At 31.9% G+C, this 576716-nt stretch overlaps 3 long non-coding RNA genes and 3 pseudogenes across 4 annotated transcripts; all 6 read right to left on the reverse strand.

Annotated features, from left to right (window-relative positions):
• Positions 1-90188: 90188 nt before the first annotated feature.
• LOC143050734 (uncharacterized) lies at positions 90189-91746 on the reverse strand (annotated as a pseudogene).
• Positions 91747-92291: 545 nt separating this feature from the next.
• Positions 92292-95177, reverse strand: LOC143051108 (uncharacterized). The gene is made up of 4 exons (XR_012970595.1): positions 95009-95177; positions 93386-93460; positions 92995-93066; positions 92292-92350 (listed from the first exon to the last, which is right to left on the reverse strand). It is a non-coding gene; the product is annotated as an uncharacterized LOC143051108 (long non-coding RNA).
• Positions 95178-174265: 79088 nt separating this feature from the next.
• LOC143050735 (uncharacterized) lies at positions 174266-446638 on the reverse strand (annotated as a pseudogene).
• LOC143052026 (uncharacterized) lies at positions 308868-312395 on the reverse strand (annotated as a pseudogene).
• Positions 446639-523876: 77238 nt separating the features above from the next.
• Positions 523877-525004, reverse strand: LOC143051110 (uncharacterized). Its single transcript, XR_012970598.1, has 3 exons — positions 524931-525004; positions 524418-524449; positions 523877-523921 (listed from the first exon to the last, which is right to left on the reverse strand). It is a non-coding gene; the product is annotated as an uncharacterized LOC143051110 (long non-coding RNA).
• On the reverse strand, positions 525005-527860 carry LOC143051109 (uncharacterized). 2 transcript variants are annotated; one of them, XR_012970596.1, is made up of 4 exons: positions 527817-527860; positions 526736-526883; positions 526483-526584; positions 525005-525086 (listed from the first exon to the last, which is right to left on the reverse strand). It is a non-coding gene; the product is annotated as an uncharacterized LOC143051109 (long non-coding RNA). The 2 variants fall into 2 exon arrangements; XR_012970597.1 differs by lacking the exon at positions 527817-527860 and adding an exon at positions 527426-527535.
• Positions 527861-576716: the final 48856 nt, after the last annotated feature.

Here is a 576716-nt window from a genome sequence, read left to right on the forward strand (position 1 = left end):
AATTTCTAAACAAATATGTATAATCTTTCAAGAAAAATAACTCCCTATAAGGATTGGAAACACAATGATTGTTTATGTTTATTAAACTTGCCATATGTTCTTATAATTGCTGCAATTTTCCATTCGACTCCATCTCATACTATTTCACGAAAAATGCAAATTGCTTTAAATGGATATCATCTCATAGGAGGTTAAAAATCCAACGCAGCGTCATATGGTAATACATCGTGATGAGATCTACCTATTGTATAAATAAGGTCATGACATCTTTAAAAAGAACGAGGGGCCATGTATAAATAAACCAATAAAAGGCAGATAACTTCTAAAGGGTATGATGATATCCATAACAGGGTCATCTTTTAATACTTCATTATGAGGTCTATCGATGGCCTATATTTGGTCTTGATAACTCCAATAGTAACGTGGGGAGGGCATGTAAGTAATGCTGAAAGCCTAGAGGATATACCTTAATTATGCATCCATGGATGAACTTAAAGTTGAAATTAAAGACAACGAATGTTAGATTAATGACCAAACTGGGTGTACTTTACTAAAAGAACTATACGAGTTTTTGTTTGTTGGGATGTGAAATTATGGAAACTAACACTAGATTTTTATAATGTTAAGTTGATTTATCATGCAGAAAAAAAGTAAAATTACAAAAATACTGATCTCAGATGAAAATCAAATCGGAAAGTCCCTAATCACATGGCACAATCAAATGACAAAACACATAAAAAACAGATGGACAAGAACTGTCGTATTTCTGGCTTGGTACAGATATTTTCAAATGTAGAGTGGTGGATTTAACCTGGTTTGATATCGATTAACCTCTCACTTTGTAGATAGTCATTGTTTTATATACCATTTAAACAAATTCTGAGAGCAGATGAACATGCTAGAAAAGCATGTATAAACTGCATATAATTGATATGCATGAATGTAGTTATAGGATATAATAATCTGTTTTAATTTGGATTTTTCAGATGTACATGTATATATATATACAAATTATTACTAGGTTATATGAATATTTTGGAAAACTTACTGGTTTGAGTTTCACACTTTTTAAGCCTTTGTTCTCTTGAATTATATATTGTAATTTTACTACAATATGCCCAAACTTGTAATTTCTAATATTGATTTTAGTGATAGCAGAACAAGAAAAGAAAAGAAAGGAGGATGAGGCAGAGACAATGCAGAATATTGCTGCAGAGTTTTTTGCATCTTGTTCTAAAAAAGTAGGTTCTAGTAACATAGAAAAACTTAGTAATAACCTATCCCGACCAAGCATGCCTAACCATATTCAACCCAACCTAGCTCCACCTATGGATGTTCAAATTAACCAAATCCAACCAAACACCATTTTAACTAACCAAATCCAACCCAACACCATTCAACCTAACCAAATCCAACCCAACACCATTCAACCTAACCAAATCCCACACAACCCCTTTCTACCTAACCAAATCCAACCCAACACCATTCAACCTAACCAAATCCCACACAACCCCATTCTACCTAACCAAATCCAACCCAACACCATTCAACCTAACCAAATCCCAAACAACCCCATTCTACCCAACCAAATCCAACCCAACACTAATCAACCTAACCAAATCCCACACAACCCCATTCAACCTAACCAAATCCCACACAACCCCATTCTACCTAACCAAATCCAACCCAACACCATTCAACCTAACCAAATCCAACCCAACACCATTCAACCTAAGCAAACCCCACAGAACCCCATTGTACTTAACAAAATCCAACCCAACACCATTCAACCTAACCAAATCCCACACAACCCCATTCTACCTAACCAAATCCAACCCAACACCATTCAACCTAACCAAATCCCACACAACCCCATTCTACCTAACCAAATCCAACACAACCCCATTCAACCTAGTAACCAATTCCAAGTTAAATAAAGGCAACAGTAGTATACCGCTGTTCATAAATCCATGGACAAAAAACAAAATCGGAGTAACAAACTAAAACCGATGGAAACGCATTAAATATAAGAGGAGAACAACGACACAACACTAAAATGTAACACACACAGAAACGGACCAAGCATCAGACAAAATCCCACGAGAATAACAAATATAACATCAAAACCAAATACATGAATAAAGACAAGTACCGTGACACGTCTTATCGCAATGTGAAATTACACCCAAAAATAAGAGAAAACAAACGACGCAACGTTAAAATGTAACACACACAGAAAGGAACAATAACCAAGTTAACCAAGTCGAAACTAACCCATAAGCATGAATAGAGGTATGCCACACCAACCTTTATCTAATAACAGTTTTAGTGAAGCCATAAGATTTTCTATTGGTGTATCAGACAATGATGATGACAATTCATCATTAAATCAATCATGTCAATGCAGCCAATGTGATGCGAAAGATATAGGTATTAGAGATCTAAAAATTGAGAACAGAGAATTTCAAAATAAACCTCAAGGTAGGATTGAGCATGTCACATTTATTAATTATAGTTAGCAGTCTTTTTACTTGAGGGCTAGGATTGAAAGTTTTCCTAACGAATGTGGTGGTTTTCTCGGTGGACTCCTGGCTTCCTTAACCAAATGAACAAAAACTTTCCAACAGAAAATAGCAAAAAGAAATACACTATAAAGGTGCTTTTTAACCGGCAGCAATCAGTCACAATTTAATGCATACAATACAGCATCAAGTTCAAGTTCAGTTTACATGTACATGAAAGTGTATTATTGACATCACATAACAACAATTTTTCCAAAGTCTCATGATCCTTAAAAAAAACTTGTATACACAGGAGAACATAAAGTATAATAACTATAATATACAGTAATTTTTTGTGTAGTATTCAATGTTTTTCATGGATCAACTTGTGATCAGCAAATGCTATCATTATAGATTGAATGGTTTGAAATGTGTGTCATCTAAATGACATGACAAGCTGTTGTACAATAATCTACTGAATATTTTTTTTCTGACTTGGTGTATAAAATAATATGATGATTTTTTTTTATAGAATGTTGGAAATACAATTCAATGCACTTTAAAATCTTTGAAGTTGTATTTTCTTCATTGTTTAGAAATGGAAAAGAGGGTTGTATCACCAGAGTTGGAGAAAGGAGATGAGAGACAGAAAACATATTTCCCCAAGACAAGACCTAGAGTTCATTTTGCAGATTATGTAAGTGAATACATCTATCTTGTAAAAGAATAAGAAGCTTTCCAAATAAAATCCACATTCTATGGGGCAAAGATTTTATTATTTATCCTTTCACAATACTGTCAATGTTTATTTTAACAATAAAACTTAAAGAGAATGTTTAGTCTAGCAGAAGCGAGGCATACATATAACTATAATCTGGTTCCCCAGATTGATACTGGGAGCTGCTTCTGTCTGTTGTTGGTGGTGTAATAGGAACATCCAAGTGTGAATCAATTTGAGGTCTGTGTTTCTTCGTAGAAGAATTCCAGATATTTTTTTTAGTTCTTCAAATCTTTCCCTTTCCAACCTTAGTCTATCTTCTTCAATCCTTAATCTTTTCTTTTATGTTGACAGTCTTTCTTTTTCTACAGTTAATAGTTCACACTGGAAACTACAATGATAAAAGGAAAAATATGTAAAATCAGCTTGTTTGTATGAGCACATATAAATAGAGAATGGAAATGAAGAATGTGTCAAAGAGACAACAACCCGACCATATTACAGAAATCAGCCAAAGGCCACCAAGGGGTCTTCAACACAGCGAGAAAATCACGCAACGTTAAGGGATTCAGTTGACCCCTTATCAAAAATATAAACTAGTTTAGTGAAAATCGACGTCACACTAAACTCTAAAACATATAAATGAACAAGAATTAAAAATAAACCACAAGACTAGCAAAGTCCAGTCCTGACTTTGGACTGGCTCAACATTGCGACTGGGTTAAACATATTTGTAATCAAAATGCATGTGGAACAACTGGCTACTTTTTTTTTCTTTTTTTTTTTGTATTTAGTGAAATGTTACAACTAAGATATGATATATGGTGTTGGTTTCTTAACTTGCAGTTAGTAACTTGTGAATTTATTTCATTTTGTTTTAGGTTGGGTATATTTCAATCTTTGTAATTTTTGAATGCGCACACGTTAATTATTGATTGTAATCTATCTTATAAATGTATGAAAATACCTGTCAATTTTGATTGGTGTGGAACCCCTTTTTTACCAGAACCAGGCGTAGTATAGCTGTAGTAACTAAGATATGATATATAGATTGGTTTCAGGGGCGGATCCAGGATTTTGGAAAGGGAGGCGAAGTTTTTAAAGTTCGACGAGCGACCGAGGCGAAAAAAATATTGGGATCTTTTTTGGGGATAAAAACATAAAATATGTGTAATATGAACTTTTTTAACGGTTCCTGGCGTGGGGCATGTATATTTTGTGGTTGCTGTAAAGTATAAGGGTTGGACATTTTCGATGCTGTATTCTCTCTATTAATTGTCTATCATAAAATGATAGTATGGATCCAAAGCTATGTACTGATAAATTTGGTGTGGAACTTGTCAGTAAAAAATAGACATTGAAAATTCTCACCGTTTTGTTGTATGTTTAGTTATCATGACCTCACATATTTCTTGTTGTAAACAAGATATACGCCAAGCTATTCAGTAAAACTTACAATACGACCGACACCAGTTTAAAAAGACAAACAAGCAATTTTTATCCAAATTTAAGAGAAGTGAGGGTTTCCAAATCAACCAAAAGCTACGAATGACGGTCATAATGACAACGAATTAATGAATGACGGTCGACAAATTGAGACATAAAAGCCACACCCAGCAGGGAGGTTGCAGTCTGGTCTTGAAAAAAGTATTTAATATATCAGTTCGGTGAAACCACATGCCAAAATGTGCCTGTTTTTATACATCATGTTTATTTAATGCTAAATAATTCTGTTGAAAATTTTTGTTTCTAATAGCAAAAACAGTGGACAAGATTATTGTTTTCAGTCCAGTTACGGCCAAAATTTTTGTTTAAGGCAAAAATCAAAGTCATTTTTTTCTCTCAAATATCTCAGACTGTCTCTTCAAATCAAATGGTTCGTACCTTAGACTTAAAATATAGCTAGAGCTTATACTGACTGTAGATCATTATTCAGCTATGTTATTTTAAAATAAGCTGGGACGTTTAGGATTGAACATGTTTTCGTAGGTAAATAATATTGCCGTGGAACTTTTTTCATGATAGTCTATAGAGTATTAATTTCTGTTTGGTGGAATAGTGAAATAGAAGTAAATATGTTCTTGCTCAATCCTATGTCGCATTGAAGGTGTCATGATTGTCATCGTCAGCCTAAGCAATGTGTTATTGAAAAGAAATGAATTTCAAAATGACTGAGCGGCGTTTTTTTCGACGCACTGGTCAACTCCACCATAGCGAATCAAATGAATTGACAATCAATAAATTCCAGCGAAAAGCATTTTTATAAGTAAAGAATTGCCGCAAAAATAAATAAATACTAGAGTACACGGGAAATGGCAAAGTTCACGAAGTCTAGTCTGATTAATAATTTAAAAAAGTCCGAGCAAAAAGGGGGGGGGGGAGGGGGTAATCCGCCACTGAGTTTCCTAACTTGCAGTTAGTAACTTGTGAATTTATTTTAATTTTTTTTACATCGGGTATATTTCAATCTTTGTAATTTTGGAATGCGCACACGTTGTTAATTATTGATTTTAATCTATCTTATGTATGAATATACCTGTCAATTTTGATTAGTGTGGAATTTCTTTATTTACCAGAACCAGGCGTAGTAGCTGTAGTAATTGTAACTTCTTCTGACGGTACATGTCCGCTATTAGGTAAAGTAGTCATGGAGGTTCCCACTGGTAAGCTACATTCATTGCTGCTGGTAGGGAATTCAACTGCTTCTGTTGCCTGAGAAAAGACATGTATCATTTCAATAAATATGATTTTAGTACCATTTATACATGATATACAAAAAGATTCATTGAATATACAATCCGCCTATTTAAAAAAAAAGTGGTACTGCGAGCAAATTTAAACGAATTATAACTAGACCTTTGTAAAGTCAGCAATTGACCGAATAAACCCCAAAAATAATTGAAATAATAAAAAAACGATATATTGTATAATGTGCAGATATGACTAGATCATTGCAAAGTAAGGCTGAGTTCACACGGAATTTTAATTCGATTTGCATTATCAATATCTAACTCGAGAAGGTTAACTCACATTCGAAACTATCTCAAAAGGCTATAAAAGTTTCATTTCGTGATTCGGTAGGTCACATTCATGAAACATATGTTAAAAGGTTATTCCATATAGGTCAACCAACTCATGATGGCGTCCGTAAAATTTTCGAAGTGATGATTTCAACTTCACCATTTGGAACTATTTGTTTAATAGCTCTCTTGTGAGCAGCAGCCATCTATCAAGAAAATCATGCTAGGAAAGGCAAGCACGGGAATATCGTATCAATTGGGAGATATATGCAGGTGCTGCTGGAGTGTTGCTATTAGAAAAGGAAAGTTTGTAGATATTGAGTCAAGATATGAGGCCGACTTAACTGTATCTGTTGTATCCTTTATCTCTAGTTCGATGGGATAGATGCGTTCAACATAGTCACCAAATTTTGAATTATTTAGTTAAAGACATCTTCTTTATAGCGGAAAATATTAACAATTATGATGGATGCTGGGGTGAATACTTTAAGAATACCGAAGAAAATATTTTAAATTCTATTTTTTCTTTTTTAAAACTTACTAGTTCCTATAAACGTGTCTGTAAAGATTCATCCTCTCTGGTTGTGATATTAAGCATTTCAAGATACTTTTTCTGGAAACATGTTCCAATAAAGCCTTCTGAGGGGGCAATGTAGAAATCTCTTACTTACCGTTAAACTTCTCACAATATGAGTTCGCATTTCTTTTAATTTTTAATTAAATTTTTTAGTATGATTGACTGGAAAATCTTTTAGAACACTTGTTTTACAGTTTTTCTTTGTTCCACAACAAGAGTTCCGCTAGAACAATGTATAACCTTTTGTTTGTTTTGAGAATTTATTGGAGGCATACAATTTGTATAGCCCACGCAACATATATTTATAAATTATCATTTATTTAGGACTGTAGAAGCTCAAGGTCTAGATCGAATTCAACAGAGAATGAGGGTACTGACAGTGACAGCTTTGAGACGGCTCAAGCTGACCAAGAGAGATGACGGATTAGAAGGGGACGTGACAACCCTAAAAGGGAGAGGTCCAAAAAGAGGAAGAAATGCCATCCAAGCAGCTGGACCTACTAGGACAGAGGACGCTGCGGCTACCATAGGGGAAGGAAATCGAAAGATGGAGGTACATAATATCATTCTAAAAATAATCTGAAAAAAATATATGCTAGAACACATCAGGGCTACCATTTGATATAAGTGGGTGTAGGCTGAGGATAACATTAATTTTTTTTCTAGTTATAATCTCTGTCCTGCCTTTTTTCTCTCACTCTATTCAGTCTGGCATTTTTTGTATTAGTTTGTTCTGATTTTTTTCATAAATGATCCACCCCTGAAAAAAAACTACATTAAATACAAAATTCTTAAGGTATCTATTATAAAAGAAAATTCAGGAGAGAATTTATAGAATTAAAAATTATTTTGATGTTTAATTATTCAATATAACATGTTTAAGCCTGATGTTTGGTACAACATATATTTTGGTAAACTCTGAGTTTATAATTGTATGTTTCTTCAAAAATGATCAAAATATCTTTCAATAATTTAAATATGTGTATAAAACTTTGTCTTTAATTCTATTGAGAGAATAATTTTCAATCACATTGTGCACGTTAATAACAGACGTAGGTTATTACAGAGAGAACTTTATCATGGAATAACAACAGGGTGTTATTACCAAGAGATCACTTTTAGTTTAGTATCATGTAGTATTGTTGACTTTATTTCTGAATAGAATATAAATATTAAATTCTCTAACATATTCAAGATGTTTCAATTTCATCGAAAAAGTTGAAATGATATAGAGGTCAAAGGATTAAAAAGCAAAAGCTGTTGAGAAAAAGGGGGAGGGGACAACTGTACATAGTTTGTCTAAAATGCAAAATAATCACAATTACTCAAGTGACTTAATTGAGATATTATCCTGTGCATTTTTTAATTGTGATTTTGTTCTTTTAAGACCAAAATGAGATTTTAACTTTTTGTGATGGAAAGAAGAAAACTAAGCATTTTGTCTTTGTTAAAATACCAAAAAATCATAATTAAGTTTAAATGTAATCATTTTTAATTATGGTAAGCTGGTTTTAAAGAGTTTTAACAGAAATCTGGGTTTTGTTCCAGGTTAAATTTCAACTATAATTTGTATAACAGAAACAACCGACAAGAAACATGGAAGCAACATCTTTAGGTAAGAGATGTTTAGTTACATATCAACAGGTGCATACATTATGGGATACTGTTGTCTGCCGTCTTCAATATTAAGTCAAAAACGGAAGAAACAAAAGTATCATATCATTTCTTCAAGGTGTAAGCAATACAGAATTTCACTCAGATCCAAATGAACAAGGAAATGAATTAAGCCTTGTTTGAGGAGTAGAAAAATTGTACATGCTAAGATGTCCTTATCTTATTGCACCTACAGTTGGAAGGCAAACGCCTGAATCTGACAGATAGAGGTCAATTTGTCGACAAAAAAAGAACCCGTATGTAAAATGTTTACGCCCACACACAGCGCCACCTATAATTTTTTCTACGGCATCTTTGAGAACGATGTCCCATTCTGTAGTAAATTAAAACATTAAATTAACTAAAACATAGAAAAGTAAGTGTAAAACACAAATTGAAAGATATATTTACAGATGACTGTGTATGCATGATACGCTGGCAATGTGGGCAATGTCCTTTAATCCAAGACTGAAAATTAGTTTGTTTCCCACGTCAAGATGGCGGATTTCAATGTTTACATTTTTTCACCTATTTATAATCTGACACAAATTCGTATCCAATCATTTATTAGGAATTTTATTATTGATCTTAGAAGATCATCCAATCACATTTGCCGTTAGAAAATGGCTACACGTTACCAGCCGTCGTTACAAAGTAGCCATGTGTTTTGTGGGGATACCTTGGGAATATTGTGTATTCAAAAGTTACGGTAATAATCAATGTTATCTTCCTTATATTTCCATGCATACACAATTTATAACAGCAAATCCATTCTTAACAGACCCCATAAGGTAAACGGACATATTTAACTGTCTGCTTGAGCAAAAATTCGTGTAAATAAGCCTGATGGGTCGTTTTGAATTCAAGCACAGCAGACAAACACGTGGTAGATTGTTTATATTTGACAGTTTGTGTACCTGAATTGCACGTTGATGTTACTATATACTTACCAATAACCTTTATCGTGTTATACTTTCAAGAGTTATATAATACATCTTACCCAGGGAATACGTCTAGGTAGGTGCAGGGACTTCCTTTACTTGGTTCTTAACTGGTGAGGGCCGGTGTAATGGTGCATTACAGCATTTTTTGCATTTGATATATTTCATGTACATGTACATTGTGTACACAAAGAACAATAAAGTAAATGAACGTACATGGGTTTAATTCCCACCCTAGGTATACATTTTGACTCTCATAACAGGTTGGAACAAATAGAGCCAGTGGCGGATCCAGAACTTTGCCTAAGGGGGGGGGGGGGGCCGCTGACTAACCTAAGGGGGACCCGAATGAGATATAACGAGTCCAGAACCAATCCTATATATACCAATACATATTCTTAGTATTTGACTTTATTTCATAATCTATTTTGTTCAATTCAATATTTTATCATAAATATTTGTTGTTTTTTAAGGTGTTTCGGTTAAGGTTTAACTACCAAGGCTTTTCCTCATCAGGTATCCCAAGCCTCTAACTAATAAAATAATCAGTTTCAAAGTAAAGTTCAAAGCATCCATACGCATAGAATTTAAAAATTCTGCATACCGGGATACGACACCTGGTAACTTTGTATTGATGTATTGTATTTTAAATTAAATCAGTTTATGATTTGATATAACTATTGTCTTTTATGTTGTGATTTATCCTATAACTTGGTTTATCCTATAACTTGGAGGATGTAAGTAGATCCTTCAAGTTTTTGTGTCTTTTATATGCTATGATCGGAGGTTTTGGAAACATGGTTTTTGTGCTATCATTTTGTTCAATTAGGTGCCAATGTTTTTTAATTGCTTTATTTAGTCCATTGAAGGAAGGATTAAATTTGGTGGCTAAAACTAATGGAGGCATTGCTCTTTTGTTTTTAAGCTTGTACCTTAGACAATCTTTTCTTTCCTTATGAAGTGCATTTGTTATAATGGGGTTGATATCTTTTTCCGAGTATCCCCTTTGGAGAAGTTTTGTTTTAAAAGTTTCAATTTCTTTTAGTGTATCTTTTTTGTTATTTGATGATCTCATAAAACGCAATATTTCCGCAGTAATAAATCCATTGAACACCGATGATGGGTGAGCTGACGTTCGTTCAAGATACTGAAAGTTATCAGTAGGTTTACGATATAGTTTTACGTCTAATATATTATGATTAAGGAATCTGTTTCCTTTAAAAATTGTGACGTCAAGGAATTGAATGCTAGATTGTGATATTTCATGCGTAAATTTTATTAACGGGTGTATATTATTAGCAATGTTAAATAATTCAGTAAGATTATCTTGACTAGAATTAAAAAGAATGAATCCATCATCTCTGTATATAGATAACAGTGCTAAGTTATCTTTAAAAGGAAATATATCAAGAATATTCGTTATAATCTCGAACATTCTTAAATCAGCCAGGGATGGGCTCATTGGGGCTCCCATTGGGATTCCACATGTCTGTCTGAATATCAAGTTATTAAATTCAAATTCATTATTGCATAGAATGAATTGAAGTATTCGTAAGAAGTCCTTTTTTGGTGGTAGAGGTATTTCATGTTTATTACGACATATTTTGTACCATGCTCTGTCAACTGCTTGCAGTATTTCATCGTGAGTTAAGGAATTGTACATACTAGTAATATCAAAAGTGCACATAATTATGTCATCCGGTGCCCTTATTTGTTCTATTTTGTTGATAAATGAGGTCGTGTCCTGTGTATAAGTCCATAATTGGCTAACTACCGGTTTTAGGAAGTGGTCTATAAATTGACCAATTTTTTCAATTGGACTATTGCATAATGATACAATTGGTCTCCCAGGAATATCTATATTTTTAAGGAAATCTTTGTTAGTTTTGATTTTTTCTCTATCTTCATGGTTAATTTTGTGAATTTTTGGCAACATATAGAGTCGTCCCACTCGTATATTGGCATTATTGGCTAGGTATTTATATGTTATATCGTCGATATATTCTTTCTTGTGTAGTTGTTTGATCATTTTTTGAATAGTTTCGGATATTTTGTTCGTATTAAATTCATGAATTTGCTCATAGCATATACTGTTGTTCAGGAAATTCAGTGTTTGTTTAATATATAGATTTTTATCCAGAACAACAGTAGATGAATTTTTGTCAGCTTTCTTAATAATTATATTATTATTTGAACGTAAGGTTTTGAGTGCCGCTCTCTCATGTTTAGAAAGATTATTTCTAACTTTGTTTATTTTAAGTCTGCATATTTCCATCTTTGTGGCAAATAGATAATTTTCTATTGTGTTGTTTGCTAAAGAGGGTTTAAATCCCGATTTGATTCTAAAAGGATGATTGGTGTTCGCATTAGTTTTATCACTAAAGTGATATTTGCATCGCATTTTTCTACCTAGTTCGTCAAAATCTCGTAAGAGATTTTGTTTAATGTATTTTACATCTGGACTGGGAATAAATTTTAATCCCTTTGCAAGAACTAATATTTCATAGTTTGTGAGATTCTCACGTGAAAACACTTCTATATAGTTTAAAGCTTTTTTTACATTTTCATGAAAGTGTTTTGTGCGTTTAAGATGGCCTTTGTTATTATTATGTATACGGAGTTTACTTTTGTATTTTATTAATCGTTTTTTCTTATCCCTTTTTCTGAGAGATCTTTTTCTATTACTCATAGTAATTTATTTGTATAAAATTTGTTTGTGACCAAACTATTTTGTTTGTTTGTATAATTATTTCAACTCTAATTGAGAGATGAAATGAATATATATGAAATTCAACTCTATTTGAGAGATGAAATGTATTTTATTAATTCTACTCTATTTGAGAGATGAATTGATTTGTATTTTGTTTAAATCTATTTCAAAAATTATACATTGTATATGTAAACTCTGTTGAAGTGTTTGTTCACTTCTGCGGCAATCAATGTGTACTGCAAATATACACCAAGAATTACCACGTGCATACATAAGTCTAAGACTTAGATTCTGATTGGATATTCCAATGTTCCCACGTCACTCGTAACAAGCAACAAAGTTCGTCATTTGTATTCTCAATCTGATTGGTTGTTCCGTAATTAGTGTAGATCAGTTACTACGTCATCGAGCCATCTAACTCTGGTCATATGTGTGTATTTTATTAGATAATGATTTAACACTTAATTGTTATTAAACTAGTAAGATAAAATATAATGCTAATTAAATTCCTTTATATAAATAAGTAATGCTTTAGACACTACTATTAAATTACGATATTAATATTATCATTCTAAAAATAAATAGAGGTAATTGTGAGACAGATATAATCTATTCATGTAAAGATAAGGGTTGTTGATGAAATTGCACTGTTTGCCCTTGCGTAGTCATGTGTATAATTTATTGATAACAATCCTGCTACGTGTGTATGATACCTGTAAAGTTATGTGATTTTTTTTGAAGATGTTGTAGATAATCCATATACGAACGAACTATAGTTTATAGAATATGTGTACCTAGATAGTACGATTATAATGCTCATGGCTAAAACCATACGAAATAAAATGATAGCAATTATAAGTATAATTTCTTAAGCGATCTTTTAAGTAATAGCTGTCAATTGATGAGTAGCAATTAAAGCAAATTAATTAAACTAAAATAATCAAAATTTTCCTTGATTTAATAACTAATGAATATATATATATATGTGATAATTAGTTCTAATCAATAAGATAAAACTACAATATTCAAAGTAGTCAGACCTGTTTTAATAATCAAATAAAATACATCCGTTTATAGTTGAATCAAATTTGATATCCATCTTGTATTATAAAGACACTTTGTTTTATCACTGTAAACACATAATTCCACTGAAATACGTAAGAATATTATTGTACTTGTCTTAGTAATAATTATTACGGAAATTTCTGCGGCCTCTTCCACGGTTCCCACGACCGTATCTGTTACCCAGAACATTCTTTAGGTCATCAATTTCCTTTTTCATCAAGTCCATTTCACTTACTGGTTTAGTTTTGTCAGTTTGTCAGCGGATCCAGAACTTTGCCTAAAGGGGGGGGGGGGGGGGGGGGGGCCGCTGACTAACCTAAGGGGGACCCCGCTCCATCAATGCTTCAGTGATTCCCTATATAATCAACCAAATTTTTCCCATGAAAGGGGGGGGGGGGGCGGGCCCCCCTGGATCCGCCTATGAAAGCAGATAGCAATTGACAATAATGTAATGCTAAAATGATTATTGATAGGGTTAAATCATCAACATCATTTTTTCTAGTATACAGCAGCTCCTCTAAGGATTGGTAAGGGCATACTTTACTAAAAGTCCAGTGGATAAGTCCTGTTTTTTTTTGCCTCTGATATTTACTTATTTATATTATAATTTCTAATATTCTCTTGTTAGTAAGGCAAAAGCTATTGTTACTCTTACATGTATTTTCCTCATTTGCCTTAAAACAATGGAATGTATTGATTGTTGATGTATGTAAAGTGACTTGTTATTTAACTGTCACTGCTAACAGAGACTTGGACTCTGGTGATAAGTTTCCAGAATGTTATCTCATTGTCAACTATACCATAAATGTCAGTTTCCCCTTTATAAGTTTTATGAAAAGAATTTAATGATAATATAATAATAAGTTGTAAAAAAATTGAAAAGTTAAGCACAAGTGCCAAATCTAATTGGCTTTTCATTCAAGAAAACCTAGAGGCATTGAAAAGTGTTGAAAAATAAATGTTTTGAACTCAGAAAACTATCAATATATAGAGTACAGATATTGTTTTAATTGGGCCTTTGGGAATATTTGGCTGTTAATTGAAGATATAATTGTTATATGCCTTTTCAAATATATGTGTGGCTCTGATCTGGCTGTGGTTTAAAATCTAAGAATGGAGTTGGTTATCTCCATATTTATCTGATTAATATCAACATCATTGTTCCATTATATATACATATATGTAAATCATTGTAATACATGTACATTACTTTGCTCTTCATATGCCCTTTAATTGGAATAAAATATCTTGTCTTATACCACATTTCTTTATTTTAGTACTGACAGGTTAACTTTTAAAAGCATTTAAAGTAAGTGAGTGGATGACAAGCTTAGTCAATGATTGTAAATCCAGATAATATCATGATTTTTTTTATATAGTAAATAATGTTATTAAACTAGTTATCTCAATTAAAAGAACTGACATTCCGCTTTGAATTTATTTCTGATATCAGAATAATAAATTTCTTTTTGTTGTCCTTTTTCAAAAAAATTCTGAACATACTGTATTTAAATCAGTTTTGTTTTTGTCTGAGACTACTATAACTTGGGAGGTGACCACAATCTCTATGTTATACATTGAAGTAGTCTCAGATTTTTGTAGTCCAATTGACTATGCATTTTAGAGCAGGTAAATGTGAATTTGGATAAAATTTGAAGTTGATTCAGTATATCTAATGACATAATACCACTATTTTATTTCAAAAAAGCATTTTCAAATTTTATTTACTGGTCAGCTTAGGTTATTATCCAATCAATAATTTAATTGAAAGGACTTAACAGTTGGTTGCAGGACTTTTGAATTCAAATATAAGAAAGAAGAAAAAATATAAAGCAAAATTTGAAACATTACATATAATAGGATTTATGATAACTGTAGGATATCAGATTGCAATACAGCTTTTGTTCAGTTATCTTTGTGTTGATTATTATGTTTTAAATCCCTTTCTGGTTCTTTGGATGTTCAGATTTTTTTCTCTTGATTAAGGCAAGCAACAGAACTTGTACAACTTATGTAGTTTCTTATCTCAGGGTGAATCCAGAAAATTTTAAACATAAGTGGTGGTATTCTCAACCAAGGATAAAAAGGATGGTTCCAATTATAAATGCATGATCCCATTCAAATGCATTAATATTCCATAAAAAGAGGAGGTTCCAATCACCAGACTCCCTGAGATCTGCAATTGTATCTTAAAAAGCAGCTATAATAAAACAAAAATTGTACATGTACTTCTGGCTACTGCAGATTGATTTTATTTTCAATCTATGGTAATTATGGTCACAATTTTGAAGACTATATTTCCTTTTTTTCCATATTTTTGTTTAAATATAATCTTCTGCTTCTGCTTCTATTGTAACACAGGTTCTTTTGACAAATGACTGATAAACCCATCTTGTATCATTCTATCTACCAAAAAGGTGTTTGAGAATATATATATACAATAAGTTCAAGTTTCAGAGAAAAAGTCAGTCTGTTTAAGAGACTGTTATAAAATGTAGGTAATTGTCTTCTTTGGAAGTGTTCAACAACCTGTAAGAACTTGAAAAAAATGTCATATTCAACCTTTCCATGACTATTTTAATGTTACAACAGTAGAGGAACATGGAATATTGAAAGGTATTCAAGAACTCTTCGAAATAGATCTGCAATCATTAATTTTTCTCAAATTTACTGTTGTGAACTTGCAATATCCTACGATGCGAGTACCGAGTTATCTCCCTTTGAACTCCGCTTCGCCACGAATAAACTGACACAATTGCGTATCCGGGGTTTTTGTGATCTAATATTGTTCAATAAGAAGGAAAAAACGGTTTTACTTCATATTTTATACCCCTCAACACGTTACCAAACCTATTTAAGGATTTATTAATGATTTTCCGTGGACCCACGCAAATTTTCAGAAAAAAAGTTTCACTTCACTCGTGAATTTATAACATTTTAACAATACTTTTTTATTATAATTATATAAAATATGAAAGCTTATTCAATCTAGAATTGAACACTTTGGTTTTTATTAATGTACGAGTACAAATAAGACGATACGAGTCCAAAAACCACGAGGCATGCACGTTTACCAAAAAATCGTAAACTCTGACCTTTTATCACGTGACCAATGTCTTGAACTTAGAAGCCATTAAATCGTTTGCCGTTCAACTGCCTATTTCATTTCTTCTCAATATTTCGATATACACATTGTCAGGAAGCAGATTAGCGGTAGACATTATTGATAATTGTTGTCCAGCAGGTCATTATCAAACTGTTACTTCTTGGCTACGAGAACAAGGAACTAAAGAGCCAGAAATTCCAATAGCGGATTTAATGAATGTCTTTGACAATGAGCAAGTGATTGGAAGAAAAAGTGCCATTAGACCAAACCAGAAAGTAATTACCTCTATTATTACCAATAAAGGTGTTGTTTCCTTACATTCTGATCTATTGATCCAAGGAAAAGCAGATTTAAAACCACAAATGCTTTACAATTTGCACAATCAAAATGAGGAAAATGAAAATACTGATGGTCAACAGGAGTTGGTCAACAGGAGTTACTCAACACTTTAACTTCTGAAATGATGAGCCAGTCATCTAAAAGAATCATAAAAATGGAAAGGGATCACTTTTAACAATTGTACTACTTTGTCAATGCTGCAATTGAAGTTGTGAAACAGGAAGGAGATAAAATCGAATAAATCATCGATAAAACAAGAGGCTCTCAAGAGCCTGAATCGCTCACCTTAATTCTTTTGGTTAAATCTCTCATCAATGATTATTTTGGCTTTTCAATTTATTTAAATGTTTTTTGGATCGTCCTATTTTCTTCAAAAGCCAAAAAAAATAATCATTTTCTCCTATGTTCTATTTTAGCCATAGGAGCTATGTTTCTTGACATACAAGGAAATAAAATATAAAATTTATACTAGATACTCTGAAACTCATTTAGCCTAAGTTTGGCTGAAATTGATACAGCAGTTTCAAAGGAGAAGATTTTTTAAAGTAAGTCAACATGATGAACAAATTGTGAAAAAAGTCTTTAAAGGGCAATAACTCCTTAATGGGTCAATTGACAATTTTGGTCAAATTGACTTAATTGCAGGGGTTAAAAAAATTTGTTACAGCTAACTAGCCCAGGACTATTGGCAGCAGGACTTTACTAGCCCTGTTGGAAGAACTGCTAGTCCATCAAAACTGACCTGCTAGCCCTAGTATGCCTTAAAAATCAAGAGTTTGCTACATAATACAAAGTGGGTGTCCTTTGTTTTGAAGGAGACATTATACACTGTATTTGATATTTTTGTTGATCTGTTATTTATTCTTTTGGTGCTTAACCTAACTTAGTTGTTCCCACATTCAAAGCAAACTTTTTATTGGCGTTCTTGGGGCAACTAACGGCAATATTCACAGAGCATGTTTTTTTTTTATCAGCAATAACCAACCTTGCCAGGGGAATCATTGTGTCCCAGTTCTGCCAACTTTTCAGGAAGTGAATGCTTGATTTTTTTGCTAAATTGTAAAGATCAAAGAGAAAAAACAATAGATCAAAGGAAAATGCCGCCAAATAAGCACGAACATGTGTGAGTCTCGCGCTAAAGACTTGACAGCCCTGCTGTCCTGGACACTATTATTTTTTTCCGCGGCTTTTCCTGTCGTATTTAGCATTTTTGGGGGTTGAATTTTCAGCTTTTCGTTGAAATTGACGAAGTTCCTGGGGTTCCCGTACTAAAATATTAAGAAATATTTTGTTGCATGGTTTCGTGCTCAAGAGCTGTGCAACAAGACAGGTCAATACCAATCAATACATCATACCCCCAAATACCGTTAATTGGAAATCTCGGGACGATAAGCAATGTACAATACCCCAAGCCATGGTATGAGAAATCGATATTTAAAGTACGAGAATTGCAATCAACACATGAAACCAGGCCACCCAGACATGCCAGAGTTATTTGTTCTATTTTTAAAATATGTACAACAGGACCTGTACAAACCAGTTCAAATTCTTGGAATCCCGGATGACTTAATTGAATCGAAATGGCTAACATAGAAAAGTGATAAAGGGATTTTTCACTTTCCATTTTGGAAACGTCAAGAATTTTTTGTTACTAGTCCGTCGGGCATATCGGATTACAAATTTTAATTGCCCGAGGCGTAAATGATCTAGTCCCGGGCGTCGGGCTAGTGGATTTTTTAACCCCTGAATTGAAGATCTTACTTTGCTGAACATTATTGCTGTTTACAGTTTATTTCTATCTATAATTATATTCAAGATAATAAACAAAAACAGCAAAATTTCCTTAAAATTATCAATTCAGGGGCAGCAACCCAACAACAGGTTGTCTGATTCATCTGAAAATTTCAGGGCAGGTAGATCTTGACCTGATGAACAATATTACTCACGTCAGATTTGCTCTAAATGCTTTGGTTTTTGAGTTATAAGCCAAAAACTGCATTTGACCCCTATGTTCTATTTTTAGCAATGGCGACCATGTTTGTTGATAGATCATAACTTCGGATACAATTTACAAACTAGATACCCTAAGGAACATTCAGTTAAAGTTTGGAAGTATTTGGCTCAGTAGTTTCAGAGGAGAAGATTTTTGTAAAAGATTACTAAGATTTACGAAAAATGGTTAAAAATTGACTATAAAGGGCAATCACTCCTAAAGGGGTCAATAGACCATTTCCGGCATGTTGACTTATTTGTAAATCTTACTATGCTGAACATTATTGCTGTTTACAGTTTATCTCTATCTATAATAATATTCAAGATAATAACCAAAAACAGCAAAATTTCCTTAAAATTACCAATTCAGGGGCAGCAACCCAACAACAGGTTGTCTGATTCATCTGAAAATTTCAGGGCAGATAGATCTTGACCTGATAAACAATATTACCCCTGTCAGATTTGCTCTAAATGCTTTGGTGTTTGAGTTATAAGCCAAAAACTGCATTTGACCCCTATGTTCTACTTTTAGCAATGGCGACCATGTTTGTTGATAGATCAAAACTTCGGATACAATTTATAAATTAGATACCCTAAGGAACATTCAGTTAAAGTTTGAAAGTATTTGGCCCAGTAGTTTCAGAGGAGAAGATTCTTGAAATAGTTTACGACGACAGACAACTGACGACAGACGACGGACGACAGACGACGGACGACGACGGACGCCAAGTGATGGGACAGGTGAGCTAAAAAGTAGCAAAAGATGCACTGGATGACTTAATGAAGCAATGTGCTACATGTGGAACATGGAACCGAAGACTTGCAATAAACCGAAACGCCATTTTTAATCTGATGACAATAATTTCCAGTAGGAAGTCAAATGCAACTCCATTGTAACACAAACAAAGTTTATAAGTTATTCGTGTGTTTAATATAAATTCTTTTAAGGCGGGCATCTAAAATTCGCATTAGCTAAGCCTTGCTCTTTTTAGTGTTCTCTGTTTAAAGCTGTGGATGATTTATATCAAGAAAACATAACACAAACTAAGCCGGAACATTTCTTGGACACCCGACATTTGGCAGATAATTACAGGAAAAAACATCCCAAATTCTCAGTATGATGCCTTGAAGAACTAAAAAAAATAATCTCCATTTACATTTTTTCTTTAGATTTTTCTTAATTTACAGAGGCAAAGGATCTTCTCACTTGGCTTTACGCGAGGCCATACAATTTGCAGATATTACCCACATTAAGATGAATATTTCCATAAAATAAAGACATAGAAGTGTTGAGTATTCATGTTAGTAGTTTTTTTTTTTTAAGTTGTGGAGTTACCAAACAGTCAACATGTCTGCTGAAATGAAGTTTCGTCAACTGAGAGTTTACAGTAGTTTATAAACAATTGCAGATGTTGGTGTATATGTAAATATATTTTGTTACAAAAGTTCTGGAGGAACTGGGACTAACTATATCAATATAAAATTGCAAACCTTGTATGTGTATTTTATATCCATCACAACCGTTAATGTGAATGTGCTAGTGTGTAAGTGATAAAATTGAGAATGGAAATTGGGAATGTGTCAAAGAGACAACAACCCGACCATAAAAAAACAACAGCAAAAGGTCACCAACAGGTCTTCAATGTAGCGAGAAGTGAGTATAAAATTGAGAATGGAAATGGGGAATGTGTCAAAGAGACAACAACCCGACCAAAAAAAAAAACAACAGCAGAGGGTCACCAACAGGTCTTCAATGTAGCGAGAAATTCCCGCACCCGGAGGCGTCCCTCAGCTGGCCCCTAAACAAATATATACTAGTTCAGTGATAATGAACGCCATACTAATTTCCAAATTGTACACAAGAAACTAAAATTAAAATAATACAAGACTAACAAAGGCCAGAGGCTTACAAAGGCCAGAGGCTTACAAAGGCCAGACTAACAAAGGCCAGAGGTACTTAGATTATATATATATATCTGTATAGGATAGTACAGTATTACTATATTTTGGTGGTTAACGGGTTTATTTTGTATTAACTGGTTACTTTATTGTGCTAAATGGCTACAATTTGGTGTTATTGAAATTACATGTTTGCGGTAATTGACTACTTTTGGTAGTAAATGGCTAAAGTCTTGTGGTAATTGGTTACTCTTCTGCGATTAAAGGCTACAATTTTGTGGTAAACGGCTACATTCTTGTAGTAAACGGTTACTGTCTTGCGGTAATTGGTTACTTTTTTGCGCTAAATGGCTACATTATTGTGGTAAACAGCTACAGTCTTGCGGTAATTGGCTACTTTTTTGCGCAAAAGGGCTACATTTTCGTGGTAAACCCAAAACAAACTTGTTTTATTTAAATCAAAATAGCGTTGTTCCAGCTAGAAACTTCGCACAATGATCTAGATCGTGTTAGTATCTGGATGCTTCGTTAGGGTATCTAGATGGCCATAAAGTTTTAAAATCTTGAAGAAAATGACTTTATATTAAAATTTTGTTAAACTAGTAAAATTTAAATAATGAAATATAGTATTTGGTTCCAGTACAATTCATTTATAAAATAAAGAGTAATATGCAATAAAATGGAATCCTCTCAAAATGCATTTTATTTAATTCTTATCTATTTACAGACGGAACTTCAATATAAATGATGGATCTAACAACCAACTTATATTAAAAATAAGGAAGCATGCGAGGACGCCAAATGTTAATCGCCACTCCGCTCCTGAAATGGTACCAGGAACACGGCATGCTCGTCACCAATATATACCAAGTCGTGGAATTGTTTTTATAATACCACTCCATTTATACGGGTTAAATTCTTATAAATAATAAAACTTATTTGTGTCAATAAATGAACTTGTGTTTTTATACGTCCATCAATTTTGACAGGACGAATTATGGTATACAAATGTCAGCCGTCTGTCCTTCCGTCTGAAAACGTAAACATTTCGCACTGTAACTAGAGAACAACTTACCCAAATTTCTTGAAACTGAGCAAAGTTGAGTCTTATGATAGTCAAACAATCTGTATACCTTTTGGTGAAAATGAGACCGTCAGTCTGTCCCATGAAATTTTTGTCACATTTTTTTCAGATCCTGTTTTTTTCAAATTTGGTATCGATGTTTATATATGAGAGCTATCTATCTATACATATATTTGTTGTATCATTTGTGAGCATAACATTTATTTGATATATTTCAGGTGTTCCACCTCCAATTAAAGAAAAATGTGTCCGCCAAAAAATGAATAAAGATAAGCTTGATCATGCACTAGATTTCTTCCTGGATCCTTCATTTCATCAGTAAATATATTTTCATTATGTTGCCTGAGCATGTGGAAAGGTCACGTTCTGTCATCTTGCATCTGCTTCGTAGTACATGTATGTGTGGTCTTCACAAAATTTTCTCAACTAGGTCATGTAGGTGTCAGAAGCTTTATCTTATGTGCTACATACTTCTTCCATGGAAGCCCATCTAATCAATTTGTAAAATCTAATTTATTTGTAAGAACCGACTTTGAAACCATTTGTTTATTTTGAATGTATTCATAAATTGAAGGCAGGCCTGCTAAACTTAAAAAATTTTAAATGATAATATTATATTGATAAAATGACATTAAGATGAATACCTGACAAAATTTTGCATAATCAGTGTTTCAAAATGTGATAGATTATGAAACATGTTTTAAGTAAAACTGTTATGTGTCCTAAGAATTGTCTGTAATGTATTTATTTTTCAGGTAACTTCAGTTGGCACTAAGCAGATGCATTTACGAAATGGAGAAGTCATCACTATCCCACAGGTTGTAAGGACAGCATGTCACTCAACACTAGTGACAATTTATCAATCATTCTGCCAAGAAACAGATTTCTCACCTTTGTCCAGAGCCACTCTTTTCAAAATTTTGGCTGCATGTCCTGCATCAAAAAGAACTAATTTAAAAGGACTGGATAATGTTGCAGCAGATGGTGCTTTGGGATTTGAGACTCTATTATCAACTCTGTCTTTACTTGAAAACAGATTTCAAGGCTCACATTAAGCAAAAGGATAAATGTGCTGATCACTGCATTAGTTTTGCCGTTTCTGATCCTTCCTATGGATCAGAAACATCAGCAGCTGTGCAGTGATCACATGCATGACACAAGCTGTGACAGGTGTGATTTATTCACCAACACTGTTCTGGAAGTAAAAAACCAGATCCGAAATTTAGGAGGTATGATACACTGTTAGTATAACAAATACAGAATTACAATGTCAAAAATATTATTTATGTGCCCCACCTACGATAGTAGAGGGCCATTATGTTTACTGGTCTGTGGGTCTGTCCGTCTGTCCCCTGTCAGGTTAAAGTTTTTGGTCAAGGTAGTTTTGATGAAGTTGAAGTCCAATTATATTGAAACTTGTTCCCTGTTATATGATCTTTCTACATGTAATTCCAAATTATAGTTTTGACACCAATTTCACTGTCCACTGAACATAGATAATGAGAGTCCTGTGTCTGGTTAAAGTTTTTGGTCAAGGTAGTTTTTGATGAAGTTGAAGTCCAAACAACTTTAAACTTAGTACACATGTTCACTATGATATGATCTTTCATATTTAGTTATTTATTGAATTATAGTTTCGACACCAATTTCACGGTCCACTGAACATAAAAAAGATTGTGCGAGTGGGGCATCCGTGTAATATGAACACATTCTTGTTATTTGAATTTTTTAAAAAGGATCATCAGTTTTATTTCCTACATTTCACAATGTCTATATCGTAAATATACAATAATTTCATAACTGTGAGTCCTCAAATCAAAACAAAACAATAGGTGACATACATCACAAATTTGATATAAAGTTTTTGCAATAACTTTACTCCAGCACATCTCCTGAAAGCTCTAAATGTCTCCTTGATATATGCTAAAAAAAATATTGATGATTTACTTCGAAATACCTCTCTATATATCACATAGTTTAAATATGCCATGGTTTTGAAGTAGTGGTTTGTCATCAGTAATTAATCTGTAACTCAGTGCATCAACAACAGTGTCAGTTTAGATAGATTTTAAAATTATTGTAATAAGAAAGTAAACTAAACTGAAATATTTTCTGACTATTGCAGATGAACTTCCACCAGATTTACTATCTGACATATATGGTGACATGGAATCAGCCTGTGAAAGAATAACAGATTGGAAAAGACACATTGTAAGAACCATCAACCAAGACAAAGGCCGCAGTGATCTTTTGAAGAGCCTTTCACCAGAACAAGCAGTCATAGTCATGGACTGGGCCATGAAATTCTTACCCATGTCTTTTAGGGAAAAACTAAGTGACTGGTTAGGGCAGAAAGGTGTCAACTGGCATGTCTCTGTTTGTATTTAGTCAGAAAATGAAGAGTTGAAGGTTAGTATTATTTTTTTTTTATATAAAAAAGGGTTTTTTGGGTATACCTACCACCCCAAAAATCAATTTGATCAAGTACAAAATAGGAGGTGCACACTGCCATTATATGATTGAGATTCTCAAAAAGTTTCATTACAAAGAAGGGGTAATGCAAATTGTACACAATTTGTTTCAAGATATGTATCGATAAAATAAGTCAAACATTGTGACCAATCTTCTGTCAAAAGATATCTGGATGCAAAAGAAAATCAAAGAGCAGAATGCTCTGAGGGATACGATTGCCATAGTTTTCATTGACACATGTATAGCAGTTCTGCCAAATTTTCATTAAACAAATGCATGAGATTTGGCCAAAATTCAAAAGATCAAAAAGGAAAGAAATAGATCCAAGAATACTGTTGCAAAAAAAGCATGAACATGCGCGAGTCTCAAGCATTTTTGGCCGGTAACCCTGGTACAGCTGGATAGTATTATTCTCTAAACTAATTCAACTGCACATGCAAAATGTAACAATCTGAATAGTCACTCAACTTAAAGAATAGCCAATCCCCGTTACAAGTGTATGAGCCATGTACTTATTGTGTTTTATCGAATTATAGTTATCCTGTACCATTGTAAACTCGTACCATTAAAAAAAAAAAAAACTCGAACCATTGCTAACTCGTACCAACTTATTTAAATGCATTCAAATGGTGTTAAATGATGAATATACATGATATACATGTACGTTACTTTCACCCAATACCTCTTAAGTCTGTAAAATGTATATAATTTGATAGTACAATGACCAATTTGTAGCTTATGTTCCTTGTATATTGGATAGAAAATACTGTGGCAGATGTAGATAATTAAGGTATATACAGTTTCACCCGAAGAAAATTTTTCATGAATAATAAAATCTTAGCAGTTAGTCAAAATGATTGCCAAAATTATTTTTACTGTCTATAAATAAATGTAACAATGAAATTTAACTGATTCCTGTTAAGGGGGTCCGCATTTTCCCCGCAAAAAAAGCACATGGCTTTCAACAATTGTAAACATAGCATTCAATTTGTGATCATGGATTACAGCTTTAATTAACTTAAATTGGATATATACATATTCAACATGTTCAATTTTAATAAGGTACAGTTAAAGCAATGTTTTAACTTTCCTCTGGATTAAGTTCTACAGTGGCGGATCCAGAACTTTTCCTAAGGGGGAGCCCGCTGACTGACCTAAGAGGGGGCCCGCTCCAGTCATGCTTCAATGATTCCCTTTATTATCAACCAAATTTTTTCCACAAAAAAAGGGGGGGCTGGATCCGCCTATGTTCTAGTTTGAAAGATCAGTTAAAACATTAATGCTTTAAAACATTCTTTATTTTTGTCTAAGTTTTCATTTAACTCCTGTGTAAAATTCAAGTAATTCAACTTTATTTCTATTAAGTTTACAAACAGAAACCCATAAAACATCATATTTTTTATATATTTTTCTGAATGTTACGACTTCCCAGTAGTACAAGTTAACTTTTTTGGTTCCAATGCCGTGGTACGAGTTAACTTGCTTCCGTATCTTATCACCGTAATTCTAGGAGGAACCCTAAACTGGACGGTTTCCCTATCATATTGTGTTCACTTATCGCTACACTGACCTTCGGTGCGAAGCTATATAAAGAACGGCGGACCAGTTTAGGAGGAACCCCATTTCTTACTCTTTAATTATTGAAGTTCCTTTGGGTCAGAGGGCATGACTCCTTTCCGTACACACTCCTCTGTTTACATTGAGATCGTTCTTAATATAATACGACGTTTACCGGCATTAACGAGTTAATTCTTCTTGACGAATACTTCGAAAAGGGAGACAACTCGAAACGATAACATGGAAGATTCCATTTCTGCTGAAGGGGTGTTATAGGTAATTTTTACGATGAAACATTTATTTTAATTTAAATTATGCATGTGATTTAAAATTATGCAACAACAATAGCCCTCCATATGCAGACAGACATAGAAAGAATCCCATGAGTTTCAAATTAATCAATGAAGCGGGGAATCACTCAATCTGATACCCCTTGAAATCAGGAAAACTACACGCATGTGGGGTCTCACTAATTAGCGACAAAAAGCGTCAAGAAGCGACAAGAAGAAAAATAATAAGTGACAAAAAGCAACAAGAAGCTATTTAGCGACAAGAATACATTTTGTTATCACATACATTAAAATATTTTTTAGGATTATATTGAAAGATGAAGAAATAAAAAAAAATTCGATGAAGAGATTGTGTACTTTTTATTATCATATTGATAGATGTAGAAATTAAACATGTGTAAGAGCAAAGGAAATGTAAACGCTATAAAATGAAAATAAAAACAAAGATTTGTCACCTTCCTTTTGAAGGATTTAATAAAACAAAAACATGAAATATTATTTCCTTCCTAACTGTACAATTAATTTTTCCTGATAGGACCAACATTAGCTGTGGCTTCACTCTAAGGTAATACACAATTAAGAGCAACAAATGAGATTAACTAGGTGCGTGTCCTTTGTTTTATTGCAACAATAACATCCATTAACACCTTCATCAATTACACGCACCAGAATATAAAATTATTGTACCGAATAGTGAACACCTGTTGAAAACTCAAGATTGTCATCAGTTTCCTTTAATCTTCAATCTATATGCATAAACATGATAAATATCGTTAAATGAGACAATACACTAAATAAAATGATGAAAAATATTCACATTTTAATTATGTTTTCCTCTTGTTTGATTTCAGTTCTTAATTTGTATTTCACAATTTGTGTATGAATTTTCTGGACAATTATGCACAAATAATGCATTTTGCAAGTTAATTATATATTGTACAAAAATGGTTTTAAAAACAAATAAAAAGACAAAATATACTTCCTGTGATACCTTATAAAATATCATGTAAATAAATGATCATAAATGTAGCAACTGAATTAGATTTACAAGTTTCATTTCCCCCCCTATCAAAATTAACTTTCCTGTCGTTGAAATTGTTTTCTTTTGCATATTTTTTTAATATTTATTTCGAATAAGTAATATAAATAAAAAAATGTTTTCTTGTCGCTAAATAGTTTCTTGTTGCTAATATTATTATTCTTGCCGCTTCTTGGCGCTTTTTGTCTCTACAATTCTTTTTGTCTCTAATTAGTGAGACCACGCATGGACATTAATACATAAACAAACCGCGACTTGCGATTTGGAACAAGAACGTTTATTAAATGATATGATGAATGGTTCTCCATTTCTTTATGAGAGTACAGTATCAAATATCAGTTTCATAACGGTAAAATATAGAAATACTCCACTTCAGTTCTTGTGACAGAAATAGAATTATCGATCGGCTTTCAGAGAACTCTCGCAAGTTATCAAAATTTGGGAATTCCCTCTGACGTGTTTCTAAATTTATAAAAACACTAAATATAAATACTGTTTAATTCTGATTTTCCGTATTGTTAAAAACACGCATATAAGTCAAGGAAAATATCATACATGAAGATTATGAGTAAAACATTACAGGAAAGTTGTTTATGTTCAATTGTTTTGCTTGCTTTTACCTTTTAAAGCAAGACAATCATAAGAATCTGAGATGTTGCCGAATGTTTAGAATAAAACGAATGACGTGAGGGAGTGTGTCATAGGGTCAATGGTAAAAGTCTACAGATTGCTTGACAGCAATCGTATCCCAAAAAAATCATAGGTCAATGAGATATTAACCAAAGATATTTGGCAGGAAAACGTTATTTCTCGATTTTTTTAACAGTTTCATTTCTAAATAACTATTGAAAAGATTTTGTAAGATAATAAAAATGGCTTACTTAATAAAACCCGAAGTAAAACCTATGTAATAAAAACATACAACATAATAAAATATTTCACAATTTTCAAATCAACAACTATTTAAAAAGCAACTACTATACCAATCACAAAAGATATACTAAGATGACAATCTAGTTGGCACACATTTGACCAATAACGAGATATTTTATTTCATTTAGGTCGAGAAAGATTTTCTGAGATTTGTACTAGCTGAGGATGGAGTGGAAATAGATCAAGATTACGTTTCATTTTCTCTCAGATTTTCCCATGGAGCCAATCTGAGATTTGTACTGGCTGAGGATTGAGTGGAAATAGATCAAGATAGCTTTCATTTTCTCTCAGCAAACACCAGTATTATGCTGTTAACAGATGACGAAGTTTGAGCGTCATCCACAGCCAACCATTCAGATTGATTGATTGTTTGTTGCTTAACGTCCAGTGACAAATATTCTATGCATATTCAGGACGAAAACAAGTTCACAATAAATACAATACGTAGGTCTTGTCATAATAGAGGCCATTTGGGATGATGGTCGGGGAAATTTGGAATGCCACTGGAAAATGAGAGCATATTTGATAAGGACAGAAATTTTGTCTTGCAACAGGCCACCTACGGGCCCTCACAGAGTTGTTCAAGGGTTTTTAACGTGCAAAGAGTCATTATACCACACTCATTTACCAACTTGCCCTTTCCTTCCTACATCTTCTCTTTATTTGTATCTTTGCTCCAAACTATTGACTGAAGGTTAATCAATATAATACGTCCTCGCGTATTGCCAGTCACTCTTTCCATTACTATTGCTTCATGGTGCCCTTAGATGCCTAGAGTAAAACCGACATTTGCAGCTGTTGAAAATGGACTTGGTTTTTGAGATGGTGTAGTTTTGTACAGTTTGTACATCGGTGTATTCAATTGGCAAAGATCACAGTAGAATTGAAACTTCCAATATACTCCCCACGTCTGAACGTTATAGAATGTAATTGACGGTGGATCACAAGGTTAAGATGTTATTGTATGTTGATGTATTGCACGGTTTTTCTTTGTCAATAATACTCATTCCGTCGAATGAAATGTTGATATTTTTCTTTTGTCCGATCAACAATTGGAGTCTACTTTGATCGCAAGATACTCATCGGACCAGAATTTCCTTTGCAGTCCAGAGTTGTCAATAGCATTGACTATCAAATCTTTGTGGCATCGTATACTTAACGTTCAGCATTATCTTATTAAAACATCCCTATGATCTGGTGACCATTCAGGGCTCGACATTAACGCTTGTCCGATTGTCCGGGACAAGTGCACACAGGTGTCGGGCAAGTAGATTCACCATACTACTTGTCCGATGGGACAAGTGAAAAATCCAGGTCAGATAAAAATAGATCAAATTCAAGACTTATACATTCCCAAAAATATGAATGATTGTTTTATTGATCATACTTAATGAAATAATTATTCATTGATTGAACCAGAGACATATAAAACTTGTATAATATGTCTCTGATTTGGAGTGTTGAACATGCTGGCAGCCATTGACCAGGGGGATATAAGTAAGGGGAAAGAAACCAATGTTAATGTACCTTCTTAGTATAAGCTTCCTTGAATTAGGAGCACCTCCATATGGAGTTTTACCTAAACTTTAAAATATTAAATTAAAGTATGTTTCATTTGATTTTGCTTTTATGCATAACAATACATTAAAAGAGGTTTTATTTGATAAGATCTATGACATGTGATATAAAAATTTAAGATGAAAAAAAAAAAAATCTAAAAAGGCAGATTTTTTAGTAAAATGTGTATGTACTTCATGATCATATATCAATGTATATACAAATCAAAATAAATTGTAAAAGCTTGTTTTGACATCATCAATAAATTAAAAAGGTTTACTCATATACATGTTCAAGGTGGCCAGGTGTATTTACATCCTTGGTTTAACCCATACCACTACTAAAGAATGAAAATGTCCATAGAAGAACATAGTGGTTTGGGAAGAAATGATGATTTAATGATTGACAAATGAAAGTGACATTAAATCAGAGAACACAGTCTTGCAAAAACACTTTCATTCTGAAATAATGAAATGTATTTTGATGCGGTATTCATATAACATTACAAAATGCTCCTTTTATTAGGTACAATCAAAGCCCAAGTGTTATTATTGCATAAATCATCAATGTGTTAGATTTTCAATTATGAATTCGGACAAGCGAGTTAAGAGTTCGGACAAGCTGATTTTCTTGCCACTTGTCCGAAGGGACAAGTTAGAAAAAATGTTAATGTAGAGGCCTGCCATTTTAAGTTGCTAAATAAACTTTGGTAAAACAGTTTACTGAATGCTTTAAATGGTTTACAGAATGGTGTATTGTGCACATGATGACACACATCACCATCTACTTTGTGTTGAAATACACTTCAGACGTACCATAACTAACCTGATTTCGGTGTTGTAATGCTTGTTTGGTCTCTTACTTGGAATCAGCAGCAACACCAGATATACCTCTCCTCTGGCGCTCCTGGTCACTCTATTCTATAGCAGCCTTAGCAATACTTAGTCAATAAATGGTGAAGACACGTTCACGATAATCACATTTAATCGATGACGGAAAACTTTTATCTGGCTCCAAACTTTTGATATCCTTCTGTCACTTTCTTTCTTCGAAGCACACAAGCCATGCGAATACAAAGTGTCTATGAGTGTCCTTGATCCATGTCCATGATGTGACTGAACGGCTAGGCAAAAGTGGAATGGGATTAAATGCTGATTTAGCTACTGAAACAATACATTCTGTAATAGCCATCGATTTACGAAGTTTATCTTTGGGGAACACATAAGGTTCAGAAGCGACTTTGTGGGATTTTACAGCAATCAACCATGAAAATGAACTTAAGAAGAGATGCTGGAATATTTTCATTTTCCATAAAAGCCCCAAGCGAGGCTTCATTGGCCTAAGAGTAGTCATCAGAAGAAAAAACAAGTTTTTTTTATATCACGCCTAACAGCTTTAGCTGCAGAGTGAAGTAATTGGTCTTCATTTAATGTATCCTTAATATCTGCAGAAACACCTTGATGTTATTTGTAAAGTCTCAACATGGACTTTAATTGTCCTGTTGTAGATATGGCATCCCCTGTAGAAAGATCAGAGCTAAACACTATATTTGACATTCCTTGTCCCGGTTGTGTTTGAATTGTAATTGAGCTGCCAGTATAACTCATTTAACTGTTTTGAGGTTTGAAAGATTAGTATTTATCGCAGACATTTTGAGGTAGAAGTGACCGGTATATATCAAGAATATGCGACATTAGAAAGGCCTTTTTGCGGAAGATCATCATTATAAATGTAATTAATGACTTGAAGGCAAGTTCATGTTCTGATTCTTCATATACTGTATTATCTGATTTCACAGAAGTCTTGGATAAATACTTCGTAATGCATGTTAAATGGTGGACTGCATTTGAACAAAATCTGTACTAGAAATTATCTTTGCCATTTATAAATCATTACTCACATTAGCGCACCTCAAAAGATTATCAACACGTTCACGCAACTCGTTCTAATGTAGTTTTCTGTCTTTTTTAAAGGTCTTGTTTTTATATCCAATCTATGAGGGGGAAATTGATTTTGTATAAAAATTGTCAGTGGTGGTTTATGGTTATGGCAATTTTCTTCCTCGCAGCATCAGCACACGAGTCTTTGGAAATGAAGATCATTTTATGGAAGTGAGAACTAGAATAACTGTTGAGATGTGCATTAATGCAGAATTATATTTGAAAAATGAAACTCTGCTTAAGGGAAAAGTTTCTCCAACAAGGATGCCTCTTGTCTACTAAATACATATTTTATGTTTTTAGAGCAATATACCCCCGGAGATAAGACTCGCTCGAAATGTAATCAGAAGACTTTATGAAGAAGTGATGAAAATGGTTCATGGATGTGAAAATATAGGTCACCGATGAGTTAAAAACGATATTTCAATTTTAATGCCAAAAAATGTAATTTTTGTACCATAGGGAGATAATTTGGAGCTTTTTCGATGATATCTACATTTTGAAAATCACATGGGGTCGACGCGAATTTATTTTTTTTGAAAAATAAATGTTTCATTTTTTTCTGAAAATTGTATACCCACAAACCTCCTTAAAATGGAGAATTTTAATTTTTTGATTTTCATACAATATCTCAATAATATTTTCACCAATTTGTGAGAAACTTTGGTGAATAGTTTATATATGTCATGAAGACATGAGCTCCATTTGAGTTATTATTAATTTAGCTTGAAGATTTTGAGTTATTGGATATTTTACATAAAATAGGGGGGGGGGGGGTGGGGTGGGGGTTAGACATTGGAATGTTTTACATAAAAATGGTGGGTGTTTCAAGACAATATGTTTAAGTGCTTTAACCAGTTTTCATAAACTTTGGTGACTGGTTTACAGCCTTAAAAATAACCTTATTTAGTTTTTTTTTATAGATAAAAAAAAATGGCATTAATTTTTTTTGGCAGGCTTTTCTTGAAACAGTCATTATATTAAAGATTGTACATGTGTATATTGGGATGTAATAAACTATTAGATACATTTATTTGCAACTTCCCTTTTGACATAAGTTCAGTTAATTTTCACTTTAATTTATGATGTCAAAAATAAAATGGCTTAGGGTGTTCCAGTTCAAAATGTCATTATAATTATAAACACTTAAATAACTCAGCCTTATTAATAATAAAAATAAATGGTTTGTTCTGTGGTAGTTTGAAAATAAATTACTGACTTGCAATGTATTGAAAATAATAACTCAGCAGGATATAGCTTCTTGGGCTTTCAGCGGTTTCAAAACCCTTCAAAATTTGTTTAACAATACTTTTATATAAAACCAAACTAAATTAACTTAATACTATCATGACTATGTATGTATGCAATACATGTATATTGCTTGGGAAAATTATAAAATACTTAATTTAATTATACCAATTGTCTTTTATAATATACTTATTACTATGTATTTGTGTTTCGTTTGTCCTGTCTCGCTATGTATTATCTTAGAATGTTTGTATATATTGTCCTCTTGTACACGAGTATGTGTCTGAGGTTATGAAGGAAATCTTGAATCTTACAATTTCTACAGGGAATAATGATCTATTCTGATTAAATGGTACACAATGACTTGAATATACATGTATTATTCATAATAAACAGATATTCAAAAAATTGTATGTTTTTCGAATATCATAAATTTAGTTGTGAAAATGAATAATCAGTACCTTGCTTTAATGAAAATGATAAATCTTGCTTCAATAGTGCAGAAAATGAATAATCTGTCCTCTCAGTTAACAAAAATAAATAACCGATCAAAAACAAATACCCCTCTCTCCCCCCGCCCCCCCCCCCCCCCCCCCCAACCCACCGGAATATCCATATCAAGATGTTTTGGGAATGTTCGTATACTTTTTGTCTTATAGTTCTTGCTTTAATGGTACCTTTTCCAACGTTCCCTACCCCAAGGGTGACTGGGGTATAGAACTATGGTCACTTTTAGAAGGAATGTTTCTGCATGCATTCTGTTGATGTTTTTGTACCATCATAATTTCTTTTACCACTGCCTGCAAGAAAAAAATGACGATAATTTTGCTGCTATTTAATCTTAATTTCATGACAGACACCATGTGATTGTCATAGATTATTTAATCTTTTTTTCAGCGTTCATCAAATTTCATCAATAGCTGGTAATCAGTTACAATTGGTTATAGAATGAAAGAACTGTTATAGGAGATGACAGATGTTAATACCAATCCACAAAATAAAATAATAATAATATATCTAGTAAAACCAACATCTGGTGAAAAGACATCCATAACATTTTGAACTTAATGCCTTTGAATCATTTTGCTTGATAACATGTATGTTATTTCCTGTAATCATTTATACTGTTACTCATTTATTTTATAATGGCTAACTTAACATATGCATGGTTATTGTTTTCACAACACATACATATGCAACATGTATTTGAACTAAACACAAATAAAACTAAAAAAAGAAATTAGCAGTTAGTTTAGTATAATTTTGTCAAAATAATCCCCAATATTTTATAGATATGTTATTGACTTGCTAGGCTCATAACACAGATATTTGATTTCATGGTTCAGCACATGTCTGAATACAAGCCTATTTAAAAATTAACAATCAAATAAATGAATTAATTTAACTTTGTTTATACATATATACTAACAAAATCCATTAGTAAAAATGAGAATTTATTAAAATGGGAATTTCCAGGAAGAATAGAAAAAAAGTATTTTAATACCTTCAATAAGTTTGCTCCTCCTGGGTAATCAGGTGCGTTTCTTAATACTTCGGATATCTCAAACTCATACTCTTTGGCCTGAAACCTATTTTTTGTTGTCTTTTTAAATGCCCCTACAAAGAATTAAACTAAAAGATGATATATATTATTTTTTTTATCAGGTATATTATCAGTGTTGAACAGACACCAGTTGAATATTCTTTTCAATATTTGAATTCTTTGATAGTTATTCTTTGTATTACATTGGCAATTATCTGTTTTTACTATTTAGTAACATAAGTATAAACATTGTTGCATGAATGAATTAATAGTAAATACACAGAACTAATCCATATGTACAAGTGTGTATCTGTAATACAAATTGTGTGTAGTTTTTTATAGGAAAAATAATAAAATTTCCATTTTTTTTAATGTATAGGGAAATAACATCACAAACTTTCCTTCATTCTTTTTAATATTTAGTTTCTATTAGGTTATGAGGATTTTAGCATTTGAAAAAAAACTCAGTTAGCTCCATTGTTTTTGTCCTGGAGTAGTTGTATGAGAAACTGGACACAATCACCCCTGCTATGTTTACATACTCAGTTTTTTTGTTTTGTTTTAAACATCTGTTTGTGAACTAATATTGTATATCACTATATGAGCATGTAATGACAGATTTACAGCTCTACTTAAACATTTTATAATTGAGAGAAAACATAAAAATACCACTCTGAACGGGTATATATGTAGGACTGACCTGAGATTCGTTGAATGTCAAACAAAGACAAAATATGGACGAAATTTCCCAATTTTTTGTGGGATATCGATTAAGAGAAGTGAGATGGGAGTGGGGTTTTGGTTTTGGAGTAGAGTGAAGGTTATCCCCCAGTGCTTTTTCCCCCTCCCCCAATTCCCAATACATAAAAAATATCTTACCTAGTTCATTGTAGGTGAAATCTTTCTCAAAGATGAAGGAATATTTTCCATGCTTACCACGAACTGTTATTTTGTACTTATTCGTAACAGTGAACGCCGCCATGTCATCGGTTGATTGAGTTTCGTGTGGTTAATTTTGATATACGCGGAATATCTATTCAGTCGCTGCATTTTGTTAGTTTTTTCTGTGATAAGATATTTCATTGGTCAAAAAAAATTCAAAACTTAGATGCTCTCTTCTGATTGGTTACGCTGGATATAGAATTTCGAATCTCGAAATCAAGATATTGAATCTCGAATTTCGAACTTCGGATATTGGATCTCGAATTTCGAATATCGGATCTAGCATAAGGGTCGATTGAAAACAAAACTCTACGACAAAAGAGATGATTTCAGCTTTCAAATTTTGGACTTTCCATTTCTAGGTAGCAACATTCCAGCACCATCTGCATACAAGGTATATTTATCCAAATTGTTACGATATTCCCGTGCTTGCATTTCCTATCATGATTTTTAAGATACAGGGTTGCTGCTCGCAAGGAAGCTTTTAAACCAAGAGTTTCAAATGGTGAAGTTGATATCATCCCTACGTAAATTTTACGGACGCTGTCACGAGTTGGTCGTTATTTTAAAAAAAATTCACATACTTGAAATGAATAATAGCAGGGGTTATCGTGTCAGATGAATCACATTTAATTATTTAACTGACAACAAGGATTGCCACACCTGCTAGCCCCAAAGGAGAACCCTATGAACCAGAGAAGGATAGACGAGAGAATATTGTCGAACAGGAGATTCTTTCCTAACCGTCAAGGAAAATAGTCGTCAGCAGATATGGAATGACATAATTGGTAACAAATCCAGCTCCCTAGTCAAGAATGTAGAAACTATAAATACTGTTGGAACTCGCAAAGAGTGGGTAGTTAAGTTGAGGTATCGAACAAGTCTTTAATCATAAATTAGATTGTACCCTGACCAGTATTGAAATTTTGTATTTACGTCAAAAGTAAGTTTCGTCTACAAAACTCATCAGTGACACAAATGCAACAAAAATAAAACACATACTTGCAAAAAAAATCATTGTAAAGATAATCTTCAAAAAAACTACCAAGGAAAAAAAGGAACAAAAAAGATACATAACAAATTTCCAACGGAAAAAATTTCTTCAATTTCGTACTTTATTTGGCTTTTTTTTTTCTTTTTTTTCTTTTTAATTTTTTGGATTCGAGCGTGACTGATGAGTCTTTTGTAGACGAAACGCGCGTCTGGCGTATATACAAAATTTAGTCCTGGTATCTATGATGAGTTTATATAGCAACATTAAAAAAGTCAAATCATACCACATTAACGTTTGTAAACCTTGAGCCGCCCGCAGTATCAGTTGCTTCCATTAGTCTTTACCTTTATTTTTGGTTAAATTAAAATTCCGTATTTCTTATGTATATCTTATACACCCTGTCGGGCTTTAAGTCAAACTCCTGGTAAGATGATATATGTCCAACACATTCAGGGCCATAACTGTATGTAATGTAAAGTTACTTTGTTTAATTTACTTTTAAGCTCCCGCTCTTCTATCTGTTGAAGGATGTAGACTGTATTTCTGAAAAAAAAAATAATATTTAGTTTTCAAGAATTAGTGGATGACAGTCAATGTTTTCAAGAATTAGTGGATGGCAGTGCAATGTAACAGTGAATTATACTACAAATTCAATATTTTTTAGCTACATGTTTATAATTGAGAATGGAACTGAGGTATTTGTCAAAGACACAACAATCCGACTTGAGACCAGAAAACAGCAGAGTGCCAACAACAAGGAAAGAAATTTTTCCTTGAAATATTATCTTGGTGGCCGGAATAAATCAATATAAAAAGTTCTAGATACGTATAAATACCAATCAATATCTTTTTTTTTCAGACGAAATGTCGACAGAAGGAACATGCAATTTTCGCCATGGACATACCAACGTCAAAGCTTACAACTTCAGTTATTGGATGCATCAATGAAAGACGAAGCTCTTACAGACAACGATGCTATGAACTACGAACTATATGGTATGAGGTAAGGTGAAGGTGAATACTGTCTGAAGTTAAATGAATTAACATCTCATAAGCTCGGGATAGCAAGAAACAGATTTTTTTTTTAATAGAAATCTTTCGACAAGCCGGACACATCCAATCTCCTTAAGGTACTCGTTTGATTTTTGCACATTTGAAATGGAACCAAATGTAATGATAATTTTCATTGTCGCAGCCAATAACATCATCTTTTTTCAGGATTATGTTCCTTCTGACAAATGCAAATGATTAATCTACTTGATCCAGTTCTTGTATCATGAATTCCCCCCAAGGGTGACTGGGGTATAGAAATATGGTCACTTGGTCTTCTCCCGACCGGCAGTAAAACGCTTGCCGAAGTGGGGCGTCCATTTGGCTGTGCGGGATGTATCAAGTTCGCAGTCACGTCCGGTCAGAAGGGGGACGTTAAATCCGATGTCTCGTGAAAAGAGAGTGCCACGCTCTTTGCACGTTAAGAACCCTTGCAACAACTCTGTGAGGGGTCCTTAGGTGGCCTGTTGCAAGGCAAAATTTCTGTTCCTATCCAAGATACCCTCATTTCCCAGTGGCAGTCCAAATTTCCCCGACCATCATCCCAGATGGCCTCTATCGTATCAACCTACCTATTGCATTTATTGTGAACTTGTTCTCGTCCTGAATATGCATGAAATATTTGCCATTGGACGTGAAGCAACCAACAATCAATCAATGTATCATGAATTAATAGAATTATCAACATTTACGAAGGTATCTCTCATTGGAACGATACTTCAGGCTGCTGAAGCTTGATCTCTGACTTCAGTATTTACCGACGTATCAACTGACGGTTTTGAGTAAAGTTCAAGTAAAATTGCATTTGAGAAAAACAATTTTGATTTGACCAAAAGTGTGTCACTAAAGTCATTATCAATTTCTATACTTTCGGCATGAAAATCTGCTTCAGTCCAAACAATAAAGTCACAATATTCCTTTTAACACACTAACAGCTGAGATTTGACCTGATAATAGTACTGGTGTTTTTTTAATGCTTATTTACTATCGCGCATTTCAAGACAATCTCGCTTATCTAGTGCTGCGTCTAGTTTTACATCCCTCTTGCGGTATGGATATTTGATTTCGATGCAAATATCGCCACAGTAGTCACAATTGGCTATTCCATCTGGAGATGCACCAAGATATGGAAATTTGAAGAAACTGGAGTTTAGAACTAACCCACTATCCTTCATTTCAAAAATTTCATGGTTGTCTTTCCTACGGTCAACATATTTCTGTCGGACAGTTTTTTCATGGTCACAACCCCACCGAGTAGCCGAGTAGCTTTATTGGTAAATTTAACTGTTGAAGGATGGCAAATAGATTTTATCAAACTCTGCGCTGGTTTGATTTTTGCCTAAATATCATGGCTTTTTCTTTATTTTTTCAAGTATTCCATTAAAGCCAAAGTAATTGGAATTTTATCCGTTAAAGAAGAAATTGTAGTATATGATGCCAAAAAAAATCAAAAGAGAAGCACTAGTTTCAGACCAATCTTCCAGAGTATCTGTAGTATTATATCAAGACTTAATAGATAAAGTTGCAGAAAATAGATGGTACATTTTCCGTAATCTGTCATCCAGGTTGTACAGAGACAATTTCTTTTTAAGTACAACCATGTCAACAGAAATCACCAAAATAGATGACATCACTGATGACGTATCAGATATCATGTTAACAGCCAGTTTAACAACAATACATGGTTCGATTGTCCAAGTGCTTGGCACTGAAAAAACAAAATGTCAATGCTGTGACAAGAATGTGCAAGTTATTGATCTGGATGCACTTACTATCAAGTGCAGTAATTGAAGTTAAAATCATAAGTTATATATTTTTTTTAACAAATAATTAGGATATAACTCTTGTACTATCCATATATTTGTTGCTTATAGAATTTATTACATATTTTTTAAAAGAAAGTTAAAGTCAGAAGTTATTATTATTTTTTTTAAAACCAAATTTATAATAAAGGAAAACTCTTGTACTATCCATATATTTGTTGCAGATACAATTATATTTTTTTACAGACAATTGAAATTAGTATTAGTTTTTTCTTACTTTTTTTGCAAATAATGTAGGATAAGTCTTGTACCTTTCATATATTTGTTGCAAATAAAATTTATTACATATTTTTAACAAATATAACATTTGCTATTAGAGACAAAATATAATATTGCTTGCTGATTTACTTCTATGGTCACCAGTTTTGAAAGGGAAGGGATACTTTATTTATTAGTCATAACAAACATGATTACATTTTGTTCTGTTTCTGTTGCTTTTGGTTGTTCTAGGAATATTTCTTTTTTTTTCTTTATCTCTTTGAACAACTCTTTCCAGCGTAACATCCTTATGAGGTTTATCTGTTTCAGTTGGAACCATTTCTTCCGCATTACAGGACATTTCCTACAAAACACAAATTTTGTCAGCCACAGTTCAAAATCTATGCTGCCTGAGCAAGAATAGTATTGCTCCTGCTTTTTGCAAAATACATAATTGCAATTTCTATAATTCTATTACTTAACGTTTGGTTTCTATGATAATGAGAGACGGGACAAACTAAATGCATGGAAGACATATTAAAGGAGTTGAAGAGCAATTTCATGCAATCGGAAGATGACTCTAAATATCATATTTTTTAAAAATAATAGCATAAACTAGAGGCTCTAAAGAGCCTGTGTCGCTCACCTGCATCTTCAACAATATCCATTTTTTGATAAAAATCATCATGAAAGGGCAATAACTCTATAAAGAGTAAACTGACAATTTCAGTCATGTTGACAAATTTGTAGATCTTGTCCTGCTGATCATTTTTGCTTTTTTAAGTTTCTATCTACATGTGTATCTTTTACACTTTATAAGGTAATGAGCAAAACCTCCAAAAAATGTCAGAATTTCTCTATGCATAGCGGTTTTCAAGATAAAAGACAAAACTTGAAATTTACCCCTATGTTAAATTTTTAGCCGTGTCCGCCATCTTGGTTGGCAGGCGGGGTCATTGGACGCATTTTTTAAAACAAGATACCCCAATAATGATTGTGGCTAAGTTTGGTTAAATTTGGCCCAGTAGTTTTACAGAAGATTTTTGTAAGAGTTAAGACGACGACGAATGCCAAGTGATGAGAAAAGCTCACTTGGCCTTTTGGCCAGGTGAGCTAAAATGGAAGCTTATGAATCCAAGGAGCCTTAATTGCCTTGATCAAATGACCGATTTTAGATAACATCAAATACAGTTATCAAAAATGTTGTCAAATTTACATTAAAATGTTGAAAAATATCTCAATATTGTTTAAAATGAATGAATATCCAAAAAGTGGTGAAATTTAATGAAAAAATGTTACCGAGGAAATGTTGCAATTTTTAAATACAGCTATGCCTGTATGGTGTTTGAATTTTACTTCTAATACATTTTTAAATACATAGTAGAAAATTATCTTTATCAAATGACCGATTTAAGGTAACATCATATACAATTATCCAAAAAAATGTCAAATTTACTGTAAAATGTTGAAAAATTATCAATAAAGGTCAAATCTGAATGAATATCCAAAAAGTAATAATTACATTAGATGTATGTTTCATTATAATACGTTATTCTGATTGGCTAACAGCACATCACATGTTATCCCGTAAACAATTGCATGAGACAATATAACATTTATCATGCATGATGACACGAGGTCCACAAAAAAAGTGCACAGGTGAATTAAATAAAACTAGATAAAATCGTGTTTTCATGATCCTAGCTAAACAAATGTAATTATAAGTATTGAATGCTTCTTTTTGCAACTTTAAAGGGTTGTTAAAGCGTTGACCGTGTGTACATTTTTAGAATTAAGCGCTTCCGCGCTTCATACAAAATGTACTTCGGTCAACGCTTTTACACCCCAATAAATTTACAAAAAGAAGCATTCAATTCTTAAGTAAAATTTACTGAAAAAATATTTTTTAAGAAAATGCTGCAATTGATAAATAAAGCTGTGGTTTTAATTTTGCTTTTAATACATTTGCCAATACATATTAGAAAATTATCTTGATTAAATGACCGATTAAAGGTAACATCATATACAATTTTCAAAAAAGTTGTCAAATTTGCAGTAAAATGTTGAAAAATATCTCAATATTGGTGAAAATTAATAAATATCCAAAAAGTAGTGAAATTGACTGAAAAATTTTACCGAGGAAATGTTGCAATTTTTAATTAAAGCTGTGGTGTTTCAATTGTACTTCTAATACGTTTTTTAATACATAGTAGAAAATCATCTTGATCAAATGACCGATTTAAGGTAACATCATATACAAATATCCAAAAAAATGTCAAATATACAGTAAAATGTTGAAAAATTATCAATAAAGGTGAAATCTGAATGAATATCCAAAAAGGAGTAACATTTACAGAAAAAAATATTGACAAAATGGTGCAATTTATAAATAAAGCTGTGGTTTCAATTTTGTTTCTAACACAATTGCCAATACATATAAGAAAATTGTCTTGATGAAATGACCGATTTAAGGTAACATCATATACAATTATCCAAGAAATTGTCAAACTAACAGTAAAATGTTGAAAAAGTTTCAATAAAGGTCAAATCTGAATGAATATCCAAAAAGTAGTAAATTTTAATGAAAAAATATTATTGAGAAAATGGTGCAATTTTTAAATAAAGCTGTGGTTGTTTCAATTTTGCTTCTAATACATTTGCCTATATATATTAGAAAGTTGTCTTGATGAAATTACCTATTTAAGGTAACATCATATTCAATTATCCAAGAAATTGTCAAACTAACAGTAAAATGTTGAAAAAGTTTCAATAAAGGTCAAATCTGAATGAATATCCAAAAAGTAGTAAATTTTAATGAAAAAATATTATTGAGAAAATGGTGCAATTTTTAAATAAAGCTGTGGTTGTTTCAATTTTGCTTCTAATACATTTGCCTATATATATTAGAAAGTTGTCTTGATGAAATTACCTATTTAAGGTAACATCAAATAAAGTTATCAAAAAAATTGTCAAATTTACATTATCATGATGAAAAATATCTTAATATTGGTAAAAATGAATGAATATAAAAAAATAGTGATATTTACTGACCGATTTAAGGTAACATCATATATAATTAGGTGGATGACGGGGGGGGGGGGGGGGGGGGGGTGAACTCAATTCAGAAGGTTATTTAAGTTTTTTGTACCATTGTGTTGATTCAATACTAAACATATGGAAATTTTATAGAAAATCCACAGCCTTTTTCCTGTATCTGCTGTATTAAACTAAATTAGGCTGTGAAATTTCTATAAAATCTTGGTTTATTTGCAACAAAGTCTCTTTGTATTAAATGCAATGAAACAGTAAATAGTAATGCTTCGCATCAAGTTTCCTGGGGCCCTTTGGTTAAATACAAAACGGCCTACCTCTATACCTGTACAGAAATTGCTAACAAAAGCACATGAGTTCCACATATGAAGCACATGAGATGCACGTAAGAATTGTATGTGTTCCAGACCATATGAGTATTTGGACCTTACATGTATGGTCCGGACCATTTGAGTATACGCGTATGGTCCAATACCAGCTGACTATACATGTTATTGGATCATATGGGTTACGTTTAAACAAGCATTTATCACAATCTTTATTTTAAGTTTTAGAAATTGTTATGATTACAATTAGATGGATAAAATGAACAAACAAACATTTGGAAATAAATATTTGTTAAATTGTATATCTGAATCCTATTTAAGTACTCTCGTCCAAGGTGACACAAGTTACGTAATTTCTTGACATTATCATGTTTGCAGTTCATGCATGTCCCTTTGCATTTTTTGTAAAGCTGCTAAATATTCTAAAACAATTGTTTTCCCACATTATGTTTACTTTGATATCTTCAATTTCAGTGATCAAAATCCAATTAATGTATTACAGATCCACTTACTAAATACAAGTAGAGAATAAAACGTTTATTCCCGATGCAAATGTTTGCAACTGTCCTAAGTCAGGAATCTGATGTACAGTAGTTGTCGTTTGTTTATGTAATATATACGTGTTTCTCGCTTTGTTTATATAGATTAGACCGTTGGTTTTCCCGTTTAAATGGTTTAACACTAGTAATTTTGGGGCCCTTTATAGCTTGTTGTTCGGTGTGAGCCAAGGCCCCGTGTTGAAGGCCGTACTTTAACCTATAATGGTTTATTTTTTAAATTGTTACTTGGATGGAGAGGTGTCTCATTGGCACTCACACCACATCTTCCTATTATTAACAGATTTTCAGTTTTTATTTCACTTAAAATTGAACTATTTCTTTTATTAATTTGAGAGTTAAGTTATGTTGATCTGTTATATGCATTTGCATCTAATAACCTTGACCAACTTCTTAATATAAGTCAGACTGTACGTGTACGGTCCGACCGTAAGAGTATTTTGAAAAAGTATGCATACGGTCCAGACCGTACTCGTACGTACTAGTACGGTCCAAATACTCATACGATCTGGAACATATGCAAATCAGATTGCTCACATGTGCAGTTTGGTAGTTTATATGTGCACAAAATTTTTTTTTTTTTTTTTTTTAATCTAACATAATGCTCTTATGTGCAATTCAAACCTAAAGTGAGCTTTTATCATCTATGTTAGTTTTATGTTAGTTTTGTCCATTCTTCTAACCATTTAAAACTAGCATTGAAAATTGCTCATATCAGCTTTTTCAAAATGACATGCCCAGTCATGTACTTCTTGTAAATTCAAACTCATAGCATCATTTTGGAGGAAGATGAAGAGCAATTATTCATTATATCTGAAGTTTTTATACTACTGACGTTTGAAAAGTTTGTACAAAAAATGGCTACTGAAAAGGTCATTAACCTTAAAGAATAGCCATTTCTGTCATTTTTATTACTCTTGTAATGTACACAATTAGAATTGAAAAATTAAATTATTTGGTAAATTGCAAACAGATCATTTATCCAAAAACATTAATATTTACCTGAATTTGTGTATATATATTGAGTGACTTAGTTATTGTCTTTATTTGTTTTTTGTTGTGGTTATATTATGTCACAAACTGTAAAGTTTATATGGCAATAAAACTTTGAATTGAAAAAAAAAAAATTGAATTGAAAATTAATTTTCAACATCAGATCATGACAATAACATACAATGGTAAGAGTTGAAAGAAATGTTTCCTTGCCTCAATTTGGAATGTGAGATATTACTAAAATCCCAATCTTTCTTTTGAGGTACCGTTAATTTAATTACAGGAGAATCAATATAAATCACTGGATCATTTACATCACTTTCCATTACATGTTTGATGTTGTTGTGGTTGTATAGAAGACTGATTACGTGTAATCACTGGCAAAGGTTCTTCAGCATGTTCGGTGATAATTGGCAAATTAGGTACATTTATTTCTGAGATATGTTAATACCTGGATCTGGTATCTCATCACTACTTGATGTTTACACCTGGATCTGGTAAGTCATCAGACATGTATCAGATCCACTGTTTTCACAAATGCATGTTTGCACATGTTTCCGCAGATCATGTACAGAAAACATGCACTGAAAATGTTTGCAGGGACATTTGGCGATAGATGTTTCTTCTGCAGAATTTTTATTACTCTTTTATTTTCACGTAAAATCAGTATAAACCATAAACGACAAATATTTTATTTTACCTGTGTGACGTACAAAATATAATTGTCTTTCCAGGTATATCGCAAATATGTTAGGGATTGCCACGTCCGCGTGGGACCAACTAGTTACTAATTGGAATTGACTATGGCATTTGGAATTTCAACTACCGATTGAGAAAGTAACATAATTTGAATTTAAATCATTAATCGAAAAATGTATGAAATATTAGTGTAAAATCTCTGTAACATGTTTTATGAGTATGACCCCTACTGAAGTATAGTGTATTACGAAATGTTCAGTTAAGTGTCGACGTAAATTCAGATCCAGCGGTTTGATCATTCTACAACCGTGGCAAGGTTTACTGTACATGTTTCCACATCAGAACATGCCTGTATCAAATACATTCGTTTGATAGGTTTCAGCTTTTGAATTTGCCATTTGATTAGGGACTCTGGTTTTGAATTTTCATCAAAGTTCAGTATTATTGTGATTTCACTTTTTTGTAGGAAAATTCTTATGGCACAAATGAATCTCTTGTTTATTTGATATTGGAGCAAGGCTTAATTTATGCTCCCCAAAAGAAAAGTGGATACTGACCTAAAGGTTATGGGGTATCGGCTAATATGCAATGAAGAGTGACAGAATTTGGATAAAAACGTTGTCGCAAATTGCATTTAGGCCACACCAAATTAATTAGTAGTTCTTTGGAAAACCCGCACCTAAATTGCCGAAATTAAAATAAAAAAATAAAAATAAATTTCCCGCACCTCACCTGCCAAAACCAAAAAATAGAAATAAAAATAAAATTCCCGCACGTCGAAAATAAATCCGCATTTTCGACGAATTCGATTCCGGTATTAAAAAAAAATCTTTATCAATTAGGCGTTTGAAAATATGCAGTGTTTGTCATTTGTCAAGCATATTTTTGATTCTGATCAAAAAAGTTGCAAAGATGGAAAACGTGCTGATTGTTTCTGTGGTGAAACATTCAGACAAAAATAACAACAAGGCATACATATTAAAAAATACGGCAACACAAACAAAATGTCGGACATTCAGGGAACTATATCAAGAAGCCATTGAACGATGTAGCGATGCACAAAGTGAGATTATTAATATTAAAACCATACAAATAAGTAAGTCGAACAGTTTCGATGATTCTAGTATCGAAATATCTGACGAAAATATGGTATGGTCAATATGTAATGACCTAAACTTTAAATATGTGCAGTTCACAATTGATGATGGATCTACTGCTACTAAAGATGCATCAAATTCAAAACCAAGTGGAATTAATGCATTTTCGGTACTCATGAGCTCACAAAATGAGTTACACATGCCTGATAAACCTGTCCCCTTGTCTGGGAAACAGCTGTTGGTATGTTTTGGTGTAATTTATTTTCTGATATTTAATTGTAAAGTAGCACTAGCTAGAACCCCCAGTTTCCACTGCTTGGATTGACTGGTTAGTGATCCATATGCATAAACACAAACCACACACCATGCAGTTATGTTACAAGAAGCTAGCTAGCATACTACAGAGGGTGTCTAAGGACCAGAAGGTGCATATACTACAGATGAAAGCAGTGCATATTAAAAGCAGATAGCCATATAAAGTTCATGCATAAAAAAATATGTTCAAAAGTGTATATTTGTGCAGTGTTAATTATAATACAAACAACAAAACAAAATGAAAAAGAATGCAGAAAGTTGAAATACATATAAAAAGGGAGATAATTTAATTATATCAAATTATGTCCCCTTTCAATTAAGTGAGTTGAAAATTCAGTTGCTTCTTTTAGGCGAAGAATTTAAAAATATAAATTTAAATTTCGCTCGCTCGCCCCATTTTTTTTGGGTAAAATCTCAAAGAACTATTAATTAATTTGGTGTGGCCTTATATGTATTTTTTACCAAGAAATAGTCTGCTTTCTTAATTCACCAACACTGCAGTACGACAGATCTGGGTTCAGCACTGGTTTCAGTAGTCCTCATCATTGCCATTGGTATCATGAGTAACGCTATGGCTAAACGGAAAAAGAGGGAGTCTTAAACGTGATCCTGTGCCTTATCCAGAACCATCCACAAATGAATTTTCTGAAAAAAAATAAAAAAAATAGATGAATATTTTATGTGACACCAAGATAAATTAATGTTTTCTTTTTATAGTACGAGCACCTGTCTTTATTTTCCCTACCACTTATAATAAATCTGAAAAAAGATCTCAAATAAAACAAAACAAGAATGTGTCCACAGTACACGGATGCCCCACTCGCACTATCATTTTCTATGTTTAGTGGACCGTGAAATTGGAATAAATTCTCTAATTTGGCATTAAAATTAGAATGATGTTATAAAAGGGAACATGTATACTAAGTTTCAAGTTGATTGGACTTCTACTTTATCAAAAACTACCTTGACCAAAAACTTTAACCTGAAATTTGCACTATCATTTTCTATGTTCAGTGAACCCAATGCTCTCCAAGTAAGGCGTCAAATTAAGTTCGAAGAAAGATTTGATAACGAGATATTGAGATAAGACGTGGCACGGTACTTGTCTATCCCAAATTCATGTATTTGGTTTTCATGTTACATTTGTTATTCTCGTGGTGTTTTGTCTGATGATTGGTCTGTTTCGGTGTTGTGTCGTTGTTCTCCTCTTATATTTAATGCGTTTCGCTCGGTTTTGGTTTGTTACCCCGATTTTGTTTTTTGTCCATGGATTTATGAGTTTTGAACAGCGGTATACTACTGTTGCCTTTATCTATACATCCAGTCAAACTCTTTTGCAAATGAAGGAAGTTTGCATGATTTAGCCGGTGGTGTTCCCTATATAACTTTCGAGACATAAATGAACGTTGAAAATAGCAGCATATGATGCATTCTTCTAAAATTTTGTGATATAAGCTGTGTGGCCTTCCATCACAGCAAACGAAAGTCCAGTGACGATCTTGGCCATTACATTTCATAATTCCAATATCTATTCAAATTTGACGAAGTACAAATGCTACCGAATCATTGCTGTTAGGATTTACAAAGACTGGTTTACCCATTACTAAGTTAGTTTTCTCTTCATGGTTTGTTTTGACATGTTCGAACCAGATATGGTTATTTGTGTCCCTCTTTTCTTTTCCCCAATACAATCTCTTGCGATCCTGGATGTCTTTTATCTTCGTCAATTAGTTGTTTTTTTCATCTAGGCAAATAGTGTAAGTCTTTTCAGAGTCAACACTTCTGACCATGTAAGCGCCATTAGCTTATTCTATGATGTTTTTTCCAAGTGCATTTGTGCAGTTTGGTGAAGGCCGTTCCATACAATGCTGTACAAACAGTTTTGGTCTGTTCTGGAGATATGTTGGTACAGTATCATGATACTTCCTGCACATTTAAACATTATTTACCTGCTTGGTTTGCTTGGTACCCAAACAACATGGATTTGCTGGGGGTGCTGCACATCAGAGAAGCAAGGGAAAATGTTTTCCATAAATGAAAAAAAAACAAGTTTTTCTTTAATGGAGTGGTTAATAACAGGCCTCTTAACCACGTTGGCCAATAGTGGAAATAGTTTATCTAGATTTCCTACATTTAAATGTTATCATGTAAAGGTCCTTTTTGATTAGATGCAGCCACTTATGGAAAAATGTACCATTGATATTAAGAACTGCAAATATAACTTACTCTTAGGCTGATTAAGTAATGCAAAAGGAACACTTGTGTCTTTCCACCACTGTAGACAATTTTCTGAATTGTCAAAGAAATTTTTCATACTTCCTGTACCTCTTTGTGAGTATACCGTCGGCAATCACTATGATCAGTATCCCGTGTTGTGATTTGTTTGAATTCATCTTTTCTGCTAATAGATAGCAAGCTAGTACAGTAGTAGCGTCTTTAAAAAGTAATGTTAATTTACTGGTAAACACATCACTATGTAGCAATGTGTGATATAGAGCAACCAATTCCCTATCGAAAGGGGAAGTGTTCAGATAGTTCCACTTATAAAGAGCAATTACCTCACTCTTAATATTAGCATTATGTTCGCACAACCCACAAGGAAAGTGCATCATATCGAATTGGTTAATATTTTCCATAGCATTTAGAACTTCGTCTATTAACTGTAGAAATTTCATCAGGTTACCTTTCAAAAGATGTACACACAAAACTATACCTTTGAGAATAATTTCGTTGTAAGTTTTGAACAGACGGTCGGTCATTTTTTAGCTTAATGTATAAAATGTAAATCGAAAGGAACATTTTATACACATTATGTATGCAGCAAACTCTCATCATTTTCTTAATATGTAAGCTTGAAATTGCAGCGTATTTTTTTCGGTGACCTTTTTTCTCAAACATCAATAGAGATATAATCAATTTGAATATGGTTACATGTACAAGAACAGATGGCAATGTATGAACATATACCTTTTTAAAAGTTTAAATAACAATAAATTATAAACTTTGGAAGGCTATATGAAATTAAAACTATGGTGAATTTTAAAATATGTAAACATAAAAACAGTCAATTGTCTTTGTCACTTTGCTTTTCACTTTCTGGAATTGAAAAGAAACATGCATGATAATAGTTTTTATGATACAAAATGAAGCAACATGTGTGCACCAGATCAATATTGAGTCCTGCCACTCCCGCACCTGAGCAATCCCCCCCCTGGAAACAGTGGAGATGAATCAGCTGTAACGGATTAACTACCACGCTCTTCAGAACCTCTAAGACCTCGCGATGGGCTCGGGCGTGAACCCTATCCAGTCTGCCACCCCGAAATTTGTCAATTGTTAAACTTCAAAATAAGAGTAAGTCAGATGCGTCGTTAACATGGAAGTCATCGATGAATATGTTACAAAAACATCAATTGGAATACAACAGAAGTAGTTATTAAGATAAATGTAATCAGACATTTGTTAATTTTGCCCCATTCCTTTTCCTTTTCCGTTTCCTATTTTTTTAACTGTCTTCCTCTGTTTGTTTAGAGCCTTTTCTCAGGGTTTTGCCTTTTTTTTACTTATCCTATTTATTTTTTTTAATATCTTCCAGATGTTCTGTGTTTAGAGATGGATTATGGACTTTCCGATTAGATTTTCCTCCACGTTCAGTATTTATGTGATTTTACTTTTTTATACGACCGCAATGTTTGGTCGTATATTGGTATAACTTTTGCGTAGTCGTCGTCCGAAGACATTTGGTTTTCTCACTATAACTAAAGTATAAGTAAATATATGGAATTTTAACACAAGGCTTATGACCATTAAAAGGTTGGAATTGATATTGGGAGTTTTGGTCCCAATAGTTTAGGAATTAGGGGCCAAAAAGGGCCCAAATAAGCATATTTCTTGGTTTTTGCTCAATAACTTTAGTATAAGTTAATAGAAATCTATGAATTTTAACACAAGGTTTACGACCACAAAAGGAAGGTTGGGATTGATTTTGGGAGTTTTGGTCCCTACAGTTTAGGAATTAAGGGCCATAAGGGTCCAAAATTAAACTTTGTTCGATTTTATCAAAATATAAATGATTGAGGATCTTTGATATGCCATATCAAACCGTGTACTAAGATTCTTAATTTTTGGTCCTGTTTTCAAATTGGTCTTCTACATTAAGGTCCAAAGGGTCCACAATAAAACTTAGTTTGATTTTAACAAAAAATGAATTCTCGTGGTTCTTTGACATGCTGAATCTAGATATGTACTTATATTTTTGATTGTGGGCCCCGTTTCCAAGTTGGTCCAAATCGGGGTCCAAAATTAAACTTAGTTTGATTTCATCAAAAAATGAATATATGGGGTATGTAATATACATTGTATGACAAAAAAAATGATGGAATTGTTACTGTACTGATTACGTCAAATTTATGTTACGATTATAAGTTCTTCGTTTGAAGCAGCAGAATAAATAAATCCATACAGAGTATCTTTCGATGTACTTGTTTCTGATTGCATTAAAAAAGAACAAGAACAATTTAAATGTCATGCAATAGTAATTTGAGACGAATAAGTTTGAAACGACGTTAATATGAAATGAAGCAGTGATGTAGATATGTTCGTTATCAATTCGCCTGATATGGACGTTCGCCATGCTAGTTATGTATCAATTTCAGCCTTACTTAACTGTCTTAATGTAGGTTTAAAAATCATAAAAACAGTCAATTGTCTCAGCAACTTAGTTTTTCACTTTCTTAAATTGAAAAAAAAACATGTATGAGAATAATATTTATGATACAAAATGAAGCAAAATATGTGCACCAGACCAAAGATTGGAATAGTGACACTGCAAATCTTTGATTAGACACAGATTATCTTTTAATAATTAATATGTTATAAAGAAACATAACTGTATCATCTTAATTGTGTCAAATTAATTTCGTTATTGATTTTTCATTGTTATATATCAATTGTATGTAACTTTTAAACAATTGGTTAATACATGTTTTTTTTTCTCTTATTTTTGTAATATACATATCTCAAGGAATATTTTTATGTTTTTATAATATGTAATTTTTTTTTCAATTTTATTTATATAAAATGAAAAGTATAAATTCAGATTATAGTGGTTAAATTGTACAAGAATATTTAATGCTAACAATACAAACAGACAAGAGGTCAGAGCACTATCTTTTTCATAATTAACGTATAAGTGTTTTGTAATTATTACTTCTAAAAAGAAGAGATATCTTTTGTAGCACTATTCATATTTTGATATATATATTATATATTTATGATTGTATCATATTCATTGACTTGAAACCTTTATTTTTATGATATATTTGGGTGTTACTATGACATTCATTATCACTGAAATTGTTATTTAAGGTCCTGCTTAAGTATATTCTGACTGTATTGAAGACCCATTGTTGGCCTTCTACTGTTATTTGCTCGGGTTGTTATTTCTTTGAGACATTCCTCATATCCATTTTCAATTGTATTATAATGTAAACGTTTAGCTATTAATTGGAAAGTAGAATACTGTTGTTAACTAAATTTTGGCTTTTTTAACAATTGAATGGATATGCATCTGGTACTAGCATCATTCAGACATAATAAATAAGACATATTGGAAACTTATAATAGTTATTATCTTTGTTGATTATAACATTGTTAAAACCCAAGTTTATATTAAAGTTCATCTGTAAATAAATAAGAAAAAAATAATAAGCATTATGAGAGTATTCCAATTTATTGCATATTACACTTTATTTTATAAATTAATTGTACTGGAACAAAATACTAATTTTCATTGTTTAAATTTTACAACAAATATAGTCATTTTCTTCAAGATTTTAAGACTTTATGGCCATCTAGATACACTAACGAAGCATCTAGATATTCAACGAAGCATCTATTTACTAACACGAACTATCTAGATCATTGTGCAAAGCAGCTAGATGGAGAAACGCGTTTTTTATCCAAACCAACAAGTTTGTTTTGGGTTTTAGACCCCTTCCAGGTGCTCGATTGCGAGTCTGTGAAACACGTCGCAAGACTTTCTCGAATAGGACGGTCAATGTGTTCGTTCCAGTCTAGAATTCCAAGACCTGTCCTGATTTCATACGTTTTTTTCACCACTGTGTATCCTTTTGTCTACATCCAACAACAGTGTATTGTGCAATCTTTCAAACGATGAATATATTTTTGTGGATGTTTGTACATATATAAAGATTGTATCGGTTATCTAGGAGTACTGCTGCAATATCACCTCGATAATGGCGGATACGGAAATGAAGTTTTTTCTTGTAATTTAAAGCTTGTGTTGTCCATTTCTCTTGCAGAGAATAAGAAAACTTTGATACGATCGGAGAAACACCTGATGAAGAATTAAATGTAACTTAACAATGTTGAATACAGCGGGTTCGCCATTGCGGACACTATATTTTAGTATGTCAAGGAGATCGTAGAGTTTCGAATTGTTCTTGTTTGTGATAATCGGAAAAGATTTCAATTTTTTTCTGGTCTACTATATCGTTCCGGTTTTTTTTCGTTTTTTTTTTCTTTTAATAACTGTGTCGTTTGAAGTTTCTCATATGATCCTACCATATTAAAGTGTTGTTTGGTCTGTCTCCGTCTGAGCTCTACGTAATAAGATGGGTCTATATAAGCGAGGGTATTTATTATAACTACCTTGATCTATAATTATATGTATATCTGTTAACTAGGCTTTCCACACAACTGCTTCGGTCTGGTGCATATCAGAAAGAGGCTGTGCATTGTCCGCTGACGTATGTGTCTCCTCTTCAGTTTGGGATATCTCAGGACTCTATTAGTGGTGCAAGGTCTCTCGGGTTCCTATCAATAGCAGTGTTACAGATTGGGGAAACTTCCGATGGGATTAGTAGGGCAATAACACTACATTATCAACTACCATATCAACTGTTGTTTTTCTTACATTTCAATAAAGTTCTTAATCTGCGAGTTTGTAGAATTGTACAGTTGCGGTGTTTCAGCATATATTTGTATTTACCCTAATTTCGCATGTGTAATATATGCAATTTGAATAATATTACACAAAATATGAAATTGTTATGGGATTGCTACTGTACATATCACATCAAAACATTATATGATCATGAGGTCTTCGTAAGCAGATGTAATGAACGCGGCGGATATCTGCTGTCCAATTTCATGACAAATTATGTAGTCATCAAAGTGATGGAAAATAAATCGAAATGCTGAAGAATTACTAATAGCGTTACCATGACTTCGGGTTTTAATGGCTTTAACATAGCTTATTTTTGACCATCAGATTCCCTACAAAATCTGGGTAATATTTTTTTTTAATTTTAAATACCCTTTCCTGTTCCTTTCCAAATCTATGGATAGGCGTGGCATGTATTTCTTGTGTAACAGAAAATACTACAATATGTGACATAATTTCGTTTACTTACCAGTCTGTCCAATTTCCCAACAATTTCCTTGGTAACAAAGTTATATTTCACAGTGCACCTGTTGGTTATATCCAAAGACAATATCCTGTGTTGACGCCAAGTGTCTAAGATCGCGCGAGTTTTCTGGTATCAGGTTTACGACGTAACTTAATTTGTTGATGAATACTAGGTAGGTATGGCCGTCCAATAACTAGAGGCTGTTCATCCTTTGTTATCGTATATGTCAGTAAATCACCATACAATTTTTCATTACCAATAGAGTCCCAATGTTTAAGTTTGCCGAACAGTGGCCTTGGTGTCCATGACACATTGCGTTCTCCAAGTTGAACATATGTCACACATTACTTTGGTACTAAATTTTATATTTCAAACTGTCTAATTGTATACTTGCTTATAGTAAACAATATGTGGTAGTCATATTTGGTATGTAGTAGTTTCAGCATTGACAGATCTCATTTCAATGTAGATTATTTGCCCCTGTAATATATAACTTTATAACTTTTGCTTATTTCAAATGTTTTAGTTTCTGGGGAACCACTAGTGGTAAGTCAATGATATTTGGTATGCAGTTGTATAAGCTTTGGCATATCTAATTTACATCATGGAGATTTATTGGCCCCTTAGTCATTTAAAATTTTGCATAGTTAACATAGATATAGAACGTTGTGGTGTGAGTGCCAATGAAACAACTCTCTATCCAAATAACAATTTATAATAGTAAACCATTATAGGTCAATGTACGGCCTTCAACACGGAGCCTGGCTCACACCTAAAAATAAGCTATAAAAGGCCCCAAAATTACTAGTGTTAAACCATTCAAACGGGAAAACCAAGGGCCTAATATTAAACATGTATTAACTAGTTTTAACTGTCAGTTTAAGGGGACTTATTGGTAGGTTAAAGTTCATGTAAGCACATGTTTTCAAGGTGAATATTTGGCCCTGCCTCCTTATTCATGGTCGGTTAACTTAAGTCTGTGATATTTGGCATGCAAGTTTATTGGCATCTGCAAGTATCCTTTTCATTGAGATTATATAGCTCCAACCCATCTTCATGAGTCATTGACTTCAAACTTTTATCTAGTTTATATGTTAATGTTTGTGTTTACCGGGTTTGTTAAAAAGGGATGAATTATGTCAAGCATGGTTGTTTGGTTTGCAGTTGTATTTACATAGAAATGATTAGCCGTTTGTACGTCAGTCATGGTTACGTTAACTTCAAAACTTGTGTATTAACATATTTTAGTATTTCTATTTTAATTTCAACATGAGCATAATCAAAATTACAAAAAAAAGAGACATATATCTGTAATAACAGACAGTTTATGAAAGTATTAGTTCAATCTGATTTATTTAATTTGTATGCCCCATTTATAGTAGAGGGGCATTATGTTTTCTGATCTGTGGGTCCGTTCGTTCTCCCGTCTGTCGTCCCGCTTCAAGTTTTTTACCCAATATCAAACCAATATCAATAACGAACTCAAAGAACGAGTGCAAACTGGAGTACAATTATTCAGTCTCAATGACGATGCATTTACACAGACAATTCTGGGAAGTCGGTCAGATTTTTATATAAATGACAAACTTTTCGAAGAATTTATCATCCTGTGTTGCGTTAGCCTATATGACATAAAAGGATTCTTCAAGTATAATCTACAAGAATCCTAATTGATCTGCACTTAATATGTAATATATTTTGTAAATACGTTCTTTCCCCAGTTTGTAAACATTCACTGTTATTGAAAATGTAATATAATTGTATAATTTTATGCTCTCCTTAATACGGAGGAAATAAAGAAACATAAACATAAACATAAACATGAACAATCTAAATTCTAAATGCTTAAACACACAATTTTTTAAGTTTTGAAGAAATTAAAAAAAAGTGTAACACAAACAATTCAGTCTCCTGTTGATGAGTCACCCAGGGCGTCAAGTGAACGGTGATCCCCAGAAACGCCCTGGTCACTGTGTTGATGAGTACAAAATCAAACCAATATCAATAACGAACTCAGAGAACGATTCCACACAGAAACTTTTACCAAATTTTCTGAAGATGTAATCGTTGTAGCTACACAGTTTCACAGAGTCATCTGTAAGCTCAACAGAATAAATGGCAGCTTCTACTGCATTTATGGATAACCCAAACAACTGGTTCTTTTGGTATGGCAGTCTGCTCAACAAATTTTGTAGACACTGTGTCTGACTGCAAGCGTCTCCTTTTTTAATTGAAACCACTAGGCTTGATTGTATAGGTGAGGTCATTTGGTTAGGAGCGGAATACACAAGAACGTCTTCTGTGGTCAAATGGGCAGATGATTTATCAGTGCTTGTTAGTTGATGAGTACAAAATCAAACCAATATCAGTAATGAACTCAGAAAACGATTCCACACAGAAACTTTTACCAAATTTTCTGAAGATGTAATCGTTGTAGCGACACAGTTCCACGGAGTCATCTGTAAGCTCAATAGAATAAATGGCAGCTTCTACTGCATTTATGGATAACCCAAACAACTTATTCTTTTGGTATGGCAGTCTGCTCAACAAATTTTGTAGACACTGTGTCTGACTGCAAGCGTCTCCTTTTTTAATTGAAACCACTAGGCTTGATTGTATAGGTGAGGTCATTTGGTTAGGAGCGGAATACACAAGAACGTCTTCTGTGGTCAAATGGGCAGATGATTCATCACTGCTACTGGACAAGGTACTTCCTGGGGAAGACTCTGGAGTGATTTGAACATTCTTGGAAGGTGTTACGACACTCTCATTGGTCTCGAAAGCTTGTTTGCCACTGTCAGTTTGTGGGAAAGTTTGTTGTACTTCTTTATTTATCTTGGAAGCTGGTTTGGGAGGAGATTCTCCTGACGAGGAATAGCGGCTTACTTCCAATCTTACAGATGTTGAACAAAAAGACCTTCGGGATGTGGATCCCGTTGACACCACTGACAATTGTTCATCGAGGCCAAGCTTGTTAATAATTTCTCCGAGAAGTGATGCCATAGCGTTCTTCCCATTCGTGTCGTCCATATTGTAAAGGAACGCAATCATCATGTTGTGGCATAGTCCATGTGCCACATATTCTGAAAGTAAAATGATAAAATGTATATTATTATCATATTTATATTGGATATCTACTAGTGATGTGCCGATCATCGGTAAAAAGAGAAAATCGGTTGGTTGACCAACCAATAGTAATTAATCGATTGAGATTTTTGTCTATCGATTCAATCGGACAATTGTAAGTTACTAGCTGAGAATTACTAAAACTAATTCAGGATTTTTTTAGAAATAAATAAAACATCACTTAGAATACATTTTGAAATAAAAATGCAATTTTTATAACAACAAAGGTCATCATGGTTCAGTTTAAGGATACTGTCAAGTCAAATTGCATGTTTGAGGATTTTGAGTTCAAACTGCCATAACTTGTGAACTAAACATTATAGCTGCACCAAAATTTGCAGAGATATTCTTCAATGTATTTGTCACATTATGGTAACAACAAAAAAGGTGAGAATAATTTTTAAATGTGTATTTTTATTTTTTGAAAATAAATTTTAAAACATTGAAATTTTGTATTCAATTGAGTTTTGAGAACCACATGTTTCACACAGAGGTTTCATTTTACATTCATTTTGAAGCATAGTTATATGCCTCTAAAACCGTGTCTCAGAATTTTGATATCTGTTGTTTTGAAGATATTCTCAATTGAATTTCAAAAATTGAAAATCTCAATATTTCTAAAAGTAAGCTACATCTAAAAATTCTGAGACACGGTTTTGGGGGCCTATTATTCCTCTTCATTTTGCTGTATTTTACAGGAGTGCAAGTCTATCAGTGTTTTCTCAAAACTCAATTTTATAAGAAAAGTCAAAATTTTAAATTTTGATTCAAATTCAAATTTTATTTTTCTCTTATGGTGTTTATTCCTATGTCATCAGATAGTACATTCAATTATCTATCCATTGATATATAACATGACTATATTTGATTAAGGTTTGTACTTATTATTTAAATTCTGCTGGGACACCTCATTTGACTTGACAGTATCCTTAACAAGAAATATATGAAAATTTAAAGATTTAAAAATTTAAATTTGAATGTTATATGATATAATTTTTTGAAATGACAACCGATAGAACTAATAGATAATCGGTTGGTTGAGGTGAACCGATAGTGATTATCGATTGGTTGCAATTTTCAACCGATTGCACATCACTAATATCTACTGGGAATGGTGCTTTTTTATTGATAATTTTCTTTCAACTGATTTTTTTTGGTAATGTATAAGTATAAATGTATAAGATCTCATACAGTAGACTTACTATCTTCAAGTATATCCCAGCTGTTCCTGGTTTGTGGCAAGCCTTTGATCAAATGTGTTAATGGGTACATTGTTTTCATCAGTGGCAATAATTTTTCAGACACATCTTTTACGGTCTCTTCCTGAACAGACAAAGTATCCCTTAGATTACACTGTTTATATATGGGATGTTCAATGGGAGTTCGAGGTTGAGACTTGAACTCCACTGCAACAAATCTCCTTTGCGTATTTCTCTTATTGCTGTCTTCGCAGACGATACAGACGGTCACCAGGTCTTTCCTTTCGACTCCCCACATCTGAAATTAAGGGATAAAAAGTATAAACTTGATGCAGTGGATATTATCTCAATTACTTTGTACAATTATACCTCGTTCAAACTAGCCCCCAAATCGATTTGAAATTGATTAAACATAGGACCCCCTGTAGGTTAGCGACTTAATAATTAATAAATCATGTAAGGACGTTTTTGACCATATAACAAACCTATATACATTTGTACACCCTGATTGGATTTAAAAATGTCGTCTTGCACACCTACCTCTTATGGGGCCGGTCTCAGAGGTAGAACCACCTATGAAGGTGGTATAATGGTGATGTCCTTGTCGTTTATCTGAACAATGCCATTTATATAGTGATGTCTTTCTATATGTTTTATCAGTGCTTGTCCACTAATAAGAGGTCGTTTGTTGCAACGACAGATGCATGTCACACCTGGATGATCTCGATACATATTCTTAATCCATGTTCTCCATGAACAATCTAAATTCTAAATGCTGAAACACACAATTTTTTAAGTTTTGAAGAAATTAAACAAAAGTGTAACACAAACAATTCAGTCTCCTGTTGATGAGTCACCCAGGGCGTCAAGTGAACGGTGATCCCCAGAAACGCCCTGGTCACTGTGTTGATGTTGATGAGTACAATTTTACCCCAATTTCACGGTCTAATAAACATAGAAAATGATAGTGCAAGTGGTCCATTCTTGTACTATGGACACATTCTTGATAAAATATCAAAATTAATAAGAAATTAACGATGAAAACTAACCCAGCTAAATAGGGTTAGCCAATTGAAGGACATCAGTATAGAGTTTGAAAAGATTAGTGGTTATGAATCTCTAACATGATAACTACAGTTCTACACATATTACTTTCACTGAAATATAACAATCAGTCCGGATTACAAGGGTAGGCAAATGTTATTAGTGTTTTGTATAACCTTTTGTCAGCAGTGACAAGGCTGATGTTACTTGTCGTTGTCCAGCTTTTGGGACTAGATCGACCAACCTAGTCATTTCCTTACGGGAATTGTCACTCTTGTAGAGACAAAGGTAGTTCCCCAACTGCGTGTTTGTAAAGTATTCAGGGTGTCCAATTCTTTCCAGGAACTTCCGACCAGTTATTACATGGATCATTCACCTTGACGCCTTATTAGTTTTTGTACACTGCAGGCGACTTGCTACAGCTCTTATGTCTGAATGGAGTAAAATAATGTATTTTACACAGCTGCAAAACACATGGGTACTTGATTTTTTTTTGTAGAATATAATTTAGAAACAAATCTAAGTGCCTTATTAACCTTAAAATAGAACACAAAACAATGCATAGAACCTTTTTCAATGCTTTAAATCAAAAACTGCCTTAAACTATACAAGAGCATTTTAACTTTTTCCTATTATATATGTTTTGCAAAACCGTTGAAAATTAAAGAGTAATAGTTTATGTAAATGTTCGCCCTTGGGGAGTAAATTTTAAGGAAGAAATATTAAGACTTACTTAATTTTTTCAGGTCTGCAAGAGTCTGTATGGTTGTGTCTGTGACTGGGTTGTTGCACACGTTTTATTAAGTTTATTGGCGTCAGACGGTATTTCTGGTAATGTGATGTTTGGTGTTGGCTGTTCTTTCATTGCCTGTGATTAGTAGGATAGGAATTCCTGAGTGTTGTTAAGGAGTAGAACATCGTCTGTTTGGATAAAAACAGAGGTTTGATTGGTACTTTTTACTTGGTTTGCTACTATATCTGTTTGGTCAACTGTCAGGTCTTTAGTGAAACATGGTTTTCTCTTTGGTTCAATAACTTCACCAGGTGTTTCACCACTACCTTGGTACAGTACCGTTATTGACTGATAAACATTACATTAATAGTATTTTAATATGTTATCAAAACAGTTTTAAACAGGTTCTAGGCATTTTTTTTATCAGAAAATATGCAAATAAGGTAAGCTGGCAATAATTAAAGTCTTTATTTTAAATTCTTTAAAAAATTGAAAATGGGGAGGGGGTATAGATGTACAGTTAAGAAAAAGTTATGACATCATGTATCTTTTAACATGATTATTTGTTTTTAAAAACCCTTCAATAATAAAATCAAATTTCATCGATTGTGTTTGATGTGCTCATAGATTTACTTAATCAGCCTAAGACGGCTATTGTTGCGTTTGACCGCATACGATTAATAAATGTCGAAGCAATTTCACCTGCCTTTAGGCATTTCTGCAGAAGGACTTGTAGGAGATTGTTCTGAATCTTCTTATTGGCACTCATATCACATTTCCCTATATTATCTAATAATTATACAATTTTTAAAGGTATAATTCTTTTATTCAATCGCATTGTATCAGTTATTAACTATTTTTCAAAGTAACTAATGAAAGCATAATTCTTTTATTTACTCTTATAATACACAGTAAAAAAAATTAATGCCAAACCATGAAGGTGAATTATTCACGTCTAGAGTCTAAAAATTATGTTTCTTTTCCTTCTGTGAATTATCTTATACGTAAATACGTGAATTTTATTGCTTTAATTGCTGTAAATTTACATAAATTTAATTACCTGCTGACCAAAAACAAATTAAATATTTTCAAGGGCTTTTTTGGAATATATATGTTCCAGACCATATGAGTATTTGGACTGTACACGCAAGGTCTGACTAATATCAAGGAGTTTGTCAATTGTACTAGATACAACGACATATAACAGATCAATATAACATAACTCTCAAATAAATAGAAAAAAAATCAATTTTAATTGAAATAAAAACTATATATATATATATATAAAAATCGTGCTAGGTAAATCTGTAAATCTCTAGTATTTAGCATGTAGATCAGTAATACATAATACACTAATTGAGTTATGACAATTATTCTCACAGATATTGAATGTGTATAACGTTGGAGGACAACTGCTTTAGAATATTTAGCAACTTTACAAAAAATGATAATGAAAAGGAACATGCATGAAGTGAAAATATCTAAATATGAAAAATATACTTGTGGTAGCGAATGTCCCCTTTGGCGAGAGTTTCAAAATAGGATTCAGATATACAATTAAGCAGTCCCCAAGGGTGACTGGGGAATAGAAATATGGTCACTTGGTCTTCTTCCGACCGACAGTAAAACGCTTGCCGAAGTGGGGTGTCCGTTGGCTGTGCGGGATTATCAAGTTCGCAGTCACGTCCGGTTAGATTGGGGACGTTAAATCCGATGCCTCGTGTAAAGAGAGTGCCACCTCTTTGCACGTTACGAACCCTTGCAGGACTCTTTGGGGTTCCGTAGGTGACCTGTTGCAAGGCGAAATTTCTGTCCCTATCCAATATACCCTCATTTTCCAGTGGCAGTCCAAATTTCCCTATCATCCCGATCGGCCTCTGTTATGACAAGACCTACCTATTGTATTTATTGTAAACTTGTTCTCGTCCTGAATATGCATGAAATATTTGCCAACAATCAATCAATCAATACAATTCAGCAAATATCTAATTTAAATTATTAGGTAGTTCATTTTATCCAAATTATTGTAATAATAACAATGTGTATGTTTGCTGCTGTTGCGGGTTTTTTTTTGTGTTCGCTTTTTTTTTTGCATGCATGACTACTGGAGCTAGAACAAGTTTGATTGAGGCTTTTTAAGACGGTAGTTAAACACTGACTGAAGGGAGATAAACGTTATATATTATAAATAAAGCCAATTGGAACGTTACAGAAAACCTAATAAACACTCCTATTATTAATTAATATATAACTAATATTAAGCACGTGCATTATTTGATCGAAAATAACAATAACTTTTGAAAATTTGTCCCACCTTTTTTATTACGGAGGGTATAGTTTGCCGGACTTTTTGGTCGAGAGACCCGCGGTAGCTCGCGCGCGTCTAACGTGCGACTCCTCGATGAAAAGTTTCAGTTCATGTATAGGAAGTCGGAAGGAAATAGTGTGTTGACGAAAAGGGCAAGTAATGAAAGTGCATTGGTAACTGTGAAGAGGTCAAAAGAGGCGAATGCTAACATTTCAGCTACATTAGACAGGATTGTAAAAAATAGTGGAACACAGCATTTACAGCTGCAATCAATAACGTGTGCTGCGATTTTATCATGGGAGAGGGGTAAAGTTAGTTAAATAGTCATATCATCAGTTTGTTTACTGCTGGTTGTTAATGCGATGATGATGACAATTTAAACAATAACACATGTTGAAAAGACAAGAAATAAATGTAAATAAAATATTTTACTGTACACATTATTTACATATTTAATTTCCAGATTAAATATATATATAAAGAATAAAAATAACAATTAAATAAAATTAACCCACTTTCTTTCTTTTTTGTCATACAATTTCATATTTTTATGTAGTTTTTTATAGTTAAGAAAACTGTCTATCTAACAAAACTGTGGTCACAGACAAATGGAGTTTATTTGTCTTTTCCATATATTGTTCCTATAAGAGTAAAATGGAGGTTTATAAATTTACTTTCCTTTCATGCGTCTTGGTGCCTTTCTCCTTTCAGAATTTCAAATAGATGTAAAGCATCTGTCCATATTTTCATTCCAGTGACAGACAGCTAAACAGGCTCGTGTATTATAATTTGCATCACTTTCTAAACACAATTCTCTTATCCTGAAATATGTTCATTGTATTGTTTCTACATATGATGTATCATGTGTAAGAACGAAATGATCTGAATTTTTGAAAATAATTGATTTATGAATTACACCTAGAAGTAGTTATTTCTGTAATAGGTTTATTGATGTTTGACATTTTAGGTTTATAATTTAAATCCTTTTTGCATCTGGAGTCTGGGTGACAGTTAGTATGGTTTGTTTTTGTAATGTTTCACAACATTAATCAAAAGGTCCTTCAGCTCTTTAGGATTTTGTTCGCAATTACGAATTGCACAATGAGATGGGTGGCTACTGATTTTATCTTGTTCTCAAGCTTTTTAGACCCCGTTTAACCTTGTAAATATTTATGTCCCATGCCATGATTCATTCTGGTTTACTACACCAGATTCACGTACCGACTTGTTTATACTCGTGTTCCTGTCATGTGAATGAATACCCACTTTAACATCATTATTATCTAAGTACTGGTATATTCTTTGAGTTCCTAGTTTTTCGTGTCTCTGTGAAAAGTAAAATCACAAAAATACTGAACTTAGAGGAAGATCAATTGGGAAAGTCCATAATCACATGGCAAAATCAAATAACAAAACGCATCAAGAACGAATGGACAAAAACTGTCATATTCCTGACTTGGTACAGGCATTTTTAAATGTAGAAAATGGTGGATTAAATCTGGTTCTATAGCGCTAACCCTCTCACTTTAATGACAGTCTAATCAATTTCCGATATTTTTACATTGATACAAAGTCGTCTGCTTAGTGATATATTCATATTTCAGTGCTCATCATAGATATCGGGACTTAATTTGTATATAACTTTTTTCTGAATTATTTAGCTCTATGGTAGACCCCATATCATGTCTCTTTGACTTATAAGTCTTGACATTCGAGTTTGATTTTTCTTTGGTATCTCACGTATTTTTTTACTTATATGCTGTACATAATGGTCCAAGTGGGGATTCTGCAAAAATGTAAACTGCAAGTTTAGCAAAATCGGGAAATATATTTAGGTCGAAAACACTCATCCGGTTCCGGAAGCATCAGTATGTAGCTCATATGAGAGGGTGCTGTCTGCATATCCTAGAATAGGAGCTGAAGTAAGGTGTTGTTTCAAGATGGTAAATGCTCTATCTTCATCATCTCCCAAATGCCAATCTTTCTGTAGTTTCGGTTTACCTTTGCCTTTCTTTTTCCCAGTAGGTGTAGGCATGAGATCTGTTAGAGGTCTGCTGATCTGGCTTAAGTTCAGTATAAAGCGGCGATAATATCCAACAATTCCTAGGAATCGTCTTACATCCTCTGGTGTAGTAGCAGTTGGCTATGTGGTGACTGTCGGTCTTTGCTGGATCGATCCCTACTCCGGATTCAGATACAATGTGGCCGACAACTTTTACCTTCCTCTTGAAGAATGAACACTTCTTCGGTGCCAACTTTAGATGTGCGTGACGTATTCGCTTCAATACTAGCTCTAGGTGGTGTAGATATTCCTCATATGTCTTGCCAAATACAATGATGTCATCTATGAATTCACAGCAGATTCTAAGGTGATATTCTGCTATGAAGTTCTCCATCAGTCGTTGATAGGTGGCTCGACTGTTGGTAAGACCAAACGGCATCCTGTTGTATTCATAGAAACCTAATGGTCCAACGGTGAATGCTATGCGTTCCTTGTGCGGCTCGTATATACCTACCTGATAATAACCAGACTTCATGTCCATGGTACCAAAAAACGTACTCAATGGTAGACGTAGACAATCAAGAATCTCCTCTATTCTTGGTAAACTATAGCTATCTTTTTTGCTGATGTTGTTCAATTGACGATAATCAACACACAGTCTCAGGCTGTTGTCCTTCCTCACCAAGACTACGTTGGATGCAAACGGACTGCGTGAAGATCTGATAATCCAAGCATCAAGTAACTGTCGAAGGTGATCTCTAACTTCGTCATAGGCTGAAGGTGGTATACTACTTTATCTCTGTTTAAATGGTTTGTCGTCTGTCAGATCTATGCGGTGCTAAACAATATCTGTATGGCCAACATCATCATCTGTCTTGGAAAAAAAGTCCAAATATGAAGTTACGAGTTGATATCCTTGGTCATACTGCTCATCTGTTAAGTTTCTCTTGGTAAACTTTATCTTATCCATCTAGCTAGATTAAAACTAACGAGGACAGGTAACACACGGCCACTGATGATCGATTTAAGATAACAATTAATACAATTATCAAAAAAGTTGTCAATTTTACGGTAAAATGTAGAAAATCCATTACTAGTAATAAAACCATTTGTCGTGTCGTGTTACAGTCTATACAACTATCCTTGGAATGTGGTCTATTTAAGATAACATCAGAAAGAATTATCATTAAAGGGACAAAATTTACCGAAAAATATAATATTTTTGATGAAAATTAAATTGGTTCAAGTTGTCAATACATATTATAATATTATCTTGATCAAATGACCGATTTAAGGTAAAATCTAATACAATTATCAAAAAAATTCTCGAATTAATACACATCATAAAATTATATTGATCAACTGACCGATTTAAAGTAACATCTAATACAATTATCAAAAAAATATCAATTGCCGAAGTGGGGCGTCCGTTTGGCTGTGCGGGATGTATCAAGTTCGCAGTCACGTCCGGTCAGAAGTCGGACGTTAAATCCGATGCCTCGTGTAAAGAGAGTGCCACGCTCTTTGCACGTTAAGAACCCTTGCAACAACTCTTTGAGGGGTTGGTAGGTGGCCTGTTGCAAGGCAAAATTTCTGGCCCTATCCAATATACCCTCATTTTCCAGTAGCAGTCCAAATTTCCCCGACCATCATCCCAGATGGCCTCTATTGTATCAACCTACCTATTGTATTTATTGTGAACTTGTTCTCGTCCTGAATATGCGTGAAATATTTGCCACTGGACGTTAAGCAACCAACAATCAATCAATCAATCATATTATAATATTATCTTGATCAAATGACCGATTTAAGGTAAAATCTAATACAATTATCAAAAAAATTCTCAAATACACATCATAAAATTATATTGATCAAATGACCGATTTAAAGTAACATCTAATACAATTATCAAAAAAAATATCAAATTAACAGTAAAATGTACAAAAATCATTATTAAAATCGTTGGCAAGTTTGGTGTAACATTCTGTACATCTATATGGTCGATTTGATGTAATATCTTTATGAATTATCAAGGAGTTAGTTTTGTATGAAGTTGAGCATGTTTTACTTATTTTAATATATATGCAAGTGGTATGACTCTTTAAAAAGTAAACATTTCAAAGAAAACAGTAGACAGAATACAGGGAGTCTCGTAGTTTACATGTAGATAAACGCGAAAAATAATTGTCCTCTATAAGGAGGTATAAAAGAGGGACGAAAGATACCAAAGGGACAGTCAAACTCATAAATCTAAAACAAACTGACAAAAGTCTCGGTCATAAGAGACTTGTAGATGTCTAACACCTAAAAATTACACCAGATTAAAGTTCTTATCTTCTTCTCGCAATCGTCAATATTAAAAAAAGTTCATATAAACTAAACAAGCCTGTTTTTATTAATTTGTTTAACATACAAGATTTGCGTTTTTTTACTTTTAACTTCTGACATATTAAGACAAGGATCATTTGACATCATACTTACCAAGGATAAATTTTATCTTAAATATTTATTCATGGCTTTCTTTTGGTGTTGTACCCTTTATTCTTGCAATAGCATATATGTATATTGATAATTATTGGTTTTTATAATCTAAATTTTAATCCATAATTGTTCAATATATATAAATGGCACCAAATCACATGGTATTCAAAACTGTACAGAAAAAAATCTATTTGTCAGGAAATAGAACATCGTTTAGAATCAGTTCATTCACAGTATCATAGAGTAACAAACAATGTGAATATGTTCATAAACAAACCTGAAAGTTGACATAATTTCTCTGGTATTTAGAACTTCTAAATTTCAACGCCTCACAAAATCCTTTGCAGGAGACATGACACTCTATGAGTAGTCCATATAACCACTTGAGTAGTTCCATGTCAAATGCTAGTTTAGGAAACTTAGTGGTTGAAGGCCACAGTCTGTATTTCACCAATGTAACAGCTTCTGGTTCACATTTGCAAAACTGGATGTTGCGTTTATGCTGTCTTCCTAAAAAGGTAAACAAATATTTTTCACTATTTCAAAAACATAAATAAGTTGATAAAACTAGTATAAATGCTAAATTTTGCTGCTGCTAAATTATTTTATATAAATATACATATTAACCAAGACAATGTGTCCCCAGTACATATTCTGGAACCCATTCATCATTTGTTCTTCATGTGAACACTATTTTATATTGTTTATGTAAAGGAACTATGAACATTTAACCGTTAAATACAGTACTAAGTCACACTATCTTTTTCAATGTAAAGTCGTGTTCAGAACAATAAAAATGTTGTTATTAGAAAACATTATACTTTAGGTTTTTCTTTGTTTCAAAGTGAAGAGTGATTTCCTTTTTTTGTTTTAACTAGTATACATTAGGGTCTTGGGGCCTGCTCAAGACCTCCTCTGGGTGTGTGATTTCCCACATGTTGAAGACCCATTGGTGGCCTTAAGTTGTATATACATTTTGTTGTACCTTTGACATATTCCAAGTTTCCTCAATGCTCATAAACTTTGTTATTTGGCCTTTAAATTATTTTGATTCAAATGTCACTGATAAGTCTTTTATAGACAAATCATCATCATCATCATGTCTGTTGTAATATAAATTGTAAGCCTGGCACCTTTGATATGTATTTCCATTATTATTCAATATGTGCCGGTCCCTAGTCAGTGGTTGTCGTTTGTTGCTGTGTTACATATTTGTTTTTCCTTCATTGTTTTGTACATTTATTAGGCTGTTAGTTTTCTCGTTTGAGTTGTTTTACATTTGTCATTTTGGGGCCTTTTATAGCTGACAATGTGGTATGGGCTTTGCTCATTGTTGAAGGCTTTATGGTGACCTATATTTGTTAATTTCTGTGTAATTTGGTCTCCTGTGGAGAGTTGTCTCATTGGCAATCACGCCACATCTTCTTTTTTACACATACATGTGTACTATACTGTAACTTGATAAGCAATACATTAATTTAACATACCTTTCACATCAATAATAACAATACTCTTAAAATAATTGGAATCACAATCACTGTGTGATGCCAAGATCCATGAAGGTGTTTTTAAGACAGCCCCAACAAATGCTTCATTCTGTAATAATCATAAAAAAACAATGTATTCAAAAAAATACATGAAAACAAGAAAATATTAAAAATTAAAAAAATGTTTTTTTTTCAAAAAGTTAAGCTATAAATGCTGCTTAAGTGCATGAAGGGTAGAATCTTCATATATATAAAAACTAACCTTTTTTGATACTATAATTTTAAATATGAAAAACAGTCAATTAGATTATGTGTTTATATATAATCAAATGTGCTCTTTTCTTAACTGACAATACTAAAATATTCACCAGACCAACAAAAAATCAGGCTAGTGGATCCATTCACCAATAATAAGAATAAATATGTTAATCAATGTTTTTACATTTGGCAATGTTACATGACCATGACAATAATACACTCATTTCAAGTTTAAGAATAATAAATAAAAATGGGGACATCTTCATGTCCAATAGAACAATATGTTCCATATTTCTTTGAATTGTACAAACATGATTTCATAAAAAAAATTCAAACAGTAAGTATTGCTTACCCTCCATGCTTCAAACATATGCAAATGTGGATACTGGTGTCTCCTGTATAAGCAGTCTTCACAGACCATTTCCCATGGTGTGCAACCAATGCACTTGAAAAGTTGGGCCTATTTGTTGCACTCATGGCAGGAAACAGTTGATGGTGCTTCTGTACTGATAAGGCCTCATACATATCATCCCTAATGGTACTCCAATCATGCAAGCGTTGTTCCTTTAGAGATAAATATGTACGCTTCCCTGTAGAAAAAAATAAACATATAAACACCAGAACCAAGTGTTAATACCATTGGTAATGCATACGATACATTTTACACATACAAGTAGGTGATTCAATGGCCTTTATCTACAAAAATAGTCTACAAAACTACAAAGCCATAATTTTCAAAAATCAAATCAACAAAGCTAGCAGAAAGGAATATAAACTTAAATTTGTACTGCAAGCATTATTTCATTCCACCATGTTTTTACACTAGAGAATAATGTTTGTAAATAGTGTGAAACGTCGTTCTTGATATATGTCGTTGTTTTGTTTATGTTAGACTGGTTAATTATGTACATAACTCAATGTTATGGATTTGAATAGTCCCGTTATTCCACGCTTCATACAAAATGTAGTTCAGTCAACGCTTTTAAACCCCAATAAATTTACAAAATGAAGCATTCAATTCTTAAATAACATAACTCCTTGTAGACAACTCACAATACCAAAATTCAGCTCAATATCTAAAAGCACTTATAAAAGTAAATGAAAAACATTATTTTCACCAAATTTTCAGATTAAAAGCATTTTAATTTTTAATGACATAATTTCAGCATAATCAGTGGAACAGAAAGGATGAAGGGGGGGGGGGGTCAAACACATCAAGTTCATTAATAAATAAAAAAAGATGCAATTCTAACCATACAGTACAATACAGCGAAGCCAATACAGTAACAATACAACTTATCTTCTATTCCACAGGGGACAATGACAATGATACAATCATAATTAAGTCATTTAACAATATTTCACAAACAATACAATTTGATGAAAAAAACAGTGAATCATACTAGCATATATATATATCAAAATTAAACAGACACCTTTAAAATAAGCGGGTTTTGTGCAGCACGATACTCAGGGGAAGTGAAAAAAAGGGGGGGGGTACAAAATGTTGGTTTTATTGATTGATTTCCCTGCTAGGGGAGACACCTAGGGACAGTGCTAAAGATTAAAACAAGTAAAAATCTTCCCGTTACCAAATATCTCGCTACAAATAATTTAAAGCATTTAATGATCAAACCAAAAAAGAAAAAAGGGGTCAAATCTCCGCAATTAAATCATGATTACGAATCCTTTTTACATACCTGTTTCAGCATCAGGTTGAATTTCATTCATCATTTCTTCTATTGCTGAAGAACCTGGCATGGCTACAGAGAGTACAGATGATAAAGATGTGGAAGTTTCACCAAATGACTTTGCATGATGCTGTAGGTCAGAAACTTCTCCCTCATCAGCTTTCACACCACGAAAGTGTTTAGAGAAAACGACCTTTTTTGAACTTTTCCCAGAATGAAATCTTGCAGATCTCATCTTAGAAGAAGTAGTAGTGAAAGTAGTAGATAGCGTGTAAAAAGTTGAAACGGCGGCTGAAAATGGCGGTTCAGGGCTTTCAACGTTAAACCACGGGCGTTGAACCACGTGTGTGCTTAAGTTTTGACCCGGTAGACGGAGGGTTTCATCTCCGGATATGGTATCCTGTCTTTTGTTAGCGCTAACAGCAGTTATATCTGTACTGTACAGTATGAAAGTCGGCCGTTGTTAGTGGTACTACCACACTAACATCACTAATAGATTCCTGATAGTAGCAGCTAATATAATAGAATTGGGTGTACATGTTTAGAAAGAAAGGTTGTAAAATCGAATACCAATTATTTATATTGATAGGGTAATCTTTAATCACATTGTATTATGGGAAGCATGTTTGGTTTGAGCTTCGGCTATAAGGAAACAGTATGGGGGCAAACTCTTTTCGCAAACGGGGCATTGTAACGCCCGGGTTGTAGATTCAAGTTAAGGCGGGATATTTCTGTTTTACAATATTGTCATTGTCAAGTACAGAAATACTGAATGTAATCACCGGTGGCACTGGACCGACAATATCTTATTCACGTTATTAGTTATAAATGAAGGCAACAGTAATATACCGCTGTTCAAAACTCATAAATCCATGGACAAAAAACAGAATCGGGGTAACAAACTAAAACCGAGGGAAACTCATCACTAAAATGTAACACACACAGAAACGGACCGAGCATTAGACAAAATCCCACGAGAATAACAAACATAACATCAAAATAAAAAATTTGTTAGTTTTCCATTAATGACACTGGAGTGTTTTTTTACATGTTGTTGGATCAGGTCTTCCTCTCCCAAAGTGAAGTTGGTCTTTTTCAGTCTTTTTAGTTTACTTGGGTTTGGTTCAGCAGATTCAGCCATTGTTTTACAGACAGGATGCTCCAAAACAATGCATGATTGGTAGGTTTTATTTAATCATTTGGTTAATCAGTTGATTAATTTTAACGCATTGATAAATCAGTTGATTAAATTTTAATTCATTGATTATTTAATCGACACGTTAAATATTGTTGATCAACAGAAAATAAACTACTCGTTATGTAACGACTCGTTAAAAGATTTAATGACTCGTTAAATTTAATCAATCGTTAAAATAACGACAAGTTGACCAACAGACCCCTGGAGTTCATTCCTTTTTACCATGTGGTCTTGGATTGTGTGGACGAGGCGCGTTTTTGGCGTATTGAATTTTAAACCTGATGCTTTTTGATATCTATTAATCATGTGTTTCTTTGTCTAATATGTGATCCTATTTATTAGTATTGTAGTCCTGTTATCTTATGTTGTCATTTCAATGTTATATTTAACATGGACATTAAAGTGCGAGATTTGGCATGTCACAAAACCAGGTTCAACCCACCATTATCCCACTTTAAAAATGTCCTGTACGAAGTCAAGAAGATGGCCATTGTTATATTATTGTTCGTTTCTGTATGTGGTACATTTTGACGTTGCGTCGTTTTTTTTCTCTCTTATTTTTTAGTGTAAATTCACATTGAGATAAGACGTGTCACGGTACTTGTCTATCCCAATTCATGTATTTTGTTTTTGATGTTATATTTGTTATTCTCATGGGATTTTGTCTGATGCTTGGTCCGTTTCTGTGAGTGTCGTTGTTCTCCTCTTATATTTAATGCGTTACCCTCGGTTTAAGTTTGATACCCCGATTTTGTTTTTTGTCCATGGATTTATGAGTTTTGAACAGCGGTATACTACTGTTGCCTTTATTGACAGCTGGACACTGGTATGAAGAGATGATTGACATAATAGCAAATGATCATATATTTATCACGGGTAGTAAGGTCGTCATATCGAGGAGCGTTTAGTACAGTGATTTTGTCATAGTGTCATTTCAAGTGAGCAATCATCTGATACAATAAGAGACTGGCATGATGACATAACTAGGAATGGTAGGAATGAAAACAATGCAAGTTGTTCTAATACACATGAAATAGAAATATCCAGTACTTTAACAGAACAATCATCAGCTAATACTACAACGGATATAAGTGGTGGAAATCAAGATGAAAATATGCATAATGGATCAGAGAGTAGTCAAGTACAGCATGAAGTTGTTCAGTCGAAACACAAAAGCATACTTCAAAATAATAAAACAGCAGAAATTCCAGAACTCAGACCTTTAGCTGGTTATTCTTCTAGTAATTCATCTAATGATGAAACATAAAGGCAACAGTAGTATACCGTTGTTCAAAACCCACAAATCCATGGACAAAAAACAAAATCGGGGCAACAAACCAAAACCGAGGGAAACGCATTAAATATAAGAGGAGAACAACGGCACAACACCGAAACGCAACAGCACACAGAAACGGACCAATCAACAGACAATACACCACGAAAATAACAAACACAACATCAAAACCAAATACATGAATATGGGATAGACAAGTACCGTGCCACGTCTTATCTCAAAAATAAGAGAAAACAGAAACGACTCAACGTTACAATGCAACACACACACAGAAACGAACAATATTATAACAATGGCCATCTTCCTGACTTGGTACAGGACACTTTTAAAGGGGAATAAAGTGGTGGGTTGAACCTGGTTTTAAGGCATGCCAAACCTCGCACTTTAATGGCACAGTTAAATATAACATTGAAATTAAAACAAAATATTACAGGACTACAATACAAATAAAAAGCAGAACATATTAGACAAAGAAAAGCATGATTAATAGATAACAAAAAGCATCAGGTTTAAAATTCAATACGCCAAAAACGCGTCTAGTCCACACGAGACTCACCAGTGCCGAAAAAAATACAAAATTGTACAGCACTGAAGATCAAATGTTGAAAAGGTTTTGCCAAATACAGCATTGTTTGTATGCCCAGGATAAGAACATTCATATTATATAAAACAATACACACTATTGCAAACAGTAAATTTTAACAAATGAATATGAAAGAGATATACATAATGAAACTGAAGTAAAAACTAATTACAGAAAACTAAACCCGAATACATAACGCCCAGATATACAAGATCGAAAGTGAAAAAAGTACAAAGTTGTACAGCACTGAAGATCAAAAGTTGAAAAGGTTTTGCTAAATACGGCATTGTATTATGCCCGGGATAAGAACACTATTATATAGAACGATTCATGCTATTGCAAACAGTAAATTTTAACAAATGAATGTGAAAGATATATTCATAATGAAACTAAAGTATTAACTTATAACAGAAAACTAAACCCGACTACATGTTGCCAAGTTCAATACAGCATATACACACCAGAATCAGTCCAAGCGTTAACGCATTTAAAAAAATGACGTCACATACGATGGCGAAAAGGCAAACGTTATGCTACATTTGAATTGATAAAATTTAGAAACAGCATGACGTCACACATGAATCCTGGTACTTTTGATAACTATGAAAAACTATAATTTAAAAGTGAGCTAGAATTAGGATTGCTTTAAGATTATATTAAAACTAAATACTGATAATTCATTAAAACAAAATGCATATTGCAATACTTATTAATAGCAATTAACTGTAATATATATATGTCCAGTTTGTTATGAATCCAACTTCAAACGTAATTAATCGTACAAAATTAAATATAATTAATAAAGGCGGTGATTAATTTTTCTATCCGTAACACCTAAATATAATAAAAAGACGTCAACACATTTGACAAAATGAGAAGATGAGAATTACAAATATAACATTAAACATGTAAACTAAATACATGAATTTGGGATAAACAAGTACAGAAACACGTCTTATAGTAATACGAATTCACATACAGCAAAACAGTCACAATCGGGAATAAGTCACATTTGGTAATTAAAAGATAAGACGACATAATGACAAACCACAATCTACCATGTGGTAAAAATGTCCTTAGCTAGTTTGGTTAAAGAGACATCATATGGATCCACCAATTCGTGATGGTGTCCATAAAATTTACGAAGTGTCAATTTTAATCTGTCCTCCTCATAACATTGTTGGAGCAGTTTCTGCGTAAGGAGCACACTCCTATATATGAAGTCCGTATAGTGTGAATAAGCACGTGAATAACGTATCAATTGTGATATGTAAACACCATACGAAGGGGCAGAGGGTATGTTACTGCTAAGAAATGGGAAATTGATAATTGGGAAGTTGAAATCGTCCCGTTTATCATAGATTTTCGTGTGAAGTCGTCCATCTACGTCAATATTTAGGAAAAGATCAAGGTATGAAGCAGTCCTTCTAGTATCAGTAGTATCCTTAATTTCAAGTTCACTAGGATATATGAGATGTAAGTATTGGCTGAAGTATGACAATTCACAATACACCACTTATAAAGCTTACTAAAAACAAATTTCGGCTAAAGAAACAAGATGCTCTCAGAAAAAGTGCTTTGAAAAGGCTTCTTAATGCTTCACGTTATATATACAATGTTCGTGATAAACGTACAAACGCAGGGAACATAACACCAGTACCACGAAAAAAGTTGTACCATTTTCGTAAACGACAAATCCACACTAAACGGACAATTATGCCGACAAGTGATGTGTCTGATGATTCAGGAGATGAACTGTACAAACCAAGTAAAAAGGATCTTCAATCTTCAGACTCCGACATGACATCTGAAAGGGACTATGCAAGTGAACCAGAATCCTTATCCAATATACAGCTTGTAAAACCAAAGAAAAGGCATCGGGACAAAAATTGGAAAAGAAAAGGTAAAAGTCTGAAAAAGAAGTTTGAAAAGAAGAGGAGAGTTGAACATGCAACTAGCTCACCGAGCCACAGTTCAGGACCCTGGAAAATTAGAGAAAAAGAAAAGAAGTAATCACTACAACCTTAACTGAAACAGAAGCCATCAGATTAAGCCAAAAAGCAGCTATGAATAGAACAATCGTTCTTAAATACCACACAATAAGATTAGACTACCTCTTACTCAGCAATGGATTAAAAAGAATCCAAACAATAGCAGATGGGAATTGTTTTTTATCAGCAATTTTTAAGCATATCTCACCAGAAAGCCATGACATGAATGTCCAAATTCTAAGGAAAAACCTGGTTGATCATATGTCACGTGAGGATAACCACTACAAGAAGTTCATCTCGTTTGACCATGAAACAACTGTTGAGGGGGAAAATCAAAAATTTGAAAGTTCACTGCACGACTTTAGTATGGATGGGCATTGGAACAATGAACTTGCTGACTTCATGCCTTTGGCTTTAGTTAATATGTACAACAGACCTTTAAGGATATATTCAAGTATGGTGTCAAATTCAGTTTATGACATGATTCCTGATTTACAAGACCATGAACATTCTCAGGAGTATATCAAAGTTAACCAAATCAATATTTAAAGTTAGTTCTATTTCTACCTTTCGGAAGCATTTCATGCAGACAGACGTTTGGCTTTCTAGTAAGTATAATTTAGCTTTCTGCTCATCAACAGACGTTTGTTTTATTCAATATCTTTTTTTCTAATTTTTCAAACTTTAATCTTGTTGATGCTACTTTTTTTATCTAGCTCTAATCGTGTAGTTTTATTGTTGATATTAACTCATATGTATCAAGTGTCATACATTAGGTTTGTTTATATTACACAACTTGTAACCAACCTGTAAATCAAAATACCTCGTGCAGAGTAACTAAGGTCAACGCAACCTTTTTTTTGAGCGACAAACCGAAAACATTTTTTTTTCATTTAATTTAAGCATTATATATAGTGGCAGCTGAGGGTGAAACAAACAATTTTTTTTCTCAGGGTCCAAAATAAATTATTTTTTTTACCAAAACCTGGAAACAAACTTTTTTTCTCCCAAAAAAAAAACATAGCCCCCCTCCTCCCCCATAAAATCAAATGGTTGCTGCCCAACAACAATGTCATTACTATATGTTATTGGAACAGAATTAATCGGCGATATGGACGTGCATTCTGACAGGGAGACCTAAATAAACGGTGTAAAGGTCATTGGTTGGATGACAGCATTGTTTATGTTGCAATAAGGTGATTACTTAAAAATTAATGAACAATTACATTTATGTCTTTCAATGTTTCAGGACCTTGATGTAATAAAAGTCCATGCCTTACTGGAGAAGTAAATAAAAAAAAGATTGGCACTAAAACCACTTATTTCTATATCTATTGAACATGAATGCAATAATCATATACCTATCGGTCATCTAATTGCCATATATGAGGGTAGAGGGATAAAGGCGGTGGATTTTCTATCAATTTTCCATATGTTTAGCATTGAATCCAGGGTACATTATCCTTAAAGTTAATGATCAGTATCATAGTGACAATTCTGAGTCCTGTTAATTACGAAATTCTCATACTGCAATAACATCAAAACAGCCAAGATAATAAAAATTAGGTATAGACCATTAGATACATGTATTACAGGAAAATATAGTGCAAAGTAGTATTATTTATAAAATAATTGTATTATGTAGAAGTAAGAAAAAATAGAGAACATAAACCCAAGGTTTTTGAAGATATTCCATCCAGTTCAATAGAGGAGTTTCTCTCATCTATGGCCAGCTAACGTTTTTTCTTCACAAAAAGCCAATGAAAAAACATTTAAATTCCAAACACCTCGTGCGAAGTCACTCAAGTCGAGCACACGTTCTTGAATAGGTCCAGATATACAGATCTACTAATATCTAAATTTATAAATTTGCGTAGGTTTTCGAAATCAAAGAACCGGTTTTATAATTTGGAATCTTGAAACAAATACAATTTTAAGAGGTCACAAATTTTAATTTAAGAATTGAATGCTTTTTTTTGTAAATTTATTGGGTGGTAAAAGCGTTGACCGAAGTACATTTTGTATGAAGCGCGGAAGCGCTCCTCATTCTAAAAATGTACGCACGGTCAACGCTTTTACAACCCTATAAAGTTTCAAAAAGAAGTATTCAATACTTATAATTACATTTTTTTTAGCTAAAATCATGAGAACACGATTTTTATCCAGTTTTATTTAATTCACCTGTGCACTTTTTTGTGGGACCTCGTGTCATCATGCATGATAAATGTTATTGTCTGATGCAATTGTTTACGGAATAACATGTTAGCCAATCAGAATAACGTATTATAATGAAACTTACATCTAATGTAATTATTAACTTGTAAAGTATCGAATACAATTTTAAGAGGTCACGAATTTTAACAACTTGTAAAGTTTCTGCTCTTACATCTTATCTGACTTCATGCAGGAACTTCTTAGGAAGAAATATAAGAAGTTAGCAATATCCTTTAACTCTACTTTCCGCTATATAGATGACGTCCTTTCACTAAACAATTCAAAATTTGGTGACTATGTGGAACGCATCTATCCCATCGAATTGGAGATAAAGGATACTACAGATACAGTTAAGTCAGCTTCATATCTTGACTTACAACTAGAAATTGACAATGAGGGTCGGACAAAATTTTACGACAAAAGAGATGATTTCAGCTTTCCAATTGTGAACTTTCCATTTTTAAGTAGCAACATTCCAGCAGCACCTGCATACGGGGTATATATCTCTCAATTGATACGATATTCCCGTGCTTGCATTTCCTATCATGATTTTCTTGATAGAGGGTTACTGCGCACAAGGAAGCTTTTAAATCAAGAGTTCCAAATGGTGAAGTTGAAATCATCCCTTCGTAAATTTTACGGACGCCATCACGAGTTGGTTGACCGTTATGGAATAACCGTTTCACAAATGATATCGGATATGTTTCTTACGTCGTAACTACAATCCCCTTCCCTTTCATGAATTTGACCTACCGAATTAGTCTATTTACCGGATTTGTAATCACATAAGCAACACGACGGGTGCCGCATGTGGAGCAGGATCTGCTTACCCTTCCGGAGCACCTGAGATCACCCCTAGTTTTTGGTGGGGTTCGTGTTGTTTATTCTTTAGTTTTCTTTGTTGTGTCATGTGTACTATTGTTTTTCTGTTTGTCTTTTTCATTTTTAGCCATGGCGTTGTCAGTTTGTTTTAGATTTATGAGTTTGACTGTCCCTTTGGTATCTTTCGTCCCTCTTTTATATACATACATATACTTAGGTCTTTCCACCTTTCTGGTGTAAAATGTAGAAATAAATTTTGTATATACACCAGACGCGCGATTCGTCTACAAACGTCTCATCAATGACGCTCGAATCTTAAAAGGTAAAACAAAAAGCCATTTAAAAGTTGAAGATAAAATTTAGAAAGGAAATGGTGAATATGTCAAAGCGACAACCACCCGACCATAGAGCAAACAACAGCCGAAGGCAACCAATGGGTCTTCAATGAAGCGAGAATTCCCGCACCCGAAGGTGTCCTTCAGCTGGCCCCTAAAATATGCATAATAGTACAGTGATAATGGACGTCATACTAAACTCCGAATTATACACAAGAAACTAAAATTTAAAATCATACAAGACTAACAAAGGCCAGAGGCTCCTGACTTGGGACAGGCGCAAAATTGCGGCGGGGTTAAACATGTTTATGAGATCTCAACCCTCCCCCTATACCTCTAGCCAATGTAGAAAAGTAAAAGAATAACAATACGCACATTAAAATTCAGTTCAAGAGAGGTCCGAGTCCGATGTCAAAAGATGTAACAAAAGAAAATAAATAAAATGACAATAATACATAAATAACAACAGACTACTACATGTAGCAGTTAACTGACATGCCAGCTCCAGACCTCAATTAAACTGATTGAAAGATTATGTCTTCATCATATGAATATCAGGTACAATCCCTCCCGTTAGGGGTTTAGTATCATACTATCATAAAATATATGAGAAGAACATAACCCGTGTCATGCCAACAACTGTTTTTTTTAAGAAATAAATGTGTTTAGTTCCGATGCAAAGACCCTATCAGTGAATCAATGTTAAAGCCAAAATATGCAATCTTTAATGACCTGACAACAGTATCGTAACTATATCCCCTTTTAATGGGTCTATTTACAGGTTTTGTTAGTTTCTGAGGAGAATACTGACATTTTTGTGCTTTATAAAGAATATTTCCATAAAATTTTGGATGTGAAATACCTGAACGTATAAGATGTCTGCATGTTGAGTTATATTTACGAATTATTTCCTTATACCGGTGATAAAATTTAGTAAATGTTTAGTAAAAGAGCATTTAGGATCAAAATTCCCGAAAGTTTTGCCAAATCCAGCTAAAGTAGCCTATGCCTGAGGTAGAAAGGGCTTGTTTTTCTTCTACATTTTTCGGTTTCCTGTATAAATCACACAAATCGCTCCATAGAACTTTTTTTTTCTTTATTTGTCTCACCAATTAGATGATGTAAAAAAAATATGGTCACGGACTTCGTTTTCCCGGTAGAAGCGACGCAACCTCAACATTTTGCGAAAAAAAAAACCATCAAAAATGGTGACAACGTCAATTTTATTACATAACGTCATGTTGCCGTGTGATTATGGACTTTCCAAATTAAATTTCCTCTGAGTCAGTATTTTTGTGATTTTATTTTTATCATACTATGAAATTCCAACGTTTTGGTGATGATTATGCTTGATTATTACATATTTTGTATCTTATATTCTAAGGGACCGTCATTTATACATTAATTTTGTATTACCACTATTCTACAAGTTTTGCCCTTTATTCTTTGTTCCGTAAAACCATATCGGACCCCCTATTATCAAAAAGTATTTTTAAATGAAATCATTAATTGTAAAAAAATATGACATGCTCATTATCAGTAATTATGTATAAACAAATAACTATATCAGACGAAAAAACTTTGAAAAGAACATGATTGCAAATGTACGATAACAGCATATTCATTCGAGGATATTTAGTAGCCGTAGTTTTATTACAAGCATTATAAGTAACTATAGGCTTTTTCATAAATCTCTTACTAATACTGGCAATTAAATATTCAGTAAAAAGCGTATATAGAATGAGACCAGGGATTGAACATCTATGTTTCACCTTAGCACATCAATGTTTATTATACAGGCAGCCATCTTGCCGATTATTCCATACATATTTAATACGACGATTTTCATTGGACGATACATGAAGCGAGTATGAGTCTACAGCCAATAGAAATATTCTACACAAAAAATCCCATAAAAAGTTGTAGCGCGCGGATAATTTAAAACAGCATGGCCAGATACGCAGCAATGCAATGGTTAAACGATAAAAACAAAGTGTCTGTTCATGATTTAAAGTATATATTGAAGCCAAAGGAAAAGTATTCAGTAGGAGATGAGGGTGATGCTTGCTATCCAGGAAGTCCTGGCATATGGAGGTACAGGATCCTGTGTCTGGGTGGTAAGTTTTCAAACTGAAAAATGTGTCCTTTTGGAACAGTTCTCTCATATTTTTTTGTTGGTGACAAGCCACTTTGAATCCACCTTTTTATTTGATAGCAAATGCTTTTGTATGGGGACGTATGGTTAACCCTCCTTTTTCATAAACATGAATTTACTGAAGGACAGAACTGTTCCAGTTACAAGAGTTTGTGTTGATTTGTTGTTTTCTTCAGATTTTACGAGTGGTATGGCCAATATACCAACAGTGTTGGTAATAAAATCAACAAAGCAAGCAGTTTGTGTGTTGGTTTCTTTATTGTCTATTTTGGTTACCCGTTCTTTCTTTTGTTTCTTATGGTGTGGTAAATCTTCTGAATCTGATGTTGGCGAATCGTAAAGATATTTTCGGAACTGGCATTTGTGTAGCGTCACTGTCATGAACCTAATAAAAAAGAAGTGTTCTATACTAATATGTGTTTTCAATACTTTTTTTTATTTTTTTATTTTATTTCTGGGACGCGGTTATTGAAGTTGTAGAAGATGAAGAAGAGTTGTCAAAAAAGTGATCTTACCAATAGCTTTTAAGAACTTTGATACTTCAATCACTTCTGAATCATCTTTTGTAAGAAAAGAGGGACGAAAGATACCAAAGGGACAGTCAAACTCATAAATCTAAAACAAACTGACAACGCCATGGCTAAAAATGAAAAAGACAAACAGAAAAACAATAGTACACATGACACAACATAGAAAACTAAAGAATAAACAACACGAACCCCACCAAAAACTAGGGGTGATCTCAGGTGCTCCGGAAGGGTAAGCAGATCCTGCTCCACATGCGGCACCCGTCGTGTTGCTTATGTGATTACAAATCCGGTAAATAGTCTAATTCGGTAGGTCAAATTCATGAAAGGGAAGGGGATTGTAGTTACGACGTGAGGAACATATCCGATATCATTCGCGGGAGGACAATCCACGCTGGCGAAGCCTAGAATTAAGTCTCGTAGTAGCTATAACTAGTGTATTTTCAGATAGAGGAGAATGATCGTGTTCCTCACGAAGTAACTCGTCTTCGAGCTCTTGAAATAAAATAAAAAAATTCTTGTAAGAAGAAACATAATGGCTCTGATTGTAAAACGCAATGATGTAACTTAAGGATATGATGTTGTTTTTGGCAATGAAATTTATAGTGAAGTAGGGCCCGATTGTATTAAATATGGTATTTGGTTAGACTGGTAAAAAAATTCCCTCTAAGATGAAAGGTAATTTGAATTTGTCAATTGGTTTAATTGTAGAGTAACGAAAACTCAGAGTCAGACATAATTTTACGTTTAAGGATTTTTCTTTGTGGATAAAATTAATGTTTGACCTTGACCTAGTGTGCTCATGTCGGTTTTTTGAGGAGACAAATGGAATGTTTTTATAAAAGGCAGATGGCGCTTTCTAAAAACAGTAAAATAGAGCAAGACAAGTAATTTTTACTTTCTTTGTAGCTCTTCACCTCTCTATCTTGTTCAGTCTACATTGATGAATAAAATAGTTTAAACTGTCTGCATTAGTTACATTACTTAGTGGCAGAACAGTGAAGAGATTCAATACAGCAATGAGTAATATGGATCCATTAAAACAGAAGATTGATCAGATGTCCAAGGATGGTCTCGAGTAAGATAAGGAAAACAGATTAAGGACACTAACCGAAAAAGCTCAAATTGAATATGACAAAACGGTCATAAACTACTTTTCAAAACTTTCAATATTGAAAAGAAACGTGGAGTATGAAATCGGAACTTATAACTCCGAAGATCAAACAAAAGAATCAATATCCGTGTGCCAGAAAGGTGTCAGACCACCAATTAAAAATCCCTATCTGTTCAACCAAATTTTGCAATTTTCACAGCTTTCTAAATATTTTACCTTAAGTTTAACTTCATAGAAACCAGGTATATCCTAAATTGTTCATGTATCAGCATTCTACATGCCAATTTTCACCATACCTTTAAAGCCTTCTAACAAATTAACTGACCATCAAACAGAGATACTCAAAAAAACAAACCTGGTTTTCTGAAAATCTAAAATTAGTATACTATGGAGCGCATTAATCCTCAATTTTTAATGCAAACTCATAGACAAGTAAATTTTGGCTCAAAATGATCTAGATATATGTCTCTTTCACTAAAAGTTTCATTTCTGCATATTTGTTGGTTAGTTGAAGTAAACAAGTACATCAAAAGCACTATTTTGTGTCAGAGTGGGGCTACTTTTACATACGTTCTAAATTGGAGGGAGTAATTGGTGGTCTGACACCAGAAAAGGATAGAAAATTCACTGGACAAATACCTCAATATGGCAGAAGAAATCTCTCAATATCTAAAAAAGGAAAAACACAGCAGATAGCCTTCAAGAACTCGAAAATCGCGAATCGATGTATACTAATGTAGAACTATCCGCAGACGAAGTATTTCATATGTGCAAAGGATACAACAAAGAACTAAAACAAAATATGTTAAATCAGTTAGATCAAATTGACGATCGTCAGTCTCTTTGAAGATACCATCAACATTAAAGAGCCATGCATATTGCTGTATTTGTAAGAAACCTGGTCCAAAACTTATTGTCATTTCTCCAGATGTCAGAACAGCTACATATGTTAACAACAATATTTTAATTCTCTCTGGAAATCGTTGTTGTCCAAATCATATATGTGATGGTCATTTAAATGATGATGCTCTGTGCAGAATTATAACAACTGATGAGTCGTTTGTTCACAGAACATATTTGCTGGAAATAATGAATAAGATGAGGAAAAAATAGGAGAAAGAGCAAGTCGCTGGCTAAATTTTGACGATTCAAACTAATCAGAGCCAAATTATATTACTATGACCGGACTTAGCAAAATTAACTTTTCTTAAGTATGTTCTACACTGTCAAAATATTGGAAGAAAACACCAGCAAGAACAATTACTACAACAGTTGCCATATTGCTATGTAAACTTAAATCGGACATATCAAATAAATGTCTTTCTACAATTTTCTGTGTCAGCAAATCAAGTGTACGCCATGCTTTTAATAGTGTTCGACAAGCTTTTATGTCAGAATTTGTTCCAGCTAACCTTGGATTTCAGCATATATCCCGAGAAGAGGTTATTCAAAAACATACCAGACCTTAAGCTCAGTCAATGTTTAGAGGAATTGCGAGTAACAATGCAATTTTTGTGCTAGACGGTACCTATATATCGAGGGGTTATTGCCACAACCCAGCAACATATTTGCCATCGCGATTCTTGAATTCTCTCATTTTCTTGTTTGATTTGGCCAATTAAAAGTATTTTTAATTACTAAAAAATCAATCATGTATCTTATTATAATCAGAGTAAAAAAATGCATCAATCATTTATCTAATAATAGCATATTGAGCCAACACAATTATAATTATTTAATTAAAAATTTTATTGCCACATTATATTTTTTCAAGATACTTTGGGTTGAACATTTGTTTCCTAATTATTATTGTAAAAATGATATACAACAACATGGTAATAAACAATATATGTTTGATGCTTTAATGATAATAATTTGTAAATGAATTCTTATCATGCCACAATCTGTGTAACTACAGTTAAGTGGTTGCAGATGTTTTGTTAATCATGAAAAGCAGTATATGAAATCCAATAAATCTTGATAATATTTTGAGTCTTTATCACATATGTAAAAACAAATACTTTCTAGAGCTGAAACAAAGTATCATCTTTCAAAATCTACTAATTTCCCAAGAACGTGTACACGAGGAAAAGAAAACAATGGTATAAATGTGTATCTTATTTGATATTCATGATATGGTAAGTGAATTTATTTTATTATTAATTAAAAGATCAATTATAATTATTTTCATGCTAAGTTTTTAACTTTTAATATCATAAGTTATTTTCATATATATTTAGCGATAATTATTGAAACAAATTACCCCTTTTCTAGAATAACAAACCCGAGACATTGTAAGAAACAGTTTGTTTCTATATTTCTGAATAATTTTAAACTTGTATAAAAAACATATAGTAGCTTTTAGATCTAATTTTTCAGGTGATATTCAGCAGCGCATGACAATTATTTCTGGCAGTATAAACAAGAAGGGCTATTGGTACTTTACGGAACGGAACGGAACGGAATTTCATTTAGGGTATCCAAAGGGGGCATTTATCAAAATTTCGAAAAATATTTTAAACAAAACAAACTTTAAAATTTCTGTGTTTTACGGTTTTCCATATACAAATAACACAAATGTATACTTAATCTCATCTTCACAGGTGAAATGTGTAATAATGTATAACATCGGGAAATATTCTGTAGATGAATATGTCGGATTGTCCTGGTAAATTATCATGAAATTAACGCATTTGCAAGTCATGCATTATGATATCTAGACTGACCTCACGTCGTCCTTGATTAGAGACAGTGATCAAGTTGAATCTGATTTAAACTTTTTAATTTATTCTTCCGTTCCGTTCCGTTCCGTAAAGTACCAATTGCTCTGAGGAATTGGTATTTAACGGAAAAAACGGAAACAGACATCTTTAATGTAATTAAAGCAGTATGATAAAAAAAATTGTCTGACACCTCTTTTTGCATAAGTGGTATGTGTTTTAGATAGCATTTTCGACTTGATCAATAATAAAAAATTTAACACAAAGGCAGGTTACACAAAAAGTCTTTCTCCTTCCATCGGTAATTATATTTAAAAAAAAGAGGCCTTCAACAGCCCGTTCCGACGATGATTAGAGACAGTGATCAAGTTGAATCTGATTTAAACTTTTTAATTTATTTTTCCGTTCCGTTCCGTTCCGCAAAGTACCAATTGCTCTGAGGAATTGGTATTTAACAGAAAAACGGAAACAGACATCTTTAATGTAATTAAAGCAGTATGATAAAAAAAATTGTCTGACACCTCTTTTTGCATGAGTGGTATGTGTTTTAGATAGCATTTTCGACTTGATCAATAATAAAAAATTTAACACAAAGGCAGGTTACACAAAAAGTCTTTCTCCTTCCATCGGTTATTATGTTTTAAAAAAGAGGCCTTCAACAGCCCGTTCCGATGATGATGAGAGACAGCGATCAAGTTGAATCTGATTTAAACTTTTTAATTTATTTTTCCGTTCCGTTCCGTTCCGCAAAGTACCAATTGCTCTGAGGAATTGGTATTTAACGGAATCAACGGAAACAGACATCTATAATGTATTTAAAGCAGTATGATAAAAATAAGCCAGATCCTTCTTTTTTGAATGAGTGGTAAGTGTTTTAGATAGCATTTCGACTTGATCAATATTTAAATAAACAGCTGCGCTATGAGCGCATAATACGCCCGTCGTCTTGTGAAAAAACATAAATCTTTTTTGAATAACACAGGATGTCATGCTTAGTATATCCTGACTCATTCCTTATTCCCGCTCAATAGGAAGATTGTACAAGATGTATTTGGAAACCCGACGCAACATTAGCCTGTTAAGTTTTAAGCAATAGAGATACAGCGCAACATGTGAAAAAAAAAACTCTTTTTTTACAAAAAAATCAATAACTCGAAAATATAAAAATGAATCATCACCAAAATAGCACTTTCAACACTTCTGTCACTGGTCTATCGTTGCCACTTTCGATCTCCTTACAATATTCAAAGTGATATGGATACTTGAGATCAGGATTGAGAAGAGTAAACAATATCATGGAATATGACCATATATCGATTTGCTTTATGTCCTGTAAATCTCGAAGTTTGGTCCCGTCATGAAAAAATATTTCTGGTGCCATGAACACAGGCGTACCTCTAAATACGTTGTTCGTTCTTGTGTGTACCAAAGTTTCTGTCTGAATTAGCTTTGCTCGACTTTCCCCGAAGTCTGTCAGCTTTGCAACAACCGGTTTATTCAACCATAATGTACTTATATCTTTGTTATCTTTACAATAGTGCTTTCTGGCTGAAGATCTCTGTGTACTATATTGTTATCGTGAAGGTAGGAGAGACCACTACAAACATCAGTTGCAACAAATTGTTGGAGATGTTCAAATCCTTCACAGTCATAGTTATCAATACATTTTAAGAGGTCTCTAAGGGAAGGGGCCACAAATTCTTGACCAAATGGTTCAAAATTAAAGGCCAAATATTCCATAATGATGCCAAGATTTCCAATTTCGGTTTCTTTATATATAGAATTAAATTTGACAATGTTTTGATGGTTTAAATTGTTCATGACTCTTGCCTCTTTCAAGAACAATTTTTTACTGTCGACATCATCCACAATGAGCTCTTTTAGTACATAATCTTTGCCTTGCATTTGGCACAAAGAAATGTGCCCGTAACTTCCACTTCCAATTGTCTTTAGCCTTTTTACATCACTTGGCTTGCAGAGAGGCAAACCATCTGTCAAATTTTTATCAAAAATTACAGCAGTCCTTTTTCGAGGGGGAAGCAGCTTGGGTAATTTGAAAGCCATACTGAATTACTATCTGCAAATAACCTAAAAAAAAAATACAATATATCAATTGATGTTTTTAGAGTTCTAGGGATTCCAATGTCTGACCGTACATGTTAAATAAAAACAAGGTTTCCCTCTAAATTGGCGCGTGTAAAGATTTTCGTTATAGAGCGGTAAATATACAAATGTGCCACTAGTGCATGATATGCCAATCCAAAATAGAGACTTGAAAAAATGCTACAGTGGTTGCCATGTATAATTAAGTATATTTAATGAACACATTTATCATTGTTTGTCATGTTCCTAACTTGATAAAGGATCAGAGTCTAGATATTCTGTATATATTGTTTCCATTTCATCTTTTCTGAACAAGTGAACTTTAAATTAAGTTTGGATACAGTATTTTAGTTGGCACAATAAAGTTCTTGACAAAGTATTTTTTTGGACACATGACGGGTGCTCTTTTCAGTCGCCTTTAACTACTTGTCTGCCGAAAACTATAAGAGCTAGGCCAATTCGAATTGAAATGGAAGACAGCATTTTTAAAGGAATGTGACGGAAAAAAACCATCAAAATCGGATTTTATTTTGGTCCTTTTTCGCCCCCTTTTATCTTGGAAACATTAGAACTGTTGAAACTACAAGACATGTTTATTTCTGAGGAATACAGAAACCCCATCTGAATTGGACTAAAAATTTAAAAAGTTTCCAATATGGGCGTGGGCCATTTAACCCATTTTAGTTTAGAACCGCAAGAGCTAAGTCAAGTCTGACTGGAAGCGCAGGCAGGGTATTTTACAAACACTCTTATGCAAAACAACATCAACATTCAAGTGCGTTGGTGTTGCCCCTATTTTGTTCTCCTTTTATCTCGGAGACGGTAAGAACGGGCTTAGACTGTTGTTATATAAGGAATACATATTAAAACAAGGTTAAATTCAGCTGAAAGATCAATTGTCCATGTGAATATAAGCAAAATACACAATTTTTGTTTTCCCTTTGGGTCGCGTTTTAAAAACGATTTGGTGCAAAATCCCAATTTTGAGGCCCAGTCCTCCTTTTGTTCAGCAAGGATGTTTAAAAAAGATCTAACAACTTAATCAAATCTTAACAGTCCAGAAACCATTCTGTAAACGGACGCCGACCCCGACGAAAATAAGGCCATAACATTATACGTCCGAAAAAGTACACGATCGTATACATCTGATAGCATTTTACATGTACAAGTATTCTACTGACTTTTGATAGATTTGCGTCCAGCTAGAGGCCAGAATTCGGTTTCACAAAAAAAATTACGACTAAGATTGATCGTAAGTATACTGAATTGTTCATGACTTACGACCAAGATTCAGTAACTTCAGCATCAATTCTATGTGATATTGCTAAAGAAGTGGTAAAAATAAAGCCTCAGAAAACAAATGTCATGTTCTACTCTGATAACGTTGAATGCTACAAAAGCACACTGGCAATTGCATTACTTTATGCCAACCTTGGACCCTTATTTACATCGTATGAGTTCTGTGAGGCTCAAGATGGGAAAGGTCCATGCGATAGAAAATCTTCATACATCAAATCAGACTGAACACAAATGCAAAATCATGCTACAATAGAAGCAAAATGAGAACATTTAGATTCAACGTATGCACCCACAATAATATCCAGTCTGACAGTGACGACATATGTATGCCAGTATTGTAAAAAAAAAATCAGCAAAGAAAAGTATTTTAGACAAGTCAGAATATAAATCTGAGATTGCACTTAAGGAAGTAAATAGTATGTTAACTCCTGATTGTCAAACGGATTCCTCCCCGACCAGTTCTCCGTACAAACTGCAGAACACTCCAACTGATCTTTATTCCAATACAACAGATACCTTAATGAATGACACTGGATTTGGTTCTAAACTGAGTTACATATTTGATGATTCTCAATCTAGTACAAGTTATACTATAACAGAGAAACGTCCTTTTCAGCCTCCTGTAACTAAGAAGCAAGTTATCACCAAAATAGCACGCCGATGTAATGCTAAGGGAATTAAAACGCCCTTCAAGTTAAATATACTAGGAAATCATTTCGCGACACTCAGCGAGAGTATTACTGATAACATTGCAAAACTACTGACAATTCTACTGAGATACATCATGGTGGGTAAACAGGTCTGGGAATGACTGGTGGCGGGGGTTCAAGTCCAGACACCCAGAAGTTACCCTCAGAAAACCTGAAAAACTTAATACTTCGAGGTCTCGTATGATGAAAAGAGTCGAACTACTTCATAGAGCTTGGTCAAGTGATAACTGAAAATAACCTTCAAAGTGATGTCATTTGGAATGCAGATGGAACTGGCAAGGGATTCGAGCACAATCCTTCAAATGTGGTGGCAATAAAAGGTGTTCAGAACATTCCTGGTCGCACGGGAAATTCGAGAGAAAATATTACAATATTGACCTATGTCAATGCTCAGGGTGATAAATTAATTTTAATTGTATATCTGAAACCTATTTGGTACTCTCGTCCAAGGTGACACTTACTGCCACAAGTAATATTTTTTACATTTACATGTTTGCAAATTCATTCCTGTTCCTCTGCATATGCAGTTTTTGTAAAGTTTCTAATATTCTAAACAATTGTCCTCCCACATTAATATCATTTCTAAATTTACTCCTCTCTAGGTTTCGCGTATCCCAAATTTCAAAGAAAAGTCCTAGTATCTATGATGAGTTTATTTTCTTCATACTGTAAACGACAAATTTATCTACCATTACCTGGGTGACGTACCATAAAAAAAAAAGTTATCACTTCATGTTCTGTATCTTGCTGTTTTATATAATTTCGTCAGATAATAAGCATGTAACAAACTAGAATTTTTTTTTTAATGTAAAAAATCTTAACACATGTGGCAACTTTTTTCTTGCTTACTGGTTACCATATTACTCAATTTGTCATCATTACCTGAGAAATCGTTCATAATTTTTTCTATGGTACTAAGGGAGATAATCCAGAAAGATGCATTTTTTAAATCTTAAAATTTCAAAATTGCATATTTTTTAAATTTCAAGTTCTCAGTCCATTTAAAATATAAACAGATTTGATCAGTGACAGAGTTTAAAATGCATTTTATAAAGTAGTACAAAGTATGTAAATATTTTGATGGTACAAAGGGAATTTAAAAAAAAAATAAAAAAAATCTTCAATTGAGGTGTTCTGTTCTAGATCAGGACACTTTAAAAAGAATGCAAGATGGCAAGTTCTGAAACAATACAAGAAACCACCAATGTGAGCAGAGCTGCTGAATAACATTGTAATCTAAATTCAAAATGAATCTATTACAATTTAAAATTATGATTTTAAATGAGACAACTTTACAACAGAATCAAAATAACATGGATTGAGCAATTCAATGTCATTGTACAACCTTCAACAGTGTTCAAAATGCACACAGTTTAGTAAGAGTGAATGCATAACAATGAAAAATATGGTCTAACAATTCTGTCCAAAATCATACATAAGAAACATTGTACAGCAACTTCTACATAACTGCTCCTGTCTATATTATAACTATAGACATAAATCTTTCAAATAAATGTAAGCATTCAGAATTTAAGTTACAGTGACAAGATTTTGACTTGGTGCTGAAGTACAAAAATACTTATATGTACTTACTGTATGCAAGATACATGTTTATACAATTTTGCATGCAGTTTTAAATGATCTTGAATATAAAACTGAAGTCAATTAAGTGTGAAATGTAGGTCAAACTTTGAATTTTTAAAGAAATGGATTTGGTTGTTTCTGTGCCTGTATGATTTTTACTTTGATGTTATCTTTTAATATCAAATCTTTGTTAAACAACCAAATAACATTGCAAGAATAAGATTAAAATACATCCAAGTTTACATCTATATTGAGTAAATTAATCATGACTTAGCAGCTACATGTAACATTACACCAATTGTTGAATTAGTCAAGGAATTTATAGTACATGTAGTAATGAATTGTTTCTTTACTGTCTAATATATATCATAACTAAGAATAAGATCAATAAAACTAATTGGTCAATCCGGTAACAATTTCTGATAAAACATTATTGTGTTCATTTGCAATTAAATGGCTAAGTACATTTTGAAGATCTTCATCATCTTCTTGATCATTTTCTATTTTGACGACCTCTACAGATGGATTTTTGGACTTCTCTACCTTCTGTATTTTGATGCACAAGTTTCCAAAGAAACTTCTTATTTGTTGATGAGACAACCACTCTGATGGTGAGAAAAGTCTGTTTCCTTGTGAGTCAATCTCATTTCGCATGTGATTGGAAACAGTATAAGGACTTGGTTTTTTACCAGACAGTTCCCCAGCATTAAATAGAGCTGCCAAATAGTCCTTCACTTTTGGAGAGAATCTCACAGCCTTTTTCTTTTCTTCAAAGCATAATCATGCTGTTCTTTGATATTTGTTTTTGTTTGATCTTGCAATTGTTCCAAACCAACAGAAGAAATCAAAGGTTGATTAAATCTAATATCTTGGCATTTGGCCGACCAAAGCCTTTTGGAAGTATCTATGATACTATCTTGCTTTTCATCATCAACAACATGTTTACCAACAGACAGGTGTTTCAATAATTGGTCTTCTTTCTTGAACTCCAGTATGCAATTTGGATCAAAACATGGAAAACTTGCATTATACCTGAATGATTTGATGGAAGCTGGTTTAGTTTCTGGTATTTTGGAATCACCAAATGTCTGTAAAAAATAATTATAAAAAGGTTATCCTCTTGAGACTTATCAAGTGGAGTTAAAAAAAAAATCCTGAAAAGAAATGATTAATCAGCTGAGTACAAGATATGGTTCCTTTTAAATTCAAAATTAAATTCTAAAGAACAATGAAGAATAACTAATCTCAGAATTCAAATCTATAAGAAAATTTCAACAAGTGACCAAACAAGACATTAATTTACAAATGTGCATACCGCATTAACAATGATTAGTTGTTCTGCCAGTAGTCAGTAAACAAAGTGCTGATTAATGTCCGGTGACACATTAGCTTTATTTGGCAAAATATTTACGAATTTTAGATTCTCATAATAATGATATTATTTTACCTCAATAGGCAATTTATGTGTTTTTATTTTTTATGTTAACTTCAGCGTCACTGATGATTATTTTTTTAACGAAATGCACTACTGGGTTTACAATTTTAATCCTGGTATCTATGATGAATTTATTTGGTTGTAATCTCATTGACTCATATATCCAATATCTGCCCTACATCATGTATGTCTTTTTAAATAAAATTTTGAAAAGACTTAAGCTTCTGAATCTATGGACATGGCTACTTGATTTATGTCATTCATAGCTGCAATTTCTGAAAAAGAAACAAAATTAATAATTTACTGATGTCAGAATGTGTCTACAGATATGAAATATTACCTTCCCATATACATTAAGTCAATGGAGCATGAACTGATAAGTTAGTTGATGATTTGGTATTTCAAAAACTATTTGATTTGATATGTTTCTAATCTTTAATAGCAATACAACATTATTTGTAGACAAGAATTTAGTTAATTACTGAATCATTTGTTTTCTTGCTGATCTTGTATTGCTAATAATTTATTCCTGTACATACATGTAGTTACTGCATACATGTAGCCTAACTCTATCAACTGTATTGTGTTTGGCTATAAGCAAAAAAGTTTGCCAAAATTGTAATCTAAGGGCAATAACTCCTATATTTAAGAAGTTATCTGAAAACTTTTTAACAAATGAAGTAAAAGATATCACTTTAGGAATTTCAATGCAAATTTAAACAAAATTGATGGGAGAAATTTACTGCCTACTTATAACATGTATGCTATAGTGATGTAAAAATAAACAATTGTCAACTAATCAATCTGAAGTTTAACAGGATACTTTGAACATATGTCATATATGTGTTAGATCAGGGACGTATACATGGTATATAGAAGTATAAAAGTCCTTGGTTAGATTAATTATTTTTTTAATTACCACTCAAGTTTTCATCTGTAACAATTCCTGCTTCTTCCCTCTATGTAGAATTGTCTAGAAAGCAACATATTTCTAAAATAAAAATTACAATTATTGTTAATTTAATTAATTCACAGTAATTAATGTTAGATTTTTCTTCATCTTGAGAATATGTCAGTCTAACAGGATAACCAGTTTTTTTCAGGCCTATTGTCAGAAAAGAGGATAAGTAGTTATTATTCTGTTTAACCACAGTTTATTTGTTTTTCTAGGTTCAACTTTTAATATTTTTTTTTTATTTATTAATTCTTTAACATGCTACAAATTCTCAAAATGATAATAAAATCTTAATTGTAGTCCATTTAGCAGTCTCTATCCAATGTTACATCTTTTATCAATATCATTTATGTACCTCTAAGTTCTCCTTTCAAATCTGTGGCAATTTGTACCTCATCTTTATGCTTTTCAATGCACCTCCTACATATACCTGTCGATAAAAATATTATACAGAATGTACAGTTCAATGTAACAAATGTATGCCTATTTTTAGGAAATTAAAAGACATTGGATACATGTAAATTTTCAGTATCAAAATTTATATGCATGCACATGTGTGTGCTTTTACTAGCAAATTCTGTTATCATTTTTTCTTTGGGATAAAATATGAAATACATGAAGGAATTAAAGAAAAATATGTTGTAAAGTCATGAATTCAAAGTTGTTCTGTTGTACAGATGTACATTTGTACATTTATAGGTCTTGCATTGTAATGTGGATGCATTTATTGATCAATTGACAAGGATTGAAATTAAATCAATTCATGAGTATTCATCTTGGTTACTGTATAAAATATATATGCAGCAGAATTTAAACTAAAAAATTGCCAATATAAACAGAAAGTTGTGATGTACAAAAGCAATAAATTGAACATACATGTACATGTATAACATTGTATATTAATGCTCCTTCAATAAACATGATATATACATGTAGAAGTTGTAGAGTTGTCTTATTGACACCCATACCACATTGTATATCATTTGTTGATCAGTGGACTGCAAAATTGCCATTATTGGGGTCAAAACTCTTAATTTGGCATAAAAATTAGAAAGATCATATTATAGGCAACATGTGTGTTTCAATGTATTGAACTTCAACTTAATAAAAAAACTAACTCAACCAAAAACTTTAACCTGAAGTAGTACAGACAGACAGACTGACGAACGGACAGATATCAATTAATGGAGACACAGACCAGAAAAACATAATGCCCATAAATAGGGCATAATAAAGGAGACATTATCTAAATTTTGAGTTTTCATAAGATAGAGACATTTTTTTTGGAATATATAATTTTCATTTATTACTTGAAAATTTATTTTCATAAGATGAAGCTAGAGCCATATTTAAAAGGATTTGATACAGAAGTTAGCATTCATTTATAAAAAAATATTTGAACTAATGCATAATGTGACGGCGTTAATATTATGTGGTATGATTGCCAATGAGACAACTATCCACAAGAGACCAAAATGACACAGAAACTAACAATTAGAGATAACGATACGGCCTTCAACAATGAGCAAAGCCTATACTGCATAGTCAACTATAAAGGCCTGGAAATGACAATGAAAACTTAGAGTCTTATTTATATTAAAGAATGTTAGCGGGATCCACACTTTCTCCCTAATCTGGGACAGTGGTAGGGTATTTGTACCTGTAATATTCCAACAACACAAGGACACGTCTTGATACAATATAAGTATGATACATATCTGAATACAATGGAATAAGTTTGTTCATATTTTTTTTAATTAAAGTAGCAGTTGGAATCATAGGGAAAAGACCCATTGCAAATATGTAGCAAGGCAAATGAGCCCAATACCCCAAAATATTCCCCCCTTTTTTTTACGATAAATGGAGTGTTTTTTCCCTTTTATATATATTATATGTTTATATATGCATTTCTAGATGATGAGATCTTTTTTGTGGTGTCATTTTCCTTTTCTCTTCATTAATTTCGAAATCATCTTACCAGAACCAACTGAAACATTCAAGTTAAACTTGACCCAGATCTCTCTGCTTTGGATAAAGTTCACTCCCTTTGCCACTTTTGAAGATTTTGAAAGGTCATGCAGTGGATGGCAACATGTCCTTTTTCTTCTTGTCCACTGCAAACCAAGATCTTGTCTATGTTTATGGCAAATATGTTTCGAAAAGTTTGAAAGTCTCAGGCCTAAACCGGCACGATTGAGGATTAACAATGATTCTGGTATTGTAATATTGTCTGTACCACATTTTAAAAATCTAAAATGATTGGTGGTATCTTTCCTGCATTTTCTTAAAATAAATAGGTTGTCTGTGTCACAGCTCTCATCAACAATACAACTCTCTCCTTTCTCAGCCATTATCCATCCTTATTATGTCCTTCTGCTCATTTGTTTATTTCCCTCCTTCTAATGTAAACAGTAAATCTACCTTGTGTTTGGAGAGTAGTACAAAGGGAAGTAATCGAAGGTATAAATTTTTCTGATTTTTTATTTTTATTCAAAAAGTTTAAAAATAATTTGCAACGGAAATCCAGTTCAGGAATTTTATTTTATAGTGAAACATAACATTTGACCAAATATTGTTTCATTTTGAGTGACTTTTGAGGATTTATGGACATTTGAAGTGCAGGCTACAATCAAATTTGTGAGAAAAAAAAACTTTTTTTCAATAGAAATACTAAAAAAATTAAAAGGCGAAATAAGATTCGACTTGCATTTAATTTTAGTTTAAAATCTTAATTTTAAGGCATAACAAAAAGATTTGACATGTAATACTTGGAACATTTAAATTTTTTTTTTTTTTTGAATGCCCATTTTCATCAAGATTTCAAGCAAATTTGGTACCAAAATAGAATTACCCTGTATTTACTGTATTTGACCTATATTGTCATTTTTCAACCATGGGTGTATTAGATGTACTTAATACTTTGTCAGGAAACCAAAATCAGCTGAAATCTCCACCACCCCTTTCATAATTTTTTTTTGATTTTGCATGGTTTTCTGGTAGACACCCATTTAAATAAGATGGAAATATTACAACACATACTGTCTAATAAAACAGAGTTCCAATAAACAATCTTTGAATATTTACTACAAATAGCACATAACTTGTCCAAGTACATGTAGGACATACATATAACTTAAATTATGCAGTACAAAATATGTCAATTTACATGTGATGGATCCTTCATACCTTCCTGAGCATCAAGGAAACTAAATTTTTTACAGCTGACTTTGTGGTATGGACTTTGTTCATTGTTGAATGTTCAAGTTGACTTCTAATACAATTATTAATACGTATTATCAAGTTGTCTTGGTCAAATGACCGATTTAAGGTAACGTTAATTACAATTGTTAAAAAAATTTGTCAAATTTACAGAAAAATGTCGAAAAATCATCAAAATACGAATTTCAGACTTGTTGTTGTAAGATTTACAATTATCCTCAGAATATGGTCAATTTAAGGTAACATCTGAATAAATTATCCAATAAGCGGTAAAAAAAATTTGAAAAAGTAGTACAATTTTATAGTTTGATTGGTTCAAATTGAATTCAAATACAACTGTCAATACATATTGAAAAGTATATCGGTCACATCACTAATTTAAGGTAACATCAAATACAATTATCAGTACATATTAGCTAATTGTCTTGGTCAAATGACCGATTTAAGGTAACATCAATTACATTATAAAACAAATTGTCAAATTTACAGTAAACTGTCGAAAAATCATCAAAATACCAATATCAGATTTGCTGTTGTATATTTTACAATCATCCTCAGAATATGGTTAATTTAAGGTAAGATCTGAATAAATTATCCAATAAGCGGTAAAATTTTCTAAAAAAAGTACTACAATTATAATGAAGGTTTAATTGGTTCAAATTGAATTCAAATACTCCTGACAATACATATTAAAAAGTATATCGGTCACATAACGAATTTAAGGTAACATCAAATACAATTATCAAAACATATTAGAAAATTGTCTTGGTCCAATGACCGATTTAAGGCAACATCAATTACAATTATCAAAGGAATTGTCAAATTTACAGTTAACTGTGAAAAATCATGAAAATACCAATATCAGATTTCCTGTTGTATTGTTTACAAATATCCTCAGAATATGGTCAATTTAAGTTAACATCTGAATTAATTATAAAAAAAGTGGTAAAATATATTGAATTTTTTTACAATTTTATAGTAAAGGTTTTGGTTGGTTTAAGTTGACTTCTAATACAACTATTAATACGTATTATAAAGTTGTCTTGGTCAAATCACCGATTTATATATATCTTTATTCTCATAAACCAAAATCCATGGTACAGAGATATTATAAACATTTATAATATAACATAAAGTTAGAATTAATACAAATGTATGATCTACAACTGGAAAAATATTTCCAGCTACATGTAATATAAAAACACATTATGCATGTATACAATATTATATAAAAAAATATATTTAACAATGTTTCCCCTAAGAGTCCAGCTGTTTATTAGTCAGTTTGATAAATTTGCACAAATGATTCAGCATACTGATGTTTCTAGTATTCATTAAATCATGAAATTTCAATATGTTTGGTCTATTTAGTTATATGGTTTCAAATTTTTTTCTCTATCATGATTAAATTTCGAACAATTAAAAATATAGTGGAATTCATCCCCAATATCTCCTGAATTACAAAGTTTACAATTTCGATTTTTCTAGGTATATTTTTCCACCTTCCAGTTTCAATAGGAAGTTTATGACTGAGTATCCTGAATCTACAAAAAGTAATAATATTTTAATCATCTAGTATCTTGGAATAGTTTTCTCTTTCAGCATTATCTTTGAATAGACGATAATTAATAGCTTTTGGCGATTCTAATAAGATAGAGTGCCAATTTTGTTTGAATTGGTCTACAACACAAACTTTAACCTTATGATATAACCATGTATTACTAACACAGTACTGTGCATTCCAAACATATGACAGTCCACAACTATCTAGAATAGATTTTATATTATTAATCCATGGAATACTCATCCCATACTTTTTATATGCATATTTATACAAAATAACAGGAAGTTTTTCTTGCTTTCCACACATAAGTTTCGACCAGTAATTTAAAGATAACATCAATTACAATTGTTAAAAAAATTGTCAAATTTACAGTAAAATGTCGAACAATCATCAAAATACCAATATCACATTTGCTGTTGTATGATTTACAAATATCCTCAGAATATGGTCAATTTAAGGAAACATCTGAATAAATTATCCAATAAGCGGTAAAATTTCCTAAAAAAAGTATTACAATTTTATAGTTTGATTGGTTCAAATTGAATTCAAATACAACTGTCAATACATATTAAAAAGTATATCGGTCACATCACCAATTTAAAGTAACATCAAATACAATTATCAGTACATATTAGCTAATTGTCTTGGTCAAATGACCGATTTAAGGTAACATCAATTAAATTATAAAAACAATTGTCAAATTTACAGTGAAATGTCGGTAAAATCATCAAAATATCAATATCAGATTTGTTGTTGTATGATTTACAATTATCCTCAGAATATGGTCAATTTAAGGAAACATCTGAATGAATTATCCAAAAAGTGGTAAAATTTCCTAAAAAAAGTATTACAATTTTATAGTTTGATTGGTTCAAATTGAATTCAAATACAACTGTCAATACATATTAAAAAGTATATCGGTCACATCACCAATTTAAAGTAACATCAAATACAATTACCAGTACATATTAGAAAATTGTCTTGGTCAAATGACCGATTTAAAGTAACATCAATTAAATTATAAAAACAATTGTCAAATTTACAGTGAAATGTCGGTAAAATCATCAAAATACCAATATCAGATTTGTTGTTGTATGATTTACAATTATCCTCAGAATATGGTCAAATTAAGGTAACATCTGAATGAATTATCAAAAAAGCGGTAAAATTTTCTAAAAAAGTATTACAATTTTATAATGAAAGTTTGATTGGTTCAAATTGAATTCAAATAAAACTGTCAATACATATTAAAAAGTATATCGGTCACATCGACAATTTAAGGTAACATCGATTACAAGTATCAATACATATTAGAAAATTGTCTTGGTCAAATGGCCGATTTAAGGTAACATCAATTACAATTATCAAAAAAATTGTCAAATTTAAAGTTAAATTTCGAAATTCATCAAAATACCAATATCAGATTTGCTAATGTATTTTTTACAATCATCCTCAGAATATACTTAATTTAAGGTAACATCTGAATAAATTATCCAAAAAGCGGTAAAATTTCTAAAAAAAAGTATTACAATTTTATAATGAAGGTTTGATTCGTTCAAATTGAATTCAAATACAACTGTCAATACATATTAAAAAGTATATCGGTCACATAACGAATTTAAGGTAACATCAAATACAATTATCAATACATATTAGAAAATTGTCTTGGTCAAATGATTGATTTAAGGTAACATCAAATACAATTATCAGTACATTTTAGAAAATTGTCTTGGTCAAATGACTGATTTAAGGTAACATCAAATACAATTATCAGTAAATTTTAGAAAATTGTCTTGGTCCAATGACCAATTTAAGGTAACATCAAATACAATTATCAATACATATTAGAAAATTGTATTGGTCAAATGACCGATTTAAAGTAACATCAATTAAATTATAAAAACAATTGTCAAATTTACAGTGAAATGTCGGTAAAATCATCAAAATACCAATATCAGATTTGTTGTTGTATGATTTACAATTATCCTCAGAATATGGTCAAATTAAGGTAACATCTGAATGAATCAATATTGCAATATAATAACAACGAATTTTTGTTCGCATAAATTTAGGATACCAGCATGTCCTCATTTTATTCAAAATATTGATACGTAACAAAATTTCAGTAGTTTTGATACCTCCAGCTGACTTGTACAAAAAAATTATTTGACCGCATTACCAAAACTGACCATATGTGAACTTTAAATTGTAAATCTATATTCCAACATAGTAAATCAGCCTTATTTTTAATGTCAGGATTCAATGTATAATACAATCATGACAATGGACAGCAATATTGCAATATAATAACAACGAATTTTTGTTCGCATAAAATTAGGATACCAGCATGTCCTCATTTTATTCAAAATATTGATACGTAACAAAATTTCAGTAGTTTTGATACCTCCAGCTGACTTGTACAAAAAAATTATTTGACCGCATTACCAAAACTGACCATATGTGAACTTTAAATTGTAAATCTATATTCCAACATAGTAAATCAGCCTTATTTTTAATGTCAGGATTCAATGTATAATACAATCATGACAATGGACAGCAAGATTGCAATATAATAACAACAAATTTTTGTTCGCCTAAATTAAGGGTGCCAGCATGTCCTCTTTTTACTTAAAATACTGATACGTAACAAAATTTCAGTAGTTTTGATGCCTCCAGTTGACTTGAACAACAAAATTATTTGACCGCATCCACCAAAACTGACCATATATGCACTTTAATTTGTAAATCTCTATACCGGCATAGTAAATCAGCCATATTTTTTATGTCAGGATTCAATGTATAATACAATCATGACAATGGGCAGCAATATTGCAATATAATAACAACAAATTTTTGTTCGCATAAATTTAGGATACCAGCATGTCCTCATTTTATTCCAAATATTGATACATAACAAAATTTCAGTAGTTTTGATACCTCCAGTTGACTTGTACAACAAAATTATTTGACCGCATCCACCAAAACTGACCATATGTGCACTTTAATTTGTAAATCTATACACCCGCATAGTTAATCAGTCATTTTTGTGATGCCAGAATCAATGTATAATACATTAATGACAATGGACAGCAATATTGCAATATAATAACAACAAATTTTTGTTCACATAAATTTAGGATACCAGCATGTCCTCATTTTATTCAAAATATTGATACGTAACAAAATTTCAGTAGTTTTGATACCTCCAGCTGACTTGTACAACAAAATTATTTGACCGCATCCACCAAAACTAACCATATGTGCACTTTAATTTGTAAATCTATATACCGGCATAGTTAATCAGTCATTTTTGTTATGCCAGAATCAATGTATAATACATTAATGATAATGGACAGCAATATTGCAATATAATAACAACAAATTTTTGTTCACATAAATTTAGGATACCAGCATGTCCTCATTTTATTCAAAATATTGATACGTAACAAAATTTCAGTAGTTTTGATACCTCCAGTTGACTTGTACAACAAAATTATTTGACCGCATCCACCAAAACTGACCATATGTGCACTTTAATTTGTAAATCTATATACCGGCATAGTTAATCAGCCATTTTTTTTTTATGCCAGAATCAATGTATAATACAATCATGACAATGGACAGCAATATTGCAATATAATAACAACAAATTTTTGTTCACATAAATTTAGGATACCAGCATGTCCTCATTTTATTCAAAATATTGATACGTAACAAAATTTCAGTAGTTTTGATACCTCCAGCTGACTTGTACAACAAAATTATTTGACCGCATCCACCAAAACTGACCATATGTGCACTTTAATTTGTAAATCTATATACCGGCATGGTTAATCAGCCATTTTTTTTATGCCAGAATCAATGTTTAATACAATCATGACAATGGACAGCTATATTGCAATATATTAACAACAAATTTTTGTTCACATCAATTTAGGATACCAGCATGTCCTCATTTTATTCAAAATATTGATACGTAACAAAATTTCAGTAGTTTTGATACCTCCAGCTGACTTGTACAACAAAATTATTTGACCGCATCCACCAAAACTGACCATATATGCACTTTAATTTGTAAATCTATACACCCGCATAGTTAATCAGTCATTTTTGTTATGCCAGAATCAATGTATAATACATTAATGACAATGGACAGCAATATTGCAATATAATAACAACAAATTTTTGTTCACATAAATTTAGGATACCAGCATGTCCTCATTTTATTCAAAATATTGATACGTAACAAAATTTCAGTAGTTTTGATACCTCCAGTTGACTTGTACAACAAAATTTTTTGACCGCATCCACCAAAACTGACCATATGTGCACTTTAATTTGTATATCTATATACCGGCATAGTTAATCAGTCATTTTTGTTATGCCAGAATCAATGTATAATACATTAATGACAATGGACAGCAATATTGCAATATAATAACAACAAATTTTTGTTCACATAAATTTAGGATACCAGCATGTCCTCATTTTATTCAAAATATTGATACATAACAAAATTTCAGTAGTTTTGATACCTCCAGTTGACTTGTACAACAAAATTATTTGACCGCATCCACCAAAACTGACCATATGTGCACTTTAATTTGTAAATCTATATACCGGCATAGTTAATCAGCCATTTTTTTTTTATGCCAGAATCAATGTATAATACAATCATGACAATGGACAGCAATATTGCAATATAATAACAACAAATTTTTGTTCACATAAATTTAGGATACCAGCATGTCCTCATTTTATTCAAAATATTGATACGTAACAAAATTTCAGTAGTTTTGATACCTCCAGCTGACTTGTACAACAAAATTATTTGACCGCATCCACCAAAACTGACCATATGTGCACTTTAATTTGTAAATCTATATACCGGCATGGTTAATCAGCCATTTTTTTTATGCCAGAATCAATGTTTAATACAATCATGACAATGGACAGCTATATTGCAATATATTAACAACAAATTTTTGTTCACATCAATTTAGGATACCAGCATGTCCTCATTTTATTCAAAATATTGATACGTAACAAAATTTCAGTAGTTTTGATACCTCCAGCTGACTTGTACAACAAAATTATTTGACCACATTACCAAAACTGACCATATGTGAACTTTAAATTGTAAATCTATATACCAGCAAAGTAAATCAGCCTTATTTTTAATGTCAGGATTCAATGTATAATACAATCATGACAATGGACAGCAATATTGCAATATAATAACAACACATTTTTGTTCGCCTAAATTAAGGGTGCCAGCATGTCCTCTTTTTACTTAAAATACTGATACGTAACAAAATTTCAGTAGTTTTGATGCCTCCAGTTGACTTGTACAACAAAATTATTTGACCGCATCCACCAAAACTGACCATATATATATGCACATTAATTTGTAAATCTATATACTCGCATAGTAAATCAGCCATATTTGTTATGTCAGGATTCAATGTATAATACAATCATGACAATGGACAGCAATATTGCAATATAATAACAACGAATTTTTGTTCGCATAAATTTAGGATACCAGCATGTCCTCATTTTATTCAAAATATTGATACGTAACAAAATTTCAGTAGTTTTGATACCTCCAGTTGACTTGTACAACAAAATTATTTGACCACATCCACCAAAACTGACCATATGTGCACTTTAATTTGAAAATCTATATACCTGGACAGTAAATCAGTCAATTTTTTTATGTCAGGATTTAATGTATAATACAATCATGACAATGGACAGCAATATTGCAATATAATAACAACGAATTTTTGTTCGCATAAATTTAGGATACCAGCATGTCCTCATTTTATTCAAAATATTGATACGTAACAAAATTTCAGTAGTTTTGATACCTCCAGCTGACTTGTACAACACAATTATTTGACCGCATTACCAAAACTGACCATATGTGCACTTAAATTTGTAAATCTATATACCCGGACAGTAAATCATTCATATATTTTATGTCAGGATTTAATGTATAATACATTAATGACAATGGACAGCAATATTGCAATATAATAACAACGAATTTTTGTTCCCATAAATTTAGGATACCAGCATGTCCTCATTTTATTCAAAATATTGATACGTAACAAAATTTCAATAGTTTTGATGCCTCCAGTTGACTTGTACAACAAAATTATTTGACCACATCCACCAAAACTGACCATATGTGCACTTTAATTTGAAAATCTATATACCTGGACAGTAAATCAGTCATTTTTTTTTATGTCAGGATTTAATGTATAATACAATCATGACAATGGACAGCAATATTGCAATATAATAACAACAAATTTTTGTTCGCATAAATTTAGGATACCAGCATGTCCTCATTTTGTTCAAAATATTGATACGTAACAAAATTTCAGTAGTTTTGATACCTCCAGCTGACTTGTACAACAAAATAATTTGACCGCATTACCAAAACTGACCATATGTGTACTTTAAATTGTAAATCTATATACACCATGACATACCCGCATAGTATTAATCAGCCATATTTTTTATGTCAGGAATCAATGTATAATATAATCATGACAATGGACAGCAATATTGCAATTTAAAAACAACAAATTTTTGTTCGCATAAATTCAGGATACCAGCGTGTCCTCCTTTTATTCAAAATATTGATACGTAACAAAATTTCAGTAGTTTTAATACCTCATGCTGACTTGGAAAACAAAACTATTTGACCAAAACTGATCATATGTGCACTTTTATTTGCAAATCTATATACCCCAATACCATTGTACCGAGCGCCTTAATGTCTTCTCCTAGCGCTCCTGTTCACATTTTAGTAGGACCGTAAATGTACACGTAATCAATAATTATATTGGAAAACTGTTAATGCAAAAAACATTCTGAATAAATTGAGAATGTCAGAATTTCATCTCTTTATTCATAATAACAGTCATATCATATATAGGAGTTCATGATGGTGTACGTGTAAAACAAAACTATTATGCCACATCATCAAAGTACCAACGAATCCGTACCAACACTGACATGTCTGAATTCATTTGTACTACAGTACTACCTGTGACTTTATCTTACTAATGGTGGCCATAAAAAATATGTTCACCATGGTGGCCCTATATGTTCATCATCATACCCCCTGTTGCTTTTTTAATACACAAGGTATTAATCAAAAACTAGTGAAGGATAAAGGGAAATCTTGAATGCTTTGAAGTGTTAAATTATATAACTTTAATACAGGTCGTGTGTCTCAGGTAAAATATGTATGTGTTTGTCAAATTTAATAACTGTGATTATGACAAGAAATTAAAAAATAAAATGAAATAAAACTAGTTGAAAAAACAGCTTAATAAAAAAAATTATTTAGTTGTAATATTATACCTTTTAAATAAATTTTAATCAATTAAAGTTAATTTTTTATATTTAAAGTCTATTTTTTGGTTAAGTGAAAAATAAATGAATATCATTTTCAAATATAATTAACTGCAAATATTTACAATGCCTGCCTTTTTTCTATTGACATGGTGTTTCTCAAATTATTTTTTAAAAATCAAAGTGGTTTATTATTGTTGATAGACTGCATTCAACATTGTTTAACATATGTTTAAGATTGTCTTTAGGACTTATGCTAAATAAAATTTAGGAAATTCATTATTTCTCTAAATATTGAATAAAATATAAATATTAGAAATATTTATTACAGCAAAATTTGATAATATTTTTATTGTCATATGATATTTTAGACATGATCCATGTTTTAGAGGTTAAGCATGTTAAGCATTTCTTTTACTTTTTGTTTCTGGGTAAGCGACATTATTATAAGAAAGTAAATAATTTTCAAAAATTATCTTAAGATGTTTTGTTAATTCTAAAATCAATTAAGGAATAGGTGTTCTTCATTGACCGATAAGTGGCAATTTACACATTGTATCCTTTCTAGGAGTTTTATACATGTAATATGTCCACTATTTTCTATTTTTAAAATTATGACAAAAAATTCTCTACCTATTGACACAATCAAGTTTACAGTTTTAATCATAAGTTTTTATTCTTAGATTTTTCTTTAAATTTCTTTTTTATTAAGGACTTTAAAAGTCTTAATTCATCTAATTCCCTGCAATTATTAACTTTATCTAAAAGGCCTAGGTTGAGTGAAATATTCTTTGCAAATGTATACCAAGAATATGTATCATGCCAGTCCTGCACTATCAACAATATAATTCAATGGGGAAAAAAATAGTATTGAATTAATAGACCATAAAAGTGTCACCATCTTTAGAAGTGCACTTTATATTTGAAAGAAATTAACCAAAGTGAAGATAACATATTTAATTTTTGAGTTTCAAGACAATTTCTTTGAATAATTTATTCACTTTATTCAAATATATAAGAACATTTTTCATTATTTATCAAAATTTGATTAAAACTAGTTGGGAATTTGGAAAATATTTAAAGTCTTTTCATTGATTGTTTGTGCACAACTCTTATTTTAAGATTTGAAAAAAAATTTAGATAAACAAAATAAGTTTTTTTCCTAAACCATATAATGATACTTCATGTACTTGAAGTTTTCCTGAGTAGTTTTAGACATGTTAATGTTATCATATACATTTATATAAACCTTAAAATTATTAAAAGTGTCTGTATTTCAAATGCTAGTCAATTACTTTATCTTTGACTTTTTGCCATTTCTACTCAAGATTCTTACCAAGAAGAAATTAAAAGAATAAGAAACAAAAAAGTACTGAAAAAACAAATACAAAAATAAAAAATTTAAATAAGATTAAAAACAAAAACAAAATTTAATAGACTAAAACAATATTTTATTCTTCCATCTCAAAACAAGGTGAAATGTCAATTTTTAAAGAAACCTGAGTTACCTGTACAGGTAAATATTAATGTACCATATACCAGCTGAAAACTTCAACCCTGATTGATTTTTACAGGTAACATAATTAGATAAAACATCAACCCAGCTGCATCAACCGATGTTTTATGGCCCCCAATAAATGGCCAACATCTCAAGATTGAATACCCCAATAAATGTTCACCATTGGATGTTGACCATGCAAGATGGTGGACATAACTAAGAGAATGTCACAGGTTGTACTGTATTTACAATGATTTAATAAAAAAAAATATACGAGGTTCTCTTCTTGGAATCTGTTTTGTCGGTTGATTGATTTTGTTTATAGTTATACGTCAAGTGGCAACTATTTCATTAAAGTGCGCATTGAGTATAATTTTAGGACGTCCCATATAAATATCGGCAATGACAAATCTGACGAATTTGACGAGATTGTTGATAGTTTTACTACACCGTATGCTTACGGACACTGTACAATTTCTGTTAGAATATTCTGCAGGAAATAGAATAGTAAATCCAATGCAAACAAGTTGAATATCAATGAAATATCCATGCAAGTATAAATTTATGCATAAAGTAAAATTTAGGAAGGGACAGGTAAACAACGGGGAACGAAGTAACGTAGACAATGTTGCCGATATCCCGTGATATATGAATATTGTTCCGATGCGTTGGATAACCTTTCTATCCGCCTTCTAATTAAAAAAACTCTGTGTGATCGTATAGCCATTTTTTATTTATATAAGAATACATGTATATCAAATAAAAGACAGCATTTGTATAATATCTAGTAAAGTCTAGCGAGTACATAATAAATGATATCTGTGGAAAAACAATGCGAATGTTGTTTACATATTTTAATGAAAGCTCAAGTCTGATATGAAAACTCTTATAACGATAATCTGTCATAAGCAGACCTATGCTCAGGTCTGGTCAATAGCAGACTTGTCCACAGGTCTGGTCAAAAGCAGACCTGTCCCCAGGTCTGGCCAGGAGCAGACCTGTCCACAGGTCTGGTCTGAGGCAGACCTGTCCTCAGGACTGGTCAAAAGCAGACTTGTCCACAGGTCTGGTCTGGGGCAGACCTGTCCTCAGGACTGGTCAAAAGCAGACTTGTCCACAGGTCTGGTCTGGAGCAGACTTGTCGATATGTCTGCAGCAGTCCTAAAAAAGCAGACCGTAGGTCTGGTCCACCAACGACGAAGTTAACTTGCTTGACTGCTTAAAAATTCTCAAGTTAACTTAGAAAGCAGTCAACAAGTTAACTCTAAGTTAACTTGTGTCAAGGTTAGGACCGCACCCATCTGTACATATTAAAAAATAGGTCGGTCACATGACCAATTTAAGGTAACATCAAATACAAGTATCAGTACATATTAGATAATTGTCTTGGTCAAATGACCGATTTAAGGTTACATCAAATACAATTATCAGTACATTTTAGAAAATAGTCTTGGTCAAATGACCGATAAAGGTAACATCAATTACAATTATCAAACAAATTGTCAAATTTACAGTAAAATGTCGAAAAATCATCAAAATACCAATATCAGATTTGCTGTTGTATTGTTCACCATAATCCTCAGAATATGTTCAATTAAAGTTAATATCTGAATGAATTATCCAAAAAGTGGTAAAATATATTGAAATTGTTTTTCAATTTTATAGTAAAGGTTTTGTTGGTTCAAGTTGACTTCTAATACAATTATCAATACTTATTAGAAAGTTGTGTTGGTCAAATGACCGATGTAAGGTACATGTAACATCAATTACAATTATCAAAAAAAATGTCAATTTACAGTAAAATGTCGAAAAATCATCAAAATACCAATATCAGATTTGCTGTTGTATTGTTCACCATAATCCTCAGAATATGGTCAATTTAAGGTACAATCTGAATAAATTATCCAAAAAGTGGTAAAATATATTGAATTTTTTTTACATTTTACAGTAAAGGTTTGGTTGGTTCAAGTTGACTTCTAATACAATTATCAATACTTATCTAATATAATTATCAATACTTATTAGAAAGTTGTGTTGGTCAAATGACCGATTTCGGTAACATCATTTACAATTATAAAAAAATTGTCAAATTTACAGTAAAATGTCGAAAAATTATCAAAATAAAAATATCAGATTAGCTGTTGTATTATTTACAATTATCCTCAGAATATGGTCAATATAAGATAACATCTGACTAAATCATCCAAAAAGTGGTAAAATTGTCTAAAAAAAGTATTACAATTTTAAAATGAAGGTTTGAATGGGTCAAATTGAATTTAAATACAACTGTCAACACATATCAAAATTAATATCGGTCATATGACCGCTTTAAGGTAACATCAAATACAATTATCAGTACATATAAGAAAATTGTCTTGGTCAAATGACCAATTCAGGGTAACATCAATTACAATTCTCAAAATCATTGTCAAATTTACAGGAAAATCCTCAGAATATGGTCAATTTAAGGTAACATCTGAATAAATTATCCAAAAAGTGGTAAAATTTATTGATTTTTTTTTCAATTTTATAGTAAAGGTTTGGTTGTTTCAAGTTGACTTCTAATACAATTATCAATACTTATTAGAAAATTGTCTTGGTCAAATGACTGATTTAAGGAAACATCAATCACAATTTCCACATAAAAAATTGTCACATTTACAGTAAAATGTCGAAAAATCATCAAAATACCAATATCAGATTTGCTGTTGTATAATTTACAATAATCCTCAGAATATGGTCAATTTATGGTAAAATCTGAATAAATTCTCCAAAAAGTTGTAAAATTTATTGATTTTTTTTTCAATTTTATAGAAAAGGTTGGTTCAAGTTGACTTCTTGGACAATTATCAATGCTTATTAGAAAGTTGTGTTGGTCAAATGACCGATTTAAGGTAACATCAATTACAATTATCAAAAAAAGTGTCAAATTTACATTGAAATGTCGAAAAATCATCAAAATACCAATATGAGATTTGCTGTTGTATTATTTACAATTATCCTCAGAATATGGTCAATTTAAGATAACATCCGACTTAATTATCCAAAATGTGGTAAAATTTTCTAAAAAAAAGTATTACAATTTTATAATAAAGGTTTGGTTGGTTCAAATTGAATTTGAATACAACTGTCAATACATATTAAAAATTATATCGGTCACATGACCAATTTAAGGTAACTTCAAATACAATTATCAGTACATATTAGATAATTGTCTTGGTCAAATGACCGATTTAAGGTTACATCAAATACAATTATCAGTACATTTTAGAAAATTGTCTTGGTCAAATGACCGATAAAGGTAACATCAATTACAATTATCAAACAAATTGTCAAATTTACAGTATAATGTCGAAAAATCATCAAAATACCAATATCAGATTTACTGTTGTATTGTTCACCATATTCCTCAGAATATATTCAATTTAAGTTAATATCTGAATGAATTATCCAAAAAGTGGTAAAATATATTGATTTTTTTTTTCAATTTTATAGTAAAGGTTTGGTTGGTTCAAGTTGACTTCTAATACAATTATCAATACTTATTAGAAAGTTGTGTTGGTCAAATGACCGATTTAAGGTAACATCAATTACAATTATCAAAAAAAATGTCAAATTTACAGTAAAATGTCGAAAAATCATCAAAATACCAATATCAGATTTGCTGTTGTATTGTTCACCAAAATCCTCAGAATATGGTCAATTTAAGGTACAATCTGGATAAATTATCTAAAAAGAGGTAAAATATATTGATTTTTTTTACATTTTAAAGTAAGGGTTGGTTGTTTCAAGTTGACTTCTAATACAATTATCAATACTTGTTAGAAAATTGTCTTGGTCAAATGACTGATTTAAGGTAACATAAAAAAAAGGTCAAATTTACAGTAAAATGTCGAAGAATCAGATTTGATTTTGTTTTACATACAATAATCCTCAGAATATGGTCAATTTAAGGTAACATCTGAATAAATTATCCAAAAAGCGGTAAATTTTTCTAATAAAGTATTATAATTTTAAAATAAAGGTTTGGTTGGTTCAAATTGACCTCAAATAAAATTTTATAGTAAGGTTTGGTTGGTTCAAGTTAACTTCTAATACAATTATTTATACTTATTAGAAAGTTGTCTTGGTCAAATGACCGATTTAAGGTAACATCATTTACAATTATCAGAAAAATTGTCAAATTTACAGTAAAATGTCGAAAAATCATCAAAATACCAATATGAGATTTGCTGTTGTATTATTTACAATTATCCGCATAATATGGTCAATGTTAAGGTGACATCTGAATAAATTATCCACAAAGCGGTTGAAATTACTGAAAAATATTACAAATGTATAATAAAGGTTTAGTTGGTTCAAGTTGACTTCAAATACAATTGTCAATACATATGAGAAAGTATGTTGGTATATTTAAGGTATCATCAAATACCGGTATCGATACATATTAGAAAATTCTCTTGGTTAAATGACCGATTTAAGGTAACATAAAATACAGTTATTAATACATTGTAGAATATTTTCTTGGTTAACACCTGTTACAATTATCAGAAAAATTGTCAAATTTACAGTAAAATGTCGAAAAGTGATCAAAATACCAATAACAGGTTTGCTATTGTATTATTTACAACTATTCTAAGAATTTGGTATATTTAAGGTAACATCTAAATAAAATATCCAAAAAATGGTAAAATCTATTGAAAATTTTTACATTTTTATAGTAAAGGTATGGTTGGTTCAATTTGACTTCCAATACAATTATCAGCTCATATTAGAAAGTTGTCTTGGACAAATAACCGATTTAAGGTAACAAAATACAATGATAAAAAAATGTTAAATTTTCAGTAACATTTCGAGAAATAAACAATATAACAATAACAGGTTTGCTGTTTTATTATATACAATTAATATAAGAATATAATCAATTCAAGGTAGTATCTGAATAAATTATCAATAAGGTGGTTAAATTTACTGAAAAAAATTACAATTTTATAATAAAGCTTAAGTTGTTTCAAGTTGACTTCAAATACAATTGTCAATACATATTAGAAAGAATGTTGTTCATATGACCGATTTTAGGTTACATCAACTACAATTATCAATACATAATAGAATATTGTCTTGTTCAAATGACCAATTTAAGGTCACATCGATTCCAATTATCAAAAAAGTTGTCAAATTTACAGTAAAATGTCGAAAAATTATCAATAAACCAATAACAGGTTTGCTGTTATGTTATTTACAATTATCCTTAGAATATGGTCAATTTCAGGTAACATCTGGATAAATTATCCAAAAAGTGGATTTTTTTGTAATTTTTTTTATAGAAAAGGTTTGGTTGGTTCAAGCTGACTTCTAATACAATTATCAATACATATTAGAAAATTGTCTTGGTCAAATGACCTATTTAAAGTAACATCAAATACAATTATCAATACATATTAGAAAATTGTTTTGGTCAAATGACCAATTTAAGGTAAAATCGACTGCAATTATCAAAACAGTTGTCAAATTTACAGTTAAATATCGAAAAATGATCAACATACCAATAACAGGTGTGTGTTATATTATTAACAATTATCCCAAGAATATGGTTAATTTAAGGTAACATCTATATTTATATATGATTTAACAGTAAACCTGGTATTGGTATATTGTTTATTTCTCGTAATTTTATTGTAAATTTGACATTTTTTTATTATTGTATTTGATGTTACTTTAAATCGGTCATTTGACCAAGACAATTGTATTAGAAGTCATTTTGAACCAACCAAACCTTTACTATAAAATTGTAGCAAAAAAATTACCAAAAAAGTTTATTTTTAAACGACAACCAAAACGTTTATTTGATTCCCAATAAATATTTTAGGGAAAATATTAAAAAAATCATTTTTAACCTTGACCTCAAGGTCACAAGGTCAAGTGAAATCTGCATGGTTATGTTGTTTTAGTATATATGTGTTAATAGCTTTAACAAAATGCACAAGAAATGTAAATTGACACCTGTGTCAAAAGTTTATTAGATTTCCAAAAAAAAAACGTCAGAAAAATGTTGAAAATTCAATTATGGACCCTTACCTCATGGTCACAAGGTCAAGTGAAATCTTCATGGTTATGTTTTTTTGGTATCTGTGTGTTAATATCTTTCAGAAAATGTATAGGTTATGTATATATAGTGATATCTCAAATTTGGTCCGATCTCCCTAATTTTTATTCTCCATAAAGGTTCACGTTATAGAACGGTTAAAAAAGCAAGGAGATCTCTATATAGCTTAATGGCATCTGGCCTACATGGCGAAAATGGATTAGATCCGGTTACGACAATCAGTTTAGTCAAATCATATATCCTTCCAGTTATGCTATACGGATTGGAGACATTACTTCCCAGTGGGAAAAATCTAGATCTAATCAGTAAGCAATACAAAAAGATGCTGAAGCAAATATTATCTTTGACTACAAATGTAGCAGATCCTGCTGTTTATATCATATCGGGTCAACTACCAGCAGAGGCTGAAATCCATAAAAGGGCATTCACTTTGTTTGGCAATATATGTAGGTCAGGGAATACATGAATGGAATGGAGAATTGCAGAGAGACAGCTCAGTATTAAAAATATGAAAAGCAACAGTTGGTTCATTGAGATAAAAAAGCTTTGCCTGAAATATGACATTGATGATCCTTACAGTTTTCTTATTACTCCATTATCCAAATTTTTGTGGAAAAAATTAATATCAATAAAGATTAATAGCTATTGGGAAAAACGTATTAACGACGAATCTAAGTTATTTCAAACACTTTCATATCTGGAAATGAGCTATAAGATAGGGCAATGTCATCCTATAGCAAGAACTGTAGATGCAAACATTAGAGATATTGCAAAGATACCAGTTCGATTAAAAATTGCAACTGGCACATACATTCTCCAAACAAATAGAGCCGCCTTTAATCAAAACAAAATAGATGCTGTCTGTATGCTATGCAAATGTAGTGAAGAGACACTTGCTCATTTTCATTGCTGTACCCGGCTTGAATATATACGTAGAGATATTCTTGAAAAGATCACCAACACTTGTAGCTTGCTGTTTGCCAAATATAATCTGTCCGTAGAAATAGATCTTCTTACTGTCGTAGTGAATCATTATGCCTATTGTATCACCTCGGCACATTTAGAGCTTACTAATGACATTAACATTCGTTTAGAACCATTGTGTAGGCATCTTATATATAAATTGCACCATAAGCGATATGAATTACTGAACATTATGCCTAAGAAGAAGAATCGAAAAGGTGGCATTAAACATTAATCATTTCAATAGTGTTGTCAGATCACCTCTATGCAATATATATCTAAAATTCATTTTTAAATTATAAATTTTAGATTTTAAATCATACATATGTGTTTTAAGTGTGGATAAAGAACTTTTATCAGTGTAAATAATTCTTATGGATCTACTGTAAATATTGGTGGAGGATATTCTGTATAACATTTATCATACACCGTACTCCGGGTACCAGGAGGTGTGCCTTAATTGGCAGAAGATATACAGATAGATAGTGGCGTATCCACATTGAGCGTGAGTTACAGGACATGAGGTGACAACTATTTTTTTCGAGTCACACAGGTAATTTGAAAAGAAATATTGTCGTTAATAGTATGGAGAGGTGCAAACTAACAATTATAAAAGCAGTGTTGCGAGTACACACTAGAATAGTAATGTGCACAGGAATCACGGAAATTGAGCTAGTATTTAACGTTGAAAAACAATTATGGTCACTTGGTTTTCTCCCAAAATAGCCAAAACTTGTGATTATATAGGGGGTGAATTTGACATTTAATAAAAGTCATGGTTGAAAATCTCCTTTTGTTTATTCAGTCTTTTCATTACATATGATTTACCTCCCTATTTGCAGAGTTAACTACATGTACATTGTACATGTAAATTTCAAATTCAGTAATAAGAAGGTATATGGTGAAGTGCAACAAACATACATCATGTACAACACATAAATCAACAAAGTAGCTAAACTCATTTGGGGGTCACATCAGGTACATTTTCCGTAAATTGGTAAATGTTAAAGCAATTATTTATCACCATTCATAAAAAAGAACACATTCCAAGACAACCTATGGGTCTTCTGGTTCAAATATATATAGAGAGTTAAACCAAATGCTATTGAGTTTCATGTTTCTTCTGGCGCTGGTTTTTATTATTAATAAAGGTATTGCTAAAATTCTTTATAAGATACATGCAACTTCATTATTTCTCCTGGAGCTGGTTATTATTAATAATAAAGGTATTGCTGATATTCTTTATAAGATACATGCAACTTCATTATTTTTTTCATTTATAATCCTGGTACTTTTGATAACTAATTTCAGTTTAACAAACAACAATTTGTGATTAGATTGCATTATGCAATGTCTTTGTTTTTTCGATGCTATATTCATAGTATAATTTATATTAATGCCATGCATGCCTGTAATTGTTTGTGAATTCACAAAATAAAACATGAAACTGTTGCTTTTTCTCATATTACAAAGAGAACACATGCCTCTATTAAGTATACTTTTCTTGCAATACAGTGGAAAAGTAGAATAGGACACCAACTTTTTTTTATTAATTAGTTGGCAAAGGACATAATTTTTTTTCAGTCAGAAAGCCATAGGGTTGTAACTTTTATTAAATGTTGTTGTTGTTTTTTTAGCACCGGTCCTATGTGACGATAATTTTGACCGGTTCCTTTGGGATCAGCTATGTTTGATCAATAAGCAAACAATCTGTTGAAAAGTTTGTGAAGCATATTTTTAATATCCATGTTTACCAAGAGCAAATGACATGAAAGGATTTTTCAAGCTTATTAGGTCTCACAGTCACTCTCATCTTCACTGTCACTATCTTCATCTACTAATACATCTCCAACACATGCCAGGTAAGCCAACATTTCAAACATTTTATTTATGGTCATTTGACATTAAATTTTCTGTTGCAATACAGTAGAGGAGTAAATGTATTCAACATATATTCTTAGTAAAGATTACTCAAATGTGTAATTAACATTTCCAAAAACAATCCTTCTCGTATAAGAAGTGAGAAACACCCAATCTTCTTCTTAATTTCACCGAGTTGGTCCTGGTAACAATTCAAAGTGAAAGACGTTTCTTGTTTTAGGAGTTCTTTCTCTTCCTGACATCTGGTAACAAAGCATCTGGACAATTTCCTGTTTCATCACTGATGGTATTCTTGAGCTTCCTTGATTCTGTTCTAGGCAATTGCAAATTTCGCTCTCAACAGTATTAACATCATTAGAGCAAATAATATCAGACATGTTTAAAAGAGCTTTCCTACGTTGTTGTATTCATCTATAAAATTGAGAATGGAAATGGGGAATGTGTCAAAGAGACAACAACCCGACCAAATAAAAAACAACAGCAGAAGGTCACCAACAGGTCTTCAATTTAGCGAGAAATTCCCGCACCCGGAAGCGTCTTTCAGCTGGCCCCTAAACAAATATATACTAGTTCAGTGATAATGAACGCCATACTAATTTCCAAATTGTACACAAGAAACTAATATAAAAATAATACAAGACTAACAAAGGCCAGAGGCTCCTGACTTGGGACAGGCGCAATAATGCGGCGGGGTTAAACATGTTTGTGAGATCTCAACCCTCCCCCTATACCTCTAACCAATGTAGAAAAATAAACGCATAACAATACGCACATTAAAATTCAGTTCAAGAGAAGTCCGAGTCTGATGTACGAAGATGTAACTAAAGAAAATAAACAAAATGACAATAATACATAAATAACAACAGACTACTAGCAGTTAACTGACATGCCAGCTCCAGACTTCAATTAAACTGACTGAAAGATTATGATTTCATCATATGAACATCAGGCACAATCCTTCCCGTTAGGGGTTTAGTATCATACCATCATAACATATATGAGAAGAACATAACCCGTGTCATGCCAACAACTGTTTTTAGAATAAATGTCTTTAGTTCCGACGCAAAGACCTTATCAGTGACTCAATATTAACGCCAAAATATGCAATCTTTAATGACTTGACAACAGTATCGTAATTATATCCCTTCTTAATCAGTCTATTTAAAGGTTTTGTAAGGTCGGGGAAAGCATATTGGAAAGGGACAGACATTTATCCTTGCAATAGGTCAAAACCTAGGAACCATCAAAAGAGATGGTGCAAGGGTTATTTACGTTCAAAGAGCATGGCACTCTCTTCGAAATTAACGTCCTCGTTATGACAGCACGTGACTGCAAACTTAATTCATCCCGCACAGTCCAACGGAAACCTCACTTGAACAAGCGTTTTACTGCCGGTCAAGAAAAGACAAACTAACCATAATTTGTTTCCTCAAGATACGCCGGACGCGTGAATTAATTTAATAATGTGCATAACTATTTAAAATTTTGTGAACACCAGCTTGCTTCGAAAATATAGAGGATACTAAGGGAAGGAGTCATAAAATGTTTTAAGAAACATCGGTATATAGAATGTCTTTCGGAGCAGTGGAGTACTTGTATTTTAGAACATGTCGCTGCTTTACCAGTAAAATATACAATAACATGACGAAATGTACAAAGAATGGGATGCCGTGGGGTAGATGGGTTACAAGTCTAGGTTGACTTTGGTGGCAAAAAACGACTGACTAGGTGTAAAGGATCCCCTGTTTGTTTGTTTGTAAACGCACAATAAAATTAAAACCAGTCAAAAAACTTAATGCTTATTTTTTTTATTAACGATAGAAAATACAAAATATTACAAGTACAATACCAAAAGCAAATCAACCATTAGCGTGCATTAACAAATGTCAAATAATTTAGTCACAGGCAGTTCATCTATACAGATATTTTTGTTATAAAAATGATTGATACTAGACGGGGAGCGTTGAAAGTAAGGAAAAATGCTGATATGTTGATTAATTTATTTAAATATTACTGAGTAAATGTACATTTAAAACTAAATTATTAAAGCACTGACGTGTGCAATGAAAATTTCGTATGTGATATACATACAACTTGTTCCGTTTTGTATGGAATAACGGGGAAGTATGCTGTACTAGCAAAAATATAATTAAATAGCATTGTTTTATTTATTGTATTGGCCTTGTTGGCACACGCTTGCGACACTTGTCATTTAAACTATCCAGAGTGTCGCGTGTCTTTCCAATTGTTTTTTTAACGCACTGCTGATTTCTTGTATATCAAATTTTCTTTCTTGAAAAGTGACGGAGAAAAAACAACAGATGCTAATTCTTAAGAGCTTTCCAAAAAAATATGCAACTGGCAAGCAGTATATTCGGACGCATTAAAGGATACACATATTACTTTTAATATTGCAAAATATGATTTGTCAAAAGCTGCCCCTAGACAGAAAAATACCTTGACAAGGGTATTAAACCTAGCAACTATGAAATATGATGTTTTGTGTGGAGATGGTATACGTTTAAAACCACATTTAGCTTATTTTGCTTTAAAATATGTTGCTCAAGTTAAAACAATGTCCTCCATGGGAATTTCCCAAACCAAAAATGATATTTGATCTCCGTGAATTTATATATTGGCGTATATCTATAAAATATGGTCGATTTCTAAAATTATCAAATAAATTGTAAAATTTAAAGTCAAATGTAGAATCACCTCATCCACAGACTCTTGTACCTCAGGGACTTCTGGACTGCTGGGCCCATGCACATATTCCTCTTCGGCTCTATTTAATTTCTTTTTCTGCGAGCCACATGTTTCGATGGTCTCCCTGGAGGTATAACCCAGGTAAGCGTCTCGGAACAGATCCCTAGCTTCGTCTACTGGTTTCTTGCGAGTACTCTGAAGATGAATTTAGTAAAACTCCTTTCGGAAAAAACATGCGGTCACAGTTTGGCTCGTTACAACCAACATACCTCACATTGTTGTTATGTACAGCATTTTTGTGTCTTTTCAAGTTCCTCCTACTTGAAGTCACAATAATTATATAATCACTTCTGGCATTTGTATAAAGAATAAATATCCAAATTTTCCACGTCAAAAACGGTCGGGATGCATTTTTGTAACAAAAGAAAATTGCATCTTGATCCAGAACTAACTTTGTACGGCAACCCAATTAAAATGGTTGATGAAACCAAATTTCTTGGTTTACTTTTTGAAAAAAAAAAGTTAACCTTTCTACCCCATATCAAAATGTTAAAATCGAGATGTTTAAAAGGTTTAGATATTTTAAAAGTTGTCGGCAGCACTGACTGGGGTGCTGATCGCATCATTTTACTCAATTTATATAGATCTCTAGTTAGATCTAAACTAGATTATGGCTCTGCAAGGAAGTCCTACATACAGATTCTCGATGCTGTGCATCATCAAGGTTTGCGTCTCTGTCTTGGCGCATTTAAAACCTCACCAGTTGAGAGTCTGTATGTAGAGGCTGATGAGCACTCACTCACTGACAGACGTTTGAAGCTTGGACTTCAATATGCTGTCAAACTAAAAGCCCATTCAGATAATCCTGCCTACAGCTGTGTTTTTAATCCGATTTATGAAGATATTTTTGCAAAACATGAAAATAAAATTCCCCCGTTAGGTTTACGTTTAAAACCACATTTAGCTTCTTTTGATTTAAAATCTGTTGCTCAAGTTCAAACTTGCAAATGTCCTCCATGGGAACTTCCCAAACCAAAAATGATATTTGATCTCCGTGAACACAATGAAAATAAAACAAATCCTCTTTTAATTCAGCAACACTATGCTGAAATTAAAGCCGATTATCTAGATTTTTCAACTGTCTATACTGATGGATCAAAAGATGGTGATAGAGTTGCATCTGCTGCTGTCTTCAGGGACAGAGCTGCAACCCTCCGTTTGCCATCTGATGCATCCATCTTTACTGCTGAAGCAGAAGCAATAATTTTGGCTTTGAAATTTATTGCTTCTTCAGATAAATCCAAATTTATTATATGTTCGGATTCACTTTCATGTTTACAAGCTATACGAAATACTAAAATTAAAAACCCAATAATCCTGAAAATTTTATATGTAATGAGGAATTTAAAAATTCTTCTGAAAGAAATAATATTTCTATGGGTTCCGAGTCATGTTGGAATCCTTGGAAACACAGCTGTAGACCTTGAGGCAAAGAATGCCCTGGGTGACCCTCTATCGAACTGTGATAAACCATATACTGATTTTAAATCTAATATTAGGGAATATGTTTTTAATATATTGAAAAATATAGTAAAAAAAATGATAATAAATTGCATGAAATTAAACCTAATTTAGGCAAACCTTTTAATAATATTATGTGCAGGAAAGATCAGTGTGTTATTACTAGATGCCGTATTGGTCATACTAGAATAACACACGAGTATCTTTTAAAAAATGAAGATGAACCACAATGTGTTCCTTGCAACTGCAAGTATACTATTAAACATGTTTTAATTAATTGTATTGACTTTGCTGATATTCGTAAGAAGCATTTCAATGTCAATAATATGTATGATTTATTTAATAATGTTCCATTTACAAATATTGTTGCTTTTTTAAAAGAAATTGGAATTTATTATAGAATATAAAATTGTTATTATATTTAAATCGATTTTAATTTTTATCATGTTATTTTACTGTTGATTTTTACTTGTATATACTCAATTTGCTTTAGTCAAGAATTTTAGTATATTGAAGGACCTTTTGTCTTATTTTAAAAATATGCTTTAAATTGTAAAAATATTCGAATTAGCTCTCGCCGCGATATAACCTTTTTGTGCTAATGCGGCGTTAAGCAATCAACAATCAATCAATCAATCAATATAGTCTCACCTATACATGCTTTCATGGCAAATTTATCATAGACTTCTTTGTTCGCTTCGAAATTCCAGAAATGGCGGCTGGACACTTACAAATATCACGTGACTCGTGACGTACGTTGTAGATCCTGGTCATGGTGTATTGTGTCCCTTACTTATTTTAATAAACTGGTAAGACTGCAAGAATTTATTCTACAGGCCAATATAATTTTTACAGAGTTTTAAAATTAATGAGGTTCAGGCTTGTGACTGAAAAGTTTGTATGTTTTTAGTGAAAATTGATGACAGTTTTAAATCAGGATCACACGTGTGTTTCTTCATTATTCACCTAAGTGAGTCTTTGATGACCATTTATTGTGAATCCAATTATACAATAAATATAAATGAAATATAAGATTACCTTGTGAAAAAAGTCAAAATATCAATGAACATGTCTTCTCCCCTTGAACATTTGACAGTGTCACCAACATAGAATGGTTTCATCAAATGTGGCACAAGGTGCTAAAATATCATCATTCCATTGACTTCCACTATTCTGGTTGGTATATTTCTCTGCAGAAATAAATTGTTTAGGATACCTACAATCACATAGTAAAATATTATCAATATTATGTATGTGCACAACTGCTTTAAAACTGAAATCCTGATAATCTTGTTTAGGAAATTATAGAACCTTTGGTAAATGTACTTTGAAAATTTTACTTAGTTTGTTTTAAGGTCAGTTTATGTGGAAGCAATGGTGGTAGGTCAATGATGTACAGTCAGGGGGAAATTTTACTTAGTTTATTATAAGGTCAGTTTATGTGGAAGCAATAGTGGTAGGTCAATGATGTACAGTCAGGGGCATTACTTAAACAAGTAACATTTAAAATAACCTATACAAGTAATGTTGAAAACGAGGCTATTTTAAATAGTACTTATATAAGTTACTTTTCTAAATATTATTTTTATAGGTGTCCAACTATACAGATTTTACAAGCTTTAACAAATTTTCGCAGTCATCTGGTTATTTTTCCCGTAAGCTATGAAATCTAATCTTTCTGAAACACTAATTGCCTTTCTGACGCATTTATCTTTCATATCGATGCTTTTGGGTCAAAGATTGGTCACTTGGGACTATTAAAATACCATTTTCCTCAAAAGTCTTGAAGGTAGACTGATACAAATAGATCGAAACTTGTGAACTAATAAGAACTTGAAGTTATTTATAATTTGTAACTCAAAACAATTACATATGTTCCTTAAATAAGTGTTATTACTAATTATTTCAAAGATGTATAAAATAACTTTTTCAAGTATTATTTTTGTCATTATTTTTAAAGTAACCCTTAATCTCTAAACTCCGCTCAAATTTAATAAATTCTTCATTTTATGATATAAAATACTGTAAAAAATCATGAAAACTAAGTCCATGCTTCTATTGCAATTTAAAATAACTCAATTGAGGTATTTTATAATTTTTTAAAACAAAAATTACCTATATAAGTAACTGAAATAAATATGGTATACAGTTGGATAGGCATTGACCTATCTCATTTCCATGGAGAATATTTTGCTCAACTGCCTTATTCATGGCCTACTGCTTAAGAACATTTTCCTTATTGTTATTCCGTACTTTCCGTGTGTCCATCTATTTATCATGTTTATTTATCCTGTATAAGGTCAAATTTTTGGTCAAGGTGAAGCAGCATCAACTTAAAACTTATAACACTTGTTCGTTACTGCTTTTTATTTGCTTTTTTCCTAACAGATCTTTTTAATACAAACAATTCTTGCAGTTTTAGATAAATTAATCATAATTTTATCCCAAAAACGTATAAGAGTGTAATTTTTTTTATTTTTGTGTGTTAAGGCTGTTTTTCTGACTTCTACATATGGTCTTCTTTTTGGTAGCAGGCAAATCTAATCGAAGACCATTTTGATGTGGTGATGCTTCCATTTCAGTTTCTTTTATCAACACTACCAATTATTTAACTCTTCTAGGTATTGGCTGTTATTAACACAAAATAAATTGGATGTAATTTGTTTAATGTTGTCTAAACATAAGTTTTGAGCGTTGAAAGAGGAATTTTCTACTGTGTTATCTCTGCAAGCAGTTGAATCTTGTTGGCATTTATATTTCATTGAGCAGCTTGCATGCTTAACCATCAGTGTTTCTGTTATGTTTGTTTCTAGAAGTCCAAAATCAATATTAAAATGAGTGGTTGCTTTCAAGTACTCTGGCAGTGTATTCCAATCTTTGTTTGGCATATTCATCATGACTGACCAGCATATGCTTACATGACCAGTGATGTTTCCTCCAATCTGAACATTTTGGTAAATCATCTTTGAGTTAACTTGGTATTCATTGTCAGACTCAACACTTCTAACCAGCATATCAAGGTTAACTTCTTCCATATTTTCAATGGATATCAATGTAGCCGCAGGTGGAATTCTTGATAAACAATGGTCAATACATTTTCTTGGACGGCACAGGCGAAAACCGATCTTTCTTCTGAAGGCGATGATTAAGATTCTCTACATGGAGAAATGCGATTGATGGTTCTGGATTCAATCTTAGGGGTGGTGGTGATTTTAATCCAGTTGTAAAGGCAAACATGTCCTGGAATGTCGATTTCACAGTTTCATCTAAGAATAAAACAATTAAACAAAAACATACACCACTACTGTTATATCTTAAACTGTCCGAAACTTATTTTGAGTAGAACTGTTTTAATCCTTACTGTATACTACTAGTATTGAAGCATATATCATTCTTTCACCTTAAACAAAAATTGTCGTTGGTAACCAATGTTTTGCGCTCATGTTTCTATCCATAAGTTGTTGTTTTGAAAGACCTTTAAAAAAATTCTTGGAATGTTTCTTTGTCTTTTTTCTTTTCTTTCTAATTAGAGATATTAAAATGTTTACCAAATCAGAAAACTGCTCAACTGGAGGGTTATCAGGTTCAACTGCTCAGGCTGAACTGTTGTGCCTTCATACTTAATTTCCTGGTTCACATGTAGAACTGCTTGGCTCTCGCCAACAGCATGCACAGTATCAAATGAATCTACATTTCCACTATTTCTTATTATATCCCCATAAATAACATTTTTTAATTCTGGATCTGTAATTAATAATTCTGTACTCATAATATATTAAAACCTTTAGTTAAAAAGAATTTATACAATGTACATATGTATATAATAAAAGAAAAGAAAAATGCATCATGTATATCATTTTCAATAGTAATTAACCACAATCAGTATTTGTGAAAACAGACGGATTGTTCTAGCAGATATGATCTACAAATTAATACATATTTATATAGCTTTGATACAAAGCTTAGAAAGAAACTTACTTGTGAATTATATTTATTCTTTTGTCTTTTAACATGTGTTTACTGGCGTAATTATGTGTGTTGATGCTGAAACTGGTTCACATTCCACAGATAAGTAAAATCACAAAAATACTGAACTCAGAGGAAAATCAATTCGGAAAGTCCATAATCACATGGCAAAATCAAATAACAAAACGCATCAAAAATGAATGGACAAGAACTGTCATATTCCTGACTTGGTACAGTCATTTTCAAATGTAGAAAATGGTGGATTGAACCTGGTTTTATAGCTAGCTAAACCTCTCGCTCGTATGACAGTCTCATCAAATTCCATTATATTGTCACCGATGCGTGAACAAAACAAACAGACCCAATAGGTAAAAATGTCAAAAATAGGGGTACAGTAGTCAACATTGTGTTATCATCTTAATCACTTATCAATTTACAGATCGGAGTTTCGTTTTCTGTATATCTAAATCTTTTTTTTTGTAATATAAAAGTGCCAGTTACTAATTTTAATTTAATTGCCAGTCTTGTTGTTTCTCTGGTCGGATCGTTAGTTGTATTTATGTCCAAAAGATGGTGAAATTCCCCAGGATTGTATGCTTCTATATTAAGATGTCGAAGAGACATATAGCTTTTTCCGGATGAAATTATTGCTTCTTTCCAGTATTTATAAACGGCAATTTGGACAGTTCTCTTCCATTGAAACTTTTTTGGCGCACAGTTTAGAAGTTGTAACGGAGATGGTAGTCCATATTTAAATATCATTTTCTTAATTGAAATAAACCAGCTGTTGCTCGATTGATCTTTGACGGTTAATTGTCTAATAGCCAATTTCTTTTCTAAATTTGAGTTGTCTTGCCTACATATGTTATTAAATAAAATTAGCGCTTTTTGGTCGATTTGTGCTTCTATAGGTAAGAATCCGGATAGGATGTAAATACTCGGATCTGGTGTACATATCGGTAAAGACATAATTCTCTTAAGCAACTGTTTTTGGAACTTTTCTAATTTTAGTAGATTAGATGAAGTAGGTAATATAACTTCTAAACCGTATGTAAGAATAGGTTGTATAAAGGTTTTGATCAGATGTAATGAGGTAATCGGATCAAGTCCATTCTCACCATGCAGTCCTGTTGACATGAGACTGTAGGCGGCTCTCCTAGATTTAGTAATGTTCTGGTCCGTGGTTTCATTTTGAGAGTTTTTTGAAGATGTTGATCTAAGAATTCCAAGATGAGGTGATTTGTCAACGACTGGCATAGGATTTTCATTCAAAGTTAAATTGACTGATTTAGACTGTTTCTTGCGGTTAGATGGTTCTATTTGTAAGACAACGCTTTTTTGAGGCTGTAGTAGATAGTGATGGTTTTGACTATATTCAGCAGCTATATTTATGAGAAGTTGTAGTTCTGCTGGGTTTTCGCTCATCAAGGCAACATCATCCGCACAAGCTATTGCATTAACAGAGGTTTCTCCAATTGTGCATCCCTGTGCAACATTTTCAAAATTATGAAGTAAATCTTCAATATATATTTTATACAGATCTGCACTGAGAAGACCTCCCTGTTTAACTCCCTGTTGGACTGGAAACTTTTCTGAATAATCATTTGCCCATTTGACGCATGCTTCTGTGTTTTTATGTATTTCATCAATTAATATCCAAGTCGCTGGATTGACATCGGTGAAGTGTACTTTCCGTAGAAGCATTTTTAGGACCACAACATCAAAGGCAGATTTCGCATCCAGTAAAGCTATAAGAAATGGCGATTTCTTGTCCATGTATTCTCTATATACTTCCTCTACTATGATTGCTGCATTCAGTGGTGACGCATTTGCAGTGAAGCCTCTCTGTAGTATTGACTGTAGGTCGAGAGAATGTTTTCTCAGATCATCACGTAGTATGTACTCAATTATTTTCAATAATATTGGTAAAACAACTATACCACGGTAGTTCTTGGAGTAGGATTTGTCTCCTTTGTTTTTGTAAACTGGTGATAATAGACCCATCTTTATAAAATCAGGAATCAGCCTTTTTTGAAACATAGTATTAATGAGTTTATGTAGAAATTTCAAAAATAGGTCCCCTCCATATAAATAATTTTCTATGGAAACGCCATATATGTCTTCTGCTTTTCCTTTATTTATGGATTTAATAGCTTTTTGAATGATATCCAGGCTTACTTCTTTTGATGTAAATTGGCGACTTATTTCTAAGATTGTATCATAGTCCATTTCACATAGTTGTAAATGCTGGTAATTAAATGATGGATGTTCAGTTGATACATAAGCACAGAGTTACGTCAAAAGGATATCTAAAAAACAGACTTAACAGTGAAAGTAATATTAATAAAGACAAATAAAAGAAAAATATAACACGTTATTAAGATGATAAACAACGTCAGTACGCAAAATCTATACTTCAAGACCATCGTGTATTATTTGTGAAGTTGATACGGAATATTTATCAACAAGTTCTGGGTACCTTCCGATGAACTTTTTTAGAAAAAGGACGAGACGTTCTTTGACATACCCCTGGTTCATCAACTTTCTGCTCAGACACTGGTGACGTTTTACAAAGTCTGAGTAGGAGCTGCAAGCTCTAGAATACCGAATAAGTTGGGAAATGTATATTCCATATGCAGGTGAAGTTGGTATATTGCTACTAAGGTGGGGGAAATTGATAATTTCAAAATCAAAATCGTCTCGTTTGTCATAGATTCTGGTAGTAAGATGACTGTGTATGTCAAATTCGAGGTATAAGTCTAAAAATGAGGCGGAGGAAGCCGTGTCTGTTGTCTCTTTAATTTCTAGTTCTGGTGGATATATTAATGGAACCCAATCAGAAAAGTTCGAATTGTTAATGGACAGAACATCATCAATATATCTGAAAGTGAAATTAAATAACCTGGCTTCTTTGATCTTCTTGTTTTTGACAAGTGTCTGAAGGAACTCCGATTCATTTGAAAACAAGAAGAGGTCAGCAAGGAGAGGCGCGCAGTTCGTTCCCATAGGAATGCCGACAATTTGTTGAAAAAGTCTACCTCCAAACTCAACAAATATGTTGTCGATAAGAAACTCGAGCATACTGACCACTTGTTCTTTTGTGTAGCATGTTTTACCTTTTTGTTTATCAAAATAAAACACATTCAGTGAAATGAAATATAATCTCATGTCATAAAATATCGCAGTCTGTTTATCTTAATTATCTGTCTTATTTGTAAAGCAAAATGGTTCTATCTGCCAGATAGAACCTTTTTGCCCAATTTAAATTTGACATCTGTAGATAAAACCTTTGAACATATTACTATTTCAATCTTATTATTTACTATATGACTTCAATATTTTTACAGATAATAAATAATATAATTTCACTTATTTCTGCATAGAAAACTGAAAAATGATCGAAAATACAGATAGAACCTTTTTTTTGTGAACCCTCGATTTGTAAATGGAACTTTTTTAAGGTTAATGAGCCCTTCTGAAGCCATTTTCGTACGAATTTTTCGAACTTTAATTGTATCAAAACTTCAAATATAATGAATAATAGGCCATGATTTAATACATATACCAAGTGGACACTTGATGGAAAGCACATTATTAACTGTTTCATTGCGTTTACTAGAAAAAGTGGATTTTTTAAACATAGACTACTCACTTAATTTTCTAAGATGTGCTAGTGTTCATTTTTCTACAAAATGTTCTAACCTACTTGTAAATTCCATCATAGCTCGCGCTGTCGTTCAATAAGCTGTGCTGATGTCGGTATCATCTAAACGGGAGGTCGGATAAACCCGGTTTGATCAATCGGCTAGTCATTTTCAAGTAGAAAAATGGGTTTTACTCCTGCCACTGTGTCATCATCTGATTGTGTTGTGTCACATTTAGCTGCTTCGGCATATGAGGCAGCCATGTTTTGTTCTTGGTTTCCTTTCTTTTCTGGCTGTAGTGTTCTTCGCTTTTCTTTTTGCTGAATGCAACAATATCATCACTCGATATGAAGTACGGCATATCAGAGTGTCCGCAGAAACTGTCAGGATTGATGGCAATTCCTGACGTCTTCTGTATACCAACTATCTTCTTGTGCACTGGATACGTGTCAACGTGCTTGGCTAATTCCTCTTGTGTGTCGCACCTGTTGTCACACAGGGTGCACCAATATGGGCACTGTGTGGCTAGCAAATGTTGTTTCCTTATGTGATTGACCACATATTTGTAGGAGTTGATTTCTGCTTCGCTAGTCTGGCACATAACACACTCATAGGCACCCCCCCTCTTTGAAATTGGTGCTTTAGCATTCAGGATACTTATAGTGATCTGAAAAACATGAGAAGTTGACATTAAGTAAAATTCCCTTTTTCTAATACACTAAAAACTGTTAAAATATATACAAAAAGTACCATATTAGACCTTGGTATGATTTATACCTTGTACTGCTACATACAACCGGGAACCAAATAAAAACTTTCAAAAATTCTCATTTTCATTTTAAAACACTGCTGAGTCAGCACATTTAAATTACTATTCCTATTAAAATAGTATATGTTAAGTAGAAGACCGAAGGGCCAAGTGAGCTTTTCTCATCACTTGGCGTCCGTCGTCGTTAACTTTTACAAAAATCTTCTCTGAAACTACTGGGCCAAATAAAATCAAACTTGGCCACATTCATCATTGGGGTATAAGAAGAAGAATAAACTTCATAACCCAGTCCATTATTATCAGTGTTTCATTGGGCTGAAGATTACGCTTTTGGTGTGTATCATATTTAGCCGTATATCTAGTGCTGTTGGCTAGCCTTATATCACTACGCTTAATATGTCGTGTAAAAAAAATCCGGGTTGGGTAGCTGTTGGTTTTTGCCATACATTAGGAGATCACTCTGGTCCAAAGTTCATTCGCAATCTTCAACCAAAGCACCTCACTATACAACTTTCCTCCGTCAAACTTACACCGTATGTGCATCCAAGATTCTGCAAGATTGGTTGTGTTGTTACCAAACAAACGATCAGCCTTTTCACTTATTCGAGACAATAAAGTACAGACATCTTGGATAATGTACTGTTCAACATCACTGTAATTTATGCCAGTAACTATACGTGTTTCTTCATGTGCCTCTATGGATGTTCCCTTAGTCCACAGTTTTATTTGGTCGTCAACTATAGCTGAACTTTCATCTTGATCTTGTAGAGAAGTCAGTTTACCGTCATTTGAGGTTGCTGGATGATAACTTTGCTTTGCAAAATTTATAAAAAAAAAGTGACAGACCTATAATATATTCAAGTATTTGTTATATTAAAGGCAAATCATATTAGAATTATTCTTTTTAAATTAGCTGGGTTAGATTTAAGCAATGACTGTAGACCTAATTCTGCTGCTCCTTCCCAACACTGGTCAAGTATTCCTTTTTTTGATGTTATTAGAGAAAAATGAGCTATCAAAGCCTTTGCAAAGGATAATCTGGATGTTGAAGATAACCTTGATGTTATTCCCGACTCTTCCATTGCTGTTAACACTTCATCATCTGTATTTAACTGATCAACTGGTTCATTTTGGATCTGAAGAAAAATTTGATAAATATTTTATTCACATATTAAAGACATTTGTAAAATATATATTAAAGTAGCCAAAATTCAAAACTCATAAAATCTACCAGGTTTGAATATTTTTGTTAAAAGTTTATAAAGGAAAGTTGAGGGGATTTGAAATTTATATAGCCCTAACTTTGAATATAATAAGAAGGTTCAATATCTCAATAGAAAGATTGGGATTTTAGTAATATCTCACATTCCAAATTGAGGCAAGGAAACCTTTCTTTCAACTCTTACCATTGTATGTTATAGTCATGATCTGATGTTGAAAATGATTGTTTTTGGGAAAATAATCTGTTGTTTGCAATTTACCAAATAATTTAATTTTTCAAATCTTATTGTGTACACGTCAAGAGTAATAAAAATGACAGAAATGGCTCTTCTTTAAGCTTAATGACCTTTTCAGTAGCCATTTGTGTACAAACTTTTCAAACTTCAGTAGTATAACAAACTTCAGATATAATGAATAATTGCTCTCCATCTCCCTCCAAAATGATGCTATGAGTTTGAATTTACAAGAAGTACATGACTGGGCATGTCATTTTGAAAAAGCTGATATGAGCAATTTTAAATGTTAGTTTTAAATGGACAAAATTAACATAAAACTAACATAGATGATAAAAGCTCACTTCAGGTTTGAATTGCACATAAGAGCATTTTGTTAGATTTTTTTGTGCACATATAAACTACCAAACTGCACATGTGAGCAATCTGATTTGCATATGTTCCAGATCGTATGAGTATTTGGACCGTATTAGTACGTACGAGTACGGTCTGGACCGTATGCATACTTTTTCAAAATACTCATACGGTCGGACCGTACACGTACAGTCTGACTTATATTAAGAAGTTGGTCATGTTTATTAGATGTAAATGCACACAACAGATTAACATAACTTAACTCTCAAATAAATAAAAGAAAGACTTCAATTTCAAGTGAAATAAAAACTTAAAATCTGTTAATCTCTTCTTGTATTTAGTATGTGGATCTGTAATACATTAATTGGATTTTGATCACTGAAATTGAAGATATCAAAGTAAACATAATGTGGGAGAACAATTGTTTTAGAATATTTAGCAACTTTACAAAAAATGCAAATGCAGAGGGACATGCATGAACTGCAAACATGGTAATGTAAAACGTAACTTGTGTCCCCTTGGACGAGAGTACTTAAATAGGATTCAGATATACAATTTAACAAATATTTATTGCCAAATGTTTGTTTGTTCATTTTATCCATCTAATTGTAATCATAACAATAAGTAAAACTTGAAGATAAAGATTGTGATAAATGCTTGTTTAAATTTAACCCATATGATTCAATAACACGTATAGTCAGCTGGTATTGGACCATACGCGTATACTCAAATGGTCCGGACCATACATGTAAGGTCCAAATACTCATATAGTCTGGAACACATACAATTCTTACGTGCATCTCATGTGCTTCACATGTGAAACTCATGTGCTTTTGTTATCAATTTCTGTACAGGTTATAGGTAGGCCATTTTGTATTTATCCAAAGGGCCCCCAGGAAACTTGATGCAAAGCATTACTATTTACTGTTTCATTGCATTTAATAGAAAAAGACTTTGTTGCAAATAAACCAAGATTTTTATAGAAAATTCACAGCCTAATTTAGTTTAATACAGATACAGGAAAAAAGGCTGTGGATTTTCTATAAAATTTCCATGTTTAGTATTGAATCAACACAATGGTGCAAAAAAATTTAAATCACCTTCTGAACGAGTTTTTTCCCCCGTCATCCAGCGTGTCAATAGTTGGTGAATCTGCACCCATGTAGCCATAGGTAACCATAGCATGTGTCAGAATAGGGGAAAATGCTCCACCTTGTATTATTATTGTTGCAAGCATTTTCCCTAGAGTTTTATATGTTCCTTCTATGAAGGCCAACATATTGAATGACAGCTCCTGACCATTGCTGCCTATTTCTGAAAAAAAAACAACATAGAATTTGTTGCTTTAAATCATTAATTTACATGCATTCACAAGACCATAGCAAAAAAAGTAATTATTTTGTATTTCATTATTTAAATGCATAAAGAATATATTAAGAAATTGTGCTCGAACAACACACTAATTTTGGACCCAAAATTCCCAAAAGTTGTGCCAAATACGGACAAGGTTATCTATTCCTGAGGTAAGAAAATCCTTATTTTTTTCGAAAAATGCAAAGTTTTGTAAACAAAAAATTTATAAAAATGACCATATAATTGATATTCATGTCAACACCGAACATAAACTATACTATCTATCTTTTATGTATTTTATTTTTAGCATAAATGTAGACATTGCATTACATGTATTTTAAAAGACAATAAGTATTCTTGTACAGGGTTTTCATACTTTAACTTACTCTATTGGTAATATAGAGATACCAGCTATGGATATGAACCAACTAGGCTTACATTTCAAAATATAATGTTGAAAAATGAAAAAAAGGTAATATTAAAAGCTTTACTATAGTATGAACGAAGATACAACATATGTTGATGTTAAGAGTATTCAAACTACCTCTTTGTCTGGGCAACAATTAATTATTGCTTTTTCCCTAAATCTTCATTTACATTCATCATTACATTTTTATCAGTAGATTCAACATGTTCAAACATGTTTGTAGTAGTAAGCATGATGTTGTACGTGTAAGTGCTTAATAGCATCATGAATGATTGGTTGATGCAAATTAAAGTTAGAGAAGGGAAACAACAGGTTGTCAATTTTTTCCATTAAGAAATGTTTTTTAAAAACATATCAAGTGTTTTGTTCATATTTTTGTATATTAATTCGGGCTTTAGTTTTCTTTTTTGAATTGTGATTTCAGGGCCTTTTATGGCTGACTAATGAGTATAGGTATTGCTCATTATAGAAGGCCATACAGAGACCTATAGCTGTTAATTTCTGTGTCATTTGTCTTGTAGAGTCTCATTGGCTATCATTCCCAATCTTTTGTATAATAAATAAACACTTGCTTCAACATCCAACACATGTCCTGGTACCACATATACATTTTATTTGGTTGTATTTTTTGGTGGATCATTTTCATTTTTTTCACAAGATAAACACAAATAGTATTTTCTGTTCAGAAATTCGCTATATATTAAACCAAATTAAATTAAAAAAATTATTTTATGTGTGCACATTAAGAAAAAAAAGAAAAAAAACACCTAAAGGTAAAACATTTACCAAATAAACAAACATAATTTAGACAAAACGTCTTTGCAGAACGTGCATGATCTTAAAGCTGATTGACCTGTTAAGTGCAGTAATTTTGCAAATGCTGGAATATCACACAGATATTGAAGGAGCGCTATATTAACTGTCACTGGATCATTTTTGTGGAAATCATATAGCTGACATCCCATATTGGACAGCAACTCATCAACCAATATTGTTATATATGGATCCAAAGACAGGCTTTTTTCGGCCATTCCCTGGGATAATGCCGACCAACATCATTGGTCCTAGAATGTAGCGAATCTTCTGAGGCAATGATATCCAAGTCAAGATGATAGCAGCATTGTTTGTTAGGATTTACACCATCAGTAAATAGTGCAAGTGGTATACAGTGCTCAACATCAGTGCCTTTAAATGTACCGTTATTTAATTCTGCTTGAAATATTTGTCCATCATTATAGTCACAGTTTCCCATTTGTGTCAAATTTCTTTGCATACAGTATTTTTGCTATTTTTTTTGTTTTGAACCAACAAGTAAGTCTTTGAACAACTGGCATATAGCTGAATGTCTTCTTACAACGATTGCTGTCTTTATATAGAAGTGATTCATTACAAATGCTGCACTCACGAATACTGTCATTCATTGAATATATTTTACAGTCATTCACACAACATTTGTACTGTTTTATAGGAATTTAACTTGGTTTGATCATTTTAACTGCTTCCTTGTATGAGGCTGGTGAATAATAAGGTTGAGGCATGATGCGCTTCTCGTGCTGTAAGCATTCAGTTAAAGCTGCTTTGGGCATTCCACTGTTGATGAAAATATAAGAAAATGCTCTGATATAGCTTCAATCAATGTTCTAGAAGATCCTTCATATAATGGTTTCAGAAGACCATTATTTTCTTGCTGTGTCTGTACTGTTTCATTGTAACTGTCAGTTGAAACATTGTCCAATTGTGATATGAGTTCAGATGACTAGCATGGGTCTGTACGCAATGTACTTTAAAAGTTTTTCTTGGAACAGACTTTTCATTACAGATTGTACACATGCACTTTTGTTTGCTGCTTGATGCCATGTTGTATAATAATACTGTCGACCTATCTGTACCACATAGGTCGGTTTCCCTGAAATAAATAGATATACATATATTATTTCATGTCTTAACCTATGGGTTCCGGGTCATGTTGGAATCCTTGGAAACACAGCTGTAGACCTTGAGGCAAAGAATGCCCTGGGTGATTCTCTATCTAACTGTGATATACCATATACTGATTTTAAATCTAATATTAGAGAATATGTTTTTAATATATTGAGAAATAAATGGAGTAAAAAAGATGATAATAAATTGCATGAAATTAAACCGAATTTAGGCAAACCTTTTAATAATATTATGTGCAGAAAAGATCAGTGTGTTATTACTAGATGTCGTATTGGTCATACTAGAATAACACACGAGTATCTTTTAAAAAATGAAGATGAACCACAATGTGTTCCTTGCAACTGCAAGTATACTATTAAACATGTTTTAATTAATTGTAATGACTTTGCTGATATTCGTAAGAAGCATTTCAATGTCAATAATATGTATGATTTATTTAATAATGTTCCATTTACAAATATTGTTGCTTTTTTAAAAGAAATTGGAATTTATTAAAGAATATAAAAATGTTATTATATTTAAATCGATTTTAATTTTTATCACGTTATTTTACTGTTGATTTTTATTTGTATATACTCAATTTGCTTTAGTCAAGAATTTTAGTATATTGAAGGACTTTTTGTCTTATTTTAAAAATATGCTTTAAATTGTAAAAATATTCGAATTAGCTCTCGCCGCGATATAGCCTTTTTGTGCTAATGCGGCGTAAAGCAACCAACAATTAATCAATCAATCATGTCTTAACCAAGAATGTGTCCATAATACATCGATGCCTCCAATTTTCTATGTAAGATCAGATGTTTCACCTCACGATCCCACCGATGCCACCAAAATGTAACCGGAGGGGTTTTTACGTTGTGTATTTTCTGTGTCAACTTTAATTTTTTTTACCCCAGACCGTGTAAAGAGTAGGTATAGCCTAGGAATCCTGAGTCTCTGATCCTTCATATTTGGCTTTGCAAAACTTAACACTAGCAAGTTTTCATAGTTTATTAGCAAATTACACAATTCAACAATCAATCAATCAATCTAGCAATATTACTTTTGGTGACTGGTTTGTACGGTTTAACAGAAGAAATAAACACTTTTTTGTTCTTTGTTCCGAAAAGTTTTTGGTTTTCGTACATACTCCTCACAAGGTCATGTCTATCTATCATGTTGTGTTAGTATTTGTAGTGAAGTCCTCTTCATAGATCATTTTTAATCGTGAATTGAGACATTTTTCAGATACTACAAGGCCTCAAGAGATATCGATGGTGGGTTCATTCAAACATTAAAGCTTTAAAAGAAGGAAAAGAATACATCTTGCCCAATGGTACAGACCCTACAAAAACGCGAGGCCAAAGTGATACCGGTATTGGCTCAACTTATCGTCGTTGAAAACTTCATCTGTCGACTTAAAACCTTCTGTTCTCTCTTCTTATTGAATCAATGAAATAAGGACAACAGTTGATGAATACTATAAGGGTTCTTTGGCTCTGAAAAGAAACTCATCATAGATACCAGGACTAAATTTTGTATATACGCCAGACGCGCATTTCATCTACAAAAGACTCATCAGTGACGCTTTCATCTAAAAAAAAAGTAAATAAGGCCAAATAAAGTACGAAGTTAAAGAGCATTGAGGACCAAAATTCCTACAAGTTTTACCAAATCCAGCTAAGGTAATCTATGTTGTTGAGGTCGAAAAACCATATAAATTTTGTAAACAGTTGATAGCTTCTAAAGATAACTCTGTTTCTTTCTTATGTGTTTTAACCAAGGGACTGATACCTCCTTGTTCTGCGAGATATATTGTGACCTGTAGATGTCCATTCTGAGCAGCTAGATGTAAAGCTGTTTCTCTAAGGTTCTGTCATAAAATAATAAAAAAACATGTAAATGTAAATATTATTTACAATGAGACGATCATTATAATTCCCATATAACTGAAGTTACTTGTTCAATTGTTCTAACGTGAAACTTCTAGGTTTGTTAGACTACTATCTTCTACAATATTAAGTTCATCAAGAAGTGTGGATTCTTGCAGATGTAGGGCTTTTGCTGTCTGGGATTAATCTGTTTTTCTTTTCTCGTTTTCTGTTTTCTAAATTACTTGTTTTTTTTATTATTATGAGGCTGACTTCATGCAGGAACTTCTTAGGAAGAAAGATAAGTTAGCAATATCCTTTAACTCTACTTTCCGCTATATAGATGACGTTCTTTCACTGAACAATTCAAAATTTGGTGACTATGTGGATCGCATCTATCCCATCGAATTGGAGATAAAGGATACTACAGATACAGTTAAGTCGGCTTCATATCTTGACTTACATCTAGAAATTGACAATGAGGGTCGGTTGAAGACAAAACTTTACGACAAAAGAGATGATTTCAGCTTTCCAATTGTGAACTTTCCATTTCTAAGTAGCAACATTCCAGCAGCACCTGCATACGGGGTATATATCTCCCAATTGATACGATATTCCCGTGCTTGCATTTCCTATCATGATTTTCTTGATAGAGGGTTACTGCTCACAAGGAAGCTATAAAACCAAGAGTTCCAAATGGTGAAGTTGAAATCATCCCTTCGTAAATTTTACGAACGCCATCACTAGTTGGTTGACCGTTATGGAATAACCGTTTCACAAATGATATTGGATATGTTCCTTACGTCGTAACTACAATCCCCTTCCCTTTCATGAATTTGACCTACCGAATTTGACTTTTTACCGGATTTTTAATCACATAAGCAACACGACGGGTGCCGCTTGTGGAGCAAGATCTGCTTACCCTTCCGGAGCACCTGAGATCACCCCTAGTTTCTGGTGGGGTTCGTATTGTTTATTCTTTAGTTTTCTATGTTGTGTCATGTGTACTATTGTTTTTCTGTTTGTCTTTTTCATTTTTAGCCATGGCGTTGTCAGTTTGTTTTAGATTTACGAGTTTGACTGTCCCTTTGGTATCTTTGGTCCCTCTTTTACGTTTCTTTGAAGATTCTGATGTTTTTAAGGAATGTCCTAGTCGAAACGAAGAAGCTCAGTCTAGATGGGTCTTAATTAACAAATCTACCTTCAAGTTTAAAACTAAAAGATAGCATATAAACACGTCTTCATTCTAATGTCTACTATCAATAGACTGTTGGTATGAACCTTTATTTCAATTTTAAATATATGTACTTCACACATTATATCTCTATTTTTTTTTTTTTTTTTTTTTTTTTTTTTTTATATAAAATATTCTTTATCACTATACTATATTTTCTATATTTATTTTATTTCTTGAAGAATAAAACCCTTTACAACTTTACATGATCATGATGATATATATTTATTCGAAAAGAAACAATAATTTTTAACAGACATAAATTCATATTACATTAATAAGATAAAAATTCTTTTCCAAGTTGAAATGTTTTACTAGGTGAGATAATACTTGAAAACCATCATTTTGCTTTTTTTAAAATATACATGTTTTGAGCTTGTAACTAAATAGAAAACTCAACTAGCATAGTTAGAAGGATAGCTTCAGAAACATATGTATGTGTGTGCTCAGATAGAATGTAATACTACTATCCGTAAAATAATTCATTATTTTATCACTTGTATGATTTTTTAATATTATTAGAATTTACTATTTTGCTTTTTGTCTAAACAATAGTACTTGGGACAGGGGAGATAATTAGTGTTGATTGTCTCCCCTACACATGGACAAAAACTCACTTAAGTAAATTTCATTATTATATTTAGAACAGGAAAAGTATAACTTGAAGAATAATAACTTGCTCATGCACCTAAAAGAGAAGCATATAAGGACTCGAGTATATAAATAGTGTGGTGCACAGTGTATATAACCAAAAGAAATTTTGAAAAACATAGCAAATAATATTTATTTTTACAATATACAATGTGTTTGTTGTGCAAACATTAAAGGTAGTGAAATAGGCATAATGATGACATCTATTAATTTATAATATATTTCTATATTTAAGTATCATATTACTTGGAAATATTGTAAACAGCATTTATAAGAAAAGTATTACTGTATTTATATAATATAAGTTGATTGGCATATGATATCTATACCTTTTGTATTTCGATATTTCCTGGGCTATTTTCTATATCACTAATTTGATTTTAAACATTATACACAGATGATGACAGAAAAATGCAACATAACAATAAAAAAAAAAAGACAATATACATGTATCAAAATAACATTTCTCTGTGGCTAAGGGAAGCAACTCATATTGATATGTTACATACACTTTCATATGAAAAACATCCCCTTTTTATCCTTTCATTTATGATATATTCAGAAATTGATTTGATATTGATATTCGAAACAATTTGTGCAAACAGCAGCTAGTACTGAACACATACAGAAAAATTTTATGCATACTTTAATTGAAATCCCATCTAAATTATTTTTGCTCTTGATTTTAAGGGAAGCAATTCCAGCTTAAAATGTTTTCAAATTATACATATTTATATTACAGATCTGTTTTAAATGAGAATTCACAATTAACATATTAAAACCACCACTTATGCAATGATGTAAAAGAACAAACACAAAAAAAAAGAGAGAAATATTTTTATAAAAACTTAAAACAACCTCAGATCTCAGAATGAATAATCGAGTTAATATATATTCTTTGTATGTTTATAATCTTGTATGAATATTGTTAGTGCTTCATAAGCCTCTAAAGGCTGGCTGATATGGTATACTATTGCTAATGTATTGAAATGTAATTGTAATTTCATGTATATTGTATCAGGTTGCACTTTAAATAAAATAAAATCTCTAATCTAATCTATATACCATGTAAATATGTGCATGACATTAGAATGAAGACGTGTTTATATGCTATCTTTTAGTTTTAAACTTGAAGGTAGATTTGTTAATTAAGACCCATCTAGACTGAGCTTCTTCGTTTCGACTAGGACATTCCTTAAAAACATCAGAATCTTCAAAGAAACGTAAAAGAGGGACCAAAGATACCAAAGGGACAGTCAAACTCGTAAATCTAAAACAAACTGACAACGCCATGGCTAAAAATGAAAAAGACAAACAGAAAAACAATAGTACACATGACACAACATAGAAAACTAAAGAATAAACAATACGAACCCCACCAGAAACTAGGGGTGATCTCAGGTGCTCCGGAAGGGTAAGCAGATCTTGCTCCACAAGCGGCACCCGTCGTGTTGCTTATGTGATTAAAAATCCGGTAAAAAGTCAAATTCGGTAGGTCAAATTCATGAAAGGGAAGGGGATTGTAGTTACGACGTAAGGAACATATCCAATATCATTTGTGAAACGGTTATTCCATAACGGTCAACCAACTAGTGATGGCGTTCGTAAAATTTACGAAGGGATGATTTCAACTTCACCATTTGGAACTCTTGGTTTTATAGCTTCCTTGTGAGCAGTAACCCTCTATCAAGAAAATCATGATAGGAAATGCAAGCACGGGAATATCGTATCAATTGGGAGATATATACCCCGTATGCAGGTGCTGCTGGAATGTTGCTACTTAGAAATGGAAAGTTCACAATTGGAAAGCTGAAATCATCTCTTTTGTCGTAAAGTTTTGTCTTCAACCGACCCTCATTGTCAATTTCTAGATGTAAGTCAAGATATGAAGCCGACTTAACTGTATCTGTAGTATCCTTTATCTCCAATTCGATGGGATAGATGCGATCCACATAGTCACCAAATTTTGAATTGTTCAGTGAAAGAACGTCATCTATATAGCGGAAAGTAGAGTTAAAGGATATTGCTAACTTATCTTTCTTCCTAAGAAGTTCCTGCATGAAGTCAGCCTCATAATAATAAAAAAAACAAGTAATTTAGAAAACAGAAAACGAGAAAAGAAAAACAGATTAATCCCAGACAGCAAAAGCCCTACATCTGCAAGAATCCACACTTCTTGATGAACTTAATATTGTAGAAGATAGTAGTCTAACAAACCTAGAAGTTTCACGTTAGAACAATTGAACAAGTAACTTCAGTTATATGGGAATTATAATGATCGTCTCATTGTAAATAATATTTACATTTACATGTTTTTTTATTATTTTATGACAGAACCTTAGAGAAACAGCTTTACATCTAGCTGCTCAGAATGGACATCTACAGGTCACAATATATCTCGCAGAACAAGGAGGTATCAGTCCCTTGGTTAAAACACATAAGAAAGAAACAGAGTTATCTTTAGAAGCTATCAACTGTTTACAAAATTTATATGGTTTTTCGACCTCAACAACATAGATTACCTTAGCTGGATTTGGTAAAACTTGTAGGAATTTTGGTCCTCAATGCTCTTTAACTTCGTACTTTATTTGGCCTTATTTACTTTTTTTTTAGATGAAAGCGTCACTGATGAGTCTTTTGTAGATGAAATGCGCGTCTGGCGTATATACAAAATTTAGTCCTGGTATCTATGATGAGTTTCTTTTCAGAGCCAAAGAACCCTTATAGTATTCATCAACTGTTGTCCTTATTTCATTGATTCAATAAGAAGAGAGAACAGAAGGTTTTAAGTCGACAGATGAAGTTTTCAACGACGATAAGTTGAGCCAATACCGGTATCACTTTGGCCTCGCGTTTTTGTAGGGTCTGTACCATTGGGCAAGATGTATTCTTTTCCTTCTTTTAAAGCTTTAATGTTTGAATGAACCCACCATCGATATCTCTTGAGGCCTTGTAGTATCTGAAAAATGTCTCAATTCACGATTAAAAATGATCTATGAAGAGGACTTCACTACAAATACTAACACAACATGATAGATAGACATGACCTTGTGAGGAGTATGTACGAAAACCAAAAACTTTTCGGAACAAAGAACAAAAAAGTGTTTATTTCTTCTGTTAAACCGTACAAACCAGTCACCAAAAGTAATATTGCTAGATTGATTGATTGATTGTTGAATTGTGTAATTTGCTAATAAACTATGAAAACTTGCTAGTGTTAAGTTTTGCAAAGCCAAATATGAAGGATCAGAGACTCAGGATTCCTAGGCTATACCTACTCTTTACACGGTCTGGGGTAAAAAAAATTAAAGTTGACACAGAAAATACACAACGTAAAAACCCCTCCGGTTACATTTTGGTGGCATCGGTGGGATCGTGAGGTGAAACATCTGATCTTACATAGAAAATTGGAGGCATCGATGTATTATGGACACATTCTTGGTTAAGACATGATTGATTGATTAATTGTTGGTTGCTTTACGCCGCATTAGCACAAAAAGGCTATATCGCGGCGAGAGCTAATTCGAATATTTTTACAATTTAAAGCATATTTTTAAAATAAGACAAAAAGTCCTTCAATATACTAAAATTCTTGACTAAAGCAAATTGAGTATATACAAATAAAAATCAACAGTAAAATAACGTGATAAAAATTAAAATCGATTTAAATATAATAACATTTTTATATTCTTTAATAAATTCCAATTTCTTTTAAAAAAGCAACAATATTTGTAAATGGAACATTATTAAATAAATCATACATATTATTGACATTGAAATGCTTCTTACGAATATCAGCAAAGTCATTACAATTAATTAAAACATGTTTAATAGTATACTTGCAGTTGCAAGGAACACATTGTGGTTCATCTTCATTTTTTAAAAGATACTCGTGTGTTATTCTAGTATGACCAATACGACATCTAGTAATAACACACTGATCTTTTCTGCACATAATATTATTAAAAGGTTTGCCTAAATTCGGTTTAATTTCATGCAATTTATTATCATCTTTTTTACTCCATTTATTTCTCAATATATTAAAAACATATTCTCTAATATTAGATTTAAAATCAGTATATGGTATATCACAGTTAGATAGAGAATCACCCAGGGCATTCTTTGCCTCAAGGTCTACAGCTGTGTTTCCAAGGATTCCAACATGACCCGGAACCCATAGGTTAAGACATGAAATAATATATGTATATCTATTTATTTCAGGGAAACCGACCTATGTGGTACAGATAGGTCGACAGTATTATTATACAACATGGCATCAAGCAGCAAACAAAAGTGCATGTGTACAATCTGTAATGAAAAGTCTGTTCCAAGAAAAACTTTTAAAGTACATTGCGTACAGACCCATGCTAGTCATCTGAACTCATATCACAATTGGACAATGTTTCAACTGACAGTTACAATGAAACAGTACAGACACAGCAAGAAAATAATGGTCTTCTGAAACCATTATATGAAGGATCTTCTAGAACATTGATTGAAGCTATATCAGAGCATTTTCTTATATTTTCATCAACAGTGGAATGCCCAAAGCAGCTTTAACTGAATGCTTACAGCACGAGAAGCGCATCATGCCTCAACCTTATTATTCACCAGCCTCATACAAGGAAGCAGTTAAAATGATCAAACCAAGTTAAATTCCTATAAAACAGTACAAATGTTGTGTGAATGACTGTAAAATATATTCAATGAATGACAGTATTCGTGAGTGCAGCATTTGTAATGAATCACTTCTATATAAAGACAGCAATCGTTGTAAGAAGACATTCAGCTATATGCCAGTTGTTCAAAGACTTACTTGTTGGTTCAAAACAAAAAAAATAGCAAAAATACTGTATGCAAAGAAATTTGACACAAATGGGAAACTGTGACTATAATGATGGACAAATATTTCAAGCAGAATTAAATAACGGTACATTTAAAGACACTGATGTTGAGCACTGTATACCACTTGCACTATTTACTGATGGTGTAAATCCTAACAAACAATGCTGCTATCATCTTGACTTGGATATCATTGCCTCAGAAGATTCGCTACATTCTAGGACCAATGATGTTGGTCGGCATTATCCCAGGGAATGGCCGAAAAAAGCCTGTCTTTGGATCCATATATAACAATATTGGTTGATGAGTTGCTGTCCAATATGGGATGTCAGCTATATGATTTCCACAAAAATGATCCAGTGACAGTTAATATAGCGCTCCTTCAATATCTGTGTGATATTCCAGCATTTGCAAAATTACTGCACTTAACAGGTCAATCAGCTTTAAGATCATGCACGTTCTGCAAAGACGTTTTGTCTAAATTATGTTTGTTTATTTGGTAAATGTTTTACCTTTAGGTGTTTTTTTTCTTTTTTTTCTTAATGTGCACACATAAAATAATTTTTTTAATTTAATTTGGTTTAATATATAGCGAATTTCTGAACAGAAAATACTATTTGTGTTTATCTTGTGAAAAAAATGAAAATGATCCACCAAAAAATACAACCAAATAAAATGTATATGTGGTACCAGGACATGTGTTGGATGTTGAAGCAAGTGTTTATTTATTATACAAAAGATTGGGAATGATAGCCAATGAGACTCTACAAGACAAATGACACAGAAATTAACAGCTATAGGTCTCTGTATGGCCTTCTATAATGAGCAATACCTATACTCATTAGTCAGCCATAAAAGGCCCTGAAATCACAATTCAAAAAAGAAAACTAAAGCCCGAATTAATATACAAAAATATGAACAAAACACTTGATATGTTTTTAAAAAACATTTCTTAATGGAAAAAATTGACAACCTGTTGTTTCCCTTCTCTAACTTTAATTTGCATCAACCAATCATTCATGATGCTATTAAGCACTTACACGTACAACATCATGCTTACTACTACAAACATGTTTGAACATGTTGAATCTACTGATAAAAATGTAATGATGAATGTAAATGAAGATTTAGGGAAAAAGCAATAATTAATTGTTGCCCAGACAAAGAGGTAGTTTGAATACTCTTAACATCAACATATGTTGTATCTTCGTTCATACTATAGTAAAGCTTTTAATATTACCTTTTTTTCATTTTTCAACATTATATTTTGAAATGTAAGCCTAGTTGGTTCATATCCATAGCTGGTATCTCTATATTACCAATAGAGTAAGTTAAAGTATGAAAACCCTGTACAAGAATACTTATTGTCTTTTAAAATGCATGTAATGCAATGTCTACATTTATGCTAAAAATAAAATACATAAAAGATAGATAGTATAGTTTATGTTCGGTGTTGACATGAATATCAATTATATGGTCATTTTTATAAATTTTTTGTTTACAAAACTTTGCATTTTTCGAAAAAAATAAGGATTTTCTTACCTCAGGAATAGATAACCTTGTCCGTATTTGGCACAACTTTTGGGAATTTTGGGTCCAAAATTAGTGTGTTGTTCGAGCACAATTTCTTAATATATTCTTTATGCATTTAAATAATGAAATACAAAATAATTACTTTTTTTGCTATGGTCTTGTGAATGCATGTAAATTAATGATTTAAAGCAACAAATTCTATGTTGTTTTTTTTTCAGAAATAGGCAGCAATGGTCAGGAGCTGTCATTCAATATGTTGGCCTTCATAGAAGGAACATATAAAACTCTAGGGAAAATGCTTGCAACAATAATAATACAAGGTGGAGCATTTTCCCCTATTCTGACACATGCTATGGTTACCTATGGCTACATGGGTGCAGATTCACCAACTATTGACACGCTGGATGACGGGGGAAAAAACTCGTTCAGAAGGTGATTTAAATTTTTTTGCACCATTGTGTTGATTCAATACTAAACATGGAAATTTTATAGAAAATCCACAGCCTTTTTTCCTGTATCTGTATTAAACTAAATTAGGCTGTGAATTTTCTATAAAAATCTTGGTTTATTTGCAACAAAGTCTTTTTCTATTAAATGCAATGAAACAGTAAATAGTAATGCTTTGCATCAAGTTTCCTGGGGGCCCTTTGGATAAATACAAAATGGCCTACCTATAACCTGTACAGAAATTGATAACAAAAGCACATGAGTTTCACATGTGAAGCACATGAGATGCACGTAAGAATTGTATGTGTTCCAGACTATATGAGTATTTGGACCTTACATGTATGGTCCGGACCATTTGAGTATACGCGTATGGTCCAATACCAGCTGACTATACGTGTTATTGAATCATATGGGTTAAATTTAAACAAGCATTTATCACAATCTTTATCTTCAAGTTTTACTTATTGTTATGATTACAATTAGATGGATAAAATGAACAAACAAACATTTGGCAATAAATATTTGTTAAATTGTATATCTGAATCCTATTTAAGTACTCTCGTCCAAGGGGACACAAGTTACGTTTTACATTACCATGTTTGCAGTTCATGCATGTCCCTCTGCATTTGCATTTTTTGTAAAGTTGCTAAATATTCTAAAACAATTGTTCTCCCACATTATGTTTACTTTGATATCTTCAATTTCAGTGATCAAAATCCAATTAATGTATTACAGATCCACATACTAAATACAAGAAGAGATTAACAGATTTTAAGTTTTTATTTCACTTGAAATTGAAGTCTTTCTTTTATTTATTTGAGAGTTAAGTTATGTTAATCTGTTGTGTGCATTTACATCTAATAAACATGACCAACTTCTTAATATAAGTCAGACTGTACGTGTACGGTCCGACCGTATGAGTATTTTGAAAAAGTATGCATACGGTCCAGACCGTACTCGTACGTACTAATACGGTCCAAATACTCATACGATCTGGAACATATGCAAATCAGATTGCTCACATGTGCAGTTTGGTAGTTTATATGTGCACAAAAAAATCTAACAAAATGCTCTTATGTGCAATTCAAACCTGAAGTGAGCTTTTATCATCTATGTTAGTTTTATGTTAATTTTGTCCATTTAAAACTAACATTTAAAATTGCTCATATCAGCTTTTTCAAAATGACATGCCCAGTCATGTACTTCTTGTAAATTCAAACTCATAGCATCATTTTGGAGGGAGATGGAGAGCAATTATTCATTATATCTGAAGTTTGTTATACTACTGAAGTTTGAAAAGTTTGTACACAAATGGCTACTGAAAAGGTCATTAAGCTTAAAGAAGAGCCATTTCTGTCATTTTTATTACTCTTGACGTGTACACAATAAGATTTGAAAAATTAAATTATTTGGTAAATTGCAAACAACAGATTATTTTCCCAAAAACAATCATTTTCAACATCAGATCATGACTATAACATACAATGGTAAGAGTTGAAAGAAAGGTTTCCTTGCCTCAATTTGGAATGTGAGATATTACTAAAATCCCAATCTTTCTATTGAGATATTGAACCTTCTTATTATATTCAAAGTTAGGGCTATATAAATTTCAAATCCCCTCAACTTTCCTTTATAAACTTTTAACAAAAATATTCAAACCTGGTAGATTTTATGAGTTTTGAATTTTGGCTACTTTAATATATATTTTACAAATGTCTTTAATATGTGAATAAAATATTTATCAAATTTTTCTTCAGATCCAAAATGAACCAGTTGATCAGTTAAATACAGATGATGAAGTGTTAACAGCAATGGAAGAGTCGGGAATAACATCAAGGTTATCTTCAACATCCAGATTATCCTTTGCAAAGGCTTTGATAGCTCATTTTTCTCTAATAACATCAAAAAAAGGAATACTTGACCAGTGTTGGGAAGGAGCAGCAGAATTAGGTCTACAGTCATTGCTTAAATCTAACCCAGCTAATTTAAAAAGAATAATTCTAATATGATTTGCCTTTAATATAACAAATACTTGAATATATTATAGGTCTGTCACTTTTTTTTTATAAATTTTGCAAAGCAAAGTTATCATCCAGCAACCTCAAATGACGGTAAACTGACTTCTCTACAAGATCAAGATGAAAGTTCAGCTATAGTTGACGACCAAATAAAACTGTGGACTAAGGGAACATCCATAGAGGCACATGAAGAAACACGTATAGTTACTGGCATAAATTACAGTGATGTTGAACAGTACATTATCCAAGATGTCTGTACTTTATTGTCTCGAATAAGTGAAAAGGCTGATCGTTTGTTTGGTAACAACACAACCAATCTTGCAGAATCTTGGATGCACATACGGTGTAAGTTTGACGGAGGAAAGTTGTATAGTGAGGTGCTTTGGTTGAAGATTGCGAATGAACTTTGGACCAGAGTGATCTCCTAATGTATGGCAAAAACCAACAGCTACCCAACCCGGATTTTTTTTACACGACATATTAAGCGTAGTGATATAAGGCTAGCCAACAGCACTAGATATACGGCTAAATATGATACACACCAAAAGCGTAATCTTCAGCCCAATGAAACACTGATAATAATGGAGTGGGTTATGAAGTTTATTCCTTTTCTTCATAGAAAAAAAAATGACATAATTCTTTGGCAAAAATGGAATCTCGTGGCACTTCACTTTTGCAGTCTTAAAAGAACTTGACGAATTAAAACTACATTGCTACATCCACATCTTAGACGATGGAAAACAGGGTTGGTACTCTGTAGCATGCATTTTGAATAATAATTTGGATGAAGACAACATTTCCCCACATAAAAGCCTTTATCAAAAGTGACAATGCAGGGTGTTATCACAATGGACATTTACTTGCTTATATACAATCAAGAAATCAGATTCCAAAAGAACCAAGTATTAAGAGTATGCAGTATAACTTCAGCGAGGCACAATCAGGCAATGACTTATGTTGTACAATGTAGGCATGGGGAAGGTCCTGACAAATGCAGACCTGAATATTGCAGAACTTAATGAGCTTAAAACATTTTCGGGTACATATTTCTTATACATAAATTTTTGGCAATACCACATTGATGATGTTGCTTCTGTTGGTAATGGACCAATGGTTGGAGGGTGGACACATTGGTTTAAATAAATTAGTCAATTTGCATTCTCACATTGGTTCTACAATTACCTTACCTATATCTGCAATTCTTCTTAATCACTGAATGGTTTTCAAAGAACAATTCTAGAGCTCATTATGTACAAAGTAAGGATAATGACAGTTGGTATCCATTCGTTTGATGTGTTTGGACTTTTGATTTTTGCCTTTTGATTTAGGACTTTCTTTTTTGAAATTTCCTCAGAGTTCATTATTTTTGTGTTTTTAATTTTTACGATTCAGAGGCAGACTTTGATTCTCACTGGGTTCAGTGTAATAGGAAGGGTTGCAATTAGAGGGTACATTGTAATAAACTCATAGATATCAGGACTAAATTTTGTATATACGTCAGTCGCGCGTTCCTAAAAAGATTGTGATGTTTGAACTTTTTTTATTACAATATTGCCTGATGATCTCGTACGTGATAATTTCGCAGTTAAGGAAATTCCAGCGGCTGGTATTACACATCCGAAAGACGCCCAACATTTATGCATTGATAGAATAATTGAATGCATGGTTGCACAAATCAGTATAAATGCTGCAGTTCTTTCCTGGATCTGTCCATCATTTCTGAAAATGTTCCTGCTTCTAGAAGTTATTTTGGTCCTCATCATGGGAAACATAGATGTCACGGAGAAGGCGCAGTCATTAAACCAACTACTTCAAAAGCAGTGAAGTCGTTGGAATTAGTAATCACAATTGCATAAGATATGAAGGAGTACTGTGACAAACGCTTTGGAGAAAATAAAGATATACACGAGTGCTAAAACCATTCTAGACGGTCATCCTGGGTGCGGGATTTCTCGCTACATTGAAGACCTGGTGTTGTTTTTTTCTATTGTCGGGTTGTTGTCTGATTTTGTGCTGACATGAATTGTCATTGATATGGTTATAATTATATTGATTGATTGTTGGTTGCTTAACGTCCAGTGGCAAATATTTCATGCATATTCAGGACGAGAACAAGTTCACAATAAATACAATAGATAGGTTGATACAATAGAGGCCATCTGGGATGTTGGTCGGGTAAATTTAGACTGCCATTGGAAAATGAGGGTATATTGGATAGGGACAGACATTTTGCCTCGCAACAGGCCACCTACGGACCCCTCAAAGAGTTGTTGCAAGGGTTCTTATCGTGCAAAGAGCATGGCACTCTCTTTACACGAGGCATCGGATTTAACGTCTCCCTTCTGACCGGACGTAACTGCGAACTTGATACATCCCGCACAGCCAAACGGACGCCCCACTTCGGCAAGCGTTTTACTGCCGGTCGGGAGAAGACCAAGTGACCATATTTCTATACCACAGTCACCCTTGGGGATTGGTTATAAATTTACTATCTACATTTGTTTGTGATTTTTTTGAAATATTAAGGCTTTTCTACCTCAGGCATATATTACCTTAGCTTTATGTGGCGAAACTTTTTGGAATTTTGGCCTCAATGATCTTCAACATGTGGTTGCAATGACAATATTAAAGGCGTAGAAAATTTGTCAAGTTCTGCCTGCAATGATGTTAATGTAATGAGTTTATTTAATACTACCTTACGACAACAACGTAGTCATGGGCAAAAACATTACCATCGGCCTAATGTGAAAAAGTCTTCCAAATCTAGATCACCATCTTGGAGCTTTGATGACTTCTTTCACATATTTATTCATCATCCACTAGGGTTACATTACATAAGAACTATTCTCTTTTCACTGCCAGTTAATTTTCTAAAACGTTTGAGACATTATGCACTTGACAAAGGGGGCACCAACGACATTTTCTGCAATATACAGACTAGTCAGTATTATTTGTGATGTAGCTCTTTTCCGTCTTTTCAAACCAGTAAGATCGGAACCTTTACATGAGGAAAAGAGGAGATTCCTTCCTGTTGATTTTGCCAATAGAGGAATCGATGCAATCAATATCTGCAACGTTCTACATCACAAAGAGGTAACAACTATTCTAGTTTAATGGTAAATGCCACATACAGCAGTCACACAGGCATCAGTCCATACAGGTATATCATCATTCTAAAAAATAATATTTATAATGTTTAATTTACATTTCAACCAAGAAAACAACTTTAAACTATACATTAGATTTTATTTTCCTACATCTTAAAATCAAATTTGATAAAAAAAAATCTTATTTATTAAATATTTTAACTCTAAGCAAAGAAATATTACAGACAAATACAACAATTCAACACCTACATTTGTACTTTTTATGTATTTTAAAGTATACATATTTTTTATTCCATTCAGAAAGCAAGTCTTGGGAAAAATCCACCTTAGCTTTTCCAACCGACCCGGAACCTCGTTGTATCTGGGCCATGTGATGAATATACTATCATCCTCTTCTGCCATGTAATTAGGTACGAACTTGCATAGGTTTATGATTGATTGATTGATTGTTGGTTGCTTAACGTCCAGTGGCAATTATTTCATGCATATTCAGGACGAGAACAAGTTCACAATAAATACAATAGGTAGGTAGATACGATAGAGGCCATCTGGGATGATGGTCGGGGAGAATTTGACTGCCACTGGAAAATGAGGGTATCTTGGATAGGGACAGAAATTTTGCCTTGCAACAGGCCACCTACGGACCCCTCAAAAGAGTTGTTGCAAGGGTTCTTAACGTGCAAAGAGCGCGGCACTCTCTTTACACGAGGCATCGGATTTAACGTCCCCTTCTGACCGGACGTGACTGCGAACTTGATACATCCCGCACAGCCAAACGGACGCCCCACTTCGGCAAGCGTTTTACTGCCGGTCGGGAGAAGACTAAGTGACCATATTTCTATACCCCAGTCACCCTTGGGGCATAGGTTTATGTACTTAACAATAAAAATCCTATAGCTGACAATCAATTCCAATATTTGCAGGTGATATATCCCCGGTTTTATGTTCTATCACCTTAAAGTGGAGAAAAAAGAACATTAATGAACATGTCTCTCAACAATGTCTCATCAGTATTTTTTTTTTTTTTTTTGTGTAGCAGCCTTCACTATGTTTTGAAATCAAATGTTTCAAATTATAACTGAATGAGCAGAAACAAGCTTGCCAAATGTGGTTTTATTTTGTTATACTTTTTACAGATACTAATGTAATTCAAGCGTGTTTGTTCGATAGGAAGGAGGACAGATTTCAGAATATTATCTAGGGAGAGGGGTTGTAACTGTACGGGGTATTGTATTTCCATGGATTCAAACTCGACTCTGTTCCTATAGAAAACATATCTGTTTTATGAAGAGTAAAGCAAGGATCGGAATACCATTGAAAGATATGAAAACACATTTTAATAGTGACTTAGATGTTCTAATGTCTCAAATTCTTAAACAGGAGCACACTACCACCATACATGAGGATTACACTTTCGTTCACCCCTAGAATGATGGAACATCCAACAAAAGAAGCAATTAAAAGACCAGATACGCACCATGAACACAGAGTTACGAAAAGTAACATTATGCAAACTTTCTGAGATGATAGCTAAAACATCTTAGAAGTCTCTAAGGAGCTAGACTTAAGGATGCAGGAGTTTGATGAAGAATTAATGAAAGCTGGACGATACGGTAAACAGTTGGCGTTAGCAGGACAACAAGAGACCAACGTTGGCCCAACCCAACTCAGCCACCAGTTTTTTTGACACTGTTGGCCCAACAACTTGGCACCAACTGCCTTGTTTGTATGGTTGGCCAAACATTTTCTTACCTACAGTTATTTAAGTAGTTGGTCCAATGATATTCGACTTATTTGATTCCTGACTTTATACCACTTTGGTTGTTGTCCGATATCAGCTTCCTGTTAAGCGGGACTTAGAATGAGGGGAAATCAAAAGATCAAATAAATTCATGTTTAACTTATTCTGGTATTTTTTTTTATTCTAGGCTGACAATATAGTTCCAGTCCTTGTACCTATTGAACTTGTTAGGCCACTTGCATATCTTGTGGACCCCTAATTGAGAGTTAAAGCTGGAATAAAACCAGACTTTATGTACTTATTTGCTAACACAGTCAAACATTGATGTTATTTCCTAGCGACAAAAGTATCTGAGACATTTGTTTTCATTAGGGAGCTACCATTTGATTTTTATGGGGGGAGGGGGGCTAGGATGAAATTTAAAAAAAATAAGCAGGACAGTTTAGAATAAAAAAAAAGGCAGTATGAGACACTTGGAAACAAAAAATTCAGGACAACAATTTAGGTAAAAAACTACTACAACACCTTCTGCTATGCTGTCACACAGTTTGTGTTATATTTGTAATTATGTATTATTGATATTTTTGCGATTTAAATGTATTTCTATAGTTTACATATGAGTGTTGTTTGCTCTATAGTCGGGTGGTTGTCGCTTTGACATATTCACCATTTCCTTTCTCAATTTTATTTGTAATACAAATTTATATTACTAGTATCGTCTGCCTAGTATTTTGCTTCAAAATCTGCAAGACTATTTCTTTGATTGCATACAAGTATATACCTTACTTTTTATGACATAAATATATTGAGGGTAAATTATATGGTGTATTGATAATTTTCCACATTTTACAGTAAATCTATCATTTTTGTATAACTGTATTTGATGTGATGGGTTGATTCCTAAATTGCCTCTTGGAGATGTTAAAATGGCAGATAAGGTGTTTACAATTGAAGAGATACTCTCCAAAGACATTGGTTTAAATGTTCCACCTCGTTTATCGACAGCACATCAGATGTCATCCTCATAATTTTTCAAAACATGTAACATTGCCGCAGCTAGAATTGTTATCGAGATGAAAGTGGAGTAAATGAAAAATGATCAGATTTTTAATTCTATTTTATCACTTCCAGAAGCACATCTGGCTGAACAAATAGCTATAATTTGTATATCTTGGACAAACTTATTGCCTTCTCTTAAACATTAAGTGCATATCCAACAGTATATTTCTGACATTGATAATTTCTTTAGTTTTACATTAGTCATGTTAATATTGTTTACAGCACATACTGTTACCCTAGAACAAATTTTTGCTAAAAAATAATGTAAAAAAATTTAGGTCAAAATTAAACAAGTGACATGTCCCTCTTTACTTGTAGAGGTGGAATATCATGTGTGTCTATTTTTTTAATCATCTTTAATCTTTGATACAGGCAAAATTTAAAAGGTAATTTATTATGTTCTTTTAGTTAGCTTATCATCAAAAAATCATTTTTCTACCAACGAAACATTTTCATCATTTCTTTCTTTGCTCTGTCAAAAAGAATGATATGACATTCAAAATTTACGACAAGTTAAAGGAAAACTACTTAAACTATCCCGAATTCTGTCGACATGAAGTTTAATGAAATGGGGGACATACCAATTTCAAAACATTATAAGGTTAACCAATGGAGGCCACATTGACGTCAGGGTTCAGACTATCACCACACCAACTTCAGACAGATCTCTGTACGTCATTGACAGACCACAACTACTTTCATACGACCTTCTCGACACAACCACTTGATACAGCATTTATCGGTTAACTTTAGAAAGACCCGAATGCATCCGATGAGTCCAAGCCTTCACCACCAACTAGTCCAGAGAAGCCTGACAGTGACCAATTTTATGTACCAAGTGATGAATCCCATTTGTCAAATCAGTCAACCTTTTCAGACTCTTCTCAACAAATTATCACAGAACCAAAGTGTACGAGTTTTCAGAGCTCCATGAGGTCAATGCTTACACGCGTCGTATGAACAGAATGTGAAGTTGGTAACCTACAATGGAACCTCAAAGGAAGTAAACTTTCTCTGCATGGAAGGTCATCAGACATTTTTGGAATCCCTGCCATTAGTCAACAGCAAATCACCTGTTAATTTAATGGTGGCAACAGCAATAGTCGTAAACAATATATCAGTATTTTGGTACATGTCATATGGTCAATTGCTTCGGAACGGACTTGAAAATATCCCTGTCGTCAAAAGACTAAAAAGAAAAAACAAAAGTCAGAAGGATTTCACGCCCAACACATACAACTTTAATTTTACAGAAGATAAAGATTTGTACATATGTATATACGTATATATGTTGGATCATTTACTTTTGGGTGTTAGATTTCTTGGTGGTGGTGAAAGATTTTAACCTGTGAACAACAATATCCGAAAAATAAAGGCGAACGAGAAGTAATTTATTTCATTAAAATCTGTCTTTTATTCATATTTTTCCATATTTTTCCCCACTGATACAAGCGACCTGTATATCAATCATGTTTTAATCTATCCCATATTTATATTTCACGGGACAGAATCAAGATGTAGCCCCATATTTTTACAAATGTTTTGAGTTTCATTTCAATCAAATATATGTTTTCTTTTAATTAATTTCAAGTTGACTGTTTTTGATTATAGTTATCAAATGTAAAAATGACTCGTATCTGGATTTATTCATACTATAAACGACACGTTTATTTTCCGTTACCCTTGAAAATTATTGGTCACCGTCAAAAGCAACCCCACTTTCAGATGCGCCGGATAATAATCTTCATGATGATGATCCAGAATCGATAATATTTCGATTTTTTGTGTCAATTATTGGCCCAATTATTCAGTTAAAATTAATGTATGTTTCTTTTTATTTCAGTTACTATGAAGATTTGTACATATGTATATACGTTGGATCATTTACTTTTGTATGTTAGATTTCTTGGTGATGGTGATAGATTTTAACCTGTGAACAACAATATTCGAAAAATGAAGGCGAACGAGAAGTAATTTATTTCATTAAAATCTGTCTAATATTCATATTTCCTCCCACTGATACAAGCGACCCGTATATCAATCATCTGTTTTAATCTATACCATATTTTTAATTCACGGGACAGAATCAAGATGTAGCCCTATATTTTTACAAATGTTTTGAGTTTCATTTCAATCAAATATGTGTTTTCTTTTAATTAATTTCAATTTGACTGTTTTTGAATATAGTTTTTTTTTTTTTTTTTTTTTTTGTAATTATTTTATTTTTGAAGATGAAACATGTGAAATTACATAATACAGTATTAGACACAAGTATAAAAAGTTAAATAACACTTGTAAGGTCAATTAAATCATAATGGTATAATAAGATATAAATATATTACAATTGATTTTGTTAATTTAATGCTGCTTCTAACAATTGCCACTTCTGATCCAATTTTATTTTTTGTGTAGGGGTTAAGAAACATACAGAGTATTTTTCTATTTTGATCCAATACTTTAAATATTCTATCCCACCATATTTTGTGGGCAATACGCTCTTACATCTACATTTGTATATATAGTATTTAAGTAACAACAAAATATTATTAACTGTTTTACTGTTGACAAAATCCTCAGACACACCTAAAATGACCTCTTTTGCACTAAAAGGCAAGAAGATGTCATAATTTCTAATCCAATCTATAATGGAAAACCAGAAGTTTTTTGTTACATTACATTCCCAAAAAATGTGAAAAATATTTTCTCTAACTTCTGAACAAAATGTACAAAGTTCAGTTTCTTTTAATTTACATTTATATAAAAAGGAATTACATGGTAAAATTCTATGAACAATCTTAAATTGAAAATTTTGTAAAAACGAATTTCTTGTTATAATGAAGGGCATGGAATAAATAGCATTCCAATCTTCAATCTGTATATTTAAGTCTATTTCCCATTTGTTACGGGACGATAGTGATAATACTTTATTATCCTCCAGAAATAAATTATAGAAAAATTTACAAGATTTTGGTTCTTTTTTAACTTTATCTACTAATTTATTTTCAATATTATCAAGTTTAGAACTACCTTCTATCCTACTTTTCCATCTATTTGGAATAGCACTTAAAATACCATAAAACTCTACAAAATTAGTCTTGATATTATACTTTTTCTCAAATTCTTCATATGAGAATAATGTATTATTATCCGACACCAGATCATTGATAAAAAATATACAATTTTCAATATATTTACCCTTCAAAATCATCTTGCCATCCATTTTGATGTTTGGATTTAGCCATATGGACTGGGCCAGAATATCGGTATTGTTTTCAACTTTCAACTTATTTTTCAATTTTGAAAAATTAACCAGGATATCATGCCAAAAGGGATTGACTTTTTTTGCTAAGTAAAGCAATCCTTCCTTACTTAAATGTAAAATTTTGTCCCCCCCAAATTTTTGTATATAACTAAGCAGCAAAACTTTCCAAGGAGAATAATTTTGGGGGTCTAGTAATTTATACAGCCAAGACATTTTTACACTATAACAAAAATAGTAAATATTAGGCATCTTAAGACCGCCATCACAGTGTTCGGACATAACCACTGTTCTTTTCACTTTATCTGGTTTTCCTTTCCATAAAAAATTGAAAAATATATTTTGAATCTCCTTCAAAACCCCATCTGGGGGGTTAGGAAGGACAGTCAGGACTTGAACCAAAATGGGAAGTGCTAAAGTTTTAATAACAACCACCCTCCCAATATATGTTAGTTCTCTATAAGCCCAAGTATTAAGAAGTGACTTGATACTGTTTATCTTGGCTGTAAAATTACATAGAGTCTTATCCCTTTTAGCAAGCTCAAACCATATACCTAATAGTTTGAACCTCCCAGAAAGGTTCCAAACAAGATTTTTTTCTGGCAAAAGTTTTTCCATACTACCCTTTTTTGACCCAATCCATATGGCCTCAGTTTTGTCAACATTACACCTAAGTCCAGCACATTCTGAAAATTTATCAAACAAATTGAGACATTCATTTAGAGACTTTTGGTCACCATCCAGGACTAGGGAAGAATCATCAGCATATTGACTCAATAAAAATTCAGAGTCATTAATTGATACCCCAGCAACATCAGGGTCATTTTTAATAGCTGCACTAAGTAGTTCCAAAACTAATATAAATAAATAAGGAGACAGAGGATCCCCTTGACGAACCCCTCTTTTCAATGAAAAGAATTCTGAAATATATCCGTTGTTTAACACTGCACTAGAGGCATCACAGTAGCATGCCTTAATCCAACTTATAAATGTATTGTCAAAGCCATAAAACTGCAAAGCCTCTAGTATAAAAGACCATTCGACCGTGTCGAAAGCTTTTTCAAAATCGACTAAAAGTAAAAGTCCAGGAATGTCGTCTTCCTCCATCTTTTCCATCAGATCATAAATGAATCTAGTACATTCGCCTATATACCTACCTTTAAGAAATCCTTTTTGTGTTTGACTAATTATATTTACCAGCACCTTTTTTAGTCTATTTGCTAAACTTGCTGTAGCAATCTTATAGTCTACACACAAAAGTGTGATAGGTCGCCAGTTCTTTAAATAAAATTTTGACTTACCCTCCTTTGGTATACAAGTAATGAGTCCCTGCCTTTGTGTGATTGAGAACTTTCCATATTCTAAAGCCTCATTTAAACATCTTACCAGTGGTATTTTAATATCATTCCAAAAGAATTTATAAAACTCAACAGTAAATCCATCTATACCAGGTGATTTGGAGTTCTTCATAAGTTTAAGAGAAGACAAACATTCCTGCATTGTTAAAGGTCCCCCACAGGAACCCACCTCTTCCTCATTCGGTTTTGTAATAAAAGGATTATCATGTTGAAGAAATGTGTCCCTGTGAGTTTTCAGTAACAATGGTTTACAACTAGTATATAATTTTTTATAAAACTGTTTTTGTTCATTTCTAATAGTACTGGGATCTGTTATCTCAGTCTCGTCCTCCAAAATAAGTTTAGGAATAATTTTTTCTGTGTAATGTTTTTTTTCCAAATTACAAAAATAGTTACTTCCCTTCTCCCCCTCTACTTGCCATCTTGCCTTAGCTCTTGTTATTATCCCTTTTACATTTTCTTCCCTCAATATTTTTAATTCTAGTTCTATCTCTTCCCTTTCTTGGTATACTGATGGCAAGTTATTCTCCAAAAGTTTTCCATCTAATAATGATATCTTATATAGTAATTCTTTTTCTTTTTTATTTCCTTCTTTTTTCTGGAAAGACGAAAATGAGATTGCAGATCCACGGACTTTCATCTTAATCATATCCCATAAAAGCTGATAGCTTATATTAAACTGTTTATCCTCTGTCTCAATATCCATAGATGGATCAGACTCATATTCTTCAATGACAGTTTTGATGTCCCCTTTTACTTTATCAATAAATTCAGTTTCCCTCAAAAGACTGTTATTAAATTTCCATGTACCCTTCCCTCTTATCTGACTAGAAAACCTTAAATTAATCAATACAGGAGAATGATCTGATCTATAACTTATCCCTATATCTGATGAAACTACAAAAGCTTCTATATCCGAGGTAATCATGAAATAGTCCAAACGACTTTGTTTGTGATTTGGACCCCGCCATGAGTACCTATTATCAAAAGGGTGCTGCTGGCGCCATATATCTAATAAATCTAGTTCATGCATAACCTCATGAATCTTGGCTTTTGACTGGGGGTTATTTTCAGTTCTATAATGTAATGTGTCCATGTCATAATCTTGAACAACATTCCAATCTCCCGCTACTACAATTGACGAATTGCCATAGTGGGATATTTTGTGTTTTATGTTCTCAAAAAAGACTGGGTCATCATTATTCGGTCCATATATAGCTGCCAAAGTTATACGGTAGTCCTGAATGGTGATATCTAGTATAATAAAATTACCCATCAGGTCTATAGTTTCCTCATGGATCTTGAATTCAAAAGTATTTTTGAAAAGAATAGCTACCCCTCTACTTTTACTAGAATAAGAACTAAATTTCCCCACATATCCCCATTCATGAAGCCATTGTTTTTCTTTTTCAGATGTGCTATGGGTGTCTACTAATATAGTTATATCATATAAGTCCTTATATTTTGTAAATATATCAATTCTTTTGACTGTTTCTGATAAACCCCTGCAGTTTACGCTACCAATAGTTATAGTCGACATAATATAATAAAGTGTTTAAAAATGAGTAGCATAAATAATATAAATAACTACAAGCACAATATATCAAAGCAGCATCAACAAAATATACACATATGCATCTATAATACGTAAAAGTTGTTTCACAATGTTTCAATTTTTTACTTAAAGTTACCCCCACCCCCCAAAGATTTTTTATCGAAAGCACCATGCTATAAATAGAATGAGCAATTACTTTTGTGCTAAAATAGAAATAAAAAATATATCATAAAAGTTCTGTAAATCTCCAATTTTTTTTGTTCTTCAATTTGCTCGTTTTAAATTTTAAATTTGTGTATCGTTTGTATAAAGGAGCAGACAGACAAACTAAGATGAATTAATAATAATAAACATCATAATGGAAAAACTGAAGAAAAAAGTAAGTAAAGAAAAAGAAACAACACAGAATATTTAACAACACATAAACATGATAAACATGTTTTCACACAATGTAAACAAAACACATATAAACATATACACACATGCGCCCCCACATACATTTGCTGAAACCAGAACATACATCTATACATGTACATGTATATATATATATATATATATATAAAAATATTGCTGACTCCATCTTAACTGTACATTTTGTATATGCAAGTCTCCAATTTTAGAGTTATCGAGAATCAAAAACAGGTACATGTACTATAACATTGATTGTCTTATAAAAGAATACTTTCATGATTTAAATGGATAGCGGGAATCCTAGGTTTCCTGCCTGAATTTTTAAGCGGCACAGATTTACCACATTTCCATGAACATGTACATTTTTTGAATATAGTTATCAAATGTAAAAATGACTCGTATCTGGATTTATTCATACTATAAACGACACGTTTATTTTCCGTCACCGTTGAAAATTATTGGTCACTGTCAAAAGCAACCTCACTTTCAGATGCGCCGGATAATAATCTTCATGATGTTGATGCGGGTTTTTTTTTAAGAAAACTAGTTGATATGAGTCAATGCGGCAAGGTAGCTACTTAACTTATAGATCGTCTAAATTGTAGATCGTGGAAAATACCTGTACGACAGCAAGTTCGAAAACATGAAGTGACAATTATTTTTTACGTCACACAGGTAATAGGAAATAAATTTGTCGTTTACAGTGTAAAATAGCATAGTAGTGTCGCAACGACGGATGTCGATGAGAGCGGACTTGAAACTTTTGCTAAGAGAATCCATCAACATCATCCAAGTTAGTTTTTCTAAATAGTTTTCTTGGATGCATTTTATCATCCATAGATTTTATACTATCATTTTCCGTCAAAATTTTCTTGTTGAGGAAAACCTCTGCAGATATTTAAGTTTGTTTGAGACATGTGCTCTCCCCATTTTGGATCCATTAGTAGTTTCCTTTTGGAAACGATCAGACCTATCTTTTGAAGTCTGAGAGTTCTTGCTGTTCTCCTAATAGATCGGTAGTTTTTTTTTACCGAGATCCTTTTCAGTAGGATTTTCGGCTTTCGTCTACCATTGATACAGCAGGACAATTGACAGTGTCGGTTCTGAGATATATTCTTCGTTATTACCTTAGCACATTTTGCCACGGCATTTGTGGGGCATCCAGGGTGACCTTGTTCCATTTTATGTATATAGTTTTGCACTTTTTATTTATTTATACTTTTGAGGACAGCGAATCAGGTGAGTGCGAGTTTAGTATGCTTTATTTGATTGCATTGAATTTATGTTTTGGGAAGGTTAACTTTCTGGTAATAAAACCTGTCACGGCCCGGCTGGGGAATTGGGTAGGCAAATGCTCACATTAATCTGTACCGACACAGGCTTCAAATGTCCCCCTTTATACGTCATAACTATGGTGGTGCTCTTATTTAAAGGAGGCTCATACGGAGACAACATCGTATACTTGAAGTTTTACACAGTACAATACAAATCATTATCTTCAGACTGCAGGACAAAAAGTCGCAGGACTAAAATTCACATTACTTTATGAATAAAAACCGTTTATGTCTACTTAAATGCTTTTAGGTTTGTCTTAAATAAAGGCAACAGTAGTATACCGCTGTTCAAAACTCATAAATCCATGGACAAATAACAAAATCGGGGTTACAAACTAAAACCTAGGGAAGAAGTGTAGGTGTATTTTTTTGTTTATAAATCAAGTGTGATAACAAAATTTATAAAAAAAAAATCTTAAGTAGATAAAATAAGTAAGTGAACAAAGAGGCTTGGTAGTTAAATGGCTTTATGTTGCCAATAAAATTATATTAATCTTCTTTTAAGTATAATGACATATTTCCGTAACTTTCATATGAATATATGTTTGAAGAAGTAAATATAGATATTTTTTACACATTGACGCTCCCTTTCTACCATTTGTTTATTATAATGATGCACTAAAGACAGTAAGTTTCAATTTATCCTTGCAATTAAAACCCTCTACACTAATCATGATGACATCAAGATTTCAGGCAGTTATAAAAAACTAAGCACTAAAATGAAACACGAACCAAAGACACTTTTCTTTCTTTTTCTAAGGTGTTGAAATTTGCGTATGATTGTGAGTTATGAATGTGTACAAAAATTTACTTTTATAATGAACAATAAGTTGACAACTAAATAATTTGAATATTATTAACCCCCAAGGGTGACTGGGGTATAGCAATATAGTCATTTGGTCTTCTCCCGACCGGCAGTGAAACGATTGTCGAAGTGGGGCGTCCGTTTGGCCTGTTGCAAGGCAAAATTTCTGTCCCTATCCACATACCCTCATTTTCTAGTGGCAGTCCAAATTTCCTTGACCATCATCCCAGATGGACTCTTTTGTATCAACCTTCCTATTGTATTTATTGTGAACTTGTTCTCGTCCTTAATATGCATGAAATATTTGCCACTGGACGTTAAACAACAATCAATCAATCAATTATTCTTTATTGATGAAAAAAGTTCATTATTTGGCTTGAAATGAGTAGAAACAGAGCAGATGTCTAATAGAAACGGCCTCCTATAGGAGGCTCATCAATCATGTCATTCCTTTATTTCATTGCAATCTCCAGAACTCTTATTTGTTTTAACCAAAAACTACATTATTTAACTTGTTTTTAGGAAACCAATGCTATATCTATCAGTCATCAATTTGCCAAATATGAGAGTACAAGATTAAAGGCTGTGGATTTTATATACATTTTCCATATGTTTAGCACTGAATCAACACTAGGGTACATAATTCTTAAGATAATGATTTATGATTTAAATAGGTTTACTCCACCAATTAATGAAAATTTTAAACAATTTGTATCTCTAACGATGGTCTTTCATGTTGGTCGTATACCACCAATTCTGCATAGGTCATCTTGGGTGATAAAGACTCTACATCAGGTACCTGTACAGGAGAGGATTAGGTTGCATTCATGTATGTCACACACTTTTGTCTCTGCTAAATAGTTCTCTAAAGTCGTCTTCAAAATAAAAGCACCATTTCTATTAACATGAAGTCCGTCCCTTCCAAGTTTAACAGCAGGTTGAAAGAGCTTGGCATAATCAATAAAAAAAAACCAAACATATACTGTAACCACCAGTTAAAGACTATTCCAACGTTCAACTTTTCAACATCTCTCTGCAGTCTTGGCAATTCTGAAATGTTCCAATAGTTACTCTCATAGTGGTTAACTGCACGGAGAAGTATGCCACAATAACTATTTGCAACAATTTAAATTCCAGCAGCAAATTCTCTATCAGGAATCTATAAGATCTAAAGACAAAATAATAAACTTGTACATGAGGCAAATAATATTCATCATATGCATTACTGTAAATAAGCTATATCTACTGAATTCTTACTATGTGCAATGTTAGTATTATGCAACAATTATGTAACCAATTATAATGTTAACTGTGTCTAAAATATTTTTCACCAAATTTCCACTTTTAAATGAAATTAGCTTCTGCATAGGTATCCCTAGAGGGTTGATTTTATTATGTGTTGTTCCTATGGCGAGCGAAGCAATTTTCACTCGCCCATTAGTCGAATTCACAGTATTGACATTTATTATACAATTCAGTTTGCTTGGTCTTCTCCCGACCGGCAGTAAAACGCTTGCTGAAGTGGGGCGTCCGTTTGGCTGTGCGGGATGTATCAAGTTCGCAGTCACGTCCGTCAGAAGGGGACGTTAAATCCGATGCCTCGTGTAAAGAGAATGCCACGCTCTTTGCACGTTAAGAACCCTTGCAACAACTCTTTGAGGGGTCCGTAGGTGGCATGTTGCAAGGCAAAATTTCTGTCCCTATCCAATATATCCTCATTTTCCAGTGGCAGTCCAAATTTCCCCGACCATCATCCTAGATGGCCTCTATTACAACAACCTACCTATTGTATTTATTGTGAACTTGTTCTCGTCCTGAATATGCATGAAATATTTGCCACTGGACGTTAAGCAACCAACAATCAATCAATCATACAATTCAGTTTTAACCGGTCAAGTCTCTATGTACAACGCCATGGGCGGGCGAAGCAATCTTCATTCACCCCTTAGTCGGATTACAGTATGCAGTTCAGTTTTAACCAGACAAGTCTCTATGTTTAACTCCATGTGTGTGCAAAGAAATCTTCATTCACCTATTAGTTGTAAATGCCACAAACAACTTTTAACTTATACACGTTCCTTGTCAAGGAAAGTCTGTACATTGCAAAAGCATCTCTTTTTGTCAAGTGGGTTGCCCGACGGCTTTTAAGGATTGGAAATAACTTTCAAGTGGGTCGTTGTTATCAATTTGTCCATGTACTAGTATTTGTCCCATGCCGTCTGGATCATCTTTTCAAGAATGGTATTCTTCCTATGAATGTCACGCTCAAGGTCGTCGGCACGGACACTGCATTCGACGACTTCGGCTTCTTTCATAACGTCTGGAATAAGGACATAAAAGGGACCACCTGCGTGCTGTGCTGCAGTGTTGATCCTGTTTTGCCAAACCTGAAACTCGGAAGCGACCTTCTGGTTTGGCCATCGGACTATTTTACTAGCTATATGATACTGCCGACGGACCTTCATAGTTCCAGTGCCTCGTGTAAGGAGAGTGCCACGCTCTTTGCACGTTAAGAACCCTTGCAACAACTCTTTGGGGGTCCGTAGGTGGCCTGTTGCGAGGCAAAATTTCTGTCCCTATCCAATATACCCTCATTTTCCAGTGGCAGTCAAAATTTCTCCGACCATCATCCCATATGGCCTCTAATGTATCAACCTACCTATTGTATTTATTGTGAACTTGTGCTCGTCCTGAATATGCATGAAATATTTGCCACTGGACGTTAAGCAACCAACAATCAATCAATCAATCATAGTTCCAGTTGAGATGTAATAAGAAATAACTTTGCAGACCTTTTCACCAAAGTCTCTAAACAAATGCGGTTCTTTTTGTCAATTTAAATTAAGGATAAGTTTATATAATTGACAGTTCAGTGTATTTAGTTTAAATAAAATTTAGCTTTAAAATATTTGTAATCATGATTTTTTTTCATTTCTAGATGGCAGATGCTCTTTTGGGGTGGTTGGAAAACATAGCTGTTGTTGACTATCTTTCAAGAATTTAGAATTCACTAGATCTAGGAGTTAAGAAAATTAAACATCTTGTTGAATGTACAGAGGATCATTTAAGGGAAAACAATACATTAGCAGGGGCAGATAATAATGTTTTCAAAGCTGTTCGTGTTGTTTTCGCAAGTCGGTAACCAGAACGTCGTAATTTCGCGATGTTTCTAATAAGAACGTTAACATTCCGCGACGTCGCTTTAAAAGAAGTCATAACTAACAGAATATTCACTGTCGTCATTAATTTCGGTTGAGCGAATGTAAAAAAGTACCTGCTAAAAAAGTGGCCATGCCGTTTCTAAAAGACCGAGAAATCCGCCGAAAAGCAGCGAGATTAAAGGAAATATTTGAGATGTACGAAAAATAAATCAAATACAATTTTGCATGACGAAATTGAAAAAAAGGTGCTCGACACTGGAGAGAGAACGGACAGTATAACATGGAAAGAAGGAAGAAGAATAGTCTGGCACTCAAAAACTGCAAGGAATTGGGGTCTTTCTTACTATTCTTTACTTTTAAAAAATGTAACATGTTAAAAAACATTTCTCCAATAATACAATTCGGAACTATACGACATGCAATAGCTAAATAAGAGTATTGGTAGCTGGTTAACGCCTAGAGGCAAATATTTAATTGCACATGTACATGTATGACATCCAAATGTTCTGCGTTCTAAGAATCAAGCTTGAGCCAAATGAAATATTATATCAGAACCTTCCGAAAAGAGGGCTTTTATTATGGTAAACTGGGCCATGAAATTACTGCCTAGGAAATATTGTGTGGGTCAAACAGATTAGTTTGCTAAGCGGGGCCTAAACTGACATAGCAGGGCTTTCAATAGAAGGCGGTAGGCGGCGATTTTCGTCGTCTACTTGAAGGAAATCCGCCGCCTACTTTGCTCAAAATTGTAAAATTAAAAAATCAATAAAAATGACTGAAGGGGAAATTTACGCTGTTGACACAACCAGGGGATTTCCGATAAAGTGTGGTTGATATTTATAACCTTTCCCTATCTACATGAAGTGACCCGAGTAGTCACGAACGCCTAGGCTGGGATCGCTATCAACAAGGAGAGTAAGGCGAAAACTACTGAAAGTAGAAACCAGCAGAAGGCACCCGAACACCGTCCGTAAACAGACTCCTGATTGGTCGATTTACAACCGGTTTTCTTAAACGACCTACGATTGGTGTAATTAATAGGCGTGTATGAAAACGAGTAAACGAAAACAAAGTGACATCAGTCAATGGATTAGAAAAACACAAAAACAAGGTGCTTTATGAATATTGAATGGAAATGCAAATTATTCAAAGGAGAACACTGTATATTTTCACAATGTTAAAATAAAATAAAAAACAAACAAACGCCAATATAAACAACGTACAGCCACTGACCCACGTGTTCGCAAGGACACCGATCCCACGTTTGTTTTAGATTCAAATCCTATTACATAGAGTGAACTACATGGACATGTTCCTTTATAACTATGTTGGCTTGGTATTAAAAATTAAATAAATTGGTGTCGCAATCTTCCTTTCTTTGTATCTGTAAAGCATCACTGTCAAATTTGGGGCCACTTTAGGGTCTTCTGACTTCAATGCACAATACAACGATGTACCCACACTCAATGCCCATGTCAAGGATCATATAATTTATTATCCTGTAAAGGATTTGTCTGTCTCTGCTGTATCTACTGAACTGAATGTTAATGTCCCATTTAATTTATATTCTATTTTCCCTGAACTCATAGAATTTTAATCTAATGACTATTTTTTCAATTGTTATTCAAAGAGCACAATAATCACAAAATTATTAAGGGGCAAATAATAATATTTTTTTTTTAAATAAAATTTTTAAATGTTTTTTTCAGAAAATCAATATTTTTAGAGGGGTGTGAATCATCAGACGGGTCAGTAAGCGAACAGCAAACACATATATTTGTAATTTAGGCCAGCCTCCTGATAGTATTAATTCATAAAGCGCATTGACTAATTTCCTATATTATAAAAAGGGATTTTAATAGTGCTATAATTGTACCAAAATATAGTGGTCCCCTCTTCTATTTCAGAACTTCTTGAGTTCAAGTATAATAAAATTTTATTAATGAATAAATATGATTGGATGTGGATCTTTCCCTATATTATAACCATGTCATTGCTATTCTCAAACAACTTCAAATACAAGCTTTAAGTTGAAGTCTGGATCAAATGCATATATAAATGTAATCAATATTTACAGAAAATCCAACCATGCTACAAATTTTAATCAAACATTTACATTACCTTCATTTAAAAAAATTATGTTTTGAGAGGACTGAAACAGGGTCCAGGAGACTCCCAGAATGCAGGATTTTGCACCATTTAAAAAAAAAATTCTGGGGCCCTTGAGCGGACCCCACGCCGTAGGTTCGACGAGCAAGCTCGTCACCGCGGTCGGCTTCGCCGTCCACATTGATGGGACTCCTATTTTTTGGTTTTATCCTTCTACTTCTAAACTTATTGAAAGCCCTGCATAGCGCTGTTTGTTTGACTCCAGGTGAAGAAGGACTTCAAACTTTGACTTTTGTACATTTCTTAGCGCAATAATTTCTGAATTTACAGTATGTAAATTGATGCACTGTCTTGAATATTAAAAAATTAATACCATTGCATTGTTGTATACATAATTTTCTCTAATTCTATGGAAATTTATCCCTTTCCGAACCCATTGTATAAACAAATTTCTCTAATTCTATGTAAATTTATCCCTTTCCGAACCCATTGTATAAAAAAATTTAATCAACGTGTGGTTGCCAGTGATCTCAGAAGATCATTGGATGATTTTAAGGGTCATGACCCTTTAGCTAACAGGAATGAATCGAATTACTATAACAGGTGTTAATGAAATTGACAACTTCGTGCAATGTGAAAGGTACTCGAAGGGGATTTTCGGTTAACAAAAAAAAAGAAAATGTATGTTTTAATCATTAGAGAAACAAATTCTTACATAGTTACTCGTGAATTATCGGATTTATCCAATCTGGCGGCTCGGACTTTAAAATTGATAATTTAACTATCCAGATTGGATAAATCCGATAATCCACTGGTACCAATGTAAGAATCTATATTTAATCAACGTGTGGTTGCTTGTGATCTCAAAAGATTATTTGATGATTTAAAGGGTCGTGACCTTTTCAGCTAACTGGATAAATCAAAATATGATAACAGGTGTTAATGAAGTTGACAACTTCGTACAATGTGAAAGGCACCCGAAGGGGATTTTCGGTTAACGAATTTTTTTTCCCTTTTTAATCATTAGAGAAACAGATTCTTGCAAAGTTACTCGTTGATTATCTGATTTGTCCAATCTCGATAGTTAAATTATAATTTAAAGGCGGCGAGGACCTTGATAATTTAACTACCTCGATTTGATAAATCCGATAATCCACTGGTATCAAATTAAGAATCTCAATGTAAGGAATGCGATCATGATTCTTGTATATGAAATGAAAACAACAGATCTTGCTTAGATATTCTAAGATTCAGTTTTTGTTGTAATATTAAAAAAAAGAAGATTCTGTGTTTTTTTTTAAATTGCCCCTCTTGCCAGCCATTATTGAATTCAGGTATTTTACAAGCGTTAGCCTTTCAAAAAGGCTATTCGACTCTTAGCTGATGAAAATGGAAAGTGCTTTCGCTTTGTCGATTAATTCATTTACTAGAATAGCCACGTGCATCAATCAACAAATTTTACCACACACGTGAGGTCACACGTTATGAAGTAGAAATATATTTTAACGTTGTTGTTTACTTTAGAAGATTCAACTATTTATAGATAAAAGTTACCTGTGTAAAATCTAATTGCTAAAATAGAGAGAACAAATCCGATACTCTACGGGATTGAAGGACATTTACTATGTTTGGATTGTTTTAACCAATCAATAAAATTTGATTATTCACGTGTCGTTATATCTTCCAATCAGGTAGCAAGAAAAATTCAACGCACTAACTGTCCATCGTTCAATTCTTAATCTCGACTCCTAGGAGTCGATAATAATGTAATTAATACTTTTTAAGTTGGCAGTAGAAAAATAATCTGTGGTATGTCTTATAAAAATGTAAAAGTTTAAATAGTTTAATAGTAAAGATTACTCCATGACGAAAAATGTCGGTTTTGGATGCCTTCAAACGTAAATTAACTTGACAATCAGATACAAATTCTACATCAGCTATAGTTAAATCCAAAGCTGAATCGAATGACTGCATGTAAATTCAGAAAAATGCAGAAAACCACCCAAAAAAACCTATAACAGCTGCAGCTAACAAAGTAAAATCTAAATGCGGATCAAAAATATCAGATAAATAACACATTTCAATGTTATGCAATGAACTTCCACATACGCTGTGCATGTATTGATAGCACTCCCTAAGCAAACTGACGAATACAGCTTCTCATTTCTAATTGACCAGTCACGGTCAAACCTTTTGTTAGCGAATGTTTCTTAGCGAATGCCTTATGGTACTCGTAGAAAATGTTACCTTTAAACTTCGTCGCGATTTCTATGATTTCTTGCAAAAACATGTTAAGTTCTACCCGACGATCTTCGAATTTGCACATAATGTTTTTTGTAAATGTTAAATGCCTCTATGTATTCGTGGTTAGATAATTCACGCTGCAGGCGATGATCTTTTAGCTTTAGAAGGAGAAGGAGAATAGATACATCTGCCTCTATTTGCTGAGTATCACTTTTCATTTACAGAAATAAGCAAATAAACTAAATTAATGTAATTGTCTTCTTTTATATTTTGTCGCTGGGTTTGTGACACTGTTTGTATGTGCTGGAACATACCAGCAGACACTTTCCCGGAAGCACTATATCCCTGTGTTTCGATTAATTGAGATGCCGATTGAATGTGAGTACAAGTATGCGATACATCATTCCCGGTAGCATTTTTATTGAAGATCACCTACTGTTTTAAGAATTTCTCCTCGACTTTTAACTGTTTTGGTCAACGATTTAACATTGGCCGATAGTACACGAATAGTGTTCTTTAATATTATATCATCAGTTGTTTGCGCCTTAACAGCAGGCATAGCTTACGTCGTAACTACAATCCCCTTCCCTTCCATGAATGTTTACCTACCGAATTAGACTATTTACCGGATTTGTTATCACATAAGCAACACGACGGGTGCCACATGTGGAGCAGGATCTGTTTACCCTTCCGGAGCACCTGCGATCAACCCTAGGTTTTGGTAGGGTTCGTGTTGTTTATTCTTTAGTTTTCTATGTTGCGTCATGTGTAATATTGTTCGTCTTTTTTTTTAGCCATGGCGTTGTAAGTTTGTTTTAGAATTATGAGTTTGACTGTCCCGTTGGTATCTTTCGTCCCTCTTGTCTTTGACGATAAGAGTTTAACAACGCTTGTAAATTTTTTTGTTGCTAAACGTAGCAGGAGCATTAACTCCATCACAATTAGTTCTGCTCGTAATTTCTCTTTTGATTTTTTGTTAGAATCATTTGAATCGACAATATTAGCGGATTTTTCGTTTTCTCGAAGCCATTTTCAATAACTACAAATACAAATATTACATAAATTAAACATGTGTATCTAATTCATATTAAAATAACAACTACAATTTAACTAAATTTCTAATGTACCCCCAGAAAAATGAGGGAGGAGTTGCTTAAGATTGATATGCCTTATATCAAACAAGATAGACTATAAACATTGCGGTCAGACAATTCCCAGACTTTCATAAATAAGTCGAGATTAGGAGAGAAGGTAAAATAATAAATATTTTAAGTTGCCTTAAAGACATGTGAGCAAGTTAAACAGAACTGTTTTTGTCAAAGTTTAATTCTAACACGTTGATTTTTACATCCCAAACAGGTCAAGATAAGGGATTTTGGTGAAATTCGACAAAATCAGCTGCATTTCAAACAAATTGAGGACCAGGAAACATAGAGCGCAGGCGTCGACAAACTTAATATTCAAACAAAATATGTGAAATGTCTTCACAAACTTTATTTCAAAATTCACAAACATTATTTCAAAAGATGTTTGTAGTAAAAAATTTTAGTATATCGAAAGACTTTTTGTCTTATTTTAAAAATATGATATAAATTGTAATAATATTCGAATAAGCTCTCGCTGCGATAGAGCTTTTTTGTGCTAATGCGGCGTAAAGCAACAAACAATCAATCAATCAATCTATGATTCCTGTCCAATAATCTATGGAAATTTACCCATTATTATTGATTTGTTGGTTAAAAATCAATATGAGTTCAACTTGTGACGACATAATTTTCAAAAAAATTGATTTCCTATCTAGTCATTGTTTTAGCTCAAACTTATTGTTGTTCTCTCCAAAAAAAGGAGCGGGGAAATAAAAAAATAAATAAATCGAATTGGTTTGGCCTAACGGATGCTTTTCACATTTAAAATCAAATGTTTTATTATTTTCTAAACTGGACTTTTGTGCATTAAGCGTCAAAGTGATTTGCTTTTATGCACTGCTTCTATCAGTCATAAAACTATTTATTGTCAATCTCCCAAGGGTAACTTTTAACAATTGGGTTGTAGGAGATTTTATTAAGATGTTTAACATCCAGGTGCTAATATGCTCTAGTAAGTTTATACCGCCGTAAAGAGGTTTTATCGTAATCAGACACTTGACAGTTTAGTAGGTACGTCTTTACCATTGCAACTACCATTTACAAACAAAAACACAAATAAGAGTCAATATTTCCTTATATCCGCCAACGCTTATTAAAAAAAAATTAAACAATCATCATTTACCCAAGGCTAAAATACCTGTCACATAAGTTTGAAAGTTGTCCTGCATTTTCCTGTTGAAAAACAACAGGGCTCCTCCGTCGGGTCAACTCAGAATCCCCCAATCTCACACTGCAATTACAAATTTATAGATAATGTTAGTTATACTATTTGTCTGTAAATAAAGGCAACAGTAGTATACCGCTATTCAAAACTCATAAATCCATGGACAAAAAACAAAATCGGGGTAACAAACCAAAACCGAGCGAAACGCATTAAATATAAGAGAACAACGACACAACACCGAAACGCAACACACACAGAAACGGACCAAGCATCAGACAAAACACCACGAGACTAACCAATATAACATGAAAAACAAATGCATGAATTTGGGATAGACAAGTACCGTGCCACGTCTTATCTCAAAAATAAGAGGAAACACAAACGACTCAACATTTAATGCTTGAACAACACAAACAAAACTTAAAGAGATGTCTGTTTTACATTTGACACAGTGTTGATAAACCTCCTAAAACATTTTTATTGAAATTTCAGCTTTGTTTAATAAAACAAATCTTTTCTTTTTTAAATATAGGTTATCTATCCACGTGATTCGTCACAAACTCAGCTTCATACCAAATGCACTTCATGGCAAAGCTTCATACTAATGCAGCTCGGGCAACAGTTTTTATTTCCACCAAAAGTGAACATTCAATTCTTAATCGAGCGAATGTGTATATTATTTTCGAATACTTTTTTGTATCTTATATGTGTCTTAAAATGCAAAATAATGCTTAATTGTTTATCGAATCTCTCTTTAAATGCAGCGTGGTCGTTAGGGCTCCAGCTCGGATCTTTCAGCTCAATATGGTCTGGCAATCCCGTAATCTCCACATCCACTTTTCCATCTGTTTAAGAGCATTTGGTTGAAGTTGATTTTTTTGCTAAAGTAAGAGAAAGAAAACTAGAGGCTCTAAAGAGCCTGTGTCGCTCACCTTGGTCTATGTGAATATTAAACAAAGGAAGCAGATTGAAAATTGACTACAAAGTTCAATAACTCCTACAGGGGTCAATTGACCATTTCGTTCATGTTGACTTATTTGTAGATCTTACTTTGCTGAAAATTATTGCTGTTTATAGTTTACCTATATCTATAATAATATTCAATATAATAACCAAAAACAGCAAAATGTCCTTAAAATTACCAATTCAGGGGCCGCAACCCAAAAACAGGTTGTCCAATTCATCTGAAAATTTCAGGGCAGATAGATCTTGACCTGATTAACAATTTTACTTCATGTCAGATTTTCTCTAAATTATTTGGTTTTTGAGTTATAAGCCAAAAACTGCATTTTACCCCTATGTTCTATTTTTAGCAGTGGCGGCCATCTTGGTTTGATGGCCAGGTCACCGGACACATTTTTTAAACAAGAAACCCCAAAGATGATTGTGGCCAAGTTTGGATCAATTTGGCACAGCAGTTTCAGAGAAGAAGATTTTAGTAAAAGATATATAAAATTTACGAAAAATGGTTAAAAATTGACTTTAAAGGGCAATAACTCCTAAAGAGGTCAACTGACCATTTTGGTCATGTTGACTTATTTGTAACTCTGACCTTGCTGAACATTATTGCTGTTTACAGTTTACCTATATCTATAATAATATTCAATATAATAACCAAAAACAGCAAAATTTCCTTAAAATTAACAATTCAGGGGCCGCAACCCAAAAACAGGTTGTCCAATTCATCTGAAAATTTCAGGGCAGATAGATCTTCGCCTGATTAACAATTTTATCCAATGTCAGATTAGCTCTAAATGCTTTGGTTTTTGAGTTATAAGCCAAAAACTGCATTTTACCACTATGTTCTATTTATAACCATGGCGGTCATCTTGGTTAGTTGGCGGGGTCACCGGACACAATTTTTAAACTAGATACCCCAATGATGATTGTGGCCAAGTTTCAAATAATTTGGTCCAGCAGTTTCAGAGGAGAAGATTTTTCTAAAAGATTACTAAGATTTACGAAAAATGGTTAAAAATTGACTATAAAGGGCAATAACTCCTAAAGTGGTCAACTGATCATTTTGGTCATGTTGACTTATTTGTAGATCTTTCTTTGCTGAACATTATTGCTTTTTACAGTTTATCTCTATCTAAAATAATATTCAAGATAATAACCAAAAACAACAAAATTTCCTTAAAATTACCAATTCAGGGGCAGCAACCTAACAACGGAATGTCAGATTCATCTGAAAATTTCAGAGCAGATAGATCTTAACCTGATTAACAATATTACCCTTTGTCAGATTTGCCCTAAATGCTTTGGTTTTTGAGTTATAAGCCAAAAACTGCATTTTACCCCTATGTTCTATTTATAGCCATGGCGGCAACTGGAATAAGCACATTGAAGTAAAATAAGATATCCTTTTTATGACTGATGGTTTGCCACTTTTAAAAATCCGATCCTGTAAAGTTACAAAAATAATTAGTAAATCAAATATAATATCATACACACTTGCTATTTGCTTTAGCAGGAACCCATAATAAATGCAAAGGAGCATGTCTCTTACATAGCCCAATAGGTGGAAGCAATAGCTGTGTATATTGTGGGTAGTTCCTCACACAATGCTGCTGAACTGGTCTTTTAGTAGACGTTTTTCTTTATTTAGTAAATATAGTTCTTTTCCTGAATTTATGGTTTCTGTCTTTTGTTCTCTGCAAATTCAGCATGTTGATTTGAAAAAGTTATGAAAAGATTTAAAGATGGCTATCTGGATTTAGCCTTAACTGAAAATTTTAGCTTTTTTTTCCTATTTATAGAATTCATCAAAATGACAGCAATACACCAAAGTACACAACAAACTGGCTTTCTGTAAGATCAATGTATAATTGAGATAGCTGTTGAGTATTATGAAAATCCAAGTTGATTTGAAAAAGTTTTAAAAAAAATTAAAGGCGACTATCTGGATTTAGCCTAAAATGAAAATTTGAGCTTACCTATTAATCAAATTCATAAATTTAACAGCAACACACCAAACTCTTAAACAACTTGGTATTCTATAAGGTCAAAATATTTTAAAAGATAGGCTGAGCAGAAAATTCTAGCTTTTTTATTCCGTAATTAAATCCTTTAAATTAACAGAAATGGACCAAGCTATCAGTATGTTTTGAGTGCCCGCAAAAGAAATCTCATACACACCGATAAAATTGATAGCAAAATTTTTCCTATAAAATATGTTCTGGCCCATCCACTAAATATTTTTAAAAATGTTCTCGCCCATCCAAATTCTTCCACAAAAAAAAGTGCTTGCCCCGCCTCATTTTTCACCGGCCCATACATCGGATAAATATTGAACTGTCCCTAATTGCCTTACTTTTTTTCAAAGGCTTTTAAATATTTTGGATAAATGCTGCCATTAAAAGCCAAAAAATCACTTTGGACACATGAAACTGATAAAGTATAATTTATAAATAAGCAAACAACATTTACAGTTCATCTGGTTTTGAGTAATTTTGTCAAATTTATTCTTATGCATTTTCATTCACAATACACTTTCTGAAATTTGCAATAGAAAAACACACAAAAACAATTCTAGACCCCAGTATAAGTTTGCCTGATGGCAGTTCATTTTTCACGATTTTAAATGTTTTGGCTAATCCAATAACTCGCTCTATGTGAATTCTTTTGGATGCTACTCTCCTGTCCCTTACAACTTCCTCAGGTTCCAACTGACTTTTTCCTTTAAACATAGTGGGAGTGTTCACTTTCACATCTTGTGCTGCAAATAAATCCTGAACCATTATTCCTCTGTCTGCCATTATGCGATCTTTCTGTTCAAATAAATTCAAATTCAGCTGAAGCAATTCAGACTTTTCGACGGTCACTTGCTGAACCCCCATAATCATCACTTACATATGATACTGTGCCTCTTGGTGTGCAACCTATCATGGTTTTAATTGTGTTTTTATGTTTGTAGCTAGACCATGTCACACTTTGTGCATCAACAATGTGCACGTGACCCTTAAAAAAGGGCATTTTTGTTACTTCAATCAAAATGAAAGAAAAAACATTAAACAGGCCATATAAATAAATGGCCATATATTTACATCAACTCTCTTTCTATATAACAAATTTTAAAACTAGAGATAGACTTTTATAGCCGACTATGCGGTATGGGCTTTGCTCATTGTTGAAGGCCGTACATTGACCTATAGTTGTTAATGTTTGTTTCATTTTGGTCTTCTGTGGATAGTTATCTCATTGGCAATCATACCACATCTTCTTTTATATAGACAAAACTTCTAGCCATACAAGTGCAGTGTCCAGATATGACACTTCCGTTCTTGTCAGCAATTACCTCTGGCATCAACGAGCTATCATTCATTCTCTGTAAATGTTTCAAAAACACACTCCTGTAATTGATTATCAAGTGTCCCAAGTCTTGTACAAATCCGCTTATAAAATAGTTATAAGCAACGATTTGTAAGCCTTTAGTTCTTGTAGGGTATATGAAATTTGACTATTGCCTGGGTAGCATACCTCCGGCCATTTTTCGATGTCTGCTTTTCAACTTTTGATCTTCAGTGCTGTACAACTTTCTTTTTTCACTTTCGATCTTTTATATCTGGTCGTCACTGGCGAGTCTTGTGTGGACAAGGCGCGTTTTTGGCGTATTGATTTTTAAACCTGATGCTTTTTGTTATCTATTAATCATGTTTTTCTTTGTCTAATATGTTCTCCTATTTATTTGTATTGTAGTCCTGTAATATTATGTTGTCATTTCAATATTATTTTTAACTTTGCCATTAAAGTGCTGCGAGGTTTGACATGCCATAAAACCAGGTTTAACCCACCACTTTTATTCCCCTTTAAAAGTGTCCTGTACCAAGTCAGGAAGATGGTCATTGTTATATTATTGTTCGTTTCTCTGTGTGTTGCATTTTAACGTTGAATCGTTTGTGTTTTCTCTTATTTTTGAGATATTGAGATAAGACGTGGCACGGTACTTGTCTATCCCAAATTCATGTATTTGGTATTCATGTTATATTTGTTATTCTCGTGGTGTTTAGTCTGATGATTGGTCAGTTTCTGTGTGTGTTGCGTTTCGGTGTTGTGTCGTTGTTCTCTTATATTTAATGCGTTTCGCTCGGTTTTGGTTTGTTACCCCGATTTTGTTTTTTGTCCATGGATTTATTTAATTTAAACATATTTATTTATAGTGGATTGGGAAACAAGTTTTGCAACTTATATTAATCCCTTTCCACTTTGCGGGTGCGAGTGCTGCCTTGTAGCGGCATTAGCCTACTCTTTTTCGAAATCTATAAGGGTGTCTTTAACGTGCAAGAGATATGGCTCTCTCTTAACACGGGTCAGCCATTTATCGTCCCGTCCGACGGACTATCATCGTTTCATCAAGACCATACTCGCAAATGGTGTCAAGGGAGAGCCGAAAATTGAGTACCTGAAATTTTCATCCCAAACGGGAATCGAACCAGGAACCTTTGTGTTAGTAGTCCGATGCACTAACCACTACACCACGGCCCTCACATGAGTTTTGAACAACGGTATACTACTGTTGCCTTTATTTAGCCCATTCATGTTTCTCAATTTCATACGAATCAGGTATTTTGCATAATCTCTGTCGTGTGTATATCCATTTAAATTTTTCTTTTATTGTTATGTTGAGTTTCCTTCAATTTGTCCTTTATAGTTAACGACTTCGATATTTTTTAATTGTATGCTCGTTTCCTAGATTTTTGATTATGAGCCCAGTTTTTAAGTTTGTCCAAATCAGGGTCCAAAATTAAACTTTGTTTCATTTCAACAAAAACTGAATATATGGGGTTCTTCGATATGCTGAGTCTGACATGTATTTAGATTTTTTAATATTTAGGCCCAGTTTTGAAATTTGTCCACATTGCAGTCTAAAGAACATTATTTGATTTCATAAAAAAATGAATTCTTCGGGTTCTCTGATCTGCTGAATTTAACCATGTATTCAGATTTTGGATATTGGACCATAATAGGTAAATGTCCAATTTTTTTTTTAAGTTTTAAGTTCTTAGACAACATTCATTCTTTGTCAGAAACCTATGTTGTGTCTATTTAATCACAATCCAAATTCAGAGCTGTATCAAGGTTAAATGTTGTGTCCATACTTGCCCCAAATATTCTGGGGTTTGACCTCTGCGGTCGTATAAAGCTGCGTCCTGCGGAGTATCTGGTTTTATGACAAATTGAAACATTGATGGCAATTTTAAATTGTATAAGTATGGAACATTTGAAAATAAAGATGTAGTGGTATGATTATCATGAAACTTACAAATTATCCCCGTTATAGACAAAGTGACCTAGTTGCTAGAAAAGTTATTTGTCCCAACTTAGTTATTCCCATCAACAATGAAAATACATATGGCAAGCTGTTTTATTATTTGTTTTAACTTTTTAATATCTCATAAACTGATATCTTATATATTTATGTGCTCCTCCGTAACGGAGGGGGCATACAGTTCTATCCTTGCCGGTACATTCATCTTTTGGTTCATTTGTGTTGAAATCCAAAAGTTTCTGTTCTTTGACTTAAGAAAGTTTGCCACACAGATTTACAATAACAAGCTTTTCAAAACATTAGTTTATATTGATAGTGGTTTATAAAGGAACCAAAAAAAAAGCCAAAAATATATATGATATGTCAATGTGTTTGTGAAAACAATTAAAAAATAACAAAGATTTTTGTAATTTCATAGCCAGTTATGTCAAACCAGGTAGAATATTCATTTCTAGAATTTTTAATTTTTTGAGAGAATTTGTTTCTGATGATCAGTGTTTAGAATTTTCGGAGGAATTCAAAAAGGACATTTTCTGGTGTTCAGAATTCTTACTGATTTTTAATGGTATTTCTATTTTATGTCTGGAAGAATGGACAGAACCAGATCAGTTTTTCACATGTGACGCATGTTTGTCCGAATGCGGTGGTATTTCCACAGTGCTTTTCCGAGTTTTATTATAGAACAAAATTTGCATATTAATTCTTTGGAATAGTTGACTGTGATCGTTTGTTCAAAAGTGTGGGTTCGAAAGGGAAAGAAAATTTGCATTTATTGTGATAATGCCGTTTTTTTTATATGCTTTAAATTGTAAAAATATTCGAATTAGCTCTCGCCGCGATATAGCCTTTTTGTGCTAATGCGGCGTAAAGCAACCAACAATCAATCAATCAATGTTACCTTAAATCGGTCATTTGATAAAGATAATTTTCTACTATGTATTAGAAGTAAAATTGAAACACCATAGCTTTATTTAAAAATTGCAACATTTCCTCGGTAACATTTTTCAGTAAATTTCACTACTTTTTGGATATACAATAATTTTCACAAATATTGAGAAATATTTCAACATTTTTAAGTAAATTTGACAACTTTTTGGATAACTGTATGTGATGTTACCTTAAATGGTCATTTGATCAAGATAACTCTCTACTATGTATTATAAAATGTATTAGAAGTAAAATTGAATCGCCACAGCTTTATTTAAAAATTGCAACATTTCCTCGGTAACAGTTTTTCAGTAAATATCACTACTTTTTGGATATTCATTTATTTTTACCATTAATAGGATATTTTTCAACATTTTAATGTAAATTTGACAACTTTTTTATAACTTTATTTAATGTTACCTTAAATAGGTCATTTGATCAAGACAATTTTAAAATATGTATTAGAAGAAAAATTGAAACAACCACAGCTTTATTTAAAAATTAAACCATTTTCCCAATAATATTTTTTCAGATTTGACCTATATTGATAAATTTTCAACATTTTACTGTTAATTTGACATATTTTTTTGATAATTGTATATGATGTTACCTTAATTCGGGCATTTGATCAAGTTATTTCTATTGAAAAATGTATTAGAAGTAAAATTAAAACACCGCAGCTTTATATAAAAATTGCAACATTTCTTCGGTAACATTTATTCAGTAAATTTCACCACTTTTTGGATATTCATTAATTGTTAACAATATTGAGATATTTTTCAACATTTTAATGTCAATTTGACACCTAATTATATATGATGTAACCTTAAATCGGTCATTGATCAAGATAATTTTCTACTATGTATTGAAAAATGTATTAGAAGTAAAATTGGATCACCAAAGCTTTATTTAAAAATTGCAGCATTTCCTCGGTAACATTTTTTTCAGTAAATATCACTATTTTTTTTATATTCATTCATTTTTACCAATATTGAGATATTTTTCAACATTTTAATGTAAATTTGACAACTTTTTTGATAACTTTATTTGATGTTACCTTAAATAGGTCATTTCATCAAAATACTTTTCTAATATATATTGGCAAATGTATTAGAAGAAAAATTTAAACAACCACAGCTTTATTTAAAAATTGCACCATTTTCTCAATAATATTTTTTCATTAAATTTTAATACTTTTTGAATATTCATTCAGATTTGACCTTTATTGAAAAATTTTCATCATTTTACTGTATATTTGACATTTTAAATTGGTCATTTGATCAAGATTATTTTCTACTATGTATTGAAAAATGTATTAGAAGTAAAATTGAAACACCAAAGCTTTAATTAAAAATTGCAACATTTCCTCGGTAACATTTTTTCAGTCAATTTCACTATTTAATGGATATTCCTTCATTTTTACCAAAATTGAGATATTGTTCAACATTTTACTGTAAATTTGACAACTTTTTTGATAACTGTATTTGATGTTACCTTAAACCGTTCATTTTATCAAGACAATGTTTGAGACTGTACATGATCCAATTTTAACTTTTAATACAGTTTTAACGTCAATTGCTGACAGAACTATTCCTAAAACCTCGACAAATTCTAGACATCCCAGCAAACCATGGTTTGATGACGCTTGTGATCAAGCGATAGGTGACCGTAAAAAATCTGAAAGACGGTTTAGTCAACAACCAACTACGGAAAACTTTAGTAATTTCCGTATTTTTCGTGCTTAGGCACGGCGGACTTGTAGGCAAGCCCGACGAACATCCTGGAAAAAAATTGTCTCGGGGATTACATCTCGCACTCCGATTACAAAAGTTTGGAATATGGTAAATAAAATAAAAGGTAAAAATTTTAAAGCCACTGTAAAACATTTGAAAGACGGCAATGATTTATTAACATCTGAAAAGGATATTGCCAACAAGCTTGGTGAAACTTTTGCGAAATCTTCTTCTTGTAACAACTACAGAGAAGACTTTAAAAAAGTTAAAAAAAACAAAAAGAAAAAATTAAATTAAACTTTAAATAAAAAAATGGTGAAAATTATAATAAATTATTTTCTATTGAAGAACTTTAAACATCTCTGTTGAAAACAAAAGGGCCCGGGGTGGTGTAATTTTTAATCTACACCTTTGTACTATATTATTTATATATAAAGTTGAATTCGTTGATTCGTCGTTTTTACGTGATGACGGCTGACAAATTGGACCTCGTAATTTTAGTATTATAGATATACAAGTATGCAGTAACTGATATTATTTATAATTGTATTAACCTATATTATTATGTTTTTTCTAGAGTTGACAGTGAAGAACAAGTTGAAGGCAATGCCATTGTGGTAGACACCCCAGTCAACATTGACAGCGGGACTGACATAATTACAAGGACAGACATTGACATGGAGACTGGAATTAGCACAGAGGGAGACCAGGAGACGGACAGTGACAGATGACAAGACGTTGACAGAGGACAAGACGTTGCGAGGACAAGACATGGACAGAGAACAAAACGTGGACAGAGGACAAGACGTTGACATAGGTCAAGCTCTTAGATTTACCTTTGTCTTTTAATATTGACTTGTTCTATGTGTCACATGTGTTTTTGTTGTCGCATTTATTAATTCCATAAAACCTTCAAAAGATGATGACAAATGTAAAACAATTCACGCGAGAAAACAAACAGCCTAATTAGTGTAAAAAAAATGTACTAAAATAACAAATATGTAACTCAGCAACAAAAATTATTAAACCACTGAATTACAGGTTCCTGACATTAAATTTCGGTTTATACTTTTGAATACTGTCTGATATGCTCTGTCCTTAAAGGTGTTGACATGCAATATGCTCTTAGATTTACCTTTGTCTTTTAATATTGACTTGTTCTAAGTGTCAGATGTGTTTTTGATGTCGCATTTATTAATTCCATAAAACCTACTAAAGATGCAATATAAAATTGAGAATGCAAATGGGGAATGTAACAAAGACACAACACACACCCGATCATAGAAAAAAAACAACAGCAGAAGGTCACCAACAGGTCTTCAATGTAACGAGAAATTCCCGCACCCGGAGTCGTCCTTCAGCTGGCCCCTAAACAAAAATATACTAGTTCGGTGATAATGAACTACAATGCAAGGATTTGTGAAATTTGGTTTCAGGATTTATATAAAAGTCAGCTATACCGTGTGATGCGTTTTCAGATTCATCACCCGACAACTTCCTGTTTACCGAACACTTGCATGATTTTACACATGATAGCCAAGTTGAAAATTTTCCTCACACTTTTCTCAGGAACTAAGATACAAAGAAGTGATATATTATATTTACCTTTTTCCCGCTTTATAATTTTACAGAAAAGCAATATATGATGTATCATTAATCATAGCTTCATGTTGACAATAATTTCTTAAGATTTGATTTTCTGAACTTCAGTTGACCCATTAAAGTGATCGACAGAATAATTTATGTTGGTCACTCAAAATAGAAGATTTTTTTTATTCAGCATTTGATAAATAAAGCATTTTAATACCTGTACAAAGTATGATCCGTCTTTTTCAAAAGAAGCTTTTGGGAAATTAAGATTTCTTGCATTAAAGAAATGCTCTGATGAGTCTATTGTACTTTTGATAACTAATTACACCACTGGGTCGTTGCCACTGCTTTTATCCCCGAGGGTATCACCAGCCCAGTGTTGAGTAGTCAACACTTTGGTGTTTATATAAATATCAGTAATGTGGTCACTTTTATAAATTTCCTGTTTACAAAAAATTGAACTTTTCGAAAAACTAATGATTTTCTTATCTCAGGCATAGATTACCTTAGCCGTATTCAGCACAACTTTTAGGATTTTTTTTAATAACAAGTATATAAGTATAAATATAAATGATAAGCCACCCACAAAATACGTCTTAGAAATGCATATATATTGCTATCACATATTCCTTGTATATTTATTGAATGGAAAGCTTTGCGATAAATGTAGTTCTCGTGAAACTTTCTGGGTACTCGAATAGGAATGTGTGTCCCATCAACCGCTCCTAAGACACCAGGAAATCCCATTTTCTCTTTAAACATCTGTACAGTTGTAAATATGTGGTCTTCTAGGCCATGTTGTAAACTCTCCATTTCTAAGTAGCAACATTCGAGCAGCACCTGCATACGGGTTATATATCTCCCAATTGATACGTTATTCCCGTGCTTGCATTCCTAGCATGATTTTCTTGATGGAGGGTTGCTGTTCACAAGGAAGCTGTTAAACCAAGAGTTCCAAATGGTGAAGTTGAAATCATCCCTTCGTAAATTTTACGGACGCCATCACGAGTTTGTTGACCGTTATGGAATAACCGTTTCACAAATGATATCGGACATGTTCCTTCAATCCCCTTCTCTTTCTTGAATGTGACCTACCGAATTAGACCATTTACCGGATTTGTAATCAGATAAGCAACACGACGGGTGCCACATGTTGAGCAGAATCTGCTTACCCTTCCGGAGCACCTGAGATAAAACCTTTTTGTTTGGGTTCGTGTTGTTTATTCTTTAGTTTTCTCTGTTTTGTACTATTGTTTTTCTGTTTTTTTTTTTTCATTTTTAGCCATGGCGTTGTCAGTTTGTTTTAGATTTATGAGTTTGACTGTCCCTTTTGAATCTTTCGTCCCTCTTATATGTATTTTGGAAGAAGTTTTTGACACATCACATCAGAAAGATCTCTTACAATCTCAAAACATGAGTACTCACAATCTCCAAAAATGTCTGCAATGGCCTGAAGTGTCATCTGGCTAGAGATGTACTTGATGAAAATGAGAACTAGTTTGTCTAATGTAATGGATCTAGATTCCCTAGTATAGCATCTTAACGTCTCTACCAATCTATTGAATGTGGAGACTCCTAAATGGAATAGACATAATACTTATTAATCATTTCTTATAATTTAAATCTGAATTCAATTTTAAACTGGAGTAAATCATGTAAAATGTTGATGACGTCATGACAACATTATGTCTATGAACTGATAAACTTAACTATGTTAGCCAATCAGAATACGTATTACATCCAAAATTAAATTATGATTTATAAGAAATAATAATATAATAAATAAATCTCATGGGCACAAACCAAAGATACACTATCACTTATGCTCTTTTTATTATTATTTTAGGATAACATATTTTAAAGCTAGGCAAATATTCCTTGCAAAAGGAGATGATACAAACTGAAAAGAAATTCATCAGAGGGAATAACTGCACAATATGTTTTGTCTTTTATTTGTTAATATATAAATATAATACATTGTTTCTTTTTGTCTCTAAATTTATTTGTATCTCAGCAATGATTGAGTTATTTAGTTAACATGGCACAACTGAGTAGGAAAATAACCCACTCCCCCTTTTCCCCTGATAAATTATTCAACTTTAATTCACAGGCGCTTGGGTACATGATTTAGGATTTTTTTTATTGTTTGCACTGTTAATATTAGCTTATTTATGCTCAGGATGTGATGTAAAAATAGGGAAAAAATAATATCCAGTGCAAACAATAAAAAATCCTACATCATGTACCCAAGCGCCTGTGAATTAAAGTTGAATAAAATTATGCATTGTGTCAATGTGTGTGTTGCATTCAACTGTTCATTCAAATGAATCATTTGCAATATTAAATATTTGACGTACGTTAGAAATGATAGCAATGGGAAAACAGGAATCAAATCAATGCTGCCGTCTTCAAACTCTTCATTCTCGTCTTCTAACATAGACAGAGTTAAAATGTTGCGATGCCAACCTCAATATTGAATTTAGCTTTTCCGGTTCCAATCCGTTCGGTTCGTCATGGAATCTGGAATCGATGGAACATGCTCTGAACTGTCCAACCGAGCGTACTCTAACTGTCCTGCTCACAATACAATTATTGTAGTGCTTCTTGTCTATTAGAAACTTTATCATTTTTTTTGTATATATGATGCTTTTAAAATCATTTGGTTCTTTGTTTGCCCAAATAATTTGTGAAGGCAGTATATTTACGAAGTCATCGCAATCTAAGTTGTGTGTAAAACTTTAATATGATTATCAAACATGGAACGCTAGAATGGTTATACGTTTGTTTCTATCGCTTATAGATATTTGATTTATTTCCTATTATTTCATTTTTCTTCTCAACACGCGGTTTAACATTTCTTAAGAATTGTTGTCTTCTGTATTTGTTCCATAATTAACCTAAAATATGGAATATTACGAAGATGTATTAAATACAAAAATTTAGACGAAAAAAACGGGGTTTGTTCTTTAAAACTTTATTATTTTTACATACTATGCGTATACGTCTATAAAATTGACAAAGATTTAGACATGCAGGTAAGCACGCGTTTGTTCTTATATGTTGAATGCACTTTGGCTAAAGGACACAACAGAAACAGAAACGTCGCATACAACCGGATACATTACTTAGACCGACAAAATTAAACCATTATCGAGTTTCAACTCTTTTAGAAATGTGGTAATGTTTTTGTCAGACGCAAGTTCTAAGTATATAAAATGATTATCAACGGCCTTTTTTTGTTTTTTTTCCCAAATATATGAACACCTGCGCTTATTATTTCCATATTCTTTCGTTATCTTTGGCTTCTGATAGCCATCTATTTTTTTCATTCACAACTCAAACAAACCGGAAAGGATGGGGGCATTTTAAACAAGAAAACGTAACGAAAAGATAATTCGGTTTTGATAGGATCATTTCTAGAAATGATCGGAAATGATAAAACTTATTAGGGAAACATAAATATTGCCTTTTTTAAAAAAAATTGTCCATTTATTTCAACATATAGTATCCAGGTTTTTCGTTTTTTACCTTTATTTTTTTTCTACATTAAAGTTCATCTCCCTTTGATAGTTCTCCCTCCTTTCTCGTGGTCTCCCAATACCATTTTCACCCACTCATCATGATAGAAGTTCGTACATTTTCAGTTACTAGACTTGGAGGAAAATTAAGAATGAATTCAACAGAAACGGAAAAAAATACTACCATTAAATCGCAATTTTGGAATAAGTGTAAATACCTTATTTTTAATATTCAACACTAACCAAAGTCGTATCGCCCTTTTCTCTACCCTACAAGAAACTTTTCTAGGATCCGTTGATTGCGGAATATCGTCCACATTTCTAAAACTTTCACGTAAATTGATCATGTGTTAAAACAGTTATTGGCCAATCAAACTAGTAAAAACTAGCAAACCTATCAAAATCGAACTCCTACGTCATTCGGGTTGATAAGTGTCACACAAACTATGCATGTTGAATCCTATATACCGACATGCTTGGTCAACAATTATAACTTCCTGTTTTAATGATATAATTCCAACTACTTTGAAAACCGAAGCGTTATATAAGAAAATACCTTCCGCTTCCGGTATGGCGGTATTTTCTTTTATACTGAAAACAAAATTACCAATGGCTAAAAGGAACACATCTTATTAATATTATAATAAGTGTAAGAAATGTCCAGCAAACTTTTTTATAAGTGTTGCAAGAAGGTGAGACCCGGTATTTACACGTTATGAAGCAAATGTGAACTCAATGTGCACAAATTTCCCCAAGCTGTTTTCAAAGGATTTTACACGATAGACCAAGCAGTGGCATTCCTTATTGCCGGTAGTGCATTTCAGTGACCTGCACTACAGCCGTCCCGCTAGACCACCTGGGCTTCACAAAAGTAAAGCTTTCAGTGGCCGTATGTTACCTGTCCTCGTCAGATTTAATCTAGAACCTATATATATTATATATATATGGATATAATATTTATATTTTTTTATCGAATTAATTTTACGTTGTGATTGGTTAAACACGTGGTGACTGCTTATTGCTGTTAGTCCTTATGTTAAAGAAAGAAATGTATAGGTCCAATGGGCTGGGTGTACAAACATTGTATTGATAAATATTAGTAATATACAGTATATATATGTCGTGTACAAGTTGCGATTTTGTACAGGTTATAAACTGTACAAAAATATTGTACATGTTATAACTTGTATAATGCAAAAATACAAGTTATAACCTGTACAAAAGTACCTCATACAAGTTATAACCTGTACAAAATATTGCTTAAAAATGGTTTTAACTTGTACAAAATTTAACATACATCTAAATGAAGTAAAATATACATTTCAGCTCACCAATGCATAAAGAACAACAATAAATAGGCCAGAACGTGTCTTTTTCTGTAAAGGACAATGATCACAAAGTTTCAAAAATATGTGTTTCATGACTTATGTTGTCAAAATGTGTTTTCATGTACTATAGTAATTGTATTTTTATGAAGTCCATCATGACTTAAAGTATTGAAGTATAGATTTTTCTTACTGACGTTGGTTATCATGTAAATAACGTATTATAGTATTCTTTTATTAGTCTTTATTAATATTACTTTTACTGTTAAATCAGTTTTTTTGAGATATTCATTTGACCTGACTCTGTGCGTTTGTAAAACATCATACTTTGAACGACAAAATTATTTCATTTATTTATATTACTTTACTTATAGATCTCGACTTACTTTAAATGACAAAACTATTTTATTCAATTATACTACTTTTTCTGTTATGTCTGTTTTGTAAGATATGTGAAACTGTACTTATGTATCAGGTCATACTTTGAACCACACAATTATTTTATTTATAATTATTACTTTTACTGTTAAGTCGGTTTTTTCTTATATTTACTTTACGTGAATCTGCATTTATGTATGCCGTCATTCTTTGAACGCGAAATGATATTGTCTACCTGTGCGAATTTCAAACGCACAATTTTACACCAATACTGAAAACCTTCCAGCCTTTACGGGTATATTTTCATAGATAAATAAAGTCGTATAAGATAAGCAAAATGAGTATGTTCAATTTAATGAATGCCTTTTTGTGCTTTTCCGTTACATTTTTTTTTTTTAAAGTGATTAAGATGATAACACAATATTGACTGCTGTACCCCTATTTTTGACATTGTTACTCTTTGAGTATGTTTTTTTTTCATGCTTCGTTGACAATGTAATGGAATTTGATGCGACTGTCATACATTGTGATGTTTGGCTAGCTATAAAACTAGGTTCAATCCACCATTTTCTACATTAGAAAATGCCTGTACCAAGTCAGGAATATGACAGTTTTGTGAGTCTGTGTTTACTCCTTGGTTTTGGGTGTTATTGTCTTCAACATTTTTAGCCTGCAGCATGACTTCTGTAGATTTATAACTCAATTTTGTTTTATTAACTATAAAATCATTGCATGAGGCGAATGTCATTTTGAGGTTTGAAATATATATCCTCTACTTTGAAAGCATATATTTGTGACCTTTGCATGTTCTCCACGGGCGGGTTGTTGTCTTTAAGACATACACTATTTCCATTCCCAATTTTATTTGTAGACACATCTATTCTGGCTATCCTTTTATTTCTTTTAATGTCAACTAGAATGAAGGATTTTTACTATTGCCTTCAAAGTGGACACTCTCAATTATAATTCATCAAATAAAGATATGTCGATGGATTATCATAAGAGGATCATAAGACATGTTCTAAGATATATCCAATGACAGGTCTTAGAATTCTTCATAATATCGATCCCTGGACATAAACTGTACCAAAAAAGGACCGAACACACTAACATCAAGGAATAATAAAAAGTTATGAAAATATTATTGAGGTCGATATCTGATTTTGTACAAGTTAAAACCATTTTTAAGCAATATTTTGTACAGGTTATACTATGTATGAGGTACTTTTGTACGGGATATAACTTGTATTTTAGCATTATACAAGTTAGGCAGCAACCATTTTTTTTTCTGTGCCACCTTTTTTTTTCGCCTTCGGCGAAGAACAATCTATGTTTTTTTTAGCAAAGAACCGAAAACATTTTTTTTCTTTCAATTTTAGCATTACATATAGTGGCAGCTGAGGGTGAAACAAACAATTTTTTATTCTCAGGGTCCAAAACAAAATATTTTTTTCACCAAAACCTGGAAAGAAACTTTTTTTTCAAAAAAACACACTGAAATCCTCTAATCAAAGTTATATTTAGAAGAAAACGAAGACGAATGTGAAATAAATAGAGGAGAAGAGCTCCATGACGACAACAAACATACACCTGTACAGGGTACATATTAAATGTCACAAAACAACATACCCTGTGCTTTACAACACGAAACGACAAAAATATTTTCCAATACCTTTGTGATTGACAAAATTTCAAATATTTTGGCCACGAGCATCACTGAAGAGACATGTATTGTTGAAATGCGCATCTGGTGCAAGAAAATTGGTACCGTTAATTTTATTACTACCACTGGGTCGATGCCTCTGCTGGTGGACTATTAGTCCCCGAGGGTATCACCAGCCCAGTAGCCAGTACTTCGGTACTGGCATGAAAATACGGATTTTTTGTGTTATTAAAATTTGCTGTTACAAAATATTAGAAATTATTATAAATTAAGGAATGTATCTCCCTCATGCAAAGCTCTGATTCATTTCACGGATTTGGCTATACTTTTTGGACCTTTTGGATTATAGCTCTTCATCTTTTATATAAGCTTTGGATTTCAAATATTTTGGCCACGAGCATCACTGAAGAGACATGAATTGTTGAAATGCGCATCTGGTGCAAGAAATTGGTACCGTTAATTTTATTACTACCACTGGGTCGATGCCTCTGCTGGTGGACTATTAGTCCCCGAGGGTATCACCAGCCCAGTAGCCAGTACTTCGGTACTGGCATGAAAATACGGATTTTTTGTGTTATTAAAATTTGCTGTTACAAAATATTAGACATTATTATAATTTAAGGAATGTATCTCCCTCATGCAAAGCTCCGATTCATTTCACGGATTTGGCTATACTTTTTGGACCTTTTGGATTATAGCTCTTCATCTTTTATATAAACTTTGGATTTCAAATATTTTGGCCACGAGCATCACTGAAGAGACATGTATTGTTGAAATGCGCATCTGGTGCAAGAAATTGGTACCGTTAATTTTATTACTACCACTGGGTCGATGCCTCTGCTGGTGGACTATTAGTCCCCGAGGGTATCACCAGCCCAGTAGCCAGTACTTCGGTACTGGCATGAAAATACGGATTTTTTGTGTTATTAAAATTTGCTGTTACAAAATATTAGACATTATTATAATTTAAGGAATGTATCTCCCTCATGCAAAGCTCCGATTCATTTCACGGATTTGGCTATACTTTTTGGACCTTTTGGATTATAGCTCTTCATCTTTTATATAAACTTTGGATTTCAAATATTTTGGCCACGAGCATCACTGAAGAGACATGTATTGTTGAAATGCGCATCTGGTGCAAGAAATTGGTACCGTTAATTTTATTACTACCACTGGGTCGATGCCTCTGCTGGTGGACTATTAGTCCCCGAGGGTATCACCAGCCCAGTAGCCAGTACTTCGGTACTGGCATGAAAATACGGATTTTTTGTGTTATTAAAATTTGCTGTTACAAAATATTAGAAATTATTATAAATTAAGGAATGTATCTCCCTCATGCAAAAATCAGTTCACGGATTTGGCTATACTTTTTGGACCTTTTGGATTATAGCTCTTCATCTTTTATATAAGCTTTGGATTTCAAATATTTTGGCCACGAGCATCACTGAAGAGACATGTATTGTTGAAATGCGCATCTGGTGCAAGAAAATTGGTACCGTTAATTTTATTACTACCACTGGGTCGATGCCTCTGCTGGTTGACTATTAGTCCCCGAGGGTATCACCAGCCCAGTAGCCAGTACTTCGGTACTGGCATGAAAATACGGATTTTTTGTGTTATTAAAATTTGCTGTTACAAAATATTAGAAATTATTATAAATTAAGGAATGTATCTCCCTCATGCAAAGCTCTGATTCATTTCACGGATTTGGCTATACTTTTTGGACCTTTTGGATTATAGCTCTTCATCTTAAGCTTTGGATTTCAAATATTTTGGCCACGAGCATCACTGAAGAGACATGTATTGTTGAAATGCGCATCTGGTGCAAGAAAATTGGTACCGTTAATTTTATTGTACCTGGTGTTTAAAATATGAAATTCAACAAACAAATGGAAGTTTTTAACGACCTTGACTGGCTTTACAGCCATTGCTCGATCGGCAAATTCAGTAGTACAGTAACAGAGGTTGTTACATTTATGTGCTATACACAATAGTTATCAAAAGAACCAGGATTATAATTTTATACGCCAGACGCGCGTTTCGTCTACATAAGACTCATCAGTGACGCTCAGATCAAAATAGTTAAAAAGCCAAACAAATACAAAGTTGAAGAGCATTGAGGACCCAAAATTCCAAAAAGTTGTGCCAAATAAAAAACACAAGTCTTGCAGAACGACAGGGAAAGATTACCACGTGATGTTATTATAAAGGATAAAACAATCGATAAATACGATTTTGTATGTTGTAGAACGACAACAATAATATTTATACTTTTGCTTGCTAGGCACTAATTATCGAGGGTTTGAGAAAATTTGTTGGATTTTGTATATATAATATACTGAATTCTTAAAATCAAAAATAGGAATCTTCTTTGACTAGTCGGGATCTGGTGTTTTTTAAGCACGGGATAAGGAGATTGATCCTTACGAGATCCGGGAAAATATTTTTCGATTTCGGGATATTAATTTCTTTAAATTCTACATCTCGGTATTTCATGGTTTTAAGCCTGGGATTTCGGGATCAGGATCCCTCCGATCGACAACCCCTCAAATTAGCCGGTATAAGTCATTTATATTTGATTAAAATCCTACCATTGACCTTGTTAATAAGGCTCTCAAAAAAAAAGTACTGATCTATTGTCATAGAAGCATATTTTTAGACTAATAAGGGTAAATATATAAGCAGTTACATTTATTTAGGTCTATATACAAAATATGAAGCATCCAGGTCTTCCACCTTCTAATATATATAGCTTTTAAGAAGTGAGCTAACACCGCCGCCGCCGCCGGATCACTATCCCTATGTCGAGCTTTCTGCAACAAAAGTTGCAGGCTCGACAAAAATGGTTCATGTTTTGTTTTAACCCATGTGACAACATGTTGGAAAAATTCCCACTGATTTTTATTCAAGGATCTTATCAATGCAAAATAATCCCTCTCACTTATTCTGTTGGCATGATTTGTCAATTCTACTGTTCTTGCTTCTATTCCAACTTCACGGGACATATCATACAGTCTATGTTCTGTTGGTCTATCTGGATTGAAATGAACATACTGTTCAGATTCTGTTGGGCCTATTTCAGCATCTTCCATTTCTACTTGCCGTGTGGCAGGTGCTATTTGATCATTCTCATTACATTCATTTTCTGCCTCTTCTATAGCTTTCTGTAGATATATTACTTTACCCTCATATTGCTTGGCTTTTTTTTTCTAATAGTCTTGCAACAGTCAAGTACATTTTTTCAAATGTTTCATGTCCACATTGCAAATCTGAAAGTTCATTTCTCCATGGATAAAATAACATTAAGCGTTCTCTGTAGAAGTTTTCAGAGTCAGTCTTGTAATTGTATTTAACATATCTTATAACCTTAGGTGTTTTTCTTTGGTATATTCTAATACCATTCTTCGGAGTTAAGTCAATTTTGTTATTGTTTTCTTCTATAACATCTGTATTTGCCTCTTCATTTTCACTTTCAGATCCATTGTCCTGCTGTTCTGTTTCATGATCTGAGGACTCTGAAGTTTTAGGATACTGCAATTCAAGTTCTTATACATAGTCTGCTAGACACCAGTTCTCCAGTTGTTTTGGTCTACGCGAGTATCTTTTAATATCATTGTCTGATTCTATTTCAGTAGAGTCTGGGCCTAGTTTTTCTAGGGCTGATGATTGCTTTAGGAGGAAATTTCTTTTGTGACGTGGAGATGTGTTAATGAATACAACTTGTCTTGTAGCTTTTGTTAAAGGCATCTGTAGTGTTAAATAGGTTGCTTCTTGTGCGCTTGTTTCAACAGAATTTGAAAAGTAATTCCCAATGTGTCTTACTTGATGCTTCAAGTCTAAATTTCCCTGTCGTGCTTCTTTTGCTGCTTGGTCTAGTAATGCACTCATACCTTTTTGTGACTTACTTATGTATGAAACAATATACACTGCACATGCAAATGCATCTAAAACAAACTGTAAATCATGATTTGCTTGCCAGGCTACCAACACAGTTTTCATGTAACCATTAACACGGACTTCAGATGGTTTTCTTTTGAGAAAAACTTTTGGACCATTCAAGTTGCTTCTAATGGCTTTAATGTAATTTTCATCATTCATTTGTAACACGTCATCTAAAAACATATCATATGTCATCTGGTCTATATCTTCAAAATTGTGAAGTGTATTAATTTCGTTTTGTATTTCTTTATATATAGCCTTGTATTTTTCTATGTCATCATTTTCTCCCAAAGGTTCTAAAATTACTGTTGCTTTCATAGGTGGAAGGGGAAAACCAAAACGACAAATTGGGTGACCTTTTTTTCTGCACGTTTTTGAATGTTTATGAACTTGCAAATTGACTAAACTGTCATTTTATAAAAGTGAACAGGAGACATATTTATCAATAAATGCTACAACATCTTCATTTGAATCACTTTCATACACTGGTGCATTTTCAATCCAAATTAAGATATGAATATGTGGTGAACCTCTCTGTTGAAATTCAACCCTATAAAACAAAATCTGTCAATTTTCCAATAGGATCATGATCACTTTTCAACACTAAGTTGATAAACTGTTGGACACGATAATCAAAATATCTAGAGCATGTCACAGGGTCTTTCTGAACAAGTTTAGATTTCTGATTCCAATCCATTTCTTCCAATTCGTTGTCAGTATACTCTTTTCCATCATTTAATTTGCCAAGAATTCGTAACAAATCTTTCCAGTTAGTGTCTGCAGATGAAAGAGAGCCAAACCACGTTGGAAGACCCAACTGTCTAATCATTGCAAACAAATCTTTTTTCCTCTTTTCAAGGTATACTGGAGAGTTTCTTAAACTTCTAAAGATATAATAACCTTCATCCAATCTTACAAGATCATTCACAGTAATAGGATTCAGTACATCTGTTGCTGTCCATTGTTTTCCTTCTGATTGACACCTTCTCAGAGCAAGATTGACCTTATCACTTATGTTTTTTAACTGAATTTTCTTTAACTTAAAAAAAATGTTTGGTACAGACTGTGCTACTCTCCTATCCATGGACCTTAGTTCCCATTTAACAATATCAGTATAGTGAACAGAAACAGACCTGTCTTTGTTATCTGGCCTTCTTTGACCACAAAATATAGTTTGAAAAGATAAGTACTCTGCATCAGGATCACTGTAGAGACTAATTGGTCGTTGACCTTCACCAGGAGCAAAAGTTAAACCTGTATCACATAGTGGATTGTCGTCTGGAATGTGATCTAACAGTGTATCTGTGTTTCCAACATGCGTTTCACTTTCATCTACTTCACTGAAATGATCGGAGTCATCGTCTGAATCATTTTCATCCTGATGATCCTCTTGTTCTGTACTATTGTTTTCATTTTGTGTTTCTTCTTCATTTATTTTTGCTAATTTGGCCAAAGTACTATCAAATATGTCTAGATTTGCCCAGTTAATAATATACACCTATTGACTGGGTGTGAGGGTAATAGCAAGTTTGTTGTGGCTAAAGTACCAACTATTGCTCGAGGCAAAGCCGAGAGCAATAGTTTATATGCGAAGGGACAACAAACTTGCTTTTACCCGTACAGCCAGTCATTAGGTGTTTTATTATACTGAACAATACAGCCATTTCTGTTTTATATATATATCAAATAACTAATTTTCTAAAAGAGTATATATATCATCTGAAAGAAAAGAAAAATGTTGCATAACTTTATATGCACATGATGAACTATACTTTTTTATAATTTGTTTTGTATGCATACATATTTCATAAATTTCAATCAAGACTTGAAATACTTGTGTAAAAATACAAACTAACCAAATTTTGGCACTTTTCAACGACTCAAAGCTTGTGACCCATACTTTTTATTAAATTTTTGAAAAAAGCATAGTAAATTCTTCATTTTGGCAAATTGTAAGAAAATTCTGTCTCAAAAAATATATACTAATGATCTACCTTAAGGTCAAGTTACAGTAAATGGGCTATGTCACAGATTTCAGTAAAATTTGGCATACAACTCTGGCTCGACGAACTACAACTGAAAATCGAAAAAATATTGCATTTATCTCAATTATCATTTGAAATATTACTGATTGAATTGTTACAAAATGGGTGAACATTTGTATAGAAAGCACATAAAATCGGCAAAAACCCTTCTAAAATTTGTCTTAAAATCGCCAAATCTCTTATTCTACTCCATTGATATTTCTTAAAAAAACTATGTTGTTGATAAATAAATTTCCGTTATAATGATGCAAAATAAAGATAGGGTCACCGACTTCGTTTTTACGGTATACATCATTCAAAGTTGCGTTCTGTGTGAAAAAATCCAACAAAACGTCGAAATAATCGTAACGTTATCGTGTTGCAGGCCGTAACACGTTGATTTTCAACGTTTTTCACTACCAACAAGGTAACAAATTGATTATTAGACAAAAAACGAACTCGGTGACCCTATGATTATTTTATATCATTAAAACAGAAATTTATGTGTTAACAATATATAGTTTTTTAAGAAAAATCTATGGAGTAGAATTAGAGATTTGGCGATTTTAAGACAAATTTTAGAAGGTTTTTCGCTGATTTTATGTGCTTTCTATACAAATATTCATCCATATTAAAAGAAATCAATCTGCAATTTTTCAGATAATAAAAGAGATAAATGTATTATTTTTTCGATTTTCAGTTGTAGTTCAACGAGCCAAGGTTGTATGCAAATTTTTAGCAAAATCTGCGACATAGCCCATTTACTGTTCCTTGACCTTAATAGAATAATAGCTAAATCAGATCAAAAGTCGAAGTTATAGCCTGGTTGTGTTTCTTGCAAACAAATTCTTGAGACCAAATTTGAAGGTCATCATGATGCAAGATACTTAACCTAATAACTATACATCCACATGCCAAATATGGAAGGCCTACCTAGATCATAAGACAAAAACGTTTTTGTCCATATGTACTATTGACGTATGATTGCTCTTATTTATTGAGGTTGAGTGTATATTTTTCATCTTGCATTGAAAACAATCTGACGGTTAAATTGTTATAATTTTTTGCAAGAATAACTGACCGATATAGTACAACAAATACCACATTATTTAAATGAACATTTTATCTAAAAATATTTGTATCATCAGTGACCAGTGGCCTCACTTTTACTAAATATTGTCATCTCAAGATATTTAGCTATTTTATACGTATAGGGTTTTGAAGGATCAAAGACCAGTGAAGTATTACAATACTAGTACTTATTTCTTTATATCAGTAATAAGTAGTAGGGCAATACTCATCAGTGTCAGCTTATGAATATGAAAGGAAGTTAAAGAGTTTTCAGTTACATGTAATCACATCCTTAGGTTATTTCATTGAAAGCTTTGTTTGTACCATGCACACCAAATTGACTGTTCATTCTATCCATAACTGTTGAAATGAAATAGCTTAACTGATTGATTGTTGGTTGCTTAACGTCCAGAGGCAAATATTTCATGCATATTCAGGACGAGAACAAGTTCACAATAAATACTATAGGTAAGTCTTGAAATAATAGAGGCCAGCTGGGACGATGCGCCACTAAAAAATAATAATTAGTTAAACTTTAAAGTGAACTTGATCAATATTATTGTAGCAATTTTTCAACAAAAGCTTTTCCTTTACTAGAGTCAATCTTAAAGCGCGCGAATAACAAACATCCAATAAGACTGTAAATGATAATATAGTTACGTCTTTACTTGTATTATTTAAACCATTCTACTCTACCATGCCTTCTCATGTTTTGTAAATAAGTAACATAGCTATAAGCTATAGTTAATTAATAGTAATAGCTTTAAGTTGATATCTACAAATCCCAGCCAGAAAATGTTTCAATATGTGTCTAGTGCATACCTGTCAACCTGTGACGATGAAAATGCAGGTCATGACCTGCATTGAAGAATCAAATCTCAGGTCATAACGCGTACGAACTTTTTCGAGCTGAATTTCAGTATTTATGGTACATTTTCTTATAATGTATATCAAAGATACCAAAACATCAATGCATGTTCACTTGGTTAAGTCATTTTAAATCTTATTTATTATTATTTCATTACACTTTTAAAGATTTTTTATAAACTTGTGTATCACAGTCTTATGTCCTCTACTTTTTGTCATCATCTAAAGTTTATTTTTCAAATGTGATTTTAAAATGAGACTACTAGCCTTTCAACATACCATGTAGAGGTATTACAGGTATGAACATTTATCTCTCAATTGACAAGGAAATTAGACTATGATAAAATATAGTAATACAGTTAAAGGAAGTATAAATGTAAAAAATAATTTTCAACTTTTTAAAAAAAAATTGTATAAAGGTATAAAAATAATGAAAAGTTATTTTTCAATATGTATTTGAATTTTATATTATTATGATTTAATCTTTTTCACCCATAAAACGTAAATATAAGGAATAATTTTGAATGGTGACAAATAAGGGGAAGTAACTCTTAATTGAAATATCTTTGTAAAACAACTGAGCAATTTATTTACGACCTAAAGCTAAGGTAATTGGTGTTAATCAACAGTGTGTTTGACACCAAAGCTGTCAAGTGAAGCCATGCACTTAATGGTCACTTAATTTGACAGTTTACATAGCTAGATGAACTGCATGTTCATGGAAGAATTACGAATTTGCCGGTATTTCAAAGGAATATTACTTATGAAAATCAATCTCAAGGCTAAGAAATACGGGTGAAATCGGGTCATTTTCGGAATTTCCGGGTTATTTCAATGACCCGGCGGGTGATCCGGGTGATCCCTCAGAATTGTGAAAATCTCGGGTCACACCCGCAGAATCCGGGTCAGTTGACAGGTATGGTCTAGTGTTAATAATATTTTCATACCAGCATAACTTCAATCGTTAGCAGTTACAAAAAGCAAGATCTTTCTTGACGTAGCACAGGCAACGATATTGAGGACCGAAAACCAAAGTTAGATTTTGACAGGTATATTCCAAAGAGATCTTTTGTATTTAGGTCATTGAAAAGATGGACACTTCCGCCTGATTCAGATGACTCTAAATGAGTTGTTTATTTAATCAGATAAGTTCATGGTGTGTTTATATAACTAATTTTGTTGTACATGTTATAAAATGATATAAAAAAAAGTTCAGTTCATTTAGATTTCCGACACTAAGCACCGTTTCAAAAAATATAAAATTCACGTAAAATTAATGCTCTAATCATTATGTAAAAAAAGTATATCTTTGTTGCAAAATTACACCCTTAAGGGTCAAGCAATACAAGCAAACAATGATGCAATTAAATACAATACATTGCAATACAATACAATACGATACAGTATAATAGAAAGAGTTTAATTTATAAATTTATGTAAGAAAAAAACACAATCACAAACTTGTCTGACATGAATCTGACCCCCTCCGTTCTAAAGACTGCTTAATGAAGACTCCAATATGACAAACAAGTTCAAGGATGGGGTTTCAAATATGTTATAATTTATGAAATTCATCAAGATGTTGAAATGCTGGTACATTGATCTTTTAGATTAAAGTGGAAAAAAATGACTGTAATAAGATTTTTTAAAGAAAAATTCAAAAAGCAACGAGGATTTTGTACAATTATATAGTAAAATTAATAGCTATGTAATAGGCGAAGTCCATCAAGACATATCAAAGAAGCAACTAAAGCACAAAAATTGTCCACTAAACTGTTCTTTTTTATTCTTGATAAAGAAATACAAAAACTTGCTGATGCTGTTGTTGAGAAGCAGGTAGTGCAGTCTTAATTGAATGCAACAATAACACCACCAAATGCTGCAACAAATAGTAAAATCAGATATATAGCTGGTACACAAAATTTGCATGCGGTTGAAAGTCAGTGTTGTGAGAAAACTAGGAAAGACAAGTAAAAAAGGAAAACTAAAGAGAAAATGGTCTTACCAAAAACAGAAAATTCTCAAGACACTGACTTTATCTGAAGAAGAAATAACAAGAACAACAAGTGACAGAGGCAGTTTACAGGAAATTGAAAATAAACAAAACCCTGGTGCTACAAGAGGGCTACTTCATGTTAGTGATGATGTGTTTCATTTTTTTACTGATCTACATATTCAGGTACAAACACAATTAACAGATAGCAATTTGCATTTAAATTTAGATATACATCTGAAATGTAGAAATTTTATGTTGCAAAACAATGTACTTATTCAAAAATGGATTAAACTATTTGAATATCAAGAAGATGATGATGAAAATGAAGTCTTTTTTATCATGCATTTTGAACTGTTTGAAGTAATTACAGAACACTTTCTACGTATATCATTGGCTGATGCAATAGCTAAATTTATAGAGGCAATACCAAGAACCAAAAAACAAGCGTTGCATAGTAAAATACAAGCTTTATCCGAAAGAACTAAAGTGGCTCGAAAAAAAACAAAGATGAGTACGATGGAAAATGAAATATTCTTATTTGTGGAAAATGTAAAAAAGTATGTTCAGAGAAACCAGAATGCATTAAAGATCAGAGCATTGGATGCGATTCTTGTAACAACTGGTTTCATTATTCCTGCATGGGAATAAAGAGTACTGAAGAATTTCTTCAATCTGAAGTGTCTACTTTGAAATGTGTCAGCTGTAGAAAGGTGAAAGGAAAAAGCGGTACCAAATCAAAATAAGTGTTGATGCTTACAAAATTTTGGCTATAACCATTTGTGCCTATTTGGAGAGCAGAGAACCATGGAATGAATGTGTACAAGTATGGAGTTATTAATAGTATACACAGAATTAAATTATCATCATTAGCGAACAAAGGCTTATAGTTTATTGAAATTGCTACGGAAAGACAAATAATTCTAGGTTGTACTGCATTTTGACTATCACGAAGACCTTTGATCAACTGAAATGGTGCAGGAACACCAAACAGCATAAAAATGACTTCATAAAGGTGTGCCAGAATATGACTGACATAACTCAAAAGAGGTCTATAAAAAGAATATTATTGTTATATATTATGTGAAGTAATAGCTAACGAAATAGGAGTTTATGAAAGCAGATCATTTGAAACTTAACTGAAAAACTGTATTTTTATAACTAAAATACTATATTATTTACACATATCGTGTACGACAGTTACAATAAGATATTGCCACAAACGAAGTAGAATTTCTATCATATGAAAAAGTGTTGATGACCTTTCCTGATGACTTAAGATGAAGCATGATACTAACAAAAAGCCAAGCTACGGTATTTAACAATTCAAATATTCTTATATATATTTAATTTTAAAAATCATTTAATTTTACTGACATTATTTTTGTCATTCTGGGGTTATGCCATTGTTAAATATCTCATCAAAGTAGTTTTCATATGAGCTTTGATTAATTTCTGCTTTTTGTTTGCAGATACGAGCAAGTAATATGCTACTCTGACCTGGTGCGATAGCATTTAAAACAGCACGTTTTGCCTCATCTGCCTTTCTTTCAACATAAAGTTGTTATATTTTGCTAACTCCAATAGATAATTCTATTAAGAGTTTGTAATTTTCTATTACAGAATTTAAAACCTAAAACTTTTTGTAGTTTTAACTGTTACAGTACGAACAATAGTTGTTGGTACAGCAGCTGTGCTTTCAAATACAACAGGATCATCCATACTGTCAGTTCTGGTAATGTTGGAAGACTTTATGGTTGTCAAGCATGCTTCATTCATGAAATTTCTCACAGCTAGGTTTTGAAATGTATAGGTATTATCTAACTTTCATATTATTAAAGCACAATAAAGTTAATAGATATTATGACATATGTAAAACATTCATGTTTATCAATAATTTATATCAACAGTAATAATTAAAGGCAACAGTAGTATCATGCTGTTCAAAACTCATAAATCCATGGACAAAAAAATATAATCTGGGTAACAAACTAAACCGTGGGAAACGCATATAATATAAGAGAACAACGACATAACACTAAAATGTAACACACACTGAAACGGACCTTTAATCAGCAAAAATCCCACGAGAATAACAACTATAATATCAAAACCAAATACATGAATTTGTGATAGACAAGTAATGTGACACGTCTTATCGCAATGTGAATTTACACTAAAAAATAAGAAAACAAACGACACAAAGTTCAAATGTAATACACATAGAAACGAACTATATAATAACAATGGCCCCATATTCCTGACTTCGTACAGGGCATTCGCCAGAAGTGCATTTTGTCCACACAATACCTACTCGTGACGCCCAGATACAAAAGTTTAAAAGCCGAAACAAGTACAAAGTTGAACAGCATCGAGAACCAAAAGATCAAAAAATTTGTGCCAAAAACGGCCAGGGTTTTCTGTTAGTAACCAGATCATCCCTATTATTTAGAATAATTTATACTTTTGCAATCAGTAAATTTTATAAAATTACTAAATGTTAATTTCACACTGACCAATTTTCTAATGAATAAATGTTGTTTCAAAAGTAGGCTCTCCCCACAAAAGGTTTTTTTAAAACTTGATTGTTATCATTTTGTAATGGAACAAGTTCATTTAAGATGAAGATAATTGTGAGTAACAATAATGTTCAGTAAAATAAGATCTACAAACACATCACCTAAACACAATTTTGTCATTAATCCATCTGCGTCTTTTGTTGAATATGCGCATAGATCAAGGTGAGGGACACAGGCTCTTAAGAGCCTCTAGTTTTTAAAATACAGCAGAAAAGTTCTTAACTCACCAGTATGACTCATGCCGTTTCGGTAGTATTAGGACTGTTTTAATCGTATTTAATAAACATTTAAAATTTCCTTTTCTACCATGTAATAATGAAATAAAATGAAATAGGCCAGTAAAATAAAAAGTCTTGACGCTTTTATAATTTCAATTAACAGTTTTTAACCAATTCTGATTTAACAAGAACTGAAATAAACTATGCATAGACTTTTTTTTATATATATCTTTACTTACGGACTTCGAAATCAATTTCAGGTGGTGAAAAACATCTTCATCTTGGGTCATGTTCAGATGTGGGTCCAGTTTGATTTTCTTGCCTGTTCTGTTGATGTTTTTCTTTCGTCATCTGGGGTAGCTTGCCAAGTTGTGGCAACTTTTTTTAAATACTCTGGACCCGATAAAGACCCTGTAAATGTAACAACAGCAATAACATTTTATAAATAGTATTTTGGTTTTAAACAGTCTGAAAGTTATAAAGCTTTAAACTATGCGATATTTGTTTTGACCAATGTTGAAGGCTTTATGCAGTCGAGTCCGAGTCTGACCTATAGTTGTAGTCCTATAATACATGTCTTCGCATTATATATTCACTATTTAACGTTTTCCTGCTGATATTTTCATTTTTTATTTTTTTGTCTAAGTGGTGTCACTTTGATAATAATTTTTTTTAACAGAACAGTAAATAGAAATAGTAAATAATGCCCCAGACACTATATAATATGTATGATCAACTGCTATTCAATGCCATGCTCTTTTAAGAATTGGTGAGATGACAGTCAATAACAACGATTACAATTACGTTTTAGTTCAAGTCAAGCTGTTATTTTACACAAGAAAGCAGTTATCAATTTCATGGATTTCAAACATTCAAATGGAAAACGATTCCATTTAGAAATAGCTAAGAATAAAAATTACAGTATTTGTGCAGTAGCAGCACTTACAAACTACTTTACTTTGAGAAATAACACAACAGGTCCATTATTTCTCAACTCCAGTGTAGAAGCTGTTTCTAGACAATTATTCCAACATGCTTTGAATGATGCTTTAAACTTGTGTGGGATCAGCAGAGCATACTACAACCGTCATAGTTTCAGGATAGGTTTTGCTACCGATGCAAGTGCAAAAGGATTGTCCACAGAAACCATTAGAACTTTAGGTAGATGGAAATCCGATGCATTCAAATTGTACATCAGACAATCATGTCAAATTTCTAACCTTTAGTCAATTTTATCTGTATCACAACTGATCATGTAATGACAATATTTTGGAGAATGAATTACTGCGTTTATTATTTTATATTTTGTACAGGGCTCGTGGTTCACAGCTCATTACATATCGCATAAAGAATAACAGTTCATGTTATATGGAAACAGTTGACAAGCAGGAAAGGTGAATTATGACTCTCATTCAAGCTGATACAAGGACAACCTAAAACCAGGAATCCATCTGTTAACTATTGAAATGAAAATTGTTTTACCCATTGCATTAGTTATTTGAGACAGTAAACTTATAGCTTTATATTAGGAAATACAGTTATTTGTGATGTTAATTTAGTATATTTTGATTGTTGTGTCTCCTTAGTAAATGTATATTGTATCAAGTAGATACATTGTTAGGACACAGTGTCGGTAAATTGTGATTTAGAAATTTTGTAGATTGTATCAAGTAGATACATTGTTAGGACACAGTGTCTGTAAATTGTGTCTTTTTAGGATAATTTATTTGTATCAAGTAGATACATTGTTAGGACACAGTGTCTGTCAATTGTGTCTCTTTAGTAAAATTTTAGTTTGTATCAAGTAGATACATTGTTAGGACACAATATCTGTAAATTGTGTCTTTTTATGATAATTTATTTGTATCAAGTAGATACATTGTCAGGACACAGTGTCTGTAAATTGTGTCTCTTTAGTAAAATTTAATTTGTATCAAGTAGATACATTGATAGGACACAGTGTCTGTAAATTGTGCGTTTTAAGTAAATTGTGTCTTTTTAGTTTATTTTGGTTTGTAACAAGTGATACATTGTTAAGACACAGTATCTGTTAATTGTGTCTTTTTAGTTTATTTTGAATTGTATCAAGTAGATGCATTGATAGGACACAATGTCTGTAAATTGTGTCTTTTAGGATAAGGGCATTCGTGGGATTCAATGTCTGTACATAAAGTCGTAAGTTTTATCATTTTAATATGTAGAATGAAAGATGATGCTGGTTTACTATAGGGCAGCGTTTTCAGCTCCATACGTCATGGCGGTATCTGCTCCCTAAAGTTGAAATGTTACACTATTATTAATTAATTTATAGTCAAGGGGATATAACTCTAAATTAATTGATTTTTCAAAAAATTCAATTTCAATAATTGATGACATTTGTCTTTTTATTATTACATAATATGCTCATTGGTTCAGACTGTAATGAAAGTCTTGTATATTAAATTCATAATTGGTACTTATAATTGTAGTGTATGCACATTTTACTCATGTTTCTTTTGATATGATTGATTTTGAAACATAAACTGTCACATTTGTGGCCTGCATCATCATATTATGTGTTATGTGTCTTTAGAGAACCATAAATACACTGATGTGCAGTATAGGTGACTTTATGGTACAAATAAAGACTGTAAATTTTAATTGTATTCAGTCTTGTGATATGTTCTGTAAATTTTTGACATATGTAAAAATAGTAAAGTAAGTACATATGTTATTATCTGATGTTATTATCTGACTTGAAACTCTTTGAGTGTGTCTTTGGTTTTTGATTGTTGGTTGCTTAACGTCCAGCGGCAAATATTTCATGCATATTTAGGACGAGAACAAGTTCACAATAAATACAATAGGTAGGTTGATACGATAGAGGCCATCTGGGATGATGGTCGGGGAAATTTGGACTGCCACCGGAAAAGGAGGGTATATTGGATAGGGACAGAAATTTAGCCTTGCAACAAAAAATTCAATTGTCAAAAGCTACTTCTCTTTCACATGCGCTGGATAATCTTTATAATGTTGATATTTTTTTTTTTATAGAAATACCAGTTGATATGAGTCAATGCGTCAAAGATAGCTACTAATAAACTTCAAGATCGTCTAAAATTTTAGATCGTGGTAAATACCTATGAGACAGCAAGTTAGAAAACATGAAGTGACATTTATTTTTTTAACGCCACACAGGTAATAGAAAATAAATTTGTTGTTTACAGTGTAAAAAAAAGTCGGAAGTGTATACTATAATTTTACACAATTCAATGCAATGCAGTATTTAATTTAGAATGCTGGACAGAAAGTGACAGGACAAAAATTCACATTATTTTTTATTCTGATTATTTTCTTTGAATAAGAAACGCTTATTTCTACTCAAATACTTTTGGATTTTTCTTAAACTTGTATAAAAACAAAATTTATCAAAAAAATATCAAAGTTGATCAAATAATTGTTAAATGAACAAAATGTCAAAGTGGCTTGGCAGTTTAATGTCTTCGTGTTGCCAATAAAATTATATTAATCTTCTTTTTTCAAGTTTAATGACATAAAGAGTAAAAACATCAAGATATCTCTTATATATTAAAACAATTGTCCACAAATAATTGTTCCTTTTGTCCTATCCAATCTGTGACTTTATGTCCTGTGACTTTCTGTCCGTTTACCTATTTTTTTTGTCAAGCAAGGACGCCCGACGACCTGAAGACCAGTCGTTCCACCAGTTGATGTCATTTGCAGTCATGAAGGCTTTAGAAACTCTAGACCGGTGTTTGGGGTCGTTGCTCATCTGTAAACGATGATGATCCGCAATTTTGTTGTTGATGAATGGCAGAGCTTCATCTTTAGGATGGCGTTCGTAAAAAAAAACTGCCCTGCCATGATACCGTCAAATATGAGAATTGTAGTAGCTCCTCTCTTGCTGTTGCCAGCTCATAGATGTACTTTCAATGGATGCCTTTGCTTAGGTATTTACGGTTGGTAAGCTGTTATTTTTCGGTGAATTGTCACTTAGTTGTGCACTGGTCCGTAAATATGATGTTTTGAAATTAAATCGTCTGCTGCAATGCGAGTCTTGCAGAAGTTGACCCCCTTCTCTTTTGTTAAAAAACACCCAAGGGTAACTGGGGTATAGAAATATGGTCACTTGATCTTCTCCCGACCGGCAGTACAACGCTTGCCGAAGTGGGGCGTCCGTTTGGCTCAGAAAGGGGGGGGGGCGTTAAATCCAATGCCTTGTTCAGAACCCTTGAAACAAATCTTTTGAGGGGTCAATAGGTGGCCTGTTGTAAGGCAAAATTTCTGTCCCTATCCAAGATACCCTCATTTTCCAGTGGCAGTCCAAATTTCCCCGACCATCATCCAAGATGGCCTCTGTCATATCAACCTACCTATTGTATTTATTGTGAACTTGTTATCGTCCTGAATTTGCATGAAATTTTTGCCACTGGACGTTAAGGAACCAGCAATCAATCAATCAAATCTCTTTGTTAACATGTCGAACCATTTGAGCATACATTGGATTTGTGTTGGTATAGCCAGCATGAAATATTGCTCTTTTTGTTGTTGTAAGACTGATCTTCGATCCTCTCTGTTTCGAAAATCGGCAAAGCTGTAGGCTGGACGTACATGTTTTTTTGGCTAATGTCTTGCTGGCGAGGCGTACATCTGCTCATGACAGCTTGATGAACTTTTTCCACTTTGTAATAATTTGTATTGGTTGTTATATTAGAAATGGACATTAAAGAGTTAAGGCCTGATTGGGCTTAGTAGCATTCTGTAGTACATTCCTGACATACACTTGAATGAACTGCTTCAATTATATATCCATTTTTGCAGTTTATATGTGTATTGTGTTCACATACATGAGAACCATAGGAAACTATGGTGTGAATTCATTCAGTAACAGAAGCTAACCTGCCGTGTTGTTAGGGAGGCCGGTGACTTAGTACAGATTTAGTACAAGTTCTAATCTTTCCAAAAATGAATTGTGACTTTGAGCCCTGTGACGTTCTGTCCTACATTCGTGTGAGCATCTTTGAATAGTTTGCGTAGTACCACAAACGACAAAACTTTATAACAATAGTATGGGTTTCCCGTTAAACAGAAAAATTATAAGCATCCAGATAGAAAAGTAAAGTGAGAAGTAAAAACACAAAAATACTGAACTCCGAGGGAAATCCAAAATCAAAAGTCCAAAATCTAAAGTCCAAACAAATCAAACGAATGGAACTGTCACATTCCTGACTTGGTACAGGCACTTTCTAATGTAGAACCCCAAGGGTGACTGGGGTATAGAAATATGGTCACTTGGTCTTCTCCCGACCGGCAGTATAACGCTTGCTGAAGTGGGGCGTCCGTTTGGCTGTGCGGGATGTATCAAGTTCGCAGTCACGTCCGTCAGAAGGGGACGTTAAATCCGATGCCTCGTGTAAAGAGAGTGCCACGCTCTTTGCACGTTAAGAACCCTTGCAACAACTCTTTGAGGGGTCCGTAGGTGGCCTGTTGCAAGGCAAAATGTCTGTCCCTATCCAATATACCCTCATTTTCCAGTGGCAGTCCAAATTTCCCCGACCATCATCCTAGATGGCCTCTATTACAACAACATACCTATTGTATTTATTGTGAACTTGTTCTCGTCCTGAATATGCATGAAATATTTGCCACTGGACGTTAAGCAATCAATCAATCTAGTGTAGAAAATGGTGGATTGAACCTGGTTTTATAGCTAGCTAAACCTCTCACTTGTATGACAGTCGCATCAAATTCCATTACATTGTCAACGATGCATGAACAAAACAAACATACTCAAAGAGTGAAAATGTCACAGATAGGGGTACAACAGTCAATATTGTGTTATCATCTTAATATCACTATAAAAACGACAAATGTAACGATGAAGCACAAAAAGGCATACATAAAAATTTAAACATTCTCATTTTGCTTTTCTCATACGACTTAATTTATCTATGTAAATTATACCCGTAAAGGATAGAAGGTTTTCATTACTGGTGTAAAAATTGCGCGTTTGAAATTTGCACAGGTAGACTTCTTCTTCTCTGGATCTTTACACCCTTTATAGGGTAACCATACGAAATTGTATGTCGAACAGTTCCACCACCAAAAAAATAATTGAAGAATAAATTAACAATCGTAACACAACAACATTATATACACTATATACATTTTTTAAGTCTTAATGTGTTTTTATGAAGGAGGTTTACAGGTTTTATTTTGACTTTTACATAGGAAGTTTACAGTTTAAGTCTTTTAACATACAATTAAAGGAAAAATTATGATTTTTACTTTTAGCAGTTATTTTTAATATATTTTTTTATTTTTGGTTTACTGATCAATATTTAATATAATATTTACAGATTAGGTCACATATTCACTTTTTAGATAATTTACAAAATGAAAAAAGACAAGATTTTGGTCTTTGATCTTTAGGATTCGCCTTTATATCTTTAAAGATAATTTGACATTAATTTATTCACTGTGTATTATGAGAACAATTAGAAAGATGATGTTTTTACAACTATTTACAGTTAATTCACAGAATATTTATGAACTGAAACTCTTAAGATTTAATGAGAATGATTAAACTGTTATTAATAGTATTAAGTAGACTAAATTTTCAAAATGTTTTGTTTAAATTTTACATTGCTGTCCTCCCATCCTTGCCCCCACTCTTAGGCAGCCTTTTTCTTTGCTTGGTCTTTTATCACCAGTTGATATCGTGCGTTGTGTATGAGAAACACTAGTCTTCTTGATTGGAATTCTATTTGAGATATCAGGTCAGATGTGATTCTGTATATCTTTTGTATTTTTGTAATGTCCATTAATACTTGAATTGTCATTTCACATGTGAGATCTTCTACTCGCACATTCCCGTTTGTGGTTAGTAGGTTCTGAATTGTTTGTAATATTGGATCTCGCAGGTAATTCCACGCTTCACATTCTATAAGCAAATGTTCTAATGTCTCTTCTTTAAACAGGTGTATTATAGTTTCCATATCCAGTCCATTTTCACCATGGAAGCCACTGCCAAGTAGAGCATAAGCACTTCTTCTTGATTTTTGTATATTCTCCTCAATATTTGCTATGATATTTTGCTTCATAGAGTTCGTTCGGATTATTCCTAAATGCATAGCTGAGTCAACTCTTGGCATAATAGCTTCATTCAATGTATATTCTTCCAGTAGCGTTTCTTTCTTTGTTGGCTTAGGTTTGATGTTAATAGCGACGCTTTTTTTTTGGCTGTAGTTTATATCCTTCCATGCCAGCAAAGGTGTTTGCCATATTGATTTGTACTTGCATATCGGTTGTCTTTTTGCTCATGAGTGCGACATCATCTGCACATGCGCTAGTATTGCAGAGTATATTTCCAATTCTACATCCTAAATTTGATGTTTCCAACATGTTAAGTAGAGGATTGATGTAAAGCTTGTATAGATCCGTACTTAGGATCCCTCTCTGGCGTACTCCTTGTAGTACATTAAATAGCTCTGAAGTTTTGCCATTCCATTTAACTGCACTTGTTGCATTTCCGTGCATACTCTGAATGATTGTCCAGTGTTTATCATCAATTCCAGCATGATAAAGTCGCTTCATTAGATGGGAATGTATAACTACATCAAAGGCTGATTTTGCGTCCAGCAGTACAAGTTCATATTCTTGTTTGTTGTTTTTGGCTTCACGGTATATTTCTTCGACTGGTAATGCTGCATTTGCCGGTCCTGAGCCTGCTGTAAATCCTCGTTGAGTTACATTTTGTGTTATAAGTACTGCTGGGTTGATCCTTAATTTCACAATTGTTTCTATCACTTTGTTTAGTACCGGTAATACAGTGATTCCTCTGTAATTTATTGCCATGTTTTTCTCGCCTTTGTTCTTAAACACGGGGGTGAGTAATCCCTCCTTTAGCATGTCTGGCACCTTGCCTTCTTTGAATATTATGTTTATGAGGTTCAGCAGCAACATTTCCAAATTTTTTCCTGCGTGCAATATATGTTCGACAGTGATTCCATAGATATCAGCTGATTTTCCTTTATTAATTGATTTGATGGCCTTTTGTAGTTCTTCTAGTGTGGCCGGTGGTATATTCTTATCTTTCACCATCTCTGTAATTATTCCTATTTCATATTCTACTTGCTGGTGATATTGTCTATTCTCTAAGAATGTAGATTCCTCTGAAGTTGCTAGGTTTCTAAAGTGCTGTTTGAAGCCTTCCATAACATTTTGCTCACCAGACATACATATGTCTCCTACGTGCAGATCCATGATAGCATTACCCCTGTTCTTTCTATTGATCTTTACAAGTTGATGGAATAGTTTTGTATCCTTTGTTCGTGTTTCCATTATGCGTTGTTTCTCAGTATCTTTGACTTTAGCATTTTCAATTCGCACCTGTTGCCTAAATTCCTTTTTAGTTCTTAATCTTTGTTGGTATATATTATTTTCAGGGTCCTTTATTTTTCTTTGCTTGACCCACTGCGCATAATATTTACGCATCTCGTCTAGGGCTAACTTTATATCTGGAGACCATACATTCAATTTAGGTTTTGCGTTGTACCTAGGCTTGTTTGCGGCACATGTAGCGGCAGCATCATTTAGAAATCCATGTACCTGCTCTAAGACGGATGTAGCTTGTTCTAATGTTTCTAGCGGCATGTTCAGTATAGAATCTGACTGTTCATTTGTAATGGCTACATATAGGTCAATATCAACTTTATCCCATTTGACAGCTCGGTTTGTACAGTCCTTAGTTAGATTTTAGCAATCAGCATCATTCGAGATTCCATATAATATTTTCATTTTTATAGGATGATGGTCCGACGTGTTGTTCATAACGCTGTTCAGCACTTGCTTGTGTGTTGGCTTGATTTTTCCAAGTTTATGTAGGAAGTAGTCCAATTCTGAGCATTCTTCTCCATTGACCTTTACGAATGTCTTTCCTTCATTGTCGTATTTAATCCCAGTCTCTTTTACAAATTTTTCCAGATAGTCCTTTCTCTTATTTATTCTATCGATGTTTCCTAAGTCTTAGTTTATTCCCCAAGGGTGACTGGGGTATAGAAATATGGTCACTTGGTCTTCTCCCGACCAGCAGTAAAACGCTTGCTGAAGTGGGGCGTCCGTTTGGCTGTGCGGGATGTATCAAGTTCGCAGTCACGTCCGTCAGAAGGGGACGTTAAATCCGATGCCTCGTGTAAAGAGAGTGCCACGCTCTTTGCACGTTAAGAACCCTTGCAACAACTCTTTGAGGGGTCCGTAGGTGGCCTGTTGTAAGGCAAAATTTCTGTCCTTATCCAATATACCCTCATTTTCCAGTGGCAGTCCAAATTTCCCCGACCATCATCCTAGATGGCCTCTATTACAACAACCTACCTATTGTATTTATTGTGAACTTGTTCTCGTCCTGAATATGCATGAAATATTTGCCACTGGACGTTAAGCAACCAACAACCAACAATCAATAAGTCTTAGTTTAGACATAAAAATAATTTTGTCGTATGACGGCATACATAAATGTAGAGTCACGTAATGTAGATATAACAAAAAACAGACGTAACAGTAAAAGTAATAATAATAAATAAATAATGGTGTGGTTCAAAGTATGACGGAATACATAAGTACAGTTTCACGCTAAAAGTATATTATAAAAAACAGACTAAACAGAAAAAGTAGTCTTATTGAATATAATAGTTTTGTCATTCATAGTATGTCAAGATCCATAAGTAAAAGTCATATCAGTAAATGAAATAATTTTGCCGTTCAAAGTATGATGGTTTACATAACCACGGAGTCACTTCTTTATTAAGAGATACTTTACACTTTTTCCTGCGACTTTTTTTCCTAGATTTTGTGACTTTTTCCGTTTACCGTAAACGCATATCCCAAACATGTTTTGTTGTAGTTAATTATGTATTTGGTGCTACCAGCGACTACAGGTAACAACATTTTTGTCGATGGTAATAAGAGTTAAAAATCATACGTCCTCCTCTAGCGATTAATATTTAAACTTGTTTGTAGTTTTATTTGAATGGTAAAGATGTAGATTTAATTTTTCCATATTATAAATGGGTTCAAATATATATATATATATATAACTAGTCTAAAAATAGAAACAATAATCATTCAATCTATCAGTTTGTAAATAAACTAATGCAGTTACTAAGTGTCTAAGAATGTTACATTAACACACTAATGAGTGTAGTGTTATAAAATTAGTTGTTATATTTTATATATAATTCACCAAATATTTCGCTGAACAAATTAGCTTCATCGGGCGTGTGCATGACAAAAATATCTTTGTAGTTTGTGCGCTACTGTTACTGTTACTGGTAATTTCCTCCTCTCTCAGGAGCACTCCGAAAGGGATACAATTTTAAAGTATAGTCTAAGAAAGGATATATATATTTACAACTTACGTTAAACTGTACAGTTTCCCACCACACTTGGCTATTGCGTATACTAAAAGCATTGTTTATTTGGCATACTTTAAGTCTATTTACACACTGTCTATAATATTACTTCTTATGTTTCATCTTTTAGGAGATAAGTTCTCCTCACATGTAGTCCATTACATAATGTCCTTGTTATCTGTTCAATATCAGTATAGTTGTCCTTTTTTAAGCGAATAGATGTTCTCACACACAAAATTTGAGTAAAAGTTTGATCTATATAAAACATATTTTTGCTGTTTATTGTACATACCAATTATTAAATCTGAACAAATAGTTGTAGATATATAGAACAAGTTGCTTTCTTTAAAAAAAGAAATGCAATCGTAAACCCAAATGCTTGTTTGGCATTATATATATATTAGATAATTGTTTAATAAAGATGTATTGTCTTATATTACTTTTGTTGTGCATAAGAATTAGAAACTGACATTGCCTGTTTAGTGGTTTAAGGTTCATCATAACCTTTTGGCTAAAATGGCCGTATTTACACCCCAAATTTTACTCTCAGTACAGACTAACCTATACACCTGCAACAGTTTTAAGGGATGGCAGGAACTAGATATATAAATTTTAAATGCATTTTATGTTTCAGAAAATTATAAACTTTTCTAGATTTTGCTATCCATTTTTTTTTCGTTCCTGCAGAAGGTGCAAAAATTAACTAAGTAGTGAAAACGATTGAGAAGCTCCCCTCATATACTTAATGTTGTGAGTAGTATTGATTTAAATGGACAATAGACACCTGTAAACAATAGGTTATTTAACAGGTTTAAACTGTGTAACTGAGTGGACCGTATCAAATGAAACTCGGGTGTTTGTTTATTTTGCTATCTTCTGCAGACTGGAAAAAAATGAACATCAAAATCCAGGTAAGTTTTTAATTTTCTGAAACATAGACTTCATATAACTTTTATATATCTAGTTCCTGCCATGTCTTAAAACTTTCCTGGATGTACCAGTTTGTCTGTACTCATAGTAATTTTGGAGGTGTAAACACGGCCATATTTTTTAATTCCTTATGATGAACCTTAAATAATGTAATACCGGCTTCACACATCAACGTATAGATCCGACGTACGTCGGCCGAGGTAAAAAAAAATCATGCACGCATTCCCAACTGCAGGTCTGTCTATATGTGAATGTTTGTCAATAAGTCTGTCACATTCGCCCGTCTGTTTACATGTTTACCAGTCCGTCTATGTCCACTGGTTCGTCTACATGTTCACTAGCTTTGAAATAGCTTTCGGTAAGTGCGATTATTTCAGTGATTTGTGTCTATTGTTTTTATGTAAGTGATTATTGTGCACCGTACCCATAATTTTAGGGACGCGAATTGCAACTGATATTTTACAGTTTTTTCTTGCGATGTGTTGTCCTTAAGGTTTGGTTCATTTGGGAGGGTTGGGTTTATGGCCACCACATTGTTTATGTGCCAATGTCAATTCTAAAGCCAGAAACATGTAGTACACTGGTTGTTGTTCATAATTCATGTCGGTCAAGTTGTTTTCGTAAATTATTTTGTTATCAATAAGGCTGTTTAGTTTTGTTTGATTTTTGTTTTTAAATCTTAATGGTCGGGGCATTTAATAGCCGACTAAATAGTGTTTTTTTTTCATTTTTGGAGGCCGCTCGGTGGCCTTTAAAGACTTACTACCACGTCATTGTAACTCTGGTTGGTATTTGTATCATTAGTGCTGGACCATGGTCGATCCTATATGCACCTTTGAGGCAGGCGGGATATTTTTGTAGATCTTGTACAGCTCAAACTAATGTGAGTAGTTCCTGTACTTCTGTCTAGTCCCATGTTGCATGGTTGGAGAGGGTGTAATATCTTCTGTAGGTTTGATGAAGTTTCACCCGTATCGGACTTCTTTTCCTAAATGAAAGCTTTAAGACGACGAGTATTTTTGTATGCAATGTGCCCTTAACGTGTCTGAAACTTATCTGTAGCGTTTTCAACGCTCGTGTAGCGTGTATATTATGTGCGTGCAGTTTACAGGTAAATACGTTTGACAAACGCTTGAGCTGAATGATTTTTTTTATGTTCCATTAAAATTTTCCGGAAGTAAAAGCGTTCACCAAGCGTATACCTTTGCATTTCGACGAACTTCAAACTTATGGAACGCGTGTTTAAACGCTTGCGTAGAGTTCCTCTGGTGAGCAACTAAGTTACGCATACGATGATACGGACTTTGTTAATTTTCTTTTTTGACTGATTGTTTTACATTGTCATTTCGGGGCCTTTTATAGCCGACTATGCGGTACGTGCTTTGCCTGTTGTTGAAGGCCGTACGGTGGCCCATAGTTTGTATTTCTGTGTTATTTTGGTTTCTTGTAGATAGTTGTCTCATTGACACCAAACCCGATATCTTCTTTTTTTTATATTCGATATCTTATCGCCGACCTGGTTAAGTCTGCCAAAAATGCATGCATGATTCATTTTTAGGTTATCATGCAGTCGTAATTAAAGTAGGGACTCTGTGGGATTTTTATAGGAGTATTTCGTAATTAATATCAATGTATTATTTGAATGTACTCTATGGCAGAAGAAATTTAACGTATATTGTTTCAGAAAATCATTTGACCTTTGACCCCTAGCACGTGTCGGACTTTGATGACAATACAATTTTTTTCAGCCAAAATTTCTTCATCCTTAATGCCAACTGAATATAATGACTATAAATTGTACAAAAAGTGTAAAAATGTTGATAACTTAAATACATTGTCTTTAAAACTATGTTTTCTGTTTACTAAAGCGTATGTTGTAGTTATCAGCTTTTTCAAATGATTTAAAAAGGGAATAAACAGAGAGAACAGTAATGAGATTGAAAAACTGAAAAAAATAAATTTGACTAAAATTGAACATATTTAGCAGGGCAGTGGTTATTCTAATACTACTAAAAGTATGTTTATGATTGTAACTGATTTGGTGGAAATGATAAAAAAATAAACATTTAAAACTGTAGAACACAAAGGAGAAAAGGGGGAGCAAAAATAGGGGGGGGGGGGTGGTACGGTCGACCACTTTTTTTTAACTTCCGATTTCGGAAACGAAGTATATCATCATAGGGATATTTGGATTTAATTTAATCGAAATCGGGATTTATGTGTATTTACGTCGAGTAAATCAGGGTTTTCATTTATCGGGTATTAGTATTGTAATACTGAAAAGTAACCCTTCCAAAGCTTCTGACTTTAATCCCCAAAAATGTTTTTGATTTTGGCGTTACACAATCTTGTTTCAATGCAATCTACAAAGTTATAAAAATTTCAGTCACTGTGGCGGTGCATGCAGGGGCAGATCCAGTCATTTTAAAAAGGTGGATTCCCAATACATTATGCTAAGACCAACACAGAATAGACACACCCGACTCAGTCCAGGCCTCGACGCAATTAATCATAAAAATGACGTCACATACGATGACGAAAAAAAAATACCCAAAATAAAGCATTTTATTCTTGATCTTTTAGTATGATTTAATCTTTTCTTGGCAAACATTCACGATCAATAGGTATAAGAACATGTTGTATGAGTGCCAATGAGACAACTCTCCATCCAAGTCACAATTTGCAAAAAAGAAAAACCATTATAGACATTATAGATCTAAGTACGGTCTTCAACACGGAGCCGAAGTAGGCTGACACTGAACACCCTCTCCTTGGATCCGCCACTGCAGTGATCACCCATAACACAGAGCTAAATAGACTTTATAATAAAAAAAAATGGCACTCATACCACATCATCCTACATCTATTGACATAGTATCCTGACTACAGACTAGTTCAACAAAAGTTGCAGAGAGATGAAGAGTGATAACGTGTACAATGCACTATGAAGTAACTGAGGAACATTTTTGCCTTCTTTTTTTAGCTCAAACTAGACAACTTATTTATGTTTCTTTTAAGTTTTTGAATATAGCGCAGTATCTGTGTATATATAATCTGTTTTAAACTAGACTATATTAATAAGATACAGGGAATCTGAACAACAGACACTCAGACTAGTTGCTTTGAACAGTGCACATTCATCAATCAATGTATTTTCCAAAAATATAAAAACATGTAATTTTATCGGGATTTTGCGATATTGTCATAATAAGGCTCTGGAAATCGAGATGAACAAAAGTAAACTCGGGATTTAGGAATTGGGCCCATCTCAACCCCAACCCAACATAATGGAGCAGGTCTTATAGCAGTGCAAAAGGAAAGAATTTAATATACATGCAATTTTAAATGGATTTACATAAGTCATATTTTAGGGCCTTTTGTAGAAGAGGGGCGAAAGATACCAGAGGAACATTCAAAGTCAAAAATCGAAAATAAACTGACAAATATCAATTGACCAGTATTAGCCAGTATTGACCACTTGCGGAGTATAATTGTCCGGGGAGGTAAATACCGGTAAATACCAGGGGTGGTATTTACCGCCCAACCTTGACGCCATGGCTAAACATGAAAAAGATAAACAGACAAACAATCGTACACATGACACAACATAAAATACTAAAGAATAAGCAACACGAACACCATCAAAAACTGGAGTTATTGCCCTTTATAGTCAATTTTAACCATTTTTCATAAATTAAATTAATCTTTTACAAAAATCTTCTCCTCTGAAACTACTGGGCCAAATTAATCCAAACTTGGCCACAATCATCTTTGGGGTATCTAGTTTAAAAAATGTGTGGCGTGACTTGGTCAACCAACCAAGATGGCCGCCACGGCTAAAAATAGAACAAAGGGGTAAAATGCAGTTTTTGGCTTATAACTCAAAAACCAAAGCATTTTGAGGAAATCTGACATGGGATAAAAATGTTTATCAGGTCAAGATCTATCTGCCCTGAAATTTTCAGATGAATCGGTCAATCGGTTGTTGGGTTGCTGCCCCTGAATTGGTAATTTTGAGGAAATTTTGCTGTTTTTGGTTATTATCTTGAATATTATTATAGATAGAGATAAATTGTAAACAGCAATAATGTTCAGCAAAGTAAGATCTACAAATAAGTCAACATGACCAAAATGGTCAGTTGACCCCTTTAGGAGTTATTGCCCTTTATAGTCAATCTTTAACCATTTTTCATAAATCTAAGTAATCTTTTACAAAATCTCCACTGAAACTACTAGGCCACAATCATCTTTGGGGTATCTAGTTTGAAAAATGTGTCCGATGACCTGGCCATTCAACCAAGATGGCCGCCACGGCTAAAAATAGAACATAGGGGTAAAATGCAGTTTTTGGCTTATAACTATGAATTCAAAGCATCTAGAGCAAATCTGACAAGAAGTTAAATTGTTAATCAAGTCAATATCTATCTGCCCTGAATTTTTCAGATGAATTGGACAACTGGTTGTTGGGTTGCTGCCCTCCAATTGGTAATTTTTAAAGAAATTTTGCCGTTTTTGGTTATCTTGAATACTATTATAGATAGCGATAAACTGTAAACAGCAATAATGTTCAGCAAAGTAAGATCTACAAATAAGTCAACATGATCAAATGGTCAATTGACCCCTTAAGGAGTTATTGCCCTTTATAGTCAATTTTTAACAATTTTCATTAATTTGGTAAATATATGTAAATTTTTACCAAATATAGTTCTCTGTTACTAATGGGCAAAGTTCATTATAGATATAATTGTAAGAAGCAAAATCGTTCAGTAAAGTAAGAACTTCAAACACATCACCATCACCAAAATACAATTTTGTCATGAATCCATTTGTGTCCTTCGTTTAATATGCACATAGACCAAGGTGAGCGACACAGGCTCTTTAGAGCCTCTAGTTTCATTTCGTTTCGTTTCTTCATTTTTTCATTTCGTTTCGTTTCGTTGTATTTCGTTGCGTTTCGTTGTATTTCATTTCGTTTCGTTTCGATTCCGTTTCTCACTTTATAAGTACCCGTTCTACAGTGGCGGATCCAGAACTTTTCCTAAGGGGAGCCCGCTGACTGACCTAAGAGGGGGCCCGCTCCAGTCATGCTTCAATGACTCCCTTCTATAATCAACCATTTTTTTCCACGAAAAAAGGGGGGGCCTGGATCCGCCTATGTTCTAGTTTGAAAGATCAGTTGAAACATTAATGCTTTAAAACATTCTTTATTTTTGTCTAAGTTTTCATTTAACTCCTGTGTAAAATTCAAGTAATTCAACTTTATTTCTATTAAGTTTACAAACAGAAACCCATAAAACATGATATCTTTTAAAATATTTTTCTGAATGGTAAGACTTCCCAGAAGTACAAGTTAACTTTTTTGGTTCCAATGCCGTGGTACGAGTTAACTTTCTTCCGTATCTTATCACCGTAATTCTAGGAGGAACCCTAAACTGGACCCCTGTTGTGTTCACTTATCGCTACACTGACCTTCGGTTTGAAGCTATATATAAAACGGCGGACCAATTTAGGAGGAACCCCATTTATATTCCTTAACATTGTCAAATATTTGAGTTTTATATTTAATAAATGGTTTTTCTAATTTACAGTTTTGTTTCTGAAATAACATGGATTTTGTCTTCTTTATGTTTACTGTTAAGTGCCATTTATCACAGTATTGAGATAATTTATTCATACTATTTTGAAGTCCATCTTTAGTTTCTGAGAGTAAAATTATGTCATCTGCCAAGAAAAGACTATTTATATCTGAATCTACTAGTTTAAGTGGTCTGCATTCTTCAGTATTTAAAAATATATCATTTATATCATTAATAAAAATGTTAAACAATGTAGGACTGATTGTGTCGCCTTGGCGTACTCCTCTCTGTATTTAAAAAAAAATGGAGATGAGGCATTATCAAATGTAATTGAAGATTCTGTACCTGAAAACTTGTTTTATTACTTGGTATATATTTTTGCCAACCCCTAATTGAGCCAATTTGTACAGAAGACCATCTCTCCAAACAGAGTCAAATGCTCCTTTTAAGTCCACAAAACATGTATATATCTTTTTATTACACCCTCACCTTTACACTCGGATCCGACAACATTGTTAATATTTTTCCTCCGCTCCTCGCTTAGTTTTAACTTTCTATCGAAATATTTATGTTCAACTTCTATTCCGTTGGCTTCCTTTACTTTCTGAATTTGAACTAGCTCACCCCTTGCTTTTCAAGCGAACAACGCTTTTCTCAAACATTTGTGTTTCCATTGTTCCTTCATCTGGAATTAAAAAGTCAATAGATATGTGATTTAGAAGCTCGATAGTCATAACCGGTACATATAAGTGGCTCACAAATTTATCATAAAGCCTAGATAATTGTCCTGGTTCATGAAGTCTTGACGCGGCGTCAGCAATCACATTATTACAACCACTGAAAAATGTTGCTCTGATTTCGAAATTGTGTGTAGCCGACAACCAGAAAAGTTCTCTCAAATGAGTCATTAAGGTTTTGTTTTTGTTAATGATGCATTTTGTAGTCAAGTTTTCTGTAGATACGACAACACGTTTATTAGTCCACATCGCGGACAACACAATAGCCATAGTCTCTTTAATATTTATGTGATAGTTCTTAAAATTCGGTAAATCTGTGTCCCAATTCACATAAAAAAAATCACCTTCATAATATCCAGCACCACCATGTAAACAAGCATCAGTTTGAAAGCAAGTAACTGGTTCAGAATCTGAAAATGTTACTGTTCCATTGACCACATTCATAAAATTAACCCACAATTTCAAATTGACTTAACCAATCTGTTATCTACCATCAAAGCAAACAGGAGTTACAATCGGCTTATTTGACAACTTGCCACAGTGTGTGACCTTGTCGTCCGCGGTTTTAAACGCGCGGAAGTGGTGTCGGTGTTGACGATAAGCGTGTTTGTGAAGTCCCTTTATTTTTATCCCGTACTGTCACAAAAGCATCCCAAGCTCTTGTTACCTCTGGTGTGTCATACTGATCTCCCAGATAGGTACTTTCGTACCTAGGACTAAGGGCCTTCTTAATTGGACTATGTGGTGATGGAAGCCGCTTCCGAGTAGTTATACTTCTCAACCCGATAAGGTTTAGGCGATAAGGTAACTCTCTTGTACTCATCCATATCCGGAATAAGCCTTCTCCGGGGTATTGTTCCTGCATAGTCCTATCTTGTGAACAAGAGAACTAGGTGTGCCTGTACCCAAGTCATGGAATTTAGCCCTAAGCTCAACCTCAGCGAGATACAATTCATTCTCTTCAATCTTTTGTTTCATTTCCCGCAACTCTTTTCTAATCTTTTGACTATTCATAACTAACCCTTAAATTTCTTTTATTTATTTTTTTTTTTATTTTTATTTTTATTTTAAAGTGCTTTAACTTATTTAGTTTTTATAAACAAATAAAAATTTTCTTGTCAGATTTTATCAAAGGGAGATAATTGCTCTTGTGTGTCTCTTAAAAGTTTAAATCTTAAAGCAATAAGTTTATTTTTGTAATGTCTCCTAATAAATCTAATCAAAATAATTTTCAACATCATTACCAATTTCAAAGTCACTATCATCGTTAGCTTCATTCTTTTCTATTGGTGATTGTTCTAAATTTCTGATCTCTGTAAGGATTGAATGGAGTTCAACCGATGTTATGTCTTCGGAACCATTTACATGTTGCGATTTGTTCAAAAGCTCAATAGATAATAAACCATGAACTGTTTGAGGAATGCTAAATTCAATATTATTTCTTAACAAGTCCTTACAGTTATTTCCAATTAATCTAAGATTGAAATGTTTGTTATATAGTTATTGATGCTTTCATACTGCTATACGGCTTTGATCAGCCTTAACAGTTGACAAACATTCAATTATTTCAGTGCTTTGCTTTAGTAAGTACTGGACATAAATTACGCCTTCTGCATAAGTAGGCTTTGATTTCTTCTCTTCTTTTGCACGAAGAAGATCAAAGATTTGGCTTCAGCAGCTTTTTGTTGGAAATCTTGACACAATCAAGCTCATCAACTATTGGTGAGGAATGTGACAAAACTGAATTTAAATCCAGTGGTTCACTGCCCAGGCATTGGTTTTGATTCACTAGCTCTTTCTCAATTTTATTAGCATTTTGAGAGAACTGAACACATTTTGCCAATCCATTTGCTACATACATAGTATGTCTTAGTGGTTGAACCTTTTGGACCATCGTACACTCCACAATCGTCCGAAAAATTACTGATGGCTCCCCTTTTTCTTCGATGTTTTTTTTTTTTTTTTTTTAAATATTAAACATATTTTATCAAATTCAAATTCAAATATTTATTGCCATGTGAACTTTAAACATTAAGTTTGTGACATACAAAATAATAAACAATATAACTATATTTCACATATATATATATATACACACAATCATTCATTTACAGTTTTATCAACAATCACCTGTTACATCAACCCTCAGTTGTCCAGGAGAGCAACTAATGGGGCCCCAATTTTTACAGTCTCATTTGTCTGGGAAAAAGCAAATGAGAAAAAAAACTCCTACTATAAATTATTAACATCAACCTTTATAAATATTATCTATCCTTGTACATGTACCTGCAATCATTATCGATCTATATAAATATACCTCTCACCATATATAATTATTTGAATAAAGTATGCAATTTTATCGGTCATCAAGTCTTTTGTTATGTTAATTTCAATTACATTTGTTTTATGGTCGAGTGATCATTTACCACGTGCGATTTGTTACAATTTTATCGTACATCAAGTTTTTTGTTATGTTAATTTCAATAACATGTAATTTATGGTCGATCATTTACCACGTGCGATTTGTTAAAGAGATGTGTCATCACTACCTACCTTCAACCTCTGATGGGTAAATGAAATATGCGATTCCGAATCCGAGACGCAAATACAACTCTCTGTTTTCAACTTTACCTCTTCTGGTTCTTGTTTCATTTTCACATCATCGTCATCAGAGTTAATGACTAGTACGGTTTCTACTTCCTCTCTGACTTTTGTCTCATACGTTTTTTCTTTTCTTAATGGTTCAGCTTTGTTTATCAGTTTTAACAGTTGTTTTGAACCATTAGGAATCTTATGTGTCCTTACCAAGTGATCCCTCAATATCTACTAGTTTTGACTCTTTCTGCGATTTGTCTACTTCTCTCTTACTTATATATTCGAAAATACGTCTTCAATTAGTTGTTTTATACTAAAATTTGATTTTATATTTTTATAATTTACTTATATTCATAAGTAAATGAAATGTATCTCTAATTTTCTGTAACCAAATTCTGGAAAACTTATATATATTTGCTTGTTGTATCACAATTTTTCCTTTTTTATTCTCTATTATCTATTTTCACCAATAGCAATCACATCAAGAGAAGCATAACCCATTCAATCATTGAAATATGATTTAGTACTGGTATAGTTAACACTTTGATTTCTAGTGAAAATAATTGTCGACAATTGCATTACTTCTTACTTTGCTGATGTCTGTTTGTTGAATATTTATTTTCTCCAAAAGACATGTTCTTACTCATTGTATTGAATGATTGCTTGATTCTTGCTTTTTTAAATAATTTCTTGTTTACATTTCTTTTGTCAGAATCAGAAACGACAGCATTTTCATCTTCTACTGCAACATGTAATCCAGCAAGTACAACGGAGAGCACTACAAGCGAAAAATCCACCCCTGTTTTAGTTATAAAGTATCTTAACTCAAAAAGTTTAAATCTTACTTTCCGCAAAAATATACAGGTTAAAAATAACACTATATTAAGTTTCATGAAATTTGGATACTAGTTGGTTCTTAAGTTACGATGCGACATGTAGACGCCGGACTTTTGAATACCATTTTACGTCCCGTCAAATTTTTGACGATCGTATAAAAATGTGAGCAAATGCAGACAATGCAAGATACCTAAAAGCCTTATTGAAAAGCGTATCAACCAGGAAATGTTGTCTCTATTGTATAAGTTGGAGATAAAGATGAAAAAGAAAATAAAACTTATTACGAAATAATAACTGTGAAGATACAGACTTTACACGTGGGATTACTTGATAACTGCTGTATAAGGGATGCAGCATATCATGTTTTTAATGATATATGACGATCTTCCCATGAGATGGTAGTTTAGTGTAGAAGACATCAATAAAAGTTATCACATAGAAATACAAATAAAACCAGGCGTTAATATATACTTTAATAGTGACATTGAAAGACTTATAAAAGATAAAATTACAATTAATTCTATCTTCATTTGATATTATGCAGCTTAATGTTCTGTTAATTAAAAAGCCATTTGCACTGAGGGGAGTGTACAACGCCTGCATAAATATTACTGTTTTAACACTTTATATATGATGTATTATATAATTATTCTTTTAGGATTATAGTGGTTTCCCCCATATGGATGGTAGCGGTCTCTGCTGACTGGAGTTAAACTCCGCTCAATGGCATTAAATGCTGACATTTGAACAGTCATGGCATTTGTTAACCCATTAATAGCTTCTAACAGACGAGCCGATGAAAATTCTACATTTCCAGTTAACCTACGAAATTCTGTTCGTAATGGGTTAACTTCTGAATTCTGCTGTACAACAGGATCAACAGTCTGCACATCAGACACTTGTGCCTCTTGGAACGAAGAAGATGTAGTTAAATCAATATGATTGTTATTTTGATCACTGTTGTTGTCATTATTCGTAACTATGTCATCTGGGCATTCAACTTCATCTCCAATAGATTGAGATGATACCGAGACAGGAGACTTCCAGCTTCCACATTTCTAAATTGTCCTCTAGATCAAACTGAAACTAATCCAGAGGTGGAACTGGTATAGAAGACTCTAGGTGTTTCCTTATTTAAAATACACGACGCAATAGGAATTTAAATTACAAACTTGGTGACAGTCGTAAACTCCCTAGATTAATCGACAGGCGGACAATAAGGTGAAGCTGTCTGTGCCACAGAATAATTAGAGAAAGTTGGCATACTAAGGCAAGGCATATTTGATTGTAACAGTCTACTATAACTGTCTATAGATGCTGCTGAAGAAATAATTGTGGATGTCTCCAACGGAGCTAAAGGTTTTGGAGCTATCGGAATAGGAGTAGCTGTATAGATAGGTATGGTTGGCTTTATACGGATGCCTGACCTAAAAGCCCAATGCTTTTGTGATTCTGAGTGTGACTGCTTCACGATATCACGTCCATCTTCAAATAAGTACGGTATTGACGCCTTCTTCAAGTAGTTTCTTTCATTATAAATTTGTCCATTTTTTTTTGTAGGGTTTTGACCTCCCTAACATGCTTCCCATACCCACGGGTATGGCTATTAAGGTGATTCTCATTCCTTCACCTAAACATACACAAGGTGCAAAAATAATCACAGTGTTCCAATGGTACATGATATTTGTAGAAATGGTCTGTCACTCGTTTTTTCTCTCCTCTATAGGGACACCTCCCGCAGACATAAAAGTAGCCTCTTGTTCGAACTAAATCTGGATCTCTATCCATTTACAAAAATTATATGATAAGCCTTGCTATTCATGTCAATGTTTAACTTTTACATTGTAATGTCATATTATATAATACATTTATAGTATAGTATAACTATGTTAACAATTGTATTTATTGTGAACTTGTTCTCGTCCTGAATATGCATGAAATATTTGCCGCTGGACGTTAAGCAACCAACAATCAATTAATCAATCAAAATTAAAAAGGGAGATCAAGTAACAAGCCTGCATAACCAAACGTTGCTGTAATTCAATTTTTTACCTTTTCTCTAGCAGCATCCTCATCTGTGTAAACACCTGTCCTCATTGTATCTGCTAGTAACACTGAAATAAAGATCTAAATGGACTTGTATAGAAGGGTTATAGTGACGATACTGTTGTCAGTACATTAAATAAAAATTGCATATTTTGGCTATAATATTGATTCATTTAAAGGGTCTTTGCATCGGAACTAAACACATTTAATTATTTTCTGTAATATATTTCTGTGTTGTTGGTTTTTTTTTTTGCAAACTTAGAAACTTTGACTTAATGGCGTTTTGTTATGAGATGCCGAGAACGTCGTACCGGTCTTCCACTCAATCGTTTTTCACTATTGTAAATGACTTGTGACTTGGCGAATTCTATAAGGACCTGTACACCATTTGCAGGTTGAATACCCTGTTAATTTTTCACTCTATATTTTCTGGACCATTCATTCCAGTTGTAGGATGATCTTTAATTCTTGAATGAATTCCTCAATATTAATCGTATATCTTGTTAGGTTTCCAACTAGATCTTCTTTTTTTTTCCTTTCCAACTTATCTTTAAAGCGCATAGCTTGTTTTTTTGGCCTTTAATTTGGTGTTGAAACTTCCCCTCTCGTATTCATTATACGATTTATTCGATGCTAAAAAGTGTATTTCTTCATTTTCTGTGTTCAAACTTTATGCTATTCTCTCTGTACTTTTGGAGACAATAGTGTGAATTCTCTTTTGCTTCTCGTGTGATGTTATCTTGTCAAGTCATATAACTTGCATGCGGTTTCTTTTATGTTAGTGTCAAGTTTGTGCTCTATGAATGATTCAAGAGTATGTAAAATCTTTGCTGCTTTTGTTACATTTTTTGCTATTTTCGTGAGGTTTTCACACAGATTGCTTACTTTTATTGTAGAAGATGTCGTATATGTGTGCAGTGAACCATTAAAGATTTCGGTCCTTTTAAAAATGTTTATACAAAGCTTTGAATTTTTCGAAAAAATATGGATTTTCTTGTCCAGGAATACATTACCTGAGCCGTATTTGGCACAATTTTTTGGAATTTCCGATCCTCAATGCTCTTCAATTTTGTACTTGTTTGGCTTTATAACTATTTTGATATGAACGTCACTGATGAGTCTTATGTAGACGAAACGCGCGTCTGGCGTACTAAATTATAACAGATATGGATGTAAGTATATACATATAGTATCGCGTTTTAAAGGGCGAATTGATTGATTTAACACATTTCACCATTGTAAAACACCACAGCAAATTACAGAGCGTACAGCTTAACCACAATTAAAGGGTTATCAATGACGATGAAAAATTGCAAAAAAAAAAAACCTGTCATTACTAGCTTTTCATATAATTATACAACAACATCATTACAAAGCGTTGCTTCTTTTTCACATTTTTTTCTCCGCATGTCTATGGTTGAATCTACCGAAAGTTGCAAAACGTGGCAGCTAGTCAGAGTAATTATTGTGATGATTTCAGGTTGAAGTGATTTTGGCAGAACTGTTGGCTTGCTTTGCGAGGAACAGCATAATTTAATTTTGAATCGTTTTCCTCGTTTTGCAATATTTTCAATATAAAGATTTGATTACAAAGTCCTTTCATGACGTTTTCACCCCATTGTTGTACTATTACACGTCGGACATGGTTAATGCGAAGAAGGAATTTGGCAAATAGAAATATGGTCACTTGGTCTTTTCCAAACCGACAGTAAAACGATTTCTAAAGTGGAACGTCCGTTTGGCTGTGAGGGAAGTTCGCTGTCACGTCCGGTCAGAATGGGTGACGTTAAATCCGATGTCTCGTGTAAAGAGGATGTCACGCTCTTTGCAAGTTCAGAACCCTTGCAACAACTTTTTGAATATGTATTTATACGAGGGTGTAGGCATGATTGTGTTTCCAATGTCAAGGTTAGATTTACAGTAGCACCTCTTCCTGTATCAAGAGCTCATCACAAAACCCTTCAAAGCCCGTAAATGCCATTTCTAGGTCAGCAATGAACTACCTATATCTTCGTATTTGGATTACATGGTATTTTGATCTGGTTAATACATGTATTCCTCATTTAATACCTCCATGGTATCCGAAAAGTTTTTAAAGTCTTTTATTTCGACATCACATGTCTTTATTATGGCATCTCGCTCTGAAAAGCTATAAACTCTTTCTAGTCATTAAAATGCTAGAATGGTCACTCTATTTCTCTTAGTCTATATACTTTCTTTTAAGATGCAGTAACCTCGAGTTTCCCACAGTTTAGTCTTTTTGTTATTCTGGTTTTAAATTTTTCTTCAAATCTAAGTTATCTGTACAATTTTCACTTGTACAGAAGCTAAATATATCTAGTCTGCGTTAACCATTAGCGAAGTACTGGAACTCAACTTAAGAGTTACCTGATATTGATGTACGGCATATCACATTTTAATCATGGCATTGGATAGGGGTATTCTGATGGAATTTCTAGAGTCATGTATCTCTTAGTTGTTTAATATTTTCTAAGTCATTTTGAAATGAATCTTTCTCTGATTATGTTCCATGAGGAATGTTAATTAAGGATGTTTCCATTTTTTTTCATTAACTCAGGACATTTCGTGAAACTTCCTTTAGTTTTAACAGTTCTTGTGGTGATATTTTACTTGTTTTTTTTAATATGTTTAAGTGTCCGGTTGGTATTGCAAGCTTTTGAAATTGTGTAAATAAAGAATGAATAAAAGGCAGGCATTACCTTGATGTTAGATTTGCATTTGAGGTCTTACTGATGTAGCACCATATTTGATAACATAGAGCTGACAGGCATATCTTAAAACAAACATTGATTTTACAGGAAACTCTTTGAACACTTTAATTATCCCCTTTGATTCAAAACTGACTACTTGTTCTTTGACCCCCAAGGCTGACCGGGGAAACGAAATATGGTCACTTGAATAAAACTGTTAAAACAATGGGTGATGTCCGTTTTTATCATTAATAAATATATGAGAAGAATAAAAACACATGTCAGAGTTGACATGCTTTATACACATAACGAATTGAAGTATATTTCCTTAATTATATGAATTAATGAATTAACTTATCTGACATAAAGTAAGAATGCTCTCTGGTTAAGGCATGTAAACACATGGATGTTGCTAATTGATAGTTGAGCTAACCGAAATGATTCTATTTTTTGTTTGCTTTCGTAATGCCAGTAAATTTTGCACTGCCAAGATGAAAATGTTTAATGTTTTCATAAGCTTTTTTGGTGGGAAAACCAAACATTTACCCAAAGAGCATGTGCACTATGACACGTTAGTGTGTATTATAGATGATTTCGAGTAAGCGACAATATGTTTGGCTGAACTATACAATAAATATATATAATTTTTACTCAATTTTTTTTAACTCTCAGTCTTTTTTTGCCTTTGTTGTGTTTTGGGGTACAAATGTATTTGCATGAATAAAAAAAGAGTGAAGCGCAAGTTTTATACCTGAATTAAACCCCCGTAGAACCTCATTATGTATTCATATATTCATTAATGGCGGAGCTGCGTCTATTGATGAAAATGTATGAATTCAAATTACAATACAAATATACCAGTTAAATAAACATGGGTATTCATTATTTCTTAATAAAAATTTGCTGACTGCTTCTGTCCATCAGCATAGAAACTTCATAGACCTCCGATTAGCAAGAATCCTAGTCTTTTATCTAGTTATCAGGAACAATAGAAATCTCACTTTCTATTTAAAATTCTAATATGCAATATTAAGACCAGTCAAAATGAAAAAAAAAATCCTTTATGTTAACAAACCACACATGATCAATATTTATATATGTTCATGTTAGTAAATAAATATATATGTGCCACTACCAGACAATATCTGTGAATTCAAGAAACTGCTTCTTATATGGTAACATAATATATTTTGTATGTGCATCATCTCAACCATAAACCTGAATGGTATTGTCTATATCACTAACAAGGTAAAATCCAAGTAAATCTTAGTCTAATGGTGTATCAAAACATTTGATTGTCTGTTAACAGATCATGTATGTGGCCATTGTTGTGGCTCCCGCACTCATTAGAATCCTCTCCTTCACTAAGCAATTTCCTTAAGTTAGATCGAGGTTGGTCATCATGTCTTCTTTTGACACTCAGGTGCTCCGGAAGGGTAAGCAGATCCTGCTCCACATGTGGCACCCGTCGAGTTGATTATGTGATAACAATTCCGGTAAGTCACATTCATCAAAGGGAAGGGGATTGTAGTTATGACGTAAGGAACATATCCGATATCATTTGTGAAATGGTTATTCCATAAAGGTCAACCAACTCGTGATGGCAAATTTACAAAGGGATGATTTTAACTTGATATGGGAAGATGTGGTGTGAGTGCCAATGAGACAACTCTCCATACAAATAACAATTTAAAAAGTAAACCATTATAGGTTAAAGTACGGCCTTCAACACGGAGCCTTGGTTCACCATTTGGAACTCTTGGTTTAATAGCTTCCTTGTGAGCAGCAACCCTCTATCAAGAAAATCATAATAGGAAAGGCAAGCACGGGAATATCGTATCAATTGAGAGATATATACCCCGTATGCAGGTGCTGATGGAATGTTGCTACTTCGAAAAGGAAACTTCATAATTGGAAAGCTGAAATCATCTCTTTTGTCGTAAAGTTTTGTTTTCAACCGACCCTCATTGTCAATTTCTAGATGAAAGTGAAGATATGAAGCCGACTTAACTGTATCTGTTGTATCCTTTATCTCTAGTTCGAAGTTCGATGGGATAGATGCGTTCCACATAGTCACCAAATTTTGAATTATTTAGTGAAAGAACATCATCTATATAGCGGAAAGTAGAGTTAAAGGATATTGCTAACTTCTTATCTTTCTTCCTAAGAACATGTCAAACCAACTGAAACGTATCAGTACCTCCCAATTACAAGTGCACATCCTAAACATACTTTTAGAAGTATTATTACAGGTGAAACAATTCGTCACATAAGAAACAATAGCAACGAAACTGATCTCAACAAACATCTTCTGACTTTGGAGAATAAACTTATAGATAGAGGCTATGATAAGTTGGAAACGGCAAAAAACATTAAAGATGTGAAATACAAGATTAAACGATGCAGTACTCTGTCAGATAATTTTAGACAAAGGGAAATTCCACTTACACTAGTAACTAAATATAACCCTACAGTTATAAATCTTAACAGAGCTATTAAGAAGCATTGGCAAATTTTGCAAAGAGATGAATATTGTAAAACAATATTTAAACAGATGCCTATCATTGCGTATAAACGCAGTAAAAATTTAAAAGAGCACCTAGCAAAAACTAGACTTTTAAATAGGGAGACTTTTGAGAAGGGACCCTTGCTAAAATAAAACTTGGCTAAAAAATCCCGAAACATCGTTAATTAATTATATATATATTTCTAGTAAAAAAAGGCAATTAGTCATTACGACTCTATAAAAACGGTGTCAAGTCTTGAGGTTTAAGAATGTATGTTGGTGATGGGAATCTTTGCATTTGTGGAAAGTTTACCCAAATGTTTGTTAATTTGATTTATGCGGCGGAGCACGCACTTGACTTCTTCCCGAGTGCATCAGAGTGATATTTCTCACAATGATCCATACATGCCCAAGACATTTATCACCGTTGACAAAGCAAGTTATTAACCTCAACGAAGAATTATCGAAAGTTACCAAAAACAAAACTATAAATATGTCTACATGAAAATGTAAGAGTAAAAACAGAAACCTCACACAGTGACAGTTAATTTAAGGTCACATTCTTTGGAGGTCCGAGCCATCATTGTTTCAAATGAAATCAAGTCGATCTAAGCTTAAACTAAAATTTTAAAAAATGGAGAATAATAGTTCTGAAATACCTTGCTCACAAAAAGAAGTAATGAAACCTATATTTAGTGAGAGTGTGTTAAGCACAGATGAAGAATCTAGTACTTCTATTCCAACAAGCGATGGAACTGTTAAAAAACTGAGATTCTTGAGTGATGTTAAACTCAATTATAACACGATTATGGAGGGACTCAATCTGGCTAAAAATTCTAAAGCCTTACCCCCATATATGAACATAACAGTGAACTTTACACCTAGAATGCTGCAACATCAAACGAAAGATATTGTTAAAGATCAAGTCCGGGAACTAAATGCCAGAATCAAGACGGAAGTGATTTCCTCAATGTCTGGAATTACTGCTAAAGCCATTACAGAAGTTGGAAAAGAGATGGACAGCATCGTCCAAGAGGTAGATGAGCAGTTCCTCAAAGCTGAACAGTTTGAAGAAAGAAACAGGTTCTTCAAAACAGCCATTGAAATTAAGGAGGAATATGCCACTAAATTGGCTAAATACAAAGAAAATCTACCTCGTAAACAAACATACAGCAGTGGTTTTAAACCAAAGGACAAATTCAGAAAATCTTAATATTTTGTTTTGCATACAATGATTCTATTAGTATAGTGTAGGATTTTAGTTACTATAGTTCAGTGAATCTTCTAAGGATTTTAATTTCTAAGTTGTCAGTTATGTGTGTGTTATCTCACTTGGATTTATTACAATATTGGATTTACGTGTTTATATTATAATTGGAAATATTAAATCTTTTCTTTCACCTGTGTGTTTGTTATCTTCTGCTAAGCGTCTATTGGTTAATAGTTTGTTGTGCATTGCGCATGCTTGTCATATGCTGCTCTTCCTTCTGCAAACAGTCTTACCAATTTACTATTACTGTTAGGATGGTTTGCAGAAGATTTAAGAGTTCCTGTAGATATAGGAACAAAAGAAAACGGGAAAAACTTAAAACCCGTAAATTAAATAACAAGTACAAATCAAGAAAGATTCGAGAAAAAAAGTGTGTGTTGAACTTGTCCAGTAGACTACTGACAAATGAGGAATATCTCCTCTTGGGAAAAGGGATGAAGTTTATTCCTACCCCTAAAGTTTCAAGTACTTACATACGTAAACAAATCATGAAGGATTTTCTTGAACTAGCTAGAAAATTGAGATGTAGATTTCACTACTCTACAAACACAATTAAAGAAATCCATCCTTTATACTTACAAACAGGGCATATTCCTCCTAACGGAAATAATGCCCTTGAAGGTTACATAACTGATACAAAACTTGAAATTTCTAGATTAAAGGTTAAACAGTTCAAACACAACCTTACACTAGCACAGCGTACAGCTTTCAATTATCTCATAAAAGATGACAGCATCTATATATCTAAGGCAGATAAAAACAACACAACTGTGGTCGTAAACACACTTGATTATATTAATGCAGGAACTAATCACTTAAACAGTGATCATTACAAGAAAATAAATCATACAAACACAGAGCTTATCACTAGATCTATTTCAAAGATTGTAAATAAACTATTTACAAACAAAGAAATTGATGAGCACACTTATAACTTCTTAAGTGACTGCAAAAATCCTAAACATGGATACATGTACCTTCTTCCAAAGATACATAAAATTCGGCAAGACTCATTTGAAGCTATCAAAATAGATGGGTATAAAATTGGAGAATTAGCTGTGCCTTTTAGGCCTATAATCAATAAATGCAATTCTCCAACAAGAAAAATTGAAAAGTTTTTAGATTTAATATTAAAACCTTCATTGAGGAAACTAGAGTTTTACATTCAAGACACAAAAGATTTTATCAATAGGATAGAGTCAAAGACCTGTGTACGTAGCTGTACACTAATTGCCTATGATGTAACTTCAATGTATACAAACATGAACATCGACAATTTACTAGATACAACCAAGAATTTCTTAGATCAAATTGATCGAACAAAGTATAAGTTTAAAGTACCAAACAAATCAGATCTATTATCTTTTGCAAAAATTATATTGGAAAACAATGAGTTCCAATTTAATGGGACTTTATATAAACAAGTTATAGGGGCGCCACAAGGTGGAATATTAGCACCCACTGCCACCGATCTGCATCTGTCAACAATACTTACAAAAATCTTAGACAGATTTTAATTTAAACTAGAGGCTCTCAAGAGCCTGTATCGCTCACCTGATTCTACTTGGGTTTTTGAAATCATATGAAAAAATATAAAATTTGGCTAAAAGTGACAACACAACCTCATTGATAAGGAAAGGAACATGTTTAATTTCATTCAAAAGTCCCCCACTGGCGGCCATCTTGGATGGCGGATCGGCTACAAAGTAACAACACTTGGTCAGCACCTCATAAGGAACATTCATGCAATGTTTAGTTTTATTCCATTCAGTGGTTCTCTAAAAGAAGTCATTTGTATGCATTTCCAATAGGGTCCTATGTTAAACTAAGTCCCTGCTGGCGGCCATTTTGGATAATGGATCGGCTACAAAGTAACAACACTTGGTCAGCACCACATTAGGAACATTCATGCCATGTTTGATTTCATTCCATTCAGTGGTTCTCTAAAAGAAGTCATTTGTATGCATTTCCCATAGGGTCCTATGTTAAACTAAGTCCCATGCTGGTGGCCATCTTGGAAGATGGATGGGCTACAAAGAAACAACACATGGTCAACACGGCATAAGGAACATTCATGCAATGTTTGGTTTCATTCCATTCAGTTGTTCTCTAAAAGAAGTCATTTGTATGCATTTCCCATAGGGTCCTATGTTAAACTAAGTCCCCCGCTGGCGTCCATCTTGGATAATGGATCGGCTACAAAGTAACAACACTTGGTCAGCACCACATTAGGAACATTCATGCCATGTTTGATTTCATTCCATTTAGTGGTTCTCTAAAAGAAGTCATTTGTATGCATGCATTTCCCATAAGGTCCTATGTTAAACTAAGTCCCCCGCTGGCGGCCATCTTGGATGATGGATTGGCTACAAAGTAACAACACTTGGTCAGCACTCCATAAGGAACATTCATGCTATGTTTGGTTTCATTCCATTTAGTGGTTCTCTAGTAGAAGTCATTTGTATGCATTTCCCATAGGGTCCTATGTTAAACTAAGTCCCCCGCTGGCGGCCATCTTGGATGATGGATCCGCTACAAAGTAACAACACTTGGTCAGCACTCCATAAGGAACATTCATGCTATGTTTGGTTTCATTCCATTTAGTGGTTCTCTAGAAGAAGTCATTTGTATGCATTTCCCATAGGGTCCTATGTTAAACTAAGTCCCCCGCTGGCGGCCATCTTGGATGATGGATCGGCTACAAAGTAACAACACTTGGTCAGCACCCCATAAGGAACATTCATGCTATGTTTGGTTTTATTCCATTCAGTGGTTCTCTAAAAGAAGTCATTTGTATGCATTTCCCATAGGGTCCTATGTTAAACTAAGTTCCCGGCTGGCGGCCATCTTAGATCATGGATCGGCAACAAAGTAACAACACTTGGTCAGCACCCCATAAGGAACATTCATGCCATGTTTGGTTTCATTCCATTCAGTGGTTCTCTAGAGGAAGTCATTTGTATGCATTTCCCATAGGGTCCTATGTTAAACTAAGTCCCCCGCTGGCGGCCATCTTGGATGATGGATCGGCAACAAAGTAGCAACACTTGGTCAGCACCTCATAAAGAACATTCATGCCATGTTTGGTTTCATTCAATTCAGTGGTTCTCTAAAAGAAGTCATTTGTATGCATTTCCCATAGGGTCCTATGTTAAACTAAGTCCCCTGCTGGCGGCCATCTTGGATGATGGATCGGCTACAAAGTAACAACACTTGGTCAGGACCACATAAGGAACATTCATGCTATGTTTGGTTTTATTCCATTCAGTGGTTCTCTAAAAGAAGTCATTTGTATGCATTTCCCATAGGGTCCTATGTTAAACTAAATCCCCGGCTAGCAGCCATCTTGGATGATGGATCGGCAACAAAGTAACAACACTCGGTCAGTACCTCATAAGGAACGTTCATGCCATGTTTGGTTTCATTCCATTCAGTGGTTCTCTAAAAGAAGTCATTTGTATGCATTTCCCATAGGGTCCTATGTTAAACTAAGTCCCCCGCTGGCGGCCATCTTGGATGATGGATCGGCTACAAAGTAACAACACTTGGTCAGCACCTCATAAGGAACATTCATGCCATGTTTGGTTCCATTCCATTCAGTGGTTCTCTAGAAGAAGTTCAAAATGTAAATTGTTAACGACGACGACGGACGACGGACGCCAAGTGGTGAGAAAAGCTCACTTGGCCCTTCGGGCCAGGTGAGCTAAAAAAGGATTATTATGATTTGTCAATATCGTGACGATATTTTCATGATTACAGAGTGCAACAAATCACAAATTGATGAGTTCTTTGCAATTGCAAACAACATTGACCCTCTACTTAAGTTTACGTATAATTTCTCCAATACAGAAGTGACGTACTTAGATACTGAGGTGTACAAAGGGGAGCGTTTTAAATCGAGTGGTGTCCTTGACATCAGGTTACATGTCAAACCAACTGAAACGTATCAGCACATCCTAAACATACTTTTAGAAGTATTATTACAGGTGAAACAATTCGTCACATAAGAAACAATAGCAACGAAACTGATCTCAACAAACATATTCTGACTTTGGAGAATAATTGAGGAAACTAGAGTTTTACATTCAAGACACAAAAGATTTTATCAATAGGATAGAGTCAAAGACCTGTGTACGTAGCTGTACACTAATTGCCTATGATGTAACTTCAATGTATACAAACATGAACATCGACAATTTACTAGATACAACCAAGAATTTCTTAGATCAAATTGATCGAACAAAGTATAAGTTGAAAGTACCAAACAAATCAGATCTATTATCTTTTGCAAAAATTATATTGGAAAACAATGAGTTCCAATTTAATGGGACTTTATATAAACAAGTTATAGGGGCGCCACAAGGTGGAATATTGTAACAAACCTAGGGTTACTGTAATACTGTTTAACTCATTCAGGAGGAGTGGAATACTGGTTCAATTCAACGGAAGTGTAAAGAATCAGATGTAATAAGCGTAACGATAATATTTATTTATTAATAAGCAGTATTTTTGACTTGTTATTTCATCAACAATAAATACACATTCAACATTCAACAAATAACAACAATGCACCGGGTGGTCACCAAGAACTTGAACTAGTTATAACTTATAATCATTAGAGAAACACAACGGAAAATCATCTAATTAAGAGTTTCTGTTTCTGGCCAATAGAAATGACTTGTAAATCCCTTTAAAGAATAGTAAGTTTTAGCGCCAAGTCTAGTTTCGCGCCAAAAATCTAGTTTCACTAAAACAGATCAAAATCTAAATATAGACTCAAGTATTTAAATTATCATTATTACCTTTCTTATTTAACTTTGATTATTTGACTTTTCTATTTTTATGTTGACAGCTCAAAGGATTGATTTCGACTGACATGTTGTTCTGCAGGCTCCTATTTATGTGTTTTGGCTCTAACTATGACGTAAGAGTAAACGTCCAATCGTCCAGTCAAAAGCAACGTTTCTTACGTCTTTTGGCTTGAAACGTTCAAGAAGACTATCCGATTTCATTATTACTAAATAAATACTCATTATTGAGTTGTCCTCATTTTGTCCTTCTTGTCCGAATTTTATTTAAAAGCGAATAAAACCAAAAGGACATTTCTACATAATGCTATAATTAAACGGACAGTAAATTCCTTTCTCACTACGGCGTATGAACTTATGTGTAATTTACCTAAACCTTACGCATTAGATATAATGCCTAAATGAAATCAATGAAAACCCTGTTCTCTCATAAATAAACACAAGGTTAATGAAAAGGGAGGCACAAACATAATAAATACGCAATTAATCTGCATTGATAAAGTGTTAACTTAAACAAATAATGATATTGAGATCGCAAAGTGAAAGTACAGAAAGGTGTCATGGCGGATGTAAACAAGTTGAATCTCACGACAAGGTTTGTCAAAATAAACCACTATATAACGAGATAATCAAAGTATTTCATAGGTAAACATTACCAAGATATACATATAAAACTGGCCCTTATCCCTTGCAAAGTACAAATAGTTTAAATCATGAGTATGAAAGTCAATGCATTTCAGCACACCCGAGAAGTTGACCACCCGGCAATATTCAAATAAATATATGTAATATACAGTTAATAATACAATAAATAATAACAATTATCAGTCCAGATTTGTCACAATTTCCCCCACCCAAGTCTTAAAATACTCCTGTATTTTCTGGAGGTAACAGTATACCAGTACTTTTATTCTTTACTCAGACTCTGGATTTTGCAGTCTTAATGGAATATATTTACACTGTTTAATTATGTCATCTACACTTCTGTCTCTTTGAGGAAAACATCTTTCCATCATCTGGAGAAACTTTTCATCATCTATTTCCCCTAGAGCAATCTGCTTTAACACTTCATGATTGTAATATCTGGATTTTGTGATATGTTGGTCTTTCTTGTGAGCAGGTTGGATTTTGGTACCTGGTAGAATGAGAAAATTATATTTCTCTAATAAAAATGATCTGTGTGGTATAGCGTTTGGACTTTTCTTCAATTCTAGTTACATGGCAGTATGTTCTGTTACAAGAAGTTTCTGATCTGGAGTTAATGCTTTGTGATTTTCAGGCGGCCAAGTTATGTCTTCATTTAATTTCACAAAATTTCCACTCCAATCTCTCCTGGAAGGAGGAAATACTGGCATACAACCCATAGTTAAAAGTAATTTTGCCATAGATTTTATATTTGTAGAGAACTCATCTTCATCACTGATATCTTCTACCATGGAACTTAGGGACGTAGAATCTATAGGTGAAATGGTGGGCAATGATGGACATGAAGTGGAAGATGATGATGTAATGGTAACTGAAGTTGTAGCTGAAGTTGAAGAAGACGCTATATTCAAAACAGAAGCTGAAGTCAAAGCAGGAACTGATGTCGGTGCAGGAAGTGATGTCAAACTAAGAATTGGAGTAAGTGTGTGAGCTGCTGTCAAAGAAGCAGTTGGATTCAAAACAGAATCTGAAGTCAAACCAGGAATTGATGTAGGAACTGGAACTGATATCAAAGGAGACAATGGTTGCACTGCAGAATCTGATGTCAAAGAAGAAGTTGGAGTTGTTGATATGGTCATAGGATGTATTAATCTGAAGATTTTCTGGAAATAACAACTTAATATACTGGTTCCTTTGGAAAATAGTTGGACCTTCACTAGTTCTTCTGAGGGATGTAAAGCTTCTTCTTTGAGATTTTGAACCATATTAGACCGATCATTTGTTAATGTGCCCATCTTTCTGCAGAGACTTTCTCTAACCTTAGGATCTTTTAAGGTATTATCTGTAAGTTTGACCCTATAGAAATCTGTTCCATACTGGATATCTAATTGTATGTGCCCTAATGCTAAATTAATGTTGATGATTTCTACCTTCAGTGGTTTTTCTGGAGAATAAGATGGAACAAATTCTGATTCAATATCTGTTTTCTTTGATTTTTTCTCTTCTTTGTGTTTTTTCCAGCCCTCATACCACTCGTCTTTTCTTTTTACAGTCTTATTAATGGTCAGCAATTGCAGTATTTCTAGACGGGCCTCCTTTGCTTCTGTACTTTCCCTTCTGGATGGGTTGATTATCTTCTTATAATCATCAGGCTTATTGGCTAACCAAAACCCATTGTTTTAACTACTTTGGAAATATCACAATAAACTTCCAATTTTCACCAAATTTTCTAGAAAACTCCCTCTTTTCAACCAACTCTGGGGTGATCAGTCCCTTTAGGCAAATCTGGGCTACGTTTCTAGAAAGCATCACATAACTACTGAATGCATTCACAACACTTCACCAATACTTTTTCATAAACACTATATCTCAACACATGAATAATTTTATTCATAAAATAAAAATAACAAATGATACACTTTTCCTGGTTTCTTTGGATATTTCTTTACAATATAGTTCACATCATCAATTTTCTTAGTCACTATGTATGGCCAGATTCCTAAAACAAAATTTGGGCACCACTTCCCCTAAAAATTACACTTTTTCATCCTTAACCCCAGACCAGAACAGAGGGGGATTCAAAAGAAAAAAGGAGAGGTGTGGGGCAGGTTCATTAAAACCATACACCCAGTAAAATTAGTATACAGAATCTAGAGAGAATCTTGTAAATTCTTACTTAATTCAATACAAATGCACCGGTCTCACTTCTTTTTTTTTCAATTTCCACACTGTTACAAGCACTGCAACTACTACAGGGTAGAATAAAATGCTACCAAGGCCGTTCAGGTGCTCGCCTACAGTGTTACAATTAACTGCTAGGGACAATTACACAATTTGCAGAAGAGATCCTGTGCGAGATGGAGCAATTCGACTACCCGACGAGCTTCTTTTTATGTTTCGTCAAACGAAGGATCACAGTGAAAGGACACCGATTGTGCAATGTCCAACTCACAAAAACTTGCATCTTGCGAATTATTAGTGAGAGTATAAGTGTGGTCTTCCCGACTGAGGCTTTTTAAATTATTCATTCTTAAAGGTTAAAAACAAATCAAAAAACAATTATAGGTAACGATCTTAATTTGGAAACCTTAATTATTCAGACAATGGCAGTATACAATTTCTTCACCTGTGAAGGTACATTGCAACGGGAGATCAATTGAACTTAACAACTGTTATTACGAGTTACATAGTATACATTACTGATAAGTGCTATTGAATGATGACTTTAAATACAAATATGCACTGCTTATACATCTTCTACAGAATACTAAGTACTAAGAAATAAACAAATCCTATTCTAATGTCATGTTGATCTGACTAGATGTAAATTTTTTACAACTTATGAAAATAAGCTGTTCTTTGTTTAGGCATGCATTTATTCATGTTTAATGTTTTATCTCATTTTCAGGGACAAGAATGATAGCCAGAAATGTGACACAATCATAGAGAACACAGAAAAAGTTGTTCGAGATATTCTTGCACGTGTTTTAGCTAAAGTGACTATACATACTGCTCTGTAAAATTTTAAGATTTATTACTCTGGAGAAACCATAAGTCCTTTAAGAAATACAAATACAATTAATTTTGTATGGGCCAATGAGCAAAACTTTACACTAATGCTCTTTTTCTTGTCTTTCACTCTGATTTATGATCAAATATGACTGTCATAGAAACAAACTTTATTCACTTGGATAGAATTTTTAATTTCCTTGAAATAGTTCTTCGAATTGTTTTAAATCTTTGATATATGAAAATTACATAAGGGGATAATTCCTTGTACATTCCTTATCCCGAAGAAACAGTAAGTGATTGGCAGACGGAATGGAAGTCCCAATGTCATATTAAAGGTGTAAAAAATGTTTTTCTGACATTTGATGAACAATATGCTGAGAGCTTAGACAACCTGGAAGAAAAGAAGTAATTATATCTTCATGTGATTCATCTCTTGTAGCTAGAAGGGAATGTTTAAATAAACTAATCATTGATACCAGGACTAAATTATATATATACGCCAGACGCGCGTTTCTTCTACAAAAGACTCATCAGTGACGCTCGAATCCAAAAAAATTAAAATAAAAAAAAGCCAAATAAAGTACGAAGTTGAAGAGCATTGAGATCAAAAATGTCTAAGGGTGTTGCCAAATACAGGCAAGGTAATCAATGCCTGAGGTGCCTTAGTATTTCAAAAAATTCAAAATTTTGTAAATAGTTAATTTATAAATATAACAATATCAATGATAATTCATTTAGTTTATTGATAGAGCGACATTGAGTGTCAGAGAAACTTACTTTTGAATAACTACTTCGACCACTTTGCCACCAAGTTATTTAGTATTGCTTTGTAAGAAATAGCTAGTATCCTTATTTCTGAAATATAAACCATGAAAATTAATACATTCCTATAGTTAATTCCTACTTTCTACTTATGGAATTGAATTGTGCTGATGCTCATTATGATTGTTCAGAAGTAAATCATTCAGTTGAATGCCTACAGTTTCTAATTTATAAAAGATGAACAATGTAATAGCAAAGCAGAAAAAGCTGTTTTTTTAAAAACTGCAGATACAGTTAGTTAAAGAAAAGACCTTGGAAAGAATATTGAAAGGTTTGTACTTTTGATTACAGTTATTTTGTTATATTGCGAACATTCAATCAAGAAATGTATCTCATTTTCAATTTTTCCTGTTCAAATTTTTTTTAAATCTCTCATTAGAGGGTATTTTTGGTCTTGCATACCTACCAGTTTCTATTGCTAATGAGTGTGCACTTATTCTTAATTTAGTTAGGTTTTTTTCTAAGGTATGTAGGAATATTCAAGTTTTTATATTCTTGTTGTTTCAATATAGTATAAATTTTGCTAAAAAATAAAAAAAGTTTACCACAGTTTCCATCTTTTATCTTAGATAGTTCAAATGTAATTTTATTTTTGCAGAAAAGTTGTTTCTGTTTGAAATTACTATTACAATGCTTGTTTAAGGGTATTCCAATATATTTCATTAATTCTTTTTATTAGCATGGAGCATGGAGTATTTGTTGGTCGCGGAAAGAACCCATCCATAAACCGAACTCCAGAAGGTGATAGGCATTTTATAAGGGAACACATACAATCATTTCCAACGGTATCATCACACTACACAAGAAAGGACTCCAACCGCCAATATCTAAGCTCAAACCTGTCAGTACAAAAGATGCACCAGCTGTATGAAAAAGAATGTCAGAGGAAAGGCAAAAAAACATGTAAAATTAATGTCTATCGTGATACCTTCTGTAATGAGTTTAACCTGGCATTTCATAAACCAAAAAAGGACCAGTGTTCAACGTGTACTATCTATTATGAAAAGAAACAAAGAGGTGAAATGAAAAATGAAGACGAAGAACAATTTCAAGAGCATCAAACGAAGAAAGAGAAATCAAGGGAGGAAAAAAGACTCGACAAGGAAAGAGACAAGACAGATCGATCTGCCACTGCTGTTACCTTTGACTTGGAGGCAGTGCTGCCAACACCTTGTAGCATGGTTGGGGATCTTTTTATAAAAGATGTCTGTCAACATACAACCTGTCATTCTATTCACTTGGGGATAGTAAAGGCACATGCTATTTGTGGGACGAGACGAATGGAGGAAGGGGTTCAAGTGACATTGGATCGTGCATACTAATGCACATCAACTCACTAGCGGAAAAAAAATCCGTTGATGAAGAAATTACATAATTTTCAGATACTTGTGGTGGACAAAACAGAATTCAGTTTGTGACCTCTGCATTGCTGTATGTCTTAAATTTTCATCCAAACTTAAAAGCAATTAATCACAAGTGTTTTGAAAGGGGTCACTCGGAAATGGAAGCCGACTCCATACACTCATCAGTTGAGAGAGCCAAAAAAGTACAGAGGTATACCATCCGTCACAGTGGGACACTGTCGTGTCAATGGCGAGGAAGAGAAATCCTTATATTGTTATTCCAGTGAATTATAGAGATTATTATGACCTAAAAGGCTTAAAAACCGACTTGAACATCAATTTGAAAAAAAAAACAGTTTCGGGAGAAACAATCAATTGGCTGAAAGTCAAGTGGATTCGGGTAACGAAAGAAAATCCAGGAAGTGTATTTTTTAACAATGGCTTTGATCCTGAGAATTTTATGGAAGCTTAGTTCCAGTCAAGTAGTTTAAGAGGAAGAAAAAACAAGACTGGAAATTTTAAACTGTCACCTTTGTACGAGTCTAAACTACAAATTTCTGCTGCAAAGAAAGCAGATCTCCTATCATTGTGCAAGAGCGGGGTTATACCAACTACATATCACTCGTACTATGAAAGTCTTCCGGTCGGAAAATTAGTGAAGGACACCTTGCCAGAGCCAGAAATTTTGCCTTGCAACAGGCCACCTACGGACCCATCCAAGAGTTGTCGCAAGGGTTCTTAACGTGCAAAGAGCGTGGCATTCTCTTTACACGGTCATCGGATTTAACGTCCCCTTTCTGACCGGGCGTGACTGCGAACTTGATACATCCCGCACAGCCAAACGGACGCCCCACTTCGTCGAGCGTTTTACTGCCGGTCGGGAGAAGACCAAGTGACCATATTTCTATTCCCAAGTCACCCTTGGGAGAGAAATTAATATTAAACAAATATCAATCATGTTAATGAAAATGTATATATATGTGATGAACTGTGTATAATATTGTTTATTTTGGAAAAGATCGATTTTCAATTAACACCATTCCTTAAATCAATGAATAAATGTTTCTGCTCTCAATATGCGATCCAACAAACAAGAGATGAGAACAAGTCAAGTTGTGATAAAACAATCACTAAAATAGCTTTCCCTGTTTTAGAAAAATACATATGAAAAATTGTAATGATATTCATATTTATTAAGACGCAAATAATACAGAATCAAAATACATTGTACAATAATCATATTAAATAAATATATTTTTGAACTGTTTATAGAAAATAAAATAGCTGTCAGAAATAAAAATAAAATGAATAAAATAGATCCAACAAATTTAAAGTTTATAAAGAAACTATCCCTGATAAATATCATTTCCTTAATCCACATATATCTGAATTCAATTTTTCTGTTTATCTCGCTAACTATCCGCAACAACCTCTCCATGATACATCCTTGCTTTATAACAAATTATCCGTCCATTTTAATCCCAATACTAGTAGAACTTGTTCATAGTCCTATTTTACATCATGTAAACAACTTTTGGATATCACATGTAATCCACACATTAGGAATATTTCAAATGCCAAATTCAATCCACAATATAAAAATCTTTTGTCAATCCATTGCTAGTCAAAAATCACCATCTAACATGTTCCTCTGTATAAAAATGCAAGTACTGATTCTGCATGTTCTGCAAACAATAACTACTCCGATTGTTTCCGTAAATACTGTAAACATGGTAAACGCCTACATCATGTACATAGTCCAACAATCTCATTATACTGTTAAAATAACAAACCTACAAATAAATAACAATGAAATTATTATACATGGTATAAAAAAAATATATCTGGTTTATTTTATTATATATTTATAGTCTCAAATTATGGCAAAAAAGGAATAGTAAATCTAATGTATGGGAACAATTAAATGAAGTATGTGTTTAAATACATGTATGAATGCTTATATATATATTTGTGTTATGTCTCATTTTCTTCCATGAGCATTGTGAAGTATGTGCAGGGTTTAAAAAATCCACTAGCCCGACGCCCGGGACTAGACATTTACGTCTCGGGCAACCAAAACTTATAACCCAGTATGCCCGACGGACTAGTAACAAAAAATTCTTGGCGTGTCTAAAATAGAAAGTGGAAAATCTCTTCATCACTTTTCTGTCTTAGCCAATCAGATTCAATTACGTCATCCGGGATTCCAAGAATTTGAACTGGTTTGTACAGGTCCTCACCTCATGCACAGTAACATGTTTTAAAAATAGAACAAATAACTCCGGGTGGCCCGGTATCATGTATTGATCGCAGTTATTGTACTTTCAATATCGATTTCTCGTTATATGTTATAATTAAAATGGCGGAAGTACTGAGCACATGCGATAAGAAGAGCTCCTGAAAAATTTATTATTTTGGTCTGATGCAAACAAAAGATAGATATGATACATGGCTATTGACTAAATATAGTCACTAAATGACTAGGGAAAGTATAATTTTGAACTAAACGAATATTTTATAAGAGAAAATGGCTGAAAATGGAAAGATACAATCCAAGGGAGGTAATCAAAATGTATGAACATTGAAATGTAACAAGACATCAATTCTAGTTTGGAGGAGGGCTTTTGCCATCAGAGAAAACGCTAACTATCTAGTGAAGTGGAATGACTTTGATGAGAAAGCGAATAATTTAACAATTAATGACGAGAGTAAGATTTTTGACTGATCCCAAGTTGAATAAAACTACAGTAACAGTGTCATTCAGCAACAAAAAACTGTTTGTTATAACATTATATTACACAACTAACACGATTCTGGTACAGGGACAAAAAACGGGAGAATGGGAAAAGTACGAGAAAATATCCATAGCCGAAAGTGTAGCACAGTTTGTAGACAATCGTGCAAAGGGACGTAACTCTTTCGGACATATGGACTCGAAATTTAGAAACATCCCATTTAACGACACATGGTTGACAGATAGCGAGGAAAACACTGGTACTTCAGTGGTACATGTAGAGGAGGGAAAAGTAGAAAATAACGAAAAAGAAACTTCCGAGAATGAGAAAGGTATACAAAGAGACGAGTCGACAGCTGATTCAAAATCCAAAAAAAAGAATGACGTAGAAAAATGTAAACACGACGGAAAAGAAACAAACAAGTCTGAAAAAGATGATTTGATGGGTCTTCAAAACAAAATAAGAGAACAAACTGAAGATATTGACAACATAAAGACAGTGTTGCACAGAATTGAACAAAACCAGGTAGATCAAGATTTGAAAATTTCGTTTCTGAAAGAGATTTGTGTAGAAATAAAAGAAAATGTTACAAAAATGTCAGAGAAAGGAAGTACACACGGTGAGTTAGATGAAATAATAAAAACTGACCAAGCAAAGACAAAAAAGAAAGTAGAAGAAAACAAAGGTGAGATAAGGCAAAACAAAATAAACATTGAAATGTTAGACTCATTTGTGAATGAAATAACATCAACAGTAACAAGAATAGCAGATAAGGCTAATGAAAGCTTAAGGAATGTAGAAACAATAGGAAACAAGATGACAAAATTACATGACATCACAATAAAAACAATAAAGGAAGAGATTTCAAAAACACAAAAACAAGACAGGGAAGAACATGGACATGGAACAAAAAGACATAGAGCTTGAAATGGAAGAAAAAACAAGAGAAAAGAGAATGAGAAAAAAACAGCAATGATAACAACTCAAGCTTAGATACAAGTAATAAGACACAAGAAATACAGGCAAAAACAACTAATAGAGAACATCAACAGGATAAGGAACAAGATCTCTGGATTATAGGATCTTCCATTATCAAGGATATCAACAGTCGCAGAATGTATAGGAACCGAGCAGTGAAGATAACAACATTGTACGATAAAACTATTTACGGAGCGACACAATTTTTGAAGTCGGGTAAAGTGAAAACAAAAAATGTTATGTTCCAAATTGGTTCAAATGATTTAGACACAAAAGAAGCAGAAGAAGCACTATTAGAAAGAGAGAAATTGGTAGATGAAACTAAGAAAATATTACCGAAATCAACAATTGTGATAGGCGAATTGCTGCCAAGATACTATAAAGATCACAGATTATCACTAAAATATCAAAAAAAAGAGAGCTGTTTATAACAGTATAGTTAAAGAATTTTGTAATCAGAAATCTATTGAATTTGTTACATATGCTAATTTAAAGTTTATTGATTTCTATGATGGGGTACATGCTAGTGAGACTGGTGTTAAAATTGTGGTATCAAACATGAAAAAGGTTCTTAATACCTTATTAGGTATAAAAATTGAAGGTGACGTTTCAGAGAATGACAATCATAGGGGTAAATATTATAGTAACCATGGCAATGGAAATCGAAATTTTAATAACAGGTTTATAGATAGGAGACAATATAAAGATAAAACTCAAGATGTAAGATATTAAAGATATCCATACAATGATGACACACAGCTGTCATGGCAGGGTAGTAATTATAGTTACAATAATGAGACGTCACAAAACGTGAATAACAATTATAGATACAACAATCACACAGCACAAACTAACAGCAGTGATAACATGTTATCACTTATAGAATGTATGTTAAAAGAAATGAAAAACACATAGTTCTTTGTTTTGAACTGAAAAAGCTAAATGATATTCTAAACAATTGATATATATATAGCAAAAAACAGGTGTTTATTGTTGTTTTATTTTTGTTTTTGTTCAGTATAGTTTTTAATTGGGTGGATTTCAATATTACCCTTTATAAAAAATCTTTGAAATCAGGGATGTAAAATTTTGCATCAATGTTGAAAAGATATGTTTAATCTAATTGTTTTAAAGAAAAAATACAGTTCAGTATAGTTAATCATTTTTTAATTTTATTAGCTTAATGAAAAATATCTTGTATGATATATGAGAAATAAGAATTGGTCATTTTCTGATTCATAACAAAAATAAAATTAGCTTTAAAAGTTATTAGAAACCACCATAAGATACACACTTGTGTATCAATTATTTTTGTTCTTTAATAAGAGACTTAAAAGATATTTATTTATTCAAACATTTCTATTATCTGTAAAAGAAATTAATATAAGATTTGATTATATTGTATGGAAGTGAAAGGCTTGGAAAAACAAAAATTTACAAAGAGTAAGTCTAGAGTTATCTTTCTTTGTATGCAATACATTTGTATCTTGCATTGCAATGCGAGTATAAATGATATATATATAGGCGAGTGATATGAGAGCCAAATTTGCATTTTTAATGCATCTAGCTAACACACGGCTAAATTATATATCACTAGAAAGCTAAGAATGTGTACTTTCTAAATATCCCGGTCGTCAAAAGAAATTATGGTGCATTTTTTTTTAAATCGAGGTCAAAGGTCATGGGTGCAATTTCAATTCACGGATACTTCCAGTTGTAAAATCGAGTCAAAACAAATGCAAAAACGAAACAATTTTATAGGAATGCTGTATAACTGTTGGGAAAATATATTTCTATCATAATATTAACTAATTTTGGTTGATTTTAACGGTAACGCATGTTACATAACGTTTTCTCTCGGAGTCTTTGAAAATCAACATTTAAGTCACACAAATGTATCTGTAGTCGCCCTTGCATTATCTAAATCATATAATACCTCCATATCATTTGATTGCACGTATTTACAAACACATATATCTGCAAATTTGATATAAATAATCCGAAACAAAATATTTGAAGCAAGAGGAAAATATAACATATGACGTATTTTTAATTGTTTAGAAAAGTCCCGTGATGAGCTGTTTATTAAAATTGAGGAAGCGTATGGTCTCCTGTTAGTTTGAAAGCCTGACAACCATAGAGCAGATTTTCTTTTATATATGTTGCAATATGTTGATATATAAAAAAAAAAAGATGTGGTATGATTGCCAATGAGACAACTATCCACAAAAGACCAAAATGACACAGACATTAACAACTCATACATCACTAAATCAGATATGATAAGAGTACTAACAAACATAACTAAAATGAGTAAAGTGCTACTGGTATATTTATATCAACAAATTGACAATTTTAATATAAAACATCACAAGGAAAATATGATCACTCATTGTACGTCAAAATGTGTTTGATTTTTCTTCAGTCGGCCGCCGTGTATCTTGAGATATATAATTAATCAAACAACACTTGACAAAGTAGTTTGTTTTCTTTTTAAATATTAGACTAGTGATGACGTTCGGCTACTTTGGCACTAAGTATTACGTTTTTTTATCTTGTTTCACCGCTTCAAACGGAGGACAAGGCTATCCTAATATTGAACCTTTTATTTGGCTTTCTAATGTTAAATTCCCGTGATCGAAACGTCGGACCAACGGGATGTTGGACCATTTAGGTGTCGGAATATTGCGATATTGGAATATTATAGCTTCATTTTAACTTGTAATCTCATCATTCTTATCGGTCAATATATCCATACAAAGACAACTTCCTTGGCATGGGCATATATCAGTACAGCAGAGGTTTTGCTCAAAGAGGACACAAGATCTACTATATACAGACTGAATTAAAAATTTGGAATAGACATGAGGGATTTGTCAAAGAGACACCAACCCACTAAAAAGCAGGCAACGGCCAAAAACCACCAATGGGTCGTCAATGCAGCAAGAAACTCCCAAACCCGGAGGCGTTCTTCAGCTGGCCCCTAAACAAAAATGTACTACTTTGAAATGATAATGGACGTCATACTAAGCTTCGAAATATACTCAAGAAGTTAAAATAAAAAATCATACAAAACTAAGAAAGGCACGATGCTCCTGACTTGGGACAGGCGCAAAATTGCGGCAGTGTGAAACATGTTTTTTGGAAATCTCAACCCTCCCCCTATACCTATACCAATGCGTGAACAGATCAAATCTTGTAGAAAGTTGGATGACATCATACCGGACCGATGTTGCCTGTTAGTCAACCACAGTCATACGGAGATCTTTTATTGTTTCTGTAGTTGGGTCGACATTGTCTTGGATAAAATTTTAACCCCCAGAAGAAAAATAATGCCATGTAGAATGTATGCCCCATTTTCATTGTTTCTAATCTCCTGATCAGTCAAACTTGTTAATAGTTATCAAAGGTGTGTCCATAAACACGGTGCATTGGTAGTGATAAACCTAAATGAAAAAGAGTAAACAAAATATTTATAGATAATATACATTCTACTAAAGCCATACATCTAAGAACTTTGTCAATAGGAATATCGTACGCTTTATTAACTGCCGATCCCCAAGGGTGACTGGGGTATAGAAATATGGTCACTTGGTCTTCTCCCGACCGGCAGTAAAACGCTTGCCGAAGTGGGGCGTCCGTTTGGCTGTGCGGGATGTATCAAGTTCGCAGTCACGTCCGGTCAGATTGGGGACGTTAAATCCGATGTCTCGTGTAAGGAGAGTGCCACGCTCTTTGCACGTTAAGAACCCTTGCAACAACTCTCTGAGGGGTCCGTAGGTGGCCTGTTGCAAGGCTAAATTTCTGTCCCTATCCAATATACCCTCTTTTTCCGGTGGCAGTCCAAATTTCTCCGACCATCATCAAAAGTGGCCTCTATTGTATCAACCTACCTATTGTATTTATTGTGAACTTGTTCTCGTCCTGAATATGCATGAAATATTTGCCACTGGACGTTAAGCAACCAACAATCAATCAATCAATCATTAACTGCCGCAGATGTGCCATCATCCAAAAGACAACACAGAAATGTTTTTAAAGCAGGTGGCATAATTTCAATTGAATAATCCAGTGAAATGTTTTTAGATAGTGGATATTCATCTGATTGGATTACAACTTTACCCTATATCTGCTCCCGTAAAGTAGCTGCACTAAGTGCTTGCAACCAGTTTCGCAGTCACTGCTCAGATCTTTAAAGTTTACAGACCGAATATCACAGTCATTTTAAACGGGTAATTTTCCGTCATTACGGCATAAGACAAAATTGTAGAGCTACTGTATACAATATTGGATGTACCTTGGCCTTGTTGAAGCTGTATACATGTAACTATGAAGCTGATAATATGTTGTGTAGTTTTCTCGGCGGCGATCCTCGGGCAGAAATTAAGCCTGGTTAACTGATCAAGTTGTTAACCAGAATACTTCCTTGTGTACAGACACGTCATCTTTAATCGTCGAAATGTTAGTAAAAGCTGTTTTATGTTAAGAACTAAATAGCTCTTTAATTTCTGATTTCAAATTTTGTAGCAAATATTTAGCGATGCAAGCTCGATGGTATAAAGATTTAATAGTAAAATTATCATAAGTTATTTTGTAAATCAGATCATTGTAGGAGATATATGTAGTAACACTCAATACAGCTTGAGTTTGCTCCTCAGAGGATACCTTATGAAGTTGTGTAACTTGCTTATAGGCTTTATACATTTGCAAAATATACAAACAGACAAATCAGAATGAGTTGTAGATCTACTGTCCTCGTTGATATATGAGAAGATCTACTGGTCGGTAGAATTGGTACATGTAGTACAAAGTCTTTGTACAGACAAAACAGAAGTTGATAGGTTGTGCTTACTTTTGAAATATTTATAGCAACTCTTATGATATTTTGTATTTTCAAATGGGATGTTTTCATTTTTTTCATATTCATCGACCAGTCTTCTGTAAACTTCATCTTTTTGTTTTCCCACTGCGGCAATACAACTGTATTTTCATTTAAGTGTTAACTACATAGTTTCTATGTAGTAAATATATGACAGACTATGCATCTGTGTCAATAAATGGATAGTTTTTTTGCTTTTTAGGAAAGGAAGGGTTTCATTGTGAACTGGACTGTGAAAATTTGACACGACTCGGAAGATTTTCTACAATTTTCCGATACGATTACTTATTTAGAAAGGGGTGAATTCTACAAAACTCAAAAACTATGTTTTACTTTGATTTGATCTTTATTTTGGACGATTTTATATCTATTTAAGCTACACTGAAGTTAAAGATAGAAATAGAACCGTTTAAATATGATTTATCGTACTCTAATAGCACTATTAGGTACACAGAAATCGACTAATATATTCAGTAAAAAAACGATAACGAAATAGATAAAGGAATCCGGAAATTATAGTGATTTTACCCAACATCATAAAATTACAGAAATTCGTGATTTGAAGAAATGTTGAGATAAAGTCTTGATCTTGAATGAAAAATAATAACTGATGAGTAATTTGGTGTGATCTAAAACGGATAGATTGCAAAAACATTTAATAAAAATTTAATTGTAGATCCGAAAAGGTCGGGATTATGAAAATTTTCGTACAAAATGTCAAATATTTAGAAGGAATGCAAAAGCATGCGGACTTACAGTTGTAAATATTGTTTTTCATTATTTTAAGAATCTAATTCACTTATTTATTCTGTCTAAAAGAAGAGATACGACTAATTTCCTTTGCTTGAAAACATGTCGTAATTATATAATTTTCAACTAATTTCTGAAATAAACGTCAATTTTACCAAAACTGCACCGTACGATTTTGTGACGACCGGGCAAAAATCAAAGTTTAATCATTATTCTTTCATTTAAAAAAAAAATTAGCCGTGTGTTAGGTGGGTGCATTAAGGTCCTTAACTAGACGTCTTTTTTCAAATATTACACTCGCCTAATAGGATATATATAATTTAAAAGTTACAAGTGTAACTTACTTGAATTTTAAGTACTTGTATGGTTTATTATAAGAATATTGAAAAATTTACAATATTATAATTTTTATCTCAAGATGAAGTTAGCTCAGACCAAAATAATGGAGTTTTTATATATATTAATTTTATGGTATCTAGGAAAGAACAGCTTTCTATTTCATCATGGAATGTTCATGGCCTTGGGGACAAGATAGATGATCCATTCTTTTTAAATAATATTAAAAGTGATATTAATATTTTATTAGAAACCTGGAAAGGAGAATGTGAGGAATTCAAAGTAAAGGGATTTAACTTAATTTCAAAATGTCGTAAAAAGAAAAAAGGGTCGAGACGATATAGTGGGGGTATAATAATTTACATTAGAAAAGAATATATGAATGGAATTAGCTATTTAAAGGATGCTTCACTATCAGAAAATAGACTTTGGTTGAAGGTGGATAAATATTTTTTCGGTTTATCAGACGACATTTATATATGTGCTTCTTATATTCCTCCAGTTTCATCTACACATTTTGAAAATGACTTTATTATGCTTGACCATGAGTTAAGCACTCTATCTAGTAGAGGTAAGATATTGGTTATAGGAGATTTAAACTCCAGAACAGGAGAATTACCAGATTATATCAAAAGTGATTCTTTACAGATAAATAATTTTGATGGTTCAGATTTACTACCACCAGACTATGCCAATGATATAGAAAACAAGAGAATTAACCAAGATTAAGTTTTAAATACACATGGTAAAAATCTTTTGGATCTCTGCTTGTCCTCAGGGCTACGTATAGTAAACGGAAGGTTATTAGGAGACTCGTTAGGTTATTATACTTATATGTCTAAAAATGGTTTTAGCACTGTTGATTATGCTTTAGTGAGTGAGAGTCTTCTGTCCTCAGTTCAATATTTTAAGACAAATGACTTTACATATCTCCCAGATCATGCTAAAATTGATTTATTTTTAAAATGTTCAATTAATGAGAACACTGAGTTTAAATTAGATAATAAAAAATGGAAGAGTATTAATACTTATAAATGGACAGAACAATCAAAGAACTTGGTGATTAATGCTCTATCCACTGATTATATCAGAGAAGAAATTATTAGTCTGGAAATACTTGATATTAATAAAACTCAAGATGGTGTTGATGAAGCAGTTGAAAAGCTAACAGATATTTTACAAAATATTTCTGAGATGGCATGTAAGAAATTTTTTGGAAGTAACAAAAAAAAGAAAAAGAAAAACAGACAACCTTGGTCAGATAATGTAATTTATGAAACAAAAAGAGAGATTAATTCCATTGGTAATAAAATAAAAAATAACCCTATTTATAACCATTTAAAACAAAAATATTTTTTTCTTTGTAAAAATCTTAAAAAGATGGTAAAACTAAAGAAAATAGAATATAAAGAAAAAATATTTGCTTCACTGTCGGATAATAGTGGTAAAAGTCCAAAAGAATATTGGAACATTCTAAAATCATTTGTAAAAAAGAGAACAGATGAAAATGATGATATCCCTGAAATATTAAAAGAAGAAGACAAACTGATCAAACACTTTATAGATTAAGGAAATCCAACTAAAATTAATACTACCTTCCAAAGGGAAATAGAAAATAAACATAAGAATATAGAAAATAATATAATAGAAAATTTAGAAACAGATAAACCATTCAGTTTCTCTGAAATAAAAAAAGTTATAAATGGACTAAAATTAGGGAAAGTTGCTGGCCGTGATAGAATTATAAATGAAGTTATAAAATACTCTAACCCATTTATGATTAAAAATTATGTAAAAATATTTAATCTTATTCTACTTACAGGGAAATACCCTAAAACATGGAGAAACTCATTTTTAGTCACATTACATAAATCTGGAGATAAAAATGATCCCAGTAACTACAGAGGAGTCTTTATGATTAATTGTCTTGCAAAAATATTTAATGCAACTCTAAACAATAGGCTTACTAAAATTATAGATGAACAATTAAGTAACAGTCAATTTGGTTTTAGAGAGAACCACAGAACTGCAGATAGCATTTTTATATTAAAATCTCTAATAAATAAGTATTTACATAAAAACAAAAAGAAATTTTATGCTTGTTTTGTAGATTTAAGAAAGGCATTTGACTGTATGGAGAGATGCTCTTTTGTACAAACTTTATAATATGGGGGTAGGAAAGAAACTTTTTAACATTATAAAACATCAATATGATGACACTGGGTCTTCAATTAAATACAAAAACATGGTAACTGATATGTTTAATATTACAAGAGGGGTAAAACAAGGTGATTCACTGAGTCCTACTTTATTTAATATATTCATTAATGACATCACAGAGGTCTTTGAAAATGACTTGTGTTATCCTCTAAAAATTATAGACTCAAAACTAAGTTGCCTGCTTTTTGCAGATGACTTGTTAATTTTTTCAGAAACTATAACAGGGCTACAGAATAAAAAAAAATATAATTAATAATTTGAATATAGTATTCATACTGATAAAATAAAAATGCACCAACTTAAATAAAACTTATATATAAGCGTATGATTTTTGTGAGTGCACAGTTCCATCAATATATTCATATCGGTTATTTCCAACATGATTAGCATACAATTTATAATGCCGTGTGATAATTGTAATTGATGTTACCTTAAATCGGTCATTGACTAAGACAATTTTCTAATATGTATTGATAATTGTATTTGATGTTACCTTAAATTGGTCATGTGACCGATATACTTTTTAATTATAAAATTGTAATACTTTTTTGGAAAACTTTACCACTTTTTGGATGTTTCATTCAGATGTTACCTTAAATTGACCATATTCTCAGAATAACTATATATAATATAACAGCAAACCTGATATTGGTATTATGATGATTTTTCGACATTTTATTGTAAATTTGACAATTTTTTTAGATAATTGTAATTGGTGATTTGACAAAGACAATTTTCTAATATGTATTGACAATTGTATTTGAGGTCAATTTGGACAAACCAAACCTTCATTAGAGAACTAGAAATACTTATTTAGTCAGTTTTACCGTTTTTGTGATAATTGTAATTGCTGTTACCTTAAATCGGTCATTTGACCAAGACAATTTTCTAACAAGTATTGATAATTGTATTTGAATTGAATTTGAACCAATCAAACCTTCATTATAAAATTGTAATACTTTTTTAGAAAATTTTACCATTTTTGGATAATTTATTCAGATGTTACCTCAAATTGACCATATTCTGAGGATAATTGTCAATAATACAACAGCAAATCGGATATTGGTATTTTGATGATTTTTCGACATTTTACTGTAAATTTGACAATTTTTTTGATAATTGTAATTGATGTTACCTTAAATCGGTCATTTGACCAAGACAATTTTCTAATATGTATTGATAATTGTGTTTGATGTTGCCTTAAATTGTTTATGTGACCGATGTGCTTTTTAAAGTGTATTGACAGTTGTATTTAAATTCAATATGAACCAATCAAACCCTTATTATAAATTGTAATACTTTTTCAGAAAATTTTACCGCTTTTTGGATAATTTATTCAGATATTACCTTAAATTGGCCATATCCTGAGGATAATTGTAAATAATACAACAGCAAATCTTATATTGGTAATTTGATGATTTTTCGACATTTTACTGTAAATTTGACAACTTTTTGGATAATTGTAATTGATGTTACCTTAAATCGGTCAATTGACCAAGACAACTTTCTAATAAGTATCAATAATTGTAATAGAAGTCAACTTGAACCAACCAAACCTTCACTATAAAATTGTAAAAAAAAAATCAATATATATTACCACTTTGTGGATAATTTATTCAGATGTTACCTAAAATTGCCCATATTCTGAGGATAATTGTAAATAATACAACAGCAAATCTGATATTGGTATTTTGATGATTTTTCGATATTTTACTGTAAATTTTACACTTTTTTGATACTTGTAATTGAAGTTACCTTAAATTGGTCATTTCACCAAAACAATTTTGTAATACGTATTGATAATTGTGCTTGAATTCAATTTGAACCAATCAAACCTTCTTTATAAAATTGTAATACTTTTTTAGAAAATTTTACCACTTTTTGGATAATTTATTCAGATATTACCTTAAATTGACCATATTCTGAGGATAATTGTAAATAATTTAACAGCAAATCTTATATTGGTATTTTGATGATTTTTCACCATTTTACTGTAAATTTGACAATTTTTTTGATAATTGTAATTGATGTTACCTTAAACCGGTCATTTGACCAAGACAATTTTCTTATATGTATTGACAATTGTATTTGAGGTCAATTTCGACAAACCAAACCTTCATTAGAGAATTAGAAATACTTATTTAGTCAGTTTTACCATTTTTGTGATAATTGTAATTGATGTCACCTTAAATCGGTCATTTGACCAAGACAACTTTCTAATAAGTATTGATATTTGTATTGGAAGTCAACTTGAACCAACCAAGCCTTTACTATAAAATTGTAAAAATTTTCAATAAATTTTACAACTATTTGGATAATATATTCTGATGTTGCCTTAAATTGACCATATTCTGAGGATAATTGTAAATAATACAACAAATCTAATTTACATTTTGATTTTTCGACATTTTACTGTAAATTTTACAATTTTTTTATTCTTTTAATTGATGTTACCTTAAATCGGTCATTTGACCAAGACAATTTCCAATACGTATTGATAATTGTGTTTGAATTCAATTTGAACCAATCAAACTTTCATTATAAAATTGAAATACTTTTTTAGAAAATTTTACCACTTTTTGGATAACTTATTCAGATGTTACCTTAAATTGACCATATTCTGAGGATAATTATAAATAATACAAAAGCAAATCTAATATTGGTATTTTGATGATTTTTCGACATTTTACTGTAAAGTTACTAATTTTTTGATCATTGTAATTGATGATACCTTAAATTGGTCATTCGACCAAGACAATTTTCTAATACGTATTGATAATTGTATTTGAATTCAATTTGAACCAATCAAACCTTAATTATAAAATTGCAATACTTTTTTAGAAAACTTTACCACTTTTTGGTATTTCATTCAGATGTTACTTTAAATTGACCATATTCTTAGAATAACTATATATAATATAACAGCAAACCTGATATTTGTATTTTGATGTTTTTCGACATTTTACTGTTAATTTGACAATTTTTGGATAATTGTAATTGATGTTACCTTAAATCGGTAATTTGACCAAAACAACTTTTTTATATGTATTGACAATTGTATTTGAGGTCAATTTCGAACAACCAAACCTTCATTAGAGAATTAGAAATACTTATTTAATCAGTTTTACTATTTTTGTGATAATTGTAATTGATGTTACCTTAAATAGGTCATTTGACCAAGACAACTTTCTAACAAGTATTGATAATTTTATTTGAATTGAATTTGAACCAATCAAACCTTCATTATAAAATTGTAATACTTTTTTAGAAAATTTTACCATTTTTGGATAATTTATTCAGATGTTACCTTAAATTGACCATATTCTGAGGATAATTGTCAATAATACAACAGCAAATCGGATATTGGTATTTTGATGATTTTTCGACATTTTACTGTAAATTTGACAATTTTTTTGATAATTGTAATTGATGTTACCTTAAATCGGTCATTTGACCAAGACAATTTTCTAATATGTATTGATAATTGTGTTTGATGTTGCCTTAAATTGTTTATGTGACCGATGTGCTTTTTAAAGTGTATTGACAGTTGTATTTAAATTCAATATGAACCAATCAAACCCTTATTATAAATTGTAATACTTTTTCAGAAAATTTTACCGCTTTTTGGATAATTTATTCAGATATTACCTTAAATTGGCCATATCCTGAGGATAATTGTAAATAATACAACAGCAAATCTTATATTGGTAATTTGATGATTTTTCGACATTTTACTGTAAATTTGACAACTTTTTGGATAATTGTAATTGATGTTACCTTAAATCGGTCAATTGACCAAGACAACTTTCTAATAAGTATCAATAATTGTAATAGAAGTCAACTTGAACCAACCAAACCTTCACTATAAAATTGTAAAAAAAAATCAATATATATTACCACTTTGTGGATAATTTATTCAGATGTTACCTAAAATTGCCCATATTCTGAGGATAATTGTAAATAATACAACAGCAAATCTGATATTGGTATTTTGATGATTTTTCGATATTTTACTGTAAATTTTACACTTTTTTGATACTTGTAATTGAAGTTACCTTAAATTGGTCATTTCACCAAAACAATTTTGTAATACGTATTGATAATTGTGCTTGAATTCAATTTGAACCAATCAAACCTTCATTATAAAATTGTAATACTTTTTTAGAAAATTTTACCACTTTTTGGATAATTTATTCAGATATTACCTTAAATTGACCATATTCTGAGGATAATTGTAAATAATTTAACAGCAAATCTTATATTGGTATTTTGATGATTTTTCACCATTTTACTGTAAATTTGACAATTTTTTTGATAATTGTAATTGATGTTACCTTAAACCGGTCATTTGACCAAGACAATTTTCTTATATGTATTGACAATTGTATTTGAGGTCAATTTCGACAAACCAAACCTTCATTAGAGAATTAGAAATACTTATTTAGTCAGTTTTACCATTTTTGTGATAATTGTAATTGATGTCACCTTAAATCGGTCATTTGACCAAGACAACTTTCTAATAAGTATTGATATTTGTATTGGAAGTCAACTTGAACCAACCAAGCCTTTACTATAAAATTGTAAAAATTTTCAATAAATTTTACAACTATTTGGATAATATATTCTGATGTAGCCTTAAATTGACCATATTCTGAGGATAATTGTAAATAATACAACAAATCTAATTTACATTTTGATTTTTCGACATTTTACTGTAAATTTTACAATTTTTTTATTCTTTTAATTGATGTTACCTTAAATCGGTCATTTGACCAAGACAATTTCCAATACGTATTGATAATTGTATTTGAATTCAATTTGAACCAATCAAACCTTAATTATAAAATTGCAATACTTTTTTAGATAATTTTACCACTTTTTGGATAACTTATTCAGATGTTACCTTAAATTGACCATATTCTGAGGATAATTATAAATAATACAAAAGCAAATCTAATATTGGTATTTTGATGATTTTTCGACATTTTACTGTAAAGTTACTAATTTTTTGATCATTGTAATTGATGATACCTTAAATTGGTCATTCGACCAAAACAATTTTCTAATACGTATTGATAATTGTATTTGAATTCAATTTGAACCAATCAAACCTTAATTATAAAATTGCAATACTTTTTTAGAAAACTTTACCACTTTTTGGTATTTCATTCAGATGTTACTTTAAATTGACCATATTCTTAGAATAACTATATATAATATAACAGCAAACCTGATATTTGTATTTTGATGTTTTTTCGACATTTTACTGTTAATTTGACAATTTTTGGATAATTGTAATTGATGTTACCTTAAATCGGTAATTTGACCAAAACAACTTTTTTATATGTATTGACAATTGTATTTGAGGTCAATTTCGAACAACCAAACCTTCATTAGAGAATTAGAAATACTTATTTAATCAGTTTTACTATTTTTGTGATAATTGTAATTGATGTTACCTTAAATAGGTCATTTGACCAAGACAACTTTCTAACAAGTATTGATAATTTTATTTGAATTGAATTTGAACCAATCAAACCTTCATTATAAAATTGTAATACTTTTTTAGAAAATTTTACCATTTTTGGATAATTTATTCAGATGTTACCTTAAATTGACCATATTCTGAGGATAATTGTCAATAATACAACAGCAAATCGGATATTGGTATTTTGATGATTTTTCGACATTTTACTGTAAATTTGACAATTTTTTTGATAATTGTAATTGATGTTACCTTAAAACGGTCATTTGACCAAGACAATTTTCTAATATGTATTGATAATTGTGTTTGATGTTGCCTTAAATTGTTTATGTGACCGATGTGCTTTTTAAAGTGTATTGACAGTTGTATTTAAATTCAAAATGAACCAATCAAACCCTTATTATAAATTGTAATACTTTTTCAGAAAATTTTACCGCTTTTTGGATAATTTATTCAGATATTACCTTAAATTGGCCATATCCTGAGGATAATTGTAAATAATACAACAGCAAATCTTATATTGGTAATTTGATGATTTTTCGACATTTTACTGTAAATTTGACAACTTTTTGGATAATTGTAATTGATGTTACCTTAAATCGGTCAATTGACCAAGACAACTTTCTAATAAGTATCAATAATTGTAATAGAAGTCAACTTGAACCAACCAAACCTTCACTATAAAATTGTAAAAAAAAATCAATATATATTACCACTTTGTGGATAATTTATTCAGATGTTACCTAAAATTGCCCATATTCTGAGGATAATTGTAAATAATACAACAGCAAATCTGATATTGGTATTTTGATGATTTTTCGATATTTTACTGTAAATTTTACACTTTTTTGATACTTGTAATTGATGTTACCTTAAATTGGTCATTTCACCAAAACAATTTTGTAATACGTATTGATAATTGTGCTTGAATTCAATTTGAACCAATCAAACCTTCATTATAAAATTGTAATACTTTTTTAGAAAATTTTACCACTTTTTGGATAATTTATTCAGATATTACTTTAAATTGACCATATTCTGAGGATAATTGTAAATAATTTAACAGCAAATCTTATATTGGTATTTTGATGATTTTTCACCATTTTACTGTAAATTTGACAATTTTTTTGATAATTGTAATTGATGTTACCTTAAACCGGTCATTTGACCAAGACAATTTTCTTATATGTATTGACAATTGTATCTGAGGTCAATTTGGACCAATCAAATCTTCATTAGAGAATTAGATATACTTATTTAGTCAGTTTTACCATTTTTGTGATAATTGTAATTGATTTTACCTTAAATCGGTCATTTGACCAAGACAACTTTCTTTTATGTATTGACAATTGTATTTGAGGTCAATTTCGAAAAACCAAACCTTCATTAGAGAATTAGAAATACTTATTTAGTCAGTTTTACCATTTTTGTGATAATTGTAATTGATGTCACCTTAAATCGGTCATTTGACCAAGACAACTTTCTAATAAGTATTGATATTTGTATTGGAAGTCAACTTGAACCAACCAAGCCTTTACTATAAAATTGTAAAAATTTTCAATAAATTTTACAACTATTTGGATAATATATTCTGATGTTGCCTTAAATTGACCATATTCTGAGGATAATTGTAAATAATACAACAAATCTGATATTGTAAAATTTACATTTTGATTTTTCGACATTTTACTGTAAATTTTACAATTTTTTTATTCTTTTAATTGATGTTACCTTAAATCGGTCATTTGACCAAGACAACTTTCTAATAAGTATTGATATTTGTATTGGAAGTCAACTTGAACCAACCAAGCCTTTACTATAAAATTGTAAAAATTTTCAATAAATTTTACAACTATTTGGATAATATATTCTGATGTAGCCTTAAATTGACCATATTCTGAGGATAATTGTAAATAATACAACAAATCTAATTTACATTTTGATTTTTCGACATTTTACTGTAAATTTTACAATTTTTTTATTCTTTTAATTGATGTTACCTTAAATCGGTCATTTGACCAAGACAATTTCCAAGACGTATTGATAATTGTATTTGAATTCAATTTGAACCAATCAAACCTTAATTATAAAATTGCAATACTTTTTTAGATAATTTTACCACTTTTTGGATAATTTATTCAGATGTTGCCTTAAATTGACCATATTCTGAGGATAATTATAAATAATACAACAGCAAATCTGATATTGGTATTTCGTTGATTTTTCGACATTTTACTGTAAAGTTGACAAGTTTTTTGATAATTGTAATTGATGTTACCTTAAATTGGTCATTTGACCAAGATAATTTTCTAATATGCATTGACAATTGCATTTGATGCTACCTTAAATTGGTCATTTGACCAATATACTTTTTAATATGTATTGACAGTTGTATTTGAATTCAATTTGAACCAATCAAATCTTCATTTTAAAGTTGTAATACTTTTTTAGAAAACTTAACCACTTTTTGGTATTTCATTCAGATGTTACTTTAAATTGACCATATTCTTAGAATAACTATATATAATATAACAGCAAACCTGATATTGGTATTTTGATGATTTTTCGACATTTTACTATTAATTTGACAATTTTTTGGATAATTGTAATTGATGTTACCTTAAATCAGTAATTTGACCAACACAACTTTCTTATATGTATTGACAATTGTATTTGAGGTCAGTTTCGAACAACCAAACCTTCATTAGAGAATTAGAAATACTTATTTAATCAGTTTTACCATTTTTGTGATAATTGTAATTGATGTTACCTTAAATCGGTCATTTGACCAAGACAATTTTCTAATACGTATTGATAAATGTATTTGAATTCAATTTGATCCAATCAAATCTTCATTATAAAATTGTAATACTTTTTTAGAAAATTTAACTACTTTATGGATAATTTATTCAGATGTTACCTTTAAATTGACTATATTCTCAGGATAATTATAAATAATACAACAGCAAATCTGATATTGGTATTTCGTTGATTTTTCGAAATTTTACTGTAAATTTGACAATTTTTTTGATATTTGTAATTGATGTTACCTTAAATTGGTCATTTGACCAAGATAATTTTCTAATATGCATCGACAATTGTATTTGATGCTAGCTTAAATTGGTCATCTGGCCGATTTACTTTTTAATATGTATTGACAGTTATATTTGAATTCAATTTGAACCAATCAAACCTTCATTTTAAAATTGTAATACTTTTTTAGAAAACTTTACCACTTTTTGGTATTTCATTCAGATGTTACTTTAATTTGACCATATTCTTAGAATAACTATATATAATATAACAGCAAACCTGATATTGGTATTTTGATGTTTTTTCGACATTTTACTGTTAATTTGACAATTTTTGGGATAATTGTAATTGATGTTACCTTAAATCGGTAATTTGACCAAAACAACTTTCTTATATGTATTGACAATTGTATTTGAGGTCAATTTCGAACAACCAAACCTTCATTAGAGAATTAGAAATACTTATTTAATCAGTTTTACCATTTTTGTGATAATTGTAATTGATGTTACCTTAAACCGGTCATTTGACCAAGACAACTTTATAATACCTATTGATAATTGTATTTGGATGCAGTTTGAACCAATCAAACCTTCATTATAAATATGTAATCCTTTTATAGAAAATTTTACTACTTTTTGGATAATATATTCAGATGTTACCTTAAATTGACCATATTCTGAGGATAATTATAAATAATACAGCAACAAATCTGATATTGGTATTTTGATGATTTTTCGACATTTTACTGTAAATTTGTCAATTTTTTGGATAATTGTAATTGATGTTACCTTAAATCGGTCATTTGACCAAGACAATTTTCTAATACGTATTGATAATTGTATTTGAATTCAATTTGATCCAATCAAATCTTCATATAAAATTGTAATACTTTTTTAAAAAATTTAACTACTTTTTGGATTATTTATTCAGATGTTACCTTAAATTGACCATATTCTGAGGATAATTATAAATAATACAACAGCAAATCTAATATTGGTATTTTGATGATTTTTCTACATTTTACTGTAAAGTTGCCCATTTTTGATAATTGTAATTGATGTTACCTTAAATCGGTCATTCGACCAAGACAATGTTCTAATACGTATAAATAATTGTATTTGAATTCAATTTGAACCAATCAAACTTAATTATAAAATTGCAATACTTTTTTAGTTAATCTTACCACTTTTTGGATAATTTATTCAGATGTTGCCTTAAATTGACCATATTCTGAGGATAATTATATATAATACAACAGCAAATCTGATATTGGTATTTAGTTGATTTTTCGACATTTTACTGTAAATTTGACAAGTTTTTTGATAATTGTAATTGATGTTACCTTAAATTGGTCATTTGACCAAGATAATTTTCTAATATGCATTGACAATTGCATTTGATGCTACCTTAAATTGGTCATTTGACCGATATACTTTTTAATATGTATTGACAGTTGTTTTTGAATTCAATTTGAACCAATCAAATATTCATTTTAAAGTTGTAATACTTTTTTAGAAAACTTTACAAACTTTTTGGTATTTCATTCAGATGTTACTTTAAATTGACCATATTCTTAGAGTAACTATATATAATATAACAGCAAACCTGATATTGGTATTTTGATGATGTTTCGACATTTTACTATTAATTTGACAATTTTTTGGATAATTGTAATTGATGTTACCTTAAATCAGTAATTTGACCAACACAACTTTCTTATATGTATTGACAATTGTATTTGAGGTCAATTTCGAACAACCAAACCTTCATTAGAGAATTAGAAATACTTATTTAATCAGTTTTACCATTTTTGTGATAATTGTAATTGATGTTACCTTAAATCGGTCATTTGACCAAGACAACTTTATAATACTTATTGATAATTGTACTTGGATTCAATTTGAACCAATCAAACCTTCATTATAAAAATGTAATCCTTTTATAGAAAATTTTACTACTTTTTGGATAATATATTCAGATGTTACCTTAAATTGACCATAATCTGAGGATAATTATAAATAATACATCAACAAATCTGATATTGGTATTTTGATGATTTTTCGACATTTTACTGTAAATTTGTCAATTTTTTGGATAATTGTAATTGATGTTACCTTAAATCGGTCATTTGACCAAGACAATTTTCTAATACGTATTGATAATTGTATTTGAATTCAATTTGATCCAATCAAATCTTCATATAAAATTGTAACACTTTTTTAAAAAATTTAACTACTTTTTGGATTATTTATTCAGATATTACCTTAAATTGACCATATTCTGAGGATAATTATAAATAATACAACAGCAAATCTAATATTGGTATTTTGATGATTTTTCGACATTTTACTGTAAAGTTGCCCATTTTTTGATAATTGTAATTGATGTTACCTTAAATCGGTCATTCGACCAAGACAATTTTCTAATACGTATTGATAATTGTATTTGAATTCAATTTTAACCAATCAAACCTTAATTATAAAATTGCAATACTTTTTTAGTTAATTTTACCACTTTTTGGATAATTTATTCAGATGTTGCCTTAAATTGACCATATTCTGAGGATAATTATATATAATACAACAGCGAATCTGATATTGGTATTTCGATGATTTTTCGACATTTTACTGTAAATTTGACACATTTTTTGATAATTGTAATTGATGTTACCTTAAATTGGTCATTTGACCAAGATAATTTTCTAATATGCATTGACAATTGCAATTGATGCTACCTTAAATTGGTCATTTGACCGATATACTTTTTAATATGTATTGACAGTTGTATTTGAATTCTATTTGAACCAATCAAACCTTCATTTTAAAATTGTAATACTTTTTTAGAAAACTTTACCACTTTTTGGTATTTCATTCAGATGTTACTTTAAATTGACCATATTCTTAGAAAAACTATATATAATATAACAGCAAACCTGATATTGGTATTTTGATGATTTTTCGACATTTTAATATGTATTGACAAATGTATTTGAATTCAATTGGAACCAATCAAACCTTCATTATCAATTTGTAATAATTTTTTAGAAAACTTTACCACTTTTTGGAAATGTTATTCAGATGTTGCCTTAAATTGACCATGTTCTTAGACTAACTATATATAATATAACAGCAAACCTGATATTGGTATTTTGATGATTTTTCGACATTTTACTGTAATTTTGACAATTTTTTGGATAATTGTAATCGATGTTACCTTAAATCGGTAATTTGACCAAGACAACTTTCTTATATGAATTGGCATTTGTATTTGAGGTCAGTTTGGACCAACTAAACCTTTATAAGAGAAGCAGATATACTTATTTAGTGAGTTTTTTCCCATTTTTGTGATAATTGTAATTGATGTTACCTAAAATCGGTCATTTGACCAAAACAACATTCTAAGAATTGATAATTGTATTGGAAGTCAACTTGAACCAACCAAGCCTTTACTATAAAATTGTAAAAAATTTCAATAAATTATACCACTATTTGGATAATTTTTTCAGATCTTACCTTATATTGACCATATTCTGAAGATAATTGTAAATAATACAACAGCAAATCTGATATTGGTATTTCGATGATTTTTCGGCAATTTATTGTAAATTTTACATTTTTTTTATAATTGTAATTGATGTTACCTTAAATCGGTCATTTGACTAAGACAATTTTCTAATACGTATTGATAATTGTATTCGAATTCAATTTAAACCAATCAAACCTTCATTATAAAATTGTAATACTTTTGTAGAAAATTTTACCACTTTTTGGATAATTTATTCAGATGTGACCTTAAATTGACCATATTCTGAGGATAATTATAAATAATACAACAGCAAATCTCATATTGGTATTTTGATGATTTTTGACATTTTACTGTAAGTTTGACAATTTTTTTGATAATTGTAATTGATGATACCTAAAATCAGTCATTTGAACAAGACAATTTTCTAAGATGTATTGACAATTGTATTTGATGTTACCTTAAATTGGTCATGTGACCGATATACTTCGTAATATGTATTGACAAATAAATTTGAATTCAATTTTATCCAAATCAAACCTTCATCATAAAATTGTAATACTTTTTTAGAAAACTTTACCACTTTTTGGATATTTCATTCAGATGTTACTTAAAATTGACCATATTCTTAGAATAACTATATATAATATAACAGCAAACCTGATATTGGTATTTTGATGATTTTTCGACATTTTACTGTAAATGTGACAATTTTTTGGATAATTGTAATTGATGTTACCTTAAATCGGTAATTTGACCAACACAACTTTCTTATACGTATTGACAATTGTATTTGAGGTCAATTTGGACCAACCAAACCTTCATTAGAGAATTAGATATACTTATTTAGTCGGTTTTACCATTTTTGTGATTATTGTAATTGATGTTACCTTAAATCGGTCATTTGACCAAAACAACATTCTAAGAATTGATAATTGTATTGGAAGTCAAATTGAACCAACCGAGCCTTTACTATAAAACTGTAAAAATTTTCAATAAAATTTACCACTTTTTGGATAATTTATTCAGATCTTACCTTAAATTGACCATATTCTGAGGATAATTATAAATAATACAACAGCACATCTGATATTGGTATTTTGATGATTTTTCGATATTTTATTGTAAATTTTACATTTTTCATAACTGTATATATTTCAACTTAAATCGGTCATTTGATCAAAACATTTTCTAATATGTATTGACAAATGTATTAGAAGTAAAATTGAAAATCCACAGCTTTAATTAAAAATTGCTACATTTGCTCGGTAACATTTTTTCAGTAAATTTTACTATTTTTAAATATTCATACATTTTTACCAATATTGATATTTTTCAACATTTTACTGTAAATTTGACATTTTTGATAACTGTATATATTTCAACTTAAATCAGACATTTGATCAAAACATTTTTCTAATATGTTTTGACAAATGTATTCGAAGTAAAATTGAAACAACCACAGCTTTAATTTAAAATTGCAACATTTCCTCGGTAACATTTTTTCAGTAAATTTCAATTTTTTTGGATATTCTTTCATTTTTACCAGTATTGATATTTTTTCAACCTTTAACTTTAAATTTGAAAATTTTTTGGATAGCTGTTTTTTTATATTATCTTAAATCGGTCATTTGATCAAGCTATTTTTCTTTTTTTTTTTTTAACACTTGAATATAAATTTATTGCACTAAAGCTGTTAACAATGACCTTACCGCTACAGCTTTAACTGTAAGGTACCCTGAAATAGTTAGTATCTATAAGAACAGGGTTTCATATAGATAAGTATTTTTTCTTAAATTTTATATTAGTATATTACAATTAAATATAATGTTCAATAATAATGTAATACAATTCAGTACCCTGATCTGAAATAAATGATATATTTTCCTTCTATACATGTAATCAGATTAAATAACGCCCATTTAATACTCTTATCCGAAATTGAATGTTTGGTGTCAATTATCTCGTTTAAAAATTACATGATTTAAGAGTGTGTGACATCGATTTTCTTGATCGGAAGGTTTACCTTGTTTAAAGGTGAGAGAGAGCATGCTTTTTAATGGATGTATGTTGAATTAGGCTACTTTACTTCTTTTTTATTTGGATTTTAAACATTTTAGGTGAGTCTTTTCTTTATTTTTATTTATTTAGTTAAAGTGTTCTAGAAATATCTTCTTTAAGAGTGTTTTATTTTGGAGAAATTAAAGTTTGAAGCACTTGGACTGTAGTATATTCTTGTAGATTGTAGGATCTTAAGTATTCGTCCAGTTCAACTTTAAACAGATTGAATACATTAGTAGATTTATTTCTCTGATCGGATACATAGTATGATTTGTAGATAGCAAATCCTATAAGTGTCAGAATTATATTGAATCCGATATACTCATTATCTGTTATTTTGTAGCCTATTACAATGTCTTTTAAGTTAATGTTTTTGTTAAAATTCATTTGAGATAAGATTTTATTAATGATTTCCCAAAATTCTTTTAGAAATTTACATTCGATAAAAAAGTGTTGATACGTGTCTTTGAGTTGACAAAGTTGACAAAACGGACTAGTTACGATTTTCCATTTATAGAGATTATCTCTATTCGGTAAAATGCAAGTTATTAGTTTCCACCTAAACATTTTAAATTTATTAAGTTTTAAATGTTGGTGTATAAACTTAAACATATATTTGGTAAAGTCATAATTTATTTCTAATTCATTTTTCCATTTATTTATGCCAATGTTTGGAGAAATTTTTTTTTGAACGAGCAATTGATACACGTTTTTGTTGCTTAAATTTTCAATTTTAATGTTTTCTTTGTTTATATTGATAAATAATCTGTTAAAATTTACTTTTGATTTGATGGATTCTTCTGTAGCTAAAATTTTTAGCCATGAGGTTGGAATTGAGTTTTTTACTTTTGAAATTTCTGCTATCCAATTTTTAGTGTTTCGCAGTTTTCTAAATATTTTATCTTGGGCAATTTTTCCATTATCGTCAATAATATCGTTAATGTAAATAAAATCACTGTGTATCCAGTTATGCATAATAAGCGGCTTGTTTTGAAATTTTATAAATTTATTACCCCAGATAACTTGCTTTCTTATTTCGACAAAGTTTTTCAATTCTGTGATGTTCGTTTCATGAAATAAAATCCAACTTTTTATTATTTCTAAGTAAAATTCTGGAATGTCCTTAGTTATGTAATCTAGTTTTTTTAAAGTTTGGTTATTTAAATTCATTCTAAAAATGAGGAAATTAGAACCTAATTTACTTAAAAATAATTTTGGTATCAATGTCCAATTTTCTTGTTTTGCCTGTAGCAATCTAGAGACCCATCTTATTTGAAGAGAGGAGAAATAGCTTTTTATGTCGGTCATTTTAAGCCCTCCCTGGTTATAATCTGCTACCAAAGTATGTCTTTTAACTTTGTCTTTCTTATTGTTCCATATAAAACCAAAAATTTCTCTTTCTATATCAACTATTTTTGAGTTACTTAAAGCTGTAACATTTGCTAAAAAAGTAAATTGTGGTATAATGAGAGTTTTAACTATTAGAATTTTGCCTAAAATGGTTAAGTTTCTTTTTTTCCACGATGTTATCAGGTTTCGACTCTTTTCAAATCTTGTATCCCAATTTAATTTTTCACAATCTTTTTTATTAATGCCGAAATATATACCTAGCACTTTTACAGGTTTGTCCGTGAATTTAATTTCATCTACTTTATCTCTACAATGCTTTAGTTTACCAATCCAAATTCCTTCCGTTTTATTTTTGTTTAGTTGTAATCCAGAAAAAGTTCCAAAAATTTCGATTATATTTAATGCTGTTCGGATTTCTTCTTTAGATTTTAGGAATAGAGTTGTATCATCAGCCACTTGCGTGATTTTTAAGCAATGTGTTTTACTATCAATTTTTAATTCTATGCCTGTTATATTTTTGTTTTGCCTTAGTTGGTTAGCCATTATTTCTACTGACATTACGAAAAGTATAGAAGAGCACGGGCATCCCTGTCGGATACCTCTTAGGGGTCTAAAGGGGGCAGATATCCAACCGTTATTAAATATAGAACTATCTATATTTGTATACAAGGTTTTTATCCAGTTTATGAAGGGTTTATTAAAACCAAAATATTCTAAAGTATGATACATAAAATTCCATTCTAATGTGTCGAAAGCTTTCGAAAAATCTATGAATAAAATTGCTCCTTCTATATTAAACTTATCTGCGTAATCTATAACATCTTGTATTTGGCGTAAATTAAAACCTATAAATCGGTTTTTTATGTAACCGGTTTGATCGGCATTAATGATTAAATTTAAGATTTTTTTTATTCTTAAAGCTAGAGTGTATGAAAGTATTTTGTAATCACTATTTAATAATGATATTGGTCTATAATTTGCAAGTTCTAAAGGATCATTTTTTTTATAAATTAGATTCAGTAAACTTTGTCTTTGCGTAAATGGCAGATATTTATTTTCAAAGCTAAAATTAAAATTTTTTACAAGCATCGGTCCGAGAAGTTCCCAAAACTTTTTATAAAAGTTTATACTTATTCCGTCCATACCAGGACTTTTGTTTATCTTTAGATTATTGACTGCAATGGTTAATTCTTCTAGAGTTACATTTCCATCACAAGACTTACTTTCTTCTTCTGACAGTTTATAATTACGTTTTGTTTCAGAAATGTATTTTTTAACATCTATATCCGGTTTTTGTTTAGTGTCGTATAGATTAGCATAAAAATCTCTTTCAAGCTTTAATATTTCATCTTGATCTGTTACTATATCACCCTTATCGTTTTTTAGTTTAAGTATTGTCTTTTTCGTTTGTTTAGATTTTTCAAGACCTAGGAAATATGCATTATTTTTTTCTCCCTTTTCTACCCACTCTTGTCTTGATCTTATTTGAGCTCCTTTTGCTTTGTATTCATATTGATTTTCTAGCTCTTTCTCTAAAGTGGATATTGTTTCTTTAATAAAATCATTATCTTCATTATTAGATTTTTCATATAATATTTTTAATTGTAGTTCTAAATTACGCGTTACATTTTTTCTTAGTTTAGCTTTACTTTTACTATACTGAATACTGTATTCCTTTATTTCCAACTTGAGGGAGTCCCACAGAAGTCTAGGATCTATTTTATTTTTTCCTATCTCATTACTTTGTTTTTGTATAATTTGATTTATTTTGTCTTCGTATTCTTGCTCGTCGAGAATACCGTTGTTAATTTTCCAGTATCCCGGGCCTCTAGTTTCAGATGATACAGATTGTAATTGTATTGATACTGCTTGGTGATCAGTACTTTTAATAAGAATAGGCCTAATATCACATGACTTTACGTTTAACACAAAGTCTTTTTTAACAAGGAACATGTCAATTCTACTAGATTGGACTGGATTTTTACGTCTCCATGTATATTGGATCTTTTGAGGGTTAACGTATCTCCATATATCTATGAGATCATTTGATTTAATTAAATTTTTTAGGCTATTAACTGGTTTACTTACTTTTTTACGAATATTTGAGCTTTTCCTATCTTCATTTTTAAGGGCATCGTTCATGTCTCCTCCTAAAATTATTGTACCTATTGCGTTTTTGTTTAAAAAGTCATTTAATTTTTTATAGAAGCTATTTCGTTCAGATTCTATATTTGGGGCATATATGTTTATAAGAGAATATATTATATTTTCAAATTCAATATTTATCATAATTATTCGACCTTCTAAATCTTTATGCTCGTCTATTAATTTATAGTCTAGTTTGTTATTAATTAATATTGCAACTCCTCTGCTGGAAGTCGTTCCGTGACTATAGTAACAAGAATGATCTGATTCTATTGTTAGGGCATTTTCTAGGGATGTATTGAAATGAGTTTCTTGAATAAAAGTTATTTTACATTTCTGATTTTTTATCCATTGATAAAATCTCAATCTCTTTTGTTTATCTCGAAGTCCTTTAACATTTGCTGTACAAATGTGTAGGTTATTTAGCATATTTTGATTAAAAGTTGTTCGATTTGTTTAATACCTTTACTTAGTGAGCGTACATCACGTTTTAGTGGCATTTTTAAGGTAAACTTTATTTCTCCTAGTTTTGATCGTATTTTTTTAACGTGGGAGTTACCTGTGAAAATAATTATGTTAACCAATTTTCTTTTTTGTAATTGGATTATAACAATATTGTTATAGTCTGTTTCACGATTGTGTTTTGACCGATATTTAGATGTTAATTTTGAAACAGCATATAAAACATACTCATACACAATTACTATATATATGAAATATATAAAACACAATGTATACAAAACTATAATAACTGAAATTACAAAATAATACATGTTTTGTTGATTACAAACTAGAACAAATGTATGGTTTTGACAGTGAAAAAATGATAATCTCTTTCTAGTTTTCCAATTTCGTAATGTGTAAATAATGTCAAATCTATGATACTCTAGTAAAGTACTGCTTTTTTTTGATGTTTTGTTTTCCGTAACATTTTGACAGTGTTTATTTAATTTTTTCTTAATATTTTCCTTTTTTCTATTTTCAGTTACCTTATATGATTTACGGTGTTCAGATGTTCTAAGAAGAGATGTTAATATGGTAGGTAAATCTTTTCTTTTGATTTGATATTTTTGAGTACTTCTACTATAGATAGAAGTTCTAATCCTAAAAGGTTTTAAATAGAAATCATACAGTTTAACTTTTCTAATAAGATTGTTTTTATATGTATCATTTTTTGTTTTTGGTATTATCAAAGATACTTCTGTCAGTAGTAGCATTGACATGAATATCATGTATGTTATAATACAATGTTTGAAAAGTTTCACTTTTCTTTTTTTTATATTTACTCTTGTAACATTTGTTTTTGAATCTTTCTTCCATTCAAATATCTTCTTATAATTACTTAATACACACAAACATAAATACAATAGACCAGACAAATAGACATACATGGGTTTTTTTTTTTGGTTTTTTTTTCTTGTTATATATAAAATGTTCTATAATTTACAGATGTACGGATTGTCTTTTCCCATCTGGTTGATTTGGAGTAGGTGGGGTTCTCTCCTTCGCTGTTTTTGTTTTATTGTTTGGGGTTAAAAATTTCGAAATGTCAGGTTGAGTTGATGAAGAATTTTTATTCACTTCAGTATTATCTGCTGATTTTGATGCCTGATGTTTAGAAGAGTCACACTTTTTTTCTTCCTTTTTTGCAGACTTGTTAGCAGCTTTTCTTGTTTTTCTTGTTTTTTGGTTATTTCCTGGTGTTATTTCTTTGTTTAGTGACATAGAATGAGCCAGAATATCATCATCATCTCCTTCTGTTAATTCAGATTGTTCATCAGTTTCTTCTATTTTGTCATTTTCTATGGGAGTTTCATCTTGTTGACTTTCTTCATACTTTGAATTTACTTCATCAATATCTATTGTTGTTTCCTGTGGCTCTCCTTCTTGGGTTTCAGGTTGGTTTCCACTTTTCTTTTTTATAAAGATAGGGCATTCAAGCATTTTATGGCCATTTTGATTGCATAATCTGCATTTCCATTCATTTGGACAGTTATGTATATTATGTCCTTTCAGTTGGCATTTGTTGCATAAGAACATGTCTGTATCTTTCAGTTGACCAAAGTGATATACTCTTGCTGTGTATTTTCCTATTGTAAGGAACCTTGACAGTGGTGTGTCAAACTTTTTGCATACCACTAATCTGTCACCTGTCCAGCATTGGGTAACCAAGTTGTCAACTCTGAGTCTTTCTCTGTTTATACTCATGACTTCTATGTTTTTTTGTCTTAATTCTCTGTCAATTTGACCGTCATCTGTTGATAGTGGGATGTTTTTTACTCTTATTGTTGTTGTTAATAACTCATCCTTTTGATAGTAAGGGTTTTGAGAATGCAGGGGTATCGTCTTGTTTCTTAGGGTGATACCTTCTGTTAGCAGCAACATTCTGTCTTCTTCATTGTCTAAATATATTCTCCACATTTGTTTTATTCTTTGTATGCCTCTTACAAATTGCGGTTTTATCTTGTGTTCAAGTGCTTTGTAGATTTCAACATGTGTTATCCAAAGTTCTTTTGGTGGAGATTTGTTACTAAAGAAGTCTGATTCTTTAATGAAGATGGGTTTGACTCCTGTAAGCTTTGGTTTAGGATCACTGTAGGCCTGATAATTTGCACTATGATATTTGACAACATTGGAGAAAGATGGCGCCGAAATGTTTTCACTACCACCGGACGAAGATTTGTCAATTTCTGGTTGTTTACTATCTAAATCTTGCTTGTTGTTCTCAATTTGCTGTTCTGGTGTCATTGTTTGATTGTTAGACATCGTTTTAAAGACTTACTCTTCTATAAATATACACTTTTTATGATTTTTTCATCAGAGCTATTCACCATTAGACCTTGGTTAAAGGGCGATAATTCTCTCTTCTCAAGCTATTTTTCTACTATGTATTGAGAAATGTATTAGAAGTAAAAATGAAAATCCACAGATTTAATTAAAAATTGCTACATTTCCTCGGTAACATTTTTCAGTAAATTTTACTATTTTTAAATATTCATACATTTTTACCAATATTGATATTTTTCAACATTTTACTGTAAATTTTACCTTTTTGATAACTGTATATAATTCAACTTAAATCGGTCATTAGATCAAAACATTTTTCTAATATGTTTTGCAGGGGTGGGGTAATTGAAAATGTAATGGTAATTAAGTGTAAAGCATTACAATTTTCCATGTAATTGAATGTTATGTGTAATTGAGCATTTTTTTAATTACTTTTAATGGTAATTTAATTAATTACATTGAAAAAAGCATGTAATGCTCAATTACTTTTGAATTACATTTCAATTACATATACTTTTATGGTGGTAAAGATAAGGATTTGTGTTTAATAATATAAATTGTAAAATAATACTTGTTTTTCAAATATTGATATCACATACTTTTTTAATATATGAAGTCTATAATTTATACTGAAGTTACAATGTATATCAATATAAAAAAAAATGTCAGTATCATATATTAGTGTTCATTTTTTAAGAAAGATCTTTTAACTAAATAGATTGATAAGTAACTAATCACCTTGTTAAACAAAAAACCACAAAAAAGTGTCACTGTGAAAAATCTTTCTTAGACAGTTCATTTAGAATTTAAAATCACTGCACACAGAATCATTTTGTCAAATTAGTATACACAAAAGGATTATAGAAATGAAAATTAACAGCTGTAAAAACAAACAGCAATTAATCAGATTTAAATGTCCAGGGGCAATACCACTGTTGCATGTATTTTTATCTAATTAGCAAAATATTGCTAATATTTAGACATTATTCATACATTAATTGTATTCAATATTGTGACAAGCACACTTTTTGATATTTTTAGTGTAAAAAAAAATATTTATGATTTATGTATAATATCTTTATTTATATTATGTTTAATTTAAATTACTTCATTTCTGAGATGTCAAATACCCCTTGATGTATTGGCAAGTTAAAATAGGAACCAATTCCTCTTCCTTTCAATATGATGATCTTCTGAAAATAGAATTTCCATGTTCTGATCAAGCAATATCTACCGCATGAGCTCCTGTCAAAAAGCTATTTAGAATTGATGTCAAAGTGTTCAGACCAGAGAGATTAAGACTAAATGACAAAATATAAAATAGCTAATGATTATCAAATGCAACGCTTAAACTATGCTAACATGAATATTTTACACATGCATTATTTATACATGTATAATATTGTTAAAAAATACCATGACGAAATGTAATGTGTAATTTAATTAATTACTTTAGTAAAGTAATTGTAATTTAATTAATTACATTTCAAAAACAGTGTAAAGTGTAATTGATGTAATTGATCATTTTTGCAATATAATGTTTAATTTAATTAATTACATTCCAATGTAATTGACCCCAAGTCTGATGTTTTGACAAATGTATTAGAAGTAAAATTGAAACAACCACAGCTTTAATTAAAAATTGCAACATTTCCTCGGTAACATTTTTTCAGTAAATTTCACTATTTTTGAATATTCATTCATTTTTACCAACATTGATATTTTTTCAACATTTTACTGTAAATTTGACAACTGATGTATTAAAAGTAAAATTGAAAATCCACAGCTTTCATTAAAAATTGCCGAATTTGCTCGATAACATTTTTTCAGTAAATTTTACTATTTTTAAATATTCTTACATTTTTACCAATATTGATATATTTCAACATTTTACTGTAAATTTTACCTGTTTATTACTGTATATAATGTTACCTTAAATCTGTCATTTGATCAAGACATTTTTCAAATATGTACTGACAAACGTATTAGAAGTAAAATTGAAACAAGCATCGCTTTATTTCAAAATTGCAACATTTTCTCATTAATATTTTTTCAGTAACTTTTACTACTTTTTGGATATTTATTCAGATTTGACTTTTATTTATAATTTGCAACCATTTTACTGTAAATTTGACATTTTTTGGGATAAATGTATATGATTTTATCTAAAATCGGTCATTTGATCGAGACAATTTTCTTCTATGTATTGAGAACTGTATTAGAAGTAAAATTAAAACATCACAGCTTTAATTAAAAATTGCAACATTTCCTCGGTAACATTTTTTTCAGTAAATTTTACTATTTTTTTATATTCATTCATTTTTACCAATATTGATATTTTTTCTACATTTTACTGTAAATTTGTCAACTTTTTTGCCACTTTTTTGATAACTGTATTTGATGTTACCTTAAATCGGTCATTTGATCAAGACAATTTTATAATATGTATTGGCAAATGTATTCAAAATAAAATTGAAACGACCACAGCTTTATTTTAAAATTGCACCATTTTCTCAGTAACATTTTTTCACTAAATTTTACTACTTTTTGGATATTCTTTCATCTTTAACAATCTTGATATTTTTCAACATTTTACTGTAAATTTGACCTGATTTATAACTGTATATGATGTTACCTTAAATCTGTCATTTGATCAAGACATTTGTCTAATATGTACTGACAAACGTATTAGAAGTAAAATTGAAACAAGCATAGCTTTATTTCAAAATTGCAACATTTTCGCATTAGTATTTTTTCAGTAAATTTTACTACTTTTTGGATATTTATTCAGATTTGACTTTAATTTATAATTTTTCAACCATTTTACTATAAATTTGACATTTTTTTGGATAATTGTATATGATTTTACCTTAAATCAGTCATTTGATCGAGACAATTTTCTACTATGTATTGAGAAATGTATTAGAAGTAAAATTGAAACATCACAGCTTTAATTGAAAATTGCAACATTTCCTCGGTAACATTTTTTCAGAAAATTTCACTATTTTTGGATACTCATTTATTTTTACCAATATTGATATTTTTTCAACATTTTACTTTAAATTTCACAACTTTTTTGATAACTGTATTTGATATTACCTTAAATCGGTCATTTGATCAAGCTATTTTTCTACTATGAATTGACAAATGTATAAGAAGTAAAATTGAAACAACCACAGCTTTAAATAAAAATTGCAACATTTCCTTGGTAACATTTTTTCAGTAAATTTTACTATTTTGAAATATTCATTTAGTTTTACCAATATTGATATTTTTCAACATTTTACTGTAAATTTGACCTCTTTGATAACTGTATTTGAAGTAAAATTGAAACAAGCATAGCTTTATATTAAAATTGCAACATTTTCTCATTAACATTTTTTCAGTAAATTTTACTTCTTTTTGGATATTCATTCAGATTTGACTTTTATTGATAATTTTACAGCATTGTACTGTAGATATGACACTTTTTTGGATAATTGTATATAATTTTACTTTAAATCGTTCATTTGATCAAATCAATTTTCTACTATGTATTAAAAATTTATAAGAAGTAAAATTGAAACACTACAGCTTTAATTGAAAATTGCTACATTTCCTCGGTAACATTTTCCAGTAAATTTTTACTATTTTTGGATATTCAGTCATTTTTACCAATATTGATATTTTTTCAACATTTTACTGTAAATTTGACCTGTTTTATAACTGTATATGATGTTACCTTAAATCTGTCTTTTGATCAAGATATTTTTTTAATATGTACTGACAAACGTATTAGAAGTAAAATTGAATCAAGCATAGCTTAATTTCAAAATTGCAACATTTTCCCATTAAAATTTTATCAGTAAATTTTACTACTTTTTGGATATTCATTCAGATTTGACTTTTATTGATAATTTTTCAACCATTTTACTGTAAATTTGACATTTTTTTTAAACATCATCGCTTAAATTCAAAACATTTCCTCGGTAACATTTCTTCAGTATTTTTGGATATTCATTCATTTTTACCAATATTGATATTTTTACAACATTTTACTTTAAATTTGACAACTTTTTTTATTACTGTATTTGATATTACCTTAAATCGGTCATTTGATCAAGCTATTTTTCTACTATGAATTGACAAATGTATAAGTAAAATTGAAACAACCACAGCTTTAAATAAAAATTGCAACATTTCCTTGCTAACATTTTTTCAGTAAATTTTACTATTTTTAAATATTCATTCCTTTTTACCAATATCGATATTTTTCGACATTTTACTGTAAATTTGACCTGTTTGATAACTGTATTTGATATAACCTTTAATCGGTCATTTGATCAAGAGATTTTTCTAATATGTATTGACAAATGTATTAGAAGTAAAATTGAAACAACCACAGCTTTATTTTAAAATTGCAACATTTTCTCAGTAACATTTTTCAGTAATTTTGACAACTTTTTTTATATTCATTCAGATGTTACCTTTATTGTAAAATTTCCACATTTTACTGTAAATTTGACTTTTATTGATGATTGTATATTATGTTAACTTAAATCGGTCATTTCATCTAGAAATTGTTTTAATATGTATTGACAATTGTTTTAAAAGTAAACTTAAGACAACCACAGCTTTATTTAAAAATTGCAACATTTTCTCACTTACATTTTTTCAGTTATTTTGACAACTTTGTTTATATTCCTTCAGATGTTACCTTTATTGTAAAATTTTCACATTTTACTGTAAATTTGACTTTTTTTCATCATTGTATATGATGTTACCTTAAATCGGTCATTTTATCGAGAAATTGTTTTAATACGTATTGACAATTGTTTTAAAAGTAAACTTAAGACAACCACAGCTTTATTCAAAAATTGCAACACTTTCTCAGTAACATTTTTTCAGTAATTTTGACAACTTTTTTTATATTCATTCAGATGTTACCTTTATTGATATATTTTCACATTTTACTGTAAATTTGACTTTTTTTTTTTGACAATTGTATATGATGTTACCTTAAATCGGTCATTTCATCGAGAAAATTTTCTAATTTGTATTGACAATTGTTTTAAAAGTAAACTGAAGACAGCCACAGCTTTAATTAAAAATTGCAACATTTTCTCAGTAACATTTTTCAGTAATTTTGACAACTTTTTTTATATTCATTCAGATGTTACCTTTAATGTTAAATTTTCACATTTTGCTGTAAATTTGACTTTTTTTGATAATTGTATATGATGTTACCTTAAATCGGTCATTTCATCGAGAAAATTTTCTAATATGTAGTAACAATTGTTTTAAAAGTAAACTTAAGACAACCACAGCTTTATTTAAAAATTGCAACACTTTCTCAGTAACATTTTTCAGTAATTTTGACAACTTTTTTATATTCATTCAGATGTTACCTTTATTGTTAAATTTTCACATTTTACTGTAAATTTGACTTTTTTGATAATTGTATATGATGTTACCTTAAATCGGTCATTTCATCTAGAAATTGTTTTAATATGTATTGACAATTGTATTAAAAGTAAACTTAAGACAGCCACAGCTTTATTTAAAAATTGCAACATTTTCTCAGTAACATTTTTTCAGTAATTTTGACAACTTTTTTGATATTCATTCAGAATTTACCTTTATTGGTATATTTTCACATTTTACTGTATATTTTACCTTTTTTTTGACAATTGTATATGGTGTTACCTGAAATCGGTCATTTCTTCGAGAAAATTTCATAATACGTATTGACAATTGTTTTAAAAGTAAACTTAAGACAACCACAGCTTTATTTAAAAATTGCAACATTTTCTCAGTAACATTTTTCAGTAATTTTGACAACTTTTTTTATATTCATTCCGATGTTACCTTTGTAGTTAGATTTTCACATTTTACTATCAATTTGAAAATTTTTATAATTGTATATGATGTAACCTTAAATCGGTCATTTCATCGAGAAATTTTTTTAATATGTATTGACAATTGTTTAAAAAGTAAACTTTGACAACCACAGCTTTATTTAAAAATTGCAACATTTTCTCAGTAACATTTTTCAGTAATTTGACATATTTTTTTATATTCATTCAGATGTCACCTTTATTGTTAAATTTTCACATTTTACTGTAAATTTGACTTTTTTTGATAATTGTATATGATGTTAACTTAAACCGGTCATTTCATCGAGAAATTGTTTTAATATGTATTGACAATTGTTTTAAAAGTAAATTTAAGACAACCACAGCTTTGTTTAAAAATTGCAACATTTTGTCAGTAACATTTTTTCATTAATTTTGACACCTCTTTTTTATATTCCTTCAGATGTTAACTTTATTGTTAAATTTTCACATTTTACTGTAATTTTGACATTTTTTTGATAATTGTATGTGATGTTACCTTAAATCGGTCATTTCATCGAGAAAATTTTCTAATATGTATTGACAATTGCATTAAAAGTAAACTTAAGACAGCCACAGCTTTATTTAAAAATTGCAACATTTTCTCAGTAACATTTTTTCAGTAATTTTGACAACTTTTTTGATATTCATTCAGAATTTACCTTTATTGGTATATTTTCACATTTTACTGTATATTTTACCTTTTTTTTGACAATTGTATATGGTGTTACCTGAAATCGGTCATTTCTTCGAGAAAATTTCATAATACGTATTGACAATTGTTTTAAAAGTAAACTTAAGACAACCACAGCTTTATTTAAAAATTGCAACATTTTCTCAGTAACATTTTTCAGTAATTTTGACAACTTTTTTTATATTCATTCCGATGTTACCTTTGTAGTTAGATTTTCACATTTTACTATCAATTTGAAAATTTTTATAATTGTATATGATGTAACCTTAAATCGGTCATTTCATCGAGAAATTTTTTTAATATGTATTGACAATTGTTTAAAAAGTAAACTTTGACAACCACAGCTTTATTTAAAAATTGCAACATTTTCTCAGTAACATTTTTCAGTAATTTGACATATTTTTTTATATTCATTCAGATGTCACCTTTATTGTTAAATTTTCACATTTTACTGTAAATTTGACTTTTTTTGATAATTGTATATGATGTTAACTTAAACCGGTCATTTCATCGAGAAATTGTTTTAATATGTATTGACAATTGTTTTAAAAGTAAATTTAAGACAACCACAGCTTTGTTCAAAAATTGCAACATTTTGTCAGTAACATTTTTTCATTAATTTTGACACCTCTTTTTTATATTCCTTCAGATGTTAACTTTATTGTTAAATTTTCACATTTTACTGTAATTTTGACATTTTTTTGATAATTGTATGTGATGTTACCTTAAATCGGTCATTTCATCGAGAAAATTTTCTAATATGTATTGACAATTGCATTAAAAGTAAACTTAAGACAACCACAGCTTTATTTAGAAATTGCAACATTTTCTCAGTAATATTTTTTCAGTAGATTTGACAACTTTTTTGATATTCATTCAGGTTTTACATTTATTGATAAATTTTCACATTTCGCTGTAATTTGGGCATTTTTTTTTGATAATTGTATATGATGTAGCCTAAAACGGTCATTTGATCGAGAACATTTTCTAATATGTATTGACAATTGTATTAAAAGTAAACTTAAGACAATCACAGCTTTATTTAAAAATTGCAACATTTTCTCAGTAACATTTTTTCAGTAGATTTGACAACTTTTTTTATATTCATTCAGATTTTACCTTTATTGATAAATTTTCACATTTTACTGTAATTTTGACATTTTTGTTTTGATAATTGTATATGATGTTACCTTAAATCGGTCATTTGATATAGAAAATTTTCTAATATGAATTAACAATTGTATTAGAAGTAAACCTTAGACAACCACAGCTTTATTTAAAAATTACAACATTTTCTCAGTAACATTTTTTCAGTAGATTTGACAACTTTTTTGATATTCATTCAGTTTTACATTTATAGATAAATTTTCACATTTTACTGTAATTTTGACATTTTTTTTGGATAATTGTATATAATGTAGCCTAAAACGGTCATTTGATCGAGGAAATTTTCTAATATGTATTGACAATTGTATTAAAAGTAAACTTAAGACAACTACAGCTTTATTTAGAAATTGCAACATTTTCTCAGTAACATTTTTTCAGTAGATTTGACAACTTTTTTGATTTTCATTCAGTTTTACATTTATAGATAGATTTTTACATTTTACTGTAATTTTGACATTTTTTTTTTTGATAATTGTATATGATGTAGCCTAAAACGGTCATATGATCGAGGAAATTTTCTTATATGTATTGACAATTGTATTAAAAGTAAACTAAAGACAACCACAGCTTTATTTAAAAATTGCAACGTTTTCTCAGTAAATTTAACAACTTTTTTGATATTCATTCAGATTTTACCTTTCATGATAATTTTTCAACATTTTACTGTAAATTTGACATCTTTTTTGATATTCATTCAGATTTTACCCATATTGATGATTTTTCAACATTTTACTGGAAAATTGACACCTTTTTTGATAATTGTATATGATGTTACCTTAAATCGATAATTTGCTCAAGTCAATTTTCTAGTATGTATTGACAATTGAATAAATAGTTAACTTGACCTAACCACAGCTTTTTATAAAATTTTCAACAATTTCTCTGTATTATTTTTTCAATAAATTTAATAACTTTTTTATATTCATTCAGATTTTACCTTTTATGATAATTTTTCAATATTTTACTGTAAATTTGACAAATTTTTCATAATTGTATATGATGTTACCTTAAATCGATCGAGAACATTTTCTAATATGAATTGACAATATTTTCTAATATGAATTGACAATTGTATTAGAAGTAAACTTTAGACAACCACAGCTTTATTTAAAAATTGCAACATTTTTTGAATAACATTTTTTCAGTAGATATGACAACTTTTTTTATATTCATTCAGATTTTACATTTATTGATAAATTTTCACATTTAGCTGTAATTTTGACATTTTTTTTTTTTGGATAATTGAATATGATGTTACCTAAAATCGGTCATTTGCTCAAGACAATTTTCCAGTATGTATTGACAATTGTATTTAAAGTAAACTTAAGACAACCACAGCTTTATTTAAAAATTGCAACATATTCTCAGCAACATTTTCTCAGTAAATAAAACAACTTTTTTGATATTCATTCAGATTTTACCTTTAATGATAATTTTTCAACATTTTACTGTAAATTTGACAAGTTTTTTGATAATTGTATATGATGTTACCTTAAATCGGTCATTTGATCGAGAAAAATTTCTAATATGTATTGACAATTGTATTTAAAGTAAACTTAAGACAACCACTGCTTTATTTTAAAGTTGCAACATATTCTCAGTAACATTTTCTCAGTAAATTTGACAACTTTTTTGATATTCATTCAGATTTTACCTTTATTGATAATTTTTCACATTTTACTGTAAATTTGACTTTTTGGATAATTGTATATGATGTTACCTTAAATCGGTCATTTGATCGAGAAAATTTTCTAATATGTATTGACAATTGAATTTAAAGCAAACTTAAGACGACCACAGCTTTATTTAAAAGTTGCAACATATTCTCAGTAACATTTTCTTAGTAAATTTGACAACTTTTTTGATATTTATTCAGATTTTACCCATATTGATAATTTTTCAACATTTTACTGTAAATTTGACAAGTTTTTTGATAATTGTATATGATGTTACCTTAAATCGGTCATTTGATCGAGATAATTTTCTAATATGTATTGACAATTGTATTTAAAGTAAACTTAAGACAACCACAGCTTTATTTAAAAATGGCAACATATTCTGAGTAACATTTTCTCAGTAAATTTAATAACTTTTTTGATATTCATTCAGCATGTTCAGATTTTACCTTTAATGATAATTTTTCAACATTTTACTGTAAATTAGACAAGTTTTTTGATATTCATTTAGATTTTACCTTTATTGATAAATTTTCACATTTTACTGTAATTATTGCATTTTTTTTTGATAATTGTATATGATGTAGCCTTAAACGGTCATTTGATCGAAAAAATGTTCTAATATGTATTGACAATTATGTATTAAAAGTGAACTTAAGACAACCACAGCTTTATTTAGAAATTGCATCATTTTCTCAGTAACATTTTTTCAGTAAATTTGACAACTTTTTTGATATTCATTCAGATTTTACATTTATTGATAAATTTTCACATTTTAATGTAATTTTGACATATTTTTTTTTTATAATTGTATATGATGTAACTTAAAACGGTCATTTGATCGGGAAAATTTTCTAATATGTATTGACAATTGTATTTAAAGAAAACTTAAGACAACCACAGCTTTATTGAGAAATTGCATCATTTTTTCAGTAAATTTGACAACTTTTTTGATATTCATTCAGATTTTACCCATATTGATGATTTTTCAACATTTTACTGAACATTTGACAATTTTTGATAATTGTATTTGATGTGACCCTAAATCGGTCATTTGCTCAAGACAATTTTCAAGTATGTATTGACAATTGAATAAAAAGTAAACTTGACCTAACCACAGCTTTATTTAAAAATTTCAACATTTTCTCTGTATTATTTTTTCAGTAAATTTAACAACTTTTTTTATATTCATTCAGATTTTACATCTAATGATAATTTTTCAACATTTTACTGTAAATTTGACAAGTTTTTTGATAATTGTATATGATGTTACCTTAAATCGGTCATTTGATCGAGAAATTTTTTTAATATGTATCGACAATTGTATTAAAAGTAAACTTAAGACAACCACAGCTTTATTTAGAAATTGCATAATTTTCTCAGTAAATTTGACAACTTTTTTGATATTCATTCAGATTTTACCCATATTGATGATTTTTCAACATTTTACTGAACATTTGACAATTTTTTAATAATTGTATATGATGTTACCCTAAATCGGTCATTTGCTCAAGACAATTTTCTAGTATGTATTGACAATTGAATAAAAAGTAAACTTGACCTAACCACAGCTTTATCTAAAAATTTCAACATTTTCTCTGTATTATTTTTTCAGTAAATTTAACAACTTTTTTTATATTCATTCAGATTTTACCCATATTGATGATTTTTCAACATTTTACTAAACATTTGACAATTTTTTAATAATTGTATATGATGTTACCCTAAATCGATCATTTGCTCAAGACAATTTTCTAGTATGTATTGACAATTGAATAAAAAGTAAACTTGACCTAACCACAGCTTTATCTAAAAATTTCAACATTTTCTCTGTATTATTTTTTCAGTAAATTTAACAACTTTTTTATATTCATTCAGATTTTACATTTAATGATAATTTTTTAACATTTTATTGTAAATTTGACAAGTTTTTTGATAATTGTATAAGATGTTACCTTAAATCGGTCATTTGATCGAGAAAATTTTCTAATATGAATTGACAATTGTATTAGAAGTAAACTTTAGACAACCACAGCTTTATTTAAAAACTGCAATATTTTCCCAGTAACATTTTTTCAGTAAATTTGACAACTTTTTTGATATTTATTCAGATTTTACCTTTATTGATAAATTTTCACATTTTACTGTAATTTTGACCTTTTTTTTATAATTGTATATGATGTTACCTTAAATCGGTCATTTGATCGAGACAATTTTGTAATATGTATTGACAATTGTATTCAAATTAAACTTAAGACAACCACAGCTTTTTTTAGCAATTGCAACATTTTCTCAGTAGTATTTTTTCAGTAAATTTGACAACTTTTTTTGATATTCATTCAGATTTTACCCATTTTAATGATTTTTCAACATTTTACTGGACAATTGATACCTTTTTTGATAATTGTATATGATGTTACCTTAAATCGATCATTTGCTCAAGACAATTTCTAGTATGTATTGACAATTGAATAAAAAGTAAACTTGGCCTAACCACAGCCTTATTTAAAAATTTCAACATTTTCTCTGTATTATTTTTTCAGTAAATTTAACAACTTTTTTATATTCATTCCGATTTTACATTTAATGATAATTTTGCATCATTTTACTGTAAATTTGACAAAATTTTGGATAATTGTATATAATGTTACCTTAAATCGGTCATTTGATCGAGAAAATTTTCTAATATGAATTGACAATTGTATTACAGGCAAACTTAAGAGAATCACAGCTTTATTTAGAAATTGTAACATTTTATCAGTAACATTTTTTCAGACATTTTTTTTGATAATTGTATATGATGTTACCTAAAATCGGTCACTTGCTCAAAACAATTTTCTAGTATGTATTGACAATTTAATAGAAAGTAAACTTGACCTAACCACAGCTTTATTTAAAAATTTCAACATTTTCTCGGTATTATTTTTTCAGTAAATTTAACAACTTTTTCGATATTCATTCAGATTTTACCTTCTATGATAATTTTTCAACATTTTACTGTAAATTTGACAATTATTTTTAATAATTGTATATGATGTTACCTTAAATCGGTCATTTGATCGAGAACATTTTCTAATATGAATTGACAATTGTATTAGAAGTAAACTTAAGACAACCACAGCTTTATTTAAAAATTGCAACATTTTTTCAGTAGATTTGACCACTTTTTTTGATATTCATTCAGATTTTACCTTTATTGATAAATTTTCACTTTTTTCTGTAATTTTGACATTTTTTTTGATATTTGTATATGATTATTACATATTATAAATATATCTTGATCAAATGACCGATTTCAGGTATCATCTATTACAATTATCGAAAAAGTTGTCAAATAAACAGAGTTTTTAAAAAATATTGATTAAAACCGTTGGAAGGTTTGGTAATATATTCTATACAACTATCTTTAGAATATGGACGATATAATGTCATATCAGAATGAATTATCAAAAAGGGGTAGAATTTACTAAAAATATAACATCCTTAAAAGAAATTAAGTTGGTTCAAGTTTACTTCAGATACAAGTGTCATTACATATTATAAATTTCTCTTAATTAAAAGACCGATTTAAGATATCATATATCAAATTTTCTAATATGAATTGACAATTGTATTAGAAGTAAACTTTAGACAACCACAGCTTTATTTAAAAACTGCAATATTTTCCCAGTAACATTTTTTCAGTAAATTTGACAACTTTTTTGATATTTATTCAGATTTTACCTTTATTGATAAATTTTCACATTTTACTGTAATTTTGACCTTTTTTTTATAATTGTATATGATGTTACCTTAAATCGGTCATTTGATCGAGACAATTTTGTAATATGTATTGACAATTGTATTCAAATTAAACTTAAGACAACCACAGCTTTTTTTAGCAATTGCAACATTTTCTCAGTAGTATTTTTTCAGTAAATTTGACAACTTTTTTTGATATTCATTCAGATTTTACCCATTTTAATGATTTTTCAACATTTTACTGGACAATTGACACCTTTTTTGATAATTGTATATGATGTTACCTTAAATCGATCATTTGCTCAAGACAATTTCTAGTATGTATTGACAATTGAATAAAAAGTAAACTTGGCCTAACCACAGCCTTATTTAAAAATTTCAACATTTTCTCTGTATTATTTTTTCAGTAAATTTAACAACTTTTTTATATTCATTCCGATTTTACATTTAATGATAATTTTGCATCATTTTACTGTAAATTTGACAAAATTTTGGATAATTGTATATAATGTTACCTTAAATCGGTCATTTGATCGAGAAAATTTTCTAATATGAATTGACAATTGTATTACAGGTAAACTTAAGAGAATCACAGCTTTATTTAGAAATTGTAACATTTTCTCAGTAACATTTTTTCAGACATTTTTTTTGATAATTGTATATGATGTTACCTAAAATCGGTCACTTGCTCAAAACAATTTTCTAGTATGTATTGACAATTTAATAGAAAGTAAACTTGACCTAACCACAGCTTTATTTAAAAATTTCAACATTTTCTCCGTATTATTTTTTCAGTAAATTTAACAACTTTTTTGATATTCATTCAGATTTTACCTTCTATGATAATTTTTCAACATTTTACTGTAAATTTGACAATTATTTTTAATAATTGTATATGATGTTACCTTAAATTGGTCATTTGATCGAGAACATTTTCTAATATGAATTGACAATTGTATTAGAAGTAAACTTAAGACAACCACAGCTTTATTTAAAAATTGCAACATTTTTTCAGTAGATTTGACCACTTTTTTGATATTCATTCAGATTTTACCTTTATTGATAAATTTTCACTTTTTTCTGTAATTTTGACATTTTTTTTGATATTTGTATATGATTATTACATATTATAAATATATCTTGATCAAATGACAGATTTCAGGTATCATCTATTACAATTATCGAAAAAGTTGTCAAATAAACAGAGTTTTTAAAAAATATTGATTAAAACCGTTGGAAGGTATGGTAATATATTCTATACAACTATCTTTAGAATATGGACGATATAATGTCATATCAGAATGAATTATCAAAAAGGGGTAGAATTTACTAAAAATATAACATCCTTAAAAGAAATTAAGTTGGTTCAAGTTTACTTCAGATACAAGTGTCATTACATATTATAAATTTCTCTTAATTAAAAGACCGATTTAAGATATCATATATTACAATTATCGAAAAAAATGTCAAATTTACAGTCATATTTAAAAAAAAACTTTATTAAAACCGTTGACAGATTTGGTAATATATTGTATACAACTATCTTTAGAATATGCTCGATATAATGTAATATGAGAATGTGAATTATCAAAAAGGGGCAGAATTTACTAAATAATATAATATTGTTAAAAGAAATTAAGTTGGTTCAAATTTACTTCAGGTACAATTGTCATTACACATTATAAATCTATCTTGAGCAAATGACCGATTTCAGGTATCATCTATTACAATTATCGAAAAAGTCAAAATAACAGTGAATTTTTAAAAAATCGTGATTAAAACCGTTGACAGGTTTGGTTATATATTCTATATAACTATCTTTAGAATATGGTCGATATAATGTAATATTAGAATGTGAATTATCAAAAAGGGGTAGAATTTACTAAAAAAATATAATATTGTTAAAAGAAATTAAGTTGGTTCAAATTTACTTCAGGTACAATTGTCATTATATATTATAAATCTATCTTGAGCAAATGACCGATTTCAGGTATCGTCTATTACAATTATCGAAAAAGTTGTCAAATTTACAGTGATATTTAAAAAAAACTTGATTAAAACTGTTGGCAGGTTTGGTTATATATTCTATACATCGATCTTTAGAATATGGTCGATATAACGTTATATCAGAATGAATCATCCTAAAGGGGTAGAATTTACTAAAAACATAATATTGTTAAAAGAAATTAAGTTGGTTCAAGTTTACTTCAGATACAATTGTCATTACATACTATAAATCTATCTTGATCAAATGACCGATTTAAGGTATCATCTATTACAATTATCGAAAAAGTTGTCAAATTTACAGTGATATTTAAAAAAAAACTTGATTAAAACTGTTGGCAGGTTTGGTTATATATTCTATATATCGATCTTTAGAATATGGTCGATATAATTCTATATCAGAATGAATTATCCAAAAGGGGTAGAATTTACTAAAAATATAATATCGTTAAAAGAAATTAAGTTGGTTCAAATTTACTTCAGATACAATTGTCATTACATATTATAAATTTCTCTTGATCAAATGACCGATTTAATATATCATATATTACAATTATCGAAAAAAGTTGTCAAATTTACAGTCATATTTATAAAAAAAACTTGATTAAAACCGTTGACAGATTTGGTAATATATTCTATAAGCAACACGACGGGTGCCACATGTGGAGCAGGATCTGCTTACCCTTCCGGAGCACCTGAGATTTCCCCCTAGTTTTTGGTGGGGTTCGTGTTGTTTATTCTTTAGTTTTCTATGTTGTGTCATGTGTACTATTGTTTTTCTGTTTGTCTTTTTCATTTTTAGCCATGGCGTTGTCAGTTTGTTTTAGATTTACGAGTTTGACTGTCCCTTTGGTATCTTTCGTCCCTCTTCTATACAACTATCTTTAGAATATGGACAATATAATGTCATATCAGAATGAATTATCAAAAAGAGGTAGAATTTACTAAAAAATATAATCATTGATAATATTGTTAAACGAAATTAAGTTGGTTCAAGTTTACCTCACATCATTTGTCATTACATATTTTTAATTTATCCTGATCAAATGACCGATTTAAGGTATCATCTATTACAATTATCGAAAATGTTGTCAAATTTACAGTGAAATTTAAAAAAAAAACTTGATTAAACCTGTTGGCAGGTTTGGTTATATATTCTATACATCTATCTTTAGAATATGGTCGATATAATTTTATATCAGAATGAATTACCCAAAAGGGGTAGAATTTACTAAAAATATAATATCGTTAAAAGAAATTAAGTTGGTTCAAGTTTACTTCAGATTCATTTGTCATTACATATTTTAAATTTCTCTTGATCAAATGACCGATTTAAGATATCATATATTACAATTATCGAAAAAAAATGTCAAATTTAGTCGTATTTAAAAAAAAACTTGATTAAAACCGTTGACAGATTTAGTAATATATTCTATACTACTATCTTTAGAATATGGTCGATATAATGTAATATCAGAATGTGAATTATCAAAAAGGGGTAGAATTTACGAAAAAATATAATATTGTTAAAAGAAATTAAGTTGGTTCAAATTTACTTCAGGTACAATTGTCATTACATATTATAAATCTATCTTGAGCAAATGACCGATTTCAGGTATCATCTATTACATTTATCGAAAAAAGTCAAATTCACAGTAAATTTAAAAAAAAATCTAGATTAAAACCGTTGACAGGTTTAGTAATATATTCTATACAACTATCTTTAGAATATGGTCGATATAATGAAATATCAGAATGTGAATTATCAAAAAGGGGTAGAATTTACTAAAGAAATATAATATTGTTAAAAGAAATTAAGTTGGTTCAAATTTACTTCAGGTACAATTGTCATTACATATTATAAATCTATCTTGAGCAAATGACCGATTTCAGGTATCATCTATTACAATTATCGAAAAAGTCAAATTTACAGTGAATTTTTAAAAAATCGTGATTAAAACCGTTGACAGGTTTGGTTATATATTCTATATAACTATCTTTAGAATATGGTCGATATAATGAAATATTAGAATGTGAATTATCAAAAAGGGGTAGAATTACTAAAAAATATAATATTGTTAAAAGAAATTAAGTTGGTTCAAATTTACTTCAGGTACAATTGTCATTATATATTATAAATCTATCTTGAGCAAATGACCGATTTCAGGTATCGTCTATTACAATTATCGAAAAAGTTGTCAAATTTACAGTGAAATTTAAAAAAAAACTTGATTAAAACTGTTGGCAGGTTTGGTTATATATTCCATACATCTATCTTTAGAATATGGTCGATATAATTCTATATCAGAATGAATTATCCAAAAGGGGTAGAATTTACTAAAAAAATAATATCGTAAAAAGAAATTAAGTTGGTTTAAATTTACTTCAGATACAATTGTCATTACATATTATAAATCTATCTTGAGCAAATGACCGATTTCAGGTATCATCTATTACAATTATCGAAAAAGTCAAATTAACAGTGAATTTTTAAAAAATCGTGATTAAAACCGTTGACAGGTTTGGTTATATATTCTATATAACTATCTTTAGAATATGGTCGATATAATGTAATATTAGAATGTGAATTATCAAAAAGGGGTAGAATTTACTAAAAAAATATAATATTGTTAAAAGAAATTAAGTTGGTTCAAATTTACTTCAGGTACAATTGTCATTATATATTAAAAATCTATCTTGAGCAAATGACCGATTTCAGGTATCGTCTATTACAATTATCGAAAAAGTTGTCAAATTTACAGTGATATTTAAAAAAAACTTGATTAAAACTGTTGGCAGGTTTGGTTATATATTCTATACATCGATCTTTAGAATATGGTCGATATAACGTTATATCAGAATGAATCATCCTAAAGGGGTAGAATTTACTAAAAACATAATATTGTTAAAAGAAATTAAGTTGGTTCAAGTTTACTTCAGATACAATTGTCATTACATACTATAAATCTATCTTGATCAAATGACCGATTTAAGGTATCATCTATTACAATTATCGAAAAAGTTGTCAAATTTACAGTGATATTTAAAAAAAAAACTTGATTAAAACTGTTGGCAGGTTTGGTTATATATTCTATACATCGATCTTTAGAATATGGTCGATATAATTCTATATCAGAATGAATTATCCAAAAGGGGTAGAATTTACTAAAAATATAATATCGTTAAAAGAAATTAAGTTGGTTCAAATTTACTTCAGATACAATTGTCATTACATATTATAAATTTCTCTTGATCAAATGACCGATTTAATATATCATATATTACAATTATCGAAAAAAGTTGTCAAATTTACAGTCATATTTATAAAAAAAACTTGATTAAAACCGTTGACAGATTTGGTAATATATTCTATAAGCAACACGACGGGTGCCACATGTGGAGCAGGATCTGCTTACCCTTCCGGAGCACCTGAGATTTCCCCTAGTTTTTGGTGGGGTTCGTGTTGTTTATTCTTTAGTTTTCTATGTTGTGTCATGTGTACTATTGTTTTTCTGTTTGTCTTTTTCATTTTTAGCCATGGCGTTGTCAGTTTGTTTTAGATTTACGAGTTTGACTGTCCCTTGGTATCTTTCGTCCCTCTTCTATACAACTATCTTTAGAATATGGACGATATAATGTCATATCAGAATGAATTATCAAAAAGAGGTAGAATTTACTAAAAAATATAATCATTGATAATATTGTTAAACGAAATTAAGTTGGTTCAAGTTTACCTAACATCATTTGTCATTACATATTTTTAATTTATCCTGATCAAATGACCGATTTAAGGTATCATCTATTACAATTATCGAAAATGTTGTCAAATTTACAGTGAAATTTAAAAAAAAAACTTGATTAAACCTGTTGGCAGGTTTGGTTATATATTCTATACATCTATCTTTAGAATATGGTCGATATAATTTTATATCAGAATGAATTACCCAAAAGGGGTAGAATTTACTAAAAATATAATATCGTTAAAAGAAATTAAGTTGGTTCAAGTTTACTTCAGATTCATTTGTCATTACATATTTTAAATTTCTCTTGATCAAATGACCGATTTAAGATATCATATATTACAATTATCGAAAAAAAATGTCAAATTTAGTCGTATTTAAAAAAAAACTTGATTAAAACCGTTGACAGATTTGGTAATATATTCTATACTACTATCTTTAGAATATGGTCGATATAATGTAATATCAGAATGTGAATTATCAAAAAGGGGTAGAATTTACGAAAAAATATAATATTGTTAAAAGAAATTAAGTTGGTTCAAATTTACTTCAGGTACAATTGTCATTACATATTATAAATCTATCTTGAGCAAATGACCGATTTCAGGTATCATCTATTACATTTATCGAAAAAAGTCAAATTCACAGTAAATTTAAAAAAAAATCTAGATTAAAACCGTTGACAGGTTTAGTAATATATTCTATACAACTATCTTTAGAATATGGTCGATATAATGAAATATCAGAATGTGAATTATCAAAAAGGGGTAGAATTTACTAAAGAAATATAATATTGTTAAAAGAAATTAAGTTGGTTCAAATTTACTTCAGGTACAATTGTCATTACATATTATAAATCTATCTTGAGCAAATGACCGATTTCAGGTATCATCTATTACAATTATCGAAAAAGTCAAATTTACAGTGAATTTTTAAAAAATCGTGATTAAAACCGTTGACAGGTTTGGTTATATATTCTATATAACTATCTTTAGAATATGGTCGATATAATGAAATATTAGAATGTGAATTATCAAAAAGGGGTAGAATTACTAAAAAATATAATATTGTTAAAAGAAATTAAGTTGGTTCAAATTTACTTCAGGTACAATTGTCATTATATATTATAAATCTATCTTGAGCAAATGACCGATTTCAGGTATCGTCTATTACAATTATCGAAAAAGTTGTCAAATTTACAGTGAAATTTAAAAAAAAACTTGATTAAAACTGTTGGCAGGTTTGGTTATATATTCCATACATCTATCTTTAGAATATGGTCGATATAATTCTATATCAGAATGAATTATCCAAAAGGGGTAGAATTTACTAAAAAAATAATATCGTAAAAAGAAATTAAGTTGGTTTAAATTTACTTCAGATACAATTGTCATTACATATTATAAATCTATCTTGAGCAAATGACCGATTTCAGGTATCATCTATTACAATTATCGAAAAAGTCAAATTAACAGTGAATTTTTAAAAAATCGTGATTAAAACCGTTGACAGGTTTGGTTATATATTCTATATAACTATCTTTAGAATATGGTCGATATAATGTAATATTAGAATGTGAATTATCAAAAAGGGGTAGAATTTACTAAAAAAATATAATATTGTTAAAAGAAATTAAGTTGGTTCAAATTTACTTCAGGTACAATTGTCATTATATATTAAAAATCTATCTTGAGCAAATGACCGATTTCAGGTATCGTCTATTACAATTATCGAAAAAGTTGTCAAATTTACAGTGATATTTAAAAAAAACTTGATTAAAACTGTTGGCAGGTTTGGTTATATATTCTATACATCGATCTTTAGAATATGGTCGATATAACGTTATATCAGAATGAATCATCCTAAAGGGGTAGAATTTACTAAAAACATAATATTGTTAAAAGAAATTAAGTTGGTTCAAGTTTACTTCAGATACAATTGTCATTACATACTATAAATCTATCTTGATCAAATGACCGATTTAAGGTATCATCTATTACAATTATCGAAAAAGTTGTCAAATTTACAGTGATATTTAAAAAAAAAACTTGATTAAAACTGTTGGCAGGTTTGGTTATATATTCTATACATCGATCTTTAGAATATGGTCGATATAATTCTATATCAGAATGAATTATCCAAAAGGGGTAGAATTTACTAAAAATATAATATCGTTAAAAGAAATTAAGTTGGTTCAAATTTACTTCAGATACAATTGTCATTACATATTATAAATTTCTCTTGATCAAATGACCGATTTAATATATCATATATTACAATTATCGAAAAAAGTTGTCAAATTTACAGTCATATTTATAAAAAAAACTTGATTAAAACCGTTGACAGATTTGGTAATATATTCTATAAGCAACACGACGGGTGCCACATGTGGAGCAGGATCTGCTTACCCTTCCGGAGCACCTGAGATTTCCCCTAGTTTTTGGTGGGGTTCGTGTTGTTTATTCTTTAGTTTTCTATGTTGTGTCATGTGTACTATTGTTTTTCTGTTTGTCTTTTTCATTTTTAGCCATGGCGTTGTCAGTTTGTTTTAGATTTACGAGTTTGACTGTCCCTTGGTATCTTTCGTCCCTCTTCTATACAACTATCTTTAGAATATGGACGATATAATGTCATATCAGAATGAATTATCAAAAAGAGGTAGAATTTACTAAAAAATATAATCATTGATAATATTGTTAAACGAAATTAAGTTGGTTCAAGTTTACCTAACATCATTTGTCATTACATATTTTTAATTTATCCTGATCAAATGACCGATTTAAGGTATCATCTATTACAATTATCGAAAATGTTGTCAAATTTACAGTGAAATTTAAAAAAAAAACTTGATTAAACCTGTTGGCAGGTTTGGTTATATATTCTATACATCTATCTTTAGAATATGGTCGATATAATTTTATATCAGAATGAATTACCCAAAAGGGGTAGAATTTACTAAAAATATAATATCGTTAAAAGAAATTAAGTTGGTTCAAATTTACTTCAGATACAATTGTCATTACATATTATAAATTTCTCTTGATCAAATGACCGATTTAATATATCATATATTACAATTATCGAAAAAAGTTGTCAAATTTACAGTCATATTTATAAAAAAAACTTGATTAAAACCGTTGACAGATTTGGTAATATATTCTATAAGCAACACGACGGGTGCCACATGTGGAGCAGGATCTGCTTACCCTTCCGGAGCACCTGAGATTTCCCCTAGTTTTTGGTGGGGTTCGTGTTGTTTATTCTTTAGTTTTCTATGTTGTGTCATGTGTACTATTGTTTTTCTGTTTGTCTTTTTCATTTTTAGCCATGGCGTTGTCAGTTTGTTTTAGATTTACGAGTTTGACTGTCCCTTGGTATCTTTCGTCCCTCTTCTATACAACTATCTTTAGAATATGGACGATATAATGTCATATCAGAATGAATTATCAAAAAGAGGTAGAATTTACTAAAAAATATAATCATTGATAATATTGTTAAACGAAATTAAGTTGGTTCAAGTTTACCTAACATCATTTGTCATTACATATTTTTAATTTATCCTGATCAAATGACCGATTTAAGGTATCATCTATTACAATTATCGAAAATGTTGTCAAATTTACAGTGAAATTTAAAAAAAAAACTTGATTAAACCTGTTGGCAGGTTTGGTTATATATTCTATACATCTATCTTTAGAATATGGTCGATATAATTTTATATCAGAATGAATTACCCAAAAGGGGTAGAATTTACTAAAAATATAATATCGTTAAAAGAAATTAAGTTGGTTCAAGTTTACTTCAGATTCATTTGTCATTACATATTTTAAATTTCTCTTGATCAAATGACCGATTTAAGATATCATATATTACAATTATCGAAAAAAAATGTCAAATTTAGTCGTATTTAAAAAAAAACTTGATTAAAACCGTTGACAGATTTGGTAATATATTCTATACTACTATCTTTAGAATATGGTCGATATAATGTAATATCAGAATGTGAATTATCAAAAAGGGGTAGAATTTACGAAAAAATATAATATTGTTAAAAGAAATTAAGTTGGTTCAAATTTACTTCAGGTACAATTGTCATTACATATTATAAATCTATCTTGAGCAAATGACCGATTTCAGGTATCATCTATTACAATTATCGAAAAAAGTCAAATTCACAGTAAATTTAAAAAAAAATCTAGATTAAAACCGTTGACAGGTTTAGTAATATATTCTATACAACTATCTTTAGAATATGGTCGATATAATGAAATATCAGAATGTGAATTATCAAAAAGGGGTAGAATTTACTAAAGAAATATAATATTGTTAAAAGAAATTAAGTTGGTTCAAATTTACTTCAGGTACAATTGTCATTACATATTATAAATCTATCTTGAGCAAATGACCGATTTCAGGTATCATCTATTACAATTATCGAAAAAGTCAAATTTACAGTGAATTTTTAAAAAATCGTGATTAAAACCGTTGACAGGTTTGGTTATATATTCTATATAACTATCTTTAGAATATGGTCGATATGATGAAATATTAGAATGTGAATTATCAAAAAGGGGTAGAATTACTAAAAAATATAATATTGTTAAAAGAAATTAAGTTGGTTCAAATTTACTTCAGGTACAATTGTCATTATATATTATAAATCTATCTTGAGCAAATGACCGATTTCAGGTATCGTCTATTACAATTATCGAAAAAGTTGTCAAATTTACAGTGAAATTTAAAAAAAAACTTGATTAAAACTGTTGGCAGGTTTGGTTATATATTCCATACATCTATCTTTAGAATATGGTCGATATAATTCTATATCAGAATGAATTATCCAAAAGGGGTAGAATTTACTAAAAAAATAATATCGTAAAAAGAAATTAAGTTGGTTTAAATTTACTTCAGATACAATTGTCATTACATATTATAAATTTCTCTTGATCAAATGACCGATTTAATATATCATATATTACAATTATCGAGAAAAGTTGTCAAATTTACAGTCATATTTATAAAAAAAACTTGATTAAAACCGTTGACAGATTTGGTAATATATTCTATAAGCAACACGACGGGTGCCACATGTGGAGCAGGATCTGCTTACCCTTCCGGAGCATCTGAGATTACCCCTAGTTTTTGGTGGGGTTCGTGTTGTTTATTCTTTAGTTTTCTATGTTGTGTCATGTGTACTATTGTTTTTCTGTTTGTCTTTTTCATTTTTAGCCATGACGTTGTCAGTTTGTTTTAGATTTACGAGTTTGACTGTCCCTTTGGTATCTTTCGTCCCTCTTCTATACAACTATCTTTAGAATATGGACGATATAATGTCATATCAGAATGAATTATCAAAAAGAGGTAGAATTTACTAAAAAATATAATCATTGATAATATTGTTAAACGAAATTAAGTTGGTTGAAGTTTACCTCACATCATTTGTCATTACATATTATTAATTTATCCTGATCAAATGACCGATTTAAGGTATCATCTATTACAATTATCGAAAATGTTGTCAAATTTACAGTGAAATTTAAAAAAAAACTTGATTAAACCTGTTGGCAGGTTTGGTTATATATTCTATACATCTATCTTTAGAATATGGTCGATATAATTTTATATCAGAATGAATTATCCAAAAGGGGTAGAATTTACTAAAAATATAATATCGTTAAAAGAAATTAAGTTGGTTCAAGTTTACTTCAGATTCATTTGTCATTACATATTTTCAATTTCTCTTGATCAAATGACCGATTTAAGATATCATATATTACAATTATCGAAAAAAAAATGTCAAATTTAGTCATATTTAAAAAAAAACTTGATTAAAACCGTTGACAGATTTGGTAATATATTCTATACTACTATCTTTAGAATATGGTCGATATAATGTAATATCAGAATGTGAATTATCAAAAAGGGGTAGAATTTACGAAAAAATATAATATTATTAAAAGAAATTAAGTTGGTTCAAATTTACATCAGGTACAATTGTCATTACATATTATAAATCTATCTTGAGCAAATGACCGATTTCAGGTATCATCTATTACAATTATCGAAAAAAGTCAAATTCACAGTGAATTTAAAAAAAAATCTAGATTAAAACCGTTGACAGGTTTAGTAATATATTCTATACAACTATCTTTAGAATATGGTCGATATAATGAAATATCAGAATGTGAATTATCAAAAAGGGGTAGAATTTACTAAAGAAATATAATATTGTTAAAAGAAATTAGGTTGGTTCATATTTACTTCAGGTACAATTGTCATTACATATTATAAATCTATCTTGAGCAAATGACCGATTTCAGGTATCATCTATTACAATTATCGAAAAAAATTGTCAAATTTACAGTGAAATTTAAAAAAAAAAAATTTTAAAATTGTTGGCAGGTTTCGTAATATATTCTATACATCTGAATTTAGAATATGGTCGATATAATGTTATACCAGAATGAATCATCAAAAAGGGGTAGAATTTACTGAAAAATATAATATTTTTAAAAGAAATTAAATTGGTTCAAGTTTACTTCAGATACAATTGTCATTACATATTATAAATTTATCTTGATCAAATGACCGATTTAAGGTATCATCTATTACAATTATCGGAAAAAATTGTCAAATTTACAGTGAAATTAAAAAAAAAACTCGATGAAAACTGTTGGCAGGTTTGGTTATATATTCTATACATCTATTTTTAGAATATGGTCGATATCATTCTATATCAGAATGAATTATCCAAAAGGGGTAGAATTTACTAAAAATATAACATCCTTAAAAGAAATTAAGTTGGTTCAAGTTTACTTCAGATACAATTGTCATTACATATTATAAATTTCTCTTGATGAAAAGACCGATTTAAGATATCATATATTACAATTATCGAAAAAATGTCAAATTTACAGTCATATTTAAATTTTTTTTTTATTAAAACCGTTGACAGATTTGGTAATATATTCTATACTACTATCTTTAGAATATGGTCGATATAATGTAATATCAGAATGTGAATTATCAAAAAGGGGTAGAATTTACGAAAAAATATAATATTGTTAAAAGAAATTAAGTTGGTTCAAATTTACTTCAGGTACAATTGTCATTACATATTATAAATCTATCTTGAGCAAATGACCGATTTCAGGTATCATCTATTACAATTATCGAAAAAAGTCAAATTCACAGTGAATTTAAAAAAAAATCGTGATTAAAACCGTTGACAGGTTTAGTAATATATTCTATACAACTATCTTTAGAATATGGTCGATATAATGAAATATCAGAATGTAAATTATCAAAAAGGGGTAGAATTTACTAAAGAAATATAATATTGTTAAAAGAAATTAAGTTGGTTCAAATTTACTTCAGGTACAATTGTCATTACATATTATAAATCTATCTTGAGCAAATGACCGATTTCAGGTATCATCTATTACAATTATCGAAAAAGTCAAATTTACAGTGAATTTTTAAAAAATCGTGATTAAAACCGTTGACAGGTTTGGTTATATATTCTATATAACTATCTTTAGTATATGGTCGATATAATGTAATATTAGAATGTGAATTATCAAAAAGGGGTAGGATTTACTAAAAAATATAATATTGTTAAAAGAAATTAAGTTGGTTCAAATTTACTTCAGGTACAATTGTCATTATATATTATAAATCTATCTTGAGCAAATGACCGATTTCAGGTATCGTCTATTACAATTATTGAAAAAAATTGTCAAATTTACAGTCATATTTAAAAAAAAACTTGATTAAATTGTTGGCAGGTTTCGTAATATATTCTATACATCTACCTTTAGAATATGGTCGATATAATTCTATATCAGAATGAATTATCAAAAAGGGGTAGAATTTACTGAAAAATATATTTTTAAAAGAAATTAAATTGGTTCAAGTTTACTTCAGATACAATTGTCATTACATATTATAAATTGATCTTGATCAAATGACCGATTTAAGGTATCATCTATTACAATTATCGGAAAAAATTGTCAAATTTACAGTGAAATTAAAAAAAAAACTTGATGAAAACTGTTGGCAGGTTTGGTTATATATTCTATACATCTATCTTTAGAATATGGTCGATATCATTCTATATCAGAATGAATTATCCAAAAGGGGTAGAATTTACTAAAAATATAACATCCTTAAAAGAAATTAATTGGGTTTAAGTTTACTTCAGATACAATTGTCATTACATATTATAAATTTCTCTTGATGAAAAGACCGATTTAAGATATCATATATTACAATTATCGAAAAAAATGTCAAATTTACAGTCATATTTAAAAAAAAAAACTTTATTAAAACCGTTGACAGATTTGGTAATATATTGTATACAACTATCTTTAGAATATGCTCGATATAATGTAATATGAGAATGTGAATTATCAAAAAGGGGCAGAATTTACTAAAAAATATAATATTGTTAAAAGAAATTAAGTTGGTTCAAATTTACTTCAGGTACAATTGTCATTACATATTATAAATCTATCTTGAGCAAATGACCGATTTCAGGTATCATCTATTACAATTATCGAAAAAGTCAAATTTACAGTGAATTTTTAAAAAATCGTGATTAAAACCGTTGACATGTTTTGTTATATATTCTATATAACTATCTTTAGAATATGGTCGATATAATGTAATATTAGAATGTGAATCATCAAAAAGGGGTAGAATTTACTAAAAAATATAATATTGTTAAAAGAAATTAAGTTGGTTCAAATTTACTTCAGGTACAATTGTCATTATATATTATAAATCTATCTTGAGCAAATGACCGATTTCAGGTATCTTCTATTACAATTATCGAAAAAAATTGTCAAATTTACAGTCATATTTAAAAAAAAACTTGATTAAAATTGTTGGCAGGTTTCGTAATATATTCTATACATCTACCTTTAGAATATGGTCGATATAATTCTATATCAGAATGAATTATCAAAAAGGGGTAGAATTCACTGAAAAATATAATATTTTTAAAAGAAATTAAATTGGTTCAAGTTTACTTCAAATACAATTGTCATTACATATTATAAATTGATCTTGATCAAATGACCGATTTAAGGTATCATCTATTACAATTATCGGAAAAAATTGTCAAATTTACAGTGAAATTAAAAAAAAAACTTGATGAAAACTGTTGGCAGGTTTGGTTATATATTCTATACATTTATCTTTAGAATATGGTCGATATCATTCTATATCAGAATGAATTATCCAAAAGGGGTAGAATTTACTAAAAATATAACATCCTTAAAAGAAATTAATTGGGTTCAAGTTTACTTCAGATACAATTGTCATTACATATTATAAAGGAGTAGGGCCACGAAGGGTCAAAAATGGCCCTGTCTCAGAAATTGACTAAATTACTTCAGAATAATCCCTTACTAGGGTAGCTTATAAATTGACAACCATCATACTTGTAACTCTGTCTGTAAAATTTTCCTGAACGTCAGAAAAGACCATGGTGAAATCCTATTTTAACAATTTGTGCGTAACGTCAAAATTAATTTTCTTGACGTTCTTATACTAATATAATCCTTTCACCACAAGTATTATTTTGAAAAGTATTTCTTGAATCTCATACACATAGTTCGTTCTTTATATATATATTAACAAAAACTTACAAAAAGCCGGACAGATTAAAGTGGCAAACAATGCTCCAATTACATTAAGTACAATTGCACGGAAAACTTGTTTTCGGCTTTGATATTCACGAAATAGAAATTGCAGACAAAAAAAAAATCTATAGCATAGATTAAATTCAAAGTTATATATAGTTTCCTAACACATAAAGGCATATTAGTCTTATATTTGGCAGAAGGCACATTCATTGAAAGCTGTAAAATATCTTGGCGAGTGGAGTACAGCCGATTTAAAATCTTTAAAAATGTTTTACGATTGTTGTCTCATTGGAAATCATGCCATATCATCTCTTACATTAATATGAATATAAAACCCGTGGTTTCGATGAAACTCAAAACATTTTATTTCCTGGAAAAAAATTAATAATGAAAACAATTCGTATAGACAATACATATAATTCCATATGATATAATCGTATAACACATACCATACAAATGTACCACACTCTCAAATCAGCATTCAGAATAAAAATACGTATATAAACGACAATTTCATTCAACACTGCTATTTATACACCAACGACCACTGACACACAAAATATTTATAATTTATACTGTCTCTAATTGTACCTTAAACGCGTGAAAATATGTACAATGTACAACTCTAAAACTAATAAGATAAAATTGAGAAAGGAAATGGTGAATATGTCAAAGCGACAACCACCCGACCATAGAGCAAACAACAGCCGAAGGCAACCAATGGGTCTTCAATGTAGCGAGAATTCCCGCACCCGTAGGTGTCCTTCAGCTGGCCCCTAAAATATGCATAATAGTACAGTGATAATGGACGTCATACTAAACTCCGAATTATACACAAGAAACTAAAATTTAAAAATCATACAAGACTAACAAAGGCCAGAGGCTCCTGACTTGGGACAGGCGCAAAATTGCGGCGGGGTTAAACATGTTTATGAGATCTCAACCCTCCCCCTATACCTCTAACCAATGTAGAAAAGTAAACGAATAACAATACGCACATTAAAATTCAGTTCAAGAGAAGTCCGAGTCTGATGTCAAAAGATGTAACAAAAGAAAATAAATAAAATGACAATAATACATAAATAACAACAGACTACTAGCAGTTAACTGACATGCCAGCTCCAGACCTCAATTAAACTGATAGAAAGATTATGTCTTCATCATATGAATATCAGGTACAATCCCTCCTGTTAGGGGTTTAGTATCATACTATCATAAAATATATGAGAAGAACATAACCCGTGTCATGCCAACAACTGTTTTTTTTAGAAATAAATGTGTTTAGTTCCGATGCAAAGACCCTATCAGTGAATCAATGTTAAAGCCAAAATATGCAATCTTTAATGACCTGACAACAGTATCGTAACTATATCCCCTTTTAATAAGTCTATTTAAAGGTTTTGTTAGTTTCTGAGGAGAATACTGACATTTTTGTGCTTTATAAAGAATATTTCCATAAAATTTTGGATGTGAAATACCTGAACGTATAAGATGTCTGCATGTTGATTTATATTTACGAATTATTTCCTTATACCGGTGATAAAATTTAGTAAATGTTTTGACCAGTTTGTGATATCGAAAACCCTGGTGTAATAATTTTTCAGTAATACATAAATTTCTCTCGCTAAAATCTAATACATTGTTACATACACGAGCGAATCGTACAAGTTGAGATATATAAACACCATAAGATGGTGACAAGGGAACGTCACCATCTAAAAATGGATAATTAACAATAGGAAATGAAAAATCATCTCTTTTATCATAAATTTTAGTATTAAGCTTCCCGTTTATGATATAGATATCAAGATCGAGGAAAGGGCAGTGGTCATTGTTATCATTAGCTTTATTTAAAGTAAGTTCTACAGGATAAATTTCTTTAGTATACATACTGAAGTCGTCATTATTTAGAGCCAATATATCATCCAAATATCTAAAAGTATTGTTAAATTTTTGTATCAAATGTTGTTTTGATGGGTCTTTGCTAATTTTAGTCATAAATTGTAACTCATAACAATACAAAAACAGGTCCGCAATAAGTGGTGCACAGTTAGTCCCCATTGGAATTCCAATAACTTGACGATATACGGAATCTCCAAAGCGAACAAAAATGTTATCAAGTAAAAATTCAAGTGCATAAATAGTATCAAAGCATGTCCAATTGACATAGTTCTTTTGTTTATTGCTACTAAAAAATGATCTAAAAGAGTTTGAACATATGTACTCGCATTCCGACTTTTTAAATGCCCAGTTAATTAGGGATGTGAATTTTTTCTTAATAAGAATATGAGGCAAAGTGGTATATAGGGTAGAAAAATCAAAACTTTGAACAGATTCAAAATCACCAATATATGCATGCAATTTATCAAGTACTTCCAACGAGTTTTTGACACTCCAAAAGTAATTAATTCCACTATTTTCAAAGGCCTTATTTGAACAATTTATTATCAGGTTTTTTATTGTACCAAGTGTACTAGTAAGTAAAACAGACAATTTAGTAGTTGAACAATGGCTGGAAGATGAAATAAATCTATATTTGTAAGGTTTTTTGTGCAGCTTCGGAAGCCAGTACATAGTTGGGACTTTCATTGTGTTTGGTTCTGCTTGTAAAGAAGTAGCTAAAAGTTTATGTTTGTTACAGATGTCGTTTTCTGAAAATGAAGTCAGTTGGAATGTTGGTGAATTCGTGATTTCCTTTTGCAGAACCTCTATATAAAATTTACGTCAAACAATAATGATATTATTAGCAGCTTTATCAGCCGGGACAAAAACAAATTCCTTGGCTAGTTCTGTTAGTTTATTTTTGATACGCGAAATAGGGTTTTTATAGTTTTTGTTGAGGGTAAAATGTTCTTTAAAATGTTGTATTCGAATATCAACTATCTTCATTACTGAATTAAAAAAAGAGTCCAAAGATTTTTTGTCAGCTTTTTCCCGTTTTACCCATTTCAAACAGTAGGCGCGGAGTGAGTCGTTGATGATATTACGACACTCATTCCAGTTAATAGTTGACGGGGGACGATATTTAGGTCCTTTACTGAGGAATGATTTTAACTCTCGGTCGCGAACGATGTTAAGGTCTCCTGTTATAACATGGGAAATTGGTCCATAGGTGTATTCTGAATTACTGCAATTACACGACATAGGTGTATTTTCAGTGATATTTACATCTTTACACAATTGGCTATAATTAAACACATATTTTCGGGTAGATTTCTTGTAAATATAACAAATGAGAGGGAGTTCAGTATTATCAAAATATCCAGGAATTTGGTCTTTAACAGAATGGTCGTTAAAAATACCGGCAATATTTACAAAATCAAAACCTTTATTGACATACTTTATTTTAATAAAATGTTTTTTATGATCTTCAGGGCGATCAATTTTTGGAAACAGTTTAGAATAACAATATGCCATTATAATTTGGACAATTTCATACTTAGGACTGTAATATGAAATTGTGTTGCAATCCTCTAAAATTTTATTTAATTTATTTATAGGTAAAGAACAAAGCTTGGTTAACAGATAATGTCTGCCGTTGTTTTTTGAAATGGAAATTAGGTCCGAAATATTTGTATGGTTGGTCCGAAATTTTCTTTGATTGCGATTTTTTCTGCGTCCATGAGAACGATTTTTACGAACAGTTTTAGAAACTATATCCAAAATGTTAACAGAATCGGTTCTTGATATATTGCCAATTCCCATGATATTATCATTAAGACCGAGAGGGTAGACTGTCTGTAATTTTTTAATCCAATTTAATTCATTTATTTTTCGTGATCGTACAAACTTGGAATGAGATTCACCAGGCTGCTTATTTACTACTTCTAAAGGTTGAACTGTTAAATATTTAATAGGATGACTGTGCTTCTTAAAATGTTGATAAATGATACTTTTGAATTTATTGGGTCTTTTAAAACGATACAGGTGTTCTTGAATATACTTCAATTATTCAGTGGATACGTTTCATATTTTCTCAAAGGTTTTTTTTTTTTATCCAATAATTGTTTTTAAAAAAAGCTATAAAAAAAGAATTGACAAAATGCTCACACTTAGTTTTCAAAAGCGGATAAGTTCATTTACGGATTTACTTGTTAACTATAAAGTTGATTGAAATGATATAAATTATAATATAAATCAATTGCTTTAAAAAAGCAATTGTAGGGGGTCTTTCCCCCTGTAAAATTAATTGAATTGGGGGGTGTTTGTTTGTTTGTTTGTTTGTTTGTTTGTTTCTGTATGGGGTCTATATTATTGTAACCGGAGAAGTTTCATGTTTAGTTTGGAAAGTTTTTCTTTTATTTTAGGTACAGTGCGCGCGCCACATCACGTGACACGGGTTTATAATAACGAAAAGATAGTCTTTTTATTTCTTTTTAGGTGGGGACGTTAAACAGACAACATCTATAGAGATGGAATGTACACAATGTAATTTCTTTTGTCATTGTAGGAAATTGACATTTTGATGACAGTTCACAAGTAGTGCATGTTTTGGATTTAATTGATCCGGTGTAACTTTAAAACACATTTATTGATTATTTTCTGATAATGTACATTTTTCAGCACCTGTTTGTAACACAGATTAGTATTTCAAACTCGGAGCGGACATTTTATTGTAGGTTTTTACTGAGATTTACGGACCTAGCAAGCTATTTTTACGGCATTGCCATTTCTTTTCTCTAGGAAAAGCTTTGAGAGATATCTGCACCAAGTTTTTTTATAAACGTTTAGTACATGTATGCCCTGCTGACTGCAAATTTTGAGGTCGATTGTACTTGTAGTTTCAGAGAACATGTGGATTTTTTTTCAGAAGTGACGTAAGAACAATATTAAATTTCAATTTTTCTTGAATAATTGAGAGTTTGTTCCTTCAATAAACTGTCATGATTAAACAGTCATACAGATTGATTGATTGATTGATTGATTGATTGATTGATTGATAAGTTGGTTAGTTGGTTGGTTGGTTGGTTGGTTAAACACGTTGGATAGGGTCAATTGAAACACGGAAAAAGAAACAAAGAAGATCTTGGACCCTATATTAAACACATGAGACGGAAACATGATTGATTGATCATGATCATGATTGATTGATTGGTTGATTGATTGATTAATTGATTAGTTGGTTGGTTGGTTGGTTGGTTAAACACGTTGGATAGGGTCAATTGAAACACGGAAAAAGAAACAAAGGAGATCTTGGACCCTATATTAAACACATGAGACGGAAACATGATTGATTGATCATGATCATGATTGATTGATTGGTTGATTGATTGATTGATTAATTGATTAGTTGGTTGGTTGGTTAAACACGTTGGATAGGGTCAATTGAAACACGGAAAAAGAAACAAAGGAGATCTTGGACCCTATATTAAACACATGAGACGGAAACATGATTGATTGATCATGATCATGATTGATTGATTGGTTGATTGATTGATTAATTGATTAGTTGGTTGGTTGGTTGGTTGGTTGGTTAAACACGTTGGATAGGGTCAATTGAAACACGGAAAAAGAAACAAAAAAGATCTTGTACCCTATATTAAACACATGAGACGGAAACATGATTGATTGATCATGATCATGATTGATTGATTGATCATGATCATGATTGATTGATTGATTGATTGATTGATTGATTAGTTGGTTGGTTGGTTGGTTGGTTAAACACATTGGATAGGGTCAATTGAAACACGGAAAAAGACACAAAGAAGATCTTGGACCCTATATTAAACACATGAGACGGAAACATGATTGGTTGATCATGATCATGATTGATTGATTGATTCATTGGTTGGTTGGTTGGTTGGTTGGTTGGTTGGTAGGTTGAACCCTATAAGAAACACATGAGACGGAAACATGATTGATTGATTGATCATGATCATTATTGGTTGATTGATCATGATCATGATTGATTGATTGATTGATTGATTGGTTGGTTGGTTGGTTGGTTGGTATGTTGGTTGGTTGGTTGAAATTCAAACACACATAAAACTGTTTAAATAGTGCCAAAACCACATAATTTGATGACCTTGACCTTTGACCTTGTAACCTTCGTCAAGGTCATTGCTCCACAAGGTCATTGCAAAAGACCCTATGGGTCAAGGACCTTTTCTTTAAGAGTTTTGCCTAAAAATGGCCTTTTAAAAACCATCGATGGGAGTTATGTCCCTTACATGATGGTAAAATCAATATAGTCATAATGTAAAAAAAGTTGCTCCTTGAAGTACCAAGCATTTTTCACTGCTTAATTTTTTTGTATCTATAACCGTTCAAGAGTTATAGGGAAATCAAAGACATATGAAAATCTAAAATATGACCTTGACCTTTGACCTTGACCTAATTTTCTAAGTTAGGAATCAGGGGACTCAAATAAAAACATTCCAGGGTTATACGGTTAACGGTTTATGAGTTAAAAAAACATACCGACAAATTTATTCCGAAAAGATAGATAACTCCTATAAAATTTCTTCGAATCGCTTCGATCCAAATACGCCAAAAATTACTGAGGATGTAACGAACAATTTTGTAAAATAAATTTGTCATAATCTTTAACGGTTGCGAAGGAGATGCCATAACAAGGAAAACAGTGTTTGGGGAGATAACTCCTACAAAGAAAAGTATTCGTTTACGCAGGGTAAATTTCAAAAACGCATAAACTGTTCGATATCATATACAAAATATCTAAGCGACATATTGCGAAACAAATGTTTATCGCAAGAACAAAATTAGGCGGAAGAAAAAAAAAAAAATAATCAGAAGAAAAACAATAGGTCTTTCCACAGAAAAGTGGAAAGACCTAATTAACGTATAAATGTAAGCTGTGTCAATAAAGTTATGTATTATTGAAAACTATAAATAACTACAATCGGTATACAAAATCTATTATTTAAATTTTGTCTATATTTTGTTTTCTTTAAAGTTATATGAAATGTCTGATGAATATGTTATATTCAACAATAAATTACTTCAAAACTTTTTAAAAAGTTTGCTCAGTTGAAAAAAAACAACAACATTACAATATATTCAAATAGAGTTCACCATGTTCAAATACATTAGCAAGTGGAATACTAAGATAAAGTCAAGGAGACAGAAACCTAACAAGTATTGATACAATATTCTATTCTTCAACAACACTCTCCTCACTATCACTTTCGTCTACGGCTTGTGGAATTGATGCTGCATCTTCTAGATATGCTCCCCAATGCTGGACTCCATAAGATATATCCTGATTATGCCTTGCATAACCAAGATACCAGAGTATTGATGCAATATGGGCACATACTCCCATAACACGTGCTCCTGCTCTGCATTTACAGTACCATGCGGTAATTTCAGCAGATGTGTATTCTATCCACAAGATGTAGGTTTTTGAAGAAACATGACGGCTCTGAAGTTTCACGCGTATCAAATGTTCATCCTCTTTATGTATAAGAATTTGACAATTGCCTTCTAAGTGTTCCTGAATGTAGCTAGTGCTAAGTTTTAGTTGATAGACACCGCACGTTATGTTTCTAAGATCTTCTTCATCAAGAAGTGGAAAATCGTCTAAAGTATGATTATTGGCTCTTTCCAAATTGTCTTACGCCTCTCCAAATTTTCTTCTTCTACCCTCTCTTTCAGTGTATTTACTCTTTTCGACAGATAGAGCATTTTTGCAGCCAATGCTTCTTCATTGTCACACCCTTTTTAAACAAGAAAATTTCAATTATAATACAAGTAAATAGTTTCACTATTTTTTAATCAAATATAAAAAAGTGTGGTGTGATTTCCAATGAGACAACAATTTACAAGTTTATCCAAATGACACAAAAATTACCAACTCTTAGTCGCAGTATGGAGAGTTGTCTCATTAGCACTCATACCACACTTTCTATATCTATATGCAAAAGAACAATAATAATTAATGATTTATATAATCATGTGGTATTATTTATCATTTGTCTTATAGATTTTGAAAGATAGGGAAAAGTTATTAATACTTTTTAGAGAAAGTTTTTTTTTCTTTGTACATTTTCTTAAAAATAAAGTGGAAAATGACAGCTCTCACAGTGCGAATTTCCTAGTGAAAAAAAATGTGTCTTTAAAATATCGCAAATTCGATTTGATCACTATTTATGATATACATATACTTAATTATCACAGTTATCAATACGAGCTATCTTAGTGAGAATGTTTACCTGGAGACAACGGCGGCAAATATTTATTTGATATTCCACATACAATGCAAAGATAATCTCCGATATATGGAACTTGTTTATTTGGTAAAACATGGCTCAGATACTTCCATCTCTTGATTCTTGCATTAGCAGATTCTACTACCCAACGGACCTAGAATGAGAAAAATAGTAATTAAGGGCTATTTTCCTACAGCATGTAGGTTAAAGGTTTGGTTGGCTTGCTTGCTTTGTTTATATAACTGTTTGCTCAAACATTATAATAAAGATTTACAATTGCAATTAATCCATAGGTAGGGCTTCAGTTTATATAATGCTATTGGATGCTCGAGTAAAACATTTATACGATAAAAGCAAGAAATCCAACCAAACCTTTGACCTACATGCATTAGAAAAATAGCTCTAAACATAAGGTTGCAATTAAAACTATGTTTGTCAATGTCAATTATGTTATATACATTGTCATTTTTGCTAACAGTAACAACAATACCGTCACGTGTGCAGAATATAAAACGTTGATGGAAGGTGTGCTACCTTTTTATCGATTTCGTTTGTTTAATTGATATTTATGTGTAAAAAACTATTCATAGGGGAAAACAAAAAAATACGCAGTCCTATAAGTTACTTTTCTTTATTCTTATTAGTGGCATAATAGTCATAGTCTTAGCAGTAACAATGGGCATATGAATTGTTGAGTTGGGTGTGCTTCGTATGAATGAAAGCATTTTCTGTGTAGCGATACAAATATCTCAACATGATACTATATAAAGTGACGCAGTTTCAAAATTAGTTTTGAGAATTATACTACAGTATTTTGGCTGTAGGGGTACAAACCTTAGTAACTAATCTGCTTGCATTGGCTTCATCTGTTGTCATCTGTTTTTGGCCTTTCGTTAAAAAGCTTGGCATCTGTGCCTTTATCCCCAAATCACCAAGAAGCTCCAATGAGTCTCTGAATCCTCTGTCAACGACAAATATATCATCGTCTTGAACCCATTCTTTGATATCTTCTACATTTTGTGTTAAACATATGTTTGAGGATTGCCGCATCATTATTTTTGCAGTCGGCCAAGTATGGTCCCAGAACAGTCACAAAATACCCTGTAGTAGTAACAACTACCATTGGTTTAACAAGCGGTCGTCCCTTGTGTAAACTATATGACCGTCTTTGAAAATGAAAATTTCCGCTTTTTTGGATATACATATAGGTGCCATCAAGCACTAAGATGGCCTGTGTGTTTGTTCCATCCCCAAATAAAGTCTGAGCTAGTGGTCGTGTGTGCAGATTAACGACATCATCATGGCTGATGTGTTGAAAACCCAAATTTTCAGGTACGAAATTCTTAACTAAAGCTTGTCTGACACATGAAATGGCTCGGCGTAAACTTGATCTTGATATGTTGAAAATGGTAGATAGCACTTTATTTGAAATTCCAGATTTTAATTTAAAAAGGAAAATTCCAAGAGAAGTTCTTGTGCTTCGTGTAGGTGTATTTCTTACTGTATTTTTGATGTAGGAATGAAGATCATTAAAGTTGTCCTTATTTATTCCGGTTAAATTGATAAAGTCAGAGTCAGATAAAACTTTATCTGTATCAAAGTCAATTCTTGATTGTTCATTTTGTAAGGCTGTGTATCTTAACTTCTTCAAAAGATCCATAATTGAAGATCTGTTAAGGATGACATTATCATTGGTACAGTTTATTTTATTTATTGCATCTTCTGTAAAATTATCTTCCGTCAAATGTCCAGGACAACAGCGACATCCTGCAGGAATTATAACCTCTTTTTTAAGAAATGCAGAAAATCTTGATTGTGATGGAACAACAATTAGCTTTGGTCCAGGCTTTTTGCATATGAAACAGTATGAATGGCTTTTTGATGTAGAAGGTATTGAAAGAGATACTGATGGTGGACTGGATAAAACAGTAGATCTACGTTTTGCTGGTGGAGCATACTCTTCATCGTCAGATAATATATGCTGTACAACAGAGGATTGTCTGGTTTCCTGAACATAGTATTTGTGCCTACACGTATTGCATATTTTGTCTTCTTGTTTATATGTTATCAAAAAATTCTTCTTCAAATACTTTGCTACAGATTTATTGATTGATCTTCTTTCATGTGGTTTAGTCCTTTTATTGCATAGAACGCACGGGTAATACTTTGGACCGCTTCCAGGCATTCTGAAGTGAAATAAAGAAATGAATCTTAGTACGCGAACCACGATTGCAGTTTAGAACAGAAGATTTGATGCATGTGATAATGAACTGCAATCTCACAATATTTAACAGAGCAACAATTTTATAACACATCTCATTTTTAATTATGGTGTATAAACATATATGTTCAGGAATGAAACTTGAACAGACAATGTGTAATAAAATAATTTAGTTCCCAGTCCTAACTCACCGACACTAGTAGTCACACTAGTATATATACAGTATTTATAGATCATATCATATTTGATAATTTATGGGGGACTAAATATGCAGGTATCTGAACTTGTTTAATTTCTATTACACATCAGAAAGGCAAGTTCTATATAAAAATAATTTGTTGGATAACAATTTTTTTTTAAAAAAAATCAAATGCCGAATAGAAACGTTTCCAAATAATCAGTAAGACTAAAAAATAAAAAAAATATCAGTGGATCCATTCAAACAATCACAGGAATGAAAGAAATGCATTAGGTTTAATGATATTATACAAAAAAAAAAAAAGAAGAAAAAAAAAACTTTTTTATATCAATGGGCCGCGAACCCTTACTAGCTTTGTCATGCCACTCTAAAAGAGCAACGCTCTAACCATTACACCACGACGTCGTACATTCTAACGGTGGAAAACAAGTGGTATATAAATTTTAAGTCGGTACTGAAGCTGGTCGTCTGCTTTTGTTTGTTTTTGTTTTTTTGTTTTAAACATACATGAGTAAAGATATATTACTGCTTCAGCATAGTTATTAGGATCTTTTTAAGACGGTTTTCGTAGAATAAATTCGGCCTTAATTTAAAGCTGCCCCATTTTTTTTTATAGCAAAGCCGACCAATCTTAAACATAACATTTCAAAATCCCTTTTAAGTGTTAAAATAACGTTGTTCACAATGAACTCTTAATCAATTTATTATCTACTAGTCATTTTATTTTCCACAAATTTGTCCTGCGTTTCAATAAAAAAAAAAAACACGTTGTAACTACGGGAAAAAAATCTCCGTCGGCAGTTGACAAAGCTACGGAACTTGTTATTCCAATTTTGTTTGTTATTTAAATCTGTAAATTAATTTTGACTTACCTCAATATGTAATCTCCAAGAAAAGCATACTTCAGTTGCAACAAAAGATTCACATAATGGTCTACAGTATATGTCAGAGAAAACAAAAATTACCGAATATGTCACCGTCCGGCAAAACTGCCTTCATCCATAAAAGTGCAACAAACATGCGCAATGTAATTCCAATACACACAAAAAAAAAAACGAAATATGATAGAATGTAATCAAAATATTATAAAAAGAAGATGAACTATAAAAATTGTTTCTATTTTAATATAAGTTCGTGGTAGATTCATTAGACATTTCGCCACAAAATCTATCGTACATCGGAAATAACAGTGTCGAATCCGGATTTGCTTGTTTGCAAAAGTTTATTTTTCGATGTGGCCACAGGCCTCGACCACGCTAATAAATGTCGCAAACGATTTTAAAGTGTTAAACAATTAAAATGAGATTAAGATTAGTTTGGTCGAGGCCTGTGGCCAATGCGAAATTTAACCAAGAAGTGTGAAATTCTTCGAAAATGTTGATGTTTTGAGCGTTCCGGTTCGATTTCGGGGGTTACGTCACATTAGTGACGTCATGAAAATATGATTTTTTTTTTATAATAACAAACAACGATATTAGTAGATATGTTTTAACTATAATGGATCCACCTTGTTTATATTTATTTTTTTGTCATTTCACAGGGCCAATATAGGCACTTCGTGGCCATACTCCTTTCTCTTGATGAAAAGACCGATTTAAGATATCATATAATACAATTATCGAAAAAAATGTCAAATTTACAGTCATATTTAAAAAAAAACTTTATTAAAACCGTTGACAGATTTGGTAATATATTGTATACAACTATCTTTAGAATATGCTCGATATAATGTAATATGATAATGTGAATTATCAAAAAGGGGCAGAATTTACTAAAAAATATAATATTGTAAAAAGAAATTAAGTTGGTTCAAATTTACTTCAGGTACAATTGTCATTACATATTATAAATCTATCTTGAGCAAATGACAGATTTCAGGTATCATCTATTACAATTATCGAAAAAGTCAAATTTACAGTGAATTTTTAAAAAATCGTGATTAAAACCGTTGACATGTTTGGTTATATATTCTATATAACTATCTTTAGAATATGGTCGGTGTAATGTAATATTAGAATGTGAATTATCAAAAAGGGGTAAAATTGACTAAAAAATATAATATTGTTAAAAGAAATTAAGTTGGTTCAAATTTACTTCAGGTACAATTGTCATTATATATTATAAATCTATCTTGAGCAAATGACCGATTTCAGGTATCTTCTATTACAATTATCGAAAAAAATTGTCAAATTTACAGTCATATTTAAAAAAAAACTTGATTAAAACTGTTGGCAGGTTTGGTAATATATTCTATAAATCTACCTTTAGAATATGGTCAATATAATGTTATATCAGAATGAATTATCCTAAAGGGGTAGAATTTACTAAAAACATAATATTGTTAAAAGAAATTAAGTTGGTTCAAGTTTACTTCAGATACAATTGTCATTACATACTATAAATCTATCTTGATCAAATGACCGATTTAAGGTATCATCTATTACAATTATCGAACAAGTTGTCAAATTTACAGTCATATTTAAAAAAAACTTGATTAAAACTGTTGGCAGGTTTGGTTATATATTCTATACATCGATCTTTAGAATATGGTCGATATAATGTTATATCAGAATGAATTATCCAAAAGGGGTAGAATTTACTAAAAATATAATATTGTTAAAAGAAATTAAGTTGGTTCAAGTTTACTTCAGATACAATTGTCATTACATATTATAAATTTCTCTTGATCAAATGACCGATTTAAGATATTATCTGTTACAATTATCGAAAAAAAGTTCAAATTTACAGTCATATTTAAAAAAAAACTTGATTTAAACCGTTGACAGATTTGGTAATATATTCTATACAACTATCTTTAGAATATGGACGATATAATGTCATATCAGAATGAATTATCAAAAAGGGGTAGAATTTATGAAAAAATATAATATTGTTAAAAGAAATTAAGTTTGTTCAAGTTTACTTCACAGCATTTTTGTTTACATATTATTAATTTATCCTGATCAAATGACCGATTTAAGGTATCATCTATTACAATTATCGAAAAAGTTGTCAAATTTACAGTGAAATTTAAAACAAAACTTGATTAAAACTGTTGGCAGGTTTGGTTATATATTCCATACATCTATCTTTAGAATATGGTCGATATAATTCTATATCAGAATGAATTATCCAAAAGGGGTAGAATTTACTAAAAATATAATATCGTTAAAAGAAATTAAGTTGGTTCAAATTTACTTCAGATACAATTGTCATTACATATTATAAATTTCTCTAGATCAAATGACCGATTTAATATATCATATATTACAATTATCGAAAAAAGTTGTCAAATTTACAGTCATATTTATAAAAAAAACTTGATTAAAACCGTTGACAGATTTGGTAATATATTCTATTAGCAACACGACGGATGCCACATGTGGAGCAGGATCTGCTTACCCTTCCGGAGCACCTGAGATTACCCCTAGTTTTTGGTGGGGTTCGTGTTGTTTATTCTTTAGTTTTCTATGTTGTGTCATGTGTACTATTGTTTTTCTGTTTGTCTTTTTCATTTTTAGCCATGGCGTTGTCAGTTTGTTTTAGATTTACGAGTTTGACTGTCCCTTTGGTATCTTTCGTCCCTCTTCTATACCACTATCTTTAGAATATGGACGATATAAAGTCATATCAGAATGAATTATCAAAAAGAGGTAGAATTTACTAAAAACTATAATCATTGATAATATTGTTAAACGAAATTAAGTTGGTTCAAGTTTACCTCACATCATTTGTCATTACATATTATTAATTTATCCTGATCAAATGACCGATTTAAGGTATCATCTATTACATTTATCGAAAATGTTGTCAATTTTACAGTGAAATTTAAAAAAAAACTTGATTAAAACTGTTGGCAGGTTTGGTTATATATTCTATACATCTATCTTTAGAATATGGTCGATATAATTTTATATCAGAATGAATTATCCAAAAGGGGTAGAATTTACTAAAAATATAATATCGTTAAAAGAAATTAAGTTGGTTCAAATTTACTTCAGGTACAATTGTCATTACATATTATAAATCTATCTTGAGCAAATGACAGATTTCAGGTATCATCTATTACAATTATCGAAAAAGTCAAATTTACAGTGAATTTTTAAAAAATCGTGATTAAAACCGTTGACATGTTTGGTTATATATTCTATATAACTATCTTTAGAATATGGTCGATATAATGTAATATTAGAATGTGAATTATCAAAAAGGGGTAAAATTGACTAAAAAATATAATATTGTTAAAAGAAATTAAGTTGGTTCAAATTTACTTCAGGTACAATTGTCATTATATATTATAAATCTATCTTGAGCAAATGACCGATTTCAGGTATCTTCTATTACAATTATCGAAAAAAATTGTCAAATTTACAGTCATATTTAAAAAAAAACTTGATTAAAACTGTTGGCAGGTTTGGTAATATATTCTATAAATCTACCTTTAGAATATGGTCAATATAATGTTATATCAGAATGAATTATCCTAAAGGGGTAGAATTTACTAAAAACATAATATTGTTAAAAGAAATTAAGTTGGTTCAAGTTTACTTCAGATACAATTGTCATTACATACTATAAATCTATCTTGATCAAATGACCGATTTAAGGTATCATCTATTACAATTATCGAACAAGTTGTCAAATTTACAGTCATATTTAAAAAAAACTTGATTAAAACTGTTGGCAGGTTTGGTTATATATTCTATACATCGATCTTTAGAATATGGTCGATATAATGTTATATCAGAATGAATTATCCAAAAGGGGTAGAATTTACTAAAAATATAATATTGTTAAAAGAAATTAAGTTGGTTCAAGTTTACTTCAGATACAATTGTCATTACATATTATAAATTTCTCTTGATCAAATGACCGATTTAAGATATTATCTGTTACAATTATCGAAAAAAAGTTCAAATTTACAGTCATATTTAAAAAAAAACTTGATTTAAACCGTTGACAGATTTGGTAATATATTCTATACAACTATCTTTAGAATATGGACGATATAATGTCATATCAGAATGAATTATCAAAAAGGGGTAGAATTTATGAAAAAATATAATATTGTTAAAAGAAATTAAGTTTGTTCAAGTTTACTTCACAGCATTTTTGTTTACATATTATTAATTTATCCTGATCAAATGACCGATTTAAGGTATCATCTATTACAATTATCGAAAAAGTTGTCAAATTTACAGTGAAATTTAAAACAAAACTTGATTAAAACTGTTGGCAGGTTTGGTTATATATTCCATACATCTATCTTTAGAATATGGTCGATATAATTCTATATCAGAATGAATTATCCAAAAGGGGTAGAATTTACTAAAAATATAATATCGTTAAAAGAAATTAAGTTGGTTCAAATTTACTTCAGATACAATTGTCATTACATATTATAAATTTCTCTTGATCAAATGACCGATTTAATATATCATATATTACAATTATCGAAAAAAGTTGTCAAATTTACAGTCATATTTATAAAAAAAACTTGATTAAAACCGTTGACAGATTTGGTAATATATTCTATTAGCAACACGACGGATGCCACATGTGGAGCAGGATCTGCTTACCCTTCCGGAGCACCTGAGATTACCCCTAGTTTTTGGTGGGGTTCGTGTTGTTTATTCTTTAGTTTTCTATGTTGTGTCATGTGTACTATTGTTTTTCTGTTTGTCTTTTTCATTTTTAGCCATGGCGTTGTCAGTTTGTTTTAGATTTACGAGTTTGACTGTCCCTTTGGTATCTTTCGTCCCTCTTCTATACCACTATCTTTAGAATATGGACGATATAAAGTCATATCAGAATGAATTATCAAAAAGAGGTAGAATTTACTAAAAACTATAATCATTGATAATATTGTTAAACGAAATTAAGTTGGTTCAAGTTTACCTCACATCATTTGTCATTACATATTATTAATTTATCCTGATCAAATGACCGATTTAAGGTATCATCTATTACATTTATCGAAAATGTTGTCAATTTTACAGTGAAATTTAAAAAAAAACTTGATTAAAACTGTTGGCAGGTTTGGTTATATATTCTATACATCTATCTTTAGAATATGGTCGATATAATTTTATATCAGAATGAATTATCCAAAAGGGGTAGAATTTACTAAAAATATAATATCGTTAAAAGAAATTAAGTTGGTTCAAGTTTACTTCAGATTCATTTGTCATTACATATTTTAAATTTCTCTTGATCAAATGACCGATTTAAGATATCATATATTACAATTATCGAAAAAAAAATGTCAAATTTAGTCATATTTAAAAAAAAACTTGATTAAAACCGTTGACAGATTTGGTAATATATTCTATACTACTATCTTTAGAATATGGTCGATATAATGTAATATCAGAATGTGAATTATCAAAAAGGGGTAGAATTTACGAAAAAATATAATATTGTTAAAAGAAATTAAGTTGGTTCAAATTTACTTCAGGTACAATTGTCATTACATATTATAAATCTATCTTGAGCAAATGACCGATTTCAGGTATCATCTATTACAATTATCGAAAAAAGTCAAATTCACAGTGAATTTAAAAAAAAAATTTTTTTAACAGTAAACTTTACTACTTTTTGGATATTCATTAAGATTTTAGCTTTATTGATAATTTTTTAACATTTTACTTTAAATTTGTCAACTTTTTTGATAATTGTATATGATGTTACCTTAAATCGGTGATTTGATCAAGACAATTTTCTAATTTGTATTGACAAATGTATTAGTAGTAAAATTGAAACAACCATAGCTTTATTTAAAAATTGAAACATTTTCTCAGTAACATTTTTTCAGTAAACTTTACTTCTGTTTGGATATTCATTCAGATTTAAGCTTCATTTTACTGTAACCTTGTCAATTTTTTGATAATTTATTTGATGTTACCTTAAATTGGCCATTTGATCAAGATAATTTTCTAATATACATTGACAATTGTATAAGGAGTAAAATTGAACCAACAACAGCTTTAATACAAAAAGATATATTTTTCAGTTAATTTAGCCACTTTCTGATTTATTGTATTAGTTGAAACCTTAAATCGATGAAATTTTATTAAATACTTGTATAAAATGTACACTTAACCTGTCATCGGTGTATTGTTTATTTTTCCACATTTAAATAGAAATTTCTCAATTTTTTGGAGTTTTTATTTGATATTACCTTAAATCGTATATTTAATCAAGATGAATTTCTAATATATATTGATAATTGTATTAAAAGTAAAATTGAAACAACCACAGCTTTATTTAAAAATTTCAACATTTTCTAAGTAACATTTTTACAGTAAACTTTACTACTTTTTGGATATTCATTTAGAATTTAGCTATATTGACAATTTTTCAACATTTTACTGTATTTTTTTATTTTTTGTTGATAATTGTATATGATGTTACCTTAAATCGGTCATTTGATGAAGACAATTTTCTAATTTGTATTGACAAATGTATTAGTAGTAAAATTGAAACAACCACAACTTTTTTTGAAAATTTCAACATTTTCTCAGTAAAACATTTTCAGTAAATTTTACTACTCTTTCGATATTCATTGAGATTTTAGCTATATTGATAATTTTTCAACATTTTACTGTACATTTGACATCTTGTTTGATTAGTAGTAAAATTGAAACAACCATAGCTTTATTTAAAAAATGAAACATTTTCTCAGTAACATTTTTTTTTCAGTAAGTTTTACTACTTTTTGGTTATTAATTCAGATTTTACCTATATTGATAATTATTCAACATTTTACTGTACATTTGACAACTTTTTTGATAATTGTATATGATGTTACCTGAAATCGGTCATTTGATCAATACAATTTTCTAATTTGTATTTACAAATGTATTAGAAGTAAAATTGAAACAACCACGCCTTTTTTTTAAATTTCAACAGTTTCTCAGTAACATTTTTTCAGTAAATTTTACTACTTTTTAGATATTCATTCAGATTTGAGCTATATTGATAATTTTTTATCATTTTACTTAACATTTGATAACTTTTTCGATAATTGTATATGATGTTACCTGAAATCGGTCATTTGATCAAGACGATTTTCTAATTTGTACTTTATATACCTGCATAGTAAAATAACCATATTTATATATGTCAGGCTATCAATATTTATGTGTTGCTGCTCTAAATAAATGTTTTTAAAAGAACGAAACCAACTCAATTCATTTTTAATACAAAAATATATATTTTTCAGTTAATTTATCCACTATCTGATTTATTGCATTAGTTGAAACTTTAAATCGACCAAATTTTTTTAAATATTTGTATAAAATGTACACTTAACCTGCCATCGATGTATCGTTTATTTTTCCACATTTACATTTAAATTTCTCAATTTTTTGGAGTTTTTATTTGATATTACCTTCAATCGTATATTTAATCAAAATGAATTTCTAATATGTATTGATAGTTGTATTAAAAGTAAAATTGAAACAACCACAGCTTTATTTAAAAATTTCAACATTTTCTCAGTAACATTTTTACAGTAAACTTTACTATTTTTTGGATATTCATTAAGATTTTAGCTTTATTGATAATTTTTTAACATTTTACTTTAAATTTGTCAATTTTTTTGATAATTGTATATGATGTTACCTTAAATCGGTCATTTGATCAAGACAATTTTCTAATTTGTATTGACAAATGTATTAGTAGTAAAATTGAAACAACCATAGCTTTATTTAAAAATTGAAACATTTTCTCAGTAACATTTTTTCAGTAAACTTTACTTCTGTTTGGATATTCATTCAGATTTAAGCTTCATTTTACTGTAACCTTGTCAATTTTTTGATAATTTATTTGATGTTACCTTAAATTGGCCATTTGATCAAGATAATTTTCTAATATACATTGACAATTGTATAAGGAGTAAAATTGAACCAACAACAGGTTTAATACAAAAAGATATATTTTTCAGTTAATTTAGCCACTTTCTGATTTATTGTATTAGTTGAAACCTTAAATCGATGAAATTTTATTAAATACTTTTATAAAATGTACACTTAACCTGTCATCGATGTATTGTTTATTTTTCCACATTTAAAACGAAAGTGGCCACATTCGTGTTCATCCTTAATATTGAAATGTAAGTTGTATTTAATGATAATACATAACATATATAAAGGTTGAGGATGAACACGGATGCGGCCACTTTCATTTTTGACAAAAACCATCTGAAAAGTGAAATTTTTCGGCATATTTGGTAGATTTTTCATATTTGAGCTTGAATCGGATCGTTTTTAATGACCAAATCAGTGAAAATCTTTCGTCATATGAACCTGAAATTTGAGGCCAAAATCGGTCCTTACCGGACCTACTCCTTTGCAAATATTCGAACAAAAAATTTAATATCAACAGTTCTGATGTCAGCCATGTTAAAAACTTGTCTGAGTCAAATATAATATAAAGACGGTGTGGAAAATGGCCTGATGGCTGATAATCTAATTGAAAACCCTATGCATCCAGATGAGATTCTAGGTTATGTTAAACCCGTATTCCTTCCAGAGAAATATCTGTTAATTGATATTAAACTAATGCTCAGTTCGGTTTCTAAACCATGTTTAACTTTAGTAAAGCTATCAATCACATTACTGAACATGACAGTGATTCACTCGTCATAATACTGCCTAAACCTACAACCCCCGTCACACTGAGACAAAGTCCATGAAGTTTCCACTACGCCTTAATTTTTTTTTTTAAACGTAGTAGAAACTTGCTCAAATTCGATTGATAATACCGTTATTCGGTCTCTAACACGACCCTTCTACGTCCTTACAAAGACCGCACCACGTTTAACAAGTGTTTATTAGGTTCGTGTCAAGTCTATATAACTTCCATCAGGTGTTCACAACGTTCTTACTACGACCATCAGGTGTTCACTACGTTCTTACTACGACCATAAGGTTTTCACTACGTTCCTATCACGTCCTTACAACGTCCATAAAGTTTGCAGAACGGCCTCTGTAGGTTCTAGTTACAAATTGTTTTCCGCGAATAAAAGTAATTTCACAGTAACAGATTTATAAGTCTCACAACGAATCGAATATAGTCAATAAACAACTCGATTTCTTTTCAAATTACATCAAAATTGCCAACGGGCATGTGTTGAATTGGTTAAGACGTAAACTACAAAAAAAATTTAGTTGATATGTAATGTTGCTCAATATTCTCGAATTGCGAGAATACATGTACACTATGTGTACGTCCTTTTATTACCGTGGTTGACAAATGAACATGAAATGTTCAATACTGAACTAGATATGAAAATGAAAATATAGGGGATAATTGTCAGAGAGACCGTACACCCACGAGACAAACCGAAATTTTTTAGAGAGTTCCACAAGGCCTTAAACATTGGATTAATTACAATCCTTGTGTAAAAGCTCTAAAACGTGTTATATGTTATATCCTCTCATTTGTTTGTGTACTTAATCTCTGTTTGGTGTTTTATATAGATGAAGCGGAAATTAGAAGGTACGCCCATGTTCGGTGATGATACAGAAAACATGGCAGACGAAATTATCGACTCTGCATCTACAAGCAGCTTCAAGCCATCAGATACAACTATGTCCCAATCTGTTGCAGCTTCCAAGAGCAAGAAAGATAAATTTACAGAGGAGTCTCTACTGACTGGTCTTGAGGAACGGAGTCAACAAATGATGGCCATTAATCATCAACTTCTTGAACGAATGAAGCCATCTTCTAACAGAAAGCGAGATACATTTGTGGACTGGATAAAGTCTGTCGTTAATGACTTCGACAATGATATTTGGAGACAATTTCAGCAGGAAATTAGCACAACTCTTTATCGTTATATTGGCGAGAACGATAAGTTGAAAAAAATAAAGGAGTCAGGAGTAACAATCCCCTCAACTGCCAGACAGCCACAACAGTCTCTTCAGGGACAGACACAGGGATGTCCTGCAATGTGACAGCCTCAACCGTCGCAGTGGCCAGGTCAGCCTTCATCTAGTGTTTCTGTCTGGCAGTTTGGGTGTCTCAACAATTTCCTCATTAAAGACAGCAACCACTGACGCAGCTGCAACCTTTGACGCAACTGGCACCGCCACGAACATCCTCCGTGATCGCTACATCGAATCCTAATTTTTTGCAAGGAGGGGTTTCATAGTCTAGCGAGTCGAGCAGTGTTTGTCAAATGTACAACATGAGTGACTCTGACATCTCTGAACAGTTTCTTACTAATACCTGATTTTTTTTATGGTGCAACGTATTGTGTTGAAAGAAGTTTTGGTTTCAATTTACTTTTTGGGTTGTAATCACAGGTGTGAGCTCATGTTACTTGTTTATAGCGTGGTATGTGTTTAATGTTGCTAGTATCACATATGTTATGTACTTTAGTTATTTGTTCAAGGTACGGAATGTGCTTATAACCATGGACTGGTCTTTTTTCAAATATGACAATTAAACTGATTTAAGCTGTAGAAACTCTGTGTATGACTGTCATTCTAATGTAACTTTAATCATAAACTGTTTTATGCACGAGGGCTACAGCATTTTTGAAATAAATGTAATCACTTGTTAGATACTTTTTTACATATTATCGGATGAAAGCTGTCACTTGATTGATAATAAAATTTAATATTTTGACCAAAACTGTACGTAGCAGAAAAACTTCAAGCATCCTGAATTTTCTCACAAGCGAGACAAACAGAAAACAATACATCACAGAGAAAAAACCTCTATTGTGTCTCTCGTGATATATTTTTTTTTACGAGGCAACCCTATGAAAAAATAAATGATGACACTCATTTGAGATTGAGATGCAGATTTATCAAACATTTACAGTTCATCTAGCTAAAATGAGGGTCGTTATTGTTAAATGTTTTTTTGTATTTGCTTTCACCCAGAAAACTTTTTTCAAACTCAAGTTTCTACTTTTATTCAAATGTGCTTGTTGATTGTGACCAAATATAGGCTTCAAAATAAACCTTGAAAGTTTTATGAGATTCTCGCACAATAAACAATCATGCAAATACATCCTGCTGTTAACTGTTAGCAGGCTAATAAATTTGATTCTTAAACTACAAAATTACGGAAAGTGCTGATTCACTTCCTATGATAACAATCCTATGTATTAGTTTTCTTTTTCATCTAAAATTCAGTTTTTCGATCTCGTAAACTTTTTACCTGTACCGATACATGTATAAGTTTCAAAGATTTAAATGTATCCTTGACAGAAATTAAGACGAAGCGTCAGTTGACAGAAAAGCTACCAAATATGAAAAAGAACAGATATGGGGTAAGTGTCAGAGAGACCACACTCTATCCACAAGAAAAAAACAGAAGAGTTAAAAATGATCGTTTAAGGTAGGATAAGCCAAGTTGTAATTCTGGAATACGAGTTTTGTTTTAGACAAGGTTTCCCGTAGGACAAGTAACACAAGCCAACTTTAATAATAAATATAATAATATATTCAAAAATTCAAATATCCTTGTAATACATGTGTACATTCTTTATAAATCAAAACTGTTCCATCAGTTACCAACTATGCACTTATCATGCGGTTTTGCCAAGGAACTGAGCCAGCTTGACTATTGAAATATTGTCGAAGGTATTCCCTTTGCTTCTTTGCAGCTCCGGTGTCTCTGTTTGGTCCAATTGCCATGTTTACTTCATACATATTTGCGGTCGCTCGCCATAAGCCCGGAATCAAGTCATGCTGGTCATTTTCCATGTCAAGTTGCGCGTTCTGTTGTGTTGGATATCGTAGTCTCATCACATTGTGCAGACAAACGCAACACTCGACAATGTTTCGTACTACATTTGGCTGCTGCATCATGGTGGTAAGTAATAATTGCCATCGTTGGGCCAGTATACCAAATGCGTTTTCAACCACACGTCTTCCTCTCGATATTCTGTAATTAGTTATCAATTGTTCATCTGTTAAGCCTCGTTGAGAATAAGGCTTCATCAGATTAGTTCTCAAACCAAAAGCGTCATCTCCAAGAATGAAATATGGCACATTTTTGTCATCGTTCGGCATTGGATCCGGGTCTGGAAAGCCAATCGTTTCTTCTTCCAAGCACTCTTTAAGTTCAGAATTGTTGTAGATCTGAGCATCAGACATTGATCCACAACCACCAATGTCAATCCACAAAAACTTGTAATCCGCGTCAACTAATGCAAGGAGAACCACTGAGAAAAATCCCTTGTAATTATGAAAGAGTGATCCTGTATTTGAAGGACGTCTAATGGCTATATGTTTGCCATCGAGAGCACCACAGGCATGTGGAACATTCCAGTTTCGCTGGAACTCTTCAGCAATATCACGCCATTCGCGCTGTGTGGTGGGACAAGAAATTGCTTCGACTTTATATTCGTCTACAATGGCTTGGCAGACTTCTGGAACAAACATATAAATTGTATTTCGGGCAACTGTAAAGTCGTATTGTAGAGTTGGATATTTATCCCCAGATGATAAGTGTCGTATAGTGACAGCGAGCTTCAGGCCTGGTTCCAAGGCTTTTCTAAGCCGGGTATCTCTCCTTTGAATTCTGGGACCTACTCTATTCAATATTTCGTCGAACATCTCGGGCGACATTCTCAGAAAGTTGAAAAACGACTGTTGATCCTCCATTCTCAACTCCTGCATCAGTCTATCATAGTGGCCAAACATAAGCCTTCTTTCCCGAGTAAGCCAGGGACGCACCCACCATGTTCTGGGTCTCCTTTGTTTTCTTTTTATCCTGAAGCAGAAAAGCGTAAATCTTGTTCCATCGTTCAACAGTACAATTACAAATGATTCCGTCTTAAAAAAAAACCTATCTATACCATATTCAACACGGGTAACAGAGATCCGATGCAAACCTGCTTCAAACGCACCGCAGACGTGGTAAAGACGTACTGCATACCGATAGGTCGTACAAAGAACGTACTAAGGTCTTTTAGAACGTAATAAGAACGTAGAATAGTCTACGCGAGGTCGTGTTGAAAACTTCCCTAAATCACCAAGTTCTAAAAGATCGTAGTAAAGACGTAGAGCAGTCGTAGTAAGGTCCTGGTGCAATCTCCAAGAACGGTAGTAAAAACGCAGTGAAGACGGCTTTCAAATTAATCACGTCCATACGGTTCATAACTAGTGTCCTCTACGTCCTTACTACGACCAAGCCGTTCTCAATACGTTCTTATTAGGTCTTTACTGCGTTTTATCCCCAGGAAGTTCTCACTACGTTTGTTTTGAACATGTTCAAAATTATTTCACGTCCTTCACGTCCATGGAGACCTTACCACGTCCATGCAAGTTCGCAGTACGACCATATAAGTTTGCACTGCGTTCGTACCACGACTTAGAAGTTCCCACTACGTTCGCCTACTTTTTCAGAACGCACTGGGAACGTGATAGGAACTTGGTCTAGTGTGACGGGGGCATAAAAGACCAATAAACAAGCAAGATGTTTATGATTTTGGAGAAAGTATTCAGAAGACAGTTTATCAGTTGAAAGAGGTGAACCAGTACTGCCACCAAACAGTTATTCTGACTATGAAGAATATAATTCTGCAGTCGATGTTTTGCAGGTTGTTCATGAAGAATGTTCATAACAAACAACATAAGAGGAAAATAGAAACACAGCCAAAAATGTAAAAGGGTATATCCAATCTATTGGGGCAGATCCATTTAGGATAATTTGCAACACAGAGGAACAAAAACGATTAATGAAAAGTTTAAAAAAAATGGAACTTTGGTGTTTTAATAAGATAGGAAAGTAGTTTGAAAAATCCAGAACCAAACAACAAAACTATGCAGCTTGTGTTAAAAGCCCTGTTAAAGGTGGACCATCAATGCATGTAGCGGAAATGGTGACAAATTACCATACCAATAGCACTGGCACATTGCTGTCACATTTAACTTGAACAGAATTTTAATTGATTCTCTGTTGAAATCCCATGGCTGACCTGGACGAGACTTAATGACAAGCAATGCTTCTAATGTTTTGTCTACTAATGTAGCCCTGATCATTTCTATTCTTTTTGACAACTGAAAAAAAAAAACACGCTTTCGTAGCGAGTACTACTGTGAGGTATGTATAATATCCAAAGCATAAATTCTGCAAGAAATTAAAACATCAGACTACCACCAATTCATTTATATATATTTTTTTAATCAGACTGAAGTTCACTGACAAGATTTTGTTGATCAATGAATTTCTACTTGACAGCTTTCAGTGCAGCCAAATTCTATACGGGCACAATGGAACTGGTGCGCATCCTGTAATTTCTGAACCCTTTCATTGTTGACACTGTGGAACTACGTTCTGTTGCGAAGGTGATTTGTCTTATTATACATGCCAGGTAACTCGTGAGGCTGGCAGCTATCAATATTTCGCTGCCAATCTCATACATTGAAAGGTTTCTTCAGGACGAGCGATGTGACGTAAAGTGTGACCCTGAATTTAAACATTGTGTTATAGCATTAAATACGCGATTCCTTCTCCAAGGGAGGTGTATTTTCTATGTCGTCGCTGTCGGCAAGCTCGGTGTCACCTCTAGCTTCTGCGTTTTCTACAAGAAAAGAACTGCACATATCTTTTTCTAGTTGGCATACATACCCGCGCCTTGGAGGTCCAAGTCACTGTCAACGAATTGTTGGAACTCGGCATCGGTCATTCCGGGTTGTGTGAAAGTAGTTCTATAATCTTCACTCTGCTCTTTTTGTAAGTTGGGGTCAGAAATAACGAAGCCACCTTTCTTGAAGCAGTTGATGGTAGTTACTTTGGTGACACAACTCCAAGATTTCTTTAGTAGATGAACTGCATCTAACGAATGTTAAATTGCGTGCTAGACCGTTTGCAGTCAGTTTAACCTCTGATGCTTCTATTACTCGTTTTTAATGACACACTTATAAGTCCCTGTTAACATTAACTTTTGAGATGTTATCATCTTGACATGTGAAGCAACTGTCAAGATAAGACTTTGTCTTTTCAGAGAGGCTTCTTCTTTGTAAGTCATTAGTGATTACAATAGCAGACAGCCTCCTTGGTTTTAAATGCATGTCCCTTTCTGTCTTGACGATAAATCTTACACCACCAGGACGTCCTGAAACAATCCAATCTCTTTGTAACTCTTGTAGTATAACAGGTGATGGACGAGTGTCGATTCTGTAAATGATCTCGAGCGAATTTGAAACGACACCTATCTTGATATTATGTATTCTTCCACAACAATTTAGCTTGGCGATTGTCGCTCCCATTTTCCCGTGTGTTTGTCTTTTTATTAAGCGAACTAAGGTTTCCAAGTCGTAGTTGTGACCTTGTATGTCCTTGTTTGTGAATTTTAAAACGTCATGTGCCAATATCCATTGCAATGCAGAAGGGTGAATACAGCTTGATTGCCGTTAATTCATTTTAAGCTGCCTGCTATCAGATTAATTTTTTGGAATAGTTTGTATATTCTGTACCTAAAAAAAATATATGACAAATGTCATATGGTTGCTTTCTAGCGGGGTGCTACTAAAAATGAAAAGCTTCTAAATTTTACCAGATTAAAAAAAAAAAGCCAGTGAAGAGAAAGTATGTGAAATTCAAAGTATACTCAAATATGTTTTAAACACATTAAGACCAGAGAGGGTTTCAAATGCTTAATGTGTTTGTTTCTTGGGGAATTTCTATACAGTTGTGCTATTTATATGCCCTAGTTGGAGTAATAACATCGATGTAGAGTAAAATTTATGTACGCCGGTATCACTATGGACCCAAATTATTGTTAAAAAATGTTGAAATAAAGTTTTTCCTGGTGCATGTGCTAAATTGTCACCCACATACTTTCTATACAAGGATATTTTCATAGTTATTCATATTCTTGAAAGGTATTTAACCTTTATTTATTTCTAAAATGATCAAATCATCTGCCTTCGATGTTTATGCACTTAAATGTACCAAATATTGACCTTGCCCTTACAATCAGTGACAATGTAAACATTACAAATTCCGCATGTTATTCAATCGTATTTGCGTTTTCCGTCAATATGCGAATAAAAAAAATCATTTTTTGTGAATCTACATCACTGTCTCATGCTGATATGTGAGAATTCTGAACAGGTGCTCTCCTCAATTTGTTAATGGCGCCCTATTAAACTAAGTAGTCTCGGCCCGAATGAAGATCGTACCATAGAAATTGTTGTCCCTATATCATGCCTTGCTAGAATTTTACAACTTAAAAAAAAAAAACCACAATTCTAACTTTGTCCTAATTAACACTTTCTTACAAGGTATTTTTAAGGGAATCCACATGCATGTTTACCTCTATGTATTATGAGGGTTATCAAAAGTTTTAACAAAAAAAATTGCAGCATATACAACCTGTCGCCCTGTGACATGGCGTGACAATATCTCAACTACATTCCACTTTATATGTGTTGTCCCTTCATTTAACTATTGTTCAAACCAATTGATAAAATATCAAATATATATAATAAATAGAAAAAGTAGTTTAAAAAAATGAAAATATATAAGAACATTTGCGACACCAACAAAAAAGGGGGATCTACTCAATAACGTATGATGATCTATGATCTAAATTTTAAAATGTTTATACCCCTAATTTTTGTAACTAAAACTTTTGCGTATTAATTAGCTTACAACATTAAATCTAAGAGCTATTTTGTCTTTGCTTTAACTGGTGCAACTGAGGCTAAATTGTCTGAAGATTCTGAAATGGCCTGTACAGGGTCTCGGGATTTATTTGAGTCAGCTATCGAATGCCAATCTGCCTCCAGACTGCAATCTCCAACACCTCCTTCACCTCAGTCACAATCAGTTCTTTCAGGGTTTATTGGTAACCGGGGAGTACCAATTGTGGTAAACACAACTAGACCTGTGAACAATGAATCCCATGCCGTCCCTACAGCTGCTACAGCCACAAAGAAAAGAAAAGCAACAGCAAGATGTGCATGATCTTCAGGTGAATATATAACACTTAATTATGTCCGGAAGTATAATGTGTCCCCCATACTTTGTTGGCAATACATGTATAGCTATTTCTTTAATATATGTACTGGTAGTAATATTGAAAATTGATTGTTAAATTATGTTTTCCTTAACATCCAGGGACAAATGTTTCATGCATATTTAGGACAATTTCCCGATTTATATACTGTCTACACATATACAATTTAGTGCACTCCCACATATTGTCACACTGGGATTGAAGACTTACATTCGCCGTTTGTCCGCTCCTCCCAATAAACCGAACAAATAAGTAAATTGAAAAGCAGAAGATGAAAAAGCTGGACTTGCAGATAGAACTGCTAGAAAGAATAAGGTCAAAGGAGTACCAGCCAATGTCGTTATCGCAGCGTCTTGAGGTACTTGGTTCTACCAACTAATTTAATTTATCTTCTCCTGTTTTATTGATTTAATGTTATTTTCAAAAGAAAAAAAAATATTATATATTTCACATAATTATATATGTGAATGAATTAAAGGAGGTCTTAACTATTAACCTCAATGATCTACATGTAACAGTTTTCAATGAAACATATATTGTCACACTGGGATTGAAGACTTGCATTCGCCGTTTGTCCGCTCCTCCCAATAAACCGAACAAATAAGGAAATTGAAAAGCAGAAGAAGATGAAAAAGCTGGACTTGCAGATAGAACTGCTAGAAAGAATAAGGTCAAAGGAGTACCAGCCAATGTCGTTATCGCAGTGTCTTGAGGACCAACTAATTTAATTTATCTTCTCCTGTTTTATTGATTTAATGTTATTTTCAAAAGAAAAAAAAAATATTATATATTTCACATAATTATATATGTGAATGAATTAAAGGAGGTCTTAACTATTAATCTCAATGATCTACATGTAACAGTTTTCAATGAAACTTCCCGAAATTATTGAACAACACAGAATAGAAGCAAGCACCTGTGTTTATATCATGTTGAACGTGGTAGGGAAAACGGTTGCCAATTTCTTTTCTTGAGTTGGTAATGGTTGTTGATGTGGATTGTGTCAATGTCCACCATGTTGATATCGAATACGTTTGTAAATGAAGTGATGTGTAAAATGGGAACCAAATAGTTCTGAAAAAAAATAGAAACTGTAATTGATCTGAGACATGAAAAGCATCTAAAGTCTGCCTGTGTCACTAGTGTAAAGAGTTTGACTTCATGAGCAATAACTGAATCTTTTACTTTAAAACTTAAACACTTATCGAATAAAGTTTCAATGTTATTTTACAACTTTAATATCGAATCACGGAGATAATAAACCGTCGTTGTTGATGGTCATATATATGGTAACAAGAAATTGCTTAAATTAAACTATTTTGCACTTTGGTGAATAGTTGTTTTACTGGCAGGCACCCCATTTCTCCTTATTTTGAACATCATCAAAATAAAACATTGTTTCCATTAAGACCATAGTGTAATAAAACTGGTCTTCAATAAGTTAGGATCGTGTGTCTATGAAAAAGTAAGAAAGCATTTAAGTGTTTATAATATGTATTTCAATGGTTAAGAAATAATCTGGCAAAGTGTTCTCTCGTGTTTCTTCCATCTTGCACTCCTAGATGGAACTTGCACGGGCTGATCAAGTCGAACACCAGCACCGTCGTCATTCACCAACGGTTCATTTCTGGACAAGGCAACACTGCACATGCACCAAAAATTTTGCAGACTTTTTCTGGCTTCATTCTGACCTTAACTATTGAAAAGTATATGCTCATTTCAGTTTCAAGTTATTTAGAACCAAATGCTCATTTCAGTTTCAAGTTATTTAGAGCAATTAGTAGTAAATGAAAAGGTGCATGCATAAATATTTATCCTTTTTTGTATGTCTTGATATATAGATAATATGCAGAAGTCATTTAAATACCTTCATTCAATGCTTTGACATTATAGTTAATTTTTTGCACTTAGATAAATGTTCTAGAAAATCATGATGGCGGTGATACCAAATGCATGTTCAAAATTCTAAATTGAAGACAAATTTACAACACTTGACAAAGATCCTCAAGGACAGCCTTTTGTTGATCAAATTTATATATTCGGGTTGCTGTCTCACGGACGTTTATCAAACATCTCTCAGCCATTTTTGTGTAACCATTTCATGGATTTTGTTCTTTATTTATGTATGAATTTGCAATGTCAAATCTCTATTTAATATAAATATACCTCAGAATGGAGGACATGCAACCGTCTTTTCAAAATACCAAAAGTCCTCTCTATTACGGATCTAGTACTGGCATGGCATCCGTTGAACCTTTGCTGGTGTCTCTCTGTTGGATTGGCATATGGAGTGAGCAGGTAAGGGCGACAAGCATATCCACTGTCCCCAAGAATAACACCATCTATCAGTCCCTTGTGATTTGTCTGGAGGTATTTAGACAAAGTTGATGTGTTGAATATGTGGGAGTCGTGAGTGGAGCCTTGCCAGTTTGCAAATATATTGGTAAACCTGCCTGTAAATATGATTGATTGATTGTTGGTTGCTTAACGTCCAGTGGCAAATATTCCATGCATATTCAGGACGAGAACAAGTTCACAATAAATACAATAGGTAGGTTGTTGTAATAGAGGCCATCTAGGATGATGGTCGGGGAAATTTGGACTGCCACTGAAAAATGAGGGTATATTGGATAGGGACAGAAATTTTGCCTTGCAACTGGCCACCTACGGACCCCTCAAAGAGTTGTTGCAAGGGTTCTTCTCTTTGAGAAAGATGAGGTTTGTAAATTTTATGATTTCAAAATCCGTTGCATGATCTGAGAGTTTGGAAATGTGATTTTTAAATGCTGTTGCATTTGTGGGGTTACTGTAAAACAATGCAAAATATTTAGTTTCTGTTTTCTAACTTAAGATGCCTCAACCAAATGTTATGAAACTTATACACAATGTTTTTTATGTACCACAAAACACAGATCAAGATGAATTTGGTGGCGTCACTTTAATAATCGAGTTATGGCCCTTGATCATTCGGAATGTATCCTCGTGCGCATGCCAAATGTATCCTTAAGGATACATAGATTTCTATCTTTAGATGGTCACAGTGCAAACAGTAAAATAACGTTTAGAACTGTTTCTTAGCCCAGTTGCTTCATAGATGTTATTACCAGGCGCGTAGCTTCCTATACGCTAACACGCAGTTGCGTGCACATCGATTCGGCATGCAAAAAAAAAATAATGGCAAAATAAAAATTTATAGATTGAATGTTAAAGGAAACACCTATGTTGTCACTTTTTAAATTGATGAAATATCATTAAATAACGGCATTTGGTTTCAAAATAAAAGTGTTATTGGAGATTATGACAACATTGGACAGTAACTTGTATCTTTTACAAGATTTGAATTTGTAATATTCTGTCTATGTAGTTTTTGGAGCACATTTTACAGTTTACGGTTCATCAGTTTGGAATGAGATGTACCAATCGGCATTAGAATTATCAGAACCCTTCGATATCGTTGGCACTCTCTTTACACGAGGCATCGGATTTAACGTCCCCTTCTGACGGACGTGACTGCGAACTTGATACATCCCGCACAGCCAAACGGACGCCCCACTTCAGCAAGCGTTTTACTGCCGGTCGGGAGAAGACCAAGTGACCATATTTCTATACCCCAGTCACCCTTGGGGATGCCTGTAAATATGAATTCAGTGTTTAAAAAAAAGAAAACAGACAATTAAAAAAGAATAGCAAATTCTTTAATTATGCAAGTACATTAGGAACTTATCACTATTTATTTGGGAGGGGGGCTGGTCAAAATACAGGAGGGATCATTGTTTTTCCTGTATGTGGAATTAGGGGGTCAAATTTTATTGTGAGGTAAATAATGATAAGTCCCCAATATTTTTATAATATGTGCAAGAATTATCCAACAACTGTTTGATTTTCTTCGTGAAGATTGAAATAATATGCAACATTAATGTCATGTAAATTTACCTGGTTCTCAGTTTCACTTAATGGTACAGGGGCAAAGGTTTTTTTATGCTTCAAACACAAAAAGGGAAAGCGACATTTTATACCCTTTTCATTGAAATATTCTGATTTTGGTTAATTTTTAACTTGTGTGCAAAAAGCAACATTTGTATGTACATGTATCGTCATTTATTTGTATGTAATGATATTGGTTAAGTTTATACTGTTGAAGTTCAAAGGATACACAATGTTCCTCAATGTTTTCTTTGCTTTTTTTAAAACAGGGAATGCAAATGATTTTATTGTTTGTTCTGGGAAAGGTAATGATACATTGTATAGCAATGAATATAGGTTATTTGAGGGTCTATTTTACATCAAGTAGATTTTAAAAAGCAAACTTTTCTTTTCTTTATTTAAAAGCTTTTCCAAATTAAAAAGATATGTTTTGAACCATAAAGTTAACATTCGGAAGAGGCTGAGAACCAAAAAAAATAGTATTATAATGTTATTTGGTCTAGATAAGAAGAGTTATGATATTTGGTGTGGACAAAAAACAAAATTGGGGTAACAAACTAAAACCGAGGGAAACGCATTTAATATAAGAGAACAACGACATAACACTAAAATGTAACACACACAGAAACAGACAGATCATCAGACAAAATCCCACCAGAATAACCAATATAACACCAAAACAAAATACACGAATTTGGGATAGACAAGTACCGTGACACGTCTTATCGCAATGTTAAAAGTGTTCATGTGTTTATATTTTAGGACCAGAGGCAGCAGATTTCAAGGATGGTAAATTTGAACACATTTTTGGCCACCCTGAACAAATCCTGAAAAAGAAGTTTGCAACATTATTAAGCAGAAGCGTTTGGAAAATGTTTCACACATAGTAGTAGACGAATCTCATTGTGTGGTTCAATGGGGACATGATTTTCGTCCGGATTTCAGACACATTTTCAAATTACGTGCAATATTACCACAAGCAAAAGTCCTAGCACTAACGGCAACAGCAACACCAAAAATAGGGAAAGAAATCCAACAACAGCTTTGCATGAAAGATGTGTTTTCACTTTCAGGCCCAGTTGATAGACCAAACATCAAACTTGTAGTGAAATATTAGTTATATTGGTGTAATCAGGGTTGTACAGAATTTTACACCGTTGTTGAAAATTCATACACCCTGCCGCGCAGCCAAATGGGTGTATGAATTTTCAACAACGGTGTAAAATTCCAAAGGATGAAGACCAGGATCTTCCATCCTTATATTGAATTCCTAAGCTACACAATAATCCTTATAAGGCAGGTTCTTCCAAGTAATCCACTCAACCCCTTTCTCTATTGATGAATTTACAATCTCAATCATTAAAACATTGTACCAACATTTAAACCTTTGAGAATTTAAGTTTTTAGTCTAATTCAAAAACTGTTATTGAATATCCAAAACATTGGAATTCATCTTGTATGATTATGTTAAATTTCATTCTTGAATCTACACAAGTATTTCTTAAAACAACTGTCTGTCTAACATATTTAAAAGTATTCTGAATGATAGGCTAAATCCCTCTAATATCAGTCAAAATAAATATTACACAATTCACACCTCAAGTTTATTCTTTTAATACTTCTTAACATTCACTCGATTGATTTAGGACACTTTGTGTTTCGAACAAGATGAACATATAAGAAAAGGACTAGAAAGATTACCGATATATATTATGTTTGTAATAAAATGATCAGCATAAAAAATCAAAGGAATCATTTGAAATCCTACAATGCCGACATTAACAACCTAGAAGTAATACTGGTGGATGAGACAATGGAATTTTCTAGTTAAAAGGAACACAATAGCCAGTATATGTACAGAATAAACGTGTATTGACACTAAAGCAGTGGCGGTAGCCTCAGGAAGACTTGTATTCACGTATCAACACAAGACCTGGAAGAAAATGTAAATATGTTGAACCTTCCAGATTACAACCTAGAAGAATGCCAGGCAGAAAATCTTAAGAGATTTATTTTGCGGCGAAGTGTTTGGTAGAGAAAAGGAGAGCAGCAACATTAAAGGAACCTCTGATAGCTGAGCTTGCAATTTAATTTCTATTCATACATAAATCTTACTATTTGGGCTCTGTTCGTTCATTATCAAGAAATCTTGAAAAACGACAGAAATATCGTTCATAATTCGCAAATTGCATCTTTCGATGAACCAACAGATTTAGGACAATTGGATACAGAAAAAACTATCTCATATCCTCCGGAAGATTATTAAATTATAATTGAGGGACCTTAAAGGCAATATTGAAGTCTGCCTATGGCGTGACCTGGCACAGACAGTGGTAGCAAAGGGTGATTGTGTAACTGTTCGCAATTTCATGGTGACTGACAACAAAAACAAACCCGTTTCAGTAATCACAAATAAAAATGCATCAGCAACAATTCAGGTAATTACCATGGCATATATAAATATAACACATAGTGTATTAGAATAGAATATATCAACCACATGTCTCATCTGACACTTAGTTAAAATATATGAAAATATATATCCTACATATCTATTCATATGTAGATTGACTATCAATATAAACAAAATCTTGGACATATATCTTAATATCATGTCTACATAACATGATGCCCTGCAGTATACTAATCAAAATCATATAGACTATCTATAATCATGTATACTATTGGCTATTATTCTTTTAACACATATCATACCAGAAGACCAATAGCTGAAACCATTGCTAGACAATGAGTAGAATCTTTTAGAAGATGATCCATACAGTTTATACATACATACTAATTGTTTTGAAACGTCCCCTTAATTGTATTAGAAACATCCGGTTTTTACATCATAACAACCTATATTCGGACAACAAGTGGATTGATTGATTGACTGTTGGTTGCTTAACGTCCAGTGGCAAATATTTCATGCATATTCAGGACGAGAACAAGTTCACAATAAATACAATAGAGGACACCTGGGATGATGGTCGGAGAAATTTGGACTGTCACCGGAAAAAGAGGGTATATTGGATAGGGACAGAAATTTTGCCTTGCAACATGCCACCTACGGACCCCTCTAGAGAGTTGTTGCAAGGGTTCTTAACGTGCAAAGAGCGTGGCACTCTCTTTACACGAGGCATCGGATTTAACGTCCCCCTTCTGACCGGACGTGACTGCTAATTTGATACATCCCGCACAGCCAAACGGACGCCTCACTTCAGCAAGCGTTTTACTGCCGGTCGGGAGAAGACCAAATGACCATATTTCTATACCCATGTCACACTTGGGGTGAATTTTGAAAAAGAAAAAAGAGTGACAATGACCATGAATACAGATACAACAATTATGGGTGATTTTAATTTTAAAGCACCAAACAAATCTCCTAAAAAAGGTCTGAATATTTTAGAATCGTATAATTTTCAACGACTGATCAAAGAAGCCATAAGGGTAACAAAAAATATTAGTACACTGATTGATCATATTTATGTCAATAATCCAAATATGGTAGAGGAATCACATGTGTGTACATATGCAATTAGTGACCATTATCTAAAGATGATATCACTAGACAAAAAGTAAAATCACAAAAATACTGAACTCAGAGGAAAATCAATTTGAAAAGTCCATAATCACATGGCAAAATCAAAAAACAAAACGCATCAAAAACGAATGGACAAGAACTGTCATATTCCTGACTTGGTACAGGAATTTTCAAATGTAGAAAATGGTGGATTAAACCTGGTTCTATAGCGCTAACCCTCTCACTTTAATAACAGTCTCATCAAATTCCGCTACATTTACATGATGCGTTAAATAAACAGTCACAATTAATAAAATAGTCAAAATATGGGTACATCAGTCATCATCGTATAAAAACTTAACAGGACACAAAAACATCTACTATCTACGAACACATGGATTGATTTCAGTGTCTGACGTCAGAAAAATTATATACGTCACATAAATTTGTCGTTCAATGTGTATACAATAGTTTTCAAAAGTACCAGGATTATAAACAATTTTAAAATTTACATAGGCAATGTACGCATACAGGGTTAAAAAATCAAAAGTATGTAATAATAAATTACAGAAAGAGACCAGATTCAAACCAGTCCAAAAGTTATACATATAATTTATGAGAATCCAAAACTTTTAAAAGGGAACAATTTAACAGGACACCAAAATCTACGAACACATGGATTGATTTGAGTGTCTGACGTGAGAAACAGTTCTTGTTCTGTGAAATTTTCACCTCTGCCATTATTTCACTTTCATGTTTCATTAATCCTTCATGGTACTCCACATTATTCACCACTGCCAATTCCCTAAAGAACCCGTTCATAAGTTCATAAGTTGAACTCAACTTCCCCGTTCTCATCTTCATCTCATAGAAAACGTTCCTCAGCTCCTTTTCGCCATGCGGACTACAGTACATCACTGTCTGCTGGATTTATATATGAATAGTGTTTTGTACTATATGTACTATACCATCACTGTCTGCTGTATTTTTTTTTAGGAATAGGTACTAGACCACCAATGCAAGCAAGATTTTAATCTATAATGTAAAAAATATTATAAAAATTATGGTCTTCAGGAAACAAAGTGGCCTTCCTTAGACACCTTTTCCATTATATTGTAAGTTCAGAACTTTTTGTTAACAACTTGCGATATGTCGTGTATGTTAGTTCATAGCATTACTTGAAGTTGTCATCAAAGGGATCAAAATTGCATTTGTTCATTGTTCAGTATTTAGATTCGAAGCTAGTAATCTGTGTTGTAGATTGACAACCTCGCTAATTGGTAGTAGCAGGTACACATTATTCTTTTACTACCAAGTTCCAGAACCTTGTTTCACTGTTCACATTATACCAGGATTGACAACGGATTTTTGCCTGGTGAAAGTCCTGAAGGAGGAAGCTACCAAAAGAGATATGTATAGCACAGAGGGTGTAAGGAAAAACTATGTAGGAATTCTCTTTGATGAGCTTTATCAAGTCTGATTTAGTGTATGAAAGCATGCAGGGGAACATACTGGTTATTGCAATCTCGATAATGTAGGCAACCAAATCATGGACATGGAAAGGAGCTTTAAAGACCGTTCATCTAATAAAATTGCTAACTACATGCTTGTCTTAATAGTAAGGTATGGCTCCAGATCTGGTTTTCTTTGGCTGGATTTGCAACGCTTTGCATAACAGCAGAATTTCTGTATCCAATAATCGGGAAAGCAATACTCATATTAGAGACACGTGCTGCTCAACTAAAGGTTCGATTCCTAACCTGTGCTTGCGCTTCAGCAAACCGTCAATTTTTCAACATCCACGGACAAGTCAATGACTTTGTGTACTTCACAGACAATCCGTTTTCAGAAGATGGCAGGAAAATCTTTTTTATGTTAGATGTTCACTAATTAATTAAGACTACCCGTAATTGTTTCAGCAATTCCTTTTCACACCTGAACACACGTAAATTGTGGTTTAATGGAAAAGACATGTCCTGGATTCATTTATTGACCTTGTTTGAGTTACATTGTGAGATGTTTCTTCACACTCCATATCCAAAACTGACACGAAGCGACATTCACTTAACACCACTTTGACGCATGAAAGTGAATTTATTTATTGATTGTTGGTTGCTTAACGTCCAGTGGCAAATATTTCATGGAAATTCAGGACGATTGATTGATTGTTGGTTGCTAAACGTCCGGTGGCAAATATTTCATGCATATTCAGGACGAGAACAAGTTCACAATAAATACAATAGGTAGGTTGATACAATAGAGGCTATCTTGGATGATGGATGATGCCATCTTTGGACTGCCGACGGAAAAGGAGGGTATATTGGATAGGGACAGAAAATTTGCCTTGCAACAGGCCACCTACGGACCCCTCATAGAGTTGTTGCAAGGGTTCTTAACGTGCAAAGAGCGTGGCACTCATTGCACGAGTCATCGGATTTAACGTCCCCCTTCTGACCCGACGTGACTGCGAACTTAATACATCCCGCACAGCCAAACGGACGCCCCACCTCGGCAAGTGTTTTACTGCCGGTCGGAAGAAGACCAAGTGAAAGTGAATTTATCTGCACAGGTATGAATAACTAGAGGCTCTAAAGAGCCTGTGTCGCTCATCTTGGACTATGTGAATATTAAACAAAGGACGCAGATGGATTCATGACAAAATTGTGATTTGGTGATGGTAATGTGTTTGTACATCTTAATTTACTGAACATTCTAGCTGCTTACAATTATCTCTATCTATAATTTACTTGGCCCAGTAGTTTCAGAGGAGAAGATTTTTGTAAAAGATTACTAAGATTTATGAAAAAATGGTTAAAACATGACTATAAAGGGCAATAACTCCTAAAGGGGTCAACTGACAATTTTGGTCATGTTGACCTTTTTGTAGATCTTACTTTGCCAACATGTATTGTTTTTTACAGTTTATCTCTATCTATAATAATATTCAAGATAATAACCAAAAACAGCAAAATTTCCTTAAAATTAACAGTTCAGGGGCAGCTCCCAACAACGGGTTGTCCGATTCATCTGAAAATTTCAGGGCAGATAGATTTTGACCTGATAAATAATTTAACTTCATGTCAGATTTGCTCTAAATGCTTTGGTTTTTGAGTTATAAGCCAAAAACTGCATTTTACCCCCTATGTTCTATTTTTAGCTGTGGCGGCCATCTTGGTTGGTTAGATGAGTCACCGGATACATTTCTTAAACTAAATACCCCAATGATGATTGTGGCCAAGTTTGGTTAAATTTGGCCCAGAAGTTTCAGAGGAGAAGATTTTTGTAAAAGATTACTAAGATTTACGAAAAATGGTTAAAAATTGACTATTAAGGTCAATAACTCCTTAAGGGGTCAACTGACCATTTCGGTCATGTTGACTTATTTGTAAATCTTACTTTGCTGAACATTATTGCTGTTTACAGTTTATCTCTATCTATAATAATATTCAAGATAATAACCAAAAACAGCAAAATTTCCTTAAAATTACCAATTCAGGGGTAGCAACCCAACAACGGGTTGTCCGATTCATCTGAAAATTTCAGGACAGATAGATCATGACCTGATGAACAATTAAACCCCGTGTCAGATTTGCCCTAAATGCTTTGGTTTTTGAGTTATAAGCCAAAAACTGCATTTTACCCCCATGTTCTATTTTTAGCTGTGGTGGCCATCTTGGTTGGTTGACCGGGTCACCGGACACATTTTTTAAACTAGATACCCCAATGATGATTGTGGCCAAGTTTGGTTAAATTTGGCCCAGTAGTTTCAGAGGAGAAGATTTTTGTAAAAGTTAACGCCGGACGACGGACGCCAAGTGATGGGAAAAGCTCACTTGGCCCTTCGGGCCAGGTGAGCTAAAAATCATGTATGGATTAATTTTACAAATGTATACATGTATATTAGCCTTAGTTTCTATGGTACGAAATCAAATTAATTTAGTCTTCCAGATGTATAATGTATTTTGAATATTACAATTTCAGCCCAGCATTAATCATGTATATGTGTGTGTTACATGTAGTACACAAATATTTGTATCTAAAATAGCAGGGGTCATACAGCATATCGTATGATCCTGTAATTCAGATATACACCTTATAAACAAGTGATACAAATCGGGGATGTTAGAGAAAACAACAGGTCATGTCATATGACAATTTTGGCAAACCTACAATTTCTTAGTCGACAGGGTTTATCATTTAGAGAAACATTTGATGATTCAGATTCAAATTTTGTTCAACTGAATCTTCTGCGATGCGAGGACAACCATAATTTCAGGGAATGGCTCTAAGAGAAAACACTCAAAAGTACACTTCACCTGATATTCAAAATGAACTTTAAAAGATCATGGCTCAGATGATTGTACGGGAAATTTCGAACAATATTTGGAAGTCGTTATATTTTGCATTGATGGTAGATACAACTACAGATGTTGCCAATAAGGAGCAACTAGTTGTATGCTCGAGATGGATTGATCAAGCACTAGATGTACATGAAGACTTTATTGGTTTGTACCAGATTGATAATACATCTACTCAAACAATAACTGATTTAATACAGGACGCTCCAGATTGAACATAAGTTTATTCCAATGCCGTGGTCAGACATAAGATGAGCAACCGAAGGCGCAATATAACCACTGTCATGGTCATCGTTTGAATCTAGCTTGCTTTGATAACATCAAAAAGACACCAGTTCTCTTATAAATCTCTGTAATTTAAAAATCATTTTCATTTTCAGCCAAATAGTAAAAGTTTACATTTATTCCATTTTTCAGGTAATTGATCTGCCTATAATACACGTTTTGTCCTATATTGAATCAGAAGACCTCTTATACTCCTTAAAAATATATCAATAAATGTTGCAATCCTATCTCCTATTACAAATATTATCATAGAATTTTTTTTTTTAAATCCTCAAAAAATATAATGCCTTAGCTTAGATACTTGGTATTCTTTTCACAAAAAGTTCGAGTAAATAATTGTCAAATGAATTTAATTATGTAAGAATAAAATGTTAAAAAGAAACTAAAAAAATAATCATGCATGTTGTATATTGTATTTTTTTCAATAAAAAACACAGCCAGATTTGAATACAAGTTAAGAAATTCCGGTAAAGTCAATGATATCAAACAGATGTACAATGGTTTATCAAATTGGGTAATATTGCATTTAGTTTTTTATCAAAGATTAAAACTACTATTTTTTACTTCATATTTGAATCTACGCCAATTGCCGCTAAGAAAGTAATCAAAAATTGTTTCCTTTTATTTTTATACACTTTCGGAATTACGAATCTGAATTTTATTTTCAATTAATTTACACAATTTAATTATTGTATCTTTATTCTCATCGTGTATTAACATCGTGACAGAATACTCTTTCTAATCCTTTCTGTGTATCCTTTCCAAATAACAACAGTTATACCTGTGTACGCTTGAACTCACACCTGCGGCTAAATAGCTACAAGGTAAACGAATTGACCTCAATCCGAGAAATATACAGTGACCTTTACAAAATAGCATACACACTCTGCTCACACATTAGTTGCATTGAATAGTTATCAAAAGTACCAGGATTATAATTTTATACGCCAGACGCGCGTTTCGTCTACATAAGACTCATCAGTGAAATGATTATCAAAACAATAACGGTAAATAGAACTGAAATATTTTCTGTTTAATAAATATTTTATGAAAAAAATCTCAACAATAATTAGTTAGATTTATTCAAAACATTTAATAGAGATAATTTTTCAATCAATACAAAACGGTAAATGCATATTCATTTTCGTTCATTCTAATATTGTGGTTAATAACTATGACCATTCGTCAACTGTGCGCCTTTAATTACGTATATTGTCGATAAGCTATAAGAGTTAAACAGATTTAATTTTTTCCCAGAATTTCATAAATCGGACTAAAACGTCACGACCCACTCGAGAATTCAACCCAAAAAGTTACAAATACTTGATTTTCTCCGTTATTAGAAGGAATATAAATTTAAAACTTTGCAAATGTGTTTTTTTATGTTAAGATGAACATAATTAGATGATAAGTAAAAAATCGCGGAATTTCCCTTTAAGCCATTGCGGCCATCTTGATTGGTTGGCCGGGTCACTGGACACAATTTTTAAACTACATACCCCAATGATGATTGTGGCGAAGATTGGTTAAATTTGGTCCAGTAGTTTCAGAGAAGATTTTTGTAAAAGTTAACGACGACGGACGCCAAGTGATGAGAAAATAGAATATGCAAAAAACTGCCCTTCAAAGTTAAAACCTTTGCTGATTCTATAAAGATAGAAGATAAAAAGTTGAAGAAAAAGTTCATTCCATGAAACACCATGAGCCAGAAATCGTAGAGGATGAACCTATTCTTTACAACACAAAGAATAGCTCAAATGTCAAGAAAATAATAAGCAACAAAAGTGACTTTCAGTAATGTGTCAAAGATATTTTCCTGTTCATTTTTTGAGAAAAAATATCTGATTGATCATAGTATAAGAGGAATAAGAGGGAGAAAAGCAAGCACAAAGTCAAGCCGGTATTAGATTACATATGACGATACAATTTTTGACAATCCAGATAAATGTGAAAAAATATCATTGCAAAATCAAATGATTTCAAAAGTGAATCCGATCAAAAAAAGGCCAATGTAAACTTAAACAGAACTAATAAAAACATCAAGGAACTACACATGTAACAGAGGGTACAGAGGAAATTATGTTGTTAAAGAAACATAATAATGTAAGTACCAGACTATTTATTCATGCAACTCAATATATCATAAAATGAACATTATGATATGTGGTACAGGGACGAACCCATTGGACAAAACGCAATAAGAGTTTTTTTTAAGGAGAATATGTCAAAGTTAGCATAACTATCTAGAGACTAGCACTGTATCCGCTAAACATTTGTATGTTCCTTTATAGCTTGCTGTTCGTTGTGAGACTTCGTGTTGTCAGCCGTACCTTGGCCTATAACGGTCTACTTTAATAAATTATTACTTGGATGAAGAGTTGTCTCATTGGCAAGCATGCAACATCTTCCTATATCTATCTTTTATATTAATAATTTTGAATGTGGTTTTTTATAATTTTCATCTTAAACAATAAACAGACAGCAAGGACACAGTTTCGGGACACCAAACCAAAGAAAGCATTTTGGCGTTCTCGAGCAGTATCCACATTTAATCATCTACATCAAAAACTGTCAAGTAGTTCGCGGACACTTCGGTGTCGACTTGATATTAATAATATTGTGATTTTTATAAATTTCTTGTATTTAACATAATTTCAGTAACAGAATTTTAATGCAGATAAACTTATACATTTGATGATTTCCGGACATTTTTTTTAAACGTTAGCTGCAGGATTATATGATAATGATTTAGATCCATACACTTTTGAATCAAATTATGCCTAGATGTCACAATTATATTTAGTTTTGAAACTTCTTAACATTATAAATTTTATACAACTGCTTATTTTTCATACGTTAAACTTCATGAACATGTTAACGTCATTACTGTAACTGTATATAGATTGATTGTTGGTTGCTTAACGTCCAGTGGCAAATAGTTCATGCATATTCAGGACGAGAACATGTTCACAATAAATACAATAAGTAGGTAGTTTCAATAGAGGCCATCTGGGATGAAGACTACCACCGGAAAAGGAGGGTTTATTGGATAGGGACAGAAATTTTGCCTTGCAACAGGCCACCTACGGACCCCTCAAAAGGGTTGTTGCAAGGGTTCTTAACGTGCAAAGAGCGTGGCTCTCTCTTTACACGAGACATCGGATTTAACGTCCCCCTTCTGACCGGACGTGACTGCGAACTTCATACATCCCGCACAGCCAAACGGACGCCCCACTTCGGCAAGCGTTTTACTGCCGGTCGGGAGAAGACCGAGTGACCATATTTCCCAGTCAACCTTTGGGGGGCTGTAACTGTATAAATGAGACTACAATATATGTTTTTCTTTCATTTTTTTATCTACTTAATATAGGCTATTGAACCAAGGAGCTTGAAGAGGAGAATAGAGAGACTATATGAACTGATTGTAACGAGGGTTTACACTTTTTATCTATAGTTTTTTTCATCTTCGAATAAACGGAGGAATTTTATCAACGTTTTAAACTTTGTTTTGGTACGAAGATAGCAGTTCACCACAAAATTTACCAAAGATGTATTTGAAGAGAGGTGAAATTGTAACCAAAGGTATGATTGATTATAAATATGAAATGAACGGTTATAGATTAATGACACAAGACATACAGACTCACTAACAGCAACACAATAAGAATGTGGGACACACATGAACTTTGATTAGCAGGAACTAACAGACAGCCATGGCCCTAATCAAAACAAGATCATTCATAAGCCACAGAAAAATGATAAAAGTATTTTAAATTAAACTAAAGGGTGTAAAAAGTCGAGGACACACCAATGACCAAAAAAGTAATATATATTATTTAAACATATTTATCGAGTCAAATACTTAATCGATTTTAGTCGTGTCGCTTCGACCAGCCTGTGGTCTTGCACATCAGGGGCGACCGACTGGACAGGGTTCACGCCCGGGCTAATCACGAAGTATTGGAGGTTATGTGGGACATTACAGTTAACCCGCACCAGCTGATCCATCTTCACCGTTTCCAGGGGGGATGGCTCAGGTGAGAGAGTTGCCCATACTGTAACGCCTACTTTGGGTTTGGAATTGGCGTCCATTCCATGCGAGCGCGTTTCCAATGATATCATGAAGAGAGGCATTTTGGCAAAGGTAATACAAAAAAATTACAGAATGAATAAAAATCGTGATGTTACAATTCAAACTGCATTTTTTAACAATTTTGTGTTTACAAGATCGAATTCACCGACCGGTGTTTCACATTGATAAATAAGTATATAGACTAAAGATTGACTAAATGATCTGTATGAACTATTTATCATAATACTGGTACAATAGACAATGAGTTCCATGAGTTACTAACATTCTTGCGAGCACCAGCTGTTAGCTGACGGTTTCCAAAAAATATGTAATAAAAATCTTATGCGACATGTTTTTAAAAATTCAGGTCTTACTACTAAACCTTCATATCATATTTTATTTGTTTGTACAAAATAGGTTTTTTTTAGAAAAAGGAATTGCATTCTTGATTCATTTTTGTTTATTGAATGTACATTTATAATTTTATATATTTCTAGTTCAGTAGTGACAAAACACTCAGATGATATCTACAGGCAACGTATCTAAAAATCCTTGCATATCATGTCCGATGGACCTGAATTTGGGTACCAGTGAAATGGAGTTACTTCATATTATTGTTCCATACAAATGCAGAATGAGATTTCTGATTTTAATATCGACAATGTTAATGAGAGATATCGTTCTGGATGCATCTGTGATATATAAATGAAAAGTGTTATATTTGGGTGAAAGGCTGTCAATTTACACGTGTATATAATTCTTTCTGCCAAACGTACAATTGAGCTCAACATCAGCTAGGCAATGTTTCCACATCGGGAAAATACTCCAAATCGGGAAATGTAGCCAAATTTGGCAACAATCGATGTATCCTGATTGGGCAATTATCGCAAATCGGGTAACACATGAGATCATCGTCACCAAAAACGGGCTCGGCGGGTACATCCGTGCATTTTGAAAAGAAAAATTCGGACAGAGAACAAAAAGATAAGGTAGGTTTACCGTGGTTTCAAAACGGTGCATCGTGGATTTTTTTACCTACAGCCTCAAACATGTTGATTTAACAAAATTCTCACCTAAATACATGTGCTTATGTAAAATTATAACACCAAACTGTGTTGAATGTTTGTTTTACATAGATCTGACATTGTGTAGAACATCATCGGAGCCATTACTGATAACAAAGTTAACGGGACCGAATCCGGATAAGACCCGAAATTGGGCTACAAAAAAAGAAATAAATCGAAATACAATGATAAAAATAGGTGAAATAAAATGATTGAAATAAAATATTCAATGACATTTCATCCTTGAAGTGATAGAATAGAAAACCTTTTATTTCCATAAGGGGCAAAGTGCATATACATGTATATATACATAATATGACAATTTAAAGTTACAATTAAAATACAATAAAGCAGAACACCCAGCATGTATCAAATAGTCTAAGTCTTCCAAGTCCTCCCAGAGAAACTCATGTTTTTGCAATATCAATTATATATGTATATAATCTTTAATTATTGTACTTTGTAGGGCAAAAGACTCATCTCGATGTGCGGAGCACAAGTACTGATCAAGATCAAAAGTGAAAAACAAAATCATTGTCTTTGCCAACACAGACAACATACAGGACTGTGACAACTCAGGTTGGATCTTCTTTGGTCCAACCTTCAGCAGCTCCCAAAGAAGAAACAACCTGTACAGACATAGTCCTCACAGAGGCAAATTAGTATGCTTCCTGGAAAACAAGCTAGGGTGTTGTCCACAATAATAAAAAAATGGCAAAAAAAATGTAATTTTTTTTTAAATTGTATATGAATCTGCTGCTGACAAATCTTTCAAAAAAAGCATGGCAGATGTCGAGCAGCATGGCTTGGCTGTGATGTGTGGGCTCACGCATCATGTGCCAACATCACAGTAAAAAAACTGAAGAGTGCCAAGACAATGCCATTTCTTTGTCCTGAGCATCTCTAAAGATGACCAAAACTCTTCAGTTTATTACTTCTTAAGGATGTAGTCAGGTCTAATTTAACAAACTGAAGTTTGAAATCAACACTGTTTTAAGTTATGAAATGTAGTTTGAAGTAAGGAAATCTTTAATCTTATATTCTGTTAAATGACTTTTTATGAGCTATTGAAGTCTTAATTCTTTAAATAAAAAAGTTGGCGTCAAGGTGCAAAAAAAATAAATGTTTATTGAAATAAAACAAAAACTAAGGTGTCCAATTTTCGAAACCCCACCGGACTACGTCCTTATAAAGCACCTCAGTTTTATTCATATCTATATATAATGTTGAGAAATGTCCCCATAAACATGAGGTGTATTTTAATTATTTATATCATATATATTTTTAATTAAGTTATTCAGATTACATATTATAGAGTTCTTCTTTTAAGAATTGAATTATATGTATATAGTAAAGCATTTTTTTAATAAATTATTGAATATATATAGTACTTTATTCATGTTGTCCAAGTTCCTAGAGACTTTCAACCAATCTCTTTCAGAAGGAACACCAATCTGCTTAACCCAATGCTTAGCCTCTTTGTTTACTTCTTCCAGACATGCATCGCCCCCTTGATAATGGCCCTTGTTACCAGTTCGGTTCATAGTATATGAGGACTGAACAATCTCTTTAACCTCTGATAAAGAGGTTAATAGTATGATAATGCAATTATGGAAAGAATATTTTTACGGTTAGGGAGCTACCATTTGATTTTAATGGGGGGGGGGGGGGGGGGGGGGGGGGGGGGGGGCTAGGATGAAATTTGAAAAAAATAGGCAGGACAGGAGTTTTGAGTAAAAAAAAAAGGCAGGATGAGACACTTGCAAAAAAAAAAAGTCAGGACGACAATTTAGGTAAAAAAAAGTCAGGATAAACTAAAAAAAAAAAGGCAGGTTCGTGTTGTTTATTCTTTAGTTTTCTATGTTGTGTCGTGTGTACTATTGTTTTTTCTGTTTGTCTTTTTTATTTTTAGCCATGGCGTTGTCAGTTTGTTTTAGATTTATGAGTTTGACTGTCCCTTTGGTATCTTTCGTCCCTCTTTTATTACCACTGGGTCGATGTCTCTGCTGGTGGACATTTTGTCCCCGAGGACATCATCCGACCAGTAGCAAAACTACAATTGCATGAACTTACGAAGATTAAACAGGAAACTGGCTCGGACGTCGCCCAGTATAAAAAGGTCCGAAACAGACGTCACCATAGACACGGTGTCGTCTGATACGGCAGGTGTCCCCTCATCACCAGACATGACAAATATCTCAAACACGACTCATTCAGATCATCGTCCTAGTGACCAATAGCAATATTACACATATACAGCCATGTTCAGTTCTCCTTAAAGACATTTTGGTGTTTGATGACACAGTACAACACTGTCGCATTTCAAAATGTGAGACCAAAGGCTGCAAAACTTGTGCTATTTTAATTACAGATGCTGAATTCACTAGCAATTTGACCAAGAAGTCATATTTTACCAGAAGTTACGATGATCTGAATTGTAAATCGATAAATGTCGACAGTTGTTATAAAGCTTAACTTTATACTTAGGACTATCAACATAATATCAATGATAGGTATAGAAGGCGAGACATTTCAGCGTGTGCACTCTTGTTTATTTTTAGGTCTGATGTTATGGCAGAAGTATGAAATTGTTGGACCATGTACATGGTGTGGGAATTTACAATCAGTTTAGAAGCAATCAGAATGATTATATTTAGCAAAATCAGTAATTGTGTATTTCTATGGAGGAACATATTTGCTGATAATATGGGACTTGCAAAGGATGGACAGATGGATTTTATCATGTGGATTAAAATTGACTTTTGAAGTATTCCTAATGTGTGGATTGATGCGTTTTGTTATTTGATTTTGCCATATGATTATGGACTTTCCCAATTGATCTTCCTCTAAGTATTTTTGTGATTTTACTTTTGAATAAGATGTCCAAATCTTTTTAATGTGAAATGGAAAAGGACGAAGTATGAATTCTAATATGTGAATTAAAACTGATGGATAATTTGTTATAGAGCAAGCATATATCATGGAGAGTTTATAGCTGTTAACTATAAAAATCAACAGAAAAAATGATTTTAGACTTATGTGATTTATTGAATCGATATTTATCAGAGATATTTTCTTTATGAACTTTAATTTTGTTGGATTTCTCTTATTTATTTTATCTTTATTTCTACTTCGAGCAGCTAGTGTTTTCCTTTTAAACAGTTGAAGTATATGTATAATTATTGTGTTTATTTCATTTATCATGTTTATATGATTCTTTATTATGTTTATATGAGTAAAAGGCATCATAATAAATTTTATTATCAATACAGCTTTCCATATATATTTATTTATACCTGCAAATATTATTTTTGTGGTAGTTTCATCACAACTTGACTTGTTCCAATTTGTCATTTGATGAGTAGCATATTCAGAATAGAGACATTTATATCTTGATTTTGTGATATTCAGCAATGGGGTTGTTTGAAATTCAACTTTTTTTACAATAGGTCTTGTACACAATTTATTACATATATTTACATTTTCTTTTATATTTCTTGTAATTCTATTTTCAAGGTGTATATAATCTGAAATTATATCACACTCTGACTTATTTTTTTTTATTTTTTTTCTTGACTAAAAACAAAAATAGACAAACAAATAAAAAATATAATACAGTATTTACAATAATTCATAGGTGTACATTTGGACAATTTTGTGTTTTGGATCGTTATGTGTTATGATCAGATGTCCTTGGTTTTGATGATCCAATCTCACGGTCATGTAACTTATCAGTTGGTGTGGTGGCGGAACGTTTGCCTGATTTCTGCTGAGGGGTTGTCCCGAGGTATTTATCTAGTGGACCATAAGTTGTGGCTGGTGATTTGAATGTTTTTTTCTTTTTCTTTTTTTTTCATGTATTTTTCAGGATGCTGTTGATCTGGTTCATCAGACTTCAATTCAGATGGGTTTTGGTCTGGTACCTGTGTGTTGTTTGTATCTGTGGGAACTTCAGCATTTTTGCTGATTTCCTCAGTATGTGTAATATCTAACAAGTTTTCGGTAGATTGTGACAGAACAATCTCCTCACCTTTCTCGGATTCAGATTCACTTGCTTCATCCGACTCTTCTGACGACACATCTCAGTCAGCTTGACTGTTCTTATCAAAATCAGCTGTGCAGTCTTTAGATATATGACCATTTGTACCGCACATCTTGCATTTCCAGTCATTGTTACAGTCTGATTTTTTATGACCTTTTTGCAGGCATTTGGTACATTCAATTTCAGCGTTTTGGTTTGTTTGACCCTTGTAGAAAATCAGTCCACGGTATTTGCCAATTTTGACATTTCTAGGAATTGTGGTAAGGAAGGGTTCGACATAGAAGATCCTGTCGCCTGTTTGACAGTTTGTCACGAACCCATCAATCCGAAGTCTCTCTCTTTGGTAATTTAGTACTTCAAGGTGCCAATTTTGTAGGTATCTAATTAATTGTCCGTCATCAGCAGATAATGGAATATTCTTTATCCTAATTCTAACTGTTATTGGGCTTTCTTTCTCCACATATTTTGGGTTTCTTGGGTAAACCTCGATTCGTTTTTTTCGAACTGTGATTGAGTTAACCACAAGAGTTTCCCTGTCTTCTTCACTGTCTGGGTATATACGCCATACCCCTCAAATGACTCTCTGAAGTCCTTTTAAATGGTTAGCAGGTATTATGAGATCTATACATTTGAATAACTCGGTATGTGTAAGATAATTGTTTTTATCAGGTTTTGAACTACAGAAAATGTCTGATTCTAATATGAAAACAGGCTTGACGTTGAAAAATTCCGCATCAGGCTCTGCATTATCTTTATGTGTGTTGTTGTTATGTTTAAGTGCCATAGCATAGGAGTCCGCCATTTTTTCACTGGCCGGATTTTCACTATCTTGACCACTCATGGTTTCAAAGAAGAAAACTGTTATGTTTTGAACTATACTAATAAACAGATAGTTTCTTGAAGGTTAATTATCGTTTTGTTTGTTGCTGGTATGGATGGAGTGACTCTCACATATGTACATTACTATAAATTATTGTTATTTTTCCGGAGCTTGGAAAACCGTGGTCAGCCATTCAAACCGGAAGATATCATTTGAAGTTTTCATTTCAGTAGCATGAATGTTAAAGATAAACTATTCTGTTAGACATTATAATAGCTATATTTAAATTCAGCCTACTCAATATACATGTATATATGTATTAAAACTTAATCATTAAATAATTCAACGTGAGGTAACAACTTTACATTTCAAATACTCAAATTTACTGTAACTTATTAATACTTGATTTAGAAAGATGTTTTTGTCTTTCTTTTTCTGATATATATTGTAGATGCATAAAATCAAGATCATATTTGTTTGTATCTCATTATTGATATCAATCGTTACAATGTATATAATTAGTGTTACAATTTAAGATTAAATTCCAAATTACAAAATAAATATGTAATTAGATGATGTTGTTACTTTTTCTTGCCTGTTATGAACAAATAGTCAAATTCATCTTTGTGCTTTTTGTTGAAATAACCAGGATTACTGCAGATTTTAAATGTCATCAAATCATGAGAGTTTGGATGGGTGTTCTTTGATTCTCTATTCTTTAATTTAAAAAGGTTATTTTTATCTATTCTATACACTTTTGTCCAATAAGAATCTCTATTATTCATATTCAAGCACCTAATTTTTTTTTCTCTTCTTTATTTTTAGGGTCTATTTTGTCTAATCTTTCAGGGGCGGATCCAGCCATTTTAAAAAGGGGGAGTTTCAACCCCCTCCACACCTTCAATGATATTTTTTTAATTGCAATATGAATATAAGAATAAGGATATGTGACATTATTACCAATGAAACAACTATCCACCATAGTTGAAATGAAGCAGATGTAAGCTGGGCAATAATACAGTCTTCAACAATAGGAAAATCCCATACTATATACAACATTTAAAGTCATCTATTAAACATGTTAAAGACCCTGACATGTATAGTGAAACAATTCAAATAATAAATCTAAAATCCTAGTTTACAACAAAATAATTTCCAGAAGCAAATATGACAGCCAACAACAACCACTAGATTAGAGGCAGCTTGATCCTTAACAGATAGCCACATTACAATTTAAATGCATTAATTGTCTGAATTTACTATTAAGTTATTATAGGATACCATACCCCCTTCTACAATAAAAATAATAAAATTGTATGGGGGGGGGCTTTAAAGAGCCCCCCTGCCCCCCACAAGAAAATTTAATTCAGAATTTAACTAATTTATAACAAATCAATTTATAAGAAAGTCCAATTTCTGTTTAATTCTTACACATTTAAGATCATCATGATCCAATTCTTATGAGCCTGTTATTCTCTACTCTTTATTTTTCTACAACGAGAAATAGCATATACCTTTTCCTATTCTTAATATTGACAATTATTCTGCACATGCCCATATGATTCTCTATTTTTCAAATCTTTTCGATGCCACCAAACACTTGCATTTGGTACTGTACATTATAAGTAATTGCAACTCAAATATAATATACATGTTTCTAGGTCTTAAATGCATGTGTATTTCATGCAGAAAACCTAGGAAGTAAAATGAAATAAATATTACTTCCATGATAAAACATGTAATAAAACTTTGCAATCTTTGTACATGAATGAAACTGAAATTTCTGTGCGAATTTTAACTACATTGTTTTAAACCATGCTTTTATGTTATGCATTGTAACAATATTATAGTTACTGGCAAGAAAAACAAAATGAAAGCCACGTTATATTCCGAGTTGTAGAAAGAAAGGTACAATAACAAAGGTTAGAAAGAAGACTACAAAATCAATGCAAACTGTTCATCTGTTTAAGCAGCGGTTTGAAGTTGTTTTGACGGTGTATTACTGTTGTGTAAATCGGTGCCAAGCTGTCCAATTGAACGTTATATTTAATAAGAAGGAAAAAGATGCAAACATAATAATAAATATTATAATTATACAGTTTGTATAATTGACTGCCTCGTTTGACGACCTCCATTTAGAGATCGACTAAGGTGTCTTCGTCGAGGTCCGCGTTTGTCACATGTTACTATTCCAGAGTTCGTTTCACATACAAATTTTAAATATACAGGTATCCGTCCGATCCGTGCATAAAATTAAAGAACGGACTGATCGATGACCGTTGTCACGGTAACTCTCACATAGCTTATTTGACGAATCTGACGGATTGTATGGGTCATCGATCACCGATCATTCATCAATCAGTCAAACATCCGTCACCGATCATTCACCGATGTCCAGTTCACGTCAAACAGTAACGCCTAAGGTTGCAAGTACTGTACCTAAAATTAAGAGATTAACTTTACTTTTCTTTTCAAAGGGGATATAATTATAATTACTATAGTGACATTATCAGGATTATTGAGTCAAGTCATATCCATTAATTGTTGTCTGTGTCAAATCCAGTAAATTGGTGTGTCATATCTGGAAAATTATGTTGTCATATCCCAGGGGTGTATTGCACTAAAAGGCAATAGTAGCATCCATTTTGCCTATGCTTTAATCTGGCATGTCTGTATAAACGTGTCCTATAAATTCTAGGTATATGTATAGCTTGGACTTGGTATTTCATGATATTTTATATATAGCAACAAGGGTTTAGCGTAGACAACCCACACTACCATTAATTCTTTCAGAACCCTATCAATGACTTTTCTATTATTTTAAGAATGAAAGGTATAGCGCGGAAAAACCACACTGACCCATGGTATACTAGTCAGATAGTTGAAGGAAGGACTTGAATTCAGATGTTATAACTTGTTTAAAAAAATACTTGTCCCGTTGCATGGATGTACGTGTCCTATGGGTTGAACTTAAAATTTTCACAAAATCTAACGGTTCTAGACACAGTGACTGTCGAATAGATGGAGAAGCTATGTACTATTTAGTACTCGACTTATCGGATAGATTAGTGAGGGCTGTTTCTGAAAAAGCAAATGAGGATTTGGGTTTGGTGAAAATAAAATGTCCATTTATGCTTGAAAAGTGTTCCAAAAAATATTTTGAGAACAGTTTATCAAAGTATCAAGTAACAAATTAATGTTTGCCTTGAAGGATTAAACAGTGACCAGATCAGCTTAAAAAGAAATCATAATTCTATTTTCAAATTTCATAAAAAGCTACGGTAATTACCACCAGATTACCTTCACAACAATGACCTGCTATATAATCGGGAGGTTAAACATAATTAAGAAGTCATCTCATCTTACGAAAGATTTGTCCAACAAATAACTGTAAATATGTATTCAATGACCATGTAATTCAATTCCCAGTGAATAGACAAATTCATGTAACGCACATGTGCCACTTTTTTTTTGCATCGTCTCGAAACAATAAGCATTGAAAAAAAGAAATCGCACATAAAAAAGCTAAATAATGTCTTTTATCTTGAAATATGTATATCTATTACTCTTAATCTTGAATTTATACAAATGCCTTTTATGTCACAGTTATTGATAATTAAATGTATTTTATATTGCAAAGTTTTAATTTGAGGTTTATCTATGAAAAGGGAACTCATAATAAGATTAATGCAATTAATACCGTAGCTGATATTTAAATACAGATTTTAAAACGACTAAAGAAATTTAAACATCATGTAATTACCAATGGCTTTGGAAACCCTTTTTTGTTTACTCACCCTTTACAACTCAGTAGTCAATACATCGGTACCGACATGAATAATACCACTTGTTTGCACTTTTATTTGTTTCATTTCTAGATTTCAGCAAAAAAAAAAATATTATTGCTATAGATGTGCACCGTACATAAAATAAAATAGAAATTGGTATCCATATTTATTGACGATAAAGCAAGGTTAAAATTAACATGACAGTCAAGAAATAATAAACAATTCCACGAAATAGATTTTTTTTAAACAATTGTACTTAACAATATTGATACATGAAACATAAGAGATAGTTTTTAAAAGTTGATGATACATAAACAAAAATATAAAATCCCTCTTAATATATATGAGTAACTACAGTTAGAAAAACTATGTCCTTGTTTTTGCCCACAGTTGCATGAGAACAAATCCACATTAGTTGTTGTATTTCAGTTGTCTACGTTGGTATCTACTCCTTTTTCTTCCTTTTGCTTTCTTCCATCCTATACGTTAAAAAAGATGAAAAAAGTAAATAATATAATTTACAATCATTTTACGTTATTTTCATTTTTCATTTCATTTTTTTTTACTTTGATACATTTGTAAAGTAACGATTTAGTTCTACAATATGATGTCGTAATAGATTCTAATCTTTATTTGTTCTTGTCCTAAACATGCCTGAAATATTTGCCACTGCACGTTAAGCCAACAACAGTCATCATGTTCATGTTTCATATCGAATTTTTTTTACGAAATGTATTATAGTAGGAAAAAATTATAGTTATTTAAATATAACAAGAATTATGTAAAATAAAACAAATTTATAATATTACTCAGTCATTCGTGGTTTTGTGTAAAAGGATTACGTAACTATAAAATAAAGGTTTAATACATCATTTTCTACATGTGGAAATGTCTGTTCCAACCAGGAATATGACAGTTTTTTCCATTCGTTTGATGTGATCGAGCTTTTTATTTTGACATTTCATGAAAGAAATGAGTTAGGTATTTTATTCCAGTTTACTTTTTCTCTTATATTCATAGGTTCGTTTTCAAGGAAATACTAACAATGATTGCAATATGCTTACCTGATTTGTTATCCGATTCTTTGCATTGTTCTGTAAGTATAATAGGCATTGAATTAAGTAATAAGCTAAACAATTATTCATTTGATAGTTAAAAAAAAACTTTTACGTTTTTATTACTCTAGTTATCAGAATATAATATTCATATCCTTCAAAAATAACTAGTTTCTCTTTTGTTTTCTTTGTCAAAATAATTATTTTAAGGATAAGTTGTTTCGGTTAGGTTTTTTGTCGTACATTTGCTATAGATGTAACATGTCTATGACAGATTAAAAATTAAGGATGTTCGCTCCTCTTTTGTTTTTGAATTTTTGCCAGTTATTCGAAATCCTCTGGTTTTATCCATGTTGTGCCATTAAAAATTTTTGCCAACTAACCCCTACTTTTCATTTTATAATTTGATAACATATATTTAAAATTTCATCTTTGAACATCTTATAAAACCCTTGTTATTTTTTCATCGATTTTGAAAGAAAAAAAGTGACAATGTTAAATCTATGAAAAGTCTAGACAAATTATTTTCACGCCAAATTTTCAATGGCTTATATCTCGGAAACAAGCACACGGACCCTTCTTTTTTTTCTGCTTTTTTAGTTTTTTTTTTTTATATGCTATCAATTTATAAGTGTTTTAAAAATCTTGTTATTTTGAAACAGAGTAGCGAACAAGTTGTCGTGTATGTATTCCTTTTTGATTTTAAATTTTGGTTTATTAAAAGTTCAGATAAGTATAAACCATATAATATGAACTCTTATTGGGTTTGCAGTAATATACTTTTTGATTATATATAATTCGATATAAATCAACTAAATGTCCAAATAATAAAGTGACCAACATTTTAGGATTAACATATACTAGTAACAATACTAACCTTTTTCACACGTATCTCCCGTATAACCATCAAGACATGAACAGGTAAACCCATTAACCATGTCTGTGCAAGTTCCTCCGTTCTTGCAAGGTGAATTCGCACATTCATTAATGTCTGAAATTGTTTTGAGAAACTGATTGATATCCTGGACATTTTATGGCAATGTTTTTTGAAGACATCGTGTAGCCTGTTTCAATACTTTGTGTCACGTTTACTTATACTTCACACAACACATTACTAACCATTTTCATAAACATTTTGTCACCTGTGGAACATTTAACATTAGCCTAAAGGTAACACATTTAGAACAAAAATAGAATATGCTGAAATATAAAACGATTTTAGTTTTTAATGTTTTTTATCACTTAGTCTTAGTGTCTGATTTTGAAAGTTGCATGTTCCTCCGTTTTTGCAAGGATAATTCTCACATTCACCAATGTCTGAAATTTATTTGAGAACCTGATTATTATTATTGAATTGTTTGGGATTATTTGTTCTTTAGTTTGTTAAAAGCATTGTTTTACCTGTTTCAGAACTTTGTGTCACGTTTACTTACACTTTACCCAAAACTGTATTTACCTGATTCATAGTCATTTTGTCACCCGTGGAACACTTAACATAAACTAACACATAGCACATCTAAAAGACATTGCAATATAATTTAAAATATAAATATATTGTTTCAGTTTAAAAGATTTTTAATATTAAACTTTATCACGTAGTCTTTGTGTTGAATTTTTTTTTTAAATAAGTAATTTTGCAATACACCTATGTTTAATATATTAGAGGACTTTTTGTTTGATTTTAAAAACTACCCTTGTTAAAATATTTGGACTAGCTCTTGCCGTGATATAGCCTTTTTGTTCTGAGGTGGCGTAAAACAAGCATCTATCAATCCATATTTCGTATGCATTGTATCATCCATTTAACACAACACTGATTGACACCTAATTAAATTACTGTACTAACCTGTTCCACACAGATTTCCTGTATATCCAACCTGACAAGAACATTGGAACCCACCCAAGGTGTTTGAGCATATTCCTTCGTTCATGCAAGGCATATTTGTTGTACATTCATCTATATCTAAAATTGGCATTTATAACGGTAACAGATTAATATAGAAATTTATTTGGACTGATATTTTTTGTCAATCAAGATTACATGTTCAGAAAAGAATAATTCTTGAAATGATGTTTTATTCGCCTTTAGTTAGTTGTTTGTTTTAACTGCATTGTACTTTGATATTCTTCTTTGTTCGTAGGATACCGATCCAATCTTCGTGGATCTTGTTAGTAAAAGTCTACCAAAAATTCAAAAGTTCGACAAAGTATAAATTTTCGATGAAATTGAAAAATATCTTCAACCCACGAAAATAAATGAATTTCACAATAAACTAAAAGTGAATGAGAAAAAACATAACCATATTCTGACTATCATCGGCATTACATAAATATAAACCATCCTTACCCATCTCACGTTCGGTTGCACGATGGCTGTATTTAACTTTAAGAGTCAACTTTTACACTTATTGGTCAATGTTTAATGTAGTCTCTTTTGTATTTTTATGCTCTCATACTGTTCATATCATTTGACTGTGACAGCGTTTGGCCTCTCGTCGCGATATAGCATGTGTTCTGAGGCGGCGTAAAACTAGCATCGACCAATCCATATTTCGTATCTATTGTATCATCTATTGAACACAACACTGTTTGACACCTAATCAAATTACTGTACTAACCAGTGCCACACAGATTTCCTGTATATCCAACCTGACAAGAACATTGGAACCCACCAAATGTGTTTGAGCATATTCCTTCGTTCATGCAAGGCATATTTGTTGTACATTCATCTATATCTGAAATTGGCATTTATAACGGTAACAGATTAATATAGAAATTTATTTGGACTGATATGTTTTTGTCAATCAAGATTACATGTTCAGAAAAGAATAATTCTTGAAATGATGTTTTATTTGCATTTAGTTATTTGTTTGTTTTTAACTGCCTTGTACTTCGATATTCTTCTTTATTCGAAGAATATCAATCCAATCTTCGTGGATCTTGTTAATACAAGTTAACCACTAATTGAAAAGTTCGACAAAGTATAAATTTTCTATGAAATTGCAAAATATCTCCAACCCACGAAAATAAATGAATTTCACAATAAACTAAAAGTGAATCAGAAGAAATATAACCCTATTCTGACTGTCATTGACATAACATAAATATAAACCACCCTTACCCATCTCACGTTCGGTTGCACGATGGCTGTTTTTAACTACGAGTCAACTTTTACATCTATAGGTCGATGTTTAATGTAGTCCCTTTTGTATTGTTATGCTCTCAAACTGTTGATATAATTTGAATATGAAAGCATTTGGCCTTTCGCCGCGATATAGCCTGTGTGTTCTGAGGCGGCGTAAAATAAACATCAATCAATCCATATTTCGAATGCATTGTATCATCTTTTGAACACAACACTGATTGACACCTAATCAAATTACTGTACTAACCAGTGCGACACAGATTTCCTGTATATCCAACCTGACAAGAACATTGGAACCCACCAAATGTGTTTGAGCATATTCCATCGTTCATGCAAGGCATCTTTGTTGTACATTCATTTATATCTGAAATTGTCATTTATAACGGTAACAGATTAATATAGAAATTTATTGGGACCGATATTTTTTTTCAATCAAGATTGCATATTCAGAAAAGAATAATTCTTGAAATGATGGTTTTTTTTTCTCATTTAGTTATTTGTTTGTTTTAACTGCCTTGTACTTCGGTATTCTTCTTTATTCGAAGAATATCAATCCAATCTTCGTGGATCTTGTTAATAAAAGTTAACCACGAATTCAAACGTTTGACAGAGTACAAATTTTCTACGAAATTGCAGATTATCATCAGCCCACGAAAATAAATGATTTTCACAATAAACTAAAAGTCAGAAAAAAGTATTACCATATTCTGACTACCGTTGACATTTCATAAATATAAACCACCCTTAACCATCTCGCGTTCGGTTGCACGATGGCTGTTTAACTTTAAGAGTAAACGTTTACAACTATTGGTCGATGTTTAATGGAGTCCCTTTTGCATTGTTATGCTTTCAAACTGTTGATATAATTCGACTATGAAAGCATAGACCATTTTCATAATACCGACTTTTGACTCCGGAATTTATATTTGTCGACGGGTTACCTATTCTGTGTTAAGACATCCTGGTACTCGGTCAAGTACGAGCAACGTAAAGAAGTAAAATCAAACTTACAATCGTTACAATTTTGGGGGGAAATTAACTGATTTATGTTTTATATACACGACAAAATCATCCGAAAACAGTAAATAGTAAACTTTCCCCCAAAATTTTACCGATTATATATTTAATTTTACTTCTTTTGGTCGCTCTTACTTGACTAAGTACTAGGATGTCCAACCGCAGAGTAGGTAACCTGTCGAAAAATTATATAATCCGGAGTCGGTAATATGAAAAAATTCTATACGTACCGGTTTTATATACATAACTTGCTGGACGTTCAACATAAACTAGCATACGATACATTTCTGAACTTACCTATGTCACACAACTTTCCCGTATAACCATCATAACATGCACAAGTAAACCCATTAACCATGTCTGTGCATGTTCCTCCGTTCTGGCAAGGGGAATTCATACATTCACTAATTTCTGAGGTTGCTTGAGCTTGAAAGAGGCTTACGGATAAAATTACTATTAATATATATAACATGATTTCAGGCGTCTTTTGTTCTTCTCGTGCTGTAGAAATATATAATAAAACTGTATTATATGAAATGTTCGAACTATAAGAATTTGTATGAGATATAGAAGCAGATATTATGTGTCATTTTCAATTAATATCAACCATATAACCATTCAATGTTAATTATAAGTCATAACATGAACGAGATATCAGAAATTTAACATTTAATTCAAACCAATATTACACACACTCACATATATATAGTATTTGCATATGGTAGTTGCGTTGAAAAAAATAACAATACATAGAAAAGTCCTGAAATAGGGGCCGATTATGAACGTTTGCAATTGATTAACTGATTCGATTGCCTCAACAACCCGATTTGCGGTAATAATGAATTTTCGGAACATCCGTTAAAATTGATTGTAAGTTAACAATATAATGATCTTGTAAATTATAAAACAATCAAATATGAATATGACAACACTATTTGATTGACTGTGTAATTCTAAAAAAACAACATTACAACTGGATTCCATGCATAGCTTGGTAAATACTATTGATTGAATGATTATTGTTTGTCTTTCGTCCAGTGGAAAAATTTACACTTCCCCTCGAAAATTAGGATATATTGAACAGGTACAGACATTTTGTCTTGCAACTGACCACTTGTGAACGCCTCAAAGAGTTGTTGCAATGATTCTTAAATCCAAAGAGCTTTACACGAGGCATCGGATTAAACGCCATGATTCTGACCGGACGCCCAAATTTGGCAGTTGTTTTACTGCGGTCGATAGAAGACTTAGATTGTATATGATTACCTTGCAGACTTGATACACAATTGACTCATAATCAAACTTAAATTTTATAACAAATCGGTCTAAATTCAATATAAAAATATCACGGTCAGCACCCAAATCCTACTTTTCAGATTTCTAGCACCCAAATCCCACTTTTAATATGTCTAGTGCTTTACGACATATAGTCTTCAGATTTTTAATATAATATTAAATTGCTTTATTTTTCAGTATTATGAATAAATCTTCTTATCTTGTACATTTTCTTTATCTTGACAAACGAATTAAACTGTATACAATATCAACAGTGATTTTAAAAAGAATCTGTGCTTCAGACATTGTCGTTGGTTCATGTCTGTCATTTTTGTTTTTCGTAAATTGTTTTGTTATAAATTAGGCCATTAGTTTTTTTCAATTAAATTGTTTTATATTGTTTATGTCGGGCCTTTCATAGCCGACTATACGGTATGGGTTTTTCTCATTATTGAAGGCCGTACGATCGCCTATAATTGCTTACATCCACATCATTTGAACTCTGGTGGATAATTTTCTCATTAACAATCATACCACATTTTATATAAATGATTTTTTCAGTAATTTCAGTATTTAAAACATGTGTCGCGTATTTCCCTTTTGTAACTACGAGGTTACCTACCAATTCCTCTGATCAACATGCAGCTGAATAAGTAAGTCCATATACGAATAAAATAAAACAAACCTCTGTCAATTAAGGATGTTCGCTGATCTAGTTGTTGATTTTTTGTTAGCTATTCAGAATCCTCTAGTTTATTAATAATTTTGCCCGCTAACATCTTCTTTTCATATTATAATGCAGTTTAAAAATCCATTTTTGAAAATCTTAAAATTCCTTGTAAATTTTTCAGTTTTGGAAATAAAAAGGAGCCAATGATAGATGTTTGAAAAATCAATAGGGAATCATTTCTCGCCGAATTTTCAATGGCCTTTATCTCATTAAGAAGCACACGGACCTTTCATGATTTCTGCTTTTTAGTTTCGTTATTTATATATTATCAATTTATAACAATCTTTAAACAAGAATGTGTCCATAGTACACAGATGCCCCACTCCCATTATCATTTTCTATGTTCAGTGGACCGTGAAATTGGGAATAAAAATATAATTAGAAAGATCATAACCTAAGGAACATGTGTACAAAGTTTCAAGTTGATTGGACTTCAACTAAATCAAAAACTACCTTGACCAAAAACTTTAACCTGAAACTTGCACTATCATTTTCTATTTTCAGTGGACCGTGAAATTGGGGTCAAAAGTATAATTTGGCAATTAAATTAGAAAGATCATATCATAGGGAACATGTGTACTAAGTTTGAAGTTGATTGGACTTCTTCAACTTCATCATAAACTACCTTGACCAAAAACTTTAACCTGAAACTTGCACTATCATTTTCTATTTTCAGTGGACCGTGAAATTGGGGTCAAAAGTATAATTTGGCAATTAAATTAGAAAGATCATATCATAGGGAACATGTGTACTAAGTTTGAAGTTGATTGGACTTCTTCAACTTCATCATAAACTACCTTGACCAAAACCTTTAACCTGAACGAACGAACGGACGGACAGACGGAAGGAAGGAAGGACGGACGGACGGACGCACAGACCAGAAAACATAATGCCCCTCTACTATCGTAGGTGGGGCATAACAAAAAACGTATCACTTCGGAACAGAGCAGCGAACATTCTTTATAGGAATGTCAGGATTTACTACGCAATTTCCACTTTACATAAGTACATGTATCTGACCTATCACCCATGGATAGCAAGATATATGCATTGAACTGACAAACCGATAGTATTTGGGGGAAAACTAAAGTCCGGATTTAAGTGTTCTGCCGTTTTCCGGGGAATGAAATTAAATGCTTAATGTATGAGCTAAAAGGTAAGCACAGATATTTCAAGCCAACAATTTTTGTGAAAATGTCAAACTAAATATACAAATTTAAAATTCAATTTAAGCTTAAAGTCTTAAGACAAACGAATGTTGCTCTTTATTATAAAGTCAGTATTTAAAATGAGATGTTATTAAAAAATATTGTACGGGAAAGAATTTAAAGTCGAGTGCAAAACACAATAACAAAATATTTAAATTGATATATAACGCCGCTGTCTAAATCAGTGATGGTAGGTGTTCTGGTTGATTGGTGTTTGCTTTACGACGCATGAGCTCAAAAAGGCTATATCGCGGCGAGAGCGTATTCAAATATTTTTACAATTTAAAGTATATTTTTTAAAATCAGACAAAAGGTCACAAATAAAATTAAATACTGATATAACGTGATAAAATTAAAATCATTTTACAACATTTTTATATTTTGTAAAATATCCCAACTTCTTTTAAGAATGAAACAATATTTGTAATATTTGTAATTGGAACACTATTAAATAAACTCATCATAGATACCAGGATTGAAATTTTCTCTTTACGCCAGATGCGCGTTTCGTCTACAAAAGACTCATCAGTGACGCTCGAATCAAAAAATGTTAAAAGGGCCAAGCAAAGTACGAAGTCGAAGAGCACTGAGGACCAAAAATTCCCAAAAGCTTAGCCAAATACAGCCAAGGCAATATAGTCCCGATGCAGAAAAGCCCCAGCATTTCAAAACATTTAAAAGCATTTAAATAAATCAAACATATTATTGACATTAAAATGCTTCCTACGAACAGTCAATACAATTAATAAAGGTAGGTGTTCTGAATATAGATAGCTTAGCATTATGAAATACAGTTTTTTACTTACCTTTCAACGGTTCTCGAAGTAGCTGCTAAAAAAACCTCCCAATATCCAAATAAAGATAGAAAAATGATAAGGTAGTGGCTTAATATTCTCAATGTTACAACTGTTGTATCTATTATTATAAATATCAATATCTCTTTGTGTATGATGAAGTATGACCTTTTAAATAAATGTTTTTTTTTCATATTTTTTGTTGTTGTTGAAGAAGGGCACTTCGTACAAACTAACAAAACAACTAAAACAATGTAAAAATATAAAAAAAATAAGCAACATATGGCAGATCTTGCCACAGCTTGGTGAATATGTATTTTTTTTTATATTATCAGTATACAATAGCTCATTGATCGTTCACAATTGTTGTCGACAAAGATTGATTCTCTTTGTTACCGAAGGAAGAAACAAGGAAGACTTCCTGAATTATACTTAACAAGGAAGTTGCCAAGATGACCATGTGTACTGAATTATACTAAAAGATAGAAGTTCTCAAACTGACCTGCTGTACTGAATTATACTAAAAAAAGAAGTTGTGAAGATGACCATGTGTAATGAATTATACTAAAGAAGGAAGTTCTCAAGATAACCATGTGTACTGAATTATACTAAAAAAGAAAGTTGTCAAGATGACTATGTGTACTGAATTCTACCAAAGAAGGAAGTTTTCAAAATTACCTTCTGTTCTGAATTATACTAAACAAGAAAGTTGTCAAGATGATCATGTGTACTGAATTATACTACAAAGGGAAGTTCTCGGGATGACCATGTGTGCTGAATTATACTAAAAAAGGAAGTTCTCAAGATGACCATGTGTACTGAATTATACCAAAAGAAAGAAGTTCTCAAACTGACCTGCTGAACTGAATTATACTAAAAAAAACCGGAAGTTGTCAAGATGAGCATGTGCACTGAATTATACTAAAGACGGAAGTTTACAAAATGACTTGCTGTACTGAATTATACCAAAGAAGGAAGTTCTCAAACTGACCTGCTGTACTGAATTATACTTAAGAAGGGAGTTCTCAAGATGACCATGTGTACTGAATTGTACTTAAGAAAGAAGTTCTCAAACTGACCTGCTGTACTGAATTATACTTAAGAAGGGAGTTCTCAAGATGACCATGTGTACTGAATTGTACTAAAAAAAACAAGTTGTCTAGACGACCATGTGTACTGAATAATACTTAAAAAGGAGGTTTTTAAAATGACCTGCTGTACTGAATTATACTAAACAAGGAAGTTGTAAAAATGACCATGTGTACTGAATTATACTAAACAAGGAAATTGTCAAGATGACCATGTGTACTGAATTATACTAAAAAAGGAATGTCAAGATGACCATGTGTACCAAATTATACCAAAAAAGGAAGTTGTCAAAATGACCATGTGTCCTGAATTATACCAAAGAAGGAAGTTCTCAAAATGACCTGCTGTAATGAATTATACTAGACAAGGAAGTTGTCAAGATGACCATGTGTACTGAATTATACTAAAATGGAAGTTGTCAAGATGACCATGTGTACTGAATTATACCAAAAGAAAGAAGTTCTCAAACTGACCTGCTGTACCGAATTATACTAAAAAAAGGAAGTTGCCAAGATGACCACGTGTACTGAATTATACTAAAGAGGGAAATTCTCAATATGACCTGCTGAACTGAATTGTATAAAAAAACAGGAAGTTGTCAAGATGACCATGAATTATACTAAAAGAAAGAAGTTCTCAAACTGACCTGCTGTACTGAATTATACTAAACAAGAGGCTCTCAAGAGCCTGAATCGCTCACCTTAATTCTTTTGGTTAAATCTCTCATCAATGATTATTTTGGCTTTTCAATTTATTTAAATGTTTTTTGGATCGTCCTATTTTCTTCAAAAGCCAAAAAAAATAATCATTTTCTCCTATGTTCTATTTTAGCCATAGGAGCTATGTTTCTTGACATACAAGGAAATAAAATATAAAATTTATACTAGATACTCTGAAACTCATTTAGCTTGGCTGAAATTGATACAGCAGTTTCAAAGGAGAAGATTTTTTAAAGTAAGTCAACATGATGAACAAATTGTGAAAAAAGTCTTTAAAGGGCAATAACTCCTTAAGGGGTCAGTTGACAATTTTGGTCAAATTGACTTAATTGAAGATCTGACTTTGCTGAACATTATTGCTGTTTACAGTTTATTTCTATCTATAATTATATTCAAGATAATAAACAAAAACAGCAAAATTTCCTTAAAATTATCAATTCAGGGGCAGCAACCCAACAACAGGTTGTCTAATTCATCTGAAAATTTCGGGGCAGATAGATCTTGACCTGATAAACAATATTACCCACGTCAGATTTGCTCTAAATGCTTTGGTTTTTGAGTTATAAGCCAAAAACTGCATTTGACCCCTATGTTCTATTTTTAGCAATGGCGACCATGTTTGTTGATAGATCATAACTTCGGATACAATTTACAAACTAGATACCCTAAGGAACATTCAGTTAAAGTTTGGAAGTATTTGGCCCAGTAGTTTCAGAGGAGAAGATTTTTGTAAAAGATTACTAAGATTTACGAAAAATGGTTAAAAATTGACTATAAAGGGCTATAACTCCTAAAGGGGTCAACTGATCATTTCCGTCATGTTGACTTATTTGTAAATCTTACTTTGCTGAACATTATTGCTGTTTACAGTTTATCTCTATCTATAATAATATTCAAGATAATAACCAAAAACAGCAAAATTTCTTTAAAATTACCAATTCAGGGGCAGTAACCCAACAACAGGTTGTCTGATTCATCTGAAAATTTCAGGGCAGATAGATCTTGACCTGATAAACAATATTATCCCATGTCAGATTTGCTCTAAATGCTTTGGTTTTTGAAACGGGTATTCATTATATCATAATATAAATTGGCTTACTGTTTCTGTACATCACCCTAGAAACAACCCTACAGAGTGAAATTGACAAAACACAGCGCAGTTTCAATTTGAGGTTATTAGTAGAGGTGTTAGGTAAGACTTATGTTAAACACTTAAAATGAAAGATACAATGGCAGCAAGTACAACTGAAATAATGCAACTCTTTTTCTAATGCAAATTCCTATCATCGCCTTTTCTGGGCAGAACAACAAATAAGCAGTAATGTAAAGTCATTGAAGGGTATGGTGTCTATTCTTGCATCACAAATCAAGTGCAACATACTAGGCTTGAAGATATTCTGGTTTCATCACTCTTCCGAGTTCAAGGGCATTGTTCAATTATTCGCAATATACTAAAAGTGACAATGGATTTTTGCCAGATTTAGTGAAAGAATTAAAAAAATTGATTCGTGGAAGAATCATGTAGGACTTCTTTTCGACGAAATCAAAGTAAAATCTGACTTAGTGTACGATAAGCATAGTGGCGAACTAATTGGATATCTAGATAAGGTCGGACACAAGATTAGAACTTTGAAGAGATTATGGAAGATACAAGTACTACAGAGACAGATGCAAACATTGTTTATTGAGTCCCCTTGTTTATTTTAAAAGTGCTACATTCCTTTTGTAATCTAGTATTTTTGTTATTAATTTGACCATGAGTTTAAAAACAAACCAAAAGACACAGACTTAACTATGATTTTTCAGAGGGAGGAGTTTCCAAAAGTCAGCATGTTTGGTTGTCGTATTTAGGTCAAATGTGTCAATTTCGAAGTGTAACACATCACATGCATGATCAATGAAATAATAAGAGTTGGGAAGTGTTTCAGATAATGAATATATTAAATGCATGCCAATTTGATAAATTAATTATTCTGCAGTAGTCAAAATATGCATGTGCAAACAAATTTTATTGGATTTAGAGCATTGGTTTCTTAACAAAGCCAAAGAAACAGCTGAAGGACGCCTCCCGGTGCGGGAATTTCTCGCTGCATTGAATACATAAAAAGTAAAATCACAAAAATACTAAACTCAGAGGAAAATCAAATAGGAAAGTCCCTAATTATGGTGACCTTCTGCTGTTGTCAGTTCTATGGTCGGGTTGTTGTCTCTTTAACACATTTGCCATTTCCATTCTTAATTGTAATGATATGAAAACAAAAATCTTATCATTGGCATTTTAGTTCTTGTATACGTTAATAGATTGTTTGCTTTTAAACCTGTGCACTGAATGGTTAAAAAATAAATATCTCCAAAAATGAACTTTTGTCTTAATTTTTGGATCTTTAAAAAAGTTAATGAAATTTTGAATCAATTGTAAAGTCTTTTCATACATTGTCTCCTAATATTATGTTTAAATATTGGATATAAATACTTGGCATGGCGTTCATTATCACTGAACTAGTATATATATTTGTTTAGGGGCCAGCTGAAGGACGCCTTTGGGTGCGGGCATTTCTTTCTGCATTGAAGACCTATTGGTGACCTTCTGTTGTTGTCTGTTCTATTAACGGGTTGTTGTCTCTTTGTCACATTCCCCATTTCGATTCTAAATTTTATTTGAAATGCTTAGAAGGTTAAGTGTTCAGGATAGTTTATTGTGTGTATCGCTGAAAAAATTAAATAAAAATTTGTATACAGAAAGAGTGTATTATAATTTTATTAAATATTTTGAAATAAGGATTTCGATGGGGGTTGAGGTTGGTAGTGTTATTGCCTATTTACCATTCTATTATCAACATCTCACATTAAATACATGAACATATTGGTTTACAGTTGTAATTTTTCAAAGCCATACTGCCGTAGTAGGTATTCTCGATTACAACCCTTATATCATATTCTACCTGTTGTTATTGGCAGAAAACAACAAGTATAAAATGATAGGGACATTGTATATCTTATATCATATTCTACCTGTTGTAATTGGCAGAAAGCAACAAGTATAATATGATAGGGACACTGCATGTTTTATATCATATTCTACCTGTTGTAATTGGCAGAAAACAACAAGTAGAATATGAAAGGGACATTGTATGTCTTATATCATATTTTACCTGTTGTAATTGGCAGAAAACAACAAGCAAAGTATGAAAGGTACACTATATGTGTTATATCATATTTTACTTGTTGTAATTGGCAGAAAACAACAAGTTAAGTATGATAGGGACACTGTATGTCTTATATCATTGTCTACCTGTTGTTATTGACAGAAACAACAAGTAAAAATATGATAGGGACATTGTATGTCTTATATCATATTCTACCTGTTGTAATTAGCAGAAAACAACAAGTACAATATGATAGGGACACTGTATGTTTTATATCATATTCTACCTGTTGTAATTGGCAGAAAACAACAAGTAGAATATGATAGGGACATTGTATGTCTTATATCATATTCTACCTATTGTAATTGGCAGAAAACAACAAGTGAAGTATGATAGGTACACTATATGTGTTATATCATATTTTACTTGTTGTAATTGACAGAAAACAACAAGTAGAATATGATAGGGACATTGTATGTCTTATATTATATTCTACCTTTTGTAACTGGCAGAAAACAACAAGTAAAGTATGACACAAGTAAAAGTATGATAGAGACATTGTGTGTGTTATATCATTTTCTACCTGTTGTAATTAGCAGAAAACAACAAGTACAATATGATAGGGACACTGTATGTTTTATATCATATTCTACCTGTTGTAATTGGCAGAAAACAACAAGTAGAATATGATAGGGACATTGTATGTCTTATATCATATTCTACCTATTGTAATTGGCAGAAAACAACAAGTGAAGTATGATAGGTACACTATATGTGTTATATCATATTTTACTTGTTGTAATTGACAGAAAACAACAAGTAGAATATGATAGGGACATTGTATGTCTTATATTATATTCTACCTTTTGTAACTGGCAGAAAACAACAAGTAAAGTATGACACAAGTAAAAGTATGATAGAGACATTGTATGTGTTATATCATTTTCTACCTGTTGTAATTGGCAGAAAACAACAAGTAGAAAATGATAGGGACATTGTATGTCTTATATCATATTCTACCTGTTGTAATTGACAGAAAACAACAAGTAGAATATGATAGGGACATTGTATGTCTTATATTATATTCTACCTTTTGTAACTGGCAGAAAACAACAAGTAAAGTATGACACAAGTAAAAGTATGATAGAGACATTGTATGTGTTATATCATTTTCTACCTGTTGTAATTGGCAGAAAACAACAAGTAGAATATGATAGGGACATTGTATGTCTTATATCATATTCTACCTGATGTAATTGGCAGAAAACAACAAGTAGAATATAATAGGGACACTGTATGTTTTATATCATATTCTACATGTTGTAATTGGCAGAAAACAAACAGTAGAATATGATAGGGACATTGTATGTCTTATATCATATTCTACCTGTTGTAATTGGCAGAAAACAACAATTAAAGTATGATGGGTACACTATATGTGTTATAACATATTTTACTTGTTTTAATTGGCAGAAAACAACAAGTTAAGTATGATAGGGATACTGTATGTCTTATATCATAGTCTACCTGTTGTTATTGACAGAAAAAAACAAGTTAAGTATGATAGGGACATTGTTTGTCTTATATCATATTCTACCTGTTGTAATTGACAGAAAACAACAAGTAGAATATGATAGGGACGTTGTATGTCTTATATTATATTCTACCTGTTGTAATTGGCAGAAAACAACAAGTAAAGTATGACACAAGTAAAAGTATGATAGGGACATTGTATGTCTTATATCATATTCTACCTGTTGTAATTGGCAGAAAACACCAAGTAGAATATGAAAGGGACATTGTATGTCTTATGTCATATTCTACCTGTTGTAATTGGCAGAAAACAACAAGTAGAATATGAAAGGGACATTGTATGTCTTATATCATATTTTACAATTTTTAATTGGCAGAAAACAACAAGTTAAGTATGATAGGGACACTGTATGTCTTATATCATTGTCTACCTGTTGTAATTAGCAGAAAACAACAAGAAAAGTATGATAGGTACACTATATGTGTAATATCATTGTGTTACTGTTGTTATTGATAGAAAACAACAAGTAAAAGTATGATATTGACATTGTTTGTCTTATATCATATTCTACCTGCTGTTATTGGCAGAAAACAACAAGTAGAATATGATAGGAACATTGTATGTCTTATATCATATTCTCCCTGTTGTTATTGGCAGAAAACAACAAATATAAAATGATAGGGACATTGTATGTCTTATATCATATTCTACCTGTTGTAATTGGCAGAAAACAACAAGTAGAATATGATAGGGGCACTGTATGTTTTATATCATATTCTAACTGCTGTAATTGGCAGAAAGCAACAAGTAGAATATGATAGGAACATTGTATGTCTTATATCATACTCTACCTGTTTAATTGGCAGAAAACAACAAGTAGAGTATGACAGGGACATTGTATTTTTTATATTATATTTTACCTGCTGTAATAGGCAGAAAACAACAAGTAGTATATGATAGGAACATTGTATGTCTTATATCATATTCTACCTGTTGTAATTGGCAGAAAACATCAAGCAAAGTATGAAAGGTACACTATATGTGTTATATCATATTTAATTTGTTGTAATTGGCAGAAAACAACAAGAAGAATATGATATGGACATTGTATGTCTTATTTCATAGTCTACCTGTTGTAATTGACAGAAAATAACAAGTAAAAGTATGATAGGGATATTGAATGTCTTATATCATAATCTACCTGTTGTAATTGGCAGAAAACAGCAAGTAGAATATGATAGGGACATTGTATGTCTTATATCATATTCTACCTGTTGTAATTGGCAGAAAACAACAAGTAGAATATGAAAGGGACATTTTATGTCTTAAATCATATTTTGCAATTTTTAATTGGCAGAAAACAACAAGTTAAGTATGATAGGGACACTGTATGTCTTATATCATTGTCTACCTGTTGTAATTGGCAGAAAACAACAAGTATAATATGATAGGGACATTGTATGTGTTATATCATATTCTACCTGTTGTAATTGGCAGAAAACAACAAGTAGAATATGATAGAGACACTGTATGTCTTATATCATATTCTACCTGTTGTAATTGGCAAAAAACAACAAGTAAAGTATTCTTAGTACATTGTATGTCTTATATCATATTCTACCTGTTGTAATTGGCAGAAAACAACAAGTCGAATATGATAGGGACATTGTATGTCTTATATCATATTCTACCTGATGTAATTTGCAGAAAACAACAAGTAGAATATGATAGGGACAGTGTATGTTTTATATCATATTCTACATGTTGTAATTGGCAGAAAACAAACAGTAGAATATGATAGGGACATTCTATGTCTTATATCATATTCTACCTGTTGTAATTGGCAGAAAACAACAATTAAATATGATGGGTACACTATATGTGTTATAACATATTTTACTTGTTTTAATTGGCAGAAAACAACAAGATAAGTATCATAGGGACACTGTATGTCTTATCTCATAGTCTACCTGTTGTTATTGACAGAAAAAACAAGTAAAAGTATGATAGGGACATTGTTTGTCTTATATCATATTCTACCTGTTGTAATTGACAGAAAACAACAAGTAGAATATGATAGGGATGTTGTATGTCTTATATCTTATTCTACCTGTTGTAATTGGCAGAAAACAACAAGTAAAGTATGACACAAGTAAAAGTATGATAGGGACATTGTATGTCTTATATCATATTCTACCTGTTCTAATTGGCAGAAAACAACAAGTAGAATATGAAAGGGACATTGTATGTCTTATATCATATTCTACCTGTTGTAATTGGCTGAGAACAACAAGTATAAAATGATAGGGACATTGTATGTCTTATATCATATTCTACCTGCTGTAATTGGCAGAAAACAACAAGTAGAATATGATAGGAACATTGTATGTCTTATATCATATTCTCCCTGTGGTTATTGGCTGAAAGCAACAAGTATAAAATGATAGGGACATTGTATGTCTTATATCATATTCTACCTGTTGTAATTGGCAGAAAACAACAAGTAGAATATGATAGGGACACTGTATGTTTTATATCATATTCTACTTGCTGTAATTCGCAGAAAACAACAAGTAGAATATGATAGGAACATTGTATGTCTTATATCATATTCTACCTGTTGTAATTGGCAGAAAACATCAAGCAAAGTATGAAAGGTACACTTTATGTGTTATATCACATTTAACTTGTTGTTATTGGCAGAAAACAACAAGTAGAATTTGATATGGACATTGTATGTCTTATTTCATAGTCTACCTGTTGTAATTGGCAGAAAATAACAAGTAAAAGTATGATAGGGATATTGAATGTCTTATATCATATTCTACCTGTTGTAATTGGCAGAAAACAGCAAGTAGAATATGATAGGGACATTGTATGTCTCATATCATATTCTACCTGTTGTAATTGGCAGAAAACAACAAGTATAATATGATAGGGACACTGTACGTTTTATATTATATTCTATCTGTTTTAATTGGCAGAAAACAACAAGTTAAGTATGATAGGGACACTGTATGTCTTATCTCATAGTCTACCTGTTGTTATTGACAGAAAAAACAAGTAGAATATGAAAGGGACATTATATGTCTTATATCATATTCTACCTGTTGTAATTGACAGAAAATAACAAGTAAAAGTATGATAGGGATATAGAATGTCTTATATCATATTCTACCTGTTGTAATTGGCAGAAAACAGCAAGTAGAATATGATAGGGACATTGTATGTTTCATATCATATTCTACCTGTTGTAATTGGCAGAAAACAACAAGTATAATATGATAGGGACACTGTACGTTTTATATCATATTCTATCTGTTTAAATTGGCAGAAAACAACAAGTTAAGTATAATAGGGACACTGTATGTCTTATCTCATAGTCTACCTGTTGTTATTGACAGAAAAAAACAAGTAAAAGTATGATAGGGACATTGTTTGTCTTATATCATATTCTACCTGTTGTAATTGACAGAAAACAACAAGTAGAATATGATAGGGATATTGTATGTCTTATATCATATTCTACCTGTTGTAATTGGCAGAAAACAACAAGTAAAGTATGACACAAGTAAAAGTATGATAGGGACATTGTATGTCTTATATCATATTCTACCTGTTGTATTTGGCAGAAAACAACAAGTAGAATATGAAAGGGACATTGTATGTCTTATATCATATTCTACCTGTTGTAATTGGCAGAAAACAACAAGTTGAATATGAAAGCGACATTGTATGTCTTATATCATATTTTACAATTTTTAATTGGCAGAAAACAACAAGTTATGTATGAGAGGGACATTGTATGTCTTATATCATTGTCTACCTGTTGTAATTAGCAGAAAACAACAAGCAAAGTATGATAGATACACTATATGTGTTATCTCATTGTGTTACTGTTGTTATTGACAGAAAACACAAGTAAAAGTATGATAGGAACATTGTATGTCTTATATCATATTCTCCCTGTTGTTATTGGCTGAAAACAACAAGTATAAAATGATAGGGACATTGTATGTGTTATATCATATTCTACCTGCTGTAATTGGCAGAAAACAACAAGTAGAATATGATAGGAACATTGTATGTCTTATATCATATTCTCCCTGTTGTTATTGGCTGAAAACAACAAGTATAAAATGATAGGGACATTGTTTGTCTTATATCATATTCGACCTGTTGTAATTGGCAGAAAACAACAAGTAGAATATGATAGGGACACTGTATGTCATATATCATATTCTACCTGTTGTAATTGGCAGAAAACAACAAGTATAATATGATAGGGACACTGTACGTTTTATATCATATTCTATCTGTTGTTATTGCCAGAAAACAACAAGTAGAATATGAAAGGGACATTGTATGTCTTATATCATATTCTACCTGTTGTAATTGGCAGTAAACAACAAGTAGAATATGAAAGGGACATTTTATGTCTTAAATCATATTTTGCAATTTTTCATTGGCAGAAAACAACAAGTTAAGTATATTAGGGACACTGTATGTCTTATAACATTGTCTACCTGTTGTTATTGACAGAAAAAACAAGTAAAAGTATGATAGGGACATTGTTTGTCTTATATCATATTCTACCTGTTGTAATTGACAGAAAACAACAAGTAGAATATGATAGGGATGTTGTATGTCTTATATCATATTCTACCTGTTGTAATTGGCAGAAAACAACAAGTAGAATATGAAATGGACATTGTATGTCTTATATCATATTTTACAATTTTTAATTGGCAGAAAACAACAAGTTAAGTATGATAGAGACACTGTATGTCTTATATCATTGTCTACCTGTTGTAATTAGCAGAAAACAACAAACAAAGTATGATAGGTTCTCTTTATGTGTTATATCATTGTGTTACTGTTGTTATTGACAGAAAACAACAACTAGAAGTATGATAGGGACATTGTATGTGTTATATCATATTCTACCTGCTGTGATTGGCAGAAAACAACAAGTAGAATATGATAGGAACATTGTATGTCTTATATCATATTCTCCCTGTTGTTATTGGCTGAAAACAACAAGTATAAAATGATAGGGACATTGTATGTCTTATATCATATTCTACCTGTTGTAATTGGCAGAAAAATACAAGTAGAATATGATAGGGACACTGTATGCTTTATATCATATTCTACCTGCTGTAATTGGCAGAAAACAACAAGTAGAATATGATAGGAACATTGTATGTCTTATATCATATTCTACCTGTTTTAATTGGCAGAAAACAACAAGTAGAGTATGATAGGGACACTGTATTTTTTATATCATAATCTACCTGCTGTAATTGACAGAAAATAACAAGTAAAAGTATGATAGGGATATTGAATGTCTTATATCATATTCTACCTGTTGTAATTGGCAAAAAACAGCATGTAGAATGTGATAGGGACATTGTATGTCTCATATCATATTTTACCTGTTGTAATAGGCAGAAAACAACAAGTATAATATGATAGGGACACTCTACGTTTTATATCATATTATATCTGTTGTAATTGGCAGAAAACAACAAGTAGAATATGAAAGGGACATTGTATGTCTTATATCATATTCTACCTGTTGTAATTGACAGAAAACAACAAGTAGAATATGATAGGGATGTTGTATGTCTTATATCTTATTCTACCTGTTGTAATTGGCAGAAAACAACAAGTAAAGTATGACACAAGTAAAAGTATGATAGGGACACTGTATGTCTTATATCATTGTCTACCTGTTGTTATTGGCAGAAAAAACAAGTAAAAGTATGATAGGTACATTGTATGTCTTATATCACATTCTACCTGTTGTAATTGGCAGAAAACAACAAGTAGAATATGAAAGGGACATTGTATGTCTTATATCATATTCTACCTGTTGTTATTGGCAGAAAACAACAAGTAGAATATGAAAGGGACATTGTATGTCTTATATCATATTTTACAATTTTTAATTGGCAGAAAACAACAAGTTAAGTACGATATTGACATTGTTTGTCTTATATCATATTCTACCTGCTGTAATTGGCAGAAAACAACAAGTAGAATATGATAGGAACATTGTATGTCTTATATCATATTCTTCCTGCTGTTATTGGCAGAAAACAACAAGTATAAAATGATAGGGACAATGTATGTCTTATATCATATTCTACCTGTTGTAATTGGCAGAAAACAACAAGTAGAATATGATAGGGACACTGTATGTTTTCAATCATATTCTACCTGCTGTAATTGGCAGAAAACAACAAGTAGAATATGATAGGAACATTGTATGTCTTATACCATATTCTACCTGTTTTAATTGGCAGAAAACAACAAGCAGAGTATGATAGGGACACTGTATTTTTTATATCATATTCTACCTGCTGTAATTGGCAGAAAACAACAAGTAGAATATGATAGGAACATTGTATGTCTTATATCATATTCTACCTGTTGTAATTGGCAGAAAACATCAAGCAAAGTATGAAAGGTACACTATATGTGTTATTTCATATTTAACGTGTTGTAATTGGCAGAAAACAGCAAGTATAATATGATAGGGACACTGTATGTTTTATATCATATTCTATCTGTTGTAATTGGCAGAAAACAACAAGTAGAATATGAAAGGGACATTGTATGTCTTATATCATAATCTACCTGTTGTAATTTGCAGAAAACAACAAGTAGATTATGAAAGGGACATTTTATGTCTTAAATCATATTTTGCAATTTTTAATTGGCAGAAAACAACAAGTTAAGTATGATAGGGACACTGTATGTCTTATATCATTGTCTACCTGTTGTTATTGACAGAAAACAACAAGTAAAGGTATGATGGGGACATTGTTTGTCTTATATCATATTCTACCTGTTGTAATCGACAGAAAACAACAAGTAGAATATGATAGGAACATTGCATATCTTATATCATATTTTACCTGTAGTAATTGGCAGAAAACAACAAGTATAATATGATAGGGACACTGTATGTTTTATATCATATTCTACCTGTTGTAATTTGCAGAAAACAACAAGTAGAATATGAAAGGGACACTGTATGTCTTATATCATGTTCTACCTGTAGTAATTGACAGAAAATAACAAGTAAAAGTATGATAGGGATATTGAATGTCTTATATCATATTCTACCTGTTGTTATTGGCAGAAAACAACAAGTAGAATATGATAGGGACATTGTATGTCTAATATCATATTCTACCTGTTGTAATTGGCAGAAAACAACAAGTAGAATATGATAGAGACACTGTATGTTTTATATCATATTCTACCTGCTGTAATTGGCAGAAAACAATAAGTAGAATATGATAGGAACATTGTATGTCTTATATCATATTCTACCTGTTTTAATTGGCAGAAAAAAACAAGTAGAGTATGATAGGGACACTGTATTTTTTATATCATATTCTACCTGCTGTAATTGGCAGAAAACAACAAGTAGAATAATATAGGAACATTGTATGTCTTATATCATATTCTACCTGTTGTAATTGGCAGACAATAACAAGTAAAAGTATGATAGGGATATTGAATGTCTTATATCATATTCTACCTGTTGTAATTGGCAGAAAACAGCAAGTAGAATATGATAGGGACATTGTATGTCTCATATCATATTCTACCTGTTGTAATTGGCAGAAAACAACAAGTATAATATGATAGGAACACTGTACGTTTTGTATCATATTCTTTCTGTTGTAATTGGCAGAAAACAACAAGTAGAATATGAAAGGGACATTGTATGTCTTATATCATATTCTACCTGTTGTTATTGACAGAAAACAACAAGTATAATATGATAGGGAAACTGTATGTTTTATATCATATTCTACCTATTGTAATTTGCAGAAAACAACAAGTAGAATATGAAAGGGACACTGTATGTCTCATATCATATTCTACCTTTTGTAATTAACAGAAAAACACAAGCAAAGTATGAAAGGTACACTATATGTGTTATATCATATTTTACTTGTTGTAATTGGCAGAAAACAAAAAGTTAAGTATGATAGGGACATTGTTTGTCTTATATCATTGTCTACCTGTTGTTATTGACAGAAAACAACAAGTAAAAGTATGATAGAGACATTGTATGTCTTATATCATATTCTACCTGTTGTAATTGGCAGAAAACAACAAGTAAAGTATGATATGGACACTGCATGTCTGATATCATATTCTACCTGTTGTAATTGGCAGAAAACAACAAGTTAAGTATGATATGGACACTGTATGTCTTATATCATAGTATACCTGTTGTTATTGACAGAAAATAACAAGTAAAAGTATGATAGGGACATTGAATGTCTTATATCATATTCTACCTGTTTTAATTGGCAGAAAACAACAAGTAGAGTATGATAGGGACACTGTATTTTTTATATCATAATCTACCTGCTGTAATTGGCAGAAAACAACAAGTAGAATATGATAGGAACATTGTATGTCTTATATCATATTTAACTTGTTGTAATTGGCAGAAAACAACAAGTAGAATATGATATGGACATTGTATGCCTTATTTCATAGTCTACCTGTTGTAATTGACAGAAAATAACAGGTAAAAGTATGATAGGGATATTGAATGTCTTATATCATATTCTACCTGTTGTAATTGGCAAAAAACAGCATGTAGAATGTGATAGGGACATTGTATGTCTCATATCATATTTTACCTGTTGTAATAGGCAGAAAACAACAAGTATAATATGATAGGGACACTCTACGTTTTATATCATATTATATCTGTTGTAATTGGCAGAAAACAACAAGTAGAATATGAAAGGGACAATGTATGTCTTATATCATATTCTACCTGTTGTAATTGGCAGTAAACAACAAGTAGAATATGAAAGGGACATTTTATGTCTTAAATCATATTTTGCAATTTTTAATTGGCAGAAAACAACAAGTTAAGTATGATAGGGACACTGTATGTCTTATATCATTGTCTACCTGTTGTTATTGGCAGAAAAAACAAGTAAAAGTATGATAGGTACATTGTTTGTCTTATATCATATTCTACCTGTTGTAATTGACAGAAAACAACAAGTAGAATATGATAGGGACGTTGTATGTCTTATATCATATTCTACCTGTTGTAATTGGCAGAAAACGACAAGTAAAGTATGACACAAGTAAAAGTATGATAGGGACATTGTATGTCTTATATCACATTCTACCTGTTGTAATTGGCAGAAAACAACAAGTAGAATATGAAAGGGACATTGTATGTCTTATATCATATTCTACCTGTTGTTATTGGCAGAAAACAACAAGTAGAATATGAAAGGGACATTGTATGTCTTATATCATATTTTACAATTTTTAATTGGCAGAAAACAACAAGTTAAGTACGATATTGACATTGTTTGTCTTATATCATATTCTACCTGCTGTAATTGGCAGAAAACAACAAGTAGAATATGATAGGAACATTGTATGTCTTATATCATATTCTTCCTGCTGTTATTGGCAGAAAACAACAAGTATAAAATGATAGGGACAATATATGTCTTATATCATATTCTACCTGTTGTAATTGGCAGAAAACAACAAGTAGAATATGATAGGGACACTGTATGTTTTCAATCATATTCTACCTGCTGTAATTGGCAGAAAACAACAAGTAGAATATGATAGGAACATTGTATGTCTTATACCATATTCTACCTGTTTTAATTGGCAGAAAACAACAAGCAGAGTATGATAGGGACACTGTATTTTTATATCATATTCTACCTGCTGTAATTGGCAGAAAACAACAAGTAGAATATGATAGGAACATTGTATGTCTTATATCATATTCTACCTGTTGTAATTGGCAGAAAACATCAAGCAAAGTATGAAAGGTACACTATATGTGTTATTTCATATTTAACGTGTTGTAATTGGCAGAAAACAGCAAGTATAATATGATAGGGACACTGTATGTTTTATATCATATTCTATCTGTTGTAATTGGCAGAAAACAACAAGTAGAATATGAAAGGGACATTGTATGTCTTATATCATAATCTATCTGTTGTAATTTGCAGAAAACAACAAGTAGATTATGAAAGGGACATTTAATGTCTGAAATCATATTTTGCAATTTTTAATTGGCAGAAAACAACAAGTTAAGTATGATAGGGACACTGTATGTCTTATATCATTGTCTACCTGTTGTTATTGACAGAAAACAACAAGTAAAGGTATGATGGGGACATTGTTTGTCTTATATCATATTCTACCTGTTGTAATCGACAGAAAACAACAAGTAGAATATGATAGGAACATTGTATATCTTATATCATATTGTACCTGTAGTAATTGGCAGAAAACAACAAGTATAATATGATAGGGACACTGTATGTTTTATATCATATTCTACCTGTTGTAATTTGCAGAAAACAACAAGTAGAATATGAAAGGGACACTGTATGTCTTATATCATGTTCTACCTGTAGTAATTGACAGAAAATAACAAGTAAAAGTATGATAGGGATATTGAATGTCTTACATCATATTCTACCTGTTGTTATTGGCAGAAAACAACAAGTAGAATATGATAGGGACATTGTATGTCTAATATCATATTCTACCTGTTGTAATTCGCAGAAAACAACAAGTAGAATATGATAGAGACACTGTATGTTTTATATCATATTCTACCTGCTGTAATTGGCAGAAAACAATAAGTAGAATATGATAGGAACATTGTATGTCTTATATCATATTCTACAGATGGGTGCGGTCCTAACCTTGACAAAAGTTAACTTAGAGTTAACTTGTTGACTGCTTTCTAAGTTAACTTGAGAATTTTTAAGCAGTCAAGCAAGTTAACTTCGTTGTTGGTGGACCAGACCTACGGTCTGCTTTTTTAGGACTGCTGCAGACCTATCGACAAGTCTGCTCCAGACCAGACCTGTGGACAAGTCTGCTTTTGACCAGTCCTGAGGACAGGTCTGACCCAGACTAGACCTGTGGACAAGTCTGCTTTTGACCAGTCCTAAGGACAGGTCTTCCTCAGACCAGACCTGTGGACAGGTCTGCTCCTGACCAGACCTGAGGACAGGTCTGCTTTTGACCAGACCTGTGGACACGTCTGCTATTGACCAGACCTGAGGACAGGTCTGCTTATGACAGATTATCGTTATAAGAGTTTTCATATCAGACTTGAGCTTTCATTAAAATATGTAAACAACATTCGCATTGTTTTTCCACAGATATCATTTATTATTTACTCGCTAGACTCTACTAGATATTATACAAATGCTCTCTTTTATTTGATATACATGTATTTTTATATAAATAAAAAATGGCTATACGATCACACAGAGGTTTTTTTTATTAGAAGGCGGATAGAAAGGTTATCCAACGCATCGGAACAATATTCTTATATCACGGGATATCGGCAACATTGTCTACGTTACTTCGTTCCCCGTTGTTTACCTGTCCCTTCCTAAATTTTACTTTATGCAAAAATTTATACTTGCATGGATATTTCATTGATATTCAACTTGTTTGCATTGGATTTACTATTCTATTTCCCGCAGAATATTCTAACAGAAATTGTACAGTGTCCGTAAGCATACGATGTGGTAAAACTATCAACAATCTCGTCAAATTCGTCAGATTTATCGAGAGATTTGTCATTGCCGATATTTATATGGGACGTCCTAAAATTATACTCAATGCGCACTTTAATGAAATAGTTGCCACTTGACGTTTAACTATAAACAAAATCAATCAACCGACATAATAGATTCCAAGAAGAGAACCTCGTATACTTTTTTTTATTAAATCATTGTAAACAGTACAAATGAATTCAGACATGTCAGTGTTGGTACTTTGATGATGTGGCATAATAGTTTTGTTTTACACGTACACCATCATGAACTCCTATATATGATGTGACTGTTATTATAAATAAAGAGATGAAATTCTGACATTCTCAATTTATTCAGAATATTTTTTGCATTAATGGTTTTCCAATATTATTGATTACGTGTACATTTACGGTCCTACTAAAATGTGAACAGGAGCGCCAGGAGAAGACATTAAGGCCCTCGGTACAATGGTATGCGGGTATATAGATTTGCAAATAAAAGTGCACATATGATCAGTTTTGGTCAAATAGTTTTGTTTTCCAAGTCAGCATGAGGTATTAAAACTACTGAAATTTTGTTACGTATCAATATTTTGAATAAAAGGAGGACACGCTGGTATCCTAAATTTATGCGAACAAAAATTTGTTGTTATTAAATTGCAATATTGCTGTCCATTGTCATGATTATATTATACAATGATTCCTGACATAAAAAATATGGCTGATTAATACTATGCGGGTACATCATGGTGTATATAGATTTACAAATTAAAGTGCACATATGGTCAGTTTTGGTAATGCGGTCAAATAATTTTGTTGTACAAGTCAGCTGGAGGTATCAAAACTACTGAAATTTTGTTACGTATCAATATTTTGAATAAAATGAGGACATGCTGGTATCCTAAATTTATGTGAACAAAAATTTGTTGTTATTATATTGCAATATTGCTGTCCATTGTCATGATTGTATTATACATTGATTCTGGCATAAAAAATATGGCTGATTAACTATGCGGGTATATAGATTTACAAATTAAATTGCACAAATGGTCAGTTTTGGTGGATGCGGTCAAATAATTTTGTTGTACAAGTCAACTGGAGGTATCAAAACTACTGAAATTTTGTTATGATCAATATTTTGAATAAAATGAGGACATGCTGGTATCCTAAATTTATGCGAACAAAAATTTGTTGTTATTATTTTGCAATATTGCTGTCCATTGTCATGATTGTATTATACATTGAATCCTGACATCAAAAATGTGGCTGATTTACTATGCGGGTATATAGATTTACAAATTAAAGTGCACATATGGTCAGTTTTGGTAATGTGGTCAAATAATTTTGTTGTACAAGTCAGCTGGAGGTATCAAAACTACTGAAATTTTGTTACGTATCAATATTTTGAATAAAATGAGGACATGCTGGTATTCTTAATTTATGCGAACCAAAATATTTTTGTTATTATATTGCAATTTTGCTGTCCATTGTCATGATTGTACTATACATTGAATCCTGACATAAAAAATATGGCTGATTAACTATGCGGGTATATAGATTTACAAATTAAAGTGCACATATGGTCAGTTTTGGTGGATGCGGTCAAATAATTTTGTTGTACAAGTCAACTGGAGGTATCAAAACTACTGAAATTTTGTTACGTATCAATATTTTGAATAAAATGAGGACATGCTGGTATCCTAAATTTATGCGAACAAAAATTTGTTGTTATTATATTGCAATATTGCTGTCCATTGTCATGATTGTATTATACATTGAATCCTGACATAAAAAATATGGCTGATTTACTATGCGGGTATATAGATTTACAAATTAAAGTGCATATATGGTCAGTTTTGGTGGATGCGGTCAAATAATTTGGTTGTACAAGTCAACTGGAGGCATCAAAACTACTGAAATTTTGTTACGTATCAGTATTTTAAGTAAAAAGAGGACATGCTGGCACCCTTAATTTAGGCGAACAGAAATTTGTTGTTATTATATTGCAATATTGCTGTACATTGTCATGATTGTATTATACATTGAATCCTGACATTAAAAATAAGGCTGATTTACTATGCTGGTATATAGATATACAATTTAAAGTTCACATATGGTCAGTTTTGGTAATGCGGTCAAATAATTTTGTTGTACAAGTCAGCTGGAGGTATCAAAACTACTGAAATTTTGTTACGTATCAATATTTTGAATAAAATGAGGACATGCTGGTATCCTAAATTTATGCGAACCAAAATTTTTTGTTATTATATTGCAATTTTGCTGTCCATTGTCATGATTGTATTATACATTGAATCCTGACATAAAAAATATTGCTGATTTACTATGCGGGTATATAGATTTACAAATTAAAGTGCATATATGGTCAGTTTTGGTGGATGCGGTCAAATAATTTTGTTGTACAAGTCAACTGGAGGCATCAAAACTACTGAAATTTTGTTACGTATCAGTATTTTGAGTAAAAAGAAGACATGCTGGCACCCTTAATTTAGGCGAACAAAAATTTGTAGTCATTATTTAAATGAATTAAACTATTGCTGATTGTGGCTGCATAGTTCAAGGATGTATAACTAACAAGGACGTATACACCTAACATCAAATATACTTCTTTTCAAAAATATACATAATATGATTGAATTTGATCTCGGAATATATATATATATATTCAGTGCCTGTTATCATTGTAACCGAGATCGTTTTTATAATAGATAGATTGTCAGATCACAGATAAATTTGTGTTACGTTCTGTGCATACTTATTTTCAATTATTTGTGTTTAATCCTGTTCATAAAACGGAAGTATTAATTTTCAAATTACTTTATTTTCGATGTTTATACTACGAAACAAATATTAAAAATATTTTTTTTTTAAATCAACGAAGAGCGGTCCTGGTTACAAGTTAACTTAGTGTTGACCAGACCAGTCAAAAGTTAACTTGGGAACAGGTCTGGTTTTGATCGGATTTGTTCAAGCAGAAGTTAACTTTGTGGCAGGACCGGTTTCCAAGTTAACTGATGTTAACTTTATGACAGGACTGGTTCCGAAGTTAACTTATGTTAACTTATGACAGGACTGGTTCGAAGTTAACTTATATCAATAGCGGACCTGTTTCTAAGTTAACTTTTTGGCAGACATAAAAACAGTCCTAGGTCCAAGTCCGCTTTTCAAGTTAACTAGATTTTGGTCCTAGGACTGGTCAGAGCAGTCCTATATTCGGTCACAGGTTAACTTTGACCAGTCCAAATGACTGGTTGTCAAGTTAACTTGCTGTACAGGTTAGGAGTGCACCCATCTGTACCTGTTTTAATTGGCAGAAAAAAACAAGTAGAGTATGATAGGGACACTGTATTTTTTATATCATATTCTACCTGCTGTAATTGGCAGAAAACAACAAGTAGAATAATATAGGAACATTGTATGTCTTATATCATATTCTACCTGTTGTAATTGGCAGACAATAACAAGTAAAAGTATGATAGGGATATTGAATGTCTTATATCATATTCTACCTGTTGTAATTGGCAGAAAACAGCAAGTAGAATATGATAGGGACATTGTATGTCTCATATCATATTCTACCTGTTGTAATTGGCAGAAAACAACAAGTATAATATGATAGGAACACTGTACGTTTTATATCATATTCTTTCTGTTGTAATTGGCAGAAAACAACAAGTAGAATATGAAAGGGACATTGTATGTCTTATATCATATTCTACCTGTTGTTATTGACAGAAAACAACAAGTATAATATGATAGGGAAACTGTATGTTTTATATCATATTCTACCTATTGTAATTTGCAGAAAACAACAAGTAGAATATGAAAGGGACACTGTATGTCTTATATCATATTCTACCTTTTGTAATTAACAGAAAAACACAAGCAAAGTATGAAAGGTACACTATATGTGTTATATCATATTTTACTTGTTGTAATTGGCAGAAAACAAAAAGTAAAGTATGATAGGGACATTGTTTGTCTTATATCATTGTCTACCTGTTGTTATTGACAGAAAACAACAAGTAAAAGTATGATAGAGACATTGTATGTCTTATATCATATTCTACCTGTTGTAATTGGCAGAAAACAACAAGTAAAGTATGATATGGACACTGCATGTCTGATATCATATTCTACCTGTTGTAATTGGCAGAAAACAACAAGTTAAGTATGATATGGACACTGTATGTCTTTTATCATAGTATACCTGTTGTTATTGACAGAAAATAACAAGTAAAAGTATGATAGGGACATTGAATGTCTTATATCATATTCTACCTCTTGTAATTGGCAGAAAACAGCAAGTAGAATATGATAGGGACATTGTATGTCTTATATCGTATTCTACCTGTTGTAATTGGCAGAAAACAACAAGTAGAATATGAAAGGAACATTGTATGTCTTATATCATATTCTACCTGTTGTAATTATCAGAAAACCACAAGCAAAGTATGATAGGAACATTGTATGTCTTATATCATATTCTACCTGTTGTAATTGGCAGAAAATAACAAGTAAAAGTATGATAGGGATATTGAATGTCTTATATCATATTCTACCTGTTGTAATTGGCAGAAAACAGCAAGTAGAATATGATAGGGACATTGTATGTCTCATATCATATTCTACCTGTTGTAATTGGCAGAAAACAACAAGTATAATATGATAGGGACACTGTACGTTTTATATCATATTCTTTCTGTTGTAATTGGCAGAAAACAACAAGTAGAATATGAAAGGGACATTGTATGTCTTATATCATATTCTACCTGTTGTAATTGGCAGTAAACAACAAGTAGAATATGAAAGGGACATTTTATGTCTTAAATCATATTTTGCAATTTTGAATTGGCAGAAAACAGCAAGTTAAGTATGATGGGGTCACTGTATGTCTTATATCATTGTCTACCTGTTGTTATTGACAGAAAACAACAAGTTAATGTATGATGGGGACATTGTTTGTCTTATATCATATTCTACCTGTTGTAATCGGCAGAAAACAACAAGTAGAATATGATAGGGACATTGTATGTCTTATATCATATTCTACCTGTTGTTATTGGCAGAAAACAACAAGTATAAAATGATAAGGACATTGTATGTCTTATATCATATTCTACCTGTTGTTATTGACAGAAAACAATAAGTATAATATGATAGGGAAACTGTATGTTTTATATCATATTCTACCTATTGTAATTTGCAGAAAACAACAAGTAGAATATGAAAGGGACACTGTATGTCTTATATCATATTCTACCTTTTGTAATTAACAGAAAAACTCAAGCAAAGTATGAAAGGTACACTATATGTGTTATATCATATTTTACTTGTTGTAATTGGCAGAAAACAAAAAGTAAAGTATGAGAGGGACATTGTATGTCTTATATCATTGTCTACCTGTTGTTATTGACAGAAAACAACAAGTAAAAGTATGATAGAGACATTGTATGTCTTATATCATATTCTACCTGTTGTAATTGGCAGAAAACAACAAGTAAAGCATGATATGGACACTGCATGTCTGATATCATATTATACCTGTTGTAATTGGCAGAAAACAACAAGTTAAGTATGATATGGACACTGTATGTTGTATATCATAGTCTACCTGTTGTTATTGACAGAAAATAACAAGTAAAAGTATGATAGGGACATTGAATGTCTTATATCATATTCTACCTCTTGTAATTGGCAGAAAACAGCAAGTAGAATATGATAGGGACATTGTATGTCTTATATCGTATTCTACCTGTTGTAATTGGCAGAAAACAACAAGTAGAATATGAAAGGAACATTGTATGTCTTATATCATATTCTACCTGTTGTAATTATCAGAAAACCACAAGCAAAGTATGATAGGGACACTGTATGTCTTATATCATTGTCTAACTGTTGTAATTGGCAGAAAACAACAGGCAAAGTATGATAGATACACTATATGTGTTATATCATTGTCTTACTGTTGTTATTGACAGAAAACAACAAGTAAAAGTATGATAGGGACATTGTTTGTCTTATATCATATTCTACCTGCTGTAATTGGCAGAAAACAACAAGTAGACTATGATAGGAACATTGTATGTCTTATATCATATTCTTCCTGTTGTTATTGGCCGAAAAGCAACAAGTATAAAATGATAGGGACATTGTATGTCATATCATATTCTTCCTGTTGTTATTGGCAGAAAACAACAAGTTTAAAATGATAGGGACATTGTATGTCTTATATCATATTCTACCTGTTGTAATTGGCAGAAAACAACAAGTAGAATATGATAGGAACATTGTATGTCTTATATCACATTCTAGCTGTTTTATTTGGCAGAAAACAACAAGTAGAGTATGATAGGGACACTGTATTTTTTATATCAAATTCTACCTGCTGTAATTGGCAAAAAATAACAAGTAGAATATGATAGGAACATTGTATGTCTTATATCATATTCTACCTGTTGTAATTGGCAGAAAACATCAAGCAAAGTATGAAAGGTACACTATATGTGTTATATCATATTTAACTTGTTGTAATTGGCAGAAAACAACAAGTATAATATGATAGGGACACTGTATGTTTTATATCATATTCTATATGTTGTAATTGGCAGAAAACAACAAGTAGAATATGAAAGGGACATTGTATGTCTTATATCATATTCTACCTGTTGTAATTGGCAGAAAACAACAAGTAGAATATGAAAGGGACATTTTATGTCTTAAATCATATTTTGCAATTTTTAATTGGCAGAAAACAACAAGTTAAGTATGGTAGGGACACTGTATGTCTTATATCATAGTCTACCTGTTGTTAATGGCAGAAAACAACAAGTATAAAATGATAGGGACATTGTATGTCTTATATCATATTCTACCTGTTGTTATTGGCAGAAAACAACAAGTAGAATATGATAGGAACATTGTATGTCTTATATCATATTCTACCTGTTGTAATTAGCAGATAACAACAAGTAGAATATGAAAGGGACATTGTATGTCTTATATCATATTCTACCTGTTGTAATTGGCAGAAAACAACAATTAATATGAAAGGGACATTGTATGTCTTATATCATATTTTACAATTTTTAATTGGCAGAAAACAACAAGTTCAGTATGATATTGACATTATTTGTCTTATATCATATTCTACCTGCTGTAATTGGCAGAAAACAACAAGTAGAATATGATAGGAACATTGTATGTCTTATATCATATTCTTCCTGCTGTTATTGGCAGAAAACAACAAGTATAAAATGATAGGGACATTGTATGTCTTATAACATATTCTACCTGTTGTAATTGGCAGAAAACAACAAGTAGAATATGAAAGGGACATTTTATGTCTTAAATCATATTTTGCAATTTTTAATTGGCAGAAAACAACAAGTTAAGTATGATAGGGACACTGTATGTCTTATATCATAGTCTACCTGTTGTTATTGACAGAAAACAACAAGTAAAGGTGTTACGGGGACATTGTTTGTCTTATATCATGTTCTACCTGTTGTAATCGGCAGAAAACAACAAGTAGAATATGATAGGGACATTGTATGTCTTATATCATATTCTACCTGTTGTTATTGGCAGAAAACAACAATTATAAAATGATAAGAACATTTTATGTCTTATATCATATTCTACCTGTTGTAATTGGCAGAAAACAACAAGTATAATATGATAGGGACACTGTATGTTTCATATCATATTCTACCTGTTGTAATTTGCAGAAAACAACAAGTAGAATATGAAAGGGACACCTTATGTCTTATATCATATTCTACCTGTTGTAATTGGCAGAAAACAAAAAGTAAAGTATGATAGGGACATTGTATGTCTTAAATCATTGTCTACCTGTTGTTATTGACAGAAAACAACAAGTAAAAGTATGATAGAGACATTGTATGTCTTATATCATATTCTACCTGTTGTAATTTGCAGAAAACAACAAGTAAAGTATGATAGGGACACTGGATGTCTGATATCATATTCTACCTGTTGTAATTGGCAGAAAACAGCAAGTAGAATATGATAGGGACATTGTATGTCTTATATCGTATTCTACCTGTTGTAATTGGCAGAAAACAACAAGTAGAATATGATAGGAACATTTTATGTTTTATATCATATTCTACCTGTTGTAATTATCAGAAAACCACAAGCAAAGTATGATAGGTACATTGTATGTCTTATATCATTGTCCATCTGTTGTTATTGACAGAAAACAACAAGTAAAAGTATGATGGGGACATTGTTTGTCCTATCTCATATTCTACCTGTTGTAATTGGCAGAAAACAACAAGTATAATATGATAGGGACACTGTATGTTTCATATCATATTCTACCTGTTGTAATTTGCAGAAAACAACAAGTAGAATATGAAAGGGACACCTTATGTCTTATATCATATTCTACCTGTTGTAATTGGCAGAAAACAAAAAGTAAAGTATGATAGGGACATTGTATGTCTTAAATCATTGTCTACCTGTTGTTATTGACAGAAAACAACAAGTAAAAGTATGATAGAGACATTGTATGTCTTATATCATATTCTACCTGTTGTAATTTGCAGAAAACAACAAGTAAAGTATGATAGGGACACTGGATGTCTGATATCATATTCTACCTGTTGTAATTGGCAGAAAACAGCAAGTAGAATATGATAGGGACATTGTATGTCTTATATCGTATTCTACCTGTTGTAATTGGCAGAAAACAACAAGTAGAATATGATAGGAACATTTTATGTTTTATATCATATTCTACCTGTTGTAATTATCAGAAAACCACAAGCAAAGTATGATAGGTACATTGTATGTCTTATATCATTGTCCATCTGTTGTTATTGACAGAAAACAACAAGTAAAAGTATGATGGGGACATTGTTTGTCCTATCTCATATTCTACCTGTTGTTATCGGCAGAAAACAATAAGTAGAATATAATACGGACATTGTATGTCTTATACCATATTCTACCTGTTGTTATTGGCAGAAAACGACAAGTATAAAATCATAGGGACATTGTATGTCTTATATCATTGTCCATCTGTTGTTATTGACAGAAAACAACAAGTAAAAGTATGATGGGGACATTGTTTGTCTTATCTCATATTCTACCTGTTGTTATCGGCAGAAAACAATAAGTAGAATATAATACGGACATTGTATGTCTTATACCATATTCTACCTGTTGTAATTGGCAGAAAACAACAATTATAATATGATAGGGACAATGTATGTTTTATATCATATTCTATATGTTGTAATTGGCAGAAAACAACAAGTAGAATATGAAAGGGACATTGTTTGTCCCTATATCATATTCTACCTGTTGTAATTGGCAAAAGACAACAAGTCAAGTATGATAGGGACACTGTATATCTTATAGCATAGTCTACCTGTTGTTATTGACAGAAAACAACAAGTAAAAGTATGATGGGGACATTGTTTGTCTTATATCATATTCTACCTGTTGTAATCGGCAGAAAACAACAAGTAGAATATGATAGGGACATTATATGTCTTATATCATATTCTACCTGTTTTAAATGGCAGAAAACAACCAGCAAAGTATGAAAGGTACACTATATGTGTTATATCATATTTAACTTGTTGTAATTGGCAGAAAACGACAAGTAGAATATGATAGGGACATTGAATGTCTTATATCATATTCTACCTCTTGTAATTGGCAGAAAACAACAAGTAAAAGTATGATGGGGACATTGTTTGTCTTATATCATATTCAACCTGTTGTAATCGGCAGAAAACAACAACTAGAAGATGATAGGGGCATTGTATGTCTTATACCATATTCTACCTGTTGTTATTGGCAGAAAACAACAAGTATAATATGAAAGGTATATTGCATGTCTTATATCATATTCTACCTGTTGTAATTGGCAGAAAACAACAAGCAAAGTATGATAGGTACACTATGTGTGTTATATCATATTTTACTTGTTGTAATTGGCAGAAAACAACAAGTTATGTATGATAGGGACACTGCATGTCTTATATCATTGTCTACCTGTTGTTATTGACAGAATACAACACTAACTAAAAGTATGATGGGGACATTGTTTGTCTTATATCATATTCTACCTGTTGTAATCGGCAGAAAACAACAAGTAGAATACGATAAGGACATTGTATGTCTTATATCATATTCTACCTGTTGTTATTGGCAGAAAACAACAAGTATAAAATGATAGGGACATTGGATGTCTTATATCATATTCTACCTGTTGTAATTGGCAGAAAACAACAAGTAGAATATGAAAGGGACATTGTATGTCTTATATCATATTCTACCTGTTGTAATTGGCAGAAAACAACAATTGATATGAAAGGGACATTGTATGTCTTATATGATATTTTACAATTTTTAATTGGCAGAAAACAACAAGTTAAGTATGATATTGACATTATTTGTCTTATATCATATTCTACCTGCTGTAATTGGCAGAAAACAACAAGTAGAATATGATAGGAACACTGTATGTCTTATATCATATTCTTCCTGCTGTTATTGGCAGAAAACAACAAGTAGAATATGATAGGAACATTGTATGTCTTATATCATATTCTACCTGTTTTAATTGGCAGAAAACAACAAGCAGAGTATGATAGGGACACTGTATTTTTTATATCATATTTTACCTGCTGTAATTGGCAGAAAACAACAAGTAGAATATGATAGGAACATTGTATGTCTTATATCATATTCTACCTGTTGTAATTGGCAGAAAACATCAAGCAAAGTATGAAAGGTACACTTTATGTGTTATATCATATTGAACGTGTTGTAATTGGCAGAAAACAACAAGTATAATATGATAGGGACACTGTATGTCTTATATCATATTCTACCTGTTGTAATTGGCAGAAAACAACAAGTAGAATATGATAGGGACACTGTATGTTTTAAATCATATTCTACCTGCTGTAATTTGCAGAAAACAACAAGTAGAATATGATAGGAACATTGTATGTCTTATATCATATTCTACCTGTTTTAATTGGCAGAAAACAACAAGCAGAGTATGATAGGGACACTGTATTTTTTATATCATATTTTACCTGCTGTAATTGGCAGAAAACAACAAGTAGAATATGATAGGAACATTGTATGTCTTATATCATATTCTACCTGTTGTAATTGGCAGAAAACATCAAGCAAAGTATGAAAGGTACACTTTATGTGTTATATCATATTTAACGTGTTGTAATTGGCAGAAAACAACAAGTATAATATGATAGGGACACTGTATGTTTTATATCATATTCTATCTGTTGTAATTGGCAGAAAACAACAAGTAGAATATGAAAGGGACATTGTATGTCTTATATCATAATCTACCTGTTGTAATTGGCAGAAAACAACAAGTAGATTATGAAAGGGACATTTTATGTTTTAAATCATATTTTGCAATTTTTTAATTGGCAGAAAACAACAAGTTAAGTATGATAGGGACACTGTATGTCTTATATCATTGTCTACCTGTTGTTATTGACAGAAAACAACAAGTAAAGTCATGATGGGGACATTGTTTGTCTTAAATCATAATCTACCTGATGTAATCGGCAGAAAACAACAAGTAGAATATGATAGGGACATTGTATGTCTTATATCATGTTCTACCTGTACTAATTGGCAGAAAACAACAAGTATAATATGATAGGGACACTGTATGTTTTATATCATATTCTACCTGTTGTAATTTGCAGAAAACAACAAGTAGAATATGAAAGGGACACTGTATGTCTTATATCATATTCTACCTGTTGTAATTGACAGAAAATAACAAGTAAAAGTATGATAGGGATATTGAATGTCTTATATCATATTCTACCTGTTGTAATTGGCAGAAAACAACAAGTAGAATATGATAGGGACATTGTATGTCTCATATCATATTCTACCTGTTGTAATTGGCAGAAAACAACAAGTATAATATGATAGGGACACTATACGTTTTATATCATATTCTCCCTGTTGTTATTGGCTGAAAACAACAAGTGTAAAATGATAGGGACATTGTATGTCTTATATCATATTCTACCTGTTGTAATTGGCAGAAAACAACAAGTAGAATATGATAGAGACACTGTATGTTTTATATCATATTCTACCTGCTGTAATTGGCAGAAAACAATAAGTAGAATATGATAGGAACATTGTATGTCTTATATCATATTCTACCGGTTTTAATTGGCAGAAAACAACAAGTAGAGTATGATAGGGACACTGTATTTTTTATATCATATTCTACCTGCTGTAATTGGCAGAAAAAAACAAGTAGAATATGATAGGAACATTGTATGTCTTATATCATATTCTACCTGTTGTAATTGGCAGAAAACATCAAGCAAAGTATGAAAGGTACACTTGATGTGTTATATAATATTTAACTTGTTGTAATTGGCAGAAAACAACAAGTAGAATATTATATGGACATTGTATGTCTTATTTCATAGTCTACCTGTTGTAATTGGCAGAAAATAACAAGTAAAAGTATGATAGGGATATTGAATGTCTTATATCATATTCTACCTGTTGTAATTGGCAGAAAACAGCAAGTAGAATATGATAGGGACATTGTATGTCTCATATCATATTCTACCTGTTGTAATTGGCAGAAAACAACAAGTATAATATGATAGGGACACTGTACGTTTTATATTATATTCTTTCTGTTGTAATTGGCAGAAAACAACAAGTAGAATATGAAAGGAACATTTTATGTCTTAAATCATATTTTGCAAATTTTTAATTGGCAGAAAACAACAAGTTAAGTATGATGGGGACACTGTATGTCTTATATCATTGTCTACCTGTTGTTATTGACAGAAAACAACAAGTAAATGTATGATGGGGACATTGTTTGTCTTATATCATATTCTACCTGTTGTAATCGGCAGAAAACAACAAGTAGAATATGATAGGGACATTGTATGTCTTATATCATATTCTACCTGTTGTAATTGGCAGAAAACAACAAGTATAATATGATAGGGACACTGTATGTTTTATATCATATTATACCTGTTGTAATTTGCAGAAAACAACAAGTAGAATATGAAAGGGACACTGTATGTCTTATATCATATTCTACCTGTTGTAATTGACAGAAAATAACAAGTAAAAGTATGATAGGGATATTGAATGTCTTATATCATATTCTACCTGTTGTTATTGGCAGAAAACAACAAGTAGAATATGAATGGGACATTGTATGTCTCATATCATGTTCTACCTGTTGTAATTGGCAGAAAACAACAAGTATAATATGATAGGGACACTGTACGTTTTATATCATATTGTCCCTGTTGTTATTGGCTGAAAACAACAAGTATAAAATGATAGGGACATTGTATGTCTAATATCATATTCTACCTGTTGTAATTGGCAGAAAACAACAAGTAGAATATGATAGAGACACTGTATGTTTTATATCATATTCTACCTGCTGTAATTGGCAGAAAACAATAAGTAGAATATGATAGAGACACTGTATGTTTTATATCATATTCTACCTGCTGTAATTGGCAGAAAACAATAAGTAGAATATGATAGGAACATTGTATGTCTTATATCATATTCTACCTGTTGTAATTGGCAGAAAACATCAAGCAAAATATGAAAGGTACACTTTATGTGTTATATAATATTTAACTTGTTGTAATTGGCAGAAAACAACAAGTAGAATATGATATGGACATTGTATGTCTTATTTCATAGTCTATATCATATTCTACCTGTTGTAATTAGCAGAAAACAGCAAGTAGAATATGATAGGGACATTGTATGTCTCATATCATATTCTACCTGTTGTAATTGGCAGAAAACAACAAGTATAATATGATAGGGACACTGTACGTTTTATATCATATTCTTTCTGTTGTAATTGGCAGAAAACAACAAGTAGAATATGAAATTGACATTGTATGTCTTATATCATATTCTACCTGTTGTAATTGGCAGTAAACAACAAGTAGAATATGAAAGGGACATTTTATGTCTTAAATCATATTTTGCAATTTTTAATTGGCAGAAAACAACAAGTTAAGTATGATGGGGACACTGTATGTCTTATATCATTGTCTACCTGTTGTTATTGACAGAAAACAACAAGTAAATGTATGATGGGGACATTGTTTGTCTTATATCATATTCTACCTGTTGTAATCGGCAGAAAACAACAAGTAGAATATGATAGGGACATTGTATGTCTTATATCATATTCTACCTGTTGTTATTGGCAGAAAACAACAAGTATAAAATGATAAGGACATTGTATGTCTTATATCATATTCTACCTGTTGTAATTGGCAGAAAACAACAAGTATAATATGATAGGGAAACTGTATGTTTTATATCATATTCTACCTGTTGTAATTTGCAGAAAACAACAAGTAGAATATGAAATGGACACTGTATGTCTTATATCATATTCTACCTGTTGTAATTCGCAAAAAACAAAAAGTAAAGTATGATAGGGACATTGTATGTCTTATATCATTGTCTACCTGTTGTTATTGACAGAAAACAACAAGTAAAAGTATGATAGAGACATTGTATGTCTTATATCATTGTCTACCTGTTGTTATTGACAGAATACAACAAGTAAAAGTATGATAGAGACATTGTATGTCTTATATCATATTCTACCTGTTGTAATTTGCAGAAAACAACAAGTAAAGTATGATAGGTACACTGCATGTCTGATATCATATTCTACCTGTTGTAATTGGCAGAAAACAGCAAGTAGAATATGATAGGGACATTGTATGTCTTATATCGTATTCTACCTGTTGTAATTGGCAGAAAACAACAAGTCAAGTATGATAGGTACACTGTATATCTTATAGCATGGTCTACCTGTTGTTATTGACAGAAACAACGAGTAAAAGTATGATGGGGACATTGTTTGTCTTATATCATATTCTACCTGTTGTAATCGGCAGAAAACAACAAGTAGAATATGATAGGGACATTATATGTCTTATATCATATTCTACCTGTTGTAAATGGCAGAAAACAACCAGCAAAGTATGAAAGGTACACTATATGTGTTATATCATATTTAACTTGTTGTAATTGGCAGAAAACGACAAGTAGAATATGATAGGGACATTGAATGTCTTATATCATATTCTACCTCTTGTAATTGGCAGAAAACAACAAGTAAAGTATGACACAAGTAAAAGTATGATAGGGACATACTTGGCATAAAACAACAAGTAGAATATGAAAGGGACATTGTATGTCTTATATCATATTCTACCTGTTGTAATTGGCAGAAAACAACAAGTAGAATATGAAAGGGACATTGTATGTCTTATATCATATTTTACAATTTTTAATTGCCAGAAAACAACAAGTTAAGTATGATATTGACATTATTTGTCTTATATCATATTCTACCTGCTGTAATTGGCAGAAACCAACAAGTAGAATATGATAGGAACATTGTATGTCTTATATCATATTCTTCCTGCTGTTATTGGCAGAAAACAACCAGTATAAAATGATAGGGACATTGTATGTCTTATATCATATTCCACCTGTTGTAATTGGCAGAAAACAACAAGTAGAATATTATAGGGACACTGTATGTTTTAAATCATATTCTACCTGCTGTAATTGGCAGAAAACAACAAGCAGAATATGATAGGAACATTGTATGTCTTATATCATATTCTACCTGTTTTAATTGGCAGAAAACAACAAGCAGAGTATGATAGGGACACTTTGTTTTTTATATCATATTTTACCTGCTGTAATTGGCAGAAAACAACAAGTAGAATATGATAGGAACATTGTATGTCTTATATCATATTCTACCTGTTGTAATTGGCAGAAAAAATCAAGCAAAGTATGAAAGGTACACTATATGTGTTATATCATATTTAACGTGTTGTAATTGGCAGAAAACAACAAGTATAATATGAGAGGGACACTGTATGTTTTATATCATATTCTATCTGTTGTAATTGGCAGAAAACAACAAGTAGAATATGAAAGGGACATTGTATGTCTAATATCATAATCTATCTGTTGTAATTGGCAGAAAACAACACGTAGATTATGAAAGGGACATTTTTTGTCTTAAATCATATTTTGCAATTTTTAATTGGCAGAAAACAACAAGTTAAGTATGATAGGGACACTGTATGTCTTATATCATTGTCTACCTGTTGTTATTGACAGAAAACAACAAGTAAAGGTATGATGGGGACATTGTTTGTCTTATATCATATTCTACCTGTTGTAATCGGCAGAAAACAACAAGTAGAATATGATAGGGACATTGTATGTCTTATATCATATTCTACCTGTAGTAATTGGCAGAAAACAACAAGTATAATATGATAGGGACACTGTATGTTTTATATCATATTCTACCTGTTGTAATTTGCAGAAAACAACAAGTAGAATATGAAAGGGACACTGTATGTCTTATATCATATTCTACCTGTTGTAATTGACAGAAAATAGCAAGTAAAAGTATGATAGGGATATTGAATGTCTTATATCATATTCTACCTGTTGTAATTGGCAGAAAACAACAAGTAGAATATGATAGGGACATTGTATGTCTCATATCATATTCTACCTGTTGTAATTGGCAGAAAACAACAAGTATAATATGATAGGGACACTGTACGTTTTATATCATATTGTCCCTGTTGTTATTGGCTGAAAACAACAAGTATAAAATGATAGGGACATTGTATGTCTAATATCATATTCTACCTGTTGTAATTGGCAGAAAACAACAAGTAGAATATGATAGAGACACTGTATGTTTTATATCATATTCTACCTGCTGTAATTGGCAGAAAACAATAAGTAGAATATGATAGGAACATTGTATGTCTTATATCATATTCTACCTGTTTTAATTGGCAGAAAACAACAAGTAGAGTATGATAGGGACACTGTATTTTTTTATATCATATTCTACCTGCTGTAATTGGCAGAAAACAACAAGTAGAATATGATAGGAACATTGTATGTCTTATATCATATTCTACCTGTTGTAATTGGCAGAAAACATCAAGCAAAGTATGAAAGGTACACTTTATGTGTTATATAATATTTAACTTGCTGTAATTGGCAGAAAACAACAAGTAGAATATGATATGGCCATTGTATGTCTTATTTCATAGTCTACCTGTTGTAATTGGCAGAAAATAACAAGTAAAAGTATGATAGGGATATTGAATGTCTTATAGCATATTCCACCTGTTGTAATTGGCAGAAAACAGCAAGTAGAATATGATAGGGACATTGTATGTCTCATATCATATTCTACCTGTTGTAATTGGCAGAAAACAACAAGTATAATATGATAGGGACACTGTACGTTTTATATCATATTCTTTCTGTTGTAATTGGCAGAAAACAACAAGTAGAATATGAAAGGGACATTGTATGTCTTATATCATATTCTACCTGTTGTAATTGGCAGTAAACAACAAGTAGAATATGAAAGGGACATTTTATGTCTTAAATCATATTTTGCAATTTTTAATTGGCAGAAAACAACAAGTTAAGTATGATGGGGACACTGTATGTCTTATATCATTGTCTACCTGTTGTTATTGACAGAAAACAACAAGTAAAGGTATGATGGGGACATTGTTTGTCTTATATCATATTCTACCTGTTGTAATCGGCAGAAAACAACAAGTAGAATATGATAGGGACATTGTATGTCTTATATCATATTCTACCTGTAGTAACTGGCAGAAAATAACAAGTATAATATGATAGGGACACTGTATGTTTGATATCATATTCTACCTGTTGTAATTTGCAGAAAACAACAAGTAGAATATGAAAGGGACACTGTATGTCTTATATCATATTCTACCTGTTGTAATTGACAGAAAATAACAAGTAAAAGTATGATAGGGATATTGAATGTCTTATATCATATTCTACCTGTTGTAATTGGCAGAAAACAACAAGTAGAATATGATAGGGACATTGTATGTCTCATATCATATTCTACCTGTTGTAATTGGCAGAAAACAACAAGTATAATATGATAGGGACACTATACGTTTTATATCATATTCTCCCTGTTGTTATTGGCTGAAAACAACAAGTATAAAATGATAGGGACATTGTATGTCTAATATCATATTCTACCTGTTGTAATCGGCAGAAAACAACATGTATAATATGATAGGGACACTGTACGTTTTATATCATATTCTTTCTGTTGTAATTGGCAGAAAACAATAAGTAGAATATGATAGGAACATTGTATGTCTTATATCATATTCTACCTGTTTTAATTGGCAGAAAACAACAAGTAGAGTATGATAGGGACACTGTTTTTTTTATATCATATTCTACCTGCTGTAATTGGCAGAAAACAACAAGTAGAATATGATAGGAACATTGTATGTCTTATATCATATTCTACCTGTTGTAATTGGCAGACAACAGCAAGTAGAATATGATAGGAACATTGTATGTCTCATATCATATTCTACCTGTTGTAATTGGCAGAAAACAACATGTATAATATGATAGGGACACTGTACGTTTTATATCATATTCTTTCTGTTGTAATTGGCAGAAAACAACAAGTAGAATATGAAAGGGACATTGTATGTCTTATATCATATTCTACCTGTTGTAATTGGCAGTAAACAACAAGTAAAGTATGATATGGACACTGCATGTCTGATATCATATTCTACCTGTTGTAATTGGCAGAAAACAACAAGTTAAGTATGTTTTGGTGATGCGGCTGCCATTGATTGTTCTAACTTTATAGCTGATAAGTACTTTTTGTCGAGCCTGCAACTTTTGTTGCAGAAAGCTCGACATAGGTATAGTGATCCGACGGCGGCGGCGTTAGCTAACTTCTTAAAAGCTTTATATTTTAGAAGGTGTAAGACCTGGATGCTTCATACTTTGTATATAGATGCCTCATATTACGAAGTTTCCATCAGTCACATGTCCAATGTCCTTGACCTCATTTTCATGGTTCAATGACCACTTGAAAAAAAAGTTAAGATTTTTTATAATGTTGAATTCTCTCTTATTATAAGTAATAGGATAACTATATTTGATATGTGCGCACTTTGTAAGGTCCTCATGTCTGTCAGACAGTTTTCACTTGACCTCGACCTCATTTCATGGATCAGTGAACAAGGTTAAGTTTTGGTGGTCAAGTCCATATCTCAGATACTATAAGCAGTAGGGCTAGTATATTCGGTGTATGGAAGGACTGTAAGGTGTACATGTCCAACTGGCAGTTGTCATTTGACCTTGACCTCATTTTCATGGTTCAGTGGTTATAGTTAAATTTTTGTGTTTTGGTCGGTTTTTCTCATACTATATGCAATAGGTCTATATTTGTTGTATGGAATGATTGTAAGGTGTACCTGTCTAGCGGGCAGATGTTATGTGACCTTGACCTCATTTTCATGGTTCAGTGGTCAAAGTTAAGTTTTTGTGTTTTGGTCTTTTTATCTAATACTATATGCCATAGGTCATCTATATTTGGTGTAAGGAAATATTTTATGATCTTTATGTCTGTCGCGCAGGTTTTATTTGACCATGACCTCATTTTCACGGTTCATTGCAAAGTGTTAAGTTTTTGTGTTTTGGTCTATTTTTCTTAAACTATAAGTAATAGGTCAACTATATATGTTGTATATAAGCATTGTTAGCTGTACATGTCTGCATGGCATGGTTCATCTGACCTTGACCTCATTTTCAAGGTTCATTGGTCTTTGTTTAGTTATCTTGGTTAATGTTAAGTTTATGTGACAGTTGTATTAAAGCTTAGCTTTATACTTAGGACTATCAACATAATATCATTGATTAGTATAGAAGGCGAGACATTTCAGTGTGTGCACTCTTGTTTATAATCGAAGATGCTGCTGGATTATCTAATCCTCACATGTCATTCCAATCTGTGCCACGACCGTGATCACGAAAAATTGCCCTTAGTTGACCAATCAAACTATCAACCGATCCAGCTGAAAGTCGAAGTGGACATCCACATTGAAATTTTCCTTTGACTCCCCTATTTTTACATTGTGCTTTATGAATTTGGGTTTTTTCCACTATCATCTTTGTATACCAAAAATTTCCTAATGTCAGATGGTAGGGCGTCATTTAATGATTTTTGAGGATTTAAATCACTTAGAAATGATACAATACTTTTTTGTAATACTAGTTTCTGTTTGGAATATTTTGTACTCTGAAGTAAAGAGTCTAATTCAAGTATCCTGTCATTTAACTCTTCTTCTCTAACAGACATCTCTCCTGACGCACAATTTTTACTATTGGACTAAAATTAACATGAAAGAAATATGTGTACACAGTATTTAATTAAAGACTTATTCCTGTTCACTTTGATGACTTTTATGTGGCACTGTTCCTTTAATAAAGTACCAGATAAAATTTACAGTAAAATATAATATCTATCATGTCTATTTGTCGTAAAAATCTTAACTTAGACCGTCTCAATAAGTTACTTAAGCTATTTCACTGAAATACACATGCCTTCATCTTCATACCGATGTAAAATTCATAAAAACTGTTATTTCCTTAAAATAACTCCTGAATTTTTACTATTTTATTTTAATTGTACCTTAAACTTTAATATGTATATAATTTTTTAACATCTCACTGACATGAGATCTAAACTACCACAGTTCTTATTCCTTATTTATATGCCCACTGTGAACTGAAGTTTTTCTTCACACACCATTTTTTTTTTTTTTAATTCTCTATACTATACAAGTATGCCTGCTCCCAGAATTTTTTTTAAAAATTTTGACCATTTCATTGAAATGAGGTCTAAACTACCACAGTTCCCGTTCTAATATGCATGCCCACTGTGGATTTGATCTAAAACCTGCATTACTCATTTACTTTTCGAAGGTATTCTGCATTTTCGAATTAACAGATTCACAGACACACCTGCTCAGTAGTACCCCTGATGCCAAATTAAAGCCATATTCAACACTTCTATTCATTCACCAGAGCTCAAACTCTCTGCTACCGTAACCTCTACTTTTACATATACAATGTAACTTCATATGGCAACTTGTAATGCATTTAACCACGGAGCATGAAAATAAAATTACTTCACCAATAATTGCATAATTTTAACTTACTGTAGGTTCTCCAGATATCTTTTTACTTGGTGAGCTATCATCACTTCCCGATTTCTCTTTTCCTCTTGTCTCCTACTATCACTAGATTTGGCATTTGCCAATTCTATGCCAATATGGCAAAGTCTTATTAAGTCACTACATTCTAGTTCCTTCTTCAACATCTTTTCCACTTTGGCAATGGACACGAACAAACTTTTTTCTAACCGGTTTTTTTAATTTTAAAACACTTAAAAGTCCTTAAATCCTCCTCCTCTTTAAAACTATTTAGTTCATCATAATGAATATCATTATTATACATCATAATAAGTTCTAAATACATTTCAGCACTAAACTCTGATATTTCTTTGTCCAGCAGCATGATTAGAAATATATATATATAGCAATTAATTAATCTAAAGATAAACGATGCTGACTGACCAAAGCCTGTGATCAAACTGACACCAGTCCTGGGAAGTTCTTATCTATATAGGAACATGTGTTAATAATTTAGAATAGTGTTCAAAGTATGATTAAATGGATTTTTTCCAAATATTAGCCCGATCTGTTTTAAAAGACACATTGTTCGTCTTCCCATCGCATTGATCATGGATAAGGGGAGTCTCATCACGAGACTCGTGTTGTTTTTCATCATCAGTAAAGCAATCGCTTAGTTTAGAGGGTGGTTTAACTTGTCTAGACATTTTGTTATCACATTGTGATAATCATTTTTATGATTTAATGCTTCCCAACATCTGTATGGTTATTTTATAGGAGCACTTAAAAATGTATTGGCGCCGCCATGTTACCGGAAGTTTGATCATCAAATATATGTCAATATATATATGCTAATACCAAATAAACACTAAAGTTACAGAATGTATTAAAGGTTCTTTTAATGAATTCAGTATTAACTGTATTAACCGAATTCCGATATTTCCAGAATGATGGACAGACAAAAGGAAGAGAGTATTTAAAGGCATTGGAGAAAATTCTGATTGAAAAGGATATTGCAAAGAAAAATAAAAAAAAATAAAATGATATGGAACATGGACGCAACGGGTAATTCATTTGATCATGATCCAGTTAAATTGATTGATTGTTGTTTGCTTTATGCAGCATATGCACAAAAAGGATATTTCGCGGCGAGAGCCAATTCAAATATTTTACAATTGAGAGCATTTCTTAAAATTAAACAAAGTTCCTTTACTTAACTAAAATTCTAGACTAAAGCAAACTGACTATTTACAAATAAAAATCAACAGCAAAATAACGTGGTAAAAACTAAAATCGTTTAAATATAATTACATTTTTATATTTTATAATATATCCAACTTAATTTGTTGACCAATCCAAGAGGTAATTGGAAAAGGTAATGCAGGGTTCCTGAAGTAAAATCGAAAAAGACATCTGACGAAAAAATTGATAATCACGATAAAGTTGCCAAAATTAATATCAGTATTCAAAATAGCCAAAGAGAAAGAATCGAACCACAACAAAAATGACACCTGACTATACAGTAATGCTGTAAAATGAAAAAAAATTGTTTCCTTCAAATCAACATTGCAATATATTTTTCTTTGCCTATACATAACACACGATTGATTATCTGGCCAGGCCCAAGTACACGTTCGAAAATTGTTGAGAATAATCTTATCAGGAGGATATCACACGGTATTACTATGCAATTTAGTTGCATCTTTAAAAAGAGAAAATGTCATGTGTGTCCATCTTGTGCTAAGGAGCCTGTCATTAAGTCAGCGATTGGTGTGTGTTACTATTCATTATATTGGTTTTTCATTTTACGTCACAGACATATAATAAGATGTCATATGCATTATCTTGGTGTATCGATCATACCATTGTTTCGAGTCTTTTATAGCAGAGTCTAACTTTTGCATAGAAAAGCAATTTTATTTGATAATTGTATTTGATGTTACCTTTATTGGTAATTTCATCAAAATTAATTGCTTACATGTATTGACAATTGTATTATGTGCAAACTAGAACTAGCCGCAGCATTCTTAAAAAAATGCAATATTTCTCAGCTAATTTTACCGCTTTTTGGGATATTTGTATTAGGTGTAACCTTAAATCGACCATATTTTATAAATATTTGTGTAGAATGTACCCCAAACTTGTCATCGGTGTATTGACAATTTTTCCACATGTTTCTGTTAAATTGACAGGTTTTTTTTAAATTGTATTTGATGTTACTAAAATTGGTCATTTGATCAAGGCACTTTTTTAATTTGTATAGACAATTGTATTATAGGTAAACTTGAACAAACCACATCTTATTAAAAAATTGATGATAGGAATTTTGGATCCTCAATGCTCTTCAACTTTGTACTTGTTTGGCTTAATAAATATTTTGATATGGCTTAATAAATATTTTGATATGAGCGTCTTTGATGAGTCTTTTGTAGACGAAACGTGGGTCTGACGTACTGAATTATAATCCTGGTATCTTTGATAACTAATTATGCAATCTTCCTTCTCAATTTTGGATTTTTGTAATTGCAACTTTTAGCCAATGCAAAATATTGTAACATACAAATTGCATTAGAATTTTTTAAATAGTAAATTTATGCTTAAGTTTACTTAAACTGCAACAAAATACTAGTTTGATAAAATTGATTTTTCTTTATGATTTTGAATAGTATTTGCTTAAAATGAACTGGTACTAACTTTTAAAAATGACCTTAGAACATGACTAAAAAAAATAATTTAAAAACTACTTGGTTAACCTATTTGAGAACCAATCTCTTTTTAGGACTGCCTATTGAAATGAGCTAAAACAAAATTACATTCAGTTTATTGGAGCAACAGAGAAAGGTGATATTATGGATGTGTTGAAAATAATTGGTGAAGACATCCAAGATATAAATGAGTGTGTATAATTGAGACAATAATTTCTCGAATGTGCCACTTAAAATTCAATCTGACACAGTCTAGAGATAATGCAATTAAAATTTTTTGTATCAATTTCAAATTAATAATGCACCCTGTAAAATTGAAGACCCATTAGTTGCTGTTGGCTGTTTTCTGGCCTTTGGGTGAAACGTTGTCTCTTTAACATAATCACATTTCATTCTCAACTTATTGTAATTTTTACCGAGCCTGTGACTTTTGCTACATTGTGTCGAGCGGCTGATATTTTACGATATCTTTACGAAGAAAACCTGATTATATTTTTATCGTTCTATTACTGGTCGTTTCTTTCTCCCTAAGACAGTTTTACGCTTGACAAAATCAAGTTTGATAACATCTCCTCTTGCATTAATTATGACGTCGCTGATAACTTCTCCTCTCACATTGTAACGTCGCTGATAATGCCTTGTCTCATTTGATGTCTTGATACAAGAATTACGAAGCAACAGAGCAAGGTGATATAGGCGGAGGAAAGGACGATAAGTTTTATTATTCTTTTCAACGATATGGGGTGGGTCTGATTGGGATATAAGCGTGACGCGGGATTGTCGATTTTTTTGTAAGCGTGACCCGGGAAAGTCAATTTATTGTACGTGAAAACGGGAAACAAAGTCTGGCGGGACACGTGAAATTACCTAAAAGATAGCCGGGAACCCGGGAAAATCATCATATTATTATGCGTGAAATCAAAATTGTCGTCAAAACTTGTGTGTCATGTAATGTACGGGTTTAGAATCACCAGCCTACCGTAATTGGTTTATGCATATTAAAAACTGTATCCCGAAATGTCCGCCTCACATTGATTCATAATCATAATAGAACAACATTATCCAGTCGAAGATCAAAGATCAAGAGGTGCGTTGCAGGAGTTTATTGTTGAGGTACATTTATAATTGTTTATTTTATCTTTATTACTAAGCATGATTGTTGTGGGTCCCTTGTAGTTGTGAATATTTATATTTAAAATAAAATTTGATAATGATGTTTGGTTATTCGAACTTGAAACCAAAAACTCTGCATATTGTTTTGTTTTTTATGCTTTATGGTCCTCTAGTACATAGTAATTAATATTCTTAATCAGTTAATTGTTTTATTGACACTAAATTAAAACATAATTTTAAACATCTACACTATTATGACAAAGTTGATGAGCGGTAAATAATGAAATGGAGCTTAAAATTTTAATTCATGCCCATAACGATGGCAAAATTATCCAAAGAGAAAAGACGACTTGCGTTTTAGAAAAATACCCAGACTCCTTATTAGATTTCAAGGCACAAGTTTGCAGCTTTGTGGAAAGTTGGAGATATTGCAAAAGAGTTGAACTTCCAAAATTACGACACAACGTTCGCCAAACTTGTAAAACATTCACAAACTGTAACAATACACATGACCAGTACATAGCAACTAGGAATACATTTGCTGAAGATAACAATATGATATTAATAAACATCATTAGAAAAATAATAAAGTGGAAAGAGGGAACAACCCAAGTCGTTACCACTGACCAGTCTAATGGTACACATACATAAACATATATTTATCACCACTTTCACATACCACAATCATTATTTGTTCTTACTTCTTGAACTTGATGTTTCAGACTCAAAAGGGGGTTGGAGTCTAGTCCGTTAGTCTGTCCGTTCATTCGTACGAACGATTGTCCAGATGTTCGTTTGTCCGTAAGTTCGTTCGTCTGTTCGTGCGAACAGATTTTTAGTCAATGTGGTTTATTATGAAGCAGTACTCGTATCAACTTGAAACTTAGTACACATGTTCCTTTGATGAGGTTTTTATAAATTGTATGATAAATTGGGTTTTATTTCAGTCTTATTGTTCACAGAATTGGCATAATTTTTAAAAAGTACATTGCAAGGTTAAAGTTACAGGTTGCATCGTGGGTTGGACCCCCTTTTTTTGGCCGATCAATGCATTTGTATCGGGACATGTACCTCGGGTTGGGAACACAGACACCCCCTTTTTAAATGGCTGGATCCGCCCCTGACATTGATCATTTAAATTTAACGTTATACAGGCAAGACATTTCAGTGTGTCCACACTTGTTTTTCAAGTTAGTGGTAAATGATCGAGTGTCGGACTATTAAGTGTCGGACTATTGAGTGTCGGACTATCGAGTGTCGGACCAACGAGTATCGGACTATCAAGACGACCCCGTATAGGCTCGAATAGTCGGGTTGAAAATGTGTTTGCACACGGTATTAAGTCTTGCCGTATAACTTGGACCTCATCTTCATAATTCTTTGATGTACCTATCTGGTCTTATTACTGCAGGTTTATTATTATTCTTTGTTGGACACCTTTCAGAGAAACCACGTAATACAATGTTTAACTTTTTTTCCAGGTTGATTGGCTTTTGGCTCATACTATTGATCTTCCCGGATTCCATATTTTATGAAATTTTGGGAGTAAAATCATAGGCATAGGCATATCCACAGTTTGGAAAATATTGATTAGAAAGAAAAATTGTAGTGTAATCGAACCAATTAAATGGGTGACTTGTGTTCTGTTTTTTAATCAAAATGACTCATTCATTGTGAATGAATTAGATGAAAGCTTTGAAGTAAAAGGAGTAGTGGAAACAGAACCATCTTCCATGTATTGTTGCACTTTTGTAGTTATTCTAGCATATATAAACCAAATATGAAACGACACACACAAATTGCCCATGATCAAGGAAATAATGCAGAAACTAGACATTTTACAATGTACTTATGTGATCTATGTGGCAGGGTTTTTAAAACAGTTGGTGGACTTAATATACATTATATGGGCAACATACGCAAGAGTATAGAGGGGATATTACAACGCACGAACCAGTTCTTAGACACCGATGTAATGTGTGTGACAAGACTTTTGCTTACAAAGAATCATTAAAACATCACTTCAGTTCATACTAGGGAAACAAGTAGCAAATTAAAACAGCGTCATTGGATTATCCTGAAAAAGAAGTATATCTTTCGTTTACTTGAATGCGAATGTGAATGTGACTGCGAACTTGATACCTCCCGCACAGCCAAACGGACGCCCCACTTCGGCAAGCGTTTTACAGCTGGTCGGGAGACCATATTTCTATTCCCCAGTCACCCTTGGGGTGATCAGTCAAGAACACAACCTTTTCTTTATAAAAATTATTGTTCTATATTGCAATGGGAGGTTGTATAAAATGCAAATGAAGCAAAGCATTCTGTTTTCACTGTTGTTTCTTCTACTTCTACATGAAAGCCACATGACATGTATGGAAAGATTAAAAATCGACAATTGAAAATTTATAATTAATCCATTTTTAATTAAATACAAAAGGTGCAACAATAACCTTATCTAAAATTTTAAATATAGTTGACCTTTTGTATATATTATCTAAGAAACAAACTACACCATGAAAATTTTAGATGAACCATGAAAATGAGGTCATGTTCAGATAAAAATTAGCACATTACAATTATTCCATACACCAAATATAGTTGACATATTGCATACAGTATTAAAACATCAGATCAAAACACAAAAACTTAACTATAACAAATGAACCATGAAAATGAGGTCAAGGTTCAGATGACACCTGATCTGTCAGACTGACACATATACCTTACAATCATTCCATAAACCAAATATAATAGACCTATTGCATACAGTATTAAAAAAATACAAAAAATGAAAATTTCAATTTCTACATAGAAAATATATGAGTTATCTCCACTTAAATGGTCAAGTTGAAAAATTTATTTAAAGAATAGACAACAACATTGTATCATTGTATGATCCCAAAATGTTTTTTCAGTCATATAAAATAAAGGGCTGCATGATACGCCCGTTGTTTGAAAGACGACGGGCGTAAAAAAAATGGCAAAAAAGACTACAATGACAATGAGGAGTAGCAAGAAGATAACAGAGAAAGTGAAGATGGTGAAAGTGACTCTACTGAAAGTTATGATCTAAATGAGGAAGTAGGTGATGAAAGTAAGGATTTCATTGATGATGAAGATAAAGATTTCATTGATGATGAGGAGGCCTCTTCTGAGAATGAAAATGAGGACTTTTCTGATGATGAGGACAGTGATTACAGTGAAGAAGACACTGATGATTCAACCTAGTTCAGCTTTTCAATATTTAGCATAAAAAACAAATATCATTAACATTGGCATATAACATAGAAGTCTTCAATGCAATATAAGGAAAGTGATATATGATTATGGGTTTTAGTAATTCTAAGGTTGATTTCCAAATTTTATAGTAGTTTGAAAGAAGGTAATTTTCTTGGGGTATATTGCTCATAGTTAGATTCTGTTGAACACAGTAAGGAATCCATACTAAATTTTACAAAGATGTATGCAAAAGTTGTTCAAATGGTGCTTAATATGGTGGATAATGATTATTACCTTTTTATTGTTTAGAATATTCACAAGATGATCATATTGATAAATGTTTAGGAGACTTGATTTCCTAATTTTTTTCATAAAATGACACCCTTTAACATTTAAGGAATATTTAGTCACATGTTAGGATTTCCATGTTGTCACTTGTTCACTTATTATGTGCTATTGTAGACTAGTTATGTTTTATAACATATTTTATTGCGCTCAACCCTTCCACCGAAACCGAACTCTATAAAAAAAAAAGCTGCAATGCTAAGGTATCATTTGTGATTTCAATTGCAACCAATTTTAACAAGAGTAAAACATCCTATATGCAAAAACAGTATTTGATTTTTATCCATAGCTTAGATAGTAAAAATGTTATCATAAAATGATATAAGCCTCAAGGAACAGTTAGTATCTCACGGACTGCTAATGTGCTTTCATCCTTGCAACCATTCAATAGTAGTACAAACGTATGACATTCATGGAACCTATTTTTTACAAGAAATTTAATGTTTTAAATTGAACTAAAGATTTTACAAATTTTATGTTTTCATCAGATTTTATTAAGTATTATTTGTTACATCAATAGATATAAACAATTCACCAAAGTTTCATGGACATTGGTGAAAGCCTTTTTGAGTTATTGTCCGAAGTGTTAAAAATCCCCCCTTTTTTTTATGAATAAAGCCCCATTAATCCAAAACTGAAAATCTGAAATTTATAAAAATTGAAATGGAGCTTACATCAATAGACATAAAGAATTCACCAAAGTTTCATGAACATTGATGAAAGCCTTTTTGAGTTATTGTCCGACGTGTTAAAAATTCCCCTTTTTTATGAATAAAGCCCCATTAATCCAAAACTTAAAATCTGAAATTTATAAAAATTGAAAGGGAGCTTACATCAATAGATATAAACAATTCACCAAAGTTTCATGGACATTGGTGAAAGCCTTTTTGAGTTATTGTCCGAAGTGTTGAAAATCCCCCCTTTTTTATGAATAGAGCCCCATAAATCCAAAACTTAAAATCTGAAATTAAAAAAAAACGAAAGGGAGCTTACGTCAATAGATATAAACAATTCACTCAATTTTCATGGAAATGGGTGAATGTGTTTTTGAGTTATTGTCCGAAGTGTGGACGACGGACGGACAACGGTATACCATAATATGTCCCGTCTAATTAGTTATCAAAAGTACCAGGATTATAATTTTATACGCCAGACGCGCGTTTCGTCTACATAAGACTAATCAGTGACGCTCAGATCCAAATAGTTAGAAAGCCAAACAAATACAGAAAAGACGGGCGTATAAAAAGGCTCACACATAGATTGCAAATCTGTCTCAAAATTTGCAAATATAGCCAAAGAACAAAGCAGTTAATGAACTGCTATTGTACAATACAAGATAGGTATACAGTGAATCTACCTTAAGTGTTGAATATAAGTCAATAAAATACTTCACATGGGACAGCTTGATAATACTGTTGATGTCATTATACCCTGAACATTTGGAATTATTATGCAAGTTTGATTCACTTCTGAATTTGGATCGTGATTAAATAGTTGACACAGAATAGAATTTTGAACAGAATAAATGTGTTAAAAAAACTTTTAAACTTGAGTTTAGTCTTAAACAAACTGCATGTATATGCAGTTCCACATATTACAGTTTAGTACTAGAAAGTTGTGTTACTACAATTGTATGGCAGTTATATATCTTGACCGTAGAAATTTCCGAAAATATGAAACTGAATTTGTCCGTCAGCACTACTCCTCTGAAACAAATGAACAGAACTTCATAAAATTGGTAACACTAAGAGACTGTATGTATGTAAAACCACAATTCTAATATTTATAAATTATTATTTAATACAAGGAGGAATTTTTTTTTCACATGGTATGAATATTCATCAAAATGAAAATTAAATACATTCTCATCTTTGATTTCAGGGGTTGCAACCTTAATTGGAGGAAAAAATAAAAAAAATGTTCGCCATTCCATTCGTTGCAAAGGATGTCGCATTTGTAAAAATGCACAGAAAAAAAGGAATTCCAGCCCCTAAACATAAATGTGCAAAAAAACTGGACAGGATCTGCCAAAGATTTTTCTGCAATTTTCAATAAGTTTCCAAAGTTACCCAGTCTAGGATACAATTATATATATTCAATATTTAACTTTATATACATTGTTTGAGCTTGTGTCTGAAAATGGAGTTAAAGAAATAAACTGTGACTTACAATTGTTGTTTGTTTATTACATTTGTTATAAGGGATGATGAGTGAAAAAAAAGAAATGGACAGGTTAAAAAGCACTAGTGCACAATGAAAGATTATTGGGGTACATGAATAAAATAATTTTGTTAATTTAACGACTGCTGCAAATAGAAACATGCGTTTCAACATTTATATTGCTAATTGTATTTATACGACCAGGAATAATTGTGGTCACATAATGGTAGGGAGATGTATTGTACATTTTGAAATTATGTGTTTGAAATAGCCAACGCTCGGCTTGGTGCTTGTAGTCGGATGACTGAATTAATACAATCACGAGGAGGCTATGGAAGGCATACACTGTAATTTCACATTGCTAGGACAACGGAAAATATTAACTTGAAGGAAAGAATGTCAGAAATGAAGTTGACGCCCAATTCTTTGTATGGAAAAGAGGACAAGGTGAAGTACCTAACAGGTCTACCAGAATATCATACTCTTATGAAAGTTTTTCAGCTACTGGAACTCTATATTCCCGAGTCTTCAAGCTCTCCTATTTCTAAATTTGAGAAGTTAATGCTGGTTTTGATGAAATTGAGACTGAACTTGCCAATACAGGACTTAGCATACAGATTTGAAGTATCTAAGTCAACAGTATCAAGAATTTTCAATTCTGTTATCCATGTAATGTATGGAAGAATGAAGGATTTATATTTTGGCAAGACGGGAAACAATTGCAATTGACCATGCCAATGGAATTTAGAAAAAAAGTTTTGGTCTAAAAGTTGCAATAATCATAGACTGTTTTGAAATTTTGATTGAGAGTCCGTCCAAATTACTTACTCGTGCTGAAACCTGGTCAAGTTAAAAACACCATAACACAGTCAAGTTCTTGATTGGAATAACTCCTCAAGGAGCTGTTTCATTCTTGTCTAAAGGATGGGGTGGGCGATAAAGTGTCAAACAAATAACCGAAAATTGTGGATTATTATCCAAGCTTTTGCCAGGAGATGTTATATTAGCAGACAGAGAATTTGACATTTTAGAAAGTGTAGGGCTTATGAGCGCTGAAGTTAAAATTCCGGCATTTACCAAGGGAAAAAGTCAGCTATCGCCACATGAAGTAGAGTCCACAAGAAAAATCGCACATGTCCGCATACATGCTGAAACAGTAATTGGACTTGTGAGAAACAAATATACCATTTTGCAAGATACATTGCCAATAAACTTCATGCAAAGTGATGAAGGAAAGGATCCTCTTGTTGATGAAATTGTGGCAGTCTGTTGTTCTTTGACAAATTTATGTGAATCTGTGGTACCATTTGATTGAATTGTAATTTATCATTACACATGTCCATATACATGTATAAACATATTGAACATAAAATCATCTTCTATCTCTAGTTAGCCATCTTTGTACAAGCTGAAACCAAATTAAGTAAATTTAAGCAATTGTTTAAAAGACCAACTCATATGCCCTTCAACAATGAGCAATATTTGTCTTTCATATGCACCTGTCCTAAGCAGGAGCTTTATATGTCCTTCAACAATGAGCATTATACAATGAGCATTATCCATACTAATATAAACCTGCTGCATTTTATATGCATCTGTCCAATTTCGTCTGATTTATTGTCCTTATCGTTTATTTCATCACCATTATCTTGACCTTTTACTTTTCAAGGGTTTCAGGTTGTATTTCATCATCTGGTAGAAGAAAAACATTCTCTTCCATATTATAGCCCTCACAATCCTCTTAATTCACTCAATACAAATTTCTGATGACAACTTCTAATGATGTTGCTTCTGACTCTGAACTGGCAATGACTTAAAAATTTCTCTGCAAAAGGATAATTTTCTGACGGTGACGGTTTTCTTGTTGCTTTCACGTCCGACAGACAAACATCTTTGAATTTTCAATTGCAATAACTGGAACAATGTGTTAGATCAGTGGTCTGTTTGCCTTGGACATTTTCATCATGCTTTAAACCATGATTTGATGGACCAAAAACAGTTAAATGGTAGTGTCTCTTTTTCCGTATTTGTCTCTATTTAGATTCAGAGTGCAGACACAAGTGGGTGCCGACTTTGTTACTTGTTTTTGTTCAGAAATTACTCAAATTAAAAAAAAACCTACTTATGTAGTGTTATTCGTTGTATAAAAACGTGTCTGAAATATGAGACAAATAACAATGTATATGTTTTAGGCCATAAATGCAAGACACAATGGACAAGTTAGAGTTGTTGTGGACAGTAACTGATATCGATGGTGAAAATAACAATACTAAATTAATTCCTGGAATTGCACAACTTCATTATTTTAGTTTAAGGCTGGTGGAAATTATAATAAGTAAAACTTACACAATAGGGTAGACCTAAAAATGCTTTCGTATATACCAGTATAAGTAAAAAGATATGGTATGAAATTGACTATTAGGATTTCTAGGGTTAGTTTTTGATAAAAAAAAAATTAAGCTTTCTCCCGCATAGATAATGTTAAAGTCAAGGTGTTTACATACGATATTTAAAAAGTTGTCGACAGCACTGACAGGGGTGCTGATCTCGACATTTTTTTGTACTTCTATAGATCTCTAGTTAGATCTAAATTAGATAATGGCTCTTGAGTGTGTGGCTCTGCAAGGAAGTCCTACATACATATTCTTGATGCTATGCATCACCAGGGTTTGCGTCTCTGTCTTGGCGCATTTAAAACCTCACCAATGGAGGGTCTGTACATAGAGGCTGATGAGCACTCGCTCTATCAACAGACGTTTGAAGCTTGGACTTCAATATGCTGTCAAACTAAAAGCCTATTCAGATAATTCTGCCTAAAGCTGTGTTTTTAATCCAGTTTATGAAGATAGTTTTGCAAAACATAAACATAAAATTCTTCCGTTAGGAATACGTTTAACACAACATTTAGCTTTTTTTGATTTGAAATCTGTTGATCAAGTTAAAAATTGCAAATGTCCTCCATGGGAACTTCCAAAACCAAAAATGATGTTTGATCTCCGTGAACACAATAAAAATAAAACAAATCCTCTTTTAATTAAAAAAAACACTATGCTGAAATTAATGCCAATTATTAAGATTTTTCAACTGTCTATACTGATGGATCAAAAGATGGTGACGGAGTTGCATCTGCTGCTGTCTTCAGGTACAGAGCTGCAACTCTACGTTTGCCATCTGATGCATCCTTCTTTACTGCGGAAGCAAAAGCAATAATTTTGACTTTGACATTTATTGCTTCTTCAGATAAATACTAATGTCTATCATGAAAAAGAAGAGTTTGTCTTTTTATAAAGCAATCAATAGGGTAGCTGCCTAATTCAGATCGAGCAGCTATATTACAAGAGCATTTTTTTACTCCTAAAGTTAACTTATTAAATTTATGTAGTACTTTATTAGGTGGACTTTTGTCAATGAAATTAAGAGTATCTACTTTTTTATTATTTTTATCTACTTTAATTGAAGCTTTATAAAAGGATGAGTATGCATCCATATACCATATTTCACTGTTATAAATTAATATTGGTCTAACGAGTGAGTTAAATAAATGGTTTGACAAATTTACAGGAGTCTGATGGATCGAATTACAATATGTTTTTATAGAATACATTACTTTCTTAGATTTTTTGGCTAATTCTTGTGCTGAATGAATAAGATTTCCATTCTGACTAATAATATTACACTAATATCTTTTTAAGAATGAAGTAGAAACACAATGTATACCTTGTAATTGCAAGTATACTTTTAAACATGTTTTAATTAATTGTATTGACAATGCTGATATTCGTAAGAAGCATTTCAATGTCAACAATATGTATGATTTATTTGATAGTGTTCCATATACAAATATTATTGCTTTCTGAAAAGAAATTGGAATTTATGATAAAATATAAAAATGTTATAATATATATAATTGGATTTTAATATATATCATGTTATGTTACTGCTGATTTTTATTTGTATATAATCAATTTACTTTAGTTTGCTTTAAATTGTAAAAAAAATATTCGAATTAGCTCTCGCCGCGATATAGCCTTTTTGTGCTTATACGGCGTAAAGCAACCAACAACCAAACTATCAATTTATTGAAAACCTTTGGTCGGAAACACAATCCGGCATGGAAAGCAGCCGCTTGGTGTAAATAAACTAGAGAGTTTAATGAAAGAGATGTGTCAAAAAGCGGGTTTACCTGGAAGTTACACAAATCATTCGTGCGCATCAGCATTATACAAAGCAGGATTAGATGAACAAATAGTAATGAATCGTACTGGACACAGGTTGTTAGCCGTAAGGGCATACAAATCAAAAACTGATGAAATAGAGCAAAAAAGTGTCTTCTGTGTTAAATCCACAAAGTATTGTTCCAAGAATAGTATACTCGAGCAGAGCGTATCCATCATGCGAAATACAAGTAGAAAGCGTACCACTTGATTGGCCCACGAGCCTACTCAAGCAGAGCGTATTCATCAAGCGAATACTACAAGAAAGCGTACCAATTGATTGGCTCATGAGCCATCGCCTTCAGTTATCCAAAATCTAAATAGCTTAATTTAAAACACATGTGTATATGATGAAAATTGATACAAGACAGCTTATTGTTTAGGATTATCTGAAGGGTTCGACATGACCAGCCGATTGATAGAACCTGGTCCATTCGACCTCCAGTTAATATGTTATCGGAGCCATACAGCTTATTATTTTGCTGTTACAAAATGATGGAAATTATTATAAATTAAGGAATGTATCTCCCTCATGCAAAGCTCTGATTTCTTTCACGGATTTGGCTATACTTTTGGACCTTTTGGATTATAGCTCTTCATCTTTTATATAAGCTTTGGATTTCAAATATTTTGGCCACGAGCATCACTGAAGAGACATGTATTGTCGAAATGCGCATCTGGTGCAAACAAAATTGGTACCGTTAATTTTATTATTGAACTCTAGTCCGTCCGGGTATTTTCTGACCGTAAGGGGTCGGGCTGTAGCCCTCATCCACAAGGATCTTGTGTACCACCGACAAGGGTAGCAAAGCCTATTTTATTCAAAACATCGGGCAACTCGTACGATGTTCAGATCACTTTACCCTTCGACCTGTCCAGCATGGGTAACCCTAGCAGGTCTTCAATGTAGCGAGAAATTCCCGCACCCGGAGGCGTCCTTCAACTGGCCCCTAAACAAATATATACTAGTTCAGTGATAATGAACGCCATACTAATTTCCAAATTGTATGTTTAAACAGAAATTTATTCAACGATGTATATGGTTAACAAAATCCTATCTTTCATTCAATCCTGTTATACTATAATTATAATAAAAGATTCCTGTTTTACCTACTTTTACATATTTGTATATAATTTTTTTTTCTTTTAGAACCTGCCATATCTAGTTCATCCATCAACTACATGAAGGTTTTAATTTTTTGCATCAAGACAGATTTTGTTTATATCAATCAAAGAAAGAAGTCTTCCAAAAGCTCAAGCGTAAAAAAACACGCTGACGTTGGACTTTATATAGGAAACAATCAACAGTGCTGTCCGCTAACATTTGACTCGTTGAATATGGAATGTTTTACAAACGTAAAAATGAGTAATGAAACCCCGACAGTAGTTAATAGCAATAAGACACGAAGCTCAAAATTGAGAAAGAATAATGATCTGAACTTGTCTCTTCTGAACAAGTCATTGCCGTTTACACAGATGACCCACACAGTGATTACTACATATTAAAAGTTATGAATTGTGCTCACGTTCTTGGTGTCGACCGATTCATGGGGCTCCATATTGCAATTGTGTTTTCAGTACAATTGGATAAATCATATGGTTGGAAAAAAGGGAAGGGACCGGAAAACAATATATTTCTTTAGAGTTTTATTTCTTGCACTGTAAAATAGTTTATAAAATTCATTGTATGCATTTGCAGTCATTCTTTCATTAATTGCAAATATTCAAATAAGAAGATGTGGTCAATTTTCCATTGGCATTGATCATGCATGTTGACAACTATCTAGATAGGATATTCAAATAGTGTGGATATAAGCAGTAATAATATTGTCATTGTACAGCACTCATTCATGCAGTGTATTTATAAAGATAAATTTTAAATCTAGGATATATCTTTTTATAAATTATTGCGTTAGGTATAACCTTAATTTGGTCATGTTTTAAATACAATCGGTCCTATTCTTGACAGTAAAGGTTCAACATTTTTACAAGATTTGAAAGATACACTTTGTACTAGTAACCTTTAAAGCGGTCATTTTTCTAGGTAATTGTATAAGATGTAATCTTTAATCGACAACTTCCTTTTTCGTTATTTCTATTCCGTATTACAATGAATTCGATCATGTTTTTCATAATGAATTGTACATGTGTATAAGATTTAACTTTAAATCGATCATGTTCTTGACTGATTCTTATTTTATTATTTCGGTTCAAAATGTTTTTAAAGATAATTGCATATTAAAAGAGGGACGAAAGATACCAAAGGGACAGTCAAAAGATGTTACCTTTAAAAATTGCAGCCTTTTGGTATTCCTAATACATTTTTACAATGAATTGAATAATTTTTTCGCGCCTATCTTCACTAGCACCTCTGGTTCTAGAATAAAATGTAATTAATATAGATATCGGTGAAATATGTTATTTTCTCTTTAATTTTTTTTTTCTATCGATTTATGAATTTCGAACAGCGGTATACTATTGTTGCCTTTTCCAACACTTCAATGACATTAGAAATTTATTTATCTAGCATTAACAGAAAAATGTAAATAGTGGCCTATGTTACTTTTAAACCACAAAAAAAAGAAAGTTCAAATGCAAAAGAACACGTCATTTTGACGCCGACATTGTAACTTGAAAACTTGACATCCTTTTTTAAAACATTTCAGAACAATTAGAGAAATGATGATGACAATAGGACACCACATTAGTGATGAAGTACACCCCAAGGGTGACTGGGGTATAGAAATATGGTCACTTGGTCTTCTCCCGACCGGCAGTAAAACGCTTGCTGAAGTGGGGCGTCCGTTTGGCTGTGCGGGATGTATCAAGTTCGCAGTCACGTCCGTCAGAAGGGGACGTTAAATCCGATGCCTCGTGTAAAGAGAGAGCCACGCTCTTTGCACGTTAAGAACCCTTGCAACAACTCTTTGAGGGGTCCGTAGGTGGCCTGTTGCAAGGCAAAATTTCTGTCCCTATCCACTATACCCTCATTTCCCAGTGGCAGTCCAAATTTCCCCGACCATCATCCTAGATGGCCTCTATTACAACAACCTACCTATTGTATTTATTGTGAACTTGTTCTCGTCCTGAATATGCATGAAATATTTGCCACTGGACGTTAAGCAACCAACAATTAATTAACTAGTAATGAAGTAGCAGAAAAAGTAAGAAATTCTGGGGTTTATGGTTTGCTAGTTGACCAGGTTACTGACCTCTCTGTACAACAACAGATGGTCTGTTTTGTGCAGTATATAGATGACAGTGCATTAGGTCACGTCGATTTTCTGGATATTGCCAATGTGCTGGACTTTGGATCATCAGCAGATGCTGACACTTTATTAAAATCAGTTTCCCATATCTTGTCGAAAAATGAGTTAGATGTAAGAAACTAGCAGTTTTGTTTCTGATGGCGCTAGTGTCATAGTTGGAAAAAAGAATGGGTTGCTGCAAAACTGAAAAATATAGTTCCTACATTATGAAGTGTTCACTGCATATGCCATCGTTTAGCATTGGCTTGTACAGATACAAACAAGGATATAGAATACATCAGGGGCCGGTTGTTCAACTTGTCGTTAACTTAACGGTAGCGTTAGCCTTAACGTGTCGTTAAATAGTTTAACGTGGCGTTACTTAACGGAAGGTTAAAAAGCTGTTGTTCAAGTTTATTTAACGGTAGCGTTAGCTAACGTGACCGTTAACATATCTTAACCCGTCTTTAAATTTTAACTATGGTTTAGAGGCTATTTTAGTTACCCATAATTCAGATTTTCTGAACTTCCTCCATAAAAAATATGGCCGACTTACCTTCTGCTAATGCATGTACTGAGTCTAGTGTAAAAAAAACAAGGGAAAGAAAGCCGAATTTCTCTGAAGCAGAAATCAATGTACTCCAAAATGAAGTGGAAAAGAATTATGCTGTCATTAATGACAAATTTTGTAGTGCTGTGACCAATAAAAGAAAGACCGCAGTCTGGGGAAGGATTCCATGATCGTGTTTTCTCTTGGTGTTGCCCATAGGTCAGCCAAGGAGTGTAAAGATAAGTGGGGCAACACAAAGAAAGAGGCAAAGAAGATCTTTTCAGTAAAGAAGAGAGACCATGGAAAAACGGGTGGTGGACCACAGGCTAAACCAGTGAGTGTGGCAGTTAACAGAACTATATACCTGTACAAGGACTCTGCTTCCTTCAAGGGCATAGGTGTAGAAAGCTGCATTATTGGCATGTAATATTTTGTCTTATCAATTTAAAGTTTCTATACATCTTTCTCTTGAAATTTCTATACAGTTGTGCTATTAATATGCCCTAGTTGGAGGAATAACATCGATGTAAAGGCAAATTTATGTACGCCGGTATCACTATGGACCCAAATTATCGTTTAAAACTGTTGAAATAAAGTTTTTCCTGGTTCATGTGCTAAATTGTCACCCAATACTTTCAATACAAGGATATTTTCATATTATTCATATTTTAGAAAGGTATTTAACCTTTATTTATTTCTTAAATGATCAAATTGTCTGCATCGCCTTCGATGTTTATGCTCTTAAATGTACTAAATATTGACCTTGCCCTCACAATCAGTGACAATGTAAACATTACAAATTCCGCATGTTAGGATATATAATTATACCTTGAAGTTTCTTGAAATTTTATTCAATCGTATTTGCAATTTCCCTGTCAATATGCGAATAAAGAAAAGGTTTTAACCCTATCATTTCTTGTGAATCTACATCACTGTCCATGCTGATATGCGAGAATTCTGAACAGGTGCTCTCCTCAAAAAAAAAAATGTTGTTGCCGCCCTATTAAATTAAGTTATATCGGCCCGAATGAAGATCGTACCATACATATATTCGTTGATATCCAAATTTTTAAATCAATTTCGTTGTCACTGGTGAGTCTTCTGTAGACGAAACGCGCGTCGGGCGTACTAAAATATAATCCTGGTACCTTTTTGGTGGGGTAAGTGTTGTTTAGTCTTTCTATGTTGTGTATTTTGTACTATTAATTGACATTTCCGGGCATCAAAAAGAAGGCCTCAAGCATTCAGGCAAGAAATGTGAAATGGAACTCGTTTTCCCTAAAATTGTGTGATGATGTTGTTAAAACCTTACCGGTTATTGACTGTTTTTATTTTATATTTCTTGTACAACTTTGTGTAAACATTGTTAACTTTTTATTATTCTTAACGTCCATGTTTTGAATTTATATTCGGAACTCCCCTCGATTGTTCATGTCAAATGAAGTACATAAACGTTTACCAATCGTTCCGAACATTATTTTGGTAATTACCAATTCCGGTTTTGGTAGTTTAGGTATTTTTCACCACTGGTAAATGGTAAACCATTTAGGTAATATTTTACCATAGTATAAATACATTGGAGCAAGCCAAAAAGGCTTTAGTACGACTTTACCCTGGGCAAGTGACACACTCTAATTCCAAGCGATTAAGTAATAACCAGACTTTTTCCGTAGAATGTTGGCTTGTTAGTTCCATAACAAGTTGTATTTAGAGAATAACTTCTCGAGAGAAACGTTATCTTTTGACATTGAATTTCCGTTACCATTTGCCGATTACCAAACTGTCTTGTTCGTAAACTTTCTAGGTATTTATGTATTATAGTTCCGCTATCCATTTTCTTTACGATATTCTAATAAAGTAAGGTATTTATTTGTTAAACTAGAATACTGTTACTTAAGTTATTTATTATGTGTACGAATTGCTGATATTTATTGTACGTAAATACAAGTTGATTTTTATTCGACGAGTCTGTTATTCTTACAAAAACCTAAACGGAACCAAATCAAGATCTATCAGAATACCACAACGTACCACAAAACCTATACAGAACCAACTGTAGATCTACCCGAATACCACGATACCAGAGAACCACGTTACCAAAGAAGAGTCGCCAGTTATAACTTTAGTTCATATATTCCATTCTTATAGCAACACACTAAGGGTTCCAATATTTATAGTTAACACCAAAGCCTGACCGCTCGGTTATCGTTACAATATATTCTATACAACTATCTTTAGAATATGGTCGATATAATGTCATATCAGAATGAATTATCAAAAATGGGTAGAATTTACTAAAAAATATAATATTGTTAAAAGAAATTAAGTTGGTTCATGTTTACTTCAGGTACAATTGTCATTACATATTATAAATTTATCTTGATCGAATGACCGATTTAAGGTAACATCTTTTACAATTATCGAAAAAGTTATCAAATTTACAGTGAAATTTAAAAAAAATGTTGATTAAAACCGTTTGCCGGTTTGGTAATATATTCCACACAACTATCTTTAGAATATGGTCGATATAATGTCATATCAGAATGAATTATCAAAAAGGGGTAGAATTTACTAAAAAGTATAATATTGTTAAAAGAAATTAAGTTGGTTCAAGTTTACTTCAGGTACAATTGTCATTACATATTATAAATTTATCTTGATCAAATGACCTATTTAAGGTAACATCTATTACCATTATCGAAAAAGTTGTCAAATTTACAGTGAAATCTAAAAAAAAGTCTTGATTAAAACCGTTGGCAGGTGTGGTTATATATTTTATACAACTATCTTTAGAATATGGTCGATATAATGTGATATCAGAATGAATTATCAAAAAGGGGTAGAATTTACTGAAAAATATAATTTTGTTAAAAGAAATTCAGTTGGTTCAAGTTTACTTCAGATACAATTGTCATTACATATAATAAATTTATCTTGATCAAATGACCGATTTATGGTATCATCTATTACAATTATCGAAAAAATTGTCAAATTTACAGTGAAATTTAAAAAAATCGTGATTAAAACCGTTGACAGGTTTGGTAATATATTCTATACAACTATCTTTAGAATATGGTCGATATAATGTCATTTCAGAATGAATTATCAAAAAGGGGTATAATTTACTAAAAAAATATAATATTGTAAAAAGAAATTAAGTTGGTTCAAGTTTACTTCAGGTACAATTGTCATTACATATAAATTTATTTTCATCAAATGACCGATTTAAGGTATCATCTATTACAATTATCGAAAAAGTTGTCAGATTTACAGTGAAATTTAAAAAAATGTCTTGATTAAAACCGTTGGCAGGTTTGGTAATATATTCTATACAACTATCTTTAGAATGTGGTCGATATAATGTCATATCAGAATGAATTATCAAAAAGGGGTAGAATTTACAAAAAAATATAATATTGTTAAAAGAAATTAAGTTAATTCAAGTTTACTTCAGATACAAATGTCATTACATATTATATATCTATCTTGATCAAATGACCGATTTATGGTTTCATCTATCACAATCATCGAAAAAGTTGTCAAATTTACAGTGAAATTTAAAAAAAAATTTGATCAAAACCGTTGGCAGGCTTGGTTATATATTCTATACAACTATCTTTAGAATATGGTCGATATAATGTCATATCAGAATGAATTATTAAAAAGTAGTAGAATTTACTAAAAAATATAATATGTTAAAAGAAATTAAGTTGGTTCAAGTTTACTTCAGATACAATTGTCATTACATTTTATAAATTTATCTTGATCAAATGACCGATTTAAGGTATCATCTATTACAATTATCGAAAAAATTGTCAAATTTACAGTGAAATTTTTAAAAAAACTTGATTAAAACCGTTGGCAGGTTTGGCTATAAATTCTATGGAACTATCTTTAGAATATGGTCGATATAATGTAATATAAGAATGAATTATGAAAAAGTGGTAGAATTTACTAAAAAACATAATATGTTAAAAGAAATTAAGTTGGTTAAAGTTTACTTCAGATACAATTGTCATTGCATATTATAAATTTTTCTTGATCAAATGACCGATTTAAGGTATCATCTATTACAATTATCGAAACAGTTGTCAAATTTACAGTGACATTTTTAAAAAATCGTCATTAAAACCGTTGGCAGGTTTGAAAGCATATTCTATACAACTATCTTTTAAAATATGGTCGATATAATATCATATCAGAATAAATTATCAAAAAGGGGTAGAATTTACTAAAAAAAATAATATTGTGAAAACAAATTAAGTTGGTTTAAGTTTACTTCAGCTACAATCGTCATAACATATGATAAATTTAACCTGATCGAATGACCGATTTAAGGTATCATCTTTTACAATTATCGAAAAAGTTGTCAAATTAACAGTAAAATTTAAAAAAATTTTGATTAAAACCGTTGGCAGGTTTTGTAATATATTCTATACAACTATCTTTAGAAGATGGTCGATATAATGTTATATCAGAATGAATTATGAAAAAGTGGTAGAATTTACTAAAAAATATAATATTGTTAAAAGAAATTAAGTTGGTTCAAGTTTACTTCAGATACAATTGTCATTACATATTATAAATGTATCTTGATCAAATGACCAATGTAAGGTATCATCTATTACAATTATCGAAAAAATTGTCAAATTTACAGTGAAATTTTAAAAAATCGTCATTAAAACCGTTGACAGGTTTGGTAATATATTCTATACAACTATCTTTAGAATATGGTCGATATAATGTCATATCAGAATGAATTATCAAAAAGGGGTAGAATTTACTAAAAAAATATAATATTGTAAAAAGAAATTAAGTTGGTTCAAGTTTACTTCAGGTACAATTGTCATTACATGTTATAAATTTATTTTCATCAAATGACCGATTTAAGGTATCATCTATTACAATTATCGAAAAAGTTATCAATTTTACAGGGAAATCTAAAAAAAGTCTTGATTAAAACCGTTGGCAGGTTTGGTAATATATTCTATACAACTATCTTTAGAATATGGTCGATATAATGTCATATCAGAATGAATTATCAAAAAGGGGTAGAATTTACAAAAAAATATAATATTGTTAAAAGAAATTAAGTTGGTTCAAGTTTACTTCAGATACAATTGTCATTACATATTATATATCTATCTTGATCAAATGACCGATTTATGGTTTCATCTATCACAATCATCGAAAAAGTTGTCAAATTTACAGTGAAATTTAAAAAAAAATTTGATCAAAACCGTTGGCAGGCTTGGTTATATATTCTATACAACTATCTTTAGAATATGGTCGATATAATGTAATATCAGAATGAATTATTAAAAAGTAGTAGAATTTACTAAAAAATATAATATGTTAAAAGAAATTAAGTTGGTTCAAGTTTACTTCAGATACAATTGTCATTACATTTTATAAATTTATCTTGATCAAATGACCGATTTAAGGTATCATCTATTACAATTATCGAAAAAATTGTCAAATTTACAGTGAAATTTTAAAAAAAAACTTGATTAAAACCGTTGGCAGGTTTGGCTATAAATTCTATAGAACTATCTTTAGAATATGGTCGATATAATGTAATATAAGAATGAATTATGAAAAAGTGGTAGAATTTACTAAAAAGTATAATATGTTAAAAGAAATTAAGTTGGTTAAAGTTTACTTCAGATACAATTGTCATTGCATATTATAAATTTTTCTTGATCAAATGACCGATTTAAGGTATCATCTATTACAATTATCGAAACAGTTGTCAAATTTACAGTGACATTTTTAAAAAATCGTCATTAAAACCGTTGGCAGGTTTGAAAGCATATTCTATACAACTATCTTTAAAATATGGTCGATATAATATCATATCAGAATAAATTATCAAAAAGGGGTAGAATTTACTAAAAAAAATAATATTGTGAAAACAAATTAAGTTGGTTTAAGTTTACTTCAGCTACAATCGTCATAACATATGATAAATTTAATCTGATCGAATGACCGATTTAAGATATCATCTTTTACAATTATCGAAAAAGTTGTCAAATTAACAGTAAAATTAAAAAAAAATTTGATTAAAACCGTTGGCAGGTTTTGTAATATATTCTATACAACTATCTTTAGAAGATGGTCGATATAATGTTATATCAGAATGAATTATGAAAAAGTGGTAGAATTTACTAAAAAATATAATATTGTTAAAAGAAATTAAGTTGGTTCAAGTTTACTTCAGATACAATTGTCATTACATATTATAAATGTATCTTGATCAAATGACCAATGTAAGGTATCATCTATTACAATTATCGAAAAAAATGTAAAATTTACAGTGAAATTTTAAAAAATAGTGATTAAAACCGTTGACAGGTTTGGTAATATATTTTATACAACTATCTTTAGAATATGGTCGATATAATGTCATATCAGAATGAATTATCAAAAAGGGGTAGAATTTACTAAAAAAAATAATATTGTTAAAAGAAATTAAGTTGGTTCAAGTTTAATTCAGGTACAACTGTCATTACATATTATAAATTTATCTTGATCGAATGACCGATTTAAGATATCATCTTTTACAATTATCGAAAAAGTTGTCAAATTAACAGTAAAATTTAAAAAAAATTTGATTAAAACCGTTGGCAGGTTTTGTAATATATTCTATACAACTATCTTTAGAACATGTTCGATATAATGTAATATCAGAATGATAATAAAAAAGTGGTAGAATTTACTATAAAATATAATATTGTTAAAAGAAATTAAGTTGGTTCAAGTTTATTACAGATACATTTGTCATTACATGTTATAAATTTATTTTCATCAAATGACCGATTTAAGGTATCATCTATTACAATTATCGAAAAAGTTGTCAAATTTACAGTGACATTTTAAAAAGAAGTCTTGATTAAAACCGTTGGCAGGTTTGGTAATATATTCTATACAACTATCTTTAGAATATGGTCGATATAATGTCATATCAGAATGAATTATCAAAAAGGGGTAGAATTTACTAAAGAATATAATATTGTTAAAAGATATTAAGTTGGTTCAAGTTTATTTCAGATACAATTGTCATTACAAATTATTAATTTTTCTTGATTAAATGACCGATTTAAGGTATCATCTATTAAAATTATCGAAAAAGTTGTCAAATTTACAGTGAAATTTAAAAAAAAAAGTCTTGATGAAAACCGTTGGCAGGTTTGGTTATATATTCTATACAACTATCTTTAGAATATGGTCGATATAATGTCATATCAGAATGAATTATCAAAAAGGGGTAGAATTTACTAAAGAATATAATATTGTTAAAAAATATTAAGTTGGTTCAAGTTTATTTCAGATACAATTGTCATTACAAATTATAATTTTTTCTTGATCAAATGACCGATTTATGGTATCATCTACTACAATTATCGAAAAAATTGTCAAATTTACAGTGAAATTTTAAAAAATCGTGATTAAAACCGTTGACAGGTTTGGTAATATATTCTATACAACTATCTTTAGAATATGGTCGATATAATGTCATATCAGAATGAATTGTCAAAAAGGGGTAGAATTTACTAAAAAATATAATATTGTTAAAAGAAATTAAGTTGGTTCATGTTTACTTCAGGTACAATTACATATTATAAATTTATCTTGATCGAATGACCGATTTAAGGTAACATCTTTTACAATTATCGAAAAAGTTATCAAATTTACAGTGAAATTTAAAAAAAAATGTTGATTAAAACCGTTTGCCGGTTTGGTAATATATTCCACACAACTATCTTTAGAATATGGTCGATATAATGTCATATCAGAATGAATTATCAAAAAGGGATAGAATTTACTAAAAAGTATAATATTGTTAAAAGAAATTAATTTGGTTAAAGTTTACTTCAGGTACAATTGTCATTACATATTATAAATTTATCTTGATCAAATGACCTATTTAAGGTAACATCTATTACCATTATCGAAAAAGTTGTCAAATTTACAGTGAAATCTAAAAAAAAGTCTTGATTAAAACCGTTGGCAGGTGTGGTTATATATTTTATACAACTATCTTTAGAATATGGTCGATATAATGTGATATCAGAATGAATTATCAAAAAGGGGTAGAATTTACTGAAAAAAATAATTTTGTTAAAAGAAATTAAGTTGGTTCAAGTTTACTTCAGATACTAATGTCATTACATATTATTAATTTATCCTGATCAAATGACCTATTTAAGGTATCATCTATTACAATTATCGATAAAGTTGTCAAATTAACAGTGAAATTTAAAAAAGATCGAGATTAATAGAGATTATAAAAATTTCATATTTTCAATAATCTGGTTTAATTCAATCAAATATTTGTGTGGGTGTGTGGGTGTTGCAGCCTGTAGCTCATTGCCATATTCGGCATGGCCATAGAGGGCGCTCGCAGCTTGAATCAGAATTTTGGAATTCCCGAATCGGGCACTTGTTAATTTGCTGTCGACTAGAAAGCAGGTGTTACACAAATTAGTTAAACTTTTAAAAGAAAAAGAAAAGATGCCAAACAAGAGAAATGCTGTAGGATCGCCATCAAGGGCCATGGGAAAGAAGAGAAGAACGGCTAACAGGACAGGCGGACAGATAATGCAGAACGAGGAAATAACCCAAAAGAAGGACGGAGCTGGCCGGAGAAGAATTGCAAAGAAAACACAAGGGGTCGGACACGTGGTGGCAGAAGGACCGGTGGAAACTACTGATTTTTCATCAGGTAATGAGTCGGAGGAGGATGCACGAGCGTTCACCTCTTTAAGGCACGACCCGTTACACAAAAACTTTGAAATTGCAAATAATTCCATTGATTTCACTCCTTCAAAAGAATCTAGCATTCATGACACAGTGGGGGAACACGTGCCTTTTAAAATTAAGGAAAAAATTTGGGAGGGAAAGTTTATTGAGCTGCATTCTCTTTTGAGAACGCAAAAAGCAATGGAAGAGGTGGACGAGGGCGATTTGAAATTAAAAAGGGGAAAAATTTGCATTGAAAAAAGATCGTCGAGTGTTAATTTGTCCATAAATGAATGGACTTCAGCATTCATGGTTTTTATGAGTGTCTACATTGAGAAATACTGCACACGGGCACAGGAATTGTTAAAATATATGCGCGATATAAGACTAGCGGCAACGAGGTCAGAAAACTGGGCCACCTATGACGAGCAATTTAGGCTAAAAATAGAGAAGAATCCAAATTTATCTTGGGGAAATATACACGGTGAATATTGGCTATTACACATCACATCTGCCATAGTACAAAACAGCGTGTCAGTGCAATCACAGGGTTAAAGGACAAATACACAACATCCGCTAATCTGATGATTATAAATTCCTAACTGTCAGTATTAATTATAAGCCGATTCAACTATAAATTAGTGATAACGTATAATGTAAACATAACCAGACAAGGTCGTTAAACACTTCCATTTGTTTGTTGTTAACATAACAATCCTCCCCCTTTTAATTAAGATGATCAAGATAAACAAGATTAATCTCCAGTGAATGAAAGCAATAAATTCAATTTGCACTCAATTGAACTAGATAGCTACAAGTTTTAATGTTCAATTATGAAATCCTAAACCTACAGTTATATCACTGCACTAACTTAATTAACCACAATTATTTACAGTCATATATGTTTTCAATAAGTCTCTCTCAGTCTGGTGCCTTTCTTACTCTTTATGTGCGATGCATAACTATAGTATCATTAGCATCTTCAATTGTTTTATTTTCGGTTATTTTAGTTTGTTCGGATTCATTGTTATTTTCAGATTTTTCGGTATCGCAAGTGAATTACATGTTGGTTAGGTTATTAATTCAGTGTAAATATCAGATATGGTAATTTCAAGTATGTTTGGTATGTTTTTATTTTCCTGCGGTATGAAGTTACGAATCTGAAAAATATGTCACTTCTAGATAAGTTACTGTTCCGAGTTTATGAACGATAGCTCCTTGTTTCCACTTGTTATTGTCTCTATAGTCTCTTTAAGATTTGAACTCCCTACTGGATGCAAAAAGAATATTTGTTTTTACCATCTCCCCATTTTATTATTATTCTCTGTGGAGCTATTGATTTGACATATTTAGAATTGACATCAAATGGTTTAATTGAAAATGAAAAAATGGTCTACCCTACGTAACCAGGCTTTATTTAAAAAGGTTATTATAATATGGCCTTTATTGCTTCAGTGCGATACTGGCATGTTGCACCCTTGAATGTGGGTGCAATAATAGAACAGAACAGAAAAAGAGTGATTTAGTGGCCAAAAATCTTTGTTACGGAAAAGAGGGGTAAAGCTATATTACATGAGAACATTAGGGCAAGTGGAGTGTCTTTATACAAAACAAATGGAACTTATTTGTCACAAACTGGAAATCAGGTTTTCTTGAATAATATACAAGGGTTTGTGTAGGGGGGAGTCGGTCCTACGCACAACATAATCAACTTTTCCTTAGAGTCAATAAAGAAAATTTTGTGGAGGTGAGAACCCATGTCAGATTTGGAAGCTGACTTGGGCTCTCATGTGGCGGTCCAGGGAGACTGGTAGTGATTGGGGGATTATTTCACTCGGCCCTTGCTCTGGGCCTGACAAGTTATAAAATTTGCAGGTTTGGAAAATGTGGTTAGTGGTAACGGTGTGGTCTACAGATGGGTGACTCTGGGACCTCCTCCACCTCATCTCATAGAGGGGAGGCCTACACCTGCCAACAGGTGGGGCGCTAACTGGAGCATTGGTAATACGAGTGTTTTCCCCGGTCACTCCCCATGGTAGGTGGTGGTGTAACCGTGTTTAACTACCAGGGGTTTTATGACACTATGTCAACATAGGTCAGCTGATAGCCATTGTGTGTAGGTAATCAGTAGTCACCCTGGCGCCTCAACAAAATATCATAGAATACTCTGTAGCCAAAGTATTGCCAAAAAGTAAAAAATGTATATTCTAGTCATGAAAATGTAAATACAAGTTGGTGTAATAAAATGTATGTTTAATTCAAAGGATTGTTTTTGTATAAGTTGTATATGAATTACAGAGGATGGAACCTCTACACAAATGAGTATAATATACAGTAAGTCTTTAGTTAGTATTTGGTATTTGTGAATTATAATTCACAACGAAAAAGGGAGACAACTCTTGATTAAGTTTTAATATGTTTAGAAAATACGTCAACAACTCTGGATCGTTGTTTTTCATCTCATTGTTATTCGTTCAGTATTGAAATAGGGTCTTCATATATGAGTATTGCAATTAATAGAGATTATAAAAATTTCATATTTTCAATAATCTGGTTTAATTCAATCAAATATTTGTGTGGGTGTGTGGGTGTTGCAGCCTGTAGCTCATTGCCATATTCGGCATGGCCATAGAGGGCGCTCGCAGCTTGAATCAGAATTTTGGAATTCCCGAATCGGGCACTTGTTAATTTGCTGTCGACTAGAAAGCAGGTGTTACACAAATTAGTTAAACTTTTAAAACCCGCCCGCCCTCCCTATGAGAATAGTTGCTGCTGTTTTTGTTTTATATTTTCAGGCATCTGTTTGCTGTATTTGATTAGCATATTATGGTTACCAGTATCCAAGCAGGACCTTCATAGTATTGGACCAATACAGGATAATTTCGAATTAACTTGCGTTTCTATGAATTGGACATTTCCGTTATTAAGCACTTTATTAACATATTATGGACTATTGTGATTTGAGCATCCAGCATTAATTTTAGTTTTTATTAATTAACAATTATATTAATTGGAACGAAAACGAGACATTTAAAAAAAAAAAAATCAATTATCTTCTTTTACCTAAGGCGCAGAGTCAATTTTGAATGGGGGGAGGTCCAGGGAGACTGGTAGTGATTGGGGGATTATTTCACTCGGCCCTTGCTCTGGGCCTGACAAGTTATAAAATTTGCAGGTTTGGAAAATGTGGTTAGTGGTAACGGTGTGGTCTACAGATGGGTGACTCTGGGACCTCCTCCACCTCATCTCATAGAGGGGAGGCCTACACCTGCCAACAGGTGGGGCGCTAACTGGAGCATTGGTAATACGAGTGTTTTCCCCGGTCACTCCCCATGGTAGGTGGTGGTGTAACCGTGTTTAACTACCAGGGGTTTTATGACACTATGTCAACATAGGTCAGCTGATAGCCATTGTGTGTAGGTAATCAGTAGTCACCCTGGCGCCTCAACAAAATATCATAGAATACTCTGTAGCCAAAGTATTGCCAAAAAGTAAAAAATGTATATTCTAGTCATGAAAATGTAAATACAAGTTGGTGTAATAAAATGTATGTTTAATTCAAAGGATTGTTTTTGTATAAGTTGTATATGAATTACAGAGGATGGAACCTCTACACAAATGAGTATAATATACAGTAAGTCTTTAGTTAGTATTTGGTATTTGTGAATTATAATTCACAACGAAAAAGGGAGACAACTCTTGATTAAGTTTTAATATGTTTAGAAAATACGTCAACAACTCTGGATCGTTGTTTTTCATCTCATTGTTATTCGTTCAGTATTGAAATAGGGTCTTCATATATGAGTATTGCAATTAAAACCGTTGACAGGTTTGGTATTATATTCTATACAATTATCTTTGGAATATGGTCGATATAATGTAATATCAGAATGAATTATGAAAAAGTGGTAAAAATTACTTAAAAATATAATATTGTTAAAAGAAATTAAGTTGGTTCAAGTTTACTTCAGATACAATTGTCATTACATATAATAAATTTATCTTGATCAAATGACCGATTTATGGTATCATCTATTACAATTATCGAAAAAATTGTCAAATTTACAGTGAAATTTTAAAAAATCGTGATTAAAACCGTTGACAGGTTTGGTAATATATTCTATACAACTATCTTTAGAATATGGTCGATATAATGTCATATCAGAATGAATTGTCAAAAAGGGGTAGAATTTACTAAAAAATATAATATTGTTAAAAGAAATTAAGTTGGTTCATGTTTACTTCAGGTACAATTGTCATTACATATTATAAATTTATCTTGATCGAATGACCGATTTAAGGAAACATCTTTTACAATTATCGAAAAAGTTATCAAATTTACAGTGAAATTTAAAAAAAATGTTGATTAAAACCGTTTGCCGGTTTGGTAATATATCACACAACTATCTTTAGAATATGGTCGATATAATGTCATATCAGAAAGGGGTAGAATTTACTAAAAAAATATAATATTGTAAAACGAAATTAAGTTGGTTCAAGTTTACTTCAGGTACAACTGTCATTACATATTATAAATTTATCTTGATCAAATGACCGATTAAAGGTATCATCTATTACAATTATCGAAAAAGTTGTCAAATTTACAGTGAAATTTAAAAAAAAACTTAATTAAAACCGTTGGCAGGTTTGGTAATATATTCTATACAACTATCTTTAGAATATGGTCGATATAATGTCATATCAGAATGATTATAAAAAAGTGGTAGAATTTACTATAAAATATAATATTGTTAAAAGAAATTAAGTTGGTTCAAGTTTACTTCAGGTACAATTGTCATTACATGTTATAAATTTATTTTCATCAAATGACCGATTTAAGGTATCATCTATTACAATTATCGAAAAAGTTATCAATTTTACAGGGAAATCTAAAAAAAGTCCTGATTAAAACCGTTGGCAGGTTTGGTAATATATTCTATACAACTATCTTTAGAATATGGTCGATATAATGTCATATCAGAATGAATTATCAAAAAGGGATAGAATTTACTAAAAAGTATAATATTGTTAAAAGAAATTAAGTTGGTTCAAGTTTACTTCAGGTACAATTGTCATTACATATTATAAATTTATCTTAATCAAATGACCTATTTAAGGTAACATCTATTACCATTATCAAAAAAGTTGTCAAATTTACAGTGAAATCTAAAAAAAAGTCTTGATTAAAACCGTTGGCAGGTGTGGTTATATATTTTATACAACTATCTTTAGAATATGGTCGATATAATGTCATATCAGTATGAATTATCAAAAAGGGGTAGAATTGACTAAAGAATATAATATTGTTAAAAGATATTAAGTTGGTTCAAGTTTACATCAGGTACAATTGTCATTACATATTATAAATTTATCTTGATCAAATGACCGATTTAAGGTATCATCTATAACAATTATCGAAAAAGTTGTCAAATTTACAGTGAAATCTAAAAAAATAGCTTTAAAGAGAGCATGAATAACAGACAAAGTCTTGGAAAATATAAACAAAAAAAATAACTACATGCGAAAACAAATAGTGGAAGACAAAATAAGTGTCAGGGATTTGGTTGATCTTTACCCATCCCTTACACCAGACATGGGGACGAAAAAAATATTTTTTTTTAATTTAAAAGATGATTGTGAGAAATCCATTGACTATTTAACGCAAACATAACAAAGATAAATCTAAAGAAATTGTTAATGATTATGCTTCTACCATTTTAACTTTATGTAGCTAACAACATGAATTTGAGTAGCACACAATTATGTTTGAAAAATATCTTGCATTAACTATGAATGAAGGTTTGACCCAATATATATTATATTTGTTTCAATATTTATTGCAGCTTTTGAAAGAATTCCTGCGACTTGAGCCAACTACAGCTTCAAATGACCTTGTTGAAATGCTAATAGAAGGACTTCAAAAGTACAGGAAGGGCAAGACGAAACCAGATTTTCTGATTGCAATTGACGAGGCAGCCAAACATTACAGAACAGAAGGACAGGGAAAATGTGAGTTAAATAATCAAAATTGTTACTGCTTAAGGATTTTTCACAAAATCGTATGATATTTCAATACACAGTGAAGTTTGAAGGTGTCTATCTTTGAATTATATATATGTTACGCCGATTTCTTCGAAAAAGATAATCGTAAAAGTGTTTGAAGAATCAGCCAGTATTGAAGATGCCAAGCATTGACTATATACACAGTGATAACTTTAAACCAATTTCTTTCATTACAGATCTTGTACAATTGAGTAATCAGATCGTTTGAATATTTTCTTGGTACCCGAAGGAAAATGAAGTCGCACGGACATTGTTAAGCATACTTCAGATACTGGTGAAGCCAGGCCCATCCGAATTCCCCCGATGAGAGTTGCTCTTGTCAAGAAATTGACAAAATGTTGAAAGATGACATAAAATAGCATAATAGAACACATTAGTACCTGGAGTTCCCCAGTCTTACTCTGTAGGGAAAAGGACTAGACTTGGTTATTCTGTATATATTATAGAGGCCTTAACCTTTTGACCCGCAAAGAGTTATACCCTTTGCCCTATATTATATATATTAATAAGCACAACATATTATATTTGACCCTCTTAAACGGGAACCAATATACTGGTTACAAAGGTTAATAGAAACTTATCAACAAGTCACAAAGGAACTTTTCAATCAGTCACACAAAGTTCCATTTGAAGAATTGATGCAAAGTAAAATAACGGTAATTTGTAATTTAGTGTCAAATATTATTCTGAAATTGATATGCCAGCTTAAGCTGGCACTTATGGTAGACGCATCGTTTTGGAATAAAGAATGATAACTATCTCTACACGACCTATCTGAAAAATTTCGTGACTCGTTAAATCTCGTACCTATATTTTTTTTTATGGCCGAATTTAAATTTTCAACGCGAACTTGAAAAAAAAGGGACAAATCGGAATAGTTTCGAAGTTAAATAAGGCAAGAATTGTTATTCGTTCACAAATACGAGATTTCAGAAATTTTGGTAACTAAATTTTATTGTACCACGGAAAATACCGAAGTAACATCTGACACCATACTTCGTCTGCTTCAACTTCCCATTATCAGTGATGTCAAAACAAATTACCTAAATAATCACAGGTACTTCATTGAAAGTCACGATAACATAGTTAGTGTAAAAGTTCCGTCCCGCCATGGGAACAGAGAAAAAAACCTCTGCAAGCATTACATTTCGGTTTTTTTTTCTTATTATGGTCATGCGGCATGCATGATAAAATCCGGTGCACTGGTTGGACTCATGTGCATCTGCCATATTGCAGATTTAAAAAAAAAATCATGAAAGAGACAACAAATTATATTTTTTTACATCCATGAAATACATTTTTTAACTGAAATCCTTTTTCAAGCTCCTATTCTAAGAATATTCACAAATCTCCGAACTGCAAATATCATGTATATTTGAATTTATTTTAACTGAGGTAAAAACATCAACTTCAATAATGATGAATAAAGGGCTGTGCTTTAGCGCATGATACGCCCGTTGCTCTTTTAACTTGTCTTTTATGCTTTAAATGAATTTATATGATCAACTAGAAATAGTGTGAGCCCTGTCAAATACCCCCCCCCCCCCCAAATAATAAATAAAAATGCACAAAAAAAATTGGCACTATTAAGGCTACCTCAAATTTAACTAAGTTTGTTGTCTTAATTTTTCATCCATACATTCTATCTTGTACACAACACACTTTCTGAGTACATTGTACCAAGTACCATTTATATTTATTTAGGCATATACATTATATAAAAGTTATAGATGAGATTAAATAGACTAAGTTATTCTAAATATTACAGAATCACAAACCATTTTATGCTGATAAAAAAGATAGCCAGGTTAATTTATGATCAGAGAAGAAGACTTCATTAGTTCCATTATCAACACAGTCAATATTAGTAAAAATCAAATCAATTGTTGATCCATAGTCATTTGTTGGCTGGGTTATAAGTTGCTTATATTTCAATTGTTGCATCAATGTTAACAGTTTTTGCTTGTTTGAGGAATCCTCCTTCCAATTGACATTTAAATCTCCTAGAATGATGGCATCATTGTTACATACATATGTCTCATGGACATGTAAAAGTCTTTCACAAAGTTCACTTATTGGTTTGTGTGGTGGCTTATAAACAGTAACTATGGTGAAGTCTGAGTTATGATTTGTTCGAAAAACAGATAGTTCAATGCCAATGGAAGATTCATTAATCGGAAAACTTGGACAAAAAGGCTCCTTTGAATAAATAGCCAAACCATATGGAGGTCTCTTGTGTCCAGATGGTTTAGAATATTGTCTATATTGGTGAAATGCATCAATTTGTGTTGCATCCACACTATCACGGTTATGAAATCTGGTTTCACAAAAACAAGCTATATCAGCATTTGTAATGTTTCTATCTAAGCGAACATCCTCTAAATGTCTATGTAAAGAAGAGGCATTCAAAAAACAAATTTTCAGTAATGAATTTTCTAGGTCATAAATATTCCTAAGTCTTCTTTCAATGGTAGTGGCCCGTAATCTTTCCATCTCTGTTTTTACATTTTTATCAACACCTATTTTGTCTTGTTGTAAATTTCTGATAAACAATCCATCTAGAGTCTGAACTCTACTAACAGCAACATAATGTATGTAATCAACACGTCTTTTGGAGGTTAAGTCAACAACTACCTTACTCAAAGTATCACCCTGTGATCTATGCACTGTTTTTGCATGAGGAGGTCTAATAGGAAACTGGGAACGTTGAATTTGTGCCTCACCTTTATTGCCAGCAGCAAAACTCTTTGACACTGGTTCAAGTGGTGTCCATTCCTTTAGATGACAACTCTTGTACAAACGTTTGTTTTCCCTACGGTGTTGTTTACCAATGTTTTGTCACAAATATTGCATTAATACAGTTCTTTTATTTTGATTGTCAAGTACATTAATCAATTATAAAAACATGTATTATACAGAATGACTTCAAAGGAGTTAAAATGACATACAAATTTGCGATATATTAGGCAAAACATCAGATGTAAAGAGTTGTGTTGCATAAAAGAATGTAAGTTTTATAACACAAACAGAAAATGTGGGTAAAACCAAAACTGTTGTGACTAACTAACCTGTTATACATGTAAATTGAAAGTGACCATCATATTTTCTTCACAAAATATGCTTTACAATTTTAAAGTAAATGATTTAATTCATTATTCCAGGTGCTTACACAAAACCACAGGATGCCTACATTTAACCCCAACAAAGTGTACCAACATTGTTGTACCATGCTTCATACTTCACAACATTTGCATATACAAGTCTATTCCACAGCTGGATGAACTACTGGAAGATGACAATTACGAGAATGACCATGACCAATCGGAGGTTTTCAATGTTTTCCGTGATGGTATAAACACACGTGCCTCCCTTGTGAGACAAAGGTTCAGCTAAACATGTCAGTAACACATAGTGTATAACCATCATTTTAAATGCGAGTTTAAGGATATGTTATAGAGTGACATTATCTCATTAGTCTTCAATAAAATTAATAAACGGTATTAAAATGCTTGTGAAGAGATGGACCCCGTATTACTTATCTGTTTTTGAATATGAACAATTATCCTGGGAAAATACTTAAAAATGAATAATCAACTTGCTTGTTAAATGACATAAAAGTTAATATTTTTTAGCACAAATGAAATATAACCAGAACACACAAATTAAACATTGGACTTTTAAAAGTTGATTATTAAGCATTTTGAAATAGTAATATAGATTTCTACACTGCAACATAGCTACCATGTTAAACACATAAATATTGAAAGAGGATTGAGGGGCCTTAAACATTGTTCACATTAACATCAACTACAATTTGCCAAAAATACCGGTTTCGAGGTAATCAACGACAACAGAAAGAAGAGCGGGAGCTTAAAAGTTTACTAAAACAAAGAAACTTTACATTATATACAGTTATGGCCCTGATTGTGGTGGACAGTAATATAATGCAAATATCATCTTACCAGGAGTTTGACTTATAGCCCGACAGGGTGTATAAGATATACATGGCGGAAAGAAATATTCATGGAATTGTAATTAAACCAAAAACAAAGGTAAATACCTCATTACTTTTTCCATAGACCAAAGAAATCCTATATATCTTTGATTTCTCAAAATTACTAGCCAAAAATAGATGAATTAACACTAGCAGTAAATAATTTAAAACCCAATAAAAGCCCAGGTAAAGATGGTATTACAACAAATTTCTATAAAAAAATCTATAGCACACTTATGAAGATACTCATGACAATGCTGTTTCATCTAAAAGAGCGAGAATATCAGAAACAGAGGCAACATAACAATGTCTTGAAGCACATACCTTACATACAAGTTGAGGATATTTATCTTCTAATATGATAATGCACTGATGTTCATTTCAGTATGTGAACCTCAATTAACATGTTCACATTGCATTGTGATACGAATAAAATCATCATAGAATCTACATAGTTATCAAAGGTACTAGGATTATATCTAAGTATGCCAGACGCGTAAAAATAAAAAAAGTATGAAGTTGAAGAGGATTGAGAATCCAAAATTCCAAAAAAATGTGCCAAATACGGCTTACTAGGTAATATATGCCGCCATGGGAAAGAGGATCAGTGTTTCAAAGTCACTGTTGCTAAAAGTATTAGACATCTATAAGCATAGTAAACTAAAGTGGCAAGTACATTTTTTGATAGACGAGGTTTTGGTTATTTTCAGGACACATGAGTCTACCAAAGTATTATAATGTGGAGAAAAAGGTCCAATATTGAAATTTCTTAGTATAACACCAGAAAAACTCAAAATACCAGGAAGAATTTCACTTTTAAAAAGAGATGTAAAATGGACATTCTATTGTTGAGAATGAGAAGCAAGGTGTGTTGTTACGCATGTCCCTCGAGATTGAATCTATAGTAGATAATAATCATTACACCATTGATAGCATTCGAACAATTAAATGCGCAAAACACGGAATATTAATCAGTCCAAACCAACGACATGTGCAGACTAGTTGTGTATTTTATTATGATCATTTATAAATTATGTTTTATGACGTTTTATTACAATGTTGATGGTTTACCGTATAATACACATGTTAATTTTGTGACAAGAGTTTTTTTGAAGAACTGAATTCTTTGAAAGAACAATGTGTTTGATTTTAATTTGTTTAACATTTATATTCAATAATAATAATAAAAAAAAATTTGCACTTTCTTTATTATCTGTGTTTAGAATGAGGTAAATAGAAACTTAAGGAATGATGGTTACACCAATGATGCCATGGCATTCAAGAGTGTAATAACATGGTCATCAGGGAGGTACACTGATTACAGAAATCAGTTGAGAAGAAAGGTAATTTTTAAGATGAGTTAATGAACTTTGTATTTGTATGTACACATGTTTCTTTTAATCAGCAAATTGTCCATAAATATTTTTATTGAATTGTTCCCTTTCCATATAATATTGAATATCAGCACATAGGACATATAGCAACGGACAATTGATTGATTATAGGTTGGTTAACATCCAGATTTTTAGTATTCGTATTGTCATCTTAGAAAGTCATACTGATTAATATAATACAATAGGGAACAATGTGACAATGATTGAATTTAGCAGTGTCAAACCTGTGATTATGACCTGTGTATATAGCAAAATCCTAAATACACCGTTTGGTGGTGCAACTACAGATGTTGAACATAAAGATAAGATAAAAGGTAACAGGTGAATATATACTATTTATATCAGATTCGACCCGAGACTTGTTAATTATTGGCAATATTAATTTTGTGGTAAACAAAAGGGCATAGATTTGTGTAATTCTTAATCAACATCATTGTCCTATAAATAAATATAAAAAAGAAAATGTGGTATGATTGCCAATGAGACAACTACCCACAAAAGACCAAAATGACACAAACATTAACAACTATAGGTCACCGTACGGCCTTCAACAATGAGCAAGCCCATACCGCATAGTCAGCTATAAAAGGCCCCGATAAGACAATGTAAAACAATTCAAATGAGAAAATTCACGGTTTTATTTATGCCAAAAAAAAATGAACGAAAAACAAATATGGAACACATAAACAAAAAGTTGATTTCTTTGATTTGTCGTATTTATCCCATGACGGCTGACAAATTGAATAGTTATCCAAGGTACCAGGATTATAATCTAGTACGCCAGACGCGCGTTTCGACTATATAAGTCTCATCAGTGACGCTCATATCGAAATATTTATATTATTTTTGAAAAATTCATAAAGATTTTATCTTAACTTGACCATATTTTAAAGATAATTGGATAGAATGTTGACATTTGACAACTAGTTCGATAATTTATTTAATATTACCTGAAATCGGTCATTTAAACAAGATAATTTTGTTAAATGTATTTACAATCGCATAAGTAAATTAGAACCAACCACACATTTATTATAAATTAGCAACATTTTTCAGTAAATGTTAACCCTTTTTGGATAAATATACCTTAAATCGACAATATTTGAAGACAATTAATTGCCTAGAATGATACACCAAATCTCCCATCGGTTTATTTATATTTTTTCGTTATTTCAGTGTAAAATTGACCACATTTTTCATAATTGTACTACATGAAACCTTATATCGCCCATATTTTATAGTTATTTGTATAGAATGTAACACCTAATCTCCCCTCGGTTTATGTATATTTTTCTTCATTTCACGGTCAATTTGACCACAAATTTGATAATTGTCTTGAGTGAAACTTTAAATCGACCATATTTTAGAGATATTTATATAGAATGTTACACCAAATCAACGACGACATAAAGCTAAAATGTAAAACACATAGACAAAATCTCACGAGAATAACAAATATAACATTAAAACCAAATACATGAATTTGGGATAGACAAGTACCGTCACACGTCTTATCGCAATGTAAATTTACACTCAAAAGTAAAAGAAAACAAACGACACAATGTTCTTATGTAATACACACAGAAACGAACCATAATATAACAATAGCCATATTTTGATAAAGGCTACATTGATGCCTGACGGGAACTGTATTGTATATTAAAATCTTTTATTCTTGCAAATGGCCGAATTATGAAGTGCACGACTATTTCCATACAAGTTATTTCTCTTGAATGACGTTTGTAACTAACTTTTGGACAAGTATTTAGCAGGGATAATTTGTAGCGCTAGATTTCTATATTATTCTTTTATTTCTTTTGTAATCAAATTTACATAGACTAAGTTCAAGGTTCCAATTTCCTTTTAGACAGGACAGTTTTAGTTAAATTTAACAAACATGAGGCCAATGTTCCAGATTTTATAGCAACATTCTAAAATGCAGTATGCGAGGAACAAGAAGACATCGATGATTTTGTATTGACATATTCTAAGGGCAATTAAATACTAGATACATATGCAACAATAGGTAATACATAACAAAATTGTGTTTATCTTCTATTTTGTTACACTAATTGTCCATTTGTATTTGTACAAATGTCGACACATGACATAATAAAAAGAAGAATTATTACATTGTAGACACTGGACCGAAAAAGGAAGAGCACCTATGGAACAGATTGTCAATAAAATAAGCAAAATATTTATGAGGAATGCATATAAATAATTTGTATTTTCATTTCAAAGTATGAATCTATAAGTTTTAAACTTAGAAGTAGTGATATTTTAACAGGCGTAGTTTAATTGGGCATTTTGAGGGGAGATAACTTAGAAAATGAGATTTTTCTGAAGGAATCTAATGAAATTTTGCCTTTTTTTTTTTTTGTATTGTCATCTAGAAAAGACATACGGTGACAAAGTAGCCACAGCTTCTATCATTTGTAATTTTATGCAATTGCACATTCACATGCTTTTATCACAAATAAACAGTATGGGTAACCGAGTTATTTTCAAAGTGCACAGAAGCCAGCTATGACATAGAATTAAAAAATACAATATGAGACTGATTTTATAATATATAATTTTAAAATACATTTATATTAAAATGAAAAAAAATGTGCTCGGAAAATATTTTTCAGCTCCAATTATAAAAAGTGGAAACCTTATTAACATGCATTCTTAAAAATGAAATTCACTATACTTTATATAAACTTATAATAAGAATAAACTCTGATATGTATGACATGTAAAGTTCAAAAGGTCCAAGTATTTTTTTGAGCTGAAAAAAGACAATAATCTCCTTTTTTGCTTGAAAAGTGTATCTACCTTTTGGGCCCATAATTTTCATAACCTTTGTCAATTAGGTTTATACTCCTTCATAGTCAAACATAAACTCAATAACATTTCAATATTTTTTTGCAAATTATACTGATATTTCTTAAAGAAAGTATAATCATTGTCATGATGGTAAGGATACAAATGAATAAGAACATATTAATATTATAAAATAAGACGTTTTCATTATTACAGGCAGCAGAGCCTTTGACTCAAAAATCCAAGCTTTCATTCTCTCCATAGTGCAGATGTTTTGGAGCACGCAATGAAGCTGACTTCATGCAGGAACTTCTTAGGAAGATAGATAAGAAGTTAACAATATCCTTTAACTCTACTTTCCGCTATATAGATGATGTTCTTTCACTAAACAATTCAAAATTTGGTGACACTAAACAATTCAAAATTTGGTGACTATGTGGAACGCATCTATCCAATCGAGCTAGAGATAAAGGATACTACAGATACAGTTAAGTCGGCCTCATATCTTGACTTACATCTAGAAATTGACAATGAGGGTCGGTTGAAAACAAAACTTTACGACAAAAGAGATGATTTCAGCTTTCCAATTCCAAGTAGCAACATTCAAGCAGCACCTGCATATATCTCCTAATTGATACGATATTCCCGTGCTTGCATTTCCTATCATGATTTTCTTGATAGAGAGTTGCTGCTCACAAGGAAGCTATTAAACCAAGAGTTCCAAATGGTGAAGTTGAAATCATCCCATCGTAAATTTTACGAACGATATCATGAGTTGGTTGATCGTTATGAGCTATTGGTGGTTTTGGCTTCATCACTGGGCATTCAGTCCCACCAATTATAATTCTAGTGGATGAAAATTTTGTTTGACTGAAAAATCGAACAAAGTCTCGTTCAGGGAATGTTTTTACTTATCGCCACTGTCTTGACATGAAATTAACACAGGTTACCCAAATGTTGACAACTGCTGTTTCAGAAATATTAAAAAGACGACTGAGTTCAAAATTAGTTTAGTGCTGCCGACTTTTAATCAGTGTTAAAAAAATGGTTTTCAACTGAAAGCTGATCACTTCTATAGTACAAATAATTGAGTTTATAAGCAGCATTTCCTAAAGTTGCAAGGACAAATAATGTAAAATCTTCATATGTCTGCAGTCCTGTATAAAACATAATCCCAGGCGAGTCAAACAAACTTTTCCACACAAAGTGATGGTCATGTCAAAGTTTGTGTGTAAGTGAAGAGTCAGTAGATGGAACATTCATACTTTTATTTGGTACAGTCATTTCTGCATCTACACATGGTTCGGCTGTGTAATAAATTTCATTTCCAACATTAGAATCATCACATGATAAATATGCCTGTCTGTCCTCACTGCTTTCAGAACTATCAGAGTCAACATTAACTTTTGCCTCACTTCGTTTGGCCTGTCGTACTGATCTGTCATTAGAAGTAGAAGTACTGATCCATGGGAAGACACTTGGAAAAGCATCACTTTTCAATCTTTTTACAAGTGAAACAGTACCTGAAAACAAAAGTTTCATATTAAACAAATAAAAAATTCAATTTTTTTTATAATATTAAAATTTCAGTTAGACATGAATGGATATTTTTGATTTTCTGTTAAATTTTATCAAAAAAAGGGGGAGGGGTCTTGTAATTTAGAAAAGAAAAAAAAGCGTATTATTTACATATATCATTTTTATATCTATCTCAAGGAGAATCAAATTAAATATTTTAAGATTACTAAATATGCATGACTTTTTGTATAAATATATCTTTTTACATGTTTTAACAAAATTTCTTTAAAATTTATGATTTGTTTACATATTTTTGGTAAGAAATTTTATCCTGCAATATAATAATATAAATGTACAAAGAACTCATGCATGTTAAAAATCTAATTAATCAATATATTATCAGCATGTTATAAACAGTTACAAGATAATCTAGATAGATTAATATTACTTACCACATGTGGTCTCTGACTTGTAATCAGATGGAAGAAAATGAAGTTTACACACAACACTTGTTTTTGGTGGTTTCCAAAGTCTATATCTATTTCCATCCATGTTTCTTTTGATTGCTTTGATCCATTTCTTCTTTATTCTTTCATTGTTTGGAAAAACATGACCTCCTCTATTGGAACAATTTGGAACACAACAGCAAGTTGATGGCATTGTTTATATCTATATTTAATTTTCTTATAATTTGTTTATCAGTAGAGAATCTCTAGGACCATATTATAGTGTGCTGCCACCTGGAATTCTTATCAGGGGTAATAACTGACTTTGGTTTCTCATTGTCATTGATATGGTTATATTTATAAATTTAATGTTTACAAATTTTGGATTTTTTAAAAAAATAACCAAGGCTTTTCTACCTCAGGCATAGATTACCTCAGCTGTATTTGGCAAAACTTTGAGGAATTTTGGTCCTCAATGCTCTTTAACTTCGTACTTTATTTGGCCTTTTTAACATCAGTACGTTGATAGTATCCTGTACATAACAAAAGAATTATTCTGCTCATTTTGGGCGCCGTGATTGGCAAATAAAATACTTGTTTGTTTTTGTATCTATTTTAACTCCACTTGACTCTCTTAATGTATGGTTCAGTTGACATTTTAAATGAATTAACAATTCGTAGTGTTCTGGTAATTTCAGTGGTTGTTTTTAAATGCCGTACCCGTAGAGGAATGTATGTAATATATATTAATGACAAAAATATTAATACTGATAGACATTGTTACTGTACCGATTACGGCAAATAAATTTTCAATCATAACTTCTTTGTTTGAAGCAGCAGAATAAATAAATCAATACAGTGTATCTTTCGATGTATGTGTGGGTTCCTAATTGCATTTAAATAAAACCGGAACAATTTAAATGGCTTGCCATGGTCAATTGTTATATATTTAGTGAAGAATAAGTTGGAAACGACGTTAGTATGAAATGAACCAGTGACGAAGTTATCAATTTGAGCCTTCCTTGAATTTCTTAACGTAGGGTCAACTTAGCCTTTTAAATCAAATTTACTTCAATTAACATATAATTAATCTTTCGTAGTGTTCTGGTAATATTGTTTTATTGAAAACGGTCGTAGAGGAAAGTATGTAAAATACATTGAAAGATATAAATATTAAATCTGAATAAATTGTTACTGTCCTGATCACGGCACTAATATTTTACAATCATAAGTTCTTTGTTGGAAGCAGGAGAATACATTGTTATTGAACTGATCACGGCAAAAACCTTTTACAATCATAAGTTCTTTGTTAAAAGCAGCAGGATGAATGGATCTTGGAACAGTGGATCAATCTATATATGTGATCTTCATTACAAGTAACATATAACCTGCATGCAATAATCAGTTGTTATATTTCTACAGAACAATAACTCGGAAGCGACGTTAATATGAAAGGAATTTTTAATCGTTATCTTTGTCAACGAATCGCCTTGTATGGACATTGATAATTGTGTATCAAGTTGAGCTTCCCTTGACTATCTCAATGTAGGATTACGTTAACATTTTAAATTAACTATACTTTAAAAAAACATTGTAATAACATTTCGTAGTGTTCTGGTATTTTTTGTTTTGGGGAAATGGTATATCCCGTGGAGGAATGTATGTGATATACCTGACATAAAAATTGGAAACTGATGGACTTGTTACTCTAATGAAACCGTGAAAGATATTGACGATCTAAATTTCTTGTTTAAAGCAGCAGAACAAATACACTATGGATCGTGGAACTGTTTAACCATCAATATATGTGTTCCTGACTGCATTTAAAAAGTGCTTTTTCGAATGACCCCGTCGTTTTAGTTGATATTATTTCCAGGTCTAGAGCGTGTTTGATGGTGCTCACCCTAACATTTTTGATAAAAAATCATTCAATCTTAATGGTTTTTTTTTAATTAATTTTAAGCAAAATATATAAAAATATAATGACATATAATGGATTTTTTAAGAAATAAGATATAATGTGCTGCACATTACACAATACCTGGAAATTGTTGACAGGTTGCATGCACACTATTAACTTTTGAAAAGCACAAAAATCACACTGTGCATGTGCGAATGGGATTGCTGCATAATTCAGGTGGTTTTTTTTAGGGGAGTTGCATCCATAAAGTGTTCCTAAGGTGGCATATGCGATGTCATATCACAGAGATAATGCATATTCCAAATTAAAACAGGCCAATTTAAAAAATCACCAAAAGCACCAAAATTTAACATCCTGAAGCTCCTGACATTGAAGTATTCAAATTAACAGTAGGTCCCACCATCCAGTTTGGGAGGACAACAAAAAAAGTTATGGATGTTTATATAGATGATTACGCAAAATTAAAAGAAACTTGACCAATTGGATAGATGTCGCTTAAATTAGATTTCTGCATGAAACATTATTTTCATTCTTCATACCTGGAAGTTAATCAAGAACTGATTCAGCTGCCAGCCAAGCATCATCAGTGAAGTATTTTTATTGCTGCGTCTTGTAGAATCAGATCTTTCATGCAGCTTGCAGTTCTTATTTGTTCTGGTTTTTGTTCTACTTCAGCTTCCTCTATCAATCCTTTTCCTTATATTGCCCTTACTGAAACATCATCATTCACCAGTTCATTCAAAATTTATTTACTAACGAGTTTGCCTGGGGGTCAGTACAATATACTTGTAAGGCTTAAAATGAACACATAAAGACGTTAAAGTCCTGACGGACAAATATATGCTTTTACATTTCTTTTCTCAGCAGAAAATCTTAATCTTGTCCTTCTGAGTTGTCTCAACTCACTGTAAAAGATATGTTGTTTTCCCAAATAGTTTTCACCATATAAGACATCGTGTTGTATTGAACTGTATCAAAAAGTTCAATGCTCTTGTAATGTGGGTGATGTTGACCGTTTAACAATTCTTTGTTAACCTTATCCACTAGCAGCTTGGCATTATTGCGCCTCATTCCCATACGTAAATGTATCAATGTCTGCGAAAATCTACATACCTGTAAGTGTAAATATTGATGTCTAGGAATATGGGACAATACTAATAAAAAAAAAGTTAGCTGCTGAAGAATCTTTGTGTTTTTCCTATATGCTTAATAAATGGTACAACTATTTCGCGCATAGCAGAAGTATGAAGTGTAAGAAAAAGAAGTCCAACTGCAATATCATCTCATATCATTGTTCAGAATAATGTATAATAAGGTTCAGGTTTACGACGTGAAATTGGATGGCACCATTGATGGTTGTTATTGTAATGTTTGCAATATTGTCAAGTGATGCAATGAATCACTGGGTTGATCCTTCACAATTTTACATTGACCAGTATGTATGTGCCTTTACACCTGCTACTTTATCTGCCAACTATCCATGACATGTTACTCCATGTTTTTTTTTTTGTGCCTTTTGCTACTTTTGGCAAAGCTTTCTCTCCGTCTTTCCCGGCATGCCATGTGTCCAGGTAGTCTATGCCATATTCTATGAAAGAACTTATATATGAGTTTCTGTCACTGCTATGACAAAGCACATTTACAGTCTTTGATTCTTAATCTTCATAAAGTTCATGTTTTTTTAGCACCTTTCAATTCTATTAGTGACAGTTTGGTAAATAATATAATAGGTTTATTTTCTGAAGACCTGTTAATTGATAAATACAAAGGCGACGGAGAGAAAAACTAATTGGTAATGTGGATGTTTAATTTTGTGGTGTTTGCCTGCATCATTTCTTCTCCTCCTCAGTTCTATGCACTTGGTACAAACCCACCAAGATGGGGCATTACTCTCGGGTCTAGGATGGTATCCTTGAATTTCAGTTTGTGAATTCCTGTCTACAATGTTCAACATTATTGATGAATCCTTGTCAAACATGCTTAACACCATATCTCTCAAATCATCTGCTGACAACTGAGAAATTTTTTCCTGAAAGACAAAAGAAAATATTTGCAACCGTATTTACTATACATTTTCACAAAATAACAATTATATTTCTTAGGGGAAAAAGGGGTGCAACCCTCGATGTCTTCTTAATATTTTCCATTTTGATACAATATGGAAGAAAGTTTATTTATATTTATTAAAGAAGTGTAATACACTTATCGACGAAATTAACGATGTTTACCTCCCATTACGATTTATTTTACTAATGTTTGTTTGGAGTGGTCGGTGTGCTTTAATATTCCTGTATTATTTTTTCAAATAAACTATTATCTCTGAATAAGGATGATCATATTAATAAGTATTAATTTAAGTCATCACTATATCATATTTTAAGGTCGTCACCATATCTTATTTTGAGTCATCGCTATATCTTAATTTGAGTCATAACTATATCTTATTTTGAGTCATTGCTTTATCTTATTTTGAGTCATAACTATATCTTACTTTGAGTCACCATATCTTATTCTGAGTCATTGCTTTATCTTATTTTAAACCATAACTCATTGTATTTAAATCATCACTTGATATGATAGTTAATGTATTCTTCTTCCCTTTTGTTCTATGATTCTGCCAAAAAAACAATATTTATAACAACTTATTAAATCAAAATGAGCCTTTGTATAAATTCCTTCGCTAGGAGACAAATCATGATGACCGCAATAAAGACGCCCATCTTGGAAATTGACAATTCTGACTCGACTTTGACAAAAACATTTTGCAAGTAACTATGTATAAAAAGAGTAGGTGTTGCCTTTTTCATTTAGACGACATAGTATGCTTGTCATCCAAATCACACTAGCTAAGACGTCACCATACTAAATTTAAGCAATTATAGATTATATTTGCTGCACAGCCATCAACACAGAGCATTGACTCATGATTTAAAAAAACATATCATTTTTATAAAATAGATTTTAAAAATAAACCAATATAAATGACTCAATGTTGATGTTGAAATACAAGACTGAATTTCTTACTCATGTCCATGATCAGGATGTTCTCAATATTGCTGCCTAAAGACAACCTTTAATACATGTATGTCAAGTCTGTTATACAAGCTGTGTCAGGGTGTTCATTTTTCACGTCAACAATTTTTGAAACTTCACAATAACAGACACACTCTTTTGCTGACGGCAAAACTGCACAATGTCCACAATTACACTTTGAAGAAAGCAACAGATTTATTTAAGGGAAAAATAATTAATATCCAAGATACAAAAACATAAACTATATATCTTCTGTATGATTGATTTGAACTTTCAAAGATAGATTCATTTGTTATGTATAAAGTTGTATTTTTTCATTTGAATTGTTTTACATTGTCATTTCGGGGCCTTTTATAAATGACTATGCGGTATGGGCTTGGTCATTGTTGAAGACCGTACTGTAACCTATAATTGTCAACTTTTTTGTTGAACCAGATTTCTAAGGTGATCAAAACACAACCCCAGCGTTGAGTCTGTTTGACGGTCGGTGCTGCTACACGAAACCATCGACTATACTTCTATTGTTCAGATTCTGATATTAACAAATTCTTTTTTTGCATCATATGGAACTTGTCTCATTTGCAGAGGGCGTGGGTCGTGCATGAGTGAATACTGTAGAAAAATAAACGAGACAGTATTATAGGCATAGCAAATTGTGTCTCATACAATCTTTATTGCATCTGTCATATCAAGATTTGTAAAGTTAAATTCAATCATTCAGCCATTCATGGTGCAGATGGTTGTACCACATCTGCCAATACCAAATTGATGTCTGTCACCAACCTTCCTTGATATTTCGCCATAATTATGTCGAAAAAGAAATAATAATTTTATTAAGCTTCAAAATATTTCAGTTTTATATATGTATTTGTTTCCAGGGTCAATTTGTAGAGCAGGTAACATCCACGTGTTCTTCATTAGATCGTTTTCAGTCTTTTACAGCATACTTTATTTTACAGTAAGGATTTTCTAATAATTGAAGGTCACACAGTTAGTCATCTGGTCATTGGCAGATAGTTGTCTCATTAGCCATTAAACTCCATTTTCTCTTCATTCATTTTGAACACAAAATGTTAAGCGATATTTAAAGAACCATTAAAATAAACAATATCACTGCCTTTAATACATGCATGTATCTTACCATTAAGTACCCTCGATTTGAACTTGTCTTCATGAGGCGGTCGGACACTGTTCGTATTCTTTTTGAAACCATGATGCTCAGTGATAGAGTTTCCCCTTAGTTCCCCAGTGGCAGTCCAAATTTCCCCGACCATCATCCAAGATGGCCTCTATTACAACAACCTACCTATTGTATTTATTGCTAACTTGTTCTCGTCCTGAATATGCATGAAATATTTGCCACTGGACGTTAAGCAACCAACAATCAATCAATCAATCAATCCCCTTAGTTCTTCCGTTGTGAACATACGCCTGAAATCTTTCGTACTGAATTTGAAGAATTCCGCTACACATGGTTTTTCAGCTGAATACTGACAAGTGGCTATGGGTCAATGTTCCTGGTAGTTCCTCTATTCCACTTGGCAGTTTCGTCTGTGCAACTTACTCCAGTCATGCTATTTCTCACAATTCAAATTAAAAACCCATTCCTTCACACAAACCCCTGACACGTTTTATTTAAAGTGAATATCCATATCTGTTATTTGTATCAACATGTGGATAAACTTACTTTTCTTTTTTTGTGACAACCCTGAGCTTGATGATTGGATATCAGAACCTGGAATTTGAAAGTTAGAAAACTAAGCGGAGAAATTGTAGCTATCAAACCTTTGTAACGTTTGTATCCAATTAGATACCATAAGTTATATGTGGCTTATTCCAAAATATCAAAAAAAAGTGTAGACAGCATTATATGCTATTCGTATAATTTGGTTGGCTCAATTTATTGACTGAAGTCAAAGATTAAAAAGCAACTCAAAAGTGTACGAGGTTTTAAAACAATGTGAATACAACTTACCCGGCAATGAACTACTTGAAGGTGAAATTTGGCTTGAAATATACAAAGAGTTGGATTAACATAACCCTTTGACACATATTACATCTAGAGAGGTAATATCTGCATTTTGCAGTTTCAAAACTTATCAGAACGACATATGAATATACCAAGTAATTGTTCCAGTCCCTTCTGTAGATTTGACATTTGACACTTTCATGTAAAGAAATGGAATGATTTGTCAGAGATGGAATTGAATTTAAAAATATATAAATCGGTTATGAATTCAAATCAGATGTTATAGGTTGTTCATATTAAAGTTGCATGCTGTATTTCACAATGTTAGTCAAATGATATGTTCACCTCATTGTTCCGTTCTGGAGTTGAAGAATAAGATACCACTTAAACATTATCTTTACGTATGAACATTAATATGTTTTTCAAAATGAAATGTTTTTAACATACAAAGCTTTTGATTAACATTTCAGTAATTCAGCAACCGTACAATAGTTAAATATTCTACAGTAAGTCTTGTTTCTATCATTAGCACACGATTTACATTCAAATTAAAAACCTATTCCTTCAAATAAACCCCCGACACATTTTATTTTAAGTAAATTTCCATATCTGAGTTTTGTATCGACATGTGGATAAACATACTGCTGATTTTCTGTAACAGCCCAGAGCTTGATGATTGGATATCAGAACCTGAAATTCGAAGTTAGAAAACTCAGCAGAGAAATTGTAGATATCAAACCTTTGTAACGTTTGTATCCAATTAGATACCATACGGTATAGGTGGCACATTTCAAAATTGCACAAAGTATTGTACACAGCATTATATGTTATTCGAATAATTTGATTATCTCACTTTATGGACTCTGAAGTCAGAGATTAAAAAGTTATTCAAAAGTATGCGATGCTTTACAAAAATGTGAATAAAACTTACCCTGAAGGGAACAACTTGACGGGGAAAATTGGCCTAAAATATACAAAGATCTAGATGTAACATGTACGGGGCACAAGTTCTGTTTTACAAATAAAATTAAGAAAAAGTAAGTCTTACATTTACTGCATAACATAAGAATATGATACAACTGTCATACAAGTGAGACGTTTAACGCTATAAGACAGGTTCAATCCACCATGTTGCCACCAAATGCCTGTACCAAGTCAGGAATATGACAGTTGTTGTCCATTCAATATACAACTATTGTTTATTATAGACTTCTTAAGATGTAGAATAGGATACTCAGGAATAAAAATTTTGTATTTGGAAGACATTAGCTTAAGCAAATTAGCTCCAATTTTATTATCAGCATCAAATCGAATCCTGTACGACTTGGCTGCATTAGTGCCGACTTTAACAGTTTTAATTAGTATGTCATCCAATACTTCCTTAAGTTTTACTATATCATCATCTCTTCCTGTGGTAGGAGGTATATGTCTTGTAAGTAATGTAGGTGGGTTGTATTTTTTAAATCCAAAGCTACCTGCAATTTCATAGGATATATCAGATTTATTAATGGATGAATTGTTATTTGTTAAATTTTGATGTTCATCAAAATCAGTTGCCATTACATTGGTGCTAATGTCTGTAATTTCATTCAATGATTAGTCATCTGTGAGTTCTGTAATGTGTTGTTCTTGCATATGCAAGTCTAAGTCTGGGTTTTCTTGGATTGGTGTCAAATCAACTGAATCGTCCAGTGGGGTGAAAAACTGTTCCAAATCTTCGTAGTCTTCATCTGGAATGTTTGAATTTTACTGTGCGTATTGTTATGCGTTTACTTTTCTACATTGGCTAAATGTATAGGGAGACCGTTGAGATCCATTTGAGATCTCATACACATGTTTAACCCTGCCGCATGTTTGCAACTGTCCCAAGTCGGGGGCCTCTGGCCTTCGTTAGTCTTGTATTATTGGTGACCTTCTGCTGTTCTCTGTTATATGGTCGGGTTGTTGTCTCTTTGACATTCTCAATTTTATTGAAAGTAACATGTTGATCAGATCTGTTGGATTAAACATATCATTATTAATTCTGATATAATTACCTCTGCGTGATTTCAATTGAGTTTCCCTTCTCAACTGAAATTTCCAGTAGTCTCGACAGGTGCTCCTTCGTCTTTCCTTGGAGGAAGGGATATGTATACTTGTTCGGTGTCATTTACAGGGGTGAAATTCTATTTTCCGGCATAAATGTTTTGTACCTCTGGAAAACCTGAGGACGGCCATCCGTCAGTGCTGATCCTCTTACAAATTTATTTAACATACTGCCATTTCCCATATACTTGAATTTTTGTGTTTTCTTTTCTTGCCTGTCGTTTTGCATTTCTTATCAAATTAAAAGTTCTTTGTTTTGTGATTTTTTACCGGCTTTTAGTTTTGGTGCCAAATTTAATTTATTCAAATTGTTGTACGGAATGATATCGGACTCACTGGAGCTCATCCTTACTTCGTCTAAAAAAAAGGAGAAAAACAGTTATCGTCATAATCACAATAATTAAATGCAAAATGTCAAAAGGGTAAAGGGGGCCCCGGGAAACTTAATGCAAAGCATTACTATTTACTGTTTCATTGCATTTAATAGAAAAAGAGGAATTTGTGGCAAATAAACCAAGATTTTTATAAAATATTCACAGCCTTTAGTTTAATACAGATATTTTTTATATAAAATTTGAAACATAGAATGCTCACTTGCAAAATGACTTGCTTTTCTATGATGTGCTATCTTTTATTTTTTACAAAATGTTCTAAGCAACCTGTAAATTCCAAAACACCTCATGCTGAGTCACTAAAGTCGAGCACACCCTAAAAGCGGTACCTAATTTAGTCCATATTTATATTTGTTTTAACAAATAACTAAATTTATAAACTTGTTTAAGGGAATCGACCAATGCTAGCACTGCATGCCATAATCCTATATCTATCAGTCACCAGATTGCCAAATATTAGAGTACAAGGAAAAAGGCAGTGGATTTTCTGTAAAATTTCCATATGTTTAGTATTGAATCAACACAATGGTACATACAACTTCAATCACCTTCTGAATGATTTTTTTTTCGTCTTCAAGCGTGTCAATGGTTGCTGCACTTGTACCCATGTAGCCATAGGTAACCATAAAATGTGTAAGAATATGAGAAAATGCTCCACCTTGTATTATTATTGTTGCCAGCATTTTCCCTATAATTTTATATGTTCCTTCTATGAAGGCCATCATATTGAAGGTCAGCTCCTGGCCATTTCTGCCAATTTCTGAAAATTAACAAAGAATTCGTTGATTTAAATTATTTACATGCATTCACAAGACTATAACAAACAAGTAATTATTTTGTATTTCATTATTTAAATGCATATAAAAGAATATATAAGAAATTGTGCTCTGAAAGCACACTAATGCCCCATTCACACTTTCATTTTTTAATACAATGTAACAAACAATAATTTATCCAAAAATTTCAATAGGAACCATGTATTGTAAACATTATAGTATTAGTAACTACATAATGATTTAGAAAGAGCATGTCCCTAATGAATATGTGTACCAAGTTTCAACTTGTTGATGCTTCTAATAGGATGAACGAACGAACAGACTGCCTTGTTTGCAGACCAGAAAATACAACATAAAATTTCAACAAAAATAATGCCTACCCATGTTACAAAGAGCAATTGGTATGACATGAAGGAATTATTTTTTTTTTAACTTGGTAATTTCACAATATAAAGTTTATAAAGCAGCACCAACATTATATGATTTATGCTTTGACGTCCCATGTAGCCTGCAAGTTAAAAAAAATGTTCCCAGAAAACCTTGTGATAGCATTGTGTGTGTGACTGTCTAAATAATGTACGTGCTTAAAAAAATTGAGACATTCATCAATTTCTAAGTAAATGAAATATAATTAAAAGAAAGTGTTCGTTTTGAAAGGGTAAACTATACAACCTTCAAAATAAGAGGACTTTATCATTTGACGTAGAAGAATTTCCAAGTATTCCCTTCTTAGTCCGCCCTCATCTTCACCACACTCATTTCGGAACTCAACCTGAAATGTATACTAAGGTAGAGTTAAAGTGAAACACTCCTTATAATCAAGGTTCGTGTACAGTATAGTAAAGGTGAGATACATTTGGCAGCATTTCTCATTAATCGTGTTTGTGTATGCGAATGCAAGGTATACCAGGAACAAAAAATTTTGAAAGTATTTATTTTTGAATAAGATATAAGAAAAAGCTTTCTATTTGTTCTGCCTATGATCAATGATGATATGTAGTTTATTAATTTAATATTTAAAGAAAGCCCCCTTTTTGCAACTGTAACTATGAAATTGCTATTATTTGGCATTTTTCTCGTGGAATTTAACAATGTGCACAGTTTCAGTTTGTTATTTTCTGTAATTTTAAATATTTTATTGCTTAATTTGCTTGCCTCTTAAATAGCAAATGGTATAGAGCACTAATTTTTGCCTTTTTTCTCGATGAGGCAAAAAGCAAGAAATACACAAATATTAAAAAATAGGTAAACTCATTCTGAAAGCTTTGGTATTTAAACAATGTTATTATTATTTAACCGTACGATACTCTATCATGGTTAATGTAAGGCCACCCTGGTCTGTGCTTTTGTTAGTCTGTTCGTCCGTTCGTCTTTTCAGGTTAACGTTTTTGTTCAAGGTAGTTTTAGAAAAATTAACTTGAAACAGTTTTGAAATTTTAAAACTTTAGATTATAACAAACCATTTTTATTATATAGATATAGGGAGATGTGGTGTGAGTGCCAATGATGTCTTTTTTATATTTTTTAGTTATTTGAATTTTTATAAGAAGTGAATATATGTTTTTGCAATCAAGAAAAAAAACACATTTCAATATTAAGAATCAGTTTTTAGCTCACCTGACCTAGAAGGTCAAGTGAGCTTTTCTTATCACTTGGCGTCCCGTCGTCTGGCGTCCGTCATCCCTAAACTTTTACAAAAATCTTCTCTGAAACTACTGGGCCAAATTTAAGCAAACTTGGCCACTATCATCATAAGGAAATTTTGCAGTTTTTGGTTATTATCTTGAATAATATTATAGATAGAGATAAACTGTAAACAGCAATTATGTTCAGCAAAGTAAGATCTACAAATAAGTCTGCATGACCAATTGTCAATTGACCCCTTAAGGAGTTATTGCCCTTAATAGTAATTTTTTAACAATTTTCAGAAATTTTTGTAAATTTTTAGAAAATATTTTCCACTGTAATTACTGGGCCAAGTTCATTTTAGATAAAGATCATTGTAGCAACAAGAATGTCCAGTAAAGTAAGATCTAGAATCACATCATGATCACCATAACACAATTTTGTCATGAATTTATCTGTGTTCATTGTTTATTATGCACATAGACCAAGGTGAGCGACACAGGCCCTCGAGAGCCTCTAGTTTTTCTCACAAAAACAAAATGCAGTCTCTTGTTGAGAGATTATTATATTGTTTATTTTAGAATAACTTGTAGTTTCAATCTCTATTTGAGAGATGATTATTCCTGTATTTTTTTTTACTAAAACAAGACACGACAGTCCTTTAATTCCTATGTTTTCAATCTCTATTTGAGAGATGATTATTCCTGGGTTTTTTTTACAAAAACAAGGCACTACAGTCCTTTACTTCCTATGTTATAGCATTGAAATAGATCCTGAACTTTGTGATAAATAATTAAGTATTTGTATTGTATCAGTCAAATATTTCTATCTAATCGCTTCAACGTGCTTACAAGATCTCGTATGCTGATTGTTTGATTCTATATACGTCGCAGATACATGCACGTGTATGTTTTGCCTCACCTCACCTAACACTTAAATAGTTCAGGAGTGCCCTTTATTTTCTTCTTTTGGATCATTTAATCTCTTTTCAATTGAAGAGTTGTCTCATTGGCAAGTACACCACATCTTCTTTTTTATATGTAACACACCACTTTCAATTCGATTTTCCAGGGTATAGTATTCAATCTAGTAATGGGCTTCCACCTGATCTACTGCAAATATCTTATCGTCTTCAGTCTGTCCACTTTGACCGTTCTCTATCTGATAAGGTTGTAATAGAGAACCCAACTCCTGGTCAGAATCAAATCGGACAACAAACCATTCTTATGAAAATAGATATATTGTATATATTGTCAAAACATCCACACACACACATCCTAGGGTAACTACACTTCAATGTCAGTGGCAAATTAAAACTTGCATTATTTACCTTCAACATGCTTTAAATAAAAATCTTTCAGCTAAAAATGCCTAGAGTGTGTAGGTAAAGATAACATCTCATTGAAATCAGTTAGGTATAAAGGTATACATACGTCCCTCCTTTCTGAGTAGAGCAGTCCTACAGACAGATATATTGGTTATTTGTTTGGACATCAGAGTACAGATGATGACGTTGGGGTGATACCGAAAGATTTTGTCGCAAAAAAAAAACCAAAATGGAGGCAAAAAAGAATATATGAGTATTTCTAATGATATTGTTTGTAATTCAATTATTAATTGTTTGACATATGGTTTAGGCTATATCGAGACGAGAGCTAATTCGAATACTATAACAATATTAGATATGTTTTTTTTAAATCAGACAAAGTTGTTTTGAAACACGGGAGATAAACTTCTATTACGCTGCTGCTGTTGAGGATAGAAGGAGACGACAAGGACTGGGCCTCCATTACAAACATGCAGTAGCAGTACAAAATTTGGAAAAATTAAACATGGACCTAACTAACATGAACTTTACAATAGAACATCTAACCCAGAGGGACATGGCTTTGCCAGAATCCCTCAGTATGAATACCACTAACAATGACAACCCAGTAATTGTTTTGGACATCGACTTGTCATCTCTAATTCAACATGCAACACCTACAGTCGGAGCAACCATCAAAGCGATAAATACTATCCTTGAGAATAGACACCATATTCTCACACTAGCATATACAATGAGAAAAGAATCAACTAGAACACCCATATTTTTTAATACAAACATTGACTTTATACCATTTAATGGATCAAATGAAGCGAAGGACTTTTTTTGTGGAAAACTTATAGGTTATACGTCAAGAATCTGACTAGGGTATCCTGAATAATTAACAGCATCCTGCAAGGAGTTTACTTCCAAGTATACCTTCGATGCTGATAAACTTAAACTGGAGCTATACAAAGAACTGAACTCGGGTTCCGAAAGTGGTCGAGTTCAATGATGAACTACTTAATCTTAAAAACAAGTGGACGGAAGAATACAGACCAAGTGTGAACAGAATGAAACACCACCAAGTTTAATAGGGATCGAAACCGCTCTTACTACAACAGACGCGAATCTACCGGCAAACAAAATTGATTGATTGACTGATTGTTGTTTGCTTTACGCCGCATTAGCACAAAAAGGCTATATCGCGGCGAGAGCTAATTCGAAATTTGTTACAATTTAAAGCATATTTTTAAAATAAGACAAAAAGTCCTTCAATATACTAAAATTCTTGACTAAAGCAAATTGATTATATACAAATAAAAATCAATATGAGTAAAATAACGTGATAAAAATTAAAAACGATTTAAATATAACATTTTTATATTTTATAATAAATTCCAATTTCTTTTAAAAATGCAACAATATTTGTAAATGGAACATTATTGAATAAATTATACATATTATTTATTGACATTGAAATGCTTCTTACGAATGTCAGCAAAGTCAATACAATTAATTAAAACATGTTTAATAGTATACTTGCAGTTGCAAGGAACACATTGTGGTTCATCTTCATTATTTAAAAGATACTCGTGTGTTACTCTAGTATGACCAATACGACATCTAGTAATAACACACTGTGACTGATCTTTTCTGCACATAATATTATTAAAAGGTTTGCCTAAATTAGGTTTAATTTCATGCAATTTATTATCATCTTTTTTACTCCATTTATTTTTCAATATATTAAAAACATATTCTCTAATATTAGATTTAAAATCAGTATATGGTATATCACAGTTAGATAGAGGATCACCCAGGGCATTCTTTGCCTCAAGGCATACAGCCGTGTTTCCAAGGATTCCAACATGACTCGGAACCCATAGAAATATTATTTCTTTCATAAGAATTTTTAAATTCCTCATTACATATAAAATTTTGAGAATTGTTGGGTTTTTAATTTTAGTATTTCGTATAGCTTGTAAGCATGAAAGTGAATCCGAACATATAATAAATTTTGATTTATCTGAAGAAGCAATAAATTTCAAAGCTAAAATTATTGCTTCTGCTTCAGCAGTAAAGATGGGTGCATCAGATGGCAAACGGAGAGTTGCAGCTCTGTCCCTGAAGACAGCAGCAGATGCAACTCTGTCGCCATCTTTTGATCCATCAGTATAGACAGTTGAAAAATCTGGATAATTGGCTTTAATTTCAGCATAGTGTTGCTGAATTAAAAGAGGATTTGTTTTATTTTTATTGTGTTCACGGAGATCAAATATCATTTTTGGTTTGGGAAGTTCCCATGGAGGACATTTGCAAATTTTAACTTGAGCAACAGATTTTAAATCAAAAGAAGCTAAATGTGGTTTTAAACGTATACCTAACGGAGGAATTTTATTTTCATGTTTTGCAAAAATATCTTCATAAATCGGATTAAAAACACAGCTGTAGGCAGGATTATTAAGGTAACCTCAAATACAATTATCAATACATATAAGAAATTTGTCTTGATCAATTGACCGATTTAAGGTAACATCATATACAATTATCCAAAAAATGTCGAATTTGCAGTAAAATGCATGAACATGATCAATATACCAAAAACAGGTTTGCTGTTACATTATGTACATTCATTATACAATTACTGAAAAATATTACATTTTTATATTAAAGGTTTCGTTGGTTCAAGTTGACTTCAAATATAATTGTCAATATATTTTAGACAACATTTTGATCATATGACCGATTAAAGGTAACATCAAATACAATTATCAATACATATAATAAATTTGTCTTGATCAAATGACCGATTTTTGGTAACATCAAACGTCAATACACATTATAAAATTATCTTGATCAATTTACCAATGAAGGTTACATCAAATACAATTATAAAAAAAATGTCAAATTTACGGTAAAATGCATGAAAATGATCAATATACCAAAAAAAGCTTTACTGTTACATTATGTACAATTATTATACAATTACTGAGAAATATTAGAATTTTATAATGAAGGTTTCGTTGGTTCAAGTTGACTTTAAATAGAATCGTCAATACATCTTAGAAAACATCTAGATCGTATGACCGATTTAAGGTAACATCAAATACAATTATCAATACATATAATAAATGTGTCTTGATCAATTGACCGATTTAAGTTAACATCATACATGTATACAATTATCAAAAAAAATGTCAAATTTACAGTAAAATGCATGAAAATGATCAGTATACGAAAAACAGGTTTGCTCTTACATTATGTACATTAATTATACAATTACTGCAAAATATTACATTTTCATAATAAAGGTTTCGTTGGTTCAAGTTGACTTCAAATACAATTGTCAGTACATCTTCGAAATTATCTTGATCATATGACCGATTAAAGGTAACATCAAAATATAATTATCAATACATATAATAAATTTGTCTTGATCAAATGACCGATTTTAGGTAACATCAAATGTCAATACATATTATAAATTTATCTTGATCAATTGACCGATGAAGGTTACATCAAATACAATTATAAAAAAATGCCAAATTTACAGTAAAATACACGAAAATGATCAATATACCAAAAACAGGTTTGCTGTTACATTATGTATAATTATTATACAATTACTAAAAAATATTTCAATTTTATAATAAAGGTTTCGTTGGTTCAAGTTGACTTCAAATATAATTTTCAATACATAGAAAACATCTTGATTAGATGACTGATTTAAGTTAACCTCAAATACAATTATCAATACATATAATAAATTTGTCTTGATCAAATGACCGATTTAAGGTAACATGAAATACAATTATCAATACATATGATAAATTTGTCTTGATCAAATGACCGATTTTATGTAACATCAAATGTCAATACATATAAAATTATCTTCATCGATTGACCGATGAAGGTTACATCAAATACAATTATAAAAAAAATGTCAAATTTACAGTAAAATGCATGAAAATGATCAATATACCAAAAAAAAGGTTTACTGTTACATTATGTACAATTATTATACAATTACTGAAAAATATTATAATTTTATAATAAAGGTTTCGTTGGTTCAAGTTGACTTCAAATATAATTGTCAATACATCTTAGAAAACATCTTGATCAAATAACCGATTTAAGTAAACATCAAATACAATTATCAATACATATAATAAATTTGTCTTGATCAAATGACCGATTTAAGATAATATCAAATACAATTATCAACAAAATGTCAAATTTACAGTAAAATGCATGAAAACGATCAATATACCAAAAACAGGTTTGCTGTAACATTATGTACACCTACTATAAAATATTACAATGTTATTAAAACAGTTTCGTTGGTTCAAGTTGATTTCGAATACAATTGTCAATACATCTTAGAAAACATCTTTTTCATATGACCGATTTAAGGTAACATCAAATACAATTATCAATACATATAATAAAATTGTCTTGATCAAATGACCGACTTTAGGTAACATCAAAATGTCAATACACATTATAAAATTATCTTGAGCAATTGACCGATGAAGGTTACACCAAATACAATTATAAAAAAATGTCAAATATACAGTAAAATGCATGAAAATGATCAATATACCAAAAACAGGTTTGCTCTCACATTATGTATGATTATTACACAATTACTGAAAAATGTTACATTTTTATAATAAAGGTTTCATTGGTTCAAGTTGACTTCAAATACAATAGTCAATACATCTTAGAAAACATCTTGATCATATGACCGATTAAAGGTAACATCAAATCCAATTATCAATACGTATAATAAATTTGTCTTGATCAATAGACCGATTTAAGGTAACATCAAATACAATTATGAATACATATAATAAATGTGTCTTGATCAAATGACCGATTTAAGATAACATCAAATACAATTATCCTAAAAAATGTCAAATTTACAGTAAAATGCATAAAAATGATCAATATACCAAAAGAAGGTTTACTGTTACATTATGTACAATTACTGCAAAATATTACATTTTTATAATAAAGGTTTCGTTGGTTCATGTTGACTTCAAATACAATAGTTAATACATCTTAGAAAACATCTTGATCATAAGACCGATTTAAGGTAACATCAAATACAATGATCAATACATATAAAAAAATTGTCTTGACCAAATGACCGATTTAAGGTAACATCAAATACAATTATCAATACATATAATAAATTTGTCTTGATTAAATGATTGATTTAAGGTAACATCAAATGTCAAAACATATTGTAAAATAATTTTGATCAATTGAGCGATGAAGGATACATCAATTTCTGTTTTAAAAAAAATGTCAAATTTACAACAAAATGCATGAAAATGATCAATATACCAAAAAAAGGTTTACTGATACATTATGTACAATTATTATACAATTACTGAAAAATATTACAATTTTATGATAAAGGTTTCGTTGGTTCAAGATGATTTCAAATATAATATTCAATACATCTTAGAAAATATCTGCATCATATGACCGATTTAGGTTAACATCAATTACAATTATCAATACATATAATAAATTTGTCTTGATCAAATGACCGATTTAAGATAACATCAAATACAATTATCCAAAAAAATGTCAAATTTACAGTAAAATGCATAAAAATGATCAATATACCAAAAGAAGGTTTACTGTTACATTATGTACAATTATTATACAAATACTGAAAAATTTTATAATTTTATAATAAAGGTTTCGTTGGTTCAAGTTGACTTCAAATACAATTGTCAATATATCTTAGAAAACATCCTGATCATATGATCGATTAAAGGTAACATCAAATACATTTATCAATACATAAAATAAATGTGTCTTGATCAATTGACCGATTTAAGTTAACATTATATACTATTATCGAAAACAATGTCAAATTTACAGTAAAATGCATGAAAATGATCACTATACCAAAATAAGGTTTACTGTTACATTATGTACAATTATTATACAATTACTGAAAAATGTTACAATTTTATAATAAAGGTTTCGTTGGTTCAAGTTGACTTCAAATACAATTGTCAATACATCTTAGAAAACATCCTGATCATATGACCGATTTAAGTTAACATCAAATACAATTATCAATACATATAATAAATTTGTCCTGATCAAATGACCGATTTAAGATAACATCAAATACAATTATAAAAAAAATGTCAAATTTGCAGTAAAATGCATGAAAATGATCTATATACAAAAAACAGGTTTACTGATACATTATGTACAATTATTATACAATTACTGAAAAATATTACAATTTTATGATAAAGGTTTCGTTGGTTCAAGATGATTTCAAATATAATATTCAATACATCTTAGAAAATATCTGCATCATATGACCGATTTAGGTTAACATCAATTACAATTATTAATACATATAATAAATTTGTCTTGATCAAATGACCGATTTAAGATAACATCAAATACAATTATCCAAAAAAATGTCAAATTTACAGTAAAATGCATAAAAATGATCAATATACCAAAAGAAGGTTTACTGTTACATTATGTACAATTATCATACAATTACTGAAAAATATTACAATTTTATAATAAAGGTTTCGTTGGTTCAAGTTGACTTCAAATACAATTGTCAATACATCTTAGAAAACATCCTGATCATATGATCGATTAAAGGTAACATCAAATACATTTATCAATACATACAATAAATGTGTCTTGATCAATTGACCGATTTAAGTTAACATCATATACTATTATCGAAAACAATGTCAAATTTACAGTAAAATGCATGAAAATGATCACTATACCAAAAAAAGGTTTACTGTTACATTATGTACAATTATTATACAATTACTGAAAAATATTACAATTTTATAATAAAGGTTTCGTTGGTTCAAGTTGACTTCAAATACAATTGTCAATACATCTTAGAAAACATCCTGATCATATGACCGATTTAAGTTAACATCAAATACAATTATCAATACATATAATAATTGAGTATTGAAGCCTCCCTACCCCCCCCCTTTTTGCCCCATCTTGAGCAGACAGGTTGCAGATTTGAATAATGCAGAAAGGGACATGCAGACTTGAAAAATATGATATAATGGATTACAAATTCAGCAGTCTTACAAAAATCTTATGATCATCATATGGATGCAACTCTGAAAAGTCGGATCAAAATCTGAAGTCTTCAGATTCAAAACTGTTCAAGTCCTAGCAATTATCGGCCTACTGCAGGTTGTGCTCTTGTGGGTAATATCTCAACTACTATCAAAATACTAGCTAAAGCTAACAATTTACTCACATTAGCACACAGAAAGTATTTTGAAAGTGAAGGATTGGGTCGTTGTTGGTGGACACAAGTGAAAAAATATGACGGAGCGGTTGTAGTCCAGGGGAATGAAACCAATGTCATTGTGATGAAATTTTACACTATTTATGTTTGGGCCTATGTCATGTGTAACTTAGTTAATACATAAGTGGAAGAAGGATGTGTCACAAACAAACTCACTTACGGAGTAACTTATACGGTAAATGCATAGACTTTATCAAACTTCCACTCAAGACGTTTCTTTCTTGGTACCCTCCACCTTTTTTTCTACGTCCGGGGTCCGCATTTTGAAGATAAATACTATTTGAAATGAACAACGGAATTATCATATATATATATATTCATTGTGTTAAGCAACATCTTGAACTGTTATACCATAAATTATGGCTATGAGGGTTTGTCTGTCAATTTTGGTTATTTTCTTCAAAATACCCTATTTTAGGGGGTCCATTAGGTCACTTCGATCAAATTTTTCGTAAAATTTCAAACGGTGAAAATTTATAAAAAGTTGTCATATGAAAAATACATGACTGATAAGTGTTCCAGTAGTTTTATAAGATTTTCTAAGTTATTGCTTTTGTAACGTGTAACCGGGTGATCAATGGATCCGTATCTGAATAAATCAGGATTTCAAGTGTTCAACTCATTTTTTTCACCACAAGAAGTTGTCCTATCTAAAACAATTAATACACCCTTAAATGAATTCACAATGTCAAATATATACGCCACACAATGCACATTATTCAAAATGCCGGGTGAAGTACCTCATTCACAATGCACAGACACAATGTTTCATAACAGAATATATATACACAATGTCACTATGCAATCACTATGCAACATGTATCAGACCGATTTATTCACAATGTCACTAACAGATTATTATGCAACATGCATACGACCCTTTATTACACCATGTCACCAACAGATTACTTTGCAACATGCATCAAGTAAGTATTACACAAAACGTATGAACACAAAATCACATATATACAACTTCTATTTACAACGTCCACCAATATGTAGTATCACCTTGTTAGTCTGCAACTAACCACAATTACACAATGACACAATTACACTTGCACAATGTTTCATTTCACAAGGAATATATATATAACACAGCTGAACTCACGCACTAACTATCCCTTTGAGTTCCCACACAATGAATATTATCCAACTGGTAAGGTTTAACACAGTGCACTTGTACTAATACACTTCCACAATATAACAACTTGCAACACCAGCAAGTAAACACCTTGTATTCTCACTAATACAAATCTATGAAGTATTCACACTTCCACATAGTACAACTTGCAACACCAGCAAGTATACACCTTGTATTTTCATTAATACAATAACGACTTATATATATCAGATTCACTTTATACATTGTATCACAATCACTATTGCAATATCCACATATAAATCCGAACACTATTTATATATCCTTTGGAATCACTTAATTCACTCTACTTACCAGTTGGAAAATAATCCCTGATGTTATCACTTCAACGGTCCACATAAAACTGACAAAGTTTCTCTGTCTTGAGCCGGTTTATATACTACCACATGGAACGGTCCATTATACTTGAAGGGGTGAAAAAATAAGATTATACCAACTTTAGGGGTGTTTTAACAAGTAGACGGTGCTCCAACTATGGAGAAACTTATTAACATATAGAAACACAATTAATAGGGAAAGACAACTGGTATTTCACATCAAAATAAATGAACTAAGACCGATTTCCGTTACACTACCCACGCCTCAAAAATCATGCGTCCTCGCATGACTCCTTGAATACATCTGACATGCTGATAAATCATCTATCAATGTGGTCATTTTTCATACCCAAACTCTACCATAGTGCAGGCACTATTTCCATTGGACATATCTTCTGACCACAACGTTAGGCACCATTACATCCGACAATAATGTCAGGCTACCCTTTTGTCCATCAGGTCTTAACTGATGACATCACAAGGCACAACCCGTAGATACAAAGTCTACCTAAATGTCCAAATTCCAGTCAGCCATATCAAACATATTGAACTTTCTTCTTATGCACAATCACTATTCACAGTATTTCTCTTTTTGTCCGAATAAAACTTTTTAAAACTTCCTACTTCAAAATATCCCTGTTTCCAACATGAAACTCTTTCTATTTACGTCTGCAATTTTGAGCGTCACTGCCAAAGGATAAATTTAAAAGGTCTCTAACAAATTTTGCCTCTGCAGCGGCCCCAAGGAGCCTACTCTTAACGAAATCTGCAGGAGGGGTCTTTTACATGCACAGGACGTGACATGTTCCTGTACATGGGGCCTCGGATTTAACGTCCCCATCCGACGGACTCATACTTAACTATATGTACACTATATACACTACAAAACTGTCTATATACACATATGATACATCCAATCGTCTACTCTTCACAGTAATCCTTAACCCCAAAACGCTCATGACTACTTTCTTCCAAACACTACAGTATCTCTAAATAGTTCAACACCATCTGTAATTCCTGAATCATTTTCCTTTTGCAAAGAATTAGAGGCTGAATGCATAAAACTGTGTCTGAGGCAATATTCCAATTTTCCAATTTCACTTGTTAAAACTGCAATTTCCGAATCAAACAGATTTTTATGCCATTTCAATTTCAACTGACTTAATGTTCCTTCTTACTAAAATTGTACTATACTTTGACTACAAACACAACACACAAATAACTTTAAATAAAAACTGGTTCAATCGTATTAGTATTAACAGTAACAAAATCAACACATGAAATCCCACCGCTGCCACCAAATTTGTAACGTGTAACCGGGTGATCAATGGATCCGTATCTGAATAAATCAGGATTTCAAGTGTTCAACTCATTTTTTTCACCACAAGAAGTTGTCCTATCTAAAACAATTAACACACCCTTAAATGAATTCACAATGTCAAATATATACGCCACACAATGCACATTATTCAAAATGCCGGGTGAAGTACCTCATTCACAATGCACAGACACAATGTTTCATAACGGAATATATATACACAATGTTACTATGCAATCACTATGCAACATGTATCAGACCGATTTATTCACAATGTCACTAACAGATTATTATGCAACATGCATACGACCCTTTATTACACCATGTCACCAACAGATTACTTTGCAACATGCATCAAGTAAGTATTACACAAAACGTATGAACACAAAATCACATATATACAACTTCTATTTACAACGTCCACCAATATGTAGTATCACCTTGTTAGTCTGCAACTAACCACAATTACACAATGACACAATTACACTTGCACAATGTTTCATTTCACAAGGAATATATATATAACACAGCTGAACTCACGCACTAACTATCCCTTTGAGTTCCCACACAATGAATATTATCCAACTGGTAAGGTTTAACACAGTGCACTTGTACTAATACACTTCCACAATATAACAACTTGCAACACCAGCAAGTAAACACCTTGTATTCTCACTAATACAAATCTATGAAGTATTCACACTTCCACATAGTACAACTTGCAACACCAGCAAGTATACACCTTGTATTTTCATTAATACAATAACGACTTATATATATCAGATTCACTTTATACATTGTATCACAATCACTATTGCAATATCCACATATAAATCCGAACACTATTTATATATCCTTTGGAATCACTTAATTCACTCTACTTACCAGTTGGAAAATAATCCCTGATGTTATCACTTCAACGGTCCACATAAAACTGACAAAGTTTCTCTGTCTTGAGCCGGTTTATATACTACCACATGGAACGGTCCATTATACTTGAAGGGGTGAAAAAATAAGATTATACCAACTTTAGGGGTGTTTTAACAAATAGACGGTGCTCCAACTATGGAGAAACTTATTAACATATAGAAACACAATTAATAGGGAAAGACAACTGGTATTTCACATCAAAATAAATGAACTAAGACCGATTTCCGTTACACTTTTATAAAAACACCTCATTGTATTGTAAAGAATTATCATATTATCAATTTATGAGAAAGATCGAGATGAGGATGAGGAGAAATAGCTTTAAGGCAACAACTACCATGATATCAAATAAAAAATCTCATTCGACTTTGATATACTGTAGTTATACTTTTCTTTGCTGGTACTTATTATTGTTTCTTTAATCTTTAATTGTTTTTTAATACTTGTCACGTATCAATATTAATCTAATTTGTTTATTTATCGGATTAACAGTGTTGTCAACATGTCATGTCATTGATGTTATGTCAAGTTCACATACAGTGGTGAATCCAGAAGTATCACATTATTAACAATACATGTACATTAAAAGTATTCAAAATGATTTAATTGTGAAAAAAATATTTACATGTTTATATGGTTACACTTCTGGTGAGTTTATTCATATTTTTGCATTCAGTAGGAAATAAGTAGTTTGCAGTAGTATTATTACTATTTGTACTTAATTATTCCTACTGTTGATGTAAGAGGTATTTTACCATCTGCAAGGTTTCTTATTATATAAATTGTTTTATTATGCTAATTTTCTTGCACATGTATTTCAGCTGGTCAGAAGAGGACAACTATTGAAGATGGCTAGAAATTAATTGAGTCTCTTCAGGAATTTTGCCAGGTCTATCCACCGAGACCCATCCAATTGTAGCATTGAAGTTAGATTTGTATTTTCAAATTTTATTTCAGATACATCTGATATTTGAACCTATACTAATACATGTAATAGGTATAGGTATGAATTGTTTTTGTTTACATTTTATTTTAAATTATCAAAGATCTAGAACAAAAGAGGGACGAAAGATACCAAAGGGACAGTCAAACTCATAAATCTAAAACAAACTGACAACGCCATGGCAAATGCTGCAATGACATAATTTTACTCTTAAGCAAATAAAGAGAAAATGAGTGGAACACTGTGGCAGGTGTGAGAGAAGGTTGTCCTCTGTTAAAGCATTTAAACATGTTGCCTTTTTTGCAGTCTGGGCCTGTCATGTTGATAATTAGTGTTTATCCATTATAGCTTTACTCTTCGTAGTAAACGCGCGATAACGCAAATGGTCCTCGTATCCTGGATACACTTACCTAATATATCACATCATTATAGAAAATTAATTTTTGCATAAAAGACTTTCAGTTTACATTCGTGAGTCGATATTTGTACATGTAAATTTTGAACAGAAAAATTGAAAGTTTTTGCAAGAAATAAATGCTTATATTTCTAATAAAAAGTGTTTTTAATGTTAAGGTTCATATACGTAAAATATTAAATCATGTTATAAATTTACAAATGCACACGACGAGTATTAGATTTTAGAAATTTCCATTTTGACTGCGTGAACGTAAATGAAGTAAACGGGCGTTTACTAGTAAACGCGAAATTTAAAGTAAACTAACGAAATATGTGCACGCCGCGTTAACTTGCGATTCCTTTATGTAATGCTTTGTCTGCACCCAACTGTAGCACGATATTTTAAAATAGTTGTAATATAAAGTTTTTATTTCAATTACAATTGATTTTTTCTTCTATTTAATTGAGATATATGTTATGTTGATCTGTTATACCGTATGTAGTTGTATCTAGTACAATTGACCAACTCCTTGATTTTAGTCAAAACAATAAAATTCACGTATTCACTTATTATATAATTCACAGATGGAAAAGACATAATTTGTAGACTCTGGACGTGAATAATCTACCTTCATATTTTCATAAGATGATTTGGCATTCATTTTTTTTACTGTGTATTATGAGAGTAAATAAATGATTTAAGCTTTCAAAAATTTATGTAGTTACTTCTCAAATAATAATTAACTGATACAATGAGATTGAATTAAAGAATTATACCTTCAAAAATTGTATTATGATTAGATAATATAGGCAGATGTGATGTGAGTGCCAATAAGAAGATTCAGAACAATCTCCTATATTCCTTCTGCAGGTTTCTTTCCTGGGGTATTATATATATCATCCTCAAAGCTATTTTGTTTGACTTGTCATCAACAACACTGTAATCGTTGTACATATTTAAAAGTCCTTTATGGACAAATCAAATGAAGAAGTACCAGATATCATATTACACATGCTTGATTAAATGGCCGAAGGAAGTAAACAAACAGAAACATACATCTATAAATGTTTGTCATAGATTTCCACTTGCCTGAAAATTTAAGACAACAATATATGCATCTAAACTTTATCAAAGAAAATGATTCTTACCAACATTTTCCTAATGATGTTGCAAAGCCAGTATGCGATAATAAAATTAACGGTACCAATTTTCTTGCACCAGATGCGCATTTCGACAAAACATGTCTCTTCAGTGAAGCTCGTTGCCAAAATATTTGAAATCCAAAGCTTATATTAAAGATGAAGAGCTATAATCCAAAAGTTCCAAAAGGTATAGCCAAATCCGTGAAAGGAATCAGAGCATTGATAAATGTCAATGTGAATGGGAGGATACATGCTTCAGCCAACAAAAAAATTGATTGATTGTGGTTGCTTAACGTCCAGTGGCAAATATTTCCTGCAAATTCAGGACGAGAACAAGTTCACAATAAATACAATAGGTAGGTTGAAACAATAGAGGCCATTCAGGTATGATGGTCGGAGAAATGTGGACTGCCACCGGAAAAAGAGGGTATATTGGACAGGGACAGAAATGTTGGCTTGCAACAAGCCACCTACGGACCCCTCAAAGAGTTGTTGCAAGGGTTCCTAACGTTCAAAGAGCTTGACACACTCTTTCCACGAGGCATCGGATTTAACGTCCCCCTTCTGACCGGACGTGACTGCGAACTTGATACATCCCGCACAGCCAAACGGACGCCCCACAAAACTGGGCATATATATATTACAGTTAATTGCTATTAATAAGTTTTGCAATATGCATTTTGATTAAATGTAATATCAGTATTTAGTTCTAATATAATCTTAAATCAAACCTAATTCTACCTTACTTTTGAATTATAGTTTTTCATATGTGACGTCATGCTGTTTCTAAATTTCATAAATCTAAAAGTGACGTAACGTTTGTGCCTTGTTGCCATCGTATTTGACGTCATTTTTATGATTTATTGCGTTGATGCCTGGACTGATTCGGGTGTGTCTATTCTGTGTTTGTCTTAGCATTATGAATTCGGGTTTAATTTTCTGTAATTAGTTAATACTTCAGTTTCATTATGTATATCTATTTCATATTCATTTGATAAAATTTACTGTTTGCAATAGCATGAATTGTTCTATATATGAAATAAGAATGTTCTTATACCGGGCATAAAAACAATGCCGTATTTGGCACAACCTTTTTCAACTTTTGATCTTCAGTGCTGTACAACTTTGTACTTTTTTTTTCACTTTCTATCTTTTATATCTGGGCGTCACTGGTGAGTCTTGTGTGGACGAGGCGCGTTATTGGCGTATTGAATTTTAAACCTGATGCTTTTTGTTATCTATTAATCATGTGTTTCTTTGTCTAATATGTTCTCCTATTTATTTGTATTGTAGTCCTGTAATATTATGTTGTCATTCAATGTTACATTTAACTTAGTTTAGTTTAAACATATTTATTTATAGTGGATTGGGAAACAAGTGTTGCAACTTATATTAATCCCTTTCCACTTTGCCGTTAAAGTGCGAGGTTTGACATGCCACAAAACCAGGTCAACCCACAATTTTGATTCCCCTTATAAATGTCCTGTACCAAGTCAGGAAGATGGCCATTGTTATATTATTGTTCGTTTCTGTGTGTGTTGCATTTAAAAGTTGTTTCGTTTGTTTTCTCTTATTCTTTAAAAATATTAAGATAAGACGTGGCACGGTACTTGTCTATCTCAAATTCATGTATTTGGTTTCGATGTAATATTTGTTATTCTCGTGGTATTTTGTCTGATGCTTGGTCCGTTTCTGTGTTGTGTCGTTGTTCTTATATTTAATTCGTTTCCCTAGGTTTAAGTTTGTTACCCCGATTTTGTTTTTTGTCCATGGATTTACGAGTTTTGAACAGCGGTATACTACTGTTGCCTTTATTTACTGCCGGTCGGAAGAAGACCAAGTGAGCCCAGTCACCCTTGGGGTAGGGGTATGTGTCTATCAAACTTAAGAGGTAATACATATATGAATTGTTAGGAAAAGCTTGATTCATGAATGTGTTGGTAAAAGATTTTATTTATTTAGTATAAGCATAATGATGTGATAATTTAACCTGACCTCGTCTTTCTCGGTTTATCCATGACTATTCATTAAAGAGACCCCTCATAGGGGTTTTTAGTTATTCGATTATTTTAATTTGTTGTAGATGGCAGTTGCTTAATGGGAATAATAAATATTTTCCCTGCCTTTATTTCCCGGGCTATCTCGGCTACTGATGTTGGTCTGATAATGTTCATTTCTTGCCTGGCACCTTTTATGCACCTAGCAAACTTGAAGTCAACTAGGTCTAAAGGGTGGTTTGGGAAGCTTTTTCTTACAAAAGCTTTTAATTCTTCAATTGACCAGCCTCTATCTATAAAGACCTCTCTGCCTTCTGGAGGTGAATCTATTCAAAAATTAAAAGATATTATTTGTAATATTAACTCTTTCCCCAATAATGACGCCTTTTGACATCACCTCATTTAATCCATAATGACACATGTGTAGTACCTCAGTTGAAACACTTTGACTAGGAAATGTCTGCATCAGACTTTAAAAATGTGTATCCAATATGAATAGAATATTCATCCGTCTGGAATTTCCTTGATAAAATATTCGTTTTCACAATGCGTTTATACTTAAACCTGATGACTTTTTTCTATTGTACTATGCAAATCATGTATGTAAAACAAAATCCATGAAGGAAAGGGCTAATAGTCTAGATAAATTCACAATTATTATTGATTATATTTTGGTAACCTCTGGGTTATGCCAATGTAATATTTTTTTTATTTATTTAAATATTGAGTTTTCATAAGATGAAGACATTTTTTTAATATATAATTTTCATTTATTATTTGAATATTTGATTTTCATAGGATGGAGCTAGTGACATATTTAAATGACTTGAAATAGAAATTAACATTCATCTATAATAAAATATTTGAATCCGTACATTATGTGACGGCGTTAATAATATGCGGTATGATTGCCAATGAGACAACCATTACTCACTCTTCTGTACTTTTTTGCCAATTCTACACTTAATTGACTTTTACTCGTTCATTTTCGCTATAACCCTTGATATGTCTTTATGTGTTATTCTCTTGTGAAGTTTCTTTCTATAACGTCCTCTGCTTCATTTTCGCTATAACCCTTGATATGTCTTTATGTTTTATTCTCTTGTGAAGTTTCTTTCTATAACGTCCTCTGCTTCATTTTCGCTATAACCCTTGATATGTCTTTATGTTTTATTCTCTTGTGAAGTTTCTTTCTATAACGTCCTCTGCTGTACTATCTACGTAGATCTTGGATTCTTTTTTCAATGAATTGCCGATGATTTTCCACACTGATTTGTGGTATTTTGTTTTATCATGACTAGTTACAAATCAAGTTCTAATTTTGTTTTAGTCAGATAATGGTGTTATGCACAGTTGGTCCTTGGACTTTGAATATTTACTTAAATAATTAGTTTCCACACTTTTTTCGTTATGCTTAATGATTTTAACTTAGCATTTGTTTTATAGTTTACACAATGACAAGTTATAAATCAAATTGTATATTGCTCAAGAACAATTAGTTTTTAGCTGATAGGGGACTATGTATTGTAAATTCAAGTTTTTCAAAGTTTCAAAAGTTACAGATGTTGTTAATCCCTTACCAATAATAATAACAGTCATAATTGTGTCTGTATTTTTTTAAGATTGATAGTGATAAACTTCAAGCATTTCCTGATGATTCCTTGATACACTACAAATCTTAGATGGAGATTGATTTGTTTTAAGAGAATTATGTAAGACATTCTGTAACATACTATACATATTGAAATAACATATATTCTTTTAACATAATAAAAAAGCTATCTTTCTGTAAACGAACTAGCAAGACATTCACTTTTCACCATATTAAAACGTTGACATTTTCATGACATCGACTTTTGAAAATGTGCCTCGACTGGCTCGATCTCCATCTAAATATTGCCCCACATTTCTTTCATTGGAAAGACGTTTCTATTGCGTGCTTTGCCCTTTAAGGCTCCTCCGGGTTCCTTTTTTGCTTGCCATAATCTCGAAATATACTGCAGTAAAACCAATTATTAGTAATCTCACATTGTTCTAGAATGTTTACTATTTCTTGAAACACAACTCATTTTGTGTTACTCTCCTTGATTTGGACGCAATGATTTATTAACTATGTCAGAAAAATCAGATATAAACATTATTTCAACGACTTGAAGCTGTGCAGGCTTAGCTTTTATTCAAATTTTGTGCAATACTCGCGTAGTCATTACGGAGTTGGGTTTTATCAGGTGTGATAATATTTAGCGAAAACTAATGGATAAACCTGTCAAATATGATTCCGATGCAACTTAAAGTAATATATGAGGAGGTGATTTCTCTGATCAATGTTTTTGGATGAACATGGTGATTTACCTTCTTAAAAAAAATATACAATAAAAATGACAAGAAAAATAAAGTTATATACATTTTTTTCAATCAATAGGCTGCACTATATACCAAACTAAACCACAGGTCATAAAAGGTTTCTACTTACAATCTATACTATATTTTTCAAAAAGTGACCTTTAGAGAAAAAAAAACTTTGTTTTAAAGTAAGTGGTCTTTCTTTTACAATTTAGATTGATCAATTTATTTCAACAGATCAGGAGGTTAACTGCACCAACTTTTTTTACGTGGGTGCCATTTTTTGAAAGGCTTTCACAAAGTAAAATGAAGTTAACTTAAGACTAAAATTGCCTGAAAAACATCAACCAAATGATTAATATCAAATACTGTAAATTCGGAAATTATTGCGATGTTTTTTATAATTGCGAAAAATGCGACAGGGTTATGTTAGCCATAGTTGAAACTCACATTTCCAAATTGTGTATGCGAATTAAACAGGATTTGTCTCAATATCGCAACAATTCGCAGTCCATATAACATCTTCAAAATTTAGTTATAGTAATCAAAGGATGTACAGAGTAAAACAGAAATTATCAAATTATATAAATAGAAAGGATAGGTCTGACGCGTTTTTTTCTTTCTTATTGTTGTTGTTTTTTTTAGGGGGGGGGGGGAGGGGGCGATATTTAGTTCATAATTACGAGTGTTCAACAGTTGTAATGTCATCAACATAATTTTGAACATCAATATTTTCTCCTCCTACCTACAGGACAATAGATCTCGAGGATAAGAAAAGAAGAGTTAAAGATAGTGAGAAAAAATTAAAAGATATATGTAATGCTGGAAAAAAGCTGAAACTTGAGGGAGTAAACACCATTTTTAGGCAGGTGATTTTAGAGACGACCGTCAGGTTATCAGGTCTGCAGTCAGAGGCAGTAAAACCAGTTTTACCTGTTTGATTTGCAAAGGTATTGTTTTTCCTTTTTCTAAACATTTTTTATTGAACTTTTGATGTCGTCCCTTACTTCTTGGTTTTGTGAATGTGTCGACGACTATATGCTTAATACGTTATCATCATTACCTCTTTTAATCGTAGAATTCATATCGAGCAAGCTATCAGAAGAATAAAATACTTTACAATATTGAAGTATGAAGCTTACTCTTGTTCAACATTTGGATAGTATTTTTCAACAGTCGCAGGAATATGTGACATGTACCCCCTCTTCCAAAGTATGAGACATAATCTTGATTGTGATCCAGAAATTGTGAAAAATTTCCCAAAATTTAGGTTTTGTTGTTTTAGTTATATCATTTGTTCCACATTTTGTTATGTCATTGTTTTTTATCAATGGTAAGAGGTTTTCTTTATATTGAAGGCCTTACAGTTGACAACTGCTGCTTTAATATTCATTTTATTTGAACTCTGGTGGAAAATTGTGCCATTTCCAATCTATTGGAGCTAAAGAATACCACATCTCCTTTTTTGTATTATGTATATCATAATAATTTAAAATTTAGTATTTGCTACTGTGATTTACATATGTAGGTATAATAATTTAAAAATGTATATATGGTAGCTGGAATTTAAAACAGCATATTTTTGTCCATCATGGAATTTATTAAAAATTTAATATCTGCAAATACAAGCGCTTACACGGTTCTTTTAATTTCGGACAATCAATGTTATATGGTTAAAGAACATGGGACTCGACGTCCGATTCTTTAGAAATTTAACAAAAGAGCAAGCTTGATGAACAGGATGCTAAAATTCGTGCCCTTCTTTTGAAGTTAAGATAGATGACTTTTATTTCCTCTGATAATTATCAAATAAATATATATATATATATATAATGAGTGACTGAATAAATAGTCAACGATCAATCTTACAGGGCGATGGATCATGTAATATGATTCTGTACACTACAAAATATAATATATAACAAGTCAAAAAGGGTGCAACATCACCATTAAATAACTATAAAATACACAAATATTAGATATTTCGGATAACAGATATCCTTCTTCGGTAATTGCACAATGACAAATGAATCATGTCAATTCAAATTGAGACTCTATCAAAATCTTGATTTATACAATTTAAGCGAACGCTGGAACAATTTTAAAATTTCCAAACACACCGCAAAGACTACAGAAATATGCCAAAAATAAAAATAGTTATTTACGATGTGAAATGGCACAACTCTAGATTTCCAAAGGTTGTGACAGTTGAGATGTTTTAACTGCATTGAGGGCAGTCCTCAAACAAAAAAATCAAAAATGTCCTAACCGATCCAGGATGGTATAAATTAGACAACGGTAGGGCAATTACAACAGAAACTACATATTTAAGCCTCCCAAACGAATATCAGTCTAATAATGATAGAAAAAATAAGTTTTGTATAATGAGGTAAAATAATTGAACGTGGCAACGTACTTATACATCATCCCGAATCAATGAAAACCTGTAATTTAAACTGTTATTTTAAAAATAATTTCGAACTGTAAAGCCAGTACTAAATCCGGCGTTGTTTGAAACAGAGAGTCACAGGAAAATGAGGGACTCGTTCTATGTTTTTTCATTTATACCCTCTGGGGAGACTGTCCGTAACTTTCTTATCCAAAATCTTTCCCGAGCGACTCTGTCGACCTTCGACCAACCCTCGTTGTGGTCTATGATCGTGATGGTAAGGTTTTTGAGATCGGCTTGTGTGTGTCCAGGTGATCTCAAATGACGACTTACGGGTAGGTCGGGCTTGCAAGTGTAGTCACTTCGATGACCATTCATGCGTTTGTTAAATGGCTGCTCTGTCTCGCCAACATACTGCATGCCACAACGACATTGAAGGAGGTATACAACATTCTGGGTTTTGCAAGTTACATTGCAATATATAGTGTACACAGAACCAGTCGAGTGGCAAGTGAATGTTTGAGTATTCAGTATTTGTTGACAAGTCAGGCAACGTCTGTTACCACATGACTTGCACCATCCTGCAATTGAACAGCTTTTATTTGAGGAGACGTCAGCTCTAACAAATAAGTCTTTCAGACTTGCTGGTCTCCGAAAAGCTAAGACAGGAGGATTGGGAAAGATCTTGGATAATTTAGGGTGTTTGGCAATAGTTTGCCAATTGGCACGGATCAAACGTGAAAGGTTATTAAAGGCTGGATTGTATGTAAGAACAAACGGGACTATTTTGCTGCGCCTCTTCCGTTTGTACTGTAAGAGGTCATTGCGGCTGTTATTGTTAGCGCGCGCAAACCCCTTATCTATGTCCAATTTCTTATAACCTCGTTTTGTCAAAAATCCGCGAAGTTCCTGTAACCGTTTCGTGACAGCCTCCTCAGAGGAGCAAATCCGCTTGACTCTCAGAGCTTGACTGTACGGGATACTTTTTGTACAGTGTTTGGGGTGACAGCTTTGGGGAGAAAGGTATTGATGTTTATCTGTGGGTTTACAGTAAAGGTCTGTTGATATGACACCGTCCTTTATAGATGTGGTTGTGTCTAAGAAAGATATGAGGAGGCTGTCACGAAACGGTTACAGGAACTTCGCGGATTTTTGACAAAACGAGGTTATAAGAAATTGGACATAGATAAGGGGTTTGCGCGCGCTAACAATAACAGCCGCAATGACCTCTTACAGTACAAACGGAAGAGGCGCAGCAAAATAGTCCCGTTTGTTCTTACATACAATCCAGCCTTTAATAACCTTTCACGTTTGATCCGTGCCAATTGGCAAACTATTGCCAAACACCCTAAATTATCCAAGATCTTTCCCAATCCTCCTGTCTTAGCTTTCGGAGACCAGCAAGTCTGAAAGACTTATTTGTTAGAGCTGACATCTCCTCAAATAAAAGCTGTTCAATTGCAGGATGGTGCAAGTCATGTGGTAACAGACGTTGCCTGACTTGTCAACAAATACTGAATACTCAAATATTCACTTGCCACTCGACTGGTTCTGTGTACACTATATATTGCAATGTAACTTGCAAAACCCAGAATGTTGTATACCTCCTTCAATGTCGTTGTGGCATGCAGTATGTTGGCGAGACAGAGCAGCCATTTAACAAACGCATGAATGGTCATCGAAGTGACTACACTTGCAAGCCCGACCTACCCGTAAGTCGTCATTTGAGATCACCTGGACACACACAAGCCGATCTCAAAAACCTCACCATCACGATCATAGACCACAACGAGGGTTGGTCGAAGGTCGACAGAGTCGCTCGGGAAAGATTTTGGATAAGAAAGTTACGGACAGTCTCCCCAGAGGGTATAAATGAAAAAAACATAGAACGAGTCCCTCATTTTCCTGTGACTCTCTGTTTTAAACAACGCCGGATTTAGTACTGGCTTTACAGTTCGAAATTATTTTTAAAATAACAGTTTAAATTACAGGTTTTCATTGATTCGGGATGATGTATAAGTACGTTGCCACGTTCAATTATTTTACCTCATTATACAAAACTTATTTTTTCTATCATTATTAGACTGATATTCGTTTGGGAGGCTTAAATATGTAGTTTCTGTTGTAATTGCCCTACCGTTGTCTAATTTATACCATCCTGGATCGGTTAGGACATTTTTGATTTTTTTGTTTGAGGACTGCCCTCAATGCAGTTATAACATCTCAACTGTCACAACCTTTGGAAATCTAGAGTTGTGCCATTTCACATCGTAAATAACTATTTTTATTTTTGGCATATTTCTGTAGTCTTTGCGGTGTGTTTGGAAACTTTAAAATTGTTCCAGCGTTCGCTTAAATTGTATAAATCAAGATTTTGATAGAGTCTCAATTTGAATTGACATGATTCATTTGTCATTGTGCAATTACCGAAGAAGGATATCTGTTATCCGAAATATCTAATATTTGTATATTTTATAGTTATTTAATGGTGATGTTGTACCCTTTTTGACTTGTTTATATATATATATATATATATATATATATATATATATATATGAATTTGTCAGCTTTGATATATATATATATATATATATATATATATATATATATATATATATATATGAATTTGTCAGCTTTGATCGACTACCGCTGTCTGCGAATTTACCTTTGTACGACAAGAAAGTTTGAAAATGTCTTGTTGTTTGTCTTTATTTGCCATTTAGGAAGACTGTTTTAAGTTACATCTTTACATTGTATAGAAGCAATTCTGGTTTAAAACAGGCAAATAAATAAGATTTAAACATATATATATATATATATATAAAGAGAGCGTTGCCTCAGGGCCAATACAACCATCCTTGGACATTATTAATACCTCGGGCATATTACAGTGCCAATATGAAAAAGTGCATACATTAATACGATAATAAAATACTTTAGAACTTTTGAAAAACCTTGCTTACTTGAAAACAAAAAATCCAGTACAATGTATTCAAATAGTGTGTGTGGAATACTAAGATAAAGTCGACGAGACAGAAACCTAACAAGGATTATTACAATATTCTATTCTTCAACCGCACTCTCCTCACTGTCGCTTTCGTCTACGACTTGTGGAATTGATGCGGCATCTTCTAGATATGCTCCCCAATTCTGGACTCCATAAGATATATCTCGATTATGCCTTGAATAACCAAGATATCAGAGTATTGAGGCAATATGGGTACAAGCTCCCACAACATGAGCTCCTGCTCTGCATGTACAGTACCATGCGGTAATTTCAGTAGATGTGTATTCTATCCACAAGATGTAGGTATTTGAAGAAACATGACGGCTTTTAAGTTTCACACGTATCAAATGTTTTTCCTCCTTATGAACAAGAATACGTACAATGCTTGTATTGGCATATTTAAGAATATTGATAAACTTATATATATATATACCCTTCCTTGGAATAGAATGACACATTAAGCTGGATTCTTAATGTACCAGCAGTCATTTACAGGTAATCTAAGCACAAGGTGTTCCTGATGTAGAGGAAGAATCAATAAAAAGATTACCTAATCTACACTTTAAATGTATTGCTTCGTAATTTAATTGGGGGGAAATACAACATAACAAAACTCATCATAGATACCAGGATTAAATTTTGTATATACGCCAAATTTCTTTCTTTTTGTGAGTCGTCCTTCAATAATTGCCATGTCATCTTGATATCTTGTTTTACATCCATCTCACAATAAAACAGTAAGTGATGAATAAATAAATGGCCAAGATAAATCACATTCACTTCTATAAGTTCAACAGGCTTTCCCGTTACTGCGGACTTTGCGTGACGCAGAGTCATAAGAAATAAAGAAATGGTTACAGTTGTGTGACTGTAAGCAATCATTTCCACTACGGGAATATCATGTTCATTTAAGAGTCGTGCTTTATACGAGCCGCATAATAAAAGGGGTGTTTCTTATTACTTTCTCGGTGGCATCTATGTAGAGTATGCATTTCCCATGCTTCTTCAAATCAAGTATTGACTTGGAGGCGGCAAGGATGATTGCCGGAGACACGTTATGACAAAATCACACGTTGAATATAACAAATTGAAATCGACTCAAAGGCCTATATCGTCTTTCATAAAGTCAACAGAACTGGAAAAAAGCAGAGCTGTTACCAAGGCAGAAGCAGCAATGTGCCAAATCATAGCCAATCAGAACCTTTCCCTAGCAAGTGCAGATATGTTAACCAAAAACCTCAAATTGATGTTTCCAGATTCTAAAATTGCCTCTGGTAAGTAAATTTATTTTTTGTAAAGTCTATTCACTGTGCTAAGAAGATGCTCCTTTAGGATAAGGGGAACTGCCCTCCTCCTTAGTGCAAGCTCTTCCTCTATTCCCCCAATCTTTCAAGGCCTTAATTTGCTTTAAAAAATGGGAAATATTGATTTTCTAGGAGTCGTGCTGCCCAATTTTTTGATGAAGGTTGGACTTTTTCAGAATTTTTTTCTCAGATTTTTTGGGTTGGTGGACATATCTAATTACCAATAAAACAATTTGACAAGTTTAAGATTAAGTTTTATGCTTAATAATTTTTTTTCTGTTAAAACGATGCAGTGATTATGAATGCGTTTATAAGACCAAAAAGGGAACAAATGCAGCTGTCAAAACAAACAATACAAAACAAAATAAAACACACAAACACAAAACAACAAGAAATCTACAATTTGGCTTAAATATCATAAATATGAACTTCTTTATTACCCTCTTTGAAACTATAAAACATAAAATTATGTGAACTTTTTTTAATTTTGTTTTTGAGAGAAAAAAATATAACATAAATGCTGTTTTATGTCTACTTTCCTTTACCAGATTTGTAAGGTTTTGTACATGATAATAACATCATTTCATGCAAGTCCTTCTGAAATAAAAAATGTTGCGGCAAGAATGCTGCAATGTTGGGACTTTAAAGCCGCAACCTGATGATGTTGTCAGAACTTTGATGCCGTTGTAGTACTGAATGATACCACTACTGACATCAATCTGGCTTCATTGCAGCGCTATTTTAATCCATGACCAAAAGCGCCACAATGTTGCCAAAAAGCAGGATTATGGTAACCCTGCTGGAGAACCTAAGCTGATCTCCATTTTTTGGCGGGGTTAATTATGCTTAGTCTTTCGTCTTCTACGTTATTTTCAATGTAGGTTCACTGTACCTCTGTTATCTTTCCTCCCTCTTTTGCTAGTGCAGCATTGAAAGCCCGTACTTATTTTTAAGGAATAGTTTTTATGATATCATAGTTATGGCATATGACGAGAACAAAATATATGCCAATAGCCCACTTCTTTAATGCTTTATAGCCGGTTTTAGTTGATGGGTAATGTATATGTAAACATTTACAATGGTACTCACCAACTACAATCTTTCCTAACACACGGAATCTAGTGAGAATCAAAGTCTACCTCTGAGTCGTAAACGACTCTATATATCGAGCACTGTTTTTTTTCTGGTCGCGTTTCCTTGGTCAGGTGTTTCAATTCTCTTCAGAGGTGTGCGGACATGTTTCATATACTGGACTGGGAACGCAGACACTTTGTCTCCTCGTCACGGTTGACATTTTCAGCATACTTGACCTCTTTCAACTCAGGAAATTCAGCATTCTGCCATACCTGAATCAAAGTAGCATGTATGAATATTAATGTCATCTCTGGCATGAAAGGAATCTAGTGTTTGGATCTGAATGATGTTTGAGATGGTCCCGTTGTCATGTTTGAAATGAAACCTTCTGGAATTAAAACTTCATTAGGCATAAATGCAGAGTCTCTGGCAGAAGGTTGGATAGGCATAAATGCGGAGAATCTGGCAGAAAGTGGGACAATTACTAGTTTTGGTCCTGTTTTTTTTACACAAGCAACAATAAGCCTGAAAAATTTATCGAAAACCCTGGTGTAATAATTTATCAGTAAAACATAAATTTCCTACTCTAAAATCTAATACGTTGTTACATGCACCGTAAGTGAATCGTACAAGTAAAAATATAAAACCATCAAAGTTGATATGCCTTAAAATCTAACGAACACATGTGACGTTAAAGTATACAGAATGCAACGTGTCCCCAGTCATGGAAAACAAAATATGTGTCGGGATCTGAATGGTGGTTATTTTATTTTCATTTCCCGTCGGATTTCTTAAATTTCCTAGTAATGCAATATAACATTTTACTGATATTATTTTATTTCGTCCTGCACATGAAAATTTCACTCACATGACTTCTCAATCTCGTCTTTTTAGATCACCGAGCATAAATACTTGAAACTTGCATGAACTGGTCGGTTCCACGTGACAACGTTAAATTCACATAAATTTTAAAAATTATTCGTATCATATCTGAAAATTCAATTAAAATCATGAAAAATTTCACCCCAGATTAATTTCAAGAACTGATGTTTTAACTCCAGGTGGTGTCATCGCAGCATACAGGTTGGAATAATGTTCTAAATAAATTTTAACAAGTTTAATTTCCCCGTTTTGATGAACATTCAGTTGCAAATATTTCATTCATGTTCGGGACTATACAATACAATTTTGAAATTATTGTTTGTAAAAGACACATTTGATGCACAAAAAAAGTTTAAACATCCTGTTAGATGTGAAAGTTATGGGAAAAAAATAATAGTCCTACAAATTCTAGAAAATAGAAATAACAAAACTCCTAGAAATATTCAAAACGGAAAAGTCCCATAAAAATGATAAACGATTGTCATATTCTTGACTTGGTGCAGACATTAGTATAGAGTAATGTGTTTGCTCAGCAAGTGGGGAAAACCTTGCAATTTGTATGCAAAGGAGTAGGGTCATTTTTGACCCAATCTCAAAACTAGTGCTGTGAAGGATTTCCTGGTGAAACTAACATGACATTAAAAGCAAATCGGACAAGGGTTTACATTGTTTATCAAGTTATCAATTATCTATCTGCCCTGAAATTTTACGATAAATTGAACAACCGGTTGTTGGGTTGCTGCCCCTGAATTGGTAAATTTAAAGGACATTTTGCCATTTTTGGTTCTTATCTTGTATAGTATTTTAGATAGAGATAAACTGTAAACAGTAATAATGTTCAGCAAAGTAAGATTAGCAAATAAGTCAACATGACTGAAATAACCTTAAAAAAGTAAAAACAGAAAAATACTGAACTCAGAGGAAAGTCAGGTGATTATTGACGTTTGCGGCGCTAAATATATTTTCCGTCCGTCTTTATGACGTTATGTTTTCCTATGAATGTTATTTGAATTTGTTTTCAACAGCTTACTATTTGGATTTCATTTGGACACACGCGATGATTTTTATATGAAATGCGCATCTGGTCAAGAAAATTGGTTCCGTTACTTTTATTACTACCACTGGGTCAATGCCTCTGCTTTTGGACTATTAGTCCCCGAGGGTATCACCAGCCCAAGTACTGGCATGAAAATACGGATTTTTTTGTGCTATTTAAATTTGCTGTTACAAAATATTAGAAATAATTAGAAGTAGTTGATGGAAATGACAAAATTACTTGTTCTTTAATCATAGGATAAACACGACTAGCACCAACTAAACAGATGTCAATACCAAGACTTGAATTATCAGGAGCTGTCACTGCATGCTAGCTATACAAAATCCTGAATGATGAACTTATGATGAAATAAGGATTGATAACGTTACCTTCTGGGCAGACTCGACTATAGTGTTGGACTACATTAGAAATACATCACGGCGACTTTAAACCTTTGAAGCTAATAGATTAAGCATAATTCACACTACAACTAGTCTAGGTTAATGGCGTCACGTGCATTTACCTTCGAATCCCGCGGACATAGCATCAAAAGGAATAGACGCTTGTCATAGTAAGAAACTAAGTATATGGTTAAATGGTCCGAAATTTCTCTTGGAAGATTCAAGATACTGACCACAAGACTTACGCAACGAGATACAAGAAGTAACTGAAAATTACAACGAACTTAAGGAGGTGGCGATCCATGCTATGACAAACAGCACCACTGATTATCAATGAACAATTTCTCCGACTGGACAAGACTACTACGAGCAACGGCGTGGTTGATTAGATTCAAGTTTTATTGCAGACAACGATACCTTAGTCATCAAGTTCAGTGCAGAGCTGTTGATCTCACTTTGTCAGAACTGAAAATGATTAGCGCAAATTAGTTTTACTGTTATTCATGATTTATAATATATGTATTTGCAGAGAATCGTATCGTATACAACGAAAGAACTGATTTAATACGCATACTTGACTTTGTTTTGATTTGCTGTGTGGTACAAATCCCATCATAACATGTATGAGAAGAACATAACCCGTGTCATGTCAACAACTTGGTTTGAAGGTTTTGCATGTTTGAAGTGTTGCATGTACATATATTTCACTACTTTTTGTGCTATTTTCACAAGAGGCTGTCACAACGACAGCAAGCCGGATTTATTAACATTTATTTGTGTCCTGGCAATATCACAAGAACCATTACTGATGAATGGTGAAAGTGAATATAGTCAATATTAAATTTGACCTCCATTTTGTCATCAGTATCAACATATTAAAATTTGAAAAGCTTAGCTTGAATGGTGAATCGTGAGTAAATGCAACAACTTGAATGGAAACGCCATTTTACGATCTTTCAAGAACCATAACTCCTGAACGGTAAAAGTTAAATAGTCATTATTGAATTTAACTTCTATTTTGTCATCAGTAACAACATATAAAAATTGCAAAAGCTTTGGTTGAATGGTTCTTGAGAAATGCACGGACACGACTGGACACAATTTTTCAATCTTTCAAGAACACTAACTCCTGAACTGTAAAAGTCAAAATCGTCATTATTGAAGTTGACCTTCATTTTGTCATCAGTAACAAGATATAAAAATTTAGGAAGCTTTGGTAGAACAGTTCATACTTAAATGCACGGACACGACTGGAAACACCATTTTTCAATCTTTCAAGAACCATAACTCCTGAACGGTAAAAGTCAAAATCGTCATCATTGAATTTGACCTTTATTTTGTCATCAGTAACAACATATTAAAATTTGGGAAGCTTTGGTAGAACAGTTCATGCGTAAATGCACGGACACGACTGGAAACTCCATTTTTCAATCTTTCAAGACCATCATATAGGGTTGGCAATCTGACATGCAATCTGACATGCAATCTGACATGCAATCTGCACTTTTAATATTGGCATCATTAAGATCTTATGCTGCATTTCCAAATGATTGCAATTACAAAACTTTGATCTGTGGATTCTTTAATATAAATACATGCCAAAAGATTCTTACTCTATAACATAATTTTACTATTTAATACAAATTAAAATACCAGTGTTTGAAAAGATTAGAACTTTTTCTAAATCTTTACTTTGGCACTGGCCTCCGTAACAACACGACATGTTAGCTACTATTACTAAATGTATTCACACTGAAATATAGTTCCCTATAGTTCTCGTGTATGTGCACATAATACACACATTCCGGCCCTGTGTTCTTCAACTGCCCTCTCTTGTGGTGTTGCCAATCCTCTTTAGTGGTCATTCCGTCTGCTCTATCTCCTTGTGTAGTCCTCCATTCTTTTCCCGCTGCTTTATCTTCACTTGCAAACTCTCCTTCTGTTCTCTCTTCGTGTTCTTTATCAACCATTAAAGAATAATTTACATTACTTTTTACAGACATTCATGTTCTGCAGGTAAATATGACATGATTAATAATAGCAGAAACATGAAAGCCCAACCTACAGAATAATGTCGAAACTCGTGAAATATTAAAGTAACAAATTATTTCTTCAAACGATTCTTCCATTCTTAAATGTTCTCTCCTTAAACCACAGCTTCTTGTGATTAGTTGTTATATAAATAATCATACACAAGCTACCTCGAATAGGTTTTAAATTTCATACCAGAAATCAAATATAGATCCCATTGTTTTCTGTACTCAAAATGTACAATCGTTTGTTTATGTAATATATACGTGTTTCTCGTTTGGTTTATATAGATTAGACCGTTGGTTTTACACTAGTAATTTTGGGGGCCCCTTATAGCTTGTTGTTCGCTGTGAGCCAAGGCTCCGTGTTGAAGGCCGTACGTTAACCTATAATTGTTTACTTTTTAAATTGTTATTTGGATGGAGAGTTGTCTCATTGGCACTCACACCGCATCTTCCTAAATGTAAAGAAACTATTGCCTAATATAATAGCATGAAGACATGTAATAATAATGAAAGACGTACTTTCTTCTTTCATATTCTGCATTGATAGTGTACACTATGCATGTTTAGATAACAAATGAATAATGGCCTTTCTCATTTTGAGTTTTATGTATAGAATCATCATTAGTTTTACAAAATCGAAGCAGTTATATAAGATATATCTCGTTTTGGATAAAAACAGGCGAATGTCACACAATATCAATATGCTTTTAGAATTCTTGAATGGTTGTAAACATACTTTTAACAAACATCCTGAGATCCGTTACTGCTGCTGAAAAAAAATGAAGGCCTGAATATAAGTTTCAGGTAACCGGATTAATCAAATATTTAACACCATACACCACTCAATATTTGACACATCAACATCAGATCAATAAAACAAGTAACTATTTTTGAAAATATAACCGATGTTGATAACAGCATAACAATGTCTTTCTTTCATTATAACATGAATATCGAAATATCAGCTGTCTGTATGAAACCGTAAAATGTCTGGAAACAAATCTGATTAGAACTTAAAAAAATGAACACCTTCAAATTGCTTTTGAGCATTACCATATGCTCAAGACAATGGGTGTTTCGGATAAGCGAGATTTCTGAAATAACAATGTTAAAAGGCAGCACAATAACGTATTTATATCTATCTATAATACTTAAATAACGAGGTCCAATTTGTCATCACGTAAAAACGATGAATCAAAGAATTCAACTTTATATATAAATAATATAGTACAATGGTGTTGATTAAAAATTACAACCAAATATTAAATCCTTCCATTTCATAGAAGAAAAAGTTTGTTTCCAGGTTTTGGTGAAAAAAATAATTTGTTTTGGACCCTGAGAATAAAAAAATTGTTTGTTTCACCCTCAGCTGCCACTATATGTAATGCTAAAATTGAAAGAAAAAAATGTTTTCGGTTTGTCGCTAAAAAAAGAGATTGTTCTTCGCTGAAGGCGAAAAAAAAAGATTGCACAGAAAAAAAAACACCATAGCCCTCCCCAGAAAATCAAATGGTTGCTGCCTTAGTATATTGAAGGACTCTTTTGTCTTATTTTAAAAATATGCTTTAAATTGTAAAAAAATTTTTGAATTAGCTTTTGCCGCGATATATAGTCTTTTGTGCTAATGCGGCGTAAAGCAACCAACACTCAATTAATTAAAACCCTTATAAATAAAAAATAAACAGGACACGGGGCATAAAAAAATATCTAGCTTCATTTGTAGTGTATTTTTGTCTGGACAGCATGAGTTGATTTACTTAGGGACCCATGTATTTTAACAGCCTCACTTGACCAGGGAAAATATCAAATGAGTTTAAACTTCCCATAGTTTCACATAACTAATGCTGCAATCATCTTACAGCGAAATGACTTTCAGACGAAGAAGTTTTTATACTAAAGGTGACATACAGCCGCAATATAATGTTTTGGAGAAGATATCACAGAAAAAATTAAAGAAATGGACGATGAGAACAGTGTCTTTAAGAAAGTTGGCTATGAGAAATCAACTCGATTTCATCAATCCACAAAAAGAATGTTTGATATTTTGTTCCCCAAGTCACCCTTAGGGGGGATGGTTATCCAACCTGGTTAAATGTAGAACAGTTAACAATAAGGAGAGTTAAATTTCTCTAGAAAAAATAAAAGTGGTCGAATGAAAGAGGGACGAAAGATACCAGAGCTCATAAATGTCAAACTCATAAATCGAAAATATACGCAATGTCTAAAAATGAAAAAAAAAACAAATAACAGTACACACGACACAACATATAAAACTAAAGAATAAGCAACACGAACCCCAAGAAGGGGTGATTTCAGGTGCTCCGGAAGGGTGAGAAGATCCTGGTCCACATGTGGCACCCGTCGTGTTGATTAAGTGATAAGAAATAAGGTAAATAATCTTAATTCGATAGGTCACATTTATGAAAGGGATTGTAGTTACGACGAAAGGAACATACCGGACATCATTTGTTAAAAATGTATTCCATAACGGTCAACATAATCGAAATGGCGACCATTACATTTACGAAGGGATGATTTGAACTTAACCATTTGACACTCTTGGTTAAATAACTTCCTTCGGAGCAGCAATCCTATATCAAGAAACTCATGATAGGAAATTCGGGCACGGGAATATCGTATCAATAAGCTCTTTTTTTTTTAAAATCCCTTATTCCTGTAGCAGGATTTAATGACAAAAGCATGTAGCAGCTCGTAGCGACTCTCTCCTGAGCGCCTTCTGCTTGTTCTTATGAAGTGTATGGTCATGGGGACTTTAGTTTTTTCTGGTACAAAAGTAGAGGTGTGACATGGAGTTGAATTTACCATGTCTATGAGCGCATGAGCTGCAGCCAAAGACTTAGTGCCAGCATTCGCCACCCCATTCCAAAACAAATCTTTGTTGCCCTCTGTTTGTTTTTCATTTTCTTTTAATTTGTCTTCAACACCTTTGAATGCCTTTGATGCAATATCAGTAAGATCAATTGTTCTTTAAAGTTGGAAAATCTTTCACATTTTGACCTTGGTATTTCTTTTTTGTCATTTATCAGATTGCCGATATCCATATATATATGTATTGACTCCAGTTGACTGTAATAGCTGTCCTGGTTAAATCTCAGTAAACGTCCCTTTTCTACCTCATTTTCATTTGCTAGTATTTTGTCCAAGGTATTTTTCGACCTCAAGTGAACTCTCTCTTGCAACTGTATTTGTCAAGAATGTTTTGGGGGCTATTGGCCTTCCAACTTATATTGTGCCGTCATTAACTTGAGTTTTAACTACTGCTCTCAGATGTTTGGTTGATCTAGGAAGTGACATGGTGACTTCAGTTTTGAGTATTTTTTTTTCTTTGTTCTTTTGACCCTTCTTTTGTAGTTACACCCACTTAGCCTTGATTGGTTAATAAATTGGTAAACATTAATGTCATTATATTTTGCAAACATCATCAAAACTTGACCTCTGTTAGTGGGAACCTGATTTTAAATGGTTTTAACGTCAAACTTTCGGGCTAAAGCCGACATGTTAACATTACTGCCAGCAGATAATGATGTGATCTCCAGAAATTTCTCTTAAAAAATATAGAAAAAAACATATAAAATGAATCCCGGTAGCATGAAGGAATATGCGGGGTCACTGAGCAATTTACCTTACCCTCTGTGGCCATCATTTATACTACCATGAAGATGTATAAAAACAAATCTCATATCATCATACATGTTTATTGTCTATAATCCTTTTTTTTTTAGCAATAAACTGATTTACATCTTGAATGACTGTTCTGCATACCAGACAAGGCTGGTCTAATGCCTCAATCTGTGTAGCACATGCCATACAAAATGTATGACCACATGATATTATAACTGCAGTTGTTTGTCGATTCACACTAAATCACGAGAATCACGCTTAAAAACAAGAAATAAAATGTAACATTAATTAACAGTTTGGCATAAAATTGGTAGCTGATTTATCTAAAACTAAGGTAAAATTTGCGTCTGATTATCAGATTTTTTTTATTTTAACAAAGATAATCATTTTTTTTTTAGTTGTAAGTAAGCTTTCGACAGAAGAACAAAACATAAAAATTGGTAAGTCTAAAATGCCCAGGTTGGTTTAGTGATTTTTGAATTAAGATCATAGTTGAAAACTGGGTCCAGGAGATAATTACAAAAAAAATACTCTGTTTATATTTTTTACTGGACAATAACTATGCTTCAAAATTTGAATTCCCCAAGGGTGACTGGGAATAGTAATATGGTCACTACGTCTTCTACCGACAAGCAGTAAAACGCTTGCCGAACTGGGGCGTCTGTTTATCTGTGCGGGATTTATCAAGTTCGCAGTCAGGTCCGAATGGGGACGTTAAATCCGATGCCTCGTTAAAGAGAGTGCCACGGTCTTTGCACGTTAAGAACCCTTGCAACAACTCTTTTGAGGGGTCCGTAGGTGACCTGTTGCAAGGCAAAATTTCTGTAATATCCAATTTACGCTCAATTTTCAGTGGCAGTTTAAATTTCCCCGAACATCATCCTAGATGGCCTCTCTTGTGACAAGACTACCTATTGTTTTTATTGTAAACTTGTTCACGTCCTGAATATGCATGAAATATTTGCCACTGGACGTTAAGCAACCAACAATTAATCAATCAAAATGTGAAAAACCAGATATAGCCTGTTCAGAACTTGAACATGTGTCTTAGCTTGACTTCCTGTAAAGTTTCAGACCTAAGCTGAAAACTAGGAGTTGATAACACAAAACTATTGCAACCTATTTTTTTTAATTTCCCCCATTAATTTAAATATAACGAAAAAATTTATAAAGAAACTGTATAATTTTGTTTTTGATTTGCTCATGATGATCTTTAATCTTGATGAAATAAAAAAATACTTCCTGTTATGTTGTCTGACAAGTTGAATAAATCTGTTAGTTGGGATTCGTCAATTGGTTTTATCTTTTGCTTCTTGAAAGACGATTCATTCATTGCCACTGCAATGTTGTTGATTTGTTGCAAATGACGTCAACTTGGACAGAACGGCCAGGGCTTAAAGTTGAACCTGTCAATTTAACGAATGAATTCATGGTTGCAGTAGACACGAAATGTTCATGCTTAGCAGGTGCAAAACAAACAAGTTTCATTGTATCTGTTTTCGTCATTTGAAAACTTCCAGTGAAATACTTTGTTTTAACATTAGCTGATAGAGTTACTGTCGATACATTGTGTAAATAACCGGTTAAATAGTCTATATCTAATTTACGTTTAGCCATTTTGTTAAGATGACATTTACGCGGGAATATGCGTAGTAATTTAAAAAAAAAATTTTAAAAAAAATATTGGAGAAATTGTATCAAAACATTTTCGAATAGAAGTTTAATTGACATTGTACAGTCTCATTGAATGTGCATATTTGAGTAAACCGACTGTGTGTCTTAGGCGAATGTTTCTCAATGGGTAAGTGTTCACGAAAGAAAAAAAAGCTAAGTAAAATGTAATTTGATTGTTAATTAAAGACCTGTTTGTTATTCAAAGACAAGTATGGGAAAATAAATGAATCTTTACAACAAAGTTTCCAATGGAACTTCTGTTCGGTGGAACAAATATACGTTAACACCTGTCTCTCCTTCTTTTTTTCAAATCGTAGATGCACATATCAAATATTGCATGAATATTCAAGATAATAACCAAAAACAGTAAAATTTCCTTAACATTACCAATTTAGGGGCAGCAACCCAACAATGGGTTGTCTGATTCATCCGAAAATTTCAGGGCAGATAGATCTTGACCTGATTAACAATTTTACCCATGTCAGATTTGCTCTAAATGCTTTGGTTTTTGAGTTATAAGCCAAAAACTGCATTTTACCCCTATGATCTATTTTTAGCCATGGCGGCCATCTTTTAAACTAGATACATCAATGATGATTGTGGCCAAGTTTGGTTTAATTTGGCCCAGTAGTTTCTGAAAAGAAGATTTTTGTAAAAGTTAACGACAGACGACGGACGCCAAGTGATGAGAAAAGCTCACTTGGCCCTTCGGGCCCGGTGAGCTAAAAAGAGATTATAGCTATAGTGGGCACGGATGGGCAGGTGGAAAAAGCAAAATCCAAACGGGTTGTTGTGTCGATACCCGGATTGAAATTTGGTAGATACGTCAGATTGATTGATTGATGGTTGCTTAACGTCCAGTGGCAAATATTTCATGCATACTCAGGACGAGAACAAGTTCACAATAAAAACTATAGGTAGGTTGATACCATAGAGGCCATCTGGGATGGTGGTCGGGGAAATTTTGATTGCCACTGGAAAATGAGGGTATCTTGGGTAGGGACAGAAATTTCGCCTTGCAACAGGCCACCTATGGACCCCTCAAAAGAGATGTTGCAAGGGTTCTTAACGTGCAAAGAGCGTGGCACTCTCTTTACACGAGGCATCGGATTTAACGTCCCCCTTCTGACCGGACGTGACTGCAAACTTGATACATCTCGCACAGCCAAACGGACGCCCCACTTCGGCAAGCGTTTTACTGTCGGTCGGGAGAAGACCAAGTGACCATATGTCTATACCCCAGTGACCCTTGGGGTGGGTAGATACGTCAGAGAGTCATAATTAAGACTACAAACTGGATGAAAACATAAATATTGGTTGCTTTAACATTGAAAAATCGAGACTGATATAATTATTAGTTGTTTAAGAGTTCCTGTTTTTAGATTAAAAAAAAAGTTTTTAAAAACAAAACTACTTTACAAACAAAAAATTAATAAAATAATTTTAAAACATTTACGTGACTCAGGGCAGTCCCGACTTTCAGAGGGGAATACAATGTATGATATTATTAGGGAATATGATGTTTTGTTCGACGTCACATGGAATAGGTTCAAACAATCAAATGTTGATTGCACTATCAAAATCAACATACAGTGAAATAATACAAATTGTTACTTATCAAGACTTGTCTGCAATATACTTGTTCAAACGATTTAAACCTTGTAGTAATGGCCATTGTATTTTAAATTCTGTACATATGATTTTTCATATTTTATAAATGTTGCTGTTTTCTTCAATAACAGTTGAAAAAAGAAAAGCATTGAAAAGAAGAGTACACAAGACATAGAAGAACTTACACAAAAAAATTACTTTTGGACAATGAAATGCTTATCGAACAAAAAAAAAATGTATGTCAAAAAACAAGAAAAGTATGATATAGAAATTCCAAAAATGAAACTGGAAATTGAATATTGGGCATTAAAAAAAGAATTAGTTGTGTTGCAAATATGATTAAACAGTGATTTTCCAACCCTCATTTTGGGGCCGAATTTTGGCCCCATTCCCAAAGAGAAATATGCTCTTTTTTTCTCAATTTTCAGCTCTAAAATTCCCAATCGTATATGGACATCGTCGCGAGATTTTGTTATTGTCGTATCTCCGTATCGTGTATTATTTTGTTGACAAATCTCTGAGCGTTCGGGGTATTTCGGGAGTTATCATTATCGTTCACTTAAGACGATGATTGGTTTGCATTTTTTTTTGGATTGCATTGCAATCTACGATATTCTGGTCACGTTTGCGCTTGAAACATCCGAATGAATAATTCAATGACAAAGCAAAAAAATGAGACATAATGTAAACAAAATGAACGTAGATCATGTCTCATAATTCCAAATATTACACAAAGAAGCTAAAGGCGGCGGACGGTAGTAAATGCCGGAAGCTGGAAGCTTTTGGATTCAAAAAGTCGTTTTTACTTCCTTCTGATGAAACAAGTGAAATTCCAGCTGTTCCATCTCCGCCATCCGTGTCTGAGTTTCAACCATGTAAAGATGACAATGAACCTATAGCTAGTGTAACTTATCATGTTACAAATGATATTCAAATTCAGAGTGAAGCTGTTTCGCCTGAGTCTGAAACATGTAATGATCCTGACCCTTGTGTAACTGATGATGAGTCAGTCTTCCTCCTCTTCTTGTCAAGTTTCTGATGCCAGAAAATGTAGCTCTCTGAAATATGAGAACAAATATCCCTGGTTGTATCACAGTGCTCAAGGATACTGGTGTAAATACTGTGAACTATTTGGTGGAACATGTGTAAATGCACGTGAATTTGTTAATATTGCTGTTGGTCTTGGGACCCATCTAACCAGAAAACTTGAATAGAATCAGAAGGGATAGGTTGAATTTTAACTTTCAAGAGTAAAGTTACAAAGCTTGAGTGCATGCAAATGTGTCCTCAGACACATTCAACTTTTATTTTTAATCCTTTACCTTAAAAGATAGCTTATTTTGTAGGCAATTCATGCAGTTAATCCTCAGAATGCAGGATTTTGCACCTAATTTTTCAAAATTTTCGGGGGGGGGGACATGCCCCCAAACCCCCCTAGCGAGGCGCACACGGCTGTTGTCGTGTGCCCGCCGTCGAAAAGACCAATCATATTTTTCCCAAACCATAATTTTTTTCCCAATTGCATGGGCCCCAGGACCCTTCCCCTAAACACCAGGAAAATCACTGTTAAAAAGAATACTACTTGGTCAAAAATTAAGTTTCATACATCCCACTCCTGTTTATTAAGTATTACATTTTGACTTCTCTGGTGAATTTATGAAATTCAATTTGTATTCTAAGGGTGAAAACATTCAATTTGTAATAACACCAATTAAATATGAACTTTTTTTTATAATAACACTAGGTAAACCTTTCATGGAAGTACATAAAAAACACTCCATGTTGTTGGATGATTTGTTTAAATTTTTATTTGTAAGAGCACATATTGAAAAAAGATAAAAAGATAAATTAGTAATTGATTTGCTGATGAAAACATTATTTCAAATAAAAAAAGGAAATTGTTTGTTTATATATATAATTATTTGGAGCCCACCTTTTCATTCATACAATTAGTTTCTTAATTAAAAACTGTTTAAATAGGAAATTGAAAAATGATTTCTGTCTACAAGATTAACTCAAGGAAGTCTGCCGCTCAATTTCATAATAAATAAGTTTCCATAAAACTAGTATATATTGATAGGGGATTAATTGGAAAATCAAAAAAGCAAAATAAAATTAGGGGTCAATGCGCTTGTTTTTGAGATAATAGCTATTGAAATGTTGGCGGGAAAATGTTATCTCTGGACTTTTCATAGCTTTATCATTGACCAGTTAAAGTTCTCAAAAACTATCAAAAAATAAATAAAAATTTATAAAACTTTTACAAATTGCTAGTTATTTTACATGGAAAAGATTTTAAATAGAAATATGGGGGTTCATGGGCAAATTTTTTAAAGGCTGAAATGGCTAAAACCAGAGGATTTTGAAAATCTGAAAGAAAACTCCAAAACATGACAGGCAAACATCCTTAAGGAGGCTCGAGGGTATAAAAATTTCAGAAAAAAATAAACATTTGTTTTTCACTACAAATTTTATTTATTACCTTTTGTAGTTGTTACTTTATCATATGGTACAAAAATCATTCAAAACAATCAATTCGTGTTGGCCCCAGATGACATTTAAAATGTGTACATCATTGAAAAAGTTCCAAATTATCTCCCTTTGGTTGAAAAATGCCCTTTTTTGGCTCTAGAATTGAAATATCTTTTTTAACTCATCGGTGACATATATTTTTTAATATAATTTCCATATAAGCTGTACTTAAATTAAATTATTGTAAAATTTGAGCGATTTCTGTAATAAATTTCTTTTTTTATTTCAATATTACCTATATTTCTCCTATTACTTCAACCACCTTTACAAAAATGTATGCTTCTTTCGAAGGCAGATTGTGAGCGCAAATGAACGGTGACCCCACTTTTTTATTTTAATTTTCTATTTACTATAAGATAAAGTTCATTCATAGAAAAATATAGAGAAATCCTATATAAATGATTTAGACCCGCGAACCCCCTTAAGTAAAAATTTTATAGAATTAAACTGACTATAAATATAGTCAAACATTACAGCTAAATATTGAAGTTGGTCGTTTTGACAATATTATAAGATATCATAAAATTGTATATGTATAAGCAATCACATGATTTGTATTGAAAATGAGTACCATCTTTTTTTAGTATGTCCTGCATTTTGTCCTGGCGTAAAAAAAAATGATATCATATAAAATTATCAAATTTACAGTGAAATGTAGATTTTTTTTTAACTAAAACGGTGTCAGTATTGGTGTCAAATTCTATACAATCATTTTTTAGAATATATTCCAATAAATGTTACATATGAATGAATTATTCAAAAATGGCAAGATTTAATAAAAAGGTCCTATTGTTGAGAATGAAAAGCAAGATGAGTTGCTACGCATGTCACTCTAAATTGAATCTATAGTAGATAATAATCATTTCACCATTAATAGCATTCGAACAGTTAAATGCGCAAAACACAAAAGATTGAACAGTCCAAACCAACAAATTATGTTTTATTACAATGTTGATGGTTTACCGTAAAATACACATGTTAATTTTTGGCAAGAACTTTTTGAAGAACTGAATTGTTTAAAAGAACAATGTGTTTGATTTTTATTTGTTAAACAGTAATATTCAATAATAATAAACTTTTTTGCACTTTTTTTATTATCTATATTTAGAATGACGTAAATAGAAACTTAAGGAATGATGGTTACACCAAAGATGCCATGGCATTAAAGAGTGTAATATGATGGTTACACCAATGATGCCATGGCATTCAAGAGTGTAATAACATGGTCATTAGAGAGGTACACTGATTACAGAAATCAGTTCAGAAGAAAGGTTATTTTTAAGATGAGTTATTGAACTTTGTATTTGTATCTATACATGTTTCCTTTAATTAGCAAATGGTCCATAAATATTTTTTGTGAATTGTGCCCTTTCCATATAATTTTGAATATATTAGCACATAGGAAATATAGCAACCGGAAATTGATTGATTATATGTTGGTTAACGTCCAGATTTTTAGTATTCGTTTTGTCATCTTAGAAAGTCATACTAATTAAAATACTACAATAGGGAACAATGTGACAATAATTGAATTCAGCAGTGTCAACCCTGTGAATATGATCCGTGTATATAGCAAAATCCTAAATACACCGTTTGGTGGTGCGCCTACCAGATGTTGAACATAAAGATAAGATAATAGGTATCAGGTGAAAATACTATTCATATCGGTATCAGATTCGACCCGAAACTTGTTAATTATTGGCAATATTAATTTTGTGGAAAACAAAAGGGTTTAGAGTGGTGTAATTCAACACTATTGTCCTATATTACCTATATATAAATGTAAAAAATAAGATGTGGTATGATTGCCAATGAGACAACTACCCACAAAAAACCAAAATGACACAAAAATTAACAACTATAGGTAACCGTACGGCCTTCAACAATGAGCAAAGCCCATACCGCATAGTCAGCTATAAAAGACCCCGATAAGACACTGTAAAACAATTCTAACGAGAAAACTCACGGCCTTATTTATATAAAAAAAAAAGGAACGAAAAACAAATATGGAACACTTAAACAAAAAGTTGATTTCTTTGATTTGTCGTTTTTATCCCATGACGGCTGACAAATTGAATTTGATATTCGGAGACACATCGTTATTTTTATAGAGAGATCATAATCGGTAGGAGGTAATTTATGTACATTTTTAAGAACAATATTTATTTCAAGAAGAAATATTAAGTAATATTTATCCAATTAACTTTTAATTTAACAAGTTATTCTTGAAGCGTGAAAGAAAGTGTTTCCTATTGTTTGTTTAGTATTACGATTTTAGTGTTTTAAGTTATATTTTTACTTACGATGTATGTTTATGTGTATTTGTATTCTATTGTAGAGAATCGGTTGATATGATATATAGTGTAAGAAGCCAAAATTAGATGTAATTTTGAAGAATTGATTGATTGTTGATTGCTTAACGTCTAGTGGCAAATATTTCATGCATATTCAAGACGAGAACAAGTTCACAAAAAATACAATAGGTAGGTGGATACAATAGAGGACATCTGGAATAATGCTCGTGGAAATTTGGACTGCCACTGGATTGATTGATTGATTAACGTCCAGTGGCAAATATTTCATGCATATTCAGGACGAGAACAAGTTCACAATAAAACTATAGGTAGTTTGATACAATAGAGGCCATCTGGAATGATGGTCGGGGAAATTTGGAATGCCACTGGATAATGAGGGTATATTGGATAGGGACAGAAATTTTGCCTTGCAACAGGCCACCAACGGACCACTCAAATAATTATTGCAAGGGTTCTAAACGTGCAAAGAGCGTGGCACTCTCTTTACACGAGGCATCGGGTTTAACGTCCCCCTTCTGACCGGACGTGACTGAGAACTTGATACATCCCGCACAGCCAAACGGACGCCCCACTTCGGCAAGCGTTTTACTGCCGGTCGGGACAAGACCAAGTGACCATATGTCTATACCCCAGTAACCCTTGGGGGAATTTTGAAGAATAAAAGATACATAGTATATAGACCGCATACTCGACTTATCGCCTTATTTGATGCCTGATTGATGTGATCTGTTACAATATCGAAATATTTATATTATTTCTGAATAATTCATGAAGATTTTACCTTAACTCGACCAAATTTTAAAGATAATTGGATAGAATATTGACATTTGACAACTAGTTCGATAATTTATTTAATATTACCTTAAATTGGTCATTTAATAATTTTGTTCAATGTAAATTTCAACCAACCACAAATTTATTATAAATTAGCAACATTTTTTAGAAAATTTTAACCCTTTTTGGATACTTCTATAAGATTATACCTTAAATCGACAATATTTTGAAGACAATTAATTGCCTAGAATGTTACACCATTATTTATATTTTTCTACATTTCACTGTAAAATTGACCACATTTAGATGAAACCTTAAATCGACCATATGTTATAGTTATTTGTATAGAATGTTACACCTAATCTCCCCTCGGTTTATGTATATTTTTCTTCATTTCACGGTCAATTTGACCACAAATTTGATTATTGTCTTGGATAAAACTTTAAATCGACCTTATTTTAGAGATATTTGTATAGAATGTTACACCAAATCTACCAGCTTTTATTCATAATTTTTTTTTTCATTTTACATTTGAAACAACAAACAAAATATTTTACCAAGTCTATACATTTATATATATATATATATATAAGCAACTAGTATACCGCTGTTCAAAACTCATAAACCCATTGACAAAAAACAAAATCGGGGTAACAAACTAAAACCGAGAGAAACGCATTAAATATAAGAGGAGAACAACGACATAAAACTAAAATGTAACTCACAAAGACTAAATCCCACGAGAATAACAAATTTAACATTAAAACCAAATACCTGAATTTGGGATAGACAAGTACCGTGACACGTCTTATCGCAATGTAAATTTGCACTCAAAAATAAAAGAAAACAACCGACACAATGTTCTTATGTAATATACACAGAAACGAACCATAATATAACAATAGCCATATTTTGATAAAGGCTACATTGATGCCTGACGGGAACGGTATTGTATATTGAAATCTTTTATGCTTGCAAATGGCCGAATTATGGAGTGCATGACTATTTCCATGCAAGTTATTTCTCTTGAATGACGTTTGTAACTAACTTTTGGACAAGTATTTAGCAGGGATAATTTGTAGCGCTAGATTTCTATATTATTCTTTTATTTCTTTTGTAATCAAATTTACATAGACTAAGTTCAAGGTTCCAATTTCCTTTAAGACAGGACAGTTTTAGTTAAATTTAACACACATGCGGCCAATGTTCCAAATATTATAGCAATATTCTCAGATGCAGTATGCGAGGAAAAAGAAGACATCGATGAGTTTGTATTAGACAATAGGTAATACATAACAACATTTTGTGTATCTTCTATTTTGTTACACTAATTGTCCATGCGTATTTGTACAAATGTCGACACATGACATAATAAACAAAAGAATTATTACACTGTAGACACTGGTGGGATATAATAACCTGGACCAATACCAAATGAAGATGGAAGATTACTTTTCTTCTTGTAAGAGAAAATGTTACAATGCTCTGTAGTTTTTATATCTTGTCTTTCGTCATCGTGGATTTAAAAAAAAGGAAGAGCACCTATGGTCAAGATTGTCAATAAAATGGGCAAAATATTTGTGAGGAATGCATATAAATAATTTGTTTTTTCATTTCAAAGTATAAATCTATATGTTTTAATTGAGGAAGTAGTGATATTTTAACAGGCGTAGTTTTATTATGCCGGATTTTAATTTTTTTATTCAAATTGGCATTTTGAAAAGAGATAACTTAGAAATTTTGCCTTTTTTTGTATTGTCATCTAGAAAAGACATACGGTGACAAAGTAAGAACAGCTTCTTTCATTTGTAATTTGATATAATTCAATTCCACATTCACATGTTTTTATCACAAATAAACAGTATGGGTAACCGAATCTGTTGCATCATCATGTGCTAAATTTTAGTATATATTACAACTAAAACCTAAGTGTTAAACATGATGCATACTTAATGGATTATGGATTATTGGAACACTCAGTGAAAAACTCATGGAGATCTTGTGCAATTCATTTGACCCATTACAAAGTAAACTACAATAACCTCCGATTTGAATTAGTAACAGCATGCGGTTCTATTATTCAAAGAAAGCCTATGAATGTGTCAAAATTATCTTAAGCATCATAGCTTTTGATCAAGAGAATTTTCTTCTCGAAAGTCTTTAGAAGAAATTCTCCGAGACTAAACAAATTGCTGAAATTGATAAAACTAAAACAATTATTTATGCATACAACAATGTAACAGACAGTAGAACTCAGATTCAAATATTACCCTTAATTGTCAATAGCGTCACAAAGGCCGAGCTATAGAAACTTTATTTCTAGCGTATATAATCTCTGTTTAAGATAGGTAGTGCACGTAAACACTGGTCCTCGACATATTATAAATGAACCAAACGTTTATGGAATGAAGCGGTCATAAAGCGACTACAAAAACAAGCTCTTAACGCTATTCTGAGAAAACGTAAAATTAGTTTGTCAAATGGTTCAAATCTAAAGAACAAGAAAGAGAGAGCAAAAGCCATATGATAACATTCCATTGGTTGATGTTACAAAAAAACATATGGAACGTTGGAAATAAAATAGAAAAAAAACATTTAAATAAAAAACAAAAGAAAGTACTCCGTTCTGATTGGTTGAATTTGTTTTTTCACAGCAGCTTGGTATTGTCCTGCTAGTACCAGTACCCAAATGTTCATGGGTCCACATACTATATTGTCTATGTGCGGCATATCTGTGACATTTGTTGTAATCCTCATCGCCGTTTTGTTGAGCCATAAAATTGTTCCTATAACGGATTGCAACCTCCAAAACGAGAGCATAAAGCACCACATTACTAAAAACCATTTTAAAACTTTAACTTCTATTAAAATAATACTCGAGAAAGATGATTTTTCAAATAGATGATTATTAATTTAATGTTGACATGATTTTTTTTTAAGAATGAATATAATAAAGAATGAATTTTCACTAAATGACGGTAACATGAATTAGTTTACATCCTCTATATATGGACTCAAGTGGATATTTGACTAATATGCAATCATACCACATTTCTTTATTTCTATATTAATGTCTAGGTAAATAACTAAAAGTACTTACTGGTAAACGTGAATGGCAGTTGTCTGCAAAATACCCTCTCTTGCTCTGTGGGCATATCCCTTCAAAAAACTACATCTTCATCAGGTAGGTTTGTTGCTAATATTTTCTTCAGGATGTACTTACCCGATATATTCATGTTATGATAATAAACAATGGAGAATGCAACATTGCCATCTCTATCTGCCCTACCACTCTCCTGCATAAGACCATTCAGACTTCTACGCGCTCCCCAGTGAATTACATATCGGATGTCTGGAACATTAATGCCCATTCCAAATGTTGTTGTGGCTATAACTACCCATGTTTTACAATCTGATATAAAAAAAATCGTCCAAGATATTTCTCTTGTTTTTGTCCATTGTAGCATGATGAAACATAGCAAATAAACATGTTTTGGAGGATGATTCTCCACATTAGGAATGGTTAGTACCAAGCTTATTTATAAATAGTGCATCAATTTTAGAACAAGCTTTAACATTTCGGCATATAACTGTGTTTTGTATACTATCTCCTTTCAGTTGAATTACTGTGATGAGCCAAGTAAAAGTTTCGGTCACGGAATATGGAGCCTCTTGGCAAAAGTAGAAGATATTACTTCTGTAACATGATGAGAGTACTAAATTGTAGTCTTGCATTTGTAAATAACATACAATTTCTTTTCTGGATTGCTGTGGCATATGCTCTCAGGGCAAGCATAACTGCATTTGGTAAAATGTTTCGAAGTTCTCCAAGTCTGGAAAAGTCTTGCCTGAACTTTTTACCCCTGTCAATTAATTGTATATATATAGAACCAAAATTTGCGAAAGCAAATTTACAGATCTAACATTGTTGGGTTGATGTTTAGACGAGTTATATATATATATATATATATATATATATATATATATATATATATATATATATTAATCTGTAATACTCAAATAACGAGGTCCAATTTGTCAGTCGTCATTAGGTAAAAACGGCATATCAAAGAATTCAACTTTATAAATAGCTAATATAGGACATTGGTGTTGATTAAAAATTACACCACTAAAGTACTTTTTGTTGTCCACATAATTAGTATTGCCAATGATTAACAAGTTCCGGGTCGAATTCGATACCGATAGTATATTCACCTGTTACCTTTGACCTTATCTGTACGTTCCGCATCTAACAGGCGCACGGTGCATATATTTAGGATTTTGCTCTTTACACGGGTCATACTCACATGGTTGACACTACTTAATTCAACCATTATCATTAACAGCTGCTATCTGAGTAATATCACTTACTCTACTTAAACCTGTGGTTTCAAGATCAAAAAATATAAATGATTCTGTGCCGTCCAATTTCAATGGTGATGGTATAGTTATGGCCTCAGTATCTGATAATCTTATTGTCGCAACTTCAGATTGATAGGAAATAGATTCATGGATATTAAGGAGCCTTTCTTTATTATTCCTTTTTTTCTTTAGTTCAGTCCTTTTTTTTCCCTGAACTCCCGACTTTGTCTCTTAATCCTTCTCTTGAGTTTTTCTGTATCAATACATTGAGGGCAGATTTGCCAATTTTTTTTTGGACGTGTTTCATGTGATAGTGTAACATAATTCCTGTCATTTTCATCTTTTTTGAATGTGAACGATGCAAGATTCAATTGCTGGTGGAATTCTAGACACCCGTGAGACAAAATGCATATTAAACTAAGTTGTACCAAACCCTATAGCGAAGAATGACTGGGTTTCCAGGAGAATACAGGTATGTACTAACGTTATGGCTATCTGACAGCAATATAACTTCCTTGTACTTTTAGGTCTAGATAAACCACTCTTCATGTTGTACTTTAATTTCCCATCAAAAATAACATCCTGAATTCTTTGTCCGTGACAAGGTCACATATATGACACAAACTGTAACTGTTTATTGCTAACCTATTAGGCAGCAACCATTTGATTTTCTTGGTGAGGGTATGGCTACTTTATTGCGAACATTTTTTATAATTATTAATTCCAATTTACCATAATATTACATATAGTGGCAGCTGGAAGTCAACATATTATATAACCCATCAAGAAATCTTTGCCAACCCCATTAATTTTTGTGCAATATAAAAGCTAGTTTCAAGGTACAATGAATAAATTAGAAACTTGGTAATTTTGCAACAAACGCGGACACTGGTGTAATGGTAAACATATTCTATGACATGGAATTAAATGGGCAACAACGGACCGCAGTTAATTGATATCTAGAACGCAGAGATTCACTTGCTAACGGAGAGCATTCTAATTGTCAAATAAAGCCCTTCGTTCTAGATGTCGCAGTCAAGAACAGCCAACAAATATATGGCAGTATTATAATGGATACATACTGCATACAAACAAGAATTGATTAATTGACAAAAATGAAAACCCTTTTATGTTTAGACCATACAGGTATAAATTTGTTCAAGATTGATTGATTGATTGATTAATGGTTGCATTACGCCGCAATAGCACAAAAGGGCTTTATCGCGGCGAAAACTTATTCGAATATTTTAACAATTTAAAGCATATTTTTAAAATAAGACAAAAAGTCCTTCAATATACTAAAATTCTTGACTAAAGCAAATTGATTTTTTTGTCGAAATAGTTAATATTGAAACACAGGACATCTGGTGAGATCAATTTTGTTTTCTACTGAGATTGGTTCTGATTTTCTTAGATTTGTTATATTTTCACCCTGTCTTGTTTTTGTCTTCCTTTCCCGACCATACTGGAGGTATTCGTCTCCATTTGTGTCAACTTTTAGTGATGTATCACCCCAACATAAATTATAATGTTAAGTTACTCCTCTTAAACCAAAATGGTAATTGTTATTAATATATACTGCGTTTGTAAGAGAGCGAGGGCTATTGTACCCCATAACGTTTTTCATGTAAAATTTGTTGAAATCGTCATCTGTCAAAGGGTCTGAAGCATTGGGTATATTACCAAGACCAAGTGATTTTAAGTTTTTAAATTTTGCGCTCACAGTCTGACGACTTTTGTGAAACTCATCATCAGTTATAATATTACATTCATACTCATTATCCTTTAAAAGTACCATTTGTTTCTTTTTCCTTTGTGGCGCTGAGAAAGAAAAAGCTAAGATATCTGTCCAACTCTTGTGGTGGTATTTGTTCAATATTTCTTTTTTCATCATGTTTTGACTTTAAGAACAATTGTAAATTTTTAAATCAGACTTTGTTTTCTTTGAAATATGTTTATTAAGTTGCTCTTTAAGAAGGAGTTTATATCAGCATCTGTTACATCTCTGAAACGGTCACTCTCTGATGCTTTTGCTAAGAATGTTGTGCCAATTTGATTTAAGTTTTTCTATATACCTATGTTAAATTTGAAATCAAGGCGGCTTTATTTATTTGGGTTATGTCAACATCAGAACTTTCAGCAAATTTGCTTATAATAAAGTCACTATCTGTTTGTGAGTTACTTCTGTTGAATATTTTAAAAATGGTTATACATGTGTTATGTGTTGTCACTGAAATGATATCTAAATGTTTGCAGTCATTATAACAATCAAATATGTACAGAAAGGGTAAAAGAATTAAAAAATTTGTCGGTTAACCACACGCCCTTTTCAACGCTTTCATTAGCGTTAAATATTGATATTCCATGATCTTGATATCTCTCCATAAATCTTTCAGTATGTTGGATATTTTTTTTCTTAATATATTCAGACAATTTTGTAGTAAGGTCCAATTTCAAATTAGACAAATTATATTGTTTTAAATATATGAGAAGTCGATCTTTTAGAATTAAAACTTTGTTAGGCAAAACGTTTCTCAGAAACAGATGGGTCACTTCAGGTCATCTCTACAGATTTCACAATCAAAATAATCTAGATTTTTACTGCTTCATTTAAAATATTCTCAGGTATCTCTTCTGAGTAGTTCTGGTCCGTGTTTGTGTTCCAATACTTCTATGTGACGTGTGTTTTTTCACAGTGTCGAAATCTTGATTTTGAGTCGGAGACTGCATTGACCGAACTCAAATGATAGAAACAGGGCTTAGTTCTGCTAGTTATCTCAGTATGGTTTTACACTTTTGTGATGTTAATTCCTTGAAAAACAAACAGGGCTTCCCTATTTATCTAATATTTCATTCACTTTCTATGACCTTTTATACTATGATATATTAGGGCTTCCTTGTTCTATTTATTAATTGAGTGGTGTTGTTTTTGCTCTTCGTTTTAAGCTCACTTGGCCCGAAGGGCCAATGAGATTATGCCATCACTTGGCGTCCGTCGTCGTCTGTCGTCGTAAACTATTTCAAGAATATTCTCCTCTGAAACTACTAGGCCAAATACTTCCAAAGAAGTAGGTCCGGTAAGACCTCTTTTTTGGCCCCAAAATATAGCAGTTTTACAAAGTTGTTAAACAGTAAACTTTTAGTTATTTATTGGACAGTAGACAATACAGTGAACATATATCGTGTACTAGCACCATTTAGTCATGCTAAATCACTGAAATCTTCAAAATTCTAGCATTTTAGTTAAATTTTAGACTGTTTTCGTGTAAAACGAAAGTGGCCGCATTCGTGTTCATCCTTAATATTAAAATGTAAGTTGTATTTTATGATAATACATAACATATATAAAGGTTGAGGATGAACACGGATGCGGCCACTTTCATTTTTTACAAAAAAACATCTGAAAAGTGGCATTTTTCGGCATATTTTGTAGATTTTTCATATTTGATGTTGAATCGGATCGTTTTAATGACAAAATCAGTTAAAAATTTTTAACTAATAGAATCATATGGAATAGACTCTTGAGTGTTTAAAAAGTGGTCGGAATCTTGCGTCAGATGAACCTGAAATTTGAGGCCAAAATTGGTCCTTACCGGACCTACGCCTTTTAACTGAATGTTCCTTAGGGTATCTAGTTTATAAACTGTATCCGAAGTTTTGATCTATCAATAAACATGGTCGCCATTGCTAAAAATAGAACATAGTTGTCAAATGCAGTTTTTGGCTTATATCTTAAAAACGAAAGCATTTAGAGCAAATCTGACAGGGGATAAAAATGTTCATTGGGTCAAGATCTATCAGCCCTGAAATTTTCATAGTTGGGTTGCTTCCACTTTATTGGTAATTTAAAGGAAATTTTGCAGTTTTTATACGTCGTATATTGCTATCACGTTGGCGTCGTCGTCGTCGTCGTCCGAATACTTTTAGTTTTCGTACTCTAACTTTAGTAAAAGTGAATAGAAATCTATGAAATTTTAACACAGGGTTTATGACCACAAAAGAAAGGTTGGGATTGATTTTGGGAGTTTTGGTCCCAACATTTTAGGAATTAGGGGCCAAAAAGGGCCCAAATAAGCATTTTCTTGGTTTTCGCACTATAACTTTAGTTTAAGTTAATAGAAATCTATGAAATTTTGACACAAGGTTTATGACCACAAATGGAATTTTTGGTATTGATTTTGGGAGTTTAGGTCCGAACAGTTTAGGAATTGGGGGCCAAAAAGGGATCCAAATAAGCATTTTTCTTAGTTTTCGCACCATAACTTTAGTATAAGTGAATAGAAATCTATGATCCAAACAGTTTAGGAATAAAGGGCCCAAAGGGTCCAAATTTAAACTTTGTTTGATTTCATCAAAAATTGAATAATTGGGGTTATTTGATATGCCGAATCTAACTGTATGTAGATTCTTTATTTTTGGTCCCGTTTTCAAATTGGTCTACATTAAGGTCCATAGGGTCCAAAATTAAACTTAGTTTGATTTTAACAAAAATTGAATCCTTGAGGTTCTTTGATATGCTGAATCTAAAAATGTACTTAGATTTTTTATTATTGGCCCAGTTTTCAAGTTGGTCAAAATCGGGGTCCAAAATTAACTTTTGTTTTATTTCATCAAAAATTTAATAATTAGGGCTATTTGATATGCTGAATATAACTGTGTATGTAGATTTTTTATTTTTGGTCCCGTTTTCAAATTGGTCTACATTAAAGTCCAAAGGGTCCAAAATTAAACTTAGTTTGATTTTAACAAAAATTGAATCCGTGAGGTTCTTTGATATGCTGAATCTAAAAATGAACTTAGATTTTTTATTATTGGCCCAGTTTTCAAGTTGGTCCAAATCGGGGTCCAAAATTAAACTTTGTTTGATTTCATCAAAAATTGATTAATTGGGGTTCTTTGATATGCATAATCTAACTGTGTATGTATATTCTTAATTTTTGGTCCCGTTTTAAAATTGGTCGACATTAAAGTCCAAAGGGTCAAAAATTAAACTAAGTTTGATTTTAACAAAAATTGAATTATTGGGCCTCTTTGATATGCAGAATCTAAACATGTACTTAGATTTTTGATTATGGGCCCAGTTTTCAAGTTGGTCCAAATCAGGATCCAAAATTATTATATTAATTATTGTGCAATAGCAAGAAATTTTCAATTGCACAGTATTCAGCAATAGCAAGAAATCTTCAATTGTACAGTATTGTGCAATAGCAAATATTTTCAATAACACAGTATTGCACATTAGCAAGAAATATCTAATTACATAATATTGTGCAATAGCAAGAAATTCCAATTGGATTTCAATTGGAGTTATCTTTCTTTGTCCAGAATAGTAGTTGAATCAACTTTCAATCATTGTTTTATACAATATACAGTGTATATTCACTTTTACTACCAACTGATAGATTAAAACAATCTTTACCATTCAGTGATAACAAGCACTTTTTTTACATTTTAATATTTTATGATGTATTTAAATGAGTAGTTATCGTTGCAAACTTCATTAGCAATTTGAATTGAGATTAGTTTTGAAAGGGGGATGTGAAAAAAAAATTGGGGCGTCAATTTTTTTCATTTCAGATTTCATAAATAAAAAGAAAATTTCTTCAAACATTTTTTTGAGAGGATTAATTTTCAACAGCATAGTGAATTGCTCAAAGGCAACAAATTTTGTTAAGTTCATTAGACCACATTCATTCTGTGTCAGAAACCTATGCTGTGTCAAGTATTTAATCACAATCCAAATTTAGAGCTGAATCCAGCTTGAATGTTGTGTCCATACTCGCCCCAACCGTTCAGGGTTCAATCTCTGCGGTCGTATAAAGCTGCGCCCTGCATCTGGTTGGTAATTATCTTGAATAATATTATATATAAAGATAAACTGTAAACAGCAAAAATGATCAGCAAAGTAAGATCTACAAATAAGTAAATATGACCAAAATTATCAATTGACCCCTTTAAGGGGTTATTGTCCTTTAATGACAATTTTTCACAATTTGTTCATCATATTTGCTGACTTTAAAAAATCTTCTCCTCTAAAACTTCTCAACCAAATTCAACCAAACTTCAACTGGATGATCAGTAGGGTGTATTAAATAAAGTTTGTGTTTTATTTTTTATTTCGTCAAAACACATGACCGTCATGGCTAAAACTAGAACACAGGGTAAAATGCAGTTTTTTGCTTTTATCTCAAAAACTGCAGCATTTAGAGCAAATAAGACAAGAAGTTAAAGTATTTATCAGGTCAAGGTCTACCTGTCCTGAAATTTTCAGCCGAATTAGGTAACTGTTTTTAAAGGTATAATGCCCCTGAATTGATGATTTTAAAGAAATTTTGCAGTTTTTGGTTATTATCTTGAATATTATTATAGATACAGATAAACTGTTAATAGCAAACATGTTAAGCAAAGTTAGATCTACAAATAAGTCAATCGAATCACGTTGACTTGCTTTAAAAAATCATCTCCTTTGAAACTGCTGTATTAATTTCAGCCAAACTTACGCTAAATGAGTTTCAGAGTATGTAGTATTAATTTTATATTTTATTTGTTTTATTCATTATGATTTTATTTTTGCTTTTGAATAAAATAGGACGATTCAAAGAACATTTAAAGAAATTGAAAAACCAAAATAATCATTGATGAGAGATTTAACCAAAAAAATTAAGGTGAGCAATTCAGGCTCTTGAGAGCCTCTTGTTTAATTAAGACTTCCTTAATTAAAATGCACGGATTAATTCGTTCGGATCTAGTATGTTGAACAAGGCTTCCTTATTTAACTATTTCTTGCTATTATTGGCTTTTGTACTGGTTATTTTAAATTAACATCATTGCTCTGACAGTTCAAGTGCTAAATCTATGAATTTCAGCATCAACGATTAATTAACAGCTCTTATGGGATGTACTCCGTCAGATGTTAGGTTGAAATTTTCTCTGTATTAACTTTGGCGTCTCTTTTTGTTTTGTTTAAAAGGATAAAATTTTGAGAAATTATTGGTGTAGAGTAAAGCCGGTTGATCAATTTTAGGTGGTCGTTAAAGTAGTCGAGATTTGTTCACTGAGTTCTTTGTCAATGTTTGTTACCAGTTGGTCTTTTCTGTGAACCATATTAGCTCTTGTGATCCCCAATGGTGACTGGGGTATAGAAATATGGTCACTTGGTCTTCTCCCGAGCGGCAGTAAAACGCTTGCCGAAGTGGGGCGTCCGTTTGGCTGTGCAGGATGTATCAAGTTTGCAGTCACGTCCGGTCAGAAGGGGGACGTTAAATCCGATGTCTCGTGTGAAGAGAGTGCCACGCTCTTTGCACGTTAAGAACCCTTGCAACAACTCTTTGAGGGGTCCGTAGGTGGCCTGTTGCAAGGCAAAATTTCTGTCATTATCCAATATACCACTTTTTCCGGTGGCAGTCCGAATTTCTCCGACCATCATCCCATATGGCCTCTATTGTATCAACCTACCTATTGTATTTATTGTGAACTTGTTCTCGTCCTGAATATGCATGAAATGTTTGCCACTGGACGTTAAGCAATCAATCAATATTAGCTCTTGTTGTCGAATAATATGGGCACTCTATGAAAAGCACTATGGCTGGTGGTTTTGTTGTTATGATTTGTTGTTTGAGATCCCTATATTGTGTTAAAGTTTCTTCTATATTTTGATACGGTTACTTTCGAAACTGGATGCTTTTGTTTTTCTTCTGTGTAATTTCACATGTACCTAGCCAAATCGGTATTATCGCGTGATCCAATTTTTTAACCGTGTCTAAGAGTGATTTTTACTATCAATAGTTATCAAAGGTACCAGGATTATAATTGATTGATTGATTGATTCTCCTCTCTTGTATAACACTTTAAAGGTGTATAACACTTTAAAGGTGTATTCAACTAATTCTGGAATGTATTCTTTTAGACTCACTCCTTTGCCGTTAGTGAATAGTATAGTGTCTCTTCCCAGATGTGCTCCCTTAACCCTTTGGTATATTTGTTTCCTTTCCTTAATAATCTTTCTTACCGACATGTATACATATATAAGTTTTTCTGTTTAGTATCAAATTTATTTTAAGATCCATTTTGTTACATCTTGTGATCAATTTTATTTTGATCTGAGCGTCACTAATGAGTCTTATGTAGACGAAACGCGCGTCTGGCGTATAAAATTATAATCCTGGTACTTTTGATAACTATTATTACTTACAATTACATTTTTTTATCTAGGATCATGAAAACACGAATATTTTCATCTTCTTGTGCACTTTACCTGTGCACTTCATTGTGGGAGCACAAAGTTATCATGTATTGAAAGTTTTATTGTGTAATGCAATTGGTTCAGGAATAATACGTGAAGTACAGTTACCCAATCAGGATAACGTATTATAATGAAACATACATCCTACCCAGTGCAATTATTGTTTGTTGACTTACGTTATAACCTAAGTGTTAATGTAACAGTGTTACCGTTTTAATAACATTATGATTTACCTGTTGAATTCTTGTGAAATTTGAATCTGTCTGCATTTCCATGAATATGGATAGTTTGACCCGTCATAAATCGTTCTTTTGCTTTATCGAATCTGTACTTTGATATTCCATATATGTTTCTGTACCAATGAATTTAAATTATACAAGTTTATTAATTTTTATAGGCAAGATTTGGACTCTGGTTTTTAAACTGAACAGAGTCCATCTGTAAAGGAAGGATAAGTATGCCATGCTGAGTTATTAGGGCCCCGCCTTTAGGCGGGTCGCCCTATAGTGATCAGTCTATCCGTCCGTCCGTCCTTAACACTTTGTGTCCGATCCATATCTAGAGAACCATTATGATTTCATACTTTATACTTTACATATTTATTAACCACCACCAGAGGGTGTGTCATGATGTATGTACAACTTCCTAGGTCAAAGGTCAAGGTCAACAACTTTGGTTTCAGTTGACAACCCCGTGTCCTGTGGTGAAGGTCGTGTCCGCTCCATATTTAGATAACCCTTATGATTTCAAAGTTTATACTTGACATCCATTTTAACCATCACTAGAGGGCGTGTCATGATATTTGTTCAACTTCCTAGGTCAAAGGTCAAGGTAAAATAAACTTTGGTTCCAGTTGACAAACCCGTGTTCTCACAGTGGTGAAGATCGTGTCCGCTCTATATCTTGAGAACTGTTATGATTTCAAAAATTATACTTGACATCCATTTTAACCAACACCAGAGGGTGTGTCATGATGTATGTACAACTTCCTAGGTCAAAGGTCTGTCTGTCTGTTGGTCTGTCCATCGCTAACAAATTTGATCCACACTATATTTTGAGAGGACAGCTGTTATTATTTCATACTTTATACCTGACAAACATTTTCAACTTAACATATATATTAACCAACACCAGAGAAAGTGTCATAATGTATGCATCCTAGGTCAAAGGTCAGTCCGTCGGTCTGTCCATCCGTTCGTTGTTCTTAACAAATTGTGTCCGCTCTACCCCTCGAGAACCGTTAATATTTCATACTTTATAGGTCATAATATATTGAAGGCATAATTCTAAAAATATGTGACTAATATCAATTGGGCAGCACCTTCAAACATATTGTTCAAACATCAATCCATATATTCAGAAGTCACCTTAGAGTAGTCAACAATGAGTTCACATCAGGCAGTCATATCACTATTATACTATGAAAGTAAGTTGAAAATATTTATCAGTTTTAACTTAAAATCTTAGAATAAAATCACACATGAGACTATGTACTAACCTCAAATAATGCTTCATATCAGATTATTCATACAACTTATTTACCCCACGTTATTGACAGCGGGGGCCACAGAGAGGGCTCCCATCTCAATGATATCTTGTTGGCTTATTCATCGCTCGTTCCAGAGTCTCAGTAGTTAGGTTTCACCAGAGGTTCTCATTGCTATTCACAGCAACCGTTCATTGTGTGATCAGGTGCATCACACAATTTTACTAACAAGAGGCCATTTAGTTACGCTCTTGTTACACAACCTACAGGTCACACCCATTTACCCCGGTGACACTTCTATGAACCTTCAAATTATCATATATTAATCCAGTATCCGAAATGATAGTATAGGATTGAACGCCCTTTTAAAGTAATATATTGGTGTATAAACTCGACCAATTCACTCACAAACAAATAGAAGTCTGAAGGACATATAAATATCCAAATCATATAAGAATTATTTAAAAGTAACAAATACTAACCTCCAGGTTATCTCACATATACATTTCCCAGCAACATAAAAATTTGTTTCAATTTCCTCTGATATAATCTTATTTCTCGTTATCAACTTTTTCTGTGAGAATTTTGATAGATAATGTACTATCCAATTATTTTGTTGAGTTGTGTTTTCTGGATAATCCAATATTGCATTTTGAATATCACATCTAGAAAGTGAAAAAGACAAATAGATAAATAAAATATATCAGTGAGTATTCATCCATGATACAATACCACTAAACATATGTAGCTAAAAAAACCAACACACACACAAAAGTTCGCCCAAGGTAAAGACAGTAACTGCTGTTAAGCGTCTCAAATTATTAGTTATGCCTTTAACACTGAGCTGAAAATACTAGTTTAAAATGGCTCTGTATTCTAATAAACTGATTGGGTTTCATTCTTTTAAAAATAATTTCAATCCCTAATAATAAACTGTAGTCGGCAGACTTGCTTGTCTTTTAAAATTTAAATACGTTATAAATGTTTAATAGTTTTCTTTAGAAGTTTTAAAGAAACGAGTTTAAACAATATCAAATAGAAGTTTTAAACGACGTTGACGAGTTTCACATGTTTTAAATAAAGTATCCCAATACAGTAATTTTAATCACATTCGAATGTAAAAACGTGTTATAGATTAAATAAATAAGAAGAATAGAAAAGATATGAATTACCAACCTGGACAACCGGTTCGAACAGCTTTTCTCACAACACATATCTGTATCTGAAAATGTGAATTACATGTTTATCCAAAGTTAAACTATTTTTTTTAAATTAAGGTATAGTTGAAAAACTGCAAGGTGATCCATATAATGTTTATCATTTTTTTTTTAAAACAGCTTTAAAAAATCTTCCTTTTGGGAAAGTAAAAGAAATTTCTGTTATTTTTTTCCTATACCCCTGCCGGAAGTAACTTAATGTTTCCGTAAAATAATAACTTCAGGTGTTTTTTTTTATATATATCAAATTCTATTGCTGTTTTTCCAGACAAAACAAGAGAGAAAGAAGTTCGGAAATCGTGGTATGTTCATAACCGTTGTGCACTCAAACTTTCTCCGAATAATTAGGCATGTAAAACAAAGTTTTGAAATTGCTAATTATTCCGGGTCCGTTAATAAATTCACGATGACATTATAGATGCTTCGTCTCTTGTGTCGATAAAAAAAAATCATCTTGAAAACTTGAAAAAAGAGCCAAAAAAAAAAAAACACTTGAGAAAGTAATTCTGAAATGCTCGTAATTGTCGTAATAATATTTTAAGTATGTTTGTCTCTTTCAATGATAAATGATATATTTAATAAATAAAAAAATGCATATAAGAAGCAGGGGGTGTATATAAATATACATTTTTGTGGCATAACCTTTTTGTACACAATATTGTAGGTATGTATTAAGAGTTTTGAGTATGTGTTGATTATGTGTTGCTGTGCATTGGACATTGGGGTTCAGGACTGAGTATATACAAATAGACAGACGGACACATCTATGAGTTGTACATAAATATTTCATCATAGATGGTGTTAATATCTTTTGCTGGGGATCATAAATTTTCCTGTTTGGTTCGTGATGCATGTACTTCTTATAAAATGAATCATAAAACATGGATAATCATTTTTTAGACTACAAAGTTATTTTTATCTTATATATCTATGTTCAGTACCAGCATGTTTATAAATTATAGGATTTCATTACATGGAGAAAAAAATGTAAACATTTATGTACTTGCCTCCACCCAATAATCCTTTCTGATACAACATGTCTAATTCCTCTTTTGTAAAGGGGTCAGCCTGGTTGGGCCTGTTTCCTTTGCCTTGTTGTCTTAGATATTTTCTTTTAGATGTCAGCACATCTCTAGAATGCTTGAAGTCCTTATCCTCTATCAAGTTCACTAGTAATCCCTTTTCTGCCAAAAACCGATTGATACTGCCCTGCATAGATTTTAGAGTGTCAGGCTCATATTCTCCGTCATCGCCCTTTTTAGCGGTCATAACGAACCTTGCTAGGAATAAATCTAATTCGGGAGAAGGAATGCTTTCCACCTCTCTCTCCTCATTCTGTTGATACAACCAAGTTTTGAATTTTCCAACGTCTGACTTTGTCTTTCTGACTGTGTTTCCATTACGCATCTCGGCCAGGAAGGCATTTGTTGCTTCCCTTTCCTTGTCACGATAATTGATAATGTCCTCTAATTGAAGAATGTCTTCTGATAGATCGTTCATCACTCGTTCTCCCATGTCGATTGAATGCGGACTCCTCGACATGACACTTTTTTGTCAGTTGTTGTCGTCTGCAATTGACAATAAAATCCGATAAGTGCCGGATAGTAAAATATGAGAAGTTCCGACAGGGGTGCGATACGGGGTATACGATAAAGGGTAGGTGATACCACCCAATTCTATTATATTAGCTACTACTATCAGGAATCTATTAGTGATGTTAGTGTGGTAGTACCACTAACAACGGCCGACTTTCATACTGTACAGTACAGATATAACTGCTGTTAGCGCTAACAAAAGACAGGATACCATATCCGGAGATGAAACCCTCCGTCTACTGGGTCAAAACTTACGCACACACGTGGTTCAACGCCCGTGGTTTAACGTTGGAAGCCCTGAACCGCCATTTTCAGCCGCCGTTTCAACTTTTTACACGCTATCTACTACTTTCACTACTACTTCTTCTAAGATGGTTGTGATTCGGAAAAGAAAAGCGTTCTTGTCTGCAAGATTTCATTCTGGGAAAAGTTCAAAAAAGGTCGTTTTCTCTAAACACTTTCGTGGTGTGAAAGCTGATGAGGGAGAAGTTTCTGACCTACAGCATCATGCAAAGTCATTTGGTGAAACTTCCACATCTTTATCATCTGTACTCTCTGTAGTCATGCCAGGTTCTTCAGCAATAGAAGAAATGATGAATGAAATTCAACCTGATGCTGAAACTGGTATGTAAAAAGGATTCGTAATCATGATTTAATTGCGGAGAATTGACCCCTTTTTTCTTTTTTGGTTTGATCATTAAATGCTTTAAATTATTTGTAGTGAGATATTTGGTAACGGGAAGATTTTTACTTGTTTTAATCTTTAGCACTGTCCCTAGGTGTCTCCCCTAGCAGGGAAATCAATCAATAAAACCAACATTTTGTACCCCCCCTTTTTTTCACTTCCCCTGAGTATCGTGCTGCACAAAACCCGCTTATTTTAAAGGTGTCTGTTTAATTTTGATATATATATGCTAGAATGATTCACTGTTTTTTTCATCAAATTGTATTGTTTGTGAAATATTGTTAAATGACTTAATTATGATTGTATCATTGTCATTGTCCCCTGTGGAATAGAAGATAAGTTGTATTGTTACTGTATTGGCTTCGCTGTATTGTACTGTATGGTTAGAATTGCATCTTTTTTTTATTTATTAATGAACTTGATGTGTTTGACCCCCCTCATCCTTTCTGTTCCACTGATTATGCGGAAATTATGCCATTGAAAATTAAAATGCTTTTAATCTGAAAATTTGGTGAAAATAATGTTTTTCATTTACTTTTATAAGTGCTTTTAGATATTGAGCTGAATTTTGGTATTGTGAGTTGTCTACAAGGAGTTATGTTATTTAAGAATTGAATGCTTCATTTTGTAAATTTATTGGGGTTTAAAAGCGTTGACTGAACTACATTTTGTATGAAGCGTGGAATAACGGGACTATTCAAATCCATAACATTGAGTTATGTACATAATTAACCAGTCTAACATAAACAAAACAACGACATATATCAATAACGACGTTTTCACACTATTTACAAACATTATTCCCTAGTGTAAAAACATGGTGGAATGAAATAATGCTTGCAGTACAAATTTAAGTTTATATTCCTTTCTGCTAGCTTTGTTGATTTGATTTTTGAAAATTATGGCTTTGTAGTTTTGTAGACTATTTTTGTAGATAAAGGCCATTGAACCACCTACTTGTATGTGTAAAATGTATCGTATGCATTACCAATGGTATTAACACTTGGTTCTTGTGTTTATATGTTTATTTTTTTCTACAGGGAAGCGTACATATTTATCTCTAAAGGAACAACGCTTGCATGATTGGAGTACCATTAGGGATGATATGTATGAGGCCTTTATCAGTACAGAAGCACCATCAACTGTTTCCTGTCATGAGTGCACCAAAGAGGCCAAACTTTTCAAGTGCATTGATTGCACACCATGGGAAATGATCTGTGAAGACTGCTTATACAGGAGACACCAGTATCCACATTTGCATATGTTTGAAGCATGGAGGGTAAGCAATACCTACTGTTTGAATTTTTTTTTATGAAATCATGTTTGTACAATTCAAAGAAAAATGGAACATATTGTTCTATTGGACATGAAGATGTCCCCATTTTTATTTATTATTCTTAAACTTGAAATGAGTGTATTATTGTCATGGTCATGTAACATTGCCAAATGTAAAAACATTGATTAACATATTTATTCTTATTATTGGTGAATGGATCCACTAGCCTGTTTTTTTTTTGTTGGTCTGGTGAATATTTTAGTATTGTCAGTTAAGAAAAGAGCACATTTGATTATATATAAACACATAATCTAATTGACTGTTTTTCATATTTAAAATTATAGTATCAAAAAAGGTTAGTTTTTATATATATGAAGATTCTACCCTTCATGCACTTAAGCAGCATTTATAGCTTAACTTTTTGAAAAAAAAAACATTTTTTTAATTTTTAATATTTTCTTGTTTTCATGTATTTTTTTGAATACATTGTTTTTTTATGATTATTACAGAATGAAGCATTTGTTGGGGCTGTCTTAAAAACACCTTCATGGATCTTGTCATCACACAATGATTGTGATTCCAATTATTTTAAGAGTATTGTAATTATTGATGTGAAAGGTATGTTTAATGTATTGCTTATCAAGTTACAGTATAGTACACATGTATGTGTAAAAAAGAAGATGTGGCGTGATTGCCAATGAGACAACTCTCCACAGGAGACCAAATTACACAGAAATTAACAAATATAGGTCACCATAAAGCCTTCAACAATGAGCAAAGCCCATACCACATTGTCAGCTATAAAAGGCCCCAAAATGACAAATGTAAAACAACTCAAACGAGAAAACTAACAGCCTAATAAATGTACAAAACAATGAAGGAAAAACAAATATGTAACACAGCAACAAACGACAATCACTGACTAGGGACCGGCACATATTGAATAATAATGGAAATACATATCAAAGGTGCCAGGCTTACAATTTATATTACAACAGACATGATGATGATGATGATTTGTCTATAAAAGACTTATCAGTGACATTTGAATCAAAATAATTGAAAGGCCAAATAACAAAGTTTATGAGCATTGAGGAAACTTGGAATATGTCAAAGGTACAACAAAATGTATATACAACTTAAGGCCACCAATGGGTCTTCAACATGTGGGAAATCACACACCCAGAGGAGGTCTTGAGCAGGCCCCAAGATCCTAATGTATACTAGTTAAAAAAAAAAGGAAATCACTCTTCACTTTGAAACAAAGAAAAACCTAAAGTATAATGTTTCTAATAAAAACATATTTATTGTTCTGAACACGACTTTACATTGAAAAAGATAGTGTGACTTAGTACTGTATTTAACGGTTAAATGTTCATAGTTCCTTTACATAAACAATATAAAATAGTGTTCACATGAAGAACAAATGATGAATGGGTTCCAGAATATGTACTGGGGACACATTGTCTTGGTTAATATGTATATTTATATAAAATAATTTAGCAGCAGCAAAATTTAGCATTTATACTAGTTTTATCAACTTATTTATGTTTTTGAAATAGTGAAAAATATTTGTTTACCTTTTTAGGAAGACAGCATAAACGCAACATCCAGTTTTGCAAATGTGAACCAGAAGCTGTTACATTGGTGAAATACAGACTGTGGCCTTCAACCACTAAGTTTCCTAAACTAGCATTTGACATGGAACTACTCCAGTGGTTATATTTATAAAACTAGACAATCTAAAGGTGATTTAATTCAAATTTTGGTTCAATTTAGCCCAGTAGTTTCAAAGGAGAAGATTTTTGTAAAACTTAACATACAACAACAGATGACAACAGATGTTGTCGACCAACTGATGACAGACCTGAGATGTTACTTTAGGTCAGAGAGGGTTATCTGAAAATTAAAAGTATAAATTACCTTCCCCTGATATTGATGCTTTATTTTCAACAGTGTCTCCATTTGCTGAAAATCAATTAAATATATTAATCTTGATTGTTGTTAATAATTTATGATTCAATTGAAAAATATGTAATTTGTTTTCTCTTTTTAATATTTTTTAAGTGTTTTTTTTTTGGTTTTTTTTGCCTTAATGTTACCTGATGTCATTCAATTTTATATAATATGTATTTCATGGTCTCAAAACATGAATGAACAGTTCTAAATAATGTGGTCTTTTTGGGCAGTAAATAATGCAGTTTATTGGACTCAGCTATTTCAATAACATTGAAACCAAATTGCAAACTGACAAGCAAAAACAAATAAAATATACAAAAAATTATGTCTGACAGTCTTATGAACATTTATCATTTTTTATTTTGGTATCTAGCAATCCTTAAAAAATTTGAAGACTATTTAGAGAATATTGATGATTTCATATAAAAATGGTAGATTTGTTTTCCTAGGGGCCAATTAAATAGCCTTATTATACCTTCTTCTTTGATATATAATCATTACTTACAATTCACAACATCTTCTGTTAGTTCTTTATTCCTATGAAAGCAAAACATAATAAAACAAGTGTCCAAATTTTGCAATGACTTAATTTTGATCACTGTCAATTGTATATATTATTTGTTCATTGTTTTGAAAATTAACAAAGTTGTTAGGTTTCATTTAAATAGGTTTTGCAATATGTTAAGTGACTTTTTAAGATTGGCAATCCTTTTTTTTTACCATTTTAATATGTTCTAAGCCATTAATTTCTATTTCTTTTTACAAAATAAATACTAGCAATCAATACTTTAAAAAAAAACTCTTAACAAAATGTACTTTTATTTTGAATATTAAAACACACGACAATATCAATAAAACTTAAGTGCTTAAGAACTGTAAAATTCATATCATCATAAAATATAACTGTACATTAACTTGTTATATAAATGTTCAAGAAATCATGTTAAAAGCTCGCTCTACGCTTTGTGTTAAGTGAACTCAAAATATGAGTTTTATAGAAGTTATATTTATTTAATACCTGATCTGAAATTTCATCTCTGTTTTCAACAACTCCTTCAGAGTCTCTTTTCCATATGATGATGGGTCTTTCAAGGTAATCCTTCAACTTCTACCAATATATTCCCTGCTGTAATTTCCTTGTACGGAACTGGGGTTGCCAATTTAGTTGAAATGGCTAAAGTAGAATATAAGAATAACATTTATAATTTTGTTTATTTTATGTATATTTTCGATTTATAATATAATTTGGTTTTTTTTTTTATTTCAAAAGTAACATTTCCTGATCCAATCAAGCTTTCACACATATCTATTTGAAGATTTTGAAAATAGATTAATACATGATTTATTTTTGTTAACTGAAACCCCAACTAATTTGAATATCTTGTACAAATATCAAGCATTTATTGTTAAGTCTTTAGTGTTTTTTCTCTTTCTTATTTTCCACTAAATTTTTGGTAATTGTTCTTAGTGTCTTATTTCTATTTTCTCTAATTCTTCGGCAATTTATCCCTTTCCTAACCCATTGATTATCAAAATTTAATCAACGTGTGGTTCATTTGATCTCAGTACTTCATTGGTCGAAATTTAATTATGACGTCACATTTTCTTGCTTTCCCTAGAATTCTCTATTGTGACGTCATGAAAAAAGGCGACCATGCCTGATGACGTCTTATATAAAGAACACAATTTTTTGCAGAACATTGTAAAGAAAGTATCCATTTTGACTAAATTTCGTCTAAAAATCATTAGAGAAACAGATTCCACCACTATATCTCGTGTAATACGATATTTATCCACTCTCGACAGTTAAATTTTAAATATTAAAACACTCGGCAAGCCTCGTGTTTTAAATTTGAAAATTTAACTGTCTCGAGTGGATAAATATCGTATTACACTCGATGCAGTGGTAGAATCTATATATCTCATCTTGTATTTGATTTTACGTTTTTCTCTTTTTTTTAAATGTACTTATGTCGACTAGCTATCACTTGATGTATTATGGTTTTTTTCATGTGATATAATACATTTTGTTTGCCTCTGCTTTTATTCTTATGATGTTTCAATATATGTAACAATAAATGACAACCACTGAACAACATGCTCTTGACTTATAACAGGTGCATGTAAATTGCAGTAGGTTACAATTGGTTGGTTTCTACAAATGCTGAGTACATGTATATAAATGTTTGTTCAAATATTTTTTTCAACTAAGCTATTTGAGGAGTGATCACTATTATAGTATTTTTTTATTTATTTATTTTTGGTGTTTTAATGCATTTTTTAAGCACCCCTTTTGGGCTATTTCCTGGCGGTCAGTTTTTAGTGGTGGATGAAGCTGTAGTACCCAGAGAAAACCATCGACCTTCGATAGAAAAACTGATTATCTTAGTCAATTGAGATTGGAGTCAAGTTCCCAGCATAAGTGAGATTCAAACTCACATTAACCTCAGTGCTGACTGGCTTCACTGTTATAGTATAAATGAACTCAAAAATACATCAACAGAGAGTCATATTCTTTTTATTAAACACCTAAAATTTGTAAAACTTTTGACTGTATCTAACTTACATACCCCAAGCTGCATTAAAATGCTTTCTTACAAGCTGTCTTAGCTCTTTCTTTTCTTCTTCATTGCAGATAGTTTGATCAGGTTTTGTAGCTTTAATTTTTTTTCCTGAAATAAATTACCTACATTGTAATAAAAAAAATAAACATAAAGTGTGATCCATTAGGTCACAGGTACATATTATTGATATTTCAAACTAGGTAAGGTCAAAATATTACTTATAAATCGAAAAAAATATGATAAATGTAATAAATTTTACCTGAAACGAACAAAATAAATTTCTCTTGCAGGTCAAAATCAAAAAATGGGGCAGCATCTTGTGTACCAAAGAAATCAGGTGCTGCCTCCTTCTCCCTATCACAGCCTAATCCACAAACTGCATATCCAATGGAATCCAAAGTTTGACACTGAAAAAACATGTATAAATCAGTAAAGTTTATGATCATTGGGATAGAGAATTAAAATGAATATCTGAGGCCTTTTCATTCATTAATGATGGATTATTGCCTTTTTGGGGGGTTGGTGGGGTGGGGGTTGAAAAAAAATACTTTGGCATTGCTGAAATAACTGAAAATAAATACAACAAATTTAGTATACCAAAGAGGTTCTGTTCCCAAATCTATACAGGACAACACAGTAAAATGGCTGTGTTACAGTAAAACATTTTTAACAAAATCTTACCAAGAAGAAATCTTGTTTCACCAAATAGTTTTGTTGTGAAATAAGTTTCATACAACAAAGGATTAACCTCAATGTAAAAAATAATTGTGATATTCAAGTTTGCATTTTTACTTGTACCTATATATAGACCTATATATAGATTTTCAAAATTTAAAATCAACTTAAGTGAATTAAGCTATTATTAAAAGAGGTTTGATAATTCAAAACCTTATAATTATTTTAATTTACTGATCTACTCTGAGATAGTTGCAATCTATGTAAAACATACCTTTGACCTAAATAGAATTCCATCTCTCTCTAACTTCTATTTGCCTTAATCAAATGGAATGACACATATTACCACAACACATTGGATGGCAATTTTGAATTAGGGTGGATTGACTTTGGTTCTAGAGTTATGTCCCTTTTTAACTTAATATGCCAGCATGCTATATGCATGGATACATTCTCAATTTATTAAATAACACAACTCATTCAGCTAATCCATATTTTCAATTGTGTAAGTGTTTCTGTTCAATTTTTGATAAATTTAGCAGCTTGTTATAATCAGGCTATCTATTTTATTAGGATTACTAATAATAACAGTTAATATTATACAGGCAACACAGAACAAAATGGTACCCTTATAATTGCTGAAGGTTAAAATAATTAACACTTACAGCCTGGCCAATAATGTTAAGCTGTGCTGATATCACAGCCTCCCCTCCCTAGGTTTTCCTTTATAGGGATCAAGCCTAATCTGCTGTGCATCTTCCCTGAAGACCTCCTTTTCTCTCTCGTCTAATTTTCCCCACTCATTTGCAATATGTTTGCAATATGTGGGACCATCCATTGTTCCTGAAATAAATAAACAAGTCCTTTCAGTTCAGAATTAAGATGTCAAATTATTAGATACATAATTATGTGCAGACAAGTTTTGTTTTTAGCCATTAATAAATGCAATTTGTCTGTTATTTTTATGTTCCGTTAAATATGTTTAGTAAATTTATAAGTGTAAAAGTTGGTTCTACTGGGGAAAAAATGTGTTTCTTGCAATGCTGCTAAAATTATATATATGGTTTAACAAAAAATGTAAACGTCTAAAATAATCAACTTCAAACTGCATGGCATTATTATGTTCAAAGCCAAAAAACAATATAAAAAACAAAGAAACTAAAATCAAACCCCTTTTAACTGTTTTAGCAAACAAGTCATAGGAATTGGTCCCTGTTGTTATTGCTGCCTTTCTTTTCATAGGTTTACCCTCTCCATTTTCTCGTCTTTCTTTGGCATTTCTTTTGCCAATCCATTCCTTAAATATTTTTAAACTGAATTCACATTGACAGGAAGTAATTAGGTAGATACAGTATATAATTAATAAACTGAGTATAAAGAAACTAATTTTGAAAGATGAATCTTATGACAATTGAATAAGAATGGAAACGGGGAATAAGCAAATACATGTAACAGATAAGATACTCATATATATGTTAATTTTTTACATGAAATATTATACAATGTGAACAAATAAAGTGATCACTTAGTGAAATGTGAATAACTCTTAAATAGTGAAAAACATATATTTAATTATTTTACAAATTACAGGCTGTCACAAAAAACTTTTTTTTGGGGTAAATTTAAAATTGATGATTAGTTAAATACTGCCATTAATAGTTGTTATTCTTTGACCAATAAGCGCATTTAAAAATAAGCTGTATTAAAATTGATTGACTATTCATGAGAGAGAAATATGATTGTCTGTTCAGTATAATCCAAACAAATGGCTAACCATTGTTGTCATCTGTGTTTTTACTAACTAACCTTTATTCTAAATATAAAGTCAATATATAAATCATGAAAAAAATGAAACAAAAAATAGTCTTAAAAAACTGAAAAGCTAAATTATCTGGAAAAAAAGGAAATTGCACTTTTGTAATTTGCTACATACTTATCTTGAAGAAACAGGTTTTAAAGTACATTAAAGCATATAATTACACACTACTTTGTGAACAAATGATATTTTAAAAATAAAATGATTGGTAGATTTCATTTTGTTTGATCAGATGTAACTTTTATTTTCTGAAGATTTTCTCTCTTACTATTTTCAAAATGCCTCAAAAGGCAAATTGTGTTAAAAATAATCTAAATTAGCATATCTAATTGATGCATTAATCATATAAGACTGCCTGAAAGAATTATGTATAAAATTCACGTATTTACCTTGACCCTCTCTGTTAAAATTGCCAAAGAATTGGCAACTTCCTCTATCTCATCCTTACATCTTTTTCCGGCATACTTCATTCCCCCTTTCCAGGCTTCCTCCAACTTCACATTCATATTATGTGAATAATCTTCTCTTGATCTCTTCTAAAATAGATGCATTTACTAAGTAAAACTTTATGATTTTAAATAAAAGATGTTTGGAGTTTGCGTTTATTAAAATACTTGTCTTAGTAAGAGTAAAAAGAGCTGCATCACAAAATGTTCTGTCTAATGTAAACTTTAATTATTGCATAAAGTCACAAAAAGAATACAACACAATGGGTGCCACATGTAGAGCAAGAATTATGCTTACCCTTCTGGAGCACCATCTGAGGTCCCCCAGTTTTTGGTGGGGGTTTGTGTTTCTCAGTCTTTAGTTTTTCTATGTTGTGTTTCGTGAAGTATTGTTTGTCTGTCTCTTTTTAAACCATGGCATTGTTGTACAAAAATGTGATTCACATGGAAGGTTAATGAGCTGTAAAGCTGAGGTTTTACCCACCCTTTTTCTCATGCAGATAATGCTAACCCAAGTCATTAATAATTGTTTCACAATTTATATTTTTCACAGATTTTATTTCCAGTTTCAACTTTTGATCTGTTCTTTGTATGAATATGAATCTGACAAGACACTGAACCTGAAGCAAACATCATTCCATCCTTTAGATTTTGATGTTTTTGTTTTTAACCTTGTTATAAGATTTGATGCACTTTTTGCAATATAGGATCAGATTAATAAAAATGTACTGTCACGGTGTCACCTTGCAATAGTGAACAAGAATGATCAAAAAAAGTCTCTGCATCTTGGTCTTAAGTGCAAAGCAGGGCCAATATTCATTAGATTTTGATGTTTTTGTTAACTCCAAATATTTCATCAATATTGATCCAGTTGTTAAGGAGGAGTTGTGCTTAAGAGATTTGATGCCACATATTGCTATATTTAAATTAAGTACCAGTTCAATTATCTCCTTGAAAAAATTCTGACAAGAATTATTCTCAAACCAGTTTAATATAACTGATTCATATAATTATTCCGGCTTGACCTTCAACCAGTTAAATATATATACAAAGTGGTGGTGTGATCTTCATTTCCTGTGAAACTGGTGCTAGGGTGCATCATATGATTGCAGTTTAATTTTTGCACTACATTGATGGCCTTAATATGAATAACTTTGAGATGAAGAACAGCAATAAAAACAGTTCTCTTTTGCTTTTTGGGGTTTAATTAACAATCTTGACTGGCTGGTAAGTCCTCGCACTGTCAGCTTTGTGAGCATTTAAATATTTACATTGATGGTGTGATCTTCATTTCCTGTCAAACTGGTGCTTGGGTCCATAAGATTGCAGTTTAATTCTTGCTCTTCATTGATGGCCTTACAATGAATGACTTTGAGATGAAGAACAGCAATAAAAACAGTTCTCTTTTGCTTTTTGTGATTTGTCCAGTGTATTGCAGATTAATTTTTGCTCTATCTGATGGCCTCAATATGAGTGATTTTGAGATGAAGAACAGCGATAAAAACATTCTCCTTTACTTTTGTGATTTGTCCTGTGTATTTTTTATGTATGGATTGTGTATTATCAACTGATATTATACCCATGGACAATAACCTTTCTTTTCAATTATATTGACTATTTCATCAAGAACAGTGATCTGGTTTTTTTTAAAAAAAAACTTCAAAAAACCAAGTTTCAAGGATTAAGTTTTTATTTCTAAAAGAAATATCATATTATTTATGTCATGTATATACAGTTGTACAAAGAGTTACATGTATACATTTTTATATCAAATTATTTCTTTGACCCTGGGAAGGGAAACAACTCCACAAATGTATTTCCATTGTTAAAATTTTAAATTAAAAATAAAGTCAGAAATAGCCAGAGTGTCAGACTGATGGATGAACAGACAAAGTGAAATTCTACAGTCCCATATAACTTCACCTGTAGGGGACTAAATCTGTGTCAATATCACACTGAGTATACCACTCACTTTCCATATTCAGTGGACCAAAAAATTAGTGTAAAAATACTATCAATTTTGTACTTGAATTACATTTTTAAAAATCATAAACATGCATGCTAACTTTTTAAGTTGTTTGGACTTTGAATATAAAGTTATTCAAAAGAACTTAAATCTGAAACTAGAGAGATAGTTAAAAAAAACAGACAGACAAGTTATTCTATAGCAAAGTTCTGTATTTCATTTAAGTTTAAATTGTTCACATATTCTTTTTCCATTCAATGCCACTTTTAGCCATTTCAAAAAGGGCAAGTGATTCTACATGTATAAATGTATAAAGAGTGAACAAGGAAGTTGATGAGAGATGAGGGAAAATGCTATATATATATATATGTTCCGGACCATATGCGTATGGTCATGACCATATGAGTATACTTGTTTGGTTATGAACGGGTCGGACCATATGAGTATTTGGACCATATAGGTACTTTCGATTATAAATGAAAAAAGTTTTACTACATCGAGGCATGATTCTAACAAAATGAATAAAATAAAAATTGCTATTATGAATTATGAAGTATTAATTAAGACAATTAAACATATTATGAAAATTGAAAATGAAAAAGTCATCAATGGAATTTAGGCATGTACGTTTAAGGTGATATTTACTTCCACACGGAACCATTGTTTTCCTGCATTTTTTTTTCTTCTTTTTTGCGGCTGCATGAAACGGTACATGAAACAAATTGAAAGCTTCTCTCCATTATATATTGTCTGAATCTGGGCGTTTCTGTTTTATTTCCTTTGTTATTGTTGAATAAAAATGACTTTATCCTGCTGACTTTACATCTGTGAGCAGAACAGTTGATTTTAGCTAAGAATTTGGTGAAATTTTATTCCCAAGTCGCCATAGTGTACGACAAATTGATAATGACCATGTTTAATTGTGGTCAATATAATTTGTTTGTGAGTAAAATTCACTTGGTCATTCGTCTTCACTTTATTTAATTAATTAATTAATCGTGTAACAATTACGACCATTTTACTCAAAAACAAAAAGAAATCATTATCAAAATCTCATTTTTTTTTAAATCGAAGGGTCATACATAAAAAAAATATTATTATAGATTTCTATATTCATCGTTTTGGTAAACCGGACCATACGCGTACGGCCATGACCATACCCGTATGGTCGGACCATATGAGCATATGCATATGGTCATGACCATACGCGTATGGTCCAGATACTCATATGGTCCGGAACATACCGTATAGCGGGTTATTTTCGCGGGTGTAAAATTTCGCGATTTTCATTGAATAAGGTATACGAAATATTTTGGCGGTTATTATTTTGGCGGATTCAACATTTTTAACATTACCTTTGCATGTACACTTTTAAATTGGTGGAATTTATTTTGGCGATTTTGTTCTATCCGCGAAAATAAGCGAAAATTTACACCCCGCGAAAAAATCCCGCTATACGGTATATACACATGTACATGTATCTTAGTCATTTGAATATTCCCAACAAATTTAAATGAAGCTTTGATTTCAAGTTGAAGATAAATTAAGCTATCATCACATTCATTTTTAATTATTATATATATTTATATATAAATACAATTACACAAATGTACGTAGTTGTATTAATCTTTGTACTGATTAAGGTATTCAGGCCTGTGCATTCATAAAAATTTAAAGTGCGATAATATGTACAGTTCAGTATTCATATACATGTAGCTTAAAGTACTGAACATTTATAACACATTCAAATAAAAATCAATATCTTCTCTGAAATCATCTTCATGAACATCTGAAAAGTTTGTAGATTATCAGTAAAAAGTTAAAGTGATACATGCATGTATCGTGTCTTAAGAAAGTTAAGTATGACATGTACACTATTAGAAATATTCATGTTTATATTTGGAAAACATTCAATACATGTAATTTAACCAATAAACACATTTCAACATGTAAATGTAAAGTTAAAAGCACCACTTATTATGATTTAAGCATTTAAAACTAGCATTCAAAAGAGTGGACACAGTTGAGTGTGGGTAGTATTTATGGATTATGAGTATTGCATAAAGCTGTGAGTCAACTCACAAAGGATACCCCCATGGCAGTATGGCATATTTAATAATCTGTATTCAAGCTTGACACAGCTCTGAATTTGGATTGTGATTAAATATTTAACACAGTACAGGTTTCTGACACATAATGAATGTTCAACTACTATTGATGAGTTTAAAGAAAAGGAATACACATACATTTACATACTGCTATATTAAACTGAAAGAACATATAAAATAAATAATGATTAGAGATATCTTATTGTATCTCCTTTGCATATTCTATGTAAGTGTGTGGAAACAAAAAAAAAATAACTACATCTAAATATAATCTATATAAAGTAAGTAAATTATCCCCCTTTACATATTTAAGACCAAGAATATCTTCCTTTATGAACATTGTCTTTTTATTTACTGGAACTGTGTTAAGTTTCATAAATATTGCTACAGCCATCTAGGAGGAGTTGTACTTACAAGACCTAGTGCCACATATTGTGGTTTTTAAACTAAGTAATTTCAATTATCTCCCTTGAAACAATCTGACCAGAAATATTCTCCTTTATGCACCAGTGGCGGATCCAGAACTTTTCATAAGGGGGGCCCGCTCCAGTCATGCTTCAGTGATTCCCTATATAATCAACCAAATTTTTCCCACGAAAAGAGGGGCTCAGCCCCCCCCCCCCCCCCCTGGATCCGCCTATGTGCACATCTACAGGTTGTGTACAACAACTGTGTAAAGTTTCATCAATATTGATAAACATTTAGGAGTAATTACACTTACAAGACTTGTTGCCATTTATTGCTATATTAAACTAAGTAAATTCAGTTATCTCCCTTGAAATAATTCCAACCAGAAATATTTTCCTTCTTGCACATCTTCAGGTTGTGTACTACAATTGTGTAAAGTTTCATCAATATTGGTTCATCCATTAAGGAATAGTAGCGCTTACAAGATCGAAATATGGACAAACAGACAGGGTGAGGTCTAATTATTCATATAAATAAAAAACTAAAAAAAATATCCACAGTAAACATCTTCATCAGTCAAGGTGCTACACATTACGACATTTAAATGTATGCACCACTAATGTGTCAAGTGTCTAAATTTAATCTTAGCATCAGGTTCTAATAAGATCTGTGAGTGGTGAGGAGCTATCCTTAGAGTGTGCTGAGTTTTCAAAAATAAGTGGGTCTAAAATGTTCCAATCTCTGATGGTGTTTGGTATGAAGATGTACTTGTATTATCTGTTCTTGCATACATGATATATATGTAAAATTTGTCTCTACATGTTTTATGGTTGTTCCTGGTGTTTGATACGATGTGTGTCATTGGGATGTTTCCTTTACCATTTAGTGTAGCAATATATTTTTGTTTTCTCTTCTTCTATCTTTTACTGATTTCTAGTTTAGATCTTTTAGTATCTGTGTCATCAAGCCTTCTTCTGGAGTAAGTAACTAAGTTATTGTTATAGTTTATGTTATTGTTGTCATTATCACATCAAAACTTTGATATTAAGAATTACAATGATTTTTCTTTAAACTTTCCACCCGTAACATCCATAGTTTTTTAAAAAATTCTCCATTTCCATGTACATAACTAGAATAACAGTTACATGTACTGAGTTAGATGTAACATCTATGGTTACATTACACTTAAATCATACATCTGTCTACATATCAAATATGTGCATCACGATCCTCCACTAAATAGCAACATTTTAAACTATTTATTTCTAAAGATGATCTCCACGACCAGTCACTGAGTCTGTAACAGAACTAAACTTGTTTTGTACTTGTAGAGTGATGACTATTACTTTTAATTCCCCAAGGGTGACTGGGGTATAGAAATATGGTCACTTGGTCTTCTCCCGACCGGCAGTAAAACGCTTGCCGAAGTGGGGCGTCCGTTTGGCTGTGCGGGATGTATCAAGTTTGCAGTCACGTCCGGTCAGAAGGGGACGTTAAATCCGATGTCTCGTGTAAAGAGAGTGCCACGCTCTTTGCACGTTAGGAACCCTTGCAACAACTCTTTGAGGGTCCGTAGGTGGCCTGTTGCAAGGCAAAATTTCTGTCCCTATCCAATATACCCTCATTTCCGGTGGCAGTCCAAATGTTTCCGACCATTATCCCAGATGGCCTCTATTGTATCAACCTACCTATTGTATTTAATGTGAACTAGTTCTCGTCCTGAATATGCATGAAATATTTGCCACTGGACGTTAAGCAACCAACAATCAATCAATCAACTGTATATCTAACCACTTTTTATTACTTGTGATTCTTAAACCAATAATGTTGCCTATTTGAAAGGTCCTTGTGTTCTGGTTGCAAAGCAAAATTTCTTAAACCAGTACATCCCCATTTACCAATTTCTAATTTCTTCAACCATCACCGCAGATGGCCTATATTAATAACAAGACCTGTTGCAATGGTCCTGAACAACTGGACGTTTAGCACCTAACGTTCATTCTATTCTAATGTGTGATCAAAACAGTTGTAAACTAGGTATATATGTGAAAAATGTGTTTACAATATCGAATTCAACTGCACACTCAGGCGATTATGTCGGTTTGTTTTACAGTAAGCAATACGTTCCTCCATAATATTAACTCTATGTAGACAGTTATGTATGCAATCGTCCGAAGGTGGACTTGGACTTCTTAGCAACACAGTTTTGGGTTTTACATTTTTCGTTCTTGTTTCAAATCCCATGGAACACATACAAAAGTTGGCATTATATTAATAAATTCATATACATAAACAGAAAACTTGTACGTAGTTACCAGATCAACTAATAAAACAAACATCAAAATAGTTGTGAACAAAGTGGAAAGCCAGATTTAGTCATCCATGTGCTGGTTGATTGATACCTTCAAGGTGAAGAAAATGGACATTGAACCTATGCTATTATATGCTAATTTCATTAAAGATGTTTCAAACTTGTACAAATTAATAACAACTGAAATACAAGATTTCAAACCATATGTTCAGATGTACCATTCTGAAACTACTGACTACTTCACACTCTTCGTAATTGTATTTATCCAAGATCTATAGACTTTTTGGTGATGATTCAAAATTTTATTCTACAGTAATCAAGTCTTTTGTGCAATATCTCATTACCGATTTATGGTTATTGCTTAATACTAAACACACATCTTAGTAATATTAATCTAAAGATCTGTATACTTTTTGATGATCATTAAACATTTCATTTTGGAGTAATTGAGTTTAAGGGGGAAAAGGGTTTCGTTTTCACATGTCGCTCCATATCTCATAAACGATTTATGATTATGATTATTGCTTAAAACTTTACACTGATTACTGGATTTATTTTTTAATGCAAACATACGTCACATATTTTATTTATCATGATAGTTTTATATCATACATGTTCATGTATATAAAACTTTTAATAATTTTAGTGTGTAACTCCCTATATACATTTAACCTGTTATAGACAAAACATTTTATTGTATAGTATTATTGTGTTTGTCCACTCAGTCACCCGAACAGTCAACACTTCGTAAAATAACTGTTTTATTGTATTCTTGTGTCCGTCAATCCAGTCAACACTTGTATCTTTTTGGTCTCTGGTAGAGAGCTTTCTCATTGGCAATCAAATCACTTATATAAATAGGAGATTCACATATCGACAGCGTGCAAATAGTGAATTTATCTTTAATAACAATACGATAAAGTAAGGATGGAGTTTTGTCTGTAAGAAGGGAGCATAATTTCGCCACATCCACGCATTACGACCTAAGACGTTTTGATTGGCATGGCTTCATACGCCAGATGGACGAAGAACTATGTAAAAATGACGAGGCGTTACGCAGGACGAAATGGTGGTTGAACCTGTACATTTATAGATTAGTTAAAGAATTATTGTGTTTGTTATATGTGCATGGACGTTTTATTTTTTGACAGTTTTTGTCGAGCCTGCAACTTTTGTTGGCGGCGGTGTTAGCTCACTTCTTGAAAGCTTTATATTTTAGAAGGTAGAAGACCTGGATGCTTCATACTTTGTATATAGATGCCTCATGTTACGAACTTTCCGTCAGTCATATGTCCAATGTCCTTGACCTCATTTTCATGGTTCAGTGACTACTTGAAAAAAAAGTTTTTATATTTTTGTAATGTTATTTTCATGGTTCAGTGGTCAAAGTTAAGTTTTTTAGTTATGGTCTATTTTTACAATAATTTATGCATTAGGTCAACTATATTTGGTATAAGGAAATATTTTCTGATCTATATGTCGGTTACGCAGGTTTCATTTGACCTTGACCTCATTTTCACGGTCCATTGCTAAGTTTTAAGTGTTTGTGTTTTGGTCTGTTTTTCATTATTTATAAGCAATACTTCAACTATATTTGTAATATTAAAGAATTGTTAGCTGTACATGTCTGCCTGGCATGGTTCATCAGACCTTGACCTCATTTTCATGGTTCATTGATCAATGTTTCATTTTCTTGGTTAATGTTGAGTTTAGGTGACAGTCGTAATAAAGCTTTATATTTAGGTCTATCAAGATAGTATCAAGGATTAGTAAAGAAGGCGAGACATTTCAGAGTGTGCACTCTTGTTTTTATATGGAACTTTTTATATTTTACTTGTACTTTGTTTTGCCATACATAATATATTGAAAGATAGGGATGGACACATGATATACTCTACACATAGAAACATTTGGAAATGAATATGATAGTTTTATGACATTTTATATAATTAAGGATAAAAAAGAAATTGTCAACTCTTTTTACCTTTAATGGGAGGAGTAAAACTTTGATTCCTGAAATCAAAATCTTTTGATGTTAGTTTTTGTCCCTGGAAAATAGGGAATAACAAATGAGAATGCATATCAATAATAATAAGTAAATTTTGGGACAGCTTTATTAAAACAATTCACATCTTTTACCTTATACATTTTAGAATTATGGTTTCATTTGATAACTGTGACTTTTAATTAATTGATCACCATTTCTATTTTGTTTTTATAATATGTATAATTTTAACTTGTATACATGTAATTTTTATATAATGATACGTTAAATTGTTCTAACATCTGGATATGCAAAATGTTTTCAAGAAAATAAGAACCACTTTTCATATAGAGTATGAACAAAAGATGAATGGTGAAGGCCTCACATAAAATATTGAAAGATAGAGATGGACACATTTGGAAATGAATGACAGATTTAAGACATTTTTATATTGCGGGGAAAAAATGTCCACTCTTTTCACCTTTAATGAAAGGAGTAAAACTTTGATTCCTTAAATTAAAAGCATTTGATGTTAGTTTTTGTCCCTGGAAAATAGTGAAGAAAAAAAAAATTGATCCCTTGTTTTTATGACACAATTTTTTTTTAAATTACATGACAAAGCAATGACCGTATTTTTTTGGCTATGTAACAATTTCGCTAGAGTCAGATATCTCAGTTATTAGTACATGAACTAGAATTAACTGTTGCAGTAAGTTCTGTCGCAATATCTTTTTCTATAAGGTGGTTCGTTCTATAATGCCGGCCTAGTTCACATCTGTTTTTAATTGTTCTCTAAATGTACAAGTTTCAAATGTTTTGTGTGACGGTGAGTAGTTCCGGAAAAGTACGGTGTTACACACGGTTACATCACAATGCATGCCATTCTGTGGAAATGTTTATCTCAAATCATCATCATGTACTAATAAAAGATTTATAAATCCTAAGGGAAAATTACCTAGAAAGAAAAGGAAAATGGTTAATATTGTATTTTACCTTTATCAGCATGTCTGAAATTTCAGTGGCAAAATTTGTTTTACCCTCGGAGGAAGAAATTCCAGAGCATTGGCCGGATGAAGGGATGTCTTGTGAAGTAAAGAGGTGTGAAACCCCTATTATAAAAAGCATAGGCATGTCCTGCAAACTGGCTTATACCAAGAAAACATCAATCATTATATGCCGTCTCTGTCAACGGAAATTAGGCAGAAGATGCTACCTACTCCAGCATTTGAGGGACTTTCATAAACTTAATATTAAAGCCAGAACAGAAAAGTGCTTAACACCATCCCTCAACTGGTAGACAATATGCATTATATCGACCCCGGCATGACAATTAAACGTGTTTTAAAACCAAAGGTAAATGTACAGGCAAGGGAAGCAGCTAAGAAAGAAAGACGCATTCTTGGTGGGAAAATGAATCAAAAGGAATTATTTCCGAATCTACATGGAGCTGTTATCGTTCCCCGAGAACATCAAACACATATGCATAGATGCCAACCATTACGATTTTTCCGTAGTTTTTCCGATTTTGCGATAAAAACTACGCTATTACGGTCAAAGTCGAATGGTTACGGATTCCCAATCATCGACGTTCAATTTTGTAAAACGCGGATTTTTATCATTACTTTTCCGTCCTGGTCCAGTATTTAGGAAACGCCAATGTAATGCTTTCGGTTTCTCGGGAGTTATTAACCTATTGTTGGGTAACTAACTGACTTCCGAAGAGGCAAACTTGCATTTTATTAAGTAGCTTTCCCCCTTTCTCTAATTCTCCTTGACAAAACAAAAATGTTTGAGTCGAGAACATCTGAACCATGAATGAATGGAATGCATACTACAGACAACATGTTAAATGACAAATTTTTGTGTACATCACTTTGCAACCACTCGTCAGTAATTTTTATTGGTAAATGCACGTTTATGAATGATTACTGAAAACTTTTCAAAAATACGGAAAATTTGATAGTTTGTTACTGATTGTGTCAAAAGGGGGTTGGCATCTATGCATATGTTCAAGATGCCGAATATGAAGGGAGGGCATGTATTGCAGTTAAACAGGAAACCCGGATGGTGAAAGACATTTTGGACTGTTATTATTTTGGAATTTTGCAAATTATTAAGACAAATAAAAATGAAAAAAATATATATACAAGGGAAGCTGTTAATTACATGCAATTATTAAATTTCATATGTTTAAATATTAGCTAAATTGTTGAAAATTTGATATATATGTTGATCAAGTATATTGTATATTTTTCATATAAATTCATTTTGTAAAACGATTACACAGGACATTTTAGAAATCTAAAGTTATATCAAACAAGAGTGCATACGCTGAAATGTCTCGCCTTCTTTTCTTATCATTGATATAATGTTGATAGTCCTTAATATAAAGCTTTATTACAACTGTCACATAAATTTAACTAAACATTGGTATTTTTATTAGGCAAAACATTGTTTTAGCAATTTCACTTTAACCTACAAAGGTATATAAATTAGTCTTTGAGGCCCGTTATAGCTGATAATGCAGTAGGGGTCAGAGTTCGCTAAAAGTGGTGGTCCTCAGGATTTTACCACCACAATTTTGCATAGGACTGACACGATTAAAAGTGAGGACCAGCAAATTTTCTTCAAAGACCAATAGGGAAAAAAGATTTTGCGAACTCTGATGGGTTTTGCGCATTGTTGGAGACTCTTCAACGACATATAGTTGTTAATTTACGTGTCATTTATAGGATTATAGTCATTGACAATCATACCATATTATAAGTGCATACAATTTTTGTAGTTTTTGTCGAGCCTGGAACTTTTGTAGCAGAAAGCTCGACATAGGGATAGTGATCCGGCGGCGGTGTTAACCCATTTCTTAATAGCTTTATATTTTAGAAGGTGGAAGACCTGGATGCTTCATACTTTGTATATAGATGCCTCATGTTACGAACTTTCCGTCTGTCACATGTCCAATGTCATTGACCTCATTTTCATGGTTCAGTGACCACTTGAAAAAAAGTGAAGATTTTTTGTAATGTTGAAATCTCTCTTATAAGTAATAGGATAACTCTATTTGGTATGTGCGTACCTTGCAAGGTCCTCATGCCCGTCAGACAATTTTCACTTGACCTCGACCTCATTTCATGGCTCAGGGAACAAGGTTAAGTTTTGGTGGTCAAGTCCATATCTCAGATACTATAAGCAATAGGGCTAGTATATTCCGTGTATGGAAGGTGTACATGTCCAACTGCCAGATGTCATTTGACCTTGATCTCATTTTCATGGTTCAGTGGTTATAGTTACGTTTTTATGTTTTGGTCTGTTTTTCTCATACTTTAAGCAATAGGTCTACTATATTTGTTGTATGGCATGATTGTAAGGTGAACATGTCTAGCGGACAGATGTCATCTGACTTTGACCTCATTTTCATGGTTCAATGGTCAAAGTAATTTTTTTCCGTTTTGGTCTTTTTATCAAATACTATACGCCAAAGGTCAACTATATTAAGTGTATGGAAATATCTATTTGACCGTGACCTCATTTTCAGAGATTATTGCTCAGTGTCAAGTTTTTGTGTTTTGGTCTATTTTTATTAAACTATAAGTATTAGGTCAACTTTTATGGAAGCATTGTTAGCTGTATATGTCAGCCTGGCATGGTTCATCTGACCTTGACCCCATTTTCATGGTTCATTGATCTTGGTTAATATAAAGTTTATGTGACAGTTGTTATAAAGCTTTATACTTAGGACTATCAACATAATATCAATAATAAGGCGAGACAATTCAGCGTGTGCACTCTTGTTTACATAAATTTCTTCTGATAGTTGTTATAGTTTCTTCCCTTGATGCACCAACGGAATCATCAAACGATTTGTTCTTCCTGCTCATTCTAGAAATGTACCTTGTAATTTGCTGTACCGAAGGAATTTCAATATAAGAAAATCTTCTATTTTCATCTTCTTTTCTCTCAGTCACCATTTCCTCTGATACCAAAAAAGGATTTTCCTTTCTTCAAGTTTTTAGACCTTTATTTAACTTTTCAGTAAGATATTCTTTTTGGTTCACATTAAATCTTTTGTTCTTCCTTTCTTCTTTCAATGCCTAGCCAAGTTCTAAAGACTTGTCAGCAGCAGATTTATATATAATTCTATTTGTTTTGGGGATTTTTTATTATTGGGGACAACACCCTAGCCTGTTTTCCAGGAATCATATAAATTTGCTTCTGTGAGGACTGTGTCTACAGGTTGTTTCTTCTTGGTGTACCTTCGACAGTCTTGGGAGCTGCTGAAGGTTGGACCAAAGAAAATCCAACCTGTGTTGTCACAGTTCTGTATGTTGTCTGTGTTGGCAAGGACAATGATTTTGTTTTTCCCTTTTCACTTTTGATCTCGATCGGTACTTGTGCTCCGCACATGGAGTTGAGTCTTTTGCCCTACAAAGTACAATAATGAAAGATTATATAAACATATAATTGATATTGCAAAAACATGTGTTTCTAGGGGAGGGCGTGGAAGACTTAGACTATTTGATTCATGCTTGGTTTTTGAGTCTATGTTTGAGTTTTGAACTTTAAAGTTTCTTTTGTCTCAGATAAAGAAAAAAAATATTAGAAGATGTAACAAGTGAAACTGAAAAAATTGTAGTTGTCAAATCTAGTTCACAATGCACTAGACATACTCTTAGATATGAGAAGGTTATGCCTATACGCCAAATAATTAGAGAGAACGAATATCTGATGGGGAACAATCATCTTATAGGCCACTTTAGTGTCAATGGTCGTGTAAAGTTGAGTAATGATTTGGTCAACTGTACAAGCCTTGCAGAAGACATAAGACAGAACTTTATGAGGTCCTTTTTCAGTACACCTAATGATGAAAACTCCTGTATCAGAGAAAGAAAAAGGAGAAAGTCAAAAACTAGAAAATATAACAAAAAAAGAAATTCAACAACAAATATTTTTCAAATTAGAAGATTTGAATGACTCCCAGTTGTTGGAAGAAATGTATCAAAAATCTGTTAAACATAAAAACAAAGAAGCATATATTGAATTTTATTATAGTCTGTTTGAAAATTAACATCTTTGTGTCTGCCTGTGGGGCAAAAGCGAGACATAGACATTATTTTACCAAGGGAAACATTAACATTGCATCAAAGTTGTCATTTAATATTAATCTTTTTTTCTAATGATTGAATTATTTGGACATTTTAGCCCATGCATTTCTGACAGTTGGAACAGGCAAGACATACTTGAGTGTATACATCTTCTATTAATTATCTTCTTATAGTTTGAGTCATTTTTTCAAGAGATAAAAATGAATGAGTTCCTTAAGAATGTGCCGAAGTTTTAAATAGCAGCACTAAAAGCGCTTTAATTATGGTAATGATTTGTATATCACTCCACAGATACTTAATTACAGAAGAAAGTGATTCACATCTTTTTTAAATATATATCTCCATATGTTTTCTTTGAATATTTAAGCTATCTAGCCTTCATATAAACACATACATGATATTTATAAACTCAAGTTGTCATTGTTTTTGACCACAATCAAATGAAATATTGTTTGACTGGAAAATTCTTCTTTTTTGTACTAATCATGACAAATTTATTCTAACCTACCATTTCAAAAAATTACCAGTAAGCCTGCTGTCTTCTTATTTTATTAATTACAAATAAAATAACAAAGGTCCATAAATCAAAGTTCGTTTCAAAGCAAACTCCTTCAGGTTACCAGTAGTTTTAAAGCAGACACTTTAAAGATTACTTCAAGCAGATGGCTTACAGTATATATATTTTTTTATCTAGGGGTAAATATAAGAAAAAGTAATGTTGAGTGAAGTCTCGTCTAAACATATATATATATACATATATAGTTACATCTTAGTATTTACTATTTTTTAGCTAAAGCAGTGGAAAAGGAAAGTAGACTCCCTTATAAAAAAGTACAGGATGGCAAGATTGCCGTATCTTGGTGTACCAGCAGAGCTTTTGCCGATCCAAAGAATGTCAAACTATGGCAAGGACAAGTCAAAGACGATAATTTCTTTAACTGAACTTTCAGTTGAAACGTAAGTCAACAAGGTTCTACGAAACAACTGACATATGTTCAGAACTCATCTTAAATAGCAGGGTTGTCAAATTGACTTATCATTACTTGTATTTCTAAAATTATTTATATTTATATTTTTAAATTGCAAGCCATGAACTATTTTACCAATGAATACTTTCACACTTTAATGCTATGTGTGTATCAATGCTTGAATTAAGATGTACGGTATTCATCATGAAAATTATTTGCTAGTATCATCTCCCGTTGTTAAACAATATTGTATACATTAATAGTATACCTCTTTTTTTTTCAGAAAAAAACAACCTCTTCTCCCGAGTACCAAACTGACAATTCAACTTTCCAAGGTAAATGAGTAATATAAATCATCTTGCTTAGTTTTCATGGTTGGGTAAAGAAGGCAAGACATTTCAACGTGTGCACTCTTGGTTTTATATTTAACCCTAGAAAGTAGCTACCGGTAAATGTTAACTTAAAAAACTAAAATCCTTGATCAATTAGATAAAAATATTTTGAAATTTTTAATCATAAAAATGGTTAAGCTCATATTCAAGTTTCACTAAATTCGATGAAGGGTTTTCACAAATAACCTAGACTGATTTTTAAAATGATTATCATGTAAAAATAAAGAGATGTGCTAAGATTGCCCATGAAAACTATCTGTATGAACAATGACGGTTCAGTGGTTTGCTTTCAACCTTTAGCCAAAATGATTACCACATATATTGTAATAAGCTATTTTTAAATAAAAGCCCCACATTGTAAAATGTTAATCAATTAAAAAGTAAAAAAAACAGCGTCCTGATTTTTACAAGTTCGAAGAAAAAAATTGAGTCGTATTATGGCATGATGTCGTCGTAAGCGATGTATGTCGACAAATATGGTTTCCGGATAATTACATAGTTTAAAGGAGACGTGACACAATTTTTTTTTTATTTTTTTTTTGATTAATTAATAAATATTGGTAAAAAAATATATTGTAATAAATTTTTCTTGTCAAAACATCATTTAACGGCCTTTAAATGGTCAAAGAATCCAGCGCTTGTCGTAATCTTTGATTTTTAATGAGATACCGGTCACGTGATCGTGATGACGTCAGTGGATACAAGCCGAGAAAATGTCTCAATGAGGACGAAGTCGATCATATTTCTGCATAATTAAACAATGGACAGTGTTAGCATCAGTTTTCAAGGCAACTCTCTAACTTTAGATATTCGACCGTATCATTTTGAGCCGTTACTTGTAGAAAAAAATCAAGTAGATGATATAAATTCGTCATCCGACATTGACGATCTTTCAAGCAATGTCGATATAATATAAAAATACTATATCAATAATTAATTTCACCAAAAATAAAGATACATTTCTGAAAAATGTTCGAGTGAAACAGGTAATTGAATTACATTTAATAAGAGAAAAGGATAGGTCATAAAGAATGTAGGACAGAAAGTCACAGCCAAAAAGTCACGGACAAATCGTCACAGTACAAAAAGTCACAATTTATTTTCGAAATTATTTTTCTAATAACTAGAAAAATACAAAATTTTTGATTTATTATATATGAAGTAACTTTGTTACTTAAAATTATTCAATAGATATCAATAATCAAATAATTGTTATAAAAATAACATGTCAAAGTGGCTTGATATCTATAAATGGCTTCATTTTGGCGTCAGATATATCCTTTGCATGATAAAATTTTTATTTTTTTCATTAATTCATGAAAAATTTCTTAAACAAGCAAATGAATAAAAATAATAGAACAACTATCACCTTACCAAGTATAACGGGTGTAAAATTTGAATCAAGAATCAAATCACTAAAGCTGTCACCAATAAATGTGTTATAAGTATGACATAACAGGATTTATTTTTTTTTTTGGGGGGGGGGGTATTAAAAGAAATATTTTAAGAAGTTGTAAAACAGTAAAATAAATCCATATGTCTCTTCTCCTCCATAATAATCCCATTGAAAATGTTCTATGAGTACTGACTTATTTTTTTAAAATATTTTTTCTGTGTGGTATATCTTCAGTCTTTAAATTGTTTTGTATTTTGTGACTTCTATCTAACTTCGACAAAGTTTGGCATAGGGGCCGTATAATATGTAAAATGAAAGCTTACAGTATTGACGGAAACTTATTGAATTGGTTTCAGGACTATCTTCACGACCGAAAACAGAGAGCAGTAATGCATAACAGAAATTTGAAAAAACGATAAACGATTATATAAAATTGAAACGTTTCATTTGTACGGCCCAATAACGCAAATGAGATGTTCCCATTCATTTATAACAATGATCTATTTAGAGCTAATATTATTAATGATCCTTCTTGTCATTGTGGGTCAGATATTGAGGATGTCTACCATTACTTCTTTGTTTGTCCAAAATACACATCATGCAGAAAAACCTTATTCAATAATCATAACTGGCTATCTGAAAGCATTGTTTTAGATACAAAACTATTAATTTGCGAACACATTGAACTTTCGAATGAACAAAATATTCAAATTTTCAAACATGTTCAAAATTTCATACAATGGTCAAACAGCTTTTTGTTAAGCCTTGATAGTCTATGATAGAGCGTTACTGTTACTGACACGGAACATCATGATCGTCATCATAAGTACACACGTCATTGTCACATTATCATATGACTTTTCAAACTTTCCTTTTCTCTTTTTTACGAATGAAATCTAGTATTATTCTATAAACTGTTTGCCTTATATGTATGTCCATTATATCATACTAGTATAATTGTAATTTTATATTGGCCATGTTGTATGATTTACTTGTGTCTTATCCAATTTGCTTTAATTCGGCAAATAAAATAATGTTTCAACTAACTCAGTCTATACTTATACATAATCTACTACCCCCAGGTCTGTATCAATTGGATGTATTTGCATTATTTAAGGTGTACAGCTTTATGTCTTATGCAATATAAAGACTGGTATAAATTCACTAGCCAAAATATTCGTTGCACATTCAAATCACCTTTTGCGTATAGTTTTTCACTGCAATTACCTTGCATCAATGGTCTGTCATTTTAAAAGCATCACTTGGCATCTCTTCACAATTATTTTTTATTAAGAAATAAAATGATTATTAATTAAAGAATAAAATAATAAGGGTAAGTACTAATAACTTATTGCAATACACCTTTCATACCTGCCATATTTCAATTAGAAAACTCATAGAAATTTATGTACCAACTACAGGTTATGTATTTATAGTTATGGGGACTGACAGGCTTTTTTTTTAGTTATTTTTTTACTTTAGAAGCATTACTTCTTAATTCTCTATTTATTTTGTTTATTTAATTATTGTTATCGTACTCCATTGTTTACAAAGTAAATTCACAAACCCAATATTTTCGATCCGCCCCCTTTTAAAACCTGCACTGTCCAGTCCTTTTTTCTCTATTCTGTAATATCCCATATCCGACAGTTAGGTATTGACTATTGTTTATTCAAACAGGTTAAACAGATATGCATTACGTAACTTATATCCGTAACAATTGCCAACCTCACCTGTGAACCCAGTAGGTGAGCCCATGGATGTACACATATTCGGCGCATGTTACGCAATAGCGCGTATTGCCGATGTCTTACATATCACCACCCGGGGGCATGACACCTGTAGCTTTCAACTTCAAAGGTAAATCAAGCGTTGTAGAGAACGTGTGCGATACCTGTAACTTCTGATCAATGTTGATGACTTTTAATTTAGTATGTCCAATTTCAGTGTACACACCTGCACACGTGAACAGGTAGTAAGGTACACACAGGAGGTACACAATACTAATTTTAAATATTGAGATATATTTGGCTATACAATTATACACAAATATGAGTAAACTATATTAAAAAAAAATATAAAGGGAACCAAAAAATATTTGCGAAGACAAAAAAAAATTTGTTCAGCCTTTCTCTGCTTTTTATAAGCTGCCTGCGTATAGGTATAGGTGGGCTGGGCTCAGCTGTTGTTGGTTGTTTCAATGGAATATCAGGTACTGCATTTGGAGTTTTGGCTTCATGGTAGGACATCCCTCGAGATTCTTCATAACTTCTGGGTCACGATCGTAACAAACATTTGTAAAGTGGGCGGAACAAAGTCTATGACTAGTGCTTGGTAGGAAGTCCTATCTCTTCCTGGGTTAGATGATGATCTACTCGGAAAACGAAAAATAATAATTTCAAACTGTCTTATGCCTTCTGTTGCTTCCACTAGCAGCACACAGAACCATTTTTAATCACTGTCATGCTTTTTTTTAAGATATTCGAAAATGAAATTGCGCTTATTATGCCTATACACCCGTCAGTCAAATATGATTGATGTAACCACTGACGTCACAGCCTCGTTCTGAGTGACTTCCGGGATTGAAATATGCACAATTAGTAGGTCGACAGATCGATACATTTAGATTCATTATTTATCCATTTAAACGATAATTATATTGCTTTCGATGTTTTTTGGGGGGTAATTATGTATAAATAAATATTTATTTACCAAAAAAAAAATATAAAAAAATCATGTCACATCTCCTTTAAGCGAATGGATATCCATGAAATTTTACTACGAGGTTCAATACCAAAAAGGAAGGTTGAGATTGATTTTCGGGGTAATGGTACCAACATTTTAGAAATATGGAGCCAACAAAACACGCATTTTTGTAGTTTCTGGACATACACTTGTGTTTCAGTGTACTGATCTCTCTGAAATTGTTCTTCAAGGTTCCTTATCACAAAGGAAAGGCTGGAATTGTTTTAAGGGGTAATTGCCTCAAATGTTCAGGAAATTGGGGTCAAAAACAAGCATTTTTTTTTCTAATTTCCAGACAACAACTTAAGTTTAAATGTATGGATTTCTTTAAAATTGTACTGCAAGGTACCATACCACAAAGGAAATGCTGGGATTAAGTTTTGGGGTAATTACTGAATGGGGGGGGATTTTTTTTCTCATAACTTTGATCACAATTCAAATACAGACCGTCTATCAATATGCACAAGCTTGAATATTGTGTCCAAACATACATCAACTGTTCTGTCCAATAAGGCTGGGCTCTGTGCATTATTTTCGTAATCATATTAATCTGGCATGTTAAAGTTTGTGCATTATGAAGTTACTGTTGATTTTGTGTATTTCAGATTATTATTGAAAAAATAGCCCTTTGGAAGTACTAGGAGAATTTGAAAACATATTGTTGAAGTAGTCTGACTGGATATGATAGAACATCAAAAGAAATGACGAAAAATTACACATCTTATCAAAAAACTAGAAGCCAAAAGCCACTTGCAATTTTCATTGATTTTGAGCTCAGTAACAGTCTGACCAGGAAAGAATTTAATGAACATGATTCATCTACATTCATCTATCTTATGATGTCTCTTGATAACTATTAAAACATATTGACTCTAAAATAATTACAAGCTTACCAATTATATCTGTTGTTTATACTTAAGCAAAGAAAATAGTACGTCCCTTACATGTTGAAATACTTCCCATGTCATCCAACCTGACCTATTCCCTTAGTGTCAAATACACTGAATGTATGAATGAAAGGAAGAGTAGCTACACGAGGACCAAACACATTTGATATATCACGTTCATGAAGCCATCAAATGTCTTCATTCCTGCCAAAACCTATTCACAATTTGTTCCACCATATTTTTGGAATATCCTTATTAGTCCCTACAGAAGCATTTATGTCGGCAAGACACTTGAAAAATTTCGTTTCGTTGTCATCTTCAGAGAGAATACTACTCCAGAACCCAACTTATGTCTTCTCACATCTAGCCTTTCCTTGATTCATTTTATAGTAAATTTAACACAATATCTACTCTTGAATACTTTGAATGATTGTATTTAAGGCCGTATGATACAATTGCAAAATCGTCCAATATTGTTTCCCTACAAGGTGGCCTGGAATTAACCATTGCTGCCCTATCAACGATTGATTGTTGGTTGCTTTACGCCGCATTTGCACAAAAAGGCTATATCGCGGCGAGAGCTAATTCGAATATTTTTACAATTTAAAGCATATTTTTAAAATAAGACAAAAGGTCCTTCAATACACTAAAATTCTTGACTAAAGCAAATTGATTATATACAAATAAAAATCAACAGTAAAATAACGTGATAAAAATTAAAATCGATTTAAATATAATAACATTTTTATATTTTATAATAAATTCCAATTTCTTTTAAAAAAGCAACAATATTTGTAAATGGAACATTATTAAATAAATCATACATATTATTGACATTGAAATGCTTCTTACGAATATCAGCAAAGTCAATACAATTAATTAAAACATGTTTAATAGTATACTTGCAGTTGCAAGGAACACATTGTGGTTCATCTTCATTTTTTAAAAGATACTCGTGTGTTATTCTAGTATGACCAATACGACATCTAGTAATAACACACTGATCTTTTCTGCACATAATATTATCAAAAGGTTTGCCTAAATTAGGTTTAATTTCATGCAATTTATTATCGTCTTTTTTACTCCATTTATTTTTCAATATATTAAAAACATATTCTCTAATATTAGATTTAAAATCAGTATATGGTATATCACAGTTAGATAGAGGGTCACCCAGGGCATTCTTTGCCTCAAGGTCTACAGCTGTGTTTCCAAGGATTCCAATATGACTCGGAACCCATAGAAATATTATTTCTTTCAGAAGAATTTTTAAATTCCTCATTACATATAAAATTTTCAGGATTGTTGGATTTTTAATTTTAGTATTTCGTATAGCTTGTAAGCATGAAAGTGAATCCTATCAACGAAAAATGCGTCAGAATTTGGATCTGCAAATGAAAATGTTTCAAGTTTATCTATTTGCACCGATTTAATACCACTGTTTAAAATTACATCCGAAGACAAAAACGGAGGAGCAGTTTGTCTTTACAGATTAAGAAATATTCCAAATCAATTTATCCACTGCGACAAGAAATAAAAGTCTAGAAAAGATATCTAAGGTTCTCTAGCTTTGATTTTTTTACAAAAACGTTTACAGTTTTAATAGGACATAATAGGAAGTTGTTCTTTTTGATCTGGTTGTAAAAAACTGGTTCTCCTTCGTTTTGTATTTGATTCAAACGATCTTCAATTTTTTTGCCTTTGATATTTGGAAATAAATTCTTTTGTGTTCATTAAGTCATTCATCTATTATATAATGCCTCAAACCACTAGATCTTGTAAAGTCATCTGATAGTCTACTAATTTCTGGTCTAGCTACCATCAATACGTCTAAATGAGGTCTTCGGTTAAACCTATGACAACACATCGCCCTTAACAATTGCATTATTCTGTTTTTGACCGACCAGTTGTGTTATAAGACAAATATTTTCTGGTCTTACGTACAGTAAAATTATCATTTTCAAAATCAATTGCCACCTGTGGACGACGTAACAGAAGGGAAGCTAATCTCGGAGAAGGTCGGTCGCGATCGAGAATATGTTACACGATCAAGACCTAAATGAATACAGTACCAGGCTTTATGTGGATTGTTTGTACAAAATCTGACTCATGAAATAAGCATACTACCAAATTCCCAAAGAGGTTCTTATTTTATAATTGAACACCAGGAATTGAACTGTGGTAGAGATGACTATATTTTTTTTACACCAGTCTATCAAATCATTGAACGTCACAGAGTCATGACATGATTATAATTTCTGTTTTTAGCTTTCTTAAGCCGATATATACCATTTACGCTAAAACACACAGTTATCTGATGCGCATGTCTAGTCCTAGGTACATTTGAACATACATACAAGAATATGCCGTTCTAGGTGTTGCAATAATAGTTTTAGTGAGGACATATATCCATCTAATTTCACGTAATGTATCACCCAGATTTTTATAACAAGTCATTTCAATGTGAAATCCACCTAACATGACGATAAACGTATCTTCTCTGTACAAATCAGGCAATTCCCACTGAATATCCATTACATAAAGTGCCTGATCTGCCGTTACTATTGATGTTTTTCTCGTTTTAACCACATTTTACGTCTTATCCATCAAATACCTGATCACTGCAAATGGGCTTGTTTTTAAACACTGGCATCATATATTTTACACTTACTTGCTTTTTAGAGAAATGAGACGAACCATGATTATACCAGTTTACCGCTGGTAGTGCAAACAAATCACTCGTTATGTCTATAAATAGTTTGCGCATGTGCAAAAGTGTTAAATCATGTGTGTCATAACCTTTAAAAATCAAATCATAATATCATTGAAAATCCCAAATCACTTATTTTATAGTAAATAGTTAAAATATTTTTTAATGAATTTTGTTACATTTTCGCGCATGCGCAAAACCCTGTATGTGTCAATTACTCATGTCTGGTGAATTATTCACATGTAAGGAAGGTAGCTACCAAACCTGACAGCTTTTTTTCACTAAAACAAGGTAAACGAAAAGTTTTCCAGAAAAAATCAGTATTTTCAAACTGAAAAAAAACGGCCATTTTAGAAAACGGCGGTGGCCATCTTGAAAAAATAAGGATGGCGAAAAATTCTTCGTGAATTTTGCAGGCGCTCTGATCCTAATATCTTTTTTAATTACTGGACTCAAAATGAAAGATTCAAGTTACAACATGCATCGTTTGATAAAGACAATGGTCAAGTTAACGACTTCATGTTTCATGTTGTAAGTTTTAACCAGAGAGAAGACAGCAATATATTCACTGCAGGCAGAAGCTTTCTTCCTGCACGTAATAGGCCAATCATAAGACAGAGACTGTTTCGTTTGGACGTTGGATGACCGCCTCTATCAGAAAACCTGCAGCATAGATAGATGTAAATGTATATATAAATAAAAATCTCAATTATATAACTAGATTGAAAATTAAGGAATTGATTTGATACCATCTATGAGTGGTATAATTCATAATTTAACTTCAAGCTTTTCATATTACTTTATACATTAGTGCATTTTTCAGGACTGTGATAATTTTCTTTAATAAATTATTGCTTTTTTCAGAAATTACCTTTAAAGGATGAATTAAAAATTGGGATTAATTGCAGGAGATACCTTTTATCAGTAACATATGGTGATGGCAAAAGAAGTGTGAAATACCCCTATTAAAGAAATACTAGTACAAGAACTAACTAAATGATTGAATGTTCACAACTTTATGTTCCCACAACTATCAGTAATGATGCAAAGAAAAATGGTTGATAAAGCCGGATAGCCACTGTTTGCAATTAAAATATTCTTGTCGACAAGCAACTGTCGCTATTTGAATATCACGAGGGGAGGAATGAATCAGGAGAAGTTAACACAGCATGCACACAAATTTGTGGTCAAGTATCTGCCACCAGTAAGTCATGCTCAAATCTTATGCTAGTTTAAGTGTATCCAAAAGGAAAACCCAAACAATCACACATGATGTATTTCTCAATTGATGACCAAAGTAACATGTTATTCGCCACTTCCAATTTCTTTTATTTGTTTTCCAATGATGGACCTGAATCTGAATATGTGTTGTCGTCTTGTGCTGAATGAAATGAAATTCACATCTGGACGTTTAGATAGGGTTTAGGTGATAGAAACTTAAGATGGGTCTTGTGCGTTTGAAAAAGGCAGTTTGCAATTCATTGCTAAATTGACACAAAAAACACAGAGGAGCAAGCTATGTTTGTAGTACGTTTGTTTTTTGTTCACTAGACATAGAAAATGATACTCCTAGTGGGGCATCCATTTACTGGGGACACACTCTTGTTTTCTTTATTCAGTTAAAATTTTATTTCAGCATAAGAAATTACCTCATAGCATTCATGTATGGCTTATCTTTTATATTTAAAAACAGTGTTCAAGTAAATGCTTTATAAGAAGTGCAATTTTATATAATTGTTGGCAAAAGGGCATAATTACCATCTGCAGTTATCAAGCACCTAATAGATGGCTTTTTTTAGTATTCGGATTTGAAAGTTAAAAGTGGTTCTTCAGTTTTCATTGATCATCCTGTGTTCTAATCACTAATGTGTAAGTAAGTTAGTTAGTTTTTTATTTCTCTCACTTAAATTGATTTATTCAAATACATGTCATTTATTCAAACAAATATTACATTGGGTCATAATGTTAAGCCACTTCTCACTGCTCATGCATTATAAAACAGTACATAACATGTTATCAACATCATTCAACAGAAAAAACTGTCTTCAGATATAACAAAAAGTCAAAAACGAGTATAAACCTGATCAAATCACATTAATAAAAGAATTTCTATTTAATAAGAGCACAACATACACTGACAGCGCATTGTCGATATATTCATGCAACTTCACAACATGTTAATATTTATCTAGTTATACATTTACGTTACTAAACATGTTTTCTTGATTCTTTTTGTAAGTCTTTATAATAATTTCTTTTCTTTTTTTTCAGTATATGCTCAGCTTTATTTAAAATGCAACAGTTCTGTTTTCATAAAAGCCTGGGATGAAAAGATGTCAGCAGCCAATCAAAAAGATCAGTCTATAATTCAAATTGTTATTCCTTAAAGGGGCACTGACTGTCACTCAACTAACCTGTATATTAGTAGATTTTTACATATTTTACAATTTAGATCTAATGTGATATTAATATCCAAAATTAAAAATGAAGGCAGCTTATGATAGAAAATTATAAAATCACATAATAAAGAGATGTTGTTTCTCACAATTTATATGCATAATTCATAATTTTGGCATGACAAATTCGTAATTTCTTAACAATTTGTTTAAGATTTCTTTACAATTTGTTTGTGATTTTCTCATGTTTTGAAAGCAATTTATTTGGGATTTGTTGTTCTGTTCATTTGCATGTTAATGATTTCTGTGTAATTTGTTTGTGATTTTCTCATGATTTGAAAGCAATTTGTTTCTGATTTGTTGTTCTGACCATTTGCATATTTATGATTTCTTTGTAATTTGTTTGTGATTTCCTTATGAATTAAAAGCAATGTGTTTGTGATTTGTTATTGTGATTTGTTAGCTCATTTGCATGTGAAATTTTATCACTTTCAAATCATAAAGAAATCATATGATTTGTTTATAATTTGTTACAATGATTTGTTCCTTAGTTTTTTGGTTTGGGTTTTTAACAAAGGTGCGCTTGGTTCATGTTTAAAAATCATACAAATGTCAGTTCATCTAAGACCATTAACTTGGATAAATGGAACAAATGACCGATTTTATGTAACATCAAATACAGTTATCACAATAGAGATCAAATTTACTGAACAAAATGTTACATTTTCATGAAAGCTCTGGGTTTTTTTTCAAGGCTACAGCTAAAACACCTGTCAGTAGATCTAAGAAAGTCGAATAAAGTCATTGAAAAGCCAGAACCCAAACTATCACACGAACAGACCAGCTCTTAAACATCAATTTCTCCAATCAACAAAACAGATTGTGATTGTCTGATATTGAGCGACTCAATACTCCGGCGTATTATACCAAGAAAATTTACACCTATGGGAGAAACAATACAACGCTTTATTCGAGGCAATGACATGTCAAGATTTCATAGAAAACAATGGAATGGAAATGAACCCCGAGAATGTGCTGATCAATGTCGGAGCAAGAGATCTTCAAAATAATTATGTCATGTAAATACTGTTCTTACAATATGCAAATCATAGAAATGTTTTCAGTAAATTCATGACTGTCAGTGATATTGATTGATTGTTGGTTGCTTAACGTCCAGTGGCAAATATTTCATGCATATTCAGGACGAGAACAAGTTCACAATAAATACAATAGGTAGGTTGTTGTAATAGAGGCCATCTAGGATGATGGTCGGGGAAATTTGGACTGCCACTGGAAAATGAGGGTATATTGGATAGGGACAGAAATTTTGCCTTGCAACAGGCCACCTACGGACCCCTCAAAGAGTTGTTGCAAGGGTTCTTAACGTGCAAAGAGCGTGGCACTCTCTCTACACGGGGCATCGGATTTAACGACCCCCTTCTGACCGGACGTGACTGCGAACTTGATACATCCCGCACAGCCAAACGGACGCCCCACTTCGGCAAGCGTTTTACTGCCGGTCGGGAGAAGACCAAGTGACCATATTTCTATACCCCAGTCACCCTTGGGGAGACTGTCAGTGATAGAAATATCATTTGTTTTAAATCATACAAAATTGTTACATACCTTTACAAGCATACACAATGCAAATTATTCCTAAATATTACCTTTTGATCTTACTTTACACAAGATTTGACAATTTGAAGTTAAATGCACACGTATTTTTTAACTTTATTTGATGGGAATCAATTTTGAAAAAAATTGCAGAAACATTTGTATGTCCCATATGGACATTAGAAATAATCAAAGCGCGAAAGCGCTGTAAAGGCAGTTAATTACAGGTTGTGTGTATTTCTAGTTCAGTTATATCATTATCTTCCATAGAACAGAGGTGGTTTGTAGAATTTAAGATTTAGAGTTCTTTTGTACCTAGTTCACCTATATCTATAGTCTACTGTTTACAGTATGTTTTCTGTGCCTCCCATGAAATGCATTTTTAGCCATGGTCTTGTCAGTTTGCTTTAAATTTATGAGTTTGACTGTCCCTTTTGTGTCTTTCATCCCTCTTCTTTAGACATATAAGAACTTTTTCTTTTCAATATAAATAGACCATTTTTAATTATTGATTGTATACGCATATTCTATGACTCCCATAAAAAATAGTTCACAAAGATTGACTAGTCTCTGTACTGTGTGTATAGCAAGAACATCAAGTAACATAATGGTAAATGTACATAGAAACATGTCAACTTTTTTGATGACCATACCTGCCAACTGTCAGTATTTGCAGAGTATTTCCCCCATCGAGCTCGAGGCTCCCAAATGGCAATTTTGTAAGAGCAATTTTGTCGACTATTTTAAAGAAAACAATTAATTCAACAATGGCTATAGCTCATGAATTCCTGTCATTACATCCTAAATTAATATAATTACTGCTAGAATAATTGTCAGCATGATATATGTACACTATCATTGTACAGCCCAAGTCTTCAGTATATATAATTGTTGCATTCATTCACTCCTGTGTTCAGTCGTTCAAAAATATTTAAACATCAACAAATGAACTTTAATAAGGACAAGAAAACACTAGAAAAGATACGTACATACAACCCGTGTTTTATAAGTGTATTTGAAAGAGAAATATATCTGGTTAAACGATGTATAAAGGAGAAATATATTTGGTTAAACGATGTATAAAGGAGGAAAAATTGTAGATATTGCATTACGATGCTTTCTACCTAATAGCACGTGGATATGTTTACATATTTAGACTTGACCCAGTATGACCCGTACCTTGTAGGTCACCGCCGTCGTTTAAACACTAGACTACAGTCGTGTATAAGACAAGCCTATTTGTGTGAAGTAAATGTGTTTGTTCTGTACATTTAAATTGTTTTACCTGATAGCAAGGACGTATATCTATCCGTTTCCTTCTCAATTCACTTTGTCAAATTCTTTGAACTTCTTCAAAACATACGTATTACTGCGCCCGGAAGTGAGAAAAATATGAGAAATCCTCGTAAAATAATGCTATCTTCAATTTTGTGGAATCCATTTTGTTATATTTATTATACAAAGATAAAAAAAGTTACGATAAATTATGAATTTGCATATCATTATACGGAACGTTTATGAACTATTTTCCATAGCTGTATGTCGGTCATTTTGGCGGGAAATCATGTACACATACACACGTAGATTGGCTGGTACCCGATCGTAATGTTACACATCACATATATCAAATAGCTAATACCCAGAACGTAGTACCGGGAACCAGGATAATACGTAGACAACATACATAACTAATACCGAAATTCTCGTTCATAAACCGAATTCCGCTTTGAATTATAGAAGATGCAATATTAATCATGTTCAGTCGACTTTTCATTGTTTTATCAACGTCTGAAAGAATCTTTAGATGTCAGATAACACTCGAAATTGACCCGACCTCTTTCCACACGGAATACACATAATGATAGTTTGTAGTCAGGTTGACTGCTTATAATGCAAAATACACACTAATAACAAGTTCTATAAAACGAACAATACACACTGATCGTTTCTTTAGTCCCCAATGTAAATGAAAGAAACAAAAACCATATCATACCATAAAAAGAAGAGGAGAAATTCGAACATTTCCGGACCTATTTCTGGCAAAAAGACCCCCTGCATAGATTGCGTATGAAAAGATGAACCTCATGACTTAAAAGTCAGGCCTTAAAGCACTGCCTTTAAAAATAAGGTTGAGTCCCCCATTACCAGTATGATTTTTTCCAACCAAAAAATGTCTGTCCCGCCTTTATTCTTAGGAAAAATGATTTCGCCCTGTCCCAGTTCGCACAGCAACATGATTACCCGCTGAACAGATTCAGAACACGGATTTGAGATAAAAATTCGAACACAAGAAGGAGTCCTGTCAAGAATTTTTTTGGAAAGTCAGGACATTCAGGTAAATTTTAGGAAAATATGCACAGAAACAATGCAACTTGAGAAATCAAAAATGAAAAATTTGGAAATTCTTCAGTTTTCACAGAATTTTGTTCTATGGATTTCGGAAACATGTCAAAATTTCAGGTAATTTTCTAATTATCTTTAAAGATACTTGCATCTGAATTTAAATTTCAAAGAAATTAACATAAGCGGGGCGGTTTTTTTTGTTGGTTAGTATATTTCATTTTTTCATCAAAAATCATGAGCTCTAGGAATTAGATCACCAGATATATTGTGACTAGCAAAAGATTTTTAGAATAGGAAGTTTATGATATTTTATTTCTTTATTAAGTGCTGATGGACTAGAAATGATTTAGTCGATCCTATCCACAGAACACTTTTATCTTAAATATAAATAAGTAAAAAAAAACATAATACTAGTATACATGTAAAAAATAATCAGTGACGCTATTCGGAAGTGTTCTACAATCCTGACAGGTTTGGTCAGTACTTACGCTAAGTTTTAAAACAGTTCTACGGTTAGAACTGATTAAGTCAGTTTTGCTGACAATTCTATGACGGAAACTGATTTTGGACTTTTCTACCTAAAACTAATTCTGGCAGTTCTACCTCGGAAACCGATGAAAATCGAGTTAACCACAAAGCCAGAAGTAAAACTGTTTTTAAAATGTTGATGGTAAATATTTAAAAAAAAAATTATCGTCAGTGTTATATGTCCATTTTGACAAGTCTCTTAAATTGTATACTAATTTTGTACAATAAACTATGAAATCAAAGTGAGTCTAAGAATAGTATGTCCAAAGTGCTATCTTTGTTTCTATTACAGGAAGATAATTGGTACATTTGTAATATCCAAGCACTAATAGATGACAGACTTGACAATATGCGGAGCTTTTGGCATAAACTATTACCGAACTAGACAGAGCATCTGATGAAAGTTATACTGCTCTATTCGTGGGAAATGTGTATAATCGCATTATTGATGTACTTAATATTATTCAGAAACCCCATCTATCATGTTAAAACATGATATTTCACTGTTTTCGGACTATCCACACAGCTAAGTGATTGATGTATCTACGTCTCGTTTTGAAGAATCTCTTTTTGACAGTCAGACAAAGATCATACTAGCCAAATTAGTAGGCAAATACTTAGCATGCTTACTCATTTATGTGCATATAACAATCGTAAAATAAGATATAATAAAACGTATTGCTCTTTCGGGAAAAACTGACGATGGAGGTTTCCAACTCTACAGACGAATTACAAAAAAAGATCATGAACATTTGCAGAGGAATTATAGCAGGAAAACATGGCAGCAAAAAATTTTTTAGAAAGTAAACACGGTGTGCGGTATACAGAACTTTTACGACTTCTATATTTCTATGCAATATCATTATTTGTTGTTGATCCGATTCACGATCTATTCCAAGGGACCGCAAAATATAATATTAAAGACTGTATGGAAGGACAAACTCAAGACATGGTCGTTAATTAATAGGCAGCTACTCTCAAAATGAAGACAAAGTGATCATTTTCTAGGCTTTAAATTAGGAAGGAACAGAATGCACAAAGATTATGTAAACAATGACAAATTTCATTTCTTTTTGCATTGTAACATTAACATATCATTGCGTTCTAATCTTTTTGCTTATCTAAAAGACTATACCATTATTTAAACATATTGATCCATTTAATAAACTTAAACACATTCTAAGCCCCATCCCTGAACTTGTTTAACATATTGGGAGTCTTCATTAAGCAGTCTTTAGAAGTGAGGGAGTCGGAGAGTTGAAGTTTGTAGCGGAAGAACATCATCTATAAAGCGGGAAGTAGAGTTAAAGGATATTACCAAATTCTTATTATTCTTCCTTAGAAGTCCCTAGAAGAAGTGACAATCCTTAACGTATTTGCCATAATCGTGTGAATATACCTTACATAACAATTATATTTTGTACGTCACATAGATTAAATTATAAATTTGTCGTTCATGGTATAAAGAGGTGCAATTATACACTTTCTTTTTTTATATATAATCCAACTTCTGTTTAGATAATATCACTTCTGTCATTCTTTGACCATCATCCCATCAGATGGCCTCTTTTGTATCAACCTATCTATTGTATTTATTGTGAACATGAAACCAGTCCAAGAAGATGCAAAGACAGGTCGACCACTATTAATTTTCATTAAATTTTGTTCACAAGGTCAGCCTGTTAATAGTGTAGTGAATTGTGCACAAGTACTGATCAGCTGATGTCCTCAATCTTTTATCCCGAAGGTTGACTTGGGAATTGAAGTACGGGAACTCAAGTCCTTTCCAATTTATATTCGAATAAGTGTACCCCATAAAGAGACAAGTTGACTTATAAGGACTGTTTCTTCAATGTCACTCATACCGCATCTTTTACCCATTAAGTTATTCATTGTTTTCACAAATGAGAATATGCATAGCATCCTCAAAAAATTTGCAAATGGAGTTATTCATGTTAAATGATATTTGTAAGAACAAACTCCATATTAAAATAGATGGTCGCACTACTAAGCACAAGGTCACAAAAATACTAAGAACTAGAAAACTGCAGCTACATTACAAGTGTTTAAAATAATTATATATTGGTTTCTTTCGTGACATCATTCTGCCAAGAACGGGAATCAACGGCGGATTTCCGTATTGTTCATACGAAAAGATGGAACTCTCAGAAGCATATATAGGGACACCAATTTGAGAGAGTTTAGCTCTGTATTACTCGTTTCATTTCCTTGATGTGCCTTTTCATTTTAATTGTAGAAGTGTATTTGCGATGTTAACATTCAACTTGTTATAAAAAAACTATCTAACGATTTTATCATTTTTAATAATCATTGCATATTGGTAAGGTACCAGAAACATCCTCGACACTGGCATCGTATAATCTTATTTTCTGTTGTTTTACATCCATTCTGAAATTTAAAAGTATCACATTTAGCACTATGTATCATTAAATGCATCACATCTTCTACAGCTCGTACAACACAAATTTGATGAAAAAGTAATAAAAAAGCATGTTTTATATTACCTTGCATTTAAAGATTGATTGATTGTTGGTTGCTTAACGTCCAGTGGCAAATATTTCATGCTATATAGGTTCTATGATGATTTTATTCGTATCACAATGCCATGTGAACATGTTAAGATAGTTAAGTGTGTCATTGGTAATGACATCACATATCCTTATTTATACATTGAGGTTCACAAACTGAAATGAACATTAGTGCATTATCATATTAGAAGATAAATATCCTCCACTTGTATGTACGGTATGTGCTCTAAGAAATTGCAATTTTACCTCTGTTTCTGATATTCTCGCTCTTTTTTTAAATGCAACAACATTGTCATGATTATCTTCATAAGTGTGCTATAGATTTTTTTATAGAAATTTGTTGTGATACCATCTTTACCTGGGCTTTTAAATTATTTACTGCTAGTGTTAATTAATCTTTTTTTGGTAGTAATTTTGAGAAATCAAAGATATATAGGATTTCTTTGGTCTCTGGAAAAAGTAATGAGGTATTTACCTTGGTTTTTGGTTTAATTACAATTCCATAATTATTTCTCTCCGCCATGTATATCTTATACACCCTGTCTGGCTTTAAGTCAAACTCCTGGTAAGATGATATTTGGATTATATTACTTTCCACCACATTCAGGGCCATCACTGTATATAATGTAAATTTTCTTTTCTTAAGTTTACTTCTGAGTTCACGCTCTTCTTTCAGTTGAAGAATGTAGACTGTATTTCTGAAAAAAATATTTAGTTACCAAGTTTTCGAGAATAAGTGGATGGCAGTGCAATGTAACAGTGAATTATACTACAAACCCAATATTTTTTAGCTACATGTTTAATATAATTGAGAATGGAACTGAGGAATTTGTCAAAAGACACAACATTCCGACTTGAGACCAGAAAACAGCAGAGTGCCAACAGCATTGAAGAAAAATCCCACACTCTGAGGAAGGCTTCAGCTGCCTCTTAATAAAAAAATGTTTTACTTTACTAGTTTAGGAGACTTGGGGGTACAATATTTTCCGAAAAAAACCCAACTTAAATTGTTTTTTACAAATTTTATTATAACCTTAAGTATTTGTTACTTTATCATATGATAGTTTTAAACGTCATTAATGTTTCATTTGTTACTGTTCTGCATGCACTAACTGCTGTAAAGAAATAGTTAAATTAGCTAATTTTATCCAATTCAAAAGCAGTTGATTGAGAGTACATTTATTTCCTTCAACTGTAAATTAAAAAAAGTTTTGTCTTCAGGATTTTTTTTCAAAACAACTTTTTGATATTTAATTTCACCTTTTACGGCGTCAACTTTTTGATATTTAATTTCACCTTTTACGGCGTCAACTTTTTGTGTCATACTTAGATTTTCCAAAGCCCTTTCCATGTCTTTCTCTAAAACCCACTGCCCTCCATGGGTGTCAATATCTCCTTTATTTTTATGATTTCATCAATTATGCGTTGCTGTTTTGAAAAAGCTTCATCTTTCTTTTTATTTAAAATTTCTATATGTTTTTAATCTTTATAATGTTGAAGCATTTTTGGTGCATTTTCTCTTGCCATCTTAAACACTGCATTATTTGTATTCTGCTTCCAATTATCAAGCCAATTTAATGTTTACTTGTTTGAGAAAAGTATGATGCCTTCCAAAGCGATTGTATTTGCATTCGGGTTTTCACGCCTATCCTATCTAGATTTGGAGAATCCCTTTCTGAAACTATGTTGGTTCGGGAACAAGTAATTGAGTTGTCTTTTGATTTTCAAAACTTAAGGAACTGTCAACACTAAATTTCCCACCTTGCAGATAGTCTACTAGTTGACGGCTTACTATTATCATAAAATTTGTGCATATTATTCGTATTGCCTCAGCTGTTAAAATATTAAAATTGTGCATCTTGAACTGAAAATGATCGGTTAAATATTTTCGTCCTGTTTGGTAAATTCAGGTAATAAAATTGTTCCTTTTAATAATTCAGAGGAATCCCTTGAAAATGTATTTACAAAAAGTTACTAAAAGTAAGCCACATATTATTAAAGTCAAGGATATGGTTTGCACATTTAATTTGTTTCCATAGAGGACTGTACTCTACAAACTGGGAAAAATTGTATCCCTCAACATTAATAGGGGTGTTATATCCCAAATGTGTTTCTGTCAATAGTATAATATCATAATGAATGATCTGTTTTAGAAATGAGGGGTCATGTAATTTATTGTAGGATTTAGAAATTAAGCCCCCAACATTCCAAACACACTTAAGATAATTTAGATAATAGAATACTCTTGTGCTTATTCATTACTTCAATTAAATGTTTAAGAAATAGTGTTGTTAAAGTGTGTACTAATTGATTGTTGATTGATTGTTGGTTGCTAAACGTCCAGTGGCAAATATTTCATGCATATTCAGGAAGAGAACAAGTTCACAATAATTACAATAGGTAGGTTGATACAATAGAGGCCATCTGGAATGATGGTCGGGGAAATTTGAACTGCCACTGGATGAGGGTATATTGGATAGGGACTGACATTTTGCCTTGAAACAGGCCACCTACGGACCCCTCAATAAGTTGTTGCAAGGGTTCTTAACGTGCAAAGAGCGTGGCACTCTCTTCACACGAGGCATCGGATTTAACGTCCCCCTTCTGACCGGAGGTGACTGCGAACTTGATACATCCCGCACAGCCAAACGGACGCCCCACTTCGGCAAGCGTTTTACTGCCGGTCGGGATAAGACCAAGTGACCATATTTCTATACCCCAGTCACCCTTGGGGGGAAAGTGTGTACTGAAATATTCAAGTAATTTGAGAGTAAAAAATAAAATAAACCTTGTGTAATTCACAAAATGTTATATGAAATATAAACACGCACAAAAAATTCCCAAAAACAGATATGTTAAGTTCAAAACTAAATTCAAATAAAAGTTATACAATACAATATTAATATAATTTTTTTAATATATTTGGCAGAAATAATGCAAATAGCCTTTAAATGTTAATATCTCCTGCGTTGATAATCACGATTGTCTCGAAACTGATGATTGTTCCCTCTTCCGCCTCTATATCTCCGGCCTCGGCCTCTGTTGTACATATACTGATGCGAGTCATCATCTGGCACAAAATCATTTGTATTGTCACGTTGGACTTTAGGCGGTGCATAATTGTAATGGTTAACATTGCGTTTCATTGGAGTTCTCGGAAGGAGGCCAAGAATGCGTTTCCCTCGGTTTTAGTTTGTTACCCCGATTTTGTTTTTTGTTCATGGATTTATGAGTTTTGAACAGCGGTATACTACTGTTGCCTTTATCTAGACACAAAGCCCTTACATAAGAGTACAAACAATGAATATTCAGATGAACGTTTATCATTAAAATCATCAACATTATAAAATAGTCATTTTATTGCTCTCTTCATTGATATTTGTTTTAGTTTTGAGTGTTAGTAGGTCAGACATCTCAATTTTCATGGTCATCATTCAACAGATCAATACTAAACAGAAAACTTTAATTATGGTTGATATTTTTCTCCATAGTGCGACTTTTTTTTATTAATTTGAAACGGAACGTTTTTTTCCAAAATTTATTAGAAAAGGGAAATTTCAACATAATGAATATATGCAAAAAAGAGTCATATCATCACAATCATTGATGCACAAGAACTTGATCATATAAATGCAACAATGTAAATAATGTAATTATCAAATGAAAAAAGGAACGAATGAAAAAAAATATAAAAATTTGGTTGTCCAATTAAACTTGCTTAATCTTCTAATTTGAATCGCTCCATCCAATAAAGATGTACGGAGGAAGATCTTTGAAGAACAGATTGAAAAAATGTTTTGTATAAGAATTGCAGAAATGTTCTAGTGGATGACTTGACTTTTATATAGTGGACTGAATAATTGTACAGAGCAAGTCGTAAAAAAAGAAAACAAAAACTTTAACAGAAATTGTTTATATTATAAATTTGCGAATATAAGCATACTGCTATCTATGTACACCACAAAGGTATACAATTCAATTGTTTGCATATACAAGTATTAGAATGAAACTATAACTTTATATTTTTCATAATAGAATAAACAAAACAAGTTTTTCATTTATTTAGACATTTCATCATTTTGTTTCAGTGAAAGGACTTTACTCTTTTACTGTAAATATTATTATACTTTCCAAAATGAGAATACTCTTTGTTGTCATATAAATGAACAAGAAATAATCGTAACAGGATGCTGTTACGAAGTCTCCCAAACAAAGCTCCCGTTACTCGCCAATCATATGGTTCCATACTCATTTGATTTGATATTTTTTCCCATACAAGAAAATATATGGCTTAGGGGTGGGGATCTCCACCATTTACAAGTATTCAAACAGGAGGGGTTGGTGCTGACCCCCAGAGAATTTACCTACATTTCATTTGATTTGTTTTATTGCCCCTACAAGAATATATATGGTTTAGGGGTGGGGATCTAAACCGTTTACAATATAATAGCACACTCTGAAATTGAACGGGGTGGGTATGACCCAAGGATTTTCCCTTTAATTTCATTGGATTAGTGGTATTGTCCCATTGAAGAATATATATGGTTAAGGGGTAGGGATGTTGACCGTTTACAAGTTTTCAAACAAGAGTGGGTGTGTTGACCCCCTAGTGACTTCCCTATTATTTTATTTCATTTGTTTTATTGTCCCTTCCAAGAAAATATGTGGTTTAGGGTGGGAATCTGGACCGTTTACAAAATAATAGCACATTCTCAAATTGAACGGAGTGGGGATGACCCCTTGGGACTTATTCGCAGTTCATCGCATCGTTCGGTCAGATTGGGGACGTTAAATCCGATGCCTCGTGTAAAGAGAGTGCCACGCTCTTTGAACGTTCAGAACCCTTGCAACAACTCTTTGTGGGGTCCGTAGGTGGCCTTGTTGCAAGACAAAATTTCTGTCCCTATCCAGTATACCTTAATTTTCCAGTGGCAGTCCAAATTTCCCCGAACATCTTCCTAGATGACCTCTATTATTTCAAGACCTACTTATAGTATTTATTGTGAACTTGTTCTCGTCCTGAATATGCATGAAAAATTTGCCACTGGACGTAAAGCAACAAACAATCAATCAATCAATCTAGATATAGTTCCTTCGACCATGTTTTTTAAGTCATCCAATTCTCTTTTTAATCTCTGCATCTCCCTATCACCTTGTGTTTGTTCTTGCTGTTTTCTTTGTCTTGTTCGTTCTTTTTCTGATTCTTTCTTGACATCTTTCATTTTTGTTTTACTTTCCCGTACTGGTTCATTACTTGCTCTACTGTATTTTTCTGCCCATTCTTTTGTTTACTGTCTAATCCTCTTGTTGAGTTTTAATTTGTCCTGGAACTGTCTTTGTTTCGGCTTTGTGTCTCTTCTGTTGTTTCTTGCCAAATTGTGTGTAATTCTTCTGTGGCACTATCTACATATATCTATGATTCAGTTGTTATGAATTCCCTATATGATCTTCTTATTTCTGTGATGAATTGTTTTATTTTTTCGCTGAATAAAGTGTTTGCCTCGTCCTGGCCAAATATTGCTGTAAAGGATGCATCCTTTAGAGCTGCATATACTGGCAGTTCATCATTTTGAAATCTTCTTAAAAGTTTCTAACACACCCCAAGGGTGACTGGGGTATATACATATGGTCACTTGGTCTTGTCCCGACCGGCAATTAAACGCTTGCCGAAGTGGGGCGTCCGTTTGGCTATGCGGAATGTATCAAGTTCGCAGTCACGTCCGGTCAGAAGGGGGACCTTAAATCCGATGCCTCGTTTACGCAGTGATGTTAAGGTTGTTCGCCACATGAAAAGATACAAAATTGCAGTGTTTTCAAATTCAGTGTCCAGTAAATATATAGTTGTCTCCAATCATGGTATAGTCGGTGTGTATGAAGACAATAGATGTAGATTTTGAAAAAAAAAATACAAATCTATTTTTAGACCAAGGGAAAAGGTCACGTGACCACCCGAAATAGAAAGTAAAATACTGACAAATAAATCGTATTAGAACAAGGGCATGCGGATGTTTAAATTTAAAGTTTAAGACACCTTTTGGTAGCCTACGATCTAAAGTTCATTAAAAAATCATGGCAAAGTGTTGTTTTTAAAGATAATGCATATAAAACCTATTTCAAAGTCGAATCATTTCACATTTCGTGCTTTTTCGGAGTTTCGGACACACTTTTATCACTACTTATAACATCTGTATTCTTTGCCATATGTTAACGAAGTTTAATTTCAAATTCTCTTTCTGGGAAACCAAAAAATATATCGACCTTTGTGGCCAGTATGCCCTTGTTCTACTCGTTTTTATAACCGACTCTTCAGAATTTCAGTAAAATCGTCGATATTAAAACGCTCCATTGACTTTCAATGTTTCAAACGAGTTACTCCCCTTTGTTAACAGAGAACGCTGATTTTCCTTCTAATAATCAAAATTAAGCTTGTTTTTCTGTCCGTATGATATGTTTTCATTTTATATAAAATACTCTCACCTTATAGTTACTTTGTATTTGTTTGTGTTTTCAGTTGGATAAATAATATAGTTGGAAAAAAGGGGGAGGGTCCGGAGAACATATTTCATCAGCGAATTTTGAAATCTTCGTTTTCATATCTTGCACTGTAATAAAGGCACTGCTAATTTATGAAATTTATTGTATGCAGTTGCAGTCATTCTTTCATTGATATGCAAATATAAAAATAAGACGATGTGGTCAGATTTCCATTGACATTGACCATTCATGTATCCAGATAATATATTCAAATATTGTGGATATAAGCAATTATAATGATAGGTCATTGTACAACACTCATCAATGCAGTGCATTCTATAAAGATAAATTAGAGTCTAGGAATGCTTGCGGGGGCCTTCATTTCATACACACTGTATTTTTTAATGTCTAGGTAACCTTTTCTGTTATCTACTGTTTTGCCTGATAATCACCACAACAGACAGACACTAATCAGCACTATATTCCCTTTTTATTTTTTGGCAGTGAGTATATAATTGGTCATAATTATCCCTTTAGACTCTGATACATGAATCATAAATTCTTGCTCAGAGAAATGTTGAATTTATTCTGGTGTACTTGTTGCATTGTTATTCTAATAATGTCATGTTGTCCCTAGATCATAAAAGAATGACCTATTAATTTGCAATTAGCTATATATTTAAATGGTCTGCTTTAGGTACATTAATGATCAAATACATTAACAAGCAGGGCACTAGTAGCCAAGGCTTGTTTATAAGGCTTCTGACTTGGCCACTAAATATTTTTAATTGCAAATATCCATAATGCTTATACTTATCTTTCATATTTTTCACAAGTTGGGCCCAATATTGATAATATTAGTTTTTCCCCTTGCTTTATACCCCTGTTATAATATTCAGCTGGAGCGGTTTTTGCACAGTCATATATATGTAATTTGATATCATGCTCAAATGAGAACCATTTTGATATATAGGTATAAGTTCAAAATCAGCATTATAGGAGTAATAGTGGTTCTACTCAGAATTTGTCTATTTGTATAAAGAATTGGAAATATTGTCTAACATAAGAACTCTTTCATTTTTATTGCTAAAAGTAAAGAAAATTACATTCAAATTTTGAATAAAATACATTTGTAGTTTTACTAATGTCATAGACAAAGAATGTCACCTGTCAAACTGTTGATAAACATTTCCAATACAACAGTGTAATATCCTAGAAGGAATAATGTGTACTTCCTACCTCCTTAATAATGAATGATTTCCTACACATTTATTTTAATCACTGAATCCTTGTAGTACATGCATCACATTGAATTTTCCTTTTCTATTCACATTGATTTATCACTGTTTATTCTCATAGCAATTTTGAGTAAAAATAACACATGATTTGTGATGAATATTTTGGAATCAATCCTTCCTTTTTAGGGTTTATATAGTTGACATCATAAAAGCTATGTTTTACTTCTAGTGTAAATATAAAGGTCACTTTATCACAGTTTGGATATATTCATTTGATCTGAAATATGATAATAATGAAAATTAACAAATCATTGATGATTATGCATTTAACTCACTGTAAACAAGTCAACCACCTTTATTAATTAAACACAAAATTTCACACAAGTCATGTACATTGTAGATGTTTCAAATACATTGGAATATTTTAACTAATATATAAATATACTATGATCATTATAACTTCTCCAAAGATTGTGATCACCTTCATCATAAATGCTTGTTCAAAACTCACTATCAGAAATTCACCCTGTCAATAAGACTTGTGAAATCAGGACCCAAGAAAATACATGTCATATACCATGTATACATATGTAATGAAACTGTTTGTAAAATCTAATAATGTGCAGCTCTAAATTATTAAAAGTCTTGATTGTTTTGAAGTTTCTTAAAAAATTAGCTGATAATATTTTAAAAAGTGTTATATATTGTAATCTGACATCTAGATATAATGACAGCAATGAGCATGAGCTTGAAGTTCTATAATTAAAGAGGTGCATTTTGTTCAATTGGAATTTCTATAAATTCAAATCTAGTACCATATTCAAATTATAATCATTAATGCAAACAGTTCATTAAATGAAATTATGGATTTTCAAATTTAGTTTGAAATGACAAGAAAACTAGAGTTTAGGTTAAACTACTGATAAATTTATAAAACAGAATACATTTTGTAGTACAAATGAAACTATCATTATTTAATCATGATTGGCAATCACACCTCATCTTCTTTTTTAATACTGAAATTTACCTGTTTAGTCAATTCCAAATTAATTTCAAAGTACAGCACAGTTTGGTCACATCCTGTATTAAAGAAAACAGAGAACACATGAATAATTGAAAAACTTGATATGCCAAAATTAAATCAGATAATTTATCCAAACAATCTTGATCAATCAAATAAATGATTAAAGATCTATTCCTTTTATATTACAAGGCTATCTTTTTTGACAACTTTTTTATATATATATTTTCTTATTCATGCTATGATATGATAGAGGATATAAAAAAGGCATTTTTCCTTAAACTATGAATACTTTGTACTTGCTAGCTAGCTACATTTATATAATGTGCACACACTTACAACTATATAGCCTGATACTGGATAATTATAGAGAAATAAATGACACATTTATGAAAAGTGCAATTATGTATCCTCCACTTTCTCCTGAATGAAAGTTATAGTTATTTTGACAAAGATTTATAATTAATTAAGTTTGTCATACAATATATTTGAACTCTCTGAGTTATATTGGTTTTTTTTATACATCAATATTTAAAATTGATTATTGCCTTTTCATTTGAAAAATACTCCCACATTTTTACTTCTATACTATTTTCCATGAAATAAAGTACCAATGAAATAAATACAAATTCAGGTTTGTCTAATGATACTTGTCAGTCTGATTACACAATCAATCAGTAAATTTATGTAAATATTTAATTGATTTTTTTCTGAAATCAAATGGCAATTTATTGTAAGTAAATAAAGAACACTACACATAACACATAGTGTTATATGCCCGAATCCAGATTTGTTTTCGACTTAAAAAACGAACACTTCATAGTGATCACGCGGTCAGATTAAAAAATAAACATGGTCAAGTTGGAATTCGATAACACCTCCCCCTTTTTTGTATAGAAAAAGAAAACAACACCTAACGTTTCGCGAATTTAACACATCGTATGAAAACAAACATAACATAAGTCATATTGTACTTACAATTGGATACTCGAGTCATGTTTTCCGTCAGGAACATCATCAAATCGTATGAAAAACTCATACACAGCTGACACGCACTTGCTTGTTTTGATGCCTTTTCAAGCTTTGAAATGACGTTGAGTGTAAGAATAGCTGTGCTGACAACCAATAGAAACGACTACATGACGTCAAATTAGATTGCGATAGAATCGTTGAAAACTTATGGAGAACTGCCTTAACATTACTGCGTAAAGAGAGTGCCACGCTCTTTGCACGTTAAGAACCCTTGCAACAACTCTTCGAGGGGTCCGTAGGTGGCCTGTTGCAAGGCAAAATTGATGTCCCTATCCAATATACCCTCATTTTCTAGTGGCAGTCCAAATTTCCCCGACAATCATCCCTTATGGCCTATATTGTATTTATTGTGAACATGTTCTCGTCCAGAATATGCATGAAATATTTGTCACTAGACGTTAAGCAACCAACAATCAATCAATAAGTCTCTAACTAGGGTTGATATGTGATGCCTTTTAGATAACAAGTTATGAATTTTTTCCACACAGCTAACAATAAGTGTTTCACCTTCATTATCCCAGCTATCCATGTCAAAGTTAATGGGTATTACAGTTATAATTGGAGGTTGTGCACTTGAAATATCTTGAAATGCTTTGGCCATTTCTGAATCAGAGTATTTTTGTGATTAGAATATTAGAAACTTTACAAAAACTGCATATGCAAAGGAACAGGAATGAATTTGCAAACATGTAATTGTGAAAAATATTACTTGTGACAGCAAGTGTCACCTTGGGCGAGAGTACCAAATAGGATTCAGATATACAATTAAAATTAATTTCTCACCCTGAGCATTAGAAACATCGAAATTACTGTTTTGACAAAATAATAGAGCATCTGTGAATTCAAAATTTGATAAAAAAAAAACAGACAAAACCATAAGGAGATTCAAACGTAGGCATAATTTAGAAAATAAAAATATCAATTTATTAAAAAAAGAAAGAAAGTGAGAAAATGACATCCACTGAAGATCTTTTTTATTCTGAAAAAAATATAACAGTTATTAAAGATTAGAAAGATTATACCATAGGGAACATAAGTTCTAATTTTCAAATGGATTGGACTTTAACTTTTACATTTACTCAACCCCTCTTAAAATTTCTAGACTTATACTCACTTGTACGGTTTCTCAAATACGCATCACCACCCCACCAGTGACTGGTTAAGGTAGTTAGTTAAAAAGTTATAAGTAAAATGTATATTTTTTTCTTGTAGGAAATTTTTTAAACAATAATAAGATTCAACGGAATAAAGAAGCAAATTATTCCTACCAGAAACAGAACTTAATTTAAAACTTTTTAGTGTACAAAAATCGAAGGCCGAAAAGTAATCTACCGAATTTGCAAAACTAAAAAAAAACAAAGGAAAATAATTCATGACACAAAAATATAAATAAGTAACAAACAAAAAATGGTGGGGTGATTCTGAATATCTTTAATTCCTTTTTATTCTGAAAAAAATATAACAGTTTTTAAAAATTAGAAAGATTATACCATAGGGAAGACTCGTCTCCTTATAACTCTGTTCACAACTATTCTTATCTGACATTTCTTCACAACAGTTTTCCTCCTCTGAGCTAATTTCGATTATTTCCTCCTTTTCAATTTTAATGCTCAGTGTGTTCGTCTCTTCTTTCTTTACCTTGACGGTCTCGTCCTCCAAGCTAATTGGTATGTGTTCTATTTTGTCCTCTTTTGTATGGCTTTCTTAATGTTTTGCCTTTTTCTAGATACGTCACACGATAAGGGTACACTCTCTGCTTTCATCAGCAGTCTTTTAATTTGAAACGATTTTCTAACAAGGTTGTGTTTTCCGACAAGGTGGTCTGTTAACCTGTCCACTACAGCCACGCAGCCTTTATACGGGCACCCTTTGATTATGTATCCCTTCTTGCTTCTAATCGCGTCATCTTTATGTATATTGGGAACTTTATGTACAATTTTCATATGTCGCCATATGTTAATGACTGCTTTTCTACATATATGACAACTTCGTGCTTCCCGCACTCGTTTTGGTAGTTTGTATTTCGTCGAATTTTTTGCAAGTGGTGTGTTGGTGTTGGTCTTTGTCTTCTTAATTGGAATTACATCCTCCCCGTCTGTATCTGTTTCTCTAACTATTTTTCTCTTTTTCTGCTTCCTCTTGCAGAAGGGAAAAGACACATTCAGTTTTGGCGCTGGATTCGACCTAGTCGATCTAGTTGGGGCACTTACGATGTTTTCCAAATCTGATAAAAAATCACGCACTCGCTTTACTGACGTAGAATTCTTCTTCCTCTTGGACAGTGCAACAGGAACATTCAGTTTGGTCTTGGAGCGCTTTGATGTGCCAGGTACATCACTTTCAAAACTATCTGAGATGCAGTCTGAGCCCGATGAAGAATCACTTTCCTGCAATTGCAAACATGTTACTTTAATTTTAACCTGCGATCATCAAATATGGTGTTAATACATAAAGTTGGACACCAGATACTAAATTAAGCCCAATTGTAAAAGTTTTTGTTAATTGTAAAAGTTTTTGTTATCTTTTTAGCGGTAGTAGGCAGACTTGGGGTCAATTACATTGGAATGTAATTAATTAAATTACACATTACATTGCAAAAATGGTCAATTACATCAATTACACATTACACTGTTTTTGAAATGTAATCAATTAAATTACAATTACTTTAATAAAGTAATTAATTAAATAACACATTACATTTCGTCATGGTATTTTTTAACAATATTATACATGTATAAATTATGCATGTGTAAAATGTTCATGTAAGCATAGTTTAAGCGTTGCATTATTGATAATCATTAGCTATTTTAATGTTTTGCCATTTAGTCTGCATCCCTCTGGTCTGAACACTTTGATAGCATTCTAAATAGCTTTACGACAGGAGCTAATGTGGCAGATATTGCTTGATCAGAACATGGAAGTTCTATGATCAGAAGATCATCATATTGATAGGATCTTTGTCTAATCGGAGCCTTTTATAGCTGACTATGCGGTATGGGCTTTGCTCATTGTTGAAGGCCGTACGGTGATCTATAGTTGTTAAAGTTTGTGTAATTTTTTGTCTTTTGTGGCTAGTTGTCTCATTGGCAATCATACCACATCTTCTTTTTGATATAACATGCATTATGGTAACATAAATCTATGATATAAATTTTAAAAAATACTATCAACCTTGTAATGAGAAATGACTGATTTAAAATAACCTACCGCTGTCTTCAAAAAACATTTTGAAATCTGTTGGAGACATCAAATGTTCCTCTTTATTTACTTTAAGTCTAACCTTGCTCCCAATAAGTGTTTTTTGTCCAAATGAAACTTTCATTACATCATCCGAAATTTCAAAATTCAATGTTGTTTTCTGAAATAAAATGTCAGAAAAAATATCGAAATTTGAAGAAAACTTGTGTTCTACATAATGTTTTTACTGGGTAAATGCTTTTGGATTTACAAGGGGAAAAGTCTGTCCATAAAGTTGTCTTTACAAATCCCTAGGGAAGACCGTGGTAGACTGTAATCATTTTTTAAATTAGCAGAGCAGTTACCTGATTTATGATATTATTAGTTTACAAATAAATATTTGATAGCACACTTACCAGTACTCAATAAATGATAAATTGTGTCAATCAATGTTTGTAGATTTAAGAGAATTTGTAATCAAAAGAGTTAGGGTGTCACTCAAAATAATTGATTACAAAAAACTGGACCTCACATATTAGTTACTCAAACCTATAATACTAGTAAAGTTATATATATTTTTAAAGAACCTATCAAATTTCTCCGCACTTTTCAGAACATGCGTAATATAAAGATTTGAAAACTAACAAAGAAAAATTACATCCGAAATTTTCTTTTCTTTGCAGAAGTGTTTCATTTTTGAAACATCATCGGTGTCTTTTAGGACTTCTAAACCTCTGAAGGCTGTCTCTTCGACCAGTCCTGTCAGGCAGTTGAATGTTGATGCCTTGAGATTTGTGTTGCCATCAAATTTCTTCTCCACAATTTCCCAACACCTTCCACTCAATTTTGTAATGTTGGTAATTGGCTGAAAAGCCAGTTTTTCTTTCCTCTGAAATAGATTACACAAATTTAATAAATTGATTTTTCTTGTTGCATCAGACATTTTCTTTAAATATATGAAAGAAACTGCATATTTCGTTGATTTATTGTTATGATAAACAGGAATGTGTTTACCAGTAGATATTTTATACCATGGTACTCTCTAAATAAAAAAATACACAATTTTATCTCAGTATAATAATAATAAAGGTGTTTAATTTCTTTTTATAATAACTTAATGCTTACTATGTCAAGTCGTTTTACTATTTATTCGAATTTCAAGATATCTCCTATAATATATAAGATATCTCCTTCAATATATGAGATATCTTATATAATTTCGTTTTTATAAGATATCTCATATATTATAAGATATCTCCTAAAGTTTATAAGATATCTCCTAAAGTTTATAAGATATCTTATATAAAGTATATGAGATATCTTATAAACAACTTTTATATAATAATTATAAATATTATAAATTTATCTTGATCAAATGACCGATTTAAGGTATTATCTATGACAATTATCTAATCAAGTAATAAACAGACAGTACCTAAAACTAAAGTAACGACAAGTCAACCTCTCCCTAATCATCCTGGTCCGTCAGGATAAACACCAACTTATCACACTGCTCAATCACCCTGTTCCAGTGAAGCTGTAAATTTTGCAGGATAAGCGAATATTGTACATTTCATTTGTCATATATTTATATATTTTTTTTATTTAGAGAGGAAAAGGGGATCAAAAGGAAAATTTGAGTTGAAAACCCCCGGATACCCACAACAGATGGAAAGGAGGCGAGACCGGGATACATTGACGAAGGCATCAGTTGCTGAGGAAGGCCTTTCATACGTGTGTGTGATGCAGACATACTGTAATACAATACTGCTGAAAATGTTATGCAACGTCGCTGTTTTTATCCTTGGAACAAAAACCTGGAGGGCACAGTTTAGAATAAAATGTAAGGTTAAATGATCAGTAAACTTATGTTGCTATCGTAATTTAAATTGAACAAATATTGAAATATCCAGTGTATATAATGTATATATATATTTTAATGGATGTCTCAACA

Source organism: Mytilus galloprovincialis, chromosome 11 (genome assembly GCF_965363235.1).
Source record: "Mytilus galloprovincialis chromosome 11, xbMytGall1.hap1.1, whole genome shotgun sequence".
In the NCBI taxonomy this organism is placed as follows: domain Eukaryota; kingdom Metazoa; phylum Mollusca; class Bivalvia; order Mytilida; family Mytilidae; genus Mytilus; species Mytilus galloprovincialis.